The sequence below is a fragment of the Mercenaria mercenaria genome, chromosome 2 (genome assembly GCF_021730395.1).
Source record: "Mercenaria mercenaria strain notata chromosome 2, MADL_Memer_1, whole genome shotgun sequence".
NCBI classification, from domain to species: domain Eukaryota; kingdom Metazoa; phylum Mollusca; class Bivalvia; order Venerida; family Veneridae; genus Mercenaria; species Mercenaria mercenaria.
This window is the reverse complement of record NC_069362.1, coordinates 48,503,290-48,991,930: the sequence shown is the minus strand read 5'-3', so window position 1 is coordinate 48,991,930 and position 488,641 is coordinate 48,503,290. Positions and strand designations below refer to the sequence as shown.

The following is a 488,641-nucleotide window of genomic DNA, read 5'->3' as shown; positions in this document are numbered from 1 at the left end:
TTAAGCCCTTTGTGTGTATACAGTTCATCAGTAAAAGTGCGACTGCCACTGTTTTTGCTTTTGTTTCGTTTCACGGGGTTGCAGGGTAGTATGTTATGTTGGGGTACTTCGCCCATGTATCAAAGAATTTCCCCTTTATTCATACCTGCAATTTCATTGTGAGAATTGATACTATCAGTCGAACCGCGATTTATTGCAATTCTAGCATGAAGTAAGTATCATTAATTATGTTCGTTTAATTTTGAAAATAGGATTACCAATCATGTGCACTGCTCTCCAAAATGATGTGATAAACTTGTACTTGTGGAAAGTTTGATTAACATCCGAATAGGCAGAACCCTAAATATCTACGTATCCGTATGTTTTTACTTATGACCGAAATACACACAAAGGGCACTAACAGATAACATGCCGTGCGCTCGCGAAAAGTGTCGAGCGCACGAGATAAGATATCGTGCGCTCGAGATAAAATGTCTTGCACACGAGATAAGATGTCGTGCGCTCGAGATATTTCATTCATTTTTCCAGCATAATCACCTACGTTGTATTAATGTATCTATTTGATTCCATTTATTACAAAATTAAATTTCACAGTATCTTTTTTGATAATATCTTCAACAAATATGCCTAAAACATATATATATGTATATATACATTATATTTGTATTCATGCTATTAACATAATTTATGTATTTTATTGAACACGGAAAATACCAAAAAAAAAATCATACAATCAGTTAAGTAATGTACTGCCTTAATCACGTGTTATACATACCTCCATCAGGTATCTTACTCTTCCATTTGCATTGCTGTCTTTATCTGTTGCGTGAATATCCGTATATACAGTAACTGGCGTTTTGTTACACGGTAACTGGAAATAAACATTTTAATCTTTAAAGTACAGTGCATAGTATATGATTATTCGCAAAGATAATCAATGATGTTTTGGATTTTTTTTTTTAAATGAAAAAATGATGCAAGTTTTTTTCTCATACTTTAAAAATAAAAATTAAGTACGTACGCTTATGATCATGGAGAAGACGTACACTGATAAACTTAGACACAATAATTGAACATGGTCAGTAATTATGGAGGGAATTAACCTCGGCTACTAGATTCGAACTTACACCCTCCTGATCTAGTGTCCATTTCTGGCTAAAAGTTTTTCCGAGTGGACTCAAGACAGACAAATTAAGCAGCATTTGTGTATGCACTGCAATGGTCTTAGCATTTGAACAATATGAAAGTGATAAGAATGTGTACGTCCGTGTCAGAAAGCGTTGAGGTATGCTGCACTTATCGTCACCTGTTCTTAGCAAAGTAACAAAAGCTGAGTTTGTTGTTGTTTTATTATTGACTTGTTTGCGTTTTTTGCTTCTAAATGATTTTCATAATGATTGCTTCAATGTAATGAAACTAAAAAGACATATTGGAACAAAAAGACCCCTAAAACATTTGTATGTCCATGATGTACAGTTTTAAGATGTAAACACGAAGGTGTTGTCAAGTTGTTTGTTACGCTAACAATTTCTTAATATAGTTCTGTATATAATTGTTTAACATCTTTTGGGAGGGCTGTTATACAAATTACATGTAATACATTTGATACATTTTTCTGTTAGTTTTTTTGTTCGTCTGTTAGGCGTGTTGTATTAGAAACCCTTTGAAAATGTAAAATAAACATCATACCTCAGGTATTTCCAAAGTATATGGTAAATTTTGGAATTCTGGACTACAGTCATTGACATCTTCGATGTAAACAGAGTGGTCGTAACCTACCTGAAATCAAGAGCAACCCATTTATTGGCAACTTTCAGTTTGCTTACCAAACAAACATGAAAAAGGCAAGGGTAGATTTCCCGAAGGAGCACCCCAGACACAACTATATAGCCATGTATCGCAAAGTAGGATCACAACAATAGAAGCTGTAACGGAAAAATATAGTATACATAAATATAAACCATACAGAATTATATTAATAATTTTACAAAATTTACAACCGTTCCCGTAAGATGTCATAAAGATTTACAAAATTAATAAGAAGTGAAGACTGGACTTTGTCACTTGCGTAACATTTAAACAAGCTTTTATTCCAAGTTTTACTATAATTATGGATTCTATGTTGCTGTAACAGTGTAAACAAACGGGATATCATATAAACAGGCAATGTAATAAGCATCAAAACAAATAATTTTGGTCGGAATGTACTGTGGAAAGAATGTGTAGTGTATACTGGAGGCATGAAAAATAATAGTATATGCAAATATTTGAAGTTAAATGTACAATGCGGTAATACGGACGTAAGGAAAAGGTGCGATATATGGTCTTTGTTGAAATTTACTTTATTAATTAGTAAACATTTATAGCAGGAATCACAGCGTGATCAACGCTAAAATGCGTTTTTCAAATAAAATGAACTGTTTAATAATTGTAAATACACTTATGCGATAATTTTTTTTCAACCAAATTTTATGATCTTGATGGAAATTTGAACATAGAATATTGTGTAATGTGATCATAAATTTTTAAACGTAATTTATGCACAGAATTTGAAGTTTGGTTAAAAACTTAAAAGACAATTTAAAGTACAATTATCTGAATAAAAGCGTTCCTTATATTTCTGAGACTGCTGTAACCGTGTCACAGACTTAAATGTTTTGTTTCAATGGCCTTACATGACCAACTGCCGCTTCACACGAAAAGAGCATTGACTAATCTGAAGACAGAAACCAACTTGATGTTTTTCAAAGCAATGGAAATTTTATGAAATTTAATGCAATAAAATTTTTCCGTCAAGGATGTCACTCCTAGCTGTACGACATATTCAAAATTAACGAGACATTTAATTATTTTAGTTACCTATATATCTTATTGTCATAAGCAGTGTGACATGTCTTATCCCATTTGTTTTAGATTTTTAGCAGACCAATCCAAAAAATATATAAGTTTTTCCGTGATAAAAAAGATACAAACCATGAAAGATTTTAGCGATCGAAATGTAAACCTACGTATAATCTAAATGCAACGAAGCGCTATGTCAGAGTTGCTAAAGACAAAAAAACCCCCCAAAAACAACTGTTTATTGAAAACAAAAGTCTATTTGATTCAATGATATTTCAAGAAGCACGCTATCTGTTTTATTTTAAAAAGTAAGAAATTTAGTTAATAACTGCAATAGAAAGAAATCGCATAATTATTAGTTTCATTTTAGATTTGTTAGAAAAAATATCGAAAACGTCAAAATGCTATTGAAAAGAAGTTGAGGTCAGGGGAAGGGGTGCGGTAGCCGCATTTTTGTATCAAACACATTAAAATACCATTTTTAGAGAATGAAAGAATTTCCAAAATTGACGTTAAAATTAAAAAGATAAGAAAAAATTTCAATATTTGATCAAAACTACAGCCGTTTTGTTTCAAAAGCAACCTCAAAAAACTGGTTGATTAATTAGTTTTTGTTTGAAAAGCATTTCCTCATTTCTGTAAAATAATTTCTCTATATGAAAGAAATGATCTTTGAACAATAATTATAGGTTATTAGCTTTGTATCGGGAAATATGCACGAGTTCTTCAGCGAAAATATTGCGCGACTTTAAGAGCGCAATATTCTTCCGCTGAAGAACGAGTGCATATTTCCCGATGCACAGATAATAACCTTTTTATTACATACTCATCTACACGTAAAAATATAATGTAAGTACCATAAATTTGTTCAATAGCCTGAATAGGATTGACAAACTGAACTAAATAGAAGAAAATAGTGCAACAGCACACACTGAATTACGTCACGCACCCGATATGAAATCCAGGCGTCAGTATATGGAAAAATATTGACGTTTCCGGTACCAGTGTAACTTAACGGGGAATAGAAACGAGTATGTAATAAGAAATATATCTTGTTACTTATTCGTTACGTTTTACACGTAAAATGTTTCTTATTTTTAGAAAATTAAGTGGAATACTAGGATATTCTGCTGTGTTTGACAGTCTCGAGGATCACAAAGAAAACGGGGTTTTAAACCCGCAAAGGTATTTCAAAATATCGGAATTTTGCATGAGTGTTTTTTCCCTATTATTTTATGGAGTTGCTTGAATAATACAATTAAATACGAGGTTCCTCCTAGTATATTGTCATTTTCTCTTTCAAAGAGTTTATTATAGTCAGCGTGGAAAGACACAAATGAAAGATTCTTTTTATTACCTGTCAGTGTTTCTTTTCCGAAACTTCGAACTTTCTTCTTCTTCTTTTTTTTTTTTTTTTTTTTTTTTTTGCCAATTATAGACAAAAGTCATTTTGAACAACGTCTTCTACTCTTGAAACAACGTCAGCGTCAAAATGTATTTACACTTTTAAGATTATTTCTCTTGGCATAGGTGCAGATGGAATTATCTGGCTCGATGGTAAATGTTTACTTCAGCAAAAGTCTATGCTACTTTTGATCAGCCCTCGTAATAGGCGAAAAGTTACCGCATAAACTGTTCCCAAGAGCAAGGTATTCCCATCTACAACTTGTGACAGAATCGTTTTCTTGCTTGCCATATTCAATATAAGTAGTAAAAATGTAATCATTAAAAACTCTTCTCTCACAGTAATACGTTTGTAAACAGGAAAGACGTCTGGTATAACTACGCATAGAGTCCCGCTTTTATTTAATCATCTGCAGCGTAACATTAATGGAATTACAGAAAATAACGTTGTTTTATTTTTAAAATTCAAAAAAATATATTAGATAGGACAAAAAAGAACTATTAAGGTACTTGATTTTTATCTAGTTTTACAGAAATACGTAAAAAAAAGTCCACGATCTACTGAATAGTTAGTTTCGTGTCATGTAAAGCACGAAAGTCATCTTACATCCCGGGGATAAGATGGAGTTTTCCGGCACCGTTGAAAACCTTCCGTCCGGAATGCAAGAAAGTGTATTTCCATTCATATATGCCATGGCATTCTTTGCTCCCCAGACGTTCAGCGTGTGTTAAAGGAGTTCATCACAATATTTTGTGCGCAACTCAATCGCGCAGCAAGCGATAACCACTGTAAAGTTCAGGATTAGCCGCCGAAAGTGCATAATTGTCTGATATGCAGCGCACTCGCGCAAAAAGTATCGAATGTACTGACAATATAGGTCGTGCATCCATATTTTACCTTTAAAAGTGATGGTGTTTTATTGGAGGAGTAGTCCTAGGAAGTGCTCGAATCGAATACATTGTGGACAGCCAATATGAAAGTAAACTATTTCGTCCAGTAATAATGCAGCCGACTCCAAGTCAAATAAAATTCCAGAAAATCTTAACGTAGATCTATCTCCTTCAAGTTCAGATGTGACTTCCTAAAAATGTTGTTATACTTTTTGTGCCCCATCCTGCATTTCACGTAGTGACACCAGAGTTATGGCCCTTGACAGTCAAATTGTACATAAAGAGTCTAAACATTTTTGTCGCATGTACCTCAAAAGTATATGCGCCAAGAGTCATGAAACCACACAAGAATTAAATTCAGCATGCGAAGTTGTGCACCAGTGCTTTTATTTGAGGTTTCACTCAGTAAAAACAGATTTATGACCCTTGACGTGGTTAAATATATACGTAAATGGCATGTGATAGCTTGTGTAGCACGTATCTCAAAAAGTATTTGACCTAGAGGCATGCAACCTTAAAGGAGCATTATTCTACATGTGAGTAAGAAAATTGGTTAAGAAACTGATAATAACATTGTGCAATTTGTTTTGTAAGAAAAAAAAATGTTCATAATTTTAGGTGGGTGGGGTAATGAAAAAATACTTTTGTGGGTGGAGTGAATATTTTTTAATTTTTCTTGAAAACAAGCACGGGTTGATATTGTTTTTTCTTTTTTTTTGGTTTAGTTTTTTTTTGTCTTAGTTCTAGCTTACATAATATAAAATTTGGTAAAATTCTGTCCGCTAGATTTTTCATATCATTAAGAAATACTTCGTGTTTTTCTCAGTTTCAGATACTTTCGACATCTGTCAAGAGTAATTTTTCCGAGTTAATATATCTATATGTTGGCATTTTATGCATAGTTATAGTGGTTTCATTAATTTTGATGCATAAACAGTAACATCAGAGTGAAACTTTGAATAAATAGTTGTTTGCAGTAGTTTTATTATGACATGTATGTATTGTTTCTTCAGACAAAAATACCGATTTAGTGTTCTTAATAAACTTTGAATATTGAAAAAAGAAGCACGGGTACCTATCATTTTTATTTTTTATTTCAACTTGTCATACATCAATTTATAAATATGCAAAGTTACAAAAAATTCTGTCCGCTAGAAATAATTGCGAAAAACATCTTTAAGTATTGATATGCTCTGCTTCTATTGTTTCATCACTACATGACAAGACGATAATCGAAATCATTTCTTGCATACCAGACGGTGATTTCCGGAATTTTATCGGTGTTGGAAAAATCCATCTTACACCCCGGGGTGTAAGATGACTCTTGTGCTGTAAATGACGTATAACGAACTACATATTTGTAGAAAATTTATGTAGTAATTTATATTTTATTTCATAAAACGGAATAAAAATCCAATACCTCGACAGTTCCTCTTTGTTGCTGATAGTATATTTCTCGATTTATCAAAAAATCATAACGTTACTCTGCAACTGATAAAATAAAACCGGAACTAAGCTTTGCCATTTGTCTTTTGAAACGTTATGACGTCTTTCCTGTTTACGGACTTTGGTTTCCCACGCTTTGTTTAAATGCGCTACTATATAAGAAATAGTTCTAACAAAAAAGACGTTAAATTGACTTTATTTTTACAAGTATTTCTTGAATATGGTATGCAAGAAAAAGATTCGATCACTTGCTGTAGGTGCATATAAGAATATCTGGCTCTCGGGAAACTGTTTAGATGGTAACTCGGCAGGAGCCTCGTTACCGCCTAAACAGTTACCCTCGAGCCAGATATTCCCATCTGCACCTACAACTAGTGAAAGAATCTTATAGTTTTTCTTACTTCAGACGGTTTTATGAACATTTTATTTTGCCGACGGACTATCTGTCAGTCGTTTCCATGACCGTTCGGTACGTTCCGTATTTTAGTTTGATTTATCGATTACTCATTTCTTGCAGTTCAGATTTGAAATTTCACGTTGTTGATAAGGAAACTCAGGCAGTTCTGTCGGGCAAAGAAGCTATAGAGTAAGTCCTTTGTTTCATTTCCCGCTAAAATGGTCGGAAATAATTTACTTAGATTTTCCCTTAAAGTAAAGGCAGTTGCATTGATATCAGTTTCAAAGTACTAGTATTAATTGTCTAGAATAATTCACTACAACTTAAATATGCACAAGGAATTATTAAAAAGTACATTTTTATAAGTTCATGTTCTGTTACTAAAGTATTTTGAGTATATATAACATTGAAATTGCGACAAACCCTTTGATCTGAATATGATAAAACAAAGAACTTCGAATGATAGGTTGTTTGACAAGCAAGCGAACAGCGGAAAGATGGTTGAGTTACAAAACAAGTACAATGTGATGAGAGTGTCTCAAGTAAGTTTTATTAAATAGGAATATACATAAACTGTCTGCGCAACAAACTGTTTCATTTAAAGCAAAATATTTATACAGTCAGCTGAATGCATAAATCATTGGAGTATATATGTATAAGTACAATTTTAAAAGCCTTGATCTCAATGCGCAGAAGTTTATATCAGCTGATTTGAAATTTGATTTTATGAAAATCATGTGTTTTTAGTAAGTCTACTTTGTTTAGTATACATATAAAATGTGATCGATGTAGATTTTATATAAATTCTTTGAGTAGAAGATTATCTATGCTAATAAGACATGGAAAGTAAAAATTGTAGTTAGAATTAGTAATAATCATAAAATACATTTTAAGAAGCTTAAAATTTTGATCGTATTAAGGCATCTTAGAATTATTTATGTTAATATTGAGTGCATTCTAAACTGCTTATGTTGACATATTATAATTCATTTTACTATAACGTAAATTAAACAGTCCTGTGATGTTCATGCGATGCTTTTCAAACGGAAACAATCAAATTTCAGCAAACCATGTCAAAAGATGACGCAGAAGCAGGTTCTAAGAAGCTGACGTTTATTTTGGTTGCAGTGTCTGTGGCAGAAGCACTTATAATCACAGTCATTATATTTATAGCTCTTTCTGCAAGAAATAAGTAAGAATGTATTGTTTATATAATAGACCCATGCATTTTATGTAAATAGTACTTTACACAGAAGGACAGTAAATATACTGATAAAACGGCTAGCCCGCCATTTTAGGATTTCCTCTTATTTCCTCTTATTTTCCCTTTGTGAGTTCAATTTTATCAGTAACTGTATATATCTATTACTTGCTTGCGCATTATCCTTTCCGTCGATTTTTGCTAAGCATGTTTCTATAGTATTTGTAGCACGATGTGTCCATTGCTTATTGATAACAAAATGTTATGCAGACATATGCAGAATGCGGACGAGCAATATGACGTCTTTTCAACCGTTTCGGAGTTATACATTTTCAGATTAAATCTAGTAGCTGTATCTATTCAGTTATGTAGAACAAACTCTATAAGAATATCCTTTTAAGTAGAAGATAGAAGACTCAGTTTGAATAAGAATGTTCATAAAAGACGCTACGAAATTGCGATACCCACTAGTACCGACTGTAGCGAAACCGTTATATTCATATTCATGATCCAAAATGACCAGAAATCTAACGCTTCTTCTTCATCCGATATCGTTAATACTGATTGGGCAAGCTTCTCTTGTAGCCTGTAAATACGGCCTTGCAGTAGAGTCTGCCAGATTTCTTCGGAGGATTAGGTGATGGTGCCTTCGTTTCAGCGTTTCAATCTCGTTCTTCAGATAGTTTCATTTCTGCAATTAATCAACCAGCCTCTTACTCGGTAGTCTCCCTTACAGTGTAGAAGCCTCTAAAAGAAGCATTTTTGTCACGATTTTGATGAGTCATTTTACTTGTCATTTGATATTAAATTTTAACTATGAAAATATCTTTTTAGTATATTTCATAGATTTAAGGATAATGTGGATGATAAAATGAATTTATGAAGTCTAAAATAGATAATATTATTTGAATTTTTCTTTCCAACGGTGATGTGATTTTCATGGTCACGTGGTATTTATGACTGTACATAGTGATTAAGTATGCGCTAAGGGAAGTAATCATTGCTTTGAGTTTGTTAATCAACATGATAGGTTATTTCTTAGTACTCCTCAGCTACATAAGTCAGGGCTAATAAATTCATGTTTCCGCTCATTTGAGAATATCCTACTTAACATATAATTTGCTTCAAGTAAGCAGTCATCTCTGCTAGCTAAATTTTCTTCTAAAATAGATTTGAATGATACATATGTATATAGGTGGTCAATCATTTTTAAGCAATTTTTCGTGTATTCTCTCAGTGATTCATTAAAGAAACAAAAAGACCCATGGCATAAAGTTGGATCTTTTTTCAAATATATGTTTTAATATAATTTTTTTGTAAATTTTGTAATTATCCTTCTTTAAAATGAAAGCGTTCGAAAACCGGAGTATTTCTTTTCATTCTCGATTTACATTTACATTTGGTAGATATTGCGATATTTTAACATTCTGAACAAAAGGACAAGTTTTTAAACCATGTGTAGCTTCCACATTCATTTATTTCCTGTCTATCGTTGCACAACCAAGATAAATAATAGTTTTACACACTTGCTTTTGTAAATAAACATATTATTAACATAATTATTATATATGATTATCAGTGCAAATTTTGACAGCTATAAAACAATAGTTCTTATATTAATATCATTCTTTGGGTGACGTACGTTTATCAGATTTATGCAACTAGGATAAGAAAATAAAGTTTTAAGAATACTTCCAGTGAAAATCTAACAAGTATTAAGAACTCGGTGAACACAAGTAAGTTTTTAAGTTTAAAATAAATTCATTACTTGACTTAAATCTGATTAACCACCCATAAAAAATAACTAAATATGTACCTACTAAATTCCGAAACATTATGTGTACAGATTGAAAATCACCAAGTGAGACAGATTGACCTGACCAGCGTGTTGCAATGCACGTGGTTGTATCCTAGAGTTTGCTTTGTTCCGTCTTGAATTTCACAAAATTTTCTTGCATAAATTCAGTATTTTTCTTAAAAATAGGGTCCCGTTTAATGTGCACAGTCACCTAATCCTACTATGCTGTCTTGATTATTTTTCAATTTTTTGAAAAGTGTAAGACATTCCTGTGACAATTGGAAACCAAGTAGGTAACATTGGAGTTTAATTAGTATGACTGAAGATTTTAACAAAATTAGTTAGATTTTTGCGATGAGGAAATATCCTTATTGATGTCGTATTTTCCTTGCAATTTCTCGGAAATTGGATTAAAACTTTTTTTAATCTAAATTTCAGGTTTAGAAGGAAACTTAAGGCAGCCATTATCAACACACCAGGTAATGAATAAGAGCTGAAAAAGTGAGGGTTGTTATATGTTGTCACATACATTTTATGTTGATCACAGTCATGCATTTTAGGTTCATAGAGTCCGAGAATTTTGATGGTTAAAACTTTCCGCCATTCCGTTACCTTTGAATTATGCTATACTTATTTTACAAATTTGATTAAATTGATTTATATCAGGTAATCTGGGACACATAATTGATTTGTAACATCTAATTTCATACTTTTGTTCTATCATCATATCATATACATGCCATCCTTCTATTGGTACCCATTTACTGAAATGCGCGTTTTAGGTGAGAAATGCGCGATAGAAATGGAATCGTAGATTTTCACGTTCATGATTATGGCTCTTATAGTATACAGAGTGAGTGAGTGGAATTTATTTTGAGCAACATCTGTCCATATATTCCTTTAAATATTTTCACATGTGATATTGGGCATTTTTCACTGAAGGAAGAATTAATTACATTGTATTTTCAGCTTATTTTTTACCTCTTCATGTTTCTAATTCTTGTGAAATATTCTTTAGTATTGAAATAAATTCTTTTACCAACTGACAAAAAGACTGAGTTTTAAAACGAGGTTTCAAATAACAGGATATGTTGCCTTTTCTGGTTGTTTTGTTTGTAAACATTTAGAGCTATAATAGGTCTAAAACTAATACCGTGACCTTTACCATACTGTATTGCTTTTTTTCTTCTTTTTTTCTTTATTTTGATGACATATTATGTAATGAAACACTTACTGAATGACTTGCCAACAAACAGTCAAAACAATAAGTTCTTGGTCCTTCGGATCTTAGGCAAATAGTGTTGACTATGGACCGGCAAGACATTCACTAAGGTTCGATTACGGAAAAATAACTATGGTATGAAAAATATAGATGTACATACTTTAATTGTTTTAACGCAACAATATGGTAATAACTTAAAGTCCTTCTCAACTTTTTACAAGTGTATAAAGAAGTCAATACTTTGCACTTAACAACGAAGAAACATACAGTTTTAAACAAAAGATAAGTTTAATTGTACTGAAAACAATGTACTGCATCTGTAAAATTTAAATACTTTTTGCTCTTTTGTAGACATGGAAATGCATGTGCATGAACAAAAAGATGCAGCAATACCAGGAAGCAACCTATACTCTAAACAGTAAGCAATGTAGTACATCTAACAAAAGAGTTTTGTGTATGATTATATATTATTATTTATTTAATGAATCCTTATGTAAGTCACCTGTTAATATTTGTGTTTATATGACTGGTCTATATTGAACATATCTTTGATGGCTGAAAGTCAATACTAAAAACAAGCAGTATACACATAAATTTATAATACATGTACTTAATTGCTTGATCGAAAAGTGTATTTTAGTGTATATAAGCTGCCATTTTAAGTCATGAATGTTTTATCAATTTTATCGTGTAAATAATTAACGTGTATATTAATAAATCTAAAATTGAACATTCTACCCAAAGACAAGAAGTAAAGTTGCTTCATAATAACAATATATAAAATATAACCAAGTACTTTAAATATATCTAAATATTATAAAAGTATTGAATCTACAGATAACAGATGTTTTATTTCAGGAATAATCCCCTGTTAAATGCTGATATCAATCCATGTGATAACATCCAAGAAGCTAACGTAGACAGTGCCAGTATTGCAAGGTGACAATAATAGGCTACATTCGCTCAAGGACTTTAAAACGCTTCATCTAACATTTGCAAAATTTGATCGAAGACAATTCTCTATGTACTAGTAGCTATATCTAAGAAATATGTATAGTAAATAAGGGTATTAAGGTTGTTTTCTGCGCTATACAAGACATGAGTAAAGCTCACAAAGCTCGTATTTGGATTACTTTTACTTGGATGTACAGATATATTGTTGTAGGAATATCTGCTTTAGTCGTTACACCGCTAATAAATGGACAAATTTCAGTAATAGAATGGTCAGTCGAGTTTACGGTGTGAAACAAACTTATGAGACGTTGACGTGATCTCTTTTACGTTTACGTGCTGGTGTTAAAAACAAATGTGTCTGGGGAAAGCATCGTTACCTGTATAACGGCCCCTTACACGTCTTTTTTCTATGTATATTGCTTTTTTCCTACGTTTTAAAAACTTGGTAATACCTAGTCCTTGATACCTGATAGTATGACTACGGCTTTACAGCTTTCCAAGACGCGGTTTTAAGAGAAACATACTTTCGACAAGAATAAAAGGCTAGAATGTTTTAGATGGAGTCTATCTGCATTATCAGCCATTTCAATGTCGAATAACGCAGTCACATTTGGTCCATTTTCATGAATTTAGACAACTGTATACTCCTTTTACAGATATTATGAATAATTCAAAATGACGAGTAAGATATTGTAGGGGGGTTGTTGAAGAAATCACTAACGTGGATCAGATTTAATGAATAACAATAAGTGAATATGCAAATATCTGCATACATGTTTTTGCAATGTATGAAGTAAGCGTTTCATAGTCCTTGAGTGTAGATACTTAATATGTTATTTAAAGGAATATCTATTTCGTCGTTTCAGACAATTTACATGCAATACGTCCATTTAATATTCCAATGAAAATATGATGTATGTCACAGTATAAGCACTGTGAAATATAATATTATATGGCAGGCATTTGAAATTTGAGAGTAATCTCAAATATATGTCATATATGGTTTAAAAGTTACAAAGCACAACTACTTCGTCATTTGGCTATTTTCCAGCTTTATTATGGCGGTGCAAGAACCCAGGTGCCCCTCCTAGATGGACACCTTAGTAGGACCACCAACCTTCCGTAAGTCAGCTGGATGGCTTTTTAACATGATTGAAATTTTATTAACTGTTATTGCTTATATTTCTTTAGTTCTGATGACATTAACTTGGATGAAAACGTTGTCGACGATCAGAATACCGTGTATGATCGTATGGAAGAAAGGGAGGTCACTCTCGACATGTATAATGATGATACGTTCCACTCTGTATCCAGTGAAGATCTTCTTAGTGCTACTCTGAATCTTCATGCCATGCGTAAATCTAAAGAAAGTCTCGACAAGATCAGTGACGATGATGATGATCTTGGTGATACATCTCACTCTCCAAACACTGCTGCAGCATTTATAAATGAAGCCTTTTCTGAAGATTTAGAGAGTACTGAAATTTAAAAGCATATCGTTGTATGCTGATTGCTGATCTTCGTTCTGTTGATCATTTTGTATTGATGACTAATATAGACAGAAATGTATTCAGATTGTTTTTATTTTGTAATTGTGCAGTTTACGTAAATTAAAAGAATGTATAGAAATGTTTGTGATGAAAGTGACGTTGATGAGTTTTAAATTAAATTGGTGATATACATCACAAGGTAACGACAAGAGTATTAGTAAACCTGGAGCTTTTTCAGAAGACTTAATATGTGAAAAAAACGTTAAAAATATTATTGGTCAAACCTGGATTGCATCATTCATTTTTTACCTAATTGTTTATAAACAGTGCTTTATATGTAGATTTTATCTTTATTCAATAAATGTATATGTTAAACCTGACACTGTCTTACCGCTGAACAGAAAGAGTTATTTTGTTACTGCCAAAAGTGTGATAACTTAGATACACTTAACGAAACTAATCAGGTACCTCGGTATTTTTGCAGTATCTTCCATGTGGCATGTATAAATAGCTTTTTTTTTACACATCTCACATGTTTAGAGCAATATATCTTAAATGACAAATTAAGTTTTCAATGAAATTGAATAGGGTTAGGATATCTTTAAATTCATTTTTCTACCTTAAGCCAGTTTTCAAAAAAGGTCACAAAATATCAAATGAATTTCGTTACAAGGCAGGAAAGTCATGACGAAAGCAAAACGATTTCTCAACTCTGCCATATCATAGCACTAAATTTAAATTTGGCCCGATATTTGATCACAAAATATCAGAAATAATTTTGTACCTTTATAACCGCGATATGTGCACGTTTATGAAAAACAAAACATCCATGAGTATTTTGTGACATTTTGAAAGTCGGTAGAGGTAATAATTCGTACCATTCCGTCTCTCGATATGTTTTTGAAAATGTTATTTTAACATGAATGACATTTCAAAAGTATTATTTGTTACGTCAAAGAAATAAAAAAAAACTTTCGAGGGATGTTTCGAATTTCGGCTAGTATAGTTCTTTTGTTTTATCATACTACGCAGGTGTTATTTTTACACAGATTGTTTATGACAAGACTCGTTGTGAATTTCATCACGGTCGTTAATTTAATTCATTATCAGAAAAAAAATGGTGGACACTTTTTTGTAAGCAATATTTATTCAGTGCAATAAGTAGGATCAATGTATCTTATTATGCTGTTATTAAATAAAGCTTTTCGTTAAGTGTAACATTTTCTTACTTTACTTACTAACTTTTAGTTGTTCTTTGACTTCTTTTTGCACGAGCAATTCCCACCTGAGATCGTCGCGCGCAGAAAGGCACTCATCCCCAAACTTAAGGCGGCGAAACGGGAGGGTAGGTCAGCCTGGTTGAGTTATGACACGCTCTATGTGAACGGGGCGCCAGTGCGTGATAGCCGTGGGTAGCGGTGCGGTGAGGCTGGACTATCGGTTCTATCGTGGAACATTAATGGACTGAACCGATCTAAGTTGGAAGATAGTGAATTTGTAGATAAAATATCAAAATATGACATTGTATTCCTGTTTGAATCATGGGCCCACAGCACATCTAAATTTGATATAAGTGGTTATAAGTGTTATAACTTTTATAGGAAATTTCAAAATAGGAGAGCTAAGCGTTGTAGTGGTGGCATTGTGATTTATATAAAAGATTCAGTTAAGAAAGGAATTAAAATTGTTCAAAATCATCATGATACAATCATATGGCTCAAAGCTGATAAAACGTTTTTCAATATGAAAGACGATGTATTTATTGCAGGTGTATATATATGGGTTGAAAACTCACCTGCCTACAATTTTATTACAGACGACCTATTTACTTTATTACAAAATGACATACATATGTACGAATCACGTGGTATTGTATTGTTAACTGGCGATTGGAATGCTCGAGTAGGTAACGGGGATAGAAAGGATTACATTTTACATGATAGATTAATTGATTATATAAACAATGATACATACGGTCCAGATATGCCTTTAGGTCGAGTTTCGATGGATACTGTACATAATAACCAAGGATTAAAACTGCTTGATTTGTGTAAAGCTAATTCATTCCGTATCGCCAACGGCCGATTAGGTAGTGACTACAACGTCGGCAATTATACTTATGCTAGTACAATGGGAGCGAGCGTTATTGATTACTTGCTTTTAAGAGATTGTGATTTTTGTTGTATAAACAATTTTTAAATTGAACCGTTTTCTGTCTGGTCAGATCACGCGCCCATTTCCTTTTCAATTTTATGTAATAATGCGAATAATTGTAATGACGCTCCGTACTGCCGAACTCAAATAAAATGGAATGATGACCTACGTGATAGTTTTAGACGTGGTTTGATTTCAAAATTGCCTGCTTTGAATGATATTACTCGAGATATTAACTTTACATGTAGAAATGAAGCAAATTTATGTATTGTCAATTTTACAAATATTATAAAATGTGTTGCTGAACCATTATTTTGCAAACATGTAGTAGTTTCAAACAGGCCAAGGCCGAGTGATTCTTTATGTAAAAAAGCTGAATGGTTTGACAACGAGTGTTTAAATGCAAAACAGATTTATGTGTCGTCTGTTAATAAATATATAAATATAATATGTGTAAAAACGATGCCAATAGGATAGAAATGTGTACTTATAAAACTACTTATAAAAATCGTATTAAGACTAAGAAACGGAGATATGAATTAAATAAAATGAGAAATATTGAAAGATTACGCCATTGCAATCCGAGAGAATTCTGGAAACATTTTTCACCTTAAAATACGTCTAATATAAACAACAGTATTAGTATAGATGAATTTTACAAAATTTTTTCGGGTCTAAATGCACGGTTGCCTAACGATAGAAATATTGATGCTGAGCAATTCTGCGATAATCATGACTTTGGAGGTAATGACTGTGTATATGATGAATTAGATATGCCAATTACTGCGACCGAGATACAAGCGGTGATAAGTAATCTAAAAAGGAATAAGTCGTTTGCTGGTGACCAGTTATTGAATGAATATTTTATTGAATCTTGCGACATTTTGTTGTCTCATCTTGTTGACATATTTAACGGTATTTTAGGCAGTGGTTTTTTCCCAGACAGTTGGATGGAAGGTATTATTGTGCCATTATTTAAGAAGAATGATCCTTCAGATGTTAATAATTATAGGGGTATTACCTTAGTTAGTTGTTTCTCTAAAATATTCACAGGTGTTTTAAACAAAAAGAATAAGCAATTGGATTGAAAGTAATAATATAATTAGTGATGCGCAGTTTGGTTTCAGAAAAGGTTGTTCAACTGTTGACGCAATTTTTGTATTGAATGCTATAATTAGTAAAGTTCTTAGTGAAAATGGACGATTAGCATGTGCATTTATTGATTTTAGTAAGGCATTTGACAGTATCTATCGCAATGGTTTATGGTACAAACTACATCAGTTAGGAATTATCCGTGATATGTATTCCAATGTGAAAGCTTGTATAAGAGGTTGTAAGTCATACTCAGATTTTTTTTAATGTTCAATGGGCCTTAAACAAGGGGAGGTAATTTCTCCTCTATTATTTTCACTCTTCCTTGAGGATTAAGAGTTATATTTACTTGAGGGTGTTAACAGTGGTTTAACCTTGGATGACATATCATTTATTTTGATGCTGTTTGCTGACGATATGGTTATCCTTGGTAAAACTCCATCTGATCTCCAACGAAGTTTAGATCTTTTAAATGTGTATTGTAAAAATTGGAATCTACAAGTCAATCCAGACAAAAGTAAGATTGTTGTATTTAGGAAGACGGGTCCATTGAAATTAACCGAACAATGGACGTATAATAATATGCCCTTAGAAACTGTCGATAACTTCAATTATTTGGGGACCGTATTTACTTACACTGGTACGTTTTTATTAAATCAAGAAACGCTAGCAGGGAAAGGATTAAAAGCTTTAAATGTTTTGTTAGCGAATACAAGTAAATTTTCCTTAAAACCTAAAACTCCATGTCAGTTATTTGACGCCTTTGTTGGCTCTACACTAAACTATGCATGCGAAGTCTGGGGTTTTGGTAAATCTAAAGAGATTGAACGAATACATCTTAAGTTTTGCAAACTATTGTTACATGTTAAAACATCATCTTGCAATATGGGTGTATATGGGGAACTGGGAAGGTATCCGCTATTTATTAATAGATATGTACGCATAATTAAATATTGGTGCAAAATTATTCATTCTAAAAACATTATTGTTAAGTATTTATATGAAGCAATGTTGGATGGTTGTAATAGAGGAGTTAAAAATTGGGCTTGTAATGTTAAGATGCTGTTAGATACCTATGGTTTTTCATATATTTGGAATAATCCATTATATTATAACTTGAAATCTTTCCACTTACAGTTTAAACAACGAATAATCGACGTTTTTGTTCAAAATTGGAACAATAGCCTTTCCAACAGTCGTTCTTTGTTTGCATATAGAACTTTTTAATGTGTTTTTGAGTTTGAAAAATATTTAGATCTATTACCTAATAAATATAGAATTGCTATGTCAAGATTGAGATTATCGTCCCATCAATTACGTATTGAATCTGGACGTTATGTTGCTGATAGAATAGACCGCAATTTACGTATTTGTAACTTTTGTCATACTGGTGATATTGAAGATGAATATCATTTTATAATAATTTGTCCTTTTTACAGAGATATCAGAAAGATATATATCAAACCATATTTCTATGTAAGACCAAGTGTTTTGAAATTTACTGAACTTATGAGCACTACGCAACATTCAGCGCTCTTGAAACTTGGAAAGTTTGTATATCATGCCTTCTTATTACGTCAGTTGAATGTACTAGCTGTTGCATAGTTTCTTAGTATTATGTACGATATTGTCTTTATATAATATTACAATAACCAATAAGGATACCTATACAATGATTATTTCTTAGTTCACAATATTGTCAATCATATATCTTGTTCCATGTTATGTTATTCCAATTCAAGAAATGCTTAATTACTTACATCAATATATAATTAAATATTTTGAGTTTCAACCTCACGTATTGTTAGCTTCAGCATATTTTTGAAGGTTTACGATATTTATGATGTTCTATGTGTAAACTTGTCACTATAATTATGTTTATATGTTTTCCTGTATGTAACTAGAAACAGTATCTGTTTACGTTACAAATAATAAAATAAATTGAATTGAATTGAATTGAATTGATATTTCTACCCCGCCCAGAAATGTAGTGTAGTCATGAATAATACAGTAAAACTGCTGTTAGAGTCATCAGAAAAGACACAGAATGTACTCGGTTACAAAACATACAACTGACATTTGACCCGTTTATCTAAGGATGTCTTCCTATAAATGTTATTTCGTAACGTGGAACGAACTTCTACATGTGATGATACAACTACTGGATCAACATTTTCACGTATATGAAGGGGTACTGGCACGCGAGTAGTCCCTGGACAGAAATCGCATATATTTCGTCCTCAAAAGCTTAACCAATATCAAGAATAAAAACGATTTACATATATACAAACCTTAGCTCCGGTATTACCAGTTTAGGATTTTTCCTGTGAAATGACGTCACGTTCGCGGGGGATTAGCGAGGCCCGAAAAGTGGTCTGTAGAACGTCAGATTTTATGCATGCTCGATAGTAATGCCCGGACACCAATTTTTCATGAATATATTTATCAGGAACTGCCCATATGAGCTGATATTATAAAAAGACAAATGATATTTTATATCACTGTTAAAAGATCACAAGTTTGCGTCATATTTATTTGTCCCAGCCACATGGAAATTGCGACAACAGAAAACAGAATAATTATGCTTAAGTTACAGATATCTGGACAATGTAGTGCTATAACACCTCTTTAATATTTTGGCAAATTAGTATTGTTGTCACAAAGAAAATAACTTTTCTTGTTGAAAGTTTATGTATCGTCTGCTAGTCGTGAAGTAAAGACATGTAGCCTTAATTTTAAACCGTCAAGAGGGGCCTCTCTTGCGCATGCGCATTAAAAATGGAAGCCCCGCCAGTGAAAATGTAAACAAGTAACCTCTGGGTAGGATTTCCACGATAATTATACTCAAATGATTACCTGTGAAAGAATGAACTTGATAAACTTCTCCAAAACAAGCGTCTGTATGATTAGGCACAAAAATATGTAGACGAATCGCGAAAATAGAGCGTTGCGGGTGTCTGGGGACTACTGCTGTCCGGGGACTACTCGCGTGCCAGTACATTGTACATGATGCTATGAAAAGGAAAGCGGCAACCGCAATAGAAATATATAAAACATAAGTACGAGAGGTGCTCTAATATCTTTATTTCTGGTCCAATTTTGCTTAACTTGGTTTTAAATTATGACAGATATGATATTAAATGCAAATATCTAAACTTCAGATTTCAGAACACGCACAATATTTATTTATCGACTCCTAGTCAACGCCATTACCTCACAAGCGGCCCAGCGTTATTATGACACTGTCATAGCACATACAATGAATCAATACAACTCAAGAATACCATTGGTTCAATGTGTATTGCCATTAAATGCATTTTCTACACTTTCCTATGAATAAATCAATACTGTTCATACAATATTCTTGTCGTATTGATGACAAGAATTTTCAGAAACGACTTTCAGTGTTTCCCACCCAACTAGAGGTTTACTGGTCAGGAACCCAGGCAATCCTTGCGTGTATCAGTGCTATACACTGGGCACGTTAAAGAACCGGGCTGTCTATTCGCAACGAGCTAGGCTAAGTTAGCCGGACAAGCCTGTATCTGATTTCTGATCTTTCTGTCGTGGGGGCTTTGTCTCACTCTGTCCCTCTGGTCAGATCGCTCTGTGTCTGTACTAGTAGAGGATGAATTATGCTCCCTGCGTGGCTGCATTTGAACTATGTAAAGCGCCTTTGAACGTGAAATTGATCATGAAAAGGGCGCTATATAAATCTGGTATAATAATAGTAATAATAAAATGGGACACTGAACTGTGATGCCGTATTATAAAACGTGACTGAGCGTTATTTTTCATGTCGGTACCACAAGTCGTCAGCAATATTCTCCAGACCAGTTTTAAACATCCCATTCCACTAACAATTTTTTTATTTTCTTCAGGGCATTTTCCCTTAAACCTATTGCAGAATAGCATGTGTCTCTTTCCTTGATTTTCGATTCAAATCACAAATTGTTTTCTCATGTCTCCGTTCAGCTCTAATTTTTAAGAGAGGACCAACACAATATGCCTGCCAAACATTTTAATGGTGTTACAACTATAATTTGAAGTTACACATCACTTTGATATTCACCCAATTTAAAAAAAAATGTAGCTTGAAAAAAAGCAAGGTAGCAAGTAATGGTTAAGTCCACATAAATAGAAAAAGAGACACAACTGGGCTTGATGACGTCGCTTGACGTTGCCATTGGGTCTAGCATTTACTTATTATTTATGCAAAGAAAATATAATTTTGACATATCAACTCAGTATTCCCTAGTTTACATATTATAGCAGTTTCATTCATTTTTTTGATGATACATGAAGAAAGGAGAGCACTTTTTCGGGTGTTTATTGAACACCCCTCGTACTTCGGTAATGTCTTTCTTTTCTAACCATATGCTTTCATTAACGGTTCTGAATTACATCCAGTTCCAACTCAGAACTTAAGATAATGCTCGAAAGAAAATAAATGTAATAAAATCATGGACAGAAACTTAAAAGAATTTTGTAGCACTTACCTTTATGTCCATATTGAGTAAATATTTCTCGAGTTAAGTCACGTTTTTATAGATAAGGAATCGATTACTCTAATAGAAACAACATGTCCAGTAATCAATGGTTTCAGTGCAGTTATATTTTTAGATCTTTGGGGTAAATTCGAACATTCAATTTTACAAAATTAGGATTCCGCTTTTGACGCTGGAAGGGGGCGTAATTGGTGTTGGACATTTCATTTCCTCTCATGAACAGACCCAGTCACACATAGTTTGTCATTATGTTGCTTGGTTGGTATCTATACTTTCAAAGGATCTTTTTTTCACAAATCTTGTTATCTATATACCATATGCTTCAACATCTCATACCAACCTGTGCGAAAATACTCTGATTAGTAGCGTATGTTAATCTTTAAAAAGGAACAATTTGACTGTAAAACGATGTTTTATGTTAAACGCTACCTTATACAACATCACGTAAGATTGATATTCACAATATGCAAGCTTTTCCAAACCTTCAAGTTACAATGTGTTTTATAAGCAACTTTTCATGTGTCATTCCGAAACTATATTTTATTATGATGCCTTCTCAAGAGTGTTATGTTTTGAAGTACCGGTATTTTATTCTTTTAAAACGTCGACGTATTTATCAATAATCCAATTCATTAGCGTTATTAAAATGATTGCCAAGCACATGCATTTCATTAAATGACTTTGATATGTGACACGCAAACATTCTTCACTTCTATCCCTCTTTTGAGAAGTAAAACTTACTCGTGTAATTATGCTTTTTAACGATGTCTCAATAATAGGTCATAAGAGTGTATATACATTGTATTTGCATGCTTTGTTTTTGAATGCCAACTGAACCTACGCAAAAGACTTATCTGTCTGTTATTGTACATTTAGGTGGTAAGTAATTTCAACACACTGTGCAATGATACTGATGTTGTTTACTTAGTTTTGTTTTTTTTTTTTTTCCTCCCTTTGTATTACATTGTGTCTGTCGGGTGAATAAGTATGATAGTGGCTTGTGTTCTTTAACAACAAATAAGATAAACTGTTTTAGAATTAAACTAATTACATTTATTTTTTCTCAAACTTCTGTTTTATTATGTCTCTCAGGACGTATATTTATTACAATGGTCACCATGCAAAACCGGTTTTGATAACCGTTTTTCTTTTTCTTTTCTTTTTTTTTTTTTTCGTGTTTTTTTTTTTTTTTTTTTTTTTTTTTTTTTTTTTTTTTTTTTTTGTTATCGTGGAACATTTCTTGTATTCAGCTTGTTAGGATTCAAACCGAACATATTGGTATATATTCAGAAAATTGCATGCAATATTCCCAGGTGGACTTTTTATGGCCTCTATGTAAAGGCATATTTTTAAACTTTTCCGATCCGCTATAAGTCAAATGCAGTCATTCGTCATACGGTGTCGTTATTAAATATATATGACAATACAATAGAAACCAGTATTACACTGTGTGATTTAAAATTCATTTACATTTTCTTAAGTGTATATAGCAACATCCGAAATCAACAGTCCACACAAACTCCACTCCATATTGTTTTCATATTGTACGGGACAACTCTTCCGATTTCTTATAAAGAGTCATTTTCGAATCACTTTCCTTGTATTTACAATGTAGCGACAGAAGTAAACTTTTTAAACAAAACCTTCTTAATTTCGAAAGGAACATGTAAGTGTAAGTACTCAATTTCCTAGTTAGAACATTTCCTATCCAATGATTATGGTTTTGGTTCAACATTTCAAAGAAAAGTTATTTTCGATTATTTTAACACTCGTATTATCAGAGAAGAACGTATTTTAAAATGTGCATTGTTGATTGTCAGTTAAAATGCTTACTTTTTGGGGCTTTTTACGTCTATCATATTATGGTGTTAAATAAAGAGGTATTTCTACAGTGTTGAGTACAGTATTGAAAATTCAACTGGAATCGTACACAGCAGTAATAACCCAGATTCGGACGTCCAAATATAGGTTATTACTGCTGTGTACTCGTCCAGTATAATTTATTATTGTACTAAACACTGTTAAATAACCTCATATTATTGTCCATCCTATGAACTTCATATTAACCATATCCAAAAGTCCACTTTTTACCAATATTACTTATTCATATACTTCTCTAACTACAGAAATAGACTCGTCTTCCTGGCTAATTTTTTTTTTCAATACATGCGCACTTGAAATGAGAAATCGATGGCGGAGGCAACCGGTTTGTTTCGTTGGCAATAAAATAAAATATTTCAAGCAGCGCAGTCCAAAGTCTTCAACTCGTAAGCTTAACTAAACCAATCACCAAGGACGCCTTTTGGACTTCAACATAAAGGTATAACTGTTCTGTTCAAGTCGAGAAATTTTATTTGACGGTCTTGTCATTAAGGAAATGTTTTTCAAATAACTTTTACTGTGATTTTAGCAAGTTTCAATTACATTGCTTTTCCTTTGATTTCGACGCTTTGTTTATTATGAACAGATTATGATAGCAATACGAAGGAAATGTCGTATTCAGGCTACCGGCTATCTTAAGAGAATTGTTGATATCTGATGAACTCTTTTCAACGAGCTCCACTTCTATATCCTACATTCTGTTCAACCTTCTTGATTTATTACTACATTTTGTTCCAGGTATCAGCTTATTATAAAACTTATTATTAAGCTCGTTAATCATTTTTACTCTTTGGTTGTCATAAAAAAATCCTAATAAAGATAAGAATCTAAGCCTCAGACCATATAAATATATTTTATATAAGAATCTAAGCCTCACACCATATAAATATATCTTATTTCAGACAATAACGTAGTCTCTACAGTATTTTCCCTAACGCTTAATGACAGTAGTAAAATATAAATGAATATAAGATCAAAACTTTAACAGGTAAAACAAGTTTAAAATCTCATTGTTTTCATAACGGTTTGTTCCTTTGAACCAGACAGTGAATACATACTTAGAATTGTTAAGAACGGTTCAACTAAAGGAAAGATTTTTCATAATTTTACAAGAAGACATATTTACTTTGAATATATCTATTGTAATGTTTTATACTCTATATATACAATGTAATTCTTACCTAACATTATGACTTTGTGTAATTTAAAACACCATTTCATCTATAAAGGGTTTGACGAAGCAGGATAGATATTTGGTATTCTAGATTAGATTAGTGAAATATATATTAGACCCGAATTCACACATGAACATATAAATAATTACTTCATAGTATTTATTATATCATACTAGAATAAACATGTTTATGTGTATACAACAGTACTGCGACTTAGGTTTGAAAAAAACTACACACCTATTATATGTATACCTAAGCACAGTACAAAAGTGTTCCACCGCTACCAAGTGTTGCTTTTTCGAATAAAGGCTAAATGTCTTGCAGGGAGCATGTTACAAGAAATCAAATTCATTTGTTTTAGAAAAGCGTGATAGCAATAGCAAAATGTCAGTGGAAGTGTTGATTTATCATAAGATTTTTTTATGTTTTCCAATTTCCTATGATCGCCTACAGAACCGACGAAACTCCATGTATTTACGTTACAGAACATGTATAAGAAAGCTCAATATAAATACATTCGTCATATCTAAAGTATATATCCTGCCCGCTCTCTGGCCAAATAGTAAATGTCACTCGTAGATGCTGATTTGAGCCTCGCTTGAGACATCAAATTTTTCATACCGGGAAACCATCCAGCTGGTTAACGGAAGGTTGGTGGTTTTACCAAGATGTCCATCCGTAATGAAATAATGTACCGATGGCATCATCTACCATCAAAAGCTAGAAAGTTGCCTTATGACCTTCGTTTGTGTCGGTGTGACGTTAAACCAAACAAAACAGAAGCTTCCTGCCAGCATAACCATGCACGCTGTTCGGCTAGTGTCAATTACAATGGTAGAAGTATATACTGAAGTTATGACAGAAGATAATGTATACTTGAATCGCCCTTATACACATACCCTCATCATTTGCAATTCTCATACCAGTTAACTCACTCTGCTATTTGTTCTCTACGACAAACATCGACGTTGTCGTATGTCTGACCGTCTTTCCACTCGTACAGCCGTTCTATTATCCTTGCACAGCCACATCACTATTGTAGTAATTTATTTAGTCTGACATTTTTGTATTGACTTGTGGTTGCTAAGTTGATGGAAAATAAACAACTGGTAGATATATATCCTACATGAACTTTACTTTTTATCATAAACCGATTTGTTTTCTTTTCCAGTCAGCGATTTGCATATACCTCGTGTCAGTACAATATATTCCATATTGGACAATTTAAAAATTTTGTATGAATTATTATATGTTAAGCTAAGTATGAAAGAAATGAAATTGAGCGTCACTATAGTTTACGTCATTATCCATCTCGATAACCTAGATGTATGGCATGCGCATGTGTGAACTATTCTTTTCCTTTATCACCAGCATCTTAGGTGTATTCTAAAATGGTTGCTAGACATTGTCCAGTACTTTATGGATTATATTTGATTTCATACTAAGTTGAAAAATAGCATTTTCTAGTCCATGTTGTACATACCTTCTAAATGTTCATTGTTAATGTTTTTTATCAATTAGAGGATGGTTTCTTCAAAAAGTCAGAATCTTTACAATAATACAGGAGTAACTGCCCTTTGATAAAACTGCATTTTCTCCTAAGAAGGCAAATCTTCGTACTAGTTAGTCACTTTCAAAGAATTCTTTGTTTGAATATTTGTATTTATTCCTATTAGCTTCTCTGCAATTGCTGCTAGACTTGATTTAGCATTTTCAGAGATTCTGTCCTTGAATTAATGAACAATAAAAAGGTAATAAGACATTAGGTGACAAATATGTAACGATTCAGAATTTTATCATACAACTGAGGGGAAATTTTGAAAGATGGTCTGAAATCCTTTCTACCATGTTACGATGCTGTTGGGTTTGTTGTACGACCGCGGCAAAACAAATTATGCAGTAATGGCATGTGTTTACCTTATCACTGTTTAATAGCAACATTACCAAAAAAATACAATTGATCCCTCATCCTTAAAGTTTGTAAAATGGTAATTGTTTTGGAAGTGACTATTTACAAAAAAATTTATAGGAGAAATGGCAGTAATCATATGTATTTTTCTTCGAAGTATAACAAATATTTTTATAATCGCAACCAATAAAAAATTCCCAATCCGTTTTAAATTACCAAAAACACATTGCCTTAAAGAGGTGGTATGGAACCAAGATCCAACGTGAATGTGTTATGTTTATAAATTTCAAAGGTAAATTTGGACAGGAATATAACTTGAACTCTTTTGATATAGGAAATTCTGACTGACAGAAATTGTACCCGATATACGTCACTCTCCACTTCTTTTGAAAAGAAAAAAAAGAACGAACCAAAAGAATTTTGATTTTTTGAATTGCAATGCTATTATCTCTGTTGAAATGTGTGCATTTTTATCAGTTTTTCTCAGAGTTTATGTGTACTGATGTTTGTATGTAAAGTGTTTGATTTTGTACTGACATTCAGATAATGTTGATGCGTTTAGTGTTGCCTTAAATATGTGATAGGCGCTGATTGTCTAGTCTATTGTATTAGCTTTCTTTGAAATAGGCCTTAATACAATTGCAAATGGCATTGACAATGCTATGAATATTTAACAATCTAAATGCAACTGTCTAGCTTTAAGGACTTAAGGGAAGTTCCGATAGTAAAGCAAATGACGTTGTCTGGCGTTATTGATGATAAATTAATTGCAAAGATTTTAGACTTGGCACGAACTCCTTTTTTAAACCAGTGCGTTTCATTGTGACGCTCTTTCTAAAGCAGCTGGAAAGCCGTGCCCTTGGAAGCATAAGCAGCAAGATACATAATCTCAAAGACTTCTGTTTCAGCTCATATGAAAATCTGTATAATTCATGTGTAGTCCCAATATTAGACTAATGTTCTCCCGTATGGTGTTTTAAGCAGTACCAATCAATATACAATGTACAACGCAGAGCCCTACTTTACTTCCGGAGCGCAGCGTTTTACGCCTGTCTTAGCACTGTACGAAGACTCCGGTTGAATACCGCCTTTATATCGTAGATGGTCTAATGTAATACGTTACTGGAATCGCTTAATATGGATAATGACAGATTAACTAAACGTATATTTAACTATGATTACTCCGTTAACAACAACAATTTGAGCAGTGACGTAAAACAAATCATTAACTCTTTTTGCCTGGTTGAACACTATAACAGTAAAACGGTTATTAATCTCCCAGTTGTAAAGACTTTGTCTAAGGAACATTATACACAGAAATGGTCACAGGATATATTGTCAGTTCATAAATTGAGAACATGCAGAGTATTTAAAACTGTCTTTAACTGTGAAGAGTATGTCAAGTTTAACTTAGGCAAGACTGATCGAGCGATCCCTTTTATATCAGTTTAGGTCTGGTATATTACCACTAAGAATCGAAACAGGGAGATATGTTGGTGAGCCCCCCGAAAATAGACTTTGTGAATTTTGTGATCTAGGCACAACGAAAGATCAAATCACATTTTCTATTAGAATGTCCTTTATATAGAGAGATTAGAACAAATATATTCGGTGATATTATAGCTAGCAATACATTTATTGACATGCCAAGTGACCGGAAATTACAGTCATTATTGTGTAATTACCCTAGAAAGACCGCTAAATTCGTATATAGAGCTTATAACCGTAGGAGAACGGCGTTGTATTCGTGAACATTTCTTCTCATTTCATCATACTGACTATTGTTGTAATTTGATATTGTATGAAATTGCTGATTTAATGTTCAAATTTGCACTACTTAACATCTATCTAACTGCCATACCATTGATACCAATATAACTGTAAAATACGCGATTTAAATGTGATATATTTAAAGTTATTTCAGTCAGGTGACATATAGGTCCATTGGGCCGGGTACTGTAACTTTGTTTTGTCATGTTATGAAATAATATTTGCTGTTTTATGTACATGTCACTATAATAAATATTTGCTTTGCTTTACTCTGCTTTGCTTTTGCTTTTGCTTTTCCTTCCCCTTTCACTTCACTTCACTGCACTTCACTTTACTTTACTTATAACAAACGAAGCCAAACAGGGCGTGAAATTCATCCTTTACTAGTACAGACACAGAGCTATCTGACCAGAAGGACAGAGCGAGATAAAGCCCCCAGAACAGATAGAGAGAAATCCTTTTCAGGCACAGACTTCTCCGGCTAAGCTAGCCTAGCTCTTTGCGAATAGACAGTCTGGTTCTTTAACGTTCCCGGTGTATAACGCCGATACACGCGAAACCGTCTTTCCTGGAAAGAACCAGTACAGGCCTCTAAGTTAGGTGAGAGACACTCGGGAGCATCTCAGAAATTTCCAGTGCATGGACCGGGATTTGAACCCCGGACCTCTGGATTGACAGTCAAGCATTGACATTTACATAGCTTACCAGTTGCTTGTTTGTCGACTTGTTTACAGACGCCACCGGAAAACAATATTGGCGACTCCTCCAGAATAATATCATTAACTCAGTTAAATATATCATAAAATGGATTGTATTATATCAAGAAATATTCTGTGGTGTGTTTGCTTTAATATATTCAATGATACTTTAAATTTATTTTATGACGCTTGACATCAAAAGTTATTAACTAATGTCATAAAATTGAAATAAGAATATTTATATATCAAATTAAGGATATGTTATCATTACACTGATTTTGAGATATCATATAATTGAATTATAGGTCTGTATATGTCATATTATGAAACTTAACATGTAGATGCATTTAACGATGTCCAGTCTTGATCAATGATATTTTAAGATGTGACATCCTTAAATGATTAATGATATGAAATCATAATTGTGTCAAAATGAATTCAGAATATCACCACAAAGAAGTGTATAAAAATCAAAACAGCACCCCATAACAGTGCTGATCATTATATCATACTTCTTCTCAAAGACATTGATAACGCTAAGACTCTGATTAATGGTAGATAATTCTCTTGTGCATTTATATCGCCGCTTTTAGCTCTTTAAAGCTTGTAAATTGGTTGTTTTTTGCTTATCTTGTTTTTTTTTAATTCAGAATCAATAATGTTGTACTAATTTCCATTTTGCCACAAACAAGCAAAACTGCTGTTACGAATAGATTTGGCATTCACATTGCTTACCAGTTGCTTGTTTGTCGGCTTGTTTATAGATGCTACAGGAAATCCATATGGGCGACTCCTCTGAAAATTGTTTATTTTTAGATGGAGGATAGCGCAAGGCACAGAAGACATACATACATATAAGTTATTTATTTATTTATTTAGTTAGTTAGTTAGTTAGTTAGTTAGTTTGTTTGTTTGTTTGTTTGTTGTTGTTTTGTTGTTGTTGTTTTTTGTTTGGGTTTACAGCCGTTTTGTAACAGTTTTTCAGTTAAGTAACGACGGGCAGTTATTCTAACCAGTAAACCTGGATTCTGTACCAGTACAAACCTTTTCTCCGGAAGTAACTGCCAACTTCCGTGTATGATGAATAAGAGGTAGATGTCAAATGATTTCAGACGATTTCCTTTTATCAAATCGCCACAGAGAACATACGCCTCGTCCACGGATTGAGCTCAATACCCCGTGATCCATAGATCCGCGCTATCCGTATTGAACTGAGGAAGCGGGCGTTTACAAATACAAGTGAGAAAGCTTATACACAACAATGAATAAGTCAACTTTAAACATTATTTGACAGGAAAACTACAGTACTAGCGTGAATGTAAACGGGTGAAAAACTCTTTAATTTCAGTTATTTAATTTATTCCCTCCTACACACAAAGCAATGGACAGACTGCTTTTTGCATAGATATCTCCGGTTGCAATATTGTATGCTATTTTCAATTTATTACAAATAAAAAACAGGCAATGAAAAGGGAAATTTGAATCAATTTCCTCCTACACATAAAAAGAAATGTATGAAATATAATGAGATTATATAAGTTTTCGTCGTTCTTAGACCCACAAGAGAATTGACGTGAATTACTTTATCAGTATGCAATCACGGAAAAGGATGTAAATCTTAGCTTGTATTTCTCCTACAAAATACAAAGTACTAAGTTAAGTTAAACAAACTGCAAAAGTCACTGTAATATTTTGAAATATTGAAGTACGGTCAACCGTATATTAAGCAGTCAGCTGAGAAAGCGATACAACATATTTGTACTTCAGAGAAGTTGAAATTAGACCGAAAAGCAACTTTGGAAAATTACTGACTGCCTGTTTAAGGCAGGTGGTTGGTTATTAAAGGTTTGAATGTTTGGTCGACAGAATGGATTCTAAACAGGATCAATATTTTTCCGATTTAATTTGAATATAAAAATAATAAAAATTTATAACATAACTTTAAATTATTCCCTATCAGAACTTTAGTTTCTGAACATACCAAACCCAGGAGACTATCCCATATATTGTTTTTCATCAAAAAGATTAAAATTTCATTTAACTGATTGTCGAAAAGAAATACCTTCACTTAGCTGCTTTCTTTAAATTTGAAACAGATGTCGTTTTTTAATAATTATGACATAGATTACACCTTTTAAATGCTTATTGGCGAGATGATATTTATACTAATGTATGTCTTGATAGTGTTTAAGTTATCAAACAACATATCATAATAACCTTAGGAATGTCCTGATTGTATAATAGCTGAAATATTTCTTATCAATATTTGAGACATGGGAACAAGGTCTGTAGTTTGGTCAAAGATATGCTTTGTGAAGCCGCCGGAAAAAAAAAGATTCTAAATTCTCATTTTGTGCATAAAGGACTTGGTTCATTCTACAGAAAGTGGAGCGGTTTTCAAGTTCAAATTCTCATGATTATACAATGGAAAAAAAACACATTTTTGACTAACGTTTTTAGTTACATCAGTCAGACATAAAGAATCAATGTTTTATTGTACGTAAATAAACTTGCAATCATCTACACCCTGTTTTATTTAAATATACATGTACATGAAAACCAGACTGAAGACAGGTCTTTAAACTAGCTGATATGTTATCGGACATGAGAGCTTCACAGGGTTATATATGTATAACTAAACCAGACAGTGTAAATGCGCTTGGTGTAATTTCATATTTTTCCTATATATATATATATATATATATGTACGTCCATGTGGTGTTAAATTAGTCTATCACATTAGCTTTATTTGCAATAAGTTAACTTACAGTAACACACGACAACACTTAACTTTCTTGTGAGCTTGACACTCCTATGAATAATTAATGTAATATAATTATGTAACGGGTAAAACCGACGTTTTGCCTCATTTAACGGTTTTATCAGAAAGTATAAAAGAATAAAGCATAAAGTACATTGCAATAGTTTTGCTTAGTCATCAGAACAGCTGCGCTCACACTGAATATCTATATTATACATCTATTGAATGACTTGTCGGTAAATAGTCAATATTTTTTTGTTCGAGGTCCAAAGGACCGTTTGTCTATAGTCCTGACTATTGGCTGGCAAGTCATTCATAAGTGTTTTATTACTTTACATCATAAATAAATTCTTCAAATTTTGACTTGAGTCTAGCAAATGTTTGTGTTAAACTACAGACCGGTCAACGACACAAACTATTGACTGGCGATTTAGATAAGAAGACATGTAATAACAATGTATGTATGTATCTGTATCTTATAACAATACACACACAGACACATAGACAAAGTAAGACAAACTGGCAGCTACAGACAAAACAAACAAACAAAAGAACGCCTCGGAACGGGAGGTGAGGAAACCAGGACTGAACAAGTTAATAGTGCCCTAACCTCACTCTTTGTCCCACAACCGTTATGACCCGTCTATAACACAAATGGCAATAACAGTACATGGCCGGCTCAGCTCATATACGTTCATGACACGTTTAAAACAATCTTTAGTTTTACGGAAAAGAATCAAAATTTTCAACAACATATATATTTCGTATGCAAAGATAATATTTCAAACTGAGAAGGACCTTGTATTGTTACACTTCAGCAAAAAGCTGCATTACTTCTCTAATTTGTTCTCTGGTGTAGTCTGTTTACTTCATAATCACATTACATGCAAGTACAGGCGTGTTTGAACATATGCCAAGATCACAATACTCTGTTTTTATGCAAATCTAACAAACTTTCGTTTCTCTCACTATGATAGTGAAACATTTTTAACCTTTATAACATTAATGCTTGCATTCTTCGCCAATACACAACTCTTTCATGAAAGTTTATGAGAGTAATACTATGAAGAATAATAAAATAACTATGCATTGATATTCTCTTATATTTCAAAGTTGTCACATTTTGTAATTACAGGTTCAGTTCGGAAGTAACGTTTGATAAAAAGTGCCTCCGCTACATTGATTGCAGTTTTAAATTAATTTTCTACAGATATGTATCAAAGCCATGGTGGTTTGTTTGGGAGGAGCACTATTTCTGGCACGGGCGGGCAATTGGAAAGAATTACTAATAGTTTTCGATTGTTAATTTTCGTGTAATGACATTCTGATATAATCTTGAACCTTTAAACTAAATGGAAAAGGCCATTGATACAAACATATGAAGACTACTTCTAATATCATATATTTGGCATTCATTTTTAAATTGAATATACTTTGTAATAAAAACTCCTTGAATATCATTAACGGTTGTGAATTCAGATCTTTGAATAAATTTAGGTAAAAACCACCAGACTGCACCAATAGGGAAGTTACATGGATAAAAGATAATGCCGATGTAAACACAGGGGAAACAGTCTTAACTCATTATTTGATTTTATGTTCAGTTTTCTTCCTAGCCGCAAAATTAATTTTACACCTCGCAGTATGAATTTCTGTAAGAAATTTAACTGGTCTAGACAACGGTTTTTCCCAATCAAACAGAACAAAAATAAGGCTTTGTTTGATAGAAATAAATAGTGTGGCTCTTTCAAGAAGTACAAGCAGATATGTACATGAATTTGCAAACTGGACAAATATCAAAATATCAAAAATTACAAATGAGAAAATTTGATTTATTTCCTTTTACAAGGAAAAGAACTTTAAAGCCTCGTGTGATATTACTGGTAAAGATTCTCCCTACGCACAGTATAAAAACTAGTATCGATATTGATACCTAAGGAAACACTTATATACTTTTACTAATAGAAGCAGAAATTCACTTTTTTTATTTTTTTTTTATAAACTCGATTAAAAAAAAATATCAGAATATATCATGTGGAAAAAAATGAATTTATCGTTTTCACAAACACACACACAGAGAGAGAGAGAGAGAAGAGAAGTGTCTTAGTTTTTTTCTGTAAAAAGTTTGCGGAAAATACAAAGTAAGTATGATTTTTAGGAATTAAAGTTCGATCTTCAACCTACACACTACAATGTGTTCTTTTTAAATTAATCTTTACTCAAACTGCCAGGTGCTTAATATTTAACATAATTATTTGTCTGAAAATAATTTTATGGCTGTAGTTTGGACCGCAGGAAAGTTGATAAAAATATTGATGCTAATGAAAATAATATATAGTTTCTTGCACTTAACAATATGCAATAACGTTTAGTCTCTCAAAATAATACTGTGTGATTTTTTTGTAAACTGTTGCTCATTTCTTTATTATATGCTGTCCGCATACGGACATATTGTGTTATTGCTCCGTCTGAAATCATGTCCGTTTGTTTGTACGAAACGACTTTTCGCAATTAATATTGAATTGATTTGTAATGTGCACATGTGATTGATTAGCTTCCGTGCTGCTGGGCAAATTTAATGTATTTTCACCCTTTCGAAAGTAGGCTAAATGGGCTTTTATGCTTCTATTCGCATATTTGTATATCTGCTTTAGGCCAAATTTGGCAATGCCAGATTTTCTTTTGAACATAATTTATTCTTTCGAATAGAATTTAGGTGATTTATTCGGGCAAACTTTGAGTAATGCTTGTTCATTAACAAAATGGGAAATATCCTAACGTTTCGTATGAATCAGGCAATTATTTGAGAAGCTGTCTATAGCATTCCCGCCCCCACGCTCCTCCTTCCCCCCCCCCCCCCCCCCCCCCCCCCCCCCCCCCCCCCCCCAATAAATATATCTGATAATCTTATTAAGCAGGTACAAAAAGTCTGTATTATCTATCAAAGACAGTTAAAGCTGTTTCTGTAACATCATAAAATTACCAACACGCCAGTTTCTGGCATATCGTGTCAATTTAAAGTCATTTTGTAAAATAGTTCCGCTTAAGCAAGTGAAACCAGTAGGAAGAAGCGTTGGAGTTACTGCCTTTTTATTACGATTGATCCTTAACGAAACGAAACAAAAGGAACAACAGACTGGATAATCGTAATTCTGTTTCAAGAAATAACTACTGCAAAATGTACATAGTATTACATACTAAATTACAACAATATTTGTTTTGGCTGGAATATTTTACGGGAAAATGAAATATTGTTACTGATACATATTTGCATTCCTTACCGTAAAAGCATGGTATACATGTACTCCTATTATTTTTACAACTGACTGATTTTCATTATTTAACAAATCTATAAATTTATACATATTTGGTCTTCAGAATTTTAATGGGATATATTGTTTCCTCAGATCATTATACAATGTACCTTCAAAACCAAAATGAAATTCATCTTGTAATACACTGCAAATAAACATAACGAAGAATAATGTCAAAATTGTGCGACATATGCTGCTTGAAAATGCTTGATTATCTTATGAAATAAAAAAAAAATGATCATAACTAAATTTTAGTCAGACATGCAACTGCACATAACAACCTAATATTTATGATGTTAACTATTTCTTTTAATTGAAGCGGTATCTGACATGAAAGTCCCAACCTCATGCGCATATAACTAATCTAATACGCAGTGATCTAAATTTACAGCATAGAGATCTCTGTCAAAATTGTGATATATCGTCATTTAAACGTAATGTGGGTGATAAAGTTAAAAAAAATAAAGTGAAATACTAAAAAATACTGAAATAAAAAATGACAGTTTTAATATGAATATGTTTGCGTCCGTCACGAAGTCTAAAAATGTACGTGTCAAAAACAAAATAATTTCAATTATTAATATTTCGAAACATACATTTTTTACAAACTGCTTTACATGCTTAAAATTGACATATGTACATTTGTCGGATAATTTATCAAAACTCGCCTTTCTCTTTTAAAAAAGTAAGATGTATAACTCACGCTTAATTTATTTTAAAAGACACCAGCTGGTGTGAAATGTCTATTTCCGCCTCAAGGAATGTTACGGAATAGAATAATATCGTCTGCTGAAAAATTGCAATTCCATGCATACACTTTACTCTTTTCAATGCAATACGAGACAATAACTACAAAAATTAGGATGTGTGCCGTTTGGAGTACATCTAAACTGAAACAGACAAAAGAGCTTTGTCAACTGTTATTTCTCTTTTGTCACTAGTTATTTTAGCGCTTTGTAAATACAAAATGCATATCAAATTTCGTAACAGATACAAATGTCCTGGAACTTACTAATAATCAATAGGTTTAAGACGAACGACATAATAAAGTACAAATATCTTGAGAATACAAAGTGCACTTTGAAGCTAATGAAGTAATCTCTCCAAAAGAAAATGTGGATCAGTATTTTGAGTTCGTTTCCTCCTTAACACAAAACATGAAGTATCACAAGTTTCTGTAATAAGGTTCTTGTCGCCTGCACACTGTCTAGCTTTAGATTTCGTACTTCTTGAGAAAACAAAATGACAGCAACCTCAATTGTTAAAATATTTTAAAATTTACATTTTTACTGAAATAGATTTTCATGCTTAAAAATGCCATAAGTATATTTGTCAGATATTTTTAATGACATTTCAACCTTAGTAGCTCAACATTGGCAACGTAATGTACAAAAACATATTTTCCTTTATTGTTTCAAATACTTCAGATATATTCTTCCCATTCAATGTGCGTATACAATTTGTCATAACATACATTGTACATCTTACCCGAACTCCTAAAGAAATGTGCAATTTCGCCTTTCTACTACAAAGTGGAAGAAAGAAAATTTCCCAAAATGTTCACTTTCGGAATAACGAGAAAAAAATAGCCGTAATAACTTTTCTATGTCACATAATCATTGTAATAGCTACAAAACTTTGTAATAAAAATGTTTCCTCTTAAAATCTAGTCATTATCGTGAAATTATGATAAAAAAGGTCTCGTAATTTTGGGATATTAAAAAGCTTATTTTTGTCGAATGAATCCTTTTGACATTTATAGTTTTGAGATTGTAAACGCTAGAGATGCACTTAAAAATGACATTTTTGTTTTATTTGATGTTGTACAGTCTCATACACATTTTCAGCTATAAAAGTGAAATGTACAAGTAACACGTCTGAAAAATGTGTGTTTAATTTGCTTTTAAAGTACATCTGTTATCAATATATGAACCGTGCCATGGGAAAACCAACATAGTGGGTTTGCGACCAGCCTGGATCCAGACCAGCCTGCGCATCCGAGCAGTCTGGTCAGGATCTATGCTGTTCGCTAACAGTTTCTCCAATTCCAATAGGCTTTAAAAGCGAACAACATGAATCCTGACCAGACTGCGCGGATGCGCAGGCTGGTCTGGATCCATGCTGGTCGCAAACCCACTATGTTGGTTTTCTCATGGCAAGGCTCATATAATGATTGTTTATTTCTTCATAATTCAGAAACGTTATTCTTTTACCCATGAGAAGGTTTAGAATTATTCATATTTCTATTAGATTCTTGTAGACGAAAAAAAGGAGAATGCATAAAGTAAATCTTGTTACAGAATTTTTAAATCAAGCAGTAAGGTTCCCATCAACAACTTGACTGACTGACTTACAAAAGCCGAAATAAAATTGACTTTAATTTAATTTCAAAACTGAATATTGATGCACATACCACAAGGCCAAGTTAAAATACTAATGTATAACAAAACGAGAAACTATTTTAAAAGAAGTAATTATCAGTTAATATCATCATTGTTAAAAAACCTTTAATTGCAATAAATGTAGCTTCCTTTAGCTGCTTTTTGGTTTAGTAAAGGGACACAAATCAATGATTTGTCTTTGCTTAGGACAATAACTCTGCAATTCTATAATATCACGAAAATCTTGACTTTTTCATGAGGGTCTTGTTTAAAGTCAGGGATAAGCCTCAAACTGTCCATCTTGGGAAAGAATGTATGATCTTGGCAAGCTAAGCCTGGATTTATCCATTCCACATAATGGACGGTTTGTTTCCGGTTTTTCTTCTTTATACAATACCAATGGTTAAAATAAGAGCCTATCCCATTTATGATTTTTTGAAAGACAAAAATATAATACAATGTCAAATAGGTGCTCATTTTTCTGAAAATCGGGAAATAAAAACTGAATCAGATTGTTCCATAATTAGATTTTCAAATAGAGAACAAGCCAAAGGACGATTGTCATAGGCACTAAAAAAACGTTCAATTTATTCTCCTATAAAACCGTTTATTTAAATGAATACGTCCTTCTAATTGATAGTCTGAGTAATGTTATATATTCTGAAGGATGTTTCGATTAAAAAAAAAAATGCGTTGAATGTTTAACTTTGAGGATTGTCGTTTCAAACCGTTGTTGAATATAGATCATCAGATTTTGTCTATTTGGAAAATTGAATTGCCAATCAGTATGAATGCGTTGTTAAAATAAACTCCTCTGATTCGCAAACTTTGAATCCATTTTTAAATACGATAAAGTTATGCCAATGCGAATGTACTTTATTAAAACATGTTTAACATTAATAATGAAAATAACACTGTAAAATATTGTCTCTTGTACTGTACTTTATGAATGAATGAGTAAATACATATGCTACTATGATAAAACAGTACATAAAAGAAAAGTATTTCGTTTTATTTTATTTCTTCCACTAGCTGAAGAATATAGTAAGCAAGTAAATAAATCTGTCAATAAATAAAGCTGTCACTAGAAGAAGGTGCGGATGGAAATATCCGGTTCTCGGGCAACTGTTTCGCGGTACCTTGGCAAAGCCTCGTTACGCCTACACAGCTACCCTCGAGCAAGATATTTCAATTCTAAGTTTCAATAAGTGAAAGATTTTTACCTACTTCTTTGGAAGACAGATATTTAACTTGTGCTATAATTTTGTAGTTATACTTCTGAAAACTTAAGTTTGGAAAATAGATGCAGACGACAGGATTTAAGACTCCATGAGTTTAAACTTTGTACAAGATTGATCACAAATGTATCTTAAAACGAATATGTGCAATATATCATAATAAAAATCCACAGTTCAAAGTACGAGGAAAGTCGACTTTTCGAAGGGCGATTATTGCCCAGTTATATTTCGTCTCAGAGTAAAACTGAAATAAGTGTTGAATATCTATAGTTCCCTTCTTCTTTCTATAACAATACCTTAAGGGTCGTACACTGGATTAAGATAGAGATAAATAAGCACGAGAATTTAGCAGCTAACAATTGAGTTACACAAAGAAAACTGAATTACAACATCAATAGACACAGTGAGAAAACATGTGTGGATTGGTATTTGTCGCAAAGAAGTTATCAAAATACATAAAATAACAAGTATCTACATTATTGAATTGTAAATGGATGTGACAATATTAGTCAAAACTACTTTTGCTGGTAGAACAGTTTTTTTTTCGTAAACATTACTTTTCCCTAGGCAATACTACACCCTTTAACACTATGAGACTGGTATTTGCCGCCATTAGGCAGCTAATGTCAAACAAACATACGTCGGTAAGAACTGTGTCAAAATACAACATGTTACAGTTTGTTCTAAAACATTACATTTCTCATATAAGGTATACTACATCCTTAAACATGTTAAGACTGGTATTTGTCGCCATTAGGCAGCCAATGTCAGATAACAAATATACATTATTGCATCAATATATGGATATGGCAATATTCGTCGGTGAGAAACTACGTCAAAACTCTTTTTGTAGGTAACACAGTTTTCCTTTCTAAAATTTTATATCCATAGAAATATATTTAATATATAATTTTTTATCCTTAAACACAATGAGAAAGCACATATAATCTGTTATTTGTCACCTTTAGGCAGCAAATATCAAACAGCAAATATGCATAATTGCGTCAGTATATGGATATGGCAATATTCATCGGTAAGAATCTGTGTCAAAACTGTATCTGCAGGTAGAATATTTTTTTCTAGAACATTATATTTCGTTTTCTGTAATGATATAATAATAATAATAAAAGTCACGACCTTACCCCATTCAATCAGCGTTTGTTATTTATTGTCAATAGTCAGAAGCGACAGGCCACTCTTACTGATATATGGTTTAAATATAGTGCCTTTCAGAGTACGGGAAAGTCTGTCGCTTCTTATGTGGTTCTATGTATGAAAAGAATTGGAACCACTGTCTTACCCTTGCATGATCGTAAGAGGCGACTAATAGGGTCTTAACACTTGGTTTTGCTGTAACTCTGTGATTCCAGCAGATATGCAAATTTTGATTCCATACCTCATGTTTTTATTTCGATGTAAATGAGATATGAAACTAACATTTGTAGTCCTGTTTGGCGCCATATAACCTATACTGTGTTGGTGCGCCGTAAAACCCAATTCTTATATTCATGTCCTTCTGATAAAATAAATGGATATGGCAATACTCGTCGGTGTCAAAACTCTATTTGCATAGTTTTTTCTAAAATCATATTTCCCTGGATAAGGTATTCTACATCCTTAAACACAATGAGAAAACACATATAATCTGGTACCATTGTATTTGTCGCCTTTAGGCAGCCAATATCAAACAAAAAATATGCATAATTGCATTAGTATACGGATATGGCAATATTTCGTCGGTAAGAAACTGCGTCAATATTATTTCTGTAGGTAAAATAGTTTTTTTTCTAAAATTATCTTTCCCTAGGTATTCCACATCCTTAAACTTAATAAGAAAACACATATTATTAGTTACAATGCTTGTTGGTGACAGGATACGGGATATACGCTGTCCCGAAAATCCATATCAGACGAGACAGTGTATATCCCGTATCCTGTAACCAACAAGCTTTTACTGCCATATTGTCTGAATTTAGACATTACTAATAACCAAATTCCATATCTTGCCTACTACACTACACTTCGGTATTTTCTGAATAAATCTTAATTAGACAATCAAACGGAAAGTGGTAATAAAATGACACATGCTAAATACTATCAAACTGATTAGTAATGCTATAATTTGCACATTTTGTATATTAACAAAGCTACTTTTACTTTTACAGTGCAGACTGAGATTCTACAATCATAATTTGTTTGGTGTATGACGTCATATTTTGTTTATAGTTGATTAACACCAGCCATAAAATGCACAAAGAACTGTATTTTGACTATGGCAATATTCGTCAATGAGAAACTGCGTCAATACTATTCCTGTAGATAGCACAGTCTGTCCTAGTGCATTACACACATGTATACCTTTTTAAAGATATAAGCAGTTTAATAGCTTTGATGACAGCTAAAGGGACTGGTAATGGCTTTCTTTATATTTACTGCTGTTTTATGGCTTTATATCATTATCGTCTGCATTTAAATGGTTCAGGATGCTCTTTTCCCATCGACATCCAGCTTTCAACTGCATTCTAAAAGATAGTATTAAGTAAAAGGTAATTGTAAGTTTTATAATGTAAGGAAAGTGAGACGTGTTAATATACATCATGCAAATATATCAGTTATCAAAAGTTGGTAACTAAAAGAGTTATTAATTATAAAGTATGTAATCAATATATATAATAGAAAGTCTATTAACGACATTACAGTCGAGCAAATGCCTTCCTACAAAGTTATAAATTGTTTTCACCTACAAGTTTCGCTGAGTAAGAATTTTTTTACTGAGGTTATACATTCCCTGCGTATTTGAAATGTTTTGTCAGCCACTGACAATGTTACATGTATATATGCGGATTCTGTACATGTTTAAAGAAAACAGAGTGGTTTCTAAAAGACACTATAACTAATGCCAAAGGGACTTTATTGAATTTTAAAACTGTCTTTTTTTTCAGACATTATTTTAATCAGCATATGTAAATTGTAATGTGAAATTGTTTACATGGAACGGTACTGAAAAAAACTATAGAACTCTGATAAACACATGTTTTAGTCAATAAAATAGTCTGGCGAAATCAACATCAATTATAGCGTTATAATTGCAAGGTTTCTTCAATCAGTGCAAATGATTTTACTTACCAATCTACGCAACAGTTTGATAAATGACAAACTTTTCTTACATGCAATAAGATACGTTATCTGATGTTGCTTAAAATATGCCGTATTATCAATGAAATAAACTCACGAATTTAAGCCATTTAACATTCTATGTCAATTATTTGTCTTTGCAAGTCTTATTTGTTTAGTTTTTAACTTTCGTTATGTACCTGAATATTTAAATTGACACATTAAAACATTTTGTACATTATATACGCATGTTGTTTGTAGTAACAAGTTACCCACGATCAGTACGATCAATAAAGTTAATTGACTTGAGCAAATGCAGGTGCATACAGTTACTACTCCTACGTTGCTGGAAACTTCAACAAATATAGTCTTCGCTAAATGCGAAACCATAAACAGAAAGTAAAGTGTCTAGCCTTTCCACCCACTGACATTCTTATTACTAAGCCTATTTATAGGAAGTTAAAGTGCTTCCCAGGGAGATATTTATTTAAACTGTTACGTAGTATATAGCATTTATGTCTTTAGAAAAGTCTGCTTGAAGTAGGGCAATTCGGGCGGAATTATGTGATGTCATTTTTAAAAAAAAAACAATTCATACCATAAAAGATGTTTTGATCTCCTAGGGTCATGAATAATGTGTAAACTATGTTATTTTAACTTAAAAAGAAACCTCCAAATACAAACACAAATGTGAATCTTCTTAGAAAAATATCACATATTCAAATTGGTAATTTCACTACTGATAAAGAATACACTATGGAATATTTGCCAACCCAAATAGATGATATCAGAAATCTGCATTTAATAGCAAAACTGAGCTTAATACTTTCTTTCATGAATCGAATTATCAAAATAGGTGAATATACAAATATGAAATGTTATAATCGTCAATAATAGTTTTTGATGGGTGATATCGCAAACTGGAATATGTGACGTCACCTACTAGGCTAAGCGTGGAAAACAAATAAATGGCACCGCCCATTCAAACTGGTCATCTAATCCTTCCTTAAGTGCTATGGCCAGTTAGAATAGATGACTCCATTCATTAGTAAATTCATGTGAAAAAAGTCATCCAGCTTGCTTTTGCAAATTTTGTTGTGGGACATTGGAAAGTCGCCATATAAACTAATTGTGTCGATGGCACTCTAAACTCAATGAAAAATAAGGTATTCGTGAAATATACTTGTAATATCGTGAAAAGGTATGAAATTGATAAACAGTCTTCCATGATAATATTCCTTACTTTATTCGCCTGAAAAATAATAATAGAGGAAACACAAAACACAATAAACGATATTGACAGTGGAATTCATTTCATTTATAAAACCATGTTGCAGTGCAGTGTAGCATAATAGACAGTTAATAGGACATATTTAAAAACATGAACAATTACGTCACAGAAACTACGTAAACATGTCAGTATCATGTTTGTATGTATAAACAGTTCTGCGTGTTAGTTTTAAATCAGTATACACCTAATGCATGTATAGCTCTGCACAGATTAAACATGCAATACAAATAAAATAGACTTTTATAAACAATTAACTGTTACATATTATTGTGAATGTAGCTCTTCAGAAAAAGTACATTTATATCCTTTAACGCTTCCGTAGAATCAGCATTTGTTATATGAATGTTATATTGAAATTATGGCTGAAATGTCTATGTCAACAGGTTTGATTAATATTTGATCAAACTTGTTCGGTGGTACTTTAAATGCATAATATATTTTGATACATCCCTCATGTTCAGTTAGCTGAAGAATGGTGCATAATGGCGTTTCAGTTTACTAAGCATAGCATTAAGCCTACTGGCAATAGTCACTCAAGTTTTCTATTTTCAGAAAGAACATAAAACGCATTTCAAGAATTATATAAAAACGTATCAATTTTTCAGCGGCATTTTGAGTTCAGCTTTTAGTCTTGCTGACAAAGCTAAGGTAATATGACGACTATTCTGCTTTACTAGTTACGGAAGACATCAGGTGTTCCTCAGCACGAACAGCTTATCTTCTGTTAGACAGCTATAGCTGTATGAATCCAAGAGCTGGACTCGAACAAACAAAGGCGATGTCGGGTCCTTGTTTATGTAAAAAGTCATATACCAGTTATTCGAAGATATGACCTGGAGCCGGATGAAATTGAATGTATTTGGATAGAACTTAGAACTGGTCACAAGACATTTCTTTATGGAACATTCTACCGTCCTCCCAACTTCACTCCTCTTGTTCTGTCCAGTATAGAAAACTCAACTGGTCTTGCTTTTGACACGAACATAAGTAACATAATAATTTCAGGTGACTTCAACTTAGATATGCTCAAGCCTGGAACACAAAGAAAAATTAATAATAAAGCCACACAAAATAACATGACACAATTAATAAATGAACCCACACATGTCACTGAATCATCTAACTCTCTCATAGACCTTTTTCTTGTTCCATCCTCATGTGATGTGTACACGTCAGGTGTTGGAGATCCATTCCTTGATCAAAATATCAGATTTCACTGTCCGTTATATTGTTGTCTCAACTACTCTAAGCCCCAACTAAAGACTTACAAAAGAATGGTATGGAAATTTGACCAAGATGACTACGACAACTTAAGACTAGGGGCAGCATCTACCAACTGGGATTCCCTAGCAGATGATGATATTGATACATATGCAAATAATATCACTCAACATATCATTCCCATATCAAAAAAGCATATTCCTAATAAAATTACTACAATTAGACCAGCCGACCTTCCATGGATGCACAATGAAATAAGAAAACTCATCAGAAAAAGAAAAAGAGCATACGACAAGGCAAAACGTACACAGAGCGAACATCACCGGACCAAATACAGACAAATAAGAAATAAAACAACCCAGCTCCTCAGAAATGCAAAAACACATCATTCTCAAAAACTGTCAGATAAATTAAAAAATGAAAATCTCAAACCAACAGATTATTGGAAAATATTAAAGAAATTCATATCACCTTTAACTAACCCAGCAGTTCAAACCTTAAATGATAATGGTAAACTTATCACATCAGACAATGACAAGGCAAACCTACTTAATAACGTTTTCCAATCGCAAACATTACTTAACGACAATAACAAAACACTGCCACACATACAATTAAATCCAAATCACACAACATTAAACTCTATCAATATCACAGAAGATAAAATAACTGTAACACTCAAGTCACTTTCAACAGGAAAAGCAGCAGGACCAGACAATGTAAATAACAGAATCCTAAAGGAATTATCACAGCAGTTAGAAAATCCATTTTGCAAACTCTTTAACATGTTACTTCACACTGGAAAATTACCATCACAATTGGAAACTTGCACACGTTTGTGCTGTCTTGAAAAAGAATGACCCGCAATTAGTATCAAATTATAGACCAATATCTCTACTTAGCACCATCTGTAAAGTATTAGAAAAAATCATCCACAAACATGTTTTCAATTTCTTCTTAGAAAATAACTTTATTTCTTCTCTCCAATCTGGATTTGTCCCCAACGACACAACAACAAACCAACTTGTCTCGATATACAATACATTCTGTCAAGCACTAGATGAAGGAAAAGAAGTCCGTGCAGTCTTCTGTGACATCTCTAAAGCCTTTGATCGCGTCTGGCACAAAAGTCTTCTTTTCAGACTCGAATCCACAGGTATCTCTGGACGTCTTTTAAACTGGTTTTGTGACTACTTATCACAAAGAAAACAAAAAGTAGCTTTTTCTGGTGGCTCTTCTGATACAGTTGTAATCTCTGCTGGTGTACCACAAGGCTCTATTCTGGGGCCTCTTCTCTTCATTGTTTTCATCAATGATATTATTCATGACATACACTCTACCATCAAACTCTTTGTTGACGATACAAGTCTATATATCATTGTAGATAATCCAATATCTGCTGCTGAATCTTTGAACTCTGATCTTTTAAAAATAACTAAATGGTCGAATGACTGGCTAGTAGTTTTTAATCCAAGAAAAACAGAGTCTCTTCTTATCTCTCGTAAAGTTAATAAACCCTTACATCCTCCTTTAACCATGCATGATGTCCAGATCAATGAGGTTGAATCCCACAAACATCTTGGAGTTGTCCTCTCTAAAGACGGAACATGGCACGAACACATAGATAGTATCAAGGAAAAGGCGTGGAAACGTATCGGTATCATGAGAACCTTAAAGTTTATTCTTGATCGCAAATCCCTCGAAACTATCTATCTGTCTTTTATACGACCTCTTCTTGAGTATTCTGATGTGGTATGGAGTAATATTACCCACCAGGAAGAATTTGAACTTGAGAAAATTCAACTGGAAGCCTGCAGAATCATTACTGGAGCAAGCAAAGTAGTTTCTTTTGAGAACCTGTACAATGATACTGAATTTGAGCCCCTTACAATCAGGAGAAACAAACATAAACTAATCATATTCTATAAAATGACTAATCTTCTGACTCCGCATTATCTCTTTTCCTTGGTTCCAGATGCCGTTGGCCAAACATCTGTATACAATCTAAGAAATGCAAACAATATCAGAAACTTTCAGTGTCATACACAACTATATGCTAACTCTTTCCTACCATCAACCATAACCGATTGGAATCAATTACCACTAGATCTTCGAAACTCTCCCACACTTGCTATCTTTAAAAGGAGACTCTTTTCTGGAGGACATAAATCCCCGACCACTACTATGTTGGAGACCGCAAATACCAAATTCTCCATTGCAGACTCAGAACACATTGTAGTTCTCTAAATGAAGACCTCTTTTCCAAGAACATCGTTAATAATCCACTATGTACATGTTGCGAGGTTGAAAATACATACCTCTATTTCTTCAACTGTCCTATTTACACAAGAGAGCGCACGGAATTATTCAACAGCGTCCAACTAATTTCCAACATAACACTACATACTTTGCTATATGGTAATTCATCAATCACAAGCACACATAATAATTCTATCTTTCTACACGTACAAAAATACATACAACAAACAAACAGATTTAAAACATAACACGACTCCAAACTATCTAATTTCTTAATTCAGACCCTTTATGAGTATGATATAAGTCCGTCAAACATAACCAAGTGCTCTAAAGTGACCACTACAACCTATCTTTTGTTGCTTCTTGCTTTTCTGTCCTTTCTTTCCTGTACGATCTCATAGATATGTTTTTGTCTTTACATTTGCTTTAAATACTAAATGAACACACGTATATTTATTTTCTTTCATTTTATGTCTACATACAATACTGTTTATTGTAAAGTTAACATGTTACCGAAACAAAATACCAAAATACGCAAGGAGAGAGTTTCAAATAAGCTTGGCTTTCTACTCAATCCTTCATGCTGTAATTATGTAATGTTTCATGTTGTAAATATATATGAATAAAATATTGTTTAAACCAAAGGCAATGTGCAAGATTTCTATATCTATATCATCTTAAAGATACTTATTGAAACTGTATCTGTTGAAAAGGTTCAAAGACCTTTTCATTAATTATTTTGCCAGAGCATTTCGTGTCACTTTATCTCGTTAATACTTAGTAACAGATTGATGGAAGCATTTTTTATAAATCTTTTTTCCCTTTACATCGTCACTATAAGCTGTTCAAAGCTTGTAATAGGATTACTTTTAGTTCATCAATACTTCTTTACCTCCGCTAAAGTGTGTATTATTTGGCATGTTGATTTCATGCGAGATTTCCAAATTCAGAAAGTCGACTTATTTATTCACAAAAGTCTATTGATAAATTTATTTATTATACCTCACATAAATGTCCAATGCAAATTTCCTTTTAGTTTAACTTGAATAATATATCATATTCCCCAGTGATTTTATATCACATGCGCAAAATCGTTATTTTCAATTTCTGCGCAGGTGATATGATCCATAATTTCATATCACATGCGCAACAGCGTTATTTTGTTTTTCCTGCGCATGTGATATTATTGTTTCATATCACCCGTTGAGAGATTGATACTTTCGCATTGATTATTTTCTTTTTTATGCTACGTGCAAAATATTTCGAAAACAATTTTTCATCAAATATTGAATCGAAACTACAACAATAAACTTGGAAATGATCTATCTAAGAAAATGAGTGCTCACACTTTTATGTTTCATTTAGAGAAAGAAAGTTATCGCCGTTTTTCGAATGCTACTGATTGACGCAATGTTGAAATATTAGAATAAATATAGGGGTCAGCGATATGTAAACGTCTCGACTAAATCTATCAAAAAAGTCTTATTACAGCAAAGTCGCCACAAATTACGAGTCCTAACAAGTAAACACTCTTTAATTCTGTCTTCATTATTTGGTTAGTAATTACTTTTTAATGTTAAATAAATCATTATGTTGATTTTCCAGTTAATGCTTTGACCTTTATAAGCTTTCGGTATAATAAAATAAATATTGCATTCCTGAGAGGGTGATATGAAAAATGTTCACCCCTCGAAATATGAATATAGACCTCGGCTGGCGCCTCGGTCAATATTCATATATCTCGCGGTGAAAATTTTTTATATTACCCTCTCAGGAATGCAATATTTATATAATATCAAATATGTCAGAGTATCAAACGTTAGCATATGCCTACATTTGCGGCTATAGGTAAACAAATCATACCGTGACGAAAACTACACCAAAACGAACAGCATTTTAGTTGTACATGTAGTGTATTTATACAGAATGACTTGCTGTCTTCAGAAGTGTTTATAGGTGTTCAATCTTGAATTTCTTATGACAATAGTGTATTAAATTGTTTGATTCTTGACATAAAAGTAAGAATGTGCATTGTAGTATTTAGTCATAGCTCGATTTTCCGTGTGCAAAATGCAAAATACGGTGTACTTCAAATTTATTTTGTTTTCTCGAATATCTAAGCGATGGAATTTTTGGAAAGAGTAAGAGAGCCTGATTGCATTTAGAACAGGAGCATTAAGTTTTCAAATCTATTTCAAACATAAAAACAGCTTTTACAAATAACATTTTGATTCAATTCAAAAGAATGTATCATGGCAGTTATCGCACCACTGAGTCGTCCATGTTGAAAATTACAGACCCTCCTATTTAAGATTTTGCTGAATTGTCAGATATTGCAAAAACAGTTTACATTTTCCTATCCACAAAACAGGAATAAATGCCTTGTTTTGGGAAATAAAGAAAGCCAAACGTTGATTTCATAAATATTCAGAAAACATTTTTTTTTCTCCTTCTAAGTATTATGCAGAAATTTGATTCTATCGTTAACAATAAGCTTGAAGCTTTCATCACAATCGAGCTAAAACAAATTAGTATAAACTAAGCGTGTTTATTATCATGTCAGTTAAAAAGAAGTATTACTGTTATTGCTTCGCTCTCGCTGTTAGTAATATAAACGTTTATTTGCCGTATATTGTATAGAGTTATGATATCTTTAAGTCATATTATTAATAATGCAACAGATGTCTGGGTATATAAAGTGCTAAATTGAAAATTTCAGTCAAACACCAATACGGGATAATGTATTTAACCTAAGACCATTTTAACAATTACATTAACCATACTTTTGTCTCTCACAGGAGTTTGACTTGGCTTTTGGTTAAAGAGTGAACATACCATGAACTAGTTGTTACCAAATGAGCCGCGCCATGGGAAAACCAACATAGTGGGTTTGCGACCAGCATGGATCCAGACCAGCCTGCGCATCCGCCCAGTCTGATCAGGATCCATGCTGTTCGCTTTTAAAGCCTATTGCAATTAGAGAAACTGTTAGCGAACAGCATGGATCCTGATCAGACTGCGCGGATGGACTGCGCGGATGCGCAGGCTGGTCTGGGTCCATGCTGGTCGCAAACCCACTATGTTGGTTTTCTCATGTCGCGGCTCAAATGTGCTTCCCAATTTCTACTGAATGACATTTCCTAAGGTAATAAGATTTCACTGACTGGCCTGCAATCTTAAAATATAGAATTCTCATGTTTGGATTAGCAGTTGTAAGGAAGTTCTCAAGCTCTGCAGTAATCCTGATAAATTTCAACTATATTCTTTTAAACTTCTCAAAGAAGACGAAGAAGAAAGAAAGAATTTGCTAAACTATTTATAAACATTTTGCTTAATACAGTAAAATGAATTAATGTGATAATAAAGTACTTCTAGAGCACTCTCTTACCTTTGCGCCAGAGGCTTTCTGCTCCACTTTTCAACTTCAAAACAGTGCAAAAAAATTCAATGTATGTATAAACTGGTTTCTGCTTCAAAACAGTTTAAAAAGGTGTGACAGCTTATAAACAGAGTATTTGTTTCAACTTCTTAACCATGTTCTTGTTTCAACTTGAAAACAGTTTAAAATAAGTGTATACACAATCATGTTACCTTCTAAAAAGTTCCTGGTACACTGTTTTAATACAGAGAAAATGCTTATAACCTTACCTGTCAGGTGTCTACTATTTTATTCTTCATAAAACGCAGAAAACATTAAATCAATCTTCTAAATTCCTTAACATATCGATCGGACGGAGAGTAAGTTTTTCTCCCAAAAGTCCTCTGTTTAATCAAAGAAGCCTTCTGCTCGACCTCAATAGATAGTTCTAGAAATCATCTACTGAGAAAGTGAATGGCATATATCTTAAGTTTAAAAACAATTGTCTCAACATATCTAATGTTTAAGGTATTAGTATTAACACCGTACTAGTAACATACCCTGTTTCAAACACATACGATTTTGACAGCCAAAACAAAACACTTAAAGTTGTTTCAAGAATTGAAGAATAACTGATTAATACAAGGTATTTTCACTAAAGTGTGTTATTGTGTCGTTACAAATAATTCATTGTTGGGACCGACAAAACATGGCCATGGCGAATTGTTGTCACATGATGTTGAATATCCTTTTGTTATCTTTTAACTTCATATACCTTGTTTCTTCTTCGTCACATTTTTATGCTATCCAATAAAATTAAATCAAACTCTTGAGTTTCAGAGGTATGACGCACGTATACTTACAAATGTTGTGCGTTAATGAATTCTCCTGAGTTTTGTACACTTGCCCTATACATATATGGGTTCGCATCTTTGCTCGGTGTATAGAACTTGCAGTAAGCCGGTGCTCTTACTTAGATGCCAGCATCCGTTCCCTAGATAATTCTCTGAGGGCATCGGGGGTCTTACTCCATCATCCAAACCTGGAAAGTCCCATATGCTCTTTCATTTTGTCGGTTTTACGTAAACCTCAACAAAACAAAAGTAAAAGCATTAAACTGCATTTAGATACAGCTTTTCCGTAATAGTATTTTGTGTAAATTTCTTTTACATTTTTCCGACTCCAAGTGCCATTACCAGAAGCCTTTCGAATTAATCTAAATGAATCTTCACATCTTAAAGTCCTACATCTGTAATATTAATAATACATGTTTTTGTTCTGAAGGATAATTTACTTGAAACGTCCTTATTCTTCTGTCATCTATCAGTACTTAGAACGACGAGATATCACTTATATTTATTTGAAAAGATCAAATGCTTTCCTGGATGTAATGGAAGCTGTTGCCAAGCGTTTCTTAGCCGCCATTTGTATTTGATCGCTTACACCTTGAATGCGCAATGCGCACCGTAAGTAAGCTGGATAGCTTTATCACATGAAGAATCCAACGACCGAAGCGAGGCTCGAACCCACATCAATGAGAGGAAAGTGATTTGAAGTCAGAGACCTTTACCAATTCCGTTTATTGTGCAATTTAGATTTTAAGTCATTTTCCCTCAGTCCTTCTATCAAAATGAAATGTAATTTTTTTCAGAATCTGAAGGGTTTTCCGACATAATTATTGTCTTTAATTCGTTGTTTAATTTTTTCTTCTCAATTATTTAAGATCAGAATAATTTTGATAATGGTCGTTTTCGTTTTGTTTTTTTTTTCAATGCTAAATGAAATTATTTCTAAAGAAGATTTGAGTAGCTTATACAAATATTTTGTACGAGAATATTTTTTAGAATAGTTCTATTACAAAAACACAAAAACACAATGAATCGTTTCTATGTTCTGAAATATATATATATATATATATCATTAATTTATTTTAATTGCATTCCTTACCATGAAAATGGACGACATTTGTTTCTAATTATTTTCCAATTACTGCGGTGTTTGGAAAATGAATATAGAATGCATAATTTTATCTACGACATTAGAATCGTTAATAAAGTGTGTATCATTATAATTTAAGAAAAAATAAATAAATAAAATAAAATAACATCAAAACACTAAGACCAAAAATATATGTAATAAAAACAGCATGTGTTTTCCGACTTATTTTCCTTTCCCTATAAGAGAATTTCAGTTCTCAATTGGTAATGGTCCATCGTTCGTGTATTTAAAGCAGTCGCTCTGTACTTGTAATCAGCAACTTGCGCATTCTGATGCAAATTCTTTATTTTCCAGGTTTTTCTCCGGAAAGTTTAACTACTTAACGTCTACAGAACGTGCTGAGTGGCAGAATTATGTTATATGAAACCATTGCAGTTCTAATAACAGTTCTGAAGACAAAACTCTTGCATATACGCCTGACATTTTCCTTCGTATCTTCCTCCGATTTCTCTATGCTGTACCGAAACTTATACTTAGTTACTAATAAACTTTGATTATGTGGCAGCTGGCCTCAATACAACCGACACTGTTTACTTTCCAATACAAGTTAATCCAATAATTGCTTTGCAAACGATCTGTGACGGATTATCTTTGAACACCCCTGGACTTCTTGGACTGATTTGCCACATTATCAAAGTTAATTAATACTGATTACAAACGAGGCCGGCAATGGCTTTTTATGTATGCCTTCGTAACGGCAATAAACCACTTCGGTTAAAACAGTTTTACAATATCCTTGTGACAAACCATAAGACATAGTATAAGTAAACAGAGGTTGTTTCTTTCTTAAGAAGTTGTGTATTACAATGAATGTTTCCATACATAGATGAGTTTGTGCGCCATTAATTTAAAGATATCCAATGGTCATCTTTCACTCAGATATTTACTTCAAAATTATAAAATCCACATCAAATGTAAAAAACTTGACTAGATGCATAAATTAAATTTGCATATAGAGCCACATTTTTAATAAAACTTCATACAGTAAAAGATGATTGTTAAAAAATACAGCCAGTTCTTTTTTCTTTTTTTTGTGGCAGTACATTCTATACTGTGTATATCTAAACATGTATGAAGTGTGTACTATTGTAAATCTAACGCATAGTACTGTAAATACACAAATATTAATACACATAAACTTGTAAATACTATGTTTCGATACACAAAATGAAGTAACTGTTCATGTTTTAAATATGAAATTTGGATCTAAAATATCTTTAATGGTTGTTGTTCTGAAAAGTTACGAAATCACTGTGTACATAACTGATTTCTGAGCAAAGCGTCATTAATTCCAGGACAAATTCTGTGTTATTTGCAGTCATCGAAACGAAATAAGATTGGCATTTCATATAATCATTCTGGTTTTCAAAAGTATAGTGTTGTTTTCCCTCAACAAGTGACTATCATTGAACGCACAATAAATTTTATGCCACTTTGTCTCTTAAATGTCGCAGACTTCATGACAAGTGACGCATTTCTATCTATCATATAACAGCTTTATGGCTTAGAAATATGGGTAATTTGCCATTTCCTTTGATGAAATTCGTCTGTGATACAAAACAAAGCCATTTCGTGCATCATTAAATGAGTGCATAGTCTTTCTCAATTTTCAGTTAACGTCCGTGACAGTTCGTAACAGAATAAATGCTCTAACCGATATTTTACAAATCCTTTGAAATGTTTAACCGTCGGTCATCTATGACTACTTTGATTTGGGAATTTTCCGTTGCTTGGATTCTTTACAGAATAGTACCAGGAATAAATACGCCTTTTCTTCAATCGGTTTATATCTAGACATTCAAAGCTTAGATATTTGTTTTTTTTTCTTTTAAATCCGTTTTCATTTAATCTGTTAATTTAACGGCAATTTTCAAACTATCTATTAATCGGATGAATGCTGTATGAAGCATGAATAACTCTTAAATTATAGAACAAGTGATTGAACTGTAATATTGTATTAGATATTGGTTCAGTGGGTGGGGAAACTTAGTTGTCTGCGGATACGAATGTATTGTCAGTGTAAAAATTACTTGCAATATCTGGAAAAATAATGATGTTCTTACTGCTATATTGACTGAATTGCCGATATTGTCAATTTTCTTAATGTAAGTACCGTGACCTGTTAAGGAAATGCTGTTGTATGATTAAGGTATACGCTTTAATTACGTGTTATTATGAGACATATTTCTTTTAAATATGTATTTCTGTAGATGTAGTCAAATGCTGTGTCGAGTGCCCCTTTAAGAATGTAAAAGCAAGTGGCTTTTGTGAATGTTTGGTGTATTTAGATGTAGGTTTGTTTTATGGATTAGTTTTGCATTTTTGGCATGCATTGCTTACCGGCCCTATGCATGTATATCTATATAACAATCGCCGATATATTCTCTCTCTTTTCTGAATGGTGGGTGCATTCATACAGTTGTGTGTCTTTATTAAATTGGTGTTTGCAAAATCTAAGTACAAATTATCTAATATTTCCTGGAACAAACGTAAAAAAATTGTCCATTACTAAATCTAAAACAGTACACAGACTAGGTTCCTATTTGTAAAAGCAATTATAAAATACATGCCGAATGTGTCTATTTTCTCAATCGCATATCGTTTTTCTTTTTATATTGACCCATAAGGAATATTACTTTATAAAGTCTAAATTACCACATAATTATTTAATTAAAGATATGTGCAGAATGCGTAGGCGTTTGACACTTGTTAGTCTTGTCATGTTATATTATTTCCGCAAACATCTGAAATCTTTCGTTTTCCGTAAGTTGAAATCATATACCAGTCTTACAATGAGTTATTGTTACTACTAACGTATCGAACATTATTTATCACGTAATCGTTAAGATTTGTGAAGATTTGCTTGAAGGTTTTATATTTTGATTTTAACTAAATCTTGAAATTAATAAAATATTCGACGTGATCTTGGAAGTAAAGAAGTGTAGAACGCAACCAAGCAAATAACAGCACGGTTGATCCAAAACAGCCATGCTTACATAATTATGTCAAAACAAGAAGGATGTTGTCCTAACAGCCCTAACAGAGATAAATTCACTTCAAGAAAACATAATTCACTAAGAATATACAAATAAATTAAATTTCACTATAAATTCACTTCAATGAAATTTAATCATAAAACAACATTTCCTTGACAAATCACGGTTCTTACAATAAAAATGTTGACAATATTGGCAAGTCAGTCAACAAGGTATAATGGTTAAGAACGCCTTTTTTTCCGGATATTGCAAGCCATCTTAACACTGACAATACATTCGTTTCTCCACCCACTGACCCAACTTTCAATTGCATTTTTTATTATTAGTTTATCATTCTCGATGAGTAAAACTTATGAAGATGACATGTATTTAAACATGTTTGAAGTATCCCTAATGGTAACCACGAATAAACAATACACTTAGTCAATAGATTATATGTATTTCATAAAAATATATTTTGGCTCATAGAATGCAATCAGGCAAAACTGGCTTTTGTTAGTGACAGTTATGCTTAAATAATGCTGATGTCACCTTGTTTTCATAGTAATCTGTAAAACCTGAAACACCTAAACATTACATTGGATATAATTTGTCTTATAAAGTACCACCATTCTTTCCATTTGACGAAATTTAAATGCTTAAACAGTGGGTGAAAGAATTCCTTATAAGATTTAAAAGAGTTCGATGACCTGTGTTTTTAGCTAGTGCTTTAGCAACTGCCTATGGCATGTTTCAACCTCGCGTCGTTTGAGTTTTACTTCAATTTCTATGTGACCGCATCGCACAAATATTCTGGACATGTAAAAATAGTCTCACAGTATTTTTTTTTCAATTTTAGTATTGTGTAAGTGTGTGAGCAACTAAGGACTACGGTTTAAAACAACAAAAACAAGCAGCAATGGATTCTAGAAAAATTATCCACTTTATATTCACATTCGAAATATCCGGAATCACCTAACTTTGGGGTTAGGATTAGGGTTATTTTTAGGGTTTAGCTCAAAGATTTGGGGTTAGGGTTTAGCGTTGGGGTAAGAGTTGAAATAAGTCCCACCCTTGGGCAAACATAATTTAACAAAGAGTTGTAAAAGGAAAACCTTTAAAAAATCCTGACAATGTCTTGAACCACAATGCACAGAGCTTAGATATTTGGCATGTAGCATTGTCTAGTGGACCTCTACCAACATTTTTCAAATCATGACCGGTCTATGCACAATGAAATGTTGATTCTTCAGATGTATCGGTTGAAATAGCGCTCAATAAGCATTGGCTATCAGTCCTTTTAGGGCTTACATTCTTGTTTATCGTAGAAACTAATGTTCTTCAAGTTCATGGAGTATAAAATAATTTTAACGGTAGAAAAGAAACGATCCTACATCCTTAAGAAGTTTTATGATAGGCTATAATAATTCTTCCTCATGAAAACATCTGCTATTTTACAATTATTTCACTCATTTCATGTGCTTCTAATATGAGAACAACATTAATAACATAATGAAACGGTTGTCTGATAAAAAAAACCAAAAGCTTTGTAATTGTACTGAACGAACGCCTTTGAATTATAACGATATCGGACAGCGACCTCAATCAATAACGTTACATAAAAATAATTAAAAATGTGCTGCACCATGAGAAAACCAACACAGTGCATTTGCGGCCAGCATGGCTTTCAAAGCCTGTTGCAATAAGAGAAACCGTTAGCGAACATCATGGGTCCTGACAAGACTGCGCGAATGTGCAGGCTGGTCTTGATCCATGCTGGTCGCAAATGCTCTATGTTGGTTTTCTCATGGTGCGACTCATTTGCTATGTTTTGTTGTTTATCTGTGTGAATATCAATGCTTACTGAACATTACTAAGGCTTAAGCTTATTTTTTTTGTAACGTTCAAAGATATCCATCATATCTGTCATAAAATAATCCTAAAACGCTATTTTTATGACAGATATGATGGATAATTTATTTCAAATATCTTCAAACGCATTTAACCTTACTACATATATAAATTAATTGTGCATATAGAGCTGCATTCATACTTAAGTGACCTGCAGTAACATTCAACCGCTAAAAGAAATTTAAATCTTATTCATAGCACTATTAGTACACGTAGACATGTTAATTTAATGTGTAGAAACTGTTAATTGCATTTATAAAAATTCAGGGATTGGTTCATAAATGATTTGAACTTGACTGTCTCTTGTATATAAAGTTACTCATTTCCATCGAACACGTTGCTATATATACTTACATAACAGCAAAAAATACAAAAAGCCAGCTGAGTACACATGTATACCGCATACGTCATCGCCAGATACGGCAAAGATAAAATTTCAAATATTGCTGTCGTAAACAAAGAGGTTTTGCATGCTCGAAGAACATCAATGTCCTAGCATTTTCTCATATATAGCACATACCAAAGCTATATTAATACATGTACTACGTTTTTCTTCTGAAGGAAACACATTCGTTAAAACATACATCTACGATATTTTGTATGTAGAGAAAGGACTAGTTTTATTTTAGTTTGTATGACTGATCATTTGTCAAAATAAATCATTCTTAATATTACACAAATAGCGTTGGCAACTTATTTTCAAACCTGTTGTCTGAATAAAGTAAAACTTTATCTTCTAGTGTCGGCAATCAGTCAAGGTTTTAAAGTTTATTAATTTGCAAAAAAAACGTCCAAAAAAGTAATATGTCTCAAACAGTGATTTGTCGTTGCCAATATCATTATTTTGAGTTCAGGTGTGAAGGAACAATATCACGAGGATGCATCTGAACATTACACAGCTTATATCATATTTATTACATTCATGGACAAACTGTAAGAACCTCATACAGACCCTCAAGCATCGGAGAAATATCATTGTTTTAGATTTTAAAAAAAAAAATAGCAGATAATTATGTTCTACAATAACATAGTTACGACACTCACTGTTCACTCAATTTAGTTCTAATGTTTAGACAGTACATGTATTAATAAGAATGCGATGAATATATTTCATCGAAAATATCATTTTTAACGAGAAGCTGACACTTAAAGATTATATTTTATATTTCGAAGTCACCAGCGAACCAGTGAAACAGAAATGTTGTCAACAGTCGTGAAGGCCTGGTCGTATGTCACGAAGTTATTTTCACAATGAGAAAAGAGTTACATCATGAGTTTATGTTAAAGTACTTCTTTTTCATGCGATAATGACACATTGAGATCTAGCTGACGTACTTTTATAAACCTTCAATTTCTTTCCAAAACCTACTTTTTACGAATGTTTAGTCATACATTGACGAAAAATAGAAATAAAATAGGGGGTTTGATCGTTTCTAGTGAAATACCGGTCAGTAGTGGTCCGCTACATGATTAAAAGACGCATTTTTGCTCGTGTCCAAGTAAACATTAGGTTTCAATTTGAAGAACTGTTCATCGTTGGAGTATAAACATGAAAGCCATCACATTTTATACAGAAGGCATTCTGGCAGTGAAGAAGTTTGATCAAAGGACCCATTCTACATGAAAATGTGCAAAAAATGGTAAAACTAATATCTATTAACTTTGGACTTCTTTCGGAAGCACATCACTTTTCCGAGTTACTGACCTTATTTCTTTTTTATGCAATGTCTGTAGACCTAGGTATGTAGGCTACGTTAAAATGTAGTACCTTTCTGAATGTAATATTCACCGATATATTCCACATAAGGTTTGTATTTCACAGTGTAAAGTCTATTGATAATGTCAAAATGTAGCACAATAAGACATTGTGTAGTGCTTAACTGAATTCTTCATGGAATTGTTTATACGGATGTTTCAAAACAAAAAGAAAACACATATTACACTAAAATATGCAAAAAGAAATACAGTTAACAACATTTTTATGCCCCCGAAGGGAGGCATATAGTTTTTGAACCGTCTGTCGGTCTGTCCGCAATTTTCGTGTCCGGTCCACTGGCACTAGATCAGAAAGAAAATGCCTCCGTACGTGTTATACCCTACCCCTAGGTATTCTATAAGAACCATGGTCGTGAACGGGAAAATATACTAACCCATTTCAATCGCGTATTTCGTACCTAAAACACGCAGTTCAGTAAATGTGTACTATTGATATTAAACAAGCGGTAATTTATCTTCCGTTGTGTACCGGTTATATTTCTTCAATACTTCTTATCTTAGAAAAACAACGTGTAGTTTACAGTTTTTCAAAGGTACACAAAAACTTGCTTGAACTTCCCTGGTGAAGTTCCGGTCTAGATTACAGACACACTCTGATTGGCTGATGTGAAAATGTATGTCAGTCGTCATTTTACTACACGTGAACGCTAAAATGTTTATATGCAGCATAAATGTGCAAAATGAATTAAATAAACAGAATAGATATATACCAATGTATGATTTCAAATTCAAAATCATATACAAGATGAATTTCATTCATCATTTCGAGTCTTATCGTAAAACTGTAAATATATTGCATTCTGTTTTTGTTTGTTTACATTTCGCTTAACATGTGCACACTGCCGTGACCTCTAGACCGGATGTTCATTAAGGGAGTTCACGCAAGTTTTTTCTGTAACGTTGACTAAAGCATAAAATATATGGAGCATCTCTGCAATATGGAATATTGAGACAATGTGACTGGTGCACGATGGAAGATAAATTATCGCTTGTTTAATATCAATAGTACACATTTACTGAACTGCGTGTTTTAGGTATGAAATACGCGATTGAAATGGGTTAGTATATTTTCCCGTTCACGACCATGGTTCTTATAGAATACCTAGGGGTAGGGTATAACACGTACGGAGGCATTTTCTTTCTGATCTGGTGCCAGTGGTCCGGTCCATATCTTTGTCATCCAAGGATGGATTTTCAAATAACTTGGCATGAATGTGTACCACAGTAAGACGACGTGTCGCGCGCAAGACCCAGGTCCGTAGCTCAAAGGTCAAGGCCACACTTAGACGTTAAAGGTCATATTTCATGATAGTGCAATGATGGGCATGTCCGGTCCATATCTTTGTCATTCATGCATGGATTTTAAAATAACTACGCATGAATGTGTGGCACAGTAAGACGACGTGTCGCGCGCAAGACCCAGGTCCGTAGGTCAAAGGTCCTAAACTCTAACACCGGCCATAACTATTCATTCAAAGTGCCATCGGGGGCATGTGTCATCCTATGGAGACAGCTGTTGTTTCTAATTTTAGCGTTATCATTAAAAACATGTTATAGTTTATAGTTGCGTTACAGTATTTACTTGCTTCGACCCGTTCTCGCATGCCAGAAGTTTACTATGATTACCTAGTTTTCCTTCGTATCGGGAATCTGACGACCCTCAGATGGATAAGAATAGCTTCCTACTAAAGCTTAATTACTATCATGATAAGAGTCTTTCACGACAGCAAGTAATTTCAACATTCCGCATTGTGTGTACCTTGCCATAAATGGTGAAGGAATGAATAGGACTAATCGCCGTTTGAAGTCCTAAAATAATTTTGCAACATATTACCATTTGGTTGAATCTTTTTCATTTTGGACAAACCCTTGTCAAATTCGATGCAAAACATGCCACTTATATGAGAATGTTAAATGCTGATAATTTCCGAAGTTCTGTGGGGTTTGTTTTCAAATCTTTTCATTCAGCCTCTGATTTCGGAATCATGAGGCTTTTTCCAATACTGTAAAACTACTTATTCGGGGAGAGATTTCCAGTTATTCACATATAAAAGGCGCAAATATTTGCTTTTGGCAGAAATCTAAGACTCTTTCGCATTAAAAGACACTTTGATGGTTTTTATGACCCCATGTTCAGGTTTTAAGATAGATCTCGAGGATAAGTCTTAACGGGTCACGCTGAACTACCAGAAACACCAGAAAACTCCATTCAAAAATTAATATTGTTAGAAAGAATGAGGGAGATCCCTTTTGAAACGAAATGTCAACTGTTAAGTTTGTTTCAGGATATTCGCCTTTGATTTTTAATAATCGCCATATTGTAAAAAACAACATTAAATAACTTGTATGCGCCTTGAACGTGGTTATTATGAAAAGCTGGTAGTATTCATTAGCGCTTGAAAACTATAATATGTTTCTGTTTATATTTAGCTGTATTTTGCTTCTGTTAACGTGTTCTATTAAGTCATCAGAACAGAACATTTATAAATTAATTGTTCCGTATACGTTTCATTATTCCTGCATTTTGGAATCACTGGTAAGCTTTCATATTTCTAGTAGAATTCGGTAATTGCTTTTCGTATCTCTTTATGATTTTAATCTGCTAAATCATTTCATAAGCTATTCAAACAACAATTTCCTAGAACAACATTCTTTCTTTCGAAATTACGGTTCTAGACCTCTTTCAAGAACCATTGGTTTACATATTGAAAAATGAAAGAAAGTTTCATGACTGAAGAGGAAATGCAAATTTCAGTCAAAAGTAATCTTTTACAGCTACCATTGTGTAATAATACCCTGTCTAATGTTATGGGATTATTTTTTTCTATCGGCAAGGCCAAGCTTGCTATCTCTGCTTTTTCTGGCATGATACACTCTACCAATCAAATTAATTAAATATATCTGAAATAGTGTTCATATCTGATAGATACAGAGTAATGAAAGGTTTTATTCGCGTTAGAAATTTAGTTCAGATAAATCAATTTTTTGAATGCGACCAAACATTCCTGATAGATGTCTTTATTCTATAAATTTTTGAATGCGACCAACATTCCTGGATAGATGTCTTTATTCTATAAACTTTTGAATGCGACCAACATTCCTGGGTAGATGTCTTTATTCTATAAACTTTTGAATGCGACCAAACATTCCTGGATAGATGTCTTTATTCTATAAACTTTTGAATGCGACCAAACATCCCTGGATAGATGTCTTTATTCTATAAACTTTTGAATGCGACCAAACATTCCTCGATATATGTCTTTATTCTATAAACTTTTGAATACGACCAAACATTCCTGGAAATGTGTCGTTATTCTATGAACTTTTGAATGCAATCAAACATTTCTGACTAGATGTCTTTATTCTATAAACTTTTGAATGCGACCAAACATTCCTGGATAGATGTCTCTATTCTATAAACTTTTGAATGCGACCAAACTTTCCTGGATAGATGTCTTTATTCTATAAACTTTTGAATGCGACCAAACATTCCTCGATATATGTCTTTATTCTATAAACTTTTGAATACGACCAAACATTCCTGGAAAGGTGTCGTTATTCTATGAACTTTTGAATGCAGTCAAACATTTCTGACTAGATGTCTCTATTCTATAAACTTTTGAATGCGACCAAACATTCCTGGATAGATGTCTCTATTCTATAAACTTTTGAATGTGACGAAACATTCCTGGATAGATGTCTTTATTCTATAAACTTTTGAATGCGACCAAACATTCCTCGATATGTATCTTTATTCTATACACTTTTGAATACGACCAAACATTCCTTGAAAGGTGTCGTTATTCTATGAACTTTTGAATGCAATCCAACATTTCTGGATAGATGTCTCTATTCTATAAACTTTTGAATGCGACCAAACATTCCTGGATAGATGTCTTTATTCTATAAACTTTTGAATACAATCCAACATTTCTGGATAGATGTCTCTATTCTATAAACTTTTGAATGCGACCAAACATTCCTGGATAGATGTCTTTATTCTATAAACTTTTGAATACAATCCAACATTTCTGGATAGATGTCTCTATTCTATAAACTTCTAAATGCGACCAAACATTCCTGGATAGATGTCTTTATTCTATAAACTTTTGAATACAATCCAACATTTCTGGATAGATGTCTCTATTCTATAAACTTTTGAATGCAACCAAACATTCCTGGTTAGAAAGCTTTCTTCCATGAACCTTTGAAAGCAATTCAATTTTCCTGGCTAGACATTCTTGTTTCGTGAATTTTTTAATGCGACAAACATTCGTATGCTTACCCGCTTATCTTAGTATGGAGGGCACAAATAAACATACTGAGGGGTCACAAATTCAATCCAAATGTTAGACATATGTTCTCCATTTCAATTTGATGAAATTGCATTGTGTCTGAAATCATGCGGCTTTGAACAGGAACAGTTAACGGGTTAACTTCTGCTGTTACATAACTGAAATACTGTTGAAGAGCGACTCTCCAAAAGTCCAACACGTTTGTTTTTTTTATGAAATTTGGAGTCCAGTCCAATTTTCCTGGTCAGACACCCTTGTTTCATAAACTTTTTAAGGACGTCCAATATACCTAGCTAAGTATTCTTGTTTTGCTGGATGTCAGCCTTAGAGAGCGGTGTCTATTGATCCATAGTTTGTTTGACGTAGTAGAAGTTGAAGAGATTCTGGCCTTGCGAAATATCAGAAACGCATGAATGTGAATAAATCCTGTTATTAAACATTGTATAAAAGAAGTTTTTCTTATGCATAGCCGATTAAAACATTCTTCAAGCAATTTGGTCCTGGTATGTCTATTATATTCTCCCAAAAATCACAGATCGGGTAGAGTATCCGGAAAACGGAATTGTAATTATTAAATCTAGATCTTGGAAACAAGCCTGTCATATTTGTCTGTTCGGAATGCGTCATATTCAACAGGGTTTCGTAACTTTGTACTTGATCTGTAATGATACAGTGTGGAAATAACTAATACAATATTACGAACTACTGTGCTATATTCGCTAATGTTTTCGTAAATTTTGCAATAAATTTGGTTGCTATTTGGCAGTATAAATATTGCAAACAAATGTCTCGTAGATGCTGATTTTATATATTTAGCGGAAGTTGTTTGTACTCGCGAAGTGCCACGTAAAATGAGAAAATTATTTAATTTTCAGACTTTGATTTGCCTGATATCATTTTGCCTGTTGTATTTTGAATATTATTATGCGACATATTAAACTTTTATCCAGACATTATAAAAATTGACTGTTCCAGCTACTGGCTAAAGAATTATTCTTGACTGTTGAAATACTGCATTTTATGAATCCCTAGTTTAGATGCTCGTGTTTCTTGCATTTTTGAAGTTTGTTATTATTTTTGTACTGTACAGGTAGCCCAATGGTAAAGCATCTGCTTCGAGTGTAGAAGTCGTGGGTTCGCTCCCTGACCGCGTCATACCAAAGACCTGAGAATGGTACCGATAGAGTCCTCGCTTGGCGCTCAGTATAAAAGGGATAGTTCTAGAACTGGTCAGACCTTTATTAGTAGAATGGGAATAAATAGGATAAAAGACACGCACACACGCCTTCTTCTCATTTTAAACGGAAGCGCTATACATGAATACGACAACTTTCAGTCAACGGTAGGATAAATGCAAACAAGAAGTTCTACTAAAAACAGATGCTCAAGTTGATTTATTTTTTTAACCAGAGGTCTAATACTAATAGTCTCGTTTCATTAAGTTACTCAAATAAGTGTTAAAAACGTATAAAATCAGTGACTCAGTCCGCATTTGTTGAGGAAACGTAGGCACTTGCATTTCGAAGTGGCGTCCTTTTTCCCCCAAAAGACGACGTTTCTTTTTAATTCATGAATGAAAATTTACAAGATAATTTCCGAAAAATACACCGTGAACACATACCTTTTTTCATTTTATTAAACTGTTCAAACACCAACGACGCTTGGTCGTTTTGTAAACTATCAAACAACAATCGCACATTTTACACTCTGTCTATCTTCATGATTTTATTTTAATATTGAGTGTTTCATACTTCCAAAGCAGTGTGAACTGATATGAATTGATGTCGTTTGTTAAGTGTTACACCTTTTAACAGTTAAACATACTGTGATGTCATAAACACACATGTTTGTAGATCGGTTGTGTTAAGTACGATATAGGAAAATAATTGACATGGCTCTCAGAAACTGTCTGTAAACGGGTTGTTAAATCAATCATAATTGTTTATAAATAGAAGATAGAATAAAATACTTTTTTATGTTTCAATAAAACTTTAATATGTATCGTTTATACTATATTCACAGCTCGGCCCACCCCAAACGAAAAACTCGGGTTATTCTGCGATAAATTATACTTGGGAACTTGTTATTTCGATTGTAACACGACATACTAGTATCAACAGTGTTAGAAAAAATAGTAACTACTTTTTACGACATGAACAACACTTCATGCTACGCACCTGGATCATTCAATACATAGACGATGACGTCACTACTTTGCACGCGCATGGATTATCGCAAAATAACCGTTGATTGATTTTCTCCTAAGTGTATATAGGTTATTTGCCGGTCGTGTTAGAATTCTAAGTTAATGCAGCTGTATGTACAGCAAATAGGCTTGCAGATAACGCCTCGTTGCATAACACCACCGCCTGTAACACTATTTATGACGATGCAATGCATAATATTTCAATATTGGCGTCTTGGATATAAAGTATATGAAGCTCTGGTATAGATCATTAAAGACAACAAACCAACTGACTAAAATCAAGATGAATTCAAGTCATGTCATAAAAACTTTAAGCGCGATAAGCAGTGCACATTTATTTGAAACTTTGCAAAATCACAATTACAGCAGAGTCACGCATGAAGTTTAAAAGCAGTTATACAAAATAGTAATGACAGTTAATACACTTGATCTATTCTTTTAAGTATTTTATCAGCAACAGAAAATATACTGCTGTACACAACCAAACATAATAGCAATTATTCATGTCCATGTAACTCAGCAATCTGATGAAACCAAAAATACATCCTTTCATACAGAGTATTAAAAACTTTTGTTGTGTTGCAATGAGTGAAATGGTAATTCAAATGGTATCTTAAGATATGAGAACAAATGTTCTTTAAGTATGTAAACATTTAAATGACCTAGAAGTACATTTCCTAGATATGAACAAATGTTAAAAATGGTTTTCAATGAATTACTAATACGATCGGTATCATTTATTCATGTAACAAGGAAAAGCTGTAGCAAGTATTTTCAAAAATATTTCTTTTGAGAAAATCTTAAATGAAACTTAATCGGATACGTTTCCACTATCAAATAATGACTTAAGTTTTATAAAGGTGCGTCTTCGTCATGATGACTGTGAAAGTTTGCTATTTCCAGTTCAGACGAAATATCCATGAATAAAAGTAGTCTATAAATCAGTCAATACGATTTGAGTTTTGCAAATATGGACTCGATGTTGTAACATTTTCTCCTCCTTTCGGATCATGGAGGAGGACGTAATTGGAATTGCAAATTAGTCTGCTATTATTTCGCTTGGCCGCTTTCCAGGCTTTCGAAGGATCTTTGTATAGATTTGATAATGCGCTTTTTGTCTGCAAATGTACTGTCTGTTGCAAATATATGACGATAACTAATTCAACAAAGCACACTATCATAATTGGTCAGCGTGACATAAAACCTACAAAAAAGTAGAACTTAACAAAGACTAATTTAGAATTATGGTTTCAAACATCTTTCAAACTGTTATTTGTTCTCAAACTTTTACAACTTGGATAGAAATGATATTTTTAACTATTCATAATTACTATAATGACATGTCCTTTACTTAATCCACTGTCTCATCCTTCGAAGTGATGCAATCTCATTTCTTCTTTGTCTCTTCTTGTTTTACCAAGGCCTACTAACTTTCTCATTGCAAGTCTGAACCTCTTGTTTACAAGAGCGTATAAAACTGGATTGTAACAGGCAGACGACTTAGCAAACACAGTGGGTGCCACGAGTAGTAATGGCGGAATAGTCCGAGGATTTCCGATTGCAGCCCAGATGCACACAACTGCATACGGCGTCCATGCTAACAGAAACAGAGAAACAGCAATTGCGCACATCTGTCATAGAAATATAAAAAAAAATAATATAACTAACAATATAAAGATAGAATCATGGTCAAAACGTTTTTTTTTTATTTAAAGTAATTTCCATACCATTAGCTTAAATTAAGAAGGCATATATTTATATTGGTTCGATGAAAAATAAATACATATATTTTGAAACATAGAAAAAATACAATCAGTGTTTTTGGCCTTTCTGGAAGCATTGTATTGAATAAAGATTTGATTAAACTTTTCATTCACTTTCATATTTTGTAGTCATGTCTAGCTGATTTAGCGGTTATACTGGGCCATTTCGCTATGAAATCACTTTCGTCATCACATCTTTGCATTTTCACTGGCATCCGAAAGCAAACTGAGTTGGGGTAAGACAGCTATAAGGTGTCCAATACATCTGTACTGAAAACCAGTTGATTTGTTCGTTTGTCTGTTTTGAGTTTAGCCCAGCGCCATTTTTCGACAGTATTTCAGTTAGGTAACGGCGGGCAGTTTACCTAACCAATGTTCCTAGATTCTGTACCAGTACAGACCTGTTCTCCGCAAGTAACTGTCAGCTTCCCCACATGAATCAAAGGTTGAGGACAAATGATATCGTCAAAGAGAACATACGCCCTGCACGGGGATAGAACTCACAACCCCGATATCCGTAGATATGTGCTCTCCCTAATGAGCTAAGCGAGCGGGCGAAGATCAAATGAAACTCGATAGCTAGAACTCGCTAATATCAAAATTCAAACTTTCTCGAAGACATTTTCAGATCCCGTCCAGAAAACACGTGCACAAAATATCATTTTAAAGCGAATTTCTGTTATTTCCAAGTAAAATGCCAAGTCCCTTGGAATGCGAGATACCGAGTTTCAACTGTGTAATATATGTTATTATGTGATCTTGTTATCAAAATCAAGATGATCTCGACACGAACTACGGTGTATATAGGGGACCAAAAAATCTATTTACCATATCTAATGTTTAGGTAGTATAAACATGACAATTACACTTTTCTAAACATTAAAGCAAATAATTCTTATTTCTGTATCAAAATAAATATAATAAATAACTACTGTATATATTTAAGATAAAATAAAACACTAAGATGCAAATAAACACCATTTAAAACTTTGAAATTACGCAATTGTTTAGATGAATCACCAACATAGTGTATTTGCGACCAGCATGGATCCATCCCCGCAGTCTGGTCAGGATCCATGCTGTTTGCTTTCAAAGCCTATTGCAACTAGAGAAACCATTAATGAACAGTATGGATCCTGACCATGCGGATGCGCAGACTGGTCTGGATCCATGCTGGTTGCAAATGCACTATGTTGGTTTTCTCATGGTGCGGATCATATTTACTTTTGCTACTTGTTTCTCATGCGTCCATTCTACGTTTTCCTGTCTGCCACCGTCGCCAACAGAGCGGATGAATCTCCAGGTGTTAACATAACAGAACACGATAATTACGCTGGGTATGAGAAAGCTTGATACGAATACACTCATCACGTATGACGTATACATCCGGGTGTCATCTGTCCACGTCACCATGCACGCTGTGCCACTAGGATCTAAAGCGTATCTACAAAAGAAGCATTTGATCTTAACATGTAATAATCACTATATAAAGTAAATAAATCAAAATCTTGTGAATAATATTTTTCACAGAATAAATAGTGTCATAAAAACATCGTCATTTCAATATAACTCATCAGATTCACTGTTATTAATGAATTACTTTTGGGGATGGTCGTTGTTCTTTTTACTTTTTTAACATTGATTCCGTGATTTTTATGCTGAATCTTTAAAAGGACACTGATACCGTATTTGAAACAATTGTGTGGTTATCTGAGAGCTGTTGATCAACATAGTAACTGCATTTCGTGTGAAATGTCGGCTTAGAAATGTTATTGTTCTCAGTGTCAAACGGCTCGTTTGCTTTTCTTTTATTGTTGTATCACTAACTGTTTGACAATAGTCAAGTGCATTTTAAGCTGGATATTTCTATGAATGATGAAAGTAGTGTGGCGCATAATTTTAAAGATCGTACAGCTTACAAAGTGTTGTCTCATGACAACTGTAATAATGCAGGACCAGCCTAAGTCCTGCTTTAAAGAAACATGATGACGATAGAGTTTTGTAAGTTTTCGTTTATTTCAAGATTGAATGCTATTTTTGTGCGTTTAGATGGGTGTAAACGATATTGACACTACTTTGTGGCAACAATGTTTGGATGATTTGCAAGTAGTCCCATTGTGGTTCATACCCGTCTCAAAAATAGTATGCAATGCTTTTATCAGTTTTTACAGTGTCTTGCTATAAAAATAAATGGTCTCCTTTCCATTAATATCAGAATATCAAAATAAACGTCAACATATCGATTTTTTCAACATCTTAACAGAACAGCCCATGTCAAATAATAATTCGTCTTCCAATAAAAATATAATTCCTGACTTTACTTTTTAAAAAAAAAACCTTAAATCCAGGAGGAAGTCGTATGTCCGTGTCGATTCTATTTAAATCTTTTCATCAGAAAAATTCATTGCTTTTTTTAAATGTTTGCGTGTAATGTTCGAAGAGCGCGTGCGTGTAACTCCATGAAAGCATTTGATGCTGCTACACCATTGTTACTTATATAAAGATAGAAATGTTTTCTTTCAAAACAAAACATTTAGTGAATGTATGTATAAGGTATTGATTTACCATTAACACAACAGCAATATTTATTTTATTTACAAATTTTATGTCAGTATCATAGTAAGTGATCAGATGTTTATGACAGTTGCGGTCAAAGACAGCGGAAAATTTAAAGAGCATTACAAATGTGACTCTTGATTTATAGAGCTATATCAACTTAGTGTGAATATTTACAGACTTAATCAATTTTAATATTGACTAATCCCTGGGATGAGATTTGATTTTGTTTGAAAGTGTCTGACTTACAGCCCAAAGGAATTATATGTATTTTATTTATTTTGTTGGGTTTATTGTCGCACCGACACAATTTTAGGTCATTTGGCGACTTTCCAGCTTTAATGGTGGAGGAAGACCCCAGGTGCTCCTCCGTGCATATTTCATCACGAGCGGGCACCTGGGTAGAACCACCGACCTTCCGTAAGCCAGCTGGATGGCTTCCTCACGTGAAGAATTCTACGCCCCAAATGAGGTTTCGAACCCACGTCGATGAGGGGCAAATGGTTTGAAGTCAACGACTCTAACCACTCGGCCACGGAGGCCCCCCAAAGGAATTATAATGAACTTTATTATCGGAGGTGTAAAAGAAACTGCAGGCGAATAATCAGCAGAAAAACAAAAAAGAATGTCAAGAAATATACGAAAGATAGTTTGAAAATTCTAGAAAATGACATTACGGCTCAAGATTTGAGTCAGGAAACTGAAAAATTATGCAAACATTCTTGTAACGTTTTAAACCTTAAATCTAAAATGGTTTGTTAAATCTTCTAGTTAGAATGTAGACTCTATTTATGCATGAGTGTTCACCGGAGAAGAAAGCTCATATCCACCTTGAAGAAAGCAATGAAAGCAAAAGACATGCATACGTAAAATACAACAAGCTAATGGTAGGAGATGCAGTGTACACAGACTGTTCAAATGGTTGTAGAACGAAGAGTTACCGCGAAAGTGGTTTTTTTATTGCAATTGCCTCACAAGGGACAAACAGGAAGACGAGGACTTTCATTTGCCGTAAAACATCAAAAGACAGTGTGATGCGTTTGATAGAATCTTATGCAAATAGAAAAGTTACGAAGATTTACAATGTTGCGACACATAACTAGTTTTGGAAATTCCATTATATGAAGGCATGTACATGTAGTCAGGTTATCGTGTCTTTCTGTAAAATTGAAATCTACGCTGGTGTCTAATTTGCACGCAACCCGTATGCCACACATTTGGATCCATTTTGACATTACGTTTTTCAATACTAAGGTAGACATGTATGTATGCACTGCGTGTATTTGGGGTCAGGACCCCCCGGCCTACATTATCTTGTTAACCACAACTTTTCGAATTGTTAGATAACGCCAGTTTTTTTAAGTTTCAGGTATTGGGATGGAGACTGGGGAAATGTCTCGTGGTCTTTAAACCTGATTACATCTCGTTTGATATAACTACTGCCATTTTTAATAATGTTAACTGCATCCCAGACTTTAATATCATCTTAGATCATACTGTTTTATAAGTGTATCTCGTTGCAAATAATAAGACGGAAAACACAGATAAATCATGAGACATGTAATTATGTAAATTGGATCCACTAAAAGGGACAAATTGAGAAGTTGTCTCATTTCAAAATTATTTCAGCTTGTTTGAAAAAGAGATGAAACGTCTGTTGTTTTGATTGTTTTTCAATTTGAAAAACAGCGCTGCTGAGAGAAATGCCTGGGAACAGTCAAAAACGTATTCTTTTGAACAAGAGGCTAATCTTTAAAGACTCGACCTAATTCGATGTTTCGTGTTATGATACAGAAGAAATAACTAGAGGTATTAATACATGTCGATGAAAATAAGAATAAGAGAAGCACTGTAAAGGAACGTGACTACAAAAGCTGACAGAAATGAAATATAGACTGTTAAAAATGGCAAAAAGAAAGCTTATAAAGACGAAATAACCGTGGGTTTTCTGGAGATATTTCTAGTAAACAAAGGAAACAAGTGAAAGATAATATAGGAAAAGTGTTCTATGAGTGTTTTGACATCTTGTCAGAATCTTTTAATATTAAATATGAGAAAGAAAGAAAATGAATGGTCTAGCAGAAAAGACCTTTCTAGATATAAAACTATCTGCCAGTAATAATGTTGAATCGGGATGTCATTTAGACTAGTCAGAAGTGTTAAATATTGAATAAAGGTAGTCAGTTCAACCAACAGTGTGGCAAAGAAAATATTTTCTTTGCTGTTAAGTGGCTCGCTAAATAGAAATAAACAAACTAGGTATCTAAAGTGAAAGATATGTTGTACACAAATTGATTTCTGTCCACATGGAAAACATCAATGCAGGTACATTCAAATATTTTTTGCCGAATTTTGCACAACGATCAATTGACAATTTTTTACAGGTTTGGAGACCTAGGAGGTATCAATATCCTTATTTATTACAAGAATTTAAAGCTAGGGTTTGAATATGTACAGTATCTTAGTACTATTGGCAATAAATTTATTTAGTTTTGTATGCGTCCTCATGAACTACGCATTGAAAAGGGTTGATCTTTGAACATTTTTATTGTTGTTACGTAAATTACTTCAAACCATAGCAAAAGCAAGCAATATAAGAAAATATGTTTTAACAACTGGTTTAAAATTAGTAAATGTTTAAAACGAATTAAATTGCGGTAATGAAATGTATATCTATAATATCATCATTCCAGTTTCCATTTATACCAACAGGACTTGGAATGAAAAATGATAGAAAGTCGTGCAGTACATTTTGAAAATAAGGGTTGTCTATATTTCGGTTATGAATTGACTGCAAAGCAGAACGTGAGTCGGAAAGGATAATAAATTTATCCTCATTGTATTTTTACATAAATTCAATGTTAAGTAAACTGCTTTTGTATCAATTGTAAATGTTGTTGCTTTCTTCGGCAAACGAAATTTTAATCGATGAAGTTGGCTCATGGCTTATCAGTTTTTGCGGCAGTTTTCATACCAAACATAACGAAATGGGAGGTAGGTGTCCGTGGTGGTAAATCCGGATCAATTTTCTCTAATATCATCGAGTTCAAAGTCGGGTTTCATTTATTTAAGATTTGATTTGAAAACCAAACGTTTTGATTTATTTTTTATTTATTTTCTAATTAAAATAGATATTCTATTCTGTTCTATATCATTATAAGACGTGCATCGTTGCCTGTTGGTTCAGGTAACCATATGGGTGACGGAAAGTCGACGGTTCACATCCCGCCGGGGTCTTTCCGATATTCCCGGTTGATGAACCGCCAGCAAGTTAAAGAATTATATTTTGGCTTCATACCTTATGCCTGGTATTTAAGTTATAGGATTTGTAAATGTTCACAGTGCGAAGGTGTCTCATGCGTCAAAATGACTAGTCCTTTCGATAGGATTACTACAGTTAACAAACATTTTATGCATTAATCGGTGTGATCTTTATCACCATGGACCATTCTAAATAAAATGAGAGATCTAATGTATACTAAATTTCATTAGTTTACATGTTTCGTCCTCAAACAATCAGGCAATTTTTAGTTTATGATTTTTTTTTTGGGGGGGGGGTAATAAGTTGCGAAATCCGTTACCATAACAAAACAGGAGCTAGTTTATATCCTTACCTGCACCATCCAAGTAAAGGTGTCATTGCCCAGAATAGCGCATTTCCCCACACAATCAAGACAAGAAATATATAGTGGTACACAGAAAGTTGTAAAACTGAAATATAAATACGTTGTCTAGCACTTGATATATTTCTTGACCGTTGTTCATTGTAAAATATGTAATTTATTCAAAACAAGTCTTGGGTTATTTTTAAAATTAAAATTACGGTGAGATAAGCGTCACTTGTAACACGATTCGTTATCCGTATCTGTCGCTTTAAAGTTTTCGTTTCAAAGTCTGCTTTAAAACAAGTCACAGAGAACATTTCGGAGCACGTCGCCTTTATTTTAGTACACTTAAATCATTCATTAGTTCGAAATGAAAAACGTCATTGAAAACAAACTTATTCTAGTAAAACAATTAATACAATTTAGTTACACCATTTCTGTTGAAGTAACTTTTTGAAATGTAATCGTGTTTTCGTTACTGCTCTTTGTATAATAGATGTCAAAACATTCAAACATTCATTAATGGATTTTACTTTCCGGTCTTATTTTTAAAGATACTTTTACAAAGGTAGGTCGTAAAAAGTCAGCTTATTTACGGGAGAAGAATATTAGATAGGATAAATGTATCTAGCGATCATATTCAGTATGCATAACAGCACAACAGTATAAAAACATCATCATTCATTTAAGAATAGGCATATTCTAATATGTCTAGCAACTACGATATTATTTTGACGACACGTCGGCGTGATATCGAGCGCCATGTACTCATCGAGAAATAAATCTTTAGTAAGATATTTTAACTTAAAACATGTTTAAAACGAAATATGACATAGCATAACTGTCATGATTAATTTACACATACACTGACTTGGTTATTAGCTGTGTAGAATAATTCGCCATCATTTGCGCCCTAATGGAACTACTCCGCAAAACGTATTACCATTTCAGGTCCTGACGTGACGTGTATAAACAAAAGAGCGTGACGACCTACCATTTGGCACCATACATGCGCCAAGAAACGGTTCTATCATATTTGATCTAAATTTTATAATACACACATATAATAATCGAAATGATTTATAATAATAGCAAACCCGTGTTTGTTTGAACACTTTTTATACACTCTGGCTGCTATACGTTGTGAGTAAAAGAATAGTTGCACTCGGGCTGCGCCCTCGTGAAATATTTACGCCTGACGTATAACAGCCCATCGCGTATAAATAGTGTTAAAACACGATTTTACTATAAATTATTTCTTAGATAAAAGTAATCCTACACAATGATACTTTATTATATTTTTACTACGAAACATCACAAAAGGTTATTTTTTACTTTATCACAGCATGTGTCACCATAGCTATATTGAGTACTTATTTTAAACATCTATTTCCAAATGTCTGTGAGAATTTTCGTAACGAACTTAAAACGTAATTATACTGACATGAGTTGCTTGGCAAACCCAGAAAAATCGAAGACTAATTTACGCTGTTGTCGATATAATTGAACACAAATAAACCTATACATTAGCAAAACTGTGTATTTTTACTTGTATTCAATTTTGAAAAAAAGAACCAGTTAAAATACATGAAACCAAGTGCCCTGGTTTATAAAGAATAAATAGTATATAAAATGTTTTCTATATATATAAGTAAAATTATGTTTACCAATTACTAAAACTGCTCGTATGGAAAATAACTCAAATCACGCTTACCAAATATTGTATGAATATCAGAATACTTTATAACGTGGGAGAAAAAAAAAACATATGATTGGCTGGTAATAACATGCTTACAAACTGAATGTCTACAGGTGAGCAAATATCTATCAAGGCTAATGGCTGTCAGTAGACCTATGTTGCCTATACCAAACAGCATTCCGGTGAATCCATACCACTGACATCCTACTTGACCCATCTGCCACCTAAAATTACGAGATTAAGATTAACAATGGTCAGATATCTGAAAAAAACTTTAATATTCTGATACATGTTGATATCAAAATGAAATGATTAATACGAATACAACACTCTTACAATTACTCAAGAACCAGATGATGCGGATTTATTTATTTATTTATTTATTTATTTATTTATTTTATTAGTGGTACAGAATTAATACAATGAAGGAATCGAAAAAATCTGGACTGCTAACAAACCGCAAACCTTTGTTTAAAATACTGTTGAAAGATGTCAGTCAAATTACATTTGATTTTAGAAAACGTGTATATATGTGCAAACAATTACAGCAAAAAATAAAATAAATTACACACAAATATTGTGACTGAATTATGTTATTATATTTATGCGTATTAATTCTTTTACATAGCAAAATCCATTATACGTCTAGTAAGCTGTAGAACAGTTGAACACTTGCTAACAAGTAAATGATAATGACTGAGTTTATACCAAATTGAATTGAGGCTAAATGAGAAAATAAAAGCCAATAAGTAGAACAGGGGCAATAAAGGAATTTACAGAGTCAATATAGGATTTTAAGAATTTTGCTGGGTTTAAACGACAGGTATAATCCCGAGAATTTAGTTTCACCAACTGGCTCCATTTTGTTTTCTCATTATCTATCAGCCCACAATAAAATAGCATTCAAAAGCATTTCATATAATAGTCCATATGATCGACTCCAAACTACAGTAAACGAATATTCCAAGTTCACATTATCGCTGATTAAATCACAATATCTTTCAAAATTGATCACACGCTCTTATACACAACCCAATCTAATGATGATGCTTTCGAGTTTAATAAAAAAGAATCTAAAATATTTTGATCCGAATGGGCTCAAATGCCGTAAATTAACGAAGCCAATATTCGAAATTTGAATAATAAAATGTGTTAATTAAGTCAGTTCATATAAGCCTTCGTTCTGAAGCCATTGTCGAATCACTTGCTCCTCATCGATGTGGGTTCGAGCCTCACTCGGGGCATTGAATTCTTCATGTGAGGAAGCCATCCAGCTGGCTGACGGAAGGTCGGTGGTTCTACCTAGGTGTCCGCTCGTGATGAAATAATGCACGGAGGGGCACCTGGGGTCTTCCTCCACTATCTAAGCTGGAAAATCGCCATATGACCTATAGTTATGTCGGTGCGATTTTAAACCCAACAAAATAAATGAATAAATAAGCCAGTGCGACAGCCCTTGGGCAAAAAAAAGGTCAACATGAAATTACTTTGTTAAAATTATTATATTTCTTCTGGTCTATTATTTCTGTCTATACCCTCCAAGATTTTTACTAATCAGAAATACATATCTTTAGCATGCTGAAAAGCCTTCTGTGACGATATTCGTATTATTTCTGTGTTCCTTGATGGATACGTAATATTTACGGAAAATTGTAAAGGAAGCCGTGAGCCGGATATCTATAAATATCTTGCCAATGTGTCATTTCTTGGAAACAGTTTAGAAATAAGTGTCATTTGCTCTAATTACATACAAATATGTGTTGTCACGCTGTAAAACATTATTTTACAAGAAAACGTTGTTTAAAACGTAACTTACTTTCAAAGTATAGTCACCTTATATGCTGAATGTTAACAAAAGAAAAACAAGTGCATACGCAGATATGTATATTCCTGCACAAGACATTACATTTAAAGAACCTGCATAAAGCAAAAATATTTTTAAAAATATATGGTCCTCACAATTCTTACCCGTGTGCAAAATTTGAAGAAGCAGACATAGGAAATCCAAACACACTGATTCCAAGGTCTGCAATGGCTAGATTTATTATAAGTATGGTAGTTTTGTTTCTCAGCGTTTTAAATCGCCATACCAATATAAGTACCAAACTGTTCCCAATGGCAGATGCAATTGCTGAAAGTAAAAACAATACAGAAATTATTCTGTCTTATTGCTTTATTCTAGATTGAAAAGAAGCAAATTCATATGCAGAATAATTAGATGAAGGTACACATGGGGACATTTTGCTTACAAGTAATGCAATGGCTTCGAGCAATATTACATATGTAGAATTTATGCAAAACTCGTTTATTTCAGAATTTCTCTCTGTGGCTGATGCAATGAATGTATTACTAACCTAAAACATGTAAGAACTATAATTTAAGTGTTCTGGAACATGTTTTACGTAAAGTCGGAATATCGTATTATTTTAAAGCCGTATTCTTATCCCTTGAGTAGTTCATGTAGAATATGTATGACTTATGATACTTGTATGTAAATAAATAAATAAATGCGAAAATAATACGCAAACTTTGTGTAGATGTCACTTTGTATTGAGCCGTAACTGCACTCAAATTGTAGACTGTTCATGGTTATGGAGTTATTTTGTAATGTTATTAAATGTAACAAAGAGATTTCATTTTCTAGAAAGTTGCAGTTTTTTTGTTAAGCTAATGGATTTCAAGACGGATTACAACTTTGTAATTCAAACTGTAAGCACGACTGGTGATTGAAGGGTCGCCGACTAGAAGACTGCGTTCTTGGAGCTAGGCTTTCCGTGTTTAATATTTACTTCCACTAACATCCATCCCTTTTTCTAACCCTTCATTATTCTTGCATTTTTCATATAATTAAAATGTACTTGTTGTTATATTTTGAAGCAACATGTCTGTTACATGTTTCCACTACAGTTTCTATCTGTTAACTGCCTACTTTGCGGTGCATGGCTCTTACTGTGCTTGCTGTCCTCTAAGTTTCCCGGAAATCTACCCTTACCTTTTAGGTTTTATGAATATGTTTAACATTTATACAACATACAATTTAACCTTCATGTAACAGTCATCTACATCCATTTCGTCTGTGAATATAACTATTTTTCAAAAAGGTATATTATTATCTTTTGTGAAAAAGACAACAAAACTTACAAAAGATATTTCAATCTATACGTTAAACACTGAAAAATATAGATTTTGTGTTCAGGCCCGTGCTTGAATGCCAAAATTATTGGATGAAATATTTTATGTCAACAATATCAATTCGGCTATATAGACACTGAAACTGGTTTTCCCCAGTGCCGTTTTTGGCGTTGACGGACCGTTCAAACGCGACACTTATGTTTCTCCATTTGTTGCGGCCATTGTAATAAATTATGACAACCGTTTTGGAAAATGGTACACAGTCTGTGTACAGACTTCAAATTTAGTTTATCCCATCAAAATATCCGCTGTTGACTACTACGCACGTTCGTAGACGAGAAATACCACTCTCAAATTCTTTATTCGGCACATAGATCTGTGTTCCAGAGGGAATATCATCTTTTATGTGCTACTTAACAAGTCTCGTTATTTCATTATCTTATGACTACTCTCATCTTTAAACAGCTGGGGTCTTTCCCGTCAATGGAAATCATCTTTTAATAGGACATTAAAGTACGAGATATTTTTGCAATATTGGAATATCCAGAACTATGTCAAGATCTGAGAAACACTCGTCAAAATTCTTTATTTGTGTATTTTACACAACTGTGAAGAAGAGAACAGACATTGTAACCGGAATGTAGAGTATACAGGGGAGAGGATGGGAGTAAGCTGACTAAATTTCCTTCTAATCATCCGTATCGTATCATCAGTATGCAGACATTCTTTCAGTATGCAAAATCAAGAATGTTTGCATACTTTTATTATTCAGAAATGGAGGGACAGGGCTGTTAGGACAGATTCAAAAGAGACTTTATCATGATTTAAAGTAACATGTCATATGGAATAATGATCCTTATATATTTCGAATTTATTGAACAGATTATGTTATATTTTTTCAGACGCACTATAATGCGTTTATTAAATGTGTAACCTTGTCGGTTGCCAAGATTTGTTGTTGTTGCTGTTGTTGTTGTTCTCCTGTTCTATAAAGGGTGCATATTGGGAATCAAAAGTTAGATGAGGAAAGATATTTGATAACAAAACATATCATGGCATAGTTTCATGTTTTACGTTCAAAGTGTCGGAGAACGCTCTTGAAGAGTACTTAGCGGTATTCATTCTGGCGTATTTTACTGGCTCACCTTATATTTCTAATTTCTCAATATTTCGAACCCCAGATATCTGGATTGGGATTGGCAGTCAAGCGTGTTACCACTAGACAATCGTTTTTAATTACATTGGCCTTTCCATTAAATATAAAGCGGAGGTTTTACCAGCTGAAACATTTTCAGTTAACTTGAATTGTCCGATAGGTCCGTCAAATTTAACCCAAAGGAGAATCAATAAGTAACAGACCGGCAACTGAACAAAAGGTTGCGCAGTAACATATTCCTAAAATGCCCTTTAAAAGAAGACTATTTTATAGCTGTAATTCACGAAATCAGAAGTAATAGTGCAGTAAAAAAGGGCTGATAGAAAATAAAACTCTCACGTCTTGTAATCAACTGTACTTATTCCTGTAAATGAAAGTAGTTACATCTAACAAAGTTCAGTAGCAAATCAGAGAGATTAGAATCAGTTCTGTATTAGAACTGAAATTATTACTGATTTTCAGAGATAGTAAGATTTGAAAATAATAATCTTTAATAATACAGTGAGATCTACACGGAATTGCAACAGTTCGTTTGTCAAAAGTAACCCACTGATTTCTTATTTATTTCATTTGCGGCTGTTTTCACATTGGTCTGTGCATTTCCATTTTCTATATGACACTCGTGTCATGTTTACAGTAAATTGTCATTTTCTTTTCAGCAAATCAATTTAGGCTCAGTCAAAAGTTTGCCTTCGTTCGATGCAAAATGAAAATATCACATTGCACATATATTTCTATACTCGAAATTCCTCTGTGTTATCATTCCTATCAAGCTGTTCTTTTTTCTGTTTAGATGCATGCTCTACAGTGGTTAGGTCATGGAAATGAATAATTCAGCGAATGATATATATTTTAAAAGACAGTATGTTTGCAGCAATTTCGCCTTTTCGGGGCAATGTATTAGTTATTCACTAACAATCTAATAAAGATTAGCTTCGCGTATAGAAAAGATTCAAGTGATCTACAACCAACTTACACGTAAAACTGTCAACTTCTTGTCACTGTGCATGAGCTATCGCACATTTGTTGTATTGCTAACAAGCATTTAATGACTTAGACTAATATTGCTTTCACCCCAGTACAGAGAAACATTTTCGAAATGTCAGCCTTATTTACATATGACCATTATCGAAATTTTTCTTTGCAAATATTAATGTATTGGCTGTTTCACTTACTAATTGGTATAGAAGTATTTTTGTTCACAGCTGGTATCGAATGTCGAAATATATACACAAAAATACACTAGCGTGTTCGCCTTTAATACTGCATGAAGTGAACGATGCTTTAATTTTCCCTCCATGTTAGAAAGAGAGAGAGAGAGAGAGAGAGAGAGAGAGAGAGAGAGTTTGTACGAACAAAACAATACTACAATCAATACGCCAGACCAATTACAACAAAGCGCCTAACAAAACAGACAAGTGTATTGCTCAAAATATAATTCAGCAGTGTGTAAGTGACGTCAAGAGCATACTTAATTAAATTGCAGTCTCCAAGATCAACAATTTTATGCGATTTAAAATGCCGTATAGTAGTTCAATTGTTGTCCGATTGTCCAAATGCTTTCAGTGTTCAACTTGACGATGCTTCTTTAGATACAAAGAACTCCGTTTCCTTTAATATCCTTGTTTCTTGTTACTAGAAGATTTTTGTATCTTTGTATATCTGCTGTACATATTTAACTTGTACAGCCCGGTGAAGGACATTTCTCTCTGGCTTGCTCCGGATTTTCGACGTCTTTGTGTAACTCTAATAAAAAGCACATTGTGTCGTATTAAGTCCTAGTTTCTTAACATTTTCGAATACTTAAACTTCTAAAATTATCCTAGCGTAATTCAATGCGAGTACCATTTTATTGCACATGTGCAACTATCTTATGTCTTCGTTAAATACGCTCCGATTGCGTAAACAATGAAAAATTTCGCTATAAACGGATATTTGTCCTTTAAGTAGTTCAGAGTCTGTTTTGATATCTAAGGTGCAGTGATGTTAAATGCCTTCTGTTACATTTATAATGGTGAAATTATGTGCGAGACACAATAGAAGTTCTTTGCTAGTTCTTTAAATGCGTCTCAGGCGACGGGGTTCCTTTACCAACGGCAACATTTATATACATTTATATATATATTTGCGTGGTAACTTTTTTTAGGGCGTGGGGGAGGAGGGGTGTCTAATTTTAGGTCAAATGGCCACTTCCCACCGGTAGCAAGATGATGTGTAAGAGATTCAATTACATGATGTAGACTCAGGTTTTACTCATCTTTATTCCACCAACCCCATTTGGTGAACTATCTATTGACCCGTTAAAGGCGAATTCCGTACGGGATGTACGTTCCACTAATGGTGACACTGAAACCATACGTGGTACGCATGATCAAGCACCGAGAGTAAACTAAACTCATATAGAAACAGGCTATCTGCAATTTTAACGGAAGTCATTCAAATAAAAAACACACCAGATTTCCAAGGAAAATGATCATATTGTGGCATAATTCTGCCAATTACATATTTATTCATCTACACAGTTTCCTATAAAAAGTACCTAACCTATCAAGATAATCATTTTATTTGCCTGTTAATGCCCACTACTACCACCACATATTCACATAAAGAATTGGATATATATATTTTCCGGGCAGCCAATTAGCTAAAATATATACAGTTTTTAAGACGATAGAGATGACCTCGAAACATATGTGTGCAATACCTCAGTTTTTACTTACACCATTCGGGATTATGCCACGAGGTAGAGAAGGACCAAACAGTGTTATTATCTAGATAAGTGTTTGCTGAAAAACATTTTTATTCATAACATAACTGACTAACTGACAAAAAAAACACAATATCTTGTAAATATTAGTGAATATGTGTGTCTCGGGTAGTTATAATATTTAATTAAGAACAGAATGCTTCCAAAAATCAATTTTGGTTCTACTGATGTTGATATTATACTTATGTAGCTTTTATGAAGAACATTAAACATAAACAAATAAATTGAAATATAATGTTTGTTTTTGATAATAAAGACAGCATTGTTGTCAGTGGCGTAGCTTCTAAAAGGAACTGCAGGCCCGGGCCTGCAGATTATCCGAGGAAACGAAAAAATAAAAATGATAAATATGCAATAAAAATCGAAGGGTAAGGGGGGTTAGGCTGTATGAACTAATAATCGTAAAAACAATATTGAACATGACTTTGTAATTAGGAGACACTAGAGCTTATTGATACTTTTTCCACGATTGAAAAAATAAAACAGATACCAGTACTTTATTTGCTTTTTTTTTTTGCTCGTATGCCACCACCCCGCAACATTGTTAATGTCTGCAAATAGACATTGCTAAGTATTTTAGCATCAAATTTGAAAACTGCATCATTTGGCGCGCCTTATCCTGGCCCAGGAGATAAGACAGATAATTAATTACGACACATCTGAACCAAAGAACGCAAAAACTAAAATATGTTTCCATTCTTACACGTAAGAATTACACAAGGAAATGATACTTATCTGGAATCCTTTTTAATGTACGCATTACCATCAATAGGTCATTTTGCAAAACGTGTTTTAATCAAAAAGACAATACTCGGTAAAACCCTTCTTGGTTTACAATAAAAACCCTTAAAGTGTTAGAATGATACTGTAATGACTTAATTCAACTAGAATTTGATTCAAAGAGGCTATTCATGCAGGTGTTGAGTTTTGAGGGGGTGGGGGCATTTCACATCTGTACCGTAACAAATATAGGAACTCCCGTCCGCCCTGGCACGCAAGTCTGTGTTATCATTGTGCTGTTTTCAAATACGAATACCATCTCATAATTCTAACACTGAAGTTAAATTGAGAGGGTGCCGGTGCCGATAAAGTATTGTGTCCAAGAGGATTCCCGGGCCGAGTGTCAAGAGGGATCCTGAGAGGCACACTTGCGCCAATTGCGAGGGATCCCGAGTATAAACGAAGTTTTTAAACCTTAAACATGATAGAAATAGCCACAAGTCATAAAGTGTATTTACAAATAAAATGGGATCAACGGCTTCACATCTAAGGTACTAGATACTTGCTATATCAAAGGAAAGTTGTATTTTAGTTGCATAAACAGCGCACGGTGTTTATTGGAGCCAGTACCCTCCGTCTACATTCCATCTTCGTTTGGACTTGTGTCGAGTGACAAAACAAACATAACGTTTAAAAGGCAAGGGTATGCAGCTACGTCTTCCCGAAGTTCATGTGCTTTTGTTCAGGACGAAAATTTCGATTTTTTGAGCTCCCTGATAAAGCTGCGACGTTGGAGTTCATTGTCTACCACATAGAAGGTCTTGTGCGCGAACAGAGAGGGATCCTTTTTTCATTTACCACAGACAGGCATCTGATATGCATACTCACCGTGTAGATGGTTCTTCTATGTATTTATGTATATGTGAAGGGTCGTGTTAGAATAATAGTAAAATGCTTAATACCGGTACTGTGTGATGCAATTAAGGGCGAAAAGGCGTCAGTCTGGTCAATAGATTAATAATAAGATTTATGGACCAGAGGTGTCACATTTTAACGGTAAATGGCCTCTTTGTAAATGCTGTCAGAAAATAAAATTAAAGTTGGACCAGTCATACTCAGTTATTTTGAGTTAATCACAAGCTGAATTTTGATCGTTTCTTATGTGTTTTTATTGACCTGAAGTCCTCCGCTTAGCATCGGATTTAATCCGCCAGAATGTCTCAGAATGCACCACAGACACTCTAATTTTTCAAAATTTTCTTGGGGAGGATACCCCCATACCCCCAATACCCCCCTACCAAACTTGCGCCTCAGGCTCTCGATCTACCGGGCCTGCAACGTATAAAAAAGCCAGCTACGCCCCTGGTTGTTTTCAACAAATATCACATTTAAGCACAACCTCCACGAACGCCAAGCAAATCACGTGACGATGGTAAAACACCATGCGGTCGTAAAATGGCGACACGCTTGGAAACGCCGGGTAGCTGTTAGCGATTTTTTTAAATTCTTTGACTTCGAAATAATTATATTGTTTACATTTTTACCGATGCACGTCATAATGAAAGAAAAAAGATGTAAATTAAGTACTTCTGTATAATTTTAGGTATTTACACGTAAAACGAGCAACATACATAATATTTAACTTAAGAAATTTAAACGTGTTTAACAAAATACAAGAATGGAAACAAACTAAACCTCTGCTTAAATAAATAAATTCCACGGAAGTGTCTACTGCACCCATTAGAACTATGATGAATTTTGATTCGAGTGCAGTTTGAATAAGTGCTAATGCACTTACATGTCTCTCGTAGCTTGCAGGTATTTTGCTAGTCTCGAACAGTATTTTAATATAATTTCCCCTAGTGAAAGTGGCACGCAATTTAGCTTTACTCGGCATTTCATATAGTCAAATTAATTACATACTTATGTTCATGCTGCTTTAATTTTACAATCTGCTTGATACAACCTAATGAAAGATTCATTATATGAGCCATGCCATGAGAAAACCAACATAGTGGGTTTGCGACCAGCATGGATCCAGACCAGCCTGCGCATCCGCGCAGTCTGGTCAGGATCCATGCTGTTCGCTTTTAAAGCCTATTGGAATTGGAGAAACTGTTAGCGAACAGCATGGATCCTGACCAGACTGCGCGGATGCGCAGGCTGGTCTGGATCCATGCTGGTCGCAAACCCACTATGTTGGTTTTCTCATGACGCGGCTCATATAGTTAAGATCTAAAATTTTCAGAAAGTAAGTCTAATCAGATTACATTGATATTCAAAGTGCAAACTCCCATTTTCTCCTAAGCCATTAAACGAGATCAAACAACCTTTGACATGTGTGACATGTTCTACTGCACGTTTGCTTATTTTGTGGTAATGTAATGAAAATGGTACTATGGAGACGTGATAATGTACTGCCTTTAGCTTTAGTACAGGACTGACCATTGTTAATGTAGTAGATTTACGTATATTTCTTATATGTTTGAAAACACTGCTGCAAGATTTGTATTTAACCAGCATCAATGAAAATGATATATTTAGAAATATAAATACATTTTTTCCTGTATTTTCATCAAAATGACATGCATACAACTTTTTGCAATTTCTTACATTTTACTGACGTACAATGAAAAAAAACAAGGAAAACCTGGACGAGGAAAAATTATAGTTTTGTAATCTTGCAGCACTGCATGTTAAGATGTATCATTCTTGATTGGAGCTATTTTTAGCACTTTGTTTTATTTATCAACAGTATTACTATATGACATTTAACCTATAACCATATTATGATATTTATTAAAGTAACCATATATATGATTTCTAGCAATACATAATACAATACTCTGAGATACGACATTTATCAAGAGTTTGAAATTCATGCAAGCCTTTTAGAAAATATCTTGGCACGTATGAACGATTATTATAACTGCCTTTCAAATCTTTTGCAATTTTCTTATTATGAAGACTGACATAAAAGTACTTCTCAATTTTCAAAAATTCAAGACTACGTGACTTTAATGTACTCATTTTTTTTTTATCCCAGACAGTAAACACTGTCATATACCATTTTGACATTATATATTTTAAGTAGCATTTTAATGGACACTTTCTCAGTCTGAAACCATTCTCGAGTGTAATACGAATATAAAATATAACACAGTTCCTTTCTTTAAATATATAAAATGTACTTTTGGTTTTCAAAACAATTAGTTATTGCCGTGCGTGTTTCTATTATTAAGAAACTCATTTAAATGTGCAGAATATATGTCTGATATAGTTTAAAATTGACGACGCAATTTAAACAAATGTCATACGCATGCATTAGAGAAACACGTTATTTTGAAAAATATAGTCCTAAATAGAGTATACTAAGACTTTTGTTAGAGTATTTCTCGGTCACCTTTGAAAATAAACGCAATGATGCTGACTGCTTTGGTTTCGACTCGAACTAAATTCTTTGATCTGCTTGCTTGTGAATGATTTATAGTTCAACGCCCTAAACTAAAATAAATTCCTATAGGCCATATGGCATGATACTATATCTTCTATTTTCAACGTTTTGGGAAAACCTATTCCATAGATTAACGTGTGCTAAATTCCTCCAATTCTGGGTGAAAACAATGACAAATGGTACGTTTTTATAGATATGTAAGATTTTATTAACATTGTGCTTTCATTCTTATCTCATCTGTTTTCTCTCATTTTTGTTTAGGTCCACCTTTTCTTAAAAACTATAACAGCTACAGCTTCGAAAACTTGCACACTTTTTTATCACCAAGCATTAGTTGACTAAGTATACCAAGAACTATAACTGTGATATGCATTTTATCAGAATTATGGCCCTTCTTGTCCATAGAAAATTGGAGTATCTTGGTTAAATTATTTGTTAAGGTCCAGGAGCTACAGCTTTGAAACTTTATACACTTATTTATTATCATTATGTGACTATGTCGGTCAAGAACCATAACTCTTAGCTGCATTTTTTTTCAGAAATATGACCCCTTTTGTACTTAGAAAATCTTAACTATAACTCTTTTCTTGCATATTGTCCAGCACTTTCAGACGAGCGATGGCATCCGCAGGCGGTGCTTTTGTTAAAAATAAACAATCTTACATTGGTGATAGAGCAAATTTGAAAATAATGACAATTTATTTTAAAGGTATAGTGCTCTATGGGAAAATATAAAGCTGCACCTCTTTAAATGTATTTAGATCAAATCTTGATTTAATTGACCAGCCGCCTAATGTCCTCTTAGATCACATGGTCTGGAACTGCGAAACCCTTCGACAAACAAGAAAATGACGGTTACGATAATGCTGAAATGATTTCCCTGATGATGTTGGCTTATGTTGGTTTCTTTACGGAACATCATTGTGATTAATAAGTTTGCTAATTAATCATACCTTAATTCTATGGAATGTTTACGGGATGGAATTAATACTATTAAGGTTGAACAGGCTGCGACTTTTAAAATTGGTGATTCGAAAGTCAAATGTTTCGCCAATGCTACGCATTGAGTTTAGAGTTGTAGTTCTCTTCACTCTCATTATGTTTCTCAACGTTTACAATGTATATTGTATTTTTGTATGTTTCTCATATTCTATACTGTATTTTCGTATGTTTCTCAAATTCCTATCTCAAAATATACGCTGTATATTTCAAAGTCTGTAATTGTTAAAAATAACGTTTTCAAATATAACCCGCTCAAAGAAAATACTATAAAAGCGTTGCATATTTATCGCAATATGAACGTATTGAACAAAATTTACTTTAGGATTAATATACTTTTTGTCACTTTATTAACATTTTGTTATTTTTTATAAATTCTTGATGTTTATTTCTTCATTTTAAATTTACTTATGTTAATTCATTCTGCTACAAAACAGCTTCTCTTTTGTGGCTATTTAACTGAAATTTACGACCGGCATAAATACTTATTTTTAATGAACTTGAAGTTTCATTTATAAAGGGTACGTATGGGCACCCGAACAGTCACTGGCATTACAACGGTATTCACACGGGCCCTGTGCCCAGTTTTGGAATTCTATGCGATCTCATTACTAATTCAATTCTTTTTAAATTCTTCAACATTTCATACCTTCATCTATATTTGAAAATATGAGTTGCATTTTTTATATCAATAAAAGTTTTTAAATGCTTAGATGCTTAAAGCTTCATTATTTCTTGTAGATAGAGCATTACTTTAAGACTTTTCGAGAAAGAAAAATAAAACACCAAAATTCTGACGAAAAAATGGTTGTCGGCCGAGTCAGTTCTTTTTGTTTGGCCATTTAACTCTACTGATTGAACAATACTTATCTACTTTTCAGATTTTATTTACTTCTCAACAACGGGTGTTAAGTGCTGTGTGGCGGCCGTAAAAAGTCACCCCGACTTCATCTCAGTGTTGTTATATTTTCTGGTCCTTCGGGATCATTGATTTCATTTCATTTTAGTTTGAAGATTGAATACTGCTTAAGCTGGTGCTAGAGGACGTGGGCAGTGTTGCATTTTCCATTACTGCTTATGAACAGACTCAATCAAACCAAGTCTGCAAATTTCACTGTTTGCCTTGTTCTCGGTGCTTCCGAGGGATCTACTTTTCAGATTTTATTCATTCACAAAATCAGTACCTTAGTTTATTTTATAATTCAATGATTACATGTTTAAGCTATGTTTATTTATTACATGTATTTTGTAAACATTCGCACTAATTTATTTTCGTCTTCGCCAAATGGCGGTTAATTCGAGTACAAAGTTAACTTTTATTACATGGTATACTAGTAATAGAATAAGTACGGCGACTTGTGAAATCTGCCATTAGCCCTACTTTTATGCGATGGTGAAATTATAAACAAGTCAGTAGTTATTATTATTATTATTGTTATTATACCAGATTTATATAGCGCCCTTTTCATGATAAACCCGTTCAAAGGCGCTTTACATATCACAAACGCAGCCACATAGGGCGCGAAATTCATCCTCTACTAGTACAGACACAGAGCGATCTGACCAGAGGGACAGAGTGAGATAAAGCCCCCAGAACAGATAGAGAGAAATCCTTTTAAGATACAGGCCTGTCCGGCTAACATAGCCTAGCTCTTTGCGAAAAGACAGTCTTGTTATTTAACGTGCCCGGTGCATTGCACCGATACACGCGAAGCCGTCTTTCCTGGGAAGAACCAGTACAGGCCTCTGAGTTAGGTGGGAGACACTCAAGAGCATCTCAGAAATTTCCAGTGCCTAGAGCGGGATTTGAACCCCGGACCTCTGGATTGACAGTCAAGTGTGTTACCACTAGACCACCGGCCCTCCTATAGTTCTCTGACAATTAATGAATTACCGGTATTAAGACTATTTTAAATTGTTAGTATCATTGTACCATTTATTTTTGTTAAATTAACTTTCGGTCGGTGATCATAAAGATCGTAATGAAATGATAAGATTTGTAAACTGTTTTGAAGTATTTGATTTATTTTAATACTTTGCGAGGTATCCATATGCTTAATACTTCCCCAGAAAGAACGATTCAAAAAAACATGTGTTTTGCGTGTTCGAAGCCGTACTTGAAATTCCCGACTAGAGTAACTGATAATCTGTTTATGTCCGATTAAGTGCATTGGTTGTCTTATCTGAGTATGCTGATTAATCAGTTGGAAGGTTTAACCAATTTGCCCATCACTGACGGACCTAGATTTCTTCTTTACAAATGCATGACCATCACAATCATGATGTTAGTTTAGGTTTGTGATTGGTCAGTATTTATATCCCTGATTATTTTCACAAATCTTGGAGATGTAGAAGTTTGTTACAAATATATTTAGAGGGCATTGAGCAAATCATAATTTACATCATTACGCGAAATCATCATGAAGAGGACCATAGTTTACATCATTACGCGAAATCTTTATGAAGAGGATCATTATCATCATATTTACATCATTTTGAGAAATTTTCCTGTAACTTACATTTTCTTGAAGAACACTATCAGTGCTAAATAAAAACCCAGAAGACGTATAAGGAGCATCAATTTGTTATTTTGAAAATACTTCAAAAGTATCAAGTATATATAGACATAACTCATATTTCAGCAAGATATTGCAAGAGATAAGAAAAATGCTGTACAGAGAAAAAAGATTGTCGGAAAACTTGAATCCACAATTACGCGACCAAATCTATTTCGCCCCATTTGACTGTTCTTAAGGTAATAATGCAGTTATCTGGTCCAAAATGTGCTTCCGTGGTGTAGTCGAAAGAAGTCCCTAATAAATAGATCCTATTTTTTCCATTTTGCGCACGTTTGCGCGTAAATCGGGGGCCAAATGGGCATTATTTCACTCGTCGAATGAATTTTACATAAAATAGGACACGTTTCATGCTAATACTCGCATGTTTTTGAGTTGTTTACTTGAAAACGAAAGTAGGATGTTTATTCTGCGGACCGCTTTCTGAAATGCGGCAATATGAGGGTACCTGACTTCAATTGACTTGCATTTCACTGCATACTATTCAACAACTCTTTTTCTTTTCGTTTTCTTGAAGCAAATGTATGGATATCTTGTGGAAAATAGGTCTACGACGGAGTGAAAATCTAGAAACTGTAACAAAATTGGTCTGAAGTAGCTGAATTTTATATGAAACAAAGAACAATTTCTTTTATTGGTATATAGCCTTAATGGGGAACATTAGCCAGTTACTTCCCCTGATTATGTCCAAGGAGTAGATTGGTCCTTCCTCTGTTTTTATCGTTGACTTCTTTGTAATTATCTGGGATTGGAAAATGATTAAGGACAGGTTTTCTTTTAGTGGCTCTGTGCTAAATTTAGGTTTGATTAATCATTTTTATTTAGAAACCTACACATAAAAAGCATATTTATTTTGACCAACCGCAACATCTTGGACAAAGGTTATAACAAAAAAGTCAGAGGAATACAACCGAAAAGGACAAATGTTACATTTGGTTATCCTTGCGCTTTATCATATAACTTTTCGAGGAAAGTAACAGGCTAATGTTCCTCATTAATGGTTTTGCGTATTTGACTCGACTGTCAGGAGGAAGACCCATTTTACCCTAAATTACACTTGGGCTTGAAAAAAACAAAATAATAAATCGTCAAGGTTATCAACAACAACGATACGTTCATATTATCACGTACGAAAAGCTTACATTTTGAGTGAATTTAAAGGTCAACAAGGCTTTAAATGTTGTGTTAAAAGGGGATGAAGCGCATGTCCAAATAGATGTTATACATAATTACATTTTGAGAAAAGTGCTAGTTCTTGAATTTGAAATGTTTCAGCTACAAAGGGAGGTAATAATAAAACAATATATTCAGTATAACTTTCTACACTATTCATCAATATTCAAATCTTTGACAGATATTAGAGAAAACAATTATCGGCAATAGGAATTAACAAGAAATTAAAATGTTTTATGCTCATACATGTATCAGAAAATGTGGCAGCCACATTTTAAGCAAAGACATTATGAGGCTTTAATGCAGATATGCTAACAGTAAGTGTCAAATCGATGTTCTCTTTAAACACAATTCACTGACAATTCAGACTACAGATCCATTATCCGCCAGAAGAAAGTTAAGTACGGATAATTTTTGGATAGCATGCGATTATGGAAAGTGACAATTTCTACAGACACTTTTAAGAGGTTTCTTGCTGTAATTTCAAGTGCATTATGAATTATCTCAATGACTCAATGACGATAAGAAGCATTCCGTTGTTGTATTAAAGCTGACTCTTATGGATTATGTAATAGTTATAGTATGTGTGAGAGTGTGTTACCAGGGTATATCAGAGCTAGGGGTACATCGAGGGTATTTTTCTCTACACATATCGTCGAGGCCGGTAGGCCGAGACAGATATGTGCAGAGAAAAATACCGAGATGTACCCCTAGCTCTGATATATCCTCGTAACACACGAGCATTACATATTATAACTGTTTTATCGCATAGTTTTATTATTAAAATTTATATATTATTTAATTTAAATTTGTTTATTATTATTTTTACTCTTTTGATTCTCTTTCTGCGCCTCGCTGACTGAAACCACAGGCACGGGTCCAGTGTATATTTTTTGTTTAATATAAAAAAAAATCCCTTTTTTCACATAAATATACTTTTTATATGTTAGTCAAATGAAAAAAAAAACATTGATGACCAAAAATCCGGTCACAGTATCATTTACATTGAATGATACTGTGACCGGATTTTTTGTCATCATTTTTTTTTTTATTTGACTAACATATCAAAAGAATATTTGTGTGAAAAAAAAGGGATTTTTTTATATTAAACAAAAAATCACTGGACCCGTGCCTGTGACTGAAACACTAAAACTTCTGTTTTAGAAAATGTGTTCCCCAGATAAAAGTGTCCAACAGATTTCTGCATTGGTTTTAAATCTTTGCATTTCATGGCCAAACAAATTGTAAAACTTGTTGTTTTGTTTGTAAAAAAAAAATCAAAGAAAAATAAACATTTGAGAAAACTCAGAATTTCATATATTTCATGTATTTCTGAATTTGGCGATAACTATCAAGTTTTTGAAATAGTCTAGTTTATTTATTCTTTTACTTTATTAATGTAGGTGTTTGTGATAATTCCTTCTCAGTGAGCTGTAAATTGGAGCTAAAATCATCTTTTCTTTGAAAGGAAAAAATCATACTCCCTAGATAGGACCTCGATAGAGAAAAAAGTGTTGCGATATATATCGGAACAGTTTTACTGTGCTGATATATATCGCAACAGTTTTTCTCTAATGAAACTCTATAGAGATTTCTGTGTTGACATATATCGTAACAGTTTTGTAAAATATCAGCACAGATTTTGTAGTATTAATGTGTGTTACCATGTTTAACATACTGCAAAGATCAAAGGAAAACTGCCGCACTATGCGATAAGATTAATTTAGTTATATATTAATGGAAACACTTGTGGTTCTGTATTATAACCATTTGTAATGTTACCATAAATTATTTTAATGAATAAGTGAATTCGGCCAAAATTAAATTTCGAAGAAGCTCTTAATTTTGTGCGGCTTTACATAGTTCAGAACCTCTAGATTGATATTTTAAACTTTCTGGGTACTTAAAACGCTAACTGACGGCATAGCAGCTCAAAAATGTTACGGTGAGGACACATCACGGTATGAAAGTCAATATGTACACATACGATTTTTTAAAATTCTACCACCATTAACAGTGTTTTAGTAGCAAAATAGCATCATTTTCATTATTCTTAACCCGCGTAGCGCATATCTAGCCAATCAGCTATGCATTTCGTCAAACAGGGGGATGCCTGGAGGGTGGGGACCCCATGAAATAGACAAATAGGGGGTGGGGGCATTTCATTTTCGCAAAATGATGCGGAAATGACCTTATATCATTCTTAATGACGGAATACGTTAAATTACGCCAGAAAATGATAAAAACGGACGTGTTTAACAGTCTCTGTCTCGTAGCGACAAACTGTTATTTTTGGCTCATTTAGCGCGAGAGGGTTGGCAAGTTTAGACGCTCACATACAGACATCTTTTCATGCTATTACAATTATTTTTGTCTGGTTTAATTTGCAAAGATGTATGAAAGTTCAGCACCAGTAAAATCCGCTTTTGTTCATAAATTGAAAAATCTTAAAGTGGCAGGGGCCAGTTACGCATTTGGCCCGGGTACGATTTTCAAATAAAACAGATAGATGTACTTTACAGGCATATATATTCAACTGGTTTTTTATGATGTTTATTGAACTAAGGATTCCTGCGTACGAGTAATTATTGTGTAAAATAAAAATGTGCTTGAATCGATTTTCCTAGCTCCGTGTAGACGTCCGGGTCTTAAGTCTTACCTGAGGTAACGGAAGTCAGACGAAATGGAATCGGTCATCCATCTATCCAGATTCAGCTCAAATTTGCGGTAAAAGTAAACGGTTAAGAGATACTTTTCTTCCCACCATTTTTGTCGTCTGGTCACATGCTTTAAAAATATACATGTATTTTAGGTCAGTCATTTGCAGATAATACGGTACAGGTCGCACAAGGTGTGCATTTTGAGCCATTTTCGCCTCAAAATTTAATTTCCTGAAACCGGCGTTTTACGCATTTTTATCACAGAAGCAACAGAATCGGCAGGCTGAAAATGTCACATAATGAAGTGCTAAGTATATGCAATACATCTCAACACTTGCCTTAAATTTATCAAAATTGGATTTTTTATGATTTTTTTTTTGCACTGGTACCAGCGCAGATATGTGGAATTTTCAAATCTACTGTCCCTTGCCTCCTTATCCAATTTTGATAAATTTGAGCGGATGTATTGCATACACTTCATTATGTGACATTTTCAGCTTGCCGATTCTGTTGCTTCTGTGATAAAAATGAGTAAAACGCCGGTTTCAGGACACTAAATTTTGAGGCAAAAATATGGCTCAAAATGCACACCTTGCGCGACCTGTACCATATTATCTGCAAATGACTAACCTAAAACACATGTATATCTTTAAAGCATGTGACCAGACGACAATAATGGTGGAAGAAAAGTGTCTCTTAACCGTTTACTTTTTCCGCAAATTTGAGCTGAATCTTGATGGATGGATGACCGTTTCCATTTCGTCTGACTTCCGTTACCTCAGGTAAGACTTTAGACCCGGCCGTCTACACGGAGCTAGGAAAATCGATTCAAGCACATATTTATTTTACACAATAATTACTCGTACGCAGGAATCCTTAGTTCAATAAACATCATAAATAACCAGTTGAATATATATGCCTGTAAAGTACATCTATCTATTTTATTTAAAAAACGTACCCGAGCCAAATGCGTAACTGGCCCCTGCCACTTAAGTTAAGCGGCCGTCTTCTAAATTACGACTGAAATATAATTCTTTGATAAGTAATCAACGTTTTAAGAAATATAATAAAGAATGATAATAAATTTTGTTTTTAGTATGAAATTTAATAAGCATGCTTTTATTTGATTGCACTTTCTTTATTATCAACGATAACTCTATATGACCGTTGTGCTAACAATTTTTCAGAGCTACGATATCATGTAAAAGCGGAACATTCTGCTTGTCACGAAGCCCGATTGGCTACGAGTGTTTACGTGTCTCTAGTGTACGTAGTTATATGGCCAGATACCGTTAGGAAATATACCAGAAATATAGGAATATGGCATCCTGATTGGTCAGTTATGTAAACAAACGGAAGAATGGTCCGAGTTTAAGTTTTCAAATTCGGCCTTTATTCCCGGCTTTTCAATTATTTTATTATTTATTTTGACAAAATTGCATTTGATATGTTTTGAAAAAAGATGCATTTGATTTTATTCTTTTCTCCTACCTAGCAAGTTCTAAGACTGTGTATTGCTTCAGATTTTGTATGATTTCAGTTCTTATTTTTTAATTTTATGTTATTTTTTTTTTTGGTGCGTGTGTGCAATCAAGAGAGGCAAAAGGGTATTTACAAGCAAGCTTTCCAAGTAATTTTAGCTCAACATATGCTTATCAATATAAATATTTGAAAGGTAATATAACTGTTCTTATATTCATGTAATCCCTTAGGTAAAAACATCTTCATCAAGTTTATGCTTATGTTAAAAAATATCTAACCTTAGTTTGTCATCCAGGACAAAAAAATGAAAATGTGTTCAGTTATTATGTAACATGTTAAGCGCCCAGGGAATATAAATACTTGTTAATGATCAGAATGGTCGATCAAATCTATTATATAACAAAATCAAAAAAAGCAAAAATAAAATTAACTCGCTCGCACTACTAGTTCTTGAAATCGGTTAAATTCTGTATGATGTGGAAAAGGCCTTTAACTTTTCTTTCATTATGGGAGACAACGCAAATATGTTTAAACACGAATACCGATGGGGATATTATATTGAAACCTTATTTACCAGCATTCTAACCCTATTACGCCAGTTATATAATAAACATCTGAGCTTTTCAATATTTCCATACACCAAAATAAATTTGGAATTATTTTCATATGATTTTGTTCAGCAAAAACAATAGAAAAAGGAAAATAACTTTAATCGAAAGCAGAGATGTTATTCAAGTTGAGTTTAATATCTTGAATTTTCCATTTATTAACAATTGTTTTAGTACAAAATAAATACGTCTGCAAAAATGCACCGATTGCATTCCAATTATTTTGTTTTATATAACAAAAACGTTTTTTTTTTCTTTGAAAAACATACATCGAAAGAAAATTGTCTTATTGTGTTTCAAGCACAATGCGGTTATTTTTGTCATTTTTCTTTTCTCTTGTTGAACGACTGAGTTTCAGATGTAGCTGATGTCTGATGTTGCATTGTTAATATGATATGTACATGTACAAGTTAGAACATGTTAAGATATTGGGTAAATCACCCGATGGTGTGCCTACGCCTTTATATGTAGGGCAAAAAAAAAACTGTTCCTTTCTCTGGCGTAATTTTTCTAAGAATAGCCAGACAAAACTATATCGAATACCCTTTGTTGAACCGCACAGGCGGTGAGACATATTGTTATATCTTAGATGCAAAGGTGTTAGACCGCATTTGCTGACCTACTAAAAATAATCTTTCTATAAGATTGAAGTATGGTCATATTGTGAAAATGCCATATCAAGAAAAAAAATGCCCGCGCAAATAAAGATATATATGTAATTAAGGCAGTATACCTCGAGTATAAACGCTTTTCGCTTTTCATTATAACAATTAGTAAAAACAATTAATTCTCACGTGTTTTCATAACATATAGTATGTAAGTAATTAAGTTTCAAAGCTTTTATAAGAAATATAGCATTTTTTTCCTGATACGTTTTATTTTCTTTTTGAAATTCTGTTTTTGTTTTGTCGTACGTTCTGGAGGCCAGTGCCTTTGATGTTTTTTGTATCTTCAAAAAGATCTATATTGCAAACTTAGAAATTTCAGGGTTTAATCAACTAAGAACATACAACCAAAGTGCCCACTATATTTCGCTGATCTACTTATGAGTATTTCTTTCAACAACAACTTACAAACCGAAGTGTATGGACGTTCAACCTGTGTCTTTCTAATCTGAAGCTGGAACTCAGTATGCATCCGCCCTGATTCCTCGATGCTCAGTGTACATCCCATGTAGATATGAAGACATTGGAACATTAAAGAGTCATGGCACTGGTACTGATATTTCCAGAACAAACTATGCCAGTTCAATACTACATCTTTATCTCAAACGAATGATCGATCACTATTATTCAAAAACGTTGTACAAGTAACTGTATTAATATATAGGTACGATACCGTTGAGTCGTGCTAAAGTCAAACTATGTTTATGAAAAGCAATCCGCAAAGGAGTTCAAATAACAAAAGATTTCCTCATGCGTGCGGGGTTGACTCATCTACGAAATTTTAGAAACTGTAGTAGCAGGTTATAAAAGACGCTCAAGTTCAAAAATCTTCCCTCTTTTTGAGCTCGACTGGTGTAAAACACAAATACGCGGGCATTTAGATTTAGTAGAAGGTGAAGCGTCTGGCACTCACGACCTTTTGTCCTTAACGGCAAGGATATCTTTTTATACATATATAGCGTGCATTTTGAGTGTTGGAAAAACTGTAGATGTTCTGTTTTAAGATTGTTTTATAAATAGATAAATTGATATTAGCCAGAAGGACCCCGCATTGAACAAATGCTATTTGATATGGAACAATTTGCATAGAATTACGGGTATGAACATTTAAAGAAATTCCAGATGTCAGCTGAAAATGACGATTATAATTGTAAATAGCTGACAGCAAGCGAGCTGCGTTATTATTATTGTTCATTATTATTAATGATGACACTTAATACTATGTAAATTTATAATTATCTAGTTGTCAATGATGTTTTTTTCCTATACAAGTAAGTTTATTTATACTTCATAAACATGTATTAATTTAATTGTTTCAGCTTTTCAATATGATGTGTTATGTAATTATTTTTCTTGTGCAGATACAATATGCATATAATATCTAACAAGCGTGCATGTTTACCGTGTTCAAAATGTTTCTTATAATCATTCTTTGGACCCATATATGATCATTAACAGTCCATTAATATAGGCGGAATTTACGAGTAAAAATTGATGGAAAAAACTATAAAAGTATTAATATAAACAAAGGATGTAAAAATACAATTTTGTACATTATCACAATTATCATATATTTTCACAAATAACATTAAATCATCGTAATTCTATACCTATAATTAATAGCCAAGTCTGCAATTATCGCATATTTTCCTTCACTCTGTTGGCGGCTAACCATCCTATATTCGCATTTGACCGTTTTCATTGCCATCATTTGAATAACACTCGTCTTAAGTATCAAATAAGGATCACTATTTTTCAACATTTTCTATCCATTAGCAAGTAAGCAGAACGATTATGTGTTGATCTAATGCCTCCTTGTGATGCAAATACTCTTCGGTTCTGAAAACGATATACTGATGCACAATGTATTTGGGAAAATATAGCTCTCACATTCAATTTGAAATTGTCTCCAGATACACATGACACGGAAATTGCAGTTGAATGATGCCTAAGGCATAAACACAAAATAATAGTCGGACTTTTTTTCTACATTGACATAACAACACATTTAAGAGGTGTGTCATCCACCGGGCCTTTCAAAAATGTCTGTAACTTACATTTTCTTGAAGAACATTGAAAGTGCTAGACGTATGAGGAGCATCAATTTGTTATTTTGAATATGCTTCAAAAGTATCAAGTATATATAGACATATATTTCAGCAATGAAAGTGCTGAACAGAGAAAAAAATTCTGAAAACTTAAATCAACCATGATTACGCGTCCACATCTATTTCGCGCCATTTTTCGGTTTCATTTCTTTAGACCTAAATTAATGGTTTATGGTATCCGAGTCGATCATCAGGATGGAAACAAATTTAGTAAGTTAAACTTGGTCTTGAAAAACAAAATAAGAAACCGTCAAGGTTTGTCAACAACAACAACAATACGTTCGTATCATCACGTACGTAAGTGTACAAATCTTACACTTTGAGTAAAATTGATGCATATATGCTAACATTAAGTGCCAATATCGATGTTCTCTTAAAACAAAATTTACTTACAATTCAGACTACAGATCCATTACCCACCAGAAAAAAGCTAAGTACGGATATTTTCTGAATTACATGTGATTATGGAAAGTGACCATATCTGCAGACACCTTAAAGAGGTTTCTTCAAGTGCTTTTTGAATTATCTCAAAGACCTAGAAAGATCAGATGCATTCCGTGACAACCTTTAGTATGTTAACGTAATTTACTTTAATAAATAAGTTAGCCACTATCTTCCAAATTACGACTGCAATATAATTCTTTGATCAGAAACGTCTTTACGAAAATATCATAAATCAATAATTTTAAATTTATTTTAGAATGAAATCTATTATTCACGTTGTCATTCGATTATACTTCTATTGTTTCTTTATCTCTACTACAGTATATGACCAGTTTGCTTACAATTTCTAAGAGCTACAACATCACGTAAAGGTGGAACGAAGCCCGTTTGGCTCTAATTGTTTTCGTGTACCACGTAGTCATTTGACCAGAGACCGATAACTCAAGAGGTGCAGGAAATATACTAGGAATAAAGTATTCTTAATGTATTCTTGGCAATATGGCAAGCGTTTGGTCGGTTACGTAAAGAAACGCAAGAATGTTTTTTCCTTATTATTTTATTGTTGTTATTGTTGGTAGTGGTTTATTTTTTTTTAAATTCGGCCTTCATTCCGGATTTTCAATCATATCATTATTTATTTTGACAAAATTGTTTTGGATACATTTTTAAAAAAGGTGCATTTAATTTTATGTTTTTTTCTCCTATCATGTACTGATGTTAACAAAAGGTCATATCATTTACGTGAAAGATTCTCAAGTAAGATGTCATTTTTCAAATGCTTGTGGTCGCTTTTCTAGTGAAACTAAGAATATTCTTAAACATGTGATAAGACATGCATGCTTCGGCTTTACACGTCAGAATGTTATAAAAGAGGCCTGCTGAAAACTAGTTTGTGCCTTTTAATATGAAATTCTTAAATTTTACCGGACGTTATCCATGGGAAGCGTTCTCTTTCAGTGAGGTGACTTTAAATGTTTGCTATTCTCAACACGGCGCCGATAGCTGACAATATCATAGTTTCAGTTAATATCATGTCAATGAATGAAAAAATGAAGAAAAACAAATCTGTAAACATATAAATTCTGGTTAAGTTCTTCCAGTTTGGGAATGAATGCAGAGGTCTTGTTTATAGTACAAATGGATATCACGCGATTTGTATCTTAATTAGATTACAAGTTAAAGGGGATGGACTCCTTGTCGCAGTTTCTTTTGCATCTCTTACATTTCGCATAAATGTCAAGAAGTCGTAGTAATTTTAAACACTCTCATCCGTGACAATTATTTCTGTAAATAAACATTATAACAGAAAACCTGAAGTTTAGGAATACCAATAAGAGATAATTTCCTGCAAGACAAATAAAGATGCAGATATTCCATCGAATATTTAGTCGTGAAAACTGCAACAAACTCGTACTTTTTTTCAAACATCCTGCTAAAGATACATTTAATTTATATATCTTGATATCTATCTAATGAACAAAAACCGTCCGTCACATAGAGTTAGATCCTTATTTGAAATGTATGCTTTATTGTCAGTGGTACATTTTTGTAACAAACACGTTTTTTTATATTATTTATTTTATATATCTTGATATCTATTCAAGGAACAAAAACAGTCCGTAACATAGAGTTAGATTCTTATTTGAAACCTATGCTTTATTGTCAGTCATACTTTTTGTAATTACCGCCCTTTAATATAAAAGTATTTTAAAAAATGGGTATTTTTCATTTCGGTATAACTTCTTATTTTATATTTCAGTTTGACAGATACTAAGATGTTCCAACAGTCTGAATCAAATGGCAAGTAAATTTTGGCTAAAAATATGCTTATGAATACAAATATTTGAAAGGTAATTTAACTGCTCTTATACTACTATAATCTCTTAAAATTATACTTGTTAGTAAAATCTCTGTCTTGGTTTGGCATCCATAATAGAAAAAGTAAAATAAATAAAAAATATTTTCAGTTAATATATAACATATTAAGCACCCAGTGAACATAAAAAACTGTAAATGATCAGAAAGTTCGAATGAATCTATTACGTGACAAAATATTGAAAAATAAAATAGCATTAATTCGCTCGTGCTACTGGTCCTCAAAATTGGTCAAATATCGTATGATATGGAAAGGGCCTTTAACTATTGTTTCATTATTGGAGACAACCAAACTATGTTAAACACGATCACCACATGAGTTATTATATTGATAAAATCTGTAAGAAGAGCTTTTAGACGCATTGAATGCAACCAAGCCAAATAATAGTAGACTCGGTTTGATTGAGTCTGTTCATGAGAGGTAATAGAAAGTGCAATACCTCTCATGCCCCCTAGCACCGGCTTAAGTGGAACTTTATTACATAAGTATAGTATTGATTCCATTGATCCCAAAGAACCAGAAAATATCACAACACTGAATCCAAGTATGGGAAGACATTTTACAGCTGCCACATGGCACTTAAAGATAACTGTTGCGATAGTCAATAAATTTTTGGAAGCATAGAATGCAACCAAGCAGAATGATAGCAGACTCGGTTTGATTGAGCCTTATGTACTAGCATGCTACCCTTTTTGTACCAGTAATAAAGTAAACGTCTGAACTATTCATTATTTTCATACACCAAAACAAATTTGGAATTATTGTCATATTACTTTGTTCAGCACAAAATAAAATTTGCAAAAAAAGTAAAGCACCATCAGATGAGTTCACTTTCTTAAATATTCAATTTTCAACATTATAACTGGTGTAAAATTAATGCGTCTGCAATAACGAACTGAATGTATTCTCATTATTTTGTTTTCTAGAACAATAAATTGTTTTGCCGGGAAAGTATACGTCGAAAGAAAATTTCTTTATTGTGTTTCAAGCACGTTGTGTCTATTTTGGTGTTGTTGTTTTTTCTTTTCTCTTGAACGGCTGATTTACAAAAGTAACGATGCCTGCATTAGCTAAATAGATATGAAATGTACAAGTTAGAACATGTCAAGATATTGGATATATGACCCGTAGGTGTGCCAACGCCTATATATGTAATGCAGTAATTGTCTAAGACTAGCCAGACAACGCTATGTCGAATGCCCTTTATTAAACCGCACAGGTGGCGAGACCTTTACATTCATGATATTAGATCATTTCTGAGACAACATTACATTAATGTTTCGTGCACATATGATCCTCAAAAAGATCTATATTGCAAACTCAGCAATTTCAGGGTTCAATCAACTAAGAACATACTATCAAATATACTCAGCTTCATTGCTCACTATATTTCGCTGACCTACTTATGAATTTCCTTTAAACAACAACTTGCAGGCCGTATTGTGTGGACGTTCAACCTGTGTCTTTCTAATCTAAAACTGGAACTCAGTATGTATCTGCCCTGATTCCTGTATGCTCAGTGTATATCCCATGTAGATACGAAGACCATTGGAACATTAAAAAGTCATGGCACTGGTCCCGATACTTTTCTCGAACTCCCATAGTATAACCACTATGTCTGGTCAATATTACATATTTATCTCAAACAAAGGATGGATTACTATTATTCAAAAACTTTGTATATGATACAGTAATAATGTAAATGTACGTTATCGTTGAGTCGTGTTTAAGACAAACTATGTTTATGAAAAACACTCCGTAAACAGAGTTCAGATACCAAAGAATGTCCTCGTGCGAGCGCGGTTATGTATAGATGCCAACGGTAACGTTTGCCCATATTAGTTGTCTCTTCTACAAAGTGTAGAAATTGTAACAGCAGGTTACAAAAGACGCTCAAATTCGAGAAACTTCCCAGTATTTGAGCCCGACTGGTGTAAAACACAAATACACGGGCATTTAGATCTAGTTGGAGATGCAGGGTCTGGAACTTACGACACGTGTTTTTGTAATCAAATATATTACTACTGGACCACTATGTCAGCTTTTAATAGGCAAGTATATCTTTTTATACATAATAATCTGGCTAATTATAGCGTGCATTTTGAGTGGTCCGAAAATCGTAGATGTTTTGGTCTAAAGATTGTTATATAAATAAATGAATTGATATTAGCCAGGAGGACCCCGCATTGAACAAATGCTATTTGTTATGGAACAATTTACATAGAATTACGGGTATGAACACTCAACGAAAATAGTCGGTAGAAATTCCAGATGTCAGCTGAACGTGACGATGATAATTGAGATGTATCGAATGTAAATACTGACAGCAAGCGAACTGCGATATTGTTATTGTTCATTATTAATTTTAATAAATAATTAAACTTAATACTATTTAAATTTATAATCATATAGTTGATGTTTTTTTTCCTATACAAGCAAGTTTATTTATACTTCATGCGCATGTATTACACTAGTTGTTGGCGTTTCAGCTTTCAAAATCATTTGTCAGATATATCACACCGATAACCCTTCAAATGATGTGAAGTCCTATATTTTGGATAGCGCGAGAGTTAGATGACAAGAAAATCAATTTTTGTGACGAATGTCACATTATATGGACCCTTATATGATCAGTTACTGTAACAGTCCTCTAATATCGGAGGAATTTACGAGTAAAACATGATAAAACTAACCATAAAAGTATTAATGTTAACAAGGGATGATAAAATTACAATTCTGTACATTATTACAATATCATACATTTTCATAAATATCATAAAATCCTCGTAATTCTATAGTTATTATTAACGGCGATTATTATCCATTAATATGCAATTATCGCGTATTTTCCTTAACTCTGTTTGCGATTTACCATCATATATTCGTATTTGACCGTTTCTATTATGTTTTGAATACACTCTTCTAGGGTATCAAATAAGAATCACTATTTTTCAATTTGTTTCAACCATTAGCAAGTAAGCTGAACGCTAATGTGTCGATCTAATGTCTCCTTGTGATGCAAATATTCTTCGGTTTTTAAGTCAGTATGTCTGAAGCACAACATATTTGGAAAAATATAGCTCTCACATTCGATTTGAAATTGTCTTCAGTTTGCAGACTATATGAGCCGCACCATGAGAAAACCAACATAGTGCATTTGCGACCAGCATGGATCCAGACCAGTCTGCGCGTCCGCGCAGCCTGGTCAGAATCCATGCTGTTCGCTTTTAAAACCTATTTCAATTAGAGAAACCGTTAGCAAACATTATGGATCCTGAGCAGGCTGGTCTAGATCCATGCTGGTCGCAAATGCACTATGTTGGTTTTCTCATTGCGCGGCTCATATTATCTCGCGCAACCTTGGAAAATCTAAACCGTCTCCGAGCTAAAACGCAATAACGTGGGCACGGTGTCGTGATATATTCTGAACAGGTATCTTAAGATATCAAATATTGTGAACACGTGTCAACAGGTATCTTACTGCATCAAATATAAAATGCATGTTCATAAAATTTTTGAATACAAATACATTAAATTTAAAATAAGAAGTAATAGCTTTACTATTGAGCCAAAGCAAAGAAAGTAGATCAAATTGAATTTGAGATCTATTAATCAACTGATTTATATTTGCCGAAATATCATGCTAATTGTCGTAGTAATACGAGGATTGAAAAAAAAATCGGCAATATTGTACTTCCTTTTAGGCACTTTCTATGTCAATACCAAATTCCTTTTATTTGATTGCCTAATCAACTCAACCGAAAGCGGTTAAAGTTCTGACTGGTTCAGTCAACTTGGCCAATATCTGGAACAAGGCTGGCAGAAAAATAAGACGCCATCTTAGACATTTTTCTAAGTGTTCACAAAGCTGCTTCACATAACTTGTCCCATTTCAGACTGCAAATCCTTACCTCATTTTGAAAAACCTAAGACTGTCATAACATGAAGAGATGGGTTTACTGCAAAATCACGTCAAAATCTCTGTTGTGTCCTGGTATAACTATTCAAACTAAACTTTAGTTTCACTTCACCAAAATACAACCTCTTTCTTCTACAAAAATGTGAAAAATACATTCACAATGAGATTGAAACATAACATAGCCTTTGTGCCCCAAGAGAAAAGTAAGCGTTCAATAAGCTGCCGTGCTGGTTTCTTAAGTACTGTTACGTCTGTATTAGCGTCGGTATAAAATAGCTTCAAGTAATTTTATAAGCTGTTTCTATTACTCATCCGTGAGCAAAAAAAAAGGTATTTACTTGGCACAAATCTTTCTAAGATGCAAACGCTTTTCAGAATCGTCTGCACGCTTTCTTCTGATATTCCAGTACCACATGTTATTTCTCCCAGCAACACTATAGCATCTTTTTCCACCACACCATTTACAGCAGCGATGTTGTAATAGATATTCTGGGACTACCATGGAAAGCTTCATCTTTGATTAACAGTTCCCCAGATTTAAAAGCTTTGACACATCTAAATACTGTGCGCATGGGAATGGACCGAGGTCCATCTATATCACACATTTAATCAAGTACCTGCTTTGCAGTTATACCAAGCCTAGTCTTTGTGCTCACGTTTCCACGTTACAAAGTGACTTGTACAAGTGGTCGCTGTAATTGACTGCTTACATTTCAAACTTTTGTTTTTTCCTGGTCCATGGGGATCGCATAGTATCTTCAACTATTCTATATGTGTGTTGCACATTTCATTACCTCTGATGAGAAGTAAACAAATCGACACTGCTATTCTTTTGCTTGGTTGTGTTCTATACATTCAAATGTTATTTTGTGGATTTTATTAGATATGTCCGGCATTGAAAACGTAATTTTCACGAAACAAACGCGTATCGATACCAACTGAAAACAGGATTGAAGGGCAATGAATTGTTTTAAAATATACCTGGGACAAACCTGTGGAATCCCATTACTAACAAAACTTTTTGCTGGAGCCGCTTACTAGGTTGTGGACGACTAGAAACTGATAGGGTTTGTAGTGAAGTTTTTCATCATATAGGAGATAATTTTGATATTAATTATAGTCTGATAGAGGTTTTATATTTTGAAAAAAAAATTCAGGTTGAAGTTTACATCAGGAAAGTATAAAAATGAAAATTACCTTTGTTGTCGGTTGTGATTCACAGCATCCTTTAGTAATGAAAGGCGATAAAGCTTTTACCAACCGCTACAGTTAAAAACATTACTTATCGACGCGAGAATTTCAATGTTTTAACAAACTTAAAACTCCATTTTGCAAAACTTATACAATACATCTAAAAGGTCTGTCAGTCATGTCCATGATGTACCAATTACTTAAAGGGAAAGGAATGTCTGACAATAATTTAAATTTATATGAAAGCCATCTTCAAGCCTTACATAACGCTGAAAGAATTTTTAATATCAGACAACTATTGAAAAAGATATAGCAGTGTGAAATTTAAGAAATGGCTGATTTTAGGGGCAACCACTTTAGTGATTTTGTGACGTCATATACAAACTGCTGAATTTTCTATTTGGAAAATAACCTTTAAAAATGTTTAACTTTCTTGACTATAAGATGTAAAGCATTGTATTTCCTTTCATTATAACTGGATAAAATAAGTTAATACAATTCAAATATATATCTAAAATCTTCATAAATCCGCCTTTTTGTTTAATGTTGACATGAAAACAAAATGGCCGCCAATTTGATCAAATATTTAAATGTTAATAACCTTCTCATTTTTACGCTAACTTTGAAAATAAAATTCTTGCACTTCTTTAAATATAAGAATTTCTAGCAGACGAAATTAACATATGAACAACTTTCCCTTTAAACAATGATGCAAAACAGCTAAAGTGTCTTTAATATCTCTGATCATGTACAAATTACAAAAAAACTGATACAGTGATATCTAAACTGGAATTATAATATTGATAAAATAATAATTATATAGTAACAATAATACAATACATCTTAACTACCAGTCACATTTTTGATCGTGTAGAAACAATAATACAAAACCTAAAAATCTAAAATGCCAATTATATCTTTGATCATGTATGAATTATATAAACATGATAAAATACATCTGAAAATGTAAATGTAAATCATATATTTGATAATGCAAAGTTTCAGACATCTTTTAGATAATGTAGCTGAATGAAAATGTGCAAGGTGGACATTTTTGCTTGTTAGAAATATGTATGGCGAAAAATAATGCATTGAATAACTTGTTTCATTTAATCATATTTTCATGCATTTTATACAGAATACATCAGAATATAAAACAGACAGTTAAGACGGACACCTTGCTGTTTTGAAAATTGTAGGATGAAAGCTGTACTGTAGTAGAGTTTATCTGTCAATCTAAAGCCAGACTCTCTAAGCTCCGCCTACATATTATATTTCATTCTAGTATGAGTAAGATCTTTATCAGAGTTTAACAAACATGCAATCGTCGCTGATCATTAAAATGTATATTATCATAGACAGTCTTTATTCATTTAATCTTCCCATACAATTATAACTCGGACACTTTACATTGGCGACGAGGATAGCAACAAAATATTGGATTAAATGTTTAATAAACAGCATTGGAATAACAGTGACATAATTGTAGAAATTCATTCATGAAACACTGATGTTTTACTACTATTAAAATGGCACAGGGATTACCAGTGTTCTCTAATTTTGTTGTTAACGAGCTTGCTGTGGACTCTAGATGGAAAAAATGGTGTCAACGTCTAGAGAATCTACTAATTGGTTTGGACATAACTAATGAAAAGAGAAAGAGAGCCTTACTTCTACATTATGCCGGGGAAGAAGTAAATGATATTTTCGATACACTATCCGAGACAGGTGATGATTATAAGACTGCTCTTTTGAAACTGACGGAATACTTTGCACCGAAAAAATGCACAGAGTACGAGGTGTACAAATTTCGCCAAACAAAACAAGAGTCAAGTGAGACAATTGACACGTATCATACAAGGCTACGACAGCTCTGTGAAAACTGTGAATTTGCCGAAAAAGACAAGGAAATAAAATCACAGATTATCCAAGGATGTCAGTCAACAAGGTTACGTCGCAAAGCGCTGAAACAAGATATAACTTTGGATGAATTGATTCAAGAAGCTCGTGCACTGGAATTATCTGACAAACATGCTTCCGAAATCGAACATGGTACGAGTGAAAGTGCAAACAATGTTACAAAAAGGAAATTCACACCGAAGAAAATTACTGCAAACAAACAAAATGTTAAGCAAAAACAAAGAAAATGTCGAAACTGTGGATTTGAATACCCTCACAAGACAAAATGTCCAGCGCAAGCTAAAGAATGTTTATATTGTCACAAGAAAAAACATTTTGAAAGTGTGTGCCGCTCAAAAACAATGAAATCTAGGAAAACTCACAATCTAAATGACTATTCATCGAGTGATGATAGCGACCAAAGTGACAATTACGCATTTGGACTAACTGTAAATGCCATGTCCAGGAGACCATACGTAAGTGCTTTAGTTAATGGACACAATGTCAAGTTCCTAATTGACACTGGTTCTTCAGTTAATGTACTAGATCAAGAGACGTACAACAAATGAATCCGAAACCAAAGCTTCAAAAACCAAACTTGAAAGTATTTGCATATGGCACTGATTCTCATGTCAAACTTCTTGGGAAATTTGTGACTACCGTTGAAACAAAACAAAAGTACACTACAGCCGAAATTTTGGTGACAGAAGGCAAAAGCGGTTATCTGTTATCGTATCTTACATCAGTAGAATTACAAGTGATTCCAGAAATTCAAACACTGCAACATAGTAAGGTCGATGAAATTTGCAAAAACTACAATTCAGTAATTACTGGTATTGGGAAATACAAGGATAAGCAGATTGACCTAATAATCGATTCGGATGTACAACCCGTGTCACAACCGCATAGACGAATACCTTTCCATCAACGGAAACAAGTCGAAAAGGAATTGAAGCGTCTAGAAGACTTGGACATTATTGAAAAGGTAGAAGGAGCTACAGACTGGGTTTCACCGATAATGGTAACATCAAAACCAAAATCAAAAACAAATGAAATTCGATTATGTGTTGATATGAGGTTGCCCAATACAGCAATCAAACGAACAAAACACATCATTCCTACATTGGATGATATGATAGTTGATTTAAATGGAGCAAAAGTGTTTTCAAAACTAGATCTAAATCAAGGATATCATCAGCTGGAACTCTCAGAATCATCTCGAAATGTGACGACATTCACAACACATGTTGGAATCAGGCGATACTAACGTCTAAGTTTTGGAATAAATAGCGCTGCTGAAATTTTCCTAAATACACTACGCACTGCGCTAGAAGGACTTGATGGCGTAAGAAACATCAGCGATGACATCATCGTGTATGCTGAAAATCAGGCACAACATGACAAACGTTTAGAGGCTGTTTTGAAACGACTCCAAGATAAAGGCTTTACGCTTAACAAAAAGAAGTGTGAGTTCAACAAGCGCAAGATTGAATTCTTTGGATATGTATTTAGTGAAGATGGAATCTCTGCCGATCCAAAGAAATGTGAAGCTATCAAAAATGCTCAAGCTCCCACAAATGTGTCAGAAGTACGTAGTTTTCTGGCAATGACAAACTATGTCTCGAGATTCATTCCAAATTATTCGACAATAACTGAACCACTACGTCAGTTGATCAAAAAAGGAGTAGACTGGAAATGGGACAAGGAACAACAGGATGCATTTGAAACTCTCAAAAACAATCTAAGCAGTAATACTGTAATGACCTACTTCAATCCAAAAGCCGAAACTGAATTAATAGTCGATGCCAGTCCAGTTGGAATTGCAGCAATTATGCTTCAGAATGGCAAAGTTGTCTGTTATGCTAGCAAGTCACTTACTGACGTAGAAAAACGTTATTCCCAAACAGAACGAGAAAATCTAGCCATTGTTTGGGCTATTGAACATTGGCATATCTATTTGTATGGACATTCATTCACTTTAATCAGTGATGCCAAAGCACTCGAACATATATACGCGAATCCTAAGTCGAAACCACCTGCAAGACTTGAACGTTGGAGAATGAGACTACAAGCTTATGATTTTCGTGTGAAGTACAGATCTGGAGAATCAAACATGTCCGATTATTTGAGTCGACATCCAGATGCTGCCAGTTCAAAACAGTCAAAACAATCAAAACATGCGGAAGAACACATCTCATTCATTGCTCACCATTGTGTTCCGAAGGCAGTAACAATGAAGGAAATTATAAGTGCAACGCGCGATGACAGTGATTTACAAACTGTCATATCAAATGCCAAAAGCTCGAAGTGGATAAAATCGCAAAACAGTGTAATTGATACATCTGCAAGATGCAAAAATGCTCTGACAGTAGTTTACCTTGAAGATGGTGAAGTATTACTTCATGAATCAAAGCTCGTGATACCAAAATCATTACAAGATAAGGTAATTAATATAGCCCATGAAGGACATCAGGGTATTGTGAAAACGAAACAGCTATTACGTGAAAAAGTATATTTTCCGGGAATAGATAAGCAAGTCGAAAAGAAATGCAAAAGTTGCATACCATGCCTTGCTGCAACGCAAACAAATTCGTCAGAACCATTGAATATGAGTGAAATGCCAGAATATACATTTCAACATGTTAGCTTGGATTTTGCAGGACCTTTTCCGAATGGGAAATACCTACTTGTTCTGATAGACGAATATTCAAGGTTTCCAATAGTAGAAATTATTAACTCAACCTCTTCAAAGACAGTCATTCCTGTATTAGACAAGATATTCTCAGAATTTGGAATTTGCGAAGTTCTAAAATCAGATAAAGGTCCGCCAATGAATGGACACGAATTTGCACAATTTGCGAATTATATGGGATTCAAACATAGAAAAATTACTTCATTATGGCCGCAAGCGAATGGTGAATGTGAACGTTTCATGCGATCGATAGGTAAAGCAATACGCGCATCCCATGCTCAGGGTACATCTTGGAAACAAGACATGTATTCATATTTACGAAATTATCGTGCTACACCACATGCTTCCACACACATTTCACCAGCTGAATTGTTTTATGGACGTTCAATAAACATCAAAATACCGAGTGTTCAAATATCTTGAAAACAAGGAGAAAAACATAAGAAAGCAAGACAATCTGACAAAAAGGCTAAGCAAAAAATGAAGTCTTATGCTGATACTAGACATCATGCAAAACCATCAAATCTGAAAATTGGTGACACAGTACTTGTCAAACAAAAGAAGGACAATAAACTAACACCACCATTTGACCCGCGTCCGTATGAAATCATTTCTAAAAAAGAAACAATGATTACAGCAAAACGCGAGGACAAGCAAATTACTAGAGATTCGTCAGAATTCAAAAACGTAGAAAATCCACCGCCGTTACCATTATCATCATCATCATCAACAGATAACGACAACATTATCAACATACCGACTAGAAATAATTCTGATTCGTCACTGACACGCGATTCAACCAACTCACAACCTGTACGAAGAAGTCAGCGTGAAAGAAAACCACCTGAATACCTCAAAGATTATGTAACGCATCAAAACAATTGGAATTTAATTAATTAAACGTGATATGTATGAAGTGCTGTGAAGCTGGCAAAATAATCCAGCAGATAAAAAAATAGTGCAAGTTTATATTATCAGATTCGATCTAAAAGGATAACATCTGACTTGAAATTACTTGGTGTATATAGTGTATATAAATTTCATTTTATCTATAATGTTATCAGTTTTACGAATCAAGTGCATTTATTTCATTTTTTTTTTTAAAAAGAAGACAGAAAGAAACATTGATATTTTGTTAACGCACTGCTCTTACTCTTCTCACAACAATTAACTCTGGAATTTCATTGATAAAATACATCAATAGAGAATGTAATTGACTCTAGTTTTTTGACATTCATTTAATTACATTACAGATTTATTGTAGGCACATAGACTGGTGTATAATCAACAAATATTAGGATACGTGCAGAACACACAGGATGTAAACTTATCAATATTAACTGGTGATATTTTCAGTATTAAAGTATTATGTTCTGGTATTTTAAAGTGACACTTTGACAGAATTTGTCTAGCACCAATATTATGTTGTTAATTTTAATTTCACATTACTATGCAAGTTTTAATTCAAGTGAAGAGGAGATGTACTGTAGTAGAGTTTATCTGTCAATCTAAAGCCAGACTCTCTAAGCTCCGCCTACATATTATATTTCATTGTAGTATGAGTAAGATCTTTATCAGAGTTTAACAAACATGCAATCGTCGCTGATCATTAAAATGTATATTATCATAGTCAGTCTTTATTCATTTAATCCATCCATACAATTATAACTCTTACACTTTACAAAAGCAATTCTTTGATTTAATCATATTTTGTTGCATTTTACACAGAATAAAATACAATGCAATTTGCTTCTCTTGACATGTCAATTAATTGTTAAATATCATGCAGACATGTTCAGCTATAATCTCAAAGTAACACGCTCGTTTCCTTTGAACTCGTGATACCTCGTTCTAACTGCAAAAAGACATTATATCATATGCCCTTTAATCATAAAGATGAAATATAGCATGTGCATTTAAATCATAAAGAGCAAATGATTCCTGATTTAGAGCAGCTCATGTTTTAAGACAAAACTTATATAGCTACATTGTATATAGCTTTAATTATCTTCTGCAAAAAGAACAACTAACCAATATGTTTATATTAATGTAGAACATTTCTGAAAACATCAAAACAAGCTCAAAAGATTGTTCGAGGTCAGCTGTAGTGGCAGAATTCGTAATTGATCTAGTCAGGAAAAGTGACTGTAATCATTCTAAGCTGACAGAAGCTATTCTTATACAACAACGCTAAGTTATTGTAGCCAAAGCAAGGAGTCCAACGCCCCAAAAAATCATGCGACGATACTAACAAAACTTGTGACGGCAGGATAGCCATTACACCAGTATACATATTCACTGCGTACATGTAGAACCTAAGACGTCAATATTTATAGGATATTGTACGTTACAGAAGCTGATCTTACTCCAAGAGTTCCACATGCCAGGAGATGTAAAAAGCACCTACACTCTAATAACTGAAATCACATCCGAAAGACAATTATGGAAGTATCCCGCATATTTTCACATTTTATTGTACTTTCAAAAAACGGACGACATTTTTTGTTGCGTAGAAAAACACGTCAGAATGGTTGCACAGTACTCAAGTAGGTATTATCTGAATGAATGAACTTTGTTTTAAATTTTCGAATTGCCGTCATTGAAATGTGTGTGTACTATTACGATAGTTTGAAATCACTATCAAGAGGTTGTACTGTTGTTGTTGTTTTTTATGTATGTTGTTTTTCATTTCCAGTGCACATGCATAGTTTTTTAAATTTTGTTTTTTGCAAAGAAATTCTTTTGTTAATGATTTGTAATACTACTAGATAATTATAGCTTTTGCTTCTGACTTTGCATGCTTCCAGGAAGCTAATTCAATATTTGACAGCACATATACAAATTTCAACATTTGCCCATGGCATTTGCAAATTAATGTCCTCATATCGAACAAAAGAATGACAATTGCAGTAAAATGTAAAAGAAGTACAACAATAACACGGACGCGATGAATATAACAGAAATTCTGCTATGAAATAGTGTATGTGATAGGAATTTGTTATTTGTTCTGCTGCCCCGGAAAACAGTAAAATATTTGTAGTCGAGAATTATGCACAAGTTCTGCAGGGAAATATAGTGCGAATTCAGGAGTGCAGTATTATGCCGCAAAAAGAAAGAGTGCTTATTTCTCGAAGCAAAGCAAATGATCTTTTTATTAAATACGTATCTACACATATCAACAATACATAAATATTATGAATTAATTCAGTAGCCCAAACAAAACTGATTGACAACACTGACATAAATATAAAGTACTACACTGACACGCACTAAAATGAAGGCATGCATGCAAAATGGTTTTGGTACCTGTGGTATTCGTGATACAGAGCGAGTATCAGCGAAAAGAAGTGTTACCAGCGTCAAATGCTAGCAGTTGTCAGGGACGAAGGAGAAGGGTTCCTGATCCCTAGTATCTGTGCAAGTAACCACAGGTCTGTCGTACAGGAGTTTTGTCTTCCCACAAGCCAACAATTAAAACAAACATTGAATTATAGCTAAAAATATTTTTCTGACGGTAGATTCCAACTGAATTGACAAGACTGTACGATTTTTCTCTGGAATTTTAACGATATTTTAAATAAAAGCTGGAACTGAATTTTTACCGGAACGCGAATTACAATTAAACTTGTGCTGGTCGTTTCGCCTTTTCGATGTTGAAAAGATATCTAGACATTTATTTTGATTTTCTGATACTCATGGAAATAAACCACTTATTTTCGAAGCAAGCTAACGTAAAATGTAAATATAAGAATTGAATTCTATTTCTGATGCGCTTATACGGGTATAGACCAAACTAAGACCAAACTAGGACTTCTTGAAAATCTTCCAAGAATCGTTTGCGCGATTCATGAATTTGCTAGAAGTCCCAATTTGGTTTAAATGCACAAAATAGCAATTTTAAAACTCTTAAGTCATAACTAAATAACATCCTAATTAAATGGCATGGCCTGCTAAATTTTCGTAAATGGTTAGATATTATAGAAATAAAACATTTTCCCAAGCGCTTAAATGATGTATTGTAATATTCATAATCAGTAATTTGATTAGCTTCATTCTATTCTTATGAAAAGTAGCCAAGAATGTCTTTATTACTTATGACACTTATGTAGATTCGCGTATGCGATATTGCCAAAGATGACCATTTATCTGTGTTAATACATGAGCGACAGACCCGCAAATGCATAGTTGCACATAAAAATTGTTACCCGATCCTGGTTCGATGGCACGTTGCAGGTACTTTGAGAATTCGATAGCCCTTGTTCTTTTGTAGGAATGTTAGGCTGGCGTTAAAGTGGCCTGCTTTTTACGATAATCTGCTGAAATTTCCACTGTGGCACTATCATTTTGTGCGACATTTCCAGTCACCTCACTCAGCCCTTAACATTGGGAGAGGGGCAATGACGGGGTTGGTATGAGACGTGTATCCCCTAACAATATTGAGAACATAATTTGAAAGAAGTCACATAAATTTAGCTATTTTTATAAGTTCCAGATAACAACTTTATTCTATGTGATATCAAAACTTTCATCTTTGACCAACATTGAAAAATGCCTTATTTAAAGCCTTTGGCAACATCGAAAAAGTTAAAACTTTTCGTGGTAAAATGACAGTGATCATTATGTCCTAAACCACACATTTTGCACTATGCTTGGAAATCAGTTTTGACAAGGAAACATATTCATGATGTATTATTATTATCTTTCTGATGTAAAAGCAGTTTAAGCCATCTGAAAACATCAGATATATGAGCCGTGCCATGAGAAAACCAACATAGTGGGTTTGCGACCAGCATGGATCCAGACCAGTCTGCGCATCCGCGCAGTCTGGTCAGGATCCATGCTGTTCGCTAACAGTTTCTTTAATTGCAATAGGCTTTGAAAGCGAACAGCAAGGATCCTGACCAGACTGCGCGGATGCGCAGGCATGGATCCATGCTGGTCGCAAACCCACTATGTTGGTTTTCTCATGGCACGGCTCATATGTACTTGCCTTTTCATCTCACTAGTTTAGAGACACAACCAAATTATAGTCGCTAAAAAGCAGTCTTTGTCTCGCCAGAACTAGGCTAAGATGCATGTATGTATCCTATGAAACCAGAACCAGATTTTCTGTCTCATATGTAACAAGAATTGCAAACAGAAGACTGCTGGGGCCTTGTAGAAATATACTGATTAATATGCGTAATGTTAGATTTGTGGCAATTTTGAAATAAAAAATATTTTAGAAAATGTATCCATTTTGACTAGCATGATAGATAATTTATTTGTATATTGGTCGAGCACATTTAAGATCATAATACATCGTAAAAATCAGAATACAGAACGATATTGTTCAAGTTTCCTTAAGGCATAAATAAATTAAAATATACTCTTCTGTTTACTTCAAGCATGTTTATATAATGGGAAATCGTCTGCTAGGTTTTTGTTGTTTTTTTGTTGTTGTTTTTTTTTGGGGGTGTGGGTTGGGAGAGGGGTTTAACGTCGCAGTGACACAACTATAGGTCTGCTAGTTAGAGTAAAAGTAATAAAAGCTGTACAGCAAAAATATGAGTGTAAAGATTATGTGTACATTGCCTTCACTAAAATGCCCTTAAAGGCACTGACCTCCAGATTTGGCTAAAAATAATCTTTCTTTCAAATTGAAGTTTGGTCATATTATGAACATTAGAATATGAATTTTTGTTTCTAAAATATTTTAAAAATTCTTAATCAAGAAAAAAAGATGACCGCGTCGGGAATCGAACCCCGGACCGCCGCGGCAATAAAGACATTTTCCCGTCGTCGTAACCAATAGCTTTTCGATTTTCATCGTAAAAAGCAGTAAAAACAGCAAATTCTCATGTGTTCCCGTAACATAAAGGTTGTCAGTAATTAAGTTTTAAAGCCTTCTTAAGAAATATAGCATTTATTTCAAGATATCTAAAAAAAAATATTTTTTGTTGTCGAACGATCTGGAGGCCAGTCGCTTTAAATCTTGAACGGGCATGCGTTACTAAAGTCTGATAACATTTGAAAGGAGCAAGCCTCTAGACTTACAGCAAATTGAACAAATTTGAGAAAGTAGAGATGGAAAAATAGAATACAAAATCAATACTATTTAGTAGGTAGTTTTGAGCATTCATTTATTTAGAAAAAAATATCTTAATAGTTGATAGATAGATAGAAAAGATCTCCCTTGCGTTAACAACTCATAAAGAATGCCGAGCTGGACTGTGCTTTCAACTGTTTGTCAAGAGAGCAAGTTTCATAACTGTGACACATATGGTGCTTTTTTATTAAAATAAAACTTCTCTACATAACGTATAAAACCTCAAAATCTATAGATATATTATACAGTTTTAGGTCAAACTCCATCATATCTCTACATGATCTCAAATGGTGTCGATACTAGCCACATATTTTACTAAGTTTATATAATTTAGATGCCATTTGATTCATTAGTAGATGTGTCTTGACCGAAGCATCAATGACATCAGCAGATGGCTAGTTTTTACAGATTTTTCTAACAGGTAGTTTATATAAGCCACACGAAGAGAAAACCAACATAGTCGTTTGCGACCATAGATCCAGACCAGACTAGCCTGCGCATCCGCGCAGCCTGGTCAGGATCCATGTTGTTGGCTTTCAAAGCCTATTGCAATTAGAGAAACCATTAGCGAACAGCATTGATCCAACACTTTCAATATACAGATCGGTCTTGGGAACACTCAGGAGAGCCAGTTGCCGATTCGCATATGAATAACCAACTGTCTACTGGTGGGCAGTTGGTTATTCGAGATTTTCCAGAAATCAAACTTTTTGGCTGAAAAAGATAAAAGCATTCACTTAAACCCTCGTTTTGTTCTTAAATATTAATATTTATACCTTTAATGCATTCAGTAGTCTTCGCAAGTACTAAGGGAGACAGCTGCCAAATCGCGACATGATTCAAAACAATAGAAGCATTCAATTTATGTTTTAATTTGTTTTTATATATCAACATCCAACACTTTCAATATATAGATCGGTCTTAGGAACATTCAGGAGAACCAGTTGCCAATTTGCGTGCGAATAACCAGCTGCCTACTCGTAGGCAGTTGGTTATTCGAGAATTTCCAGACAGTCAATTTTTTGGTCGAAAATAATAAAAGCATTCATTCTAATCTTCTTTTTCTTCTTAAATATTAATATTTATCCTTTTAGATGCATTCAGTAGCCTTCAAAAGTACCAAGGGAGCCAGTTTCCAATTCGCTACATATGTTTCAAAAAATCTTTATTTTCATACATAAAATAACAGAAACATTCAATTTATGTTTTAATTTGTTTTTATATATCAATATCCAACACTTTCAACATATAGATCAGTCTTGGGGACACTTAGGAGAGCCAGTTGCCAATTCGCGTTCGTATAACCAACTGCCTACTAGTTGGCAGTTGGTTATTCGACATTTTCCAGACAGTCAATTGTTTGGTCGAAAATGATAAAAACATTTACTTAAACCATCGTTTTGTTCTTAGATATTAATACTTATTCCTTTAAATGCATTCAGCATTTTTCTCCCTGTGACATATATTTTCATAACTCTCCATTATACCGAATTGTTTATTATTTTGAATTTCAAATATATATTTTTTCACTATATAAGTCTACTGTTAATTCATAAAATATGAAATATAAAATTCATAAAATACGTTTATGTATTTTCTATAATCATTACTTTAAATATATTACTGTTTTAATAAGTGTACAACTGACTTGTTCAAGTAAATTCACCATACTAATGATAACAATAATAAAAAACATATAATTTTCATTGTAAGTACTTTTATTTGCCTATTGAAGAAGACATTAACCCCATTTGTTACTCTTGACAAGGTCTTACTAGCAGCACCATAACATGAATTCCCAGGAGTATCATTTTGTGATTTTATCAGTTTATAAAATGTTGGGCAGTCGTTCGGATGCGAATGATTAAATCACTCGTGGTGAGCACTCGTGATTTAATTATTACGCATCCTAACTCCTGCTCATATTTTATTAACTGATAAAATATAGGAACATATTTATTATTCCTTAAAATTAAGGCTAATAGTATAAGTAAACTGAATGATGTTATTGTTTTTGACGAAAAACAGTTTTCTTGAGACTAGGCAGTTTGTTATTAGCACGCGAAATGGTAACTGGCTCTGTAGAATGTTTCGAAGACTCATCTTAATATTTAAATTGTTAGGTAAGGAAGAGTTAGGACAGATTTTGAAATGTTAAATTGAATGATTTTATTCTTTTACGTCTAAAACACCATGTTGTGAATTGGTACTGGCTCTGTTGAATGCATTTCGATAGTTAAATATACTAATAGTAATTTTGAAGACAAACTAGTGATTGACTTGAAAGAATAAATCATTTTCAACAGAAAGACGGAATTTCAAAAATGGTTCAATAACCAGCTACCTTCCAGAAGGCAGCTGGTTATTCGCTTACGAATTGGCAACTGGCTCGCGAATTGGCAACTGGCTCTATTGATGTTCATGAATACTGCTAAATACATTGAAAGTGTTGAATATTAAAATTTTAGAGCAAACGAAATGTTGGTTGAATGATTTCATCATTTTTGACAAAAAATGATTTCCTGAAAAATGTCGAATAACCAACTGCGAACCAGTAGGCAGTTGGTTATTCACATGCGAATTGGCAACTGGCTCTCTTGAATGTTTTTTCAAGGCTCATCTATACATTAAGTGTTTGATACTGATATCTTGCAGCAAATTAAGTTTTAAATTGTATAATTTTGTCTAATCATAATAGGTATGGATCTTTTCAAAATTTGAATAACTAGCTACATTTCAGTAAGAAGTTGCATACTCATGCGAAATTGAAAACCATACACCTCCAAACTGAGTTTTGCAAGACTGTGTTTTATTTTGAGTTTAAAATGTAGTAGAAGTTTCCAATAAATTTTGAATAACTGACTGGCAACTAGTACGTAGTTGGTTATTCGAATGTTCAGCTACCAACTACCAACTGCCTACCAACTTTACTGTGCGCGGATGCGCAGGCTGGTCTGGATCCATGCTGGTCGCAAACGCACTATGTTGGTTTTCTCATGGTGCGGCTCAATTATAATATTATGTAAATGACTGTGTTCATGAAATGATATCTTTCAATAATTCATTTCGGAATGTACAAAAACACTCGAGCCATTTGCATTGAACTAATTAGAAAACACTTTTCTGTCTGTTATATTGTTTGGCCTAGAGTTTTATTTTTTTTTACATTTGATACTGTTTTCAAAATAATATGCCACCATCTTTAGCAGCCATACCCCTTTACTAGTTTGCATTGGAACGAGAGGCCACAAAGGGGAGGTTCAAATACTTACATTCAAAAGAAAGACGCGTGACATTTTTGTAAATGTATACTTGTTAGTAAAACGTTTGTCATTTTGTTTGCGATTGAGTTGCATGTTATAATAATATTATAACTATCTTTTTCCCAAAAAGGTCACAACAGTTGTAAATTATCAAAATTCATAATTCAGTATGATTTAAGACAATACATTTTGCCAAGTAAAATAAACTTAATTTGTGTATATTCAGCCAAAACTACATTTGATTTTTGTACTTTTTGCCAAATAAAATACATTTGACGAAAATTTTCTTCATTTTAGAGAAAGTGTTTAAGTGAAGTATTTAAGTGTAATACGAGTGTTTGATATATTTACAATTCAATAAAACACATTGATTTGTAAGTATTCGAAACAAAAAATAATAAAATTATTCAGGAAGTTCTTGGCAGTATTTTTAGTACAAATACTCGTGTGGCTTTGCAAATAACAAAAAAGCAAACGTTCATGTAACGTGTTCATCACGTTAACCTGGTAAAGGAATAGAGTTGATTGCCGTTCTTTATATATATATCAATTTTGATTGCAAATAATTAATAGGGAGCATTTCCAACTTAGTGTCGTTACATGTTTTTTTGAGGATTTGCAACCTAAAATTAAATTTAGCAATCCATCACGGATATGTTCAGTGTGTCTAACGAGTTCTTGCGCCCAAATATGTACAGTGTAATTTTTTGTTATAAATTTTCAAGATCTTAATTTTATCTTTGATTCTTTCATGTTCATTTTGAAACTTGTACAATTTAATTATGTAACAGTGTCTTGTATTAACAGTCAAGAACTGATTTAGTGATAGAACATATTCACACCGTGGTTAATTACACATTTATGAAGCGTGTAGTTAACAAATAATTTATAGCAAAAGAGTGTTTTATCACTATTTATGCACGATGGGCGGTTGTACGTCGGGCATAATAATATCACGAGGGCGCAGCCCGAGTGAAATCATTTGTACGACGTTTTACCGCCCGAGTGAATAAATAGTGTTAAAACACGGTTTTGCTATAAAGTATTTCGATTCTAATATGCCCTTTATCTAAAACAGTAGATAAAATATAGAAGCGCTCTTTCTTTGACGCAACAAAAACTTTGACGTCACCGCACGTTAACGTGACGTCATTCTAGCGTAAGAGTGTTTTAACAAAGGCAAGCATATTAGAAAATGTTTTATTTCATCTAATTCCGTTAATACACACCAATAATTTTTTTATGTGTACATTGAAACTGTGTTGGTAGCATTTTTTTTCAAAAATATGACATTTTCTCATAATACATCTTTCAGAAGAAGCACCGATTACCAGACAAACAACAACAATACCACTTCTTACCAAATATGACAAGCAATGTTCCAATGAGCAGATGTCCAGTGTAAGAAAGACTATCAACGTCCAGTACTGATGTGTTAAGGTCACTTTCGTTCATATTTTGAGCAATATCTATGTCCTCGCACACAGCACCAAGATCCTGAACATGAAAATAATTGGTAAAAACGGTCCTGGACTGGTAATGATAAATCAGAGGTACTTCCTGTGTCCTCACACGAAACTAATTAGTAAAAGCGACCCTGAACGTATAAAGAATAAGTATTCGTTAATCAAACAAACTTCTAAGTTGACTAAAATTCTTTTCAATAATTTGTTCTCGATAAACGACAAAAAATCGAACAAAAACGTACTTCGAATTAGCAAATCGCGTGATAAAAATGTCACTAATTATGTCTTGCAAGCATTTTACTACTTGATACTACTTAAAACTGCAAAACCACGTGATAAATGTGTCATTTTCTCTCTCTTTGAACCTTTGTCACTACGTTTCTCTACTAATATTGAAACACTTACAGAATCAAATGATTGTGTGACGTTAACTACGAGTAGAAGTGTGGACAAATTCCGATATCCAATATGAGCAAGCTTTATGTTGCAGGTGCAGTCGACATTATTGCCTAAATTGAAGAGAGGAAACATCCCTAATTGGATTTGTTTTTTAACTGGTACATTTCCGAAAACTCTACAATAGTGTAAATGTTATTTTAAAACTTTAGTAATGAAAGTATGTTCTTCATTCCAAGCCATGAAACTGTGGAAACGTTGTATTGTCAAAACTGGTACCGGCATGTTTATTTGCTTGAGTAATAACAATATTAATAAAAATGTTTTATTTCCGACATATCAGGTTCCACTTGAAATCAAACTAGAAAAAAGTATGTGATTTAAAAGATGGAGGTCAAAAAAGATATTGATCAATATCATTATAATAATGATATATTAGTTATTATGCTTGTAACCTTGATGAGCCAGTTATAAGAATGAAATGAATATAAGAAATAAAAATTAATTAATAAAAATAAAGAGTAAAAGATTAAATTTTCAAAACATTGACCTTTGAATTGACCAGATCGTGACTGGTTTAAATAAGTCACATGCATAAATTTTGGTAAGAATACAGAAGGAGGCGACTTTTTCCCTTGAACCATATACCGATATAAAAATTGAAATGATTTTAACAGACTTACTGAACACTAGATTGGACAATAGAGAATACGAATTGTATAAAGCATAAAACACATTACATTGTACATTGTTTATAAGCGTAAGAAAAAGCAGTAAAACAAAAAACTAAAACATTAAAAGGATTTACTTTTATTTTATGCAAACTGATGAAATACTGTGTTTTATTTTATGCAAACTGATGAAATACTGTGTTTTATCAGTGACATATAATCCATATCACTCACTGTAAATTATATAGCTTTGCCGATCTACTTGTACATTGTGTATAAATTTTAAATTATTTGCTTAAAACAGGATGAAGAATGTGGTCGCATTTTGTTCTTTATAGTATATTTCTCGATTCAAAGTATTTTACTTAATGAGAATTTCATAACGTTATGCAGCAAGAAATAAAATAAAATGGAACTTTATGTCGTGTGCGTCTTTCTAACGTCACAACACGTCTGACGTCATGTTCGTTTACGCGTGTCTGTTTCCCGCGCTGAGATTAAAATTTGTTGCAAAATGCATATCTCAACGTAATTAAGCATAACATAAAAAGAAATTTTGTTTGTTTTCCGTGAATATAGAATATCTCACCTCAAAATGAGAATATTTTCACATTTTCACTCGCGCTACGCGCTCATGAAAATATTTGAAATTTTCTCACTTCTCAGTGAGATATATTCCATATTCACTCAAAACAAACAAATATCCTCTATATATCGTTATTTTAACTTGCGACATCTTTATTAATGGTATCTTGCAGGCAAAAGGGTAAGCAGTCTGTGGATTTATTACAGGGAAAGCTTAGAAAATAAAAGGCTTAGCCTATATATATGTTATTGCAGTCTAATGTGTTTTCTAGGGGTGACTTTTGAGGCCAATTTTGACTATTGCAATACTATTGATATTGCTGAAAAACTATTGCGATACTATTCTATTGCAGGTTACTATTGCGATATTATTGCAATAGTTATCGGCCACCATGTTTTATACTGTAAAACCACCAACTGCCATTATTACGCAGTGTAAGATATGGCACTGTTTATAATTGCTGTTAATACACATTGCATTGAGATGTTTGTATAACTGAAATGGACAAAAATAAATCTAACATTAAATATTTTTAAAATTATTTCTATTTCTTGCCTTCCTTGGCTTTGAAACAATAAACCTATGCAAGGTATACTCAAACGAATTGGCCATTTTGTTGCAAATGTCAACGTGTTTAATAACCCAAAACATCGAAAAAGACGAAAAAATTGACGGATCGGACTAAAGTATACTAGCACTAAATGAAGGGCCCTACCGAACAGTTTGCTGTATCATACAAGTAGCCTACTTTCTCCATGTCCATAGTACTTTTTCTAGGTTAATTAAATATAGTTAATCAAAGTTTCTAAGAAACTAAATTTATTATTTATCTCCCAGACTTATCAGTCCTTTATGGTAGTTTAATTCCGTGAGGGTAATTATTGTAATGGAGACGTAAACATTTTCCGAGGCACAAATGAAAGCTGGCTTTGTTTCTTGGTTTGTAAATTATTAATTATTTCCGTATTTACTAAAATTTCAAAAATATCGAAACTATCGATAGTCGAAGGAACTATTGGCGACTGTTATTGGATCGTGACTTTTCTATCGATGCATACTATCGGGACACTCAGTATCGCAATGCATCGATATTTCAATGTATCTTTACACCCCTAGTGTTTTCCCTTATTTCAATATTTTACATATTTATATGTTTAGGTGTTCAAGCATTGAGCGAAGAACATCGTGACAGGACAGTTCACGAAAATAAACAATTTTGATAACACATGGGAAGTCCGATTTGTAGACAGTAGCTAGAGATATCTAATATCTTTTCAGCTAACTTGATAATAATTTTTATATAATAGAAATTAGTCAGAAAGAGTCAGCTTCACTGATGTCCACATGCAATTTTTGTGCATAATTCTATTTCTTTAAATCGTACTGGTTTATGCATTTTGATATTTTATGATTGTGACTTGTTTAGAAAAACAACATTAATGCATTTGGCGGCATGACTGTACAAAATAGATTTAATTTAGTTGTGACTGTTTTTAACATGCGACTCAGTTGCTAAAAATAAGGCTTATATCTTTTACTAAAAGGTAAATATACACACAAAAACGTCACGCTGCTTATTTTCAAATGTAAATATTTGAGACTCCCGCTCGTACCCATTAGAGTTTAACTAAACTGGTTTGGATGGTGGTGTATTCTTTCGTAAGCAGCATTAAATGTACAAATTGTAAATGGAATAGACAGAAAATTCTTTTCCATTTACTTCAGTGACAATGGCTCGAGTGTCTTTGTAGATGCCGAAATAATTTACTGGAAAATATCATTTCTTGAAAAATTATACACGTAATATTATATGAACTACTTGATAAAAACTACACAAACTAGTCATTTATTTTCTTTTTACTGACGAGAAACCTACTGGTGGGAGTTAATGCTTCGGTCAAGACTCGATTCGAAGCATCTACTACTCTAAATTCTATAAAATAGAAAAATGGGCTAATATTACAAAATGTGCTATCTTTTAGAGATATTGTAGAAAAAGTTTCGACCTAAAACTTTTTGATATAGCAAAGATGTTATACGTTTATGAATAAAGGGGCGTTTTAACGTCGGAGGTGTCACAATTATTAAAATTGCTCTCCAGATAAACTGTGTTTTTATGTATTTAGCCAAGTAAAATATATTTGCTTTTGTCCATTTAGACAAGTAAAAACTTTTCATTTTCTTTATATTCAGCGAAGTAAATAACATCTTATTTTTGTGTAATTATGATGTTTTCATATTTTAGATAAAGTGTTAAAGTGAAGTATTTAAGTGTAAAATGAGCATATGATAGCTTTACAGTTCAGTAAAACACTAGCTTTAATTTGCTAGTAATCGAAATAAAAAAATAACGTAGTTATTCAGTAAATTGTGGGCAGCATTTATCAGTAAAAATAGTAAAATGTGGCTTGTCCAATGCACAAAATTAATAAAAATTTATATAACGCGTTAATAACGCCAACTGTAAACATCATGTAGAACTGTGTTGATTTGCTGTCCTCCTTAATATCAACTTTGATAGTAAATGTTTACCAGAAGTTTTATAGCCTACATTTAAGTCTAGTAAATTGAGTATAAAGAAAGTTTGTTCATTTCATATTACGTTCATTGTTCAAAAAGCGAGTACTTGCGTTCAAATATGGGACACCGAGGAGAACGCAAACAAATATTCCTCTTGTCGCATTAACAACTCGTGACACCTAATAGAAGTGTGGGACAAATCGCCGCACATTGTTTTAAATGGCTATATATTCTTACATGAGCTTGACAAGTAAAGGGGTTTCTTTAAATCAGAACGAACGTTTAATGCTAAATATGTGCATAAAACCTCGAGATTTTTCAAATTATTTTATAACCATTTATTGAATACATTTCTGTTTTTTCCCACCAATATATTGAATAATGTTTAAGCACGCGTCCATATGTATAAAACCACCACATATACCGTATGCAATGGTAACTAGCAATATGCCAAGAACTTTTCAAACATTATAATACAAGTTATCACAATATGTAAATTTTCAACAGTTAAACTATACATTTGCGTCTTTCACGTACATTTTAAAACGTTTACAGCTTAAATTTGCATCAATGTTATATAGTAACAGTCAAAACTGCCCGTAATTTTGTGGATACCGGGGTAAGTTACTCATTCATTAATTGTATACTATGTTTATATAACACGCAATGTTGTCTTTACACACCATTATTGGTTTCGTATCGATACTGTGTAGTAAGTTTTATTTTTTTTCAAATATGAAGTTTTGTCATAATATATCTTTATTAAGAAACATTGGTAAACATGCTATATCTCTAAAAAATTGATAACAACAGCTGTACTTCTTACCAACAATGACAAGCACTGTTCCAATGAGTACATGTCCAGTATATGAAAGACTCTCAACATCCAGTACTGACGTGTTAAGGTCACTTCCATTCATATTTTGAGCATTATCTATGTCCGTGCATGAAATTAATTTTTAAAAAACAACCCGGAAAGAATGGTGATTACATATTCATTCATCAAAAGAATTTCTTATCTTCGAATGAAACAGGTTGGTAAAATCGACCCGGAACGAGTACTGATCAAGTATTCATGAATCAGAAGAACTTCTTAGTTGACTGAAATTCTATTAAATACATTGTTCGAGATAAACGACAAAAGTTCGAAAAAAGATGTAGTTTGAACTAGCATCTCGCGTGATAAAAATGTCATTTATTGTGTCTTGGAAACGAATAAAAAGCAAAAACGCGTGTTTAACATGTCACTTATTATGTCTTTTTATTTGTTACTACTCACACGGAACAGCTGATCAAATGCTTTTATGACAAACATATTAGAACTAGATAACCACGTGATAAATGTGTCATTTTCTACGTCTTTGAACCATTTTCGCTACGTTTCACTAATATTGAAACACTATCAGAATCAAATGCGTGTGTAGAATCCGATATCCAATACGAGCAAGCTTAATTGGTCGCAAGTGCAGTCGACATGTATTTATTCGAGCATTGTTTAAATTGAAGAGACCTACTTGTTTGAAGAAACATAATTGTGTTTGTTTTAGAAATGACAAATTGCTCAAAACCTACAATATTGCCAATGTTCTGAACTTAAGAACTTAAGCCATGAAAGTGTGGAAATATTTTATAGTCAAAACTGATCTGCAAGTTCATTTTGATGTTTTGATGAGTAATAACTCGTTACCAATACAGGTGAAAATGTTTTTTTTCTGACATATTGAACCATTTTCGCAAGGATCACTTGAAATCAAACTAGAAATCCATACGTAATTTTAAGGAATTTTTTTAAATTTTGATCAACATTTTTATAACAATGATATGTTTTGCTATTATGATTATAATCTTGAGTCAGTAATAAGAATGTAGATCTAATAAATATCAGAAATAGAAATTAATTATTTAAAATAAGGAGTAAAAATGTAAACTTTTCCAAACACTGACCTTTGAATTGACCGGATCGTGATTGGTTACAATAAGTCACATGAATATATATTAGTAGGCAATAATTTATTTCCCTTGTTCTATATCTAAATACTGTAGTTTTCAATAAAAGTACAGAAATTCAGACTGGACATAGACGGAGAAAATGAACTAAAACAATAAAAGGATTTATTTTAACCGTTATTCTCTCCTACGACATCTTCAACACTGGTATCATACAGGCAAAGAAAGGAAAGCATTCTGTGAATTTATTACAGGGAAATGTCACAATATCTGTGTTTACAGGAAAGCATGGCCATAAAAGGTTATATGAGCCATGCCATGAGAAAACCAACATAGTGGCTTTGCGACCAGCATGGATCCAGACCAGCCTGCGCATCCGCAAAGTCTGGTCAGGATCCATGCTGTTCGCTAACAGTTTCTCTAATTGCAATAGACTTTGAAAGCGAACAGCAAGGATCCTGACCAGACTGCGCGGATGCGCAGGCTGGTCTGGATCCATGCTGGTCGCAAAGCCACTATGTTGGTTTTCTCATGACACGGCTTAATTATGTTATTGCAGTCTAACGCGTTTGTCTTATATACAATCGAACTTCTCACTCTCGAATGGACAAGTAAAATTTATTTTAGTTATTGGTAGTTCGAGCCATAGAAAAAAAATAATATACGTTATATAAATATTTGCAGGGACCTGCTGATGAGTTCGGGCGAAGGGCGTTGCACAAATTATATTATCCGAGCTCGAGCGAACGGAGTTTGTCTTAACTGTTGCCTGTTTTTTTATGTTTAGGCTGTTGAAGCAATGAGCAAAGGTCATTAAGATAGGGCAGTGCAAGAAATTAAACAATAGATTCTATTTTGAAAACAGAACTGAGATCTAATTTTTGTAGACAGTAACGAAAGTTGTTGAATATCTCTTAGAGTCAGAGAGTAGCATTGCTGACATTTATGCTGATGTTTAACGACCGAATAGTGATCTCAAATGAATAAACCTTGGAAATATATGAACAAACAGTCCTAAATTCAAAGTACATTCAAGATATTATTTTGTAAAATGAATATATTCAAAGAAATCAGACTGAGAAACTATTCGATTTCTTAAACTCGCGTGTACTTGTTCCACTTCGCCTGAACAGGTTTGAATATATATTTATCTCCCTATTAATTTTGTTGATGAAACTAAGAATGTCCAGGAATGAGTATTGTGTGTAAAATAAATAAAAGTTTTATTGATTATCCGTCCACCAAAGAGCCGCCAGCCAAGACGATATCGAATCACAGTCTACCTAGATTAAGGTCACATAACTATCGAAAAAAACTACGAGAGACTTTTCTAAACACTAAACGACCTCACATGCTGATAAATCACGCATACTACAACTTGGCAATCATCAGATATGTACAGCCAATTTTGACCCGGGAAGGTTTACTGAATTGCAGACATGAGGACATTTATAGGCATATATATTCTTCTCGCTACTGATTATGTTTATGAATCTAACAAAATCCAAGAATGAGTATGTTTTATGTAAAATAAATATATATTTTCAACGATTTCTCTACAATGGCACCTTAGAGTCGAACACGTCTAAAATATTTCCTGATGTATCGGAAGCCAGTCAAAACGGAATCGAATCATCATCCATCTAGATTAATGTCACATTTTCGAAAAATTAATGTGAACACTAAAGAGACAAGTCACAGGCTGACAATTTACGCATATAACAAACACAAAATTACGAGACAGGTCATACCAGCCGCTCAGTTTGGTTCATTTTCGCCTGAAAATTTAGTATCCTAAAATTGATCGCCTTTTAATGTACAGAAACAACTGAAAATGCTACTCGATATTGTGACAAATATGTGTTATCATTTCTAAAAGTTGTTTCATTTCATGATTTTTCCGTCAATAGTATCAACGCATTTTAGCGGATTTTTCACATTCACAATGCCTAGTCCCCATATTTTTCAATTTTAAATTCTAGCATTCTGTTAATTTTACTGACATAGACTTCTATGACGTGTCTCTCTAAATAAGGCCTTATACAACATTCCATTTACAGTGATATTTCATTTACAATTTTCAGTTTACAGCCATGCTTATGAGGGACTTATACCCAAAAGGCTGTCAAAGGCTTTCATTTCTACTTAGCGCCAAACCGAAGATTTCTGCGTCTAGCTGATTCTATGCAATTTCCATGAAGACCTTTCACAGTTAAATCAGAAAATTGGCCCGAGTATGTTTTCTAAATTACAGAGATGAGGGTCATTTATAGACATTATATATTCATCTTGTGATTAATTATGTTTATGAAATAAAAGACTTCCAAGAATGAGTATATTTTGTGTACAATGAATAAATTTAGGTCACCTTTGCGAAAATCTAACGTAAAAAGTAAAGAGACATTTTTCTAAACACCATTGCTTACGTCAATTTCTCAAACTGACAAATTACACATACGTTAAAAATCGGTAAATCTTCCTTAGATTCTAGCATTCTAGTTATTATACTGACCTGTCTATGGCTTGTATCTGTGAATAAGGTCTTACACAAATTTGGTTACAATAACGCAACATTCCATTATTTACAATAATATTACAATTTTCAATTCACATTCATGATTATAAGAGCTTTATACTCATGAGACTACACTAGAGTTTCCGTTTTGCTTAGCGCCAAATCAAACGTATCTGTGTCTAGCAGATTCTTTGCGCTTTCCATAGAGACCTTTCACAGTTAAATACAACTTTGGAATCATGAGTCCTTTTAAAGTATAGTGAAATTTCGCGTGTACGTTTTCTTAATTACAGAGATGAGGGTCATTCATAGACATATATATTCATCTCACTATTAATTATGTTGATCTCCAAGCATGAGTATCTTTTTATCGTTCTCTCTTCTGCCATAGAGTAGGACACGTCTAAAATATTTTCTGATGTATCTGAAGCCAGTCAAAACGGAATCGAATAAATCTTTCTAGATTAAGGTCACATTTGCGAAAACCTAACGTAAAAAGGAACAAAAGACATTTTTTCTAAACACCACTTCCTACGTCAATTTCTCAGACTGACAAATTACGCATTAGCTATAGAACAGTAACATGCACAAATTACGAGACAGGTCTTACACGGCGCTCAGTTTGCCTCAATTTCGCCTTAAATTTAGTGTCCTGAAACCGATAATTTACTCGCCTTTTAATTTATAGAAACAACTGAAAATGTCATTCGATATTGTGATAAATATGTGTTATTATTTGTAATTTTCCAAGTTGTTTCATTTCATGACACTCCCAACGCCAACTCCCCGTATTTTTTAATTCTAAATCTCACATACGTTCATAAACGGTACTTCCTCCTTAGATTCTAGCATTCTGTTAATTTTACTGACTTGTCTTTGGCCTTTATCTGTAATTCAGGCCTTATACAAATCTCGTTTCATTAAGGCAGCATTCCATTATTTACAATAATAAATATAATTACAATTGCAAATTGCAAATTGTTCAAAGATTCAAAGCCACTTGTCAAATAGTTTTTGACATAACATGGACTTGTACGAAAATGTTATCCAAAAAGAGACATAATTTAGCCAAAATGCTTGACAGAGTTAATAACAAAACTAGTAAGGTTGATGTGAAAAATGAAGTTCTACCTACAGAGATGCAGTAGAAGAATAAAGAATTCATACTTTGGTGCGTCTAGCTCATTCTATGCGCTTTCCATAGAGACCTTTCCATACAACTTTGCAGTCGTAAGCCGTACCCTTTTACGAATAGGAAAATTTGGCACAGGTACGTAGGAGGGTATATTTGTTGAAACAAAAAAGCATTAAATTTTGATTTTTGGTGCACAGTATGTATATGATGGCAAATTTTGTGAAACAAAAATGCATTAAATTTTGATTGATCGAACAAGAACAGTTATGTTTTCAGATATGCACAAACTATTGTTAAGTTTGTTTCTTATGTTTATAATTGAGCCGCACCATGAGAAAACCGTCAACATAGTGCATTTGCGACCAGCATGGATCCAGAACAGCCTGCGCATCCGCGCAGTCTGGTCAGGATCTATGCTGTTTGCTAACCGTTTCTCTAATTGCTATAGGCTTTGAAAGCGAACAGCATGGATCCTGACCTGTCTGCGCGGATGCGCAGGCTGGTCTGGATCCATGCTGGTCGCAAATGCGCTATGTTGGTGTTCTCATGGCGCGGCTCATATTTCAACTGAGAAGGTCAATTAATAGCATAAATTGGCAACTACTATTGTGTATTATTTTTGCATATATTCAAGCTCTTTAATGTCAATCTTTATAATTCTATACAAACAAAAAAAATAAATAAAAAACGTAACGGAATATGCAGCTTTAGAATGACGTCTGATAATTTAGAATAAAATATGTTGGAGATCCTTTGGAAGCCTAAACGCACCCAAGCAAAACAAATGCAGAGTCGACCTGACTGAGTCTGTTCGCGAGTTAATGAAGTAGGGTAATAAATTTAGCAAAACCCTTCATTCGTTCTAGCTCCAGCGCAGCGGAACATTCGAATGCACTCCATGATCCCAAAGGATCGGAAAATATAATAACACTGAGTCCTGAAATCTTTTAACTAATGTTTGTCGTCACCGTATAAAAACAGATCTGCTTGTCGGTACCTTATGTTTGGTCCTAATAATCCGGAGTAGGGTTTTTTGTGAATGTCGCTTTTACTTTACAAGCGGAACTCTCTCATAGCAAAATTCGAATGTACTCCATGATCCCAAAGGACCAGAAAATATAATAACACTGAGTCGAGAACTCTCTTAACTGTTGTTTGTCGTCGTTGCATAAAAACAGGTCTGCTTGTCGGTACCTTATATTTGATCCACCTAATCCGGAGTAGGGTTTTTAGTGAATGCCGTCTTAACTTTACAAGATCCAGATATAAACTATGTAGCATTCTAAAGGACTGTAAGGGTGTAAGAAGGGTCTCGTTGATTTTTAAGATATCTTTAACAATGACAATTTGATGGCAAAAATGGACATTTTACCGGGGTTTTACATGGAAACGTTGCTTTTATGCTGACTATGCTTTACAAAGAAAGTCAAAATGATTTCTTTTATTTCTGTTGTTGAAAATACCAGAATCAAACTCGATTTCTGACGATAAATTCAAAAGTAATCAAAATGATTTGAAAAGACTAGTATAAAAGTTTGTGTTAACATCCTTTGAGGAAAAATGTTTGTTGTGGAAAAGGTGGACCCGATTGCATTAAATATAGAAAACATGTAGTTAATGTCATGTTATTGTCCAAATTATCATAATTATCGTATTATAACCCTTTTTATCATTATGTTTATTTTGTGTTTATGGTACACTAATTATCACGATATGATTATCAGGTTCTGACGCACATGGTTTTGTTTTTGGAAAGAAAGAAGTATTTTGCTTTTTACTTTCGCAAAAAGCGGTAATTGCATTATCGAGATGTTTTGCTATTTCATCTCCTCGACAACATGAATTTCTTGCACGATTGTCTCTGTTTGAATTGCACAAATGGCCAATAAGGCGCAACTTCCGCATACCGACCTTGTACTCAATTGGTAATATACTCACGAGGGTTACCGCAATTTCTATTCCATTTATTTAATGTGTTTATTAAAAGAGACAAAAGGTAAAGTTTGTAAACATTTGGGCTGTTTAGTCAATTTTTTATAAAGAAAATAATAATTACAACGCAGATAAAACAAAAAATAAAACAGTTTTACTGCAAATAGACAATTGAGCTGCCATTCTCGAGATAAAATCATAGTTCTCAGTTTTAGTATTAAATTATCTTGCAAATCAAAGAAAGAAAGCATTTAGTTCGATCAGAAAAGTGTGTAATAGGAATACATTTGATGCAGTATTATGTTATAACAAGAAAAATCTTTAAAAAAGATTGTCGGCGAATTGTAGTAAGACAAGAAGTTTATGAGGTTTACATATCGTGTTATTCTAATCATCTACTAGTATCTGCAAATAGCAAAACTAAACACAACACTTAACAATTAAAATGGTTCTCTTTTAATTGTCCACAAAGGTTTCGTAGGTGTGCAATTTTGTTTCGTTTATTCTACGACGAATAATTACAGCAGTGGTCTGGAAGGTACTTCTCTACAAAGAAGACTCTAACACCCTTATTCATGTGATACGCAGACCGTATTCAGCTCTTTCTGTAATTTGATATATGTTGGTATTTGAACAGGTTTTTATCATATTTATTAACTCATTCTGCCCTAATGCGTTATCTCCACTTCTACTCTGCTGATATTTATCTTTCAGCCACCTAGGAGGCTGATAAGACAATCTACCCCTGAATACCTAGAGGTGTTTTGAGAGATAACATTGATTTTGCAGTTTTTTGCGGGGGATATTGTAGTTAATTAGTGACATATGACATCAAATATGTGCTAAAAGGTATAGAATTTGCACTCTTTGTAAGTACATTGAAGAAGCTACGCAACAATGTTAATTTCTTGCAGCTGTACAGTACAGTCATTTCAACAGACTGTTTAATTAAAGACAAAAAACAAATGACCGTATTCTCTCATCAGAATTTGTTTTGGCTAAACAACATTTATAAAATGCTAAATTTTATCATGCACAGATTTAAATAACAAATTAGAACAATTCTTAAAATGATTATAAATAAATATTATTGTCATTTTCTAACACTAATTTTTACTAAGACAATCAAAACGCATCAAAATAAAGTTATTTCTCATAGTGTAAGTATTTAGAATGAAGATGTAATAAAATGAAAATATGTGAATATTTTAACTATTTTAGATAGAAACTATTGTGCTGAAAATAAGATTATTTTGGACTAATTTTCAGAAAACAAGTACTTTATGAAAATTTGAAATTTGAAACACCTAAAGGTTGTAGAGTTTCTAAAGTATCACACACAAGCTGTCGAAATAATTGAGTTATTATTTACACTTTATTATATAGATAAAGAAACAATTTAGTTTAAAGTTTAACAACAAAATAAATAAATAAATAAATAAATAAATAAAAAAGAAATGAATAAATATATACCCATGAAGATGATTTTACTTTTTCATACGCACATGAGCATTGTCATATCGCATAGGTAAAATGTAAGGTCTGGTGTGCACGAGTGGAAGATCTTACATGTAAAAGAAAATATTTTAGTTCTTTTCACAAATTATAACTCGGACGATGCTCGCTTTTACAGCTTTCTTCAACGAAAGCATTTATTTTTTACAACATCCGGTTTTATCTAAGTATGTTTTAAAAATGTTACGCAATAAAAACTTTGGTCAATTTTTTTAGAAAGAACTACAAGATTTTATTCCAGACCAATGAAATGTGACGACTGAAAGCGTCACGCGGAATTCAGAGCTATTACTGTAAGACGCATTTATGCGGCGTGCAGTTTCCAGATATAGATAACAACACCGCCTAGAAGCGGCACGCGGTATACAGATAACAATCGGCCGACGCATTTATGCGTCACGCGGGCAGAATGAGTTAAACTTACTTATCATTTTTTAGATATATCAATATTCTTGCTAAATATACTGAGCGAAACTTAGCTTTAAAACTGTGAACAACGTCATTTAGGATAAACGCTTTGTCTACATTTCACTCAGCGTAGCACAATCAGCAGAGTGAAACAAATAGACACTCTCGTCCAATCAGGCAGAGTGTTGCATAAATCTTTCATTTTGATAAATTGTCTATAATACGTTATCATGTAGTCTGATTTGCAAACTGAAGTCACGTGGCATGGGTCGGTCAAGGTCACGAATTCGTTCTTAGAACGGCATTCGCCGAAAAAGGGGTGTCGCTAGATTCTAAATTGTGAAGTATCTTACTAACAAGCAGAGTCTGTACGATTAGGTGAGTAATTCAAAACACGTGTTTATGTTGTTCGGTTTTACGTCGCACCGACACAATTATAGGTCATATGTAGATTTCCCAGCTTTGATGGTGGAGGAAGACCCCAGGTGCCCCTCCGTACATTATTTCATCATAGGCGGGCACCTATGAACTGTAATTGTGTCGGTGCGACGTTAAACCCAGAAAAATAAATAAATATACAAATTTGGTTGCCCCGTTGTTTTACCGGATGTTTTAATTTTAATGCGCATGCGCATTTAACCTTTGGCAAAAAGACCGCTGAACAATATGTAAACCTACATTGCCATAATTTCCACGCATTGAACATGTAGTTTGAATTAAGGAATTGTGAGATTCACAACAGTGCTAAACAAATTAACTACCGTATAAAACGTTTATACACTAACTCTAATCTGAGATAGATGCTATGGTTGACAATATTTTATTGCAGCATTGTTCAAAGGGATGAGAACTTCAGAATCATATGAGGTAACATCCTTTAAAATACAACCATGCAATAGTGTTAGTGCAATAAATCCTTAGACTGTGGTTATCAAAGCGTATAGCAAAGAAATATCAGTTAGTTCAAAGGTCAAAAGTAAATTTTAAAAGTATTACTCAAACGCACGTCTAACCAAATAATGATAGGAAAATGTTTCGTTTATTTATGTTATAACTTCAAAATGACATTGCAACTTTATGTATTTCAAACAACACATGTTTTTAAATATTTTTTTTGTCTGATGATAGCAGGAAGCTCATTATCAGTAATGATTGCAAGATTTGAGGAATGTGTTCCTTAACTGGATCGATACCGTACATTTTGAAAAAGCAACAACATTTTTTAGGCCCCATATGGGTGACCCCATTTATTCCTTTACATACATGAAACATTTACATACACATATACCACAATCCAGTAAACAAAAGCAATGCAATAAAATGCAAACAACACAATGTCCTATATACCTATATAGAATGAATATATATAAATTTCAGTTTTTCGATCATATTTATCAAATATGTATCGATTTGATTATAATATTTCATATGTATGTAGGAGGAAAGTTTTGTTGTTTTTTTAAAGGAAGGTGTGATGTTGATTGATGAAAAAGGAAGGGGGAAAATAAGAAAGGGGAAAAATGAGATCGTTTCCATTTCCATTGAAAAACTGTATTCGATTTATTAGTACAGTTAAAAAGATGGAAATTTTTGGGGTGGTTACATTTCAATTAAATAAGACCATTTGGATTCATGTTTGTCTAATCTGTCTTTCATTAAAGTTATTTCTTTTTCCAGGGATATACGCAAATATAGCTAATCAAGAAAATGTTTGAAATTTGGAATTGCCTTCCTATATTTCATTCAAAAATGAAAAGAAAAAAAGACTTTATACGATTGCAAATGAACATCGTATGGATATATAGAATATCAATTTTAAGTGTAAAATCAATGTTCTATCTTATATTGAAATTTAAGAAAGATAATAATTACTCTCTTCAGTTAGTTTTGTGTAATCACCAAATAATAAGCTTTTAAGCATTTCCTAATTATAAAAGTGACAAAACACCATTCTAATATTCGTCATGTAAGCATTGATAAGATGCCTCCGTATATCGCATGAGAAAAAGAAATATATATTTTTTTTACGAAAACCGCCCATTTTTTAGATAACAAACCTATCAAAGAAAATAACGTTATGTACGAAAATGTGTCTTCCTTTTACTTAATATATTCATAAATGTTTCTTCTGACAGTCAATGCTTCTCTAGCACCAAACGAAATAGGATATCAACAATATTGACAACCTATTCAATCATATTATATTTTATGTCATATTGCTTATCCGGTGATGTTTAAATAAGATCGTTTTGGAGAAATATTCAGAAATACTTGTCAAATTATACATGTAAGCAGCATGTGTGCCTAAAGAAACAAGACAATTAAGCCAGTAGGATTTCATTCTATACATAGAGCGTGACGTCACTCTTTGCGTCAGTGCGATAGACGGTAGCGTACACAATGAATAGGATTTATGTATAATTTTCACTTTGATTTGCTTTTATTTTCTCTTTTTGTCGCTTTACATTATCATGTATCCACGTGAAAGTAAATATAAAGTGACAGGTCCTCTGATCTTACAGAGAATATAGTACTGTTCAAACGCTCTCACCGAAGCTATTAATGCACTATTTATGTTATTAATTAAGTTCTTAGATTTAAGAGGTCGCCGCGATGCTTGTTTCGCCTCAAACTTTTTAGACTTTATTTTTTCACTTCCTTTCTGTAGGTTTCTAATATCGGTATGTTGAAAAGATGAAAACGAAGCTTGTGTATGTAAAAGAAATAGCACGGGGCGAATTTGGGATATTATCAACCTTAAAAAGTATTTTAAAACACATTGAAGTGAGTTATCAAAATTGCCCCTGTATCTCTTTCCGGGCTCGCGTCTACAAAGCATGCTTAGAATGAAAACAAATGAAGGTCAGAAAATGATGCAAACTCAACCAATGTCTATTTAATGGCGCAGCAAGATTGATCAAGAATTGAATTAAGTTAATTATCTGTAATAATATACGAGTCATTTATATACCTTGTTTTCTGTATGACTGTCAATTCTGGTTAGTGGGCCAACAACGTGGTCAGATTGTGAAAAATATCGAGCGAATGCTGATTCTGTTGCACAAACCCGATGCTAAAACGGAATGTTTAGTGTGCACCGCCGTATGAATACATCTGCGGATGTTTCTAAATGGATTTTTGGTTGCGGGTTCGGGTTTATCCTGCTACCAAAGTTAAAGTGTATTTCTGACAATCATAGCATCTTTATTTTATTCCGAATCACATCCAAAGGATGTTCATGTGCTACACAAAATAGTCCCATTCATGAACAGTGTGGATGAATTATCAATAAACAAGCAGTTCTTATTCAACCAGTATCCACTCACACTGACCATTTAAGGACGGATTACACCAAAGCGGAAGTGACTACTTAGTGTTACATGTGAAGTAGTCCAAAATGTAGTTCCATGCTATGGATGAAATCTGGTATAATGGGTGACATGAGGAGGTGACAGTTAAATTTTTGGCTTATGTTTATTGCTTATTGTATTGAGAAAAGATCTAGGCCATTTTCATTGTAAATTTCCTGGAATAAGTTTTATTCTTTGCGAAAAAATGTCTACCTACGCGTAATTGCTAAACGGCTGTTTTCATGGGGGCATTTTTAGAGGGTGATGTTTCTCAGAACAGATTATTTTTCTTATATACAACATAACATGTCAATATTTTTCTATTTTTTGATAAGAAGACATGTTATACTAAATGACCATATATGGTTTTCATATCATTGAAATGCTCTAAAGTGCTGAAAATGAGGTCTGAATGTTTTGTTATTAATATGAAATAAATAAGGAATTGAATTGGTAGAATGTAACCTATTAGATTATATAAGTGTGACAGGAAAGGCCGTACCGGCGACAGTAACCATCAAAACAAATCAACACCCTTTACAATATTTACAAATTTATTTACATAAGATGATTATTAACAATGAATAGATATGAAAAGAAAAAAAACTGATTATAAGAAAGAAAAAAAAGAAAGTTCAGTATCTCTAGATACAAAAGTTCTTATAGTCCATTCTAATCTGACGTGACACAGGTCTTTAATGTAATTGTGAACTTTAAGTAGCACAAACAAAACATAGCTTCTAAATTCAGTCCCTTTAAACCGTGAATACGTTGATTCCGTGTTGGCTCCCTATGGTGGTAGGTGATTGCATCCCTGAGCTGACTTCAGAGGATAACAAAAATCATCGTCTTTGCGGTTTACGGCACAACCATGGGACGAAAGCTCTGCGCTGGGAATATCACATCCAGGCGAGTGAAGACAAGTGAACCTCGGGCATTGTACTTCCGGGTTATGACATCACCAGGTAAAATCGTCTGGCGGAAGAAGCTAAAATATATAACATATGGTAAGCACCATAGCAAAACAAATAAGTCAGGGCATAAAGCTGCTCCTTTGGCTACACCATACCTCCGTAGGCTCCCATAAATAATACGTGCTACTTATACAAAACATATGTGCTACTAAGTTCAAACGTCACATGATTAAAATACGTCACTAATTACTTCCATTATTACAAAGATTACTTACTTAAAAGACTAAAGTTAAAGTATGAAAAAGATATGAAAAGTATATGATGAAACATTATAGATACGGACATGATAAACTGCAGCTATTATTTACAACTACAAATTAACAAAATTCAATATAAATCAAACGTTATATCATAGTTGGCATCCATATAATATCTAATGCCGTATACTAAAACGGACATTGTATGTGTATGCAATAGACTGTCACACAATTTCATATTACAATAATATATTACATACATGGTACTAGACTTGCCAAATAGATTTATACATAACCATACAATGCAGTAATGGCGTTCCATAATTAACAAAATGTTTGACATAAGTTTTTGAAACAGTGCTTAACAATTATCACGATACAAATTTCAGTATAAATCTAACATCTTATATAAACGAAACGTTTAGACTCCTCTTTCTAAATAATTTACAAAAGTCTGAAAAATTTAATAAATCATCCTGACATACCGAAACTAGCCAAAATCATATGCCGAAAAGTAAATGTTACAGAATTCTGTAGAATGCACAAAAATTTACCAAATAAAAGTCGTAATGCAAAAATCATACAAAAATCTAACAAATAAATTTCTTACCTCGATCGAGCATAAATTTCTAGCAAGAAAATAATTCAGACATAGATTCGTCTATAAAGTCGGAAGGTGGTGTGCGCAAGGCATATCTAGTCCAGTCTATTTAAAGGATAATGTCCCGCCAAATACTAAATTTCATGGGATTCACGGCTAAGCCGTGGACTCCGACTATTGTCATTTTCACGGGATTCACGATATAGCCGGGGAATCTAACTACTTTGGCGCGAATTTAAATTGACAATTTGAGGCCCATTATGGTGGTTTTGGGGATAAAAACATAAATTACTGAAGTTTATAAAATATCAACTTTCTTATTACTGAACAGAATTTAATGAAATTTACATGGAAATTTAAGTTATGAAATACAGAAAAACATGAGAGGTATTTCATGCGTGAAATCTGACATTTACCTCAATAACTCAAAAATTTACGAAAAGATGATGCAATACCTGCATTTACACTACAGATAAAATAAGGCCCGTATGTCAATTTGTGACAATAAGATCTATCAATGATAAGGTATTCCAGCCCATGGTTACATCACAAGCTGAGTCAGGCAGAGTTCATCTTAGATATGAGGCACATTAAATTTGTATTTGTTTCTCATTCATGTATATTCATAGACTAACATTTAAACAGAAAATAAATCTACCAAAAAACCCGCAACCATCAGACATTTCAAGGCTTTGATTGTATTTGTAGTATGTGTAAATGTTGAGTTCTGCTCAACCCGGTGGGCGTGGACGGTAGCATGCATTTCCACTACTGTACATGAACAGGCTCAATCAAACCCACGGGGGGGGGGGGGGGGGGGGGGGGAACTGTTACACGAGACTCGGTTGTGGAGGATACCATGTTACAGATTTAGGATGCTACTGTTACAGTATTCCTGAATAACGTTACAGCCTTTGGAGGATAAAAATCACTGTCGGTGTTTTGTTTGCCAAAAAAATAGTAAATATTTATCTCTTTTTTGCAAAAATAAAAATTGTTTTTCTAGGTCAGTGGTATGTACGTCTGCTGAGACATGGTTAATACGTGAAACACAATATATTGATGTCTATCAAGCGTTTAATGACAAAATCCGAAATTTTGATAGAAAATTATCCAAAAGAAGTTGATTAAAATATGTTTCAACCATATTTTATGCTCATTTGCATCGATAAAGACCCTCTTTAGGCATGCAGTTATAATACGAGGTAGAAAAATCAATGTGGGTCTAATTTTTCGTGGTTTTATAGACTGTTACAGTTGTGGGGTGCTTCTTCTGGATGTGTTACAGATTTAGGATGATACTTTTTAGAATATATTTTGATAATATACAATACCAGGATAGCAAATAAAATTTAGATATCATGAATTATGCGGGATTTTTTGTAAGATGTAACAAATATATTATACCAAGTGCATTTTTGTTTCTAATTTCGAAATTCTAAATCTGATTCAACAGCTATATATAATAAAATGATATATAAACATTTTCAATGGAAAGCTAGTGTTCTATATCTAATGTATATGATACCATAATCACCAATTCGCATTGAATCGTCGTTTGCAATTTAATAAGCTGTTCTTTCATAAATAGTACCCGTTTATGCTACATGTATTAAGCTAGCAAACGATGTGTCCTAGCTTCAGAAGAGCTTGGCAATGCGTGTCTTTATCAACGATTTCAATTACTAATAAGCTTAAAAGAAAATATCCTCTCGGAATCGGTAATGGAGAACTTAAGAAATTAATTGGCTTTTCTCACGACAACTCGCACATGTGCAATAAAACATTTTTTCAAAAAACAGAAGATTCTTTTTTTTGTTAAACATGTATACGTGTTTACTGTAGGAACAACCATCGAATCATAGTCTGCTTGCAGGCGCGTAGCTGCCTACAAGCAGATATGCATCTGCTCAATGATGATTTGGCAAGCATGCACAATCAAATAGGCTAATCTGAAGCATTGAATCTGTTTGGTCACAGTTAGGAGCCTAAATCTTTTAACAGAGGATTTTATACGCAATTCATAATTAAAATGGATAATGTTTCAGGATTTTCATCTAAAAGTATATGCGTCTTTGTCTTTGTGTGTATGACGGTGGCAAGGGCTTTTCAGGACTGTGTGCCATTAGAAGGCATGTCTCAGGACTGTAGGCATTGCGTAAACGCGAGCACGAGCACATTAAATTCGGGTTGTTCGAAAATTAGGAGTTACCTTATAAAACATAGTAACTCACTCTCTTTTTAGATTTGAACGAAAGTAATTAATCTATGTGAATATAAATAAATACACCACTTAAAACATTTTTCGATTTCGCTCCGCGATATCTTTGGTGATTTATTTAGAGGTTATGGAAAAACATTTAACAACTGATGTAATTAGAGATTGTTCAAACGATCGGTCAATTTGCATGGAAAAGGGACGGGAGATTTGCTCTGCATAACTTGTATCATCAACTGTTCATCATATGTGATTCTTGACATATCACAACCGACATCTTCTCCCGTTAGGTGGACTTTCCTGTGTTTTAAACGTCGTTACAGCAACGCCACTCTAGTACATGTCTGGCTGCCTCAAATGACAAAATAAATGTTGTTTAGCAGTATTTACATCTAACAACAGAATCCTGAAGAAGGAAAAAGTATCATCCTAAATCTGTAACACATTCAAAAGCAGCACCCCACAACTGTAACATATCCGGCTAAACTGCAACATTCTATAAAACCACGAAATATTAGATCAACAGTAATTTTTCTACCTCGTTTTATAAGTCCATGCCTGAAGAGGGTTTTAATCAATGCAAATTTGCATGAGATACGTTTTGAATATCTTTTAATCAATTTTCTTTTAGAAATTTTTCTATCAAAATTTCGATTTTTTTCATAAAACGCTTGATTAACATCAATATACTGTGTTTCGCAGGTTAAGCCATGTCTCAACAGACGTGCATATCACTTATCTAGAAAAACTATTTTTTTTTTTTTTTTGGAAAAAGAGATAAATCTTTACCACATCTTTGGCAAACAAAATACCGACAGCTATTATTATCCTCCGAATGCTGTAACGTTATCCAGGAATACAGCACAAAAGCATCCTAAATCTGTAACATGATATCCTCCACAACCGAGTCTCGTGTAACAGTTCCTCCCCCGTGAAACCGAGCCTGCAACATTTTCGTTTTTGTCGTGTTGTGCGACCTGTGGAGTATCCACTTTTTCTATTTTAGTATACATGGTGTGCCAATTCTCTTGTCAAAACCAATTGACCAAAGAAAACACGTTTCCCACCTAAATCTGAGTTTATTTTAAGACAACTCAGACAGGAAACGGTTATTTTCAATTTAATTTCATTACTTTGTTTGCTTATGACTAATCAATATTTTCTCGTTGATCAGTTTCAAACGAACATAAACCTAAAATTCCGTTTTGTTTGTTTGTTTGTTTTCGGTTTACCGCCGTTTTTCAACAGTATTTCAGTCATGTAACGGCGGGCAGTTAACCTAACCAGTCTTCCTGGATTCTGTACCAGTACATTAACCTGCTCTCCGCTTCCCCACATGAATCAGAGGTGGGGGACTAATGATTTCAGACGCAATGTCGAAAATTCCGTACTGCAAAGAAATAACAAAAGTAATATAAACATTCAGAACAGAAACCGAAAAAAAAAAGATTTTTGACAAAAATTGCACGTATATCCGGAATATTACACAGAGGTGAAAGGGAATAAACTCGTATAATACCTGCTTATTTGTCTCACAAGATTACATGCACGTCTTTTTAGTGTCCCAAACCATTCTCTGCAATAAATATGCCACAGACTTTCTAGGAACATGAATTTCGATCTTAAAATTTATTAGTGTTTAATTAAACGGATTCTGACCAGAAACCTGTCGATATGATAATACATTTAACTGTTGTTTTCAAATAAAAGTTCTCTTTTCGATAATATTAAGTTATATACGACAAAACCTATATAACCCATTTTCCGCAAGTTACTGACAGCTTCCTCGGTCCTCACATAAATCAGAGGTAATGCAGCAGGGAGTGCAAACGTCTAGTCAAAGATCGGAACTAACGATCTCACAATATTCGAACTCTTGTACCCAACCTCCTGAGCTAACTGATAAGTTATACCGTCCCAATATAGGTCATATGGCGACTTTTCGCCTAAATGCTTGTGGAAGAAGGTCTCGGGTGTCCTTTCGACCAAATTGCAGGCACGGTAAAGTGATACAAACGATCGACTAATTTACAGCGAAAAATGCAACGTATACAGATAGGAGGAGCATCCATAAGTCAAAGACTACATACGTTTTTCTTCTATTTTATATTAAAGAGATACTCGAGTATTTTTTCGAGACCCATGATTTATCTGTGCTACCCAGACAATTAAAGTAAACGAAAAGAGGATGTTTTATCGAATTTAATTTTGTGATAGTCACTTTAGATTATACAAGTATGATGTCTGCTGCGTTAGCAATGCGGTAAATGGTAAGTAAACAAAAAGCAATGTAGTTGTACTTTAAGATATATTCAGATAAGCTTGAAGGTTTTTTTCAGCAAGATCAAGTCAAAACACATTACTTAGTAACAATTAAACAAATTAGTATAAACGAAATTAAGTGTTTAGTACTAATATTTTAGGATATTAACTTTTCGGAGCCCTTTTCTGATGTGTATTTCGTAGAAAATATTTGAATAATATGGTTATATAATTCATTAGTTAATTTTCTTTGGTAATAGAAATGTATGATTATTTTGCCTACAGAATGCCCAATAGACTTTGAAAGTGTACCAGCAAGAAGAATTACTGAAGACTTTAAAAAGCTAGGTAATTCTTTTACTATTTTTTTATACGATTCTGGAATCTTATTCTATAATACGTTAGTTTTGAGCATGTCATAGTCCACATCCCGCAGACTTCGTGTCCAGAATTATAACATTGACTTTTGACACTTTATGAATGGGGAGGCAGACGCTGCTAGGCAACAGTAATACCATTTGTCGTCAAGCATCATCACTCGTTAGCATAACTTTTCATGATATCCTTTACGACAGTAATTTATTTTAGATAATACAGTAAAAAGTTTTTTATCCAACATTAATTGGCACGATCTTTACCCGATATAGATTGTAGCTAAAGATACCATTATGTAGAACGTGAATACAATCTCTTTCATAATATTCTCTTGTTGCTCTCCCGTCTATAAAGACGTTGAGTGCGTTATTATTATTGCCAGATTTATAAAATCTGTAAAAGGATCCTTTTGGAAGCATAGAATGCAACCAAGCAACATAATAGCACACTCGGTTTGACTACTTCTATTCGTGTGTGTGTGTGGGGGGGGGGGGGGGTAATGAAATGTGCAACATCCCTCACGCCCCCTAGCACTGGCTTATGTGGAATTCTATTATTGTAGAAATGAATGTACACCATGATCCCAAAAGGACCAGAAATTTAACAACAGTGAGTCCTCCATTTTCATGATAAACACGTCCAAAGGCGCTTTACACAGCACAAAGGCAGCCGCTCAGGGTGCCAAATTCATCCTCTGCTGGTACAGACACTGAGCAATATAACCAGAAGGACAAAGCGAGAGAAAGCCCCCAGAACAGAGAGAAAGAAATCCTTAAGATAAGGCTTGTCCGGCTAACTTAGCCCAGCTCTTTGTGAAATGAATAGAAGTGATAATTACGTCACTAGTTGGACTGCATGCGTCTATGGTTTATGAGAGTTTTGAATTTTTTTTTTTTTTTTTTTTTTTTTTTTTTTTTTTTTTCGCATTTTGCCTATTCACTGAACCCCTTTTTAAAGTAACGAAACGTGAATCTCAGAATACAGATACATATCCAAACAAGAAAAACAGAAGCTAGAATTGTATAAATATAAAACAAGAACGGACAAAATACTGTTCTATACTTTCATTTACTGTGAAAAGATAGTGCGGTCAGTTTGAGATCATTCTCATCCATCAGAGGTTCGTCAAAATCCCGAGACATCCGGAAACCACGGTAGACCTCTGGTATGCGAGAATGGTTTGAGATGAGTTGTAAATAGTGATGTGTTTGGTGCAATCTTTTTTAAATAGTCAGGATATACATTTTCCTAAAATTTGCATGAAAGGGGTACAATGTCTCATTTATTTCGACAACGTATATAGGCTTTAAACACATGTTTAACTGGTCAAAGTACAAGATATCATTTCACGGCCCTTGATATACATGGATAGATGGCAATAAAGGAAATGTGTACGACCTTTTTTGTTGATATGGCAAAAGAAACTCTGATTGCTATGGCAACAAATTGTCTAAAGGTGTGACAAAAAGTGTCTAAAATGGAACCTCGGACGACTTTAATAAAAGTATAACATATTCTTATTCATTAAAATTTGTATATGGCCAGATGACAATATGAGAATAAGCACGCCCTTTTATTTTGTTGCTATAGCAACAAATAGTCCAAAATATGGCAAAAAAATTGAATATGCTATAACTTAAAAATACAAAAGCTCTTTTTCATGAACTTTGTATGTACACATTCTATGTTGAAGACAACTTTTTAATGTATCAGAACGAACATTATTATCTCCATTATTCGCTCAGTATCAAATGGTGGATTATTTCCTAACTAACAGTACAAAATATCTTTTAAAGAAACCTGGAAGATATTGCTAGAGGCAATAGTTTTATTAACCAAAGATCGAGCTATAAAAATGTATTTTATACTTCTTTGTAGTCCTGCAAAGTCACAAAGTTTAGCACGGTTGTACAAAGGTTTGTAAACACCGTTACACCCCAGCTTGTCAGATAGTTTTATTGTTGTTTTTGTGTTTATTTACTTATTTATTGACTTATCAATTATTTGCATTAATCTAGGTAATTAGCCAATACGTTTCTATTATCTGTAAAATAAGTCTTTTCCGCTGAAAAGACGCCTATTTCTTTTAATTCAGTTCTATTCGTAAACATCCAGAGGGCGCTTCATACAAGACGTCCTTGACCTTACAGCTGATGTTAGGAACACAAATGTTCCAATTTTGTTTTAACATTTGACAGAGGCTGCTGTTATTATTGGTAAGTTCATTAGAACGAATATGTTGTTTATTTAATATCTAGATCTACTTTGTTAAAGGATGATAATGATCAGAACTGTTGAAAAAAATATTCAGCACTGTTTGACTTCGAAGTTCGGGATATTTTTGTCACAGTTTTTTTGTGATTTCACAGGAGCCTGAAATTCTGTCCAAAAGCCATGAAAAGTCTGTATATGAAAAAAGACCCCTCTTCTATATAATAAAAAACACCAGGAATGAAACGCATTCACACCCCACCCACCACGAGAAAACAAGAAAATTTCAAAGTAAGCAGTGCGAGTGTTCTCGGATGGCGTAGTTATCTAAAGGCAACTAAAATATATGCGGGACTGTGCTTACTGGCCGCTTCACTGTATTAACTAACACGAAATCAACGATTTCAACAACATTCCGTTCATCGTCCAAACCATTGCGTGACGTCACACCTTCATGTATATTTCTGCGCCGGAGAGAATAAAAAATAATTTCAAGAACCAGGTAAAAAATATCTGTATATGTCATGTTTTATTATTAATATTTCTTTCAATAAATATTACATCTTTGAATTTCTATAACCATTAAATAATAAAAGAATTAGGCATATCACGTTGGAAAAAACCCATTATGGGAACTAAGTCTAGCATTGACAAAAGAGGGGAAGTAACTCAACCATTGACGGAAGCAGCGCATAACAGAAAAAAGAATATCATGGCTGCTCAGCTACGCTTTGTGATACGGAATGAGTTTTCTGATATCAAATATTAATTGTGTTGTAAATGACAAATGACATTGTTTACACGATGCTGTTCTGTTCTGTTCTAAATTGTGTACGGATCGGACCGGATTCTGGCATTTACACAAATGCATTATTAACTCCGGCGCAGAAATATACATGAAGGTGTGCTGTCACGCAATGGTTTGGACGATGAACGAAGTGTTGTTGAACTCACTGATTTCGTGTTAGTTAATACGGTGAAGCGGCCAGTAAGCACAGTCCCGCATATATTTTAGTTGCCTTTAGATAATTACGACACCCGAGAACACTCGCACTGCTTGCTTTGATTTTTTTTTTTGTTTTCTCGTGGTGGGTGGGGTGACAATGCGTTTCATTCCTGGTGTTTTTTATTATATAGAAGCGGGGTCTTTCTTCATATACAGACTTTTTATGGCTTTTGGATAGAATTTCAGGCTCCTGTGGTGATTTCATGCATAGCTGTGGGCAAAAAAAAATATTGAAGTTGGAATATAGTTATAGAATATACCTACACTAATTTCGCTATCAGTCTGTCAGATACCAGAATCTTTTTGAGCTGACATAGTCCAAATAATTGTACTCGAGAGTTGAATATCGTTATATTTTTTTGACTTGTCGATATCCGCCTACGAGTACAAACTGAATGAATATGGTTCATTAGGCCCATGTGTACATGTCTTGTTGTGGGTCAATTGGACCAGCCTGGTTCCAATGAACCAGCTGGTGCAAACAGGCCATCTCTCTGACCTGACTAGTGTCACTTTTGGTCTGGTGTGCGATTCCTGGCTGTTTCATACCAAAGACATTATAAAGTAGCTAGGCTTTAGACTAGTGTAGCAGCTCTGTGGAAATCCCAGTCCTCTGGCCTTTGATTCCCTGTGGATCTTGCAGTCTAAACTAATTCCCTAAATATTAACAAAAAAAGGGTTTGTAACCATTTCAATTTCATCAAATGACACCGGTCCTGACAACTGACTTTTTGGATAAGAAGAGAATGAGGGGTCTTGCTTAGTCCAATTTTTTTCGGAGAAGTCACTTCTCCCTCAAGCTGAACATTGTTAGATTTACACTAAAATGACAGCAACAACTTTTTTCAGAATTTTTTAATGAAACAATAATCACTGTATGAGAAATGATCTAACTAAGAAAATGAATGGTCACATCAATGTTCTTTATCCAGAAACAAGAAAATTACAATTTTTTTCGAATCACTCAACAGCCTTGCGGTAGGAAAAGTCTCCCCACTTCTCCCTAAATCAGCTTGAAGGAGAAGTGACTTCTCCCAAAATATTGGACCTAGCTAGACGCCTGGGATGCCCCCTCTTCTAAAACTTAAACTACTAAAACTTTTAATATATCGTTCATAGTAAAAAATCCTCCTGTAGTAATTATCCTGTCCAGTATTGTTGAAAGCATATCAATTTTGCTATGCGGCTCCATTGACCTATGGCATATGTTAAGCAGATACCCATTCGCAAAGATGTGTTCCGTGGAAAAAAAATTGCTTGTTTTTTGAAAGTTACCGTGTTTTTAAAACATGCTGAGTTTTTTAGCTCACCTGAGCAGGTGAGTTTTTGTGATCGCTCATTGTCCGGCGTCTGTCTGTCGTCTGTCAACAATTAGCTTGTGTATGCGATAGAGGCTGTATTTTTCAAGTGATCTTTATGAAATTTGGTCAGAATGATTACCTTGGTGAAATCTAGGCGGAGTTCGAAAATGGGTCATCTGGAGTCAAAAACTAGGTCACTAGGTCAGATCAAAGAAAAACCTTGTGTATGCGATAGAGACTGTATTTTTATGCCCCCGGCATCTACTGATGCGGGAGGCATATAGTGATCGTCCTGTCCGTTCGTCCGTCCGTACGAGGTTAACCAAATGGGACCGTTTCGTCTAGCATCAATATCCCTTACTAGAATGACTTGATACTAATGCAGATGTAACCTGTGACCATTCCCCATCTTCAGACATCACCTGACCTCAGTTTGACCTTGACCTCATTTTGGACTTAGGTTGCTTTATATGGGCCATCTCTTGGTTAACCAAATGGGACCATTTCGTCTAGCATCAATACCCCTTACTAGAATGTCTTGATACTAATGCAGATGTAACTTGTGACCATTCCCCATCTTCAGACATCACCTGACCTCAGTTTGACCTTGACCTCATTTTGGACTTAGGTTGCTTATATGGGCCATCTCTTGGTTAACCAAATGGGACCGTTTCGTCTAGCATCAATACCGCTTACAAAAATGAATTGATACTAATACAGATGTAACCTGTGACCATTCCTCATCTTCCAACATCACCTGACCTCAGTTTGACCTTGACCTCATTTTGGACTTAGGTTGCTTTGTATCGACAAGGATGCCACTGGGGGCATCAAGCGATTATTGAACGCAGCTCCTTGTTCAATTAGTCTTCATGAGTTTTAGTCAGAATTATTACCTTGATGAAATCTAGGCCAAGTTTGAAAATTGGTCATCTGGGGTCAAAAAGTAGGTCACTAGGTCAAATCAAAGAAAAATCTTGTGTATGTGATAGAGTGTGTATTTTTCAATTAATCTTCATGAGTTTTGGTCAGAATTAATGCCTTGATGAAATTTATTTCAAGTTCGAATATGGGTCATCTGGGGTCAAAAAGTAGGTCACTCGGTCAAATCAAAGGAAAACCTTGTGTATGCGATAGAGGCTGTATTTTTCAATTGATCTTCATGAAATTAAGTCAGAATAATAACCTTGATGAAATCTAGGCCGAGTTTGAAAATGGGTCATCTGAGGTCAAAAAGTATGTCACTAGGTCAAATCAAAGAAAAACCTTGTGTATGCAATAGAGGCTGTATTTTTCAATTGATCTTCATGAAATTAAGTTAGAATGATTGCCTTGATGAAATCTAGATAGATTTGGAATATGGGTCATTTAGGATCAAAAAGTAGGTCACTAGGTTAAATCAAAGAATAACCTCATGTATGCGATAGAGGCTGTATTTTTCAACTGATCTTCATGAAATTTTGTCAGAATGATAGCCTTGATGAAATCTAGGTCAAGTTCAAATATGGGTCATCTGGGTTCAAAATCTAGGTCACTAGGTCAAATCAAAGAAAAACCTTTTGTATGCAATAGGGGCAGCATTTTACACTGGATTTTCATAAAATTTGGTCAGATTGGTTGCCTTGATGAAATCTAGGTCAAGTTCGAATATGGATAGTCTGGGGTCAAAAACTAGGTCACTAGGTCAAATCAAAGAAAATACTTGTTTATACTCAAGATTTTTGCTCCAATTTTAATGATAATTGGTCAGACTATTTATTTCCATGAAATCACTAGGTCAAACATGTTTACACTGTTATGGTGTGTTTCTCAGCTGAGCGACCTAGGGCCATCTTGGCCCTCTTGTTATAAAACATGTTCTATGGTCATTTTGTGTTGAAGTCATCAAATGCATGATACTGGCTAACAGTTGGCAAGGGCAGAGGATATGGGGTGACTAGGGAGAGGTTTCTGACCCCAAGTATCTGTGGACAACAACTGACATGAGTATCCTCACAGTATGGGTTTAAATATACATATTAGGACTAGTTGTTTAATCAGTCAGTATTTTGAAAACTTCCATTTCAGAAAGCTAATAAAGTCCTGTGCTGATGTTCCATATAAAATGAGAAATTAGTTGCATGAAAACTTGTGTATTTCTTTCTTGAATACAGTGTACATGGATCCAGCTTCAGCATATTTTGATAAAGGGATATAAAATGGCACAGTCTTTATTAAACCTAAATAACTACATCATATGATACAGCGGTCTTAAGTGGTGAAAGTAGAGTTTTCCCCCTTGATTTAATTTGTGAAACAAGGGTTTTGACTGTAGGGATAATGCTACGGGCTCGGGCACCAACCAATCCCTCGGGATTCTGCAGACGTTATAACACGAAATGAACAACGCTATTCTAGCATAAAACGCAGAAAAATACTAATAAATGAATACATCCTACCTCAACGTCATTAAATTTCCATGAAATGCGCGGGAATGTCTGAGTTGTTTTTTACGTTGACGTCATTTTGTTTTGAATTATCCGTTTTGGGGCCGAATGACGTTTACTTACGCTTTGCCACGGAACTCGCATATATAAAAAGGTGTTATAACAGCATGCGAGCGCGAGAATCTCTCTGTTAACACACGTTTTCTCTCCTGTTAAAACACCCCCGAAAAGTGACAAAAACAGCAGTTTTATGCTAGAATGTGTCAGAGTAACATTTTGATGGATCTTCATGAATTTTTAAAGCTTAACAATCCATAAATTCCCACAGAATAAAGTAATCCATTGATGGATCTTCATGAAATTTAAACAAATATAGATCACTAAAGGGCAGTGGTACATGCATATCATTCATCAGAATCTCTTCAGTAACTGCAGAGTTATTGCCCTTGTTTCATTAGCTCACCTGTCACATAGTGACAAGGTGAGCTTTTGTGATCACCCTTCGTCCGTCGTCAGTCTGTCCATGCGTGCGTGCGTCAACAATTTCTTGTCTGCACGATAGTGGTTTCATTTATAATTTTATTTTAACCAAACTTGCACACAACTTGTATCACCATAAGATCTCAGTTCCTTTCTTGAACTGGCCAGATCCCATTATGGGTTCCAGAGTTATGGCCCCTGAAAGAGCCAAAATCAGTTATTTTGACCTTGTCTGCACAATAGCAGCTTTATTTATGATTTGATTTTTACCAAACTGGCACACAACTTGTATCACCATAAGATCTTGTTTCCTTTCTTGAACTGGCCAGATTCCATTATGGGTTCCAGAGTTAAGGCCCCTGAAAGGGCCAAAATCAGCTATTTTGACCTTGTCTGCACAATAGCAGCTTTATTTATGATTTAATTTTTAGCTCACCTGTCACATAGTGACAAGGTGAGCTTTTGTGATCACGCAGCGTCCGTCCATGCGTCCGTCCGTCCGTAAACGTTTGCTTGTGACCACTCTAGAGGTCACATTTTTTGTGGGATCTTTATGAAAGTTGGTCAGAATGTTCATCTTGATGATATCTAGATCAAGTTCGAAACTGGGTCACGTGCTGTCAAAAACTAGGTCAGTAGGTCTAAAAATAGAAAAACCTTCTGACCTCTCTAGAGGCCATATATTTCTTAAGATCTTCATGAAAATTGGTCAGAATGTTCACCTTGATGATATCTAAGTCAAGTTCGAAACTGGGTCACGTGCCATCAAAAACTAGGTCAGTAGGTCTAAAAATAGAAAAACCTTGTGACCTCTCTAGAGGTCATATATATCACAAGATCTTCATGAAAATTGGTCAGAATGTTCACCTTGATGATATCTAGGTCAAGTTCAAAACTGGGTCACGTGCCATCAAAAACTAGGCCAGTAGGTCAAATAATAGAAAAACCTTGTGACCTCTCTAAAGGCCATATTTTTCATGGGATCTGTATGAAAGTTGGTCAGAATGTTCATCTTGATGATATCTAGGTCAAGTTCGAAACTGGGTCACGTACGGTCAAAAACTAGGTCAGTAGGTCTAAAAATAGAAAAACCTTGTGACCTCTCTAGAGGCCATATATTTCATGAGATCTTCATGAAAATTGGTCAGAATGTTCACCTTGATGATATCTAGCTCAAGTTCGAAAGTGGGTCACGTGCCTTAAAAAACTAGGTCAGTAGGTCAAATAATAGAAAAACCTTGTGACCTCTCTAGAGGCCATATTTTTCATGGGATCTGTATGAAAGTTGGTCTGAATGTTCATCTTGATGATATCTAGGTCAGGTTCGAAAGTGGGTCACATGCCATCAAAAACTAGGTCAGTAGGTCAAATAATAGAAAAACCTTGTGACCTCTCCAAAGGCCATTTTTTTCATGGGATCTGTATGAAAGTTGGTCAGAATGTTCACCTTGATGATATCTAAGTCAAGTTCGAAACTGGGTCACGTGCCATCAAAAACTAGGTCAGTAGGTCTAAAAATAGAAAAACCTTGTGACCTCTCTAGAGGCCATACTTCTGAATGGATCTCCATAAAAATTGGTCAGAATGTTCATCTTGATGATATCTAGGTCAAGTTCGAAAGTGGGTCACGTGCCTTCAAAAAGTAGGTCAATAGGTCAAATAATGAAAAAAAACGTTGTGACCTCTCTAGAGGCCATACCCTTGAATGGATCTTCATGAAAATTGATCTGAATGTTCACCTTGATGATATCTAGGTCAGTTTCGAAACTGGGTCACGTGCGGTCAAAAACTAGGCCAGTAGGTATAAAAATAGAAAAACCTTGTGACCTCTCTAGAGGCCATATTTTTCAATGGATCTTCATGAAAATTGGTCAGAATTTTTATCTTGATAATATCTAGCTCAAGTTCAAAACTGGGTCACATGAGCTCAAAAACTAGGTCACTATGTCAAATAATAGAAAAAACGAGGTCATATTCAAAATTTGGTCATGTTGGAAGAGGTGAGCGATTCAGGACCATCATGGTCCTCTTGTTACCAAACTGGCACACAACTTGTATCACCATAAGATCTTAGTTCCTTTCTTGAACTAGCCAGATTTCATTATGGGTTCCAGAGTTATGGCCCCTGAAAGGGCCAGAATTAGCTCTTTAGAACTTGTCTGCACAATAGCAGCTTCATTTATGATTTGAATTTAATCAAACTTGCACAAAACTTATGTTGCCATAAGATCTCAGTTCCTTTATTGAACTGGCCAGATCCCATAATGGGTTCCAGAGTTATGGCCCCTGAAAGGGCCAGAATTAGCTATTTTGACCTTGTCTGCACAATAGCAACTTCATTTATGATTTGATTTTAACCAAACTTGCACACAACTTGTATCACCACAAGATCTTGGTTCCTTTCTTGTACTGGCCAGATTCCATCAGGGGTTCCAGAGTTATTGCCCCTGAAAGGTCCAAAATTGGCTATTTTGGCTTTTGCAGCCATATAGAGACTTCATTTATGGTTTCTTTTTATACAAACTTCCAAAATATCTTCAGCAACAATAAATCTTGGATTCCATGACAAATCAGATCCAATCGTAGGATATTTATATCTGATTACCTCCCCTGATTGTAGTCAAAACGGATTTATATCAGTAAGTACTTATAGGACTTATTTGAAATTTCATTATTGTCATTAGTTGGACTGAGCCAATCAGGGTAGATAGTAGGGATGGGAACGAATACTGAAATCAATATTCGAATATTCGGTTTGCCAGATTCGAATATATTCAAATATTCGGTTTGTTTTAATGGAAGCTTTGAATTCTTATTAAGTGATTGGCATATACACAACGTATTCATTTGTTTAATGCGTGGATCATCGTACGTAATAAGGCCAAAAAATGTTTGTTTCGGGTAACTCGATCCTACCTAGCAAAACCCGTCGATCCTAGCGTTTTATTTCACGATGATGTCAGTATAATCATGAACATATTTAACTAATTCAGTTTGTTAGCTTCAGAATGATACAAAAAATCAAAACGATTATAAATTAGACCGTCGCAATTTTATCTAAAAATAGCAGGTCGTCCCATTTAAACATGTGACGCGCTGTTGTATTACCACCGCCATTTTGAAAATTTTCAATTGGCATGTAAAAATTGTCGTGTAAAAAGCAAGTAAGGCAGACTTAAACCTCCTTCATTATGAACTTATGCATCAATCATATTTTATTTCTTGATTTTATTATAAAGTACTTCAAAATTTAATTCGAATACGGCCGATTGCGGATGAAAACCGATTCTGCGGATGGTCTGAAACGTCATACAAAATATTGTAAAAAAAAAGATCGACAGTATCTACAAGTTTGGTATTGTTTTCAAAAAAAATAATCTAGAACTTGTTACATAAAACAGGCGCCAATAAAAATGAACAAAAGATAAAAAGATATCACATTTACGCCTAATACAAACTGTTAATCTGTAGCGATGACCCCAGGTAATTATGCATTGCAATTTTCTTGTTAATTGGACATATTTTGACATGCATCTGACTCATTGATGCCTGTTGCAAACTGTTAATCAGTAACGATGGCCCCTGCCAATTATGCATTGCTATTTTCTTGTTAATTGGACATCCTTTGATACGCGATAAACAAACTTGACATGTTTTTTTCTGTAGAATTAGCATGCTCATATTGCCCAAAATCAATGATACTTACTTTGAAAAAAAAAATACAATTATTTACGAATATTCGAATTTGATTTTCATATTCGAATATTCGACCGATTTTCGAATATTCATTCCCATCCCTAGTAGATAACCATGGACTGATTTTATGTCAAATTACCTCCCTTTATTTCAAATTAAAATGGGTATATCTCCGTAACTAATGAAGATACTGATCTGAAATTTCATTTATGTCAACAGATTTATTTGGCAGATCCTTCTTTTGTTCACTTTCAACAGTTTTTTTTAGCTCATCTGATTTTTTGAAAAAAAATGATGAGTTATTGTCATCACTTGAGCGGTTGTCGGCGTCGGCGTCGGCGTTGCCTGGTTAAGTTTTATGTTTAGGTCAGCTTTTCTCCTAAACTATCAAAGCTATTGCTTTGAAACTTGGAATACTTGTTCACCATCATAAGCTGACCCTGTATAGCAAGAAACATAACTCCATCTTGCTTTTTGCAAGAATTATTGCCCCTTTTGGACTTAGAAAATATCAGATTTCTTGGTTAAGTTTTATGTTTAGGTCAACTTTTTCTCTTAAACTATCAAAGCTATTGCTTTAAAACTTGCAACTCTTGTTCACCATCATAAGCTGACCCTGTACAGCAAGCAACATAACTCCATCCTGCTTTTTGCAATAATTATTGCCCCTTTTGGACTTAGAAAAATCATTTTCTTGGTTGAATATTATGTTTAAGTCAACTTTTCTCATAAACTATCAAAGCTATTGCTTTAAAACTTGCAACAGTTTTTCACCATCATAAGTGGACACTGTACATCAAGAAACATAACTCTATCCTGCTTTTTGCAAGAGTGATGGCCCTTTTTAGACTTAGAAAATCATGGGTAGGACAATATTTCTATTATACAAAAAAAATCAGATGAGCGTCAGCACCCGCAAGGCGGTGCTCTTGTTTTTAATTACTTCCCTTTTATGTTACTATAAATAGCTTATTTTTAGTAACTTTTTTATTATTGGCCGTAGGGAAAAACCGAGACCACTTTTCTGTGGTACAACATGGATGGTACCTCCAATTTTTAGGTGTATTTTGACATAAATGTACCTTGTAAGAATTTTTTTTTTTTTTTTTTTTTTGGTAAAATTTCTTTCCTTTGTTGTTCCTGCCCTTTGGACTTAAATATTTTTTCTGAGGACCTACTTGTCCTCAAGTGCAATGATAACAGGTGAGTGATATAGGGCCATCATGACCCTCTTGTTTCATAAATTCATAAATTCCCACAAAACAAAGTAACCCATTCATGGATCTTCAGCTGCAAGTATAGATCACTATAGGGTAGAGTTTTCTCCTTGGTTTGGTAAAGCATAAGAACAAACAAACCATGGCACATTACTGTTACACATAACTTGTGTATATCTGGAATTAAAGTATCTTTGACCCCAGTCACCCCACCCCCATTCACACAAACTATCTGTTTGGCGGTAATATAAATTCACTGAATAAACATGTGGGTGTTTTAATTTTCACTGCATTTTCATAAGTATGCATAGTTAAAATCCAACCCGGAAACATACAAATACAATAGTACATATGATTACAAGAAGTATCTAAAAAAAGAAAGATAGGGCATTAGAAATGATAAAACAAGATTGAGTTTCAGCCTTCTGAATCATTTTTTGAATGATTAAAATGTATCTTTACTTGCAGAGACTTTAATACATTTAACAGTATTAAATCATTTTGAGGAGGTCATACATTATGTGGTCTATTGTTTTGATTTCACTTTAAAGCAAATATTTTTGACTGATGATTATATAACAATCATTAGTTTAACATTCATTGTCATGCCTTTAACCTTAAGCCTGCTGGCGGCAAGTGATTTTGTCCCAGAACGTCCATCTGTTCGCTGTTCAGTCAGTAAATTTTCAGTGAACATCCCTTTGAACAATAAGCGGTGCTGCCCAAATTGAATGATGGACCAGTCCATTTTAGAAATTTAGCAGGGCGAAGGTCAAGACGATGGAGGACTGATGGAAGAAAATTAGTTGGTTTTGAATGCCAGTACATGTTGAAAATCTTGTATAATGGTGTCCTTATTTTTTGTTATTTGATTGAACTTTGTACAGTTATCACTTACTGTTATTATAGTGAATTTGAGTGAAGCACTATTTTTATGCCCCTGGCATCTACTGATGCGGGAGGCATATAGTGATTGTCCCATTCGTCTTTTCGTCCGTCCGTACAAGGTTAACCAAATGGGACCGTTTCGTCTAGCATCAATACCCCTTACTAGAATGACTTGATATTAATGCAGATGTAACCTGTGACCATTCCTCATCTTCAAACATCCCCTGACCTCAGTTTGACCTTGACCTCGTTTTGTACTTAGGTTGCTTTATATGGGCCATCTCTTGGTTAACCAAATGGGAACGTTTCGTCTAGCATCAATACCCCTTACTAGAATGACTTGATACTAATGCAGATGTAACCTGTGACCATTCCTCATCTTCAAACATCCCCTGACCTCAGTTTGACCTTGACCTCGTTTTGTACTTAGGTTGCTTTATATGGGCCATCTCTTGGTTAACCAAATGGGAACGTTTCGTCTAGCATCAATACCCCTTACTAGAATGACTTGATACTAATGCAGATGTAACCTGTGACTATTCCTCATCTTCAGACATCACCTGACCTCACTTTGACCTTGACCTTGTTTTGGACTTGGGTTGCTTTGTATCGACATGGATGCCACCGGGGCCATCAATCATTTATTGAACACAGCTCCTTGTTCTTAATATTTTGTGTCTGAATGGTTCGAAACCATTGATAAGCAATTTTTTTCTGCCGCTCCAGGGTTTCAGAAATCTGCAAATTTATTGGTAGCCCATTGGGCTACCAAAATTTTAATCTGGTAGCCCGAACATTTAAGTTTATTTGGCAATGGCCATTTCGGTTTATTTACTATGTGCTTCTATACTACAGTGGATGGAATGATAAATTATTAGAGGTTTCATAATTTTAGCCGTACGCACATTGTTATTAATTTTGTTCTCTTAAATAGTAATTATCATTACTCCTTTTTCTCATTTTAAAACATAAAACTACATGTTTTTAAACTGAGAAATATCATCAGGAGTACTCCTGATTGTTATAGCAACATGGCAATAAAAGAGTAATGCAAATCAATTTTTATAAACTTGCAAATCCATTAGAACTTACTAACTTAGAGCTGTATGAATTGTAATTTATCTCAAAATTATTTAAAGTTGATCCTGTCTGATCTAAACATCTTCCTGCTTTAGTAAACAGACTAGAACCGCGTATATAGCGTATCTCAGTTTCTTGACACTGTGTATTCACTTATCTGAATTTATGTTTGTCCAAAATTCTGTATACTTTCTGATATTTTGCAAAATCACGGTCGATTTTTTTGCATGTTATGCAAGTATTTAAATTGAAAAGCATAAACAATCAGTGTAGGCACTAAACTGCCTCAAAATCAAATATTTGTTCCTTCTGATCGCTCGATAAATATTGAGGTCAGCAAAACCGAAAGTACACTTTGGCAGGTGGTGCTAAAATGACGTAATTTTAAGACTGGTTTGCATATTGTTTTAAACAATACCTATCAGCAACTTTGATGTTATTGGATCAGTCTATTTTCAGTCTTGCACATGTTTTTGTAAACATTTGCCTGCGGTAGGATTAAATGGGTAATTGTTTGCCGATTTAGACAGTAGGTGTTAAGATAATTAAAGCCTCAGGCATGTATCCCTTGATAAACAAGGGGATTATAGACAACTATCAAAATTATATTTGAAGACTAAATTATTGATTTCCAGCTACTCGAAACGGAGTTTCAAGGTAGCCCGCCGGGCACGCTCTGAAAAAATTTAGTAGCCCGACAGAATTTTCTGGTAGCCCCCGGGCTCCAGACATGGGATTTCTGAAACCCTGCGCTCTATAATTCCAGATCATTGTTCTTGGTTAATTGTTTAAAGGTGCAAAATAAAGGCAAATGAATAGACATAAATTTTAGAAAAAAGACTACACATTTTGAAATGTAGTATTAAACATTACGATAGCCGTGCAATATTCCCTTGAAATCAACACATGTACAGAGAAACAAATGATTGTTTCTGTATTTTCTTAGACTGACATGGGGGGTCATTTTGTCCTACTTTCCTGTTTATCGCTTTTCCATAATCGGTCGGAAATTCTTCGGGATCATGTGATTTTAAAATTGTTTCAAACGAATATCCATTTAAGACGCGCAACAAAATAACTGTATTTCCATGATGGTAATTATGCACGACTTGCACGAAAAATATGAGATGTACAAAATTTAAATTTAAAATTGACAGTGACATATATTAGGCCAAGACAATGTGTTTAATGTCTAAAATCTTATTAAATTAATGTAGCCATGTGTACATAAATAAGTGTATTTAGGTAACTTTGTTTCTGCAGTGTAAGACAGTTCCTTATTTATATTCTTAAAATTATACTGAAAAGAGATTAACTGAAAAAGTTTACAGACGAAGTTGTAAAACACTTTTATTCGGGAAGGGCCTGAATTGTCCTTATGAAAACTTGTAGTAAAGCTGTATATTACCTGTATTATAAGAATGATTTTCATGAAGTTTTTGTGAGTTACAAAATTGTTGAATTCCATGTGCTAAGTTTGTAAAAATCACGTTATCGTTTGGGCATATGATATATTTTGCATCTATTTATAATTTATAGCCTCGTTTCAGAGGATTCTTCCGAAAAAGTCCGAAGATGCTCGACGGGTTCGTAAGCAGTCGGAAAGCATACTTTCGTTTTGCAACATTTTTTGTTAATTTGTTAGTTATTCTTGAACATATTCATGACTATTTGGTCAGAACCGATGCAGTGGGCCATATTTTCAGTAAATAGGAAGTCTCAGCTACAAACTCTGGTTTTCATATAATACTCTTTCGGGTTTTAGTAATGGACCTTTAATTCAAACAAAAAAAGGTCAATTTGTTGGGTGGAGCAGTGTGCATTAGGCTCCTTTTTAGTCGAATAAGTTTACATATTAAAAGGATTCATTACAGGCTCCGAAAATTCTTGTTGACCTGCCTTTTATTGGGCAGCATGATAATTGTTATCAACAACAACTATTAAATTTTTTAACGGTTCTTTTTCCAGGCCTTGAAGAAATATGTAGAAATGTAAGTTATGCCATTTTTTTATCTAATTAAAATTATTTCGATTGTGTGTTATGGAATTTGAGTGGGTAATTTATCATACTTAAACAAGAGGAAATAGACAGATGAATTATTGCTTATAATTTTAGTGATAAAGAAAATTGCTTGATACGTTATGAATTGACCCGATCAATTATTACAAACATTTTGCAAATGTGGACATGATTCTTTGATTTGTTAACCGATTTGTATTCATTTACTTGCTGCTAATTTTCATACGCAGAAGTTTTTGATTAATGTGATCATCGAATCAGAAGGATGGTGCAGATGTGCTCTTGTGACTCTGAAATGAATGAAAGAGATTTTTGTTTTCTCATATTTGTAAACTTTAATAGTTTAATATTTAGACTTTGTGATTATTAATTGCTGCGTAATCTTAAGTATTATGTTGCTTCAAAAAAGTAATATTTAGAATTATAAATAGATTGTGGTGAGTACATGATAACTGATGTATGTTTGTGTTCACAAGTTTTTGTGTTTTTGTCTCAGAATGATTCACATCCTCACACAATGAAAAAAAGTGATGTAATTATGTAATGCCGTTATTTGTCACGTTAGGAACATGAAGGCTTATCTCTTTGTAGAAAGAGTAGAAAGCAGATGGTTCTTACTAGATAGATTGTTCGTGCATACATGGTTAAAAACATGGGTATTGAAAAGTACTGCGGAATTACGCAGATTTAAGAATGCCATTTTTCAGCAGTATCTATAAACTTTAGCTTATTTTATGGATCCCTTAATAATGACAGTACTGGCATCTTCTAAGCAACTGACAACTTCCCCAAATGAAATAAAACGTGATGTAATTTGTATGAATACTTTCAAAATAGCAGCTTTTTTTTTTAACCATGGAGACAAAATAATTGTGCAGCAGTGCCAGTTAATCATGATGCTTGGCTAATCAACAATTTGTTTGCAAAACGTTGTGTTTGCATGGATTCGCACATGTTGACAAATTGCAATTACAATCGACTCTGGCGTAGTAAATAATTTTATTTATTTTCACAGTTCTCGCAAAAATCAAATCAGTAATTGAAGCTTAAATTATGAAAGTGGCGTGTATTCAACTCATTTTGATTAGCGATAGTTAAGGGCAACTTAAATTTCCCTTGGAGGTTAGATTTGAGCAATTTAAGTCTGAAGCTCCAAAGCAATTCTCTCGTCCAAGTCGCCCACTTGCTAGAGCCCTGGGTAATGACTATATATTCTGCTGGTGGGACAGACCACTCTGGCATGAGTTTGTTTATATAATGAAAAAATATATATGCTGTTTGAAAGGACTGTTAGGACTTTTGGTAATAAGTATTTTGGTATGTTAGAGGGCTCAGTGGTATGAATATGGTAAAAACAGCTAATGAAATGGAATTTATAGGTATAAATAAGGTAATGATGGTAATGTGTCATCGACCGACCATATATTTACTCTTTTTGTGTTGGACTGTATGTGTTCATACATCTGTCTACCTTTAATGTCGTGCAAGTGTATCTATTTTTGGCAGTGTCCCTCATTACAGCAGTGTTTACGTAAATAAATCTTCACGTTTTTTGTGTTTTGATATAAAGTTTGTGATCTTGCAAGTTATAAGTTTACCCTAGTTTTCAACAAAAGACGTGTTGATGAAAGAAAAGGACTTTAGAATTTTTCAAATTTTGAATAACAAGACATGGATTTAAGATAAGGTGTAAAAAGTTTTTGGGGACACGAGGTAAAATGAACTGATATATTTGATTTATATTCAGCGGGATTATTTATTAGCCTTTAAGTGACAAGAGTGTATATTTATGCGAGTTATTTCTTTGTTGCTAGATATGTTTAATTATTGATGAAGCATATTGATTTAAATGTTTAGAATGCATTTCTTTGTTTTATCATTCTTATAACCATTGTTAAATACTTGAACTAACATTTCATGTTGTGATTACCAATACTGTGATCTATTGTTGCGAAAACAATGCTGTTGTTGAGTATCTGTCGATGAGCATTTCGCATATTCATATATATAAACTGAATTAACATTAAAAGTTGCAAGCATTTCGCATATTGAACTGAATAAGTTGAATTTGATAAAAGTTTGTGTATATATATGTTATTTGTTCTTGATACCTATGGTAATAGTTCATTTTCTCTTCATTTTTTTATGACCTGGTTGACAGTGATGTTTTTTATACATTTTGCTATTTTAATGCTAAATATCTAATTTGTCTAAGTTGAAGTAGCATTATGCTGAATTACGCTAAGATGCAATTCACGCTTTCTCATTCTGGCATGTGCTTTCTTTATTAAGGCTTTTTTTTAATGAGTTGGTATATAAAAAACCTTTGTTAATAATTCTGAGGAAATACCAAAGAAAAAACAGCATTGATTTCTGACATAAGATAGGATTTTCCCTTCATCACAAACATCATGTAACAATTGTGTCTGCTCCATATAACTTAAACCCCTTGAAAGATTTTCATGAAACTTTGGTCAAATTATTACCTCATCAAGACAATGTGCAGAACTCATGAGTCAGCCATGTTGGCTCAAGGTCAAGGTCACAACTCAAGGTCAAAGGTTTGAGCCTCCCATTTTGTGCCCGCTCTGTATCTTCTAAACCCCTTGAAGACTTTTCATGAAACTTGGGTCAAATTATCACCTCATCAAGAAGATGTGCAGAACTCATGAGTCAGCCATGTTGGCTCAAGGTCACAAGTCAACGTCAAAGGATTGAGCCTTCCATTTTGTGTATGCTCTGTATCTCCTAAACCCTTAGAAGGATTTTAATATGACTTGGCTGTAATATTCCCCTTTTCAAGACGATGTGCAGAACTCAAAATTCACCCATGTCAACTCAAGGTCAAGGTCACAACTCAAATGTTTGAGCCTTCAATTTCCTAAATGATCCCTCATCAATACCATCAACCCTTTCACTATCCATAACAGCGGCAGGGGATATACATGTAGCTGTCTTTCAGACTGCCTTGTTTAAAATGCAGAAGAAAATTACTGTGAACAAAATATATACATTTCGTATATCAGTAGTCTGCAGAGCTAGTCTAGTTTACCACTAGGATAAGGTGTAAGCCAGTCAGTTCACAGGTGACACAGGTTCCAGTCCCCTGGGCTCCAAGGTTATAAATCTGAGTTTGGAGACAGTTGTCAAAGGGTAGCTTTGACATTCAATGATCAGTTTAAAAAATTAGCTCAGAATTGGCCAATTAAATGCTGAAGTTCTGAGACATGCAAAGAATAGGTAGAGCTACATGATTCACCTGTCTGTTGGGATCTGCATCAGTGTCCCAGTTTGATTAAGGTTTTGTATGTAATTTGGTATAACTTCACACTTACAAACTGACTTACATTACACAGTTTTTAGAAAAGTATGCCAATTTTTCATCTTAGCAATTTTTTTTATGCCCCCGAAGGGAGGCATATAGTTTTTGAACCGTCTGTCTGTCTGTCGGTCTGTCAGTCTGTCGGTCTGTCAGTCTGTCCGCAATTTTCGTGTCCGGTCCATATCTTTGTCATCGATGGATGGATTTTCAAATAACTTGGCATGAATGTGTACCACAGTAAGACGACGTGTCGCGCGCAAGACCCAGGTCCGTAGCTCAAAGGTCAAGGTCACACTTCGACATTAAAGGATAGTGCATTGATGGGCGTGTCCGGTCCATATCTTTGTCATCGATGGATGGATTTTCAAATAACTTGGCATGAATGTGTACCACAGTAAGACGACGTGTCGCGCGCAAGACCCAGGTCCGTAGCTCAAAGGTCAAGGTCACACTTAGACGTTAAAGGATAGTGCATTGATGGGCGTGTCCGGTCCATATCTTTGTCAACCATGGATGGATTTTCAAATAACTTGGCATGAATGTGTACCACAGTAAGACGACGTGTTCCGCGCAAGACCCAGGTCCGTAGCTCAAAGGTCAAGGTCACACTTAGACGTTAAAGGATAGTGCATTGATGGGCGTGTCCGGTCCATATCTTTGTCATCCATGGATGGATTTTCAAATAACTTGGCATGAATGTGTACCATAGTAAGACGACGTGTCGTGCGCAAGACCCAGGTCCGTAGCTCAAAGGTCAAGGTCACACTTAGACGTTAAAGGTCATTTTTACTGATAGTGCATTGATAGGCATGTCCGGTCTATATCTTTGTCATTCATGCATGGATTTTAAAATAACTACGCATGAATGTGTGACACAGTAAGACGACGTGTCACACGCAAAACCCAGCTCCGTAGGTCAAAGGTCCTAAACTCTAACATCGGCCATAACTACTCATTCAAAGTGCCATCGGGGGCATATGTCTTCCTATGGAGACAGCTCTTGTTTAATGTAAATTTTGCTTTAAGATAAAAAAAATTACTAAGAGTAGAAAATATTTAATTTAGCGGGCACATATTTTCGTGGCTTTGGCCAAGACAGCTGTTTAGTGGGGATATAAGTCTTTGGACAAATAAGAAATGGGAATTATATTGCTTCATGGGAATTCAGTTTCATGGGCTGACTCTGCCTGGAAATCCTTGAAAATAAGTCCTCTCAGTAGCTTAGTTACTATAATTGAGCCATGCCATGAGAAAACCAACAAAGTGGGTTTGTGACCAGCATGGATCCAGACCAGCCTGTGCACCCGTGCAGTCTGGTCAGGATCCGTGCTGTTCGCTAATGGTTTCTCAATATACTATGAAAGCGAACAGCATGGATCCTGACCAGACTGCACGGATGCGCAGGCTGTTCCGGATCCATGCTGGTCGCAAACCCACTATGTTGGTTTTCTCATGGCACGGCTCATATTAATTAAATGCTTTTGAATTCAACTCAGTCATAACATCATTTAATAATAATAATGTTCCTATATAAAATTAAATTTAAGACCATGAAGACATTCGCCCCAGATTTGTTCTAGTTTTGTTTTTGATAAAAAGGTATCAAGGACAACCATAATCCAATAGGTACAGATACAACATGATAAGTTGGTGAGTAATGAACTCTGGGAAAGTCAATATAAAGAATGAAAAAGAAATCAGGTGCATTTCAGATTGAGAGGAGGTAATTTACCAGTGGGTTTTCTGAGGTTTGCAATTAATGTACTAAGAAAACGTTGGGAAACCATACTGTGTTTATGATCTTGTCAAAGCTGTAGAAATGGTCTGTCTAAATGAATAAAAATGGTTGGTGTAAAGTTTACATCTCCCTTTATATAGTGACAGAAAATTCTTACTTTTGTTGTGCGTTCCTTTTTTGCTGAGTGGTTAGGTTTATTAAGGTCACCAGTTTCGATTCAGTTTCACCACAGTCACCAGGGTTTGAAATTTCACTTGGAAGTGTAGAATTCTTCCATGTGAGGAAACTCTCAAGCCAGCTAGCTGAAATAATGCCTAGAGGGGCTCCTGGGGTCTTTCCTTTACAATGAAAAGCTGGAAAGTCACTATAATGTTATGATCAATAAATGTGTCGTTAATTTAGCATTAAATCTGACAAAATAAATAAAAAATTACATTTATTGAAAATGACCCAGAGTGGTAAAGGAAAATTAATTAATACCTTTAAATTCAGGTCATTCAACTCCTCTTTGGTTTATATAATGTAATGGCTGTCAAATTATCATCCTCCATTTATACTTTGTATATCATTTTGGATATCTTCCAGAAACTTATATGGTTCCTTGGTCATTAAATATATATTATACAGTAGTATGTAATTTATATGTACAAATAAGCATCTTTTATCGGTTCATGTAGGTGATACAGTTTATGGTTTTAAGTCGAGTTTTGGGATGTTTTTAAATGTGGGTAAGTTGTGTTTTTTTTAAAATAAATTTGGACTTTTTTAAATCAAGATTTGGTTTTGATGTGAAGAATTTATTGAAAGAACTTACAGCAATTCATACAGTTTTGGGATGTTACGCATTGAACAAAGTTGGTCAATAGCTCTTCGTAGATAATTTTTAGCTCCACTATCCGGAGAATAGGGGTGCTATTCTACTTGCGTTGGCATTGGCGTTGCCGTGAGCTTTCTTAGTTTAAGTTTTTTGGCAACTTTTGTTTTTCTTTGTTACTATTACTTATATCTTACTGTAACTGTTCAGCATGCAAACAAAGTATGTGCAGGGGCTGGGCCCATTATACCCAAGGTCAAGGTCACCAAAGTGTTATACTTAGGTTATTTTTAAGGTTAAAGTTTTTCAGCAACCTTTGTTTTTCTGTCATATCTTTGTTACTGTTGCATATATCTTACTGTAACATCAAATAAACATTGTCCAGCATACAAACAAAATATGTGCAGGGGCTTGGCCCATTATACATAAGGCCAAGGTCACCAAGGTGTTATACTTAGGTTATTTTTAAGGTTAAATTTTTTAGGAACCTTTGTTTTTCTGTCATATCTTTGTTATGATTGCTTATATGTTACTGTAAGTTCACATAAGCATACAAACAAATTTTACAAAGTATGTGCAGGGGCTGGGCCCATTAGACCCAAGGTCAAGGTCACCAAGTTGTTATACTTGGAATTATTCTCATGTTAATTTTTTTCCAAAGCTTTGTTTATAGACATATCTTTAGTATTTTAAAAGATAATGACTTGAAATTAAAAATATTTCTTTATAATCATCATCTGCTTGTGTGGTTACAATCCCCATAACCTAATTGTATTTTTGACTAAATTATGCCTCTTTCAATGCTTAAAGTTTTTTTTGGCAATCTTTGCTTTCTGGATATAACTTTAGTACAAAATAAGATAATGACTTGAAACTTAAAATGTATCTTTATTATCATCATCGTCTGCTATAACAATAAATGACATAAATAAAATAAAATAAAATAAAATAAAAAAAATTGAAATATAATTTGAGTTTAGCAAAGTCTTTATACTAAATATGTGCATGTAGTTTCTTGGACTGTTTTTATGCCCCCACTTTTGGGGGGTGCATATAGATTTGCCCTTGTCCATCCGTCCTTACGAGAATGTTGTGTCACGCCTAGCTCCAAAAGTATCTGACCTAGAGTCACAAAACTTTACAGGAATGTTGGTCAGCATGTGTAGTTGTGCACCTGGGGTTTTGCGTCCGGATTCATTCAGTCATTTAGGAGTTATGGTCCCTGACTTTGTAAAAATTGGTCATTTTAGTGTTGTGTCGCTCCTAGCTCCAAAAGTATTTGACGTAGAGTCACAAAACTTTACAGGAATGTTGGTCAGCATGTGTAGTTTTGCACCTTGGGCTCCAGTCCGGATTCATTCAGAGTTATGGCCCCTGACTCAGTAAAAAATTGGTCATTTTAATGTTGTGTCGTACGTAGCTCCAAAAGAATTTGACCTAGAGTCACCAAAGTTTACAGGAATGTTGGTCAGTATGTGAAGTTGTGCACCTGGGGTTTCGCATCCAGATTCATTCAGTCATGTAGGAGTTATGGCCCCTGACTTAGTTAAAAATTGGTCATTTTGATGTTGTTTCGCGCCTAGCTCCAAAAGTATTTGACCTAGAGTCACCAAAGTTTACAGGATTGTTGGTCAGCATGTGCAGTTGTGCACCTTGGGTTTTGCGTCCGGATTCATTCAGTCATGTAAGAGTTATGGCCCCTGACTTAGTTAAAAATTTGTCATTTTAATGTTGTGTAGCGCGTAGCTCCAAAAGTATTTGACCTAAAGTCACCAAAGTTTACAGGAATGTTGGTCAGGATGTGCAGATGTGCACCTGGGGTTTCACGTCCAGATTCATTCGGTATTGTAGGAGTTATGGCCCCTGACCTAGGAAAAAATTTGTGTCCTTTGTCATGTAGTGGGGGCATCTGTGTCCCATTGACACATTTCTAGTTTTCTAATATAATTTAATTCCATCAAAATAAAGAATATCAGTACTCTTTCTATACTTGACCTTTAACCCCTCCGAGTAGTAGGGTCTTTTTATATCTTTGTGTATATTCCTTTTAAAGTAGAGGTCTCTTATTGAGACATAAATTCATTTTACTGTCAATTTGTCAAATCGCCGAGTAGTCTTATGGATAGCTCTTGTTGTCAGAATGATATAAAGTACTGTTTAATATAAATTACTGTATGACAGCCATTATATAGATAGCTACAATACTTGGTAAATAAAAACTGCGACTTTAACATTTTTGCTTTGTCGATTCCATGCTATTAAACATAAAACTGTTAAGTCAGTAGTTATTATCCAATCTTCACCAAACTTAGTCACAGTATTTATGAGTGTAATACCTCTGACAGGGCAATAACCTGCAGTCAGATAGTCCCAGTTTTTTCTCGGGTTATGGCCTTTGAACTACATAAAATTGCAATAAATTGATAGTGTCTGCTTAATGACTAGGCAGTTCTTATCCAATGTCCACCAAACTCAGAATATTTATTGGCATGTTGTCTTGGCCAAACTCTATAACCAGTGGGTTAGTCTACTATGTTTCTGTAGAGTTATGTCCCTTGAATTTGTCAATATTGAGAAAATTGACAAGAATAGTAAAGTCAGAAGTAATTTGATTTGACAGGCATATAATTGTGACAGATTTTGCATTCTTATTCTTGCTTCTGTTACCTGCCTGCTTAGCTCAATGGGGAGAGCGCAGATCTACGGATCGTGGAGTCTCAAGTTCGATCCTGGCTGGGCCATATGCTCTCCAAGACGATTAGACTGCTTTTAACTTCATTGAACTCGATCATCACTTCTGTCCAATTTTTACATGATTTCAGGACTGAGCACATCTTGTAAAGTGCAAGCATTAATTTTGGTACCTGGCCTCGCAAACTTATGGGATGTGCAATACATAGCGAGAATCAGAGTATTACAGTGTTCCAGGCGAGAATCTCATACGTACTGTTGTATCAAAGTATGTTTAATGAGCACAGTCTATGCACAGTTTGTTCTAAAGTAATAAAACACATCCCTGACCCAAGTATCTATGGCTTTTTGTACTGTTATTAAGTAACATCTGTATTTTTCCATAGCTTCTCTTTAATTAACATGCGCTATATTTGTTCCCAAAGGTCTTTCAGAAATATTGGAAATCAGAATCCATTAGAAAATCTGCTCATTACATACAGACTAATAGGGTTTTCTACAATTCACATTGACATGCATATGAGAAGGACTTAATTATTGTTCTTATATGTATATATAGAAAGCATTAATTGGGAATCTGGTTTCTCTTCTCTATAGAGACTACCTCGTGACAGTGGATCAGGAATGAGGTGTCGAGAGTAACTAATACAATGTATAAGTTGTAGAACTTGCTTCACAATCAACGTAAAAAAATTATATATATACAAAAATATATATGCATCTATTCTGATTCTTATAGCTTGTCCGAGCCATGAACCTTGAGTCAAGAGCGGTCCTACCTTGGGGATTTATGAGTTTGATGGTACAAACTAAATTTTAAGATAAAATTCAACTTTTTTTCTTCCGGGGAAATGTACCCTTACCTTTTATCTTGTTTACAGTGTAATCAACTTGTCATAAACCAGGCAAAGGATGTTTACCAAAAATATCTGTAAGCACCTTTGCATGGACCTTACTAAATTTTGTAAAATTGATTAAAAAGATCTGTAGCACATAATGTAATTTTCGTCGTTTGAAGTGATGAATTAGACGAAAATTTATTTCCGTTTGTCCAGTAACTCCGATAGGCGTCGTATTATTTTCTGCACGAAGTTTTCGTGCGTGTAAGAGTGTAAGTTTTTTCCATTCAGCCTTGGGAACAGAACACGATAGACATTTATATTTTTTAAGGGCTGAAAGATGTGTTACCTTCAATATGAATTTGATACATTTGATATTAATGCTTTGTCGTAATTTCTTGATTATGTTGAGCATTGTCATGTATACATAATGATTTATGTTTATCTTAAAATAATGTTGGAAAAGTGTATGATATGTTGTGATGGAAAAATTAAAACAGTCGGTCTGTCGGTTCCCTACGGCTTATACCAAAAACACAAGTGTTTCTTGTTTTCTAGTTCTTATGTAAACTATCGGAGGTGTGGTCTATAAGGGAAGAAGGATTTTCACCAGAGTTGGTTGTAAGCATTCTTGAATGAACCTTTCTCTGTTTAGCATAAGTAGTACCTGAGATTATGCGGCACAGGGCTTAAAATAGGTAAACAGATAAATCACCTCTTATAAACTGCTTCATCACCAAACTTGGTCATAAGCATGTTTCTGTAAGCCTTGGTTCAAATAGTTCGGGTCCACACTAGGGCGTGCAGTTAAGATCTTAAAAACATTTAAGCAACTTATTCCGTTGAACCCCAGCCATAGATTAGATTCATGGAACTTGGTTAGATTATCATTCTTGCATGAAACATTTCAAGCAAAATTAACTGATCATCATATAAAGATACATGTATATTATTAAGTGACATACTCTTAAAAAACAGCAGTACAACAAACAAAAACTTACAATATTGAATCTTTGTTGATTTTTAAAGGTGCGCAGCTAGGTTAATCATATTTTTGTTAATGAATGGATTTATTCAAAACTTTTCACAACTAATCATTTACACTTATTAGTGTTCACTGAGATTTTATATGTGTTAAATTTTCACTGAAAGTGTTTTAAAATTTGACTTTCCTATCATGGTTGCCCAACCAAGATAGCGTTATTTTAGCATAAGTATAAATTTAATAAAGGAATAATGTGAATATAAGTACAATTGTATTACATTTGTCAGAGGTTAGCCTTGACAAGTATAAATTCATTAGAAATGCAAGTTTACGAAATTGATATTCCCTCCCTTTGCCAATTTCGGTTGCGCAACCAAGATGGAGATTGAAAATAGATGAATTGGGAAGCTACACACTAATTTAAACTTGCCTTTTGTTTCAGGTAGTTGAAATATTCCAATATTTATCAAATGCAAATGTAAAACAAGAAATTCTGTTGAAATCCAAAAAAATGTCCACTTTTTAAATACTTTTATATTAAAGGGAGGTAATTACAAAATTTCACGAAAAGTAATGAAATATACATTTCCATTAGGGTTCTTGCTCAATGCAATGGGTCTTTCTGTTGCTTAACTCTTACCCTGCTAAATTTCTGTAATGAACTTGTCCATCTTTGAATTTGGACTGTACCATTAACTGTTTAAAGGGGTGCTTACCAAAAACATACTGACTGTATGGCGAACAGTGCAGACCATGATTTGACTGCATGGATGTGCAGGCTGATCTTGGTCAGCACTGGACTGGTCGCAAAGGCAGAATCAATCGTGTCAAGCAGGCAAAGGGTAAAATAAATCTCTAACAGAATATATGAAAACTGAAAAATCATCATAACACGTTGCCCAAATGTGACTGCATGACCACCTTTAAACAGAAGTTACTGACTATCAAGATTAAAGCTGATCTTGAAGGAAATGAAGAGAAAAAAAATTGGAGATAATTTTTATTGATTTGAACAGTAGAGATAACACAAGGAACTTCGAACATTATTTATGAATTAAGAATTTTAAGCATTTGACAGAATTTTGGCTCACTTTAAACTATTGATTGAATCAAGTGTTTTGTGGGGGGTAGACTTCATATTACTACAGTTTTGAAATACTCTCTAAACCTTCCTTGCTAGATTATAGTTCACATAGTTTTTCAAAATCTTCCGCATACACTAAGGTAAACACATCAAAATATTCCGCATACACTAAGGTAAACACATCCTCCATAAAAACTGCCTCGGTAGCCTAGTGGTAGAGCGTCCGCTTCAAGTGAGGGAGGTCGTGGGTTCGATCCCCAGCCGTGTCATGCCGAAGACATAAAAAATGGTACTAGTAGCTTCCTCGCTTAGCGCTCAGCATTAAGAGGATAGTGCTAGGACTGGTCAGCTCGGTGTCAGTATGTGACCGGGTGGGGTATCATGCCACGTGTCTACGGCGTGATATTCCAGTGTCTAAGGCAGCAATATAAAGTTTGGCATTGTGCTCACTGCTACAAGTAGGCACCGTCGTTTATATGACTGAAAAATTGTTGAAAAAGACGTTAAACCCGAACACACACACACATCCTCCATAATAAACAACCCCTTTTATGGTGTACAATGTGTTGGAGTGGGGGTGGGGGGTGGGGCGGGGGGACATTTATTCAGAGGTATATGATACCTAATGCTATATATCAGTTGCTAATGTTGTACTTTATTGCGGGGTGGGGGTGGGGGGAGGGGGGCATTTATTCAGAGGTATATGATATATTCTATATATAATTATTATATGAGACCACATTTTATAAACAGTTTTCTTAAAACTCGCCTAAATTTTCTGTAAGATCAGACACATTCTGTGACAGGCATACTTACTGAATAAGAACGCCAGAGTTAGGAACCTTGGTTGTGTAAAGAGTGCTATATTTCACTTTAGATATTTCAATAGCAGTTATCATGAAAATTACTTCAAATATATATCATTAGGCTTACAATGTCTCCAGCAGGTTGGATTAGTGGCAAGGTTTCCTTAATATCACCAGAGTAATGGCCCCTGAATTTAGTCAGAATTGCAGTATTTATCAGAGTTAATATTTGTACATTAAAAGCTTATGTAACCAACTTAAAAATGTACAGGCATTCATATGAGCATGTTTAAAAACCAGAATATGGCAACTTAGTTTTCGAAAATTCTTTGATATTAATATTTGGGAATTTTTCTGTAAAACACATTAGGGCTTGATCATGAAACATTTAATATAATGGAAAAATCTACTGCCACATCAGGGTCTTTAACAACCCACCATGTGTTCATACAAAAAAAGAAAAAAAAGAACTAGCCATGGGAAATAGACGACACTCAGTGACAAATTTTTTAAGCAAATTTTTTCATGCAAATAATCTGGTTTTATGAAAATGTAAGAATTGATATGCATACTTATATTGTAATGTATATGATCAGTCTCTGTTAGGTCATTCTAATGTCTGCCATTTCACCTTCAAGGTATAACATAGTCTCATAAGAAGTATACCGGTACTTTAGAATATGAATTTATTTGAGGTCAGATGGAATACATCTATGGATACAATATATTAGTAAACCTCTGAGGGAGTTTGTTATTAAATGGAAACTTGCCTTAAGTGTTGAAATTCGTGTTACATCAGCATGCAGATCTCCAGATAAGCTGCATATTTGATTAATTCGTTTTGAAATTTGCCATGCATTATAAACATGTTGAAAATCTGACCAGTGCAAACTGATACGCGTACATGTGCATACATGTTTCGCTTGATTATAGTGCAAATTTATATTTTATCAAATCAAGCACACCCCTAACCATAAAGAAGAACCTCAAAACATCAGAAATGGCATCAATTTCAAAAGAAAACGAGAACTTTACCTTACAAAAATTAATGTTTTTTCTGATGAGAATGTGTGTCATGACCAATGTTGAAGCTCAAAACTTAGAAATCAGGGCCAACAAAGCACTTTTGCCTAATTTTCTAGATTGAGAAATTAAAATAATGCAGGGAAGGGGAAAGGGAGCTGCATGTAAGTTTTGTCCCACTGGCAACTGTGCCATGCAACTAGCTCACGACTGTGGACAAGCTAAGAAGGACGGCTCGATCTTCAAGTATGTAGGGGATATTACACGAGTGTCTTTTCATATTTCATTTATTAAACAAGTTGAATAAAATAATAAAATGCGAGTCTCTGCCGAGCATTTTATCAATTTTATTCAACAAGTTTAATAAATTGATATGGAAAGTCACAAATGTAATATTCTTTTTATCACATGTTAGCTTTTCCTGCCGAAACCCCAAAAAATCTACTTTCTATTATAAACAAGTCAATTTGACCAGCGTCTCCTAAACTTTAAACAAAGTCAGCGTCAAAGCTTTATTATGCCCCCCTTCAAAGAAGGAGGGGTATATTGTTTTGCAGACTGATGTCGGTCGGTCGGTCGGAATGGAGACCAATCCGTTTCCGGATGATAACTCAAGAACGCTTGGGCCTAGGATCATGAAAGTTGATAGGGAGGTTGATCATCACCAGCAGATGACCCCTATTGATTTTGAGGTCTGTATGTCAAAGGTCAAGGTCACAGTGACCCTGAATAGTAAAACGGTTTCCGGATGATAACTCAAGAACACTTGGGCCTAAGATCATGAAAGTTGATAGGGAAGTTGGTAATGACCAGCAGATGACCCCTATTGATTTTGAGGTCAGTATGTTAAAGGTCAAGGTCACAGTGACCCTGAACAGTAAAATGGTTTCCGGATGATAACTCAAGAACGCTTAGGCCTAGGGTCAAGAAAGTTGATAGGGATGTTGGTCATGACTAGCAGATGACCCCTATTGATTTTGAGGTCAGTATTTCAAAGGTCAAGGTCACAGTGACCAGGAACAGTAAAATGGTTTCCAGGCAATAACTCAAGAACGATTAGGTCTAGTATCAGGAAAATTGATAGTTAGGTTGGCCATGACCAGCAGATGACCCCGATTGATTTTGAGGTCATTAGGTCAAAGGTCAAGGTCACATTGGCCAGGAACAGTTAAACAGTTTCTGATCTTCTTGTCCAAAACCATAGGGCCTAGGGCTTTGATATTTGGTATGTAGCAAAATCTAGTGGTCCTCTACTAAGATTGTTCAGATTTTTTCCCTGGGGTCAAATATGGCCCCACCCCGGGGGTCACATGGTTTATATAGACTTATATAGGAAAAAACTTTCAACAACCTCTTGTCCAAAACCACAGGGCCTATGGCTTTGATATTTTGTATATGACATCATCTAGTGGTCCTCTACTAAGATTGTTCAAATTATTCCCCAAGGGTCAAATATGGCTCCGCCCTGGGGGTCACATGGTTTACATAGATAGGGAAAAACTTTGAAAATCTTCTTGTCCAAACCACAAAGACTATGGCTTTGATATTTTGTAATGTAGCATCATTTAGTGGTTCTCTACCAAGTTTGTTTAAATTATCCCTCTAGGGTCAAATATGGCCCCGCCCCAGGGGTCATATGGTTCATATAGACTTATATAGGGAAAAACTTAGAATCTTCATGTCCGTAACTTACATCATTAAAATTTGGACCACATGTATAGTTTTAAATGGCAAGATGAACCTTGACATGAGTTGACCTTGATCTTGACCTAGTGACCTACTTTCACATTTCTGTAGCTGCAGCCTTCAAATTCGGACCACATGCATAGGTTTGTGTACCGAAAAAACTTTGACCTTGTTATTGACCTAGTGACCTACTTTTACATTTTTGAAGGTACAGGCTTCAAATTTGGACCACATGAATAGTTTTTTGTTCAAAAATAAAATTTGACCTTGATTTTGACCTAGTGACCTACTTTCACATTTCTCAAGCTAAAGCCTTCAAATTTGAACCACAAGCATAGTTTTGTGTACTGAAATGAACTTTGATCTTGAGATTGACCTAGTGACCTACTTTCACATTTCTGAAGCTACAGGCTTCAAATTTGGACAGCATGCATATTTTTGTGTTCTGAATTGAAAGTTGACATTGATTTTTACCTATTACCTACTTTCACATTTTTCAAGCTACAGCCTCCAAAATTGAAGCACATGCACAGTTCTGTCTACCGAAATGAACTTTGACCTTGAAATTGATCTAGTGACCAGATTTCACATTTCTCAAGCCACAGCTTTCAAATTTGGACCACATACACATTGTTTTATACCAAAATGAAATTTGACCTTGATTTTGACCTTGAGCTAGTCTTGAAATTTGGAACATTCAAAAAAGGCTCAGTGAATGGCGCCAAGATCACTCTCTTGTTAGGTTAATAGGTTAAAGGTCAAGGTTAGATGAAACCAGAATGGTAGATCTTTTGTTTACAGTGAGCATATAATTTCTGTTCCTTGTGCAGTTACTGAATGCATCAAGGGGGGCATTTCGTGTTCGACGAGCTCTTGTTACACTTGTGTTTTATCAATTTTATGTAATGGCTTTATTTCACTCCTGCAACGTCAAAATGTGATATATAATTTTATATAAGCCTTTATTGACATTTTCCTTCAGTCAGCATGATAAATCCTTGGAGACAGGCATGAGCTTAATACTATAAATGAAGTGGTAGGAATAAACTGATTCTACAAGAAATATAATATGACTTGTCAATTGTCATTATTGTCAGGAAGTGAGTTCAAAGTTGCTATGGAAACCAAATAATACGTTTATAATGTTTTTCTGACAAATACATAAAAGAATGTATTCAGAAGTTAATATAGTATGCATTAGGCCCGCCAGCGGGAACTTAATCATTTAAACTCTATATGGTTTAGAAATATCTTTAGCTTTATATGCTATCTGATAGATGTACGGGTAAGGGTGATTAGGTGATTGTGAGTTTAATACATGGATGTCAGGCGCATAGGAAGGCCTAAATATAGTGGATTCACCAAATAGGCGAGGGGTATGGGGACCGGTTAGGTCCCCATCGGGTGCAGGGCAGAGCCCTGGTAGTGGGGCCCAGGGGGGCAAAGCCCCCCGGCGAAAAAAAGGTTCATAGAAAATTATATAATATTTCAAGCTGATATTGTTGACATTACTGATTGAAATTTATAAGTTATGCCATGGTAATTGAAGAAACCTTACATAAACAAATTTTATGTCATATATAGGCCATTTTTAGAGCATAATATTAAACATTTGGAGACAAATCCTTGCATCAATTTTACATTTCGGTAAAGATGGTTACCGGTTTTTACTAAATCATTTTTAACTATAATTGTAGCATAGAACTTTAAAGATATTTTGTCAATCTAAACTTTAATCTAAATAAAACTAATAGAAATTGCCTCAAAAATAACTTTATAACAGATACAATTAAGAACATTGCAAAATAAACATTACAAGTTAAGCCAGCATTCTTTTATGTAAGTGTTAAGGACCTATGGTGGCATACAGCTCACGGTCCGGGACACCAGGTATATGAAAGAGGCCGCCATAGAAAAGTCCAGTAGTGATGATGTACAGTACAAAACCAGACGACGTCAGGAAGAAGGTAAATAAAGTACAATGAAATAGGTATTTTTTAGTTCAACAAAGCTCCGCGAAATTTAGGCGTTACATACACAAAAAACGCGTGTAGTGCATTCATTATTTGATATTATCGCCTGCACCGCTAGAAAATACACATACCTCGAATTGAATTCTATAGCAAATTTGATAAGATAATGGCAGAATGTTAAGCAAAAATATATATAGAAACAACCGATTTTTATAAAATATACCCGTAATATTTCATACAACGTGATCGTTTCTATTTTCTTGTCCTTTATATTTCGTTTTTATCGTAAATAAATGCAAAATATTACGGGCATAAAATTCAGACTTTCGGCCAGAAGATTCAAAATGAAAAAAAAAAACAGAATAGAAAAAAGCTATAATAACTAAAAAGCGGCAAAATACGTTGTCAAATAAAATTCTGTTAAATTACATAAAGCTGCCTTGTACTTATCGAACGGAGCGTGTTAAGTTTATAAATTTTAAATGAATCTTTGTTCATTTTATCTTATTGCTTTTTAGTTACTGTAAACAAAAAGACTATAGACTGTCTATGGCATGGCAGTTGTCCCCTTGGATGTTTTGTGGGAAACCATGGGTATCCTTGTGGATGCATTCATAAATTAATAACTTGCAGTAAACAGTATTAAAACATTTTTGTAACATCTATTTAAAATTTGGAACAAAAGCAAAACAATCATACCACCACCAATACCCAGACATATTCTAAAACTAACACCCGGGCTTTGAATTAAGGCCCCTTTTATCATATATAGTACACTATTTACAATTTGGAACACATCCAGTCTAGATAGGATAAAGAACATGTAAAAAAAATGGCAAAATTATGTGGATTCACAGGCGTACTGGAGTATAGGTAGCTACGCGCCTGGATGTACAAGAGGTTCTATAGCGTAATTTGACAAAAGGTGTTGTGTTTGAAGACATCTGTACTTTTTTCATTAATTTTTAGCTTGGCTTTTCGAAGAAAAAGTAGAGCTATTGTGCTCGCTCCAGCATCTGCGTTGCCGTTGGTTAAACAAATATCTCTTTTAACTATCAAAGCTTTTGACTTGAAACGTAAAATAGTTATTTACTGTCAAAGTTTACACCAGGGGAATTAATCCCAACAACAGTTACTCTGATTTGAATTTTGGCAGAGTTATGCCCCTTTTTAACTTAGAATATTTTGGTTAAAGTTTTTGATAGTCTAATATCTCTGTTACTATCAAAGTCTACACCAAGAGAAACAATCCCCATAACTCTGATTTGAATTTTGACAGAGTTATGCCCATTTTTAACTTAGAATTTTTTGGTTAAAGTTTTTACTGGCAAAGCTCTAATTCAGAGTCAAGCTCTGAGAAATGTCCAGCATGCTGTATTATGGACAGCTCTTGTTAAAAGGAGTTATGAATGTCAGCTCTTTAAATCCATATTTAACTAGAATAGAGAAATTAACCTTTTAAAAGAAACTAACATAAAAAAGTACCAAATTTACAGATAATATTAGCTGTATCATAATGAACTGTTTTTGACCAGCTGTCAGTAGTATGTTAATGAGGTGTTTCAAAGGTCATTTTCATACCTGTCAGTTTGTAGTTACCACAAAAGGCTGAAAGCCTTGTAATGAATAGAGCATGACGATTTACTAGGTATTGTGGCATAATTGCTGCTGGTGAGATTTTCCCTTGGATATTATCATTTTTTCAAAGCAATATTGCTTCATATGACATTTTACAAGCCAGTGATATTTGAGATAGTGTTAAGGAGAAGTAATATTGGCTTTGTATATGTGCGAAATCGTTCGATAATTTGTTTCCTAATGATTCTACATCAAAAATTTATTTCATTTTCTCATGATTTATATATTATGGTATATGATAAATAGGATATCCTTAGTTAGAAATATAGGAATTAATTTGAGCGTTCTTGGAGACTGGAATATCATTAAAAAGTCAGTAATGTCACCTGTAATTGCTTGATGACAAAACGCAGAGAGAATATCGTATTAATATTGGATAATAATTCGTGATTTTCTATTCTGCAGGTTGACATTTAACTACGTTGGAACCATGGATGCATTTAAGGAGTTGTCAGAATCACGAGCTGAGAGTTTGGTTTAAATACACAAGAGACAGATTTGTACTTTTAGGAGAAGGCGCAGCTTTTGTTGCATTTTCCGTATTTTAGCGGCCTTACACAGGGTGACATGCCCGTACAGCAGATAGCTGTTGTATCGCCGTGTAATAAAAGTATGGATAACTCAGGGATCAGAAAGACAGAGAGTGGGACAGAAAATGGAGCAAACGGAGCACCTGGCAGGAACCAGGTGGAGATGGATGACTGTCATGTGACAGAATGTGATCAAAATATAGCCTTAAACTGTGATACTGATATAGCGAACGATGTCGCGCTTAGTGACGCGGCAGCTGGTGCAATCGTTAATACGCATGTTGTTGCCGATACTGTGATAATTGGAGACATGAACTCGGATTCTTTGTCTGATGATACAGGCAAACAGTCAGATGGCGGGACAGACACTCTTGTACATGTACAGGTAGTTCGTCCTAGAACTGGAACACAGAGTAACGAAAATTCAGACATATCAAATAGTGGAAACGTTACAAACAGCGACAAACGATCACAAACTCGTAACACAGGAAAGTCGAGTAAAAAAGAAAAACCTGCGCCAGTCAAGAAAAAGGACAGTGGGACACAGGTATGTGCTAAAGACAAAGTTAAATCAAATTCATATCAATAATTAAAATTGCCATTATCCATAGTGCCCTTTATGTTAAGGTCGCAACTTTAAAAGGTATGCATGAACTAAGGTAATTTCCAGCCATCACAAAAATGGATCAGTTAAATTTAGAACATAGAAAAACACACATTTTAAAAAATCGATTGAGTTTATGAAAAAGGTTAACATGTTATATAGATAAGGATTTATCAACTATCGATTTTCAAAAATGTATACAAAAAGTAGGACATCAGATAATGGAAAAGATAAATTTTTAAGCTAATAAAGGCTACAGCTACTCATTTATTTAAAAAGTCAGACTGACAGTTCCAAAATGTCTCAAACCAAGGCTCCTGTTACTTAAGTCTCCTGTTACTTAAGTCTCCTATTTCTTCTATCTTGTAAATGTTCACCAGCAATTTTTACTGACTTACCTGTACATGTAGATCATGACTGTGACAAGAAAAAAATTTAAGATATCAGGAATTTATTGCTTTATTTCTTAAAAAGACTTTGAAACTTAGTTACTGACAGATATGTTACAGGAACACACGAAAATTAAGTTGTTTCTACGATTGTTTCCATTCAAAATTAAAAAGTGCTTGCCTTAAATTTATAAAGCTTTATATAAATGGTTGTCAGGTACAAATTCCTCCTAGTGTATTGCAGTCTCCCTATTAGTGTTGAGTGTTGGTATCTCTGTTGCTGCATTCTGGGGTGTTGGGGCTCTAGTGAAACCTGTAATAAGCAATCAGCCATGGGAGCAGCACTGTCCGGCTACTTGAGGCAGGTAACTGCTTAAGGCAAGTTAAAATTGTAACAGAAGTCTATTGGGGAAGTTAGCCGACTAGCTACATAAGACAGGAGAGTGCTTAATGCAAGTTGCTGCAAAGGTCAGGTTCAGATGTACCTTGTAAGGACATCATTGTGGCTTCATTATTTTTCACAGTATGCCCAATATGTGGACACGTACCTTAAGTGCCAAAAAGGGAAGGACGCCAGTGCATGTGCTTCTGAGTGGTTATTAATGATAAAAGTATTGTATGTTGTAGTGTTGAAAATCGATCTGTATTCTATCAAGTCATATTTTAAAGTTTATTGAGCGAAGCTTCTAATGTTTACTATAAGCAAACATAAATCCTATCAAATATATAAAATGAATACATTAGACTTCCTGATAGATAAGCATTTTTAAAAATTGATAATTGAAAAGTCTTATTAAAGTTAGAGTAGGTTTCAGTGATATCATAAGCAGATTTGTCTGTCCTTATTTTTAGAAATTTAAATTGTCCCCTGGTTATTGGGATCTTCTTTTTCTTGAGAACCTGTGAAAAAAATTGCAGTCACAATGAAGAAGATTTATTATTAGAGCTTTCCTTAGCGAAACAAGATTACAAAATTAATGAAATTTTTTAAATATTTAAAGGAAATGCATGTACATTTAAACATACTACAGTATTGTAAAACGGCAACCATATACGGGCATCATCTATATAGAGAGCCTTCCTTGAAAGATTATTACCAAATAAGGAATAATTAAAGTACAGTGCACTTTAGTATAAACTATTTGAAGTAATAATTATTAATGACACATTGATTGATTGTTGAAACCATTGCTTAGACAAAATGATTTTCAAATATATTTGACACTTACAGTTTTAGCTTGACTCTTCAAAGAGTAGTTGGAGCTATTGCACTCACCAATGTATCAGTGTCTTTGGCAGCCTTGTTAAGCTTGGTTTTAATGGCAACGCTTTTGAATAGTGGAGTGTTGTTGTTCACTAACAGCTCTAGGTATATGGCCCTATCCCGGAGTAGAGACGGAGTACATAATTATAAGAACTGCCCAGGAAGATTGGCGTGCATTCCATAAATATCTTTTAGAAACTGTTTGATTGACTGATATGAATGTTCATTTATTTTGTTCTAAGAGAACTCACCTTCTAAGTTGTAGCCAATTAAGGTCAAGATCATTTCTAAAGGTCAAAGTTTAAATAGAAAACTGAATATCAGTGCTACTACCAACAGCAGGAATTTATGATAATGTGAAATCATTTAATTTCGTGGGCATGAAATTTCGTGGTTTTGGTCAAAACGGCAATTTCGTGGGGATATGAATTCGTGGATTTCAACTTTTGAACATAAAATGAATTGGAATTTTACTTGTTCGTTTGGATTAAATTTCGTGGATTGACTCAACTTCAAAATCCACGAAAATTAGTCCCCCACGAAAATTAATGATTTCACAGTATACCATTGGGAGAGATTTACAGAATGTTTTGCCATCCTTTTTATTTCACAGACGAATAGCTAGACATACCTTGGAATTACCTAACCAGCTTAATTATAAACATAATCAGGGATTTTCATTATGAAATAAATATCATTATCTCTCATTCGAGCTTATGAAATTTAGATATGGCAGCTTTCAGAGAATAGCTATTGTGATATTGTGATTATGAATTTATTATACTTTATTATAATGACGTAAATTACAGCTTTATTAAATAATATGACGTAAATCACAGATAATAGGAGGCTTAAAATGAAAATACGTGAAAAGAGATTTATTATTTAAATAATCATGCAAGTCAGCTAGGGTGATAAGGGATATTGTTTACCTGAGAAGGTAATAACACCCTTGGCACTAGGCGACAGTATTATTATTTTTTGAAGGTTGATAGTGTCCCATTTCACCAGAGATTGGCTTCTGTTACTTGCTTTTATTATGCCGAAAACCACATTCTAAGGTACTGAATAAAATATAAAAAGTTAGCTTTAAAACTTTTCAGTTGTAACATGGTGGCAAACACATGCAACAAGTGTCTACAGTAAGTCGCCTGGATGCTTGTTCGTAGTGATATTTTGGAAATGAATAACACTCGATCAGTTGTTATTGGAAACAATTACTACTCCTTGATGTTGTTCAAAATGTAGTTTTCAAAATAAGTCCAAGTTTTGTATCAAGTGTTCAGTTGAACTGTTGGGGCATAATAATAACTTTAATGGAATATCCAGAAATTCTAAAATTATTAGTTTTAAAAGTAGAAAAGATGGAAAAGGCTGGAGAATAGAAGAGTCATTATGTTTTGTTTTTTCAGTCAATGAACTGTACTGTATTTGCCTATGTTATTGACATAATTACTGCTCTTTGCCAAACCCATTGTCTGTGCCTACTAATTAAAGAGTATTAGCCCTATCTTTCGTCCAGTATATCAATATTGCAATGTTGCCTTGGAGCAAATATTAAGCTGATGTTGGCATATTTAATCAGATAAAAAGCATTCTGATCATAAAGCTATTTTGAACTTGTTTTTCCTTAAAGACATTAGAAACATTGTTGAAACATCCATATGTGTGCTTACTAAGTCTCAGTTTGTTTAAAATTTCTAGTTCAGTACTTTTCAAAGTTTGAAGATCAGTCTGGGATTGCACCCTTTTCATTGGCCAGTTTCAAGAGACAAGTCAGGCTCAACCAATCAGCTGCTTGTATTTTGAGACTGGTCCCCAAACTCTATTTTGTACAGTCTGGAACCCAGGTTAACCGATATACATAAACATACATAAGAGCATGTGCATACACTTAAGTGGTTAAGGTAGCTGACATGGAATCTCTTGCCACTCACTGGGTTTAGGATGTAGAAGTCTTTTGTATGAGGAAGCATTCCAGATGATTTGAGGAAGGTCAGTGTTTTGATGGTGACTGAAAATGCTGGAAATAAAGTCTAAAGAAGGATCTTTGGATTTAAAGTTGAAAAGTAACCATATGACTAAAGTCTTAATAGTGTGACTCAAAATCAAATGAAATAAAAAAAATTGCTACTATACAACATTGTAAATAATGGATATGATGATATGATTTAGGGTCCTCACAGTTCATATCTGACTTTTTATTAAGAGTTTTGATTGTATACAGTGTCAATGTTTTTTGACTATTTCAGGAAACTCTTCATCCTAACTCGCCTACGCCAATATCGGCAGAACGATGTGACTCGTCGATGTCAAATGTGGACGTGTGTCGAATCTGTCAGTGTGATACTTGTGAAATCCAGAAAGAGTCTCCGCTAGTGTCTCCGTGTCTGTGCGCCGGCAGCCTCAAGTTTATACATCAGGCTTGTCTGCAGAAATGGATAAAAAGCTCGGACAAGATGTCATGTGAACTGTGTCAGTTCGAGTACCAGATGACAAAGAAAACAAAACCATTCCGAGAGGTATTATCTTACAGGATTAATAAATTGAACCCCTTCCCGAGAAAACCAACATAATGCATTTGTGACCAGCATGGAACCAGACCAGCCTGCGCATCCGCGCAGTCTGGTCAGGATCTATGCTGGTTGCTTTCAAAGCCTATTGCAATTAGTGACACAGTTAGTGAACAGCACTGATCCTGACCAGACTGCGCGGATGCGCAGGCTGGTCTGGATCCATGCTGGTCGCAAAACCACTATGTTGGTTTTCTCATGGTGCGGCTCAAACACTTGTTAAGAAGAAATGTCTCATAGTACGAATATAAAAAATAACAGTTTATTAAAATCCTTCTTTTCAATTTCAGTTTTGTGGGGGGGGGGAAATTTTGCAAAGGTTTAGAGTTCAAACTCAGCGTGGGTCGGTCATGTGTCTTCAATAATTTGAGATTTGCATCTCTGGAAACCCATTGCTGAAGTCTGAGTAATAAGAGGGTTTGAGACAATTCTGTGTGTTGCTTTCAGCCTTAAAAGGTTAAATTTTGTGTAAATGATTAATTAGTTCCCAAGACTCCAGAAATTACTAGGCCTCCATGCCCAGGTGGTCACTTGACTTTGAATTATTTGCCTCTAACCACTGTTGATTTGAAACCTTGGTTTGAGTGTACAAATCTTTAATATGTGGAAATCATCCAGCTGGCTGATGGAAGGTCAGAGGTTCTAAACAGATGCTGGCTTGTTCCTGAAATAATGCCTGCAGGCGCACTTAGGGTCTTCACCATTAAAAGCTTGAAAGTCGTCATAATTATGACCTATATGAAAGTCGCGATATGACCTATTATATTGTTGGTGTGACGTTGAACCTAACTAAAAGAGAAAAAAATGATATGCTGTTGAAACCCTCAGGAAAGCAAACCAAGTTGTAAGGCTTCTATAGGCGTCTGGTATTCTTGCATGAAGAAGTATAAATTACATTTTACTTACAAGTCTGTAGGATTTATACGACTTCTTTATAGGATTTATAGCATTGCCTGGATCGAAGACATGTAGATACTTCTTTTATTGAATAAAATTATATAACTAAAAAGAACAAAGGAAAATTATCAGGACTATATAAACTGTCATACACACATAGGAAAATTCTAATTAATTTCTCAGTTCAGGCTGAGTACTACATGATAGCCAGTGGAATTGAATTGACTTAAATGCTGTTATTAGGGCGTATTAATCAGCAAGCATCATTGCAATAATTGATCGGTAAACTCCAGTCTGCTCAAGTCACGACATCTAGCTGTTGATGACCTAGATTTGTGATGATTATTCTACGAAAATTAAAATTACCTTTGTTATTGTTGTATTGTAATATAAGAATCTTTTTCTGGCTGAAAAGGTGCAGATTGAAATATCTAGAATAAGTGTATCTGTTTTGATGGTAACCTGGCTCTTCTGAGTTGCCGCAACAACATTTACTCAAATGCCATTTATTTTCATCTGCACCTTCGACCAGTGATAAATTTTTTGTTTTGTATACTATTCGAAGAATAGATAGAGCTGTTGCACTCACCCATTTGTAGGTGTCTGTTTCCGCATCAGCGGCCCAATTTGGTTAAAGTTTTGTCTGTAAGCTGGTAACCTAATGTGGGAATGGATTCACTCCACACTTATTCACTTTGATGATCTGACATGTGTTGCTAAGGTTCCATAACTCTATTTTTCATGTTTTTAAAATTATACCCCTTTATTGACTTAGCAATTTTTGGCTAAGTTGTTGTATGTAAGCTGGTATCCCAGTACCCACTAATAAATGGGAATGGATTGAAACTTCACACCCCTGTCCACTTTGATAATCGGACATACATTTTACCAGTTCCATAACTGTTTCTGTTTTTAAATTATTACAAAGCTATGTCTCTTTTTTGACTTAGCCAATTTTAGCTCATCTGATTTTTTGAAAAAAAATGATGAGTTATTGTCATCACTTGATCGGCATTAGCGTTGGCATTGCCTGGTTAAGTTTTATGTTTAGGTCAGCTTTTCTCCTAAACTATTAAAGGTATGGCTACAGCAAGAAACATAACTTTATCCTGCTTTTTTATCCCCCCACCAAAGGTGAAGGGGATATTAGAAATGCTCTCCGTCCGTGCGTGCGTCCGTCCGTCCGTCCGTGCGTCCGCAACGATCTTTGTCCGGACCATAACTCCAAAAGTACTTGAGGGATTTTCTTCAAACTTCATACACTGATAGAACACATTGGGAGGAAGTGCAGTGTGCAAGAACAATAACTCTACCTTGCCTATTTTTTGAGTTATTCCCCTTTATCTTATTTTCTTAAAAAATTTTGTCCGGAGCATAACTCCAAAAGTACTGGAGGGATTTTCTTCAAACTTCATACACTGATAGAACACATTGGGAGGAAGTGCAGTGTGCAAGAACAATAACTCTACCTTGCCTATTTTTTGAGTTATTCCCCTTTATCATATTTTCTTAAAAAATTTTGTCCGGAGCATAACTCCAAAAGTACTGGAGGGATTTTCTTCAAACTTCATACACTGATAGAACACATTGGGAGGAAGTGCAGTGTGCAAGAACAATAACTCTACCTTGCCTATTTTTTGAGTTATTCCCCTTTATCATATTTTCTTAAAACATTTTGTCCGGAGCATAACCCCAAAAGTACTGGAGGGATTTTCTTCAAACTTCATACACTGATAGAACACATTGGGAGGAAGTGCAGTGTGCAAGAACAATAACTCTACCTTGCCTATTTTTTGAGTTATTCCCCTTTATCATATTTTCTTAAAAAAATTTGTCCGGAGCATATCTTCTTCATGCATGGAGGGATTTTGATATATCTTGGCACAAATGTTTACCACCACGAGGCGGAGTGTCATACGCAGGAAACAGGTCCCTAGGTCTAAGGTCAAGGTCACACTTAGAGGTCAAAGGATACAAGAATAAAAACCTTGTCCGGAGCATTTCTTCTTCATGCATTGAGGGATTTTGATATAACTTGGCACAAATGTTCACCACCACGAGACGGAGTGTCATGCGCAAGATCCAGGTCACTAGGCCTAAGGTCAAGGTCACAGAGGCCAAAGGTCAGATACAAGAATGACTTTGTCCGAAGCATTTCTTCTTCATGCATAGAGGGATTTTGATGTAGCTTGGCACAATTATACACCATCATGAGACGAAGTGTCATGTGCAGTTCCCTTCTTTAGAATTACTTCCCTTTGTTGTTACTTTAAATAGCTTTTATTGTAACTTTTTCATTACTAGTCATAGGGAAAAATCGAGACCACTTTTCTGTAGTACAACAAACATGCTAAATCCAATTTTGAGGTGTATTTTGACCAGTCTCTTCCTGATAAAGATTTTTGTGTGGACTTGCAATTTTTTTTTTTTTTTTTTTTTTTTTTTTAAGATTAACTTCCCTTAGTTGTTACTATAAATAACTTATATTGTAACATTTTTAGCTCGACTATTCGAAGAATAGTCTAGCTATTCTACTCACCCTGGCGTCGGCGTCGGCGTCGGCGTCACACCTTGGTTAAGTTTTTGCATGCAAGTACATACAGCTATCATTTAAAGGCATATAGCTTTGAAACTTATTTATTCTTTTTCTAGGTCAATTACCAACCTCTCTGGGTCAAGTCCCATAACTCTGACATGTATTTTGAGCAAATTATGCCTCCTTTTGGACTTAGAAAATTTTGGTTAAAGTTTTACATGCAAGTTACTATCTCCAAAACTAATGCAGATATTGAATTGAAACTTCACATGTGTCTTCGGGGTTATAAAACTAGTTGATAGCACCAAGTCCCATAACTCTGACCTTCATTTTGGCCAAATTATGCCCCCTTTTGGACTTAGAAAATTCTGGTTAAAGTTTTGCGTGCAAGTACATACAGCTATTACTAAAAGGCATATAGATTTGAAACTTATTTTTTCTTTTTCTAGATCAATTACCTACCTCACTGGGTCAAGCCCCATAACTCTGACATGTATTTTGAGCAAATTATGCCCCCTTTTGGACTTAGAAAATTCTGGTTAAAGTTTTACATGCAAGTTACTATCTCCAAAACTAATGCAGATATTGAATTGAAACTTCACATGTGTCTTCGGGGGTTATAAAACTAGTTGATAGCACCAAGTCCCATAACTCTGACCTTCATTTTGGCCAAATTATGCCCCCTTTTGGACTTAGAAAATTCTGGTTAAAGTTTTGCGTGCAAGTACATACAGCTATTACTAAAAGGCATATAGATTTGAAACTTATTTTTTCTTTTTCTAGATCAATTACCTACCTCACTGGGTCAAGCCCCATAACTCTGACATGTATTTTGGCCAAATTATGCCCCCTTTTGGACTTAGAAAATTCTGGTTAAAGTTTTGCGTGCAAGTACATACAGCTATTACCAAAAGGCATATAGATTTGAAACTTATTTTTTCTTTTTCTAGGTCAATTACCTACCTCACTGGGTCAAGTTCCATAACTCTGACACGTATTTTGGGCAAATTAACCCCCTTTTGGACTTAGAAAATTCTGGTTAAAGTTTTACATGCAAGTAACTATCTCCAAAACTACTACAGATATTAAATTGAAACTTCACATGTGTCTTCGGGGTTATAAAACTAGTTGATAGCACCAAGTCCCATAACTCTGACATGTATTTTGGGCAAATTATGCCCCCTTTTGGACTTAGAAAATCCTGGTTAAAGTTTTGCGTGCAAGTACATACGGCTATTACCAAAAGGCATATAGCTTTGAAACTTATTTATTCTTTTTCAAGGTCAATTACCAACCTCACTGGGTCAAGTTCCATAACTCTTAACATGTATTTTGAGCAAATTATGCCCCCTTTTGGACTTAGAAAATTCTGGTTAAAGTTTAACATGCAAGTTACTATCCCCAAAACTAATGCAGATATTGAATTGAAACTTAACATGTTTCTTCGGGGTTATAAAACTAGTTGATAACATCAAGTCCCATAACTCTGATATGTATTTTGGTCAAATTATGTCCCCTTTCGAACTTAAAACTCTTTTGATATTTAACATTTTGGGTAATAATTTCCTGCTTCTGTGACAATATTTCGAATAGTCGAGCTTGGCTGTCTTACGGACAGCTCTTGTTATAATTGACCCTAGGGAAAAAACAAGACCACTTTTCTGTGGTACAGCATAGATGTTACTCTCCAGTTTTAGGTGTATTTTATTAATTTTATTATATATAAGGTATCTCTACCTAGTAAGGAGTTTTTTTGTGGACTTTAAAAAACAAAAGACTTACAATGATTACTAAACAACCACAAAATAAACATTCCATTTGCAAATACAGCTGCCCGGTGGGGGGATTAGCCATGTCTGACATGGCTCTTGTTGCAAGAATTATGGCCCTTTTTGGACTTTGAAAATCATGGGTAGGACAATATTTCTGTTGTACAGAGACAGAAAAATCAGATGAGCGTCTGCACCCACAAGGCGGTGGGTGCTCTTGTTGGTTATGACGTAAGCATTTGATCTGACATGCATTGTATAGGTTCATAATTCTGTTTTGCATGTTAACAAAATTATGCCCCTTTTTCGATTTTAGTGTTAATTCCGTAAACTTTTTTTAAATGATATTATTTTAAGCTATTGAAAAAAGTTGGGCATTGCTGTTCTCTGACAGCTCTTGTCTAAAATTGTTATTATGCATAACATTTATTTAGACAGCTTCTTGATCTGCTTTTAACATAAAACTGAAAGCGTTATGGAACTTTAATGGTTACCAACAGGTTATGATAATGCAAAGCTGCATAACAAACAATTAATGCTATGATAATGACCTTTTTCAGTTACACGTAAACAATTAGGAGTCATATTAACAGTAATAAATGGTTTTATTATCGCAAAATTATACATAAACGTTGTCATTAGCAATGGCTGTGACATGTGGCGGTAATAAAACATTTTGCCTGTAAACATCACAAAGGATGACATCAGTTGCTTGATAAATAAAATAAACTCTTTTTGATGTTATTATATTTATGGTAAACATGTAAATAATCATTTTAGCGGTTCACAATAAATATATTGCGGTTATTTTACGATCGAACTTTGATGCCTCCATGTATTTGGTCATTTATAACTAATAATATAAATGTGTAGGTGTCTGATATGTAGTTAAGAAAACATTAACTGCTAGTGAAGCAGGAAGTTATTAAACATGAACCTTTGCCCGAGCATATTTTTATGCCCCCAAAGGCAGGAATATTAAAATCTCACTGTCCATCCGTGTGTGTGTATGAATTCTTGTCCAGTCTATAACTTCAACATTCATAGGGGGATTTGAAAATAATTTGACACAAATGTTAACCATATTGAGAAGGTGTGTCATACTTATGACCCAGGTGTCTCAGGTCAATGTCACAAAATGATGTTTGATTTTTTTTTCGTGTCTGGTCCATATCTTTTTGGCACATGGAATGATTTTGAAATAAGTTTGCACAAATGTTCATCTAATCCCAAGGGTGTGTCATGTGAATGACCCGGATCTCTTGGGTCAATGTCACAATTTGACATATCAGTTTTCTGCTTGCAGTCATTATTTTTGTTGGACACGCTTCAGGGGCATTTGTCACTAATAGTGACAGCTCTTGTTTCTTATTAATTTTGTATGGAAATTGAGTTACTTGTAGCTACCGACCTGCATTCTATACAGTATTTTATGTGTGCAATATTTGGTACATGTAAAGGGAATGACTTGGGCGTAATTAGCAAAAATGTGACAGGACAGGTGGGCAGCAGGTTTGGCTTTATGTTACCTATACTGACCTGTCACAGTAACTGCTAATTACAAATAAATCAATTGTCGTACATAGCAAATTTCTGCTGAGTTGGCTTATTATTATTAATAAATTATGATAATGTATATAAACTCTCTGGTGGATTTTGACATTTGCTTTCTTTATAGTTACAGTCTAACTATATATATGGACAGTTTTATGAGGTTTTTCAAATAACATGTGGTAGAGGGGGTTAGGGGTGGCCTCCATGGCAGAATGGTCAAGGTTGCACTTTCCTTTCTTCCTTACTTTCTTCCTTAGGGGTTAGAAACACCCCCAAGGGATTCAGAATTGTTCCTATTTAGTTAGACATCCAGCAGCGTTACAGAACCCAGGTCATGCCTGAAACATTTCCTAGAGAATTAAGGCCTTGCGCCTTATAAAAACAAAATAATAGACAAATTAATACAGGAAATGTTTCTGTTGAATTTTATGTAAATAAGTTTTAACCAAGATTCTTTGTTTGAAAATTCTTTGGAAAAAATCTTTTCTATAAGCCATGCTATCACAGTTGGCTCAAGAGTTGTTATGAAGTATGTCTTTGATATGTCTGATCTTTGATATGTCTGATGAAGCTCTGTGAGGCAGCTCTATTATTCTAACAATATTAAATTATTATCCATTGGATCTTTTTATAGCAGAAGCATCATGTTCTTCCTAGTAAATCCGCCTTTGATGTTTTATGGTTAAATAAAGAAATAGAACTTGATTAAGAAATAATATTTAGCAGAACTATTGTTAGCTCGACTATTCGAAGAATAAGTAGAGCTATCCTACTCACCACGGCGTCGGCGTCGGCGTCGGCGTCACACTTTGGTTAAGTTTTTCGTACCAGTCCACATTTTGACAAAGTCTTTTGAGATAAAGCTTTGAAACTTTCAACACTTGTTTACCATCACCATGGCCAGTTATAGGCAAGAGTACATAACTCCATCATGGATTTTGGCTGAATTATGGCCCCTTTCGACTTAGAAATCTTGGTTAAGTTTTTCGTACCAGTTCGTATTTTGACAAAGTCTTTCAAGATAAAGCTTTGAAACTTTCAACACTTGTTTACCATCACCATGGCCAGTTATAGGCAAGAGCACATAACTCCATCAAGGATTTTGGCTGAATTATGGCCCTTTTTGACTTAGAAATCTGGGTTAATATTTCGTACCAGTTCATATTTTGACAAAGTCTTTTGAGATAAAGCTTTGAAACTTTCAACACCTGTTTACCATCACCATATCCAGTTATAGGCAAGAGTACATAACTCCATCATGGATTTTGGCTGAATTGTGGCCCTTTTTGACTTAGAAATCTTGGTTAAGTTTTTCGTACCAGTTCATATTTTTTGTAAAGTGTTTGACATATGGCTTTGAAACTTTTATCACTTGTTTAGTATAATATTCTCTATCTGTGGGAAAGAGTACATAACTCTGTCATCTATTTTGGCTGAATTATGGCCCTTTTTGGACTTTGAAATTGGTTCTGTTTTCATACAAGTCCACGTTTTGTCAAAACTTTTTGACATATGGCTTTTAAACTTTGAACACTTGTTTATCATTATGATTTCCATCTGTAGACAAGAGTACATAACTATTTTGACTGAATTATGGCCCTTTTTGGACTTTGAAATTGGTTCATACATTGCCATTTAGTGCAAGACTTATCGAAATCAAAGAAATACAGGAACATTGTTTGTCTAATCTATTTATTTCTTTTGTCTGAATATCTGTGGAAATATTTTGACCCCATTCTTCAATCAATTCTTCGAATAGTCGAGCGCGCTGTCATCAGACAGCTCTTGTTTTTGATATACCTAAACAATATGAAGAAGTCGTATGTCTGTGGAAGGGGCCTCCATGGCCAAGTGGTTAAGGTCACCGACTTTAAATCACTTGCCCCTCACCAATATAGGTTCAAGCCTCTCTTGGGTCTTAGAGATCTTCTAAAGAGGAAGCCATACAGCTGGCATACTGGAGGTCAATGGTTCTACCCAAGTGCACGCCTGTGATGAAATAATGCCAGAGGGGCACGTAGGGTCTTCCTCTGGAAAGTAGCCATATGACATATTTGTGTCTTTGTGAAGTCAAACCCAACAAAAACTATATATATATGCCTGCAGACTAATATCGAGTGGGTGTAGCCCAAGTGAATTATTACAAGCGACATTATAACCAAGTGTTTAGATATATTACAGTATGATCCTGCTATATTTAATTTTGATTCTTATATGTGTTGTATGTGAACAAGCAGATGAAAAAGGTATGCACAATTTCATGGTGCATGTATGGTGCCAGATATAGTAAATAATAACTATGTTGATGTGCATAGAAGTATCAAAATATCTGGGATAACATGTATGGTAGAATAATCTAAAAGTGTGTCAATGAACTAACCAGAAATAGACTTACCATATTTGCCTGGTTGTCTGCACTCAGTACGTAGAGAATTTAATATGTTTTGTATCGTTTCAGTGGGAGAGGCTGGATATGACGCCTGCTGAACGACGTAAGGTTGTATGCAGCGTAACATTCCATGTGATAGCGATTACGTGCGTTGTATGGTCCCTGTATGTGCTAATCGATAGAACAACGGAGGAAGTAGAGGCTGGCTCGCTACTTTGGCCATTCTGGACTAAATTAATCGTGGTGGCAATCGGTTTTACCGGTGGTGTGGTCTTTATGTATGTTCAGTGTAAAATGTATCTGACTTTGTGCAAAAAATGGCGTACGTATAACAAAGTTATACTCGTAAGCTCTATCTCGGAATCGCAGCGGGATAAAGCAAATCATGAGGGAATCATTAGAATGACAGAAAAACAAGCCCAACTTGAAGAGGAACGGCGGACGAATTTTGATGTGTTTACAATCGTGCAAGAGACAGGCACATTTTGAGGAGTAAAATATATATGCTACGGATATGTATATATATATATATATATGTACAAAGAATGAATTTTACAGAGTGCTATAGCTTAATCATGAAAACTTGCAAATATTGCAGAATTTATCATGAAGGCTAAATTTGTTTCTGGAATCCATTTTAAATATTGATGATTTTTGTCTATACTTCTGTTGTTCTGTGATTTTTATAGTGACTACTGTGCATTTAAAGCAATTTGATCTTTTATTTAGTTATTTACAGTGTACACATTTTGTATTTATTTTTGTGATACGTTAGCACTGTATGTTTTTGTGATACTTTAAAGCCCTGTAATGTAGTTGTTTAAAATACTGCACAAAGCAGATTATTTCTGTAACAGCAAGATATGTCTTACAAGTTTCATTTATTTCTGTGCAAATAAATTAGTCCTGTAATTTTTTTTTTTTTTTTTTTTTTCAAAAAAAAGTATAAAAAGTGGGAGAAATACCCCTCCAGCCTGTCTGTTATAAGTGTTTGCTCACAGAATCTTTTTTTGTTTAACGTTGAGGAAAATTCTTTAATATAAATCTAACAAAAGGACTTTAAGGCCTAAAAAAAAAATTCTTTGTTTCCGGTAACATGCTAAAAAAATTAGGGTAGGTGGTGGGACTTTTCGGAAATTATTTTTTATCAAAAAATGAATACAGATAAGAGGGTTATGCCTTTAGAAGCATCAGTAAGTTGATTTCTAACATCACTGATCATGTTTAAAGCATAGAAAGTGCAGTTTTGCAACTTTTTGTCAAAAAGTTGAAAAAATTATTCTCCAAGGCCATAAAAACATTTAGGGTCGGGCTGAAAAAATTTAGGGTAGGTCGGGATACCGGAAACAAACAGTTTTTTATTTACGCCTAATATAGAAAAAGAGGTTGCTTTTTAGTGTATATGACTGCTAAAAGATCATGTTTCCCTACATTCAGGAAAAGCAGCATAGGTGGCACCGTGTAAAAAAGTGGGATACACACTTTTTTCAATTACAAATTTTTTTTGAGAATTGAGCACTTCTATTACATGCATCTATTTCAAAAGTACATTATGCTTTTAGCATATCAGGAAGAGGGACAACTTCGTTTTGAATGCCAATACTGGAACTCTGAAATCATGGTTAGTTGCATATACATTTATTATTCAATACACGATAAATCAAGATAAACTTATGTTAAACTAGGAAGTGTTTTTAAATCAAAGGAAATAGTCCGCTGTTTGAATACTTTTATATTCAAGGGAGGTAATTACAAAATTTCATGTAATTAATCAAACGTGGGATCTAATTTTGAGTGTTGTAACAGAGATCTAACTTTGTGTCGTGTGTCAGTTTGTTCCTTAAATCAGCCTCTAAAAGAATATACAAAAACATCAATATTGCCTTTGTGAATTTCTAGCTGATATTCTAACTATTGTTGCTAGGCTACCATTCTTCGTCTTAATAAATGAAATTGAAAAGAAGAAAAGAAGTACATATGAACTCTTAGGTTGTTATATTCCATTGCTCATCTATATACAGTGTAACCTGTACAGAGTGAACACCTTTGGAAAGACTTGATTTTGTTTGGTGTACAGAGGTTATTTTTCTCAGAAGGTTAAAGGGACTGGCCTCCACATCATTCGACAACAACAACAAAATTTGTTTTTAGATATCTGGAAACAAATGCTAATTTCTTAAGAAGGCTTTAAAACTTAATTACTGACAAACTATATGTTACGGAAACACATGAGAATTTGCTGTTTTTACTACTTTTTATGATGAAAATTGAAAAGTATTTGTAACACTTTACTCCAGGTAAACTGTCTCAGTTATAAATATCTATATTTTGAAGTCATAATTCACTAACTCCGCTATAGCACTATTGGTTACGATGACTGGAAAATGTCTTTATTGCCGCGGCGGTCCGGGGTTTGATTCCCGACGCGGTCATCTTTTTTTCTTGATTTGGAATTTTTTAAACATTTTAGAAACAAAAACTCATGTTCTATTGTTCATAATATGACCAAACTTCAGTTTGAAAGAAAGATTATTTTTAGCCAAATCTGGAGGTCAGTGCCTTTAAGGTGGTGAATTAGTAATGACAGTCTGCATTTTCCATTCCAAAACGAATTCTCTCTATTCGATTTCGACATTCTCCGGTCATTAGGGAAGCCATTGCTTGTGTTGGCTTCTTTTTTATGGCTGAAGAAAGCAGAAATAACAGTTGAGAATACAAAATCGCATGAACATTGCAGATTTTCATTACAGGTCCACTACCTTAAATAAGAGGGTAAAATGTCTGTCTATATAGAAAGGTGTTTCATTTTCAGAAGTGTGTTCTTTAAACAGGTTGTACTGTGTATCTATTTTTTTGGCATAATTTTAATAACACTTTGTTGAACGTGGATTAATCGCACTATACAAAGAAGCACTGACTTGCCTTAGTCTTAGATAAATAGTAAGACATAATCATTAGACAAACAAGCAAATTTAACCCACATTTTTAAATCACCAGGGTGTACGGGTCATTGACATTTCCAAATAATTCAACACATTTATTAAGCATATATAAGCTTATATCATGGCACAAACACTTTCTGTATTTCAACACAATTTATATAAACAGTGTATAGATAATATCATGTAGTTTGTTTAAAGGGGCTTGCTTCCCAATAAAAATCACAATATCACATTTTTTTTTCAAAATTGATGATAAAAGTGGTTGATTAGATATTAGAAATAAGTATTTTTTTTAGCTTATCGTTCATGTGTAAGATATACAATATATCAAGATTTCTTTAACTTTACATCAAAAGCTCTACTGCATGGCTTACACAATAGGTCGCTTTTTTTTTTCATAATTCACAGACTGTAATAGAACACTAACCAGTTTCATCTTTCCTTTCATGTACATTTACTAAGACATGAAACTTATGTCATAATTTTCAATCCATTTGACCCATTACTAAGTCTGGAGGTTTGCCCCTTTAAGATTAGTTCCTTTAACTTACATTAACCTACAAAACAGTATGGAAAGTGGTGCTTGAAATATGTCTAGTTTGTATAAATCTGGATTTTATTCCTTCTTTAAGGAGGAAGACCCGAAAGGACTGTCGGTAATTTCAGTTTTATTACATATTCTTGTGTGCAATTTCAGCATTATTTAGTCATTAAGGTAGCTTGACGAGTACTATATAATGGCTTTCTGTCCAAATAAGAGAATTCTGAAATCACAGACTGAAAATACCAGAAATCAGTAATTTTCACCCAAAAAAAAATAAAAAATTTTTAGCTGTCAGTATTCATGAAAATCGATACTGGCAGTATGGTATCTGTTGTTGTGAATAGCCCTATACTGTGAAATCATTAATATTCGTGGGGGATTAATTTTCGTGATGGAGTCAATCCACAAAATTTAATCCCAACGAACAAGTTAAATTCCCATGCATTTATGTTCAAAACTTTGAAATCCACAAATTCATATCCCCACGAAATTACCGTTTTGACCAAAATCACGATATTTCATGCCCACGAAATTTGATAATTTCACAGTATTTCAAAAGTTGACCATTTATCACAAATATTCAACCACACAAACTAATTTGAAATTTAAATAAAGCAAACTTTTAGCCTCATGAAAATACTTGATTTTACAGTATCTAATTTGTTTGAAATTGCCAATTGTCCTTACATTTACATCCGCCACCTTAGATGTAAGATCTACATAAAAAAATTTGTGTCTCAATATTGATTTTGCATTCATGAGCTTATTCTCTTTAAAAATGTTTAGGTAAAAACAGATATTTCTTTGTTAACAAGACTATATGAAAAACATATATCTCACATCTGAAATATAAAAAAAGAAAAAAAAAAAGAGTAGAAAACCTCTTTGAAATATTTGTAAAAACTCATGTAAAATATCAGTTTTATTCTTCATTTCAAAAGCATCTCAGACACTTCCCTGCTGTGAAAAAAATTTATACTTATAGAGCCAGTTATTAATAGTGCAGAATCCAGGAACACTGGTTATGTCATTGGACTGAAATACTGCTGAAAAATAGTGTTAGTTCTGTTAATTTCAAACAAACAAACCAGCAGTGCAAGCATACTTTGCAAAAAAATCATTTCAGTCATTAAGTTATACCGATGACATGTTTTACAAGGAGTAATCTTAAAAGGATTTTTACTTACACAAAAAATATGAATCACTTTTTAAAGGAAACCTGTTTTAAGTGTTCTTTAATTGCTTCAAAAAATAGTTGTCAAACATAGTTAGTTGTGTAAGTGATGCCTGAAAAATTCTAGGCAGACAGCTGCTGCTCTTTCATACTGATAAATTTTCTATTCTCAGTTCAGATTGATTACCAATCACGTGTGTTTCTATTAATAATGTAAGCTATATATAGACCACTTTTTCTTCCTGACAGCTCTTAACCCTTTACCACACAGAACAGAAGCCAAAGTAACCTCTTTTACATAACACTGATAAGTGATAATCAATAATCAATAATCGGTATATGGCTGATAAAGGTGACTGTCTTATCTGAACAGAGGTGTTGGCATTATTTTGTGATTACACATACTTATGTTAAAAATGTCATTATTTTAATATTTTCTGTAAGTTTGACATTATTTTTGTCGATATAAAGTTTATAGCAATTTAAATTCTCTTTCCGATGATACAAAATTTATTGTAGTTTCTCTTTGAGTTTCGAAGATATAAAGTGTTAAAGTACGGGAATATATATTTTTAGGCATAAAATTCTGTTTTGGATTACTTTCACATTGAAATTCATATACAATTTCATTTTGATGTTTGAAAGTTTGATTTATAGTTAATAGACTTATCTTCCGAATCGGAATTGGTAAGTATTTATATAAAAAACAACCATCAAACTGAATAACACTACAAAAATAACGGATCGTAAAATTTCTGAAAGTGCAAAAAGACCGCAGAGATCGAGACTCGTTACCAACTACAGTATTCTTGTGCTAAAAATTAAATATTTTTAAGATAATATTACGTAATATTTTGATGATCAAACGTCGGTACATCACGGGTGACTTCCGCTGCAATTAACTCTATGGGTGTCATAAAATATTTGAAAGCCGCGGTCCTTCTGTTTTGATTAACACTTCCCGTTATGTAAGGCCATAAATTTCAAGCCATCGTATACACAAATTGTTGTTTAGGGGAAATCTGCATGTATCACGCGTGACCTTCATGACCTAACACATTTAAAAATACTTTGATGTCAAATGGTTGTTATTTTTAGAACGAGGAAAGCCCCGCGAAACGGCTAGTTGCAAGCAGTTTTCTCAGTAATTTTCCATGACGTAGCGTCGTGCACATGTAGGAAAAAGCCCCGGTGTCTTTCTGTGCAAAGTACTCGATAAATTTAAATAGTAACCACTTGATCTTTTACGTAAATAATGATGACAAAATCCCATATTTTGAGTTAGTAAACATCCGGAATTTGTTTCTTTAGGAAAAGAACGCAAATAAAGCGATTGATTATGAGACACGGGATAAAACGATTCTGTTCAAATGGCCGTTAATCGGTATAATACGTTTCTATCGGGGAACCGTTAGACACGGGTCAATACGTTTCTGTTTGGGAATCGATAGATACGGTGATAAACCAATTTGCAGCTGCTGCTTTCTTAGAAATTTCAACATATGTCGGATATCTTTTTCACATCAGTATTATTTATTTAAGTTCACATTGTAAATGCATGAAATAGACAAAAAAATATGACAGAATTTGGGGAGTTTTGTAGAAGAATTTTAAATTTTGCTTGTGGTGTATTTTTCCTTGAAGAATATTTTTCTAAAGAATCAGTTTTTATGGGGAAAAAAGTATATAAAGTTATGTGTTGTCACAAGGATTGTTTTTCAGACCAGCATTTGTTGAGAAATGATGTTACCAGTTTTAAGGAAATTTTATTGATGTTAAATGTTTCTTGTGTGAGTTTCTCAATTTCTTGTTTTAACCTTCAGCCTGCTGGTGGCAAAATATGCCTTTGCGACCAGTGCAGACCAAGATCAACCTGCACATCCTTGCAGTCTGATCATGGTTTACACTGTTAGCTTTTCAGTCAGTTAATTTTCAGTGAACACCCCTTTGAATAATAAATGGTATTGCCCAAATTGAATGATGGATCAGTCCATTATAGAAGTTTAGCTGGGTAAAGGTTAAGAACAAATAGTAGAAATAAACAACAACCCATCAAGGTAAAAAAAAAAAAAGTCTTTTCTCCACAGAGAAATAAAAAAATTACCAGAAACTGCAGTCGTAGAAACAAAAATTGGTCATATGAGCCTTTTTGACATAACAAGTTACAGATTTTTAAAAAGAATCTTCTTCTCTAATCTCTTAAGATTTTTACTTATTTATATTTCTTTAAATTGTTTTGCAATCTTTGTTAGCAGATTATGTTGTTTTTGCTTTAGTTAGTTTTATTTCTTTGTTGATTTTCTGTTGCTTTCTGTTGTCTGAATTTACATATTTATTGGATATTTTATTTAATATTTCTTTACAAAAGCTAGATCGATACTGGCTGTGAAAACTTCAGTTTTTATGCTGTCTTTACAGGGTTATCTTTTATTTTGTATGATGTTGCAGGATTTTTTTTAAATCGTTCAAAATCAGTAAGGTTGAATTTTATGTAATAATTATGTAGAGCTTCTCGGCTCTAAACAAAGAGTTCTACAATTAAAAATTTGGCACATGATATGAAGCTGAGTTTCCAAAAAAAAAGTAGTTCCTGTGATTTGAAATAAAGAAATAAATTACTGCCTCCTTTTGGAAAATTGGCAGCCATTGTAGGGTTACAATAACATAACAAGAAAAAATTGTGAAAGTCTTTGTTTTGAAAAATTGTCTTCATTTTGCAGTAACTGTTGTTCTTTATAACAGGAACAACAAAACAAGCAGGTTATGTCTTAGTGCAAAAAGTAATATCTGTATGTTTCTGTAATTTTGTTTCTGTAATTTTAAAAATTAATGTAATAACTTTCAAGAAGTAATATCAGTTCCATTTCTGTAATTTTAAGGATTAAAATAATTACCTTCAAGAAGTAATATCAGTTCTGTTTCTGTAATTTTAAGGATTACCAGGTAAAATAATTCCTTTCAAGAAGTTATACCAATTCTGTGTCTGTAATTTTAAGGATTTATACAATAACTTTCATGAAGTAATATTAGTTCTGTATCTGTAATTTTAAGGATTTATACAATAACTTCCGTGAAGTAATATCAGTTCTGTATTTGTAATTTTAAGGATTTATGCAATTACTTCCATGAAGTAATATCAGTTCTGTATCTGTAATTTTAAGGATTTATGCAATTACTTCCATGAAATAATATCAGTTCTGTATCTGTAATTTTTAGGAGTAATATAATTACTTTCAATAAATAATTTCTGGTTAATATAAATATAACTGTTTATTTTTATTGGTATTTCAACAAACAAGAAGTCTAAAAGTTTGAATTTTGAGTGCTATTGTTGTAAACATTGAAAGTTGATAAAAAAAGAATGTTTTACGATAACAATGTAACATTTCATGTTTTCTAGATGTTCTAATCATGTGAAGGTTTTGATATCAGTACATGCCAGCTGCTTTTGACAGTTTTGTATAAAATAAATGTATAAACCATATGTTTTACCAAATTTGCATATTTGTATACAATACTAATGTATTCTTTATGCAAATTTGTACAAACTTCATTATCTGCTTTCATGATATTGTGTTAATTTGTCTTCAGTTTTATATAATTTGAGTCTACTACTTTGATCTGTTCTTAATTGCATCATGGAGTCAGCTGATTATTTTACATCTTTGTTACATACATGTATTTGAAAGTAACAGTGTCGTGGAAACTGTTATGATGCATATCGTTTAGTGATTTCTAGGTCACAGCATCAGAAATTTCTTCTAATCTAATCATATAAGCACTATAGGCATTTATATGGTTCTGATAAAATTAGATTTGCTAGAGAAGAATGTGTGATGGTTGCCTCAGTGCCAGAAAAAGAGCTTTTATGAATTTCTTGTTACTTGTTCACAACAGTTACTGTAGTAATCATTTTTAGTATTTCCATCATTATCGCCAGTTTTTTTGACGTGAAATGCGCATAATTATCTTGCAGAGAAAACCAGCAAAAATTTTAATGATGTTCATGTCCAAAGAAATTATTGATTTCGTCAATTTTTAGAATCTGAAATTAAACTGTGCAAGTGTAATTAGAAAGAAATGTTTCCTTTCAGAGTGAGAAATACCAGGTAGTTTCTTTTCGAAATGAGAAATTGTTTTAATTTCAAAATAAGAAATAGTTTTCCATTCAGAATGAGAAATTATTTGTCTTTTAAACAGTTCTCCTTCCAAAATGAGAAACAGTTTTATGTTCCTTCCAGAATGAAAAATAGTTTTTTTTCCTTTCAAAATGAGGAATAGGGAATTGTTTTTATTTTGGTAAACTGAAATTACTTTTTCTTTGGCACAAAATTCCTTGGATTTTGAAAGAATAGTTATTTTGCTGGAACTTAAATTTTGTGGTTTTAGAAGTTTAAAGATGAAAGTTTAAGGTTTTTGTATCATTTAGATTGACACAGCCATGAAAATCTGTCCCCCATGAATATTAATGATTTCACAGTACTTCAAATAAAAAAAGCTGGAAACTAGGAAATCTGGTTTAAGTGGCAACCGTGAAAGGTTTAATTACTCAAATTTCTTTATGATTGATGTACCTGTTTCTTATATTTATGCTTGCCAAAAGAACTTTTACTTAAGATTATGGAAATGAAATAATAAAAAAAATGAAATGAACTTTTATTATGCTTTTGGGTTAAAGGTTAATGAGGTTGTATTTGTGTGTTTTCTGTTTAAAATTTCTGTGTTATGCTAAATTAACCTAATTGTCAAAAAAAAAAAAAAAAAAAAAACCTGAAAATAATTACTAAACATTTTTGCGAATTTTATGATAATAGTAAAGTGTGAATTAAGGCGAATTATACAGTTTTGTAAAATGAAACATTTACACCAGAAAATTATTTTCAGTCAGCCAAGCAAGGATAATGCAGTTGTTAGGCTTCTGTCTGACATAGACACCATTTATCTCCTATTTAATTATCTCCCTTAACAGTAAAGAGACATAATTATGCAACCACAAATAATTTAACTAGATTTTTTTCCCCAGTCATATCTTATTAGAATTTAGTAATTGAAACCTTGAAATTGAAGGGGAATGATGATTATGTTATGGATTAATAAAATCGAAAATAGGAAAATAATTGTACCTGACATGTGACTTTCATGGTCACATGGTATCTGGGACAGCAATGATTGATGTTGCCCAGGCAGAGGGAGACAATGCTTTTGGAAATTTGAAAAAAAAAAGACATCAGCAGACAATATCCACTTTGCACAATCATCATCATAGTCATCATCATTTTTTTTCCAGGGTTTTTTTTTGTGCCTGAATTGACCTATATCCAGTAAATGGGCATTGCATTGCTCTGTGAAATTTAGTACACTAGACCCCTGTAAATTCATTCATTGACTGTTGTACAACTGAGCTTTGTTCTTTCAAACTTTTAGAGCAGTTATAAATTGATAGGTTTGAGGGGATGAATAATCTAGAAAATATTTCACACAAGCATAAGTAAGATTTCTGTTAGATTTTATTGCACAAATTATGACCATTTCAATAAAATACTGTTTAACATTCCAGTGTATGCACATTTTATTATTATTATTATTATTAGCGCTTGTTTGTGTTGTTATACCACATTCATTTGAATTGAAATCTTCATTCTAGCTTAGGAAATTTGCAACTGCAGAAAATAAAATATTTTGAGGGAAATTTCATTGCTTGTTTTGTATATTGCCATTTAGGGCGGTGGGCATGATTGGTATATCTGAGGGGTTGGTATTTATGCAGATATATGCAGCTCTCCTACTGCAAGCCAAAAATTCTTCCAAAAATTACTTTAGGGACATATAAAATGCATACCTGACAGATTTGAGAGGATGTGTTGGCTGTGTCTGTTCATGACAAATGGACCTATGAAAATAATTTTTCTTCATAAACTACACAAAACGTTGTTGGTTTGATGGTTTCTAATAACTTTTTCAGTTAAGAACCCACCTGTCCCTGAAATCGTCAAGTCGGGGCAAAAATCCAAATCATTAGCAGCGAACATTCAAACATATGCTAAAAATTACCCACCTGTAACCCTGGGTTTAAAAGTTAACAGTTTCATATCCCATTTTCAATATTTTGCAGTATTGTTTTACCTGTGAATAAAAGCCAGTTAACCCTTATCATGCTGAACACGATTGAATCTGCCATTGCGACCAGTGTAGATCTTGACCAGCCTGCACATCCATGCAGTCTGATCAAGATTTGAACAGTTCGCCATTCAGTCAGTATATTTTTGGTAAGCACCCCTTTTATTAACAGTCAATGGCACTGTCCATATTGAAAGATGGACAAGTTTATTATAAAAAATTTAGCAGACTAAGGGTTAAAAGAGAGACAATATTTTGGCTCTCACCAGCATGACTATATACAGGTTTCACTAGACCTATGTGTTCCTTGTTGGCTTTTCTGCAGGATTCTAATGATTTTATCCTGGAAACGAGAGCTATGTTAGTCATGGCCATCTCCTGCCAAAGCAAATGTTTCCCGTTATAGGTGACAAAGAAGATGATGTATTATGAAATAATGAATTGTATGCAAATGAGTTTGAGAAGAAAAAAAGAGTGTTGTACGTTAATGTATTCACTGCAGTTTCTTACCTGTTCTTTGCTATGCTTTTAAATTCACTCCTTAGCCTGCTAAATTTCTGAAATGGACTTGTCCATCATTCAATTTGGGCAATACTATTTAATATTCAAAGGGGTGTTCACTAAAAATTTACTGACTGAATAGCGAACGGTGCAGACCATGATCAGCCTGCACAGATGTGCAGGTTAATCTTGGTCTGCACTGGTCGCCAAGGCAAAATCACTTGCCGCCAGCAGGCTAAAGGTTTTAAATGTATTCCTTTCAAACTTTAAGTAATTTACTAAACAAAGATACCTGAAGAAGAAAGAAAAGTAGAGCTATGGTCCTTGTTTGCTGCACTTTCTCTTGATGTTGTCTGTTATTGTGCACAGCTCTTAGCAAAATCGTTTCAGTAGCTGTGGAGTTGTGCTCAGGACAAAGTTTTAGGAGTAAAATAAACGGAGGTAATTAAAAAAAGTATGGTAGTATGGTTCTTATACAATATACTTCCCCTCAATATCCTCCATTTTCATATGCAGTGTCAATAAAATCCCTTCAGCACTTAAAGAGAAATAGCTTGTAGAAGTAAATTCAGTAAAGGGAGATAATTAAAAAAGGAAGCAAATTATAGTTATCATTCTTGTACACTGCACTTCCTTTTAACAACCTCTGTTATTCTGTAAAGTTTTAACAAAATCCTTTTAATAGTTTTGGAGTTGACTGACAAAAAGCGTTATGATTAATTCATAGAAAGGGAGATAGTTCAAAAAGTAAGCAAGGCAGAGTAATGGTTCTTGTACACTGCACTTTCTCTTAATGGCCTCTGTCATTATATGAAGTTTTAATAAAATCCTTTGAATAGTGTTGGAGTTATTTTCCAGATGAAAAATTTGACAGATGGATGGACTTGTGGAAGGAGACCATATGAGCCGTGCCATGGGAAAACCAACATAGTGGGTTTGCGACCAGCATGGATCCAGACCAGCCTGCGCATCCACGCAGTCTGGTCAGGCTCCATGCTGTTCGCTAACAGTTTCTCCAATTCCAATAGGCTTTAAAAGCGACCAGCATGGAGCCTGACCAGACTGCGCGGATGCGCAGGCTGGTCTGGATCCATGCTGGTCGCATACCCACTATGTTGGTTTTCCCATGGCACGGCTCATATGTCCTTCGCCTTTCGGAACGTGGATAAAAAGAGTTGTTATTAAAAGCATTGACAGTGTGGTCAAGTCAATGATATATCAATGCAGAATATTGGAATATCTGCAAACAAAGAAAAACTGTAAAAAATAGCAGAAAATTTATTTGAATATTTAAAAGAACTAAATAGAAAATCACTGACTTACATTTACTCTTGTTCTTAATTTGACACAGATAGAATTATTATTCATTTTTGCAAAAACCTTGCATAAGAGTAAGATGGTACATAGGGGATATTTATTTGTTTCTCACATCAATATTGAATGTATTTCACCTAGAAGTGAAACAACTTTTTTTTATTTACACGTATGTGTGGCACAAGTCAAAATGGGATAATTGTCTCACTAAGAGGCAAGATGTATTCATTCATGGAAAAAAAATATTTTAGGGTTTACTTACGTTGAAATAAGCATTTTTAACAAGTTTAAATATGAGTACAGGAAACAGACGATACTGATTATATCTTGCTGATAAAACACAGTACTTTATCAATTGAAATATAATGAATGAATGTATTGGGAATATCCGTCATTTGATATAAAAGTTCATTATAGAAATGATCCTTGGGTGGCCCCCTTTCAAAATTGTTCAAAGAATTGAATTCCATGCAGAACTCTGGTTGCCATGGCAACCAAAGGGAAAAACTTTAAAAATCTTCTTGTCCAAAACCGGTTCTGATATAAAGATTGTTCAAATTGTGCCCCTGGGGTGAAAGAGGCCCTGCCCCAGGGGGTCTCAAGTTTTACATAGACTTATATAGGAAAAAACTTTAAAAATCTTCTTGCCTGAAACTGCAAGGCTTAGGCTTATTTGGTATGTTGCATTGCCTTGTGGTCCTCTACCAAAATTGTTCAAATTATGCCCCTGGGGTGAAAACAGGCCATGCCCTGGGGGTCCCAAATTTAACATAAACTTATACAGGGGGAAAAAATCTTTTTGTCTGAAAGTTCAAGGCCTAGGCCTTTGATATTTGGTGTGTAGCATTGCCTAGTGGATCTCTAACAAGAATGTTCAAATTATGCCCCTGGGGTGAAAAGAGGCCCCGCCCTAGGGTCACTTGTTATATGAGTTATATAGAAATAAATACTTCAAAAATTACCAGATCATATTTCCTAGACAGTTACATTATAATTATCTGATGACCCCAAGCAATTAGGGGTTACTTGACTGTGACCTTGACCTACTGACCTACTTTCTTTTTTTTTTTTAAGATACAGCCTTGAAATTTGGATGACATGTACAGTTTTGCACACCGATCTTAAAACTGACTTTCAGTGACCATGATTGTGACCTATTGAACTACTTTCTAATATTTTAGCATCAGTTTGCCATTTTAAACATGTGGCTCATATTACTCGGGTGAGCTATTCAGAGTCATCATGACACTCTTGTTTTTTAGAAGAAGAAAGGTTCATCAAGTCAGAAAAATGGATTTATAGGAATTTGGACTGGTGTTTAAAAGTAAGAAGACACATGGCAATTAATTTTTTATTGTTTAAATTTAATGTGTCTGTCTTCAGTTTGACAGATTTTGTGTTGCCTTTAACAGCGTCAATCATTACTGTGTATGACACATCATATTTAAATTGCAAATGGGCAGTTGTTTTCCAAGACAGAATGATGATGTAATTCACTGGTCTTTCATTAACCACAGTTACGTGCTTATTCTCAATGTTGTTTTAAACATTTCTTTTTAACTTGGCCACAATGTACGCAAAGCTGCAACACAATAAACTCCATCATTTAACAGTCATTTTAACTGAGTGTTCAAAATATCTACCTGCACATAACACCCACCTGTGTACAAACTTATCTGCCATACTAGAACAAATTACATAGGAAACTACCTGAATTCATTTCTGAATCTTCCAGATACAATTCAGTACAAGTTCAGAAATGTTCAAAACAGAAACTCCTGTTCAGAAAGATTCAGACTGCTAAAAATTGTTCAGACAGGGTTCATTTATGTTAGGAAACGTTCAGACATGTTTCAGAAATATATTCAGAACAGTTTCATGAAGGCTAGCTTTAGATTGTCAGTCTACAGTGTTACCTGTATAAGGCAGCCAGTCAAAGGAGCAAAAAATGTAAGGTATATACTGGGTTAGTCACACAGTAAAAACTGGAATCTGATGTAAAAAAAAAAGTGGGTAATTTTTGTGTTCCTTCTAGCCATAACTTAAAATGAAGAGATTCATGACTTGATCTTTGTAAACAATTGATCAGATTTTGATTTTTAACATTCTGATATATTGTAAGGTCCCCTTTAAAGATTATAAAAATCAAACATTGTCATTAAAATTTATACATATCATTACAAGATTTCATAGTTTTTGCCAAAAATGGCAACTGTAAAAACAGAAATTTTCGTGAGGGTTTAATTTTTGCTATATTTGCGAGGCCCTACATCTCACGAAAATAAATCCTTGCATAAATATTCTCCATATCAAGTATAATTCAAATTCAAGTAGGACACAATTTTTATGCCCCCGAAGGGAGGCATATAGTTTTTGAACCGTCTGTCTGTCTGTCGGTCTGTCAGTCTGTCGGTCTGTCCGCAATTTTCGTGTCCGGTCCATATCTTTGTCATCGATGGATGGATTTTCAAATAACTTGGCATGAATGTGTACCACAGTAAGACGACGTGCAGTGCGCAAGACCCAGGTCCGTAGCTCAAAGGTCAAGGTCACACTTAGACGTTAAATGATAGTGCATTGATGGGCGTGTCTGGTCCTTATCTTTGTCATCGATGGATGGATTTTCAAATAACTTGGCATGAATGTGTACCACAGTAAGACGACGTGCAGTGCGCAAGACCCAGGTCCGTAGCTCAAAGGTCAAGGTCACACTTAGACGTTAAAGGATAGTGCATTGATGGGCGTGTCCGGTCCATATCTTTGTCATCGATGGATGGATTTTCAAATAACTTGGCATAAATGTGTACCACAGTAAGACGACGTGTCATGCGCAAGACCCAGGTTCGTAGCTCAAAGGTCAAGGTCACACTTAGATGTTAAAGGATAGTGCATTGATGGGCGTGTCCGGTCCATATCTTTGTCATCGATGGATGGATTTTCAAATAACTTGGCATGAATGTGTACCACAGTAAGATGATGTGTCACATGCAAGACCCATGTCCGTAGCTCAAAGGTCAAGGTCACACTTAGACATTAAAGATCATTTTTCATGATAGTGCATTGATGGGCATGTCCGGTCCATATCTTTGTCATTCATGCATGGATTTTAAAATAACTATGCATGAATGTGTGACACAGTAAGATGATGTGTCGCGCGCAAGACCCAGCTCCATAGGTCAAAGGTCCTAAACTCTTACATCGGCCATAACTATTCATTCAAAGTGCCATCGGGGGCATGTGTCATCCTACGGAGACAGCTCTTGTTAGCCCAACATCTGAAACCTCACGAACATACTCAAAATTTCAAATTCGTGAAATTTTGACCCAGTGAAAATATGTACTTTTACAGCTTATCATAGTGATACCAGGTATGAATTTGTGGATATTTCAACTTTTTTCAGAGCCAAGAAATTTAATTCTTTGTAAAACGGTATGATTTTACAGTATTTTGTTTAAGTGAGATTATTTTCAATTTCACTATCATTTAACATATAACATCTCTTTTCATCTTCCTGTCTTGTTTTTGTGGTTGTTGACAATATTTTTCTGTCTGTTGACGTGGTTTGGGTTTTTATTAATAGTGAATACATTTCGAAACAAACAACAACCAAACTAAACACCTTCTGTTTGTAAGATAACATTTGACCAGAATAAGGACAAACTGTTAAAAATATTGATTTCCTGTCATTCCCGTTCTTTAACATTTTATGTCAACATAAAGTAAACAGTTTGTTAGACACTAAAATATGTTTTCCTTTTTTTAGCTCACCTGTCACGTAGTGATGAGCTTTTTTGATCACCCTTTGTCATCCGTCATCCATTGTCCATCCACAATTTCTGCTGAACACATAGAGAGCATATTTTGCAATCAATTTTAATCAAACTTGCACAGAACTTGTACAATGGCATAATATCTTGGTTCCTTTCGACAACTGTTTTGGTTTTTGCAGCCATATAGAGACTTCAATTATGGTTTGATTTGACACCAAAGTGTAATGTAACCGCACAATCAAAGCAGGTTTAGTTTAACAATTTTATGATAGACCAAAGTTTCGGCTTTTTCAGAGCCTTCTTCAGGGTGATACAAACTTGCAAAATATCTTTAACAACAATAGAATAAATCTGCCAGTTTCAGCAAAAACTGCTACTTCGTTAGGACATAAATTCCTGGATTTGAAACGTTAAAGATACAATATCTACTGTAATTATGTCTACCACCATATAGTGATGTGGGAGACATATTGATTTACTCCTCTGTGTGTGTGTTTGTGTCTGTCTGTCTGTCACAAGGTTGTCCGCACTCTAAGTTGAACATTTCTCATCCGATCTTCACCAAACTTGAACAAAATATGTTTGCCAATAAGTGCTAAGTTCGATAACTAGCCAGATCGGCCCAGGTACTTCGGAATTATGGCCCTTGAATTACCAAAAAACGCTCAGATTTCTTTCGCATTTTTGACACCAAAAGGACCCCTATAAAAGTAGTATAGGAGTCCTTTTGGTGTCAAAAATATGCATGTGCTCCAGTAGTATAGGAGTCTTTTTGGGGTCCTTTATGTGCATGTGCTCTAAGTAAACAGTATATAAAGACTGACTTACTATTTAGATGATTAGGCAGTTGTGGAGACATGCGCTTTTCTCAAAAGCAGCTCTAGTTTTCATTATTCATTGTGATATATTTTTGCAGACTGACACAACCACCAACATTAAATCACCCCAATTGGATATAGGCATGTATTGAGTGTACTATATACTGACTAAAGGTTAGGGTTAGATTTAACATAGGTTTAATAGTGTACGTTCAATGTGTGAGTACAATCAATGCGGGAGATTTAATGCAAACCCTGACACAACCACAAAATCCACAAAAATTAACCACCTCGATAGCCTAGTGGTAGAGCGGGAGGTTGTGGGTTCGATCCCCAGTCGCATCATACCAAATAGTAAAGGCCATTTATGGCCAAAATGCCAAATAAAGGAAAAAACTCGCAAAGAATTGATTTTTTGTGTAAGTATTATACAAGATGTATGCAACAACATATAAAAAGTATAGAAAAGTATCATGATGCAAAATGTCTATTTTTGGGGTTAAAGTGTTTAAAATATTAATGAAACTGCAGATTTCTGGAATCGACTCATAACAATAGATTTTTGCATCTAACGAGGTCCAGCTTTGGCACTACATTAGATTACTATATTGTGCAAAATGTAAACTAACTAGAAATTTAGAAGAAAACAAAATGGCGTCCTAAATCCAATATGGCCACCATAAAAACGACATTTAAACCAGAATTGTCGTCGATTTTATGTCAAATTGTCTCATATCATTGCTTTTACATATAATAAGCTGGTTATTGTTAGTTACAGTATGCAGTTTACCCAAGATGGAAAACATACTGCCAGCAGATTCAATACGGGGCAATAGTGAAGTATACAGACAAATTTGCCGAGTCATTCGGCAGTAGAAATTGTCGTAAAGCTGGGATAACTTCCCTATTTATTACCAAAACATATGAGTATGGGTACTTTTCTTTCTTAGCAAGATCATTTCCCATATGATAATCATGGTTCTGAGGCAAAATTACAAAAGATGTTTTCAGTTAATTTTCTTTTTCATTAAATAGGAAAATAGCACGAAAATTATGGTAGATTCAAATAGTCCACAGCCTTTTTCTTCCCTTTTTCTTTTTAGCTCTATAGAGCTATTTTCCTTATATTTTAAAATAATTTTTCTGAAATGACATGAAAGATCCATGCTTGACATGTAGGTAGCATTTCACAATGAAATGATAACATGACGGAATTTGTCATGGAAAATTATATCGTACACCACCACTACAATCTGGGGTCTCATTTTCAGCTGATTTTGCAATTTGTCTGTTTAACTGGAAATATTTTTCTTGCATCAAACATAACCCCCGCTTTTCTTTTGATTTTTATTCAGCACTGATAATATTCTTCAAGAAAATGTAAGTTACAGACATTCTAAATTGGTCCTGATGTGTGATATTGAAAATATGTCAATTTTATATAGTATAAAGAGGAACAGCTATTAGTGTGTAACGACATTATGTTAAATACAATTGTATAGTAAAAGAGAACCAACTATTTGTTAGATCAAGTACTCGTGTATTCAATGTAAAATATGTTCGAATTTGGACCAGCCAGAAACAAGTTCCACAAATAGCACCAGTCAAAGCACACCTCTGCTAGGGTATAGATAAGTAGATGAATTAGTAATTTACAATGAAGTCATTCTGTATCCACACATCAAGGATTCAACTTATAATTTATCCCAGTACCTTGAAAAAAGAGCTGTTGCAGCTACACTGTCAGGGCAGATAAATTATATAAAAAAGACGTTTGAGACTAAAGAAGAGTTGCAGTATTGTAACAAGGTTTCGAGCGTTAAGGCCAGCGCATAGAAATTAAACCTTTACGGGATAGACGATAGCAAATACAAGCTGATCATCGGAAATTTGAGGCAGATACGTTTGGTTTGGTAATCGTCTGAGTCAGTAAGAGAACGAGGTTCAACGTTATCGGCGAAGTACATCCAAGGCATTGGGGTCATTTTAATGCTATATTTTATAGCATATAAGTGTTGAGCATCCAGGAGTTATGGCAATCATACTGAGTTGCAGCTTCATGTAAGAGAACACCGCCTGAACATCTATGCGATAGAACACTCGTATGTTGTCGATTCAAAGACATTGGCTGACAGAAACGTAAAAAAAGTCAAACAGTATTCCCGGCCTAAAGGAGTTTGAGCTGATTATCATTAGTTGAAGGTTGTTAGTTTGACATTGAGTGATTCGCCCGATTCCTGAAATCATTACAGTCATAAATCATTTAGGCGAGGTAGCCAGAGAAAAAAATATTTATAAGGTACTGTATATGGTCTCACCAGCTCTAAGTTTTAACATAGGACAGTCAACATATAGCGATTGGACCCATTACATTGTTCAAGATACTAAAGGCGTAAGCATTTTCCTGTGTCATATAACTCGTATACTGATATTTACATATGCTATGTGGAAGTGTTGTTATGATATAGATTCCTATGCTACTGCAAATCGTACTTTAGTAAAATGTATTCAATTAATATTTTTGTTAAAGGTTATGACACACTTAATAGCTGTTCTTTTTTTCATTCTTTATAACATTCACATATTCCCAATGACTGCAGTGCACATCAGGACCTATTTTAAATGTCTGTAACTCATCTTTTCTTACAGAATATTGTCAATACTGAATAAAAGGAAAGCAGGGGTCATGCTTGATGCAGAAAAAATATTTTCAGTCAAACACACAAACTGCAAAATTAGCTAAACAGTGAGATCCCAAACTATAGTGGCTGTGTATGATCTAAGACAACATGACACATTCTGTAGTGTTAATATTTTATTATGAAAATGCTACCTACATGTCAAGCATAGATCTATCATTTGATTTCAGCAAATATTGCAAAGAAAATAAGGAAAATAGCTCTAAAGAGCCAAAAATGAGGACTGTGTGAATCCGTCATTATGTGGCTATGATTTTTTGACCATTTTCCTATTAAGTGTCTGTATGCCTATAAGAAAAAACTTTTTTCCCAAGATTGTGCCAGTTTCAGTTGAAATATACATGCAAACAACCTAAATACAAGGTTTTAGTTTACACCAACAATTTTAAGGTTTTATGGCAATTTCAGTAACGTGTGACAACTCAAATTTTGGCAAAAATAGCTGTCACAACATAATTTTCAATCAGTTATCATAACTGTAGCCTACTTTTGCCCTGTTTTGACATTTTCTATTGTGATCTGCTACACTGTCAGGGCATATTACACATTTAAACTGTAAAATATGTTCAACTGTACCTCTAACTACTAGAAAATAGCAATCGTTAGGAATCCAAAATGCAGTTTTGAGAAAAAATACTGTGCATACACACAAATGCATTGAAAATGTGGTCTTTTTGTGTTTATCAATATTTAAAGCAAAATTGCAATAAATTTGTCATCTATCAAATTCTAGTCAAAGTAGACCTTTCCCATCCTCATCTGGTCAGATTTAATTTTTTACCAATGTTCCCTTGTATGTTACAGCACACTAAACAGCTGTTCTTCATTATTCTATATAAAATTGTCATATTTCCAATGACTGCAGCACACATCAAGGCTACATATTCTTGATGAATATTGTCAGTGCTGAATAAAAATAAGAAAAAAATGGGGGTCATGTTTGGTGCAAGAAAAATATTTTCAGTCAAACCATTATTAGCGCCATTTTCTTATTCGGGGTCTGTATTGTCTAAATGACCCTGTGGCAGCCATTTTGGAATTAAGAAGCCATCTTGAATTTGTTTAAGACTGAAAATTGTGTGTTTTGAAATAAAATGTGTGTATCTTCTATGATGCTGGTCATTTTTCACACTATTTGAACTTTGTGAAATGCTTAAACGGTTTTCCTGTGTAATGAGAATTTAATGGCGGCCATCTTGGATTTTGGCGGCCATCTTGGATTTTTTAAAAATAGTCATGAGCTTAATTTTTTTGAGTTATAATTCTCTATATACTATGCAAAATTTCGCTTTCTTAATAAAAATATTGACATCATTATGGGCCGATTCCAGAAATTCAGTTTCAATTATATTTTTAAACTTTTTACCCCAAAAAATGCATTTTGCACCATGATAACATTCTATCCTTTTAGTATGCTGTTACATACATATTTTATAATGCTTTCACCAAAAGTCAGTTCTTTGCGAGTTTTTTCCCCTTTTTTCATAAATGGCCTTTACTAAAAGACATGAAAAAGGATGCCAGTAGCACCCTTGCTTGATGCTCAGCATTAAAAAAGGGAAACTGGCCTCTTCTCTCATGCTCTCGTGGCAATGGATTCCATCAGGAATGAGGTGTCGTGAGTGATTAATATAAGTTGTAGAACTTCCTTCACAATCAACCTAAATCAAATTATGTATACTGTAAAATAATTTAATTTCAAGGGCATGAAATTTCATGGTTTTGGTCAAAACTGCAATTTCGTAGAGATATGAATTGATGGATTTCAACTTTTGAACATAAAATGAATGGGAATTTTATTTGTTTGTTAGGATTAAATTTTGTGGATTGACGAAAATTAGTCCCCCATTTCACAGTAAACTTACAAAAATTATTCATCCATGAATATAAATTATTTCACATTATTTTTTGACTTTGGTCATATTATATTTCTTTATAACTTAATTATTTAAAGGCCGTTTTTATGTCATGATGAAGACAAAGTGCCTTTAAGTTACTTTGTATCAGTGAACTTGCGTATGTGTAAGCCTATCTGATTATTTCAGGGGAAGTAACAATGCGAAGCGATTACATTTGTTTCTAAAAGAGTTAAATCCCTTTGAACAAAACTTCATGGCTATGTGTGTTTGCTGTACTCTGTTTATCCGGGAAGTCTACCCTAACCTTTTAATTTTTAAAAGTAAGTAAGCTGCAGTCTGCAGTGTTAACTTGTTTTCAAGACATCTAAATTTAAAACCAACTTGATAGCACCAATATGACAGGATTAACATGGTTTTATTATGAATAAATTAAATTAATATTGAATAATTCACATGATGTAGAAAATTGAGTAGTGGTGTAATTGTAATGATCTATAGCAATTATTTACCATATAAGACTTGTAAGGGATGTAACAGACAATGAATATGCAAAGAAATATCATCTGTTGTTTGTATTGCTTGTTGTTCTACCAGTTCTGTTGGGAATATTCGTCCTTGTGGAACTGTGATGAATTTATCTTTCAGTCTTTGCAACAAACCTAAATTCTGGTGTGGTCATTCTTAAAAACAAGAGTTGTGGGAGGACAGCAAAGCTCGGCTATTCAACAGCCTTGTAAAATGAATGAATATGAAAGTCGAAAAAGGGGCACAATTTTGATAAAATGCAAAATAAGAGTTATGGACCCTGTACAATGCATGTCAGCTTATCAAAGTGGAAAACTGTTTGAAGTTTCAATCATTCCCAGTGGTGGGTACAGAGATACCAGCTTACATAAAAATTGCTAAGTCAAAAAAGGGGCATAATTTTGTAACAAAACAAAATAGAGTTATGGAACCTGTGCAGTGTAAGTAAGTTTATCACAGTGAATAAGTGTGTTCAGTTTAAATCCATTCCCATTAGTACCAGCTTACTTTAAAAGTTCAATAGCTCTACCTATTCTTCGAGCTAAAAATGAATGACCAATAAAAATAATCATGCCTAGAATAAAATTCCAGGCTGTATGTGGATGTAATTATACCTTTCTGTATAACCCAAACTATCTTCCCAGAAAATATTACGAGAGTCCCTCAATACTTTATAAATGCATGTGAAACACCTACAAAAAAGGAATTAACTTTTCTTGCTGGATTGACTGTTGTTAACGTGACTGCCCTTAGCATGTTTGAACAAAGCTAAACTTACATACTTATTTTTAGCTCACCTATTCGAAGAAAAGGTGGAGCTATTGCACTAACCTGTTTGTCCCCATTGGTTTTCCAGTTTGTATAAAGTAACTAGTTACGAGAATTAAATGAAATTTCACACACTAGTTAACTGGAATACATGTAATTTGACATACAGTGCACAGGTTCCATAACTCTATTTTGCCCATTTGCAAAGTTATGCTTCTTATTTGGCATAGTAAATTTTGGTTAAGTTTTTTTTTGTATATACTGTAACTAACCAACCACATGTGAGAATGAACAGAAACTTCACACACTAGTTCCCTTAGATAATCTGGCATGCAGTGCATGGGATCCGGACATTTGCCCCCTAATAAAAAAGTGGACTGCTGGACATTTCCACCCCCACCCCTTGAGATGGTAGATAGGACATTTGCCCCCCAATATTTTTGTCCCCTAGTGATCTTGTAGGAACTTAGTAGAAAATAATTATCATATTGCAGATATTACATTGTCTTTGTTTGGTACATATTTCTAGTAGATAATTGCCAAATTAACAAGTTTGAGTGTTAAAAACATTCTACAAATTAAAAAATAATAACATTGTTATGAGCACTTTTATAACTCAGTAATAGGCTAGCTGTTATTTACCTTAACACCTGAATGTAATTAACATCATCAAATTTTTAGCAATAAAATTGTTTTTTTTTTACTGAAAATTGCCTTTTAGAGTAATTTTGATAATAAAACACAGTATATCTACTGGCACATAGGACAAAAATATTGGGGGGCAAATGTCCATTCTAAAAATAAGAAGTGGGGGGCAAATGTCCTATCTGCCATTTCAACTGGGGGCCAAATGTCTGGTAATACATTTTTTCATGGGGGAGAGGGGGACAAATGTCCTGGGGGGGCAGATGTCCTACAATCGCAGTGCACAGGTTCTTTAGCTCTATTATTTGCTTTTTCACAAACTTGTGTTGCAATTTTTCTTGGTGTAATCTTTTATCTTATAATATAGCATTATAAAAGTGGTCCTGTGACTCAAATTGTTTCCCATTTTGTACTAGTTAAATCCAAGTTTTCATTACTTCAACTTTTCTGCAGTGACACACTTTTTTATAGTCTAGCACTGTTCTCCAACAGCTCATAAAATGATACAACACTTGGAGTCAGCTAGGGACATCCCTTTTTCAACAAATACAACCACGTATAATGATAACACTCGAGAGAAATCACTTCACCAAATAATCAGTTGCCAAAGAGTTATGACCCTTTAATTTACTCTCAAGGCTCTATGTTCCAAGTGATCTACCTTATTTACCCTTAAAATTCATTACACTGGGGGGAACAAAAATAAGCATGTTAATTATACATATTTTATTTGGTAAAAATACCCGAGAGATATTTGACCATATTGAGTTTACCATAAATAATTCAAACTGAAATTGGCCCCAATTATCTCCTAGAAATGGAATATGTTACCTTGGCAAGTTCATTTATTGGTCACTGCTGACTAAAATACAAGAATGAACAAATGTAATTGACATGACTATGAACCCAGGTCTATCAAACTGGTTTACAGTTATTCTAATTCAGTCTGGAACTAATCCTTGTTTGTAACAGTGTTCCTGGATTGTTGATCTGTACCCTTTTTCCTGTAGATAAATAGCAACTTTCTCCCATGGATAAGAAGTAAAGAGGATATGGCTTGAGACACTGCCTTCTTTTAAAATAGTCAAGAAATTGACACATTACTTTCCTTTTAATCTTTATCCATACTCACTCACAGTGCCTTGTGGTGCTTTGTTGTTTTTTTCCATACATAACACAAAAATGCTCTAAATCCTCACAAGAAATATTAACAGTAAACTTTGATCAAAATGTGAAACAAACAGACACTTGTGCATTCATTACACAACAATCCTCATTTCTGAGACATCAGATTTTTAACGCGTCACATTTTTGACCTCACATCTGTCTTGGTAGGCATAATATTTTATCTTTTTGCTAGTCGCCACTGAGATCTAGGGTATAATTATGTCCCTTTTCTTCTCTAAACAGATAAACAGGCCGAGCCAAGAAAGACATGGTCAGAATATATAAAAGTAACGACTGAAAAAAAATACAAGAGGGCCATGATGGCCCTATATCGCTCACCTGTTATCATTGCACTTGAGGACAAGAAGGTCCTCAGAAAAAATATCTAAGTCCAAAGGACAGGAACAACAAAGGCAAGAAATTAAACCAAAAAGAAACAAAAATTCTTACAAGGTACAGATATGTCAAAATACACCTAAAACTTGGAGGTACCATCCATGTTGTACCACAGAAAAGTGGTCTCGGTTTTTCCCTACGGCCAATAATAAAAAAGTTACTAAAAACAAGCTATTTATAGTAACGTAAAAGGGAAGTAATTAAAAAAAAAATTGATTGTAAGTTATCAAAAGAAGGATCTGCCAAATAAATCTGTTGACATAAATGAAATTTCAAATCAGTATCTTCATTAGTTACGGAGATATACCCATTTTAATTTGAAATAAAGGGAGGTAATTTGACATAAAATAAGTCCATTGTTATCTACCCTCATTGGCTCAGTCCAACTAATGACGATAATGAAATTTCAAATAAGTCCTATAAGTACTTACTGATATAAATCCATTTTGATTACAATCAGGGGAGGTAATCAGATATAAAATAACTCTGGAACCTACAAATCGTCACCTTAGCGCAACAAGTGAATAAGTCCTTCTTTAAGTCAATGCAGTTATCCACTTCTTGCACTGAGGTGACGAAATGGATCTGATTTGTCATGGAATCCAAGAGTTATTGTTGTTGAAGATATTTTGGAAGTTTGTATCAAATAAAACCATAAATGAAGTCTCTATATGGCTGCAAAAGCCAATATAGCCAATTTTGGACCTTTAAGGGGCCATAACTCTGGAACCCATGAAGAAATCTGGCCAGCTCAAGAAAGGAACCAAGATCTTATGGTGATACAAGTTTTGTGCAAGTTTGGTTAAAATGAAATCATAAATGAAGCTGCTATTGTGCAGACAAGGTCAAAATAGCTAATTTTGGCCCTTTCAGGGGCCATAACTCTGGAATCCATTAGGGGATCTGGCCGGTTCAAGAAAGAAATCGAGATCTTATGGTGACACAAGTTTTGTGCAAGTTTAATTAAATTCAAATCATAAATGAAGCTGCTATTGTGCAGACAAGGTCAAAATAGCTAATTCTTGCCCTTTCAGGGGCCATCACTCTGGAACCCATAAAGGATTCTGGCCAGTTCAGGAAAGGAACCAAGATCATATGGTGATACAAGTTGTGTGCAAGTTTGATTATAATAAAATCATAAATGAAGCTGCTATTGTGCAGACAAGGTCAAAATAGCTAATTCTGGCCCTTTCAGGGGCCATAACTCTGGAACCCATAATGGAATCTGACCAGTTTAAGAAAGGAATTGAGATCTTATGGTGATACAAGTTGTGTGCCAGTTTGGTAAAAATCAAATTATAAATAAAGCTGCTATTGTGCAGCCAAGGTCAAATTAGCTAATTTTGGCCCTTTCAGGGGCCATAACTCTGGAACCTGTAATGGGATCTGGCCAGTTCAAGAAAGGAACCGAGATCTTATGGTGATACAAGTTGTGTGCAAGTTTGGTTAAAATAAAATCATAAATGAAACCACTATCGTGCAGACAAGAAATTGTTGACGCACAGACGCACGAGACGGACGGACTGACGACGGACGAAGGGTGATCACAAAAGCTCACCTTGTCACTATGTGACAGGTGAGCTAAAAAAAGATTATCTAGTCGGCAGCCAGACTATGGAATGAGAGATCTCAAGTTTGATCCTCGATCGTGTGTTGTGGTATTTTCTCCATGATGGAGAATAACTTGGAACTTTTGCAGAACAAGTTGGTACTGGCGCAAAAGTCAGAACACCAGTTGTGTTAGCTGACCATTGTTATATTGTACATAGCTGAAATACTGTTGAAAATTTACATAAAGTTCATATCGAACAATAAATTTAAAGATACCGGCAAAAGAAGACACTGAAGGTATACCATTAGTTCGAAGGTTAAATACATGTTGTTGTAATACAATGCCTCTTATTATAGCAATGTACAATTAACTTGGAAACATGATATGCGGCCAAGGATCATTCAAGATCTGAATAGCCTTTGGCTTATGTATTCTTGAAGACAACAGACAACATAATTACGACATAATTTCGGATAAAACAGAGGTCAAAACTTCAGTAGACATATTCAAAACCTTTGGGGCTTTTAGTAATAGATGTACATATTGATTGGTTAGCTTTCCCATATCACTTTATCATTCCCATTAATTCTAAATTACATCTCTGTTATTGGTGTATTATTTATTATTATTCTATTATTATTCCGTTAGGACCATCTGGCAGCCTTATAAATCTAATTATTTTGTACATTTGCTTGTCTCCGCTGAGATATACAGCCATACTGAAGTGGTAATGGAATACAAATTGACATAGGGCTATATTCACATAGGCGTAGGAGCAGGGGGGGCCAGCGGGGGCCAGGCCCCCCCAAAGCTAGGACTTAGCATCATATAATTCTTTTCAACCTGATTTCTGATTTGCATTTGGCCTTTCCTTGTATTCTGACTTATCTCTTTCCGTAGTGTGAGAACTGAAATCTGTACGCGCCACGCCAAGAATTGTTTACATTTTATAAAAATAATATATCTTTGAGCGCAATCACTACAGTTCCGGTTTGAGCGTCTGCAAAATCAATGTAGGCCTAACTATTAAGCCTGTTTACGCATGTAAACATTATGTATTTTTTTGTTTTTCATTGTCCATTCAAGGGAAATGATATTTCCACAACTTTATACCACAATTAGACAAATGCAGTGCTAATTGATTGTATGTCCAGGGCTTCAACAGAAGAATGTAAAAAAAATGGCACACTTAATTAGAACAATACATAATATGACTGATTAAAAGACAGTTCAGTGCCTAGTCGTATGTGTATCATCAGAATAACTCAATGATTGCTAAAACATAAAGGTTTGAGGGGGCCTATGGCCTGTAAAAGGCTTTGAGGCTTTGTCACGAATAATGCACCGAGGATACCTTGCCGCTAACACACACCCCCCCACAAACCGCCGGTCGAAAAGGTTTGGCACCCCCAAAGTTAAACTCGCTCCTACGCCCATGATTCATAGACAATACTCCAACACCACTCACTGAGTACACTCAAATAAATTGCCTAACGGTCACGTCTTTACTCAGGAAATACTCCATTTGTATTCATAAAGGTGAGTGACAGTCGAGTCAACTCCCAAGAGTGAGTGACTGTTGAGGGAGGTTCTGCGGACCCTTGAGTGTTTCTCAAGGTCTCATAATGTTAGTTTAGATGATAAATTTACAATATCTTATTAATTTGAACGTAAGATAACAGTGTCATGTTAAAGCGGAAGTTCATATTTGTGCAAGGTATTTTGGAAAATATATATTGTTCTTTTTTTTTAATACATGTTGTTGAGAATGATAAAACAAGAGCACCGCCTTGCGGGTGATGACGCTCATCTGATTTTTTTTTTATAATAGAAATATTGTCCTACCCATGATTTTCTAAGTCTAAAAAGGGCCATCACTCTTGCAAAAAGCATGAGAGTTATGTTTCTTGATGTACAGTGTCCACTTATGATGGTGAAAAACTGTTGCAAGTTTTAAAGCAATAGCTTTGACAGTTTATGAGAAAAGTTGACTTAAACATAATATTCAACCAAGAAAATGATTTTTCTAAGTCCAAAAGGGGCAATAATTATTGCAAAAAGCAGGATGGAGTTATGTTGCTTGCTGTACAGGGTCAGCTTATGATGGTGAACAAGAGTTGCAAGTTTTAAAGCAATAGCTTTGATAGTTTAAGAGAAAAAGTTGACCTAAACATAAAACTTAACCAAGAAATCTGATATTTTCTAAGTTCAAAAGGGGCCATAAATCTTGCAAAAAGCAGGATGGAGTTATGTTTCTTGCTGTACAGGGTCAGCTTATGATGGTGAACAAGTGTTGCAAGTTTTAAAGGAATAGCTTTGATAGTTTAGGATAAAAGCTGACCTAAACATAAAACTTAACCAAGAAAACTGATTTTCTAAGTCCAAAAGGGGCAATAATTCTTGCAAAAAGCAAGATGGAGTTATGTTTCTTGATGTACAGGGTCTGCTTATGATGGTGAACAAGTATTCCAAGTTTCAAAGCAAAAGCTTTGATAGTTTAGGAGAAAAGTTGACCTAAACATAAAACTTAACCAAGAAATCTGATATTTTCTAAGTACAAAAGGGGCCATAAATCTTGCAAAAAGCAAGATGGAGTTATGTTTCTTGCTATACAGGGTCAGCTTATGATGGTGAACAAGTATTCCAAGTTTCAAAGCAATAGCTTTGATTGTTTAGGAGAAAAGCTGACCTAAACATAAAACTTAACCAGGCAACGCCGACGCAGACGCCGACGCCGACAACCGCTCAAGTGATGACAATAACTCATCATTTTTTTTCAAAAAATCAGATGAGCTAAAAACGCAAAAAGGCCCAACAATTCAAATATACACCTATGAAACCTAGCCTAACGGGGCTCATCAGTTTCTCCCAGAAACACACGACGTAGTAATAGATATTTACATTTCACAAGCCTATCATTATTAAATCTCATTGTTTAAATGACAACGGAAACATTTACTTATACAAAAAGATATTAGCCGCGACATGAGAAAACCGACATAGTGCGTCTGTAGTCTGGTCAGGATCCATGCTGTTCGCTTTCAACGCCAATTGCAATTAGAGAACTATTAGCGAACAGTATGGATCATGAGCAGAGTGCACTGATGCGCAGGTTGATCTGGATTCATGCTGGTCGCAAACGCCCTATTTTGGTTTTCTCATGGTGCGGCTCAATTATGTTTTTAGTAATTGCACTTTAAAAAATACGCGGACTGGCATTCGGGAAACAGCAACAGTTCTGGCAGAGTTAATAATTCAGTTGTTTAAATAAATTTCAATTTCAGAGAAAGTTAAACGCTATATTTCTAAGTATTAATTAAATTCTACTAATGCAGATTAGTAGATTGGCTGATGGACGGACGAACGGACGGAAGGACGTATTATAAAACAAATAGACGAACAAACGGATGGATAAACATACAGACGTGCAATAAAATGACAAGTTCCAACTACAAAAGTAATGATCAGCACTTTTGCATATTTGATGTTATTGTCATATAAACCTTTATAATCCTCTAAATCCACTGTGTACAATGAAACCATTACTCAAGCTGTCCTTCCGAAAGTTAAGATTGAGTGGAATTTATGAATATGACTTTCGAACCCCACTCACACTCCCGCAAGGTCTACTCGAGGTCCACTTGAGTGATACTTACTCAAGTTTGAGTCAAGTGCTAGTTTGAGTGACGTCTATGAATATAGCCAATAGTCTTGGTAAGGGAGTTAAGAATAATTGGATAGTTTTGATGGCACATAACTTTTCATTCATCATCGTCAACCATTGAAATCAAAATCACTGTGAACATTGGCACACAAGTACAATTATATTTTAGTAAGGGGGTTAAGAAATGGGTATTGACAGATGTCTACTTTATTTACTACCTTTGTAATTGTTTAATGTTTGGATATTTCTGTTTTTCATCTCCAATGGTAGTATAAAAGGCTGAATAATTGAGAATCTACAACAGTTCCTTAAAAAAAGAAACATAATAAAAAGTTGAGAAATTGATTTCTGTGTCCTTTTTATTCTATTAAACTAATTTCATAGATCTTTTATAAACTGTAATCGCAAAAAAAATGGCTATTCTTGCAAGTTATGTACTTATATGAGGAAGTAGCATATGAAAACATACCAGAGGCAATACCTGACAGATCTAATACAACTATTTAATTGAGAAAATAAACGAAAACAGTTTTCTTCATTATATTTGTTGATTGTCACAGTTAGGACAATTACCATATAATTATCCTTCTATAACTGACGCAGATGTTTCTGTGATCTTATTTACAGAAAAATCAAACTTTTAAGGACGGTTGCGGCAGTTTTGGGCCAAAAAATTCCTACTAATAGAATTTGTTCAAACTTTGTATATGAACACAGCAGAATTATGAGAAACAAATCTTAAGTCACCATGCTTGTTCAGGAGTTATCTGCCCTTGAATATGCGAATTTGAAGAAAAATCCAGTTTTAAGGGCAGATAACTCCTAAACAAGCACAGCGACCTGTTTGTTTTTGCATTTTTCTGTTTCTAACATGAAACCCTGTTCATATACAAAGTTTGAACAAATTCTATTATTGGGAAATTATTGCCCCATCTCTCATACAAGAAACTGCAGTGTCTTTAAATCTTCTATTTCACTCGACATTTTACCATGCAAATAGGACAGTATTGAATTGACTTATAAACAAGTGATGCAGAATGTCACAACATCAGTGTGAAAAAGGTGTAATTACTTTGATCTGTAGAACTATGCCCACACTGATGCTCAGTTTATGTGATAGATTTCCCTAATTCTTATAGACTTGCACAACTATAGTAAATATTAAGTTAGCCCAGACAATTTTCTCTGGCATGACAGGGTTAAGTCTGGAGCAGTACGAGTATTCTGGTATTGCCTATGGCATTTTTCGTTCTCACAATATATTTATGTTTTACGGCACTAAATCTATCCGAAAATACCAACACTGGGCAATTTTAAATTATTTCCCTGCTGAAATAGGTCGTCAAAACTACCCTCCTTGACTGTTAATGTTTGTCCATATCAATGCGTCTTTGATCTGTTTTTATCTCCCAACAGCTAGTTTTTCAAGTGTTGTTCATGTTCAGATATTAATTGGTGCACAAGTAATATCCAACCACAGATGTTCTCTTTATTAAAGTATTCAATGGTCTTTTCAATTACCCACACTGGCAACAGTTAGTGCTTGTAATGTGCCATTGGTAAGGGACATTTTAACTGGAAAACTTCTTACATATTATACACTGGATTCCATGTTGCTGATGTTCAGAGTTCCCAATCTCTTTCTCTCCCTCTTAGGTGTTTCTCTATTTGTAAATGATGGAATATATTATGCATTAAATGAATGTTGTGAATTGACATACCAGTAGCTTTGATTACATCATAACCTTAGCATTGTTTAAGGATGTCTGGCACAAGCAGGGATTCGAACACAGCATAGTCAGTTAAAATATCGCTGCCCATTATATATGCAAAAGATTTTACCTTATTCTCAGGCATTTTATTTATGAAGGATCATGACTTGTAATATAATTGTTTTCACAATAGCATTGTAACAGATTCTGTTTTACCAGAGTTTGGCCTTAGCCCCACACTTACCTAGACACCAATATGACAAACCTTGGATCTATTTTCAATATGACTTTGAAAATCCTAGGCTTATTCTTAGCTGAAGCTGGTTTAAATCCTTAAGTGATAGTGACAAGTGTGTTTGTCAGTTTCATTAGGCTTTAAAATCACACAGATGCACAATAGGTCATATTTACCAGGTTTTCATAGTGAAGGAAGGCCCAAGTCACCCCTTCAGACTTTATTTTAGGCACGGGCAGGCACCTGGGTAAAACAATTGATCTCCCATAAGCCAGTTGAATGGCCTCCTCAAATAAAAGAATTCTACATCCTTTTGTAAATATTTCAGAAAGTTAACAGAAAGGAGTTTATTAAAATGTATCGTAAGGTAAATATTTTTACTTTAAGATACGAACATATTTTATCTTGTTCAGTATCAAATTTGGTCTCTTCAGTTCCTTAGCACACACAACAGAAAATGGGTCAGATTAAAACTAATCATGGAGAAACTAAAAAAGCCCAAGGACTGACCTGGTTCAAACAGACTAGATCATCTTACTACATAAAGTTAAGTATAATATAATGGTCATTGAACTTATTTCTCAATAGTGCAAAATTTTGTTTAATGTTTAATTTTGCTGAGGGTTTATTAACTTATTAATCTGAAAATGGGCCTTTATTTGTGAGTTGCCTCCAACCCCTTTCACATCACTTTTCCCTTACTGACACGGTTTAAAAACTCTGTAAGGGAAATAGAATTCTTTCATGAGAGAAGCCATCCAGAGTGTGAACTACTAGCAAAGTGCCTAAACGTGCCTGTAAAAGTGCCAAAAAAGGGCACCTGTGGTTCTTCCTCCAAGAAACACTGGAAAGTATACCGTTTACCTAAATTCTGCCTCCAAACATAATAAAGTTAAAGATCAATTTTCGACAGTTTCCTGTTGAAACCTTAAAATATTACTTTGTGTAATGTCAGAGAGAGCAGTATCGTATCATGTGTGAATTGAATTTTTGTTATAATTAATCATGTTACACCATCCAATTTATGGAGCATGTTTGTCGTTTTTCATGTGATGAAATTAATGGTTTATATTTTCCTCCTGTTTTGAGTACTTTTTGACATATTTGTTTTTCTTACGCTATGATATATGAACACGTGTGTAGTTTCTTTTTTCCTCATTTTAAGGTTCATGTTACACGTTTGCGAAACTCTTGTACAGAAGGGTGAAGTTCATTTTTCAGACTATTGCTCTTCAGAAAATATACACACAATTCTTTAAACTTTCTACAGAAGCTGTTTGTATTGATATTATTTTTGTTGTGTGTCCAGCAGTTTTTCTACATAGTTCCAGTTGTGAAAATGTGAGAGTTTCAAACTTCTTAAACTTAAAGTTAAAGTAGAACTGTCAAAATTACAAAATGCTGCCATTCTATCAAATACTTTTATCTTTATAAACACTACCTAGATAAGAATGTTCAACTATAACAAACACCATGAAAATTTTCATATCATATTCTTACAAAACAAGAGCTATCTCCATAGGATGACACATGCCCCCGATGGCACTTTGAATGAATAGTTATGGTTGATGTTAGAGTTTAGGACCTTTGACCTACAGACCTGTGTCTTGCGCGCGACACATCGTCTTACTGTGGTACACATTCATGCCCAATAATTTTAAAATCCATGCATGAATGACAAAGATATGGACCGGACACGCCCATCAATGCACTATCATGAAATATGACCTTTAACGTCTAAGTGTGACCTTGACCTTTGAGCTACGGAACTGGGTCTTACGCAAGACACGTCGTCTTACTGTGATACACATTCTTGCCAAGTTATTTGAAAATCCATCCATCGATGACAAAGATATGGACCGGACACGCTCATCAATGCACTATCCTTTAACGTCTAAGTGTGACCTTGACCTTTGAGCTACGGACCTGGGTCTTGCGCGCGACACGTTGTCTTACTGTGGTACACATTCATGCCAAGTTATTTGAAAATCCATCCATCGATGACAAAGATATGGACCGGACACGCCCATCAATGCACTATCCTTTAATGTCTAAATGTGACCTTGACCTTTGAGCTACGGGCCTGGGTCTTGCGCGCGACACGTCGTCTTACTGTGGTACACATTCATGCCAAGTTATTTGACAAGAGCTGTCGGAGGACAGCAACGCTTGACTATTTAACAGCCTTGTCGCTTGAATGAATAAGAAAGTCGAAAAAGGGGCATAATTTAGTAAAAAAGTAAAATAGGGTTATGGAACCTGCATAGTGCTTATCAGCTCATGACAGTGAACTAGTGTGTGAAGTTTCAATCCTTTCCCATTAGTGGATACTGAGATACCAGCTTACATACAAAAACTTAACTAAAATTTCTATGTTGAAAAAGGGGCATAATTTTATAAAAAAGCAAAATAAAGTTATGGGACCTGCTTTGGGCATGTCAGATCATGACAGTGAACAAGTGTGTGAAGTTTCAATCCATTCCCATTAGTGAGTACTGAGATACCAGCTTACATACAAAACCTTAACCAAAAAATTCTAAGTCGAAAAAGGGGCATAATTTTGTAAAAAAGCAAAATAGAGTTATGGAACCTGTTCAATGTAAGTCAGTTTATCACAGTAAATAAGTGTGTGAAGTTTCAATCCATTCCCACAAGTGGTTACTGAGATACCAGCTTACATACAAAACCTTAACCAAAAATTTCTAAGTCAAAAAAGGGGCATAATTTTGTAAAAAAGCAAAACAGAGTTATGGAACCTGTGCAATGTAAGTCAGTTTATCACAGTGAATAAGTGTGTGAAGTTTCAATCCATTCCCACAAGTGGTTGCTGAGATACCAGCTTACATACAAAAACTTAACCAAATCGGGACGCGGACGCGGACGCCGACGCATGGGCGAGTCCAATAGCTCTACTATTCTATGAATAGTCGAGCTAAAAATCCATCCATCGATGACAAAGATATGGACTGGACACGAAAATTACGGACAGACTGACAGTTCTCTCCCAAAGAGGCTGTGGACAGTCAAAATATACATTAGTAAAGTCTCTCTAGAAAGCCTGCCCAAACAGGTTTGAACAATTTTGTATACATGTATATATTATGAAGAACAATTGTTTAAGGGGTTGAAAAAGAAACATAAATTGACTTAATGGAAATGTAACACAACACCTTAAATAATCCTTAAATAAATTTTGTTAAGAATGATCATGTTCTAGTCCCTTTGTAAGTTTGTGTGTTTCCTTCTTCAGTTTGTGAAGATGTGTGTACTTTGAATGAACATTCCTTCTGGTAGCGGCTTCCTTTTAGAAAATTATCTTCAACCACTGGACAGTGTCCCGATTTTTTTCACTATTGTTATAAACTGTTTATCAAAGTTAGGTAAGGCCTCCTGAAACAGCACAATCAATGCTTTTCTCACCGAGCCATGCCCAAGAAAACATTCCTTCTGGTACAAAATGTTCAACATGTACATTTCCATCTTAAAAGTTATGGACTGTACCATTTAGGTCTATATTCCTAGGTTCAATATATACCCAATCAGTTATGACTGTATATGACTGTATGGGGCAAGGGTGGCTTTTTCAACAATTCATATTTTAAATTACCTTTTGTATTATCAGTGTGGCTAAACTTTTAAACTTACTGGCACCAAACATGTGGTAAAATATGCGAAAAATTTCAATTCAGGTAACATTTCTATCAGTAACTTCCTTTCTTCTGGATAAATGCTCCGACCAAGTAGGATGCATTTGACAGGAAAATATGCTTTTATGACATGCAATAGATACCAGCCCGATTCTTTACCACTTCAAAACTCCACACTTCTCCATAAAAATTGCTGAAATGTTGACATCTTGCAAAAATATCAAGAAGGCCCTCTGCATGAAAAGCACTTCATTTCCCATCTTACAGACTGGATACCTGTTCAAATTGCTCAACATAACAAGAACTGTCCGTAAGACAGCCAGTGCTTGACTATTTGAATCGTCGTCACAGAAGCAGGAATATTAATCTACTGGCTAGCTACCACCAAATCCGGACGACCACCTAACCGGACAGGCCCGTAAATGCTTTAATTTGGTCGTTAACTTTGCTCATCTGTTTACGATTAAATGGAAGCTTGATTTTCAACAACTCAGCAAAGTTACAAAGGTTAAATTTAAGTATTTTACAATAAATGCTACATTTCATATCGTCTGCACTCACGAAGCATGTTTACATTTCGGGGGAAGTCGGAAGTGGCGTGATGAATTTTAGAAGTAAACAAATTAGCTCTTTAGTTTGAAGGAGAACCTAGCTTTGTTCACGTGAAATTTCATCCATCAGATATATCTATTTCCCGAGTTATTGTGAAAAAATATTACAAAAGTGTCCGGTTGTAGGACGCTAGCCAGTAATGTTAAAATACCAATAGAGTTTCAACCAAAACTTACTAGAAGTTTTGTAAGTCCAAAAGGGGGCATAATTTGCCCAAGATACAAGTCAGAGTTATGAGACTTGATGCAATCAACTAGTTTTATAACCCCGAAGACACATGTGAAGTTTCAATTTAATATCTGCATTTGTTTTGCAGAGGCAAAACTTTAACCAGAATTTTTTAAGTCCAAAAGGGGGCATAATTTGCCCAAAACACATGTCAAAGTTATGGGACTTGACTCAGTGAGGTTGGTAATAGATCTAGAAAAAAAATTAATTCAAATCTATATGCCTTCAAGTAATAGCTATATGTACTTGCATGCAAAACTTTAACCAGGATTTTCCAAGTCCAAAAGGGGGCATAATTTGGCAAAATTGCATTTCAGAGTTATGGGACTTGATGCTATCACCTAGTTTCATAACCCCGAACACACGTGTTTTCAATTCAATATCTACGTTAGTTTTGGAGATAGGAACTTGCATGTAAAACTTTAACCGGAATTTTCTAAGTCCAAAAGTGGGCATAATTTGCCCAACATACATGTCAGAGTTATGGGACTTGATGCTATCAACTAGTTTTATAACCCCAAAGACACATGTGAAGTTTCAATTCAATATCTGCATTAGTTTTGGAGATAGTAACTTGCATGTAAAACTTCAACTAGGCTTTTCTAAGTCCAAAAGGAGGCATAATTTGCCCAAAATACATGTCAGGGTTATGGGACTTGACCCAATGAGGTTGGTAATTGATCTAGAAAAAGAAAAAATAAGTTTCAAATCTATATGCCTTTAAATAATAGCTGTATGTACTTGCACGCAAAACTTTAACCAGGATTTTCTAAGTCCAAATTGGGGCATAATTTGGCTAAAATACAGGTCAGAATTATGGGACTTGATGCTATCAACTAGTTTTATAACCCCGAAGACACGTGAAGTTTCAATTCAATATCTGCATTAGTTTTAGAGATAGTAACTTGCATGCAAAACTTTATCCAGGATTTTCAAGTCCAAAAGGGGGCATAATTTGCTCAAAATACATGTCAGAGTTACTGGACTTGACCCAGTGAGGTTGGTAATTGACCTAGAAAAAGAAAAAAATAAGTTTCAAAGCTATATGCCTTTAAATGATAGCCATATGTACTTGCATGCAAAACTTTAACCAAGGTGTGACACCGACGCCGACGCCAGAGTGAGTAGAATAGCTAGACTATTCTTCGAATAGTCGAGCTAAAAAGGGAATAAGCAGAAGTGTTACCTGTATGGAAAATTCTTCAACTTTCACACCAGTATGATGCCAAAACTCAAAAAGTTTACCACAATGATTATGAACAGTAATGGACACTGTCAAGCATCTAGTAATGTGTGCTGACTGGAGGCATTTGCAGTGATATTAGGTTTTCTAAAATACATTATTTACAGACTCTCATGCAATTTCTCATTCTAAAAGAATGTACACAAAATGTGTTTAAAATGTGCCTTTGCTTTTTTGTGCAGAAAACAAAATCACTTTCAAAACGTTATCACTGATCGACTTCAACAGTAATTTTAAGAGAAGTTTTAGAAGCAAAAACTTGCATTGCATTTGGGCAAGCATATCAAAATCGAAATCTAGAACATTTTGGCAAATGCATGTGCCAAATCAGTTATAATTTGTGTCAAGAAATTTCTCTCTTAACTGAAAGGCACATTTTTGTGTACTAAATTCAGCAGGTTAAGGAGTATATCTTTTTGGCATTCCTGAAGTTCCCAAGGTCCCAGCAAACATGCAAAACAAGTAATTTCTAAGCAAGAAACCATTTGTGAAATAAATTCTAATATAACTATGGAAATCACAGAAAGTATTGCTGTTGTTTTTTTTAAAGTGCAATTCTGTAACTTCAGCCAGAACAGCCTGAGAATTTATATAAATACCCCTCCCATGACGCCAGAAGCTGTTTTCTATCAGTCAAACAGGTAATGCAAGAAATCTGCCATTAAATGTCTAATCTAATATACTATTCAAGTAAATTTATGATAAGAAATGCATTTAGCTAATAAGAAAAGGCTGTGTTTACAGACACTGTTATCCATCTTATTTGAATGACGCAAAAGAAAATACAAATTTGCTTTGAAATTAAGTTGTACTAAATAGTTGTTATTTGAAGGATTTCCACAGAAAAAAAGAGAGTAAATATCACAAATTGGTACACTTGAGAGATTGAACCATCAATCTAATGGCATGCACAAACAAACACACATTACAGCAAATCTGAAACAGGTGTATAGTCTGCCTACGGAAGTGAATGCATACATAATTTCCTGCACACCGTATCAAATTTACTGTCAGATTGAAGTTGTTTTTAGCACAACAGGTAATAAAACAGAGTGAAAGGTGGCACAGAGCTTCTGTTTTTACAACAGTTTATTGAATATAACAGCCAGTTGAAATTAACCAAACAAAATACACACAGAATATGGACAGATTCTGCTAACAAGTGCAAACGAAATTAAACACACACCAAAAATATTACTTTTTCATGATAAAAAACAAATCCATTATCAATGCTAGAAAAAAATCATAATTTTAGCTTTTAATTTTTTTTCAGTTTCCTTTTGAATTTTTGGCTGTAAACATAAAGTAAGTTTAATAAAGAATCAAGTATGTCCCATACATTGGGTAATCAAAGTTATTTAGTGTTTTTTAATTCACAAAAAAAACTGCAGATTAAATAAGGGTAAACTACATTGCTAAATACATAGCACAACAACAAAGATCTAAGCTGAATATGATTAAGTTGTGATAAATATATTATATATACAGAGTACATTCTACATAATATATACAGGTCTAAACAAACCAGAAATCATGGCCATCTGCATCACACACAATTATCTCCCTTCTGCCATGAGCTCTTCACATTTGGAGGCATGCTAGCAGCTGCTGGGAAGACAGGAAGTAACATTCCAAACCCAAAAACTTGTCTGTTATTGTATTAAACATGCTCAGTAAATGTCATGCCATGAAAAATCAAGCATTCAGCATCAGCATAACTGTTCCTAAAACAGGGAGGAACTTTTACACCTAACTGAATGATTCACAGGCAGGTGATAAATTTCAAACTTGCCAACCAATTTCCTTATCAGATTCGAGATAAAAATGTCTTTGAGATGAAAAACTGCATCTCTACCTGCGGTTTACTTGGTTAGAGGGCATGTTTAAAATTAACCATCTGGTCTTTTCATCTATACATTTCCAAGTCCTGTATGCAATCCAGGTCATGCCCAACAATATTTGTTACAACTTGCTAAACCTTGCTTCATACAAACTTACAACATCAAAGTCTTTGGATTCTCTAACAATTTGAATGTGTCTAACAATTTATCAATGCTGTTATTTCATGAACAAAGCAACTAGAACTCAAGAAAGAAAAAAAAGTTTATAATTACATTTTTTAACAATTTGAAAAGTGCAAGGTTTCACAAGTATTTCTATAAGTGCCAAATTACAAGATGGATGCATTGTGGGTTAACAAAAGCAAAAAACATGGAAAATAGTAAATAGAGTAACATATGCAAAGGTGCGAATACATTATTATGATTAACATAACTGTACAAAATGTTTTACGAGCCGTTAACTCTGCACGAGTTCAGTCAAGTCCCATCTTTGTCCATTTTATCACCGTAAAATTGAACTACAAGTTTCTGTCCATTCTGATTAGCACTTTGACACACAAGTGTGTCATATTTTTACAATATGGAACTAACACACAATTCACAACAAAGGCAAAGAACTTAAATAAAACTTTTGAATGTATTTTGAGAAATACATTTAAACTTCATTATTTTGATTATCAATGACTTTGCTTTATTTAAAAGGATGACAATTTTGCACATGTAAAAATTGCAAAGTAAGATAATGCTGGGGAGAAAAGTCTCCAAAAAAAAAACTGGCACATTACCAATTAAAATATCATTATAAACCTCAATTTTAAATGCAAGTTCTGTTTTAATTAAAGGGTCAACCTCTAGATTTATGTCCATTTTTTACATTTAAAAAGGGCTATATAAAAAACAAGAGGGCCATGAAGGCCCTGTATCGCTCACCTGACCTATTGACCTAAAGACCATCAAGATTAACATTCTGACCAAGTTTCATCAAGATATGTTCATAAATGTGGCCTCTACAGTGTTAACTAGCTTTTCTTTTGATTTGACCCCATGACCTAGTTTTTGACCCAACATGACCCAGATTCGAACTTGACCTAAAGATCATCAAGTTTAACATTCTGACCAAGTTTCATGAAGATACAGTCATAAATGTGGCCTCTAGAGTGTTAACGAGCTTTTCCTTTGATTTGCCCCCATGACCTAATTCTTGACCCAACATGACCCAGATTCGAACTAGACCTAAAGATCATCAAGTTTAATATTTGACTAAGTTCATGAAGATATAATCATAAATGTGGCCTCTAGAGTTTAACAAGCTTTTCCTTTGATTTAGCCTAGTGACCTAGTTTTGCCCCAGTGACAGATTTAACTTGCCTAAAGAGCTCAGATAAACATTTCTGCCATGTTTACATTAAGATATGGCATAAATGTGGCCTCTACAGATAAACTAGCTTTTCCTTGATTGACCAGGGACCTATTTTTAACCTAACATGACCAGATTCAACTGGATGATGATACAATTTAACATTGACCAAGTTTCATGAAGGTAAAGTCTAATGTGCCTCTACGTGGTTAACATTGCTTTTCTTTAAATTGACCTGGTGACTAGTTTTTGACCCAGAGACCAATATCAAATCGTCCCAAAACTTTTTTAGGATAACATTCTGACTTAGTTCATTAAGATTGGCCAACAAATTGTACTTTGATGTTAACAAGCTTTCTTTGATTTGACTGTTGAACTAGTTTTTGACAAGGTAGACACAATATCGAACTCGTCAAGAATTTATAATTAAGGGTTAACATTCTGATTAATAGTTTCACAAGTATTGGCCAAACAGTGACTCGATGTGTTTACAAAGCAATTCATTGATTTGACTGGTGAACTAGGTTTTGAACCAAATGACAATTCAAACTGTCCAAGACTTTATGAGGGTAACATTCTGACAAGTTCATTAAGTATTGGGTCCAATTTTGTGACCTAAAGATGTTAACAAGCTTTCTCCTTTGATTTGACCTGGTGACATATTTTTGGGACCCCAGATTACCCAAATCGAACTTAGTCAAAAATTTTTTGGAGGTAACATTATGATAAAGTTTCTTATTAAATTGGGCCAAAAATTTTGACCTAGAGTTGTTAAAGTCAAATTGTCTGACGGACGAACGGACCAAAAGACTGGACGGTATTCTGGAGACGACGTCTAGCGAGTCGGATAAAGGGTAAATCCAATAAAGCTCCTTTGCTTTCGTGATAGGGAGCTAAAAAAAATGTGTCATCTTTGAAATGTGTGGTTACTGCATTACTATTGTAGTCTGATGCTAAGTAGGAGAAAATATAAAATCAACTGAATAATTTTTGGTTAATATACAGAACTTGTACTTAAAATGTGTTAAATCAATAATTGCAGTCTATAATCAGGAAGTATCTGTGAGTTTCAAACTCCAGATACAAACAATAAGGCTTGGAAACAGTATTAGTCAGACTTCAAGGAAGTATTTTTTTGTCAACAGGAAAATTTTCATAGCGTAATTACATAATGACATGAAAAATTACAGAACACTTGAAGAGTCATATATAACACTGACATTTAGAGCACAAAAAGCCTTTTGAGAGATCTATGGATATTGCACAGTGACAACTAGTAAAACTTTTATCTGTATTACACTTAGGCACTGAAACTATTGAGTTTAGATGACACATTGAATTTTTTTCAAATTCAGTCAGTTTATAGTTGGTTTCACTGAAAAAGCACTAACTGATTTGAAAAGGAATTTTATAGACATGTTCGTATAAAATATTTTTACCTTAAATGTAAATTTGAAATAGCGGCATCATTTAACTTAAAATTCACACTCAAGTATACCTTGCAGTATTGATAGTACTGCTAAAATGCCAAAGAGAATTCCAAACATCTGACTAATGCTGTTTCCAAAGCAAATGCGTAGATTAGCACTTAAAAAGAGATTCAATAACCGGGGCAAAAATACAACCCCATAATAATATTAATAACAAATAATGAAATGATTAAAACATATATAGTTTACATGATCTGGCAGACATTCATTTTAGAGGCAAGATATTTTGGCAAGAAAGTGATCTCTAAAACCTCTAAAAATCAGTTACTGTCTCTTGATTTTTCCAAATAGAAAATTACACCAAGAAAATATATTAAACACTATTAAAATCATCCTTTCCACAAACTTTTTTTCTGCTGGCAGTATTTTGGAAAACAGTACACTTTTATTTCGAAATAATGTTCTAATGCTTTTTTTAGCCGATTACCTCCCTTACATTTTTATTCAAAGTAAGAGACAGTAACTAACTTTAAAATCAGCTGACTAACTATTATGAAAAAAAGACTAGAGAAAAAAAATAATCACATTCTTGCTGAAAAAGAAACGCACACACAAAAAATGGAAGATTCTGTATTCATAATAAATAAATGCTTATGGCATTGTGAATTTTAACCAATGCAAGACAAGAAACAGGCAAATGCTATATAAAGTAATGTAACACAAAAGAACGCTTATATAACACAGACCTTAACAAAAAAAAAAAAAATCAGCAAAACTGACGGAAATTCCAATTAAAATTGACTGAATAACATAAAATTATGATGATTATAAATTCTTTCCAACTGTTAAATTTATCATGTTAAATCGAAAATAACCAATCTGTTGCATTTTTGTGCAGAAAATCAAAAACAGAGTTGAAAATATACCAAACATAAAAACACAGGTTTCATTAACATAAAAATACTGAACAGAAATTTTTGATTTCAATGATTCACAAAAAGGATTTCATAAAGTGGCGAGATTTTATCCTATTCCTGTACATAATCGAGATTCGCAGGCAGAACAAAAGATCAATATCCATAATTGCTTCCCATCAAATTTGGACATATAAAAGATAGCAATCTCGTATACTCCGGGACTGGCGATCAATGACTTTCTAACATCACCATATGACTATATGACTGTCATTCAAGCCATGTTAAAAAATTGTTCTCCACATAGCTAGCATGTGTTATGTTTTTGTATGTTGATTAAAACTGAACAGGTACTATTGTTTGTACAATATTACTTGGTTCCTTGTATACTTTTAAATTCCTGGGATATGTTTGCTAAAATCCGGGGTTCTTAACAATTCCTCCAAATTAAGAATACATAATTGTTGATTAAAACAACCCCTAGACATTGATAAATACTAAATAATTCTGTAAGTGATCTGAAAATGGAGGATAAGTTACGTTTGAAATAATGTCTAGAACTTAAGGCAGTCAATACTGCATTTCAAAGCAACAAGTTATAGCAAATTATCATGTATAAAAAAATTAAATCTTTATCAAACTTAAAGAGTGTTATAAATATATTTCTTTTTTTCGGGTCCAATCCTACGAGATTGCCACTCCTGAAAATAAATTCTCACATAACTACTTATCCCTTAGTTTTTAAAATCTCATCTTCCCTGATTATATTTAAGTTCACTACCCTGAACCTTTAACATTCCATTCAGACATTCCCACTCAAACTTTTTAAAATTAGAATACTAGAGTATGGCAAATTCAGCTGTATCTAAAACACTATCAGAGAATGCTAACAATTCACCCCACCATTTCTTTTCCATTTCTACATTAAACCCTATTAAAGAAGTGTTTATTTTCCCCCATCACACTGCTATTTATTGATTTAATGGTTCAAATTATATAAACTATCAATCCAATCAAATTGACTGTAATATGACTGCAAGAACATGACAGAAATGTCAATAATTGGCAGCTAAATTCTGGAAATTCTAAATTGATAGTGACATTTGTGTCTGTCATTTACCGTACCACTACACCAAGGTCAACTCAAAATATGTACAAGAAATACCTAAAAAATCTGTTTTAATGGTGGTTATGTATTGTTAATTTTGATTAAGTTGAACTGTAAGCATTCTTTGAAAATGTTTTTTTTTATATATATAATTTATACATTGATTATATATTAAAAAAATAAAGAAGAGCAAAAAAAATCAATAAATGACAATAATGAAACCCTTGTACATACATGAAGTATGGAACTTGTAAAAAGTTACACGAGGTACGGTGAAAATATAAATACAAATTTGACTAGATGTATTTGTTCTGAATAAAGTCTGCCATCTGAGTATTGAGAAAATACTATGTTGTTGTTTGAATTTTTTTTCTTGGTTTTCATAAAAAATTTATGTACTTTTTCAGGAAACTTAAATTAAAAAATAATTCATGAATGATCTACTTTCACAGAAATAATACTTAATAAAAAAAAATGCATTTGTAACTCTTTTGTGTCTTGTTAAATTTTTTTACTCCAAAAATATTATCTTATCTACTGTTCTATTAAAATGTGTGTGTACTATCTCCCCTTGCTAAACAATAAATAACTGTAACCTGTACATCAAGAATTTGCTCGGCATTTTGATTATTGCTTTTCTATATGTACATTCAAACGGCTTTATTTAACAGAAAAATGCATGTTTGCGTATCAATGGGTTCATTCAATACATGGCAGCTTTTTTGTGTATCTTCATAGAATCTCAATAAACAGTGCCTCATAACAATGTTAATAAATTATATTAAGGACGTCAGAGCACCGATTCAGCACTGTTTAAAAGAAAAACTTTAATTGCACTGTGCACGTCTTTTCAAATCTCTGTAATAATACTTGAGTAGTGTGCGAAAGTTTTGTTTTTTGAAGTCTATGAGCTTCACTTTCGCAGCATTTTTTGTTCCTCCATCCATCACAGATCTTTGGATCACATGACCAAAACTGGAGAATTCTATTGGTCAATTAGATCAAACATATGACTTGTGCCAGCCAATCAGTATGGAGTAAACCTCTGGTATGCACCTCTGTAAACTGTTGCCTGTTTTTCAAATAAACAATGGTAATGTTAAATAAATATATAAAGCAAACATGAGGTCTAAATTATAAGTTGTCTAAATGATCGAACCATGTACTATTCTTAAAACTTTGACAAAGAGTTTACAATATAAACTGTTTATTTGTTGCTTTTTAGATCTACACTGTGAAATAGAAGCAAATCATATTTAATTTACAGTCTCTTTTCATTTCTAACAAAGTATCGGTACACAAGATATATACTGAGGAAAAGACCAAAATAAACAATGCAGATTAACAGAAAAAAAATTATTCAAACAATGAACTATGAATTTCAAAACAGATTAAACTTATGAAAGTATACAAAGCAGAAATAATGAAGATGGTCAATGTAAAATGTGGACAATTATTACTTGTACAATATCTGATCTTTCAGCCCAAGATGGTAGACAATTTTGTATATGCCATATTCCTAGTACTGAAGACTTAGTGAATACCTGCATGGTCTCCATAAGGCTGAATACTTGAACAGACTGAACAATCGAGCAATAAGAACTTACCCCGTATCCAGGGACTGGTCCAATACTGTGCCCAAGGAGAGGATCTGCTGTCGCCGCTGCTAATTCACGGCCTGTGTACCTGTAACATATAAATAATTTACATTCAAAACTCATCTTTTGTTATGTTTTACTACTATACAGCAAAAATGTGAAAACAGTGAGTGGTAAAATGATTCTGATTTGAAATTTTTTCTGTAAGCCTATTGAGAAAATACTTTGTTATTGTTTTAAAATCAATTTCTTATACAAAATACGTTCAGTGACAGAAACTTGTATCCATATTAACGCCACTGCGTAACAATTTCCATAAGATCTAAACTAATCACTGTCTACAAATAAAGCTATATTAAATGTACAGCAGAACCTCATTGTTAAATGGCCATTTTCAGGGTAAATTGCACCAACAGAAAATAAAGGAGAGAAATTTAAACAATAAAAGATCTATCTGCAATAGTCTGTTAATGGAACAGAATAATTTCACGAATTTATCAAATCGGTTAAATTGATTACTTTCAACAAAGCACAGCCTCTATTGCTGTAATGTGTTAACTCAATATCTGTTAAATCCCAGTCTTTGATGGAAAGTTGCTTTTATTTAGAGAAAATGAAATTCAACATGGCTCTTAATGTCACAACCAAATATCAGAAAGCTTTTCTGCTTATGATGCAATCTCTTATATAATGTTTCCTTCCATCAGTAGCTCTCCTCTCAATTTCAAGGAGTGCTGTCACATTTAATAGATCCTCTTACAAAATGACAATTTCTTCAGAAACAACATAAAAAGTACAAGACTGAAGAATATGTGTTAAGATATATTTACATTGCTATCTTCGAAAATCTTAATGACATATATATATCTTTTCTTATTTATTAAAACTTGACTTAAATTCTAGTTTATTTCGTAATATGTTTTACAGGACTGTAATTACTTCAATTTACAACCTCTAAACATCAGTTTTACTTTAACAAATAAACAGGAGCTACCCGTCGACCATTTCTAGCCAAACAACCATTATATCTTTTATCACATTTGTCAGGCAAGACTTATCTTGGTTATTTCAGTAAGCCTGATGGCTAGAAAGCCTTGTGTGAAGTTTCAATCAAATATATTTAAAGTGTTACTGAGATTCAATAACAGGTAGTTGCACTCAAAGCTTTAATCAAATTTTCTAAGTCAACAAAAGACTTTAATTTATGTTTATGTCTAGCAAAAGTTAATCTTACTGGATAACTGGGAAGTCATGAAGTTTCAATCCAATATGTGCAACAGTTATCGAGATACGGCCTTGCACCAGTGCCAGGGTGAGTAGAAAAACTATTTTGTTGCCTCATTGACAAATTATTGTATCTGCCTTTTCACATTAAGAATCGCAACAGATAAACTTTAAAATGCAACATGAGTTACATACCCTGCTGCTGCGTATGTAACACCACCAGCACCGGCAATTGCAGGGACAGCATATCGTGCAGCCGACAGAGGAACACCTGCTGCCAATGGCTGTGAGGTGACTAGCTGATACCTATCGGCAGCAGCATATGTCGCTAATAATGCTGGATCCATGGCTGCATACTGCATGCTGAAATAAAAGAACAAATCTGTATATACCATAGTTTCTTTTAAACATTCAAAATAAAATAAGGATGTTTTTCTCTAAGTAAAAACAGCTACTAAATGTACAAGATGAAAATAAAACTAATACTTTAGTCAGTGAGCAGTGAAGAACATAAGATCTGAATAAAGCTTGAAGAAATGCACTGTTTTGTTAGTATCTATAATAAAGAACGATGCACATTTAACTTAGTACAGTAGCTGGACACAGGGCTCGAGCTAGATCTTAATACAACACATGAAGCTTTTGCTTGTCTAAGAAATAGCCAATATAAGCCAGCAGTTCTCTATAATACCAAACAGTAAGTCACTTTATGCTCTTTGTGTAATTTTGCAAGAGTTAATTTCTGTTCTTTTAGACACCTAGATCAAGCCCTATTGTTCAAGCCACAGCAAATATTGCTTGTGTTATACAGCTAACATCAATACATAATGCACATTACATCTAATTACAGGATACATGGGTGTTATCAAACTTGCAACACATCAGCACTGTATTCATGTGAGAATTTCTATAATCTAAAAGATACAATACATGATGGCCTCACAAAATAAGATTTAATCACAAAGTTCCCCTCATGAGAAAACTACTAACAGAATTGATAGGGTAATTTTATGCGACTTTTTGTAATTTGACAGTCTTGACAGAATAACATTACTCCCATTGAAAGATTTGTGATACATAATACTGGTTATTATCAATGAATAGTTTAAATTTGAGGAGTTAATAATACAGTGTAACTGAGATATTAGCAAAAAAATAATAAAACATGGATATAAATGGTTTTCAGCACATAGATTATCTCCCCTTGTCATGTCCCAAAACAAATCTGCTGGGATATCTATATCATTAGAAAAATTTGACTCTGTTTCAAAATCATGTATACAATATTTTGTCTGCCTTGAACTTGGAAATGTCTCTTAACAAGCACATTCTGTTATGCTACATGTTTTTCTCATCTTTTACAACAATAACATTGAAATAATTTGCTATCAGACAAAAAAACAGCCTAAAGAACTGAATGTTTATTTTTGTTGATTTACTTCAAAGGAAAATATTAAAGTCATCTAAGAGGCACAAAACTGGATTAGACAGACATCCTGGCAGTCATTAATCATTGCTGTACACTACTTCACTGTTAGGAACTTGGAAAGCAAAAATAGCTCCAAGACATTCTGTATCATCTCATCTCATTTCTAGGAATCTTTTCCAAATATCTCTTTCAACAATTTCTTGCCACTGTGATGATTTATGGATTGATAAATTCTTGCTTTCAATCTTGGTCTTGCTTTGGGGTTTATTTTGCACAAAACTAGACCAAAGGCAACACATTTCTGATAAACTGTTTTCCACAACAATCTCTGCAAGCCTCTTTAAACTTTATTCAGTATTACCAGACAGAATAGTCTCCTGGGTTTCTCACAAATTTTTAACAGCATCCCATGCACCATCATAATCATTTCTATATTATTACCCAACTAATACAGCAATTCTTTCACAAATGAATGACAGATTGCCCAAGAAACAAAGAATTTGCTATGATTAATTATTTACCAAGAGTAACAGTTTTGTTAATGACAGCATTTTTTAATCCTTCTCTTGTCCGCTGCAATGCATGGAGAAGCCTTTTGGTTTATGATGGAAAAAAACCCAACTTATTTTATGATCCCACATTTTTCAAACAAAAACATACATTGCATGCAAAGCTAAGTTTCAAGGGTAAAACACTGCAAGAAAATCTAAGGTAATAAATCTTTTTTATTTTCAACTGTTTAAAGGGTAAGGCACCTTCCTTAGTGAAAGTATTTCTAAATCCACTTAATGATGAGAAAGTTATGAACCTTTAAATATTTGATACAAAAATGGCAGTCATTTTGTTTCAAAGGCAACACAAAACAAAATGGCGGACTTAACTTATTGTTTAACTTTTATCTGAACTGTATTTCATTAATTCTGAAGAGTAGTATCTCCATTTTCCTAACTAAGCTGGAAGAAATTATCATGCTTTACATTTTAAACAAGATTTAAACTACAGAAATGAAGTATACTTGTAAATAATCATGTGTAGATGACATTATAAACTGCCTCCACAGCTAGGCATTTTCTTGGGATCCGGACATTTGCCCCCCAGGACATTTGCCCCCCAATAAAAAAGTGGACTGCTGGACATTTGCATTGTTAGGCATTCTTTTCCCCTTTTAAGTTGCTACTACACAGGCCAGGCTCAAAATGCACATCAAAATTGCAGAAAAGAAAAACCATGACAGTATAGTAACTGTTCACAACAAGTCTTGACTTACTGTAGCCTCTGACTGCATAGAGAACAAAAGAGATAAAACAACATAAAATATCGGAGTCTCTCAAACAGAAAACTAAAAGGTTCTATATTTCTGCTAGTCTAGCTTCCTGAGTTGGAATTTCTAAGCCCCCATCCCTGCTACCAGACAGTTTGAAAAGTATCTTTGCCAAATGAAACAACTAAGATTCATTGACTAAAAGCTACACCTAACATAGTTTTAAGATAAAGATGTTAAAAAGTATGTAATTGCACTTGTTCCAAAAACTGAGCTAGTTTTTATGTTGAATTTAGTACATTTGTACCCTTTTAGTGAAGAAAGTAACACCAAAATTTTGACAAATTTGAAAATGAAGTAACCTATCTGTTATCAAAGGGAGCTAGACTTGAGGCTTGACACAACATCTACATATAAAGCACATACAATTGGCATTTTACTCAGTGTGTCCAAACAGAATATGTGCAGGATATTCATTGTGTAAGTGTTAATTACTGTTTATTCAATGCTATTACATGATAAAGTACAAGTTTACTATTCTTCTATTTTATGTCAACATCAGAGATAAAGTTATTTGTCACACAGAAGTAGCAACAAAAAATAAGCGCATAAAATATCTTCAGGTGACATAATATGTATTAAACAGTTGAAACAGACTAAGCTGAGGCAATATTTATTGACAAGAAGCATCTTTCTTATAGATTTTACGAGACAAAGCCATTCTAACTACTGCAAATTTAAATATTTTCTAAAGCAGTTTCTGGTGTTTAACACATCTATGTTAAAACTGATGAGTCAAGAGAAATATAATGTCTAAATCTTCAAAAATAACAATGGCCCTCTTATCTTATCATTCACTGAAGAAAATATCATATCTTCTAAAGCAAGAAATGATTGTTTCTATCAATAATCTGTCAAATAAAGGATTTTTATGTATGTGCTTTTTTCCCCCTTCAAATATTGTTACTTACGTGGCATATGGCAAAGCTGTGGCAGTAGGAAGAGGAGTTGGTTGTCGGAGTGCTGCAGCTTGCAGCTGAGCAGCTGCTGCTGCGTTGTACATTCCACGTGCCGCCAGGGCCGTAGCTCTACCCCTTGTTAACGCCACACCTCGCAGCGCGGCTGCAGATACTGGCGATATAACTACAAGCAAAACATCATCACGTACAGAAAATTCATCTAAAACAGTCATGCATAACATTGATAAATAGACATCAAATAAGAAATGTGAAACAGCATTCATTCAAAATATTTTCAAAAAAGATATATCAGAAAAATTCAGGCAAGTTATTGCAATAGGGCATAGCAGTTTTTTGCACATGTATGCAAATGCATTTCCTGTTTAATGCAATGGTTTTACTACATTCCCAAGTTTTGTAATTTAGAATGTATTATTGGAGGGGTGGGGAGAAAATTAGCAAGTCTAAGAATCATTAAGTCTACTCAAACAAGAATAATTGCAGTTTTATTCAATTAAGGTCGCCCAGTCGGGGATGCGAGCAATTTCAGTATTACGTCAATATTCAGAACATTAAGAATTGCATTCTGGTTATTCATCAATCAACATCAAGTATTATATATACATATAATGCACAGAGGATTCCGACTTCTGGTAGTTTTAATTCAGCAATGTCTACAATGCAATGCTTTCATAAAAAATAAAGTAAAAATCCCGAAAACCCATTTCCATGCACAAGATTCCAGTTGGTTTGTTATTTGTCATTGTTTCGATCATCGTTTGCAATTCTGACAACATACTTTTTCAGAAAGCATACAACATGCTATTGAGGCCAAGGGAGTGCAAAATCAATACATTCTAATCCCCCGAGGAATCACTAAGTCTCAATATATCACTTTTTTTCCTGCACAATACTGTCAATATTAGCCAACAAGTCATATTTTTTCAAGCACTTAAAGGGCTTTGCATGCAATCTTGTTGAACTATTAGAAGATTTCTACTAGGGCTTAAATTATTCCTTTTGACAATTTCCTCTGGAGATAATACCATATGAATTCCTCACGTTCATGTTGTGTGATGCTCCTAAATTCCAGCCAATCAAGATTAAATACTAGGCCAATTCTCTCCAAGATATATCCAGTAAACATGTCAAAAAACTTGGAGAAACTTTATCCTTTAGTTGTTTTGTTTATGTGTTAAAAGCAAATAAAGTAGAGATTGTTCATTTTATCTTCCCCATTTCAACATTCATCATTTTCAGTTTCTGTTATGGTTTTCCATTATTCATTTACATTCTTTTAATCTAACCAGTTTTGCTGGCTGTTTATGCCATTACAGTGTTGTCCCCAGCTTCACCACATGAATCTAAAGTGGACTGACAAATGATTTCATTCATATCACCTTCTATCAAATTGTCAAAAAACTTGCTCTGGGACACCCAACTCAACTCTAAATTCATGGTCTTGTGCTCTGCCTGCAGGATTGATTTTAGTACCCTACTGATCTAATCCAATCGGCTTGATTTTAGTACAAACATTTAGAAGTTCACCTACTGTACTTCAATCAAGAAATAGTATTACTGTTAATTTCTTTGGCAGATATTTGGTTCATTTTTTTGACAGATGTCCAATTGTATTACTTACTATCTATCAGGTATTTATCAGGTAAAATTAAGATAATAATCTTTCCTTGTCTTCCTATAGAATAACTTCTGTATAAACAAAGATTTTTTTGGACTGAGATATGTTAATCTAAATAGCTTTGGCATGTACCCCCATACTGACCTATTCGGAACATCTTATCTTTATTAAGGTATGATAATATAATAAGATATCTTACTCCTTTCATTTTTCTTCTCAGTCTTGCATATTTGAACAGTAGCTGTTATTCTCTGGCAAACATATGGCAGTGGAGCTATTTATTTATGGCCATTTTCCAATGAAGCAACAATGGTATGTAGGGGGGTGTATGTCTTGTCTCTCTCTTCATAAATATTTACTGAGGTTTTTATGCCAATTTCCAACAGAATTAGCTCATGCTGGGAAGTTATCATATATTTCAGAAACCATTATCTTAGATTCCATCAAAAAATATCTTCCTCCTGGAGAAATTTACCGGTCATTAAACTTTCAATCTATAATTAAGTTGCTCCAACAGAAACTTATCCAAGCCATAAGTCTTTGCTTTTTAACAGACAGAAATACCAGTTTGTTTACTTTAAATTTGTGTTCTGTCAGTCACAAAATGGCCACCCTGGCCTCCATATCCACAGTAGGCAGTATGAAACCCAGGACTCAATGTCTGTGGTCAAATTGTCACTTGCAGCAAATACATTGTCACAGGAAAAAGGCAGGGCAAAAGCCAAAGCTCAGGTAGAACTGGCCTAAAAATAAGACATTCCCATAAATTCCCAGAAGGCATCTGTGTTTTATTGCAGACACATTTAATACTGACATTAGCAGCCCAATCAAATATAAAAAACAACAACCCTGCCTCCTGCTACCATATGTCTTAGGCAAAAAGCAAATGTTTTCAGAGCTCTTGTAAAACCTCCACTGACATATCTGACTGTGGAACTTACAAACCATACTTCTCCCTAATTTTATCAATAACTGTCTACTTCCCAAAATTAAGGAATGGTGATTTATTAATATATTACGATAATATAATTTATCACTCCCAGTAGATTCTGTTCTGCGTTAGATATGTTCTGAGAAGGAAATAGTGCGGAATTAATAACTACTGAATTTAGTTCTTTCTTGCTATTATATATAGTTTTGGCTTGGCTGACGTTTATGTAAATTTTATGCCCGACAGGCTCATATGTCAATCATATTATAATTGATCATAATTCTGGAACTTCTCATAATAAAAAGCCAGAAACATGATTCTCCAATCAAACTGGTACTTCCAGCAGCAGGTAAAATGGTAAGGGGAAGGTTCATTCTTCCTGAATTCTGAAGCTGATAATTTTTCACCCTATTTGATGATCTTGTACAATTTGTTTGATATGTTTTATATATGAAAGGTTTTTCCTCCGATATTTGAACAGGCCCAAATTTGAAAATGTGCATGATTCAATGGTGCAATTAATGAACATGAGGTTATACCAGTCCCATATAATCAAGCTTATGCTTTTTCCGTAAAAAATATTTTTGGGCCTAGTACTGATCCTCTGTTATTTCTTGTAATTCAAGTCTAGAAAAGCAACCATCTTGCTCTTAGTCTTGTTACATTTATTCTACCTTCTAAATGGAAATTTCTTTGTAAATATTAAATCAAAGTTGCTCAAAAATGGTTCATCCCACTAAATTATACTGAAATTTGCTGGCGAATGAAAAAAAATTCCTCTATACAAACACACAAATAATTTGAAAATAAATAATAAAAACATTCATGAATACGATGTCTTACCATTTGGGATAGTAGGTGCAACAGCAGTTTTTTTGGTCATTACACGAGCAGTAGCATTGTTGACCTGACGAAGGATGGTAAGACATTAGCAATAAGGAAATCTGAGTACATACAAACATAGCATACATGTCAACATAAGATGCAACATATACATGAGGGGGTGTGTTTACTTTGCACAACTGGAATCATTCATTCGTTTTTTCTGTTTGTTCTGATGTTTGGCTATGTAAATCTTAATAAAAATGTTCTTTTTTTCTTTCTTTCTTGAAATCAGTCACAGTAAAGTTATGTCTAACATTTAACCAGAATGAATTCATGGACAGGTCAAATGTATCTAGATTTGAACCTGTATAAAAGCAAACAAAGACGCAATATGATTTTACGATCTAAAGACAGAAATGCGCTAAAAATTAATGTAGCGGACAGTTTGCCTAATTCTACAGTAAACTTGTATCTAAATTTCTATTTCTTTGTAGCAATATGTGCATACTTTTGAAACTAGTGCAGTTTTACACAGGCTCTCCCAGTTGTACAGAGTGCAGTCACAAAAACTTTCCCAGACATACAACTTGTTTTAGATATGAAAAAAATCTGGTTATAGTACTACAGAAATTTAAGAAATTATGAAAACCTTATTTAGACAAATATGTAAACATATTCGCTTCAAAAAGAGAAGCTAGCCAAAATGTCTAATAAGCTGGTGTTGATGATTATCTATTTGAAGACTGAAACCAACAAGGGAATACACTGGGAAAGAATCTATAACACATATATAGCTATCAACAAAATGTACTTCATCTTCAATTGCCATTCATTTACATAATGTGCAAAATACTGAATCATGTTATATCAGCTTTGTCTTGGGTGTCTGACTCAAGCCTTCTCATGAAGTTTTACTTGGTGAGGAAAATATAAACCCCAAGAGATTATCAAATAACCCACATTTTCTGTATTCTGATACTGATCATTAAATTTTTGACAGCTGATAAACAAATTCTTATGCTTGTATGAATGTTGTAATAAGAACAAAATCCTACACATTTAACCCCCAGTGGCAATACTTTAAAATTAGGTAAGAGAGTTACTGAAACTCTTGTAGCCAAAGCATTTTTTGTGCACTCCTCCTTATACTCTTTACCTTTATCTCAACTGGTAGCATAAATTCATTCAGAAACCAAAAGGGAGTGTCACAGTTTTCATGAGAATGTAATAAATTTGATGAAGAAACTTTTGCTGATAGCTATACAATACCCTCATTCATGAAAATTGTTATGCAAAAGAAATGGAAATTGCAAAAAGTACTTGTAAATTAGCAATTTCTCATGGAAGTTTCTTTGTTATGATCATAAAGCCAAGATATTAATTTTCTCTTGTCTGAAGAGGACTTGCCAATCTTACCCTTTATTCCAGACATTCTGAACTATTAATTCTTTCCTTTAAAAAATATGTAGTTTAATTGGTTTAATTCAAAGACTGATGTTTTAAGTAAAACAAACACTATAAAAGGAGAAAAATATGAACCCACAATGCCAGAATTTATTACAAGAACTGCTAAATATATCAAGAAAAATATAAATGAACCAATAAAATAATAATACAATGATTCAACGTTCTTACACTCGAACATCGATGATCAGATCCTCGACTCAGCAATCATGTGTCGCCATTTCCTTTATTTTCTTATGAAATTACCATGGTGGGTCGGTCGATAACTCGATCGCTCGAGATTGACACCTGGTCCCTGTGTATTATTTACTCTTTGTTGCTTATGGCAAATCGAGCAGAGGTGTCAAAATTTTTCACACTTCGGCGGTCAGAATGTATTGGTTAATTTAAAATTTTCGCACGTCGTGAGATTGCAGGGTCTATTCCCTACTATCTTAAGTTTGTTTGTCGGTATATTTGATCTGATAATGAGATCAATTATTGATGAAGGTGGAAGAAAAATTTTATTGATCAAATTGTTATTAATTATTACTTTTTTCTGCGGGATCGAGAAGATAATTATGAGATCTAATATTTTAATCAACAGTTGTTTGCATGCAAATAAAGGAAATAGATAGCCTTTCATAAATAGAGACGTAATTATATGATCTTAATTTGGGAAGAAAATTGCGAATTCGATTACAGTATTTCAAAAAAAATAATGTTTAGCTGTTTCTTCACATGTGCCATTTACGATCTATCATAATAACGTTTGTAATACGTTTTTTGAAATGTCACGAGGTGTTATTATTACGCATCACCGTTTCTCTGCAATCGTCTCGAGGTGACAATTGGTAAAACAAACTTCAATTTTCTTCGTATGTTGGTCAATGTTTGGGTCGCTCGAAACCATGGATAACTCGAGCATTTTGCTCATCCCCTTGCGACCTCGAGCGAGCGGTGTTTCACTGTATATCTAATATTCATTGATTCTTAACTGTTTCTTTTTAACCCCTACAACAGTAATCAATTTACACTAATCTGCAATAAAACAGGTTTTCAGATCTTCAATTTTCCTTTCTCTGACAGATTTATCAGAAATCAAGAATCTTGTCTGGATAAAGGGTCTGCTATCAGAATTTAGTTGCAGGCAAACTAATAAATCACTGATTCATATTCACACTACATGTGAAAAAATGAGCTCAATACCTCGAAAATGAGCTTTGGAAATCAAATTACAAATATCCCACCCACAGTATGGTGTCTTCCTTTCTCAAAGTTCTATTGATTTTGTAGTATAACTACATTTCTTCACCCAGTTCCTCAAATAAAGAAAGACAGGCAAATGAGTACTGTTAATTTGTAACTAGAGACACATATAAGCTGTATTTTCTACAGGGAACAAATAATTCATTTTACTTGATGTTTGACTTGACTGAAAGTTGATTACTTGAAAAATCAAAATCTACTAAGCGCTATGCTAGCAAGACTTTTGTAGACTTCATATTTTATCGAAAACAGACTATGGCCAGTTTCTTCATTACCATATGGACTTGAAGAAGGATAACAAATGTAGAATTCCTACAACAATTCTGATAGCACATCATAAAGAAAGGCAAGTTCTACAAAAGTTCCATGACTATTAGAATCTCAATTTTGCAAAACCTTCTGCATTCATGTATAAAGATTTACACTTTTCATGACAATGCAAGAAAACCAACGTTCTTAGTATAAAGGGGATAATACTAGAGGTATACAAATCCTACAGAGTTATTTCTAAATTTTATGCTTCTTGCCAACAGATAAGCAAATTCTTATGACTCAGCCATGAAAACTTCAAGATAGATATAAGAAAATCTCTTTCATAAGACAAATCTGTTTGCAATTCTATAACATCAGTTTTATGTAAATAATTTAGACTGGGAGACAGATATTTCAAACAACTTTTTTTCTTCTTATCATCCCCAACCACATGCCATATGTTCCATGTTACCTTTAAGTTCAGAAAAAAACAGAATCCTGTGATATAAATGCAATGGGCAGTCATAGCATATACCTTTGTACAAGGAATGTTTATAAGATGTCTTGAAATGTTTTATAGCGCTATAAACCTTACAGATGAAACTATTTATGTGTATTTAGATCTAAAAGCAACATTTTCTTGGATTGCTTCCTGGCAGGAAAGCACAGAAGAATTTTCCTACGCAAAATGTGACGTAATGGAGCCAGACATAAGGGAGGTAAGTCTCACATAAAAAGTGGCAAGGTTACCACCATGTGCCAAACTTTCATTATCAATAATGTTCCGTTATAGTACAGTCTTACAATAAAGTCCCCCCATTATTCTTCATTAGTTTCAGGAAACAACCAAGATAGATATGAAAGGCAGCCTAGAGTAACATTTTGCAATATAGATTTATCATCCGAAATAACAGAAGCAAAAATATAGGCCTCCACAGAAGTGAATTACAGAGCAGATGCCGTTGTTTGGGAGTTTTATACAGCCATTGCTTTACCCTAGGGAAATATCCTGGAGGTACTAAATGTTTGAATATTAGCTAAAATTAATGTATCTGTTTCACAACACCTTTGGGAAGCATTCTATAGATCCATCTGTTATAGACAGTTTTCTTTGGAATCAATAACAGAGCATTTGTACTTGACATGCAATAACTACAGTTTACATAGCTGGAACTATCTGGATACAAAAATAATTACATTTGACCAGAAATGTTTATGTACCGGTAATGTTTTCTGTTTTGAAACACTTCTTTTTCCATTTCAAATAGGAAATAATGATTAGAGGCACTCATGGTGGAAGCAAGGATGGATTTCATAAATATGAGTGTTTCCAACTTTCCAGAGAATGTTTAGTTAGTCATTTGATGGGTTTTATGCCACCACAATTTCAGGTCGTATGGTAACTTTTTAGCTTTTGATGGTTAATGAAGACCTGAGGTGCCCCTGCATTATTACAGGTAAGGGTAGGCACTCGGGTTTCAGATGACCTATTGGAGTAGAAGAATCTGGTTAGGATATAAAGAAAACCCTTAAGAAGAAGTTAACATAATATTATAATTATTTCACATAAAATCCACTAGTCTGGTATAAAAAAAATCCTCTTGAGAGGTAATAAAGAAATTGTTACATGTCCCTACAGATTCTTCCTCTAATCTAATAAGCAGACTTATTTTATTACATTTAATAAATTTATTGAATTACTGCTACTTAGCATGAAACTGGATGAACTAAATAAAGCCACTTTCGAGCCTTTTTTCAAAAAGTTTACAGCACTCTAAGAAAGGAAATTTAGAATTTCAGTGAAAGTCATCTTGTTGTTTGAAATATCTGATCTCCATTTTAAGTATTGGTCTATAAAATAAAAACTGTATGGAAAATGTGGATCCACCTACCTACTTGACGTCTCCTATAGTGTACGACCAGAGAACTTAGGATTGTATTGCCTTATAAATAAAATCGTATTGTAAGTGTTGTTGTAGTGTAACCTTTCGATTATTTAACATGTACGGTAACTATTGCGACACAGCACAGAATGAAGAAATGCCATAACACACATAGAAAATAAAAAAACTTCAGAATTTTTTGCTATCAAATATATCACATGGTAACAGATATATAAAGATATTTCCAGTAACACGGATAGATAAATGGAAATACTGGTGCCAAATACAGCCATGAATATAGGAAAACAAAACATCTACTGTCCATAACCAAAATGCACACAGATCTCAATTTCACTAAATAAAACAGTACTCTCCCAACAAAACTCAGTAGTACATTGAAGGCAATTTTTGGCAAGAAAAATACTCAATACACGAGTGGTGATTTCAACTCAAAATGCACCCATACATTTGCCTAGGTGATCATAATAATAAAAAAGAAGGCATAAAACTTTTCACTGACATTGGGGTTTGAAAACCAACGAGCTGCGTATAGTTTTCATACACACAAGGCAATACAACAATCACTTACAACGATGTACAGGCATTTCTTTATACTGCACAGGTTTAAGGTATAAAAGGACTTTTAAGTGTAACTTGTGCTACGACAAAATAATGAATATACATGCACCTCAACTTTGCGTCCCTCAACCACTGTACCGTTCAGTTTCTCTCGTGCTCTGTCAGCGTCCACGCTATTTTGGAAAGTTACGAAACCAAATCCCTACATGCACGAAGGAAAAAAATAAGGAACATGCATTAAAATTCGTGCAAACGAATCATTGTCAATACATGTATCTTTGTAATAATCATAGTCAGTCATTTAAATTAAAACATATTACACATGCCTCTGCTTGTATAATACATGACAGTACATAACTCTTCTGAAGTTAAACAAGGAGTAACATATAGATAAGACACATGAATCTCATTGATTTGACATGACAATTCGAACATGCCAGTGCCTAAGTAAGCGACACGATCTACATGCTTGAGAAACAGCTGCAAGACACACAAACAGACAAACACAGACAAACAAACATATGGACAAACACTCACACACATACCAGGACAAACATTCGGCCACAGACAATTGATATACCTTAGTTCATTTCAAAAAATAATCTTTACTCATTTACGTGCTAAATTCATACTCCAAACCAGGCTTACTTTTAATCTCAAAATGGCCAATAAAATCATTTTTCCAAAATAACATAAGCATAGTGTAATATAAAACATTTAACATGTAGCGCAATCTTTTTTAAATTTGGAACATGGATTTGAAAACATCACAAAACATATAAAACGCTGTCCACAAACACTCCCACATATATCCACACACATATACACATAGACAGAAACACATATGTGCAGCATCTTGGGTATACATTCATCACATATCTAATTCTGGTACTTGCAGGCTTAACAACAATCAGAGAGTATACAATTGCTGTGATATGGCATGTATTTTCACACATAAATAGCTTACACATAGAAAAGTATTACACTTAATGAAAAAAATATCACATAATAATTTCTCATATGCATCATTATTAAATGTGGCAGTTAGGACCCTTCTGTAAGAATTTACCATCACATTTGGAAACATTCCAAACACTTTTACTTCAAGTCTAAGAAAGTACCGTTAATGTTAAGCATAAATCTTTATTATGTAAACCATTAAACAATAGAGAACACTTTCATTTCCAAAACAAACATACTATTTTATTGGGCCTACAGAGGAGCTGAAACATACCACAGACAAAAACAATGCAAAAACAATCACAGAAAGATCATCAAAAACTTTTGCAAATGGATCAGCAAATTATATCACATTCAATGCAAGAAAATAATTACATTCTTAGTTCTGTGAACAACAATTATCAGATGAAAACAGGAATCTTTGCAGCAACACAGACAAACTAATCTAAGAAAATCTGTGGCTTCCAAATTGATTCTTGATGACTGTAGTTTTATTCTCTGATTATTTGGTTTCTTTCTATTTTGGAGAAAAGAGGTGTGGAGGTAAGGTGCAGAATGTGATATAAATTGCATAGAACAAATGTTTGTCTAAAAACATCAATGATGCAGATTTGCTGTACAACTGCTGTAAACAATGGTATGTCTTTTTTCTGTCTCCAATCAAAAGCACATTTCAGTTAATACAGCACACATTGTTACAACAGGAATTATCTACGAAACTGATGTCTTTAAACAACCAGTTAACAATTATCATTTACATGTACAGTGAAATTTGAATAAATCAAAGTATTTTTTAAGTTCTGCTATTATAAGCCTGTAACAATTTCAATATCTGTGTATACAAACCAAATTGTTCAATATTACAATTCATTTATTTGAAAAAAATGAAGTACTAGAGCAGAACATAATTGTGTTTCAATATTAATTAGAAACATTTCATTACAAAATGAAACAAACGACCATCATAAGTGTAGAAAGAGTTTATCTACACTGCTCACACAACATGAAATATCTAAATGCAGCTGTTGTTACATATGTATATACGCATTCATCAGTATAAAGACTGAATTGCTAGCCAGTAAATAGTCGAAACTATTGCCTGAGGTCCAAAGGACCGAGGTCAAATGGGTTTGACTTTTGACTGGCGAGCCATTCAGTAAGTGATTTATTAAATGACATCGAAAAATTAATTTCAACAGTCTTATTTATAATATTTTAGTTAGACCAGAAAACGTGCTAAATATAGACTGGTCATACAGCACAAATTATAGACTTTCGACTTATACGAAGTTGTGTAATAATTAAAATTAGGACATACTTTTATAGTTCTGCCTTCAATAGTTCTATGGTAGGACTTAACTATTTTCTATGCTTAAGGTTTGGCACTTAAGCATTTCTGTTGCTGTTGTTTTCTATTTTATGCTCGTCTTGGCAAAGTCAGAACTATAAGTAACAGTATCCCTCCTCATAATAAAGTCAATATAAAGCTCTTACAGTAATTAGTACACGGTTAAAAAATTTGCGATAGCACTTATTTTTGAAGCATCAAAATGGCTCCCAGAATGAGCATTTTCAATCAACATTACAGAATATGTCAAAATTTTCCCTTCTGTTCCATTCAGTGTAAAGAATTGCCGAACTATACATATATAACAACCAGCAGAATAAATTACTTCCTTCAAATCCTGGTCTCAATATGAGCAAGCAACTTTTTTTTATTTCAGACTGTCTCAGGGGGACCAGTTGTCAGCAAAAAACCTTCGGACCATTCTGGAGGCAAGTTGTTTTGCTTTTGCTCATGTATTAAGACAGACAAATGAACACATACATAACAATATAAAGCTTACCTTAGACCCTCTTTCATTGAAAATGATTTCTACATCTAAAATAGGCCCAAATTGCTGTAATGACAAAATAATCATTTTACTACTGCAACACACAAACTACTGAAAATTTTACTTTTAAACTTTTTCTACAATGGCATAGCAAAAGACCAAAAGATTTTTTACATTTCTGTGAAAAAAACTTCCATCTACATGACCAATACAGTCCATTAAAGAGAAATTATATTATTTCTGAGAGAATTTAGATCCTATATCAAAATTATTAAGGCAATTCCTTTTTTATTGGCTAGTAACTTCTGGCCTCTGTTCATAAAACATTTTTAGTCTCCGCTGAGAATGATAATGAATCTTTATTTTTGCCATGAGAAAATCAACAAAATGGGGTTGCGACCAGCATGGATCCAGACCAGCCTGCACAGATGCGCAGGCTGGTCTGGATCCATGCTGGTCGCAAAGCCACTATGTTGGTTTTCTCATGGTGTGGCTCATTTGTCATTTATATCTATATTGCATGTTTGAAACTAAATGTTAAGTTAATGACTATTTTCAAGCAACTTCTCATTACTGATGGTCAGTTTCGACTGGAGTTCCACTTGCTTAGACCAAAAAAATGTTTTGTGGTCATAGGGCCTTGATGTAAAATGTTATCATAATCTCAAGAGATACTATAAAATCTGACATCCAGTACAAAAAAATCAACAAAGAAAGGAAAAAAGACCACTTTTACAAAAGACATTTACTGTTTTTAAATTTTCACATTAAAATGAAGTTTTAATGCTAGGAACTAAGTAAAACTGAATTTCTATAACATATAGATATAAATTGTTGTTTATGACATTTATGACAAGAGCTGAATTGCCATTTGTTAAAAGTTTAGTTTCACATATTATACAATTCACACTTTCCGTTCTGCCAAAAAATGCATGACTGTATTTCACCTACCCCTAATAAATTCCGCAAATCTGCTTCTCTAAATCTGAATGGTATATTTGACACATGCAATCTCTTTGGTCCTTGTGCTGCTCCGGGTGACACGGCTTCTACTTTGGAACCGGCTTCTGTTGGGCTCTGCTGTTGTGGTACTGCCTCGCCCTCGACTAGATCTGTCTGCTATAAATAATTGAAAAGTATAAAACAATACATAGGTGTGCCAGGAAATGTTTTCTACACAAAGAAATTAACAGGGAAAATTATTAACCTTTACATAAAACACATTATGAATATCTAATTTTTCACTTTTCTCCATTAGACATGTTTTATGGCTTGCTTGCATGTGAGAATCTAATCACAAAGCAGTGGGTTGTCTGTATTTCCTACTTTATGCCATAAAACACTTAAATATGAAAAAACAGTTTTCTTGTACACGTGAAAAAAAATAAGCAAAACACTGCAAATTGCATTGTGAAAAGATAAAATCAAATAATATTTTATATAGAAGCCCAAAAAATCTGATAAAATTTTTAATTCTGCATTTAGTAAAACAATTTTTATATACTTGGAACAGAGCTTTTTTTCTTCTTATTGTTGTTTTATAAGCAAAAGCACTTTGTACCAAAGCTCTACATATAACAAACCAGTTATACATTACATGTTATTAACATGTTTCTATAAGTACCACATTACAGAAAATGTCAAACTATCATGTTATATACATGCCAAATACAAATTGCTGTTTCCCATGGCCACCAAATGTCAAAGATATTCTCAAATTACTCTGACACAACTAGCACTAAACACGATAATTGAATGAAGTGAAAAATGCCAGTTCAAATATTAATAGCAAATATTATTATTAGACAAAAGGAAGTTTTATCATGAAACTACATGAAATTACAAAATATAAAAGTATCCTTTTGCACAAAGCATACTGAAATATAATACAATCATAACAAGAGCTGTCCGTAAGACAGCCAAGCTCGACTATTCGAAATATTGTCACAGAAGCAGGAAATTATTACCCAAAATGTTAAATATCAAAAGAGTTTAAGTTCGAAAGGGGACATAATTTGACCAAAATACATATCAAAGTTATGGGACTTGATGCTATCAACTAGTTTTATAACCCCAAAGAAACATGTTAGGTTTAAATTCAATATCTGCATTAGTTTTGGAGATAGTAACTTGCATGTAAACTTTAACCAGAATTTTCTAAGTCCAAAAGGGGGCATAATTTGTTCAAAATACATGTTAAGAGTTATGGAACTTGACCTAGTGAGGCTGGTAATTAACCTAGAAAAGGAATAAATAAGATTCAAAGCTATATGCCTTTTAGTAATAGCTGTATGTACTTGCACGCAAAACTTTAACCAGAATTTTGTAAGTCCAAAAGGGGGCATAATTTGCCCAAAATACATGTCAGAGTTATGGGACTTGATTCTATCAACTAGTTTTATAACCCCGAAGACACATGTGAAGTTTCAATTTAATATCTATATTAGTTTTGGAGATAGTAACTTGCATGTAAAACTTTAACCAGGATTTATAAGTCCAAAAGGGGGCATAATTTGCCAAAATACATGTCAGAGTTATGGGACTTGTCCCAGTGAGGTAGGTAATTGATCTAGAAAAAGAAAAAATAAGTTTCAAATCTATATGCCTTTTAGTAATAGCTGTATGTACTTGCACGCAAAACTTTAACCAGAATTTTCTAAGTCCAAAAGGGGGCATAATTGCCCAAAATACATGTCAGAGTTATGGGACTTGGTGCTATCAACTAGTTTTATAACCCCGAAGACACATGTAAAGTTTCAATTCAATATCTGCATTAGTTTTGGAGATAGTACTTGCATGTAAAACTTTAACCAGGATTTCTAAGTCCAAAAGGGGCATAATTTGCTCAAAATACATGTCAGAGTTATGGGACTTGACCCAGTGAGGTAGGTAATTGATCTAGAAAAAGAAAAAATAAGTTTCAAATCTATATGCCTTTTAGTAATAGCTGTATGTACTTGCACGCAAAACTTTAACCAGAATTTTTTAAGTCCAAAAGGGGGCATAATTTGGCCAAAATGAAGGTCAGAGTTATGGGACTTGGTGCTATCAAATAGTTTTATAATCCCAAAGACACATGTGAAGTTTCAATTCAATATCTGCATTAGTTTTGGAGATAGTAACTTGCATGTAAAACTTTAACCAAAATTTTCTAAGTCCAAAAGGGGGCATAATTTGCTCAAAATACATGTTAGAGTTATGGAACTTGACCCAGTGAGGTTGGTAATTGTCCTAGAAAAAGAATAAATAAGTTTCAAAGCTATATGCCTTTAAATGATAGCTGTATGTACTTGCATGCAAAAACTTAACCAAGGTGTGACGCCGACGCCGACGCCGACGCCAGGGTGAGTAGAATAGCTAGACTATTCTTCGAATAGTCGAGCTAAAAATGCATATATACACAGAAATAAAGTAACAAAAAAGAAAAAAATACTTCTTACTTTCAACTGCATGGTTAGGAGTGATGTTAATTCTAGATCAGCAATGTTAGCTCCACAGTATGATGATGTACATGTATTAATTAAAACAGCTCATCTGTTAGCTAATATTAACATTTTAACACAAGGTTAGTACTGTTCCAACTAAATAACATTCCCTGGTTTTAAAAAAAGTCCTAGTACAGTTAATACACCAACTAAATCTTGTATAGTTAATATGACAGAGACTAAAACAGATGTGAACAATGGAAATAGTTGACTATAAAATGAGAGTGATACAATTAAAGGATGAGATCCTGGTATCACACTTCATATTGATTTATAAGCTTATAGTAAACATATGGTACCATAGTGTCAACCCAGTTTTCCAGGATGTGTCATAATTAGCAGCTAATCTGCCCCCAGCAACAATCTGATACCAGCTAATTACTTCACCAAACATAGTACAGGATATTAATTCACTCTCAAATCTTTATATCATAACAGTCATCTACATTGTCTTTTGTTTACTATTTTGATGGGAGAAAATAAGCAAAAACAGACATATAAAGCAAATTTTGGGGAAATAAATTAATAAGGATGAATAAGGAAGATAATTTAAATCAATAGAGAGCAAAATGCTACTTGGCAGACCTTGAAAATCACCAGTAAAAAAAACCCCACAAACTGTCCATTTATCTGTTTTTCAGTTTACCACTTCCGGAGACAAGAAATCTTATCTTACTGAATGACAGGGGCAAACACCAAAAAAAATTTATGTAACAAACACAGCAAATTCACAGCAAACATCTGACGTTTTAATAGGCTTGTACATAAAACTGGGTGAGTTCCTAGTGAGATCTAACATCTGATCAAGAATATTACCAAACCATCTTTACTGGAAGATTGACCACATGATTCAGCCTGCTTTCGGTGAGAAATCAACACCATAAATGGTCACTGGTATTCCACAGAGAATTTTCAAACTAATGTCAAGTTTCAACTGAAGCAAAAATGAAACAGCCGAAGCAGAAAAGACTGTTATTTCCCTGTAGTGGAACATCAGACAATGACATTCACAAGAGATGTAATTTTGGCGAAAAACAAATTCCCAGTCTCATAGCTAATCATTATATAGTCCAATACACAGACCTAATGAAATGGTTCCCTCATCTTTGAGAGAAATTCGCTTAATCAATAGAGTAAACACTATTTTGAAGTCATTGCAGGAAACCCAACGTACATAAATGTAAGTAAACAAAGAAAGAACTGCAACAATATATCTAGTATATGAGGTTCCATTTAGCCAAGAAAATATTCTGATGTAAGAATTTTTTTTACAATCTTATGAAATCATACTTATTCCTGTTACAATGACATAATACCGTAATGAATCCAGACTATTTCCTGGAAAACTCCCGGAACTTCAGAGAACTGCATTGTCAACTATGGTACTTTATAGAAAAAAAAAATCATCTAACTTCAGTAATGTAAGTAACATGAATCAAGGACAAAATGAATGAACCTCAAATTATTAGTTTTCTATCTAATTACATGCCGCCACCATGTAAGTCCACCACCGCAAGCCATGCCTAGAATTATCAGAATACTTCACGTACATTTAAGTTTCCCCTGGCTCTTACCGTCTGCTGCTCTACGCCCCCATTTGCCGTCACCGAGGTGATGGCTGTGGTTGTGAACACGGACTGGTCGCTTTTGAACTCTGCTGGAAGGGAGGATACTGGTGTTTGCACCATGACTGGTTGATATTCTTCAAGCCCAGGGGTTTGAGCATACTGGTATGTCGGGGGTAATTGATTCTGCACCATGTGCTGCAAAGACAAAAATAAATTCAATGAAACAGGGCTTTCAAATCTTAACACAAACTACAGTACCATCCTCCCTTTCCGGGGTTAAAAACAATGTCCTCTAAGACGTCTGTACGGCGAGGCTCTGAAAATGATGTAGGTTATTCAACTGTGGAACTGACATGGCCTTTTGTAACTTTAATATGTCTGCTATGATATAACAAAACTCTCACATAAGGTCTTTAAGAAAACTCCAATATCAGACTTTCATCATATTTCCCCTATTTCCATGACATTCGACTTTCTGCAAAATGTGTGTGTAAATTTCGAAGATGCTAATTTTGTTTCATTATTGATTCTTTGAAATCCTATATATGATGTTACAAGTCTCTGTTTTGTTCAAATTCTTGGAAAACTAGCAATATAATGAAATATATTACACAGAAATTTAATACAAGTGAAAATAAAATAGGTATAATTACCATACAGCTCAGCACTTTAGAAAACATGTATCAAAAATTTACATTACATAACAACTCTTTAATTTAATGAACATAAGATCATTTACTACTTCTAAAAATGTAAATTCCAAGTATTAAAGTCAATAGTTCATATAAAAAATGTTTATTAATATAATAACCATGCAAAGTGCGGCACTAACACCTTATTCACAATATTATAACATTAATAAAACTGTTTACTTCAATTAAAACATGCTGCCAAAAACACATTCAACAAATATCAAACTGTGATAAATCTATCAACAAACATTTTCACATTCTATATATATATATATATATAAATATATACATAGATATCAGATTTACCAAGTACAATACAACAAAAAACTAACAATTGTTAGTGCAAAACTACCAACAACAGTAACTTTGTAAATAATCAAAAACTTTCTACTACATACAATTTGACCCTGAATTTCCATTGTTTTCTGTGGTACACAACTCAAAAAGCTACAGCTTAATTGTAGCACAAAATGACAAATACTGTTAAAACACTAACAAAGAGGCTTGAAGTATATGGACACATGTACACTGTCTAAGATGTGATATCCTGTTGAGATCCTGACATCTTACACTGACTTCCCTAAACCACTTGAGCTCCTTCAATTATTTTCATAACTTCATAATGAATAATAATCACACAATACTTCATTATATACTTTGATTATATAAACCTACATAAGACACTTACAATATTCATGTTTTTAAACTTATTTTTTAGTCAATATGAGGCAACGACTTTCTCTGTGAAACCAACTTTACAAATATTTGATACTTTGTAATGAAAACACTTCTAAACACTGAAATTAGGTTTAAAGAAACATACCCACATAACTCCTGGTGTGCTATTGTTCTGGCTGATTTATGACAAAAACACAAGAATGTAATCCATTGCCATATGAAGCTGAATATCTAAATGCTCGTAAACTGGACCATTACAGACTAATTCAATTAGACAATGGATGGTAGCATGTATACTAAGTGGAAAGGCCAAACGGAATTATCTCCAGATAAAATTAGATTAAATGACATGAATTAGTTATGATCACAAAGGAGACCCCAAAAGCCAGTCCTTATATGCTTAGTGCCTTTGTTAGAATATATTCAACATCAAATATTTGACATTTCATGATGTAGGGAAAATTATTTCTGATAATTGGGTAAATTGCTTTTTGATATATTCCGGGAAAATGTCTGACATTTCCGAACCACTGAACAAAATGTGTTCCCATACAAGCTACTGTATAAATAAGAAATATGTTCAGAAATACATGAATAAACAAGCAGACATCAGAAACAAGGAATTTGTTTGGATGTGGGTAAGATTCGGAAGTCAATGTCTGGTCATAGTGAGAGAAATTTCCAGATATTACAGTTTGTTTGAAGCATTTCTAGAGATATTGATCAGACACTTTGAACAGTATCTGCATGCTGTAAGAAACAATACAAGCAAAAAATGCTTAGCCTCTAGATAAACTCGACACAACCAAATGATTATATTTACTCCACTTCTAGACAAGAAAAGGTATATCCAGAACATGAAATGGGTAACTGCGAAACTGCTTCCATGTAATTTATAAGAATACTCCATAAAATCAAGCACTGAAAATCCAAGACCAACCTCAGTATCATCTCCTGACGTTTTTCCGATGTTAACATCTTTTTCCATTTTTAAATGAGCAACCACTATACTAAGCATCCTAAAGTCGACTTCTTCCAACTGAGTACATCGTAACAATAGACAACATATACCAGAAATCATGATCATATACATTCCTATCCCAATTAATCTAAAAGTTTTACTGCCTGAAAGTCAATCAATATAAAAAATCCTTAGGGAACTATGCATAATGCAAAATTTGGCCATATTTGTAACTGCAAGTCAGGGAAGCAATTAGCATGAGGAAGGGTAATTACATTTTCCTACTGGCTTCTGTTTGCCTTCTATCCCAACCATAATTATTTATTCATCAGCCAGCCATTGTTTACAATGTCTTTGACTTAATTAAAAGTCAGCATCTTAGATATCAGGGCATGAATAAATGAAGATACAGAGGTGAACAGTAACAGTGGATTAAATCGATAAGAGAAATCTTAAGAACTTGTTCCAAACTATCAATCAAATCTAAGACATGGAATATTTACAAAAAGACAACAATGTCTGGTCCAATTTATCAACTTGGGTCTACTGCTTTCTAATTTTCTCTTGGACAAGCAGTGGGAAATTTCTAACATGATGTTTGGGCACTTCCAATTTCAACTGACTGACTTAGAAATCTGTAGATTAATCTTGAACTGAGTGCTCTAACATAATTAAATCAATATCTACTAAAAGAGTCAAACTTAACAGCAAAGAAAAGTAATAAAGAATGTGGAAATATCCAAATGTAAACTGCTCCTGTCCTTGCCAAAGTGTTAGTTTAGTCGCAGCAAAGAGAAGAGAAGATGGCACCACTTAATATTTTTGAATCAAACTCCAAAGTTAATCCATCAAAGTCTACATTTTTAAAAGCTAAAAGTTTAACACAAAGAAAATGATATTATACCTGTCCCATCCCTGGAAAGCAGTACTGTTCCATTGGAATTTCGGGGTGTACACTTTGCTGTAACAACATTCCTTCCATTTTCAAACAAATTAAAAAACTGACTTCTAAAACTAAAACTGCACTAGTGATCTGGTCAAGTTTTCAGTAACAAACTGATCATGGAAGCTGGGTAGTAGCTTATCAGATTATATGATCAGCCTGGTCCATCTAGGCTAATCAGCTGTTATGTAATACCAGATGCCATCATGTATATTGCAATCAGTGGCCCCCCTTGATGGCCCTAAGGCTAATTACTGGCAATTCCTAAGGTGTCACCAGACTGAACCACCGAATTAACAGATTCTCTGTCATAGAAACTACTTGAAATATGACAAAGTGTGAACCAGTAAATAATAACAAAATTGCAAGCAACTATCAGAACAGAAAGTAGGAAAATAAAAGGAAAACTTCCTATCCAGACTTGATTGTTTTGCTTAGTACTTTCATATTTTGAGCTCTTTAAAATAATAAGTATGTACAATTATTTATAAGCAAGAATGGTTCCTACAGAATGTCATCCAAAACCCATCACTTTAAGGCTTTCTTCTTCAGTATTGCTGCTGTTATGAAGGGAATATTCGACTTTTAACTGAAGACATATATTAGCAATATTAACATTGTAACAAGTGTGTTAATTCTTTGGGAAACCTGGTACTTAGGTAATGGTTTTAAGATGGGAGTGGGCAGGGATGGGGACTTGTGAGCTGGGGTAACACTGGTTCTGCTCAGTCATTATGTTACCTGTCAAAATTATTTGTTATTTGATAATGATAAAACTTTCAATCCAATTCAGTTCCAAAAATACTGACATGTAATTAGACAGCATTTAGAGTTACATAATGTAAATGTGATACTCTGTATCAAAAAGAAGATAAAAATTTAATATTAACCAGGAGTTCTACTTATTGTGACAAAACCAAATTTGAACTTTGTATGGTTAGGGAATTGTTACTAGACCTTAAACTGTCATGAAAAATAAACATACAGTAATATATTGCAGTTCAAACATGCATTAACAAGAGACTTCCCAAGTGGTTTTGTGACTGAAAACATTACACACACATCAACACGCGATACAGTATGCCATGCATGTTTTGATTAGATCCTGCATGTCCACATAAAATATCAATGTGTGTGTGTGTGTGTAATGAGCATTATCTTCTTCCCAGATTCCCACTTCGTAATTAACTGTCACACAGATGACCTACTGCTAAAAATAGAAGACAAATAACAAACACGATAGCAATGTAACAGATACTCAACGTTAGAGCGAAACAATTAACAAAATCACTAACCTGAATTTGTAATGCTGAAGATGCGCCATTTACGGTCGGAATTCCAAGCTTTTTATTTTGAGTTAATAGCGTAAGATACATGTTTAACAGGCCTGCCATTTCTTTGTGAATGGCAGAATCCAAATTGATCTAAAAAGAGATTCTCTGCCTCTCTGTGATTTTCTAATGGTTGCCTAGGAAACCAATATTCTGTAAGTATGTGTGAGACCATGGCCAATTGACAGTGCATCTTCTTTTGTAACCATTATCAGCATAAATTTATTTACCAATATTTCCGTACTAAAAACTATGGTTGCAACACTAATATGATAATGGTCAGTTATAGTAGTGACATTCATCAAATGTCAGTAAATGTGTGAGACTTACCGATATTTAATAAATAAATCATACTTTTTCTGTAACAGCAATTTTTGTTTGAAATAATTTAAACCTTAAAATATATTAAGAAAAACTATACTGTAAGTTATCAGAAAACATCTCCATTATTGTAAGTATAAATCAAACGAACAAGTTTAAAGGGAAGTGATTCATAGGCTACAGATTTTTTGATGATTCTATTAATTCAAGCATATGAACTGACAGATTTCCAACATGCAGTCTGAATCCAGTTACTGTTTATATTATGTTACATGGGTGTAGGGGGTGCTGCAGAGAATAAAAACAAACTAACAGTTAGACAGCAATCACACTATTACCTCCCATAATAGATAAAATTATCAGAATGGGTTATCTCCCATAAAAGACAAACTAAAAGAATGCCACATTCACCCCTTTCACTTTTTGAGCATCTTTATTTCTAAAAATTTGTATGACCAAATATGGACTCCACAAATTACTTCTATTACCTTTTAAACAACTTACTGTGATTAAACTGCTTACAGTTATTAGTGTGATTGCAGTAGTAGATTAACTAAAATATCATGCAAATATCTGATTATATTAAAGTACAGAATATTTTACAGAATTAACACACACATATCTAGCACAAGAAGGTATTTCATTTGTAAAATCCAAATAACTTCCATTAGAACAGCATCAGCCTAGTAGTGAAAAAGAAAGTCTGCTACATTCTTCCCAAGTAAAAGTCGGAAGTACCTTTGAAAAATATTCTACTAAAGCATACCACTCAAATTCTATTCTTGCAGTTCTGAAAACTTTTATTAACAAATTTAAGTACATTATTTTAAACTTTCAAAAAATCATTTCTTAAGCAAAGAACAAAACCTACAAAAAAGAATAAGTTGTTTGACCTACTTTTCAAAATTTAGCAAATTCAAGATGTCTGACATGGGAAAACTTTGTTGAGAAAACAGAAGATAAAAAGTTTTTAAAAGTTTACCAGGGGTTTAGCTCCTAAAGTCCCTGCTGGCCACATCACAGACATGTTAGGATCATAAGCAAATCCTAGGTAACTGTCCTCTTCCAGCATCAGAAAACAAATGGCTTATCAACAATGAACACAAGAACGATATACTATAACAAACAAGCAAATGTTTCAGAAGAAAATGTAGGAGAGGCGTGCATCTGGCATGAATTAGACCCATCTACCTCTCTGGGGGTCAGATGGTATCGGAATTCACCCAATCAGAAGGTACACAATTCTGAACCTGCCACTTCAACAGGCGGAGGGGTTACCCATGGGTATTTTAACACTCACTAGCAATTACACACTTTTTGAAAAGGAACATTTATGACCTCACAATCAATATATAAACAGCATTTAAGAAGTAAATGATTAGGCAAAATGATGAATCTATATTGAGGAAATAGTTCATTTCTGCAGCAAGCTGAAGATACAGTCCTCATGGGAGTTTAGGCTATACCAAAGTCTGGCTCAAGTTCAGCAATTTTTATCATGTTTCATCCAGAAAGTGGAACTCTGTACTGACTAAAAAAATGACTTTTTGTAAATGTTGACTAATAAACTATTCAAAACTGTAAATAAAAATATATTTCTCCACAGAATCTGGGTAAATGTTTTTATGAAAAAATCAATCTATTTGAGCTATACTGAAAACTTTTCTTCTTTTCCTAGTCTTTATAACAAAAATTATTTTCCCCTATTGAGATCCTCTCTGCAAGCCAGATGCTGATAAGCAGTAGCTTGTGATGAGTTATGTTTTTATAAAGGTAAGCAGTGAACCTTATCTGATTTAGATATTACTTGGCAGACACTGGCACTGAATCACTGGAAAACATCATTCAATATGAAACTATTTACTTGAAAAAAAAAAGAAGATACTAATCTGAGGTAACTTCAAATCCTGTGTATATATCTATCTCATGTAGTGGGTGGGGAAAGTGTTTATCTGCTCCAAAAGTAATAAAGGGAAAGTAGTCACTATAAGCATTGTAACAGTCATACCAAAGTTGCCTCCCTTTGTAGAAAAGAAATTCCAGCAATCCATGAAATAGCATAACAACACTCATGATATTGTCATCTGTACATACCCAAAGATCCCTGTTTAAGTTTTCCCAGTCATTCCTGTTGTTGTCTGAGAATATTTTTTGCCCAGGTTCAAATATAGGGTACATGCCATCAGATGAGTAAAAACATGTGTAAACACAATTAATTTTTAATGAAAAACTGATTACATGAAAACAACTGATAAACTTGTACTTGTAGCAGACGTCAACCTGAATTACAATTTGACAGGTGCTAAAATAGACACAAAAGTCTAAAAATAAAATTAGATATGAGTGAGTCTGACAGGTGAAATATACAAGAAAATTTATAAATAGAACCTGTCAATAGAAAGAGTGAATGTTAAAAACAGGACAATAACATAACAATGCAGACAGTGCTCAAGTTTTATTATTTTGCATACTTTTGGATAAATTTGCAAACCTACAGATTAGTTTCAGACTAGGATATACTAGGTCTTCTGACTACACAAAGGCTAGCAGTGGAATATTCATTCAGAAGCAAACATGTAACCCGGAAACCATTACTGTTTCGGTGTTATAAATAGGCCATGCCAGTTTAGCACACAGTTTCTAGTCAACCATAAAATAGCATGAAATCATAACATGAAAGAAAAATACAAACATTTTATACCAATTCAAGCATCTAAACCAAAACCAAGTATAAAACAAATTCTTGAAAATCAGAATATCATGCAATATATTCAACATGAAAATTGTGTGGACATAATCATTCCTCATGCAAAATGAGATGCATAACATCTCCAATCCAGGGACCTACCTTGTCCGTCTCAATCCAGCTGAGTTCAAAACGCCCCTTTCAATCTGCAATGATTATTAGCATTATTTCTAACATTTATGCAAAAATCTACTGAAAACAATGCTGAAAAACAGAAAACCTGAAAAAGAGCTAATATATTTTTCTCTATTCAAGAAAGACAACCTGTAGAGTTTGATACCATAAGGTATAACAGTTGTCTCCCCTGGTTAAAAAAAAGAAAAATTTAACATTTATCATGTTTTTAACATATTTTACCCACATTACTATATCTACCATAATATATCACTTTAGCTGACTTTTGACGTTTTTAACAACCTGTAAGGCTTATTTTATCATATACAAACAGGGTATATTTACTTGTTAGCATTATCTGTTTACAACAAGCAATCAAACAGTGTAAGAGGGGTTAAGCCCACATTACACGGAATTCTGTATTTTTTCCCTGATCAATACAAATGTCACTGATATTATGTTTACCGTTGCTTTTTTATACCACACACTGCTCATGTCTAACAACGAAACATACTCTCATCATTAAAAACATCCAATACCGTTAAGTAGTTCACCTGGGAATACTATTTAACGATTTGCATTAAAAATTAATGACATTTCGACTGACGACATTCAGATTTTCCATCATTAACTGCATGCTTTAGGGTTTTATGTGAGCCACATCTCTATCATGAATGTTAACTTTTTTTTCTTGTTTAAATACCTCAAACTATTTTTCAACACTGTTACATTTCTTTGGAATTTTTTTTGCTGCATCACAAAATTTAATGTACAAAATTTACAGTATCAGAATTAACATTTAGTTCTATGTTCAATTTTTGTAATTTTTGAATTGCAGTTTTTTTTTTTTTTTTTTTTTTTGGATTTAACGTCGCACCGACACATGATAGGTCATATGGCGACTTTCCAGCTTTAATGGTGGAGGAAGACCCCAGGTGCCCCTCCGTGCATTATTTCATCACGAGCGGGCACACGGGTAGAACCACCGACCTTCCGTAAGCCAGCTGGATGGCTTCCTCACATGAAGAATTCAACGCCCCGAGTGAGGCTCGAACTCACATCGATGAGGGGCAAGTGATTTGAAGTCAGCGACCTTAACCACTCGGCCACGGAGGCCCCCGAATTGCAGTGTAATTTGTTGTTTTTCTTCCCTTTTTCTTTTGCAAATATAACAATATAACATTTCAAATCACAAAAATCAATCCCAATCAGTCATTTGTCGTTCACCATTTCCTTGTTGCGATTTACTTCATTCAAATTTTCACTTAAACATTCTATTCAAACTTTACAAATTGAAACATCCTTCAAACAGAGTCGAAAGTCACTTAGACAAGCATGATATCTTTATTTGAAAATGTTTCAATATTAAACGGTTCAACCCTGTACAAACACTGGGTATTGTGTAACGATACAATAGTAGGAAACTAAAAGTGTTTCTCAACAGCACGATCGGAGATAAAATAAACAAAGACTGAGTGAATCCGACACAAACTGAACAATATTACAGATAAAAGCTTACCTCTCGCTAAATGATCCAGCGGAGATTATTAATAATAAAAGAATTATTGATAAAATGCAATCAACGGTTATGACAGCATATTTCAATGTGCAAACTTTATCAATAACATTTGTACAGTCTAACTGCTCAGCAATCACAATTATCAGTCAGAAAACACAGAAATATTTCCTGCGCGAAATCAATGAATTCAATTTGCTGACAAACTTTTAATACCCCGCAATCAGTCTCTAGCTGTCGTTTGACTGTAGGGACAATCTCCAAGCATCCACTTGACAAGGATCTAAGTCTGGTCACATGATCACTAGAACAATACTATTTGATGAGGTCTAAGAATTAAGTCCTGCTTCCATCAATGGAATTAAAACATTCCCATGACAGACAAGCTTAATGTCAAACTAAATTGATGTAGCAAAAATGGTCCAATTACCACTAAAAAAGAAAATGATTTTACTCATCTGTTTTGTGTCATTTAGCTCTCTAGTAGCTCTCAGAGAGAGATCGGCAAGAAAAATACTAATAAAAGTAATGTTTCAATCAACGCAACAGAAAATGTCATATAAATGGACATATAGGCAGTTCCATTCAGACGTGAAATTCTGAAGGTCATTTTCATTTTGGTAACCTGGAAAAAAAAATACTAACAGGGAAGCAAATGAAAAAAAATATGCCGTTTTACAGCAATGACTTCTTTTGTTCTGTCAGGAGTCCTTTCTGTCATGATGAATTAAACGCCTGTAACATCTGTCACTTCAGCATTTCCTCAGCTCAGCATTATTAAAGGCAAGATCAATTGTCAATATAGTGAGACGAATGTTGAGTCGATCATCAAAACAAAACAGAAATAGTTTAGGAACAAAAAGGCACAAAAGAAACATTTACATAGAGTCATACTTACAACAGAACCAATGGAAGACTAGGTGACAACACGTAACACACTGGGAAATTTGAACAATTTACTTAATTAAACAGGGCCATACTTTTAAAACTCTTAATTCTTTAATTTCTTTTTTTTTTCTTACATTTTCTGTCTCAAGTTGTTTGAAAAGTAGACCAGCATATTGTCTAAGACTATAGTGTACAGATCGACATGTCAGGTGCCATGTTTGTATGTTACAAGGACCGTTTTAGACACAACATCATGTAATTTTTTCTGATCTTTTAGACACAACAAAAGTCGTTTGAAAAGTAGAGCAGCATATTGTCTAAGACTATAGTGTACAGATCGACATGTCAGGTGCCATGTTTGTATGTTACAAGGACCGTTTTAGACACAACATTATGTAATTTTTTCTGATCTTGACAAGCATATAACCATTTACTTCACACCTTTACTTTTTGTCATCAGAATAAGCAAAGAAATTTGACTATTTTTAACCATATAATCTTCATTTCCTGAAATCTACAGTCATTTAAATTGCTACTGCAAATACGAGTATTTTCTTCCATTTGCAGAACAAATAAAAAGGGAAATTATTTTAACCCTGTAATCTGAACAGGACATTATAACAAAAAAAAACAACAAAAAAAAACAAAAAAACTGCCATCCTGTCTACTATCTTAACATTAAATAGAAAACATAATTTTTTAAACTTACACTACTAAATTTTTCAGAAAACTTAAAAAAAAATCCTAGAAAGGGAGGTAATCAATTAAACAAAAGTTATAACTTTCGATCTTTCAGTAAACAAAACACTACTATTTATATATGTTTCCAACAAAATAAAAACTTTTAAGTGAATCATTATTTTTATTCACAACTTCCGATATGATTAGATTTCCGACATTACTTGTGTTTTCAGAATAGATCTTTTGTAATGGAGATTGGAAAGCTAAAGGGAAAGGACAATCAATCATTCACTACAGGTGAAAACCTAACCACTTTGTTAATGTTTCTGCTTCATTGTGCATTAGCGATGCTGCAAAAAATAACAAGTCTACAATCACTTTTCGAAACCATTTTAACTCAGCTCATATTAACCTTTAAGTTTCGTCAACCCTTTTGAGTTCTTTTTTTTTTTATATTTTGTAACTTTTAATTTATATTATTCATTTGATATTGAACTTAATTAAGCCTACTGAATGTTAATCATGCACCAAGTACTTGCCTATGCTAAGATGTGAAACCAAATGAAAACTTCAGAGGTAACAAAAAAATGCTTAAATAGACTTTCGAAACAATTCCACTGGAGCCATGAACACTTTTCCTGCAAAAATATAAAACAAGTTCTGTAACACTGAAATTATTGCAAATAAGTCATGCGTACAAGTTAAAAGGGGTTACAAACCAAGAACATTCTCCAATACTGGAAATCTTCTGCTTAAAAGTAAAAGTCCACGTTCACAAATGTTTCACAGGCTTTTTTCCTTTTCGATTTGAAAATTTTTACTTCACTTGGCACAAGTTAACAAAAACACAGTACAAAATGTAGATTCAGTCGAAATGTCAGTATGCATCCATTTACGTTATACACTCAACACTAAGTCACATATTTGAAGACAAGAAAAAAATGGAAAGCTTTCATTTCTCGACATATGTCAGGTAAACACATCAATATTATAGAGATAATTTGCAGGTATAAAATAACTAAAGCGAATGTTTCTGACATACATACATGTTTCATGTGTGTCCTTAGGCCATTGGACATAACACATTTACCATAAATACGCTAAAAAAAAATCTGAATGTATTAGACGTTATCTGCATTTTACGTTTTTTGAGATAAGACGAGATAAGAAAAGATGTTATTTGATAATAATGCTTTGTAGCCCTCTTAAGCATTACTAATTTCACTTAAAAGTCATAACTACACATTTTGTGGAATATATGATACTTTCATGTACGGCTGACGTGTAATAATAATACCCCAAATATGGAATGAATTTGAGAACAATGCAGAGTAGATGATGAATGAAGTAACAAACCTATGCCTAATTTATAACATTTAATGTCAGTAAAACATTATTAAACTTTAATGCAACTAGCTTTTTGAATATACAACAAACTTTTCATAGAAATGCTTACGATACAACTGCAGCTTAGTATTGCACTGAAATAAGCTAAATGCCAATGAAACCACTGTATCAAGCTTTTTAATTTATAAATATACACAAGAAAATATAACTGATAATTTAAACAAACTTCTGAAATGTTTAGAATAAGTATGGTACGGCAATTTTGTCTGTTTAACATGTTAGGATACATTCATTTTCAGTGTCACTGTCACTTAGGAACAACACTGAATGACAAAACGCTATACCAATCTTTTTCTACTATTTACTTTAATAAGAAAAATGTTTACCGCAAATTGGGCTTTTAATAGCGACAACTATACCAAGAACGGGGGGAAAAAATCACTAATATACATTAGAGCCTGATTGATAAATCCAGTTAATTCGCTTTTTTACAAAAGTACACAGCCATTTATTCAACCCTCGGGTAAAATTTGATGAAGAAATGCACTGGCTATCTTAGGTTCAATCTTTTCCCTATATACTTTTTAATTTTGTTGAAATATCTTGTTGTTTAATCTAAACAATATCTGAATTGTTCTGCATAAATAGAGATGGTTTTTCAAAGGGTACACTAAAACAGACCATACAGAATATGAAATTGATTAAACGGTACTGTTTTTACAATTTCTTACAAAGAATGTCTTTCAGTGTAGGGATAACGCATGTTTTTTCGTGTTATAACATTCTGCAGAATCCCGAGGGATTGGATGGTGCCCTAGCCCAGTATGGCGAGGGTACCAACATTTCCCTAGGAATGCTGAAGATGTTATAACACAAAATAAACATGCGTTAACGCTATCCTAACATAAAATGCGGAAAAAAACTAATAAACAAATAAATTATCCCTCGTCATAAAATTTCCATGAAATGCGCGGGAATATCTGCGTTGTTGTTTTAATGTTGAAGTCATTTCTCTCTGTTAAAACTCACTCGAAAAATGACAAGAACAGCAATTTTATGTTAGAATATTGCTTCTATTATATAATCAGTGCTTGACAAATTCTTCGAAAGCAACTTGTCCTCGTCCTGCAATTTAATTTTTTACAGACAGTGTCTATTTTAAAGTCCGTTTGAAATGGTACATATCGGAATCTTAACGTCTAGCTAATGCGATTATCATGCAGTACCACAATGTAATGGAGCGGATTTTAAAGTTGCAAACATTAGATCTTTTAGCTATCCAGTTTCTGAACAACTCCGTTTATATTGCGTTTATCAAAACTCACACTCGTCTCTAAGCTGGTTGGCTTCCTTGCAAGATGAATTCTACATCCCATCCACTTCAGTGATCTGAAGTCTGCGACCTTAACCACTTGGCCTTGAAAGTCTCTCCTTTGCATTCACAGTTTCACTGTACATTTCCACATGTGTATGCTAATCATTAAGATTGCTGTATTGTGCTGTTGTGACGACTGACCTGACTAAACACTTACTTGTTTTGATCTGTTTCTGTTCATTAGATTCCCACCGAGCATCTAGAGCACAGCTAAACCAAGAGCGAGTTACTCTGAGTATCCTCAGTACTATTTAAAGATGCTGACGATTATGCTAAAATTGATGATGAAAATGGCCTAAAAACGGCGCTGCTAGGAAATTTAACCTGCTTTTTCATAAGAATACAGAAGTCATTTTGTTCAAATAATATCCTTACAATGATCTTAACCCTTATAATACTGGACACGATTGATTCTGCCTTTGCAGCCAGTGTAGATCATGATCAGCCTGCACATCCATGCAGTCTGATCAAGATCTGCACTGTTTGCTCATCAGTCAGTATCTTTTTGCTAAGCATCCCTTTTAGCAGTTAATGGCACTGTCCAAATTGAAAATGGGCAAGTTCATTATAGAATTTTATCGGGTTAAGGTTGTATCCAAGGTCAGAATTAATGACGTAAATGTCGCACAGTGTCCAGTCTGTCCTAAATTTGGACAAAGTGTAGCATTTTCATATCTTAAAACTTCATCGACCAATTCAAAATGTTATTATCTCTTTTTGACATAAAATATTGAGTACTGTCCATGAACTTCAAAGATTTAATTGTTTCCCAAAATTTATTCGCCATAGTTCATAGCCTCACAAACACTGAAGTCATCAACTGTATCAAGATGTACTTGACTTGCGTATTTAACTTGCGATGGTTTAAATAGTAAATATATTTTAATGACATGCTTTTATGATTAATAGGAAAGAAGAATGCAATAAATTTTAACAATGAAGTAATAAGTTTAGGATTCAGAGCAATTTAAACAACAACAATGCATTAAGTCATACTTTATGGAAAAGTATCATTTGTAAATATATTTTGCTGTTTTCTTTTTGATGTACTGTCTCCTGTCGTTTTGGGACCACAGAGCCCTTTGGAATCATATCAAACCAGTGGGGTCATAAGTTTGAGCCCCTACTCCTCCAACTAGGTAATGCTCACATAAGGAGAAGAGCAGTCGCCAATATGGATTATAGGTGGTGATTAGAAATAAGCTTACATACAAACAAGGTCTGCTATCATATTCCTTGCTTGTTTTCTACGCTCTGAAAGGATGGTTCCGATAGTAAAACAGATGTTTACAGAACAATTTTGAAAGAAAACTCTTAATTTACATTATTCTTTTGAATTATAACTGAACATTAACCAAACCATAGTTACAAATACTGTGAAATCGTTGATTTTCGTGGGGGACTAATTTTCTTGGATTTCGTGGTTGCGTCATTTCACGAAATTAAATCCCAATTAAAAATGTATTAACCACGAAATTTAATGCCCGTGGAAATAAAGTGATTTCTCAGTATAGAAATGAATACCTCTGTCTAAAGTCACAAACAAAATTCAATCAAGAGACAAATCGTGTCAATCAGGTTGGGGTTAACATTGTGTGCCTTATCAAGTCGATTTACAACCTTCGATTATAAACATGAATAAATTTACAGCCTCTTCAAGTTTCTTGTGTACATGAGACGAAATCTGACAAACGAAACTTAATGCGGAACACAGCTAAATTGACTTTGATAGCTGAAGTGTTGGTCCTTTATCGAATCCATTATTGTGTAAAATGTGACTGCGCATAACGACTGTCAACTGAGTGTTCAACATTTTATGTACATGTATTGAATGATTGGAGAGCAGCTGTTTGCCTGGGTGAATAATAAAGGGTCGATTGAAGAGTATTTCCAATGCATACAAACTTTACACTGGAGCATGGGGATTGAGGGTGGAGGAAGAGGCAGCATGTCAGATCGGAGTCCTTAGTGGTTGTTATTTATTTCACTGAGACGATTATAATGCAGTCCTTTGTTTAACTTAACCCTCCTTTGAAACCTTATTATATAAACTTCATTATAAATTCTAATTTATTTTTGATCGACAAACATGCATTACTTAATAATTACACTGAGATCTTATCCAGTCTATCGATAAAACTGTATGAACCGTCGTAGCTACTGTAATGAAATTTAACAAAAATTTCTAAATTTGCAATTAAAATATTAAATAATGATTCATCAAAATACCCACCTAGGGCAATAACATTTCCTCGTTTGATTTAACTCATTTCACACCATTTCATACATTGATCGGTAAAAGTAAGTTTCATTCACTTACCTTTAATACCTACATACAGCTGGTTGAAAACATAATTTTACGGTACAAAACCTCTGTTTACATTCTCAACTTATCATCCCAAAATTATTCACTTTTGACACAAATATGTTGTAGTACTTCAAATGAAAATAACAAGCGACCCTAATCCAATTACAAATACAAAAAAATCTACGGAATTTAATACGACAAAATTGAATTTTAAAGCGGAGTTCTAAAATAAGACTTACAGGTGATATTATCTGTGTGGTGAGCAGCATCTTCTCATAGTTTGTCCGTTAACTCCTCGGTTTTTCACTTTTTTCTTTCTATTTCACTCTATCTATCCGACATACCGAGCCAAGGAAATAACTGACATCTTTGTTTACATCATTAAGGCCTGTATCAATACATTCAGTCTGTTTCAAATCCAACAATCAATGAAGTTTGTCTCAGGTGTGTATAGACTAATCTACATCAAGAACCGATCCATTATCTTAAAATGGGGGACAAAGGCTGTCATCAAAATTTGATATATACAGTTTTATATCAACTTACAACTTGAAATGAATTAGAGTTGCAATAAAACACTGGTTCATGTATTTTATAGCGTGTTTTGCCTTTACCTTATAAAACGGTAGTTCAATATTCTGTCGTGTAGAAATTTCCATTTGCGTCCAGACACCCCTTGACACAGGTGTTCATTGGTCCAACAATAGAATGACAATAGAAGATGGGTCATTCAGGTATCCTATTAAATGTGTTACAAATGGCAATTTATTACTATGCTAAGCCACAAAGTAATTGACAAAGTGTAAAATTATTGGGTTTATAGTCGATGTAGGTGCTTTTTCTTTCTGCTATATTTTTTTGTTATAATTTATTCTGCTTGTCTCCTGGGATGGAAAAATCAATGTGCAATGATTACCGTATAATCAATAAAACATGCTGAAATATTAGCAACATCATTAATGGATTTCATAAAGTAAATAAAACATATAATTAAATATTGTTTTTGTAATGATACTCTTCATTTATGTACATAATAATATATATTTTTTTCCTTTTCAGGAGTACGTTATCTCAAAAATAATTGGTACTAATAGTTGTGTATGTTCTTTAATATTATGAATTTGGAACTTTGTTTATTTGTTTTGGGTTTAGCGCCATGTTTTCAACAATATTCCAGTTTTATAATGTCAGGCAATGTTTCAGTAACTGTACTAACCAGTTCTCTGCAAGTATTACTGCTAACTTCTCAGTATAAATCATACGTGGAGTACAAAATTGCTTAATTCAGACATAATGTCTTTTATCAAATCCTCACAGAGAACAAGCGTCCCTTCCAGGATCGAACTCCTTACCTCAAAAGCCATAAATATGTACTCTCTATCAAATAAGTTGTTGGGCTCATATTAACCCTTACCCTGCTAAATTTCTAAAGTGGACTGGTCCATCATTCAATTTGGTCAGTAAAATTTATTATGTAAAAGGGTGTTCACTGAAAATTTACTGACTGAACAGCGAACAATGCAGACCATGATCGTCCTTGCTGGCTGATTTTGGTCTGCACTGGCTGCAAAGGCAAAATCCCTTGCCACCAGCAGTCTAAAAGGTCAGAATATTAAACTGCAGGATCCTAGACTGCTACCTTTTTAAGGAACATACCTGAGTATATTGTATTATTTCAAAAACCATCTAGGAAGAGTGCAAGTGCCTTTCTCAGCATGGCACTCCATTCAGCCTGACTGACAAAATCTAGATTAATTCCTTATATGCATGCAAAATACTATATTAAACCGAAGGCTCAAATTCGATTTGGGAGTAAATTTATTTATATATTTTGTTGGGTTAACGTCGCACCGACAAAATTATAGGTCATATGGCGACTTTCCAGCTTTTGATGGTGGAGGAAGACCCCAGGTGCCCCTCCTTGCATTATTTCATCACGAGCGGACACCTGGGTAGAACCACCGACTTTCCATAAGCCAGCTGGATGGCTTCCTCACATGAAGAATTCAACGCCCCGAGTGAGGCTCCCACATCAATGAGGGGCAAGTGATATGAAGTCAGCGACCTTAACCACTGGGCCACTGAGGCCCCGATTTAGGAGTAAATGGTTAGTAGTTAAAGCAGGAGCTATTCATTTTCTCTTAGATTACAAGAACGTTTAAGGTGGGGAGAGCATGCTTACTTATGTCTGGTTGGGAGGGGGAGAGACGTCACGTGTGAGTCAGTTTGGATCAACACTTCACAATCAAGACAGAAGTTTTTACACTTTTTAAGTTCTCCAAATCATTTCACAAAAAGTGATGCTGTTCTGACTCTTTTGTACAAAAGCTAATTACAAAACTGTCATCATCTAAAATCAGGGAGACACAACTGTTCTGATTCCATTCCCGTCCCCAACCCCTCCCCCACCCCATCATCCCAACAAGTTTGTCCAAGTTATTTCTGCAACATAGATAAGTATGTTGGTTAAAAGTTATTTATTTTTCATTTATTGTAGAGGAAGTTCATGCTATCAACACTGAGCTGACTGCAACTCATTCTTTGGTAATTAACGGACTGTGGTTCTGCTCTCACTGAGATTCAAACCTGTGACTAGATCTAGAAGTCTGACACTCTATTCTTGCACCACTGTACTGTTTTACAACTAAACTCATATTAAAATAACCGCATGACATACATGTAACTGCAGCCATGCAGAAATGAATCACTGAGTCATTTTCATATCTTAACGGGACAAAATCAATTAAAAGCATGACCTAATGGTGGCTGAAAACATTCAGCGCAGTTTAAACTGTCTTTGATTTTTTGCTATTTATAAATATCCCTTAATTATTAAGTTTTATGGCTTCAATGGCCTTTTACCTTTAACACAAAATATATAACCATTATAAATTAGAAGTATACCAATTTAATTTCATTTTTCCCCATAATGTCAAAATTTATAAATCATAAGGCATTGTGTTGTAAATTTTATTAGATTTAAATTTACCTTGCATATAAAAGCGACCTCCACCTCTGTACCAATTGCTTTCTATAATTTGAATATTCTTGGGCATTATCAATATGATATAGTACATACACTTACTAAATAGCTTGCTGGTCGATATATACTCAAATTACTGTTGCCCAAGGCCTGAATGACCATGTGCCAGGCAATAGTTACAACTGTTGTCCCGGGCAGAAAGGCTGAGGATCAAAAGTCTGACTATTAACAGGCCATTCAATAGGTGTTAATTATTAGATGACATCTGAAATCAATTTTCATATTTTTTTTCTTCAAGTCTGACTTCAGTTCTACAAAATTCTACAAAACTTTGTGTCAAACTACAGATCGGTACAGTAGTACAAACTGTTGACCGTTGATTTATGAAAAGAATCATGTTATAATAATATTTGATACTTGTAATGCCTGTGCAATATTAACATGCTTTATTTGATTCTGTCAGAATTTTACTATTCTTGATATTACATTCTAAGTTTTGCAGATTTTTTTTCATAAATTTTATGCCGTGTTAGATCCTATCAGTAAAATTCACATCTCAAACATTTGGTTACCTTCATTCTTAACGAAAAAGGACTGTCAGTCGGAAATCTTAAGTGTCAGTTTAAGGTGTCAGATTTTTGTTGTTAAATGACATTCAGACTGTTTTCTCCTCTTGCTCCCTATTTAGTTATGCATGTCTAAAAATACAGTGACCTTCCTCTGCCCTGTAATGTGTGTCACATGTGTACACACGACAATGGGTATCTATTTCTGGACCAAAACCAACATCATTAGTACCGTGGCGAATTGATTTGTAGCCAAGGTCCAAATGAAAATTATACTTGCCCGCAGGGAAAATGGGACAAAACAAGAAAGCTGGCTTTGACATTAAATGAATACATGATATTAACGTTTGTTGAGGCAAAACAAGCAAAAACAACATATCCATGACAACCTAACAATTTATTAGTCCTTTTACTTCATATGTACAACTTGTACTATAGCAATATACAAAGTGTACATCAGCATTGTGGACTGAAATTTTTTTATCATTTACATCTGAAGAAAAATCGTTTCAAAATACTTTGAATCTATCTTTGGGTTTTAGACCAAGGAAGGATTAGCAGTGTACAAAACTAAAAGAATTATATCGTCTTTCCTCTTGCAGTTGCAAGGTTTTGTTTATAGCTCTGACTGAGCCTGACAAAACCTGGGCTGTAGATTACAGGGTTCGAATTTAGCCAGATTTTCTACTTGCATTTTTTCACAAGTGGTATTTTTTTTAACTTGCTAAATGAAAAAACAACTTGCATTTTCCGCGACTTGTCACTTTATTAGAACATTAACGCAAACATCAATGTGACGAGTCCAGCCAATCATATTTGCGCTATATAAATAGTAACTTATTATAGATTACCAAAAAACCCACCGGATGCTGTTAACGTCATCAAAATTGGCACAGGTACTCGTCAGCAGTTGAAAAGACATGCACACGGGACATGTATCGAGTGTAAACTTCCATTTACGACGAAAGATGAAAGAGTGCTCCGAAATTCGTTCTGCAAATGACAATGCGCTGCAATGACCGCGAGTTGTTAAAGAAAGAACAGTGTAAGATCGAGACAACCGTTAGAAATGCACATTATTGGGACAAAAATTTTCACTCGCAAAAAAATGCTGGTGTCTGAAATCTCACCTCGCAGTTTGAAATTTGCACTCGCATTTCGCAAGTATGCGAGCTTAAATTCGAACCCTGGATTAACATCAGTTAACATATCGAGGGCTTAGAGCGAAACTGGTCTATCTGTATATAGAAATAGAAGCAGATAGACTAGTTTCGCTCTAAGCCCTCGATATCTACTGCAAAGGCTCTAACAAATGAAATGGTCAACCTGAAATGATGTTGCTGAGAAAAAGTTCTTATAATGTTACTAGAAAAATAGGAAAGCTGAACTTGAGCTGTATTAATCACACAAAAACATAGAAGCATTCAGATCGATCAAATGACCACTGTTTAAGTGAGCAATGTGTCGTAATTCAAATGACTTGACAAACAGTGACTGCCCTAAAATGCCTCAAGCTTAGGATAGGCCTGCTTTTGGCAGCAGAGACTAATTTCTCATTTTACCACTTTAGGCCATCTGGACATTTCTCATTAGTTCAAAGTTTGATGTTGAAGTGAACAAGTTTAATACTTGTGCATGCTAATTAGCCAAATACGGAAACAAAGACAGCTTTACAATTATTGTTTACAACATTAGCACTTTAAATACCGAAAATATCATAATTCTCCAATTGTGTGGTTTAACAGCATGTTTAACAATTAAATTCACTTAAGATATTTGCTGGATCAGTTGCTGCGGTTTTCTAATGAATTTCAATTTTTTTTGTTTGCTAAGTTCATACACAGCTTTACATACAAATTGTGTCTATTTAGTAAGTGGTTAGATGTAAAATGAAGATCTAAGGAATTGTGGAGCAATTTTCCACTAACGTTGCTCGATACTGGTGCGGGCAACTGAGATCACAGCTAGGCTACTTGCAACCTTTTACCTTATCCTCCTCCAGTTCTCAGTGGCAAACCTATCCCCTCTTGTCTAAAACCCTGGATCCACCCTTGTATTTCTATTTCATTTCATGGAAAGCTTGAATCTGTTTTCGCTGGAAAAAATGTCTGTGCCCTTTAATAAAGCTACCCTATTCTAAACACATAGGTTTCTATCAAAATACCGCACATACTTTAATGGGTAGATCATTGCTCCTGCATTTAAAGTTGTAACTCAGCTACTGATACATGATACCATCAGTTACAATAAAAACTCTTGATGGGTGAAATCATTCATCTTGCCAGAGAAAATAAAATGTCCTCCAACCAAATATACACTTAAAATCATGTTATGGACTAGTAAAATTGTTGTAACGACATTTACCATAACAGGTAGGTCAAAGTAATATTCTAAAGCAGGCCATGACTAGACTATCCGTCAATCTGTGATTAAAAGTTTGATACCCCACCCATCAACAGTTTTTAATATAATATACATATTATTATGTATATGCAGCATTATACTTATTGTTGATTTAAATGACCAGTTTAAACATCTTTGTCATTACAGATTGTTTGTAAAGTCCACTAAATGTAAAAAATCTAAAAGTATCAATTTCCGACAGGAAAACAACTGGCATCAAAAGCACAGGTGTGATTGTGACTCAAACTTAAATAAGGCGGGAACTCACAACCTGACTGCAGGATTAAACATTAAAGTTTCTGAAAAATTCAGTTTGCATTAACTTTCAGTTCTGTCTACTTAGAAGCAGCGGTCTAACAGGAACGTGATCCAAGCATGGGTTTTTACTAACGAAGTATGAACTAGAACAGCAACCATGGGCTCAAATCAGTTACTAAATCAGAAATAATGCTTCTGATGCATTTTAATTAATTTGTTTATAGTAACCTGAATTTACCCTGGGAATCTCAAATAACAGTTGTCATTGGAACCCTGGCAACTGGTCAAAGACCAATGATATCTTCCCAGGCATTTTTCACGATGCCATGCCTTCCTACAAGCTTGCGTATACTAAAGGGTATTGAAAAACAACAAAAACTTTATCATAACAGTAGCTAGAGTCGTTTAACAATAGCTTTACGACTGACAAGTTTAACGTAATGTCAAATCTTATACCCCATTCCAAAACCTCGGCAATAAATGTTTAATGGCCCGAAAAAATGGTCGTCTTTTATAATTTTGTAAATATGACGGGACCTATTTGACAATGCTTGCATTTGTATAGATACAAGACAATACATAACTGATACAGTTATAATCTATGTCTTTTGTATGTCAGATTAATGAGATTAGAGATTATTGTAAAAGATGTTCGTACTAATGACTCAGACTGGTATTTGAGAGGAATACAGAGACGGGGGGAGACGTAGACGGATCAGAAGTAAATCTGTGATTTCAGTACTCGGTATCTAAACAGATCAAATCAAACGCTGATGTACACTAGGTGGTACAATGCAAATTTCGTGCACCGTGCTATGAATAGTACAAATCATTTTTGAAAGTAAATTCAAGATAAACATAGATAATGACTTTAAAGCCATCTTTTGTGAAGGCAAACATTGGTCCAATATATAAAACCTGCCATATTTAGACACAAAGTACTGTAACATTGATTATTTTTGCAAGCTGAAAAGGCTACCTTTAATATAAATCTTAATTAACCTGTCACATTTTTTTATAACATAATCGGTGAAAATATTCATATCTAACTAAATATTTCATCTGAATCAACTCGCTTAGGGAAATACACTGCGATATATTTTCTCACATATTTAGAAAATTAAATTTGCGAATATCTTTCAGTTGTACAGTACAAGTGTGTTACCAATGTATACAATAATGGCTCCAGAATAATTTATTAACTTTCCGATCTGTCATAAACATGTGGACATAGAGGTTGCTACGAGCAAATATTTGCTATATCAAACACTGTGGTTTATTAGTTATATTAAAACTACATAAAAATACACATGATTTGAGACATTCGCAAACATTGTCATATAATGCTACAAAACTAAAGAATTTGCCCGGTGATAAAAAAAAAAGATTTTGAAAAAATGTAAGCTTTTACTCCGAATGAAATCCTTAGCTTGCAAGACAGCATATCTATTCAAAATTCCTTAGAAAGGGAAAATAAAACAATTACATTTTAAAAGAAACTGATCTGAAATACTTAAAAAAAACCCATACATTTGGAGGGGAAAGTGTTTTTAAGGTATTATTAGCATAATGAGCAAACTTAGAACATTAAGACAACATAAAATCCAATTCAAACAACAAAATTAAATTTTTTGTTTTTCTTTTTTTTCATGTAAAATATTTGTTCTTAAAATAGAAAAACGAAAATACAATAAAATAAATAAACTGAAGAGGAACTGGATCAGTTGACCAAATAGGAAATTCAATTTTAACCTCTGATAAGGGAAAAAGAGTCGCAAAGTTATAAAATCCCACTCCATAAAATATCCTGTTCAAAGCACAATAAGATTATAAAAAGCTCTGTCAATATTATCAGTACGTGAAGATTTAGATAGGAAAACATTTAAATAAAAGTACTTCCAAACACTGGGTCTTAAAACCTGATTTTCATATATATATAGTACAGCTTGATGACACTAAGTAATTAAGCTTATATTGGTAATAAGTACCTTAAATGAAAATATTATCTTACCAATGTCATAATAAAGTATATAACCACTTTAGAAAACTTTAGCACTGATTTTTTTTCTCCAAAATAATTTCATTTTTACCAGGATTCGGACATTCACCCATAAGGTAAACAATATTTGCACTCTTTTGAAAGAGCGATCTCATACAGGACAAGATAAAATGTATTAAATTTTACGAGACTGGTGCCAAAATAACATTACATTTCAGTGAAAAGGGGAATTGTGTACAAGGTAAAAGACATATTATACAGGTTTAAAAACATGAGTGCCTTAGTTTCTTTCTAACCATCTTTTAGCTTCTTTGCACAAATTTCCTAAACTTCATTTTATCTGTTTCGTAAGGATGCATTAAGACGCAACTGAGCCTATGTGTGCATGAAAATTATAATAATTAATGCCACTGACTTTTTGCCCTTAAAGGTCTTAAGATATCTACTTTCTATTTTACCAGGGCCCTTAAGACGTTTTAAGCAGGAACAATTTACAGGAATGTCAATTTAATACCATAAATAGCCTGTCCAACTTCAAAGTTTGAACATCAAATCGTTTAAATTATGGATATTTTAAACTGTAGGGTAATAAAATAATGTACACAATGCTCGATTAAGATCTCCAAATTATATCAAAGTATGGCAAACAATCTAATTGATCAAGCAAGCAATCTTGTTGTAAGTACAATGGGTTATTAAAATCAACAATTCTTAACAAAGTCAAATATTTGCACGAGGCCACTAATGGCGTTTCTATTACTATATTCCTTTGCAGCTCTGCGTCTAATGTGGCAAGGTTTCGATTACATATCTTAGCATGTAAATAAACCCATATATACCCAGATTTTGTTCTTTTGACAGATGAAAAAAGGGTATCGCTTTAACATCTATCGCCAATCTTTTAATGAAAAGTTACAACAAAATAATTGCTCATTGTTATGAAGTTAAATGTAGTCTGAAAACAATTAAACTTTCTCAAACACAGAAAAGAATGGAAAGTTTGTTCGTGCTCCAGAATAAATATCCTTTTGCACGGAGACTTTCTTAAATTATTTGACAAATTTTATTGCTTTCTTAGCCATTGATACTGCAAGATTGACTTTTTATTACAATTTAATACAGGTGCTTTTCCACCGGAGGTGAAATATTCATGTAATATACGTAGACTTCGGACTTTTTATACATCAAGCAGTAACTCGTTCTTCATCTAAACAAGAGCAGTCTATGTGCCGCAACCACAATCCCCAAACTGAGGACTGAATGTGAAACTATTGTATCTTGTTCTTTATTTATGTACAGTTACAACAATTTCGCGCTCAGTACTCAAATTGCAGACCGTCCTGTCTGGTAAATAGAGACAAGTTTAGTCAGCCTTAATTACTTAACAATGCTGCAAGATCTTTAACCAGAACTAATTTGTACTGTCCGCAAGTACAAAACTGTTGCAAACAACACGACAACTTCCTATGACAGGATAAACTAACTCTAGATACAGTGCCAGTACTCAAATTATCACATAATTATAAAATGTCTAAATGTTGTTCTCAGGCATTCATTACCTGTCAAATACTGTCACTTATCTGTTCCATTCAGATTAAGGGTCAATAAGCGCCACTACCAATGTTCTACTTGGGAACCACAATAGATTGCTGCTTTTCAGAGAAGGGTTCCATTGAGCATAATACAATGACTTTTAGATACTTGACATACTGTAATAATCCAGTTCTTGTTCAACCTGAAGATGGTCCACAAAAAATTAGGTCATCATTCCCATATGTACTATTGTCTCTTTTGTTAAATTTTTAATGAAAGTATGCATATCTAATTCGGGCCCTTCTTCGCAGCGATAGTTTATACATCTATCTATGTCTACATTGCATACAGTCTGGTACAAGCATTTCTGTACCTATAAGAGGGAATAATTAATTACTGTGTAATAAAAATAGCCATAAAACCAACCAGACAATTGCATCATTTACTGTGATTTTTTAGAATTATGATATTGCAAACAGAAAAACATTTTAAAACTTAATATATGCATAATATGATTATCAATTTATACAACACCATGGGTGATGCTCAAGTCTTGTACAACAAGGCTAGATTTTGAAGTCACGAGTTTGATCCCATTCAATAGCAAAGAGGGATGCATGGTATAATTCACTGGTGTACCCATTTATGGTACATTATGCCATTGAGCAAATCATGTATCGACAACATATTACTTCAAAATGTTATTTCAACAAAAATGTGACAATGTATCATGTAGGACTGTTTTCGTTTGTTGCTGAGCCAAGACACAGTGAGATAAACTAAGTTTGCTGCTAATATCTAGCCAGAAAATTTCAATATGAAGACTATTTTCCTGTTAAACAAGACACAGTTCTGTAGACTATGATCTGAAAAATAAAGTGTGTATGCACTGCAGTACAGACCAAAACATCACAATTGTGATATGACTGTCAGCTGCAATATCCAACCCTAACAGCAAATGAGCCGTGACATGAGAAAACCAACATAGTGGGTTTGTGACCAGCATGGATCCAGACCAGCCTGCGCATTAGCGCAGTCTGGTCAGGATTCATGCTGTTCGCTTTTAAAGCCTATTGAAATTGGAGAAACTGTTAGCGAACAGCATGGATCCTGACCAGACTGCGCGGATGCTATATCACTATGCTGGTTTTCTCATGGCATGGCTCAAATGTTCTCCATGGGGACTATCTAGGTCTCCACAAAGTCATGCAATTTATGTGGAGAAGTCGTTACCTGCGGAGAACAGGCCTGGGCACTGGTGTTGAACCCAGAAACACTAATATCGATGGACTAAGTGACCAATGTTGTATAAAATGGTGTTAAAAGTCAAACAAACTGTGGTTACTTCCATTTTAGTATTCAGATTCAATCTGCTACAAAATGAATGTACTGAAAACCACAGTCGATGAAAAGTACATTGTATTGAAATGCCTACACATTTTTTGGCAACAGGAATACTTTTATTAAATCCAATAAATATTAACTGCATAGGTTTACAGTGCAAACAAAAAGGAAAATTATTTTGATTTCAGTTGAAAAAAAGCTGTGACCTAAACAAAACTCTGTAGACAAAACAATGAATGCAAAAAATGGATTTTGAAGAATTAACTTCAGGTCAAAATAGTCGTATGAATAAATGAAAATGTCATATGAGAAATTCAATACATTTAGAGGATAAACACACATTGTTTAACCCGTTCGCCTGCTTAGCTCAAGAAATAGAGCATAGATTCATGGACTGTGGGGTCGTCAGTCTGATCCCCGTGCAATGAATACGTTCTAAGCCATTATATAATAATAATGACCTGATGGAAGATACCATGTCTGAAACCATTTAGTCCTCCATCCCTGATACATGTGAAAATTGGCAGTCCAGGATAAAAGTTAAAACTTCACCTCTGCCACCATCCCAAGAAATATTGTCATAACTCACTAAATGTACCAGTAAAGAATTAATTAAAAGGATTTCTGTTAAGCTCTTTCAACAATTACATTATGATATCATAAGCAATTCTAATAGGACAATTAAAGTCTGGACACATTTTTATTAAAATATTTAGATAATGTAGCGACATAATTGATGATAAAGCACTTGTAAGTTACTTAAAAGCCTTTCATATCAACATCACCACAAAAGCATGTTGCAAGGCATTTCATTCTTGTTGATAGCTTTTTATTTAACTAAATTTGTACAGAATTTCTTTCATGTATCCATACATCAGGCATATACACACACTGAAATCTGAATGACAAACATTAAATACATTGAGTAAAGTAAATCTATATGAAAATGTCACTTATGAATTATTAATAAATATCGGAACTAACCTGATTATACCCAACATCAATAATTACGATTTATAGACAAAACTCATCCATACACCACAAGAATACACAGAAAATGATAGAAACGTTTGTAATTCAGTTGTCACCAAACAAGCTCTGCACCATTTTTCAAAGTGAAAATTACCCCTCTAGCATACAATAAAACATTACCCAGTCAGTTTGACAGATGGTCACTTTCTACAGACTTTTATCATACAAAGTAATCACGCCTTTTCAAGATACTGTGTCATTTAGTAAACATAAATGTTTATTATCAAGTACTGTTTTCTTTTCAAGTAATAAGGCTGAAGGATTTTGGTGTATTTGTAATTTGTATTTATATTTATATAAAGCGAGTTTTAAAACACAAGTACCGGTACACATCATCATTTAAAATATGTAAATTACTAGTACAGTAACGAACACTGCTGTCTTTTTATGAAATTAACATAATTCTTTTTCATAATTACATGTACATCTACTAGACTGATTTTGAAAATATTTTCTAACTCAAATTTCAATCAATAATAATTATGAACTTTGGTGAAATTCTTACCTCATTTTCTTTGTTTGCTTCAGCCGTCGCATCAGTAACATCAGATTTTACAGCTAAAACTTTCATTTCAGAAATATTGTCTGCCTGTACCATCTTTTGTGGATAAGATTGAACACCGATGACTTGAAAAGTTCCCATTCCTAAACCATTTGAATAAAGACTCATTCCATTGACATGCATTTTAATTTTAAAGAAAACTGTGAAAATTTGTGTGAATCACAAACAGTTGTTTATGTCAGTCATTTATACATGATGTATACAAAATGTCAATTTATATCAATAACATATATGTCATCCGTAAAGACGTTTGAATTCACCTGTGTTTACTTCTACCCGAAATTTGTGTAGTATTTTCTACTGCTGTTGTTGACTTTTTACACGCGCTAATACCCGGATGAAAATCGATGATCCAATGTTCCTCCGCACCGGTACGTCACGGTTGACTTGAGCGCATTTAATCGACACGAAATATTTTATACAATTTAATAATATACCAGTTTGTCTGATTTTCAATTAAGCCAACATTAATCAAATTTATATTGCCTAATAGTTTCAAATGTCAAGTTAAAGTATTTAAGGTGTGCCTTAAAGTTCAAATAAAGGGAATTAAATGTGCTAGTCTGTTGAAATTAAACAGTCTTTAATAATATTTTATTCATTCTTCGTAAGGACACTGAAATTTTCTGTGAAGACCCCTTTTCTCTTTAGAATCATTTCAGCATTTGCCCAGTCTTTAGAGGCAGAGACTCGAGATACTTTTTTTTCAGAATGTGCTGTTAACAAGAATTATATAGCATTTAAAATGACTAAGGAGAGATATGCCTCTCTATTTATCCATACATTCGCAATGAACAATAATGAAAAATATTGGTTTCTCTAACTCACTGATATTCCATACTTAATTGTAAAAAATGTCAATAAAATCTGTAAAAAAAATTTATTTTTTTTAAACAAACAGATCAATACGTCTTTCATGCATGTACATAGATATAAAACAATTTTCAAATATTCTCCAATTCTCAAGTATACTCCAAATTTCATAAATTGATAAATTTTGAATGGTCATGTATGGAAATGGACAAAAGAAGAGATAAGATCAAGTCATGACCTTTACAACAATCCCATTGCAGAGGTTAAATTAGCACAAACATTTAGGCAACAGTATTAATGGGTCATTGTAGTAACAAATAATTTGCTTATTTTTACTTATCATAATTAGAGCGAGAAAAAAAGCAGGGTTCAAAACAAAATCAGTTTTTCTGGTAAAATGAGGTACAGTGCAAAACAACAAATTTTGTTAAACTATATTTATAAGGCAATCAACAAGAAGACTCTGTTGACCCTATGGTGCTCATAACCTGCGGCCCTGAAGGCCGCAGGTATATTGGAATGCAACAAGTAGTATAGCACATGGGGACTGGGTGATTTCACGTGACTTTTTACCAATATGCGATTGGCTTATCGCATTTATGGAACGCCGTTTTTGCAATATCGCTAGCACTCTATATGATATATAGAGAAATGTTTGTGACCTGAATTCCTCATTCATTATTTCATATAATTTATTCAAACTTTCAGCAATGATCAATATTCATACCTTGTTGTGCATAAGGGTTTTTATGTTAATTGCTCTTCAAATTTCCTAGATTATGGTCCTGTGTTGTCAAGCAAGTCCAGGTGAAGCATGAATCACATTTGTGAAAGCTCTAGTAAAGTATTTCAATAGTCAAGGAATGCGACCAGTTGAGCTAAAAGTTATATTATACATGAAAGGGAAATATAGTTATTTTTGCTCAAAACAATAACTTTCAGAATTAAGAAATACATAGTTCATATCTACTTGTAAATCATGTAGAATGAAGTAATATTTCTTACATTAAAGCGTAATGGTATAATAAAAAACAAAACAAGTACGTTATTCAACCATAAGTTACTATCAACAATTTCTGGTCTGTATAACTTCTGGCCGCAGGAAATCTTTCGACTTGTCTGACTTTGAATGTTTATCATCATAGTAACAACTGTATTAAAGGCCTACAGCTTGGCAGTGGGCAAAGGAATTTCTATCTTCATTAGCACATTGGAGGCTAATGACATTAACTGTATGGTTCAACCTAGTTACTGGTAATCTACTTTTTGACCCAAGATGACCCACTCACAAATGTTTCTGGGATTTTATTGAGGAAAACATTCTTGCCAAGTTTCATTCAGATTGAGACAAAATTGTGACATTTGGAGTGTTAACAGTAAAGTTGTGTATGACTGAAGATTAATGACCAATGCCAGACCAACTGCCTATACCAAGCCTTTGGTTCAGATGAACTAAAAAAGGACTAGGATGTTGGGTTTTTTTTTTAAATTTTGGTTAAATTGTTATACTTATAATCAAATTCATTGTCGTAATACTACAATATTTACATTCTCTCTATAATAATAACATCTATCTTGCTTGAAATGCATAAGAAAAGGTGCCAAAATTATGACAACGCCACTAAGTGACAACTACCACTGTTTTGATGATGCCCGTGCCTAGTCAGGGAGAAAGTTTCTTAGATGACATCACAGTTGTTCTGCCTGGTGAACTGAATATCCTGGAAGCTGTTTCTTAAGTAAAATACCATAAAATATGCACAGTTTTAAGAAAAACTTGTTACCAAATGGAAAGGAAATATAATATAATGTAGATATATTAAGAATTTTTCTTTTTGTTGAGTTCTTGCAAATTTCATGGATTTGCCAATCATATTCTGTCATATCATAGAAAAAATCTATTCAATTCTGAATTGTTTTCTTGATAACTGACTTATCAATTATCTTATTACTTTCAACACTGAAGCTTAGTCTAAATCTTTCTTTCACAGTAATTTTCTAATTTCTAAAAAGTTAATATCTAAACATTATTATATAACAAGAAAGGTCTAGACAGCAGGACTGGTGTGAAATATTTATATCCTTAGGCCAGGCATACATGTTTTTGACAACACAGAAAATGATGTCAGATGAACTTCAGCTTTTTCCGGAAGTACAGAAAATGAAGGTAAACAGGCTAAACTTGAAAACCAAAGTCGCATTTGCATTGGTCTATAGTCAGGGGTCATGCGCAGGGGTCTCCCCCGTCTAAATGTATGCACATGGATTCTGATTTGGTTTTTTTTGCTAATAGAGAGTCAATTTTCAGCACTTTCTAATAGCACGACATGTCAACTTTTTTATCTACAAAAAGATATTTGAACTTGGAATAAACACAAATCCCTCAGGGGTCTGTAACGGAGCAAGAGTAACATGGAGATTTTTGGAACTTCGTCAAATCGTTCAAAAGGTCCTTTTTGATGTTGTCTGAAAGTGTCATTATATACCTCGGATGTATGATATTTTAGTATTTGAGAGCTGCAGACCTAGACATTTCAGAAATATTTTCAAAATTAATTGCATATAATAAATGTCTTTTCTACGGAATTGTGAAAGGGCCGTCAGACGCCAATACGTTTTATTATGTTACGGCCGCAGAAAAGATATATATGAACATTTTAACTATATATGAGCTGTTTTCCATTTGGGAAATTACTTCGTATGGATGACAGAGACTCTGTACATGTTTATGGAATACTTCATCATCTTGTCTATCCATTTTTTTTGCTTAAATTTTTTTTGTTGGGTTTAACATCACATCAAGGAGAAAGATCCCAAGAACCCCTTCAGTATTATTTCAGGCATGAGCGAGTACCTAAGGCCTAAAAAAACAAGAGCTGTCATATGACAGTGCCCACGACTATTCCAAGATCTGATCGAAGAATGGGGCCAAAATATTACCACAGGTTTTCAGACAAAAGAAAAAAATAGATGAGACAAACCATGTTCATGTATTTGTTGATTTTGATAAGTCTTGCACTAAATGGCAATGTGTACGTGACCATGATGGTAATGAAGTGTTCAAAGTTTCAAAGTCAAACAGTTTAAACAAAATATGGAATGGTATGAAAATATTAACTGATTTCCAAGTCCAAAAAGGACCATAATTCAGCCAAAATAGTTGTAAGAATTATGTACTCTTGCATACAGATGGAAATTATGGTAATAAACAAGTGTTCAAAGTTTAAAAGCCATATGTCATATAATTTTGACAAAACGTGGACTTGTATGAAAACAGAACTAATTTATAAGTCCACAAAGGGCCATAATTCGGCCAAAATAGATGACAGAGTTATGTACTCTTGCCTACAGATAGAGACTATAATACTGAACAAGTGATAAAAGTTTCAAAGCCATATGTCAAACACTTTACACAAAATATGAACTGGTACGAAAAACTTAACCAAGATTTCTAAGTCAAAAGGGGCCATAATTCAGCCAAAAACCTTGATGGAGTTATGTACTCTTTCCTGTAACTGGACATGGTGATGGAAAACAAGTGTTAAAAGTTTCAAAGCTTTATCTCAAAAGACTTCGTCAAAATGTGGACTGGTACGAAAAACTTAACCAAGATTTCCAAGTCAAGAGGGGCCATAATTCAGCCAAAATCCTTGATGGAGTTATGAACTCTTGCCTATAGCTGGACATGGTGATGGTTAACAAGTGCTGAAAGTTTCAAAGCTTGATCTCAAAAGACTTTGTCAAAATGTGGACTGGTAAGAAAAACTTAACCAAGGTGTGACGCCGACACCGATGCCGTGGTGAGTAGGACAGCTCTACTGATTCTTCGAATAGTCGAGCTAAAACTTCTTTTTTTCCGGTAACATGCTAAAAAAAATTAGGGTAGGTAGGTCGGAATTTTTTTTTTTTGGAACTATTTTTATTTAAGTGAGACTTTTCAGAAATTATATTTGTGTCAAAAATGAATACAAATAAGGGGGTTATGCCCTTGGAGCATCAGTAAGTTGATTTCTAACATAAATGACCATGTTTAAAGCATAAAAAGTGCAGTTTTGCAACTTTTCATTAAAAAGTTGAAAAAAATATTCTCCAAGGCCATAAAAACATTTAGGGTCGGGCCAAAAATTTAGTGTAGGTCGGGATACCAGAAACAAACAATTTTTTTTTTAAGCCTAAGGTAGAACCACTGGCCTACTGTAAGCCAGTTGGATGGCTTTTCTCACATTAAAGAATTCTACACTGTATAATATATATACTATGATACTAATCTACAGGAGGTGACACCTGTTTTTTTTTAAATTGTCCAAACAACATATGGTCACATGCACACAAAGCTATCTCATAGTCATGTTACATATAACTTAGTAAAATATTTTCACAGCGTGCATTTATCCTATGCCTCAAACAGTTTACATTATAACCTTGAACTGTACTTATATCTAGAACAGTAAAATGCCATTTTTGTATAAAAAATCTCCTCAAAATGCCAAGAGAAAAAAAAGTCATCCAGCTGGCCATGACCACAGGCGGCATTAATGACATTTTCCTTACTGTCACAAGATAAATGATCAACAGTCATTCATATAGTAGGTTAGTTTTATTGTTTCAGATTACTGTGCAGAAGGGAAGGTTGGTGTAGGTCATAAACGGGTCATATATAACTTCTTGAGTAATAAAACAGACAAAACATTTGCTAGTTTATTATGGTTACAACTTTTCAGAATCATAAAACTGACTAAAGTATTGATAGTTGCTTTTGGTAACAGTGTCTGGATTTAAAGCTGAGCTTTGCCTAGTACTCCGAGGACCTGATAAGATATGGGTCCACTAGTCTGAAAGTAAAAATTCATAGCAGATCTATCATTCAAAGCTTGTTAATTAAAAAGCCGTCAACATTCATAGTAAACCACATCTGTCATTGACAGCACACCTTGTAGTCAAAAGGCAAGCTTGTCCTTTAGTTCAACATTCACATCATGTATACCTCATTTATACAATGTCAACATTCATAGCAGATCTGTCAAGTCAAAGCATGCTAGTCAAAAGGCCTGCTAGTCCTAAAGTCAACATTCATAGCAGATCTGTCAAGCCAAAGCACACTAGTCAAAAGGCCTGTTAGTCCTAAAGTCAACATTCATAGCAGATCTGTCAAGTCAAAGCATGCTAGGCAAAAGGCCTGCTAGTCCTAAATTCAATGTTAATAGCAGATCTGTCAGTCAAAGCATGCTAGTCCTAAAATCAATGTTAATAGCAGATCTGTAAGTCAAAGCAAGTTAGTCAAAAGGTGTGCTAGTCCTAAATTCAATGTTAATAGCAGATCTGTCAGTCAAAGCATGCTAGTCAAAAGGTGTGCTAGTCCTAAAATCAACATGAATAGCAGATCTGTCCGTCAAAGCATGCTAGTCCTAAAATCAACGTTAATAGCAGATCTGTCCGTCAAAGCATGCTAGTCAAAAGGTCTGCTAGTCCTAAAATCAATGTTAATAGCAGATCTGTCCGTCAAAGCATGCTAGTCCTAAAATCAACGTTAATAGCAGATCTGTCCATAAAGCATGCTAGTCAAAAGGTCTGCTAGTCCTAAAATCAATATTAATAGCAGATCTGTCCGTCAAAGCATGCTAGTCCTTAAATCAACGTTAATAACAGATCTGTCAATCAAAGCATGCTAGTCAAAAGGTCTGCTAGTCCTAAATTCAATGTTAATAGCAGATCTGTCAGTCAAAGCATGCTTAGTCAAAAGGTCTGCTAGTCCTAAATTCAATGTTTATAGCAGATCTGTCAGTCAAAGCATGCTTGTCAAAAGGTCTGCTAGTCCTTAATTCAATGTTCATAGCAGATCTGTCAGTCAAAGCTTGCTAGTCAAAAGGTCTACTAGTCCTAAAATCAACGTTAATAGCAGATATGTCCGTCAAAGCATGCTAGTCCTAAAATCAACGTTAATAGCAGATCTGTCCGTCAAAGCATGCTAGTCCTGAATCAATGTTAATAGCAGATCTGTCAGTCAAAGCATGCTAGTCAAAAGGCCTGCTAGTCCTAAAATCAACATTAATAGCAGATCTGTCAGTCAAAGCATGCCAGTCAAAAGGCCTGCTAGTCCTAAAATCAACGTTAATAGCAGATCTGTCCGTCAAAGCATACTAGTCAAAAGGCCCACAAGTCCTAAAGTCAACATTCATAGCAGATCTGTAAGTCAAAGCACACTAGTCAAAAGGCCCACAAGTCCTAATGTCAACATTCATAGCAGATCTGTAAGTCAAAGCACACTAGTCAAAAGGTCCACAAGTCCTAAAGTCAACATTTATGGCAGATCTGTCAATCAAGCACACTAGTCAAAAGGCCCACAAGTCCTGAAGTCTGAACATTCACATTAAAGCTCAAGCTCTTCAACTCCAATATGAAGAGAATTCTGCTGTATGGCAAAGAAACCTGCAAGCATACCAAAAACCTAGAGCAGACTACAGGTATCCATCCACAACTGTCTCTGGAGAATACTGAAAATACACTGGACAGACCAAATTTCCAGCCAGAAGCAGTGGAGAAGGAGCAGACAAAAACCAGTCTTTGCCACCATCAAAGAACGCAAGTGTAGATGGATGAGGCATATTCTGCAGAGGGACGAATCCAACAACACCAGACAAGCACTGAAACCCACAAGGTCACAGGAAACATGGTCGACCAGACACAACCTGTGGAAGGAGTTTCAGCTAATCAGGTTATCATGGGGAAAAGTGAAGCAAGCAGCTGAATGGAGGACAGAAGTGAAGGCTCTACATCCACTCATGTGCTAAGAGGATTGAGTAAGTAATGAGTAAAAAAGTTCAATGTCAGGTTTTCTGCCAGGTGGACCTTCAGACTAGTGGGCTTTTGGGCTGGCTGACCTTCAAACTATTGAATTGTAACCTTTAAATTGCTAGGCAATGCAAGTTTTGCTATTCGCTTTTACTGTTCCTAACTGAACCCAGGAAACTGTAATTTGAACATAAAATTTTGTCATTTTAGTCAAAAAGGCTATTTCGTGGGGATATCAATTCATGGGTTTTTCAGTTCTGGAAATAGAATAAATTGGATTTTATTTTGTGGATTGATGCAACCATGGAATCTATGAAATTCAGTTCCCTATGAAAATTAACAATTTTAAAGGATTGCAGTACAACTTTTATTTCGAGATCACCTATGGGAAGGACAAAAAGTGGTCTCTTAACACAATTGGTCTCTTAATACAACATAATTTGTTCTTTAACAACACAACTGGGAACTGAAAAAAGTGGTCTCTTAATGCAAGAGTCTCTCAAGCAAGTTGGACTGTATTTCTTTCTCAGCCTGGTAAGGAAGGGGTCACTGTGAGCTGATGTAACAATATTAATATCTGTTTTTCAGGATGTTTACGTCTTGCTTTTTGTTGTTGATTGAGGTCTGTCTCTTAAAGAATTTCTCAGTTAACTTGATAAAACTAGCAATTCTGACCATATCTAAGGGATTCTTGCTTTCAAAGCAGTTTAAAGGCATGTTTGATTAATTTATGCTCACTGGTTATATACCATCTGCCCTTTAAAGTTTGTGTTCTATTTGACTTAATTACCTAATTCATCAACATTATATTAAATTAAATCAATTTGATCAAAGTGAATTGGTGTTTGGTTGACTTGTTCAAGGGAGTTGTCAAAGAATGCTTTTTTCAAGGCGCACCCTGCAATTTATCATATGAGCCACAGCCTTTAAAAAGATTCATGGAAATGGCCGACACTTAACCATTTTGTTCTTTAAAGACACAAGCAAACTAAGGTAGTTCTGCACGTGTGATAAACTGGAACCCATTATGTAATGTTATATACATGTACCTGAATAACATGGAACAAAAGATGGACCCAGCATAAAGAAAGGAACATTGTCCTACATATAAATATCATCCCGTGTGTACATTTATAACAAGAGGGCCAAGATGGCCCTAGGTCGCTCACCTAAGAAACACACCATAACAGTGTAAAACATGTTTGACCTAGTGATTTCATGGAAACAAAATTAATATTCTGACCAATTTTCATTATGATTGGACCAAAAAATTGGTCTCTTGTGATAAAACAAGCATTTTCTTAGATTATGATATGACCTAGTTTTTGACCCTAGATGACCCATGTTCAAACTCGACCTAGATTTTATCAAGGCAATCATTCTGACCAAAATTCATGAAGATCAATTGAAACATACAGCCTCTATCACATATACAAGTTTTTTCTTTGATTTGACCAAGTGACCTAGTTTTTGACCTCAGATGACCCATATTCAAATTTGATCTAGATTTCATTAAGGGAATCATCCTGACCAAATTTCATAAAAATCAATTTAAAAAAACAGTCTCTATCGCATACACAAGATTTTTCTTTAATTTGACCTATTGACCTAGTTTTTGACCTCAGATAACCCATATTCAAACTCGACCTAGATTTCATCAAGGCAATCACTCTGACCAAATTTCATGAAGATCAATTGAAAACTACATCCTCTATTATATACACAATGTTTTTCTTCGATTTGACCTAGTGACCTAGTTTTTTACCCCAGATGACCCATTTTCGAACTCGGCCTAGATTTCATCAAGGTAATCATTCTGACCAAAATTCATGAAGATCAATTGAAAAATACCGCCTCTATTGCATACACAAGGTTTTTCCTTGATTTGATCTAGTGACCTAGTTTTTAATCCCAGATGACCCATTTTCGAACTCGGCCTAGATTTCATCAAGGTAATCATTCTGATCAAAATTCATGAAGATCAATTGAAAAATACCGCCTCTATCGCATACACAAGGTTTTTCTTTGATTTGATCTAGTGACCTAGTTTTTGACCCGAGATGACCCATTTTCGAACTCAGCCTAGATTTCATCAAGGCAATCATTCTGACCAATATTCATGAAGATCAATTGAAAAATACAGCCTCTATCACATACACAAGGTTTTTCTTTGATTTGACCTAGTGACCTAGTTTTTGACCCGAGATGACCCATTTTTGAACTCGGCCTAGATTTTATCAAGGCTATCATTCTGACCAATATTCATGAAGAATAATTGAAAAATACAGCCTCTATCGCATACACAAGGTTTTTTTTTTATTTGACCTAGTGACCTAGTTTTTGACCCGAGATGACCCATTTTCGAACTCGGCCTAGATTTCATCAAGGCAATCATTCTGACCAATATTCATGAAGATCAATTGAAACATACAGCCTCTATCGCATACACAAGGTTTTTCTTTGATTTGACCTAGTGACCTAGTTTTTGACCCGAGATGACCCATTTTCAAACTCGGCCTAGATTTCATCAAGGTTATCATTCTGACCAATATTCATGAAGATTAGTTGAAAAATACAGCCTCTATCGCATACACAAGGTTTTTCTTTGATTTGACCTAGTGACCTAGTTTTTGACCCGAGATGACCCATTTTCGAACTCGGCCTAGATTTCATCAAGGTTATTATTCTGACCAATATTCATGAAGATTAATTGAAAAATACAGCCTCTATCGCATACACAAGCTAAATGTTGACAGACGACGGACGACGGACGCCGGATATGAGCGATCAGAAAAACTCACCTGAGCATTGCTCAGGTGAGCTAACAACATTGCTTTCTTTCAAAAGGTATAAAATGATAAGAACTACTAGTAAACACTACCTTTCAAACAAGGGGTGTCTGTTGACAGCGCCTTTGACTATTTGAAGAATTGATGTGAGTATGGGGTCAAAATATTAAGTAATTTCTATGTCAGAAAAGGGCCAATAACGAGCTAATTCCTTGTCCTAGTTAATATGTAGTCTTGCCTACATATGGAAGTTATGATGTTAAATAAGTGGTCAAAGTTTCCAAGCCATATGTCAAACAGTTTAGACAAAATATGGTCTGGTATGAAAAACTTAACTGGCTTCTAAGTCCAACAAGAGCTGTTCATTATAAAGACAGCGTGCTCCACTTTTTGGCGATTTGACAGTAAAATGAATTTATGTCTCAATTTAAAACAAGGGTGCCAGAATGTCACAATATATGCCCGTCACAGCAAATTTCTTTACACTAGCACCTGTATTTGCAAAACGGAATTTTAATTTTCTAGTTGTTTACAATGTTGTTTTTTTTTCAGAAATTATTGTAATTCTTTTATTTTTCTAATTCCACAAAAAAAATCCTTACCAGGTAGAGATACCTTAAAATACACCCAAAATTTGAAAGTAACATCAATGTTGTACCACAGAAAAGTGGTCTTGGTTTTTCCCTACGGTCAATTATAAAAAAAGCTACAATGTAAGTTATTTATAGTAACAACTAAAGGAAGTTAATCTTTAAAGAGAAAAAAAAAAAAAAAATCAAAAAAAAATTACAAGTCCGCACAAAAATCCTTACCAGGTAGAGATAGCTCAAAATACACCTCAGAATTGGATGTAACATGCATGTTGTACTACAGAAAAGTGGTCTCGATTTTTCCCTACGACTTGTAATGAAAAAGTTACAATATAAGCTATTTATAGTAACAGCAAAGGGAAGTAATTCAAAAGAAGGGACCAGTGCAAGACACTCCGTCTCATGATGGTATACAACTGTGCCAAGTTACATCAAAATCCCTCCATGCATGAAGTAGAAATGCTTCGGACAAAGTCATTCTTGTATCTGACCTTTGGCCTCTAAGTGTGACCTGGTTCTTGCGCATGACACTCTGTCTCATGCTTGTGAACATTTGTGCCAAGTTGTATCAAAATCCCTCAATGCATGAAGAAGAATTGCTCCGGACAAAGTTTTCATTCTTGTATCCTTGACCTCTAAGTGTGACCTTGACCATACTCCTAGGGACCTGGTTCTTGCGCAAGACACACCGTCTCATGATGGTGAACAATTGTGCCAAGCTACATCAAAGTCCTTTCATGCATGAAGAAGATATGCTCCGGACAAAGTCATTCTTGAATTTTTCATTCTTGTATCCTTTGGCCTGTAAGTGTGACCTTGACCTTAGACCTAGGGACCTGTTTTTTGCGCATGACACTCCGTCTCATGATGATGAACAATTGTGCCAACTTTCATCAAAATCCCTCCATGCATGAAGAAGATATGCTCCGGACAAAGTCATTCTTGAATTTGACCTTTGACCTCTAAGTGTGACCTTGACCTTAGACCTAGGGACCTGGTTCTTGCGCATGACACTCTGTCTCATGCTTGTGAACATTTGTGCAAAGTTGTATCAAAATCCCTCAATGCATGAAGAAGAAATGCTCCGGACAAAGTTTTCATTCTTGTATCCTTTGACCTCTAAGTGTGACCTTGACCTTAGACCTAGGGACCTGGTTCTTGCGCATGACACTCCCTCTCATTATGGTGAACAACTGTGCCAAGCTACATCAAAATCCTTCCATGCATGAAGAAGATATGCTCCAGACAATGTCATTCTTGAATTTTTCATTCTTGTATCCTTTGGCCTCTAAGTGTGACCTTGACCTTAGACCCAGGGACCTGTTTTTTGTGCATGACACTCCGTCTCATGATGATGAACAATTGTGCCAACTTTCATCAAAATCCCTCCATGCATGAAGAAGATATGCTCCGGACAAAGTCATTCTTGAATTTGACCTTTGACCTCTAAGTGTGACCTTGACCTTAGACCTAGGGACCTGGTTCTTGCGCATGACACTCCGTCTCATGATGGTGAACAACTGTGCCAAGTTTCATCAAAATCCCTCCATGCATGTAGAAGATATGCTCCAGACAAGGTCTGTGGATGCCGCCCACCCGCCCATCCGCCCGCCAGGGGCGTTCCCATAATACGTCCCGTTTTTCAAACGGACGTATAAAAAAGATATTTAAGTATGAAAGGGGCATAATTTGGTCAAAAATACAAATCAGAGTTATGGGGATTGTTACCACACATGCAGATGATGATGATAAAGACACATTTTAAGTTTCAAGTCATTATCTTGTACTGTACTAAAGTTATATCCAGAAAGCGAAGATTACAAAAAACTTTAAGTATGAAAGGGGCACAATTCGGTCAAAAATACAATTAGAGTTATGAGGATTGTAAACACACATGCAGATGATGATTATAAAGAAATATTTTTAATTTCAAGTCTTATCTTTTAAAGTACCAAAGATATGTCTATAAATGAAGTTTTAGAAACAATTTAACATGAAAAAAATTCAAAGTATAACAACTTGGTGACCTTGACCTTGGGTATAATGGGCCCAGCCCCTGCACATACTTTGTATGCTGGACAATGTTTATGTGAAGTTACAGTAAGATATAAGCAATAGTAACAAAGATATGACAGAAAAACAAAGGTTGCCGAAAAAACTTTAACCTTAAAAATAACCTAGGTATAACACCTTGGTGACCTTGACCTTGGGTATAATGGGCCCAGCCCCTGCACATACTTTGTTTGTATGCTGGACAACGATTATGTGAAGTTACAGTAAGATATAAGCAACAGTAACAAAGATATGACAGGGAAAAAAAGGTGACCAAAAAACTTTAACCAAGAAAGTGACACGCCGATGCCGGTGCAAGTAGAATAGCACCCCTATTCTCTGAATAGTGGAGCTAAAAAGGGCCAAAATTCAGCCAAATATCTTTGAAATAGTTACATACCCTTGACTACAAACAGAGATTTTGACGATGAACAAGTGTTCAATGTTTGAAAGCCAGATGTCAAATAGTTTTGACAAAACATGGACTTGTACGAAAACTGAATCAATTTCAAAGTCCAAAAAGGGCCATAATTCAGTTAAAATACTTGACAGAGTTATGTACTCTTGCCTACAGATAGAGGCTGTTATAGTAAACAAGTGATAAAAGTTTCAAAGCCATTTGTCAGTTTACACAAAATATGAACTGGTACAAAAAACTTAACTTTGATGGAGTTATGTACTCTTGCTTAAACCTGGACACAGTGATGGTACACAAGAGATGAAAGTTTCATAGCTTTATGTCAAAATGTGGACTTGTACAAAAACTGAACTAATGTCCATGTCTGAAAAGGGCCATAATTCATCCAAAATACTTGACAGAGTTATGTACTCTTGCCTACATATAGAGACTGTTATAATAAACAAGTGATAAAAGTTTCAAAGCCATAACGTGGGCTTAGCGCGAAACTATTGTAACTGTATATAAATAAAGAACAAGATACAATAGTTTCATGCTCAGCCCTTGATATGTCAAACAGTTTACACAAATTATGAACCGGTATGAAAAACTTAGCCAAGATTTTAAGTTAAAAGGGGCCATAATTCTGACAAAATCCTTGATGGAGTTATGTACTCTTGCCTAAAACTGGACATGATGATGGTACACAAGTGTTGTAGAGTTATGGACAACTCAGGAAAAAAGTCAATTGAACTTTGACCTCCAAGTGTGACCTTGACCTTTGAGATAGGGATCATGGTGTTGGGCATGACACATAGACTAAATATGGGGAATAATTTGTGTCAAGTAAAATTAAAATCCTTTGATGGATAACAGATATGGGCCAGCAAGGACAAACAAACTCTACTGACCTAGGACCTCTGAGTGTGACCTTGACCTTGAGGCTAGTGGTGTAAGTGTTGCTGCACATGACAGTTGGTCACATTATAGGATACATTTGTGACATAAATATTAAGTATCCCTTCAAGGATGAAAGAATTACAGACCGAACAGGAAAAAACTCTACTGACATTTGATCTCCAAGTGTGACCTTGACCTCTGAGCTAGGGGTCTGAGTTTTGTGCATGACACATTGTCTCATTATGGGATACATTCCTGCCAAGTACCATAATATTAAAATTGCTTCAATGATGACAGGTTTATGGAGCGAACTGGAAAACAAACCTATTTTCTTTGACCTCTGAGTGTAACCTTTGGGCTAGGGGTCTGAGTGTTATGCAAATTTTGTTGTCCTATCATTGGATATATTTGTGCAAGGTAATTTTAAAATCCTTAAAGAATGACAGTATTATGGACTGTACACAACTGACTTTTGTGATACTGAATTCCCTTGATCAATGGTTGAGTTATAGAATGGACGTAAATGTGGGACAAATGAAAAGACAGACACTAAACTTACTATATGCCGCTCCCAAGGGGTAATTGGGGGGATAAAATATTGACATGTGAAATAATTTAAAATAATGTTGTGTGAAATTTACAGATCCAACCATCTCTTATATCATGTGCAAATATCAAATATCTCAAAAATAGCGGTAAGCACAAAGACCTATACATTTGATTTACAATAAAATATTTACATTGCAAAAAAATTTCTGTTTGTGAAAATGTCAAAACAAAATTTGTGATTTTTCCATACATTCCTATTATTTAAGATAACTTACACTAGGTCCATTTTAGCTAGAAATAAGCAAACAACCCTGTTTTTTTATTTGCCAAATTTTACATGAGTCTTAAATTTTGAAAAAATAGGGTTTGATAAATTCTACATTGTAGAACAAAAATTGATCTGAATAATAGGATGTTTCGGGACAGCGTGATAACTTTTGACAACTATAAAATATCAGATCATAAAATAAGTCATCCCGATAAGCCAAATGAGTAAAGCTACTGAATTACCTTAATAGTTCAGAGGCTTCAAACGTGCATCCTTTTCTTTTGTTAAATTTAGACGGTATGTTTATTTTCAGTAATTGTTAAAAAAAAAAGTAAACAAGAGCACCGTCTTGCGGGTGCAGATGCTCATCTGATTTTTTTGTCTCTGTATAATAGAAATATTGACCTACTCATGACTTTCTAAGTCCAAAAGGAGCCATAATTCTTGCAAAAAGCAATGCAGAGTTACGGTACTTGCTGTGCAGTGTCAGCTTTTAATGGCAAATAACTGCTCCAAGTTTTAAAGCAATACTTTTGACCGTAAAGGAGAAAAGCTGACCTAAACAAAAAACTTAACCAAGAAATCTAATATTTTCTAAGTCCAAAAGGGGCCATAATTTTTGCAAAATGCAGGATGGAGTTATGTTTCTTGCTGTACAGAGTCTAACTTTTGATGGTGAACAAGTGTTGCAAGTTTCAAAGCAATAGCTTTAACAGTTTGGGAGAAAAAATGACCTAAACATAAAACCTAACAAAGAAATCTGATATTTTCTAAGTCCAAAAGGGGCCATAATTCTTGCAAAAAGCAGGTTGGATTTATGTTTCTTGCTGTACTGAGTCAGCTAATGATGGTGAACAAGTGTTGCAAGTTTTAAAGCAATAGCTTTAATAGTTTAGGAGAAAAGCAGCTGACCCAGACAACACTGACGCCAATGCCGACGCTGATCAAGTGATGACAATAACTCATCATTTTTTTTTTAAAAATCAGATGAGCTAAAAAATAAAAAAGTTTGGTGAACGTTTAAGTATGCATCATGTAGTCTATAAAATATATACTTTTGGGATCAAATGTTCCAAACTGATAAGCCCATAACATTGGTGAATAACGGTCATGACTGTTATGCCCTGGCCTAGAGAAGTTGTATCTTAAAGTTCTTCATCTGAAACAAGAGTGGCAGACTGTCACAAAATACGCCCGTCATCGAATCTGGTCTAATTCAAGGGCCATAATCCAAGAGTGTGTGGGGCGATTTGACTGGTTATCAAACTTGGCCGAGATATTATGCCTACAAACATTGTCAGCAAGTTTGGTGAAGATCGGATGAAAACTGTTCGACTTAGAGAGCGGACAAGGCTAAATTCTCTGATTTCGAGTAATTCAAGGGCCACAATCCAAGAGTGCCTGGGGCAATTTGGCTGGTTATAGAACTTGATAAAGATATAATGCCCACAAACATTGTCAGCAAGTTTGGTGAAGATCGGATGAAAACTGTTCGACTTAGAGAACGGACAAGCCTAAATTCTCAGATTTCTAGTAATTAAAGGGCCACAATCCAAGAGTGCTTGGGGCGATTTGGCTGATTATCGAACTTGGTAGAGATATTATGCCCACAAACATTGTCAGCAAGTTTGGTGAAGATCGGATGAAAACTGTTAGACTTAGAGAGCGGACAAGGCTAAATTCGCAGTTTCTTGAGTAATTCAAGGGCCATAATCCACGAGTGCCTGGGGTGATTTTGCTGGTTATCAAACTTGGCTGAGATTTTATGCCCACAAACATTGTCACCAAGTTTGGTACAGATCGGATGAAAACTGTTTGACTTAGAGAGCGGACAAGGCTAAATTTGCAGATTTCGAGTAATTCAAGGGCTATAACTCAAGAGTGCCTGGGGCAATTTTGCTGGTTATCGAACTTGGCCGAGATATTATGCCCACAAAGATTGTCACAAAGTCTGGTAAAGATCGGATGAAAACTGTTTGACTTAAGAGAGCGGACATGCTTTTGGACGCCGACTGCCCACCCGCCACGGGTGTTCACATAATACGCCCCTCTCTTTCAGAGACGGGTGTATAAAAATGTAGATGCTAAAGCTTTTTCTTTTTTAACTGTAATAATGCAAGTAGAAACACAGATCAACAAGTTTAGAAAAAATTTCTCAAGTGGTCAATGAGAGGGAGCCATTTTTAAAAGGTTTCTTTTTCTGTGAATCTAAGAAACCACATAACAGTGAAGCAAAACTGTCTGAATGATTTTCTAACTAGAAAATGCTTTTGTAAAAAAGCGCATGTCTCCCCCAATGCAAAGTCCTATAGGCAAGAAGTCAATAGGGGTCAGGAGCGAAAGTCAAAGAGACACTGATGGTTGGCTGCAATAGGGATCATCTACTTGGCATGTCCAGTCATCCCGCTAAATTTCAACACTCGTGGCCTAGTGGTCCTCAAGTCACTGTTCAGGCTCCTGTGACCCTGACCTTTGATCAAGTGACCTCAAAATAAATAGGGGTCATGTACTCTGCATGTCCAATCATCCTATTAAGTTTCAACATTGTAGGTCAAGTGGTTCTCAAGTTATTTCCAAAAAATGATTTTACATGAACAGGCCACTGTGACCTTGACCTTTAATAGACTGACCCCAAAATCAATAGGGGTCATCTACTCTGCATGTTCAATCATCCTATGAAGTTTCAACATTCTGGGTCAAGTGGTTCTCAAGTTATTGATCGGAACTGGTTATCAATGTTCAGGCCCCTGTGACCTTGACCTTTAATGGAGTGACCCCAAAAACAATAAGGGTCATTTACTCTGCATGAACAATCATCCTATGACGTTTCAACATTCTGGGTCGAGAGGTTCTCAAGTTATTGATTGGAAATGGTTTTCCATGTTCAGGCCCCTGTGGCCTTGACCTTTAACAGAGTGACCCTAAAATCGTTAGGATTCATCTACTCTGCATGACCAATCATCCTACGAATTTTCATCATTCTGGGTCAAGTGGTTCTCAAGTTACTGACCGGAAATGGTTTTCAATGTGTGGGCCCCTGTGACCTTGACCTTTCACAGAGTGACCCCAAAATCGTTAGGGGTCATCTACTCTTTATGACCAATCATCCTATTAAGTTTCAACATTCTGGGTCAAGTGGTTCTCAAGTTACTGACCGGAAATGGTTTTCAATGTTCAGGCCCCTGTGACCTTGACCTTTAATGGAGTGACCCCAAAATCGATAGGGGTCATCTACTTTGCATGTACAAGCATCCTATGAAGTTTCAACATTCTGGGTCAGGTGGTTCTCTAGTTATTGATTGGAAATGGTTTTCAATGTTCAGGCCCCTGTGACCTTGACCTTTGACGGAGTGACCCCAAAATCAATAGGGGTCATCTACTCTTCATGACCAATCATCCTATAAAGTTTCAACATTCTGGGTCAAGTGGTTCTCTAGTTATTGATCGGAAATGGTTTTCAATGTTCAGGCCCCTGTGACCTTGACCTTTGATGGAGTGACCCCAAAAACAATAGGGGTCGTCTACTCCAGCAGCCCTACAACCCTATGAAGTTTGAAGGTTCTAGGTCAAATGGTTCTCCAGTTATTGCTCGGAAATGAAGTGTGACGTACGTACGGACGTACGGACGGACGGACGGACAGACAGGGCAAAAACAGTATGTCTCCTGGGGGAGACATAATTTAGAGTCTTAGGTCAACTGACCAATTTTTGTGACAACAGCATAAAATGCCAGTGTGACAAAATTTCCATGGTATATATTTATTATATTAGAAAGTACAAGGACCATAAACATGCTAAAAATCATCAGACAAGAACTAGATCTTCATGAAATTCAAAAACAAAAAATGGCTACTGGTAAGTGCAAGGGCTGTAACTCCACGAAAAATCATTTGACTGGATCTGTACATCCCAATTACACACCTCACTAAAATAAGCTCGATTTCTTTATACAAGGCAGAAAAAATACCAAAAAAAATTCTTTGCTGTTGAATGGAAAGATATCAAAGTAACGTAACATGTTTGTTCTTTTCCCAAAGGACAATATGAAAATTAACAGGAATTGTAAAACAGTGCAATGTCATGTTTTTAGCTTGACTATTTGAAGAATAGTCTAGCTATTCTACTCACCCTTCTGTCAGTGTCAGCGTCACACCTTGGTTAAAATTTTGCATGCAAGTACATATGACTATCATTTAAGGGCATATAGCTTTGAAACTTATTTTTTATTTTTCTAGGTCGATTACCAACCTCACTAGGACAGGTCCCATAACTCTGACATGTATTTTGGCCAAATTATGCCCCCTTTTGGACTTAGATAACCCTGGTTAAAATTTTACGTGCAAGTTACTATCTCCATAACTAATGCAGATATTGAATTGAAACCTCACATTTTGGACTTAAGAGTTTTGCATGCAAGTACATGTAGCTATTACTTTAAGGTATATAGCTTTGAAACTTATTTTTTCTTTTTCTAGGTCAATAACCAACCTCACTGGGTCAAGTCCCATAATTCTGACATGTATTTTGGGCAAATGATGCCCCCTTTTGGACTTAGAAAGTCCTATTTAAAGTTTTGTGTTCAAGTTACTATCTCCAAAACTAATGCAGATATTGAATTGAAACTTTAGAGGTGCCTTCAGAGGTTATAAATCTAATTGATAGCTTCAAGTCCCATAACTCTGACATGCATTTAGGCCAAATTATGCCCCCTTTTGGACTTAGAACATCCTGGTTAAAGTTTTGCGTGCAAGTTACTATCTCCAAAACTAATGCAGATACTGGATTGAAACCCTATATATATTTTAACATTTAGGGTAATATTCCTGCTTCTGAGACAACAATTCAAATAGTCGAGCATTGGCTGTCTTATGGACAACTCTTGTCTTTTTTTTTAACTTTTAGCTCTTCTAGCTAGTACACTCAATTGTTTGTGAGTATCAGCATCCCAATCTGGTTAAGTTTTTGTACAGCTTGTATCGCAGCAACCACTTTTAGGCATCTATTGAAAATTCTCACAATTGTTCAGTGTGATGATATGATAAACATCAATCACTGTATAAGTTCAATAACTCTATTTTGCAATCATACAAAGTTATCCCCCTTTTTCAACTCGAGTTTATTTACATAAGCAGGTGTCTTTACCCCCACTAAAGTCTTGTGGGAATGAATTGCAATTCACATACTTGTTCATTGTGATTACCTAAAATGCACTTGACAGGTTGCATATCTATATTTTGCAATTTTACAAAGTTATGCCCCTTTTTTTTGCCTTTGCAAATTTTGGTTAAGCTGGTATCTCAATAACCACTATTGATGGAACGAAACTTCACACATTTGTTCACTGTGACCTGACATGATCTGCACAGGACTATAATAAGTTCTATTACTCTTATTTGGCATTTTCATAAGTTATGTCCCTTTTTTCAACTTTCTGTCTTATTTCGTTGAAGTGACACGGTTTTAGAAAAGCCAAGCATTGCTAACCTCCGACAGCTCTTTGTTCAACTGAACGCTGATTCACAATGCATTTGTTAAAAAAGAAAACACCTGTGAAAAAGAGAATACTGTCTAGAATCTGAAGATGATAAATTATTTATCACTCTTGTACATAAATGCATTACTTCAAGCACAAGGTAAATACAGTAAATTATCTTTGACAGAATTTCACACTTCTGCCGAGAATCAACTTAAAGAACCATACGATGTTGTCAATAATTAATTTGCTTTTTCTGTCACAGATTCTCTTTACGCATGCAAGCGTCTGCGGTATCAGGTGAAGTTATTGATTTATCCGTTCCATATAAATGATGAGGAATAAATACAATCTTTAATTTACAATGCATTGTTTTATAGTTCATACCGAGTTAATTGACCGTTTTATACAGTGACACAGTTGCCCACAGTTACCCAGAATCATTAAATATAAACCACATTTTATTTCCATGTATTTCATTTACAGACAAAAGCCAGGAATTTGAAAGCATTAAATCATCAGGGATATTTCTTTTCAAACTATATCTTAGTTCAATCCCAAGGCACATCATTGACAAAAGAATAGTCTTTAGTAGCGTTATAATATAAAGTTCATACTTCTGATTCCGATTGTAAGTGTCACCATAGTATGCATCGGTGACGAGTTATGATACAAGAAGCAACAAATATCTAAGTCCCCTACCAGAAGATGCATTTGTCATTCATGTTGCCATAGGAACACATTTTTAATATCTAAATTTAGTTTGAGAACCAGAATATTTTACAAATAACCTACCATGTATATGTCAGGTTTAATGAAAAAGTCTTATACTTTGGAACTACCTTTTTTGATTGAAGGATGTACAGAGGGACAGACAGACAGACAGACAGACAGACAGACAGACAGACAAAGGGTTAAAATAAAACAATTTGTGTATTCAACAAATCGTTTTACTTGTACTTATCAAGTTATAACAGAATCCCCCATTTTTGACTGACAGGACTGGAAAGGTGCCATCGCTAGTCTGCAAGAACTGGATAATAACAAAGAAGTATAAAATACACAGAATGGCAACTGGCGGTAATCTCGCGTGATCTCGTGTCAGAGCATGAATCGCCATTATCTTAGTACAAGAGGGTCATGATGACCCTGGATCGCTCACCTGAGTAATATGAGCTACATGTTTCAAATGTCAAACTGATGATAAAATATTAAGAAAGTCAGCTAATGATGGTGAACAAGTGTTCCAAGTTTCAAAGCAATACCTTTGATAGTTTAGGAGAAAATCTGACCTAAACATAAAACTTAACCAGGAAACGCCGACGCCGATGCCAATCAAGTGATGACAATAACTCATCATTTTTTTTCAAAAAATCAGATGAGCTAACAAGAAAGTAGGTCAGTAGGTCAAGGTCTCAGTCAAGTGACATCATATTACTTGGGGTCATCAGGTAATTATAATTAAACAGTCCTGGAAATAGGATCAGATGATTTTTAAGTATTTTTCCTATATAACTCACATATTAACTAAGTGACCCCAGGGCGGGGCCTCTTTTAACCCCAGGGGCATAATTTGAATAATTTTGGTAGAGGACTACTAGACAATGCATCATACCAAATATCAAAAGCCTAGGTTGTATGGTTTCAGACAAGAAGATTTTTAAAGCTTTTTCCTATACAAGTCTATAATATAGTACTTGGGACCCCCAGGGCAGGGCCTCTTTTCACCCAAGGGGTACAATTTGAACAATTTTGGTTGAGGACCATAAGACAATGCTACAAACCAAATATCAAAGGTCTAAGTGTTGTGGTTTCAGATAAGAAGATTTTTAAACTTTTTTCCTATATAAGTCTATGTAAAACTTAGGACCCCCGGGGCGGGGCCATATTTGACCCTTGGGGAATAATTTGAACAATCTTGGTAGAGTACCACTAGATGATGCTACATACCAAATATCAAAGCCCTAGGCCATGTGGTTTTGTACAAGAAGATTTTCAAAGCTTTCCCTATATAAGTCTATATAAACCATGTGACCCCTGGGGCGGGGCCATATTTGACCCTAGGGGGATAATTTGAACCGTTTTGGTAGAGGACCACTAGATGATGCTACACACCAGATATCAAAGCCATAGGTCCTGTGGTTTTGGACAAGAAGATTTTTAAAGTTTTTCCTTTTGGTTGCCATGGCAACCCGAGTTCTGCATGGAATTCAATTCTTTGAACAATTTTGAAAGGGGGCCACCCAAGGATCATTCCTGTGAAGTTTCATCAAAATTGGCCTGTTGGTTTAGGAGGAGATATTGTTTAAAGGAAAGTGTGACAGAGACGACGGACGGACGAACTGACGCCGAACGGTGAGCGATCACAATACCTTTGTGCTCAGGTGAGCTAAAAATAGAAATGACCTTCTTGGCCTTCTTACTCATCTTAATTGATGACAAAGAAAATGTATGAAGTTTCAAAGCTATATAAATTATACAAGAAAAGTGAACTTAAAGACCTGCTCCAGTCCTACCTTTTAACCTTAAATTGTCACTGAATAAGCATGAAAATCCTGATGGTCAGTGACGCCTGTCAAAATAGAGTCTATTTTGTATATAATTTTATATAAAATACCTGTGGTTTTGCGTGCTAAAGTTTGGCGTGTAGTCGTTAACTGTTACCTATTGTAATCATGGGTTGCATACACACAATAGAATTTGAATAGCCGCGGAGCAGGGCTTTAAACAAAACCATGAGGGTCAAGATGACCCTATATCCCTCACCTGTTAAACTTGGTCTTGGAATCATCACTATAAACATTCTAATCAAGTTTCATGAAGATAGAGTCATAAATGGCATCAAGAGGGTTTACAAGCTTTTCTTTTGATTTGAGTGGACACCTAGTTTTTGACCCCACATGACCCAGTTTCGAACTTGGCCTAGATATCATCAAGATAAACATTCTGTGCAAGTTTTTATCAAATCGGGGCATAAATGAAACCTCTATATCACTGAAAGGGCCAAAATAGAAAATTTGCCCCTTTCAGGGGCAGTAACTCTAGAACCCATGATGGAATCTAGCCTGTTTTCGAAAGGAACCAAGATCTTATTGTGCCTTAAGTTGTGTGTATGTGTGGTTAAAATCAAATGCAAAATGTCTCTTCTATCGTGTTCACAAGGCAAAAAATAACAAATTTTGACTCTTTCAGGGCTCAATTTAGGGTCGTAACTCCAGTACCATGAATGAAGTCTCTATATGGCTGCAAATACCAATATAGCAAATTTTGGCCCTTTAAGGGGTCATAACTCTGGAACCAATGATGGGATCTGACCAGTTTTTGAAAGGAACCGAGATATTATGCCAATACAAGTTGTGTGCATGTTTGATTAAAATAAATTGCAAAATGTGGTCTCTATCATGTTCACAAGAAATTGTGAACGGACGACGGACAAAAGGCGACCACAAAAGCTCACCCTGTCACTATGTGACAGGTGAGTTAAAAACAACCAAGAACTAGAGCTGCTTTTGAGAAAACAGCATGTCTCCCACAACTGCCTTATCATCTAAATAGTAGTATATGAGTCAACCATGCACCAAGACCTCAACTGTCTTATCAGACTTTCAGTGCTTTGATTATCAAGCACAAGTTTCAAAGGCCATAATTCCGAAGTGCCTGGGCCTAATTGGCTAGTTATCACACTTGGTCTAGGACTTATAGGCAAACACATTTTGTTCAAGTTTGATGAAGTTTGGATGAGAAATGTTCGAAATAGAGTGCAGACAAGATCTGTGACAGACAGGAGTAAATCAATATGTCTCCCACACAACTGTGTCATGGGAGACATAAATACTGATTTTCTAAGTTAAAAAGGCCCATAATTGTGGCAAAATGCGAAAGAGCGTTATGGTTCTTGACATAAATACTAATCTAATGATAAACAAGGAGCTGCATTCAATAAACGCTTGAAGGCCCAGGTGGCATCCTTGTCGATACAAAGCAATCTAAGTCCAAAACAAGGTCAAGTTCAAGGTCAAACTGAGGTCAGGTGATGTCTGAAGATGAGGAATGGTCACAGGTTACATCTGCATTAGTATCAAGTCATTCTAGTAAGTGGTATTGATGCTAGACAAAACGGTCCTATTTGGTTAACCTCGTACAGATGGACAAACGAACGGACAGGACAATCACTAAATGCCTCCCGCATCAGTAGATGCCGGGGGCATAAAAACATGTGTACAAAGTTCCAAAACTATAGCTCTTATAGAATTCAAATTGAAGTGGACCTAAATTAAAAGAAATTCAAATTTTCTAAGTATATAAAGGGCCATAATTCAGACAAAATGCAAATCAGACTTATGGCTCTTGGTCTACATACTCACCTAATGACAATAAACAAGTCTACAAAGTTACAAAGGTAGTGTTCTAACAGTATTCAAGTTAAGTAGACCTAAACAAAAATTTTAACCAAGAAATTCAAATTTTCTTAGTACAAAAAGGGCCATAATTATGACAAAGGCAGGTTAGAGTTATGGTTCTTGGTCTACTTTCTCATCTAATAATGATTAACAAGTGTGCAAAGTTTCAAAGCTGTAGCTCTTATAGGTTTTTGGGAAAAAGTGGACTTTTCTCAGTGCTCGACTCTGAATTAGAGCTTTGCCAGTAAAAAACTTTATAAAACTTTAACCAAAAAATTCTAACTTTAATAAAAGGGATATAACTCTGTCGAAATTCAAATCAGAGTTATGGGTATTGTTTCTCTTGGTGAAGACTTTGATAGTAAATAACTATTATAGGTTTCAAGTTAAAAGCTTTGAAAATAACAGAGATATTTGACTTTATCAAAAACTTTAACCAAAATATTCTAAGTTAAAAAGGGGAATAACACTGTCAAAATTCAAATCAGAGTTATGGGGATTGTTTCTCCTGGTGTACACTTTGATAGTTAATAACTATTATAGGTTTCAAGTCAAAAGCTTTGATAGTAACAGAGATATTAGACTTTTATCAAAAACTTTAACCATTTAACCAATGGCGACGCTGACGCTGGGGCAAATGCAATAGCTATACTTTTTCTTTGAAAAGTCGAGCTTAAATTTACATGTTTCCCTACAGTTAACAAGTCAGCCTGAAAGTTATAATAATATCATTCTATTATTTGACTTAGTGACCTAGATTTTTATCCCAAATGACTCCTTATCAAATTCCTACAAGACTTTATTGATGAAGACAATATGAACAAGTTTCATTAAGATTGGACCAAAATTGTAACTTCTGTAGAGTTAACAGTTAAACTCTCGATGACTCACACAGGGTGATCATAAGGATTGCTCCATGCAAGTTCTAGCCCAGACAAGGTCTGACATGATCTTTAGCCCCCCATCTCGTACTAAAGCACATGTATTGAACTGCCATTTTGAGCACTTTGTCAAGCTAAACAAAGTTGAGATTTTGTAAGCCTTTGTCGAATTGGACAGGGGATACTGTAAAAGCACATATTTTTGCTGGGTCAAAATTTCGCAACTTTGAAATTTTGAATATGTTCGTGAGGTTTAATATTTGCGAAATTGTAAAAATGTTATCCTACTTGAATTTGAATCATTATAATAGTGAATATTTACATGAGGATTCATTTTTGCGATATGTAGGGCCTTGCGAATATAGCGAAACTTTAACCCTCGTGAAAACTTCTGCTTTTACAGTAATTTGTCTGAGGGAAGACTTTGTCCTATATTCAGCACTCATCCATGATAGATAGAATATTTTATACATTTCCAAAGCTGTTGCAACAGATTTCACCTTACTTTTGCAAACCTTTTGTACAATCACACTGTACACAAGCTGTGCAAGTATGTATATAAAATAAAATAGCAAAAAACATGTTGGAGAATTTAACATGCATGTTATTTCAAACATATATGGCAAATAACACAAGTTTTAAAAGTAAGATTTATTTTCATACTGTCTTAAATATTTAGACAGTTGCACATAGAACATCACAATTACCATTTGTTATTTTGTCTCTAAAATTAGTTCCCAACAATGTATACCGTGAAATCGTTTAATTTCGTGCATACAACATTTAGTAGTTTGGCCGAAACAGAATATGAATTTGTGAATTCTAAGTTATGAAGATAAAATGAATGACATTATGTGCTTGTTGGGATTGAATGTCGTGGACAGACACAACCACATGACCCACAAATCTTTATCCCTCACGAATATTAAGGCTTTCACAGTATACATATATATGTATAATGTAAACATAATTCACATAATAACAATACAGCTATTACTGACAAGACAATATGTTAATTATTTTTGATGTTTAGGAATATTATTCCTTTATGATTTAATCTACAAATTTCAACCTAGCCCTGTTACATTCCCATTATTTAAAGAGAATGCATTTAAAAACAATAAAATCTTATCCTGAAGGGCATAAACAAGGACGTAATAAAACATCAAAAGCTAAATTTGAAGTGAAAGTAACAAAAGATAATTATGTAGACCCTTCTAATTTAAAGGGACATGCCTCCAGATTAATATCACAAAGTCAAAAAAGACATTTTAAATCTTCTTTAAAATAAGGCTAAAATCATGCCATTTTTACCACATTATTACTGCATGACTGATACCACCGGTAGTTTTTTTACGTATCTTTCACAAGAGCTAGAATAAGAGCTCACTATTCTAACTGAACTTATCCCTATGAAATGTAATTTTTTTTTTCAAATTTAAAAAATGACATAAACCTTGAAGCTGCCCTTTAATGAAATATCAAACCAGTGAACTTAGTAGTCATATTTCATGTATTTATGGCAAACATAAATTATTATTTGAGCCGTGCCATGAGAAAATCAACATAGTGGCTTTGCGACCAGCATGGATCCAGACCAGCCTGCGCATCCGCGCAGTCTGGTCAGGATCCATACTGTTCGCTTTCAAAGACTATTGTAATTAGAGAAGCCATTAGCGAACAGCATGGATCCTGACCAGACTGCGCGGATGCGCAGGCTGGTCTGGATCCATGCTGGTAGCAAAGCCACTATGTTGGTTTTCACATGGCACGGCTCATTTGTTTTTTGTTCCTCTCAAAATATCAACTGCACACGAAACTTAAATTCACCTTAAGTCAAAAGAGGTAAATTAGAGATTGAAAGTTTTGTAAGTCAGACCACATCACTAAAATGACTTGTCTCAGTTTTATGGGAACATTTCATTAAAATGGCCTGAGCACAACATTCATTTCTGCAGTCTCTTTTCCCTCTATTAGACAGTTTAATACAGTAAGCACACAGTTTAATTGCTGCCTCAATTGTTATGAAATTAAAATCACTGATGTAATGAACTTCAATGAATGCTGATCATCTCTTTTTGAATCCGTATTTCTTTCTCTCGTAAAACAAGTCTGTTTTTGCACTGCCGAGGTTGACGATTTTGGGACATCCATCTCTCTGTAAGACAAATAATATCACAGCTAGTTACTAAGGTCACATAATTATAGAAATTGCTGAAATCTGAAACTATGGAAACTGCAAAACACATCTATTATTGGTAATTTAAGTATATAGTTACATTTTGTCACGTCTTTATATCATACATTTGAGGAAGTTTATACATGCAATGGTGATGTCACTTTCAGTGCTACTATTTAACGCAGTACAGGGCAACCTCTGCAGGCTTTTTTTCTTCTACAGCTAGGGTTGTATATAGGCCTCTTCCTCTCAGAAAATATCATGCAGTTTTCCCCCAAAGTTGACTTTTGTAAAGACTGTTCTTCCCCTTTGCCAAATTACCAGAGTATATATTACTTGTATAATTTTCAGTTCTGCACTGAAGCTTGCTAATGAACAGATACTTTTTGAAAAAAGATTTCATCTGAGTTTATTTCTTATAAGCAACACTAAGTTGCTTCAAGCTAGAAAGCTATATATTACTGCATGCATTATCCAGTATGATAAAAGCTGAAATTTTGAACCCAATTTCACAAGTTATTTTAGAGCTCAATTCAGTGTTTGAATTTTTAAAAAGCTTACATCTTTTTCCATTATTGTACATTCTTTGCAGTAGTAAGCGTCTGACACGCCTGGTCCTCCACATATCACACAGCGACCTTGATACGAGCCGTAGTTACACTCGTCACAGATACGCACCAGAGTAGATGGACGCACGTATGAGTCACATATCACACACTTTCCATCACCTACAATACAGATCAAAAATATTTGTTATGTTAATTTTGGGTGGAGGGGTTGTTTAGTCTGACTAACCTCAAGTCTTGTGGCAACTTTCCAGCTTTCAACAGAGCAGGAAGACCCTACATGTCCGTCCAGACACTTGCCGGCACCTGGGCAGCACTACTGACCATCCGCAAGCTGACTGGGTTAAAGAATCTCATAAATGTCTATTTTTTCACTTTCAGCTCTTTGAAGTACTATGCAACTATCTATCTTATTACAGGCAATCATCGGAAACAATCAATCAACGAACGTACTCAATAATGTTCCATTCAAAAAATGTCTTTTAATGTTGAAAGACATAACAAGAGTTTATAGGAATTCTGAAACCCTGTTTGGCACATAAATTACACCCCTCATCATTTACCACAGCTATGTCAGAAAACTGCAGTAAAATAATCACCATCACACCCTGTGAAGATACCGACACAACCAATAGGAACAAAAATTGTTGAACAAACTTGTGTTTTAAAATATTTTTGTATATTTTACAGCTGCGTATAATGACATTTATATTTGACATTTGTTTTCAATGCAAAATATACTCATTCATAGGCCAAATGACATTTTTTTCATTATTTCCAAGTCTGTTCTCCACCGCTAAATTGCCGAAATAAACCATAATTTTGTCCAATTTTGGACCAATATGCTTTTGATTCAGTTTTTGTAATATTTTCAATTAATATACTATACTTTAAGTTTACAAAAAAACTGATATATATTTTATACATTTAGTAGCAATGATTAATTAGGCCATATATAACCCATGTCAAAAATATCTCAAAGCTTGGTGGAAAATAAAATGACATGCATTTAAACAATATATTAATCATATGCAACATTTTCCGAAGTCATTTATCAAATTGCAATAAATGAAACCAGAACACCATTCTTTTCCACTCTTCTCAACTAACTAGAAGGTACGTCATTTCCTTCATATAACATGGAATACCTTTTATTATTATCAGCTGCAACATGAACGAAGTGTAAAGCTTAAAAAAAAAAATTCTTTGTTTCCAGTATCCTGACCTACCCTGAATTTTTGGCCCAACCCTAAATGTTTATGGCCTTTGAGAATATTTTTTCAAGTGCAAACTCACTTTTTATGCTGTTAACATGGTCAATGATGTTACAAATCAACTTACTGATGCTCTAAAGTCATAACCCCCTTATTTGTATTCGCTTTTTGACACAAAATTAATTTCCAAATAGTCCCACTTAATAAAAAAAAAAATCCCCCCCCCAAAAAATTACCGGCCTACCTACCCTAATTTTTTTGAGCAGGTAACCGGAAAAAAATCAATTCTTTTTTAGGCCTATTCAATTCTTGCTGCATAGTAGCACATGCAATATGAAATATGACAGGTAATAATTTACCGTTATAAAACACGGGTGGTAAACGAGCAACCCAATTCCCGCCGGGAATACGCTTAAAATGGGTTGCGCGACTTCCGGTGCTGGTGTTGCACGTAAAAATAGACGAAATTGAGATATGTGAAGCCATGATTTTGCTTCGTATGAGACAAGAATATTTTTTCTCGAAAAAAGGAAAATGCTATTCGACACAAATATGATGAAACATCGTATATATAAAATATCTGGTTTGTAATTTATGATTCGGCTCTACTATCACAAAAACTCTGGCGACACGAAGTGTGAAAAAAGTATGAAATCAACAAAAATGGAAGTTTCTGACCTCATATACCTAATCTGAGGACATCTGATGCTTTTTATGACAACTCAACTGTTATATAGTAACGAATATCAAAATTATTTGCTTCAAATCCTGCTTACAGGGACATAATTGACAAAAAATCATCGGGAATGGGGTTGCGCACCGGGAATGGAGCTGCTCGTATACATCATAATGTATATAATGTATACGCGCAACTCCATTCCCAGGGCGCAACCCCATTCCCAATTGTTTTTTTGCCAATCTTTCCCCCTAAAGCAACATTTCGTTCCAGTGTATGTAATATTCATGACTGTTATACACGTGTTTGATCATTAGAAGCGTTACATTTCCAGAAAGAAGGCACAAGAGTTAGAAAATTTGCATTTTTATGATTCCAAACTTTTCTGACAGACCGAGCCAGCAGAGTTTTCATGATATCAGGGCTGATTCTTAAATTAATAATTTCGCATTTCAAACATATGATCTTTATTCATTTTTGTGTCGAATAGCATTTTGCTTTTTTCGAAAACACTCATAAATGTGTCATTATTTACAAAAACAAAAACCCACCTACCTCGATTTTGTATATATTGATGCGCAACACCAGTACCGGAAGTCGCGCAACCCATTTTAAGCGTATTCCCAATGGGAATAGGATTGCACGTTTACCACCCGTGTAAAAATGATATATTGATATGTACCAAAATGGGAAAAAAACTTACATCACAATGACTAAGTAGGAATTTTGTTTTTAAAAAAGAGGTGTTTAGTTTTTGAGTTAAATTTCTGTTAATAATATTTTCTTAAACATTTACACTTTTAATAAGTAAGAAATAAAATCTGTAAAACAGAAAATAATTCAAAGGCAGATACTTACATTTTTCACACAATCTACCAATCGCTGAAAAAGAAAGAAAAACATCTTTTTTAGTTAAATTATATAAAAGGGAGGTAAAACTAATATTGAATAGCATTATATTTCTGTTGATTTATTGTCCCTTTATTACATTCCAAGTATTCTAAACTAGACCTTACTTTGTAACAAGGCGACCTTTAACATCATGGCCATGATGAAATGCATCATTTTTTGTAATAATGGTGTAAGATTCAAATCTATTAAGATAATATAGAATTTTGTGCAGACTTAGTTTTACATAGAGTTTCAGAGCTCCAGATAAGATTTTAGGTTAAAGGGTATTTTACCCCCTAGTTTTTTTTTCAAAGGGTATTTTACTCCTAGATGTTTTTTCAAAAGGGTATTTTAGAATTCTAAATGGTTTTTCAGAATTCGAAATCATTTAAAAGGGTAATAATAATAACGGTTTGTATAATTTTCTGATATTCATGTGCTCCGCTGAAGTGCCTTTGTTGACCAATGCTGTTTTCCTGAATATTTTTGAGCCTTCATTCAAATAGTTTTAACATTTAGTTTAATGCATACATTACATCTTACACTACATCTTAATTTCAGTTACTGACCACTGCGATATATCAACAGCCAGTGATACTTTGACTGTTAATGTTTTTTTCAGAAACACCAACATGTATGTGCTTCGGCTCTTTCAACAGTTACCCATTATATATCATAGATCACGTGCTTAGCGATAGGCATTGTCCGAGTCATCTCCTGTCACACACTAATATACTTGAAGAAGAAAATGGCATTATTTTACAGTTTCAGTTTAGTTTCAGTTTATTAATCAAGTCAAGGCCCATAAGGGCATCTGACAACAATTATAACAATAACAGTTATAGTAACAAAATCAGAACAGCATGTAAAACATGACAAATTATTGCAGAAGTAACTGATAATGTGGAGGATGAAAACTATTTATCTGAAAGTAGACATAATTTTCTTACAGAAAACAGCCAGTTTTAACAAAGTATTCTTATTGTCATTGTTCATAAGGTTAGAAAATTTGACAGTATTTGGATATTTATAATAAAATTCATCTATATATTTTTTCCTATCAACACTGAAATATTTGCAATCAAAAAGATAATGAAATTCATCTCCTAAAATGTTACTGTTACACAAATGACAAGTTCTTTGTTCTCTTGCAATGTTTTCAAATCTACTTTCTCTATTGGCAACAAATGATTCATGCATCTGAATTTACAAAGTGAAATGCTAAGGTCAAAAGGTAAAAGCTGAAATATTTTTCAAATACAAATTCGTGTTTATACATTCTATAATTTAAACATTTGCTTGAGTTATTAACTGATAGTTCCAGTTTTGTATAAACTGATCTTTAATTCTAGTGTTAACAAGATTTTTGAAGGAGTTAAAAGAGTGAATCTTCTGATCAAACCAAAAATTAGATTACCAAGGAATCTAAACTATCTTTGACATAACAAACCAGTTAAATTTCTTGTTTTGCCTCTGAGACAGTGAGAGACAAGTTCTGTACAAAATATTACAAATTTTATCTTCCTTGGAGCTTATTACCTTACTCCAAAAGTTAACACTCTACATTTAATACGACTTGAAAGTGGTAAAATACCAAGATCACAATACAACATGTTATTAGGGGTACTTTGCTTCAAATTTAAAATAAGTTTTAAATATTTCAACTGAAATTTATCAACAATATCTAATTTTCAACCCCCTTACCTCTGAGCCATACAAGATAATAGGAGTAACCATGGTATCGAAAAGGTGCAATTGTAAATCAATAGGTAAAAACAATTTCCTGTATTTACTAATAACAGCAAACATAGCTTTGCGTGCTTGATCAACTAAATGAGCCTTAGTTCTACTGAACTTGCCATTGAATGAAAATTGAATACCTAAGTATGAGAAATGGTCAACAATTTCTAAAATATTACCCTCAAATTGAAATACTGGCGCATTACGCATACCTCTCTTATTTTTCCAAAATATGACAACTTTAGTCTTTGCGGTGTTAACCTTTAGCCCCCATGAGATGCAATACTCTGACATGGCATTAAGAGCTGACTGGAGGTCATTAGGGGTTTCTGCTAAGATGACTGTATCATCAGCATATAATAGCAAATATAACTTGATGAAAACCTCAACATCATTATCACTTAACATATGACTAACATTGTCAGATAATAACTGAAGACCATGAAATTTACTAGACATAAAGCTATTTAAATCATTCAAGAATAAAGAAAATAGAACAGGAGAGAGATTTTCACCCTGTCTAACTCCTGTATGACTCACAAAAAGTTCAGATAGAGTACTGTTTGATTTTACACAAGACTTCGCTTTATCATACATGTTGAGAATAATTTTAAAACATTTACAGTAAACCTCACTTATAAGGAACTCGGATATAAGGAATACTCGGTTATAAGGAACAGTTTTCAATTCCCCGATCTAATTCCTTCTTTATTCAATGTAAAAATCCTCGGTTATAGGGAACTCGGTTATAAGGAACACTCGGTTATAAGGAACACTTTTTCTAGTCCCAAAGTACGGAATTCAATGGAAAACCCCTCGGTTATAGCGAACAGACATAAAGAATAAAAATTATTGAAAACCAGAAATAAACAGTGAATCGCTGATGACGTCAGAGTAACGTTGGCATTTTCACGCGCTTTAATGCACATGAATAAACACAGCTTATTTCATTTCTATGATATTCACTGATACGATAAAAAGAAAATATATAATATCATTAACATTTACCAAATAAAAGACGATAGTAGACTTATATTTGCTCAAGATTACGTTCGAGAGCTTAGGTATTTCATGTTGACAACAGTGGACGAAAATCAGTAACGGTCACGAATAAATGTGCTAATTACGCGTCATTAACAATGGCAAACAGTCCAGTTTATCAAATTTCCAATTGTAAAAAATATAGCAGGTGCTAAAATGGACAACTGCAGAACTATAGGTATAATTTACACTTTAATCCGTATGTATGGCGCTGTTGTCTAGTCGTAATGCACTATATGTCATAAACACCCTACTTTAAGATTTTAATGGGTAGTCTAATTAAACATTTTTGTAATTAAAATTTGAACATTTTTTTGTATTAGTATTGATGCCTATTCACATAAAATGCAGTCGAGCAAGGTAAGGGGAGTAACTGCAACATATCTCATAGTCATAATGTAGCGCTCTCTAAAAAAAGAAGGTAGTAAAAAAGAAAATAGAAAAAAAACGACAAAAAATAAACACAAATTACGGTCATTCTTACCGACGTACATTTTGGCTTAGTTTAGGTTTAACGCTGTGTTTCAACACTATTTCAGTCATAAACATGCAGGCAGTTTACCTTATCATCTCTCCAGGAAAGGACCGGTAGATCTACTAGACTCGCAACATTGATTCATGGTCGGCCCGGAGTGTGAACACATAGCCCTTTTCAAACGTCAGTCAAATAGTGTTCGCTATGCAGATTGTGTTCGTTATACAAACCTCGGTTACAAGGAACTAGTTCGCTATACGGATATAAGGAACTTCGGTTATAAGGAACAATTTTTAGAGGTCCCAAGCTGTTCCTTATAAGCGAGGTTTACTGTACCATCAATATTGTAACTTAAAATCTTTCGCCATAGAGCAATACGATTGACCGAGTCGAAGGCTTTACGGTAATCCACAAAAGCACAGTACAGTTTTTTATTATTGACAAAATACATATCTATTAACATTTTTAAAGAAAATATATGATCAACAGTGCTATAATGTTTTCTAAATCCAGCCTGTTCTTCACACAATATGTTATTGGCATCTAAGAAGGTGTTTAACCTAGTGTTTAATAAAGATGTGAACAACTTTCCAAAACAGCTTAATATAGTTATGCCCCTGTAATTGTCGGGGTCATTAATGCTACCCTTATTCTTGTACAAAGGTAAAATAACACCTTTACTCCAGATATCGGGAAAAATACCCGAGTCCAAAATGATATTGAACAAACTACAAAATACTGATAACATACTAGGGTGAACATTTTTAAGGTACTCGTTCAAAATATTGTCAAATGTCGAAGACGCCTTGTTATTGCTTAATGCATTAATTGCCCTTCAAATTTCAGGTACTGAAAAAGGTTTGTTAAGCATTTCATTATAACCAGCATTAAATTCAAAATCAATACTATCAGGAATATCACCTGGGTTTTCAAAATCTGCATTTAAATTGCTAAAATGTTTGTAAAACACTTCACTAGAGATTTTTCGAATTGTAGATTTTTTTTCACCAGAATACTTGTTTAGAAGATTCCAATAGGATTTAGGATCAGTGTTCCTAAGGTTTCTAACTTTCTGTATAACCTTATCATTAAAATCTCTAAATTTTCTACTAATTTCTTTTTTGTATTTTTTACTGTTAATAACCATAGACTCTCTATTAAAAGCAGTCTTATTACGCCTATAAGTATTTCTACTTTTATAATAATCCTGTCTAAGTTTTTTACAATTATCATCAAACCAAGACTTATGAGGTTTAGAGGAATTTGTGTTCAAAAATACCTTTTTTCTTTTAATAAAATTACATTTCTTAGCAGCATTAATAATAATGTTTGTAACATCCTCAGTAATACTGTTAATGGTGTCATTACTATAAACCTTACTATCACTAAGATTCTCCATAACAGACAATACATCATTGATATCTTCTTGGTCAAAATTACCAACAAAATCATTTTTCATACTTCTATCCCAAGTATATTTAGTAAACTCTATAACATCGCTATTGATCTCTACATTTTCATCAACCTCATTAATATCAAAATACTCAACATTAATGCATAGCTCTAAAGTACAGTGTACATCAGATAATAAGGGATCAAAATCAACAACTTCAAAGTGACTAACTTTTGGAAAATTGACATCAGATAATAAAACATAATCTATAACACTACCACTAGTACATGTGTTTTTACCAACATACGCATCCGCACCACACCGACCATTAGCAATGCGTAAATTTGTAAATTTACACATTTCAATAAGACGGCGGCCATAATTATTACAAGAATTAGAGTCACTAGAAATATGATCTGTAGGAAAACCAAGGTCAATAAGATTGTTAAAACCAATTACATGTTTTGTATCAACATCAAATATATTATCAGTGACGTAATTATCTATGTCACAAAAATCTGATAGATCTTTACTCTTAGCATTTAGATCACCAAGAATACAAAAATTGCAGTTTTCATATTTTACATTAAAATCTAATATACTGTTTTCTAAGCTGTCAAACAAGTTTAACGAGCTGTAATGTGAATTCTCCGGAGGAATATAGACAACTCCAAAGATACATGTACTATTGTTAAATTTGAACCACAAACAATTTTCAGTAGAGTGATCAAGAAAAGTAATATTATTAATCAAAGAATTTTTGACAAATACACCTACCCCACCAGATTTTCGTTTGCAAATTTCTCTATTAATACTTCTAAAAGTATAGCCTTGTAAATTAACACTATCAAAGTTATCTAACTTTGTTTCTGCTATGCAACATATATCATATTTGTGTACAAATTCAAAAAAATCTGGTAATAGCAACTTAGAAGTTAATCCACAAACATTAATAAAAGAGATTTTGATAGTGCCACAGTGTGACAGTAAGGAATATACATGATCATGACCAACATGTGAAATATTATAAGATAAGGGATTACTATTGCCATAATCCTTATTACTGACCCGTAAAAGGTCATTTCCAGAGGAGTTACTATTTATAACTGAAGCAACAACAGAAACATTTGCAGAACAAGGAACATTATGAACTGGAACATTATACAAACTGGAGTAACTAGAGTCATTGATTAAATCATAACACAAATTAGAATGACTATCATCACTATCAAAGTCAGTACTCAAAGTACATGTTACACATGTACTCCCATCCTCCCCATCTTCCTAGGCTAGGCTGTTAAGTCCAAGAGAATCCAGATCAGGCACAACGTTAATCCTGAAAAGATCATCCGGTGATGAAATAATTACATGTTTTTTGTTATAAGTGCAATGAACATTTCCATTTACAGTATATACATTTGACACACCATTGCTCTCTTTCACAAGTTCCCTCAGTTTCATGCGAAGATTGGTCATGTCTTCAGTAATGAAGACCCCTTTGTAAATGGGTGAGTCCTTCAAGAACTTTTTCATCTTGAAAACTTCACTAACTTTATCACGCGAAACAAAACGAACAATTATCTGTTTATTTTTGCCAATAGGGTGACAAGTGCTGATATCCCTGATAGAGAATGTTTTCTGGATTGGCTGCAATGTTTCGTCAGACTGCTCTAGGGTAGAGTCATCATCGGCAGATACCATATCCTTCGACACTGTGCCCATGGCACCAGAACTTTCCACTTTTAGTTGAGCCATGTGGTTGAGCAGGTTAAGTACCTGCGGAGTGAGGGGTGCAGACTCATCATATGCCCATTTATGAATACGTATATTTTCACGCCTTGTGTACTGTTCTAGTTTATCGTTCTCGTAATGACTGACACGAACACTAGCTTTGAGCTTTTCAATATCAGTTTTAGATGCACACTTATCTATAGCATATCGTTTGCGTTTACTTTTATGAGACACCATTTTGTTTGTTGTACTCGATTACAAAAAGGATGTGCTTGATTTACGATAAAATTGGATTACGCACTTAAATCGAGTAAAATACGTATCCCGTTTTTTCAATGCGTATCAGTACGCGTAGGTTTGATTTTAAATGCGTTTTTTGTAAATTTCAAAACGTATTTACGCAAATACGCATCTTATCTGGAGCTCTGAGTTTTATTCAAATGTTAGGATTCCCACCATTCATTTCGGGTTTGGGGAGCGGGAAGTGGGGAAGGGCATTAATCCCCTGCATAAGAGAAATTGGATGTTTTTTAAAATTTATTTTAAGTCAGGGGTTTCAGTAAAATTCAGTTAACAACTAACACTTCTTAGTTCAATCTAACTCAAAGGAATGCTGTTTAGCTAACATGTCTGAGTAACTGCATAACACCAACATGGTATCTTCTTAGTAGCAATTGCCAAGCGCCATTCTGTTTTTGTTGGGTTGACTGTCACATTGACACAATTATAAATTCATAGGTTTTATAGTGACTTTCCAGCTTTTGATCGTGGAGGAAGACCCCAGGTGCCTCTCTGGGCGTTATTTTTATACGGGCAGGCAATTGGGTACAACCAGACGGCTTCCTCACATGGGGAATTTTATGCCCCAAGTAAAGCTTGAACCCACATCAGTGAGGGGCAAGTGGTTTGAAGACGGCCTCTGCCATCATTCTCCACTGACAAAATTAATAAGATTTATATACCATTAGACTAATGGCATTAGTCTGCTAAAATAAATTACATGGCAATTGCTTTATTATAATAGTATGAAATGTCAGATCATAAATCCTTTTTTCGCTACTGTTAACATGTGATTGTAATTTTGCAGACAAAACATAAGACAAAAGTAAAATGATCTTTTCCATCTCATTTGGCTTATAGGGATGGCTTATTTTATGATTGGATCCTTTAAAGATACCATCCTCCTAAGCCTTGTCTAGACAATGACAGCCAAAAGTTATCATGCTGCCATTAAACATCCTATCATTTGGTCTAAAAATACAGCTGTCATCAGCAGATCTACTCAAACCTCATAAAATGCCTATTTCTCATCAATTTAGACCTTTTCAACAATTTCTGAATTGCTACATAATATGAAATAAGGCACTGCCTCAATCAGGAATCGTTACAGTCCATCAGCTTGCCCAGAAATATGCGTTTATATCAATTTAAAGATAGATTTTGAAATAACAAGAGCTGTCTCCATAGGATGACACATGCCCCCTATGGCACTTTGAATGAATAGTTATGGCCGATGTTAGAGTTTAGGACCTTTGACCTACGGAGCTGGGTCTTGATAGCTACACGTCGTCTTACTGTGTCACACATTCATACGTAGTTATTTTAAAATCCATGCATGAATGAAAAGAGATATGGACCGGACACGCCCATCAATGCACTATCATGAAAAATGACCTTTAACGTCTAAGTGTGACCTTGACCTTTGAGCTATGGACCTGGGTCTTGCGCATGACACATCGTCTTACTGTGGTACACATTCATGCCAAGTTATTTGAAAATCCATCCATGGATGACAAAGATATGGACCGGACACGCCCATCAATGCACTATCCTTTAACGTCTAAGTGTGACCTTGACCTTTGAGCTACGGACCTGGGTCTTGCGCGCGACACGTCATCTTACTGTGGTACACATTCATGCCAAGTTATTTAAAATCCATCCATCGATGACAAAGATATGGACCGGACATGCCCATCAATGCACTATCCTTTAATGTCTAAGTGTGACCTTGACCTTTGTGCTACGGACCTGGGTCTTGCGTGCGACACGTCGTCTTACTGTGGTACACATTCATGCTAAGTTATTTGAAAATCCATCCATCGATGACAAAGATATGGACCGGACACGCCCATCAATCCACTATCCTTTAATGTCTAAGTGTGACCTTGACCTTTGAGCTACGGACCTGGGTCTTGCGCGCGACACGTCGTCTTACTGTGGTACACATTCATGCCAAGTTATTTGAAAATCCATCCATTGATGACAAAGATATGGACCGGACACGAAAATTGCGGACAGACGGTTCAAAAACTATATGCCTCCCTTCGGGGGCATAAAAAACAATACCCCCCATACATGTACTGATGTGCAAGACGTTGCGGTTCGAACAAGTTGTGTAGACGCTTATTACGCACAAGGAAAAAGCGTATTATTAAAAAAAATCTGAAGTGAGACACTCTGTGCACGTGCCGAAAGGACACAGTTTTTTAATTTGATAGTATATCTCATTCCGTATAATTCGCATGTTACCTTAGAGGGATTGATTCCGAATTACATCGCTTAGCAACGAAAATCAGTAGGATCAATTCCCTATTAAAAGTTACATCTTCCAAAATTATCTACTAGGTGGGTTGGTTGTCTGCTTATCAAGGACATAATTATGCTAGAATTCCCTGCATATTGGGGAAAATGACATTTTCAAGGGCCGATAACCCTTTTTCAACATTGGTGACCTATTATTTTTATTGCATATTTTTGTTTCTTAGATGATTGTCCGTCAATATCCAAAGTTTGAAGAAATTCTATTATTGGGAAAATTTTCGCCCCGAAAAGCAGAAAGGAGCTGTTATATATCAAATTAAAGGTTGCTCATATAGGCGATGTTTAACTATATATATATGAGCCGCACCATGAGAAAACCAACATAGTGCGTTTGCGACCAGCATGGATCCAGACCAGCCTGCGCATCCACAAAGTCTGGTCAGAATCCATGCTGTTCGCCAACGGTTTCTCTAATTGCAATAGGCTTTGAAAGCGAGCAGCATGGATCCTGACCAGACTGCGCGGATGCACAGGCTGGTCTGGATCCATGCTGGTCGCAAATGCACTATGCTGGTTTTCTCATGGTGTGGTTCATTTAATAAAGTCACAGTCCTCCAATCAAAAACCTGACCACCAAACTCTTATTTTACACTATCCGTAGTTAAAATGAGTAACGTGTAGGTCATGTTACCAAAATCATGAATAATGCAGAACCACGTAAAAGTAAGAAATAATCTTTTTTTTACTATTTAAAGCATGTCAATACATGGTATTTTTTTTTTGGTAACAGTGTGAGAAATATCCTTTAAGGATTTTAATTTTTCATTCATTGTTCTACTTAATGAACACATGTAGCAAAACTGGTGAATTAAAAGCAATGAAAAAAAAACAACAGTTTCTTTGAAGTATACAGTCCCAGCTGTTTATGGATTTGTGTTGACATATTATATATCATTTGTAAGGGACTGTCAAGTATTCCACTTGTAAAGGACTGTCATGACAAGTACTTCACTAACCAGCCCAATCACTTGAATTCTAGTCCATGGTTTTCAATTTTTTTTCCTTAAATTTTACTTAAAGAACAGAAATATGATCTATAGATATCATTTAGCATCAGATTCTGCATGCAAGTTCTACATAGGCAGCTGTTATGTTGTAACGATCATACAAGCCTCATGTTGTCAATACATTGACCCGAGGGATGTAAAGATATTTGTATTTGCTGTTTGTATCACCAATATGTATTGTTTATCAAAATACATTTTACATATCTTATCATTTTTTTTCCATTCAGTGTACAGCCCAAGAAATAATGGTGCAATGTGAAATTTGGTTACATTTTTCCCTTTGCCTTTTCTTTTACAATATTAATCACTTTGCTAGCAGACGCTTAAAAAATGTTTGAAATGAGTGCATTAAATTTTGATGCTAATATTTCCACTGATATTTATATAGAGATTTAGAAGACCTTAAAGTTGTTCCTGGATATGCAAGGGAGAATTAAATTAGTGAACATTAAGGAGAGTATAGACCCTTGAACCACAACCAGAAAACCCGTTGAACAGGCAGACCTGTCAAAAAAATAGCCAGGTCTGACGTGGGGAATTCGAGTGTCAGACCATATGTCCGATACAGTATGGAGCAAATCCAGGTGTTCCACATGGCCCATTCCCAATGCCATTTTTTTCCAGTTTGGAGCCAAAAAATCCCAATCCAAAGAAAAAATTCCAATGATTTTTTATCATTCAAAGAAAATTCTTACAGTAGAGTAAATTTTGTCCGCTAAAGAAATCGCACAAATAGCTGGAAAATCCATCCTGTTACTATTTTTTAGTTCACTGATTTGAAATTCATTTGAATGTCTACCAGTAAGACTTGAAAATAGTTTTAAACTAATAGAAATTTATAAGTAAATGTTAAAACTTCATATTTTAATTGAATTGTTGATACTTTTTCCTAATTTTGACAATTGACTCAATTTAACCAGGGGCATTTTCCCCCAAAACCTTAGAAAAAGCCCTAGTCAGTTTTAACAACATTTACTGCCTAATTCAGTGTTTTTACAACACAATTTTCTTATAAATGCACCTGTTCATTTTTCATCTGACTGTTTTTGTTTACTCTTTACAACATGTTTTCATTCAGACTAGTCTTCATTTGGTCAGATGGGTTATAGTGGCCTAACTGGGTCGTCTGACCAAATGTTAAACAAGTCTTGAAACTCTTTTGCCATGACTGAGATACAATAACAATGTTCATTGAAATTATCTTTCTAACTTCCTGTTTCTGTTGCATCAATAAAGGCAGAAAGACAATGTATGCCACAATACTTAGTGAGTACATGATTGTACAGTTCATTGTGCAATAATCAACATGTTGCATGTACAACTGACACAGCCATACTCTATCTTCCATTTAGTCAAACCCCTGCTGGGGACCTAGACTTTGCGCATCAACTAGCAAGAATGTTCAAAGAGTAAAAAAAGTAGTGGTAAAAAGCAAGAAGGAGAATGGTTAAAAACAGGGCAGGTGTATTTAAGGTGAGATGTGCTCAATCTGGCTTACAGCCTGACTGAACACTGGCCCAGACGAGTTGACAACATCTGAGGGCAAGGCATCCCAATGATATACTGTACGAGGGAAGAATGAAAGTTTATGATAGATGAGGGTGATACTTGAACGAATACCTGGGAATGAGCGGTTCTGGAAGATCTAGTATTGGGTGTCAGGTAGTCCGGTAGTGGGATGGCGACCTGGTTATGCAAGATGTTATAAAACATAACCAAGCGCTGGTCAATGCGACGGAGTGCAAGGTGTCGCCAATTTAGGGAAGTCAGCATGTTGTCTACACTGGATGTACGGCCGTAATCATGCTTGGCCCAGCGTGCAGCCCTGCGCTGCACAGACTCAAGCTGATCAATCAGAGTATCAGAGTGGGGGGGACCACACAGTGGAACTGTACTCCAGCTGGGGCCATATGAGTGTTTTGTATGCCTGTGATTTTAACCCTTCTGAGTGCACTTTGATGTTACGTCTTAGAAAACCCAATGTTTGATTTGCTTTTTTGGTGATGTTGTCAATGTGGTCATTCCATGTAAGGTTATGTGATATAGTTATGCCAAGGTATTTTGCAGATGGTACTGTTTGTAAGATGGTTTTGTGTAAAAGGTACTGTGTTGGTATAGGTGTTTTACACTTAGTGATCTGTAATACTTGGCATTTAGATGGATTGCATTTCATGTCCCATTTTGTTTCCCAGAGTTCCAGTTGCTGTAAGTCTTGTTGTAGTAGGCTTGAATGGGAAGAGACAGTCAGAGAAAGGTAGATAGCCGTGTCATCGGCAAAGAGTTGAACTTTAGAGTGTTTATCAAAGTCAGATAGACCGTTGATATAGATAAGAAATAAGACAAGAGAGGCCCGAGGACCGAACCCTGGGGAACACCTGAGGAGACTGGTATGGTGCCTGATGTGGACCCATTAACTACCACTGACTGTGACCTGTTATCAAGGAAAGCTTTAATCCATTTAAAAGTTTGACCCCTTACACCACAGAAATGCAGCTTGTAGAGTAGTCTTTCATGGCTGACCATATCGAACGCCTTTGAAAAGTCAAGGAGTATGAGGTCAACTTGACTTTTCAGGTTCAATTGAAGGATATCTTCTACTAACATTAGTAACAGAGTTTGACAAGACCTCTTTTCTCGGAAACCATGCTTCAATTCATAGAACATATTGTTCTTTGTGAAGTGTTTTGTTACGCTAGAGGATACAATGTGTTCCAGGGTTTTACACAAGATACAGGTAAGACAGATTGGGCGATAGTTGGCTGGGTCTGACCTAGAGCCTTTCTTAAAGATGGGAGTGACATTCGCCATTTTCCATATATCTGGCAGAGAACTGGACTGCAGGGATTTTTGGAAGAGTTTTGTAAGGATAGGGGAGATCTCTTGGCTAATATTCATAGTATGACCGGTCTTATTTGGTCGGGCCCTGCAGCTTTATGGGGATTAAGGCTGCTAAGAAGTTTTTTGATACCTTGTGTTGAAATTTCAATATCAGGCATAGGTTTGTGTGGGCTGTACGTTTCTTTTCTTGGGATCTCTTTTACCTGTATCTGCGATATACTGGACCTTCATATCAGCCAAAGATCTCAGAGAGAGAGGAGATTCTGAAGTAAAAACTAACTGAAATTGCTTATTCAGTACTGTGGCTTTGTCAGGGTCCTGTGTGTGAAGTTTGTTGAGTGTGTCAATGCCAGTGGAATCTTGTTTTGAGTGCTTGAGAAGGCTGTATAATTTCTTGGTATTTGGTCTGTTAAGTTTTGCTTGCGTTTGATCAGTTTCTACTTTCACATTAAGGATATCTACAAGGTACTCTTCATATGCTAATTTAGTTTCTTTCCTACATTGATGTTTGCGACTCAGGTAAGTTTCCTTGGGAATTTTGTTTGTCTTATATTTCCTACTTAAAGGCGTTAACCTGTCTTCTGTAGAGTCGTTTTAGGTTAACCTTGATCCAAGGGAATTTATCTTTGGTTGATGACATTTTAGACGGGATAAATTTCTTAATTCCAAAGAGATTCTACTGATAAATTTTCATAAGAGTTTGACTTTGTAAGCCTTATAGGGAGTTGTGGAGTTCTGATACATGTGACCTAAGATCATCCCTTTTTATAGAGGTGGATTTGTCTAGGTTTTTGGGGCTTTCTTTAGACAAAAAAAAACGCAAGCTGTCTATCTATGTATATCGGTACAACCAACAATCGATTTCCGATTATGACTGGTCGGCAACTAACTGTCTGTAGTGCTCGCGTACGGTCTGGTACGGCCTACGGGGCGATAGCCTGAACCCGGAACACAGCAAGAGTGATTTCCCTTGGCGCGGGCAGCACGAAAAGACGTTGCTGGTGTTGCTAGACAATATTATTTGGCTATTGTCCCAAACAGCATAAAGTACAGACTGATTCCACCTGGTAAGTTTCCCACAGTTACAATATTGGTGGCAGCGGTTCATTTTGAGCCCATATTTCGCCGACCAATAAATCGCTACCGAACTTCTATTTTTAGGCTTGGCCAACTTGCCAGTCTAAAAACGGTTGTGACTTGTGTTGGAAAAAGGACCGGGTGAGGCGTAATTGAATTTAGTCGATTACGTTCTAGGTCTAAAACACTTATTTAAGTGTAATAGGTTGAATAATTGAAAAATTATTCGACATTTCCAGACAGTTTGTTGGGACTTATACAATCGGAAATCCCTATAGTTGGCATTGTAGTATACCTTGGTTGAAGTTTAAGGATCCTTAAAAGAAATTTTTTTGGATCATTCTGGAATTGAAATAATTAAATTTATTTCTGATTTTGTTGTTGTTATTTTGATTTTTATCAAAGATGTCACAACAAAAGAGTCCAGAAGGTAAGTCAGTTACATCTGGTAATTAGTGCACAAGTGGTTTCAATTAATTTGCTACCCTTGAGCAATTGAGAATGATACCTGGAATTAATACAAAAATTGCCAGTGCAATTTTGTTGGTGCGTGAGGCAACGGGGAACAAAACCCCCGGAAGTCTTGTCCATGCTGTGTCGTAAGAAATTTACAGAGTCTGAGCTGGGTCAAATTGATTTTACCCAGAATAAACTATGGCCACTTCAGGACAGTGATAAGGAGCCTGAGGCTAGAAAAGAGCCTTGTGCTTGGTCACATTTTTAAGACCGGAAATACTCTAGCTAGGCCTGGGGACTTGATCCCCCCTAGACCAGAATGCATGCTGTATTTCTGGTATGCACAAGCCATTATTGAAAACTCCAGCTGAATTTCCTTGGGACACCAGCATCGGGCAGGAATAAGGTATCGTTACCAGAAACGAAACTGAATTTAAACCCTTGGTGAAGGTAGCACTCCTTTTGGTGATGATGGTAATGCCAAAGCAAGTAGACCATCATCAGATGGGGGAGTGGGAGCCGACTATAGTCAGCTGGCAAAGAAATTAAGTTCTTTGCAAAAGCATTTGGCATTTGATGGTAAGGGCAGCTGGGAAGCTTTTGATTTAAAGTTTTCCAGATATGCTGAGGCATGCGGATGGTCAGATGCTGAGAAATTTGAGGGCTTGTGCTGGTGTCTTACTGGCAAAGCTATGGACTATTATGTACTGATACATGATAGTGGTGAGGTGAACTCTTACCGGGTTTACATAGTAAGCTTGAGGCGCGGTTTGGTGAGCACGAGTTGCCAGCTGCGGCTCAATTGCAATTTCAACAGGCTTGCCAGGAAGAGGGCGAGTCGTTAGATGATTTTGCAGACCGGCTTTTGACACTTGCAGCAAGAGCATTCAGAGGCCTGCCAGATTCATTTATGACTAATCAAGTCATAAGTCGTTTCTGTCAGGGCCTGTTAGATAAGGATGCAGGTATTCATATGTTTATGCTTGATCCTACGAGTATCCAACAGGCCAAGCAGGTAGTCCGTAAATACCAACAGGCACACATGGCTATATTTGGTATGTCAAAGCACCAACCTAAGCCGTTCGAAGAGGAGGAATGGTGCGAAGAGGAGGAACGTATTTTGCAGTGGGAGAAATGGCCGGTAGCCACAAGGGGCACCAGATAATAGGACTGTCATTGAAGCACTTAAGCAATTAGAGCTTAAATTTGATGAAGTCATGACAGTCAGATCCAGTAGAGGTGAATCTGGTGAACTACCTAGAGGCTTTATAAAAGCAAAATCTGTTTTATGCTTTGACAGGCAAACTTCTGTTGTGTGGCGGGGAGAGTGGATCAGAGCTTTTGAAGTTTTGATAAGAGGCTCTGATGCAACCGCCTGGGTTAGCCTTGCTGATGGGGATGGATGAGTTTATGCTTTACACCAATGCATGGAATAAATAGATCAGTGCATGGGTACCATAGGCCCAGGTCGGCAAGGAAAAGGTCATTGCATATGGTAATTATGGTAGTTTCTTTATTTGGTAGACTTCATTGTACGGAATGACCACTCAAGTTTGAGGTGGTTCATGGGGTTCCAAGAGCTCAAGGTTAACTGGTGGGGACAGTGGCCGGAGGAGCTTTTCTCGGTTGAATATTGTGCTGCAGCACGGGGTAGGTCGTGAGCATGATAAAGCTAAGGCAATGTCTTGAATGCTGGTTGGAGGCATTGCAATGAGTATCATGCTGGGACACGACTGGAGCAGTTACCTTGTGGCAGGTGTAATTACTGTTAAGAAGACAACGAAAGTTGGGGTCCTTAAACCTTGTAGACGACGCAGTGCCGTTGGTCATAGGGGACACCACACCGAAGCTTCCATCATAGAGCGTTTGAGGGACCTAGGACCAACAAGGGCATGGGTACGACTGTCTACGGGTTTCTTGATGTAGACGACGCAGTGCCGTTGGTAAAGGGGTTACCTGGAGGTTACATCACAGAGCATCCAGGGAACCTGAGACCAACATTGGCATGGGTACGACTGTCTACGGGTATCAGGATGGAACCACAGATGACACTGAGGGTAAGAGTGGCAAGCCAATCCTTACAATAGTAGTCTCAGATGCGGGATGACCCTTCTGAGAAAAATAGCCTACCAGATGCTGGTATGGATTTAGACTACTGTGAGGTAGTAAGCTTCTTTGTGGCAGATATGTTTAAACATGCTGTTGTAAACATGAACATGGGTGACCACAAGGAGGGTTGTGACTGAGGCTGTTTAGGGCCTCGGTAATCGGTAATACAGTCACGTTGGACAGTCAGTTCAGTGCCTACTGTAGGACAACCAAGTTCACAGTCTGAGGTCCTTTCCCCTGGAAAGGACAACTAAAGACTTGCCGTGCTTAAGGGTGCGACAGGTACCTCTGACTCTACAAGGGGTTGGGGTCTAGCCTTCAGAATTCCATCTTGGTACCGGATCTAGGAGCTCTGAGGGATAAAATTGGACTGTGTAGTTGGTGGTTCTTAGTGGTGGAGCTGAGTGAAGTGTTGAAACAGGATGAGAAATTTCTGTTTGTTTTGGATGGTAACGAGGTAGGACAGATCAGGCATGGTCCGATCTGTTTCGTGCCAGTCAAGCGGCTGAGTCAAATCGGGTAAAACAAGGAGCGGTTTTTCTGTTAGATTGTGTTTTATGTTAGTGTGACTAAGGTCAAGATGGCATTCATCTTGGTATGCTGAAAAGTCTGAAGGAGGAAGCTATTTGAACTCAGTCGTGGCTTAACTTCTTTGGGACATCGGACTAAGAAAACAGATTAGTCCGGTGAAGCTCGTCCTAGAGACCCTTGACGAGGAACGTATGGCCTCACACAGTTTTACTAGGATAGGGCAGGCACCACAAGGCCCTGTCACAGAGGAGACTTGAGCTCTGCTTGGACTAGCAGTAAGGTTACCCAGGCCCCCACTGTTAGGCAAAGCTCAGGTAGAGGCAACTGTGTGAGGTAGAGTCAGCCGCCTGTTTGACTAAGGTTGTTTTATGGTAAGTGTTCGGCTGCTGACCATTCTTGGAGTAGGAACAGCTCTTATGATAGCATTGACTATCTATAGAAGAACTGAGTCTGTTTAAGCCATAGGGGCTGATCCCGGTGCACTATGGATGCGGAGATCCATGGTCGCCGGTAGCGGTGGTATTGTGGCTAAAGTGACACAATACTAGTACTGGTTAAACCAGGAACATCTCATATTTATGAGCAAGAGACCATGGTATACTTCCATGGTCTAAGGGACCATGGTATATCTCCATGGTCTAAGACACCATGGTCTACTTCCATGGTGTAGGGACTACCTCCTTTCAATAGGACGGGGAGGAGTGTAGTGCTCGCGTACGGTCTGGTACGGCCTACGGGGCGATAGCCTGAACCCGGAACACAGCAAGAGTGATTTCCTTGGCGCGGGCAGCACGAAAAGACGTTGCTGGTGTTGCTAGACAATATTATTTGGCTATTGTCCCAAACAGCATAAAGTACAGACTGATTCCACCTGGTAAGTTTCCCACAGTTACAATATGTCTGAAACTATGCAAGTCGAAAATGATCCAAAACATGATTTCAGTAGTGTTGTGTTTTGTCAACCATGATAACAGAATTGGGCCAAACTTCCAATATCTGACTTTCCGGATTGCCCTCTCTTTAATTCAGCACTCATACAGACCAGACTTGTTCATCAGATCTGAGTTAATCTGCTGATTTCAGGTATGAAATAGTTACACAAAGCAGAAATTGGGATGCTTTAGTTAAATTAGTAGTTTTTTTAAAAATTAGTCCATGGCAGAAATGTGTATTTTGGGTTAAATGACTAGGAATTTTGAATTTTACAAATAACTAACCATTTGTTCTCCTCACAAGACTTCAGTCTGAAAGGTACGTTTTCAAACGTACATATGCCATTCCCCACCCACACAAAAATAACGGAAAGTTAAAATATCAGAATAAATTCTAGTCAAACGAAGAAATAATGTGTCTACAAATTAACTCTGCAATAATGAGTTAAACATTCATTAGCAGAATCTATCAACGTTTATTCTTTTCTTGCAGTAAATACCTACCAACACCAGGTTGCTTTCGGCAAAAAATTAAATCTGGGTGATGTTTCGCCATGTTGGGAATAGATTAATATTTGAACCGACAGGATGTCGTTGTCATCTCACTATATATAATCAAAGAACTGTTTCTCCATACATCCATCGATCCATACCGTTTTACAAACCCAGCTTACAGTATACCCATGGAACCAGACACTGAGTAAAACAAATGAAAACAGATAATAATAAATGGCAACTTCACATATAATATTATTTACTGCAGCCTATATTTCTTGTCCAGGCCGAAGATCAACCAGTGTAATTTGCTTTCGATATGTATTCACCATCTGTATCTGTAGTTTTGACTTGACTTGACTTGAGTTTTATGTAGATGGACCACTTTGGTATAAATCCTATGGATGACTCTAATCAAATTTTTGAAGGGATGCCTTGAAACCCTAAACTTTGTTCACATGCACAATTCTATCATCCAAATGGTTCCACAAGTGTTTCCACGAGAAAAGACTTTTTATTGACCATCATTCAGTTTATAGTGTATGTCAAGTATATATCAAGGTCCACTGTCGGCACCATATCCCCGTGATCTTGTACAAGTCTGATCAATGTACGTACAGCTACATTGTATCTTGTCCAGTTTTAAACTGGTAAGCATTCATGTTACACATCCTGGTTCCCTAGATCGATAATCATTCATTATAAATCTGGCTAGCTCCAATTCTTTGAATCTTTTCTAAGTTATCAATGTTCTTTTTAGCTAAATGGGATCACAGATGACAGAGCCATACTCAAGCTTGTATTAAACTAAAGTTGAAGGCTGTTTATTTACATTCAAATGGACAATATGTTCCATGTAGAATCTGTTGCAAAGTGACATACATATGGGAAAATTAGACCCATCGATTTTTCACACGCGTGAAAATATTTTATATAGCGCAAAGAAGGAGCCCTTTACTTTATTTAAATTCATGGAAAAAGTATTATAGGTATTTTAGCTTTGCAAACGATGTGATAATATTCAATGCATTGTCTTTCTTATGAATATTTTATTTTAAAAATGAATTTTAAAGAAAATGGTCTTTTTTGCGTATACTTTATGTCTGTCTATCTACAATTAGAAATATAGTAAAATATGGATAATTTGCTGAAATTTCTTCTGTTTAACAAAGAATAAATATATTCTTATGTGTGCTTAAAGACCTTTGCAAACAACTTAGTAATCTATATTCATTTAGCTATTGTTTCATACTAATTTCAGTTTTCTAGGTGAAGAAGAAAATGGTCTTTTTTAAGCATTTTGCAGATGAGTATAGGTTTTTTTCCTTATCGGAAAGACTCGAACATTCCCGTATGTTTCCGTCAATTCTTACGGAATTTAAGATCCTTAACGGTAAAGACTGATATCTTCTCACACGCTAAACAGCACACATGTACGGATTTATAAATTAGTGGACGCTCCATAATATGATTTGTTTACAGCCAATAGTCAATTTTAAACAGCTTGAGGATCGAAGTTCAAAATTTAAAACAGAAACGTTGAAATTTAAGGCGTCATATATTGGGCAAGTTAGAAGTAGAAAATTAAAATTCAAATTTTGATAGGATGATGTTGAATTTCGCTTACATTGAATTTCGCACAGACTCGGAAATCGAAATAAAAAATAAAAAGAATTCGTCGAATTTCGAGGCAGAATTGAAATTAGATCCAGCAGGATGACCGAAATTCAAATATTTTGAGGGGAGCGGTCGTCCAGTGAATAATGCGTCGGCCGCTCAACCCAGGGCTCGTGGGTTCGAGCATCCGTGAAAGGGGTCACGACCATGACTTCTCATATGACACCAGTACTGAGTTTTCCAGGCAGCTGGCTGTTTAAAAGACAGTTTTACATTCAATACCAGTTTTGTCGATACAAAGCAACCTAAGTCCAAAACGAGGTCAAGTTCAAGGTCAAGGTCAAACTGAGGTTAGGTGATGTCTGAAGATGAGGAATGGTCACAGGTTACATCGGCATTAGTATCAAGTCATTCTAGTAAGGGGTATTGATGCTGGACGAAACGGTCCCATTTGGTTAACCTCGTACGGATGGACGGACGGACGGACGAACGAACAATCACTATATGCCTCCCGCATCAGTAGATGCCGGGGGCATAAAAACTTGAATTTCGATATATCCGATTTTGCACGATTTTTAATCTTTGAATCTTGAGCAGATCGCAGTTTCAGTATTATATTGAAATTCAGCTTTTCAAAATTTGAAGTACGATTTTCGAGATGGCTCGACACTAATTGCTTGCTCGATATTTGACTTTTTCATTTCAGTATCAATCTTGGAACAGGCTGTTCATTCAATACGAGATCGAAATTTGGCTTTTGGAATATTATAAATTTCGATCATTGAACTGGCCCGAAATTAAAAGCTATTTGGCAATTTGACGTTTTTCGATCTTCAGGTGTAGCTTAGGATCAAAATTCGATAAGTTATGAAGTTGAATTTCGATCTTCGAGCTGGCATAAGATTCTAAGCTAGTTGGACACCGCTCACGACATAATAATAAATGTGCAGTTATTTGATTATATAAAAAAAAACTACTTAAAATCTTTATTTCATAATCATGAACATCAAAGAAAGTATTATAAAAGCGAGTTTCCATCTGACTGTAAGAAAGTAGAAATTACTTTTGGAAAGTCATTGTTTGGTTTTATAATAATGTGTTTGTTGAGAATACCGTTATAAATAAACCACCAACAGCCTTTTAGGTTTCTATTTTCTAATCTATCTTTGCAATCACTGTAAATTAGACTTAACAATATCCCTAAATCCATATGATCAAAAGTATTAATGTAACGGTACATTGGCGAAGAAGGGATAGACATCGGCCTGAAATACGGAGTCGGCCGAAAACTAGCGAACAGTCTCGACAGCCGATTTACCTGGCCAAACGTATTATCGGCTTTTGTGGTGATTTTCACGATGGGTCTAATTTTCCCATATGTACCCACTGTATCTTACCCAATGAGTTGCACTCACTGAGTTGCCTTATAATGAGCTGTACTCACTTGGTAATGTCCAGTGAATTGTACTTACTGAGTGTTGCCCTGTGAATTGTACTTTAAGTATTGCTCTTTCAACTGAATAAAATGAGTATAGCCCAGTAAATTATACTCTATGGGTAAAGTATCCCGGCACAACCAGTTTCCGACACAACAAGTTTTCTGTCCAGTTTTGTTCATATGCGTGTCCAACTCTTTCAATTGGTTTATCGCCTCATACTTTCTATCACCATAACTGCTATAAAAGCATGCCATTTAGGTTTCAAGTATCTTACTAAATCCCTAGTATGATCTGTGATTTTGAAAGTCTTCAGTAGAAAGTCATGCTGGAAATTTCCAACCTAAATCCGATCATGTGTGGTATTACATTACTGCTAAGCTTTTGACACTCCGAATATTAAAAATGCTCTGAAAATGAAGAAAGCTGTTGCAAGGACAGGCATCAGGATTGCATTGTCAAAATAATTTTGTGTAGTATGCTTCACAATTTTTGAAGGAAACATGGGTTAAGGAACATACATTTAGCGGAAAAAAATATACATGTATAAATAATGGACATTGGTTCAAGTAAGAATATGTAGTAGCCAAGGAAACATGCAAGTTGTTTAGTAATAAGAAAACCCTTCTGAAAACATGGCACTGCTACATCAAAGGAATTTATATAAATTTCCAAGTACCAAAACTGGGTGAAAGTAGGTTTCTAACTTGTTCTGTCTCCACTGTAAACAATGAAACAATCGCAACTGATAAATTTGGCTTGTAAAGATTTTTATCATACAAAGTCTTAGACGGTCGAAAATAGGTGGTGGTCGGAAATAGGTTGTTTGGGGATACCCTCTAAACTGTACCCTGCGAAATGGGACCCCTGAGCATTGTCCAATGAATTTTGTGTGACGAGGTTTACTAACCAAATATTGCCATATATGTGAACTGTTCCTACTAAGTATAATGCCCTATAACTTGTATAATTCGACTGATTATTGCCCAGTCAATTCTTCTCAATCAGTATTGCCGAGGGAATTGCCTTGCTGGATATTTTACAGTCAGATTTACCCACCAAATTTTTCTCATTGGAGTATTGCCTGGTGAACTGTACACATGGAGTATTTTTCGGTGATGTACACAATGAGTATTGCAACTATGAACTCACTGAGTACTCACTATGTATTGCCTTACGCATTACATACTCATCGTGAACTTACCTATTAAGTACAGTCCGTCAAGCAAGATGGGCATTGCGTCTGTGTCCAAGTTAATGAAGTCACTGACTTCCAATTACATGCTCCTCACTTTTTTGAGCTCAAAAGCTTTTTTATGGTGTAGATCTTTCATGTGAGGAAGTCATACAACTGATTTACGGAAGATATGTGGTCCTACCAAAATGCTCATCTGTCCCTGAAATAATGTCCGGAGATGCAACTGGGAGTTTTCCTTCACCATTTAAAGCTAAAAGGTTGCAATGACTTAAAATGTATCAGTATATGACTTTAAACTAAACAAACAAACAAAAATCCCGTCTTTACTCACTTGTTGTCTGGCAGCTTATTCCGGTGAATTTACCTCACTTGCATATTACGCAGTGAATTTCAATCCCTAAACTTCACACCAGTGAATTATTATCAATGTGTATTGCCCAGCAAAATGTTCTCACTCGAGTATAGTCTGTCGAATTGTACAGACCGAGTTTTTCCCTGCAAATAGTACATACTTAGTATTGCCTTGTGAATTGTACTCACTTTTTTCCTCAATTATGATCGTACAGACGTGTGAACTTACTAATCCAGTATGGTCTATCAAAGTTAACTCATTATATATATTGTCTGGCAAATTGTACTTACCGGATATTGCCCTGCAAGTTGATCTCACATAAGTATTGCCCTGTGAATTGTACCCTCCAAATATTGTTCTGTGAACTGCACCCTCTGCGTATTACCTGGAAAATTATATTAACTAGCCCCTTAGTACTGGCCTGTGAACTTTACTCTCTTTACCTTGCCACTAATTGTACTAAATGAGTATCGTCTGCTAATTTATTCTCACTCGAGTATTGCCTGGTGAGTTGAACACACCTAGTATTTCCCAGTGAATTTTACATGAGTATTAAGCCGTGAATTGTACTCACTCATGCATTGCCTGTTAACTGTGAATTTTACTCACCAAGTATTACCTGATGAATTTTACTCACTGCGAATTTACTAATCATGTTTTTTACCCACTGAGTTTTGTTTGGCAAATTGTACTCACCGAGTATTGACAGGTGAATTGACCTCACTAGGGTATTTTCTGGTGAATTATATTCTGGGCTGTTGTCCGAATGAATTGTGCTCATCTAGTGTCATCCTACAATGTGTGTACACTTGTTACGTTTTAGCTGGTGAATTGTACTTAGTATTAGCCTGTAAATCATACCTTTCAAATATTGCTTAATGAATTTACTAAGGGAGAATTTCCCTGCAAATTGTTCTCACCTGAGTACTGCCTGGCAAATTGTACACACTGAGCATTCCCTGTGAATTGTTCCAAATGAGAACTGCATGGATAACTGTACTCAGTATTTCTCTGTGAATCGCAACAAATGAGAACTGCTTGGAGACTTGTACTCAAGGAGTTTTTCTCTGTGAGTTGTAACAAATGAGAACTGTTTGGAGACTTGTACTCAAGAAGTTTTTCTCTGTGAATTGTAACAAATGAGAATTGCTTGGAGACTTGTACTCGAGGAGTATTTCCCTGTGGATTGTAACAAATGAGAACTGCTTGTACTCAAGTTTTTCTCTGTGAATTGTAACAAATGAGAACTGCTTGGAGACTTATACTCAAGGAGTTTTTCTCTCTGAATCGTAACAAATGAGAACTGCTTGGAGACTTGTACTCGAGGAGTATTTCCCTGTGAATTGTAACAAATGAGAACTGCTTGGAGACTTGTACTCAAGAAGTTTTCCTCTGTGAATCGTAACAAATGAGAACTGCTTGGAGACTTGTACTCGAGGAGTATTAACAAATGAGAACTGCCTGGAGACTTGTACTCAAAAAGTTTTTCTCTGTGAATTGTAACAAATGAGAACTGCTTGGAGACTTGTACTCAAGGAGTATTTCCCTGTGAATTGTAACAACTGAGAACTGCTTGTAACATTTGAGAACTGCTTGGAGACTTGTACTCGAGGAGTGATTCTCTGTGAGTTGTAACAAATGAGAACTGTTTGGAGACTTGTACTCGAGGAGTAATTCTCTGTGAGTTGTAACAAATGAGAACTGCTTGGAGACTTGTACTCGAGGAGTAATTCTCTGTGAATTGTAACAAATGAAAACTGCTTGGAGACTTGTACTCGAGGAGTATTTCCTTGTGAATTGTAACAAATGAGAACTGCTTGGAGACTTGTACTCGAGGAGTATTTCCCTGTGAATTGTAACAAATGAGAACTGCTTGGAGACTTGTTCTCGAGGAGTATTTCCCTGTGAATTGTAACAAATGAGAACTGCTTGGAGACTTGTACTCGAGGAGTAATTCTCTGTGAATTGTAACAAATGAAAACTGCTTGGAGACTTGTACTCGAGGAGTATTTCCCTGTGAATTGTAACAAATGAGAACTGCTTGGAGACTTGTACTCGAGGAGTATTTCCCTATGAATTGTAACAAATGAGAACTGCTTGGAGACTTGTACTCGAGGAGTATTTCCCTGTGAATTGTAACAAATGAGAGCTGCTTGGAGACTTGTACTCCAGGAGTATTTCCCTGTGAATTGTAACAATTGAGAACTGCTTGGAGACTTGTACTCGAGTATTTCTCTGTGAATTGTAACAAATGAGAACTGCTTGGAGACTTGTACTCTAGGAGTATTTCCCTGTGAATTTTAACAACTGAGAACTCCCTGGAGAGTTGTATTCATGGAGTATATCTCTGAGAATTGTACCAACTGAAAACTGCCTGCAGAGTTGCACTCAACGAGTATTTATCTGTGAATTTAAACAACTGAGAACTGCTTGGAGAGTTGTATGCAGTGAGTACTCCCCCATTGAATTTGCGTGAAGAGTTGTACTCGAGTATTCCCCTATAGACTGTTCAAACTGAAAACTGCATGGTGTGTTGTACTCAGTATTCCCCCATGGATTGTATCAACTGAGAACTGCCTGTAGTCATACTCATGGAGTATTCCCCCATGAATTTTAACTACTGAGAACTGCCTGGAAAACTGTACTCATAAGACTTCCTAGTTTCTATTTAAAATGTCATTAAATCCAACGAAAAATCATAAAATTGTGTTAATTCAATATTTATCTTTACCGTCAAAAAAGTTAGTTTTAGCTTTAACTAAAAGTTCCTTTTTTGAAATTTTTATCTCCAACTTTGGATTTTTTTAAGGCCATTTTGTTCATGTTTATTTGTGAGTGAAGTTAGATTGCAGGTTCTGTATTGAAGAAAAAGCCATTCTTTATATCATTACATCAATGTTGTTTATATGTAAACAAATATGTTTTTTTCTTTCCTACAAAATATATAGGTACTATCTAATTTTGACCAGTATACCCTCCAGTTCTCAAACATATATGGTGGTGTAAAAACAACGACACTATAACTATTTCATTAATACTTTTATTTTTTGTTACATAAAACACACAAAGGACCAGCAACTCGTTCATTTATATTTATCACTTTAAGACTTGACGAATAATTACCGATTTCTGTGTTACCATATTTTTTGGATCATGGAATCCATTTAATCTTTGGATAATAAGAGTTCCGCTTAAACTGGTGCCAAGTGGCATGATGGGTATTGCATGTTTCATAACCCCTCATGAACAAACTCAGTCACACCGAGTCTGCTAATACTCTGCTTTGGTCACATTCTATACTTCAGAAGGACCTTATAGATTTCATTATAAATTAGCAATTGAACTTTGCTCTAAATAAGCGAATTTACAACACCTTTTACATCATTATAATTTCAGATAAATGAATCTTCCATGATACCTGGTCCAGTGTAAGTTTCTTCACATACCAGTCAATAGCAATCAAAAGACAAAACTAGCAAATAAATATTCTATTACATCACAATAATCATACTGCACTTGTAAAATAGTGTAGCAGAAATTACAAACTTTCCATCAGTTAACCTTTACCCTGCTAAATATGTAAAATGGACTGGTCCATCATTCAATTTCGGCAGTACCACATTGTATTCAAAGGGGTGTTCAGTGGAACTTTACTGACTGAATTGCAAACAGTGCAGACCATGGTCAGCCTGCATATACGGCCAGCTTGCACGTCCATGCAGGATGATCTTGGTCTGCACTGTTTGCAAAAGTAGAATCACTTGCTGCCAGCAGGCTAAAGGTTAAACTTCCACAAAAATTTGTTGATTTAGGTTTTATGGCACATCAACACAGTACAAGTTACATGGCGCTGAAAGACGACTAAAATCTTTTAATTCGTGAGATACACTAATATTTCCATGTCCCTAACTACCACTTATAAAATATGTTACTTAACAAGATATTGTAAGCGAAGATATTTTTCCTTTAATGCCGTCAAGACATAAATGCATTCATTTATTTGTAACACTATTCTTGAAAAATAACTTATGTATGTGTGAAAATATATTTAAAAACATGATTTGTTTCCTATGAATGGAAGTTGAGTAATAAAAAATATAATCAACATAATCAACTTCCCTAACCATTATAACCAATGGTTGAATGAAAATGGCAAACTTTAAGGCACTTTAAAGCTTCAGCGGAAAAACAAGCTTCTTCAACTCAAAATTACAAACAAATACATGAACAACATCTGACACTATGTACATGGTATTTGCTGTTAAACAGATTATTCAAAATATTGTGCAAATAATGTCATGATCTACACTGGTCGCAAAGACAGAATAAATCTTGCCCAGCATGATAAGGGTTAAACTGAAAATGAGCTAAGGCTATTTGTTTAGGCATGATCATCATTTTTTATACTTTATACACTAAACAGACTATTAGTACCATGAGCATTAAATCTGGCTCCAATGATACAAGACTTAATGTGTAAACCAGTCTAAAAAATTTAGCAACTGATTGGTTGAGTTTGAATTCAAATTCCTCAAAAACCAATGGCATGATTGCATTCTGTGACTGCTCTTGTTAACAAATAACTTCTTGAAATATTTGCTGAAAGCAGTTTCAGTCTTTGAAAATGCCTCAACTGTCATAGTAAAGATGACTCTTAAATTGTAGAGCTTGCAGTTTAGTACATACATTCAAATAAAACATAAAACCTGAAACAGTGAATCAGTTTCTGCCTCTACTAATACTGAGTGGAAGCTTTTGAACAAACATGTATTGACGATACTTTTCCCTGTGACAAAAAGACAAATGTCTTGAGCCAGGTGTCAGAGCAAAAATTTATCTGAGATCAGCCATAAACAATTATGAAGGCATGTTTCAGACTAGATAAAAACAACTTGAGATATTGTGCTGTAACATTTTTGCAGTTCTATTTATTTCTTTATTTGGGTTTTACTGCACATCAACACAGTATAGGTTATATGGCGCCAAACAGGACTACAAATTTTGGTTTCACATCTCATTTACATCGAAATAAAAACATGAGGTATGGAATCAAAATTTGCATACCTGCTGGAATCACAGAGTTACAGCAAGTGTTAAGACCCTATTAGTCGCGTCTTACGATCATGCAAGGGTAAGTTTGCAGTTCTATTTTACTGACTGGCTTACTGTAAAAGCACATATTTTGGCTGGGTCAAAATTTCGCAATTTTGAAATTTTGAGTATGTTTGTGAGGTTTAATATTCGCAGAACTGAATATTTACAAGAGGATTAATTTTTCGCGAGATGTAGGGCCTCGCGAATATAGCGAAAATTAAACCCTCGCGAAACTTTCTGCTTTTACAGTATTGTTATAAAATGTAAGAATGATTTATCATAATTATGTTATTTTTATCAAAATGTCCATTTCACAGATAAGGACAGTCACTATAAAATATCAAAATCAACACTGGAGAACTTAGAAAAAGAAATAAATACAACAGAAAATAAATAAAGATAACTTGGAAAAGTGAACGAGTACTCATTTTAATTCAACAAAGTATATCGTAATATACTTTTACTACAAAAATGAAACAGCAAAACAGCAAGAGTATAGAATATCAGAAACAAAAACACAAACAAAACAACACTTAACTAGATGCCCACGGGCAACTTGTCGAGCCCATCAGCTGTCAAAAGGACTGGGAGTTGTACACGACACTCTGTCTCATTGAGGCAAACACTTATGCCAAATAAAAAAAAAAAGACTGCAAAAAGTTACAATATAAGTTATTTGTAGTAACAACAAAGGGAAGTAAATGTTAAAAAATAAAAAAATTCTAAGTCCACCCAAAACCCCTTACCAGTAGAGAAAGGTCAAAATACACCTCAAAATTGGATGTAACATGCATGTTGTACTACAGAAAAATGGTCTTGATTTTTCCCTATGACCAGTAATGAAAAAGTTACAATATAAGCTATTTATAGTAACAACAAAGGGAAATAATTCTAAATTTTTGCGAATGACCTTCCATCTCATGATGGTGAACAACTGTGCCAAGTTACATAAAAATCCCTCTATGCATGAAAAAGAAATGCTCCGGACAGTGTCATTCTTGTATCTAACCTTTGACCTCTAAGTGTGACCTTGACCTTAGACCTAAGGTTCTTGCGCAAGACACTCCGTCTCATGGTGGTGAACATTTGTGCCAAGTTACATCAAAATCCCTCCATGCATGAAGAAGAAATGCTCAGGACAAAGTTGTCATTCTTGTATCTTTTGACCTCTAAATGTGACCTTGACCTTAGACCTAGGGACCTGATTCTTGCGCATGACACTCCGTCTCATGATGGTGAACAATTGTGCCAAGTTACATCAAAATCCCTTAATGCATGAAGAAGAAATGCTCCGGACAAAGTCATTATTGAATGTGACCTTGACCTTTGAGATAGGAACCTGGGCACATGACCCTGTTTCGAACTTGACCTAGATATCATCAAGATGAACATTCAGACCAAATTTCATACAGATCCCATGAAAAATATGGCCTCTAGAGGTGTCACAAGGTTTTTCTATTATTTGACCTACTGACCTAGTTTTTGATGGCACGTGACCCTGTTTCGAACTTGACCTAGATATCATCAAGGTGAACATTCTGACCAATTTTCATGAAGATCTCATGAAATATATGGCCTCTAAAGAGGTCACAAGGTTTTTCTATATTTTAGACCTACTGACCTAGTTTTTGACCGCACGTGACCCAGTTTCGAACTTGACCTAGATATCATCAAGATGAACATTCAGACCAACTTTCATACAGATCCCATGAAAAATATGGCTTGTTGAGAGGTCACAAGGTTTTTCTATTATTTGACCTACTGACCTAGTTTTTGATGGCACGTGACCCAGTTTCGAACTTGACCTAGATATCATCAAGGTGAACGTTCTGACCCAATTTTCATGAAGATCTTGTGAAATATATGGCCTCTACAGAAGTCACAAGGTTTTTCTATTTTTAGACCTACTGACCTAGTTTTTTAAGGCATGTGACCCAGTTTCGAACTTGACCTAGATATCATCAAGGTGAACATTCTGACCAATTTTCATGAAGATCTTGTGAAATATATGGCCTCTAGAGAGGTCACAAGGTTTTTCTACTTTTAGACCTACTGACCTAGTTTTTGATGGCACGTGACCCAGTTTCGAACTTGACCTAGATATCATCAAGATGAACATTCTGACCAACTTTCATAAAGATCCCACAAAAAATGTGACCTCTAGAGTGGTCACAAGCAAAAGTTTACGGATGGACGGACTGACGGACGATGGACGCTGCGTGATCACAAAAGCTCACCTTGTCACTTTGTGACAGGTGAGCTAGAAATACGTCCAAGAAATGCAAAGATATACAAACACAATGAAAAATATATACTTTTGATAAACAAGATATAAACCCATAACTTAAACAATGAATATATGAATGCAAAAGTGTTTTGTATGAGACAGCTAAAAACATAAACATTATATTACTGACTGTCATAGTGTCTAAAAATGTACAATGCCTCTAGTTCAAAGGTGTATTTAAAGGTGTATACTAGAATTCCCTGTACAGTCTAACCTGTCTTAAGCAGCCAGCCAGGGGAAACAGACAACTTGGCTGCTTAAGCCAGGTGGCTGCTGATCGGAGAGGCAGCCAGTATATATTTATTTCAGACTTCTGACCAGTGTTCAATCATGACTTTAGACTTTAGGCCCATTTCTATTTCGTTTTACTCTAATTATTTTACCAGGATACACTGACGTGCATTTGCCTTCGCAATACGAATGGTCTTCTTAGCAATCAACAACTCCGGCGTGTTTTTTACAAAACGATTTTCCAACTTCAAACCAAAACAAATTTATTTACGTTTTTCGCCATTTTGGTAAATGGAAGCTACTCTCCGCCCTTACAGTCTACGCTAAAATCTAAGATTGCCTATACGTTCCGTAAATAATCGAGTGGTTTATATTTCTTTTAAACAAAATTAATTTCATATAAATTTAATAGTATTTTGATGAAAGAAATATAAGAAAATCACAAATATGATACTAATAAAAGTTCGAATATTACCTTTAACCGAGATCAAACTGTGAACAACAAAATTGACACGAGGTGACACGCTAATTGCCGATGATTATTGGCCATTTGATCGTAACAAAAAGAGAGTCACACCTTTGGTTATCAGTTTGAATTGAGAAGCTCATGTCATTTTGTTCTTTTTTTTGTTGGTCAGGCAAAACTTAGCAATCATGTGTTTCTCAAAAATTGAGTATTTTCGGCGATTCTCACCTAAAAATTGGTTTTGGGAAGAAACATGGCTACTGAAAATTGTCAAATACGGCAGTCGGCAGGCAATTCCTGTGGGATGATGAAATAGAGGAAAATCCGTTGGGGGAGGTACAAAATGACCGCTGAACAGAGGTGACCGCTGATCGGAGGTCACAGTTAGTACACGTTAGACTGTATATGAGATGGGCGAAATTTTTCCAAATAATAGAATTTCTTCAAACTTTGGATACTGAAGGACAATCATCTAAGAAACAAAAATATAAATCATAGGTCACCGGTAAAAAAATGGTAGTCGCATAATGGCGGATACAAATAGTCCTCAGTTTTTTTGCTCTGTAGAGCTATTTTTCTTATTTTCTTTGCAATTTTTTTGCTAAAATCACATGACAGATCTATGCTTGACATGTAGATAGCATTTTCATAATGAAATAACAACATGACAAAATTTTTCATGGAAACTTAGATCATACACCACCAGTATAATTTGGGGTCTCATTTTTTAGCTGATTTTGCAGTTTGTGTGTTTGACTGAAATTATTTTTCTTGCATCGAACATGACCCCCACTTTTCTCTTGATCTTTAGTTAGCACTGACAATATTCTTCAAGAAAATGTAAGTTACAGACATTTAAAATGGGTCCTGATGTGTGCTGCGGTCATTGGAAATAGGTCAATTTTATATAGAATAAAGAACAACAACTATTTAGTGTGTTATAACCTGAAAACATCCTTTTCCCCCCAAAAAAAAATTCGCCCTGAATTCTAGCGTACGCCTTTAAAACAGATCTTTTAAAATTACTTAATACCCGTTTAAACTCATATCAAACAAGCAAATTCGATGAATTGGTATCCCCCACCGAAAGGGTTTGTGGTGAGGAATGGCAAAAAGATATATCTGGAAAAAAGTTAAGGATGTTAATAAGAAGCAAATAATTTCATTAGTCAAAATCAATTTAACAGAAAACAAATGTTTAATTAAAGAGTACATAATAATAAAAATTATTTTTCTTTTAAAATAATTTGATTTATTTTTAGAGAAATCAAATGTCACGTCCGTTGCTAGGGAACCGATACGCCCTCGCTCTTATCGTTATAAATTGGTACCCGAGTTTATACAAGCCTGTAGCTAGTTAAATTTGATATCGGTAAACAGTCTGTTAAACTTGCATAAAAAGCTGAGAATTCTCGTGCAGCTCTCTGTCTGTTTTTGTACGTTGGCTGAGCGAGTACATGTAAAGTTGACAATTTTGAGTTGACAATTTTATAAAGAATTTATTTCTCTACGCTTGCCGAGAGGTTGTAATAAGAGAAGCGGGCTGGTCTGACAACAACCGACAATGAAGAGAACAGGCGTAATACGAGAGGTCCGTCGTAAATGAGAAGCCGACGAGTGTAACCTTGAAAGCAGGCCTGCTGGCGAACTTGTGGCACCTGAAGGTCGAACAGTCAACACTGGTGACATTGACGATAGAGGAAACAGACTACTACAGGATTATTCTGGTGGGTCAATTGTTATTGACTTTGAACAAATTCTTTCAAATTCTGATGTAGTTCTTTCTAATAACTGTATAAGTAGCAATATTCCATGTGCTAATAATAATTCTCAAAGTGGGTGTGGCGGCATAATGGTATAAAAGTCCTCTTTTTGCAAGTAAATTCCTTCAAACATAGCGGTCACAAAGATGAGTTTTTCAGTTCGGATAATTAACTCGGCCAAATCACCAGCTAATATAAACGCTTTGAAACGATATGCACGTGATAACGGTAAAGTAGATGGGTGGTTTTAACCAAGAATTTCCTATTCTCGATTGCTTCGAATTCAAAAAATCTTTGCTCGGTTGCACTGAATTCTTGTATAATACAGAAAGAAATAAGGAAGATGAAGCAGGAAGGGTTGCGGGCCCATTTGTATCGCCTATTAGTATCGTCCCGTAGAAACTGAATCATTACATTGACCTAGTTTTATGGTAAGGTTAGTTCAAAATCTAGGAAGAACGGGTTACTATCGGACGGCAAAAGTACATACTGGTTGGTGCACGGTCCGGACAACTGGGTATGAAAGAGGTAGTCATCATAAGGAAAATTTAGCAGTGAATATTAGAAAAATGTAGGAGTGAAGATGTATAAGTAAAAAACATAAGAAACTAGTAATTAGTTATTTAAACGGCTCACGCGAAATCTGGGCGTCACGTACATAAAAAAGATGCGTGTAAAGTTCATTATTTAATATTATGGCCTCAAACTTACAGCACCGCTAGAGAATAAATATAGCTGGAAATTTATAGCATTTTTGATAAATTATTGACAGAAAGTTCAACAAAATTACATAAAAACAGCTGATTTTATACAGGATTACATGTGAAATTTTATATGGCACGATCATAAATAACTACTTAGTTTTTATAGTAAATACATGTAAAACACTTTATGCACATAATTCAAACTTTTGGCCGGAAAACACAAAAAACAGTATAGAAAAATATTTAATGATGAATAAGTGGCAGCAATTTAAAAACATAGAGTAAACGGTTACATGTCAAGCATTCTGCTTTATCGACATGGCATATGCAACGAGGCGTGTAGCTTATATTAAACAGGTGTGTGCGTGACCTATATATCGGCCGTGTACGATAGAATAAATATGTCGTTTTAAAATAAACATTAGATTTACTGTTATCATCCTAAAAGTAGCGTATTGACAGTTCATTGCCACAACAGTTGCCACTTAGATTTTTGTAAGTCATGAAGAGAACCGCGGGTCTTTGTGGATAATTTTGCTAATAAACAACTACAACATTAGAAGACAGCATTTGAACAGAAAATAACATCTTATATTATTAGAAACAAAACAAAAATAATTAAAATAAATATATTAATAAATGAAGTAATAAGTAAATAAATGAATAAAAATAAATTAAAGAAAGAAAGATTCTGTCTGCTAAAAGACATCATAAGGTAAATACAATCTTTACTGCAGGGCTGGGCTATCGCATTTGGCAACTGTGTTTTAAAAGATTATATTTCTAAGAACATGGCTTCCAATCGATAAGAATTTTGGGGGATAAATTTCTGAAAATTTATTGTGGCGGGAAAATTCTATCGACTGGAAGGTGACCGGGCTTTTAGATTTCGTTAATCGGTATCAGTTTAAACGTTTTTTGACTTAACCACTATTGTAAGCCCGATTGATCTAGCTCGCGCGTTGTCATAATAGACGCAAACGTGAACCGCAGTTGGTATTTAACCTTAGTTTGTTCAAGTTAAGTTGTTGCATTGCGTTGCAGTTACATATTTTCCGTTAAGGTATGATTTTTGATTATTCGGACTGACTGGCATGTCACGCTTGGTCTCCTTCCCGTCGAGTGAATTTTTCATCAACTTGGTCGGAGCCCTCGCGCTTACCCTATAAAGTTTAATTAGAGCGGCCGTTACAACCCATCTTATTATAATACTACCCCAATCTTGTTATAATATTATGTAAATGGAATTGAACCTTCAAACCAACTTGACAGGAGCTTCTGTGCCTACCCTGTCTCGTTGAAAATGTTACTGCGTATTTAAGATTGAATTAGGTTTTAATTACTTAACGGATAAACTTTATTTTTGTCATATTTAATTTGTTGTTGAGTATGTTCAGAATTGTTGGCAAGGCAGTTAAGTTCATTAACCTTCATCAGCTGGGCAGGAGCCTCAGGCGTACCCGGTCCCGTTGAGGAGGTTACTTATTTTTGACATAAAAAGTTATTAATTATTTAACTTATGATCACTTTATTTTGTTACATTTGTTGTTTGATAGAATTGTTTGCAAGGTAATTATTAAACATATAGAGGAGGCAATGTGTGTTTATTTTTATTTCGAGTAATTCAAATAATAAAAATTATTTTCTTTTTAAAAAATAATTTGATTTATTTTTAGAAAAAATCAAATGTCACGTCCGTTGCTAGGGAACCGATACGCCCTCGCTCTTATCGTTATAAATTGGTACCCGAGTTTATACAAGCCTGTAGCTAGTTAAATTTGATATCGGTAAACAGTCTGTTAAACTTGCATAAAAAGCTGATAATTCTCGTGCAGCTCTCTGTCTGTTTTTGTACGTTGGCTGAGCGAGTACATGTAAAGTTGACAATTTTGCCCACCCGCCACACCCCATAATGAGATTACAAAGGCGCCGCTTGCAATGTTCTGTTTTATAAAATGCGTTTCCGTCCAGTTTCAATATGACAATGATAACGACGAAGTTTATTTGATGTAGCGGCCACCGGCCCAAAATTAAGATATGCATGTATATACAATCAGCAGTATACATTTGTGGAATACGGGACGTAAATTCAAATCTTATTCATAATATAAACCTATTAACTTGTATACTTTAGTTTCATGTATATAGTACATATTATTATATTTAAAGCAAACGTTTACGTTCTATGAAATCATAGAAATGCGTACATGGCAACATTTTTATTGTAGTTTTATATGCTACTGCTTATAAGGATAATAAATGAGTAGACATAAATTGATACAATATTTCCTGGAATATGCTTTGCTCTTAATTTCTGTAAACAAGGACATAGCAAAAGGAAGGCATTTAATTTTCTTTACCAGTTCCACATAATTTACATATATGTTCATTTTGTCAACATTATTATATTATCCTCTTTCTATCTCGAGCTGTTTCAGTAGGAGAGTTGAGACAGATTTTCTGCTCTAGTCATATATTTCAGATCGTTACTTGACGAGGATGAGTGTACAAATAAATCAAAAGGTTTCCAAAGACGATTTCACACATATTTGCTCGAAGTATTGGACTGCTGAAGACAATGATTAGATGTGGAACACGGATAATATGCCATTCAGCAAGTGTGGAGATAAACAGTAACATAAGATGTGTTATCAATTTTAATGTGTGTTATTTAATTATGTGCGTTTAAATGCCAAGTGTTTGTATACTCTGGATTCTCAATCAGATAACGTTCATTACAAATATATTGTTTTAAAGCTTGTTATGGAACTTGCTTTTGAAGGGATAAAATTATTTATTTTATGCTTTTATGGTAGCCTACGACACAATAATTTAATTGTCGCTCTACGTTATCATGATATATTACTGGAGAATTCAAGTTGGCAGGGGGGAGACTGCGTGATAATCTATATTAAATGCATTTAGTAAGCGTTTATAGTTATATCTAATCTAGAGCATCTTTGTTAGACATTCAGCTATCATTTCTCGTCGGTCGTTTCCAATTCGTACCCGAGGGGACATGACAGCTTCCCAAAAATGTAGTTAGCTTGTTGCATCGCAATTGCCACATACGTTCTTGCAAACCGTTGCTTGTACGAGTTTAATCGCTGTTGTGTAGTTTGCTTTGCCTAAGACTACAATACATAATAGCATAATTTTTTAGGTGTTATGACACGAGGTTGCTTTGGGTTACTAATCCGGTCTTATAGTACAGTAGAACCTAGATTGCCTTGCGTTGCATGAAAGGCATCAGTATATAGTAACACTTTGCAGTAAATATTTAGTTATCTACGATTGCAGTAAAATACCAAAAGTTTTGATACCGTTTTCTAATAAAGTGTTATGACTCGAAGTTGCTTTGGATCACTCAGTCCGGTTCTTATAGTACGGTAGGACATTGACTACTTTGTGTTGTATAAAAGGCATCAGTAAATAGTATAAAGATTTTTTCAGTGACAATTTATTTATGTAGTATTTATATGATTGCAGTAGAATACCACAGTTTTGATGCCATTCTCTAATTAAGTGTTATAACTCGAAGTTGCTTTGGGTCATTAGGTCCGGCACTCGTAGTACAGTAGGATCTAAATTGCTTTGCATTGCAAAAAAAAGGGATCTGTAAATAGTATAAAGATTTTGCAGTAAGTATGTAGTTAAGATTGCAGTAGAAGACCAAGGTTTGATGCCATTCTCTGATAATTTGTTTTGACTCGAAGTTGCTTTGGGTCACTAGGTATATCTTTTATAGCTAGGTAGGACCTAGATTACTTTACATTGTATAAATGCATCAGTAATTAGTACATAGTTTCCTGCACTAAATATTTAGTTAAGACTACAGTGACATTTCACAGGCTGGATGCCATATTTTAATAAAGTGTTATGACTCGAAGTTGCTTTGGGTCACTAGGTCCGGCTCTTATAGTACGGTAGGACCTAGATTGCGTTGCATTGCGTATAAGGCATCAGTAAATAGTGCAAAGTTTGCTGCAGTAAATATTTAGTTAAGATTGCAGTGGAATGTCACAGGTTTGATGCCCAAACTATAATAAAGTGTTATGACTCGAAGTTGCTTGGGTCACTAGGTCCGGCTCTTATAGTACGTAGACCTAGATTGCGTTGCATTGCGTATAAGGCATCAGTAAATAGTGCAAAGTTTTCTGCAGTAAATATTTAGTTAAGATTGCAGTGGAATGTCACGGGTTTGATGCCAATCTATAATAAAGTGTTATGACTCGAAGTTGCTTTGGGTCACTAGGTCCGGCTCTTATAGTACGGTAGGACCTAGATTGCGTTGCATTGCGTAAAAGGCATCAGTAAATAGTACAAAGTTTTCTGTAGGAAGTATTTAGTTAAGAGTGCAGTGGAAAAATTATAGATTTGATGCCATTCTGTAATAGAATGTTATGACTCGAAGTTGCTTTGGGTCCACTAGGTCCGGCTCTTAGTACGGTAGGACCTAGATTGCGTTGCATTGCGTAAAAGGCATCAGTAAACAGTACAAAGTTTTCTGTAGGAAGTATTTAGTTAAGTGTGCAGTGGAATATTATAGATTGACGTCATTCTTTAATAAAATGTTATGACTCGAAGTTGCTTTGGGTCACTAGGTCCAGGTCTTAAAAGTGCGGTAGACCCAGATTTTCGTTGCATTGCGTAAAAGGCATCAGTATGTAGTACAAAGTTTCCTGTAGGAAGTATTTAGTTTAGATTGCAGTGGAATATTACAGGTCTGATACCATTCTTTAATAAACTGTTGTGACTCGAAGTTGCCTTGGGTCAACAGGTCCGGTTTTTATTGTACGGCAAGACTCAAATTGCGTTGAGTTGCGTAAAGGGCATCAGTAAATAGTACAAAGTTTTCGGCAGTAAATAATTAGTTTAGATTGCAATAGAATATTACAGGTTTGATGCCATTCTTTAATAAAGTCGTATGACTCGAAGTTGCTTTGGATCACTTTGTCCGACTCTTATAGTACTGTAGGACCTAGATTGCTTTGCGTTGCGTAAAAAGGCAACGTTAAATAAAATAAAGATTTTTACAGTAAATATTTAGTAATGTAGTGTAAGATTGCAGTGGAATACCACAGTTTTGATGCCGTTTCCTAGTTAAGTATTATGACCGATTCTTATAGTGTGGTAGGACCTATATTGCTCGGGGTTGTGTAACAGGCATTAATAAACAGTAAAACACTGTAGTAAATAACTGGATTTAGGTAATGTAAGGTTGCTTATCTTTCTTTTGATGATTTGTTTTTCGACGTCAACAACGTGAGTAAAAAGACTATGAGCTTGAATGGAGCCTCGCTTGTTTATAGTCCCAAACTTCTCTCAAGTAACGTGAACCGCAATTGGTATTTAACCTTAGTTTGTTCAAGTTAAGTTGTTGCATTGCGTTGCAGTTACATATTTTCCGTTAAGGTATGATTTTTGATTATTCGGACTGACTGGCATGTCACGCTTGGTCTCCTTCCCGTCGAGTGAATTTTTCATCAACTTGGTTGGAGCCCTCGCGCTTACCCTATCAAGTTTAATTAGAGCGGCCGTTACAACCCATCTTATTATAATACTATCCCACTCTTGTTATAATATTATGTAAATGGAATTGAACCTTCAAACCAACTTGACAGGAGCTTCTGTGCCTACCCTGTCTCGTTGAAAATGTTACTGGGGTATTTAAGATTGAATTAGGTTTTAATTACTTAACGGATAACTTTATTTTTGTCATATTTAATTTTGTTGTTGAGTATGTTCAGAATTGTTGGCAAGGCAGTTAAGTTCATTAACCTTCATCAGCTGGGCAGGAGCCTCAGGCGTACCCGGTCCCGTTGAGGAGGTTACTTATTTTTGACATAAAAAGTTATTAATTATTTAACTTATGATCACTTTATTTTGTTACATTTGTTGTTTTGATAGAATTGTTTGCAAGGTAATTATTAAACATATAGAGGAGGCAATGTGTGTTTATTTTTATTTCGAGTAATTTCAAATAAATGTATGATACTTTGATCCTGACTAAAGAATTTATTTTGAATGGGATATGCTTACTGTAATAAGCTTAGCTTTTAAAATTAAATGCAGTTAATTGAAATGTGAGCTTGAAGTTTAACTGGAACGAAATATTGTCTTCGAGTCTTTTGGCACCAGGTGTTGCTGTTCAACATGTACATTTGAACTTAAAAGAACAGATGTCCTTAAGAGAACATAGGTAAGATATCTTGAACATGGCTGAGGGCAAGGTTTGTGCAGTCACAACTTAACATGTTGAAGGTCTGAACATTAAAAAAAAAAAAAAAAAAGGAATGGAAATATATATATGTATTTATATAGATATATGTATATATTTATTTTTTTTGGGGGTGGGGGTGCAGGGGAATGGGAGAGAAAACAAAATTTCACATGTTGATTACAAATATTGAAATTTAAAATTAAAAATGAAAAAAAAAAAAAAAAAAAAAAAAAAAATGGGCAAAAGGGTGAAGTTGGGGTGGGGGAGGGGGGGGTGGGCAGAGGATGCATATCATGGTGGGCATGACTGGGGGGAAACTGAGGTGGGGGAATGGGACAACTTGGAAGGTTTGAAAAAAATCTAAAATAAGAAATGAAAAATAAAAAACATTTTTTTGGGGGGGGGGGAGGGGAGGGGGGTTGGGAGGGGGTGTGACCAAGGCAAGTGGGTGACCAGGTGTGGGTGCGCAACATCACATGTTTTAATAAATGTTCACAGAAAAGAATGAAAGAAATTTAATGAAATTCTGCCAAATGCTAAGTTTGTTATGTACAAATATGTGGATTTTTAGACAATTAAAGGGCAATAACTCTGAAGTTACAAAAGAAATCCGTATAAAATTGTCTGTGCACAACCACATTATAGTGCTCTAAATTCTGTTAAAGTTTCATAGTTCTAGGTCAAATATATCAAAAGTTATGATGCAGAAATTGCCATATCTATAGTACCCTATATAGTTAACACTAGAAACTTCTAAGAGCCATAACTCTGGTGTTACTTTGGCAATCTGTCTGAAACTTGATGGGCCGCAAGAACTCATAGTGGTGAACTGGTGGTGAACATGTATATGAAGTTTTAAATAAATATTCCAAACCATTTCCTAGATATGGCTCCAGACGGACAGACGGAAAGACGGACGGAAGGACAACGCCAAAACTATCCCTCCGACTTTTGTCGGGGGATAATAAACACTACTAAAAGATACAACTTTACTTATTAAATAATTCTTTCAAAAAAGAAAACAAGAAATGTAATGAAAAACTGGCACAAGTACAGATGTTTAAAAAAAAACTTCCTCTTTCCGTCATAATAAAACTTGCTCAAAATTACCTCCCTTTTTCTCTGCCTTTTTCAACTTCTAACAAAATGACAAAACTTAAAAGGCAGTGAAAAATTCTGTTATTCGTGTCTGTAAAGAATAAAAACATAAATACCATATATGAAAGCTTAATCTCTTTCTATAAATAGAGTAGTTTTGTTCAAAACGTGTCATTTAATTTTGTTCAATATAAACAATATGAAAACTGGATTTGTACTTTTTGTATGGCACATAGGCAACATGAAACATGTATAAACTAAACTGAGTATCTTAGATCATGTAACACTAAAAATTATAACAGTTTTAATATCAAACTGTATCAAAATCATGTTCCACCCATTGACATATATAAACTAACAATTATTAATAACAAGTATGCATAAAAGAGACAAAAGACCATTTTTAGAACAGTCAATATATTTGTAGATCACCTGCAATTTATTCATAATTCAGCAAGGCCTTTACAATATTTAACATTAACTATTCACTTTGTCTAGCCTTAATTAAAGTGGCATTTGGACATCTTATTCAAGTTACTGCACATAGTGTGTTTTTGGTGAATTTGTTATAAAAGCAATTTTTGATTGCTGTGCATTTAAATGTGTTAAATTAACGATAATGCCGCATAAGTATTTGAAGTTGATGCTTTAGAAATAAAGAAATCGGACCAATAAAATGATAGTTCTTTTCTTCGATCTTCTATGCAGTGATCTCCCTTATCTATAGGTAGAGATTTCTGAAGTTGAAGGGAAGCAACTGCTGTGTGCAGTTAGACTTTTCTTAAAAAGACTGCCGCAGTCAAAGTAAGAAAAGTCATATGTGGAAACTTATTATTTCGCACTAGTATTATAAACAGGAAGAGTTTGGTACATGGGGTTAAAAGCTACAATTTCCCCCACTTTTTTTTTACACACACATCTATTTCAGCTGAATTTTTACTTGATAAATGCCCATAATTCCACTTTAACTATAATTTCTGATTTATTCATCAATATCACAAAGCCATCTAAAGTATACAAAACTGCATAATTAAACATATCACAAATAAATACACACAAATAACAAGAGCAAAACCGTAGGGTGCCACAGACCATCTTTTACGCAGAATGCAAAAATTGTCACAGTTCTTGGCCTTATTATTCACCTATGAGTACGAAGACAAAGAAAATGTATATAATAGTATGTAAGCTTATTTATAGTCGCCACAGGTAACCTGTATCAGTGACTCCTCCAGTTAGTACTGTTAGTTGGAGAATAGTGCAAGATACAGAAGATACTCCAGTTCCAGAAGCATCCGGAGTTCTATAGCCTGCCATGGGTAAAGCACCCATATAGGGGCCTCTTATCCCAATGTTAGCAATTTTTAGTTTCGGCACCTGGGCTCAAACTCACAACCCCTGGTTTTGTAGTAAGACACTGTTACCACTGCATCCGCTCTAGTATGTATATAATGATTCAAAGCTACAGCAAATTATAAAATTCAAAAGAGTGGACTAAACCAAAAAATCTAAAAAATTACCCATTTTCTAAGTTAAAAAGAGTCACAATTCTGATAATATGCAAGGGAGTTACAGTTCCTGATCTACTTTCTCATCAACTGATAAGTACAATAAAGATCATAATTCTGAAACAAGAGGACCATGATGGTCCTGAATCGCTCACCTGTTCCCGCATGACCCAGTTTTGAGTATGACGTCGTTTGTTCTATTATTTGACAAAGTGACCTAGTTTTTGAGCTCATGTGACCCAGTTTTGAGCTTGACCTAGATATCATCAAGATAAAAATTCTGACCAATTTTCATGAAGATCCATTGAAAAATATGGCCTCTAGAGAGGTCACAAGGTTTTTTTATTATTTGACCTACTGACCTAGTTTTTGATGGCACGTGACCCAGTTTCAAACTTGACCTAGATATCACCAAGGTGAACATTCTGACCAATTTTCATGAAGATCCATTCAAGGGTATGGCCTCTAGAGAGGTCACAAGGTTTTTCGATTTTAAGACCTACTGACCTAGTTTTTGATCGCAGTTGACCCAGTTTCAAACCTGATCTATATATCATCAAGATAAACATTCAGACCAACTTTCATACAGATCCCATAAAAAATATGACCTCTAGAGAGGTCAAAAGGTTTTTTCATTATTTGACCTACTGACCTACTTTTTGAAGACATGTGACCCACTTTCAAACTTGACCTAGATATCATCAAGATGAACATTCTGAACAATTTTTATGAATATCCATTCACAAGTATGGCCTCGAGAGGTCACAAGGTTTTTCTATTTTTAGACCTACTGACCTAGTTTTTGATCGCATGTGACCCAGTTTCGAACTTGACCTAGATATCATCAAGATGAACATTCAGACCAACTTTCATACAGATCCCATGAAAAATATGGCCTTTAGAGAGGTCACAAGGTTTTTCTATTATTTGACGTACTGACCTAGTTTTTTGACCGCATGTGACCCGGGGTTTTCCCGAATTTGCCCCGAGATAAAAACAAGATGAATTTTTCCAGAAAAAATTTTCCCATACAGTTTCCCCATGAAAAATATGGCCTTTAGAGAGGCAAAAGGGGTTTTTCCTATTATTTGACTTACTGCCCCTAGTTTTTGATGGCACTGACCCAGTTTCGAACTTGACCTATACCCATAAAGGGTTTAAAATTTTCTGACCAATTTTCATGAAGACTTGTAAAAAAATAGGGGCCCTAAGGGTCCCCATTTTTTTCTATTTTTAGCCCTCCCCTGCCCTAGTTTTTGATACCACGAGCCCCCCCATTTTCGGAACTTGACCTGAAATCATAAAGGTGAACTTTCTGCCCAAATTTTTCCATAAAGACCATAAAAAAAGTGACCTCAGAGTGGCCCCACAAGCAAAAGTTTACGCACGACCGGAAACCGGATGGACGAGGGACAAACCACGCTGAAACAATCAAAAAACTCACCCTTTTCCCCCTTTTGACAGGTGAGCTAAAAATGCCAAAAAAATGAGAGTTATGTTGTTGACAAACTACTAAAAGAATATAATAATGATAAGCAAGTGTAAAAATTTTCAAAACTATAGCTTTAAAAAAAAAAATGTTTTAAACCCAAAGTAAAATTTAGAAGAATAAACTACAGCAATTTTCGATTTTACAATCCCAAAAAAACTTTTTAAAAAAGCTAGATTTTTTTATTTGTTAACGCCCTTTTATACAGTGAAAAATTTTCTTTTTGGGGCTTTTTCTTGGCAATAATTTTTTTGGGTGAATTCATCTTTTAAGATCAAAATTTTAAATTTCAACCTTATGGGGGGAAGGGGGGGGGGCAAAACTTGCTACAAAATCACAGTTTTATTCGTAATTATTTTGTCATAGCGTCTAACTCGTGGGAAAAAAAACAACAAAATTCAGGCCCTTTCTTTTTTCTGGGTGTCCCCTAAAAAATACGTTAAATTGAAATAATAATTCACAGTGAATTTTTTTCTTGTTTAAATGTAAATTTTTATATCACCTTTGGGGCACCCTTCTGATATTCCCTTTGCTCCCAACTCAAATGATTTTTTTTGAAAAAACCCAAACCCAAAACCCCTGTTTGGGTTAAAAAAATTTTTTAAAATAAATGGGGCCCCATGTTTGGGTTTTATGGGATACAAATTTCATAGATTTAGCAAAAATGAAATTCATAAAAATTAAGTCCCCCAAAAAATTCCGGTTTTCATAGGGGATCCTTAACATTTTGTTTAAATTAAAAAGTACGAGAAACTTTTACCTGGAAAAAAAAAAAAAAAAAAATGTGAGAAAAGACATTAAAACTGGCAATCAGTAAGAAAGAACAATCTGAATGGACGGTTATAATATACAAATTATCAATGGATTGCCAGACTAAGTTACTGGAAAAATACATATCTAATCTCCAGGCAACGTAAAATCAAACACAGTTAACACCAAATTGCAAGAACTTTTTCCTAATGTAGAATGAATAGATTTAAAGGCGTACGCTAGAGTCTCTGTATGAGATGGGCGGAATTTTTCCCAATAATAGAATTTCTTCAAACTTTGGATACAGAAGGACAATCATCTAAGAAACAAAGATATGCAATAAAAGTCATAGGTCACCAGTATACAAACAAGGAGCTGCATTCAATAAACGCTTGATGCCCCCAGTGGCATCCTTGTCGATAGATTTTGCACCTAAGTCCAAAATAAGGTCAAGGTCAAACTGAGAAGTCAAGTGATGTCTGAAGATGAGGAATGGTCAAAAGTTACACCTGCATTAGTATCACGTCATTCTAGTAAGGGGTATTGATGCTAGATGAAACGGTCCCATTTGGTTAACCTCATACGGACGGACGGACAGGACAATCGCTATATGCCTCCCGCATCAGTAGATGCTGGGGGCATAAAAAGAGTTATCTGCCCTTGAAAACGGCATTTCCCCCAGAAATCTCTAGCGTACGCCTTTAAACTAAGCTAAGTAACATTAAGATTGCTGATAAAAAGGCTTGACAGTATAATAGAATTGTTTGGAAAGTACAACCTCCTCGTAAATGGTTACATGCTAGACACCTACATCAATATAATACTGACCCAAGTCATACATCGTACACTGTTGTGTACCTTAGGTCTAATGTCTCTTTTTCTTTTTTTCAAAATATTTTACAAATGCTACTGGATACCGAAAAGGCCATTCATAAACATTAGGCACAATTCCGTCACATTTCGACTCGAAGTACGAAAACAGTGGAAACCATATTCTTCTTCTGTGTTTATCACGTGCCATTAGGGATCTATTATTAGCCAGCGTGTGGTAATACAAGAATAAACGACTAGTGATATAGAAGGCAATAAAAACATCAATGGAGTAGTGTTCGTGAGCGGCAAGAATGAAGAATATTCCGAAGAAGTTGGCCACCCATGTAAAAGTGTGAATATAGTACATTTTTCTTGGTACATCTGAAATAGAGAAGAAAATCAAATATATAATCAAAGTGTAGGTGAAAGAACATATAGTTTCTGGTTACCCCAGCAATTTCATGATCAAATTAGATGGGTGTTGTTCTTTTTTTAAAAAATATGATCTTGATAAGGCAATTTTTTTTTAAAATAAGGAAACATAAGATGGAAGTAAATGTTAATTTAAACAGAGAAATACTTATTGAAAATTATGAATAGGGCAATGTCGACTTTATATAACAAAATCAAAGGGCCATAACTCAATGAAAAATTATCAAATTGTATAACCTGTAAAATATGCATAACCAACCTTGCTCCTGATCATAATTCCTATTAAGTTTCATTAAAATCCAACCAAAAGTGTAACTTCTCTAGACAAATTAATTGCATTTTATTCAAACATAACCTTTGCAGGGCCATAACCCTGCAAAAAATTATCCATGATATTCACAATTACGCTTTTGTAACAATAACTCCTGTGAAGCTTTATTGAAATCTGGACAGGAGCTTTAGAGAAGCAGCTCAGACAATAATCTCTATATATGCATAATAATCAAAGGTCTATAACTCAGAGACAGATCATTTAACCATAACACCCGTACAATATGAATAACTAGACTTGGTACTGATCGCTCCCATGAAGTTTCGTTAAAGTTCACCAATGGTATAGGAGAAGCAGAACAGACAAATATTATAAAATATGACTTTCATGGCACAATAACTATGCAAAACATAAGCCTACCATATGCAAAACTAAACTTCATACCAGTCACTCCTGTGAAGTTTCAATGGTATCTGCCCAGGGTTTAGCGAAGAAGTGCATGCAAGCTTACTCTGGTCTGACTAGGTAAAATCCCAAGGTGCACAACTTCACATACTGAATAACATTCCTATACAGTTCACGACTCTAGTTCAAATGCTTCTAGACACAAGACTCTTAGGCCATACATGTAATTTTTGAATGCAGGTCAGAGCTGGGCTGAATACCTTTTACAAAATATATTAATCATTCACATACATGTGATCTCCCACGCGGAAGGGTCAAAATCCCGATTTTTTCACCCCTTGCCTCCAGTCTCCCGACCAGAACCATATTTCTCCCACTTTTCAAACAAGAGGACCATGATGGTCCTGAATCGCTCACCTATCCAAACATGACCCAGTGTTGAACTGAGTATGACGTCATTATTTCTATTATTTGACACAGTGATCTAGTTTTTGAGCACAAGTGACCTAGATATCATCAAGATAAAAAATTCTGACCAATTTTCATGAAGATCCATTGAAAAATATGACCTCTAGAGGTTACAAGGTTTTTCTATTTTTTGACCAAATGACCTACTTTTTGAAGGCACGTGACTCACTTTTGAACTTAACCTAGATATCATCAAGGTGAACATCTCATCAATTTTCATGGGAAAATCTCATGAAAATAATGCCCTTAGAGAGGTCCCCAATTTTTCTATTTCTCGGACCTACAGACCTAGTTTTTGACCGCACATCACCCAGTTTCGGACTTGACCTAGATATCATCAAGCGAACACTCTCACCAATTTTTTATGAAAATCCTTGAGAAATAGCCTCTAGAAGGTCAAACGTTTTTTTTATTTTTAGACGTACTGACCTAGTTTTTTGAACTACGTGACCCAGTTTTGAACTTGACCTAGATATCATCAAGATGAACATTCTGATCAATTTTCATGAAGATCTCTTGAAAAATATGGCCTCTAGAGAGGGCACAAGGTTTTTCTATTTTTAGATCTACTGACCTAGTTATTGACCGCACATGATCCATTTCGAACTTGAACCTAGATATCATCAATTGAACCCTTTTGACTACTTTTCATAAAGATCCCATGAAAAATAGGCCTCTAAGAGGTCAAAAAAGTTTTTCTATTTTCAGACCTACTGACCTAGTTTTTGACCGCACGTGACTCAGTTTCAAACTTGACCTAGATATCATCAAGGTGAACATCCTAAAAAATTTTCATGGGAAATCCATTGAGAAATATGCCTCTAGAAGGTCCCCAAGGTTTTTCTATTTTTTGACCTACTGACCTAGTTTTTGACCCCACGTGACCCATTTCGAACTTGACCTAGATATCATCAAGATGAACATTCTGACCAATTTTTATGGAGATCCATTGAGAAATATGGCCTCTAGAGAGGTCACAAGGTTTTTCTATTTTTAGACCTACTGACCTAGTTTTTGAACCCACGTGACCCAGTTTTGAACTTGACCTAGATATCATCAAGGTGAACATGCTGACCAATTTTCATGAAGATCTCATGAAAAATATGCCCGCCCGCTTAGCTCAGTAGGTAGAGCGTCGGTCTACGGATCGCGGGGTCGTGAGTTCGATCCTCGGGCGGGGCGTATGTTCTCCGTGACTATTTGATAAACGACATTGTGTCTGAAATCATTAGTCCTCCACCTCTGATTCAGGGGGGGAATTTGGCAGTTACTTGGGGAGAACGGGTTTTGAAAACGGACAGAACCCAGGAACACTGGGGGGGGTTAAACGCCCCCCCCCCGTTACATGACTAAAAATACTGTTGAAAAAGGGCTTTAAACCCAAAACAAACAAACATGAAAAATAGGGCCCTCTAGGAGGCAAAAGGGTTTTTTCTATTTTTAGCCCAACTGACCAGGGGGCCGCACATGACCCATTTTTCGAGCTTGATTTTGTTATTATCAAGATAACATTTGACCAATTTTCATGGGGGAAAATCCATTGAAAAAATATGGCCTCTAGAGGGTCAAAAAGGTTTTTTTCCTTTTTTTTGACCTCTAACCTGTTTTTTGCCCCCCCACGTGACCCATTTTTCGAACTTAAACCTAGATATCATCAAGCTGAACTTTTCTGACCAATTTTCATGAAGACCATTGGAAAAAAGGGCCTTTTAGAGGGGTCAAAAGGTTTTTCTTTTTTTTGCCCTACTGACCTATTTTTTGGACCCCCTTTTTTGGGCCCATTTCAAAACGGGACCTAGATTTTTTTTAAAATTTGAACTTTTCTGACCAACTTTCAAAAAGATCCCTAAAAAAATGTGACCTCTGGGAGGGGGTAAACAAGAAAAAAGTTTGCAGACGACCGGAGGGCGGACGGGGACGCCATGCGATCCCCCCCCAAAAGCTCCCCTTGTCCCTATGGGCAGGTAGCTAAAAAAAAAAAAAAAAAAAAAAAAAAAAAAAAAAAAAAAAAAAAAAAAAAAAAAAAAGAAAAAAAACAGTATTATGAGGGGGTTGAAAATTACCGAGGAGTCCCAAACATTTTTTACAAAATTAAACCCAAGTGCCCCACCGCCCTTTTGGTGTTTATACATTTTTGAACACATGTAGCTGGGGGAAAAGATTTTTTTTTTCACAGGGGGAATTTTTAAAATGTTTTTTTTTTGAAAAGGGGATTAGAAAAAAGCGGGGCCTTTCCCGCTGGTCTCACGGGCCGAAAAATCAGCCCATTATAATGCCAATTAGGCTCCATTTTTTACCAATTTAAAGCAAAAAAACTCCAAGTTTTTAGAAAAAATTCCAAACGAAATAAATTTTTGATTATTCAAAGAAAAGTTTTTTTCCCGAAATTAAAATCACATAAAAAATTTTTGGAAAAACCCAAACCCTTTTACTTTTTTTAGAACAGGAGTGTTATTTCCCCTTATTCAGTTACACCTTTTTTTCCCCCAATTTTCCCAAAATTGATTTGCTGCAAAAAACGTACTTTTTTCATTGAAATTGGTTTGAAAACACCCCACTCATTTATTTGAAAACAAAAATCTACATTTTTTTTGGGAAAGGGGTTAAATACATTTTGATGCATTTCTTTTTTCCTATTTTTCAGGGTCAAAATCATCGGGTTATTTTTATACGGAATGGGGGGGAAAGGGAAATTTTACTAATTTAGGATTTTGGGTCAGACCAATTGAGAGCTTTTTTTTTTTTTCGGGCCCCCGATGGGAAAATGTTAATGCATTTTTCCACCACCATTTCCGGCCCAAAATTGAACTTTGTTTCTACAAAAATTTAATCTTTTTAAAAAATTTTTAAAAAGTAAAAACAAGAGGGGCTTATTTTAGACAGAAATGCTACTTCCTGATTTAAAGCTTTGCCGAAAAAGGGCAATTAAAGCTTTTGAGAAAAAGGGGCATAATATAAATTAGTTTTGAATGTAACAGGATATTAGACATTATAAAAAAATTTAAAAACAAAAAAGATGTAGGTTAAAAAAGTGGCAAAAATCTGTAAAAAATTCAAATCAAGGGGTATGAGGATTTTTTCCCTTTTTTATGACTTTATTTCGTTTTTGGTGGGCCAAAAATTTTGGACTTTGTCTCTTTTTTTATGTTCCGCACGCTTAATTTATGTCGAAAAAAAAACCCCCTTTTTTTGAACCCCAACCCCAAGCTAAAAAAAGGGCAAACCTCCATTTTTTTGGGATTCTGAACTTATCACATGTATGTCATTCATCAACATTTTTCAATCAGTGCTCATTATAGCTGATGATGGGGGAGAATGTTCATACTGCAGGTTGCAAGTTTGAAATCACACTGGGCACACCATCATACTAAATTGTGATCATCGCATTTTTGCCATAGAAAAACCTTTGGGTAAAACCCCACCCCCCCCATAAAAGGGAATTACCACATCTTTTCCCCAAAATAGCTGCTGTTTCTTTCCATGAGTATTACTAAAATGACTATATTTTAAATTTTTTGGGAAGAAATTTAGTAGTTCGGCCAGAACACTATTTCCGGGGGGGGGGGCCAGGGGGGAATTTTTAAAAAACAAAATTTTAAAGGGAAAACCCACTGAAGGGACATTTTTAACATTTTTTTGGCAAATTTTTTTTTTGGGGAACCCCCAAAACCCTTTGAAAACAAAAAAAATTTATTTCCCCAGAATTTTAAAAGGGGAAAAAAAACCCAATTCTAAATTTTCATTTTATTCCCCCAGTTTAAATTTTTCTCCAATCTTTGCCTAAATAGCAATTTTTTAAATACCCACATTCCCCCTTTAAAAAACCCAATTGAAGATTAACACCTTTACTTAAAAACGTAAAAAAGAAATTGTGGCAAGATTTTCATAAAATTGATGTAATGTCAACAGTTGGGGCCCCCATCTCCCCCAAACCTTTATAGACAAAAATTTTTTTTTTTTTTTTTTTGTTTTTTTTTTTTTTTTGCCCCACCCCACTCCATACTATATGAAAGAACCAATTTCCCCACCCCAAGTCCCAAAAACTGTAATTGAAAAAAAAATGTTCAATGCGGCTGGGGAAAATTTTAGTACAGTTTTATTATCAATCCCTGAAATTTTGGTGACAAATTTTTTTGGGGAAATTTTTAGTGCTCAGCTTCTTTTTAAACCCAAAAATATTTAGGCATCTAGTTTCTGACGGGTTTTTGCTAAAAAAGCATCTGCCACTTATTAAAAGGGTTTAACTTTAATATAAAGCCCCTATCGCCCTTAAGCTTAAATTTATACAAAGACTTTAATAGCAACACTTATCATTTTTTAACAAAAAAAAGGGAAATCACCCCCAAAAAGAAACTAGATTTTTTTCCCCAAAATTTTGCCGTAAAAGCAGTTTCGGGGCCCTCTTCTGCTGGTAGCCAATGTTGCCATTGTGACAAATTTGAGAAGTGGCTATAAATTTGCGAGGGGCAAAAATAAGTGGCAAAAACCCTTTTTTGTCATGGGTTTTTCTGGGGGAAAAGGGCCCGGGAATTTGGGTACTCGATGAGCAATATCTGAAGTGCTTAGTGAAAACAAGAGCTGTCAATGACGTGCGCTAAAACTACTCGAAGAATTGTTTGAAGAAGGGGGTAAAAAAATTTCCATAGATTTTTTGAAAAAAGAAAACAAGGGGGCCATGATGGCCCTTTATCGCTCCCTGTTTTTTCATTGCCCTTGGGACAAGAAGGTCCCAAAAAAATATCAAACCCAAAAAAGACGGGGAAAAAACAAAGGGAAGAAATTTAACCAAAAAGAAAAAAAAATTTTTAAAAGGTAAAAAATATGTTAACATCAAAAAAATTGGAGGTACCATCCACCTTGTACCAAAAACGGGTTTCTCGTTTTTTCCCTTGGGCCCAAATAAAAAAAAGTTCTAAAAATAAGCTATTTATAGAAAACGAAAAAGGGGAAGAATTTTAAAAAAAAAAAATTTTGAAAAGTGGAAAAAAGAAGGATAAAAATCTGTTGACATAAATAAAAATTTCAGACAGTATTTTCAGTAGTTTGGAGATATAAAAATTTTTAAATTTGAAATAAAGGGAGGAAATTTTGACATCAAATCAGCCCTTTTTTTATTCCCCTGCCTGTTAGTCCAACAAAATAAAAATAAAAAAATTTTCAAATAAGCCCTTTAAAAGTACTTATAAATAAAAATCCCTTCTTTTTTCCTTCGGGGGAGGTAATCAATAAAAAAAAAAACTCGGGAAACCTACGATTGGATCTGATTTGTCCTAACCCCAAGATTTTTTTGTTGAAGTTTTTTGGAAAGTTTGTATCAAATAAAAACCATAAATGAAGTCTCTTTGGCAAAAAAGCCAAAATACCCAAATTTTTGGGCCCTTTAAGGGGGCCCATAACTCGGGAAACCCCTTTGAGGGAAACCCTGGCCATTGGAAAAAAAGAAGCAAGATCTTGTGGGGATCCAAGTTGTGTGAGGTTGGGTTAAAATCAAATAAATAAAAGGCTATTGTGCAGCCCAAGGTCAAAAAAGCTGATTTTGGCCCTTTCAGGACCCATAACTCTGGAACCCATTATGGGATTGGCCGGTTCAAAAAAGGGGCCCGAGAATCTTTTTGTGACACCATTTTTGGGTGAAATTTTTTAAATTAAATTAAACAAAAAGGGAAGTGCTTTTTTTGCAAAACAAGGTCAAAAAGCTTAGGGGGCCTTTCAGGGGCTATCCCTCTGATACCCATAAGGGAATTCCCCAGTTAAAGAAGGAAACCCAGTCTTTTTGGTCATAAAGTTTTGTCCCAGTTTGGTTAAAATAAAATCATAAATAAAGTTTGCTGTTGTGAAAGAAAAGGGCCCAAAATAGCTAATTCTGGCCCTTTCGGGGGCCACAATTTGGGAACCCTTTAAGGAAAAACTCGCCGTTCAAAAAAGGGAAACCCAAAGTTTATGGTGATACAATTTGTGTCCCAGTTTGGAAAAAATCAAATCATAAATATAGCTGCTATTGTGCGGAAAAGGGTTAAAAATAGCAAATTTTGGGCCCCTTTTCAGGGGCCATAACTCTGGAACCCCTATGGGGGACCCTGGCCATTAAAAAGAAAGGAACCGTGATTTTATGGTGATAAAAGTTGGGGCAATTTTGGGGGTTAAAAAAAAACCCTAAATGAAAACCAAAAATTGGGGCAGCCAAGAAATTTTTGACGCAGAGGACGGTTTGATAAACAAAAGCTCACCTTGTCACTATGTAAACAGGGAGTAAAAATGGATTAAACAAAAAATGTTCCTGTATTTGTGGATTTCGATTAGTCTTGCACAAAAGGGGCAATGTGTGACCATGACGGCCCCCTATGTTAAAATTATATATTAGGAAAAATATGGACTTTGTAAAGAAAAATTTAACTTAAATTTTCCAAATCCAAAAAGGGCCTAATTCAGTCCAATAGTTGACAGAGCTATGTTCACTTTCCACGAGGGAAAACCTGTTGATATAAAAAAGTGTTTTTAAAAATTTTTTTCCCCCCAAAAGGGCCCAGTTCAAATAGTTTTTTCCCCCCCCCCCCTTTTGTCCAAAAAAAGGGGCCCTTAAATTTAGCCCAAAAAAGTTTCAAGTTATGTACTCTTGCCTACGAAGGGAAAACATTTAAGATAAACAAGTTTTAAAGTTTTAAAAAACCATGTCAAAAAGTCTTGAAAAAAAAAAAAAATGGACAATACAAAACCAAAACCCAAATCAAAAAGGGGCCCTAATTCAGCCCCAAAAAAAACACAGAGTTATGTACTCTTGCCTATTATAAGGGGAACCCCAAAAAATACTGAAAAAGATATAAAAGTTTCAAAGCCATATGTCCAAAAACCTTTTCACAAAAAAATAATGGTACGAAAAACTTTCCAAGATTTCTTAAATCCCGAAGGGGGCCCTAATTCCCCAAAATGCTTGATGGGTTTTTTTTTTGTACTCTTGCCTACAATGGGCATGGTGATGGTAAAAAAATTGTTAAAGTTTCAAGCTTTATCGCAAAAAAACTTTTTCAAAATGTAACTGGTTTCCCAAAAACTTTAAACCCAAAATTTTAAGTCAAAAAAAGGGGAATAAATTTAACCCAAAAAAGCTTGTTTGGGGTTAGGTTTCTTTGCTACAACTGGACATGGGATGGTAAACAAGGTTGAAAGGGTTTAAAGCTTTTTCTCAAAAGACTTTTTCAAAATATGAATGGTACGAAAAAAATTTAAACCCAAAATTTTAAGTCAAAAAGGGGCCCCTAATTTCCCGTCAAAATGCTTGATAAGTTATGTCCCTTGCCTATAAATGAAAATTTGTGATGGGAAAAAAGGGGTTTTAAAGTTTTCAAAACTTTATCTCAAAAGGGCTTTGTCAAAAAACTGGATGGGACGAAAAAAATTAACCAGGGGGTGACCCGGAGGGGGCCTGGGGGTAGGATGCTCTACTTTTTCTTTGAATAGTTGATAAAAAACAATAACCAGCCCAAACAAAATAATTGAGCTTTGGTGAATACATTCACACACCTTAATATCCACTGAATGGGGGTTACATTTCAAAATATGTCCAGGGGAAAGGTGGACAAGCAGGGCAGGCAAAATTTTCACCCAAAAGGACACTTGGGGTTGACCCCTAAAAGCAGAATAAATTGGGAAAGAACAAAAAGATGCGGGCATACAATGTAAAAACCCCAAATTTAAAATGGTATGAACCCATAGGTTACTATAATGGGTTTTTACAATTTCCTTTTGGGCTGCACTGCAAATTTTTGCCCTGGCACAGATAGTGAAAGGGGATCAAAAATACACACAGATCTCAGTAGGAATTTTTGTTTTTTTCCCAAAAATTGGGAAACATACGTTCCCTCAATAAAAACCGGTTTAAAACCCCAGAACGAAATTTTTACACAACTTATTACTGGACTAAATTTAAATTTCAAAATAGTAGAAAAAAAATTTGTTTTTTACTATTTAAATTTTGTTTGAAAGTTTGAAAGCTTTAAACAAATTTTTAACCCCTCTGGAGTCCACCTCCTGGAAAAAAAAAAGTACTTGGAAACATAAAAGGTGTGGCCCTGACCCCCAAAGGGGGAAAGAACCCACACAAATTTTACACCTTAATTACTGAACAAAAAATACAAAATTTGCTATTACTTCCATAAAAAAAGAGCACCCCCTTTTCCGGGGGGACGCTCATCTGATTTTTTTTGTATAATAGAAATATTGTCTTACCCATGATTTTCTAAGTCTTAAAAAAGGGCCCTCTTCTTGCAAAAAGCAGGGGGAAAAGTTTGTTTTTTTGATCTACAGTGTTTCCCCTTATGAAGGTGAAAAAGGGTTTCAAATTTTTTAAAACAATAGCTTTTAAAGTTTTAAAGGAAAAATTTAAATTAAAACCTAATAAAAACCCCCAAACCCAAAAAAAGATTTTTCTAAGTCCAAAAAGGGGGAATAATTTTGCAAAAAACGGAAGCAGTTATGGTTTTTTGCTGTACAGGGCGCTTAAGATGGTTTAACAGAGTTGCAAGTTTTTTAAAAACCCTAGCTTTGAAGTTTAAGAGAAAAAAATTCCCCAAACATAAAACTTAACCAAGAAAACTGATATTTTTTAAATCCCAAAAAAGGGAAAAAATCTTGCAAAAAGCAAAAAGGGTAGAGTTATGTTTTTTTGCTTTCCGGGGCGCTTATTATGGTGAACCCTTTTTTTCAAGTTTTTTAAACAATAGCTTGATAGTTTAGGAAAAAAGCTGACCCCAAAAAATAAAACTTTTAAACCCAAAAAAACCCGATTTTTTAAAATCCCCAAAAAGGGGCCAAAAAATTCTTGCAAAAAACCCCGAAGGAGTAAAGTTTTTTTGATGTTTCCCGGGGCGGCTTATGATGGTGAAAAATATTCCCAAATTTCAAAACAATAGCTTTGTTTTTTAGGAGAAAAATTGACCTAAACATAAAAAATTTTCCCCAAAAAATCTTTTTTTTAAAAACAAAAGGGGCCATAAATCTTGCAAAAAAGCAAGATGGGTTTGTTTCTTGCTATACAGGGGCAGCTTTTGATGGTGAAAGTAATTTCCAAAATTTTTCCAAAAACAATAGCTTTGATAGTTTTTGGAGAAAACTGACCTAAAAATAAAAAATTTAAACCGGGGAAAAACCCCCGCAGACGCCCACGCCACAACCCCTCAAATGAGACAATAAATCTTTAAATTTTTTTCCCCCCAAAAAACAGATGAGAAAAAAGCATTTTAAAAACTGCATTAGCTCAATCAGGGGAAAAAAAAAGAATTTTGGGAAATTTAATAATTCTTGTATAGAAACGGGTTAAAAAGGGAAAACACCAGCTAATTTAACCCCATTATTTGTTCTTTGGTTTTTAAGCATTTTTAAATTTTTTTTTTTTTTTAATATGGGGGAATTCAAGCCCAAAACCCTTTAAAAAAAATTTCAGTCCAAAAAATTTCCCTCCCCGACATTTTCAAAACAAAATCACTTTTAAAAGCCCGCCAATGATATCGTTTTAACCCAAAAGCCCTTCCACTGAAAATATCTGTACTTTCCTTTGCTTTTGAAAGAAAATATTTTAAATCCCCACTAAAAAATACTGCTCCCACAATTTTACAAAATTTTAAAGGGAAATGGCTGTAGGGGAAAGTTGTCCCCGAAAAAAATCTGGGAATGGCGGGTACTTCTGTGGGTTTGGGGGCTCTTTCATGTACAAAATTTTCATAATAAATGGGAATGATAAAAACACAGTAAAAAAACCCCTATAAAAAACTCAGTTTCGTCTTAAAAAGTTTGGATCCAAAATTTTTAAAAATGAACCATTTCATTTACAAAAATTTTTTTAAATTTTCTTTAATAATTTTACCCTCATCGTCGAAATTGTTTCTCGGGTAAACATCCCTTTGAACATTTCCCCCTTTGGGGATAAAATTTTATTTGCCTATTTTTTTAAAAAATTTTGTCCCCCAAACCACCTATCCCCAAAAAATCTTTAACTTTTAAAGGGAAACTTGTTTCCCAAAAAAAGGAAACCCCTTTTAAGTTTTTCCCCCCCCCCGCCCCCCCCCCAGATATGTTTTTTGTCTCCCAAAACTTTGATTTCCCGTGGGGGTTTTCCTTAAATCTGCCTCCCGCAGATCAAGTAAAAACAGGCCCTTATTTTGTGGTTTCGGGCAGGAGCGAAACATAGCCGCCCAAAAATTAAATTTTTTTTTTAACCCTTTTCCAAAGTTTCACACGACCCGCTGCTAACATTAGCTTTTTCCATCTTTTTCCTTTTTACGCTGAAAAAAAATTTTAAAAACAAATTGAAAGTTTGTAAAAGAATTTTCCCCCTGGAAAACTTCTTTTTTTTTTTTGAAAACAGAAGGTTTTTGGGGGGTTTGGGGGGGGGGGGGGGTAGGTTTATTTGGGGTTAAAGGGGATGAAAATGATGTTTTATTAATTTAGTTTTCCTTTTTTAAATGTTTTTAAAATCAAATTTAAAACCCCTTTTTCAAAGCATTCGATTTATTTTTTACCTTTTTCAAACCAGGTAAATTCCCTTTTTTTGCCTTCAAAAAATTAAACATCTTACCCCAAAAAAACCTCCGGCCAAAATGCCCCCAAATTTTCGGCCTAAATTTTTTGGAGCCCCCCTTTTTAAAGTAAGGGCCCCCCAAAGAAAAATGGACCCAAAAACATTTTAGAAAAATTTGCAGGGGTAAGGATTAACCCTCACAATTTTCAGCTTTAAACTTGGCTTTTTCCAAAATTGGGTTAACAAAAAACTTTAAAAATCAAAATCCCAGCAAAATTTTATTTAACGGAAAAAATTCTATGTATTTATTTTCATCGGGTTTAAAATCAAATTTGCTCCCTTTCTTTTCCCCCCAAAATTTTTGGAACCCCCCCCCCCACTTAAAAATTTTTTCCCCTCTTGTTGCGTTCCCAAAGTAAAACCCCAAGGGTTAAAAAAACCCCCTTTTACCTTTAAACAAATTTTTAAAACCATCCCCCCCAATTTATTTCCCCTAAATTAAGGGGGAAAAACCCCCCCCAAAAAAAAACCCCTTTTTGAAAAAACCAAATTTTTTAAAAATAAAAACCCCCCTTTAACTTGACCTAGATTTACAGAACCAAAAAAATCTGACCAAATTTTATGTAAACCCGATAGAAAATTATTATTTTGGCATATACAGGGTTACTTGGTTTTTAATTTTTCACCATTGTTTTTTTTTACATAAGAAAACAAAGGTTTAAAACCATTTTCCCCCAAATTCCCATCAAAATCCTGAATATTCTGACCCAAATTTCAAAAAAATCAGGTTTCAAAATGTTCTGGAGTATCAATAGATCTTTTTTTTCTATGAATTTTACCTTTAGGGACCTGGGTTTGGTTTACCCCAGATACCCGTTCCAAAAATGAAATTGATTTCTTAAAGACAACATTTGACCAGGGTTTTTATGGAAAACAGGCAGTCAATGTGGAAAAAGCATTTACTAAGATTTAGACTTCTTACTAAGTTTCTAACCAAAGATGACACAGTTTCAAACTTCATAAAGTTAAACATTCAATGTTCACCCGTTTTCGCAATGCTAAATTGGCTGCTGGTGTCAGAAAAACAAGGAAGTGTGTCTTTTATGAGAAATGTCACTTGTTCATATAGTCTAAAGATATAGTATAACATAATATTGCACTTGGCCTATAATGCTGATTGCCAATGTAGCCATTTAAATTTTACAGCGATTTTTTTTTGGCCATTTTTGGAAAAGGTCCAGTACAACTTGAACTGGGAAAAACAAGAGGACCATGATGGTCCTGAATCGCTCACCTGTCTCCACATGACCCAATTTTCATGAAGATCCATTGAAAAATATGGCTTCTAGAAAGGTCACAAGGTTTTTCTATTATTTGACCTAATGACCTAGTTTTTAAAGGCACGTGACCCAGTTTCGATCTTGACCTAGATGCCATCAAGGTAAACATTCTGACCAATTTTCATGAAGATCCATTGAAAAGTATGGCCTCTAGAGAGGTCACAAGGTTTTTCTATTTTTAGACCTACTGACCTAGTTTTCGACCGTACGTGACCCTGTTTCGAACTTGACCTAGATATCATCAAGATGAACATTCTGACCAACTTTTATAAAGATCCCATGAAAAATGTGACCTCTAGAGTGGTCACAAGCAAAAGATTACGGATGGACGCACGCACGCACAGACGACGGACGTCACGTGATCACAAAGGCTCACCTTGTCACTTTGTGACAGGTGAGCTAATAATATGTTAACAAGTCGAAAGATTTCCTGCAGCCAAAAGTTATACAGACCAGAAATTGTTATTGTTGCTTGTGTGACCACTCAGTCTGAAAAGTAGCCTATGGGTGAAAAGCGTGCTTGTTTTTTATCATACCATTACGCTTTAATGTAGGAAATATTACTAGATACCAATGTATAATATAACATGATTGAATTCATAATGCAATGTTATGTTATATTAACATTATGTTTATATTAATACCATTTTTTACATTTTTGGTATGACACGGCTAGTCCAACTCGTGAAGTAATTATCACTTTCATTTCATTTCAGTCCGATATTACGTCCAACTCAGCCACGTCCAAAAACAGACGTAATCATTAGTGATTAACATCCGAACATAAACAAGAATTTGTAACAGAGCTACCATCGTCCCCCGCCTAAGAACATTTTTCACAAAACATACTGCATGCCAATACAGCATCTTGGCATCAACAAATCAAAGGCCTGAATGGCCTGAGTCGGCTAATGATTGATGTACTGACAGTATAGTCTACCAGTTTCAGTTTGTTTTTAGTTTTTTTCTTAAAATTTCATAACTCAGCTCGATATTTACCCAAAATAATATATCCGGATACGATTACACTTTTCTCCAGTTTGAACAATATATTTTACAAATTGTGATGATACAAAGACATTTAGCAGCAATTGGCAGTATTTGACATTGAAGTTTACGGTTAAATTACCTCTTACTTAAATCTTTTCATAAAAAAGTTGTTTCGTTTCGCCAAACATAGATGATCTACTTTCGATTTCAAAAACTACAAGAAAATACAATTTAATGTTTCGCCGATTTGTTTATTTCTCGAAAAATAAGAATTAAAATCATTTTTAATATCTGTAGTAACTAAACAAACCAGTAAGAGCTTCTTCTTCCGATAATTTATCCGTTTACTGACTGCAAAATTCATGTGTGTGTGTGTAGAAACCCACGCAAAGTTTATAGAAATCATACGATGCGTGTATACGTTCAATGTGGGAGAATTAAGGCTGATCGGGATCGGCTATGTTACCTAACGCATCCAGACGATTCAGATTTTGTTTTTAAAAAAGCATTGTGTGCATTTCTGTAATTTTATATACGTTTTTATACGCTTAGAAATTATTAGACATGCGTATTTGCATTATTTCTATACGTAATTTACGCTAATATGCATCTTATCTGGAGCCCTGTGGAACTATTTTTTGTCTTTCGCTGGATGTTACGCAAGCTTTGTAAGCCTGCGCAATTCATAAAATGCACATTTATGCTTAATGAGTTACATTCGAGTATTGCACAATTACAAGTCATAAATATGACAGATTACATCGTATATTGGTCATAGCAAAGGGAATTCACACAACTTAACTTCATTCATGCAGTGAACTGTTTGAAGTTTGAGAAATCTAATGGAACTACATCCCTTCACTGTGTTATTTGGTCCATTTAGACTTAGAGAATCGCTGGATAGCAAGGACTCGTCAAAACGATTTCATCGTTTAGCCGACTCAAAAATAACAAGAGTGCCAGAATGTCACAATATACACCCGTCATGTAGATGTAACAGTAAAACATATTCTGTAATAATTTGGTAGACAGTAAGCCAAAACAATGACATATCCAATTCTAACAACCAGGTTAAAAAGTCTCAAGAAATATTAAAGCTATTTATAGTAGCAACAAAGAGAAGTAAGTTTTGTTTTTCTAAGACCACAAAAAAAGTCCTTACCAGGAGGAGATACCTTAAAATACACCTAAAATTTAAAAGTAACATCTATGTTGTACCACAGGAAAGTGGTATTGATTTTTCTCTACGGTCAACTATAAAAAAAGTTACAATATAAGTTATTCATAGTCACAACAAAGGGAAATTAATCTTGAAAGAAAGTTTTAAAAAAAAAGTTGAAAAAAAAAAAAAAAAAAAAAAAATAGTTGAAAAAAAAGTCCACACAATAATCCTTACCAGGTAATGATAGGTCAAAATAACACCTACAAATTGGATGTAACATGCATGTTGTACTACAAAAAAATGGTCTTAATTTTTCCCTACGGCCAGTAATAAAAAAGTTATAATATAAGCTATTTACAGTAACAAAAAAGGGAAGTTATTCTAAATTAGGGACCTGGTTCTTGCGCATGACACTCCGTCTCATGATGGTGAACGATTGTGCCAAATTTCATCAAAATCCCTCCATGCATGAAGAAGAAAATTATGCTCCGGAAAAAGTCATTCTTGTATTTGACCTTTGACCTCTAAGTGTGACCTTGACCTTAGAGCTAGGGGCCTGGGTCTTCACTTGACATGTTGCCTCATTATGGTGAACATTTATGCCAATTTATTTCAAAATCCCTTCATGGATTGCAGAGTTATGGACTGGACACGAAACAGACCCTTTTAACCTTTGACCTCTTTTTATAGTGTGACCTTGACTTTGGAGCTAGGGGTCTGGGTCTTGCGCATGACACGTTGTCTCATTATGGTAAACGTTTATGCCAAGTTACTTTAGAATCCCTTGATGGATGGCAGAGTTATGGACTGGACACAAAACAGACCCTGTTAACTTTTGACCTCTAAGAGTGACCTTGACGTTGATGGTAGGGGTTTAAGTTTTGACTTGCGCGTGACACGTCGTCTTGATATGGGGAACATTTATGCCAAGTTATTTCAAAATCCCTTCATGGATGGCAGAGTTATGGACCGTAATATCGGTCAGTAGGTGACTTTCTTTGGGTACAGCGAAGTGTACATGACATGACATATCATGTTTTACACAAAAACAAGCACAATAATAAATTTGCTATTCAGAAGTACTTTTCTTTTCGCCATTAAATCATCATTATGCTAGCAATCATGTCTGAAGGATTGAAGTAACTCGATTACGCCGATTTTAAATAGTCGTTGCTTGTGACTCTGTGTGTGAACCTTCAGGGGAGGTAACTAGAGTCACAGATTGGGACTATGATGCAGCCAGTGATCGAATCCATGACCTCCCGATCTCTAAGCAGGCACTCTACCACTAGGCTATTCTCCATATCGACATTATAGAATAAATCCTGTCCTCTGGTGGAGTGGGGGATTGGCAAGATTAACCGATATAGAGAAAGTGTACAATATTAGACAACTTCCAGATAAGAAAGGAAAACATCCGTCAAAAAAATCGCACAGCTTTTACTGTCTTAAGATTAAATAAGGGACGGAATTCTTTTGCCTTAAAATTGTTTTTATGAGATTGACAGGTGATTTAGATTAATAATTAAAATTAATGTTTGCAGCTATACAAACAAGAGGGCCATGAAGGCCCTGTATCGCTCACCTGACCTATTGACCTAAAGATCATCAAGATCAACATTCTGACCAAGTTTCATTAAGATATGGTCATAAATGTAGCCTCTAAAGTGTTAACTAGCTTTTCCTTTGATTTGACCAGGTGACCTAGTTTTTGCCCCCACATGACCCAGATTTAAACTTGACCTAAAGATCACCAAGATTAACATTCTGATTAAGTTTCAAGAAGATACAGTCATAAATGTGGCCTCTAGAGTGTTAACAAGCTTTTCCTTTGATTTGACCTAGTGACCTAGTTTTTTAACACACCTGACCCAGATTTAAACTTGACCTATAGATCATCAAGATTAACATTTGACCAAGTTTCATTAAGATATGGTCATAAATGTGGCCTCTAAAGTGTTAACTAGCTATTCCTTTTATTTGACCCCCGTGACCTAGTTTTTGACCCGACATGACCCAGATTCGAACTTGACCTAAAGACCATCAAGTATAACATTCTGACTAAGTTTCATGAAGATACAGTCATAAATGTGGCCTCTAGAGTGTTAACAAGCTTTTCCTTTGATATGACCTAGTGACCTAGTTTTTGACTCCATCTGACCCAGATTTAAACTTGACCTAAAGATCATCAAGATTAACATTCTGACCAAGTTTCATTAAGATATGGTCATAAATGTGGCCTCTACAGTGTTAATTAGCTTTTCCTTTGATTTGACCTGGTGACCTAGTTTTTGACCCGACATGACGCAGATTCAAATTTGTCCTAAAGATCATCAAGTTTAACATTCTGACTAAGTTTCATGAAGATATAGTCATAAATGTGGCCTCTAGAGTGTTAACAAGCTTTTCCTTTGATATGACCTAGTGACCTAGTTTTTGACCCCACCTAACCCAGATTTGAAATTGAGCTATAGATCATCAAGATTAACATTTTGACCAAGTTTCATTAAGATATGGTCATAAATGTGGCCTCTACAGTGTAAACTAGCTTTTCATTTGATTTGGCTTGGTGACCTAGTTTTTTATCCTACATGACCCAGATTCAAACTGGACTTTAAGATCATCAATATTAACAATCTGACCAAGTTTCATGAAGATACAGTCATAAATGCGGCTTCTACAGTGTTAACAAGCTTTTCCTTTGATTTGACCTGGTGACCTAGTTTATGAACCCAGATAACCAAATATCGAACTCGTCCAAGATTTTATTAAGGGTAACATTCTGACCAAGTTTCATTAAGACTGGGCCAAAAATGTGACCTCTAGAGTGTTAACAAGCTTTTCCTTTGATTTGACCTGGTGACCTAGTTTTTGACCCCAGATGACCCAATATCCAACTCGTCCAAAATTTTATTGAGGGTAACATCCTGACCAAGTTTCATTAAGATTGGGCCAAAATTGTGACCTCTAGAGTGTTAACAAGCTTTTCCGTTGATTTGACCTTATGACCTAGTTTTTGACCCCAGATGACCCAATATCGAACTCGTCCAAGATTTTATTGAGGGTAACATTCTGACCAAGTTTCATTAAGATTGGGCCAAAAATGTGACCTCTAGAGTGTTAACAAGCTTTTCCTTTGATTTGACCTGATGACCTAGTTTTTGATCCCAGATGACCCAATATCGAACTCGTCCAAGATTTTATTGAGGGTAACATTCTGACCAAGTTTCATTAAGATTGGGTCAAAAATGTGACCTCTAGAGTGTTAACAGTCAAATTGTTGACGACGGACGGACGGACGGACGGACGACGGACGACGACGGACGCCGGACACAGGGTGATCACTAAAGCTCACCTTTGAGCACTTCGTGCTCAGGTGAGCTAAAAATATAAAAACGAAACCTTTACAGAAATCGCAATAGTTTGACGGACATGACTCCCAGATTTCTGGGGGCTATATATATTCTGTGGTAAAAATGACTATTTTTGTTACAAGTCATGATCCATATTAATTAAATGTAATAAACATTAATAAAATCTCTCAAAATCCGTTTTTATTGTTCTTTCCTTCCTTCGTTTGAAAGTAACACGTATTTTAAACTTGTTCATTTTTTCTGCATGTTTCTGTCACAGTAACACGATCACACAAACCAAAATTTTGTGTAATGCTATGCCTTATTTCTTGTCCTGTGACACTCGTTTTATACAGTCTATCATAACGCACCAAATCATTGACAAAACACGAAATGAAACAGAACACAGAGAAGATCACACTGTCTCAGACTTTTGTGATCGTCATTTCTGTCAAACTTGTCCCTTTTTTATCACAACATAATACGTGGTTGCGCGAGATTTGGCTTGTTTAAATAACGATTGGTCCGGCATTCACGTGACGACGCATTTGCAGATAAAAGATTAAAATGGCGGATTGTTTTCACGACTGAATGTGTGGTGAGTAAATCTTTATCACAAGGTGTCTGTCAGCATTATTTTATGTCCGCACCATATTAGGATCGCTATGTAGTGTACAGGTTTCGGCTTTTTGAAGTGTGAAATGTGTTGCTAGTTCTCTTATCTTGATTTATATTGTCTTTTTATGTTGTAAATAAATAAATGCGAAGTTTTGAGACGATCTGGGTCACGTCAGACGCTTGAAATTTATCTTTCGTGTAGCGATCGTAAACTCTTTGACGGACTTCCGTCGCGATTTACAATATGACTGACGGACAATGTTGCAATCATCAATGAATTTTGACAGAATTTCTGATGCGATTATAACGCTTGACGGACAATGTTGCAAACATCAATAAATTTTGACAGAATTTCTGATGCGATCTTAAGGCGCTGACAGACACAAGTGCGATGCTTTGCTATTTTGACAGACAGTGTTGCGATTACAGTAATATTTGACAGACATTTTGTAGCTATCTAACGGTTTTGATAGACTTAGATTTTAATTTATCATTACGTGTCCTTGTAGTATTTAAAGAACCAGTTAAACCCATAAAAATATACATGTGCAGTATTACGCCAAAATTATAAAGCTTTTTGGTAGTCTTATGTTGAAAACAGTCCTGAAAATCAGCATGATAGGCAGACTGCTGCGATCATAATCGACTTTGACAGACATCATTGAGGTCATAACACTTCGACAGAATTAATACCCCACCTACTCCTACACCCTACCCTACCAGACCTCATACCATAACTACCGGCCGACTCTCTACCCTACTACCTACACTAACCCAACCTACCATGCCCATGCCATGGCCTCCTACCTATCGTACCCCATATCCTTCCCACACGTCCCCTACACTACCTACCACCTTATCCTACCCTACATTATCCCCTACCCTAACATGCCCTACCGTGTACCCAGCCCGACCCATACCATACCCTACCGGCCTACACTACACTACTCCCAGCTTACCCTACCCCAAACCCTGTCCATACCTACCCCACTATACCCCTTCCCTACACCTTACCCTACCCTACAATATCCCTTGCTCTAACCTACCCTGTACCCTACCGCTTCCCTATGATTAATCCATCAATCCTCCAATCCATCTACCTATCGTTTTAGAAATAAGTACGGCTCACCGGTCAACAGAGTACAGACGGAAACTTAAGTTGGAGGATCCAGACAAATACCAACTGTATCTCGAAAAATCCAAAGAGCGGAATAAAAAGAACAGAGAGAAACTTAAACAAGAGAATGAGTTGTCCAAAAGAAGAAACCTGACAAAGATGCCATTGAAAAAAAAGAAACATTTGTTGGAACTTCAGAGGCGAAGACAAAAGATCTACTGTGAAAAAAATAAAAAAGACAAGCTAGTTGTAAACTTGACAGACAGTTTTCAGAAGACAAAAAAGAACCCACAGAAGACAAGAGGACCATGATGGTCCTGAATCGCTCACCTGTCCCAACATGACCCAGTTTTGAACTGAGTATGACGTCGTTTTTTTCTATTATTTGACATAGTGACCTAGTTTTTGAGCTCATGTGACCCAGTTTTGAACCTGACCTAGATATCATCAAGATGAACATTCAGACCAACTTTCATACAGATCCCATGAAAAATATGGCCTCTAGAGAGGTCACAAGGTTTTTTCATTATTTGACATACTGACCTAGTTATTGATGGCACGTGACCCAGTTTCAAACTTGACCTAGATATCATCAAGATGAACATTCTGACCAATTTTTCATGAAGATCCATTCAAAAGTATGGCCTCTAGAGAGGTCACAAGCTTTTTCTATTTTTAGACCTAATGACCTAGTTTTTGACCGCAGCTGACCCAGTTTCGAAATTGGTCTAGATATCATCAAGATGAACATTCAGACCAACTTTCATACAGATCCCATGAAAAATATGGCCTCTAGAGAGGTCACAAGGTTTTTCTATTATTTGACCTACTGACCTAGTTTTTGACGGCACATGACCCAGTTTCAAACTTGACCTAGATATCATCAAGGTGAACATTCTGACCAATTTTCATGAAGATCTTGTGAAAAATATGGCCTCTAGAGAGGTCACAAGGTTTTTCTATTTTTAGACCTACTGACCTAGTTTTTAACCACAGTTGACCCAGTTTCGAACTTGGCCTAGATATCATCAAGATGAACATTCAGACCAACCTTCATACAGTTCCCATGAAAAACATGGCTTCTAGAGAGGTCACAAGGTTCTTTTATTATTTGACCTACTGACCTAGTTATTGACGGCACGTGACCCAGTTTCAAACTTGACCTAGATATCATCAAGGTGAACATTCTGACTAATTTTCATGAAGATCCATTCAAAAGTATGACCTCTAGAGAGGTCACAAGGTTTTTCTATTTTTAGACCTAATGACCTAGTTTTTTGACCGCAGCTGATCCAGTTTCGAACTTGACCTAGATATCATCAAGATGAACATTCAGACCAACTTTCATACAGATCCCATGAAAAATATGGCCTCTAGAGAAGTCACAAGGTTTTTCTATTATTTGACCTACTGACCTAGTTTTTGACGGCATGTGACCCAGTTTCGAACTTGACCTAGATATCATCAAGGTGAACATTCTGACCAATTTTCATGAAGATGTTGTGAAAAATATGGCCTCTAGAGAGGTCACAAGGTTTTTCTATTTTTAGACCTACTGACCTAGTTTTTGACCGCACGTGACCCAGTTTCGAACTTGACCTAGATATCATCAAGATGAATATTCTGACCAATTTTCATGAAGATCCCATGAAAAATGTGACCTCTAGAGAGGTCACAAGCAAAAGTTTACGCACGGACGGACGCACGGACGCACGGACGACGGACGACGGACGCTGCACGATCACAAAAGCTCACACTGTCACTTTGTGACATGTGAGCTAAAAATGCAAAATAAACCTCAAACCAGGCATAATGTACAGTCAAGAGGAGAGTATAATAGAGTAAAGAAGCAAGAAGAAAGACAAAGACAAACTTACCAGAAACAGATGTGGATCCGTAAGAAAGACCATGAAAGGAAAAGGGAAAGAAGAGCTAAACTGAAAGCTACAAAGGCACAAGAAACTTCATTGCCTTCATCTGTTGTTCCTGAATCCAAGGCAGGGTATCGTTCCAAGAAAACTGAATGGAATGTCACGAGCCAGATTCGTTCAAAACTACCGGAAACCCCACAGAAATTCGCAAAGGTAGTAGGTAACTTGATGAAAAATGCCACCCCAAGGAAAAGGAAGGCTCTTGAACAACTGACTTCCCAATGTGAGAAGCCTAAGAAGTTAAGGACAAGTGCTAAAGGGAGGCACCCACGGTTTCGTGCAGCGGAGTCCCTCATCAAAAAATATCTCAAGAAAAGAAGAAGTAAAGTTGATGCTATAGGAATTCAAAAGTTTTATCTGCGTTCTGATATTTCTCAAGTGCTGCCAAATAAGAGATACGCCACAAAGGAGGGCCCTGGTTATATCATGCAAGTGCCTGTCAGTTCAGCACATCAGAAATATTTGTCTTAAAACCCAGGTAAACGTGTAAGTCTTGGAAAGTTCGCTTCGCTCAGAAAGAAAAATGTAAGGCTGTTATCAAAAGCACAAAGAAACTATTGTTGTTGTGTGTTTTGTATGAACGTACGGTTTAAACTACTTACACTTTCTAGGGCAATGTCAGATTCTACAAAGAAAAGATAAATGAAGGAGATTTGTTAGATCTAGTGTTATGCTCTAAAAGTGACTAGAGATTCCATAACCCTAGTTGTATCGATGGATCTTGTGACAAGTGTAGGGACTATATGGACACGCTTAACAAATTCTACAGCAGTACTGGAAATCAACAGTTGAATTGGAGTAGATGGGAAAAGGTGAAAGGACAAGATGGCAAAGAAAAGAGGATTGTCGTAACCGAAAGAGGGAAAAAGGAGGATCTCTTGATAGAACTTGTAGCGAACGACATAAAGAAACCTGCTCAGGGAACAACCTTTTTCAAGCATTACTTTAAAGCACAGTGGCAAACTCTGCAATTCCAAAATGCCAAGAAAGATCTTTCGGATGACACTGTGCTTCAGGTAATGGATTTCGCGAAGAATCGAGAAATCAAATATCAAGACGATATTAAGGCAACATACTACACTGCAAACCAGGTAACACTCCACCCTATCGTTAACTTCTACAAAACAGACCAAGGGCTAGCTACAGAATCATGTGTTATTATTTCAGAAGATTTCAAGCATGACTACCATGCTGTTCACCATTACCAGGAAATTGTTAAAAAGTATATTTGTGAACAAACTCGGCATCCATCAAACCGGTACAAAATATTCAGTGACGGATGCTCTAGTCAGTATAAGTCGAAAGGCCCTTTTGCCAACTTAGCTTCAGAAACGACTGATGTTAACCAAAATTATTTCGGTTCAGAACATGGTAAAGCATATGTGACGGCGAAATTGGGGTAAAAACAAAGCCACTGACAGGGCAATAATAGGGAACAAAGTAATTATAAACAATGCAGAAGACATGTTCCAGTACTGTAAAACCCACTTGGAAACAAACAAAGTCCTTACAAAACGGAAATTTTTCTTCGTTAAAGAAAATGAGATAGACAGATATCGGCCTGAAACATATATAAAAACCATTCCAAATACAAGGCAGTTTCACCAAATCCGTAACATGAAATCACAGAAAAGCCTGAAAGTGAGACAACTAAGATGTTTTTGTAAAATGTGCGAGTCTGGAAAAGGGGATCAATGTGTGAATGGAAAGTATGTCGGACCATATGAACTTAAACAGCTTTGATAGGATGATAAAGGAGAGAAGACCAAATGTGTTTCTATAGAGACAGAGACCATAAAATCTGAAGCATCAGATTGTGAACACAGAGATTCAGACATAACTGACAAGAACTCTGAAACGGAATTTGTAGAAATAAATCAGTCAACAGTGTCAGACGAGGACGAACGGTCCAATTTCTTTACATCAAAATTGCAGTCGTTCACACGGTGCCATAGCTTTCGTGATCTGGAAAGAGAAGTTAAGAAAGTACATAGAGAAGTTTTGCACAAGTTCGGTGAAATTGATGTCAAGAAAGATGTGAATGTATTGGACCAGCAATTGATTGGGGATGCTGCCGCACAAGATATGATGCAAACTGCCCCAAACTACTTACCAGAAGAACTGCAAGGAAAAATCCCTGTTAAAGTGGCTGGCAACGGGAATTGTCTTCCAAGAAGTGGAAGTGTTTTTGCATTTGGCAGCGAAGAACGATACACAGAAATCCGTTGTAGGATCGTCACAGAACTGACTAGAAATAAAAGTGTAATCTGACATTGTCCCACATCAATCAAGATATTGATCTTAATCCCAATGAAGCTAGGGACCTTTTGAGAACGTATTGCATGTTTTCAGAACAGTATCAACCAGGCACAAGAACCATACACTCAGCTATAGTAGACATGTTTGAACAGGAGGTTATGTTGATATGTCGAGATAAAACTTTCATGGGCATCTGGCAGATTTTTGCATTGAGCTCTTTGCTCCACTGCAGATTGTTCTCTGTGTACCCTGATCTGGGATCAGACCTTTGTCGCATGACGTTGAACAGAATAGTACCACCTGTAGAAAACCGACATAATGATTTTCTCGCTGGTGTTGTATGGACAAGTACAAAAACGGACATGACAAAGAGGAACTGGATACCAAACCATTTTGTTCCTTTGGTACAAATCTCAAAACCAGTAGATGTTGAGGTTGTCAATTTGTTTGATGATATCGATATCATGGACAACTCATTTGATTCTTCTTTGACTGTTGACTGTTCCTTCAAGTCCAAACTTATTCTGCATATTTCTGTTAGGAAATCCCCTATGAAATCTGTTTTCTGGTACATGTACAATGTATTTGTAATGATTACATCATTCTCTGATAATCAATTTATGTTGACATCAAAGCATAAATTTGCCTTGCTGACATTTTTATAATATATATTTTGTGTTTCATTTCTGCAATTTAGTGTCATTGTAAAGAAAGTTAAGAAACTGGTGTCTGGGTAGATTTCTCCTCGCACCTGTTTATATTTCTGAAGATTTAAGGCTCAGCTCCTACATATACTTTATTTGTATACTCGACAATGTTTATGTGAAGTTACAGTAAGATATAAGCAACAGTAACAAAGATATGACAGAAAAACAAAGGTTGCCGAAAAACTTTAACTAAGGAAGGTTATGCCGATGCCGACACCGGGGCGAGCAGAATAGCCCCCCTATTCTCCGAATAGTGGAGCTAAAAAGGCATAACAGATCATAAAATAAGTCATCCCAATAAGCCAAATAAGTAAGGCTTTACTGCTATATAAAGTAATGGCCGATACACCCCCTCACAGTAAAACCGGAAACAGGAATTTATTGGTGGCTAATACCGAAAATCAGGATTTATCCTATAATAAGTTCAATGCTGTGTTTTAAATACCAAAATGAAATCATTTATAAATGGCAACATTGGCAATCAGCATTCAGCTAAGTGCACATATTACGTTACACTATATCTTTAGACTATAGTCAATTCGCCAATAGAGAATCACTGCCAATAGCGGGTCACTTGAAAATAAAATGTGAATCTCTCTTAAACATATTAGAGTATACAATGTTTAAGTATCCAGATATATAAACTTTTAGCAATTATTAGACAAAAGAAGATGGATCTAATCTAATGAGTTTGAGTTCCATGAGTAGATAACTCTTGCAACCATGTTTCCTGACTTGGATTTTAGCACTCTTGAATTCTTTAAAGTAGAATATTTTTTAGCATAACTCACAATTTCTTACATAAAACCACACAAATATGGTACCATTTTGAAGAGTGAAACGCACACTTTCATAGGAATAATATGGTTATGAATTTTAGATTGACTTCGATGAAAAATAAGTGCCATCAAACAGAGGCGGCCATTCAGCCAATAGAGAATCACCCATTTCAGGGATAATCAAAAGGTTGTTTATTTTGCCTAAAAATATAAATGAAAGGTTGATTTGATGTTGTACTGGTTTGAACTGGCAACTCTAGATAAATGAATAAGGTTCTGTGAATCAATATTTTGATTTTAGTTTTAGATATAGGTGGTGCTAATTATGCATAGAAATGCAACTGTGAAAACTAGTGCTATATTCTTTGACTTAATATCTCCTGTTTGAAATGTAAACATACTGTCTCTCATTATATTCTGTCTTGAAATGTTTATTTCTAATACCAGAGTCATGTTTTGTCAGAAAAAGACTTATTTTAAATGGATAGAAAATATGATAAATTAGGTGACCCTCTATTGGCAAAGGTGACCCCCTATTGGTAAATCAGACAGGTATAAATATTTAATCATAACTTCAGATATAAAAGAATGATTGAAATAAATCAAACATTGATATAAATGCGAGCAATAGTTTGTTTGTTTGTTTTTTTTTTTCAGACGCCCTCAAAATAATGCAAGTAGAACAAGAAACGCAGCAATGCCACGAAACCAGGTTTTCAACACTTTTCATAAGAATAAACAAGAGTGCCAGAATGTCACAATATACGCCCGTCACAGCAAATTTCTTTACTCTAGCACCTGTATTTGCAGATGTAATTTTAATTTTGTGGTTGTTTAGTAATCATTGTAATTCTTTTGTTTTTCTAAGTCCACAAAAAAACTCCTTACCAGGTAGAGATACCTTAAAATACACCTAAAATTAGAAAGTAACAACTATGTTGTACCACAGAAAAGTGGTCTAACTTGGTTTTTCCCTACGGTCAATAATAAAAAAGTTACAATATAAGTTATTTGTAGTAACAACTAAGGGAAGTCAACTAAGGGAAGTTAATCTTAAAAAAAAAAAAAAAAAAATACAAAAAAAAAAAAAAATTTGTAAGTCCACACAGAAATCCTTACCAGGTAGAGATTGGTCAAAATACACCTCAAAATTGGATGTAACATGCATGTTGTACTACAGAAAAGTGGTCTCGATTTTTCCCTAAGTCTAGTAATGAAAAAGTTACAATATAAGCTATTTATAGTAACAACAAAGGGAAGTAATTCTAAAGAAGGGAACTGTGCAAGACACTTTGTCTCATGATGGTGTATAATTGTGCCAAGTTACATCAAAATCCCTCTATGCATGAAGAAGATATGCTCCGGACAAAGTTTTCATTCTTGTATCCTTTGACCTCTAAGTGTGACCTTGACCTTAGACCTAGGGACCTGGTTCTTGCGCATGACACTCCGTCTCATGATGGTGAACAATTGTGCCAACTTTCATCAAAATCCCTCCATGCATGTAGAAGATATGCTAACCCTAACCCTAACCTAACCCTAACCCTATTTTTAGTAACTATGACCTTGACCCCAGAAACCCCAAATCAATCCAAGCCTTTGTCTTGATATAAGCTACATACATACCAAGTTTTATTCAAATATCTTTACTGAAACAAAAGTTATTGACCGGAAACCCTTTTTCTATTTTAAGTAACAGTGACCTTGACCTTGACCCCAGAAACCCCAAAATCAATCCCAGTCTTTGTCTTGATATAAGCTACATACATACCAAGTTTTATTGAAATATCTTTACTGAAACAAAAGTTATTGACCGGAAACACCAGTTTGACGCCGCCACCGCCGCCGCCGCCCGCCCGCCCGACTGACATCTACCCCAATCTTTTTGTTGAAAACCTGGTTAAAAATACATCATAAATAAAATGGAACACATATAATTTCATATATGATATATATCTCCAAGAGAAATGTTTAAGTAATTCTGAAAAAAATGACATTAAAATGTAACAATTCAAAGCGTATCAGCTATATATAACAAGAGGACCATGATGGTCCTGAATCGCTCACCTCTTCCCACATAACCCAGTTTTGAGTATGAAGTCGCTTTTTCTATTATTTGACATAGTGACCTAGTTTTTGAGCTCATGTGACCCAGTTTTGAACTTGACCTAGATATTATCAAGATAAAAATTCTGACCAATTTTCATGAAGATCCATTGAAAAATATGGTCTCTAGAGAGGTCACAAAGTTTTTCTATTATTTGACCTATTGACCTAGTTTTCGAAGGTACGTGACCCTGTTTTGAACTTTACCTAGATATCATCAAGGTGAACATTCTCACTAATTTTCATGAAGATCTCATGAAAAATATGGCCTCTAGAGAGGTCACAAGGTTTTTCTATTTTTATACCTACTGGCCTAGTTTTTGACCGCACGTGACCCAGTTTCGAAAATGACCTAGATATCATCAAGGTAAACATTCAGATCAATTTTCATGAAGATCCATTGAAAAATATGGCCTCTAGAGAGGTCAAAAGATTTTAATAACTTTAGACCTACTGACCTAGTTTTTGACCGCAGTTGACCCAGTTTCAAACTTGACCTAGATATCATCAAGATGAACATTCAGACCAACTTTTATACAGATCCCATGAAAAGTGTGGCCTCTAGAGAGGTCACAAGGTTTTTTTATTATTTGACCTACTGACCTAGTTTTTTATGGCACGTGACCCAGTTTCAAATTTGACCTAGATATCATCAAGGTGAACATTCTGACCAATTTTTATGGAGATCCATTCACAAGTATGGCCTCTAGAGAGGTTACAAGGTTTTTCTATTTTTAGACCTACTGACCTAGTTTTTGACCGCACATGACACTGTTTCGAACTTGACCTAGATATCGTCAAGATGAACATTCAGATCAATTTTCATAAAGATCCCATAAAAAATATGGCCTTAAGAGAGGTCACAAGGTTTTTCTATTATTTGACCTACTGACCTAGTTTTTGAAGGCACATGACCCACTTTCGAACTTGACCTAGATATCATCAAGATGAGCATTCAGACGAACTTTCATACAGATCCCATGAAAAATATGGCCTCTAGAGAGGTCTCAAGGTTTTTCTATTTTTAGACCTACTGACCTAGTTTTTGAAGGCATGTGACCCAGTTTTGAACTTGACCTAGATATCAACAAGGTGAACATTCTGACAAATTTTCATGAAGATCTTTTGAAATATATGGCCTCTAGAGAGGTCACAAGGTTTTTCTATTTTTAGACCTACTGACCTAGTTTTTGATGGCATGTGACCCAGTTTCGAACTTGACCTAGATATCATCAAGATGAACATTCTGACCAACTTTCATAAAGATCCCATGAAAAATGTGACCTCTAGAGTGGTCACAAGCAAAAGTTTACGACGCACGCACTGACGACGGACACCGCGCGATCACAAAAGCTCACCTAGTCCACAGACACTTGAGGTTCGGATCTCCACACACCCCATTCTCCTACGCCCCTGGTTAAGTTTAGCCAATATATTTTAGCATTTTACCATGTATTGAGCATAGGTGACGATCATAAAACGCATTTTGTAACATTTCAGCGTGTTTTTAAAAAATGCATTTTTTACCATCAATGCTCTCTATACTAGAAGATATGCAACTTCTCACGAACACTAGGGAAACAATAGCCAGTTAAACGTTAAAATGAACCACTACCAATGAATCACTGGTATCAATCGTCAGATCTGTTACCATTCTGTTAAATGACACTGGTCCCGACAACTGTCGTTTGTATTCCGACGAGAAATCAATAAATAATATATATCAACCTATCTAAATTCTATGGAACACTTCCTTGCGAATAGATCCCTGCTTTGAACTGCGCATATCATTGCCGGGTACCAAAATCACACCCTGGTACCGGCGCTCCCAAGTACAGGTGGCACTCACACATACAGCGCTTGATAAGCAATTTTAGAGGAGCGGTAGTGTAAGTATTTCTTATTGTATCTCCGGTAATTCAAAACTTTTCTTAAAATGAAAGATATCTGCGCCCTGATGAATAAAATACTCAGTAAATACTCCAAATGTATTCATTTTTGATACATTATCGTATAGCCATGTCTTCCTTCAATAACCAGTTCAAATTTCAAGACTTAATTTGTTATATTAAAGAATGACTCGTGTTTAAACATGGTATGGGATTTCAATACGGCACTCACATGGCACAGGTGTTAATTTTTTTGGCGCTCAACAAGTACAGCTAGAGAAAAGTCTTCAGAAACGTAGACCTTGTTGTTGTTTTCTCTCAGTATGGTGCCTGTATGATCATAAATCTTTATACCGTTAAAAAACTGACTGTAGAAGTCAACCTTTCTATGTTAAAACTTATGGCGACAATATTTTAACATTATTTTTTTATTAAAAAGCTTCTTGAAAACTGATTAATGCTAAAATTTGATATGTCCTAGGATTTCGTTGAAAAATGAAAAACGTGCTTCAAAACATTCATATGACTCAGTGGGATCAGTGGACGGTAAGGTTTGCAAGAAGATTATGTGTGTGCTTGCGTGCGTTTGTGCGTGCGCAGCGTTTGGTTAAACGCCGTTACTAAACAATATTTCAGGTCAATCTCAACGTTTTTGAGTACCAATATAATGCTATGAGCATCCGTATGATATATATAGAGCCAGGTCGATACTTTTTATGTTGGGATGTGGAATAAATGTTTAATCATACAGTTAGTAAAACTCATTTATAACGGACTGACTAGTTTTCTATTCTTTTCTTTAATTTTAACAACTTACCATACGCCTACATTGAATGTATAATAAATGTTGAACTTTTTACGAAAAATATTTTACTTGTTTCATTAGATTTAAGATTCAGTAAACACTCATAACAGAAAAATAGAAGGTTTTTACAGTGGATGATTTATACCATTTCATCAATTTGCCACGCGACCCCGTCGAGCATACACGAGGATTAAAACAAGAGGACCATGATGGTCCTGAATCGCTCACCTCTTCCCACATGACCCAGTTTTGAGTATGACGTCGTTTTTTCTATTATTTGACATAGTGACCTAGTTTTTGAGCTCATGTGACCCAGTTTTGAACTTGACCTAGATATTATCAAGATAAAAATTCTGACCAATTTTCATGAAGATCCATTGAAAAATGTGGTCTCTAGAGAGGTCACAAGGTTTTTCTATTATCTGACCTATTGACCTAGTTTTCGAAGGTACGTGACCCTGTTTTAAACTTTACATAGATATCATCAAGGTGAACATTCTCACTAATTTTCATGAAGAGTTCATGAAAAATATGGCCTCTAGAGAGGTCACAAGGTTTTTCTATTTTTATACCTACTGGCCTAGTTTTTGACCGCACGTGACCAAGTTTCGAAACTGACCTAGATATCATCAAGGTGAATATTCAGATCAATTTTCATGAAGATCCATTGAAAAATATGGCCTCTAGAGAGGTCAAAAGATTTTAATAATTTTAGACCTACTGACCTAGTTTTTGATAGCAGTTGACCCAGTTTCAAACTTGACCTAGATATCATCAAGATGAACATTCAGACCAACTTTCATACAGATCCCATGAAAAGTATGGCCTCAAGAGAGGTCACAAGGTTTTTTTATTATTTGACCTACTGACCTAGTTTTTTAAGGCACATGACCCAGTTTCAAACTTGACCTAGATATCATCAAGGTGAACATTCTGACCAATTTTTATGGAGATCCATTCATAAGTATGGCCTCTAGAGAGGTCACAAGGTTTTTCTATTTTAAGACCTACTGACCTAGTTTTTGACCGCACATGACCCTGTTTCAAATTTGACCTAGATATCATCAAGATGAACATTCAGACCAATTTTCATACAGATCCCATGAAAAATATGGCCTTTAGAGAGGTCACAAGGTTTTTCTATTATTTGACCTACTGACCTAGTTTTTGATGGCACGTGACCCACTTTCGAACTTGACCTAGATATCATCAAGATGAACATTCTGACCAACTTTCATACAGATCCCATGAAAAATATGGCCTCTAGAGAGGTCACAAGGTTTTTCTATTATTTGACCTACTGACCTAGTTTTTGACGGCACGTGACCCACTTTCGAACTTGACCTAGATATCATCAAGATGAACATTCTGACCAATTTTCATGAAGATCTCATGAAATATATGGCCTCTAGAGAGGTCACAAGGTCTTTCTATTTTTAGACCTACTGACCTAGTTTTTGACCGCATGTGACCCAGTTTCGGACTTGACCTAGATATCATCAAGATGAACATTCAGACCAACTTTCATACAGATCCCATGAAAAATATGGCCTTTAGAGAGGTCACAAGGTTTTTCTATTATTTGACCTACTGACCTAGTTTTTGATGGCACGTAACCCAGTTTCGAACTTGACCTAGATATCATCAAGGTGAACATTCTGACCAATTTTCATGAAGATCTTGTGAAATATATGGCCTCTAGAGAGGTCACAAGGTTTTTCTATTTTTAGACCTACTGACCTAGTTTTTGATGGAACGTGACCCAGTTTCGAACTTGACCTAGATATCATCAAGGTGAACATTCTGACCAATTTTCATGAAGATCTTGTGAAATATATGGCCTCTAGGGAGGTCACAAGGTTTTTCTATTTTTAGACCTACTGACCTAGTTTTTGATGGCACGTGACCCAGTTTTGAACTTGACCTAGATATCATCAAGATGAACATTCTGACCAACTTTCATAAAGATCCCATGAAAAATGTGACCTCCAGAGTGGTCACAAGCAAAAGTTTACGGACGGACGGACGGACAGACGGACGACGGACACTGCACGATCACAAAAGCTCACCTTGTCACTTTGTGACAGGTGAGCTAAAAAGTTAAACGCGGAGTGGTTAGCTAGCAAAAATTCGATAACATGTGGCGACGCGAAGCGAAAACACGATTATGGGGATGGGGGAAGGAGTGGGGAGTGGGTGCTGGCGTTGAGTGAGATTCAAGATGTAAAGCGGCTGGGTGCCCGGGTGCCCACCAATGTTATGCTTTTCAAACCTCAACTTCTTGCTAGGAGCCCGCTGATCAGCCAGTTTTCGCTCGACTCCCCCCGACGATTTACATATTAAATCTAAACTTTTTGTCTGCGATTCTCCATACAGAAAATACTAGGAATAAGAAAGGGCGGGAGCGTGGATTGAAAACATGATAATTAGTGGGGGGGCGCTGAGCGGAAAGTCGATATTTACGTTATAAATCGGCGCCTAAAATTAGCGGAATGGCATATATCAGCCACCAAAGAAATTTGTTAAAATGTCTGTTCGGTACAAAAGACGCTCATATTTTAATATCTTATTAATTCAATGAATTTATCAATTAATGAGTTATTGTTTGGCTCTCTCAGGAATCGATGTGAGTCATTCAGATTTAACAGCAGACATGAGACGTAATGACTAGTTCCATTAACTACTGTTTAATCCAACATCAAACTGTTCTTGGTGGTGTAATCTCTACCACACATAACTAACCAGTCCGATTCATCTCTTTTCCGTTGTAGTTGCCTTAGAGCTGACGATTTCTCCACATTTCTGAAGAACTTTCTATAGCTGTACTTGGTGAGCGTCAAAAAATACACACCTGTGCGATGTGTGTGCCGTTTTGAAACCACTTACCATCTTTAAACACGAGTCATTCTTTAAATATAACAAATTAAGTCTTGGAATTTGAACTGGTTATTGTAGGAAGATATGACTATATGAAGATGTATCAAAATGAATACAGCTGGAGTATTTACTGAGTATTTTACGTGTTTTTTTACATTTGACATTTTTGAGTCAAACGTTCACGTTTAACTCGCCGTATTTTGTTTATTTCAAGATGAAATGTTGTGACACTCACGGAACATAGTCATCAATTATTCACCAGGGCGCAGATATCTTTCATTTTACAAAACGTTTTGAATTACCGGAGATACATTAAGAAATACTTACACCGCCGCTCCTCCAAAATTGCTTATCGAGCGCTGTATGTGTGAGTGCCACCTGTACTTGGGAGCGCCGGTACCAGGGTGTGAAAATTGATACCGTTTCGACTGCATTATACCGGGTTATCGCTTCACCACGTGTTACACGAGGTTTGTTTACATAAAGAAGTGATGATCTGGTTTAACATAGCCGTAAGAGTAACAATTTTGGTTCCCGGTTTATGACATGCACTACACAAAGCGAGGGTCCAGCGCAAGCAAGTGTTCCCATTGTTCGTGAGAAGTTGCATATCTTCTAGTATAGAGAGCATTGATGGTAAAAATGCAATTTTTAAAAACACGCTGAAATGTTACAAAATGCGTTTTATGATCGTCACCTATGCTCAATACATGGTAAAATGCTAAAATATATTGGCTAAACTTAACCAGGGGCGTAGGAGAATGGGGTGTGTGGAGATCCGAACCCCAAGTGTCTGTGACCTAGTCACTATGTGACAGGTGAGCTAAAAAAACATCATTTCAATAAACAGTATCAGTGGTCGCCTTTTAAATCATGCTTGTCCGAAAGCGAAAATGACAAGGTAGATAAGATGATTGAGACTTGAATTACTTCCCTTACATTATCTGAAAAAGTTTTAAAAATCGTGGAATGATGTTGTCCTCTTTATCAGAAAAGTTGAAATGAATTTTTGATCACAGATATATATTAGCAAAAAGTGTTCTATAAAAACTTGTTCTTGAATGTATCTTATTATTGAATTTGCAATTATTTCGGTATTTCCAAATAGCCCATTTCGTTTCAAAAATGACAGTGTTTATTAGTAGATTAAGGTTGGTATGATTATGTTCATATAATCCAAAAAGTACCGCGAGTTTAAAACAAGTGATATCAATATTTAACTGTATTAAGTTATTTTTCAGCCTTGTTCTATAAATTTCAAAACATTTTCTGCAAAGTTGCATTCCCACATTAAATGAACTAACGTTTCTTCGTATAATTTACATATGCAACATTTTTTGTCGGACAGATTCATAAGAGAAAGTTTGTGTTTTGTAAAAACAATATTGTGAACGAATTTCCACTGGAATTGTTTGGCTTTATTAGATGCGAAAGAATTTAAAATTTGTGCCCAAACATTTTTCCATGGCAACGTGACGTTTAACTTATTTTCCCATTTATATTCTACCTTAAGTTTTGATTCTTTCTGGTTCCAAATATTGGAAATTAGTTTAATATTAAAATGTTCCGGTTTTATAAAGTGTCCAGTCTTGGAACTTAGTTCAGTGCCATTTAGGTGCATAGGTAAAATATTCTCAATATTGAAGTCATTTTCCTTCAAAGCATTTATGTACATTTTGAGGATACTAGATTTGATAATTTGCCATTTAGTGATCCAGTTTCGTTTATTTTCTAACATATTTAACAAACGTCTGTACTAAGGAAAGTATTGCGCTCAAAATCCCAAATATCTTTTAAAAGCAATATGTTACTTTTTATGTAAGAACTACAAAATAGGGGTTGATTTCGGTACTTGATTTCAGAATTACAAAATATGTATGTATTTTTAACATCAGATATTGACAGTGGTTTGAAACAGTTTCTAAAACGGACCCAATGTTCAAGAGCGATTTTGTAAAAGTTACTTATTTTTAATTTGTAAGGTAAGTTTTCAAAAGATGAGCATTTGCAAAGAAAATAATTTTCATTCACTTTTCGATCATAAAGGCGTAAGAAATATTTCCATATAGCATTCCAATTTTGTTCCTTTGAGTGTATAACTTTATATAACATTTTATCGTTAAAACTAGCATACATATTTGATATATTGCACATATTAAGACCTCCGTCTAATTGAGTTAAAAGAATAGTGTTTTTGGGCACTAACAGCTGTTTGTCGTCCCAAAGAAATTTGCTCATGATAGATTCAAGTTCTTCATCGTACTTTGTGAGCAATAGTTTTAAGTGTTAGTAAGTTAAGATATCATGGAACTCTAAACATTCTTCACTATATGCTAAAAGTTTAGATAGTGACCTGCTATTGGCGAGTTATCTGTATATGAACGAGTGACGTTTCTCATACAAGAAGCTGCATTCAATAAACACTTGATGCCCCAAGTGGCATCCTTGTCGATACAAAGCAACCTAAGTCCAAAACGAGGTCAAGTTCAAGGTCAAACTGAGGATGTCTGAAGATGCGGAATGGTCACAGGTTACATCTGCATTAGTATCAAGTCATTCTAGTAAGGGGTATTGATGCTATCTAGACGAAACCGGTCCCATTTAGTTAACCTCTTACGGACAGACAGGGCAATCACTATAAACCTGTAGTCCAAATAACTGTACTAGAGAGTTGCATGAATATTGTTATATTTTTTTGACTAGTCGATAACTGCCTCTTGGTTGACAACATAAATTATATCAAAATGTTTTTATAAAATCAGTCTACACGAGGTCTCATTATTTAGACTATATATGCCTCCGCATCAGTAGATGACGGTGGCATAAAAAGACGCATTTCCATATTTCCTTGTGTTTTTTTACGGTTTTTTACGCCAGCTGTCAGTTCAGCATCGCGAAAACGGGTGATTATAAAAATAATTTACACCAAAACAATGTTTTTCTACGTACATGACTTTAGAAAAAAATCAATGTTACTATTAGTACCTACCTAAGAAATAAAACGGCCTGCTAATTTAAAATTATTAAAATTATCATCTTTTCGGACTTTGATTTCAATTTCGGCTGTTCCGGCTATCTTTACGGGGTATGTCTCAACACCGAACTTGAGCCATGTCCGCGGACAGGACTGGTAAATACCGAACATGAGCGATATTTTTTTACGTGCATTGTACATGTGAAGCACAATTTTCTGGGTATCCCATTCAGTACTCCGCAAAGTTTTCTGCACAGAGAGCCAATTTTCAGCCGCGACCGATACAGCAGCCTTTTTTGTACCAGGGCGTCTACATGATCCCACCGAGTTAGCGGTGAAAAATCCTGATAGTGTAACTTCCCCACGTAAACAGCTAAATATTGTCTCTTTTAATGTTAAAAACATACAAACTAGTTCAGTCAAGGTAGATAAACTTTTTGATGATAATGACATTGTTATGGTTCAGGAACACTGGTTGTTCCATTCGCAAATCACACTTCTTAAGGTTTAGCAGTATATCACAAAACAACAGATTTTTTTAACGAATGAACAGCATCTTGACACACAATTTATCTGTCCAGTACATGTTTTACTGTTCTGTCCCACAGAGTTGGATACTTAAAATATTCTTAATGAGTTGTCCCCCTTTAAATAAGAATGCCATTTGTAAAGAAAAAATGTAAACAATTGTCAAAAATGATGTTTTACCTAGTTATGTAAAGTTTAAACACTCGCACGATGTTGCAAATGCATCAAAACGAAGATGTGAAAACAGCTTTTAAAAAATGGTGAGTTTTTAAAGGCGCTGAACTGTCCAGAAGTGTGGCCCCTTCATGCAGTCCCTTTCCGGAATTCAATACATATATCAGTAAATTGATAATGGTTTTGTAGAATAATATAAATGTTTTATATGCTGTCAAATTTTCAAGTAAAACAATGCTTTCTTTCCATGATTTGATGACGTTCGAACTTTTTTCTCTGAAACATGGACCTATACCTTAATGAAGTAAAATCGGGTGTAAAGGCGGTTGGTAAGGGTACTGATGTTCTTGATCCTATGCTACCGACGCAGATGCCGAGGGGATATGGGGGCGTGGGTATACTATGGAATGATGACATTGACTATTGCATCAAACCTCTAGATGAAGGTGGGAATAGAATACAGTGCATACATATCGAAAAATTTGCTAAAGGGAAGGGCTTATTGTTATGTTCCGTTTACCTCCCGAGTAGGGGCATTAGTGGGAATGTTCTAGAGTTTTGTGATTGCATTGATCAACTGAGAGAGATCTGTATTAAATACTCTCCGACAAATTTTTTAATTCTCGGGGGCGATTTTAATGAGTCGTTGAGCACAGACCCTAATACTAGGCGTTCAAAGTATCTGCGGGAATTTATCAGTTAATTTAATTTTCACTTTGACAACAGTGGTAATACATATATAAACTCAATGGGGCGTGACTGTAGTGAGATAGACTACTTTTTGTATTGTATACCGGAAGATTTAATCCAAGTACGGAAAGATATTTTGAATAATATGTTTTATAACGTGTCTGATCACCATCCAATCAAAATGACTATTTTATGTGAGATTGAGTCACGAAAACCCATGTCTGAAAAGCCGTCAAACAGAGTAAACTGAAATAGGGTGAATCTTCAGCTGTACAGTACAACGGTAAACAAACTCATGGACCGGCACTCGGCGTTACTTGATACCGATAGCACTAACATTAATTTAGTACTACATCAGTTCTGTACAATTCTCAATGAAGCAGCTTCGGCAGCTAGTAAACCAAAACAGAACTTTAAGTCAAATCCGAAGTTAAAATTATGGAATAAAGAAATCAAGGAGAACTTAACAAAAATGAAGGAGGCAAACTTTTCTTGGAGAAATGCGGGAAAACCAGTAGGCATAGATAACGCTCTGTATAAGAACAGAAATATTACTAAGAAGTTATTTCGTGCATCCTGTAGTCAAACAATAGCAAAGCGTGATTTCGAGCTAAAACAGAAAATCTTAGAAGCTAGACCTTATGATTCAAAGTACTTTCATAAACTGGTCAGGAGTCAAAGACAGAGAGGAAACACATTTATTTCTGATCTGCAAGTCAACGGGAACCAATTTGGGGGGTGGGGGGGGGATTCTAACATATTAGAAGGTTTTAAACATCACTTTGAACAGTTAGCGACTGAAAGTAATAACGAGCTCTTTGATGAATCTTACCACAACCAAGTGAATTCTGAAATCAAGCATATTGAAAACCTAGTAAAAAAACAAGGGTGTAAAACCAGTGACGATTGATGAAATTCATACAGCAGTGAAAAGTATAAATAAGGGTAAATCACCAGACATTTATAATATTTCAATTGAGCATGTTCTGTACTGTTCTTCGGATGTACAAAACTTTCTGTTGAAACTCATCAACTTAGTTTTTCCTAGTGGGGAATTTCCAGACTACTTGAAAGTTGGAATAGTGTCTCCTATCTTCAAGAATAAAGGACTCCCGAATGTTGCCACGAATTATCGAGGCATTACAGTCCTTCCGGTCATCGGCAAAATCATCGAATCAATTATTCGAGAAAGAATTGCTCCAATGGTAGAACAGTCACAGAACAGCGTACAGAGGGGGTTTACCCGCAAGACTTCACCAATGAATTCTGCCTTCCTTATCGAAGAAATGTACAGGGAATGTAAAGACTTAAACTCCACACTGAATCTTATATTTCTCGATGCTAAGGCTGCTTTCGATGTAGTTGATCACAAACATGTGCAGTTATTGGTCTTTAATTAGTAGTTTCCACAAATGAGCACTCAGTTCAATAAAGTGGCGTAATCAAATGGCAGTGGCTAGGGTTACGGTACCGTAATCCTATCCTCCGATTCTAGGATTACGGAAGTTCCGTATTTCTAGACAACCCTATGAAAATAGGCTAGGTTTACGGAAGTATTTAAGAGGAATCAAATATATATGTTAGGACATGCATAAATGATGTTGTAAACTTACTTATTTCACTTTAATTAGCGACTTATTATGCCTGTCGTATTATTTCGTGTTATCGATCCGCCATTTTGGGTTAGTAAAAGAAGAAAGAGAAAAGAAAAAAAATAGAGAAAAACAATTAAAAATGAAAGAAAAACAATGCAAAATCATGACTATGAAATAATAACGTACTCTAAACAAAAAAAATTACAACAATATTTAAGAAAAAAAAGAACGATTATTCTTTATGGAAATTGAAAAGAAAAAGAAATGGGCCATGAACTGAGCACCTCCTCGTGATGTGCCCCGGATATAGTTGGACAATTATGTAAACATTGAAACATTACTATTTTCATTAAGAAGATTTTAACTTTTATGATTCATAATCATTCATCAACAGCGCATAAATAATTGTCCACCTATATTTTACTAACCCAAACTGGCAGATCGATAACACGAAATAATATGGCAGACATGAAAAATCGCTATTTTAAGTGAAACAAGTAAGTTCACAATATCATTTATACATGTCCTAACATATATATTTGATTCGTCTTAAATACTTCCGTAATCCTAGCCTATTCTCATAGGGTTGTCTAAAAATACGGAACTTCCGTAATCCTAGAATCGGAGGCTAGGATTACGGTACCGTAACCCTAGCCACTGCCTAATCAAATCTCAAGTCAGTTTTCTGTAAATCAAGGTGTGAGACAGGGAGGTATACTTAGCACCGACCTATATAAAACATATGTAAACCCCTTGCTTGACCGTCTTCAAGAAGCCCAGATCGGAGAAAGAATCGGTAATTTAAGATTGTTATTTATATAGAATACAATACGGGCAATCTGTTTTATATGCCATCGAACATGACTGGTATTTACCAGACTGGTATTTACCAGTCATGTTCGTTGGCATTAAGAACAGATTGCCCGTATTATCCTATATAAATAACAATCTTTAATGTGCTTGAATGTAGTACATTTTTGGTATGTACATTTATTTTAATATTTATAATCATTTATACACACAACACATAATATATTGCTTTAATAGAATAACAATCACTCATGTTTGGTATTTACCAGTCTGTTCGCGGACATGAATCAGATCGCCAGTCATCTATTTCATATAAATTGAAAGCATTAATAGGCTTGAATTTGAAATATTTTTGGTATGCACTAGTTTTTTAGCATAAATAATCAATTTAAATCACAAAAACATAATATATTGCTTTAATAAAATAACAATCGCTCATGTTCGGACATGACTTATGTTCGGTGCTTAGACATACCATGTGAAGCATGGTTCATTGCTTTGTTTCATTTAATATTTATATGTGTGTTGTTTGAATTCGAGGGTTCAACGCAGTAAGGGCGTATCTACATATGATTATTATATGTAGATTCGCCCTTATTGCGTTGAACCCTCGTGATATTCATGTACTTTTTGAAGTAAGCGTTTATTTCATTTGAATATTTATAATGATTACTGTCTTATCATTTATATATTCAGTTTCTTATAATGAAAAGGTTAAATGAACATATGTCCGACTTCCTAAGAAATTAGACAGTCAAGATTTTAGCATTTTAGCAGTTTTTAATTTTTAGCTGTTCGTCCGTCTTGCGCTGGAGTAGCAACACTCGAGTACGAGTTCACTACATAACGGGAAGATGAAGAAGAAGAAGAAAAAGAAAGGGTTACTTTTTTATAGACAGTAGAGACTGATAACTAACCTGTTCTACTCAAGTGTTTAGTATGTATTAAGTATATTTTTTATAAATCGTGATCTATATTTAACCGTTTAGATATTTATTATTGGATCCGTTCGTTTTACTTCTTTAAAATTAAAAATCTGGTGAGCATTTAATCTTTTTAATCTTTACATGGATTCTTTCGACATCGACTACAAAGATATAGTACTAAATAGGTCATATCAACCTAGGAAGTGTCAAGTTCTGGGTCGGGTGGTTTTCAAGTTAAAGGTCTGAAACAGTTCAAGTCAAGTCAAGTCAAGTAATATTTATTTATAAAAGTCGGGATAATGACACTGGTACACAGTACAGCTCTGAATCTTGAGCTTTTAAAGCCGACTCGCAAATGAATAGCATAACAGCATTGCAACAACATATTACAAAGCATGAAAGACAATTAAAAAATAGGTTAGATAATAGGTAGGAATATGAATTGAAAGTTACTATAATAATGTCAATATATATATATGCACTAAATTATGTTACAATATCACAATTATCTATCTAATGAAAGAACTGGATTCTAAAAGCATAAGAACTAGGCAACATAAAAAACAAAACTAAAAGCTGCGTGAAAGCTGCTGACCACTTCTTACTGTTCTGTGAGCTTGACCTTTGACCTACAAATCCTAAAATCAATAGGGATCGCCCATTCTGCATGTCCATACATCCTATGAAGTTTCAAGATCCTGGGTCAAGTGGTTCTCAAGTTATGGATCAGAAACTATTTTCATGTTTCAGGGCCCTGTGAGCTTGACCTTTGACCTACTGACCACGAAATCATTGTCGATCATCTGCTCAGCATGTCCAATGATCCTATGAAGTTTCAAGGTTCTGAGTCAAGAGGTTCTCAAGTTATTGATTGGCAAAGGGTTTCCATGTTCTGGCTCCTATGTCCTTGACCTTTGACTGAGTGATCTCAATATCAAGAGGGATCATATACTTGGCATGTCCAATCATTCAGTGAAGTTTCAAGGTCCTGGGTCAAGTGATTCTCAAGTAATGAATCAGAATTGGTTTTCCATGTTTCGGCCCCTGTGCCATTGACCTTTGAAAGAGTGACGCCAGGATCAATTTGGGTCATCTACTAAGCATGTCCTATGAAATTTCAGCTTTCTGGGTCAAGTTCTCAAGTCATTGATCGGAAACGGTTTTCCATGTTCTTGCCCCTGTGACATCGACGTTCAACTGAGTGATGTCAAATCATCCTGTGAAGTTTCAACATTCTGGGAAGAGTGGTTCTGAAGTTATTGATCGGAAACAGTTTTCCAGGTTCTGGCCTTGCGACACTGGCTATTGGCCTAGTGACAACAAAATCAATAGGGTCTGCTACTTTGCATGTCCAATCATCGCATGAAGAATCAAAGTCCTGGGTCAAGTGGTTCTCAAGTTGTTGATCGAAAACGGTTTTGCATGTTCTTGCCCCTGTGACCTTGACCTTTGACCTACTGACACCAATATCAATAGGGGTCATTTACTATGCATGTCCAATCATCCCATTAAGAATGAACATTCTTTGTCAAGTGATTCTCAAGTTATTTATCGGTAATGGTTTTCCATGTTCAGGCCCATGTGACCTTGAACTTTCATGGAGTGACCTTAAAACAAATTGGGCCACCACTCTATGTGAATGTGACAATTTGAAGTTTCTGGGTCAAATAGTTCTCAAGTTATTGACCTGAAAAGGTTTTCCATGTCCTGGCCCTGTGACGTTGACCTTTAACCTACTGACCCAAAAAATTAATAGGTATCATCTACTCTGCAAGTACAAGCATCCTATGAAGTTTTAACGTTCTGGGTCAAATGATTCGCAAGTTATTGATCTGGAACAATTTTCCATATTCTGGTCCCTGTGACCTTGACCTTTGACCTACCTATTTCAAACTCAGTTTGGGTCAACTGCTTGGCATGTCCAAACATCCTGTAAAGTTTCAAGATTCTGAGACAAGTTATTTTCAAGTTATTGATGGTATGACCCTAAAAACAATCTGACTCATCTACTCTACAAGCCCTATCACTCTATGGAGTTTGAAGGTTCTAAGTGAAATAGTTCTCAAGTTTCTGATCGGAAATGAAGAAGGACGGACAGGGCAAAAATAATCTATCTCCCCCATTGAGACAACGTGACTGGTGCACGATGGAAGATTAATTACCACTTGTTCAGTTCAATACCATTCAAGACCATGGTTCTATTTGCATAACTGCTGTAGAAAATTATTTAAAATTACGGGGGGGGGGGGGGATAGGCCTTGGGTAATATTAAATTCAGGGGCGGGGCGACAATTGGATGTCTTTGGAGTGTGTGTGTGTGGGTGGGGGGGATTTATCTTATAGTAAATAGGGTCACAATCTTTTGATAAAATAAGATCAGATTTCATCTACATCTACATCTACATCTTTCACCCAACCGTCGATTTCCGACTATCACTGGGCGGCGCTGTCAGAGAAACAGTTGTTAAAGAAATGATATGTTACAATGTTAAAATAATAAAAGCTAAAAAAGACAGTATGCTACAGTTAAAATGGGGCAGAGGCAATAGAATTACATACTGACCACCGCCAGCCTCTCTCTAAAGATACCGAGACTGGGGCTAGATTTAACATAAGTTGGTAGGGAGTTCCAGAGACGGATGGTCCTTTGGAAGTAGGAGTTAGAAAAGTACTGAGTGTGAGACATGGGGATTAAGTAATTTAGGTTTCTAGTTGGAATAAGATGAGATATTTTGAGTCGGCGGGATAATTACAAGTCAGAGCTTTTTTAACCGACTATATAACAAGTGTAGGTTAACAAAAAGTAAATAGGCTACAAATAAAAAATGATAATATACAACATAAAGTTTATGAGAAACATGCTAGTCCTACCAGATTTGGTTTAAAACTGCTTAAAAGAAGATTTAGCATACAAGGTGATCAGGAATATGGGGCAAAGGTGCCATAGTTAAAAAAAAATATCTTAAAAAAAATAAAAATATCACTCAAATTAGATTTGAAATGAGCTGATTAGCTTCTTTTGCATATAGTAATTCAATATTCATTCATTGAAAGGCAAATAAGAATTACAGATTTATATATTATGGCAAAAAAAGTATTTAAGTTTAAGAATAAAACATATAAACACAATTATATAAGCTCTATCATTAGAATTGTCAACAGACAGGCACTTTAGAACAGGGTTGCTTAGCATAAGAAGTACTTCAATAAACATTACACACAACATGATATATAATAGGGTTATTCAAAAGCTCAATATAGCTTAAGTTCATTGTTTCACAAAGCGGCTGTAAATAAAATTTACCTTATACAACCGACACAATACATAGATTTCTTATTATGACAAAATTCCATCAACTTGTAAGAGGTCAAAACATTTATCACATTTTTATCCATATAACTTGATATAGAAAAAAAACAACAACACTTTATCGTTCTCAAGCAATCGACGTTTGTATGTCTAACCAAAGAGCTATATTAAAAGTAAAGTGTCCCACCCAAAATTGCATCATTTACTTTTTACAGCGGCGGTGTCGGTAGAATTTACACATACTCCGTCTGTATAGCCAGTTTTCTGACTGGTACTCGCATTAATTATTCTTCAAACAACGTAAGATTTTATCAGTGAAATCTGTAGAGACAGACTGGAATTTCCTCATGTTTGCAAGGGTGAACCCGCACAGCGCAAGCCTTCGGTGACCTTGAGCTGAGAAGAAGCAAGGAAAAGCGAAACAGAAAAAAGTATTGTTTATCTCATTTGCATTGCTTTTCATTCAGTGCTTATTTATATTTCTAATGTTTAATATCTAATCCTTGCAACAGACGGGTTTTAGACTCATGACAACTTTCCAAAAAGTCTTAATCGCTGTTTTCTGACACTAGTGTGGGAAGCGTCTAGTGAAAATTTTGGAAGTGTTGAGTATAATTGCAAATTCGCTTTTATTTCTATGTTCATATCGTTTCTTTTGCATGTCTTGAGGACAGAACAAAATGTATTGTGTAGTTTTTTTTTAAATGAGACACCCAATCTTACTATGTGTTTTAACATGTTTATAATAGTGTCCTTTTAACCTTTGTATTAGCAAAGCACTGTTTTGCATATGAATTACGAACTGTATGCATTTTACCTTAGATGCAGACTTGAAGTCATTATATTTGGTTCATTAACAATTAACGGATCATGGAGTTGGATGTGTTTACAGATTTTATTTAAATTATGATTAATATGAACAGTTCATAAGATTTATCAGTCTGTAAACAAGGAAGTATAAAATACACAGAATAGCAACAGGAGATAATCTTGCATAAGCTCGTATCAATGTGTTGTCTTATTGAAGTGTTTACCGACTTGATCAATCGTGCTCAAATCCACACGCTTATTAAGGTTAAAGTAAAGTCTTTTGAAACCACTACTCAGGTGAATTTTTGTTTTAGTTTTTTATGCCGCATAGGCCTTGGTCTATCATAAAGAATACACCAAATTGTTCATAATAAATAGAAGAAACTATTATGACAGGTTATTCCCTTTTGGACAATACATTTTGTCTTATATCACATGTGCTCTCACTGTTCATGTTCTATTTTGTAGAAGATATCAAACTTCTTTTTCCATAGTATTTTGTAGTTACTTTTCCTATCATTGTGCATCTAACATGTTTGTCCAGGTACTACAGGGGTTGAAAGTGTTACAAACCATGTACATTTCGAAACAATGCAAACATTGCAAAATGAAAGTGAAAGTAGAGCTGTCAAATTGACAAAAAACTGCAGTATTTCAACAAATACAAAAGTTAACTATTTTTCATTTCCTGGAGTACCTAGATAAGTATGTAAGACACACAACAAAAGCAAATTTAGAGAAAAAATATGTTTGAAAAAGAAATTTGATATTTTGTACAAAATATAATGTTGACAATTGAAGCACATGTTTTGTAAGAAAAAATACATATTACCAAACAAGGTGACCTCTACATTAAGTATTTTCTACTTCTTCTGAACAACTCTTTAATATATATGCTATGAATATTATGGGTCTGTCGGGTATAATTTCCAAAATAAAAATTTACCCAAGGGGTGGTCTCAAACACTTAACATGAACCTTCAAGTATTACACTGGGATATGGTCAGCACGTAATAGGGCTGTAACGATACATTCAAATATTCGATTTAGTCGAATACAGTTTTGTCCGAATTGTATTCGTTATTTGCCATGTCCCGAACCAAATATTTACGAATATAAATAAAAACTGCATAATCCAAACTAAAATTACTTGAATTTACCTAAAACACAAGAAAGCTACTGAAAATGCTCCCGTTTTATAGCGCATTTCACATTAATTATTCGTTTTCTTCGTATTACCCCACCCACAACAGTAGACAAATATTTTCACGACAATGATTTCGTAAGTCTCATAGGGCAATATTTGATGAGATTGAATTCATAATTTTGTATAATTTCAAAATATTTGATTTCAACATGTGGGAATTCCCATTTCACTACATCCAAAAACTGTCTGCATAAACAACATATCGAGCAACAAGTAAACTGTTGAAATAGGGGATCCTCCTGCCAAATACACATCGTCAGTTTTTGGTCTTCTCTTGTCAATTTTTTGCAACAGTTGACAGTTTAAGTCATTTGAATCCAAAGCTGTATAATCTTACATGCTGATTGTGTGCGTGAGTATTTTTTTTTTTTTTACTCGAACAGTATTTGTTCACAATCACAGTGTTTTGAGTACCAAGTAAGTACTATAATCTTGTCAGCAGACTGTAATCTATTGTTGGCAAAAGCAACATAATGTTCAGTGTACCTTTAAGTATAGAATTCTTATTCATGAATAAATATTTGTATTCGTCACCCTGTATTCGTGATACTTATCATATTCGCCCCTTAGTGTATTCGTTACAGCCCTAGCACGTATTAAACCGAATCAGGCCAAATTTTCAAACGACAACTGTTGATTTCTCCGACTTCTAATCATAAATTCCTTCCTTCCCTGTGTAGAAAATACTAATAACATTAAAAAAAACACAATTATCATTATAAACGAACAATCTGATAGAAAGTTTTTCACAACACAAATTTTTATCCTTCTGCTGTCTGTTTCATACACCGATAAAACGAGATCTCATTCAGTTCCCAAGTGATGTTGGTGAAATTTGCTCTATATGCCTTTCAAGTTGCCGATCTATTTACATTGTATTTCTATAGCTCTTACAGACAGTGTGTAAAATTCAAAATTCCAGGACCTCTTCACAATAAGGAGAAAAAAAACTAGAAAGTTGTACAAAAATATTACTCATATTTTTTGTGTAGCAAGTGATGTTGATATATGGGAGAACCTGCTTCAATCTTACAATGTATGCTCCTTTTTTCCAGAGGAAAATGGCCCCACCAACATACGCAGATCTTGGCAAAGCAGCAAGGGACTTGTTCAGCAAAGGATATAGTAAGTGAATTACAGTTTGAATTCTTTCAGAGTTCTTAGTTTTAGACCTGATTTTGTGAAATAAGGAATCCTATGTATCTGGTGTCCAAAGGAGTAAGATACTTAATTAAGGTACAGTAAAATTCCGCTATTAAGACCACCCATGGTTCTTTATAAAACTGGTCTTATTAGCGGTCTGGTCTGATTAGTGGACAAGGGAAGGTCTGGTAGATAATAACACACTGGAATACAATCAAGATGCAATAATGACAAACACAGTGTTCAATTTATATATAGCTTTATTTTCTTTAATTTCTATATATACTATTATTTTATTACCAATAATAAGACATGATTTTTAATATCACAATTAATCAAAGAATTACGGATAAAACTGTGTATTATTTAAGGACGCACTTAACTGATAATGGTTTGAATTTTGTTCAATTAAAGACAATTACAACAATATCAAACCTTTTCAAACTTTATTCTCCGCTGAAATCCCAAACGTATTTACATTAGTAATAACAAACAAATACTGTTTAGATCTAATTAAATCCGTTTTAATCCAGTCAATTCGATCAGCGGGCATTCGTCTAATTACAAACAAATTATTTATTTCAATAATTTCTTATGTTAAAATAGCGATGTAAAACATCTTTAAATAACAATTTCAGACAATCAAACAGTTTGATACGTTGTTTTGGTAACATTTAAAAGACTTGTTAGCAATTAACGGATAAATACACAATATACACGCTGAACGTGTTAACACGATGTGGCACGTGTTAATTCCCGCGGCGATTCGCGGTAACATACAGAAAAATTTGAGTGGTCGTAATTGCAGTGATTAATTAAGTGTGAAAAATTCAAACAGTTCTGAAACTGGTGGTCGCAATAGTGGATTAGCGGTCTGGTCGCATTTTCGGACAAACGACCATTGGTTTTAAGAAAGAAATATTCCGTTCTTTGCAAAATCGGTCGTATTAGCGGTGCGGTCGTAATTTCGGCGTGGTCGTAAGTAGGAATTTTACTGTATTGAAGACTTCAGATTAGGAGATCCTGAGAACCTGGTAGTTTTTTAACTATTCTATGAATGCGTCATAAGACATACTACAATATTGGCCACCTAGTGGGTAAAGTATATATTTGTCTGAGCAAGCGCTAGGAATAGATATTCCAGTCTTTCCGTTGGGTAAAACCTTGTCTAAAATAGCATGCACTTAGGTGACGTCACATAGTGATGTCATAAACTAAAAAAAATGATGCGGGGAAAAAGCCAAATCTTTCTGTCACCAACGTGATAGGCAAGAAAAATGATCTAACGTGTGTGCCTAAGTAAGACAGCTATTTTCCCAACCTTCAGGACAGCTTGGATAAAAAAACTGATTACGGTCAGTTTTTCATTCCTTATTGTCCTCTGGTAGGAAAAATCCCCATCTTACACAGGCAGGCATGTAAGATCCTTATAGTCATTACTGGGCATAACTTTTCCATATGCATGTAATTATGATAATGTAATCAGAAATTCAAATAGTATAATGAAGTTCCTTTTAGCTACAGAATGTTAGAATATACAGGAAGTTTCAACAGACTTTAGTAGAAATTTTTATCATGTTACTAATTACAAGTAATGTGTATTTACAGTAACAAATCTATAAAAACAGTTCCTTTGGAAGTATAAAAGGAAAGTAGAAGACAAGTCAATGAAATTTGTGACATCCTGCACTCCCCATAGCACCAGTTTGTTAAATTTATGGAGAAAGTCTTGTTATTCTATTAAAACCTATGTGCAGATTATTGAAATTTGATTTCAGACTATGGCACAAACAAGTTGGAGGTTAAGACAAAGACAGATGCCGGAGTTAAATTCACAACCAAGGGAAGTCACAACAGTGAGACTGGTAAAATGACTGGTGAACTCCAGACAGAATACAAATGCAGTGACTATGGTAGGTTCCTCTTTCATATTTGAAATACTGCCTATAATTGGACTTGTGCAAAAGTTTTAACAGAGGTAGGAAAATGACTTCTTGTGTGAAAGACTTTTTTTGACACACAAGTTCAGGGATGCCACAAAATAATTATATGTCAATTTTTATGCCCCCGAAGGGAGGCATATAGTTTTTGAACCGTCTGTCGGTCTGTCGGTCTGTCCGCAATTTTCGTGTCCGGTCCATATCTTTGTCATCAATGGATGGATTTTCAAATAACTTGGCATGAATGTGTACCACAGTAAGACGACGTGCAGTGCGCAAGACCCAGGTCCGTAGCTCAAAGGTCAAGGTCACACTTAGACGTTAAAGGATAGTGCATTGATGGGCGTGTCCGGTCCATATCTTTGTCATCGATGGATGGATTTTCAAATAACTATGCATGAATGTGTACCACAGTAAGACGACGTGCAGTGCGCAAGACCCAGGTCTGTAGCTCAAAGGTCAAGGTCACACTTAGACGTTAAAGGATAGTGCATTGATGGGCGTGTCCGGTCCATATCTTTGTCATCGATGGATGGATTTTCAAATAACTTGGCATGAATGTGTACCACAGTAAGACGACGTGCAGTGCGCAAGACCCAGGTCCGTAGCTCAAAGGTCAAGGTCACACTTAGACGTTAAAGGATAGTGCATTGATGGGCGTGTCCGGTCCATATCTTTGTCATCGATGGATGGATTTTCAAATAACTTGGCATGAATGTGTACCACAATAAGACGACATGTCACACGCAAGACCCAGGTCTGTAGCTCAAAGGTCAAGGTCACACTTAGAGGTTAAAGATCATTTTTCATGATAGTGCATTGATGGGCATGTCCGGTCCATATCTTTGTCATTCATGCATGGATTTTAAAATAACTATGCATGAATGTGTGACACAGTAAGACGATGTGTTGCACGCAAGACCCAGCTCCGTAGGTCAAAGGTCCTAAACTCTAACATCGGCCATAACTATTCATTCAAAGTGCCATCGGGGGCATGTGTCATCCTACGGAGACAGCTCTTGTTTATACTGGAACATCTTTAATAAAATGCACTAAATAAACAGTAAACTTACTGATGATAAATATGGTTGTAACAAATTTTGGTTTAAAAGGAACAATTCAAAATGTCTTAAACTTAAGTCATTTTTGTCGTGTTAAATGAAATTATTACAGCAAAATTTAATGTGGTTTAAGGGAATTATTGGATGCAAGAAACCCATTTCGGTGACCCAATGTTGAAAATACATTGAAATAGACTATAGTGAACTTAATGTAGTCATTGTCAGAAGTTTCGTATAAGACTTTTACATCAGTATTGGGTAGACATTGTAGGTACAGTCATAAAGTCATTGAATCATAAAATTTAAAAACGGCATTATTATTGATATATCTCAACAACATTTAAAACAAAGTATAACACTGAAATCTTGATTTGATAATTTGTAGGAATATTGTTTAAGCCAAATGTAATACTATACATGTATTCTAGTTATATAATACCTGTTAGGCCATTGAAAAATTTGTTAGGCTATTCAATTATCAAGAAAGAACATATCTCAATGTGAATTGGTTGCCAAATAGTTGAAGTAATTTTGTGACATTGTACCAGTGTCATTCCTGGGATTGACTAGTTCTGTTTTTATTTGGTGTAATTTTTTGAGCTCTATTGGATTATAGTTTTTACAATCTTGTGACCTTGGATTATTGATAATTGCCCCGCCACAGAATAACTATTCTTTTGTGTTTACATGTTGGTAATTATGCATGATATGCATGAACAGACCATTACAATACAGGTATCTAGTTACACATTGACAGAGGCATATAATGTACATTAGGCCAAGTAAACGTGTTTAATGTCTAAACGTTTTTACAGTATTCAGAATTGGTGAAATTCATTGCATTTTAAATCACCTAATTTTATGAATCAGTTTGCTATAGAAATAACTTGTTTGCAATATGTTTATAACAAACCAGGGCAATAACAAACTTATTTTGCTTGTCTTAAGAAGTTAAGAAGTTAGCTGTAACCAGTTTTCTGTATACAGAAAGCTGTAAAGAAACATAACATGTGTTTATACTGTTATACAATAGCAATTATTTGACAGGTCTGACATTCAAGGAAACCTGGAACACAGATAACACCCTGTCCACAGAAATTACAATTGAAGATCAACTTGCAAAAGGCTTGAAACTTGCTTTTGATACATCCTTTGCCCCACAGACTGGGTAAGTCATTTCTTTTTTGTCCCATGTAAATGTTGTATTTATGAGCTAAAGCTGTGTTCTTGGTAACATACAAGCATGGAGATTCTTAGAAAATGATTTGATTGATAAGCTGCTATCAAATGCTTTATCCTTTTTAGCTCGACTATTCGAAGAATAGTCTAGCTATTCTACTCACCCTGGCGTCGGCGTCGGCGTCACACCTTGGTTAAGTTTTTGCATGCAAGTACATACAGCCATCAATTAAAGGCATATAGCTTTGAAACTTATTTTTTCTTTTTCTAGGTCAATTACCAACCTCTCTGGGTCAAGTCCCATAACTCTGACATGTATTTTGAGCAAATTATGCCCCCTTTTGGACTTAGAAAATTTTGGTTAAAGTTTTACATGCAAGTTACTATTTCCAAAACTAATGCAGATATTGAATTGAAACTTCACATGTGTCTTTGGGGTTATAAAACTAGTTGATAGCAGCAAGTCCCATAACTCTGACCTTCATTTTGGCCAAATTATGCCCCCTGTTGGACTTAGAAAATTCTGGTTAAAGTTTTGCGTGCAAGTACATACAGCTATTTCTAAAAGGCATATAGATTTGAAACTTATTTTTTCTTTTTCTAGATCAATTACCAACCTCACTGGGTCAAGTCCCATAACTCTGACATGTATTTTGAGCAAATTATGCCCCCTTTTAGACTTAGAAAATTTTGGTTAATGTTTTACATGCAAGTTATTATCTCCAAAACTAATGCAGATATTGATTTGAAACTTCACATGTATCTTCGGGGTTATAAAACTAGTTGATAGCAGCAAGTCCAATAACTCTGACCTTCATTTTGGCCAAATTATGCCCCCTTTTGGACTTAGAAAATTCTGGTTAAAGTTTTGCGTGCAAGTACATACAGCTTTTTCTAAAAGGCATACAGATTTGAAACTTATTTATTCTTTTTCTAGATCAATTACTAACCTTACTGGATCAAGTCCCATAACTCTTACATGTATTTTGAGCAAATTATTCACCTTTTTGGACTTAAAAAAATCCTGGTTAAAGTTTTGCGTGCAAGTACATCTGGCAATTACTAAAAGGCATATAGATTTGAAACTTATTTTTTCTTTTTCTAGATCAATCACCAACCTCACTGGGTCAAGTCCCATAACCCTGGCATGTATTTTGGGCAAATTATGCCCACTTTTGGAATTTTAAAATTCTGGTTAAAGTTTTACATGCGAGTTTCTATCTCCAAAACTAATGCAGATATTGAATTGAAACTTCACATGTGCCTTCAGGGTTATAAAACTAGTTGATAGCAGCAAGTCCCATAACTGATATGCATTTTGGTCAAATTTATGCCCCCTTTTGAACTTAAAACTCTTTTGATATTTAACCTTTTTTGGGTAATATTTTCCTGCTTCTGGGACAATATTTCGAATAGTCGAGCTTGGCTGTCTTACGGACAGCTCTTGTTAATAGGAGAGTAATTATTAAAACACTATGGAATCATTTTATTTCTTGGGCAGAAAGTTTGTGATTTTTGGCCAAAATGGCTGTATCACGGGGATGAAGTTCATGAATTTTAACCTTTGAACATAAAAATAAATGGGAAGTTTACTGCTTCATTGGGATTCAAATTTGTGGATTGATTCAAATGTATGTAATCCACAGAACTTGGTCCTGCATGAAATTAGTTGTTCAACAGCACTGAATTAGACGTTTCCTTCTGTTAAAACTGGTATGTATTTGCCTCGATGACTAGCTGAGAAGGGAGATGCACTAAGTTGAATAGATGAACAAAGCTGTTTTCTACCTGATTTTAACAGTGTCAGATATTCTTTAAGCATGTCTTCTTCCAGCTCTTTGGTTACCAGTTTTGGGCCACTAAGTTCCAGTTATATACATCCAGGAAATCTGTTTAGAGTAGGTACATACATCCCCTGAAATACTCTAGGTTGAAGCCCCCCCCCGCTTAGCTCAGTAGGTAGAGTGTTGGTTTACTGATCGTGTGGTCGCGAGTTTGATCCTCGGGCAGGGCGTATGTTCTCCGTTACGATTTGATAAAAGACATTGTGTCTGAAATCATTTGTCCTCCACCTCTGATAATTCATGTGGGGAAGTTGGCAGTTACTTGTGGAGAACAGGTTTGTACTGGTACAGAATCCAGGAGAACTGGTTAGGTGAACTGCCCACCGTTACATGACTGAAATACTGTTGAAAAACGGCGTTAAACTCAAAACAAACAAACAAACAAACAAATACTCTAGGTTGAACATTTAATAATGGTCATATTAAATTCAGTATCTCTTTTGAGCAGATCATTGTGAAGAATATCTATTAAAATGTCTTTAACGTTCCATTGTAGTAAGAAGAATGGAAAGGTAAAGACTGGCTACAAGCAAGACTATATTAACGTGAACTGTGATGTAGATTTTGATTTCTCCGGACCAACTATAAATGGAGCTGCTGTATTAGGGTAAGTAGTGCTGGTGTTTTACATGGTGATATTGATGTGTTGTCAGTATTGACATTCTTTCTGGATATTGATAAGGAGTCTGCTTGGACATGACCAGCTGTGTGGGTAGCGCCTTAAAAACCAGTCAAACAAAATTAATACAAGGTAACAATGGGACATTGAGAAAAGTATTAGTATTTTTTATAAAGAAAAGAAATGCAAATAAAGTTTGGTATTTTTTTATAAGAAAAGAAATGCACATTAAGTTTACAGCTCAGTATCTTTAGGTAAAAGTGATAGTTTTATCTAAAAATTATTTGCACTGTGCATGCTCAATCTCAGCAGTCTGTACTTTTTGAGATACAGACATTGTCTGTTGATGTCAGTACAAGATTTCAGTCGTGCATATCAGAGTTACAGGTGTTAGGGGAGCCTGTGGTAGCTCAAGAATAGGTATGTATTTGCTGTCACCATTAAAACTGGGATGTCTGTATAAAGTGTAGTGTGTATTAGTATTTGTTGCCAAACAGACAAAATTTTGAAATTGAAATATGTTGCATGGTTCTCAGTGGTGGTGTCACATGTGATGATTTGATATAGACATTATGTCTGAAATTATTCATCCTCCACCTCTGATTCATGTGGTGATGTTGGCAGTTACTTTCAGAGAACAGGTTTGTATTGGTACACAATCCAGGAACACTGGCAAGATTAATTGCTCGCCGTTACATAACTGAAATACTGTTGAAAAACTGCGTTAACCCAAAACAGACAAACAAACAGTGTTGTTGTCTTTTATCTTTGAATAATGTTGTTGTAAACATTTGAATCAATGATAAAGTTTCAAGTATCTTGAAATTACCAAATAAAATTGTAACTATTTTTCAGTTATAATGGATTCCTTGGTGGTTACCAGATGGCGTTTGATACGTCCAAGTCAAAACTAATCAAGAGCAACTTTGCCATGGGTTACGAGGCAGGAGACTTTACCTTGCATACAAATGTGTAAGTAAATACATTCTTTCATTTTAGAATTATAGAAAAGTTGTAAACTGTTATCTCTATGTGGAGTTTTTGAAGAGTAAGACTGGATACCTTGAAAAAAATAGTTCTCTAACTTTAGCAATATACGACCATTTTGTGTCAGTTTGCCGTAAAACCCAACTCACTCACTCTAAATGTTTGTCTGCTAGATGTTTATGATATGTTTCAAATACTTTGCATACAGATATGTTGGTAAATTAAAAACCTCTCATTTATGAATCATAGAAAAGTTATAAAGTAGCATCTGTATAAGTTTCAAAGTTTTAGACAAATAAATATGTAAGCTCTATTTGGACTATCGGCATGTCAATGTGTAAGCTGTATTTCAACTACCAGCATGTAACTTGTCAATATTATGTAACCTCCATTTCTTTTACAGAAATGATGCTACAGAATTTGGTGGGTCTGTGCATCAGAAAGTAAACAAAGACATGGATGTGGGTGTGAGTCTTTCATGGACTTCAGGAAGCAACGTGACCAGATTTGGACTTGCTAGCAAATATACCATAGACAAAGACGCTTCAATTAATGTAAGTATACAGTACAGTCGCGCTTGAGCAATCGCCACTGGGAAGATAAAATGTTTTTGTTGTATAGAGGTCGTTGCTGTAGAGTCTAGATGTTACTTAACTTGGAATTTCATAGAGTTGGAGAAAAAGTATGTGCCTTTGTAAAGTGGTGTTTGCTCGATAGTGGTGATGTAAACAGAACTGATACTGCATAAACGAAATACTTATAATAAGGTTATTTGTTCCCATGGTAACTGGTGATCATTAGTATTTTGTACATTGTAAAGTTTTTCAGCCATGAAATAAGTTTTATGTTGAAACTTAGATGTGTTTTTATTTTCCAAAGTGCTGCATTTAACAGTTCCTCACTAGTTTTTAAAACAGTGCCTTTTTTTGCCAGAATGGTACGATGAGTTTGAATTAGTCACAGATATCAAAACTTTTCAACACTGTATGAATGCTTGATGGAGCTCTCCTATCCATGTAAAAAGTCTGTAAATACTAGTGTGTTGGGAGATAGGTACATTTCATATTACCAAACCATGAATTGCGAATATTTCAGGCTAAAGTTAACAACAGTGGCCAGGTTGGTCTAGGATATTCACAAAACCTTAGAGATGGTAAGTACATGATCAATTATATTAAAAGCTAGACTTGACAACTGTTTCCCTGTCAATTCCTTTCCTTTAACTTGCTAGTACACTGTTGTAGTTTAGAATACTACAATTTTTAGGTTAAAAAATTACCACTTTTATGGAAGTTTCCACATATTTTTAGGACTGTGTCTTGTAATAATACAGAGAAATATTTTAAAGTTTTTCGAAAGTGTGAAAAGTCTTTGCTAAAAATTGGACTTAGACTTACTTGGCCTGGCCTCAGCAAGAACGATGACCTGTATCTGTTTTCTAACGATAGTAAAATCGTCATGTATTACACGGGGTGACCCAACTATAATGGTATACATCTATGTAAAAGTTCGGATACAATGTACATGTGTTCACGTGATACCTAAAAATTTGGATACTTTGTACAGGTATTAATATTTTGCAATTTCAGGTGTGAAACTTACACTGTCTTCCCTGATTGAAGCCAAGAACATCAACGCTGGTGGCCACAAGATCGGAATGGGTCTTGAATTTGACCTGTAGAGACAATATTTCAAATATGAACTATGAAAAACTAATGTGAACTTCTCACAATTCAGTCCGTGTGATGCATTAAGATCTGTGAAAAAAGAGATGGGGAAAGGATTGTTTTGTCGTAAAAAATGTTGCTGAATATTTTGTTTTGTTCAGGCCTACTTTTAAATAATGTAACCGCATACAATTTATGTAAAATATATATGTGGTAGACTTTATACATTAAGTTAACCATATCTGCCATAGTGTTAAATTAATTGAGTAACATATGTTAAACAGTCCTAGTATTTAAAACGAAATATAAATCAAATAAATACTCTGGCTCGGAAGAATGCGTGAATGTATGTCTGTGTGTTTACAATTAAAGATGTTGTGTATTGTGCAATGTTATAGAAGTGTATTCTGGGAATCAACTTACAGCAAAATTACATGTACCAAAAGGATAAGTGCTACTTATTGTGAAGGATGGAAATGTATTAGAAAGTCCGAGGGCTTGTACTTCATGAGAGCATCCAAGCTTTGAATGTTGTGTTAAGTTAAATGTTAGGACCACAAGGCTTTGTATTTTGTATTTACGTTCTACAATAAATGTCTTTAAACAAGAGTATTTAAATGTGTATTGAGTACTGCATGCATAATGAATACATTTTTTTTCTAGAATTTCTACAGATATATTGACACTATCACGGATGTAAACTAATACTTTTAGAATAAGTAAACTTTAATTTTTACTACAACTACCATTACTACTATGCATTGTATCGAGTGAAACTAAAACAAATCGTCACTGTCTGCTGCAATTAAGGTTTCTGTTTGTTTTTGTGATAAGGATCATTTGTATCATACGGAGGATATTAATTGTGAGAAAACTGTTTTTTTTTATTGATCATTAGTAATTGTTGTGATATATAGTAGATTATGGTTAATCAGCAAGAGTTTTCTTTATACATCACTGTTCACATTTTATTGTAGAATGACATTTTTGGTTTGGTTTTTGGCATTTTCTTGGTTTCAAATATTTGAATGTCCAGGACTGCTGTTTTCTGCAAACAATTTCTATCTACATACCTGGTGAATTTTTGTGTTGAGTTTCCTAGCTTCTTATCAGTTTATCCCTTTATTATCAAACTAAAGTAAAATAAAATCTGCAGGTCTTACTTTGTAGTTGATTTTTACTTCTTACACAAAGCTGAAGATGGTTGGGTCTCGTTTTGGTCTACTTTCAGACAGATGCTGTGTAGATTGGTTAGTCTCAGGAATGTGAATGGACAAGTGCCTGCCATTTGAATGATCTACAAAAATCAAAACTTCTAACGAGTGCAGACTACCTACTAAATTGATAAAATGTTCAAGAAAAAAGAATTCAAACAACACCAAATTGTAGAAAGAAAAGGTTTCGCACGTAAACTGAACAGCATACAAAACGTATTTTACCCTACATAGGAACTGTCAGTTTACTGATATATACATCAAATTCCAGAAAAGGGCTGCGTAAAAGGGTCACACTTCCGGACAGTTAGCACCTTTAAAAACACAATTTTCAAAGAGCTCTTGCATATCTTCATTTTGGATGCATTTGCAATAATATCCCAGTGCTGAAATTTCACATAACTAGGTTGAACGTAGTTTTCAGCAATTGTTTATTTTTATCAATCCCCCACCACAAGTGGTGGGGGGTTATAGGAATGGTCTTCCATCCTTCCGTCTGTATGTAACATTTTGTGTTTGGTCTGTATCTCCTAAACCCCTTTAAGGATTTTCATGAAACTGGTCAGATGATGACCTTATCAAGACATGTGCAGAACTCATGGGTCAGCCATGTTGGCTCAAGGTCAAGGTCACAACTCTGGTCAAAGGTTTGAGCCTTCCATTTTGTGTCTGCTCTGTATATCCAAAACCCCTTGAAGGATTTTCATGAAACTGGTCAAATGATCAAGTCATCAAGTCAATGTGCATAACTCGTGAGTCAATCATGTTGGCGCAAGGTCAAGGTCACAACTCTAGGTCAAAGGTTTGAGCCTTCCATTTTTGTCTGCTCTGTATCTCGTAAACCCCTTGAAGGATTTTCATGAAACTTTGGTCAAATCATCACCTCAAGACGATGTGCAGAACCTAAGAGTCAGCCATGTTGGCTCGAGATCAAGGTCACAACTCTTGGTCAAAGGCTTGAGCCAACCATTTTGTGTCCACTCTGTATCTCATAATCCCCTCGAAGGATTTTCATGAAACTTGAGTAAAAAAAGTAAGCAAATACCACTTTTAAGGATACAAAGGTGCAGATATTTGATATTCAATGATGTAGTGTCTAATCGAATTCGGATTTGTATTAAACGTATATGACGAGATAAAAGTTTTCATGATTTTTATGCTTCTAAATGTGTGTGAAATTTCAAAAAATAAGTATAATGAAGGATATTGCCGCATTAGAAATTTTGATTAGGGTGTTTACAAAGAATAACAAGGTAAAAAATACATTTTCAGTCATTAATTGTGATCCAGCAAGTTTCATTCCATTCTTACCTAGATGGGAAGTTCTATGAAGAGGCGAGAATTGAACCAGGGAGTCAGGTTAGTCCCCTGCTATACCATTTTCATCCATCAGATATACATCACAGTCCCGAGAATCGCTGTAGAATCTCTAGTATGCGAGAAAGGTTTCATTTCAGCCTTTCGTGACATCTTAAAGTAGTCGTGGTCTGGCAGTGTTCAGTCGAGCAGCATATGCACCTGCTGCTTTCGGAATACATAAAATAAGCAGCAGATGATACATACCTATTGCTTTGAAGGTCGAGGTGACCTAGGAACCAAAAACGATTTTTGATTTGATCAGACTGTGGCAATCAAAACTCGGCCAGTGATTGTATCATTCCTCTTGTTTTGGGATTCGGTGTGTCAATGATCTCAGTGACCTAGAAGTTTAGAACTGTTTCCAACAGTTGGAGATAGGTGGCCTATTGTCGTTACGCTTCGACATACAAAGCTGGATACATTTTAACCTGGTAACAAAATGCAAAACATATTCACTTTTGGACTGATATTCGGTACACATTTCACCACCGATTATAGGATGATTTAATATGGTCCGTTTATAATTCCAGTTGTTTAAGATGTTAAAAGGTCAAGGGCCCGTTGACATCAATTTCCGATAAATAGCTGGAGAAATGTCAATGTTTTTAGCTCACCTGAGCAATGCTCAGGTGAGTTTTTCTGATCGCTCAATGTCCGGCGTCCGTCGTCCGTCGTCTGTCGTCCGTCGTCTGTCGTCTGTCGTCTGTCGTCCGTCGTCTGTCAACATTTAGCTTGTGTATGCGATAGAGGCTGTATTTTTCAATTAATCTTCATGAATATTGGTCAGAATGATAACCTTGATGAAATCTAGGCCGAGTTTGAAAATGGGTCATCTCGGGTCAAAAACTAGGTCACTAGGTCAAATCAAAGAAAAACCTTGTGTATGCGATAGAGGCTGTATTTTTCAACTAATCTTCATGAATATTGGTCAGAATGATAACCTTGATGAAATCTAGGCCGAGTTCGAAAATGGGTCATCTCGGGTCAAAAACTAGGTCACTAGGTCAAATCAAAGAAAAACCTTGTGTATGCGATAGAGGCTGTATTTTTCAACTGATCTTCATGAATACCGGTCAGAATGATTGCCTTGATGAAATCTAGGCCGAGTTCGAAAATGGGTCATCTCAGGTCAAAAACTAGGTCACTAGGTCAAATCAAAGAAAAACCTTGTGTATGCGATAGAGGCTGTATTTTTCAATTATTCTTCATGAATATTGGTCAGAATGATAGCCTTGATGAAATCTAGGCCGAGTTCAAAAATGGGTCATCTCGGGTCAAAAACTAGGTCACTAGGTCAAATCAAAGAAAAACCTTGTGTATGTGATAGAGGCTGTATTTTTCAATTGATCTTCATGAATATTGGTCAGAATGATTGCCTTGATGAAATCTAGGCCGAGTTCGAAAATGGGTCATCTCGGGTCAAAAACTAGGTCACTAGGTCAAATCAAAGAAAAACCTTGTGTATGCGATAGAGGCGGTATTTTTCAATTGATCTTCATGAATTTTGGTCAGAATGATAACCTTGATGAAATCTAGGCCGAGTTCGAAAATGGGTCATCTGGGATTAAAAACTGGGTCACTAGATCAAATCAAGGAAAAACCTTGTGTATGCGATAGAGGCTGTATTTTTCAACTGATCTTCATGAAATTTAGCCAGAATGATTACCTTGATAAAATCTAGCCGAGTTCGAAAATGGGTTATCTGGGGTCAAAAAACTAGGTCACTAGGTCAAATCGAAGAAAAACATTGTGTATGCAATAGAGGATGTAGTTTTCAATTGATCTTCATGAAATTTGGTCAGAGTGATTGCCTTGATGAAATCTAGGTCGAGTTTGAATATGGGTTATCTGAGGTCAAAAACTAGGTCACTAGGTCAAATTAAAGAAAAATCTTGTGTATGCGATAGAGACTGTTTTTTTCAATTGATTTTTATGAAATTTGGTCAGGATGATTGTCTTAATGAAATCTAGGTCGAATTTGAATATGGGTCATATGAGGTCAAAAACTAGGTCACTTGGTCAAATCAAAGAAAAAACTTGTATATGTGATAGAGGCTGTATTTTTCAATTGATCTTCATGAATTTTGGTCAGAATGATTGCCTTGATAAAATCTAGGTCGAGTTTGAACATGGGTCATCTAGGGTCAAAAACTAGGTCATATCATAATCTAAGAAAATGCTTGTTTTATCACAAGAGACCAATTTTTTGGTCCAATCTTAATGAAAATTGGTCAGAATATTTGTTTCCATGAAATCACTAGGTCAAACATGCTTTACACTGTTATGGTGTGTTTCTTAGGTGAGCGACCTAGGGCCATCTTGGCCCTCTTGTTGAGACCACTAGGTACAGATCGAAGTCAGTGATCAAGACTAAAAATGGTTTCCAATCAACTACTGATTGTGATTTGAATATAATTCCATTAGTTCAAATGGTCATAAGGTCAAGGTCAAAATGACATGTAGACTGAAAGCTGTTTCTAAAAATAAACCGGAGAAAGCTTCAGTTTTTGACCTTCAAACTTAATATGATGATTGCATGTGTTCATTAGATGGTCCCTATAATGTTGAGGGCCACTACGATATCCAAGTCGGGTATCAAGTCTGAAAATGGTGCCCGATCCTTCACTAATTATGGTCAGTATATATCTCCAATCGTTCAATGCGTCATTAGATGAAGGTCATAATGCCGCCTCTAGACTTAGAACTGTTTCCAGTGAATAACGGGAGAAAACTTTAGTTTTAACCAGTAAAACATCCTAAAATGATGACATGTGTCTATCGTGTTGGATGGCAAATAGATCCCAAGTCAAATTCGGTAACCAAGATTGAAAAAATGTTTCCGAATTATTACCACTTGTGGCCAGTATATAATTCCAAATCGAGGTCTTGGTGCAAAACTATTGTAAGTGTATATAAATAAAGAACAAGATACAATAGTTTTGCGCCAAGCCCTCGAAATGTTTTATTTAACAAATAATCAAGGCCTTCGTGGTAAATTAGACGATCAATAACAAGAAGGTCTTGATTGTTTTCATTCTGACATGCTCATTGATATATTTTAATAGATATTATACTGGACTTCGTTTACCTGAGGAGTAATGTATCGAACGTCATGCGGCAATATGACGTCATAATTGACGTCATAATGCTCTCTTACCGGTCCGCGCGTCAGCCGTTGTTTATCGCAGATTCTAACATGACACTGTTTGATTTCCAGTTAAACAAAGAAGGAAATCAAGCTCTGTATATTCTGCGATAAACAACGGTTGACGAGCGAGAGCATTATGACGTCAAATTGCCACATGACGTCTGATACATTACTCCTCGCGTAAATGAAGTCCAGCATAATATTTATTAAAATATATCAATGAGTATGTCAGAATGAAAATAATCTAGGCCTTCTTGTGATTTATCGTCTAATTTACCACGGTTCATCGTTCAGATGCTTCAGTATTTAACCACTCGGGCTGACGCCCTCGTGGTTCAATTCCTACGCATCTGAACTCTGAACTGTGGTAAATCAGACGATAAACCACTCGAAGGCCTAGATTATTTGTTAAATATATAGAGCTTGATTTTCTTCTTTGTTTAACTGGAAAACAAATCGAACCATGTTAGAATGGTCATTAGATGAAGGTCACATTGATCCTTAGGTTGGAAACAGTTTTCAATAAATAACCAGATGAAAGGTCAAAATGTCCAAGATCCGTGTCGATGATCAAGACTGAAAATGGTTTCCGATCCTCCCGGATTGCGGGATATATCGTCAATTGTTTAATGGGTCATTAGGTCAATTCACAATGCCTTCTTAATTAACTAAACACTGGAAAACGTTTATACCTACAGCCGTGAAATTGGATGAATGCATTTGTACAGCAGATAATCACTATTAAACTCAAATGGTTTCTTATTATTTGGGTTCAGGCCTTTTAAACGATGTACAAACATGTAATTCCTTGGGCCAGTAGATGATTCATGCCATGTTTGGAGTAGATAGGTGTAAAGGTCGAGTTCATAATAACCTCAAGGTCGAAAATGGTTTCTGTTTATAATGACCTCAAGGTCGAATATAGTTTCTGTTTATAATGACCTCAAGGTCGAATATGGTTTCTGTTTATAATGACCTCAAGGACCAGTATTGTGTCTGTTCAAAATGACGTCAGGGTCGAATATGGTTTCTGTTTATAAATGACCTCTAGGTCGAATATGGTTTCTGTTCAAAACTGGAGAATGTTTGCTTTTGTGCCGGCCGTCAAAAGTCTTGATTAGTGCATGTGGTCACCAGAAACCCCTTTCCTTTCCTTTGAGGATAATAAATGTCAAGATCACAGTGTCCCGAAGACTTACTGGTTTCAGATTTATAACTCTAAAAAGCTTTGACTAATGGACCAAAGACTGTCAAATATATATTGATTTTCTGTGGTTAACAAGTGACTTCTATTGTTTTGCCGATCAATAAATCACAGGTCAATGTCACAATGGCCATGGAAACGGTTTCCAATAGAAAATGCTTGGATATACATCACTGAACTTTATTGAATGATGATTGACTTAAGTATACTTTTTTTCGGTCATTGGGTCCGAGGCCAACTTCACCTCATGCTGAAAATACCCAGTATCCCGACGAGAAGTCATTCATGGGGATCATATGTGCTGTGACATGCCCACTTATCCCAATAGGGATAGCGTAGATCTACGGATTGCGGGGTCGTGAGTTCGATACCCGGGCGAGGCGTGTGTTTTCCGTGACGATTTGATAACAGACATTGTGTCTGAAATCATTCGTCCTTCACTTCTGATTGATGTGGGGAAGTTAGCAGTTACTTTGCGGAGAACAAGTTTGTACTGGTACAGAATTCAGGAACACTGGTTAGGTTAGATGTCCACCGTTACATAATTGAAATACAGTACTATTGAAAAACGACGTTAACCCTCACCCCACCCCCCACACACATACAATACCAAAAAAAAAAAAAAAAAAAAAAAAAAAAACATGTGCTGTATAAACAGGTCCTGTTTTTATCAAGATGGCGCACATATTTAGCATAATGAAGTTATGTGCAGGTCAAAGTTAAACAGTCAGTTCATATTTTGTCTGTATTCTCAAAATCCAACATGCCGGCTTCTTTCATCAAAGCGTAAAAATAGTTTCCACACATTTACATTACTGTTTCCAATCTATTACTAATTGTGATTAGTACATAACTCTAATTGTTTAATTGGTCACCAGGTTAATGTCACAATGACCGCTGGACTGAAAACTGCTTCAGAAACCTTGGGCCATTTTCTACAGTCCCGAGTGTGTTATCAAAGTTTGTGAAATGATATTTATAGGGAAACGAACTTGTTTTTTTTCGTTAATATATCACATTCTTTCATGCCATTTACTCTAGGTTTGCTGCCATTTTTCTAATTAAATAAGTTTTGTTTATTACTTGTAGCATTCAATTGGTTTGTAAACAATCTTATCTTCCTTGACTTATCCGAGTATCAATAAAAAGCATCCTATCGATTGCGGAAGTTCAGGCGTTTTTGCCTTTCGCCAATGAAAATATATGTGAAAAAAAAAAAGAAATTCTAAGTGGATCATGATTTATTTTCAGACTAGTATGCATTACTTGACGACAGTCTTAATACGGACTCTTAAAGCAAATGCCTTAATACTATTTATGTTCGTCCAGCACCTAAATTCAAATGATATGAGGGGTAACTATCATTTGGTGCTTACATATCACCATTTTCGACCGGAAAGACGACATGAACCGGGGATTTTAAGCAAATACCATCGTTTACGTGCATGGTAACTAAGATACGCTCCATTTCCTACTTATTAAGTTGACGAGGAAGCTATTTCACTACCATAAGGTGCAAGTTTATACAACTTGGAGTGATATAACTTGATTCATAGAGTATAACTTTTTTGTTTAAATAATTAATAAAAATGGAAATCAATTTTAAAGGAAAACGAGCTTTAGTGACAGGAGGAGGAAGAGGTTTGTGCATTGGTTTTTGTTCATTTTATTTTATATTATTATGCTTTTTTGAAAGTAATTGTGTCTATTCGTCGTTTATGGCGATTTATTTGTCTAGCTATCGTGTCGTAAAATGTATTTTAACATTAGTGCCATTTTATCGAATCATGTCATGTGTTAACACTATATATGGTATCGTATTGCAAGCATATTGTACCGTATCTCAGATGTATTTGATTGCATCTCACTTTTTGAATCAGATCGTATCTTGTATCGTATAGAACCGATGTAGGAAGTATTGTAACTTCATTGAAAAGGAACTACCAAATATATATACTTCTGATTTTGCCTTATAGTATAAGATATACTGCAATATTGTTCTAAATTTTATCTGGCAACTTGTAGGTATTGGTAAATCTATTGCCCAGGCATTGTTAAAATGTGGAGCAGAAGTGATTGTCTTAGAAAAAATAGAAGCTGATCTTCAGAAGTTTAAAGAGGAGGTAAGTAATACTTGCATTATACAGGGCTACCTCTGTAGAGTGCACACCATTGGGAAGGCTAAAATGTGTTTGTTGAAATGAGTTGTTGCTCTGGGGACGTGAATGTATCAAGAATTCTATATAATGGAAAAGAAATAATACCCACCTTTGTAAATATTTTTTTGATCTTTTGAGGTGACGTTATTAGAAGTTATATTATATATATTTTATTTATTTATCCCTTTAATTGCTGATACAACAACAACACAAAAAAACTCTGAAGATATGACGCGCGAGAAAATGAAGTTTGGATCAGATGTAAATAACATCCAAATGAATGTGAGTAAGTGCAAATCAGCATGTAACTTAAATCCAAATGCGATCCAAGTACATAAACTGCTAGTCAACAAGTACATGAAAACAGAAAACAGGAACTGACAGGCCGTGGGTAGACCAGTAGATCAGTTTAAGTTTTAGTGATAAAAAATCCCATTCGACGAAACGCATTGATATTCCTTATCGACAATTTCTTATTCCATCATTTTGTAATGACAGGAACCTAGTATAATTCCGTTACCATGCGACTTAAGTGATTGGGATTCGACTAGAAAAGCAGTCGAGAGTGCAGGGCCAGTACACCTTCTTGTCAACAGCGCTGGTGTGGCAGCTATCACACCGTTCCTGGACGTCAAAAAGAGTGAACTGGATTGGTATGTGGCTATTTTAGGCCCAATGTATATATTTATTTTTAAGTAAAGCGTTGTTTTAGCACGAACGAATATATAGATAAAGAAGATAAATTGTACATGTATACTGTTTCGCGCTGAGGCAACGACGTGTGAGTAAGTTCATTTTTGTTAATTCCTTAGACTTTTCTCGACCAGTACAAGTACGTTTTACTTGCCAACTTGCAGTATAAAAAGCACTACATTTGTACAATAATAGCAAATTCTTTCGCTGCATTGCGGTACGAATGCTATTGTCAGATTGTCAGACATACTGGTGTGTCTTTCTGCATGTCATTGAACTGATTGTAACAAAATGTTTTGTCTTTCAGGGTTTTCAGTGTGAATTTTCAGGCTTTAGTGAATGTATCCCAGGTTTGTTTAATTTCATTGCCTCTTTCCGTTTTGTATCAAAACGCATTTTTAATGCATAATGCTACATATATATCTTTACAGTAATATTTTCAACAAAATTTATTAAATTCTTTATACGTAAATCATCAGAGCGTGGAAATCTTCTGAATTGACTCAAAACTGTTAGCTAAAACATCATTAATGATGTCGATGAATATATCAAACATCTACTATAACACCTATCTCTCATGTGCAAGAGGTTGAATGAACGGTTGGCTTAAGTGCATCGCTCTCTGTTAACTCCTCTTAAGTGTAATAATTTAATTTGACGTCACTGAAAAACGTTGTTTTAGGTGGTTGCCAAGGGTATGATTGACAGAGGTGAGGGAGGAGCCATAGTTAACATCTCTAGTATGACGACGAACGTCGCTTTTCCCGAGCATACGTCGTACTGTTCATCCAAGGGAGCAGTTGATACTCTTACACGAGTTATGGCCCTTGAGCTTGGACCACATCAGGTAAGCTTAACGTTATGGTCCTTGAGCTTGGACCACATCAGACAAGCTTCAAATTATGGACCTTGAGCTTGGACCACATCAGAGAAGCTGTTGTAGTCCTTGAGCTTGGACCACATCAGACAAGCTTAAAGTTATGGTCCTTGTGCTTGAACCACATCAGACAAGCTTAAAGTTATGGTCCTTGTGCTTGGACCACATCAGACAAGCTTAATGTTATAGTCTTTTAGCTTGGACCACATCAGACAAGCTTTAAGTTATGGTCCTTGAGCTTGGACCACATCAGACAAGCTTAAAGTTATGGCCATTGTGATTGGACCACATCAGACAAAGTTAAAGTTATGGTCCTTGAGCTTAGGCCACATCAGACAAGCTTAAAGTTATGGTCTTTGAGCTTGGACCACATCAGACAAGCTTAAAGTTATGGTCTTTGAGCTTGGACCACATTAGACAAGCTTAAAGTTATGGTCTTTGAGCTTGGGCCACATCAGACAAGCTTAAAGTTATGGTCCTTAAGCTTGCACCACATCAGACAAGCTTAGTTATGGTCTTTGAGCTTGGGACTTAGATAAGTTAAGTCGTCTAAAATGCAGCTTAAAGTTATGGTCTTTGAGCTTGGACCACACCAGACAAGCTTAAAGATATTGTCTTTGTGCTTGGACCACATTAGACAAGCTTAAAGTTATGGTCCTTAAGATTGGACCACATCAGACAAGCTTAAAGTTATGGTTTTTGAGCTTGGGACTTGGATAAGTTAAGTCGTCTAAAATGCAGACCAAATAAAGTATGTCACACCAGTAGAAGTTTTTATTTTTAATGAAAACTTAAGTCATCCTTTGCTTTGATGTTAAAGATAATTACCAATAGTGGAGACACTTCAAGTCTTCAGTAACATTTGGGCAGGTCGTCGGTTCTAGCCTGGTGTCATCCCTTGCGTGGAATACATGTAATGTGCACAGAAAGCTAAAAGCTTAAAGTAACCATTTGTACGTAGCCTCTAGTAATATTTTCTGCACATTATTAAACAACAAAAAAGGAAATGATAAATACTTTATGGATTCTCCGCAATGTGTCTAACTATACTTTTTTCAGATTCGCGTCAATGCAATTCACCCTACCATTGTTATGACAGATATGGGAAAAAGAGCATGGGAGGACCCAAAGAAGCACATGAAATACCTGGTCAGGACACCAATGGGACATTTTGCAGGTTAATGTTGTATTTTTTTAAATTTTAATGTGCAATGACTTAATATAAGTTTAGGTATTGGCCCCATGCATGCAGGTCCATAGAGAGTGATATTTACCGCAAAAACTCCTGCGCAACGGTCTCGGGGAATATAAACTTCGTTGCATTCTTTGCTTCCAAAGGATCTTTATACAGATTTTGTTGGTCAGGTTAATTAGCTATCTATCTATCTTCCAATTTCTGCCGAACTCCTTGCGAGTACGTAGACAATTTGACTTGGATATTCACCACATCATTGTACAATATCTGTTTAATATTTGAGCCGCGCCAAGGGAAAACCAACATAGTGGGTATGCGACCAGCATGGATCCAGACCAGCCTGCGCATCCGCGCAGTCTGGTCAGGATCCATGCTGTTCACTAATAGTTTCTCCAATTCCAGTAGGCTTTAAAAGCGAACAGCATGGAGCCTGACCAGACTGCGCGGATGCGCAGGCTGGTCTGGATCCATGCTGGTCGCATACCCACTATGTTGGTTTTCTCATGGCGCGGCTCATTTTAAGTTTTTTCCTTCTTAGCATAAGTTTTCTTTCGCGGAAAGGCAACACTTACTCTGACTAACTTTTTAACAAAATGGCTTTCAGAACCCACTGATGTTTCCGACGGTACGGTATTCTTGCTGAGCGACATGGCGAAAATGATCAACGGTACGATCCTGCATATTGACGGCGGACTCACTTCTAATTAGGAGCCGAGAGACGATGAAAACTATGCAATTTGAACTATGCTACGAATCATACTCAAGTGAAAATATCAGAATATTTCATAGTTGCACACAAACGTGTATAGTGATACTAAGTCCACTGTCAGAAATATTATTAACTGGTACAGTATTAAAATGCAGAATCAGAAAAAATAGTTAATAGTTTCTCTCTGAGGGGAGACCATTCAACTTATTTCTGAAGAAGGGGTTCAGTGAAATTCGTTCAAGTGTAGATTCGATGTCAGGTTTTTTAACCAAACGATTTTATATGGAAAATTTACACAGAACAAAACTATATAATCTTGTGAAAAAATCTTTTCAATCAAACTTGTGCTAAAGACCACCTCCAAATAAAGGTCACTAAAAATCCTGCATATAAAGGCCACTATATTCTCTTCCCGTTTTACCATAAATAACGGTAATATACCCCTGTTGAAGGACCACCTGCAAACAAGGACCACTTTGTCGTGTCCCAAGGATAATCTTTATAGACATATTTGATTGTTCATGTATATAATTATCCTGGCATATTGTTCCCGTTCTGGAAAAAATGCACACGTGTTCACGTTTTGGTCTTCCAGTAAAATTTAGTGTTGCAAGTCCGCCTGATTTAACAGCCTGATATTTACTTCCTATTAAAGTTAAAACTTTGTTTTTAGGTAGATTTTTTAGACGTTTAATTATACAGCCGTGAAATTGGATGATTGCATTTGTACAGTAGATAATCCCTACTGAATTCAGTGGTTTCTTATTAATTACTGGTGAACATTTGGGATCAAGCCTTTTAAACGATGTTATTCCTTGTGGTCAGTAGATGATCCATGTCATATTTGGAGTAGGTAGGTCTAAAGGTCGAGTTCATAATGATCTCAAGGTCAAATATGGTTTCTTCAACTTCAACTTCAACGCTGATACTCCACAAAATCCCTGTGTGGACATCTAGTGGAGATGCAGGGTGACTGTACATGTGCGGGGCCGGGTGCTCCCGAGTGTGTCGTTAAAATCCCGAACATGCGTGTGTCGTTAAAATCCTGAACATGTATTTACACTGCACTATATCTAGTCCACTTTACACCCTCACAGTTGGCTGGACAATAACTGGAGAATATTAGCCCTTGTAGCTGTCGAACGTCTTGGGGATTATGGTCACCAGATACCCTTTCCTTGTGGGGGTAAAAACGTCAAGGTCACAGTGTCCTGAAAACTGAAAATGGTTACAGATTTATAACTCGAAAAGGCTTGACCTAATGGGCTAAACACTGTGAAATATAGAATGATTATCTGTGTTTAAAAAGTGACCTCTATTGTTCTACGGATCACTAGATCAAAGGTTAAGGTCACAATGGCATAGACCTTGAAACGGAAAATGCTTGGATAGACATCAATGGAATTTTATTGAATGATTAATGATGACTCGAGTATACTATTTTTCGCTCATAGGGTCTAAGGTCAACTGCACCGCATACTGAAAAATACGTACCGTATACTGAAAAATACGTACCCGGTATCCCGGCTAGAAGTCATTCATGGGGATCATAGGTGCTGTACAAACAGCTCCTGCTTTAATCAAGTTGGCACACATGTTTCGCATAATTAGGTTATGTTTAAGTGTTTAAGTGTTCAAGATCACATTAAAAAGATCGAATAGGCAGGCACTTTATATATTGTCCATGTTCTCAAAATGTCAGCATGGCCTTCTTTGATCAACGCAAATGATCTCAAGACTAAAAATTGTTTCCGACCATTTACAGATTGGTTCCAACCTATTACTGGTTGTAATCGGTACAATTGTCAACAGGTCAAGGTCATAAACCTTTAGACATTTTCTAGAGCTCGAACGTGTCATCAGCGTGAAATGATTTTTTTCCTTACGGTCAAAATGGGGAAACGAATTTTTTCCCGTTAATGTATCATTTTCTTTCATGCCACATGCCAATTACTCTTAGTTTTGCTGCCATTTTTCAGACTAAATAAGATATATATATTTTGTTTTACGTTGATTAATTGTCTCATTCGATTGCTTTGTAAACAATGTTATCTTTCTTTTTACCATTTGCGTGACATATTTGAGTATCGATAACTTACACTTTAGATGAGACATTGATAATCCTATCGATTGCGGTAGTTGAGGCGGTTTTGCCTTTTGCCAATATATATAAAAAGAAATTCTAGGTGCATCATATTTTCTATTCAATAGGGGTCATCTGCTGGTCATGACCATCCTCCCTATCAACATTCATGATCTTAGGCTCAAGCGTTCTTGAGTTATCATCTGGAAGCCGTTTAATTGTTCTGTGTCTCTGTGACCTTGACCTATGACCTACTGACCTCAAAATCAATAGGAATCATTTGCTGGTCATGGTCAACCTCCCTATCAACTTTCATGATCCTAAGACTAAGTGTTCTTGTAAGTTCCCACTTCTGGGCAATTCTAAATTGTCCCTGCTCTTTTATCTCCTTAGGTTTCAGCATTGATGTGGGAAACCCCTTTCTGTTACTTCAAACTGTCTCTCGTAAGGCAGTCTTTCAAGAAGATCTGGACTGGTGAAAAAGTTTTCAATGTTCACAATATGGGTTTTCCCCCAGATGTCTAGTGCGATATCACCAATCGTGCCACATCGGGCATTTCCGTATTCTCCGGCCTATTGCGTAGCATAAAGGCCGAGGTGATCAGATTGGCCATATGACATACAAACCTAGCATCAAGTCCGATTTCCGGATTACCGTTCTCTTTACCAGTGTAACTTGAAATTGGTTACAATATCCAATTATTGGGTCAGCCCTCATCCAAACTTTGATTTCATACTTTGTCGGCTTAGCTGGTAAATATTGCTTGAAATTTACCCGTCCATGGTATTTAACCATCGCCTCGTCAACACTCATATTCTGGTGGGGATTGTAGTTCACAGTATAACGTAATACATCTGTCCCTCTTCATTACACGTCTAACATTCAGGTTACCAAATAAAGAATCAGTTGACCAGTACATTGCAGTGTGGGATAACTGAAAATATAGATAAAAGATGATTTTTAAAATAAATAAAAAATACGTACATCATTTCAAAATGCACAATGCATGGCTGTTTCCGACACTATTCCTCAAAAATCATTGTTATGTTTTTTTTTGCTATATCAGATGAAAGTAACAATAAAAATTCTCACTCCGATAAATGTTTACTCGCTAAGATTCTAAAACTTTAAACCATCTATTTGATTATTGTTTACTTGTGTACTTCCTGAAAATAGTACTTAAAATATTATCAAATATTCATGCTCATAGATCTAAAAATATACACATCTCAAGAATGCTGATGAAGACTTTTATCTTGAGTCAGGCCCTCATTTTCGGCTCAACGACTAGCCGGTTTAAAATAGTTCTTTACTTTTGTTGGGCATAGAGATTGGTTTCTCTACATAGAAGTTCAGTGAGGTATACTGGGAAGAACACCTCAAAGAGGTCATACCGGTATTCGGTTGCGTCTGGATCAAGATCTACTATGGGTCCTGGGAAGTTTGACGTGTCATTTGCCTTTCACATAGCCTTACTCATTTGGCTTATCAGGATGACTTATTTTATGATCTGATATTTTATCCCTCTAACGGAACAGCGACAGACAAAAGTTATCCTAGCCACGTCACGCAGTACAGCTGATAAGATATAGAGGCTCGCGGAACTAGGTAACAGATAAAGGCGACGAGTATACTTGGCGTACGGATCGGACGAATTAATAAAAAATGGAAATCAGTTTTAAAGGAAAACGAGCTTTAGTGACAGGCGGAGGGAGAGGTTTGTGCATTGGTTTTTGTTCATTCTGTTTTATTCTATTTTGCTTTTTTTTGCACGTCAGTCTGAGTAATATTGCATTCTTCGTATTGCACCGTAATGAATTGTATTGCATTATTGCCAGATTGACAGATTTTTAATGCCCGGGCAATACGAGATTTTTTTCATTTTTCTGGTATTGCCCCGTTTAACAGTGCTTTCTGACGACATGCAATTTTACAGCGGTATGAATCTAACATCTCTTTTATTTCTTTTTTTTCAGACAAGGGAGATCATTTTATTGACATGCAACCCTATTTGAATTAAAACATTTATAGGCTAAGTGGTTATGATAAGCTCGTAAAGAATCAGAGTTTCACAATGACCATGTAATATATCTCCACACTCTAACTCGGGCCAAGACCTATTACATGAGAACGTATTTAACTGTTTATTAGTCCCCTACTGGTTGAACACCAGTTTCTGGGACTATAGGAATGCGTTTTTCCGCCATTCCGTCCGCATGATGAGATGACGTGTCATGCGCAAAACCCGGACCCCTAGCTCAAAGGTCAAGGTCACAATTGGAGGTCAGAGGTCAACAGGGCTTTCCATAACTCTCCCATCCATGAAGGGATTTTAATATTACTTGGCACAAATGTACCTCATAATAAGACGATGTGCCTTGCACAACTTTCAGACCCCTAGCTCAAAGGTCAAGGTCACTCATAACAGTCAAATGTTAACATAACATGAACAGGGTCTGTTTCGTGTCCGGTCCATAACTCTATCATTCATTAATGGATCTTAATATCACTTGGCACAAATGTTTTCCATGATGAGACGACGTGTCTTGTGCAAAATTCGGACCCCTGGCTCAAAGGTCAAGGACACAGTTGGGGGTCAAAGGTCAACATGGTATTTTCCTGTCCGATCCATAACTCTGCCATCCATGAATGGATTTTAATATAACTTGCCATAAATGTTCCCCATGACGAGGCAACGTGTCTTGCTAAAACCTGGATCCCTAGCTTAAAGGTCAAGGTCACAATTGGAGGTCAAACGTCAATAATTTTTTTTTACTGTCCGGTCCATAGCTCTGTCATCCATCAAGAGATTACAATATTACTTGGCATAAATGTTCCCCATGATGAGACGACGTGTCATGTGCAAAACCCAGAACCCTAGCTTAAAAGTCAAGGTCACACTTTGAGATCAAATGTCAATAGAATCGTTTTCCTATCCGGTCTATAACTTTGTCATGCAAGACAGGATTTAAATATCAGTTGGCACAAATATTCCCCTGGATGAGACATGTCATGCGCAAAACCCGGGCCCTAGGTCTAAGGTCAAGGTCACACTTAGAGGCCAAAGGTCAGATACAAAAATGACTTTGTCCGGAGTATTTCTTCTTCATGCATGGAGGGATTTTGATCTAACTTGGCAAAAATGTTCACCATCATGAGACGGATTGTCATGCACAAGAACCAGGTCCCTAGGTCTAAGGTCAAGGTCATACTTAGAGGTCAAAGGTTAAATTTAAGAATAACTTTGTGCGGAGCATTTCTTCTTCATGCATGGAGGGATTTTGATGTAACTTAGCACAAATGTTCACCACCATGAGGCATCCTTGTTTTTAGAATTGCATCTCTTTGTTTTTACTATAAATAGATTATATTGTTACTTTTTTATAGCTGTTTATTAAATATAATACCCATAGCACTAACAAGTACTCAGTAATTCAAATCTTAAATAATCGACGAAGAAATTTTTAACGTAACGTCTCTGAATTAAAGTTTCAGATTTCAGTTAATTTTAATACAACGCCCCCTAAGGGCATCTGCATGATACAAAACAATCTCTACAAAACAGCCTCAACACAGTTCAAACATTTCAAATACAAGCATACACCAATATAATTGTATCTGAGCGTGACTAGACATATCATGTAACTAAACTTATTTCTATAATACAAGCTTACACGACAGAATTGATAAATTGCGTGTTTAATCTTTGGAGTATTTTTTTCAGATGTATGTAAATGAATACACAATTTATGACACTATTCAGTAAGATCAGTATCCCTTTTATGATAATTATTGTAGTGCAAGATAGTAATTATTTTCAAGTGAGCGAAATGTATCATTCTGTATTGTTTTCTTTGCTAGAAGGGGCATAATATGGTTATGACGTATGATTTTTAAGTTAATTATGTATTGTGTATAACATCTACGAACATTTCGTTTTGTTATGAAATATTTTAGAAAACGTATCTTGTTATATCGTATAGAACTAATGTGGAAAGTATCGTAATTGCATTGCAAGTGAGCTACTATAAATGTATCCATCTGATTTTTCTTATAGTAGAAGATATACTGCAATATTATTTTTTATTTTAACTGGCAACTTTTAGGCATTGGTAAATCTATCGCACAGGCGTTGCTAAAATGTGGAGCAGAAGTGATTATCTTAGACAAAATAGAAGCTGATCTTCAGAAGTTCAAAGAGGAGGTAAGTAATATTTTACATAACACAGGGCTACCTCTTGGAGCGAACACCATTGGAAAAGCTAAAATTGTTGTTGAAAAGAGTCTGTTGCTCTGGAGAGGTAAAGTTATCAAGAATTTTGACTCATGGGAAATAAAATATCTGCCTTGTGTACAGAGGTGTTTGGTCCTAGGACGAGACGTTAAAATAGGTTATAGGGAATCGATCCTACCGATTTACGTCACGAAGGATCAATCCGTCCGCGGTAACATCCGATATACCGAATGAGATATATACTATCGAATTAAAAATGTGTACTTTCGGCACGTGCCAAGAGCGTTTGACTTCGAATTTTTTGGAAGAATACGCTTTTTCCTTGTGCCTTATAAGCGTACACATAACTTGCCCGAACCGCAACGTCTTGCATATCAGTACAAATATGGATATATGGTATATATACACACCTAGTGAGCACAGTTCATATAAACAAACATACCTCTCCGGTGGGTGCGCCTATCCAAGAGGCGGAAATTGCCTGTAATACAATACAATATGGACAGTGTTGTTTTGATTCCAAAATGTACCTTTGAATTGATAGGGAATCGATCCTAAAAGTAGCGACGAAAATCGGGATCGATTCCTCTACAGTAACATACGATATACCGAATGAGATATATACTATCGAATTAAAAATGTCCTAGACAGTTCTTTTCAAATATTATGGGATGAGTTGACATGAAGTGCCAATCGATTATTTTCTACGAGAAGAGAAAATCAGAGTCTTATTTCTAATGTATTGACAGGTCGTGGAAAGGTCAGCTCTGAACTGACGAAGCACTGCAGGTTTGATATCCCCTATCTACAATTTCCTTTCTTTTATTTTGTTGGGATAGGAACCTAGTATAATTCCGTTACCATGCGACTTATGTGACTGGGATGCGACGAGAAAAGCAGTCGAGAGTGTAGGGCCAGTACACCTACTTGTCAACAGCGCTGGCGTGGCGGTTCTCACACCGTTCGTGGACGTCAAAAAGAGTGAACTGGATTGGTATGTGGCTATTCTAGGTCCAATGTTTATATCTGTCTTGCTATAGCACGAAACTATTAGTTTAGTTTATACTAATTTATTTTCGCTCGAATGTGATGAAAACTTCAATCTGACTAAAGTACTTGATCTTCTAAACGAAGATCTGAGAACGACCCATTCACATTCGTCTTCTGTATATTTTGGATTGCCAATATTGCTATATTTATTTTCGCAAATCGATTTTTGTTTGAACCAATCAGACAACTTGTTCGAATGTCAAAGAGTAAGAAAAATTTACAGTTAATCCAGGGTTCGAACCCGGGACCTCTCGTTTACAAAGCTAGTGCCCTACCGACTGAGCTAATCGGCTATCTGACATCTTTTGTCATAAAAATTGTTGATATCAAAACCCAAGGCGTTTTAAAGCTTGCAGGATGTTGTAAGGTAGCTTTTGATTAGCTAGCGGAAGGGTTGTCAGAACGAGGCCATCAATAGCTCGTTGTCAGATCCTATGCGTAGCGTAATAGGAGATGTACTTTAGTCAGATTGATGAAAACTTCAAGCTTACTTGAACCTCGAGTCCGCTTCCTGGAAAAACCAGTATTGATGTCATATGAGAAGTCGTGGTCGTGACCCCAGTAGGGCTCGAACCCACGACCCCAAGGTTGAGCGGCCGACACCTTTACCACTAGACCACCGCGCACGAAACTATTGTAGCTCCATATAGATACAAATAAAGAAGATAAATTGTATACCATGTTGTGTTGAGGCGACGACATACGAGTAAGATGATTTTTATTGATGCCTCAAACATACTATAATATTTTTTTTCACAAAAATATTTTTAGATTTCTTACTTATCTTCGACTGCCACAAGTATTAGTTAAATTTGCAATGAAAATAGATCCGCTTAAGCCGACGGTGTTGCGTTTTTCATTACCTTTCGAGTAAAGATTCCGCCAAATCGCGTCGGTGATTATTTTGCTTAGTTCCAGATGTTCTTTAAGGTTAATTTTACATATCGATGTTATTGCCAGATATACTGGTATCTCTTTCTGTATGTCATTGAACTGATTGTAACATAATATTTTGTTTCTCAGGGTTTTCAGTGTGAATTTCCAGGCTATAGTGAATGTATCCCAGGTTTGTTTACTTTCATACTTGCGTTGATCTTTGTATCAAAAGGTATTTTTGAATGCGCAATGCTACATATATCTTTACAGTCATATTTTCAACAAGACTGATACAATTCTTTATACGTAAATCAGCGGAGCGTGGAATTTTTCTGGATTGACTCGAAACTGTTAGCTAAACGTCATTAATGTTGTCGATTAATATTAACATTTACTAAAATATCAATTTCCCATGTGCAGAACAAATGGTTGAATGAATAATTCCCTTGTGGTTCGCATGTCTTTAGTGTCGTACGTTAATTTGACGTCACTGTAAAAAATTGTGTTCAGGTGGTTGCCAAGGGTATGATTGACAGAGGTGAGGGAGGAGCCATAGTTAACATCTCTAGTATGACAACAAATGTCGCCTTTTCCGAGCACACGTCTTACACGTCATCCAAGGGAGCAGTTGATTCTCTAACAAAGATTATGGCCCTTGAGCTTGGACCACACCAGGTAAGCTACAAGCTATGACCCTTGATTCGGACCTTGGTAAGTTAATTCGTCTAAAATACAAACCGTAAAAGATGTGTCACACCTACAGAAGTTATTATAATTTATGAAAATTAAGATCTATTTTGCTTGGATGTTGAAGAAAATTAATTACCAGTGAGGAGACCCGTCAAGACTTCAATAATGTTTTGACAGGTCGTCGGGTCTAGCCCGTTGTCAACCATTGCACGGAATACATGTAATGTGTACAGGAGTATCTTGTATCCTTTGATATAAAACATTAAAGAAAACAGTATCTACGTAGCCTACAGAATCATTTGAGCCCCACCATGAGAAAACCAACATAGTGCCTTTGCAACTAGCATGGATCCAGACCAGCCTGCGCATCCGCGCAGTTTGGTCATAATCCATACTGTTCGCTCTCAAAGCCTATTGCAGTTAGAGAAACTGTTAGCGAACAGCAGATGTGCAGGCTGGTCTGGATCCATGCTGGTTGCAATCGCACTATGTTGGTTTTCTGATAGTGCTGCTCAATTTCAATTCTTTTTCTTTCATGTTTGTTACAAAAAGAAACGATGAATATTGCTTTCGCACGTATTTATTCTCTTCATTGTATCTAAACATACTTTTTCAGATTCGCGTCAATGCAATTCACCCAACCATTGTTTTGACAGACATGGGAAAAATAGCCTGGGAGGAACCTAAGAAGCGCATGAAATACGTGGTCAGGACACCAATGGGACATTTAGCAGGTTAATGTTGTATTTATTAAATTCTAAGAGATGTGTGTAATTACTTAAGTTAAGGTAATCCAATTAAAATCCATTGAACAAAAACAACAGCAAAAAACAACAAACAAACAAACTAAACAAAACAGATAAAACAATACACGGACCCCAAAGTAACAACATTGATAAGCATACATGTATATACAGTAGTATTTTTATTACTTGTACATTCCGTTTGTCTCAATGGTCGATAACTGGCCCCATGCATACAGGTCCGTAGAAAGTGATATTTACCACAAAAAGTTATATATATAAGCAACACTTCTTCTAAACAAACTCGTGCGCATCGGTCTCGGGAATATAACCTTGGTCAGGTTAATTAACTGGGGTATCAAACTCACCATTATACAATAACTGTTTAATATTTTGAAGTTTTCCCTTCTTTTTATTTGTTCGTGGAAAGGCAATACTTACTCTGAATTTTACCTGTCGTCTTTGTAACAAATTAATTACACCAATTTCTTTCCATTTTTCAGAACCCACTGATATTGCCGACGGTGCGGTATACTTGCTCAGCGACATGGCGAAAATGGTCAACGGTACTATCCTGCATATTGACGGCGGACTCACTTGTAATTAGGAGTTTTATTCGTCAAGACAATGGAACTATGCAGATTGAACTATCAAATCATACTCAAGTGAAACATCAGACTATTTCATAATGACTCAAAAACATAATAAAGTGATACCCAGTCAAATGCTCTTCTGAATTGTCACCTCAACGTGAAACAATTGTATCTATACTGTAACAGTTAATAGTTTCGCCCCGAAGGGACATCACGTGTTAAATTGAGCCGCGCCATGGGAAAACCAACATAGTGGCTTTGCGACCAGCAAACGGTTTCTCTAATTGCAGTAGGCTTTGAAAGCGAACAGCATGAGTCCTGACCAGACTGCGCGTCGTAAACGCACTATGTTGGTTTTCTCTTGACACGGCTCAATTTATTTCTAGGGGGACCAGCTAGACAAGAGTTTCAATGAAATTTGTTCAGAGTGTTCGAACACTCACGTGTAGAATCGATGCTTGTTTTAGGTTTTTAAGCCAAACAATCCAATATGGAAACTTTACACAGAACAAAACTTTATAATCTTGTGAAAACATCTTTGCAATCAAACTTGTGTTAAAGACCACCTCCTAAAAAGACCAATAGAAAAAGAGCCTTGCTTTAAAAGGTCACTATTTTCTCTTACCATAAAATAACGTTAATATGTTCCTATTGAGGGACCATCTACCAACAAGGATCACATTTTCGTTTGTCAAGGATAATCTTTATAGACATATTTTAAGGCCGCCTGTTTTTGATATTTACTTCGTGTTAAAGCTAGCCTTATAAATAGCCTTTGGGAAGAATTTCCATTGAAGTGTCGATACTAGATAAGATAAAAGTTAAGGTTATATTTCGAAATGAGGACGAATAAATAAGGTTGAAGAATTTTGAGAAAATTGAACAGCTTTGTAGATTTCAGAAAACAAAAGGCAACGATTTGGCTGACATTTACAATACAAATAGCATCCCGTGTATGATGAAAATTGGCTCAGAAATTAAAAAATAATAGAACAATGCAGATATCACTTTTATGAAAGTATCGGATTTAGCCAGTAAAAATTGAGTTCTGACACTTATATGTTTCGTTCAAAAATAACAAAAGTATCGCAGTTTCCAGCCCCCTGAATTGTATTGCTTATGTTATATAAAAGGGAAGTAATTTCAAATGACTCTTTATGAGGAATCGGAAGAGTTGTCCTAATGATAATGTATGGATTTCAATAGGCTGCGGATGTCACTTAAGAAACTGTGACTGTATTTTAAATGACACCAAACAATATTGTATCGTCACGTGAAAGAAAGAAGAGCTTTCAATTGGTGAAAAAATACAATAGGTATTAAATAAAATGTGTTTTTGTTTAAAATCCTGACGTTCTATCCAGTCAGAATTCATTTAGTTGTAGTTCATTTGATACAGTTTTGACATAAATCAACTGTCAACACACAATTCAACGGTATCTTTGAGCGTCTATGCGGGTATGAACAAAATTGAGACTTATTGCAAAGCCATATAATTCGTGCTGGCGATTCTTGGAAGATTTAGAAGGAGCACCAATAAGGTTAATACCCGTCTTAACGCAAAAATAGCATTCTAACTTTATATTTACATTTAACAATAGTTTGCTATAAAAGTAAGTAGTTGGCTTTCTATGAGTATCAGGAAATCGAAATAAATATTTGTTACCGGTCTTTTAAACATCTAAACAGAACAGCCAGAAAGACAGACACGCCCACGTTAAACCCGATAAAATACAATTTTTGCCTTTTGTTAAAGATAACCCTAAATTTAGAAAACAAATCAAATGGTCGTGTGAATTCAGTATAAATATTTACCATCAAAGTAGTTTAAGCTGTAAATGTAGTTTGAAAAATGCATCATTGTGTTGTCTTAAGAATTCAGGGAATTGATAATGCGCCGCAATTGGCCATATTTTCTAATTAACATACACAAACTGGAAAGCAGGAGATTTAAACCAACTTTATGAACATGACCTCGAACGAGCTGTAGACTGCGAGTATATTACCATGCGAGATAATTGTTCAAATTATTCTGTAAGAGAGAGTTATCTGACAGTACTTTGCTAGTAACTTTAGATTGTACTTAAGACGTTAGTCTGGCTCCCTGGCTGCATGGTTATATTTTTATATAAATACCGCAATCAAAATAAGAAAATCTTAAGCCTCTAAAATAGCACATTTTATCTAATGGCTGAACCTATGTTCGGAGCCAGGGGGAATAAAAATGTCAATGTAGAAACAACCTGCTGGAGTTACTTCCCTCTTAATGAATAAACCTATATAAAAGTAAATAAGAACAAACACAGGGACGGGAGCCAGTCTAATAAGACGTATTTGACACAGACCACAAAATCTGAACAACAACAGCTGTTTTGCGAGGCATGATGTTAGATATCGGGAAAACAATAATTTTCGTTCATCACTGGAACAAAGATTGTGAAGCAACAGAAAAAGTTTGGAATGATCCATTTCTTTCGACGATACTAAAACCATTTGACTAAACTAACTTTCTTTGTAAGTAAGGATAAATTGTAAGCGACAAATGCTGTACACTGGAACAGTAACAAAGTATATTTCTCTCAAAAGCGATGTTTTCTGATCCGACGACTGCGTCCTAATACGAAGTTATGGTAAGTTCTTTTTTGTCAAATGAAGTTATAACCATTTGACTGCTCTGCAGGATAACATAAAAAAGCTGTATGCTACACACCATGCTAGCGGAACAGTTGCGGCTTTTGTAAAAAAGGCATTTGTATGTAATTTCCCTTGATGAAGCTATTCGAGACATGTACATTGGCGCCAAAGGTAAAATTGTTAGTCAACAAGCTTTATTTTTCAAAATTATCAACCATTGCTTGCTTGAAACCTTATAGGCATCGTTCGTTTTGCATAATGCCAAAACGAAAAATAGATCAATTCTTTAGAAACCCGGCATTACACCATTTGACTGTTATACTTGTAACCTTAGCATGCATCGTACGCGACACATGCGATGCTGCCGAAACGGAAAACACCGATTTTCTATAAAAACTATACTTTGTCACCAAGATTTTTCCATCTCGACGGTGGTATGATTGTGAGATACCAAAACAGAAACAATAGTCCACATTTTCCAATGACACTAACCAACTTACGGTAATGATACGTGAAACGTTGCGAAAAACAGAAGCCATCTACAGCTTATTTGTACATGCTTGATATATATCGAGCTCACCGAGAACTGCACCATCTGTACGCACTTGGTTTTGAACTCTGGGACTTTACTGTCAAAATACATTTGATAATAACGTTATCTTACGGTTGCGGGAGGTAAGAGTGCGAGTTATCTAAACGAAGACGGTGATTCATATTCCAAATCAATGATATTCTACCAACCTGTGACTAATATAACCATCCAAAAACACAGCGACATTTACTACCAAACTGTCTATTCGAACGAACTCTTCGAGTCCTAGTAGTTGCGAGGTCTAATAATGACAGACAAGTTTCCAAGGTGTCGTAACTGATACACTGTTCAATAATTTAATATTCGCATGACTGTTTTTCCCCGACAGCCTCGCAAAATACGCAAAATAAACTGTCAACAACTGGAACAACGCGCTTTTTATACCTTTCACGACACGGCCTATCAGTATGTTTTGCACAACGACCGAAGTGAAAATGACCAGTAAGAGTGTCAAATGTTTTTGTCATTTAAAATCAGCTATATTTTGAGTAACAGCTACTTTGAGATGCCTTATAAACTTCCCTATTCTGAAAACCTGAGATGCCGGACTCTCAAAAGATCGGTAGGAGATATATAATTTAGAAATTGAGATAAAATTGTTCATAGACACGTTTATTTTTGCAACAGGCATGGAATTCTACTTGAGTAAAGCCACCTCATGGATTTCATTATCAAGGGTCTTTGATTTCCTGTATTTAGCTGTATGTATTCCAATATCGACACTGATTTTGTTTCGAAATGCTCAATGAAATACATTAAAAACTTTATAGATTAAGTGATGTTATATTTTTTAGTCCTTTGGGATAATGGAATCCATTCAATATATGTGTAATAGAGTTCTGCTTAAGCCGGTTCTAGGGGACGTAAGAGGTGTTGCACATTTCATTACCTCCCATGAACAGACTCAGTCAAAGCGAGTCTGCTATTACTCTGCTTGTATGCATTCTATGCTTCCAAAGGATCTTTTTACAGATTTTATTTACTATCACCACAGCAAGCTCTAATGGGGATAATAAGCCAGCTACTCGCTAGGTGGCGCTAGTAAAATAAGGGGTAAACAATGCTGACCCAGATTCTTATCTCAAATGGATTCTTAGAGGAAATCAAAATTTTTTGGACGGAAAGTTATACAATTACAGAGAGAATTAATAAAAAGAGGGGCATCAATCAAAGGCAGAAAAGAAGATTTGTTAACAAGGTATAGTTTTATGTTGTTATAATTAAATAATTCTCAGACAAATAGTATTAACCTTTATTGCATTTCATTATTTGTAGATTTAGTGTTGCTTATATAAAGCAATAATACTGGAGAGTAGCCCTTTGAATAACATTTTACAGGTTAATGACTTATGCTAGCACTATAACTTGTTTGAGGAATTTATGGTGTCTGTCTTTTCTTACTTTCAGACTTGAAGCATATGACAGAAATCAAGACTTCGGGGATGAACCTATTCTCCTACCAGAACCTCAGGATTCAGACTGATCCACTGAAGGGTTTCATCAACTGCAAGCAGACCATAGGATCCACTTCCCTAAATTGGGAAGCAATATGAAAAAAACAGCAATTAGAAATTTGAAAAGCATACGGGATATAGTGTCAACAACTGCGGTTTATTCACATGTAGAGAAAGTCCTTATCTGGCTGCAACACCCGACGGAGTCATCAATGAACAAACAATAGTTGAGGTGAAATGTCCATATGCTGGGAAAGAGGCAATTATCCAACCTTGAATTTTTTTCCATACTTGGATTATACGGACGAAAAAATGGAGCTAAAGAAAACTTCAAACTACTATTATCAGATACAGTGACAGATGTATATATATTGCTATTTCATTGTGTATACATTCAAGGATATGTTTGTACAAAAAGTTGAACTAGGTCATGAGTACTGTAAACACAGTATTTTACCAAAGCTAGAACTGTTCTACAAAATGTATCTGTGGAAATATACAGCTGAACATTTGTGAAATAACATTGATGATGATTAATGTAGACATTTGCAGTACAATATGATGTTCAGTCTATAAAAAGCTATTATGCATTTGATAAATAATTGTTTGTAGTTGAAATAAATATATAACAGTCCAGCATCAATAGTTCATATTTCTTGGTATTTCTGCACAAAATAATACTTATGCAAGTTTACCAACAATACATCTACGGAAATTAATTATGTTGAAGTACACAAATGTAATCCTTCATTAAGTTTTGTTTTTGGTAAGTTCAAGATCTTAACATTTTGAAACAATATCGTGTTTACTAGTTTGCCACAGTTTTGTCTTATTCCAAGGATCTGCTATTTTTACTGCTACTCTCCATAAATCCTTTAAATGTTGTTCTTTTGGAAAATGAATTCCTCCATAACCCTTACATAGTGGTACACAACAATACTGAACCATAATCAAATTTTTATTCGTTTCATCTATGAACTACTCAAAACTCCTTTAAATACATGTATTTAAGTATTTATTTGACTATTTTCTAAGATTTTATTTAGTTCTGGGTCAAATACCAAGGAAATTGCAAATTAATTAGTGTTTAAGGTCAAATACCTAGGAAATTACAAATTAATTAGTGTTTATTATGCAGAATCTCTACTACATTCTATAGTAAATTTAAGGTCAGGCGGGATAATGTTTACCCTTTATTTCACCAGCGCCCTCTGTGGAGATAACCAGAGGTAACTCTGTTCTTATTATCCCCATTGCCATGTGGCGGCTGTAAAGAGTATCCCCGTACTTTAATTCAGTGTTGTTATATTTTCTGGTTCTTTGGGATCATGGAATCCATTATACAGATGTGTCACGAATAGAGTTCCGCTCAAGCCGGTTCTAGGGGGCGTGAGAGGCGTTGCATATATCATTACCTCTCCTGAACAGACTCAATTAAACCGAGTCTGATATTATTCTGCTTGCATTCTATACTTCCTAAGGATTTTTTTACAGATTTTATTTACTTCAATTCTTCTGATATTCGCAATCTTACAAACAAGTATCAATATTTATTACGAATGTATTGTTGTAACGCGACTAAATGCGGTTCGTATTATTTTCGCTATTCCGTAGTGATGGAGAATTAGGCCATATGCAACCCGTATCAGATTAACTTAAATATTTGGTACATTTTTACTTTACCGTAGAAGTGGGCAGATATACGTTTGATCTAGAGATTCAATCCGTAAATCTTGGCAGATTCTATTCAATTACGACCGTAAAAGTGGTCAGACTAACGGTACTGGAATTCAAATTATAAAGATCTCTGTATATATATATACATATCGCATATGATACGTGCAAGGTTATTAGCTGCACACTTGCAGAAATGTAGCATTACCTACATTGTTAATCTCGTCAATTTCTTACACAATTTTTATTAAAACAAGTGCAGTACGGGCCGTAAACGATCAATTGCATATTTCTGGACTATAGAAGCGCCGCTGACGTATCGTTGCTGGCTTCTAGTGCAGTATACTATCTTCTATTGTTCCATGACACATTAAAAAAAAAATCGGAAAACATCGGAAGATATTTAATTATTGTCAGGATACGAGAATGTCATGAAATTGAATTTATATGTGTGAACATTAAAAAGTACATAACGCTACCTAGTTCTAAAAATACGTTTTTTGGCCACAATGAAGGACAATTATCATTGCACAAATAATGCATTGTCCTTGAAACGGACGTGAGCTATTTTGCGATTGCATTACCGTCTAGACTAAATTGATAAAATCTGCATACATTTGCACAAACTGACATTTCAAGGTTTGTTATTCTCGGTTACATACATTGTGTGTATGTAACGTATATATCTAGCGTTTAACAATCAGTTTTTGCCTTTGTTACCATTTAGAGTACCTATAGGCCTATATAGTAACAATTTTATGATAGAATATCTCCTTTTACCGTTTTAATTTATGCATTTGTGCGGGAAATTCACACCCGTAAAGAAATGAAGTCATGACCAAGACAGCTTATAGTTCAGATTTAATTTGTAACTTTATTTGATATGTTACAGTATTCTTATTGACATATTATTTTTCTCAATTAAAAACTATACTACAACTGTAACGGCATTTGATTTTTTTGCAGCATCATTTAAAACCGGAATTAGTGATCTACTTGCCTACAAAGGCTGGGACTTGTTGTGTCAGTAGATGCTAGTGTCATTAAAAAAGGCACACTTAAAAAACAAAATCTCATATTCTTATGTTCATAATATAATGAAACTTTTAAAAAAATATTTATCCAAAATCTGAGTCCAGTCTGTTTTAGCCAAACGCTAGTCGTCTGATCGGTTCGATTAAAAATAGATTGGTGGAAATAGAAAAGGCAATATTGGAAATCCGATTATGCAGAAAGATCTGTCATCAAATCTTACTTTTTGGAAGATCGTGAACTTTAGTCAGATTGCAAACCACCAACACATTTATGTTTAACACTATAAATGATAGAAGTATAAATCTAATGAAGATAAAACTCAAAATATTTCAGTTCATGTATAAACGGAATCTTGCCTGAAGGAAAAGACCCACCACAACCTAGTTACCTACTTTTTTCCGCCCACATGGACTTTGTGCAACTCATTCTGATATCACTAATATAATACAGTTACACAAGATGACTGGTGGACAATTTAGGTCCTCCCTAAATAAAGGTATTTTCGCAACTTCACCTGTAAAACTTATTCGGTTATACAGTTATTTTGTGGCGTGTCTTTTAACATAGTATAATTTACGTATAAAACTACCCCTACATTCGGACAGTCCTAAATTGTACATATGGTGTTCTACATGAGTGAGTCGTTTTTTTCTTCTAGTTTTAAAGACGCGCCACAAAATAATTGATTCTTTTGTATTTCCATGATGGTAATTATACATGATTTGCATGAAAATATATGAGATATACAAGAATTTAGTTTGAAATTGACAGTGACATATATTAGGCCAAGACAATGTGTTAAATGTCTTAACAGTTTATTGAATTAGTGTGGCAATATGTGCATAAATCAGTGTATTTAGCTAAATTTCAATCACTTTTTGTTTCTAAAGTGTAAGGCAGTTATTCATCTATATTCTTAAAACTATGCTGAAAAGAGATTGACTGAATAAGTTTGTAGATGAAGTTGTGAAAAAACATTTAATCAGGAAAGGCCTAACTTGTCCATCTGAAAACCTGTAGTATAGCTGTTTATTTCCTGTATTATAAGAATGATGTCCATAAAGTCTTTGTGAGTGAAAAAAGTAGGTCACTAGGTCATGGTGTGTCTTTAAGCACCAAGTATCGTAAGTCGCAAGATCAGTATAGTTTTTTATGCGAAATGTTCAGCGAAATATGCTAAATATCCTTGTGGATTTAATCTAGCTGTTTGATATTCGCAATTTGATATATAAGTATCTATTAGAAATTTTTTTTTGTATCGCACATAAGTCCTAGTCGTTGTGAGGTCTAATGACAATAGATGAATCAACAATTTTGTAAGCTATGGTAACTGATACACTGTTCAACTATTTCTAATGATCCAACGCTTGAAGCCGGAGTCTCAGAAGATCGGTAGAAGACATATAATTTAGATACTGAGATAAAATTATCCATACAGTATTTTTGCAACGGGTATGGCATTCTCTGAATCTCTTTAATGAGGGTAAGGCCTAAAAAAATTCTTTGTTTCAGGTAACATGCTCAAAAACATCAGGGTAGGTAAGTCGGATATTTTTTTTGTTATTAAGGGAGACTTTATTTTTGTGTCAAAAACTGAATACAAATAAGGGGGTTATGCCTTTAGAGCATCAGTAAGTTGATTTCTAACATCACTGGCCATGTTTAAAGCATAAAAAGTGCAGTTGAAAAACATATTCTTCAAGGCCATAAAGATACTTAGAGTCGGGCCAAAAATTTAGGATAGGTCGGTATACCGGAAAGAAACAATTTTTTTTACGCCTAATGCTTTTAATTTAGCTGTGTGAACTTTGAAAATTGCATAAAGCTATCAAGTTCATAAAATAGGGTTTTGGTCATAAACAAGGACTAACGTCATTACACAGATAATGTAGCGTCCTTGAAACGCACAGGAGACATTTTACAGTTGCATGACCAGCTGGACTGACTTTTATATTACAACCAAAGGCATTATACTTTGACTGCTATATTGGACAGCAGTCCCCCGTCAACTGGGTGCATCTGACCGCTAACCATACTTGAATAGTCACTTAGAAGGTATAATATCGGCCCAACAATTTCCTCCACCTTTGCAACTCTACTCATTGGTGTCCTGGCATTGAAAACCTTTTCGTACGCCAATCCTTCCTTTAGATTTGTAACTAGGGGTGTCATGACAAGCGTAGGATTGACTGAGTTCACCCTTATCTGGTATGGTCCAAGTTCAAGTGCAAATTGCTTTGTTACCATGTCCAGTCCTGCTTTTGAAACATTGTACGACAAGTTAGTAGGAAACGCACCTATTCCGGCCACACTTGAAATATTCACGATAGATCCTTTTACTTTTGAATCAATCATTTTCTTCGCAACTACTTGTGCACAATTTATTGCGCCCAGCAAATTAGTGTTCAATACTGTAACGATATTGTCTTTTGGACAATCTATTGCAGGACACATCTCTTCAAGGATCCCGGCGTTGTTGACCAAACCATCGAGCGGTTCTAAATCTTCAAGCTTTCTTCTGGTATCATTCCAGTTGGATACGTCAGCAATAATTGGAACAATCTTAGGATGCTCAGCTACTAAAGAGTCGAGAGTAGACTTGGTACGACTGAGAGCATAAACCTTACAACCAGCTTCATTTAGAGCTATAGCTAAAGCACGTCCGATCCCTCCTCCAGCTCCCGTAACAAGAACTTTCTTGCCATTAAAATCGAAAGGCATCACTATCCTTGCTTTTTTAAAGAGGTATTCCGTAAAAAGAGTTTTAAGACCTGTTTAAATTTCTTTTGTTTCCACAAGTAGTTTTGAACACTCAAACGTATCACTTGATTATGTCATAAATTCGTATAAGATAATTTCGAATACGTAAATGTTCAGCGGAGTGCAACGGAAAGCATGTATGCTAATGTTGGTTAAAATGTTATCTAAAATGTCAAGTATAGGAGACCGTGTGCAGACGTAAACAAGACATGTTTGCACTCAAACATGAATTAAAAGAGTTAGCCAATATCTAGAAAATTAAAATTTATAGTAAGTTTTTTTAAGAATCCATAAAATGATGAACAGCACCTAAACTTCAATTTCTTAAACACATCCATAGAATTTAGCACGATCTACTTTCTATTGATAAGTAGATTTAATACACGTATAAAGCGTTTGAAATTGATTTATAATACTAATAGCTTTTTGTCTGTATAGAAAATTCGTCAACCTTTTGTAGAATAAAGAAGACCAGCTATTTAGTAAGTTCATTCCTATATTGAAACATTGGTAAAAAAATTGTCGTAATGAAGGTGGAAACTGGCTATTTTGATTTAAATTTGAATAAAAATTGACAAATCTATTCTGCTGTAAAAATAGATACAAGAGCGTCATGATGACCCTATATGGCCTTGGAATCATCAAGATAAACATTCTGACCAAATTTCATGAAGATAGGGTGATAAATATGGTCTCTAGAGTGTTAACAAGCTTTTCCTTTGATTTGAGCGCGTGACCTAGGTTTTGACCCCAAATAATCAATTTCAAAATCAAAAATAGGGTCATAAATATGGCTTCTAGCGTGTTAACAAGCTTTTCCTTTGATTTTAGCGGGTGACTTAGTTTTTGCCCGCAATTGACCTAGTTTCATCCGTGGGTAGGAGTCATCAAGATAAACATTCTGACAAAGTTTCATGAAGATAGGGTTATAAATGTGGCATCAACCTAGTTTTTGGCATATGACCCAGTTTGTACCTTGACTTAGAAATCATCTAGATACACATTTTGACAAAGTTTCATGAAAATAGGATTATGAATGTTGCCTCTAAAGTCTAAGGTGTTAACAAGCTTTCCATTTGAGTTGACCTGGTGATGTAGATTTTGACCCCGCATGGACCAGTTTCGAACTTGACCTAAAGATCATCAAGACAAACATTCTATGCAAGTTTATATAAAATCAAAGCATAAATAAAACCTCTATATCACTGAAAGGGCCAAAATAGAAAATTTTGCTCTTTTCAGGGGCAGTAACTCTAGAAAGCATGACGAAATCTTGCCAGTTCTCGAATGGAAGCGATATCTTATTGTGACTTAAGTTGTGTGTAAGTGTGGTTAAAATCGAATGTAAAATGTCACTTCTATCGTGTTCACAAGGTAAAAATAAACAATTTTTGGCTTTTTCAGGGGTCAATCAGGGGCCGAAACTCCGGAACCTATGATTGGATCTGACGGATTTATCACGGAATCCGAATAAGAAACCAAGATATTAGGAAAATACAAGTTATGTGCATGCTTAATTAAAATCGATTGCAAAATATGGCCTCTACCGTGTTCAAGTGGACGGACAACGGACGGACGACGGACGAAGGCGATCACAAAAGAACGGTGTTCCGTTTGCACAATCGTGACATTTTAGTTAATACTAAATCGCCATGGCTGATGGTACAATGAAGAAAATGCGATGGCGCGATGGCGCGATGGCGCGATGATGAAACAACGATGGTAAAATGGTGAAAACGCGATGAAACGATGACGATGTAATATCACCATCGTACCATCGCGTTTTCACCATCGTACCATCGTTCCATCGCGATTTTATCATCGTACCATCGTGCCGTCGCGTTTTCACCATCGTACTATCGCGTTTTCACCATCGTGCCGTCGCGTTATTACCATCGTACCATCGCGTTTTCACCATCGTGCCATTGCGTTATCACCATCGTACCATCGCGGTTTCACCTTCGTACCATCGCGTTTTCACCATCGTGCCATCGCGTTTTCACCATCGTGCCATCGCCGTCCGGTTAGAATTGCGTAGTTCCGTGCACTTGTATTTTTGTCAACAATAGATGAATGTATCTCAATGTATTTTATGAGAAGAAATTTACCATTTAGATTCTGCTGTCAAAATATTTTACAAAATGTTCAGTGCTCAGTTCATTAAAACTGTGTAAAATCTTCAAGGCCACATCCTTTTTATTTTATGTATGCATGAAAGTAAATAAAAAGTTGGGTGTAATAGTCACATGATATTATTCAAACACAGCTTATTCTTGTTAGGATGTAGAAGGTACATAGTGCAATGTGAAAATGAGATTGTATCAAGCCTGTATTTTACTGACACATATACAGTACCACTGCGCATGACCACCGGAAGGCGATGGTACGATGGTGAAAATGCAATGACACGATGGTGAAAACGCGATGGTACGATTGTGATAATGCGATGGAACGATGATGAAAACGCGATGGCACGATGGTAAAAAAACGCAATGGTACGATGGTGATAACGCGATGGTACGATGATACGATGGTGAAAACGCGATGGTACGATGATGAAAACGCGATATTACATCGACATTTCACCATCGTACCATCGTATCATCGCGATTTCATCATCGTGCCATCGCGTTTTCACCATCGTACCATCATTGTTTCATCTTCGTGCCATCACACCATCCCGTTTTCGTCATCGTACCATCGTACATCGCGGTTAAGGATTCAATAAAAAGTCACGATTGTCCAAACGGAACACCGTACAAAAGCTCACCTTGTCACTACGTGACTGGTGAGCTAAAATTAAACAATATGACTCTCACTGTTTCGAGATATTTTTCTACAGAAACTGCTCATTTGTAACCTAAATATTGCTAATTTCTAGCAGACAGAGGTAAGATTTGACATATTTAACAGTTTAATAGGTTATTTGTATGCAGATCATTATAGAAAATGACAAATCAGGACACTCTAAGCTCCATTTAGGATTAGTTACATGTTTAGTATTATGCGGCGCACTTACTCGCCAGACCGCCCTTTGTCTCTACGTGCGTTTACTAAATGTGCAGGATAATTAGCTTGTAAACCGTCCTCGACCTACCATTTTCTCGCCAGATGGTTTGTTGTTGTATAAATGTTGTATAAATGCTTTTTATGCTTAAACAATGTATGAGCTTGGTTGATGCGGATAGCATCCACATTACCAAGTGTAAAGTTCACCTCTAAATAACACATTGAGCCTCATTTATTCATTCCAATATAATATTGGATATTGACAACTTTAGACGGTGATGTTAATTCGAAATGCATAGTTTTGCAAATGAAGTTAAAGGGTTTGATTTCCAATGACATCCTGAATAAGAAATATTTTGTATGTCAGATGGACTTTAGGCCAATAGCTAATTAAGACAACAGACAATCAATTAGGTCTAAAACATATATTCTAAATACAAAAAAACTGCGACAGAAAATATGCATGTTCCATATGTTATTGAAATGAATTGCCATTACAAAATACGAAATTGCAGCTCTTAATTGCACCTACGGTGTTTTAAGGGTCTTTGGTGATCCCATGTGCTGATTATATGATACCGCATTAATGTATATTGAGAAAACGCATATGTTGTTTGCATAGTGTATCTCGAACGACATGTTAAACCTCACTGTGCTTTGTTCAAATGATTTCTCAATGAAAGACAGAGATTCAAGCTAGTAGTGTATGAGAAATGTTACGACATTTCAAACCTTGCAGTGCTGTTAGATGATAGTTATCGCGATTTTTGTCTCTTTATTGCTTTTACCTTAATATGACGACGGTGTTTAACTTTTTCTTCATATCCGATTAAAGTACGTCTCGATTTTTTGTCCCTTTATTCCTTTTAGATTAATATGACGACGGTGTTTAACCTTTTCTTCATATCCGATTAAAGTACGTCTCGATTTTTTGTCCCTTTATTCCTTTTAGATTAATATGACGACGGTGTTTAACCTTTTCTTCATATACGATTAAAGTACGTTTCAGTGGTACAATAACAAGCGGAATAAGAAGCCTTTTAAGACTATGGGTCAGCAATTTTGCCTAAAATATGCGCTTTTACACATGCTGGAAGATGTGAATATTTCTTTTATGATAGTTAAGAATTTAGATAATATATCTAACAGCAAATATCGCAAACAATCGCAGCCTGCGGAGTAAAATTAAACATCTAAAATATCACTTAGTCGTCATCACTTGGTCACTGGTCCTAATATCAGCAGGTAATGTGTAATGTGCAATAATACAGACATGTGCAAATCAGGTCTAAACAAAAATTAGTAATTTAACAAATTTATTACAAACAGTGTCTTAAGAGAGAAAAGAGAAATCATCATCAAATGAAATGGTGAGGGAACCTACGATATGTACTTTTTCTCATACTAAAGCTGTGTATGAATCAATTATTTTTCCTTTTTCTCAACTAAATAAAAAACTTGTAGTTTAAATATCACACTCATATGTTATATTAATCACAAACTGATAAAAAGGTTTTCTTTTTCCATAAAACGATCCCTTCTTTCTTCGCCATAAATAAATTCATATACAATTTAGTACCATTTTTTCCTCTTTGGTATGACGCGCTCGCGGATCAAACCCACGACCTCCCGCACTCGAAGCGGACGCTCTACCACTAGGCTACCGAGACGGTTAGCTATATTTGGAGTAACAGCTTCATAGTTGCTGCAGGAGTCTCAAAAGATCGGTAGGAGACATATAATTTAGATACTGAGATAAAATTGTCCATACAGTACTTTTGCAACTGGTATGGCATTCTCTGAATCTCTTTAATGAGAGTAACGCTTTTAATTCAGGTGTGTGAACTTTGAAAATTTCATAAAACTATCAAGTTCTAAAAGTAGGGCTTGGGCCATAAACAAGGACTAACATCATTACACAGATAATGTAGCGTCCTTGAAACGGACGGGAGACATTTTACAATTGCATGACCAGCTAGACTGAACTGATAAAATCTGCATAATTTTGCACCAACTTTGTCCTTTCAAGGTTTGTTATTCCCGGTTATATATAAACTCTGTGTCCTCGCACGTATAGCGGCCATTCTACCTAACAATCAGTTTTCGGATTTCAAATTATGTTCATCTCGGTGTTATATTATTGTTATGTACTCGTATTGCGGAGTTCTAGCCTGCATATCTCTTTTGATCTCTGACTGATCTGTATATGTTAATTGAATAACAGCAGTAGCGCATGACAGCACCGGTTTATTCGGCCTTTTCGCGTAAAAAATAAATGTATCAATTTTGCCTAGAACATCAAGACTGACCCTTAAGCTTTGGCAGGTGCGGTAAATACATATAAAAGAGTTGAAGATGGAGACAGAAGCTGAATAAGAAACGAAGCCGTGATATCGCCTGCTACAGCAAGATACCCCATTATGCAAAAGAGCACAGTTATCTATAAATGGTTAACAAATTTATATGTTATCGTTTTGCAATATGAGTTGTCACATTACCATAATTGGCCATAATTGGCCATTAACGAAAATAGCCCTGACGTACGCGCTGGAAATTAACACCGTAAAAATGGTGTCATGACTAAAAGAGCTTATAGTTCAGATTTACTTTGTAACGTTATGTACTTTTCGTGATTTCTTTTTCAATCAAAAACTAAATTACAACTGTAACGGCATTTGATTTTCATGCAGCTGCAGACTGCAATACGCGATCTACTAGGCGATAAAGGCTGTGACTTTGTTGTGTCAGTAGATGCTAGTGTCAGTAAAAAATATCACACTTAACTTTCCTTACTATATTATAGGAATACATGTGATAAACAGGTAGAAACATGGGAGAGGTGTGCCTTCGAGTGATAATGGCTATTACTGCATATGTTACTATTTATAATTATAAATTAAACTGCAGATTATTTAAACGTATATGAGCAGCATCAGGCTGATATCAGAATTCTTGCGAATTGGTATTGCAGATATCGATATTTAGCACACTTCCGGCGATATCAGGTTCACTTCTGGGTGCGCAAAACACCCAGAGTTTATACTTCCACTGACAGAATAAGGCCCATCTACAAACTAACAATTATTTTACGAAAGAAAACATGATCAGTTAACATAATTTCGCTAGCTTCCTCTTCTGGCATGATCAAGTAAAGCCGAGACAGTGAACTACGACCACAGAATGCGTAAATTCATAACAAATATTTGGAAGGAAATGACGTCAATATCATAATGTTAAAATGTCACAGCTGGAGGTTAATTTATGTTATGGTCCTGCCTACGAGTCAATACATCTTTTTATCGCTAAGTTTAGACCAGTGGGAACGATTGCAATTATAGAAATAAAAAAGATACTACGTGTTAAGGTATACATGGGAGTAAAGCCGATTATCGCCAACGCTGATGATGGGCGTATTCTAGTACAAATGCGAAGTGTTATGTATTTTATTAGAAGAAAAATGTTATTGAGATATATTAAGGAGGTAGGTTACCTTGTTACAAGGGTAAATTCAAGTTAGTTTAACCGCAGCATTTGTTTGTATTTCGTGTAATATGAAGTTTTACCTGCTACAATCTCAATTTCGTTTGTCTCTGTCCCTTCGAATTCAATTTTTATCTAGGTTTGAAGAACATGACCCTCTAAAGGTATTTCATATTAAAAGAAGAAGGAAAATACGGATATTTAACACTTTTCAGTGTATTTTAGTTTCATTGATATCCGTAGAAGTCTGCATAATTGATAATTTTACTAGTATGCACGTTAGCTTTCTAATATAAGCTTTAAATGCATATGTCGCGGGGCTCGTGTTTCCATGGTAACGCATTTTCTCTCATTTTTAAACAACTTTGTATAAAAATAGGGGTTTTCGACGGCTTAAGTGGCATTCTGTTAATGACTAACATGGAATATTTGGGAATATTATAAGCAAAATACCATGCACTTTACATGGTACCCTATTTTTCTTAAAGTTTACAGTAACCATGGCAACAGAGATGTTTAAAATAGCTTATATCTTGCTTTTTGTCGTAATTTCTTATAAAAAAATATTGAATAAGATTATCTTTCTAGTTAATGTAGCTTTAAAACATATTATTTCTAACGTAAGTTATATTTTCTTGTTATTTGCATTGATTCAAACAAATTTCACAGCTTAGAATATATACGGCAGTACCCCTCGCCTGGCATTTTTCATGGAAAAATCGTTCAGCATGCTGATATTATTCTAATGAATATTGTTGAAATGAAAATAAAAAGCCGAAGTTGTATTTCTTAAATAGACCAGTGTCAACGCTTTTGAATTCTACATTTAGATACATAGGTCACGGGCTTCGTTTCCATGGTAACATCAATTAAATTTAAGGAACCACATTTTTCTACTGAAATTTGAACAGTTTTAGATCTTATTTTTTGTATATAAGTAACAAATTATCAACGGAACCTGAAAAATAAGTATTACAAATCAAACTGCTAGATTTTTTATTTGAAAATGGCCGTTACAAGTAACCTTTCATCCAACTATATTCCAAATAACATTGGTTACCATCATCCATTTTCTTACAATCCGCATAACGTTTCAATATAACTACATAAAAGAAGCAAAATATTGATGATTATTCAGAGCAAAAGATTCATAACAAATATTTCAGCAAATATTTGTTATTTGAAGATAGTTAAAATAAAGAAAATGCACAGAATTACGTACTTTCAAGATAAAAGCTATTAATTTTGCGCGGTAACTGACACGTAACGTCATGACGTCAATGACGTCATTTTAAGGCAACATTGTTTTGAAGCGTTTCTGCGGCAATTGATTAATTATTTCTGCATTATTAAACCATAAATTATCAGATCGGAGGCAGGTTCATGATTTGTTTTCAGGAGAATGAATATAGAAACACATTTAATTTGTCGTAAACGTCGTCGTAAATCGTCACGGTAGCTTCCGGTTGGACATGCGCACATACAAATATGAAGGTAACCTACCTCCTTAATCAAAGCACGCGTTTTATATCCATAAACTACTCGTTTGTGTCTGCATATTAATTAGTGATAGAGCAATCAGCTATTATTTGTAAGTTGACACGAACCATATTGATATTACAAACAAAAAAGTTTTATTGTCAATGAAAGAAATTATACTTTGACTGCTATATTAGACAGCAGCCCCCCATCAACTGGATGCATCTAGCCGCTAACCATACTTGAATAGTCGCTAAGAAGGTACAATATCGGCCCAACAATTTCCTCCACCTTTGCAACTCTACCCATAGGTGTCCTGGCTGTAATAGCCTTTTCGATCAATAATCCTTCCTTAAAATTTGTAACTATTGGCGTCATGACAAGCGTAGGATTGACTGAGTTCAGCCTTATCTGGTATTGTCCAAGTTCCAGTGCAAACTGCTTTGTTACCATGTCCAGTCCTGCTTTTGAAACATTGTACGACAAGTTAGTAGGAAAAGCACCTATTCCGTCAATACTTGAGAGATTCACGATAGATCCTTTTACTTTGGAATCAATCATTTTCTTCGCAACCACTTGTGCACAATTTATTGCGCCCAGCAAATTAGTGTTCAGTACTCTAACGATATTGTCTTTCGGACAATCAACTGCAGGAACACATCTCTTCAATGATCCCGGCATTATTGACCATCGAGCGGTTCCAAATCTTCAAGCTTTCTCCTGGTATCATCCCAGTTGGATACGTCAGCAACTATTGGAACAGCTCAGCTACTAAAGTGTCGAGAGTAGACTTGGTACGACTGAGAGCCTACACCTTACATCCAACTTTTTTAAGAGCAATAGCTAAAGCGCGTCCGATCCCTCCTCCATCTCCCGTAATAAGAACTTTCTTGCCATTAAAATCGAAAGGCATCACTATCCTTGTTGTTTTAAAGAGGTATTCCGTCAAAAGTACTTTAAGACCTGTTTAAATTCCCCTTCTTTTCACATGTACTTTTGAACACTCAAATGCATCACTTTATTATGACATAAATTCTTATAAGTTAATTTTGAATACGTAAATGTTCCACTGAGTGCAACGGAGAGCATGTTAAAATGTCATCTAAACTGTCAAGTGTAGGAGACCGTGTGCAGACGTAAACAAGACATGCTTGCATTCAAACAAGAATTAAAGAGTCAGCCTATATCTAGAAAATTAAATTTTTATAGTAAGTTTTTTAAGAATCCACAAAAAGATAAACAGCACCTAAACTTCATTTTCTTAAAAACATCGATAGAATTTAGCACGATCTGCTTAATATACGTGTAAAACGTTTGAAATTGATAGCTTTTTTGTCTGTTTACATACACAGACACTAAATAGTAAAATTCGTCAATTTTATATAGAGACCAGCTATTTAGTATGTTTATTCTTGTATTGAAACATTGGTAAAATATTCTGTTGAAATGAGGATGGAAACTGGCCATTTTAATTAAAATTTGATTGAAAAAGCAAATCTATTCTGCTGTGAAAATAGATACAAGAGGGTCATGCTGACCCTATATCGCTCACCTGTTAAACTTGGTCCTGGAATCATCAAGATAAACATTCTGACCAAGTTTCATAAGGATAGGGACATTCTTGCCGAGTTTACGAAGGGTCATAAATGTGGCCTCAAGAGTGTTAACAAGCTTTTCCTTTGATTTGACCGGGTGACTTAGTTTTTTACCCATATAACCCAGTTTAGACCTTGGCATAGGAATCATCAAGATAAACACTCTGACCAAGTTTCATGAAAATAGGATCATAAATGTGACCTTTTGGGTGGTAACAAGTTTTTCATTTGATTTGATCACATGATCCAGTTTTATCCTTGGCATAGGTATCATCAAGATAAACATTCTGACCAAGATTCATGCAGATAGGATCATAAATGTGGTCTCAAGAGTGTTAACAAGCTTTTCCTTTGATTTGAACTGGTGACCTAGTTTTTGACCCATATAACTGTGTTTAGACCTTGGCATAGGAATTATCAAGATAAACATTCTGACCAAGTTTCATGAAATAGGATCATAAATGTGGCCTCTAAGGTGTTAACAATCTTTTCATTTGATTTGACCTTGTGATATAGTTTTTGACCCCACATAACCCAGTTTCGAACTTGGCCTTGAAATCATCAAGAAAAACATTCTATGCAAGTTTGTTTCAAATCAAAGCATAAATGAAACCTCTATATGGCTGAAAGAGCCAAAATAGAAAATTGTGCCCCTTTCAGAGGCAGTGACACTAGAAACCATGATGGAATATAACCGGTTTTCAAAAGGAACCGAGATCTTATTGTGTCTTTAATTGTGTAAAAATATGGTTAAAATCGAATGTAAAATGTCACTTCTATCGTGTGAACAAGGTAAAAATTGACAATTTTTGGCTCTTTCAGGAGTCAAACAGCGGCCGTAACTCCGGAACCTATGATTGGATTTGACGGAATCATCATGGAAAAAAATCTATTTTTGTTAAAAATATTTTGCAAGTTTGTATCAAATCAAACCATAAATGAAGTCTTTATATGGCTTCAAAAGCAAGAATAGCAAATGTTGGCCTCTTAAGGGGCCATAACTCTTGAACTCATGATGGGATCTGGCCAGTTTTTGAAAGAAACCGAGATATTATACCAATACAAGTTGGACGGACGGACGGACGACGGACGAAGGGCGATCACAAAAGCTCACCTTGTTACTCCGTGACAGGTGAGCTAAAAACCAAACAATATCGCGCTTTCACTGTTTTGGGATTTATTTCTTCTTCAGAAAAATGAATATTTATAACCTAAATATTGCTAATTTCTAGCAGACAGAGGTAAGATTGAACATATAACAGTTAATCAATACTAGTATCTGGAATATCAGATTTGTAAGTACTATTTTTAGAATCCACAAAAAATAAAGAGCATCCAAACTTCAATATTCTAAAAGATATCCTTTGAATTTAGTATCATCATCTTCTATCAATGACTAGATATAGATATCAAGTTTTTGAAACTGATTGATAATACTTATACCTTTTTGTCTGTTATGCGAGCAAGACAGATCTTAGTCTACAAAAAAGAAATAAAGCCACAAAATTATTAGTAGCACCAAATCATTTAATAAGTATTTAATTGCCATTTCACGTCATTAGAGCAGTGTTAGTTAGATACGTAATATCATGCAGCATGTTTGCTATATTTTGTACCTGAAATAGACTTTAGGCCGATAACTGGCCAAAAACTAATTAAGATTACTGGATATCAATTAAACCTAAAATGTATATTCTATATATAACTACAATTCGGCAGAAAATATACAAATGCCATAACTTATTGGATTGAATTGTCATTGCAAAATACATCCTTGCAGATTTAATTGTACCGACGGTATTTATATGGTCTTTGACGCTCCTATGTACTGATTATCTTAGACCGAACCAATGTATTTTGAGAAAAAAGCACATCTTGTTTGCACAATATATCTCGTACGATATGTTCATTCTCATGGACTGTGCTTTGTGCAAATATCGCCGGCTGCCAATTAGTGGTTTGGTCGGGGGTTGGACGTGACAACAGAAGAGGAACATCTCATATCTGTTGTGACATGTATTGTCTCAAACCAATATATATATCAACTGAAACATATACAAAATACCATAATAAATAAATAGCTATTGATATAATAATACAGGTTCTGTATTGGGCAATACATGAAACATATTGATGGTCAAGCAATAACGGGATCGCGATAAGTACCTTTTAAATGGACAATTGAAATATTGTCAACAATTCATCGGACCATTGCTACAATTACCAATACATCAATCTACAAATAAGTACATGTAGTTGTAGATAAAAACTAGCGGTACAAGTTTATAATAATTACCTGCAGATATATGTATATATGTCTAAAGAATGTTGGATTATCTGTTAGTACAAAAATATGGCGATATGGCGAATGTTTATTTGCTGTGAATGGTCAGTTTAGGTCATGCGATTTAACTGTCCGAGTAGAGGGTCGACAGTACGTGTCCGTTTATGGTCAAGGAGAAGCAAGGACTAATTTTACTAAACTATAGTAAAAGCTGCTGTTGTAATACTGCTACACTACATTTACGAATCAGAGGTGTTTATTAGACGGTACGAAACAATAGACAATATGTATCATCAATATAGTTTATTTATTTGCAACCTATGATACAAACGTTTTTTCAAGGAAGACAGAAATTCAAGCCAGTAGTGCATGAGAAATGTTATAACATATTAAACAGTGCAGCGATTTTTTTGTCTCTTTATTGCTATAATTTGACGATGGTATTTAACCTTTTCCTAAAATCCGATTGAAGTGTGTCTCAGCGTAACAGGGTTCGGTTTACAATAACAAGCGGAATAAGAAGCTTGGTCCTCTGTGTATGTGACAATGAATCACGGTCCTGTAGCTTTTTCAGACCACGGGCCAGCAATTTGCCTAAAATGTCCTCTTAGCACATGCTGAAAGCTGTGAATGAATTCTGTACCACTCAGATATAATTTTATCTACGGTAGACCGCCGTGGCCGAGTAGTTAAGGTCACTGAGTCTGCAGCATGTCCTTCCCTTTTGTCGTCCTTTTTATTTTTTTTTCGCTGATGCCTTGGTCTTTGGGCTGCCATCTAGCATAGCTAAATACAATCTCTCATTTATGGCATCACAAGAAAGAATATGCCGCTGATAGACATTTGGTACCGCAAACATGAGGATATCCATCAAACTAATTCTGAAGCATGTCCGTCCTTATATTGTCTTTCTCATTTTTTTTGCATATTATCATTAACTTCATATTTACAACTTAAAAAAACATATTTGGCGAGCCAGTTTTAGTATGGCCTACTGTATGCATACACACATTCGTACGTTGGAAACAATAAACTGATGAAAATCTAAAAGGGGAAACATATATTTTGTATCAATAATCTTGTATTAAATCCCTTATTGAATGTTTGAGATAATGCTAGTTTTGCATATGACTGTGTCAGGATTTCCCTGTTGAATGAAAAGCAAAAGGAAAGGATTGAGGTGTCAAAGTCAAAGTGAGAGCATATAGAATACCTTAGTTTTCACATCTACTATTAGGGGCCATCATATAGTGTATACGCTTTTTAACATTTTGTTGAAATAGTTATGGTTGCATACAATTTTCTATACAATTTTGGTCATTTCTTTATTTAAAAAATCTTGTATCATGAAATGTCTTTGGGATATGACTGATATTGCATATCGATTCAACTTTCTGTTTAAAGTTACCTTCCATGGAATTGCAAGCACTTATATTTACGATATCAGATTATGCAAAAAACAATTGCATTTTTTTAGTTTGTAGTCGCTGATTTTTAAGTGAGTACCGAGACTTATTTTAAGAAAGTTAAATTGAAAGTGAAGTATTTCGTCGTTTTTTGTACGTCAAAATAAAGTCAATAAAGACGACCCAATCAATAGTTTCGAGATGTATGTTTTGGTTTACGCAGAGCTAATTGTTTTTCCACATAATCCATAACGACATTTTACATTGTTTACATTCAGAAATAGATGTCGCATGCGTCGATGTTAACAGTGCTTTTTAGAATTGCTTGAATTTCGTGAAAGACAGCCAGTGGTATCGTAGTATTTCTCATCGAAATCTTTGAAGGTATGATGATTTTAACAATTTTCACAGCTTTAGTATTGAAAACAATATTATTAGACCGAGTACAAGTAGAACATTTTTGTCCATTACGATATTATCCTATGGAAAGCAGCTTCTTATGCTACTCGTGCATAAGAAATTTGAACTTAACAAGAGTTCGAACCTCGCAGCCCTACAAGGTGGCATGGAGTGCGAAATTGTTGTCTTTTTTGTTATCTTAATTTGACGAGGCGGTGGGTATTATCTTTTTTTCTCAAATCCGATTGAGTTATGCCGCTTACCAGGTTTGCCTTTGCAATAACAACTGGAATAAGAATCTTGCATCCGTAGGAACGTCATAACTGATCGAGGTCCCATAACGTTTTAGGACCATAGGCCAGCAATATTTAGTTAAATATGTACAATATCTTGAACTCGCTTATCTTAAAACTTCCGCTATCTCGAAGATATTTTTAAGTCCCGTCCCGAAACACGTACATCTGTAATTAATACGCTCGACGGTTTGGATTTCGTTATACCGCGTTTCAACTTAACATTTACACAAGCTGAAAGCTGTGAATTGATTTACCATTCTATTACCCGAAGTAAATATGATACACATTCATATGCAGTCCTTACCACAGAATCTGAAAAATATTAATAACTTATAGTCCTATAATAGCTTTAATTGTGTGATTTAAATGTAAATGTGCTTCATGTTAAATTATCTGTATTTTTTTTTATATCAGTTAGAATTCAGCCTTTGTTACGTTATGTGTCCTGTAAAATTACATTGATATTCGATTTATATGCTGGTAATTGCACATAGTTGACTTATAAAATATACTCTCTCCCATTCTACTCTAAAGTTGACAGAAAATAACTTAAACAATATATTGCGGAGTGAAATTAAGCATTTGAAAATATCAGTTTTGTATGGATGCATGGTTGACCTCGACTTTGTTCTGGTCACTAGCCATGCTTTCAGTAATTAATGCAAAATCTGAAAAGATAATAATAATATATTATACCTGTGAAAATCAAGATTAAACATACATATTGTAGAATACTGTAAGGTTAGTATCCAATTATGGCAGGGCGCCTCGCTATACAGATGGACCGGCACAGTCCGGGTCAGTTGAAAAGGCCTGTAAAAGCCACTGCTGATTTATGAGACATGAACAGAGATTGTAAAATAATGATATTATAGAATAAACTGCAATTTCAGCCTTTATCATTATAACCACCATTGTTTCAAAAGGGAAAGGTAAATTACAACAACAAAAGTATTTGGAACGGACCATTTTCTTGACAAACGAAATATTATCAAAAAGAAACGGGGAAGGAATCTAAAGAAGGTACTTTAATTCTTGCTTGAGCTGCGAGTGAATTCATTGTCATTTTATATGCCCGTTTTGGAAAAACGGACGTATTCTGTGATGGCGCGTGCGGCTGCCTGTCTGTCCGTCTGTCGGAGCAAACGAGAGAACATTTGTTGGGTACCGAGGACAATAGGTAACGTTAAGTTTTATTCATTGTGTAATGCTTATTTGGTAGTTTCTGTCGCTTGTTGAGTACTTTATAACAACAGAATAACCAAATAAAGGTCCGTTCGTAAGAAATACCCAAGTAAATTATTATTATGCAATGGCGCGTGCGTCTGCCTGTCTGTCTTTCCGTCTGTCGGAGCAAACGAGAGAATATTTGTTGGGTACTGAGGACAATAGGTAACGGTAAATTCTATTCATTCAGTCAGACTTATTTGGTAGTTTTTGTCACTTGTTGAGTTATTTATAATAACAGAATCCCCAAATAAAGGTCCGTTCGTAAGAACGTCCGTCCGTCCGTCTGTCCGTCCGTCATAATTCGTGTTCGGAACATAACTATTAAAGGTATTGGCTTTAAACTTGGCATAAATGTAGATGGCGAAAAGACGATGTGCAGAGTGCTTGAACCGGCTCTGTAGGCCTATGGTTAAGGTCAAGGATGTCAAAACTGTCCATCATATTTCGTGTCAGGAGCATTACTTATTATCCATTAAGGTATTGACTTCAAACGTTGCATGCATGTAGGTAGTGATGAGACAATGTGTAGAGTATATGAACCTGGTCTGTAGGTTTCAGAACAAGACCACAATTTGAGCTCAAAGTGACCATCTATTAGAGCATAACTTACTGACCATCCAATGTATTGACTTTCAATTTGGGTTATAGGTAGGTGGTGATGAGACAATGTGCAGAGTGCATGATCCAGTGCGGTAGGTCAAAAGTCAAGGTCAGATCTGCCCATCATATTTCGTGTCCAGAGTATAGCTTAAAAGATATTTAAGGTATTGACTTGAAACTTGGAATAGAAGCAGATGATGATGAGACAATGTGCAGTCTGCGACAATCGACATTATACCCCCGCCTTATTAACACCCGCTCCCGCACCAAAAACAATCATTTTATTTTCATGCCCTTTAGTATCCTTTCACCATTATTGCACACACACTGCTCCCCCTCCTCCACCAAAAAAAGGAAAATATATAAATATTGCTTTTTCTTTAAATTTTGCTTCTGTTCTCCTCTGATATAACCCTTCAAGCGTATATTGCCCTGCTCGACGGGACTCTTTTATTACTTGTAATCTAAATTATGCATGTATGGAATATTAATGACAAACACGTATTTTTTTGTATAGATTTAACAACAAATATTGACAGCAATCAATCTCGACAGGACATGGTGTCAGTAATTAATGTCTAACCTGTGTCGATACCTGTTAAATCCAGTTTCAAACATACATAAACTAGAATAAGGTAGTAATTTAACATTTAATCTTATAACCACCAGTGTTTCAAAACGATGAGGTAAAGTTATAAAACAATAAAATCATAGGTGACTCATTCTCTGCGAATACAATTCATTATCAAATTAACTGGGAGGGAGGCAGGGTGGCATACACCTGTTTGCTGCGATATATAAGCCTCGAGTGACGTTAAAGCACTAAATATTTTACGTATATTGAAATAAGATAAAAAGTTCTTCATGACAATAACCGCCAAAATGTTTACATTTTTACACTAGAAATGATCGAAGAACAAAAATAATGAGAACAAAACTAAAGATATTTAATTTTGGTTCGTATTATTTTTGATATTCTTAAGTAAACAGATTAGGGCATATGCAGACCGTATCAAATCAACGGAAGTGTGTCCATATATATATAATCGCGTATGTCTTCAGCAAGGGTATTAGCTCCATAGCCAAAGAATATGACTTGTAAACATTAAGCATTTCCTACATAGTAAATCTTGTCCATCTCTCATCATCTTCTTATAACCAGAGATGGCCAGCTAGATCGACCAAGTTATATTTCTGGACTATAGAAGAAGCCGTCGATGTTGCGTGCTAAGCCTAACGTACAGTTTACTAAAACTTTAATGTTATTATATGTTTCCATCAGTACAGCCAAAATAAATGATCAGTAGTACCGGAAAACATGTAAATAATTACATTCATTTTGACATCTCACATTATTTTCAAAATTGTTCTGAGGACCCCTCGAAACTCACAAATGTGTTTAAAATTGGCGCTTTTAATCTAGCTGTGTGACCTTTGAAAATTGAATAAAGTTACCAAGTTCTGAAAACGCGGTTTAGGGTCTCAAAAAAGGACCATGTCCTTAAAACGCGGTTTAGGTCATAAAGAAGAACATAAATTATTTTACAGATTATCAACGATCCTTTAAACGGGCGGGATATATTTTCAATTGCATATATAGTAAAGCTTAACTGATAAAAGAGTGCATGAATTTGTCCTTTTCAAGGTTTTTTATTCTCGGTTAGTGTCTGTCCTCGCACGTAGAGTGGATATTCTACCAAACATTCAGATATCTCTAATTTACGGATAGATTTCAAAATATGGTCGTCTCAGCGTAGTAATTTTGTTCTTTTTATTTTATTCTTGCAGTGATATTGCACGCGCAATAATGGCGAGCGTATCCGGTATTGCGGAGTTCTGACCTGCATACAGCTTTTCATCTTTGACTTGTCCGATCTGTGTATATTTGGAACCTCCCATGATTAAGTTACTGTCATTCGTTGTTAGCTTTAACATGAAGCGAATGACGGTACCGGCTTTTCTTTCGTAAAAACCAAATCGATATTATGTTGAAAATTAAGACATGTCATATGACATGTCCCGAAACCAAAGCATGTGTTGTAACTGCATGCAAGGTATCCTGTGGCTGGACATATAGCCGCAATTTTGACCGTTATTTCTCTATTTGAAATTCTTTACAATGGAAACGTCAAAATCCGCAAGAATAGGTAATAAACAGAGCGAGATTCCTTGCGTGCGCAGGCGTTTTCACTGCAAAGCCGCACTGAATCCACTTCCGTTTTATTTAAAAATAGCATAAGAGCTAACTTGTCATGTTTTGTATATCATCGGCAAATTCTTAATATTTCAAAGAAGAATTTAAATCCAAAGCTGTGGGTTATTTGATAACTATAAATGTAAATAATTTCAAATAGGAGAAATAACGGTCAAATCAAGACGGGTAGTCAACACGATGGCGCTTTATGTAGACTTAGCTGTGACTGCATACAGAATATTTGACGATAGAGACAGCAGCTTAATAAGCAACGGAGTCGCGATATTGCCAACAATAACAACATGATATCCTATCATGCAATACTGTACATTACTACCTTTCAGTGAGATCGATACATTGACCTTGAAATGTGATATCGCCCGAGGATGTAGCCTTACAAGTCCTTACATTAACCGAATCACATATTATCATTAAGTTCAAGAACTCGAAAATATCTTGAGAAAATAATAATCAAGCGTATCAAAAAAGTGTTTTCCCATTTTTCAAAACTAGCGTTCAACTTCAAATTATGAAGACGTCATAATGTTATGGCCGTGCTTATTAATCAATACAGTTTTAATCGTAAGCATGTAACCGTGTTTAGATCAATAAAAAAACATTTCAATTATAGATTTAAGAAATAATAAGTTCCCAATCGTGGTTTATCGTATAATAACCATTTTTTTGAGTTCTTATGCGTAGGAATATATCACGAAGGCCGTAGGCCTGAGTAATATATTGTTTCGCATAAGAACGAAAAACTCGGGTTATTCTACGATAAATCACAATTGGGAACTTGTTATTTCGATTCTAACACGACATACTAGTATCAACAGTGTTAGAAAAAATGGTAACTATTTTTTAGACCGTGCTACATAGGATGACGTCATTGCACGCGCATGGGTTATTGCAGAATAACCCGAGATAGATTTTGCTCTACATATATGTAGAGTATTTGCTGGTCGTGTTAGAATTAGAAATACTGTACGCGTTATGACCTTTGCCAAAACAATACTTGTGGAAACATATCCGATTTTCATCAACTGATGATAAGCGTATAAAAATACAAAATGCGAGGCAATTGTGCACTTATTAGAAGAGACATGTTATCAAAATATAAGCGACAAGCTATTCGTTTCTTTCGGCACGTTAATAAGTGATAGAGAGGCATCGGATATTCTTTGCAAGTTGAAACGAATAATGTTTTTGTTCACAACTTAAGATCTTTTACAGTTGATCAAAGAAATTATACGTTGACTGCTATATTTGACAGCAGACCCCCATCAACTGGATGTATCTGGCCACTAACCATACTTGAATAGTCACTTAGAAGGTACATTATTGGCCCAACGATTTCCTCCACCTTTGCAATTCTACCCATAGGCGTCCTGGCAATAAAATCCTTTTCGTAGTCTTCCTTAAGATTTGTAATCATTGGCGTCATGACAAGTGTAGGATTGACTGAGTTCACCCTTATCTGGTATTGTCCAAGTTCCAGTGCAAATTGCTTTGTTACCATGTCCAGTCCTGCTTTCGAAACATTGTACGGCAAGTTGGGAACATTGCGTAAAGCACCTATTCCGGACACACTTGAAACATTCACGATAGATCCTTTTATTTTGGAATCAATCATTTACTTCGCAACCACTTGTGCACAATTTATTGCGCCCAACAAATTAGTATTCAGTACTTTATCGATAGTGTCTCTCGGGCAATCAACTGAAGAATACTTCTCTCCAAGGATCGCGGCGTTGTTGACCAAACCATCGAGCGGTTCCAAATCTTCAAGCTTTCTCCTGGTATCATCCCAGTTGGATACGTCAGCAACTATTGGGACAATCTTAGGATGCTCAGCTACTAAAGAGTCGAGAGTAGACTTGGTACGACTGAGAGCATAAACCTTACATCCTGCTTCATTAAGAGCAATAGCTAAAGCGCGTCCGATCCCTCCTCCAGCTCCCGTAACTAGAACCTTCTTGCCATTAAAATCGAAAGGCATCACTATCCTTGTTGTTTTAAAGAGGTATTCCGTCAAAATTGTTTTAAAACCTTTTTGAATGATCTTTTCACATGCACTTTTGAATACTCAAATGCATTACTTGATTTTGACACGCATTCTTATCAACGGAGAGCAGGTGTGCTGATATTGATAAAAATGTTATCTAAAATGTCAAGTATAGGAGACCGTGTGCAGACATAAATAAGATATGCTTGCATTCAAACAAGAATTAAAAAGTCAGCCAATATCTAGAACAATAATATTTTTATTGTAAGCTTTTTTAAGAATCCACAAAAAGATAAAAAGCAACTAAACTTCAATTTCTTAAACGCATCCATTTCTACTTTCTATTGATGACTAAACTTAATATACAATTCTAATATGGCTAACAATGCTTTAATCATCACAACTATGCTATGTTGACGTCACGTCAACGTGATATTTAGCGCCACGTACGCATCAAGAAATAGCGCTTTCAAATTTCATGAAATATTTTACTAAATAACATGTTTTAAACAAAATATCACATTGCACAAATCTTTTGATTAATTTATACACATACTGAATTAGTTATTCGCTTTGCTGAATAATTCGCAATAATTTTCGCTCGAACTGAATTCTGCCGCAAGACGTATTACCGTCTCCGGTCCTGTCGTGTTTTAACAAATACCTACTATTGGCGCCATGCTTGCGCGAAGAAACAGTTCCATCATATTTGATATAAATTTTACAATAAATAACATATTAGAATCGAAATAATTTATAGCAAAACAGTGCTTTTTCACTATTTATACACTCGGGCGGTTATACGTCGTCCGAAATAATTTCATTCAGGCTGCGCCCTCGTGAAATTATTACGCCCGACGTATAACCGCCCACCGTGTATAAACAGTGATAAAGCACTGTTTTGCTATAAATTATTTCTTAGGTAAAAAGATTGAAACTGATTGACAATTTAGACAATTAATAGGAAAATTGCACGAAAAATAATGGTAGTGGCATAATGGCGGATCTATATTAGACTCAGATGTGTTTGCTCTGCAGAGCTACCTTCCTTATTTTCCTTGCAATGTTTTGCTGAAATCACATTACAGGCCCCGGTTTCACAAAAAAACTTAAGTTTTTGCTCATATTTTAACTCAAGTTATAACTTAAGTCTGATAAACGACTCAGCTGAGTGATTATGTTTGAGAGCGTTTCACAAAAAATCTTAAGTTATTGCTCAGTTGAGTGCAAACTTTCGACTCAAATATTTTAATATTCGTATTGATATAAGCTACAATTACGGTAACTCTTCCGAACTCGCGCGATAGAAGGAAGAAAACTTATAAAATCCGCGAATCGCTGTCATACATCGTTATCGGCTGCCCGATGGATAAAGTCGTACAAAAACGATCTGCCAACTGGGGCGAAGGAGAGCGATCGCTCGCAGTTGAGTTGATATTATGTAAATCGGACATTATTTTTGGAAAGTTTAGAGGTGCCTCTCAAGGGGCGAAAGAGAAAGAAAGGGCCTGGCAAGACATCCCCGACCAGTTGAATGCGTGAGTATACAGAGTAGACACAATTCTTTACTGAAAATTCAAGCTAGCTATTTCTGTAAAAGATGTATAAGATATACATTTGCAAATTTTAAAATTTTCACGAAACAACTAGATGAATCCTACTTGAGATCATATCGATCGAAATAGTTCCGGGACGACGGGAACAGCTTCAATCGTCTCTGGATTAGATATTATGGATGGTGACGTAATTTCCCGTGTACATTTTTCAACCGATAAACATGTGAAAAAGCATCAAAACATAATGTTCAGCGAGGAAATGTTTTATCGTGTGATTACATAGCACATAGTTTCCGTTTGTTGGAACTTCTTTGTCTCTTGAGGGGTTTGACTAAATGGGAGCTGTACTAGACGTATATGATATATATACTGAGATTATATAATTCGTGTAACCGTCAAAGCTTCTAACTGTCTAAGGACCAAAATAATGGAGGATAAATCACAATATATTCTTGTAAAATAATTGGTTTTATCGCTCGCACATATTGCAAGAATACTGAGACTGGTGTTTACAAAGAGACAGGTGATGAAATCTTTCTAAATATTGCTGTCATATTTTTCTCATTATTTTTAACTAAAAAGCAGTATATGAGCCGTGCCATGGGAAAACCAACATAGTGCTTTTACTACCAGCTGGATTCATGCTGTTTGCCAAAGGAATTTCTAATTGCAAAAGACTTGGAAAGCGAACAGCATGTATCCTGACCAGACTGTGCCAGGGCTCTAGATAATTTATTTGGCCTATGAGTATTCATCATATTTTTTTGTGAATGAGTAAAATGGTAAAATCTGAAGGCAGTGGCTAAGATTACGTTACCGTAATCCTAGCCTCTCATTCTAGGATTATGGAAGTTCTGACCGTATTCCTAGACAACCCTTTGAGGATAGACTAGGATTATTAAAATTAATTCAACTGTATCTGTCGCAGGAAAATGTGCAGCCTCGACCAGGACTCGAACCTCGGGCCTTTGGCTTACCGTGGCAACGCTCTACCAATTGAGCTACCGAGGCCACCCGATACGAGAACCGCTACACACCTTCCCTCTTATTGCGAGACATTGGCACTCCTGGCCAATGTCTGCCGCAGACTGTTAACCGAATTCAGATGCACACCCCAGCCAAACTGCTTCGCCCACATGGGCTCCAAGGGTGAGCATCCCGGACGAGCCCCCAAATGTAACAGTCGCAGAAAAACTGACTTTCAGTGACAATGAATATGACCTACTGACCTACTTTCTAATATTTTAGCTTAAGTTTGCCATTTTAAACATGTGGCTCATATAACTCAGGTGAGCGATTCAGGGTCATCATGACGCTCTTGTTAAATAAATTCACATAATTATGTAGTGGGTGGGCGGATAGCTCAGTGGTTTGCACACTGGCCTTCCAATCCTGAGGTCTGGGTTCGATCCCCGACAGCTACTCGGGAATTTTCAGAAACGCTTTTCAGTGTTTCCCACCCAACTAAAGGTGTACTGGCCAGGAACCCAGGCAATCCTTGCGTGTATCAGTGCTATACACTGGGCACGTTAAAGAACCAGGCTGTCTATTCGAAATGAGCTAGGCTAAGTTAGCCGGACAAACCTGTATCTGATTTCTGATATCTCTGTCATGGGGGCTTTGTCTCACTCTGTCCCTCTGGTCAGATCGCTCTGTGTCTGTACTAGTAGAGGATGAATTATACGCCCTGTGTGGCTGCATTTGAACTATGTAAAGCGCCTTTGAACGTGAAATTGATCATGAAAAGGGCGCTATATAAATCTGGTATAATAATAATAATAATAATAGTCCTGTATCATTGTAACAAGATTGATCTAGCTATTACTGGTTCCTTAGAAAAGATGTCTATCACGAGGAGTAGGTACTTACATTATTGTGTAAAACGTTTTGCTTGATTTCAAAATAATTTCGTTCACATTACACCCTTGTGTGACCTTCTACAAAATATACAATAATTGTTCATAGTATTCCAGTTAGTGCATGTATCCTCCTATCTGTTAGTTTTCATTTAACAACATCTTTGAAACCACTGAATGTATTTAGATGATACTTTACACAACTGAACTCTTCGTGGCCGTCTTTCAAAGACCAAGCCCATGCGATAAACGGTTGTGCAAAATTGAAACCGGTTTCTACTAGTAATTGATTCAGGTCCTTTTAACCGAGTAAGCGTCTCAGTCCGACAGGTAAATGACATGTACATGTGATATAGGCTAATAAAAAGAAACAATGAATTTCCTCTTATGTGATCTATAATGCTTATTGTTTGATATTAATATAATTCTATAACTAACTTATATAACACACTAAGTCTTGATATTTAGCAAGTGATGGAAGGTTTGGCTTTCCCTTTATTTTTCAAATTAATGCCCTTTAAGTCAGAAATGGATAAGTTCCTGTGTGTGACATGTTATAATGACAGGTTTATATGTATTAGAAACTTTGGAAATATTAGCTGAATACATAGCAGATTCAGTTTTGACATTTGGTGTGTGATACAAGGGTTTGAATGTTATTAGGGTCAAAAAGGTCACACCCAATTATATAATAATAGCTAATACATAAAAAAGAAACATTGAATTTCCTCCCATCTGAATCCATAATAGTTATGGTTATGATATTTTTATAAACCTGAATACATAACAGCTGAAGTTTTGACATTTGGTGTGTGATACAAGGGTTTGAATGTTTAAACTATTATGTAAGGGTTAAAAAGGCCATGCCCATTTAGATGATATGTATCTATATAATATAAGCTAATATATAAAAAAATAACATTGAATTCCCTCTCATCTGAATCCATATTAGCTATGGTTTGATATTTTATATAAACCTAATATTGAATTTGTACAATTAAGCTTTAAGAACACTCCTGAAGACTTTTACAGAGAAATCTCTACCCTACCCATTCACCTCCAAAAATAACCTTCAACAAATGATATATTGACTTAAATACCTCTTACCTGTCTCTAGTTAGTTATGTGAAATGTATTTTATGATCAATTACAATGATCACCATTGTAACACAGAGAATTGACATCATACAACAGCGGATATTTATCCGGTGCAGATCCAGACAAATACATTTAAAGTGGCATAAAACAGAATTAACTTAGCATTCACTCTTGTAATGCTATGCATTTCTTCTTGGCATTTTACATAAAAGAGAAGAAAACTACCTTGTATTATATCTTAAAGGTAAGTGTTTAGAATAAGGAAAGAGTGGAGATGATGAATTATAGATATATATTAACAGTCTTGTGCCTCGTCCATGGTACCCACACTTACTTCCATGTGTGTAATAGCATACAATATCTCTGAGTAGTACACCAGCATTTGATACAACTGTAGCCAGCTCGAGAAAATTCGGTGTTAATTTACATGCACATTCAAGGGATTTATATCATGTATACTGTATAAATGAAAGCAATATTTATTGTTTTGTTGAGGTTGTACAACAATGTTCAGGTATAATACGGGTAGGGTTGACTGGTTACACCCCTCATGACCACATCTATCCTATATAGTTTATGCAAGAAAAAAACGCCACAAAATCAAAAATAATGAATTCAGGGATTTATTTACATCTTCTTGAGAAAAATATCCTCGAGGATTGCACAAAAACTTTTTTATTTGGTTCTTTATATCCAGGATAATATGGGACTCGTACAATTTCTTGAAAAAGGGCCTATCACAGTAATATTTAAGAATTGATGTGGCATTATTTTTCCATACATAAGTTAATATAAATCGGTAAAATTACTTTGTCATGATAGATCTATGTGTGTAACTTCCAAATAAATACAATTTTATCAACAATTTGAAAGTTACGTATTGATCCGATTTAAGACTTTCGGGTATTTACTATACCTTTGGGTCAATAAGTGGTAACTGTTTACATTGGAAACCAATCATATCGCTTCGTCCGATACTTACTTGCTATGTTGTAAAATTCTTTGTGGATTGCTCTTGCAGCGTCGTTCCTCGGGATTTGATGTATTTGTCTCTTAATGAACAAATTGCTGCTGTGGTTCTCCGAACAGCCCGAGACACCGAAGACTTGGAGACACCGTGAATGTCTCCAATAACAAGATAATGGGCTCCACTGGCAAAAAACTGGAGCGTAACCAGGAGAGATATCATGGGCGGAAGGGGAGACGAACGAAAAGCCGGGCTCTCCAACGCGTTGAAAATCATTCCCAATAGAAAAACAATAGATTCCGGATGGAATCTGTAGCGTTGCCTAATCTCGGAGCGTGATAAAACCTCAAAAGGGTTTATACGATCGGGTATAACCCTTTCTACTCGCTGTCTACGGCGCAATCTCTCGAGGCGTCTTACAAAGTCGGCCATATTTGAGTAGATAACAACAATTTGAGGAAGCCATAGAGCTGTCTCAAATTAACAGACTCAACTCAAGGTTTGAGTACTTACATGAGTCGATAAAATGTTCGTGAAACGCATCTCAAATAATTACTCAACTTAAGTCAAAAGATGAGTACACTATTGAGTTTAAGTCATTACAACAGACTTAAGTTTTTTTGTGAAACCTGGGCCAGATCTATACTTGAAATTAAGGTAGCATTTTGAGAATCAAATACGAGCATGGCAGAATTTGTCATGAAAGTTACCTTATAATTTTGCTTCTCATTTTTATTGAAATATGTCCCAATGAGGATGAAAATAAAATGATTTCTTTTATTAGAATTTGATAGAAAATTACAAATTTATTGCAATATTGCTGTTACAATGGAAAAAACTCTCATAATATCAATCTTTGACTGTTTTGGGTGCATTAAAAAAAGAAATGCAGATTTGTAGCCTAAATATTGCTTATGTTTTGTAGAATCAAATAAGAACCATAGGCTTTTCATGGATTTAGGTTACTGGTGTATATTGAATGAAATTGGCGACATTTTAGAGAAAGCGATGTTTCTTATAGGTATACAGATACTAAATAGGAACCTTGCGCATAGAAAATGAAAGCCGCATAATGGCGGGTTCATATAGTTCTCAGGTGTTTGCTTTTTTGCTTTGCAGTGTTTTGTTAAAATCACATGAAAGATCTTTGCCTGATGTTAAGGTAGCATTTTGATAATGCAATAATAGCATTAAAACTTATGCCATACAACACCATTACAATGTTTGTTCATTTTGCAGTTTGTGTGTTTGACTGAAAATGTTTCTTGCATGAAACTGGACCCTCATTTTTCGTTTTATTTTTATTCAGCACTGACAATATTCTTCAAACAAATTAAGTTACTGAAACTTAAAATGGGTCCTGATGTGCTGCGGCCAGTGGAAATTTGTGAATTTCATGTAGAATAAGAAAGTTTAGCTATTTTGTATGTTGATGACAAGCATGGCAGATCTTAGTCTACAAAAAAGTCAGGACGAAATCATTTCGTTAGTATTATCTTATCGTTTTAATCATTTTAGTTGCCTTTTCCGGTCATAAGACCACTGTTAAGTTATATGTGTAATATTCTCTGCGCGCTTACTTGTCAGACTGCTCTTTGTCTCTATCTACGTTAGGTAAATGTATAGGATATCCAGCATGTAACCCGCTCTCGATATATGATGTCTTCGCCCGATGGTCTTATCATTATACATACCTTAAACGCTGTTTAATGTTTGCGCTTGGGTGATGTTGACAGCCAGTTTGCATTATCTTATCCACTTGTCTATATGAGTAAACGTCTTTTTTCAGACTGGTATTGTAAAGCTCACCTTTGTACTCTGACCTCGCTACTAAATTAAACATTGAGCATCATTTATTATTTCCAATATTGACAACTTTAGACGGTGATGTTTATTCGAAATGCATAGAACCGCAAATGAAGTAAAGGGTTTTATTTACAATGACACCCTGAATAAGAAGTTCGCTGTATTTTGTATGTCTGTTTGTTTGTTTTGGGTTTAACGCCGTTTTTCAACAGTATTTCAGTTATGTAACGGCGGGCAGTTAACCTAATCAGTGTTCATGGATTCCGTACTAGTAAAAACCTGTTCTCCGCAAGTAACTGCCAACTTCCCTACATGAATTAGAGGTGGAGGACAAATGATTTTAGACACAATGTCTTCTATCAAATCGTCACGGAGAACATACGCCCCACCCGGTGATCTAACTCACGACCCCGCGATCCGTAAATCTGCGCTCTCCCTACTGAGCCAAGCGGGCGGGCTATATTTTGTATGTCAGGTGGATTTTAGGGTAATAATTATTCAAGACAACTGGCAATCAATTAAGTCTAAAATATATTTTCTAAATGCAACGAAAACGCAGCATAAAATATACATGTTCCATAGCTTATTGAACTAAATAGCCATTACAAAATACGACCTGGTAGTTCTTAATTGTACTGATGGTGTTTTAAGGGTCTTTGCCGCTCCCATGTACTGATTATACAAGCCCGAATTAATATATATTGAGAAAAAAGGGCGTGCTGTTTACACAATATATCTCAAACGATATATTCATCCTCATTGTGCTTTGTACAAACGTTTTCGCAGGGGCTCCCATCCAGCATAGCTAGATACGACCTCCCATTGTTTGGTATCATAAGAAAGAATATGTCGCTGATAAAAAGGCAAACTAACCCTAAACCATTTCCGTCCTTATATCGTCCTTTACATATTTTTGTATGATTTTCTCGCTTTTGGGGCTGGCTGATCTAATCGCTGCTAAGCTTGATCCTAACTTCTTATATTTAATAAGTTATTTACAACTTTCATTTTGAGTTGATGAGCCAGTTTTCAGTATGCCCCACTTACATGCATACACAAGTGCGTACACTGGAAACAATAAACTTTAGGAAAATCTATAAGAAAAAACTAACATTTTGTATCAATGATCTGGAATTAAATCCCTTATTTAATGTTTGAGATAATGCTAGTTTTGCATATGACTGTATCAGCATTTCCTTGTTGAATAAGAAACAAAAAGAAAGGATTGAGTTGTCAAAATCAAGGTGACAGCATACTTAATACATTAGTCGATGTGGCATATGTAGGGTATACGTGTGTAACCTTTTGTTTATTAGTTATGGTCGCGTAATATGTATTCTTGTTACAAAATCATTGTAACATGTAAAACTTGAATTGTGTCACATATGTGCCCCTACATACTGCTTCATTCTCTAAATAGTAAAGTTTTTATTAAGAAAGGGCTATGATTGTAGAAAAAAGAAGGAAAAATGTCCATTATGTATGGTCATCTTCACATGACGGTCTTTTATCTGTGAAAATGTCCCTTCAAAAAAGTGTACGAGAAGTTTGACACACACGATTTATCGTTATATTCTATATTGCAAAATTATTAAAGGGCCATTACTGCGGTAAAAATAATCACAGAAAAATTGTGAAAGGTTGACGCAAATCAGACTGACAGTGCGGAAGGTGTTGGACACACAAAATTATTCTGGACGCACGGACAGCAGCAACGCTATATGACCCGTACATAAATGTGGGGGCATACCAATTAGTTAACTGCATGGAAACATTATAGTCGTTTTGTATAATTTTTACATAATGTATCTCGGGCGGCAACTTCAATCGCACTGTGGTTTGGCAAACGTTTTCTATGTGACAGACAAAGAGCTTTAAGCAGGCTACTAGTGCATCCACATGTGCAGCCCCACAATATGGCATGAATTTCGAATAGTTTGTCTTTATGTTACCATAATTGTACAGAGGGGTCGGGGTATTATCTTTTAATCTTACATCCGATTGAGCTGTGTCGCTTACCAGGTTTAAGAGCGGAGGGTTGGCTTTGCAATAACACTCGGAATAAAAAACTTGCTACCGTATAAACGTCATAATTGATCCATGTCCCGTAACATTTACCTATGTAGTTATCTCGTCAATCCCTCATCATTTCTTTTAGTCCACAAGAAAGAAATAAAGTCACAAAAATAACATTAGGGAATAAGTCATTTCATGAAAATTAATATTGATCATAGAAGAGGAGTCTAGAGCTCGGGTCTGGATTACACAGGGTTTGATTTACAGTGGCATCCTGAATAACAAGTTATATTTTGTAAGTAAAATGGACTTTAGGCTACACACAGGCCAATAACAATTTAAGACAACAGGCTACTAGTTAAACCTAAAATATTAATTCTATATTCAACGACAATAAAAAGTATACATATTCTATAATTGAATTACCATCGAAAAGTATGGACAGGCAGCTCTTTGTTGTACAGACGATGTTGTAAGTCTATTTGCGTTCCAAATGCCGTACTGATTATCCGAAACTGATTCGATTTATATCGTGAAATCGCACAAATTGTATGCACAATTTTAGAACAATTTAAGTTTTAAGACCACGAGCCAGCTAGTTTTTATAAACGGAACGCAGGCGCCTTGGTCTTTGCGCTGCCTTCCGGCATAGCTAGATGTGGCCTCCCATTGTTGGGTATCATAAGAAAGAATATGTTGGTGATAAAAATTTGATACCCTTAACATGAGCTTTTCTGTCTGTCCTTATATCTTTCTTTTCATATTTTTGCATACACAGTGTAGTGCAGCAAATTGTTTCGTCTTGTCGACAAGCTGGTCTAGTATGAAGGTTACAACTTTAATTCGAGTAGATGGCATATTTGGCGAAGCTGGTTTCATCATGGTCCACTACATACATACATACATACATAGATACATACGTACATATGTACATTCGTACATACATACATAAATATATACATACACACGTACGTACGTGTACATACATACATACATACATACGCACGTACGTACATTCACAATAGTTCTTACAATATCCAATATTCACAACAGTTCGAATCTATTAAAACAAAACATCGAACGGAAAAATATCAATGACTAAATAGATTGTAACATCTTAAACAACATAATTTATGGTCAGCGTTATAGATTAGACAATCCATCACAATTTCTTTACGTTGCGAAAAGTTGTCAAAATGCCTGTAAGGAAAAAAATGACTTTGTTGTTTTGTATCACTTAGTCAACAGAATAAAATGTTACCTCGTTCAATATAAATTACCATGTGTTGTACTGTTCCTCTGCTTCTAAAACGTATTGTCATCTCAGAGTAAAAACATGGTTATCTGCTTCTAAATGTGAGGTGACGATATACGTTTTAGCACATAATGTCACAGGATAACAATACTTTTATTTTGCAGGAATGCATTGTATGGTGGGAGGCGAAAATAGTGTAGAAAATACCACACATCGGGAACGGATATAAATATAAGAACAAGTGAAACCTTCTTGAAAAAGCCGTGCTGCCCCGGTCTCAACTACGGTTTACACAATTTGAGATTTTTGGCTGCCTCTTTTTGCCATATTTTGGCGGTGCTTT

General features: G+C 34.8%; 13 protein-coding genes across 35 annotated transcripts; 6 read left to right on the top strand and 7 right to left on the bottom strand.

Moving 5' to 3' along the window:
* The first annotated feature begins 3,946 nt into the window (after positions 1–3,946).
* LOC128555105 (uncharacterized) lies at positions 3,947–14,515 on the top strand. The gene is made up of 8 exons (XM_053536552.1): positions 3,947–4,026; positions 7,100–7,168; positions 7,446–7,521; positions 8,044–8,171; positions 10,417–10,457; positions 11,552–11,618; positions 12,059–12,139; positions 13,346–14,515. The coding sequence occupies exons 3-8, from the start codon at positions 7,477–7,479 to the stop codon at positions 13,641–13,643; spliced, it is 660 nt and encodes a 219-aa protein (XP_053392527.1). The 5' UTR covers positions 3,947–4,026; positions 7,100–7,168; positions 7,446–7,476; the 3' UTR covers positions 13,644–14,515.
* A 38,889-nt stretch (positions 14,516–53,404) lies between these two features.
* LOC123563897 (voltage-dependent anion-selective channel protein 2-like) lies at positions 53,405–425,952 on the top strand. Of its 2 annotated transcripts, none has more exons than XM_053536551.1 (9): positions 53,405–53,411; positions 415,406–415,475; positions 417,272–417,406; positions 419,542–419,662; positions 422,014–422,124; positions 422,992–423,108; positions 423,527–423,677; positions 424,219–424,276; positions 424,713–425,952. In XM_053536551.1, exons 2-9 carry the CDS (start codon positions 415,412–415,414, stop codon positions 424,802–424,804), a joined length of 849 nt encoding a protein of 282 aa, XP_053392526.1. In that variant the 5' UTR covers positions 53,405–53,411; positions 415,406–415,411; the 3' UTR covers positions 424,805–425,952. The 2 variants fall into 2 exon arrangements, with proteins under 2 accessions (XP_053392526.1, XP_045212982.2); XM_045357047.2 differs by lacking the exon at positions 53,405–53,411 and adding an exon at positions 412,634–412,764.
* Positions 65,413–77,621, bottom strand: LOC123562183 (visual pigment-like receptor peropsin). Its single transcript, XM_045354833.2, has 6 exons — positions 77,587–77,621; positions 76,521–76,712; positions 74,649–74,776; positions 72,863–72,959; positions 67,917–68,136; positions 65,413–66,560 (listed from the first exon to the last, which is right to left on the bottom strand). The coding sequence occupies exons 1-6, from the start codon at positions 77,619–77,621 to the stop codon at positions 66,294–66,296; spliced, it is 939 nt and encodes a 312-aa protein (XP_045210768.1). The 3' UTR covers positions 65,413–66,293.
* On the top strand, positions 107,012–107,950 carry LOC128549223 (uncharacterized). Its single transcript, XM_053525739.1, has one exon. The coding sequence runs from the start codon at positions 107,012–107,014 to the stop codon at positions 107,948–107,950; it is 939 nt and encodes a 312-aa protein (XP_053381714.1).
* LOC123562184 (E3 ubiquitin-protein ligase MARCHF8-like) lies at positions 146,622–204,270 on the top strand. Of its 4 annotated transcripts, XM_053536550.1 has the most exons (5): positions 146,655–146,708; positions 160,766–160,788; positions 179,822–180,493; positions 184,456–184,725; positions 193,991–204,270. In XM_053536550.1, the coding sequence occupies exons 3-5, from the start codon at positions 179,984–179,986 to the stop codon at positions 194,408–194,410; spliced, it is 1,200 nt and encodes a 399-aa protein (XP_053392525.1). In that variant the 5' UTR covers positions 146,655–146,708; positions 160,766–160,788; positions 179,822–179,983; the 3' UTR covers positions 194,411–204,270. The 4 variants fall into 4 exon arrangements, with proteins under 4 accessions (XP_053392523.1, XP_053392525.1, XP_053392522.1 ...); XM_053536548.1 differs by lacking the exon at positions 160,766–160,788 and having other exon boundaries at positions 146,622–146,708; XM_053536547.1 differs by lacking the exons at positions 146,655–146,708; positions 160,766–160,788 and adding an exon at positions 162,152–162,530.
* On the bottom strand, positions 236,176–290,713 carry LOC123563892 (RNA binding protein fox-1 homolog 2-like). 19 transcript variants are annotated; one of them, XM_053536543.1, is made up of 11 exons: positions 290,369–290,706; positions 269,619–269,662; positions 261,827–262,039; positions 257,743–257,910; positions 256,804–256,857; positions 254,106–254,198; positions 248,589–248,652; positions 245,188–245,359; positions 241,722–241,889; positions 240,312–240,390; positions 236,176–239,776 (listed from the first exon to the last, which is right to left on the bottom strand). In XM_053536543.1, exons 3-11 carry the CDS (start codon positions 262,034–262,036, stop codon positions 239,732–239,734), a joined length of 1,053 nt encoding a protein of 350 aa, XP_053392518.1. In that variant the 5' UTR covers positions 262,037–262,039; positions 269,619–269,662; positions 290,369–290,706; the 3' UTR covers positions 236,176–239,731. The 19 variants fall into 19 exon arrangements, with proteins under 19 accessions (XP_053392518.1, XP_053392517.1, XP_053392516.1 ...); XM_053536542.1 differs by lacking the exon at positions 290,369–290,706 and adding an exon at positions 289,816–289,904; XM_053536541.1 differs by lacking the exon at positions 290,369–290,706 and adding an exon at positions 277,985–278,139.
* On the bottom strand, positions 316,963–340,403 carry LOC123563895 (PHD finger-like domain-containing protein 5A). Its single transcript, XM_045357044.2, has 4 exons — positions 340,288–340,403; positions 321,820–321,843; positions 319,067–319,233; positions 316,963–318,484 (listed from the first exon to the last, which is right to left on the bottom strand). Exons 1-4 carry the CDS (start codon positions 340,337–340,339, stop codon positions 318,395–318,397), a joined length of 333 nt encoding a protein of 110 aa, XP_045212979.1. The 5' UTR covers positions 340,340–340,403; the 3' UTR covers positions 316,963–318,394.
* A 7,187-nt stretch (positions 425,953–433,139) lies between the features above and the next one.
* On the top strand, positions 433,140–438,072 carry LOC123563898 (L-xylulose reductase-like). The gene is made up of 7 exons (XM_045357048.2): positions 433,140–433,356; positions 433,741–433,838; positions 434,373–434,527; positions 434,875–434,917; positions 435,250–435,414; positions 436,504–436,621; positions 437,244–438,072. Exons 1-7 carry the CDS (start codon positions 433,305–433,307, stop codon positions 437,345–437,347), a joined length of 735 nt encoding a protein of 244 aa, XP_045212983.1. The 5' UTR covers positions 433,140–433,304; the 3' UTR covers positions 437,348–438,072.
* Positions 438,073–440,992: 2,920 nt separating this feature from the next.
* On the top strand, positions 440,993–448,841 carry LOC123563899 (L-xylulose reductase-like). Its single transcript, XM_045357050.2, has 7 exons — positions 440,993–441,149; positions 443,539–443,636; positions 444,506–444,660; positions 445,740–445,782; positions 446,103–446,267; positions 446,899–447,016; positions 447,529–448,841. The coding sequence occupies exons 1-7, from the start codon at positions 441,098–441,100 to the stop codon at positions 447,630–447,632; spliced, it is 735 nt and encodes a 244-aa protein (XP_045212985.1). The 5' UTR covers positions 440,993–441,097; the 3' UTR covers positions 447,633–448,841.
* An 8,134-nt stretch (positions 448,842–456,975) lies between these two features.
* On the bottom strand, positions 456,976–457,728 carry LOC123563901 (L-xylulose reductase-like). The gene has a single exon (XM_045357052.2). The coding sequence runs from the start codon at positions 457,726–457,728 to the stop codon at positions 456,976–456,978; it is 753 nt and encodes a 250-aa protein (XP_045212987.2).
* An 8,041-nt stretch (positions 457,729–465,769) lies between these two features.
* On the bottom strand, positions 465,770–466,838 carry LOC123562729 (carbonyl reductase [NADPH] 2-like). Its single transcript, XM_045355336.2, has one exon. It carries the CDS (start codon positions 466,414–466,416, stop codon positions 465,961–465,963), a length of 456 nt encoding a protein of 151 aa, XP_045211271.1. The 5' UTR covers positions 466,417–466,838; the 3' UTR covers positions 465,770–465,960.
* Positions 466,839–476,985: 10,147 nt separating this feature from the next.
* On the bottom strand, positions 476,986–477,372 carry LOC123563902 (L-xylulose reductase-like). Its single transcript, XM_045357053.2, has one exon. The coding sequence runs from the start codon at positions 477,370–477,372 to the stop codon at positions 476,986–476,988; it is 387 nt and encodes a 128-aa protein (XP_045212988.2).
* Positions 477,373–477,738, bottom strand: LOC128549213 (L-xylulose reductase-like). Its single transcript, XM_053525733.1, has one exon. The coding sequence runs from the start codon at positions 477,736–477,738 to the stop codon at positions 477,373–477,375; it is 366 nt and encodes a 121-aa protein (XP_053381708.1).
* Positions 477,739–488,641: the final 10,903 nt, after the last annotated feature.

Coding starts and splice junctions, on each gene's coding strand:
- LOC128555105 (XM_053536552.1), top strand. CDS start 7,477: ATGGTTGAGTTACAAAACAAGTACAATGTGATGAGAGTGTCTCAA. Junction 7,522..8,043: donor ATGTGATGAGAGTGTCTCAA/GTAAGTTTTATT, acceptor ATCAAATTTCAG/CAAACCATGTCAAAAGATGA. Junction 12,140..13,345: donor GACAGTGCCAGTATTGCAAG/GTGACAATAATA, acceptor ATATTTCTTTAG/TTCTGATGACATTAACTTGG.
- LOC123562183 (XM_045354833.2), bottom strand. CDS start 77,621: ATGGATGTAGATGACTGTTACATGAAGGTTAAATT. Junction 76,713..77,586: donor TGTTACATGAAGGTTAAATT/GTATGTTGTATA, acceptor GCAATAAGACAG/AATAATTTCTGTATTGTTTT. Junction 68,137..72,862: donor CCTTTACTTGGATGGTGCAG/GTAAGGATATAA, acceptor CTTCTTTTGTAG/ATACGCTTTAGATCCTAGTG.
- LOC128549223 (XM_053525739.1), top strand. CDS start 107,012: ATGGCACAGGGATTACCAGTGTTCTCTAATTTTGTTGTTAACGAGCTT.
- LOC123562184 (XM_053536548.1), top strand. CDS start 179,984: ATGCCCGTACAGCAGATAGCTGTTGTATCGCCGTGTAATAAAAGTATG. Junction 180,494..184,455: donor AAAAGGACAGTGGGACACAG/GTATGTGCTAAA, acceptor TGACTATTTCAG/GAAACTCTTCATCCTAACTC. Junction 184,726..193,990: donor AAACAAAACCATTCCGAGAG/GTATTATCTTAC, acceptor GTATCGTTTCAG/TGGGAGAGGCTGGATATGAC.
- LOC123563892 (XM_045357025.2), bottom strand. CDS start 290,548: ATGCATGTCAATGGAATGAGTCTTTATTCAAATGGTTTAGGAATGGGA. Junction 256,858..257,742: donor ATTTGCGGAATTTATTAGGG/GTAGGTGAAATA, acceptor TTGTCATTACAG/CAATTTGGGCCTATTTTAGA. Junction 248,653..254,105: donor TTGAGGGACGCAAAGTTGAG/GTGCATGTATAT, acceptor ATCCTTCGTCAG/GTCAACAATGCTACTGCTCG.
- LOC123563895 (XM_045357044.2), bottom strand. CDS start 340,339: ATGGCGAAACATCACCCAGATTTAATTTTTTGCCGAAAGCAACCTGGT. Junction 319,234..321,819: donor TGGTAGATTGTGTGAAAAAT/GTAAGTATCTGC, acceptor TCTGTATTGTAG/GTGATGGAAAGTGTGTGATA. Junction 318,485..319,066: donor GTACAATAATGGAAAAAGAT/GTAAGCTTTTTA, acceptor TTTGTCTTACAG/AGAGATGGATGTCCCAAAAT.
- LOC123563897 (XM_053536551.1), top strand. CDS start 415,412: ATGGCCCCACCAACATACGCAGATCTTGGCAAAGCAGCAAGGGACTTG. Junction 423,109..423,526: donor TTTACCTTGCATACAAATGT/GTAAGTAAATAC, acceptor TTTCTTTTACAG/AAATGATGCTACAGAATTTG. Junction 424,277..424,712: donor TTCACAAAACCTTAGAGATG/GTAAGTACATGA, acceptor TTGCAATTTCAG/GTGTGAAACTTACACTGTCT.
- LOC123563898 (XM_045357048.2), top strand. CDS start 433,305: ATGGAAATCAATTTTAAAGGAAAACGAGCTTTAGTGACAGGAGGAGGA. Junction 433,357..433,740: donor AGTGACAGGAGGAGGAAGAG/GTTTGTGCATTG, acceptor GGCAACTTGTAG/GTATTGGTAAATCTATTGCC. Junction 434,528..434,874: donor AAAAAGAGTGAACTGGATTG/GTATGTGGCTAT, acceptor TTTGTCTTTCAG/GGTTTTCAGTGTGAATTTTC.
- LOC123563899 (XM_045357050.2), top strand. CDS start 441,098: ATGGAAATCAGTTTTAAAGGAAAACGAGCTTTAGTGACAGGCGGAGGG. Junction 441,150..443,538: donor AGTGACAGGCGGAGGGAGAG/GTTTGTGCATTG, acceptor GGCAACTTTTAG/GCATTGGTAAATCTATCGCA. Junction 446,268..446,898: donor TTGAGCTTGGACCACACCAG/GTAAGCTACAAG, acceptor ATACTTTTTCAG/ATTCGCGTCAATGCAATTCA.
- LOC123563901 (XM_045357052.2), bottom strand. CDS start 457,728: ATGCCTTTCGATTTTAATGGCAAGAAAGTTCTTGTTACGGGAGCTGGA.
- LOC123562729 (XM_045355336.2), bottom strand. CDS start 466,416: ATGCCGGGATCATTGAAGAGATGTGTTCCTGCAGTTGATTGTCCGAAA.
- LOC123563902 (XM_045357053.2), bottom strand. CDS start 477,372: ATGATTGATTCCAAAATAAAAGGATCTATCGTGAATGTTTCAAGTGTG.
- LOC128549213 (XM_053525733.1), bottom strand. CDS start 477,738: ATGCCTTTCGATTTTAATGGCAAGAAGGTTCTAGTTACGGGAGCTGGA.